Here is a 576,716-nt window from a genome sequence, read left to right on the forward strand (position 1 = left end):
GTGAATTAAAGCTAGGGTGAATGATGATGATGGGAGAGCATGTGGGTGCAGCTATGGTGGGAATTTTGGGCAGAAAATATCCTAAGGCTTTATTACTTAGTTTAGGAAAGGATGTAACTCATTTGATTAGGAATCCTCTTCAATTTCGTCCATTCCTTTTGCTCCAAACGTAAGCTATCCATTCCAAGCCCAATTTTGCTCCAAAATGCTCCAAAATGCACCTTTTTGCTTCCTTAGCCATATGAACCTAGAAACACACGAAAATGGCATAAAGGACTAAAATAACTAAAGAAACATAACGTAAATGCACGAGAACAAGCCATTTAAGTCGCATGAATATGCTCCTATCAAATACCCCCACACTTAGCTTTTGCTAGTCCTCGAGCAAAACAGAATAAAAACAAATAAACAAAACGACACTAAACACGTAAAACACAACCTAAACCTTCCAACAACCGTCTTAGGGATTTCCAATGCACATGACATGTTAAAAATCATCATTCTCACAGATTTTAGTCATCTTCACACTTAAGTACATTCTTAATCATAGTCACCACATACTATTTCACAATTAAGCATTTAAAACCATGTTTTGAATGTAGTAACATGCCTTAGAGAATTTGCTCAATTCCTTACAAGATATGCACTCGATTTTCACTCAGATTTTCTAACTACACACCCTAATCTAGTCATATGTGAGAAGATTAATGAAAACGAACACTCACATATATATATCACAAAGAGAGCAATTTCCGGAGTTAATAAGCATGTTTAGATATGATCTCATGAATGGAATGCTACCACTTAGATGCGAGAACCAGTGACACCATATGCTCATACCAAGTTCAAACTCCACAAATTGAAACACATAACACTCAAGATTGAAGTCACGGGTTGTAATGGGGTTTGGGGCGTGTGGATAACAAAGAAGGGATATGGAAAACAAAGGTTCTTAAAGAAATACTGAGCAAAGCACTTGAATCAACTTAGAATTCACTTTTGAATGAAAACTCAACTTTTGAACAAAAAGGGAGAATTTAGACAATTTACGGCCAGAATTGGTGTTTTGGACCCTTTCTTCAATCACTCATTCTTTCATTTTTTTTTTCAAGCTCTTTTTTCTTTCTTTCTTTCTTTTTTTTTTTTTTTTTTTTTTTTCTTTTCTTTTGAATCTCAAAACATACATAAACACTTAAACATTCTCTCCCCCACACTCATTTTCTTGCATAATGTAACTCAAAAGGAATTCATTTAAGTCATGCTCATTATCTTTTTAAGACAAGGGTATGGAATGTCCTAATCTAGGCTAGGTGAGGAAAATGTGGGTTAACAAAGAATAAAAGCTAAACAAAGCTCAACGGGGGTAAAACTTACAACAAATACGAAATATGGGAAATGAGGCTATTTGGCTATGGTGACAACTACACAACTTCATCTTGATATATGTTCTGCAAATCAATAACATGCTTTGAATGAAATGGGCATGAGTTCTAGCATTTGGAACTATATGATGAAACGCCTTCTAAGTAGTAACCAAGCAAAGAATAATGAGATCATGCAACGACTTTAGAAAACAAGAAATCACAGATTATACTCTCCAAAGAACGTTATAGGCTCAAGTCTCTCAGGGTTGTAGCGTTTGTTTGAGTTCCTTCCTTCAAGCATGTTACAAAAATGAATTTTTCTTTTATGATTGCATGTGAAGTTATACATTATAACCATAACCAAGCATACACCAAGAGTAAATCAAACTTTTCTCTATGTTTATAACTCTTTTTAACAATCATGCACTTAAAAACCAAATCCTTATCATTGTGTTGGAAGGTGACCTACGACACAAACACACAAAAATGACTCAAAACACTCTTTTTAGGCTTTTCAAAACATGTTTTTCAAATTTTTATGTGATTTTCAGAGTTATCAAAACAAAACATACTAAAACACTCTAAAACAACTTAAAAATACCTTAAAACAGCAAGGAACAACATTTGAAGTTATGGGTGATAAAATCCCACGAATTTGCATCAAATATACTTAGTTACCCCCCCACACTTAAATCACACATTGTCCTCAATGTTTTAAGCATAGATTTACATAAAACATAAGTAAACACACAAACAGCAACTAAACATTCTAAACATGGCAGAATGTAGTTAACAAAGAGAAGAGTTTAGAGACGCAAATCTGGTTATAGAGTGTAAATTCCATCTTCTCCTTGGTAATTGCATTGAGGCTTGGATCTTTGTGATTCCACAGGCTTACTCTTGAACTGCGCTGCTCCCATCGTTGATTTTCCTTTGTGCTACTCTTGAACTGGGCAGCAGGCTTCCTTTGGTCTCCCCCGAAGGTCTGAGCTTCCTCCTTTTATCTGTTTCTTTGTTCAATCTCTCCAATTCGTATTGAAGAGGGTTAGAGGATAGCTCAGCATATGCAGTTGTTGCTTGTCTCCACATGCTTCAATGTGTCATTTTCACTTGCCTTACTTGCTCCCCTTTGCAGAAGTGGTCCCTTCTCTGGAAGTGTATCAACCGTTGAAGATGACTACTCGAGAGCAACGCTAGGTAAGCAATCAGGAAAGGGATTCCCGGCCGTCGGAAGACTGACTCCAAGTGCCGGCTGATTGCTTCTTTTACTTTGCTATGCGAGTAATAACAAAGACAAAGGAAAAGACAGGGAAAGAGCATGATATGAGATACTTTTGCTTTTGACCTTGATGATATGAGATACCTTTGCTTTTGAAGAAGCGGTGAATGAATCAGCATATGTATTTGTTGTGCTGTTTCCTCCTGGGTCATCTGTACTCCAGGCATCTGGTATCATCTTTGGGGAAGAAGAAAGAATTGAGTATTTCGAAAGGCTTTGCTGGGAGTGCGCCCTCAAAAGTGAGGAAGAGTTGGGCATTTTCTTCAGGTTTGCCTTGCCATAAAAGATGAAGGTCGACATATATAGGGATTGCCCAATAGCAAGTGGTGGTATTGTTCTTTTACCCTTGTCGACAACGTTTTTATCCCGCAAATCCGGCTTTTTGAAATAGTGACGCCTCTTCGATTTCTGAGCAGGCGCCCCTTCGATTTCTGAGCGACGCCCCTTCGCTTTCTGAACGACACGTAGTAGTGCGGACGCGGCTCTTTTGACAAAGCTGCATGCGTTTTCTGAAAAGTAGAGAAAGCGTCGTCGAACTTTGCGTTTGTCGGCTAAAGATGTGCAGTTGCGATGATGGCCTCCACGTGTTTTCACTTTGTCAGAGATCTTTTGACAAAGTGAACGCGTTTTCTGAAAAGCCGAGAGATCGTCGCCGAACTTTGCGCAGGAAATTCCGGCTTTTTGAATTGGTGGACGCGTCGCCTTGGCTTTTTATAGAGCTACCGATCACCTCAAACATACACACTCTGAAGACTGCCCATTTTTGAAAATTGTCTCCGGCCCTTTGAAATTTAACTCCATCCACCCCTTCTCTTGAACACCTTTGAAAAATGGCAAACCCATCGAACCTTAGCTTAGAATTGAGTCTCAGCAGTGATACGGGCGCGCCGCGTCAAGGTAACGTATGGCACCCTTCTTTCTTATCTTCTAACGGTCCTCTTACAGGTGAAGACTCCGTGATGCAGGATGCCACAACAGCTACAATAGTAGCTAGGAACCTCCTCACTCCCAAAGATAGTCAGCTGCTTTCAGGACGGTCCGATGAGTTGGCCGTTCAAGAATCCCTCGCACTTAGTGTTCAGTGTGCGAGCTCTGTGTCCAACATGGGCCAACGCCTGCTTGCTCGGTCCCGTCACGTGGAATCATTGATGGCAGAGGTGGAAAATCTTAAGCAGGAGATCAAACAGCTTAAGTACGAGAATAGAAGTTTGCATGTGCTTGCAAATAACTATTCGTCGGGCATGAAGAGGAAGCTTGATGAGCTGCAAGAATCTCAAGGTCGCGTTCAAAGTGACCGTCAAAGGCTTGCGTCTTTCTTCCAGAGGCATCTTTTTCCTGGGTCATCTAGCGTTCCACCCAGTATTGAGGCCTGGAATGCTCTAGCTCCGATGCCTCCCGCTCCGATGCCTTCCGCTCCGATGCCTTCCGTTCCGATGCCTTCTGCTCCGACCCCTCGTAGTGGGGCTTCACGTAAACATCCTTTGTGAAGGCTCCATCTTTCTCCATGTTTAGTATCTTTTCTTTTTTTTTTTTTTTTTTTTTTTTTTTTTTTTTTTTTTCTATCTGAATCAAACGGCATGGAATTGATCTTTGAATGGAAGGTGATACTTGAAATGATCCGGTAATGGTTTAAATTCAAGATTGGATGCCTGAATCATTAACAACATGTTAGTATAAAAGAAAATTGAAATTGGAGGAGGTGGCTTACTTATGTGATCCAATAAGAACTCAAGAATAAACACCCCTTCTTTGAACGTTTCAGGGACTTTGCACTTGGTTAGATTTGATGTGAGGATTGGTCCTTGTCTTGTGTCATAAAATTCAACTTCTTTGGGGTTGTTTATCTCAAGAACGTCCTCTTTGATGAATTCATGATATTCCCTACTTTTCACCTTTGGAAGGGCTTCCAAGGTGTCTTTTTCACTTTCTTCTTCCTTGGAATTCATGAACCTGCAAGGAATAGGGATATTAGGTGGAATGGGGTTAGAACTAATTAAATTTGGAACAACCTTACTTGAATTAGATGGCGTGGGAGCAATAGGTGCCTCCGGCAAAGGTGTTTCCACTCTTGCCGTGGGTTGGGTGTATTCCTCTTCCTTGTGATTTGATTTTGATGGTTGAGGGTCCGTTCCAACCTCCTTGCTACTTCTCAAGGCAGTTTCAGATCCTTCCTTCGGATTTGCAATGGTTGAAATAAGGAGTTTGCCTTGGTCTTGAAATTGTCCTACGAACTCCGCGATCTGCCCAATTTGCTTTTCCAAGTAGTCCAACCTTTTGTCTTGATTTTGCCTTGCTTTGTTTAGATCTTCTTGCCCCTGAGACAAATTGGTGAGTAACTTACAAACCGTATCATTATACAAAGACTCACTTGAATTTGTTTGGGCAGGTTGTGGTGGCTGCATAGGTGTTGTATAGAACTCCTCATATGGTTGCCAATATCCTTCTTGTTGAATATGTTGAGGTTCCCACCACATAGAGTTTGAATGATCACTCCAATCCGAATTGTAAGTATTGGAAAACACGTCGTTCCTTGATTGACTATGATCAAATGTACCAACTCTTTGCGTTTGGTACTCTTCCATAAGCTGTGACAAAAGAGAAGCACTATCAAGTGCCATGTCTTGCTTCTAAAATCAACAAAATAAAACTAAAAATATATACACACAAACGAAAATAAAACAATCCAAGAGATTAGCAAAGTTGCTAATCCCCGGCAACGGCGCCAAAATTTGATGCGAGAATTATACGCACACAAATTAAACCCTCTTTTTATCAATTGTAGTAAGTACGTAAGTAGGGATCGTTCTGGACCGGGGATTAGGAGGGATTGTTAATCACTTGGATTTGACTCAAAAACGTAAAAACACAATATAAAACACTATACTAGACTCAAAGAATGCAAAACTAAACTTTAAAACACCAAAACAAACCAAAAGACTCAAAACAGCACCAAAACACTCAAAACTGCCTTAAAAACACTTTCTGGGCAGTTTTGAGCACTTTGAGTACTTTGGACGAATTTGGGTAACAAATTGAATCAAAACACTTATAAACACAAACCAAAACACTTTCTAACTAATTTGAACAATACAAAGACTCAAAGGACTCAAAACAAGTTCAAAAGACTCAAAACTGCCTAAAAACACTAACTAGGCAGTTTCTGACCTTAAACCCAAATTTGGACGAAATTAAGTTGTAACTTGACTCAAGACTCTTAAAAACACAAACTAAATTGATTTCTAACTAATTTGGACATTAAAGTAAGGGGGGATTGAGTTTTGGACGAAATTAAACTAATTGCACAGATTCTAATTAAAAACAGAATGTAAATATGAATGTGATGGATTTGAATGGATGGGATGACTAGCTAAGGGGTTCATCTCCACACATGTTACACTTGCATAATAAAAAGATTTCCAATTGCATTTCAATAAATTATGAAACTCATCACCCCGGGTTAATTAGGTCCGCTTAAATTAACCGTCAAGTTTTCCTTAAGTTAATGAATTGGATGATTGCATACGACAACCCAAAGCATTCCTCACAAGTTCCCTACATGAATTGCATAATAGAGATACAAGCAAGAATCATTAAGCAACATGAAAACTATAAGTGTTGACGAGGCATTCGTTACTATGATTGCATGAAACTTATGCCAAGAATATGTTTAACGCGATTGTTTATAAGCAACCTCCACTACTTGTGAATATAAGTTCGTAACTATTAGGTGAAACTTACTTATATTCTAGCGTCATATTCATGCATGAAAATTAAGTGTGCACTCTCAATAAACATACATAAATAAGTTATCAATCAAACGGTTAAACGAATTGAATCCACAACTTATGAAACGCAATTAGAAGTAATCAAATCAAAATGCAAGCATAAACATATATTTTGAATCCCCCCCTAACCAGGGGGGTTTTAGTTCCTCATGATACAAAACAAAGAGAATCAAAGAAACGCCTAAACATTCCAACAACTCAAACTTGAATTGTATGAACGTTTAGGCCCTCTTCTCTTCCATTCCTCATTCGTACAAAACAAAGGGTATTGAAATTAAACATTGAAATCAAAGAAACACCTAAACATTCCAACAACTCAAACTTGAATTGTATGAACGTTTAGGCCCTCTTCTCTTCCATTCCTCATTCGTACAAAACAAAGAGAATCAAAGAAACACCTAAACATTCCAACAACTCAAACTTGAATTGTATGAACGTTTAGGCACTCTTCTCTTCCTCTTTATTGTGGCACAAGGTCTAAGGATAGTTTGATGGTGTGAATGGTTTGGGGAGTGGTGGAAATGGAAGGATGGTGTGTTTGAATGAATGAATTTCTGAATTGGAAGAGTGTGTGTTTTGTGGCTGCAATGGATGCTTATTTATAGGTGAAAAAGAGGGAATATGACAGCTAGGTTATGATGATGAATGCATGTGCAAAGTTGGTTGAATGATTATGATTGCATGTGGCTGATTTATGAAGGGAATGCATGTGGATTAAAGTGGAATGACAGCTAGGTTATGATGATGAATGCATGTGCAAAGTTGGTTGAATGATTATGAAGCATGTGGGTGGAAATGCATGTGGAATGGCTGATTTATTTGTTGGGAAAGCATGTGAATTAAAGCTAGGGTGAATGATGATGATGGGAGAGCATGTGGGTGCAGCTATGGTGGGAATTTTGGGCAGAAAATATCCTAAGGCTTTATTACTTAGTTTAGGAAAGGATGTAACTCATTTGATTAGGAATCCTCTTCAATTTCGTCCATTCCTTTTGCTCCAAACGTAAGCTATCCATTCCAAGCCCAATTTTGCTCCAAAATGCTCCAAAATGCACCTTTTTGCTTCCTTAGCCATATGAACCTAGAAACACACGAAAATGGCATAAAGGACTAAAATAACTAAAGAAACATAACGTAAATGCACGAGAACAAGCCATTTAAGTCGCATGAATATGCTCCTATCAAAATCTGATGGGAACTCACAGCAAGGATGATTTCTGGTGGTGAATGGGTGTATGTGTGAATGATTAAAGGAACATGTGGGTTGGAAATGATGAAAGAAATGCATGTGAGTGACAACTAGATATGTTGATGATGAAATGGATGGTTCTTTGCATGGCTTTTGAAGTGATTGTGGGCTTTGGAATTGGAAGGAAATGCATGGCCTTCAAATTCGTCCAACACTTTGGCTCCAATCATATTCTATCCATTCCAAGCCCAATTTTGCTCCAAAATGCTCCAAAATGCATCTTTTTGCTTCCTTAGCCATATGAACCTAAAAACACACGAAAATGGCTTAAACTACTAAAACAACTATGAATTAACAACATAGATGCACGAAAACAAGCTAAGTAAGTCGCCTAAATATGCTCCTATCAATTCATCTTTAGAATCTGCTTTAAATTGCAATCTGTGCATTTAATTTATTTTCGTCAAAAATTCAATCCCCCTCTACTTTAGTGTCCAATTTAGTTAGAAAGTATCTTAGTTTGTGTTTTTAAGCATTTTGAGTCATTCTATTACCCAATTTCGTCCAAAGTTGTCAAAGTGCTCAAAACTGCCCAGAAAGTGATTTTAAGGCAGTTTTGAGTGTTTTGGGGCTGTTTTGAGTCTTTTGATTTGTTTTTGTGTTTTATTGTTTAGTTTTGCATTCTTTGAGTCTAGTTTAGTGTTTCAAACTTTATTTTACGTTTTTGAGTTAGTTTCCAAGTGATTTTGTAATCCCTCCTAATCCCCGGTTAAGAACGATCCCTACTTATTCATATACTACAATTGTCACAAGAGGGTTTTAATTTGTGTGCTTACTTAGTTCGCATCAACTTCACATGCAATCCTAAAAGAAAAATTAGTTTTTGTAACATGCTTGAAGGAAGGAACTCAAACAAACATTACAACCCTGCGAGACTTGAGCTTTAAACATTCTTTGGAGAGTATTAATCTGTGATTCTTGTTTTCAAACTCGTTGCATGATCTCATTATTCTTGCTTGGTTGCTAATTAGAAGGTGTTTCATCATTTAGTTCCAAATGCTAGAACTTGCATCCATTCCAGTCAAAGCATGATTGCATAATATATATCAAGATGAAGTGTGTAGTAAAGTCAGCAACCAAACAGCCAACCCATGCACTATATATTTATTGTAGGTCATAACCCCCATTGAGCCATTGTTAGCCTTTGTTCTTTGTTTACCCATATCATCCCCACCTAGCCTAGATTAGGACAACCCATACCCTTGTTCTTGAAGCATAGTAAGCATGACTTAGAGGGAATCCTTTCAAATATGCAAAACAACAAGTGTGGGGGAATTTGTGTGTGTGTGTTGATATGCCACGAAAAGAAATAAGGCATATAAAAAAAATAAGAAAAAAATTTTGTGGAAAAAGAAAAAGAAAAGAAAAAGTTGTGAAAAGAAAGAAAAAGAGGATGAAATAAGTGAAAATAAGCTCACATGTTTGTGGTAGTTGAAGAAAGCGTCCAAAACGTTGAATATGGCCCTAAGAGTTGTGTGAATTTTCCCCTTCTCTGTCTAAGTGAGTTTCTGCAATCATAAGTGATTCTAAGTGTCAAATTTCATTACTTTGCTTGCTATTGCTTAAAGAACGTTTGTTATCCTTACCTTTCATTGTTAGCCAATCACCCTTACCCCGTTACAATCCTTATGCTTCAATCTTGATCATTATGTTTTCAATAATGTGGAGTTTGGAATTGATGTAAGCATATGGTGTCCCTGGTTCTCGCATCTAATTGGTAGCATTCCATTCATGAGATCATATCTAAACATGCTTATTAACTCTAGAACTTGCTTTCTTTGCGATACATATATGTGAGTGTTCGTTTTCATGTTTACATCAATCTTCTCACATATGACTAGATTAGGGTGTGTAGTTAGAAAATCTGAGTGAAAATTGAGTGCATATCTTGTAAGGAATTGAGCAAATTCTCTAAGGCATGTTACTACATTCAAAACATGGTTTTAAATGCTTAATTGTGAACTAGTATGTGGTGACTATGATTAAGAATGTACTTAAGTGTGAAGATGACTAAAATCTGTGGAGATAATGAATTTTTAACATGTCATGTGCATTGGAAATCCCTGAGGCAACGTTGGAAGGTTTAGATTGTCTTTTGTTTCGTTTTGTTTTGTTTTTCTGTTTTGCTCGAGGACTAGCAAAAGCTAAGTGTGGGGGAATTTGATAGGAGCATATTTATGCGACTTAATTGGCTTGTTCTCGTGCATTTACGTTGTGTTTCTTTAGTTATTTTAGTCCTTTATGCCATTTTCGTGTGTTTCTAGGTTCATATGGCTAAGGAAGCAAAAAGGTGCATTTTGGAGCATTTTGGAGCAAAATTGGGCTTGGAATGGATAGCTTACGTTTGGAGCAAAAGGAATGGACGAAATTGAAGAGGATTCCTAATCAAATGAGGAATCTTAGTCAAAGAAGGTTCCTACCTATTCTAGGTCACAAAACTTGCAACCTTAAGCCATGCCGTGTATCCCCTTGGTGTTTCCCTTCCTTGCCGTGGAAGGGAGGGCCTTCTTTCCTGTTTTAAACCATTTAAACACATTCCTTTTTTCATACCAAGCTCAGCCATAATTCACATACCCTTTTCTATACCAAAATTCTTCCCTAATTTTGTGAGCCTTTGATTTAATAAGCTAGGGTTTTATTTTCTATAACCCTATATAAACTGACTTCCAGCCGCACCCTAGCTCTATTATTCATTCCATCTCAGATTTTCACCCTAGCTCTATTATTCATTCCATCTCAGATTTTCACCCTTTATTTTCACCCTAGCCGACCTAACACATGCTCTCCCATCATCATTCCACACCTCCATTGGAGCCACATGCTCTCCCATCATCATTCCACACCTCCATTGCAGCCACCAACCAACCTAGCTGTCACCCACATGCTCTCCCATCATCATTCCCTCTTTAATCCATTCAGCCACATGCTTTCCCATGTGATTATTCAGCCACATCAATGCACTCTTCATGATGGCAGCCACATTCTCTCCCTAGCTGTCATATTCCCTCTTTAATCATTCAACCACCTATAAATAAACATCCATTGCAGCCACAAAACATGGATTCATTCACCAATTCACGCCAGAAATTCATCCCCTCTCTATAACACATCCATACTTCACCATTCTTCATATTTTCTGCCCAAAAATAAGCCTTGACATCCCCTACATCCATCCCTATCCTAAACACATCATTCTACACCATCCATAACCCCCAAAACTCACAACAAACCCTTGTGCCGCAACAAAGAGGAGGAGAAGAGTGCTTAAACGTTCATACAATTCAAGTTTGAGTTGTTGGAATTTTTAGGTGCTTTCCTCTCCTTGATTTAAATGGTTAAAATTACTTATCTTTGTTTTGTGCGTATGAGGAACTAAATCCCCCCTTGGCTAGTGATGCGTGAATTATACGCACACAAATTAAACCCTCTTTTTGACAATTGTAGTATAGATATGTAAGTAGGGATCGTTCAGGACCGGGGATTAGGAGGGATTGTTAATCACTTGGATTTGACTAAAAAAACGTAAAAACACAATATAAAACACTATACTAGACTCAAAGAATGCAAAACTAAACTTTAAAACACCAAAACAAACCAAAAGACTCAAAACAGCACCAAAACACTCAAAACTGCCTTAAACACACTTTCTGGGCAGTTTTGAGCACTTTGAGTACTTTGGACGAATTTGGGTAATAACTTGAATCAAAACACTTAGAAACACAAACTAAGACACTTTAAAACTAAACTAGACTCAAAGAATGCAAAACTAAACACTTAAAACACTAAAACAAACCAAAAGACTCAAACATCACCCAAAACACTCAAAACTGCCTTAAAAACACTTTCTGGGCAGTTTTGAGCACTTTGGTGAATTTGGACGAATTTGTATAACAAATTGAATCAAAACACTTATAAACACAAACTAAAACACTTTCTAACTAATTTGGACATTAAAGTAAGGGGGGATTTAGTTTTGGATGAAATTAAACTAATTGCACAGATTCTAATTAAAACAGATTGTAAGTATGAATGTGATGGATTGCTAGCTAAGGGGTTCATCTCCACACATGTTACACTTGCATAATAAAAAGATTTCCAATTGCATTTCAATAAACCATGAATTCTCAACGCCCCGGGTTAATTAGGTCCGCTTAAATTAACCGTCAAGTTTTCCTTAAGTTAATGAATTGGATGATTGCATACGACAACCCAAAGCATTCCTCACAAGTTCCCTACATGAATTGCATAATAGAGATACAAGCAAGAATCATTAAGCAACATGAAAACTATAAGTGTTGACGAGGCATTCGTTACTATGATTGCATGAAACTTATGCCAAGAATATGTTTAACGCGATTGTTTATAAGCAACCTCCACTACTTGTGAATATAAGTTCATAACTATTACGTGAAACTCACTTATATTCTAGCGTCATATTCATGCATGAAAATTAAGCGTATACTCTCAATAAACATACATAAATAAGTTATCAATCAAACAGTTAAACAAATTGAATCCACAACTTATGAAACGCAATTAGAAGTAATCAAATCAAAATGCAAGCATAAACATATATTTCGAATCCCCCCCTAACCAAGGGGGGGTTTAGTTCCTCATACGTACAAAACAAAGAGAATTGAAATTAAACATTGGAATCGAGGAAAAGAAACACCTAAACATTCCAACAACTCAACTTGAATTGTATGAACGTTTAGGCACTCTTCTCCTCCTCTTCGTTGTAGCACAAGGTCTAAGGATAGGTTTGGAGGGATGGGGAGTTATGGATGGTGTAGAATGATGTGTTTAGGATAGGGATGGATGTAGGGGACCTCAAGGCTTCTTTTTGGGCAGAAAATATGAAGAATGGTGAAGTATGGATGTGTTATAGAGAGGGGATGAATTTCTGGCGTGAATGGTGAATGAATTGTGTATGAATGGGAATGAATGAATTGTGGCTGCAATGGATGCTTATTTATAGGTGAAAAGGAGGGAATATGACAGCTAGGAACTTGGTGGAAATCTGAAATGGTGATGGGAGATGCATGTGGCTGATTTATGCATGTGATTAAAGGGTAATGACAGCTAGGTTATGATGATGAATGCATGTGCAAAGTTGGATGAATGATTATGGGTGCATGTGGCTGATTTATGGTGCAATGATGAAAGGCAAAGTGCATGTGGCTGATTTGTGAAGGGAATGCATGTGGAATGAATGTGTGAATGATGGCAGATTGTGTATGTGAATGATTAGGGTGAATGTGCATGTGCTTTGACAGCTAGGTTGAATAAATTAAAGGGAGTGCATGTGGCTTGGCTGGAATGATTGGAATGCAATCTGAAATGGGATGTGTTGGTGTGAATTTCTGGTACAAAGGGCCTCCTTTGGTCTTCAATTTCGTCCATCTACTTGGCTTCAAGTATATCCAATCCATTTAACGCCCCAAACTACTCCAAAATGCACCAAAATGCACCATTTTGCATACTTTGCCCTTAGAACCTGAAAACACACAAAAGAAGCATAAAGGACTAAAATAACTAATGAAACATAACGTAAATGCACGAGAACAAGCCATTTAAGTCGCATGAATATGCTCCTATCAAATACCCCCACACTTATCTTTTGCTAGTCCTCGAGCAAAACAGAAAGAAAAACAAAACAAAACGAAACGAAACAAAACAAGTAAAACACAACCTAAACCTTCCAACAATCGTCTCAGGGATTTCCAATGCACATGACATGTTAAAAATCATCATTCTCACAGATTTTAGTCATCTTCACACTTAAGTACATTCTTAATCATAGTCACCACATACTATTTCACAATTAAGCATTTAAAACCATGTTTTGAATGTAGTAACATGCCTTAGAGAATTTGCTCAATTCCTTACAAGATATGCACTCGATTTTCACTCAGATTTTCTAACTACACACCCTAATCTAGTCATTTGTGAGAAGATTAATGAAAACGAACACTCACATATATATATCACAAAGAGAGCAATTTCTGGAGTTAATAAGCATGTTTAGATATGATCTCATGAATGGAATGCTACTACTTAGACGCGAGAACCAGTGACTCCATAAGCTCATATCAATTCCAAACTCCACATTTTGAAACACATAACACTCAAGATAGAAGTCAAAGGGTTGTAACGGGGCTAGGGTATTGGCTAACAATGAAAGGTGAAGGATAAACAAACATTCTTAAAGCAATAGTGAGCAAAGTATTGAATTAGGCACTTAGAATTCCCTTAAGAACGCAGAAGTCAACTTTGAACACCCAAGGGAAAATCACACAAAACTTAGGGCCATATTCAACTTTTTGGACCCTTTCTTCAACCATCAACGCTCGTGAGTTCATTCTAACTTATTTTCACTCTTTTTTTTTTTTTTTTTTTTTTTTTTCTTCTTCTTTTCTTTTTTTTTTTTTTTTGAATCTCAAAACATACATATAAACGTAAGAACAAACTTTTACTCCCCCACACTCATTTTCTTGCATAATGTAACTCAAAAGGAATTCATTTAAGTCATGCTCACTATACTTTAAGAACAAGGGTATAGGAAAGTCCTACTCTAGGCTAGGTGAGGAAAATGTGGGTAAACAAAGAATAAAGGCTAAACAAGGCTCAACGGGGTTAAAACTTACAACATATATGAAATATGGGAAGTAAGGCTATTTGGCTATGGTGGTGGTTACACAACTTCATCTTGATATGTGTTATGCAATTCAATGTCATGCTTTGAATGAAACGGATATAAGTTCTAGCATTTAGTTCTATCATGATATAATTGCATTCTAAGTAGCAACCAAGCAAGGAATAATGAGATCATGCAACAACTTTAGAAAACAAAGAATCACAGATTATAACTCTCCAAAGAAGGTAATGGCTCGAGTCTCACAGGGTTGTAGCGTTTGTTTGAGTTCCTTCCTTCAAGCATGTTACAAAAACGAATTTTTCTTTTATGATTGCATGTGAAGTCATACATTATAACCATAACCAAGCATATACCAAGAGTAAATCAAACTTTTCTCTATGTTTATAACTCTTTTTAACAGTCATGCAATTACAAACCAAATCCTTATCATTGTGTTGGAAGGTATCCTAAGACACAAACACACAAAAACGACTTAAAACACTCTTTTTAGGCTTTTCAAAACATGTTTTTCAAATTTTTATGTGATTTTCGGAGTTATAAAACAAAACATACTAAAACACTCTAAAACATCTTAAAAACACCTTAAAACAGCAAGGAACAACATTTGAAGTTATGGGTGATAAAATCCCACGAATTTGCATCAAATATACTTAGTTACCCCCCCCACACTTAAATCAAACATTGTCCTCAATGTTTTAAGCATAGATTCACACAAAACATAAGTAAACACACAAAAAGCAACTAAACATACTAAACATGGCAGAATGTAGTTAACAAAGAGAAGAGTTTAGAGACGCAAATCTGGTTATATAGTGTAAATTCCATCTTCTCCTTGGTAATTGCATTGAGGCTTGGATCTTTGTGATTCCACAGGCTTACTCTTGAACTGCACTGCTCCCATCGTTGATTTTCCTTTGTGCTACTCTTGAACTGGGCAGCAGGCTTCCTTTGGTCTCCCCCGAAGGTCTGAGCTTCATTCTCTTATCTGTTTCTTTGTTCAATCTCTCCAATTCGTATTGAAGAGGGTTAGAGGATAGCTCAGCAAAGCTAGGTAAGCAACCAGGGAATAGAGTCTAGATAGACTCCAAGTGCCGGCTGATTGCTTCTTTCACTTTGCCATGCAAGTAATAACAAAGACAAAGGAAAAGACAGGGAAAGAGCATGATATGAGATACCTTTGCTTTTGACCTTGATGATATGAGATACCTTTGCTTTTGAAGAAGCGGTGAATGAATCAGCACATGTATTTGTTGTGCTGCTTCCTCCTGGGTCATCTGTACTCCAGGCATCTGGTATCATCTTTGGGGAAGAAGAAAGAATTGAGTGTTTCGAAAGGCTTTGCTGGGAGTGTGCCCTCAGAGGTGAGGAAGAGTCGGGCATTTTCTTCAGGTTTGCCTTGCCATAAAAGATGAAAGTCGACAAATATAGGGATTTCCCAATAGCAAGTGGTGGTACTGTTCTTTTACCCTTGTCGACAAACGTTTTGATCCCGCAAATCCAGCTTTTTGAAATAGTGACGACTCTTCGATCTTTGAAGACGCCTCTTCGATTTCTGAGCAGGCGCTTTCTGAAAAGCAGAGAAAGCGTCGCCGAACTTTGCGCTTGTCGGCTAAAGACGTGTAGTTGTGATGGTGGCCTCCACGTGTCGAACGCGTTTTCTGAAAAAGCCGAGGGAGCGTCGCCGAACTTTACGCCTCAAATTTCGGCTTTTTGAATCGGTGGACGCGTTGCCTTGGCTTTTTATAGAGCTATCGATCACTGCCAACTTACACACTCTGAAGATTTCCCATTCTTGATACTCGTCTCCGGCCCTTTTGAAAATTTACTCCGTCCACCCCTTCTCTTTGAACACTTTTGAAAAATGGCAAACCCATCGAACCTTAGCTTAGAATTGAGTCTCCGCAGTGATATGGGCGTGCCGCGTCAAGGTAACGTATGGCGCCCTTCTTTCTTATCTTCTAACGGTCCTCTTACAGGTGAAGACTCCGTGATGCAGGACGCCACAACAGCTACGATAGTAGCTCGGAACCTCCTCACTCCCAGAGATAGTCAGCTGCTTTCAGGACGGTCCGATGAGTTGGCCGTTCAAGAGTCCCTGGCTCTCAGCGTTCAGTGCGCAGGCTCTGTGTCCAACATGGGCCAACGCCTCCTTGCTCGCTCCCGTCAGGTTGAATCTTTGATGGCGGAGGTGGAGAACCTGAAACAAGAGATCAAACAACTTAAGTACGAGAATAGAACTTTGCATGTGCTTGCCAATAACTATTCGTCGGGCATGAAGAGGAAGCTTGATGAGATGCAAGAATCTCAAGGTCGGATGCAAAGTGACCGTCAACGGCTTGCGTCTTTCTTCCAGGGGCACCTTTTTCCTGGGTCATCCAGCGTTCCGCCAAGTATTGGGGCCTGGAATGCTCTATATCCGATGCCTCCCGCTCCTATGCCTCTCGCTCCGATGCCTCTTGCTCCGATGCCTCCTACTTCGATGCCTCCTGCTTCGATGACTTCCGCTTCTAGAGTTTTGCCTCGTGGTGGGTCTTCACGCAAACAAAAACAAAAACAACCTTTGTGAAGCTCCATTTGTTAGATACATTTGTAATTTCTCGAAAATTAATGAAAAAGCTTTGTTTTATTCACTGTATTGGGTTGCCTCCCAAGTAGCGCTTTCTTTAACGTCTTGCAGCCGGACGAAGAACACAATCATGCCTTAATGGAACCCACGGCATGGAGTTGATCATTGAATGGATGATGATACTTGAAATGTTCCGGCAATGGTTGAATTTCAAGAGTGGGTGCTCTAATCATTGACATCAACAACATATTAGTCAAAAACGACTTTGGATTTTGAGTTGGTGGCTTACCTACATGCTCCAATAAGAACTTAAGTACATCCTCCACGAAATGCTTCTCAAAACATTCAAGAATTGGATCTTTGTATGGAGTGGAATAGAGATCTGTCCTAAGATCCATGTAAACTCTTTCACCAAATTGGATTTGAGTAGGTGCCTGCAATGAAGAATGTAACACACGATTAATTGAAGTGGGAATTGGAATTTGAGTTGGTGGCTTACCTATGGGCTGCAATATTGGCTCTAAAGTCGCAGCACATTCAACAAATGCACAAGGGATGTTTTCATTCAGATTGGACATTCTGAAGGTTGTGGCTGTGTGATCCACTCCAATTTCCTCCTTGATGAATTCAAGATGCTCCTCAACCACTTTTTCCTCGTGAATTGTTGGAAAGGTGTCCAAGATGTCTTTCTTCCCCTCATCTTTCATGGATTGCATGATCCTGCCAGGGAAGGGTGCATTTGGGGGAACAAAGTTAGAAATAATTAAATTTGGAACAACCTTACTTGAATGGGGTGGTGTAGGAATATTGGGAGGTTGCGGCAAGGGTTGTTCTTCCCTTGCCGTGCCTTGTGCATCCTCCTCCTCTTCGAGCAGTAGCAATTCATCCATGGGCTCATCTTCAACCATTTGTTCTTGAATTTGTTCCATGCATTCTGCATTCTGCCTAAATTGACTGTTCCACTCAGCCAACTTTTTTGCTTGATAGAAATCCTCAATTGGTCGCCAAAATGCGTCTTGTTGAAATGGTTGAGCTTCCCTGCCCTGCTCCACAGAATTCAGTTGTTGAATAACTTCCTTATAATAATTTGATATACCTGAATTTGGATGTGAAGATTGAGGGGAAGGCTGTGGTGGTGCATATGAATCCTCATATGGTTGCCAATATGTTTCTTGGTGAGTCTCCTTAGCTTGATTTTGTGAACCCTGCACCAAAGAGTTTAATTCATTAAGAATTTGATTATAATCTATTGACGAATTTGAGTTTGGTTGGGCATATTGAATATGAGGTGGCTCCCAATATCTTTCTTGTTGAATATTTTGAGGTTCCCACCACATAGAAGTTGAATGATCACTCCAATCCGAATTGTAAGTATTGGAAAACACGTTATTCCTTGATTGAAGATCAACTATATCAACGTTTTGCATTTGGGACCTTTCCATGAGCTGTGACAAAAGATAAGCATTATCAAGTGCCATGTTGTGCTTCTAAAATCAACAAAATAAAACTAAAAATATATACACACAAACGAAAATAAAACAATCCAAGAGATTAGCAAAGTTGCTAATCCCCGGCAACGGCGCCAAAATTTGATGCGTGAATTATACGCACACAAATTAAACCCTCTTTTTGACAATTGTAGTATAGATATGTAAGTAGGGATCGTTCAGGACCGGGGATTAGGAGGGATTGTTAATCACTTGGATTTGACTAAAAAAACGTAAAAACACAATATAAAACACTATACTAGACTCAAAGAATGCAAAACTAAACTTTAAAACACCAAAACAAACCAAAAGACTCAAAACAGCACCAAAACACTCAAAACTGCCTTAAACACACTTTCTGGGCAGTTTTGAGCACTTTGAGTACTTTGGACGAATTTGGGTAATAACTTGAATCAAAACACTTAGAAACACAAACTAAGACACTTTAAAACTAAACTAGACTCAAAGAATGCAAAACTAAACACTTAAAACACTAAAACAAACCAAAAGACTCAAACATCACCCAAAACACTCAAAACTGCCTTAAAAACACTTTCTGGGCAGTTTTGAGCACTTTGGTGAATTTGGACGAATTTGTATAACAAATTGAATCAAAACACTTATAAACACAAACTAAAACACTTTCTAACTAATTTGGACATTAAAGTAAGGGGGGATTTAGTTTTGGATGAAATTAAACTAATTGCACAGATTCTAATTAAAACAGATTGTAAGTATGAATGTGATGGATTGCTAGCTAAGGGGTTCATCTCCACACATGTTACACTTGCATAATAAAAAGATTTCCAATTGCATTTCAATAAACCATGAATTCTCAACGCCCCGGGTTAATTAGGTCCGCTTAAATTAACCGTCAAGTTTTCCTTAAGTTAATGAATTGGATGATTGCATACGACAACCCAAAGCATTCCTCACAAGTTCCCTACATGAATTGCATAATAGAGATACAAGCAAGAATCATTAAGCAACATGAAAACTATAAGTGTTGACGAGGCATTCGTTACTATGATTGCATGAAACTTATGCCAAGAATATGTTTAACGCGATTGTTTATAAGCAACCTCCACTACTTGTGAATATAAGTTCATAACTATTACGTGAAACTCACTTATATTCTAGCGTCATATTCATGCATGAAAATTAAGCGTATACTCTCAATAAACATACATAAATAAGTTATCAATCAAACAGTTAAACAAATTGAATCCACAACTTATGAAACGCAATTAGAAGTAATCAAATCAAAATGCAAGCATAAACATATATTTCGAATCCCCCCCTAACCAAGGGGGGGTTTAGTTCCTCATACGTACAAAACAAAGAGAATTGAAATTAAACATTGGAATCGAGGAAAAGAAACACCTAAACATTCCAACAACTCAACTTGAATTGTATGAACGTTTAGGCACTCTTCTCCTCCTCTTCGTTGTAGCACAAGGTCTAAGGATAGGTTTGGAGGGATGGGGAGTTATGGATGGTGTAGAATGATGTGTTTAGGATAGGGATGGATGTAGGGGACCTCAAGGCTTCTTTTTGGGCAGAAAATATGAAGAATGGTGAAGTATGGATGTGTTATAGAGAGGGGATGAATTTCTGGCGTGAATGGTGAATGAATTGTGTATGAATGGGAATGAATGAATTGTGGCTGCAATGGATGCTTATTTATAGGTGAAAAGGAGGGAATATGACAGCTAGGAACTTGGTGGAAATCTGAAATGGTGATGGGAGATGCATGTGGCTGATTTATGCATGTGATTAAAGGGTAATGACAACTAGGTTATGATGATGAATGCATGTGCAAAGTTGGATGAATGATTATGGGTGCATGTGGCTGATTTATGGTGCAATGATGAAAGGCAAAGTGCATGTGGCTGATTTGTGAAGGGAATGCATGTGGAATGAATGTGTGAATGATGGCAGATTGTGTATGTGAATGATTAGGGTGAATGTGCATGTGCTTTGACAGCTAGGTTGAATAAATTAAAGGGAGTGCATGTGGCTTGGCTGGAATGATTGGAATGCAATCTGAAATGGGATGTGTTGGTGTGAATTTCTGGTACAAAGGGCCTCCTTTGGTCTTCAATTTCGTCCATCTACTTGGCTTCAAGTATATCCAATCCATTTAACGCCCCAAACTACTCCAAAATGCACCATTTTGCATACTTTGCCCTTAGAACCTGAAAACACACAAAAGAAGCATAAAGGACTAAAATAACTAATGAAACATAACGTAAATGCACGAGAACAAGCCATTTAAGTCGCATGAATATGCTCCTATCAGCTAGGGGGGAATTCGAAATACATGTTTATGCTTGCAATATGATTTGATTACTTCCAATTGCGTATCATAAGTTGTGAATTCAATTTACTTATCTATGTGAATTACATTGATTTGTGTGTGTTGGTTGAGAGTGCATGCTTAATTATCATGCATAAATTGGATGCTAGGATATAAGGAAATTTCACCTAATCGTTATGGAATTATATTCACAAGTAGTAAAGGTTGATGATCTCAATCGCGTTAAGTAAATTCTTTGCATAAGTTTCATGCAATCATAGTAACAAGTGCTTCGTCAACGCTTATGGTTTTCATAGAACTTAATGATTCTTGCTTGTATCTGTATTATGCAATCATGTAGGGGACTTGTGGGGAATGCTTTGGGTTGTCGTATGCAATCATCCAATTCAATAACGTTAGGAAAATCTAAGGGTTAATTAGTGCAATTCACGGTTAATCTGGGGCGTTGAGAATTCATGGTTTATTGAAAAGCAATTAGAAATCGTTTTGTGTGCAAGTATAACATGTGTGGAGATGAACCCCTTAGCTAGCTTCCCATCCATTCAATTCCATCAAATTCGTTTTTACAATCTGTTCTAATTCAAAAAGTTTGTTTTGTTTTTAAATTCGTCAAAAACCAATCCCCCTTTACTTTGTTGAGTCATAGTAGTTAGAAATCACTTTAGTTTGTGTTTCTAAGTGTCTTAGGTCAAGTTAAAACCAATTTTCGTCCAAAGTTGTGTCTAGTGTTCAAAACTGCCCAGATTGTGTTTTTAAGGCAGTTTTGAGTGTTTTGGTGCTGTTTTGAGTCTTTTGGTTTGTTTTGGTGTTTTAAAGTTTAGTTTTGCATTCTTTGAGTCTAGTATAGTGTTTTATATTGTGTTATTACATTTTTGAGTCAAATCCGAGTGATTAACAATCCCTCCTAATCCCCGGTCCAGAACGATCCCTACTTGCATTCTTCACTACAATTGATAAAAAGAGGGTTTAATTTGTGTGCGTGTAATTCTCACATCAGTAGGGAGTCCTCAATGCACACCAAACGACTTAAATGGTTAGCCACTACGTTCTCACTCCCTTTCTTGTCTTGAATTTCAATATCAAACTCTTGGAGAAGGAGCATCCATCTAATGAGCCGTGGTTTAGCCTCCTTTTTAGTGAATAAGTACCTAAGAGCTGCATGGTCAGAAAATACAATCACTTTAGTGCCAAGTAAATATGAACGAAACTTATCTAAAGCGAACACAAAGGCAAGAAGTTCTTTTTCCGTGGTAGAATAGTTTAGTTGAGCATCATTCAAGGTCCTAGAAGCATAGTAGATGGCGTGGGATTGCTTATTCTTCCTTTGACCCAAAACAGCCCCTATTGCATAATCGGATGCATCACACATGAGCTCGAAAGGCAACGTCCAATCAGGTGGAAGGATGATAGGTGCCGTGGTAAGCTTGTGCATGAGAAGCTTGAATGCCTTCTCACACTCCTCGTTGAACTCAAACGCCACTTCTTTTTGTAGGAGACGGCATAAGGGTTGTGCAATCTTGGAGAAATCCTTGATAAATCGCCTATAGAATCCTGCATGGCCAAGAAAAGAACGAACCTCTCTAACCGAAGTAGGAGAGGGTAAGTAACGTACAAGATCTATTTTAGACTTATCAACTTCAATTCCTTTTTCAGAGATGATATGACCCAAAACTATGCCTTGTTTAACCATAAAATGACATTTTTCCCAATTTAAAACAAGGTTAGTTTCCACGCATCTTTTCAAGATTAAAGTAAGATTATGCAAGCAATCATCAAATGAGTCCCCAAAGACACTAAAATCGTCCATAAATACTTCAATTATCTTTTCAACATAATCTGAGAATATACTTACCATGCATCGTTGAAAAGTGGCTGGTGCATTGCATAAACCAAATGGCATACGACGATATGCAAAAGTACCAAATGGACAAGTAAAGGTGGCCTTTTCTTGATCATCCGGCGCTATGACAATTTGATGATATCCCGAATAACCATCAAGAAAGCAATAAAAAGAATGACCGGCTAACCTTTCAAGCATTTGATCAATGAATGGCAAAGGGAAGTGATCTTTCCTTGTTGCGGCATTTAGCTTCCTATAGTCAATGCATGATAGGAGCATTTTTATGCGACTTAATTGGCTTGTTCTCATGCATTTATGTTGTTTTTCCTTAGTTAGTTTAGTGTTTAAAGTCATTTTCGTGCAATTTCAGGTTTTAGTGTCAAAGTATGCAAAAAGAAGCAATTTGGAGCATTCTAGAGCATTTTTGGGCCAAGATTGGATAGTGCAAGCATGGAGGCATGAGGATGGACGAATTTGAAGGCTTGAATTCTGTTAGGGAGCTGCAAGGGGGCCTAAAAACCTTATTTCTAGAAGGCTTTATCTATTCACACATGGTGCCTAATTTCTGTATTGGAAGAACAAGCCGTCCTACCTTGTCTCCTAGCCGTCCTAGCTTGTCACTAGCCGTCCTACCTTGTCTCCTAGCCGTCCTACCTTGTCACTAGCCGTCCTACCTTGTCTCCTAGCCGTCCTAGCTTGTCACTAGCCGTCCTACCTTGTCTCCTAGCCGTCCTAGCTTGTCTCCTAGCCGTCCTACCTTGTCTCCTAGCCGTCCTACCTTGTCTCCTAGCCGTCACTAGCCGTCCTACCTTGTCCAAGCTACACACATATATCCCTTAAGTGTTTCATGTATAGAATTTCTGGTACAAAACCTTTTGGTTTCAACTAAGTTCTAAACCTTTCCTAGCCCTATAAATAAGGCTTTGCAGCAAGGCACTAGGGGGATCACTCATTCACCCAATTTTCGTCCATTCATCTAGCCACACCACTCTACACATCCTAAAATCCTAGAAACACAATTCCAGCCAAACACTACACCTTGCCGTGCCTATCCTCCATCCAATTCCATAATCCCTGATCCTAAAACACATCCCAACCATCCCATCCACCTTTGTGCCGTAGCAAGGAGAAAGAAGGAAGGACTCTTGGATGCTCAAGCTTCGTCGTTGGTGCATTCTAGGTGTAATTCGTTTTATGATTTCAATGTTTAATTTATTTTCCTTTCATTTTGCTATGAACATGAGTGGCTAAACCCCTATTGGTTAGGGGTGATTTCGAAGCCATAACTATGTGTGCAAGTTGATTTGATAAATTCCAGTTATGAGTTCTTGAATCGTGAATGCAATTGGCTTAACTGTGCGAGTAATAACGTATTTGTGTTTGTTAATTAGGGGTCGACACTTAATTGGCTTGCATGAATATGATGCTAGAATATAAGTTTGTTTCACATAATTGTCACACACTTATATTCACAAGTAGTGAAGGTTGCTAGTCACAATCGCATTAAGTTCAATTCCTAGCATAAGTGTCATGATGTCATAGTCACAAGTGCTTTGTCAATGCTTATAGTTTTCATTGAACGTAATGATCTTTGATTGTATCTTTATTATGATGTCATGTAAGGAACTTTTCAAGAATGCTTTGGGTTGTCGTATGATGTCATCCAATTCAATAACACAAGGAAAACTTGAGAATTAACTAGTGATGTCACGGTTAATTTGGGGCATTGTCATTCATAATTCTATGAAGGAATAACTGGAAATCGAGTCATTTGCATACTTGTCATGTGTGGAGAAAGAACCCCTAACTAGTCCATCATCCATTAAAAACCCCAAAAACGTTTCAAAATCAGTTTTACTTTGCAATCTGTTTTCTCAACTTTAATTTCGTCCAAATCAAATCCCCCTTTACTTTGAAGTCTCAATTTAGTTAGAAATTGTTTTGGTTCATGTTTTTAAGTGTTTTGAGTCAAGTCTTCAACCAATTTCGTCCAAATTAGTGTAGGTGCTCAAAACTGCCCAGAAAGTGGTTTTTAGGCAGTTTTGAGTCTTCTAGTTGCTGTTTTGAGTTTTTGTTTTGTTTTAGTGTTTTAACTTTGGTTTTTCATTCTTTGAGTCCAAATTAGTGTTTTTAACTTTGTTTTGGAGTTCTTAGGTCAGTTTTCAAGAGTTTAGCAATCCCTCCTAATCCCCGGTTTTGAACGATCCCTACTTACATACTTTGCTACAATTGTCAGAAGAGGGTTTAATCTGTGTGCTTAATATATTTCGCATCAATGCACACCCTCCAACCGGTTTGAATGCGTGTAGGCACAAGTTCATCTTCCTCATTCTTCACCACCGTGACTCCGAACTTCTTGGGAACCACTTGGACTGGTGAAACCCAACAACTATCCGAGATGGGATAGATGACGCCACAATCAAGCAATTTGATGATGTCCTTCTTCACTACTTCCATCATTGGTGGGTTGAGTCGACGTTGGGCTTCCCTTGATGGATTGGCACCTTCTTCCATGAGAATTCGATGCATGCACGTGGTAGGACTTATACCCTTGATATCGGCCAAAGTCCACCCAATGGCCGTCTTGTGCTCTTTGAGTACCCTCACCAATTTCTCTTCTTCTTGTGCCGTGAGTGATGAAGCTATAATGACGGGCAATGTGTCTTGCTCGCCCAAAAACACATACTTCAAGTGATTTGGCAATGGTTTGAGCTCCAGCGTAGGTGGTTGTTCTATAGAAGGAAGCAACTTGTTAGTCGAAATTGGAATTGAATTTGGACTAGGGGACTTACCTTGGAGCCGTGGTAATGACTCTAGGGCTGCCACGGTCTCAATCACATCTTCATCAAAGGCCACGGCATGGGTGTTCAAGTGTGTGCCGTGGGGTGTTATGTGGTCCTTCATTTCGATGCCATTTGTAATGACCGTTTCAAGTGCATCGCCATGTAATTGATCAAGGTGTGCCTGCGCCAAAGAATCAAGAATATCAATAGAGAAACATGAGTGATCATCATTAGGAAATTTCATAGTTTCAGAAATATTAAAATCAATCACTTCCCCATCAAATTCCATTGTTAAAGTGCCTTTAAACACGTCTATCTTCGTTCGGGCCGTCTTCATGAATGGCCTCCCAAGAAGAATCGGCAAGGATGGAGCATGGGTGGTTTCCTCCATTTCAAGGACATAGAAATCCGCCGGGAAGATCAAATTATTCACCTGCACTAAGACATCTTCCAATACGCCCTTGGGATAGGCATTAGATCTATCAGCCAACTGAATAATCACACCATCATTTTTCAATTCACCAAGGTTCATTGAAGCATAAATAGAGTATGGCATGACGTTAATTGAAGCTCCTAAATCTAACATAGCATGTTCGAACTTAGTTTGACCAATAATACAAGGGATTGTAAAGCTACCTGGATCTTTGCACTTTGGTGGTAACTTTCTTTGTAAAACAGCGGAAACATTCTCACTTACCCTTACTACCTCTTTATGTGAAGCCCTCTTCCTCGTAGTGCACAATTCCTTCAAAAACTTAGCGTATTTGGGCACTTGCTTTATGGCATCTAGGAGCGGGATATTGACTTGAACTTTCCTAAACGTCTCCTTCTTTGTTTGCAAAAATCTGTGAGGAAAAGGAACATTGGGTGGAACGGGATTAGAATTAATCAAATTTGAACCCAACTTACCTTTGGTGGCCGAATAGGATGGCATGGATGAGTTTTGGTCCTTTTGGGCTTGCGGCAATGGAAGTTGTGTCCTTGCCGTGGGCTTCCCTTCAGTCTCCTCTTCATGTTGCAACGTCTCGTCTTCATTAGGACTTGTTTTGGATGATGTGGATGTAGTGCCAACTTCTTTTCCACTCCTCAAAGTAATTGCTTTGGCAGATTCGAACCCTCCCTTTGGATTGACAATGGTTGAACTTGGGAGCTTGCCTTGGTCTCGGAATTGTCCCACAAACTCCGCAATCTGCCCTATTTGCTTCTCTAAGTGGTTGATAGGAGCATATTCATGCGACTTAATTAGCTTGTTCTCGTGCATTTATGTTGTGTTTACTTATCTATTTTAGTGTTTAAGGCCACTTTTGTATATTTTTAGATTATAACGCCAAAGTGTGCAAGAAGATGCAAATTGGAGTCTTTTGGAGCGAAAGAGGAATGAATGAGTTGAAGACTTGAAGAAACGACGACTTCCTACTTCAACGATGAATTCCTACCAAAACGAGGAATCCTACTCAAACAAGGTTTCCTACTTGAAGTAGGAAAGTTATCCCTAAGTTTCCTGTTTTGGTAACTTTTCCTAATTTAAACGTCCGTATTTTCTAGCCACTTTGAAGTCCTTGTAGGCGCTTTAGGACACAAAACGAAGGCCCTAGGGCCCTTAAAACCCTTTGCCATGGGCTTTTCCTTTCTCCCCTTCCCTTGCCGTGCAAGGGGGGCATTTTGGGCCCAACTTATGCCTTAAAACCCTAGCCCTTTAACCTTGCAGCCACCTTGCCCTTTTATTTCACCCTAGCCGTCACTTTTCATTCTCCCATTCAGATTCTCACCCTAATTACATAGCAGCCGCACCCTAATTCTGATTGTTTTCACATAATTCATTCAGCCTCCTTCACACATATTCCTCTCTAGCCGTCACTCTCCCATTCATCCATAAGCCATCCATTCATTCATCAAACCATCTCAGCCATTCACTCAAAAACCCTAAACTACAACCTTGCAGCCGCACCCCCCTCTCATTCATTCCATATTCATTCAGCCACCACCCTAATTCCCTTTAATCCATAGCCTTTGATTCATCCAAAACCCATCTCAGCCGCACCTATTCTAACCCTAGCTCTCTCTCATTCACGCAAAAAACATATCATTCAGCCATACACCCTAATTTACATTCAATCCGCAGCCACCATATTCTCCCTCCTTCAATCCGTGCATCCATTCACCCTAAATCTCCCATTCTCTCCCATTCCTTCCCATAAGCCGTAGCCATTCACCCTAATTTCTCCCATCCTCTCATCAGCCGTCATACACATAATTCATTCAGCCCCCTTCACACATATTCCTCTCTAAACCGTAGCCACCATCACCTTTTCCCCTCCACCGCAGCCACCATCTAGCCTTGCCGCAGCCACTCCAACCATTCCCCACTCCATTCCACACATCCACACACCTTCCACCAACCTTGCCGCACCATTAAACCACCCTAAACCCATCCATAACCCAGAAACTCATCCCAAATCATCCAAAACCCTCTCTGCCGCAGCAAGGATAAGAGGAAAGAGGAGCTTCGACGCGCCAAAATTCAAGTGGATTCGTTGGGCGTTCTAGGTGTAATCAATCCTTTGTGCTTTATGTTTAAATTCAATTGTATTTCTCTTTTTGTGAACATGAGAGGCTAAATCCCTAATTAGCTAGGGGGTGATTCGAAACCATGTTTATGCTTGCGATATGAATTGATTACACTTGGTTGGAATTTCATGAGTTGTGGATTCAATTTGTTTAACTGTTTGATTGATAACTTATTTATGTATGTTTATTGAGAGTGCACGCTTAATTTTCATGCATGAATATGACGCTAGAATATAAGTGAGTTTCACCTAATAGTTATGAACTTATATTCACAAGTAGTGGAGGTTGCTTATAAACAATCGCGTTAAATGAATTCTTGGCACTAGTTTCATGCTCATCATAGTAACGAATGCCTCGTCAACACTTATAGTTTTCATGATGCTTAATGATCTTTGATTGTATCTTTATTGTGCTTTTCACGTAAAGGACTTTTGGAGAATGTTTTGAATTGCGTTGCGCTAACCCATCCAATTCATTAACTTAAGGAGAACTTGACGGTTAATTTAAGCGGACCTAATTAACCCGGGGTGTTGAGTTTCATAATTCATCGAAAGACCAACTGAAAATCAAAGTGTATGCAAGTGTAACATGTGTGGAGAGGAACCTTCTAGCTAGCATTCATCCATATTTTCATCACATTCATCTTTACAATCTGCCCTAATTTACAATCTGTGCATTTTAGTTAATTTCGTCAAAACCTCAATCCCCCTTTACTTTAGTGTCCAATTTAGTTAGAAAGTGTCTTAGTTTGTGTTTATAAGTGTTTTGATTCATTTGATTACATAAATTCGTCCAAATTCACCAAAGTGCTCAAAACTGCCCAGAAAGTGTTTTTAAGGCAGTTTTTAGTGTTTTGGGGCTGTTTTGAGTCTTTTGATTTGTTTTAGTGTTTTAAGTGTTTAGTTTGCATTCTTTGAGTCTAGTTTAGTGTTTTAAACTTTTTTTTACGTTTTTGAGTCAGTTTCCAAGTGATTTTGCAATCCCTCCTAATCCCCGGTTAAGAACGATCCCTACTTATACATATACTACAATTGTCACAAGAGGGTTTTAATTTGTGTGCTTACTTAGTTTGCATCAAATTTTTGTGGTCCACCCTTTTGTCTTGGTTTTGCATTGCCTTTTCTTGGTTTTGCAATACCCTTTCTTGGTTTTGCAATACTTTGGTTTGATTTTCTTGCCCCTGAGACAAACTAGTAAGTAACTTGAGAATTGTAGCATTATCTAAAGACGTACCTTGATGTGATTGGGCGGATTGGGGTTGGGTTTGGTCTTGGCCGTGGGTTTTGGTGTAAAACCCCAGGGGTTGCTGCCTAAAGCCTCCTTGTTGGTAAGGTTGTTGAGGCTCCCTCCACTTGAAGTTTGGATGGTCTCTCCAACCCGGATTGTATGTATTCGAAAATGGATCATGTCTTGGTTGATTTTGGCTTGGAAATCCAACGGCGTTTGCACTCTCCCACCCACCATTCTCAATCAATTGAGGGCACTGATGCGTGAATTATACGCACACAAATTAAACCCTCTTTTTGACAATTGTAGTATAGATATGTAAGTAGGGATCGTTCAGGACCGGGGATTAGGAGGGATTGTTAATCACTTGGATTTGACTCAAAAACGTAAAATAAAGTTTAAAACACTAAACTAGACTCAAAGAATGCAAAACTAAACTTTAAAACACTAAAACAAACCAAAAGACTCAAAACAGCACCAAAACACTCAAAACTGCCTTAAAAACACTTTCTGGGCAGTTTTGAGCACTTTGAGTACTTTGGACGAATTTGGGTAACAAATTTGAATCAAAATACTTAGAAACACAAATCAAAACACTTTCTAACTAATCTAAGACAATACAAAGACTCAAAGGACTCAAAACAAGTTCAAAAGACTCAAAACTGCCTAAAAACACTAACTGGGCAGTTTCTGACCTTAAACACAAATTTGGACGAATTTAAGATTATAGGTTGATTCAAAACACTTTAAAACACAAATTAAACAGATTCTAAACACTATAGAACAAGAAAGTAAAGGGGGGTTTGGTTTTGACGAAAATTGAAATAACTAAACAAAGTAACAAACTAGACAGAATGTAAATATGAAATTGATGAAATGGAATGAATGGGATGAAAAGCTAGCTAAGGGGTTCATCTCCACATATGTTATACTTGCATAATAAAACGATTTCCAATTGCATTTCAATAAATTATTAAACTCATCACCCCGGGTTAATTAGGTCCGCTTAAATTAACCTTCAAATCTTCCTAACGTTATTGAATTGGATGATTGCATACGACAACCCAAAACATTTCCCACAAGTCCCCTACATGATTGCATAATAGAGATACAAGCAAGAATCATTACGCTCTATGAAAATTATAAGTGTTGACGAGGCATTCGTTACTATGATTGCATGAAACTTATGCCAAGAATTCGTTTAACGCGATTGTTTAAAAGCAACCTCCACTACTTGTGAATATAAGTTCGTAACTATTAGGTGAAACTCACTTATATTCTAGCGTCATATTCATGCATGAAAATTAAGTGTGCACTCTCAATAAACATACATAAATAAGTTATCAATCAAATAGTTAAACAAATTGAATCCACAACTTATGAAACGCAATTAGAAGTAATCAAATCAAAATGCAAGCATAAACATATATTTCGAATCCCCCCCTAGCCAAGGGGGGGGTTTAGTTCCTCATACGTACAAAACAAAGAGAATTGAAATTAAACATTGGAATCGAGGAAAAGAAACACCTAAACATTCCAACAACTCAAACTTGAATTGTATGAACGTTTAGGCACTCTTCTCCTCCTCTTCGTTATAGCACAAGGTCTAAGGATAGGTTTGGAGGGATGGGGAGTTATGGATGGTGTAGAATGATGTGTTTAGGATAGGGATGGATGTAGGGGACCTCAAGGCTTCTTTTTGGGCAGAAAATATGAAGAATGGTGAAGTATGGATGTGTTATAGAGAGGGGATGAATTTCTGGCGTGAATGGTGAATGAATTGTGTATGAATGGGAATGAATGAATTGTGGCTGCAATGGATGCTTATTTATAGGTGAAAAGGAGGGAATATGACAGCTAGGAACTTGGTGGAAATCTGAAATGGTGATGGGAGATGCATGTGGCTGATTTATGCATGTGATTAAAGGGTAATGACAGCTAGGTTATGATGATGAATGCATGTGCAAAGTTGGTTGAATGATTATGGGTGCATGTGGCTGATTTATGGTGCAATGATGAAAGGCAAAGTGCATGTGGCTGATTTGTGAAGGGAATGCATTCTGAAATGGGATGTGTTGGTGTGAATTTCTGGTACAAAGGGCCTCCTTTGGTCTTCAATTTCGTCCATCTACTTGGCTTCAAGTATATGCAATCCATTTAACGCCCCAAACTACTCCAAAATGCACCAAAATGCACCATTTTGCATACTTTGCCCTTAGAACCTGAAAACACACAAAAGAAGCATAAAGGACTAAAATAACTAAAGAAACATAACGTAAATGCACGAAAACAAGCCATTTAAGTCGCATGAATATGCTCCTATCAAATACCCCCACACTTATCTTTTGCTAGTCCTCGAGCAAAACAGAAAGAAAAACAAAACAAAACGAAACGAAACAAAACAAGTAAAACACAACCTAAACCTTCCAACAATCGTCTTAGGGATTTCCAATGCACATGACATGTTAAAAATCATCATTCCCACAGATTTTAGTCATCTTCACACTTAATTACATTCTTAATCACAGTCACCACATACTATTTCACAATTAAGCATTTAAAACCATGTTTTGAATGTAGTAACATGCCTTAGAGAATTTGCTCAATTCCTCACAAGATATGCGCTCAATTTTTACTCAGATTTTCTGACTACACACCCTACACTAAGTATATGTGAGAAGATTGATGTAAACATGAAACCGAACACTCACATATATGTATCACAAAGAACGCAATTTCTGGCGTTAATAAGCATGTTTAGATATGATCTCATGAATGGAATGCTACTACTTAGACACGAGAACCAGTGACACCATATGCTCATACCAAGTTCAAACTCCACAAATTGAAACACATAACACTCAAGATTGAAGTCACGGGTTGTAATGGGGTTCGGGGCGTGTGGATAACAAAGAAGGGATATGGAAAACAAAGGTTCTTAAAGAAATAGTGAGCAAAGCACTTGAATCAACTTAGAATTCACTTTTGAATGAAAACTCAACTTTTGAACAAAAAGGGAGAATTTAGACAATTTACGGCCAGAATTGGTGTTTTGGACCCTTTCTTCAATCACTCATTCTTTCATTTTTTTCAAGCTCTTTTTTCTTTCTTTCTTTCTTTTCTTTTTTTTTTTTTTTTTTTTTTCTTTTGAATCTCAAAACATACATAAACATTTAAACATTCTCTCCCCCACACTCATTTTCTTGCATAATGTAACTCAAAAGGAATTCAATTAAGTCATGCTCACTATCTTTTAAGAACATGGGTGGGGATTGTCCTAAACTAGGCTAGGTGAGGAAAATGTGGGTAAACACAGAATAAAGGCTAAACAAGGCTCAACGGGGTTAAAACTTACAACATATACGAAATATGGGAAGTAAGGCTATTTGGCTATGGTGGTGGTCACTAAACAACTTCTTCTTGATATATGTTATGCAATTCAATGTCATGCTTTGAATGAAACGGATATAAGTTCTAGCATTTAGTTCTATCATGATATAATTGCATTCTAAGTAGCAACCAAGCAAGGAATAATGAGATCATGCAACAACTTTAGAAAACAAAGAATCACAGATTATAACTCTCCAAAGAAGGTAATGGCTCGAGTCTCACAGGGTTGTAGCGTTTGTTTGAGTTCCTTCCTTCAAGCATGTTACAAAAATGAATTTTTCTTTTATGATTGCATGTGAAGTCATACATTATAACCATAACCAAGCATATACCAAGAGTAAATCAAACTTTTCTCTATGTTTATAACTCTTTTTAACAGTCATGCAATTACAAACCAAATCCTTATCATTGTGTTGGAAGGTATCCTAAGACACAAACACACAAAAACGACTCAAAACACTCTTTTTAGGCTTTTTAAAACATGTTTTTCAAATTTTTATGTGATTTTCGGAGTTATAAAACAAAACATACTAAACCACTCTAAAACATCTTAAAAACACCTTAAAACAGCAAGGAACAACATTTGAAGTTATGGGTGATAAAATCCCACGTATTTGCATCAAATATACTTAGTTACCCCCCCACACTTAAATCACACATTGTCCTCAATGTTTTAAGCATAGATTTACATAAAACATAAGTAAACACACAAAAAGCAACTAAACATACTAAACATGGCAGAATGTAGTTAACAAAGAGAAGAGTTTAGAGACGCAAATCTGGTTATATAGTGTAAATTCCATCTTCTCCTTGGTAATTGCATTGAGGCTTGGATCTTTGTGATTCCACAGGCTTACTCTTGAACTGCGCTGCTCCCATCGTTGATTTTCCTTTGTGCTACTCTTGAACTGGGCAGCAGGCTTCCTTTGGTCTCCCCCGAAGGTCTGAGCTTCATTCTCTTATCTGTTTCTTTGTTCAATCTCTCCAATTCGTATTGAAGAGGGTTAGAGGATAGCTCAGCAAAGCTAGGTAAGCAACCAGGGAATAGAGTCTAGATAGACTCCAAGTGCCGGCTGATTGCTTCTTTCACTTTGCCATGCAAGTAATAACAAAGACAAAGGAAAAGACAGGGAAAGAGCATGATATGAGATACCTTTGCTTTTGACCTTGATGATATGAGATACCTTTGCTTTTGAAGAAGCGGTGAATGAATCAGCACATGTATTTGTTGTGCTGCTTCCTCCTGGGTCATCTGTACTCCAGGCATCTGGTATCATCTTTGGGGAAGAAGAAAGAATTGAGTGTTTCGAAAGGCTTTGCTGGGAGTGCGCCCTCAGAGGTGAGGAAGAGTCGGGCATTTTCTTCAGGTTTGCCTTGCCATAAAAGATGAAAGTCGACAAATATAGGGATTTCCCAATAGCAAGTGGTGGTACTGTTCTTTTACCCTTGTCGACAAACGTTTTGATCCCGCAAATCCAGCTTTTTGAAATAGTGACGACTCTTCGATCTTTGAAGACGCCTCTTCGATTTCTGAGCAGGCGCTTTCTGAAAAGCAGAGAAAGCGTCGCCGAACTTTGCGCTTGTCGGCTAAAGACGTGTAGTTGTGATGGTGGCCTCCACGTGTCGAACGCGTTTTCTGAAAAAGCCGAGGGAGCGTCGCCGAACTTTACGCCTCAAATTCCGGCTTTTTGAATCGGTGGACGCGTTGCCTTGGCTTTTTATAGAGCTATCGATCACTGCCAACTTACACACTCTGAAGATTTCCCATTCTTGATACTCGTCTCCGGCCCTTTTGAAAATTTACTCCGTCCACCCCTTCTCTTTGAACACTTTTGAAAAATGGCAAACCCATCGAACCTTAGCTTAGAATTGAGTCTCCGCAGTGATACGGGCGTGCCGCGTCAAGGTAACGTATGGCGCCCTTCTTTCTTATCTTCTAACGGTCCTCTTACAGGTGAAGACTCCGTGATGCAGGACGCCACAACAGCTACGATAGTAGCTCGGAACCTCCTCACTCCCAGAGATAGTCAGCTGCTTTCAGGACGGTCCGATGAGTTGGCCGTTCAAGAGTCCCTGGCTCTCAGCGTTCAGTGCGCAGGCTCTGTGTCCAACATGGGCCAACGCCTCCTTGCTCGCTCCCGTCAGGTTGAATCTTTGATGGCGGAGGTGGAGAACCTGAAACAAGAGATCAAACAACTTAAGTACGAGAATAGAACTTTGCATGTGCTTGCCAATAACTATTCGTCGGGCATGAAGAGGAAGCTTGATGAGATGCAAGAATCTCAAGGTCGGATGCAAAGTGACCGTCAACGGCTTGCGTCTTTCTTCCAGGGGCACCTTTTTCCTGGGTCATCCAGCGTTCCGCCAAGTATTGGGGCCTGGAATGCTCTATATCCGATGCCTCCCGCTCCTATGCCTCTCACTCCGATGCCTCTTGCTCCGATGCCTCCTACTTCGATGCCTCCTGCTTCGATGACTTCCGCTTCTAGAGTTTTGCCTCGTGGTGGGTCTTCACGCAAACAAAAACAAAAACAACCTTTGTGAAGCTCCATTTGTTAGATACATTTGTAATTTCTCGAAAATTAATGAAAAAGCTTTGTTTTATTCACTGTATTGGGTTGCCTCCCAAGTAGCGCTTTCTTTAACGTCTTGCAGCCGGACGAAGAACACAATCATGCCTTAATGGAACCCACGGCATGGAGTTGATCATTGAATGGATGATGATACTTGAAATGTTCCGGCAATGGTTGAATTTCAAGAGTGGGTGCTCTAATCATTGACATCAACAACATATTAGTCAAAAACGACTTTGGATTTTGAGTTGGTGGCTTACCTACATGCTCCAATAAGAACTTAAGTACATCCTCCACGAAATGCTTCTCAAAACATTCAAGAATTGGATCTTTGTATGGAGTGGAATAGAGATCTGTCCTAAGATCCATGTAAACTCTTTCACCAAATTGGATTTGAGTAGGTGCCTGCAATGAAGAATGTAACACACGATTAATTGAAGTGGGAATTGGAATTTGAGTTGGTGGCTTACCTATGGGCTGCAATATTGGCTCTAAAGTCGCAGCACATTCAACAAATGCACAAGGGATGTTTTCATTCAGATTGGACATTCTGAAGGTTGTGGCTGTGTGATCCACTCCAATTTCCTCCTTGATGAATTCAAGATGCTCCTCAACCACTTTTTCCTCGTGAATTGTTGGAAAGGTGTCCAAGATGTCTTTCTTCCCCTCATCTTTCATGGATTGCATGAACCTGAATTTGGATGTGAAGATTGAGGGGAAGGCTGTGGTGGTGCATATGAATCCTCATATGGTTGCCAATATGTTTCTTGGTGAGTCTCCTTAGCTTGATTTTGTGAACCCTGCACCAAAGAGTTTAATTCATTAAGAATTTGATTATAATCTATTGACGAATTTGAGTTTGGTTGGGCATATTGAATATGAGGTGGCTCCCAATATCTTTCTTGTTGAATATTTTGAGGTTCCCACCACATAGAAGTTGAATGATCACTCCAATCCGAATTGTAAGTATTGGAAAACACGTTATTCCTTGATTGAAGATCAACTATATCAACGTTTTGCATTTGGGACCTTTCCATGAGCTGTGACAAAAGATAAGCATTATCAAGTGCCATGTTGTGCTTCTAAAATCAACAAAATAAAACTAAAAATATATACACACAAACGAAAATAAAACAATCCAAGAGATTAGCAAAGTTGCTAATCCCCGGCAACGGCGCCAAAATTTGATGCGTGAATTATACGCACACAAATTAAACCCTCTTTTTGACAATTGTAGTATAGATATGTAAGTAGGGATCGTTCAGGACCGGGGATTAGGAGGGATTGTTAATCACTTGGATTTGACTCAAAAACGTAAAATAAAGTTTAAAACACTAAACTTTAAAACACTAAAACAAACCAAAAGACTCAAAACAGCACCAAAACACTCAAAACTGCCTTAAAAACACTTTCTGGGCAGTTTTGAGCACTTTGAGTACTTTGGACGAATTTGGGTAACAAATTTGAATCAAATACTTAGAAACACAAATCAAAACACTTTCTAACTAATCTAAGACAATACAAAGACTCAAAGGACTCAAAACAAGTTCAAAAGACTCAAAACTGCCTAAAAACACTAACTGGGCAGTTTCTGACCTTAAACACAAATTTGGACGAATTTAAGATTATAGGTTGATTCAAAACACTTTAAAACACAAATTAAACAGATTCTAAACACTATAGAACAAGAAAGTAAAGGGGGGTTTGGTTTTGACGAAAATTGAAATAACTAAACAAAGTAACAAACTAGACAGAATGTAAATATGAAATTGATGAAATGGAATGAATGGGATGAAAAGCTAGCTAAGGGGTTCATCTCCACATATGTTATACTTGCATAATAAAACGATTTCCAATTGCATTTCAATAAATTATTAAACTCATCACCCCGGGTTAATTAGGTCCGCTTAAATTAACCTTCAAATCTTCCTAACGTTATTGAATTGGATGATTGCATACGACAACCCAAAACATTTCCCACAAGTCCCCTACATGATTGCATAATAGAGATACAAGCAAGAATCATTACGCTCTATGAAAATTATAAGTGTTGACGAGGCATTCGTTACTATGATTGCATGAAACTTATGCCAAGAATTCGTTTAACGCGATTGTTTAAAAGCAACCTCCACTACTTGTGAATATAAGTTCGTAACTATTAGGTGAAACTCACTTATATTCTAGCGTCATATTCATGCATGAAAATTAAGTGTGCACTCTCAATAAACATACATAAATAAGTTATCAATCAAATAGTTAAACAAATTGAATCCACAACTTATGAAACGCAATTAGAAGTAATCAAATCAAAATGCAAGCATAAACATATATTTCGAATCCCCCCCTAGCCAAGGGGGGGGTTTAGTTCCTCATACGTACAAAACAAAGAGAATTGAAATTAAACATTGGAATCGAGGAAAAGAAACACCTAAACATTCCAACAACTCAAACTTGAATTGTATGAACGTTTAGGCACTCTTCTCCTCCTCTTCGTTATAGCACAAGGTCTAAGGATAGGTTTGGAGGGATGGGGAGTTATGGATGGTGTAGAATGATGTGTTTAGGATAGGGATGGATGTAGGGGACCTCAAGGCTTCTTTTTGGGCAGAAAATATGAAGAATGGTGAAGTATGGATGTGTTATAGAGAGGGGATGAATTTCTGGCGTGAATGGTGAATGAATTGTGTATGAATGGGAATGAATGAATTGTGGCTGCAATGGATGCTTATTTATAGGTGAAAAGGAGGGAATATGACAGCTAGGAACTTGGTGGAAATCTGAAATGGTGATGGGAGATGCATGTGGCTGATTTATGCATGTGATTAAAGGGTAATGACAGCTAGGTTATGATGATGAATGCATGTGCAAAGTTGGTTGAATGATTATGGGTGCATGTGGCTGATTTATGGTGCAATGATGAAAGGCAAAGTGCATGTGGCTGATTTGTGAAGGGAATGCATTCTGAAATGGGATGTGTTGGTGTGAATTTCTGGTACAAAGGGCCTCCTTTGGTCTTCAATTTCGTCCATCTACTTGGCTTCAAGTATATGCAATCCATTTAACGCCCCAAACTACTCCAAAATGCACCAAAATGCACCATTTTGCATACTTTGCCCTTAGAACCTGAAAACACACAAAAGAAGCATAAAGGACTAAAATAACTAAAGAAACATAACGTAAATGCACGAAAACAAGCCATTTAAGTCGCATGAATATGCTCCTATCAGGCACTTGTCCGAAGGATGACCTTGAATAGAACATACGCCACATACAATTGGACTTTGGATCTTCATTCCTTCGGCCATCTGAGACACAAGAGAAGTAAGATTAGCTAATTGAGTTTGAAGGTCAGATTGAGAACTTACCTCATTCACTTGTTGCCGTGGGGGGGTCTCTTTGCCCAATTCCTTCGTATTGTTGTGCATTGAGAGCTTGGTTTGCAATGAGGTTCTTGGCTGCCATAGGGGTTTTATCCACCAACGCTCCTCCCGCCGAAGCATCAAGCATTTGCCTTTCAATGGGAAGAAGACCTTCATAGAAGTATTGAAGTAGAAGCTCCTCCTTCATTTGATGTTGAGGACATGATGCAACAAGGGTTTTAAAACGCTCATAGTATGTTGGAAAAGACTCCCCTTGACTTTGTTGAATTCCACTAATCTTCTTTCTCAAGAGAATGACTCTTGAAGTAGGAAAGTGAGAACGGGTGCTAACTCGTATAACCAATCCTTGGCTTTCTCCAAAAGTGAGAACGGGAAGGCCTTCATCTTCAAAATACTACCATCAACGTTAACTGGAGTCATGTTCGAACACACTACCTCGAACTCCTTCAAATGCTTATTGGGATCCTCCATGGACAGTCCATGGAACTTTGGAATGTGGTGCAACAAGCTTGACTTCAATTCAAATTCGTCAGTCTTGTCTTCAGCAGCCCTTGGGTATTGGATGCACAAGGGTGCAGCATTGGCCATTCCTGAAGCAGAGAGCTCCTTGATAGGACGGTTGTCCACTGCCATGGTTTCTTCCTCCCTTTGTGCCGTGGGTTCTTCTTCCTCCCTTTGTGCCATGGGTTCTTCTTCCTCCTCAAGGTTGGAAGCCGTACTAGAACTTGATGTGTGAAGTTCTGGGTTCTTCTTCTTCTTTCTCAAAGTGCGCTCAAAATCGTCGTCAAAATCCAAGATGTTTGCACTTAAAGGTTGAGAACTACGAGTCATAAACTAGTACCTACAAACAAGCAAAGAAATAAAGTCAGTAGCTAAAACAAAAAGAAAACAAAAAGAAACAACGGGGGATTAGCAAAATTGCTAATCCCCGGCAACGGCGCCAAAAATTTGATGTGATAAAAGATAGCACACAAATTAAACCCTCTTTTTTACAATTGTAGTATAGATATAAGTAGGGATCGTTCTAGGCCGGGGATTAGGAGGGATTGCTAATCTAATGAGAATTGACTCAAAGAAGTGAAAATAGGCTTTAAAACACTTTAATTAAACTCACAAGACTCTTACTAACTTGTATGACTCAAAACAAACTTTAAAGACTCAAAACAACTTAAAACAACCAAAAAGACTCAATTTAGACTCTAGGACTTAGTTTGGACGAAAATACACTTAGTTTTGACTCTAAAGACTCAAAAAGACTCTTTTGGACAGATTTGGAACAAGTAAGAAAAGGGGTTTTGATTTTGGACGAATTTAAAAGAAAAACAAGTAACTTAAAACTTTAAAACAGATTTTGGACGAAAATAAGAAAAACTAATGGATGATGGGATAGCCAAGGGATACTTCTCCACACATGATACTTTCTAACATAAATTGATTTCCAGTTGCTTTTTCGATAAACCATGAACCTCAACACCCCAAATTAACCGTGACATCACTAATTAACCCTCAGATTTCCCTTAAGTTAGTGGATTGGATGACATCATACGACAACCCAAAGCATTCTTCAAAAAGTCCCCTACATGACATCATAATAGAGATACGGTCAAAGATCATTACGTTCAATGGAAATCATAAGTATTGACAAAGCACTTGTAACTATGACATCATGATACTCATGCTAGGAATTTACTTAACATGATTGTGAAAACAACCTTAACTACTTGTGAATATTAGTTTGTGACGATTATGTGAAACACCCTAATATTCTAGCACCAAATTCAAGCATGCAAATTAAGTAGGCCTCCCTAATAAACATACAAGAATAAGTTATCCATCAAACAGTTAAGTAAATTGCGTTCACAATTTATGAAATCACAACTGGACTTAATCAACTCATATTATAAATGTAATCATGGTTTCAAAGCATCCCTAGGCTAAAACAAGTTTAGCCTCTCATGTTCATGACAAAACAAAGCAATATAGAATTAAACATTGAAAATAAAAGATAGATTACACCTAGAAAAGTCCAACACTCCAACTCGAATGCACAAACGCCCAAGGCTTGGTCTTCCTTCTCCTCTTCCTTGCTAAGTCACGGCACAAGGTCTATGGTGGGTTTGTGGATGATTTTCTGGGTTTTGGATGGATTTAGGAGGGTGGGGTGGTGCGGCAAGGGTTGATGGTGGTGTATGGAGGTTGGGATGGAGGTGTGGAAGTAGGGGAATGATGGATGGTGGTTGTAAGGTCACGGCAAAGGGTTGAATGTGTTTTTGAATGAATGTTATGTGAAGGGGGTGGTGGTGATTAAATGGCACGGCAAGGCTGTTTATATAGACTAGTTTGGCACACTTAGTGAAGGAGAAGGATTGCACAATCCCATTGAAAAAGGGTTAATTAAATGGCAGAAATCAAGTGGGAATTGGATTAGGGAATTCGGCTAGGATTTAGGGATTCTAGAAGGTTTTTGGTGCGGCATGTGTATAGGGCTGAGATAAGGTTTCTAGAAGGGATGGTTTAGGGCAGATTTCTAAACCTAAAGGGCCTAGGACATGTGATATAAGAGTAGGAAAAGGATTGTGATTCCTAAACCTACAAGGAATGGTGTACATGCAGCATACAAAAGAATGAGGGTCTAGAATCTGTTCTAAGTGTTTAGATATACATCTAATCCCACCTAAATAGCTAAGTTTAAGTCCCCACCTGATTTGGATAGGATAGAATAGGATAATGTTAGAGATAGGATAGGATAAGGTTTCTAGGATAGGATAAGATAAGGTTGGATAAGGTTCCTTGTTTCTTGCTTCTTCCTTATCCTCATTGCATTAGAACTTCTTCCACCAGATTTGCAGCCTTTCCTAGCTCTTCTAGTCTTCAATTTCGTCCATCCTCTTTGCTCCATGGTTAAGCTATCCAATCCATGCCCAAAAATGCTCCAAATAGCCTCAAAATGCACTTTCTTGCTCCCTTTGCCATTAGGACCTAAAAACATACGAAAATACTTTAAAAGACTTAAATACATAGTAATTAACTCATTAAGTGCAAGGAAACATCATAACTAAGTAGCATAAATATGCTCCTATCATTGCCGCAAGCCCAAAAGGACCAAAACTCATCCATGCCATCCCATTCGGCCACCACAGGTAAGTTGGGTTCAAATTCGATTAATTCTAACCCCGTTCCACCCAATGTTCCTTTTCCTCACAGATTTTTGCAAACAAAGAAGGAGGAGCATGAGAAGGACATTCTTGAAACGTTTAGGAAAGTTCAAGTCAATATCCCGCTCCTAGATGCCATAAAGCAAGTGCCCAAATACGCTAAGTTCTTGAAGGAATTGTGCACTACTGATAGGAGTATATTTATGCCACTTAGTTATGTTGTTTCCTTGCATTTAGTTACTTAATTACTATCTATTTTAGTCTTTTAAGCTATTTTCGTATGTTTTTAGGTCCTAATGGCAAAAGGAGCAAGAAAGTGCATTTTGAGGCTATTTGGAGCAGTTTTGGGCATGGATGGGATAGCTAAACTATGGAGCAATGTGGATGGACGAAATTGAAGTCAAGAGATGCTAGGAAAGGCTAAAAATCTGGAGAAAGAAGTCCAAATGCAAAGAAGATAAGGAAAGAGCAAGAAATAAGGAACCTTATCCAAATTTCCTTATCTTATCCAAACCTTATCCAACCTTATCTTATCCTATCCTAATCTTTTCCTACCTTAATTCCAACTTCAAAGAGGACTCCTTTTCACATTAAATCACCTACATATCAAGTTCTAGAAGCCCTATTTTCGTGCATTAAGTTTATACCACATGTAACCCTTCTAGAAGTTCTAGAATCTGCCACAAGGTCCATTCCTTGTCCTCCTTGGAATTTGATTGAAAGTATCCTTGTTCTTTGGTGATTTGGAGTTCTAGGTGTATTCAATCTTTGTTTTCAATGTTTAATTTATATTCTCTTTGTTTTGTTGTAAACATGAGGAACTAATTTTGTTTTGGCTAGGGGAGACTTTGAAACCATGATTATATTTGCAATATGAATTGATGAATTCCAGTTGTGATTTCATAAATTGTGAATGCAATTTACTTAACCGTTTGATGGATAACTTATTCGTGTTTGTTGATTAAGGGTGCACACTTAGTTTGCATGCATGAATTTGGGGCTAGAATATATAGGCGTTTCACATAATCGTTACAAACTTATATTCACAAGTAGTTAAGGTTGTTTTCTGATGTGAAAATTATTTAACACACAAATTAAACCCTCTTGTTGACAATTGTAGTAGATATGTAAGTAGGGATCGTTCTTAAACCGGGGATTAGGAGGGATTGCTAAACACTCTAAACTGACTCAAAATCGTAAAAAACAAAGTTTAAACACTAAACTAGACTCAAAGAATGCAAAACTAAACTATAAAACACCAAAACAAACCAAAAGACTCAAAACAGCAAACAAACACTCAAAACTGCCTTAAAAACACTTTCTGGGCAGTTTTGAACACTAGACTCAAATCTGGACGAAATTAAGTTATCACTTGACTCAAAACACTTAAAAACATCAACTAAATTGATTTCTAACTAATCTAACACTTTAAATTAATGGGGGAATTGGTTTTGACGAAAATTAAGTAAATTAAGACAAAGACAAAGAAAACAGATTCTTTAGACTAAATTAGGTGAATTGATGAATGATGGGCTAACTAGAGGGTTCTTCTCCACACATGACACACTTGCATTCAAATTGATTTCCAATTGCTTCTTTCAATAAATCATGAAACTCAATACCCCAAGTTAACCGTGAACAACACTTTTTTAACTTTCAAGTTTTCCTTAAGTTATTGAATTGGATGGGAATGCGCATACAACAACTCAAAACATTCTCTAAAAGTCCCTTACGTGAAAAGCACAATAAAGGTACAATCAAAGATCATTAAGATTCATGAAAACTATAAGTATTGACGAGGCAATTGTTACTATGAAAAGCATGAAACTTTTGCCAAGAATTCACTTAACGCGATCGTCGATAAACGACCTCCACTACTAGCAAATATAAGGTTATAACTATTAGGTGAAATTCCCTTATATTTTAGCTTCAAATCCCTGCATGAAAAACTAAGTGGCCACCTTAATCAACACACAAGAATGAGTTATCAATCAAACAGTTAAGCAAATTGAATTCACAACTTATGAAATAACAATTGGATGTAATCAATTCATCTTGCAAGCATAGTCATGGTATTGAATAGCCCCCTAGCCAAAAGGCTTAGTTCCTCATGTTCGTAAAACAAAGGAAAACAGATTTATACATTGTAAATATAAGAAAGAGAACACCTAAATACTCCAACGATCCAATGTTGAATAGCTAGAATCTTCAAGCAATCTTCTTCCTCTCCTTTGCCACGGCACAAGAGGTTTTGGGGAATTTAGGGGGTTATGGATGATGTAGAATGATGGATTTAGGTTTGGGATGGATGTAGGGGACGGCAAGGGTTGATTTTGGGCAGAAAATATGGAGAATGGTGAAGTATGGATGTGTTAGAGGGATAGGATGAATTTCTGGCGTGAATGGTGAAAGAATGGAGAGTTTTGTGGCTGCAACAAGGATGTTTATTTATAGGATTTCAGGAATTAAAACCCTAGGTTATTTAGGTAAACAGAAATTAAGTCAAAGGCTCTAGAAATAGGAAATCAAATTAGAAATTTAAAGGAAACAAGCTAAAAGTTGCGGCAATGATTAGAGAGAAAGGGAATGTCATTTATTTCTGAATTTAGGCAAGGATTTAGAGATATAAAAGGGTATGTGAATTATGGCTGAGATTGGCATGAAAAAGGAAGGAGTTTAAGTAGTTAAAATAGGAAACAAAGCCCTTCCTTGCACGGCAAGGAAGGGAAATACCAAGGGGACACACGGCATGGCTCAAGGTTGCAAGGTATGTTGTTGTTGTGACCTAGAATAGGTAGGAACCTTTGATCTTGCTGAAATATGGAGTCCTTAAGGATTAGGAAAGATTCAACCACAATAGGAAACCTTGGCTTAACTTTCCTCTTGTGATTAGGAATCCTCACTTCATTTGGTCTTCAATTTCGTCCATTCCTTTTGCTCCAAACATACTCTATCCATTCCAAGCCCAATTTTGCTCCAAAACGCTCCAAAATGCACCTTTTTGCTTCCTTAGCCATATGAACCTAAAAACACACGAAAATGGCATAAAGGACTAAAATAACTAAAGAAACACAACGTAAATGCATGAGAACAAGCCAATTAAGTCGCATAAATATGCTCCTATCAAATTCCCCCACACTTAGCTTTTGCTAGTCCTCGAGCAAAACAATCAAACTAAACAAAACAAAACAAAACAAAACAACCAAAAGACAATCTAAACCTTCCAACGTTGCCTCAGGGATTTCCAATGCACATGAAATGTTAAGAATTCATTATCTCCACAGATTTTAGTCATCTTCACACTTAAGTACATTCTTAATCATAGTCACCACATACTAGTTCACAATTAAGCATTTAAAACCATGTTTTGAATGTAGTAACATGCCTTAGAGAATTTGCTCAATTCCTTACAAGATATGCACTGAATCTTCACTCAGATTTTCTAACTACACACCCTAATCTAGTTATATGTGAGAAGATTGATGTAAACATGAAAACGAACACTCACATATATGTATCACAAAGAAAGCAATTTCTGGAGTTAATAAGTATGTTTAGATATGATCTCATGAATGGAATGCTACTACTTAGATGCGAGAACCAGTGACACCATATGCTCATACCAAATTCAAACTCCACAAATTGAAACACATAACACTCAAGATTGAAGTCAAGGGTTGTAATGGGGCTTGGGGTATTGTGATAGGAGCATATTCATGCGACTTAAATGGCTTGTTCTCGTGCATTTACATTATGTTTCTTTAGTTATTTTAGTACTTTAAGCTATTTTCGTGTGTTTGTAGGTCCAAAGGGCTAAAGGAGCAAAAAGATGCATTTTGGAGACTTTTGGAGCATTTTTGGGCTAAGGATGGATAGCTTATGCTTGGAGCCAAAGTGTTGGACGAAATTGAAGACCTAATTGAAGACCAAAGTGTTGAAACCTTGTTCCCTTTAGTTTTAGGACATTTAAACCTTTCCTATATCCTTAGCCGTGCATAACATTCCAACATTCCACTCCTTCATTTCAGCCACACTCCCACATATCATTACTTATCATCACCACTTATCACTTATCATAATCACATATCATACACTTATCATCACCACTTATCACTTATCAGACCATTCACTTATCACTTATCATAACCATTCACTTATCACTTATCATAACCATAACCATACCTTCCTCCTTGCAATTCCACATGCATTCATCACCAACACAATCATCAAATCCACCCATCCCATTCATCATTGCCGTGCATAACCCACCATCATTTCCAACCCATCACTCCTATTCTTTAATCCAATTCAGCCACATGCATTCCACCCTTTAATCACATGCATTCATCAACATATCTAGCTGTCATTCACATGCATTTCATTCATCATTTCCACCCCCACATGTCCCTTTAATCATTCAAACATGCACTCCCTTTAATCACATGCATAAATCAGCCACATGCATCTCCCATCATCATTCCACTTTAACCCACATGCATTTCCACCCACATGCTCTCCCATTTCAGATTACATTCCCATTCACACACCAACAACACAAAACAGCCCATCCTTGCAGTGCATTACGCATCAGATTTCCAACCTAATTCACCTTGCATTTTCAGATTATTCCTTCATCATTGCACCACACATGCAGCCACATTTCCACCCACTTCCTAGCTGTCATGTTCCCTCTTATTTACCTATAAATAAGGATCCATTTCAGCCACAATGGATTCATTCACTCCACATCTCATTTTCATACACAACACACCACAAACACTTCCCTAGCCGTGAGTTTCTCTCCCTTACAATCCAAAAACCATCTTCCATTTCCATCACTCCCCACTCCATTCCACACTTCCATTCACACCATCAAACTATCCTTAGACCTTGTGCTACAACGAAGAGGAAGATAAGAGGGCCTAAACGTTCATACAATTCAAGTTTGAGTTGTTGGAATGTTTAGGTGTTTCTTTGATTTCAATTTTTAATTTCAATACTCTTTGTTTTGTACGAATGAGGAATGGAAGAGAAGAGGGCCTAAACGTTCATACAATTCAAGTTTGAGTTGTTGGAATGTTTAGGTGTTTCTTTGATTCTCTTTGTTTTGTATCATGAGGAACTAAACCCCCCCTTGGCTAGGGGGGGATTCGAAATATATGTTTATGCTTGCATTTTGATTTGATTACTTCTAATTGCGTCTCATAAGTTGTGGATTCAATTTGTTTAACTGTTTGATTGATAACTTATTTATGTATGTTTATTGAGAGTGCACGCTTAATTTTCATGCATGAATATGACGCTAGAATATAAGTGAGTTTCACCTAATAGTTATGAACTTATATTCACAAGTAGTGGAGGTTGCTTATAAACAATCGCGTTATATAAATTCTTGGCATAAGTTTCATGCAATCATAGTAACGAATGCCTCGTCAACACTTATAATTTTCATAGAGCGTAATGATTCTTGCTTGTATCTCTATTATGCAATCATGTAGGGGACTTGTGGGGAATGTTTTGGGTTGTCGTATGCAATCATCCAATTCAATAATGTTAGGAAGATTTGAAGGTTAATTTAAGCGGACCTAATTAACCCGGGGTGATGAGTTTCATAATTTATTGAAATGCAATTGGAAATCTTTTTATTATGCAAGTGTAACATGTGTGGAGATGAACCCCTTAGCTAGCCATAGCATCCATTCATTCCATTTCATCCATTTCATATTTACATTCTGTTTTAATTGTAATTTGTTCATTTAGTTTAATTTCGTCCAAAACTCAATCCCCCCTTACTTTAATGTCCAAATTAGTTAGAAATCAATTTAGTTTATGTTTTTAAGAGTCTCGAGTCAAATTACAACTTAATTTCGTCCAAATTCACCAAGGTGCTCAAAACTGCCCAGAAAGTGTTTTTAAGGCAGTTTTGAGTGTTTTGGGTGATGTTTCAGTCTTTTGATTTGTTTTAGTGTTTTAAGTGTTTAGTTTTGTATTCTTTGACTCTAGTTTAGTGTTAGAGTGTCTTAATTTGTGTTTTAAAGTGTTTTGAATCAACCTATAATCTTAAATTCGTCCAAATTTGTGTTTAGGGTCAGAAACTGCCTAGTTAGTGTTTTTAGGCAGTTTTGAGTCTTTTGAACCTGTTTTGAGTCCTTTGAGTCTTTGTGAACGTTTTTAACTTTGTTTTTATTTTTTTGAGTCAATTTAGAGGTTTTAGCAAGCCCTCCTAATCCCCGGTCTAGAACAATCCCTACTTGCATCCTTACTACAATTTGACAACAAGAGGGTTTAATTTGTGTGCGTATCTATTTCGCATCATATTGGTTAACAATGGAAAGTGATAGGAGCATATTCATGCGACTTAATTAGCTTGTTCTCGTGCATTTATGTTGTGTTTACTTATCTATTTTAGTGTTTAAGGCCACTTTTGTGTATTTTCAGATTATAAGGCCAAAGTGTGCAAGAAGATGCAAATTGGAGTATTTTGGAGCGAAAGAGGAATGAATGAGTTGAAGACTTGAAGAAACGACGAATTCCTACTCCAACGATGAATTCCTACCAAAACGAGGAATCCTACTCAAACAAGGTTTCCTACTTGAAGTAGGAAAGTTAACCCTAAGTTTCCCGTTTTGGTAACCTTTCCTACTCTTAAACGTCCGTATTTTCTAGCCACTTTGAAGTCCTTGTAGGCGCTCTAGGACACAAAACGAAGGCCCTAGGGCCCTTAAAACCCTTTGCCGTGGGCTTTAGCCCAATTCCCTTTCCTTGCCGTGCAAGGGGGGGCATTTTAGGCCCATTCCATGTTTCTAAACCCTAATCCTTTTCCTTGCAGCCACATTCCCTTTAATTTCTGATTTAAATCCTTAATTCTAGCAGCCTTTAATTTAATTTTAGTTAATTATAATAAGCTAGGGTTATTTTCTGAAACCCTACACATTTTACACCTAGCCGCACCCTTTTTATTCACCCTAGCATCTGATTCATTCATTCAAAACCATCTCAGCCATTCATTCATTATTCACCCTAAATTCCCTATTAGCCGTCACTCTTAACTCCCATCCATCATCCATAAACCCTAATAACCCAAAAAATGCATCACAGCCGCACCTAATATTCACCCTAACTCTAACATGCAGCCACCAACCCATTCTCACCCTAATTGACTCCCCAATCCGTGCACTCCCATTCAGCCCCCTTCACACATATTCCTCTCTAGCCGTCACTTCCCATTGATTCTAATTCATTCAGCCATTATCTCCCATTATTCAACCCTAAGCCGTGCATCCATTCAGCCATTCACAACCTAATTCACCCTACAATCCGCAGCCACACCTCCATTCTCTCCCAAAACCCGTGCATTCCATCACCCAAAAACCATCAGCCGCAACCTATAGCCACCATCCTACACCACCCCATAACCTTGCCGCACCACTAAACCACCCTAAACCCATCTATAACCCAGAAATTCACCCAAAATCATCCAAAACTATCTCTGCCGCAGCAAGGAGAAGAGGAAAGAGGAGCTTCGACGCGCACCAATTCACGTGGATTCGTTGGGCGTTCTAGGTGTAATCAATCCTTTGTGCTTTATGTTTAAATTCAATTGTATTTCTCTTTCTGTGAACATGAGAAGCTAAACCCCTAATTAGCTAGGGGTGATTCGAAACCATGTTTTTGCTTGCAATATGAATTGATTACATTTGGTTGGAATTTCATAAGTTGTGGATTCAATTTGTTTAACTGTTTGATTGATAACTTATTTATGTATGTTTATTGAGAGTGCACGCTTAATTTTCATGCATGAATATGACGCTAGAATATAAGTGAGTTTCACCTAATAGTTATGAACTTATATTCACAAGTAGTGGAGGTTGCTTATAAACAATCGCGTTAAATGAATTCTTGGCACTAGTTTCATGCTCATCATAGTAACGAATGCCTCGTCAACACTTATAGTTTTCTTGATGCTTAATGATCTGTGATTGTATCTTTATTGTGCTTTTCACGTAAAGGACTTTTGGAGAATGTTTTGAATTGCGTTGCGCTAACCCATCCAATTCATTAACTTAAGGAGAACTTGACGGTTAATTTAAGCGGACCTAATTAACCCGGGGTGTTGAGTTTCATAATTTATCGAAAGACCAACTAAAAATCATCTTGTATGCAAGTGTAACATGTGTGGAGAAGAACCTTCTAGCTAGCATTCATCCATATTTTCATCACATTCATCTTTACAATCTGCCTTTATTTTCAGTTGGTCTTTCGATGAATTATGAAACTCAATACTCCGGGTTAATTAGGTCCGCTTAAATTAACCGTCAAGTTCTCCTTAAGTTAATGAATTGGATGGGTTAGCGCAACGCAATTCAAAACATTCTCCAAAAGTCCTTTACGTGAAAAGCACAATAAAGATACAATCACAGATCATTAAGCATCATGAAAACTATAAGTGTTGACGAGGCATTCGTTACTATGATAAGCATGAAACTAGTGCCAAGAATTCAATTAACGCGATTGTTTATAAGCAACCTCCACTGCTTGTGAATATAAGTTCATAACTATTAGGTGAAACTCACTTATATTCTAGCGTCAAATTCATGTATGAACATTAAGCGTGCACTCTTAATAAACATACACAAACAAGTTATCAATCAAACAGTTAAATGAATTGAATCCAACATTCATGAAATTCCAACCAAAAGTAATCAATTCATATTGCAAGCATAAACATGGTTTCGAATCACCCCCTAACTAACTAGGGGGATTTAGCCTCTCATGTTCACAAAAAGAGAATTACAACTGAATTTAAACATAAAGCACAAAGGATTGATTACACCTAGAACGCCCAACAAATCCACGTGAATTGGTGCGCGTCGAAGCTCCTCTTTCCTCTTCTCCTTTCTGCGGCAGATTGGTTGTGGGTGATTTTGGGATGAGTTTCTGGGTTAGGGATGGTTTTATGGTGGTTTAATGGTGCGGCAAGGTTAAGTGGTTGTGTAGGAAGGTTTATAAGGTGGTGGAGAGTGGTGGAGATGGCACGCCAAGGCTTGGAAGTGGCTGGAATTGGTGGTGTTTGCTGCGGCAAAGGGAGTTTTTGGGAGAATTTCTGTGATGGTGGCTACGGTTTGTGAATGAATTAGGGTTATGGTGCTGATTAGTGTTTGTAGAATGGGAGAGAATGGAGGGAATGGAAGAGGGTTCCACGGATTGAAGGGTAGAGTGAATGATGGTGGCTGATTAGTGTTAGGGTGAATGTGTAGAATGATGAAGGGTGACGGCTAGAGAGGAATATGTGTGAGAATGGCTGAATTAGAATTAGGGTTAATGGAATGCACGGCTTGGATATATTTGTGGCTGACTAGAATGAAATGGATGGCTACGGATCAAAGGGGAAGTATATAAGTGTACGGCTGAGATGGATTAAAAAGCTTAAGGTTAATATGTGAATGATTAATGGGAAGGCACGGCTTAGGAAGGGAATTAGGGTGGTGGCTGAAAATATGAATTAAAGTGACTTAAATGGCTTGTTCTCGTGCATTTACGTTATGTTTCTTTAGTTATTTTAGTCCTTTATGCTTCTTTTGTGTGTTTTCAGGTTCTAAGGGCAAAGTATGCAAAATGGTGCATTTTGGTGCATTTTGGAGTAGTTTGGGGCGTTAAATGGATTGCATATACTTGAAGCCAAGTAGATGGACGAAATTGAAGACCAAAGGAGGCCCTTTGTACCAGAAATTCACACCAACACATCCCATTTCAGATTGCATTCCAATCATTCCAGCCAAGCCACATGCACTCCCTTTAATTTATTCAACCTAGCTGTCAAAGCACATGCACATTCACCCTAATCATTCACATACACAATCTGCCATCATTCACACATTCATTCCACATGCATTCCCTTCACAAATCAGCCACATGCACTTCGCCTTTCATCATTGCACCATAAATCAGCCACATGCACCCATAATCATTCAACCAACTTTGCACATGCATTCATCATCATAACCTAGCTGTCATTACCCTTTAATCACATGCATAAATCAGCCACATGCATCTCCCATCACCATTCCAAATTTCCACCAAGCTCCTAGCTGTCATATTCCCTCCTTTTCACCTATAAATAAGCATCCATTGCAGCCACAATTCATTCATTCCCATTCATTCTCATACATTCTTCCATTTCAGAAATTCATTCATTCAAACACACATCCACACCATCAAACTATCCTTAGACCTTGTGCTACAACGAAGAGGAGGAGAAGAGTGCCTAAACGTTCATACAATTCAAGTTTGAGTTGTTGGAATGTTTAGGTGTTTCTTTTCCTCGATTACAATGTTTAATTTCAATTCTCTTTGTTTTGTACGTATGAGGAACTAAACCCCCCTTTGGCTAGGGGGGGATTCGAAATATATGTTTATGCTTGCATTTTGATTTGATTACTTCTAATTGCGTTTCATAAGTTGTGGATTCAATTTGTTTAACTGTTTGATTGATAACTTAATTATGTATGTTTATTGAGAGTACACGCTTAATTTTTATGCATGAATATGACGCTAGAATATAAGTGAGTTTCACCTAATAGTTACGAATTTATATTCACAAGTAGTGGAGGTTGCTTATAAACAATCGCGTTAAACGAATTCTTGGCATAAGTTTCATGCAATCATAGTAACGAATGCCTCGTCAACACTTATAATCTTCATAGAGTGTAATGATTCTTGCTTGTATCTCTATTATGCAATCATGTAGGGGACTTGTGGGGAATGTTTTGGGTTGTCGTATGCAATCATCCAATTCAATAACGTTAGGAAGATTTGAAGGTTAATTAGTGCATCACGGTTAACTTGGGGTGTTGAGAATTCATGGTTTATTGAAATGCAATTGGAAATCTTTTTATTATGCAAGTGTAACATGTGTGGAGATGAACCCCTTAGCTAGCAATCCATCACATTCATACTTACAATCTGTTTTAATTAGAATCTGTGCAATTAGTTTAATTTCGTCCAAAACTCAATCCCCCCTTGCTTTAGTGTCCAACTTAGTTAGAAAGTGTCTTAGTTTGTGTTTCTAAGTGTTTTGATTCATTTTATTACCCAATTTCGTCCAAAGTAGTCAAAGTGCTCAAAACTGCCCAGAAAGTGTTTTTAAGGCAGTTTTGAGTGTTTTGGGTGCTGTTTGAGTCTTTTGGTTTGTTTTAGTGTTTTAAGTGTTTAGTTTTGCAGTCTTTGAGTCTAGTTTAGTGTTAAAGTGTCTTAGTTTGTGTTTATAAGTGTTTTGATTCAATTTATTACACACATTCGTCCAAATTCACCAAAGTGCTCAAAACTGCCCAGATTGTGTTTTTAAGGCAGTTTTGAGTGTTTTGGGGCTGTTTTGAGTCCTTTGGTTTGTTTTAGTGTTTTAAATGTTTAGTTTTGCATTCTTTGAGTCTAGTTTAGTGTTTTAAACTTTATTTTACGTTTTTGAGTCAGTTTCCAAGTGATTTTGCAATCCCTCCTAATCCCCGGTTAAGAACGATCCCTACTTATACTTATACTACAATTGATAAAAAGAGGGTTTAATTTGTGTGCGTATAATTCTCGCATCAAATTTTGGCGCCATTGCCGGGGATTAGCAAATTTGCTAATCCCTTGGATTGTTCGTTTCTGTTATGTATTTTAGTTTTAGTTTTTTTTATTTGTGTTTTGTTTGTTGAATTCAAGTACTAGAGAAGCACAACATGGCACTTGATAATGCTTCTCTATTGTCACAGCTCATGGAAAGGTCCCAAATACAAAGCGTTGATATATTTGATCTTCAATCAAGGAATAACGTGTTTTACAATACTTACAATTCAGATTGGAGTGATCATTCAAACTCTATATGGTGGGAACCTCAACATATTCAACAAGAAGGATATTGGCAGCCCTATGAGGAGTTCTATACAACACCTATGCAGCCACCACAACCTGCCCAAACAAAATCAAGTGAGTCTTTGTATAATGATACGGTTAGTACGTTACTCACCAATTTGTCTCAGGGGCAAGAAGATCAAAACAAAGCAAGGCAAAATCAAGACAAAAGGTTGGACAACTTGGAGGAGCAAATTGGGCAGATTATGGAGTTCATGAAACAAATTCAAGAGCAAAGTGAACTCTCCAACTCAACTATTGAAAACTCGAAGGAAGATTTTGAAATCCATAATGCTATCACTTTGGGAAGTGCTATGGAGGTTGGAGCTGACCTAAAAATGTCCAAACATAGCCTAGAAGTGGATGAGGAGCTGCTAATTGAGGAAGAGGAAACACCTTTGCCGCAGGCACCTATTGCTCCTACGCCATCCAATTCAGGTAAGGTTGTTCCAAAGTTAATTATTTCTAACCCCGTTCCACTGAATGTCCCTATTCCTTGCAGGATCATGCAATCCAAGGAAGAAGAGGGTGAGAAAGGCATCTTCGAATCCTTTCCAAAGAATCAAGAGCAAGATGTGTGATAGGAGCATTTTTATGCGACTTAATTGGCTTGTTCTCATGCATTTATGTTGTTTTTCCTTAGTTAGTTTAGTGTTTAAAGTCATTTTCGTGCAATTTCAGGTTTTAGTGTCAAAGTATGCAAAAAGAAGCAATTTGGAGCATTCTAGAGCATTTTTGGGCCAAGATTGGATAGTGCAAGCATGGAGGCATGAGGATGGACGAATTTGAAGGCTTGAATTCAGTTAGGGAGCTGCAAGGGGGCCTAAAAACCTTATTTCTAGAAGGCTTTATCTATTCACACATGGTGCCTAATTTCTGAATTGGAAGACAAGCCGTCCTAGCTTGTCACTAGCCGCCCTACCTTGTCTCCTAGCCGTCCTAGCTTGTCTCCTAGCCGTCCTAGCTTGTCACTAGCCGTCCTACCTTGTCTCCTAGCCGTCCTAGCTCGTCACTAGCCGTCCTACCTTGTCTCCTAGCCGCCCTAGCTTGTCACTAGCCGTCCTACCTTGTCTCCTAGCCATCCTAGCTTGTCTCCTAGCCGTCCTATCTTGTCTCCTACCTTGTCCAAGCCGTCCTACCTTGTCCAAGCTACACACATATATCCTTTAAGTGTTTCATGTATAGAATTTCTGGTACAAAACCTTTTGGTTTCAACTAAGTTCTAAACCTTTCCTAGCCCTATAAATAAGGCTTTGCAGCAAGGCACTAAGGGGATCACTCATTCACCCAATTTTCGTCCATTCATCTAGCCACACCATTCTACACATCCTAAAATCCTAGAAACACAATTCCACCAAACACTACACCTTGTCGTGCCTATCCTCCATCCAATTCCATAATCCCTGACCCTAAAACACATCCCAACCACCCCATCCACCTTTGTGCCGTAGCAAGGAGAAAGAAGAAAGGACTCTTGGATGCTCAAGCTTCGTCGTTGGTGCATTCTAGGTGTAATTCGTTTTATGATTTCAATGTTTAATTTATTTTCCTTTCATTTTGCTATGAACATGAGTGGCTAAAACCCTATTGGTTAGGGGTGATTTCGAAGCCATAACTATGTGTGCAAGTTGATTTGATAAATTCCAGTTATGAATTCTTGAATCGTGAATGCAATTGGCTTAACTGTGCGAGTAATAACGTATTTGTGTTTGTTAATTAGGGGTCGACACTTAATTGGCTTGCATGAATATGATGCTAGAATATAAGTTTGTTTCACATAATTGTCACACACTTATATTCACAAGTAGTGAAGGTTGCTAGTCACAATCGCGTTAAGTTCAATTCCTAGCATAAGTGTCATGATGTCATAGTCACAAGTGCTTTGTCAATGCTTATAGTTTTCATTGAACGTAATGATCTTTGATTGCATCTTTATTATGATGTCATGTAAGGAACTTTTGAAGAATGCTTTGGGTTGTCGTATGATGTCATCCAATTCAATAACACAAGGAAAACTTGAGAATTAACTAGTGATGTCACGGTTAATTTGGGGCATTGTCATTCATAATTCTATGAAGGAATAACTGGAAATCGAGTCATTTGCATACTTGTCATGTGTGGAGAAAGAACCCCTAACTAGTCCATCATCCATTAAAAACCCCAAAAACGTTTCAAAATCAGTTTTACTTTGCAATCTGTTTTCTCAACTTTAATTTCGTCCAAATCAAATCCCCATTTACTTTGAAGTCTCAATTTAGTTAGAAATTGTTTTGGTTCATGTTTTTAAGTGTTTTGAGTCAAGTTTTCAACCAATTTCGTCCAAATTAGTGTAGGTGCTCAAAACTGCCCAGAAAGTGGTTTTTAGGCAGTTTTGAGTCTTCTAGTTGCTGTTTTGAGTTTTTGTTTTGTTTTAGTGTTTTAACTTTGGTTTTTCATTCTTTGAGTCCAAATTAGTGTTTTTAACTTTGTTTTGGAGTTCTTAGGTCAGTTTTCAAGAGTTTAGCAATCCCTCCTAATCCCCGGTTTTGAACGATCCCTACTTACATACTTTGCTACAATTGTCAGAAGAGGGTTTAATTTGTGTGCTTAATATATTTCGCATCAAATTTTTGGCGCCCTTGCCGGGGATTAGCAACTTTGCTAATCCCTTGGATTGTTTTTGTTTCATTTATTTCACTTTGTTTCTGATTTTGTTTTAGTTTCTGACCTATTTTTGTTTCTTGTTTTTTAGGTACTAGTGCATGACGCGGAGTTCTCAAACTGTGCATGCACATATCTTGGACTTTAACGACGATTTTGAACGTGATTTGAGAAGAAAGAGGAGGCATCCCGAACGTAGTGAACCTAGTTCAAGTTCAGAGGCCGAATCTGAGTTTGAAGAAGTGGAAGAAGAAGTTATGGCAGCAGACAATCGGACCATTAAAGAGCTTTCGGCCTCAGGATTGGCCAATGCCGCACCATTATGCATTCAATACCCTGCGGCTGCCCAAGGCAAGACCGATGAATTCGAGTTGAAGTCAAGCTTGTTGCACCACATTCCTAAATACCATGGGCTTTCCATGGAAGATCCAAACAAGCATCTTAAAGAGTTTGAAGTAGTTTGTTCAAGCATGACTCCCGTCAATGTTGACGGAAGTATTTTGAAGATGAAAGCTTTTCCGTTCTCTTTAATGGATAAAGCTAAGGATTGGTTATACGAGTTGGCTCCTGGCACTGTCACTTCATGGGAGAGTATGAAAAGAGCGTTTTTGGAGAAGTTTTTCCCAACTTCTCGCATCATTCTTCTTCGTAAAAAAATAAGTGGAGTTCAACAAGATGAAGGTGAGTCTTTTCCTGCATACTATGAACGTTTTAAATCACTTGTTGCTTCTTGTCCACAGCATCAGATGAAGGAGGAGCTACTTTTGCAATACTTCTACGAGGGCCTCCTACCATTAGAACGTCAAATGCTCGATGCCTCGGCAGGTGGAGCATTAGTGGACAAAACACCTATGGCTGCCAAGACCTTGATTTCTAATCGAGCGTTGAACGCTCAACAATACGAAGGAGTAGGCCAAAGAGGACCCCCACGGCAACATGTTCATGAGGTAAGTTCTACTTCCGACATTAATTCACAATTGGCTAATCTTACTTCTATTGTGTCTCAGTTGGCCGAGGGCATGAAGATGCAAGGACCAATTGTATGTGGCGTATGTTCTATGCATGGACATGCCTCTGAAAAATGTCCACAGTTGATTGAAAATGGTGGATGGGAAAGCGCCAATGCAATTGGGTTTCAAGGCCAAAACCAACCAAGGAACGATCCTTATTCCAACACATATAATCCCGGTTAGAGAGACCACCCAAATTTCAAATGGAGGGAGCCCCAACAATCTCAAAACCAAGGAGGCTTTAGGCAACAACCCCCTGGGTTCTTTCCCAAAACCTACGGCCCACCCCAAAATCAAGCCCAATCCGGCCCAAGTGCCTCAGGTACGTCTCTTGACAATGATGCACTTCTTAAGATACTAACTAAGTTGTCTAATGGGCAGGACGATCAAGCTAAGGTTATGCAAAACCAAGACAAAAGGGTGGATCAATTGGAGAAACAAATGGGGCAAATTGCCGAGTTTATGGGGCAGTTTCGTGAACAAGGAAAGCTCCCTAGTTCCACCGTTCCAAATCCAAAGGGAGGTTTCGAAAGTGCAAAGGCCATAATCTTGAGAAGTGGAAAAGAGATTGGGGCAGATCCTACACCATCACAATCAGGTCCCAAAGGTGATGAAAACTTGCAAATTGAAGAGGAAGAATCAAGCAAACCCACGGCAAAGGTGGGAGAGTCTTTGCCACAAGTTCCTAGTGCCCCAAAACTGTCTAATTCGGCCAAAAAGGGTAAGAATGTGTCAAATTCGGTTTCTACTAATGCTTTTCCTTCGAATGCTCCTTTTCCTAGTAGGTTTATGCAAACAAGGAAGGAAGAAGCTGAAAAGGACATCCTTGAGACATTTAGGAAAGTTCAAGTGAACATACCCTTGTTGGATGCAATCAAGCAAGTCCCTAGATACGCCAAGTTTTTGAAGGAGTTGTGCACCACTAGGAAGAGGATGTCGACCAAGGAAGTGGTAAAAGTAGGTGAGAATGTGTCCGCCATCTTGCAACGCAAACTACCTCCCAAATGCAAAGATCCGGGTAGTTTCACCATTCCTTGTGTCATAGGTAACACTAGATTTGAATCTGCCATGCTTGACTTAGGTGCCTCTATAAATGTTATGCCATATTCCATATATGCATCTATGAACCTAGGAGCATTGAAAAAGGATGGTGTTATCATACAATTGGCCGATAGATCTAATGCCTATCCAAAGGGAGTTTTGGAAGATGTTTTGGTGCAGGTTAATCATTTGATCTTTCCGGCGGATTTCTATGTCCTTGAGATGGATGAATCGGATCATGCACCCTCGCTGCCCATTCTACTTGGAAGGCCATTCATGAAAACGGCCCGGACTAAGATTGACGTGTTTAATGGAACTTTGTCCATGGAATTTGATGGGGAAGTTGTTAATTTCAATCTTTCCGATTCTATTAAGTATCCTAGTGAAGATCATTCATGTTTCTCTATTGATACTGTTGACTCTTTGGCGCAGGGATACCTTGAAGATTTGAATGATGATATGCTTGAAAAAGTCATTACAAGTGGTGTAGAAGTCAAAACCAAGGGAGCAACATCCATGCAACCCCACGGCACAAATACACTATCCTATGCCGTGCATCCTAGTGAGGATTTTCTTGAAGTAGTTGCTGCCCTTGAGTCATCACCAATACATGATGGTAAGTTTCCTAACAAAGAGTCCATTCCCATTTCGACTAACAAGTTGCTTCCATCCATAATTCAGGCACCTATCCTTGAACTCAAACCTTTGCCAAGCCATTTGAAGTACATTTTCTTGGGAGAAAATGAGACACTGCCTGCCATCATATCATCATCCCTCATGGCACAAGAGGAGGAAAAACTCATGCATGTGTTGAAGGAGTACAAATCTGCCCTAGGATGGACATTGGCCGATATCAAAGGTATAAGCCCCACAACTTGTATGCATCACATATTTCTTGAGGAGGGGACCAAACCAACTAGAGAGGCTCAACGCCGTCTTAACCCTCCAATGATGGAAGTTGTGAAAAAGGAGATAATCAAACTTCTTGATTGTGGAGTCATTTATCCTATCTCCGATAGTCGTTGGGTTTCACCTATCCAATGTGTGCCTAAGAAATCCGGAGTGACGGTTGTGGAGAATGCCGAGAATGAGCTTGTACCCATGAGAATCCAAACCGGTTGGCGAGTATGCATCGATTATAGGAAGATAAATGCCACCACAAGGAAGGACCACTTCCCATTGCCGTTCCTAGATCAAATGTTGGAAAGGTTAGCGGGTCATTCTTTTTATTGCTTTCTTGATGGATATTCAGGTTATAATCAAATTGTCATTGCCCCGGATGATCAAGAAAAGACCACTTTTACTTGTCCCTTTGGAACATTTGCATATCGACGCATGCCATTTGGTTTGTGCAATGCCCCTGCCACGTTTCAAAGGTGTATGGTAAGCATATTTTCTGATTATGTTGAAAGGATTATTGAGATATTCATGGATGACTTTAGTGTTTTTGGTGATTCTTTTGATAAATGCTTGGATAATCTCACTTTAATCTTGAAACGTTGTGTTGAAACAAACCTTGTTTTAAATTGGGAAAAATGCCATTTTATGGTTAAACAAGGTATTGTTTTGGGTCATATAATCTCTGAAAAAGGAATTGAAGTTGATAAGTCTAAAGTAGATCTTGTACGCTACTTACCCTCTCCTACTTCGGTTAGAGAGGTTCGTTCTTTTCTTGGTCATGCAGGATTCTATAGACGATTTATCAAGGACTTTTCCAAGATTGCACAACCCCTATGCCGCCTCCTCCAAAAAGATGTGTCTTTTGAGTTCAACGAGGCATGCGAGAAGTCATTCAAGCATCTCAAAGAGCTCCTAACCACGGCACCCATCATAACTCCCCCGGATTGGTCCATTCCATTTGAATTGATGTGTGATGCCTCGGATTATGCACTTGGGGCTGTTTTGGGTCAAAGGAAAAATAAACAGTCACATGTTATTTATTATGCTTCCCGCACTTTAAATGATGCTCAATTGAATTATTCTACAACCGAAAAAGAACTCTTGGCGGTTGTATTTGCTTTAGATAAGTTTAGATCATATCTTATTGGCACTAAAGTAATTGTTTTCACTGACCATGCAGCCTTGAAGTATCTTTTCACCAAAAAGGAGGCCAAACCAAGGCTCATTCGTTGGATGCTCCTACTTCAAGAGTTCGATATTGAAATTAAGGACAAGAAAGGTTGTGAAAACGTGGTGGCTGACCACTTGAGTAGATTGGTGCGTGAAGAAGAGTCCCTCCCCATTTCTGAGACGTTTCCGGATGAACAACTTCTGTCCATTGAGGTAAGTACCCCTTGGTATGCCGATTTGGTCAATTTCTTGGTGACTAAGCAAGTTCCTAACACCCTAAGCAAGGTCCAACGTGATAAATTGATACATGATGCAAGATTTTATGTGTGGGATGATCCATATCTATGGAAATATTGCCCAGATCAGATTATTAGAAGATGTGTGCCAACTTCTGATTTTAACTCAATTCTAGCATTTTGTCATTCTTATGCATGTGGAGGCCATTTTGGTACCCAAAGGACAGCTCGTAAAGTGTTAGAATCTGGTTTTTATTGGCCTACATTGTTCAAAGATGCTAGAATGTTTTGCTTAACATGTGATAGATGTCAAAGAACAGGTTCTATTGGTGCAAAAGACCAAATGCATCAAACACCCATCTTCAATGTTGAAATCTTTGATGTTTGGGGTATTGATTTCATGGGTCCTTTTCCTTCTTCATTTGGTTTCACTTATATTTTGCTTGCGGTTGATTATGTTTCTAAATGGGTAGAAGCAAAAGCTACCCGTACTAACGATTCTAGAGTGGTTTCAGATTTCATCAAGACTAACATTTTCTCTAGATTTGGGATGCCGCGGGTATTTATAAGTGATGGAGGTTCACATTTTTGCAATAGGACCATTGAGGCACTCTTCAAGAAGTACAATGTCAAGCATAAGGTTTCAACACCTTATCACCCACAAACAAGTGGCCAAGCCGAAGTATCAAATAGAGAGGTCAAGCAAATCTTGGAGAAGACCGTGGGGCCTAACCGGAAGGATTGGAGCATGCGTTTAGACGATGCACTATGGGCATATCGCACTGCCTACAAAACACCCCTAGGGATGTCTCCATTTCGGCTAGTTTATGGAAAACCTTGTCACTTACCCGTGGAGCTAGAGCATAAGGCACATTGGGCCATCAAAACGTTCAATTTGGACTTAGATGCTGCTGGAATGCATCGGAAGCTCCAATTGAATGAGCTTGAGGAACTAAGGAATGAAGCCTACGAGAATGCCCGCATTTACAAGGAAAAGACGAAGGCGTTTCATGACAAGATGATTAGGGGCAAAACCTTCACAATTGGGCAGAAAGTTTTACTTTTTAATTCTCGTTTACGTTTATTTCCCGGAAAGTTACGTTCTAAATGGATTGGACCTTTTGTTGTTACTAATGTTTTTCCACATGGTGCAGTTCAAGTCCAAAGCTTAAGGAATGGGGTGGAATTCAAGGTCAACGGACATAGATTGAAGCCATACTATGAGAATGCCGTGGGGCAGGTTGTGGAGGAGATCTCACTCCATGCCGTGGGCACCAATGGTGCCTGAACGTGTTCTTCGTCCGGCTGCAAGACGTTAAAGAAAGCGCTACTTGGGAGGCAACCCATGCCATTCAACAAAGGAAGACCTAGAAAGCACTCCAATTCCAGATTTGCGTTCCTAAACCCTTCTCTTTGTTGATTCTTTCTAATCTGCCTATTTAGTTGTTTTACTTGCTGTTTGTGTGTTTCTTTGTGTGATTCTATGCTTAAAACATTGAGGACAATGTTTGATTTAAGTGTGGGGGGGTAACTAAGTGTTTTTCATGCAAATTCGTGGGATTTTATCACCCATTATTTCAAAACTTGTTCCTTGCTGTTTTTAAGTGTTTTTAAGCAGTTTTGGTGTGTTTTAGTATGTTTTGAAGTAAAAATCCGAAAATCAAAGAAAAATTTGAAAAATTTGTTTTAAAAAAAACCCAAAAAAGAGTTGTTTTTGTGTGTTTGTTTGTGTCTTAGGGTACCTTCCAACACAATGATGAGGATTTGGTTTTTAAATACATGGCTGTTAAAGAGAGTGATTAACATGGATGAAAGTTTGATTTACTCTATGTTTATGCTTGGTTGTGGTTATAACTTATGAATTCACATGCAATCATAAAAGAAAAAAATCAGTTTTTGTAACATGCTTGAAGGAAGGAACTCAAATTGACGCTACAACCTTGTGAGACTTGAGCCTAAACGTTTATTTGGAGAGTTAAAGTCTGTGCATTCTTTGTTTTCTAAAATCGTTGCATGATCTCATTATTCTTTGCTTGGTTGCTACTTAGAAGGCGTTTCATCATTTAGTTCCAAACACTAGAAGTCATGCCCATTTCATTCAAAGCATGGTATTGATTAGCATAACACATATTCAAGATGAAGTTGCGTAGTGACCACCACTTTAGCCAAAAAGCCATGTGCCCTACTCCATTATATGTTTAGGTGTTAACCCCATTGAGCCTTGTTTAGCCTTTTCTTTGTTAACCCACATTACCCTCACCTAGCCTAGATTAGGACTATCCATACCCTCGTTCTTAAAGTATAGTAAGCATGATTCAAATAGAATTCCTTTATGGCAGAAACCAAGTGTGGGGGAAGTTTTTATTTTGAGAATTATGTGCCATAAGCACGGGTAGAAAGAAAAGAAAAGAAAAATTCGTAAAAAAGAAAAAAAAAATGAAAAAAAAAAAAAAAAAAAGTATGAAAAGAGTTGAACAACATGAGAAAAAGAGTTCCAAGGTGTTGTTTGTTGAAGAAAGGGTCCAAAAAGTTGAATTCGGCCCCAAGAAGTTGTTTAAAGTCTTCCCCTTGTGTTTTTAAGTTAATTTCTGCAAACTAAGTGAATTCTAAGTCTTAATTTCATTACTTTGCTTACTAATGCTTGAAGAACGTTTGTTTTCCCTATCCTTTCTTTGTTAACCAATACCCCAAGCCCCGTTGCAACCCTTAAACTTCTATCTTGAGTGTTATGTGTTTCAATTTGTTGAGTTTGAATTTGGTATGAGCATATGGTGTCACTGGTTCTCGCATCTAAGTAGTAGCATTCCATTCATGAGATCATATCTAAACATGCCTATTAACTCCGGAAATTGCGTTCTTTGTGATACATATATGTGAGCATTCGTTTTTATATCTACATCAATTCTCTCACATATAACTAGTATAGGGTGTGTAGTTAGAAAATCTGAGTGAAAATAGAGTGCAAATCTATTAAGGATTGAGGGAATTCTCTAAGGCATGTTACTACATTCAAAACATTGTTTTAATTGGTTAATTGTGAACTAGTAAGTAGTGACTATGATTAAGAATGTGCTTAAATGTTAAATTGACTCAAATCTGTGGGAATGATAATCTATAACATGTCATGTGCATTGGAAATCCCTGAGGCAAACGTTGGAAGGTTTAGATTATGTTTGTTTGTTTTGTCTTGTTTTATTTCTTTGTTTTGCTCGAGGACTAGCAAAAGCTAAGTGTGGGGGAATTTGATAGGAGCATTTTTATGCGACTTAATTGGCTTGTTCTCATGCATTTATGTTGTTTTTCCTTAGTTAGTTTAGTGTTTAAAGTCATTTTCGTGCAATTTCAGGTTTTAGTGTCAAAGTATGCAAAAAGAAGCAATTTGGAGCATTCTAGAGCATTTTTGGGCCAAGATTGGATAGTGCAAGCATGGAGGCATGAGGATGGACGAATTTGAAGGCTTGAATTCAGTTAGGGAGCTGCAAGGGGGCCTAAAAACCTTATTTCTAGAAGGCTTTATCTATTCACACATGGTGCCTAATTTCTGAATTGGAAGACAAGCCGTCCTAGCTTGTCACTAGCCGCCCTACCTTGTCTCCTAGCCGTCCTAGCTTGTCTCCTAGCCGTCCTAGCTTGTCACTAGCCGTCCTACCTCGTCACTAGCCGTCCTACCTTGTCTCCTAGCCGCCCTAGCTTGTCACTAGCCGTCCTACCTTGTCTCCTAGCCATCCTAGCTTGTCTCCTAGCCGTCCTATCTTGTCTCCTACCTTGTCCAAGCCGTCCTACCTTGTCCAAGCTACACACATATATCCTTTAAGTGTTTCATGTATAGAATTTCTGGTACAAAACCTTTTGGTTTCAACTAAGTTCTAAACCTTTCCTAGCCCTATAAATAAGGCTTTGCAGCAAGGCACTAAGGGGATCACTCATTCACCCAATTTTCGTCCATTCGTCTAGCCACACCATTCTACACATCCTAAAATCCTAGAAACACAATTCCACCAAACACTACACCTTGTCGTGCCTATCCTCCATCCAATTCCATAATCCCTGACCCTAAAACACATCCCAACCACCCCATCCACCTTTGTGCCGTAGCAAGGAGAAAGAAGGAAGGACTCTTGGATGCTCAAGCTTCGTCGTTGGTGCATTCTAGGTGTAATTCGTTTTATGATTTCAATGTTTAATTTATTTTCCTTTCATTTTGCTATGAACATGAGTGGCTAAAACCCTATTGGTTAGGGGTGATTTCGAAGCCATAACTATGTGTGCAAGTTGATTTGATAAATTCCAGTTATGAATTCTTGAATCGTGAATGCAATTGGCTTAACTGTGCGAGTAATAACGTATTTGTGTTTGTTAATTAGGGGTCGACACTTAATTGGCTTGCATGAATATGATGCTAGAATATAAGTTTGTTTCACATAATTGTCACACACTTATATTCACAAGTAGTGAAGGTTGCTAGTCACAATCGCGTTAAGTTCAATTCCTAGCATAAGTGTCATGATGTCATAGTCACAAGTGCTTTGTCAATGCTTATAGTTTTCATTGAACGTAATGATCTTTGATTGCATCTTTATTATGATGTCATGTAAGGAACTTTTGAAGAATGCTTTGGGTTGTCGTATGATGTCATCCAATTCAATAACACAAGGAAAACTTGAGAATTAACTAGTGATGTCACGGTTAATTTGGGGCATTGTCATTCATAATTCTATGAAGGAATAACTGGAAATCGAGTCATTTGCATACTTGTCATGTGTGGAGAAAGAACCCCTAACTAGTCCATCATCCATTAAAAACCCCAAAAACGTTTCAAAATCAGTTTTACTTTGCAATCTGTTTTCTCAACTTTAATTTCGTCCAAATCAAATCCCCATTTACTTTGAAGTCTCAATTTAGTTAGAAATTGTTTTGGTTCATGTTTTTAAGTGTTTTGAGTCAAGTTTTCAACCAATTTCGTCCAAATTAGTGTAGGTGCTCAAAACTGCCCAGAAAGTGGTTTTTAGGCAGTTTTGAGTCTTCTAGTTGCTGTTTTGAGTTTTTGTTTTGTTTTAGTGTTTTAACTTTGGTTTTTCATTCTTTGAGTCCAAATTAGTGTTTTTAACTTTGTTTTGGAGTTCTTAGGTCAGTTTTCAAGAGTTTAGCAATCCCTCCTAATCCCCGGTTTTGAACGATCCCTACTTACATACTTTGCTACAATTGTCAGAAGAGGGTTTAATTTGTGTGCTTAATATATTTCGCATCAATGTGACGGGGGAATATCAAGAATTCGTCAAAGAGGACATATTTGAAACCACAAAACCCAAAGAAGTTGAATTTGACGACATTGGACAAGTCATAACCATCACATGCAATCTGGCCAAGTCCAATATCCCTGAAACTTTCAAGGGAGTGGTGTTTGTCATTGAGTTCTTGTCGGAGCACACAGGTAAGCCGCCTCCCCGAATTTCAATTTTGTTTTATACTGATATGCTGTTAATGATCCAGGCACCCACTTTAGAATTTAAACCATTACCGGATCATCTCAAGTATCACCCCCCATTCAAAGATAAATTCCATGCCGTGGGTTCCAATTGAGCCTAAGAAGGCTTCGTCCGGCTGCAAGACGTAAAAGAAAGCGCTACTTGGGAGGCAACCCAATGCACTGAATAAAACAAAGCTTGTTCATTAATTTTCGAGAAATTACAAATGTATCTAACAAAGAAAGAGAAAGGTGGAGCCTTCACAAGGGTTGTGTACGTGAGGCCCCACTACGTGGCAACACTCTCGGAGCAGGAGGCATCGGAGCAGGAGGCATCGGAGCAGAAGGTATCGGAGCAAGAGGCATAGGAGCGGGAGGCACCGAAGATAGATCATTCAAGGCCCCAATCCTTGGTGGAACGCTGGATGACCCAGGGAAAAGGTGCCTCTGGAAGAAAGCCGCAAGCCTTTGACGGTCATCAAGCTCATCAAGCTTCCTCTTCATGCCTGTCGAATAATTGTTGGCAAGCACGTGCAAACTTCGGTTCTCGTACTTAAGCTGTTTGATCTCCTGCTTAAGACTCTCCACCTCCACCATCAAGGATTCAACCTGACGGGAGCGAGCAAGTAGGCGTTGGCCCATGTTGGACACAGAGCCAGCGCACTGAACACTGAGAGCCAGGGACTCTTGAACGGCCAACTCATCGGACCGTCCTGAAAGCAGCTGACTATCTTTGGGAGTGAGGAGGTTCCGAGCTACTATCGTAGCCGTTGTTGCATCCGTCATCACAGAGTCTGTTGATGTATATTTCCTTCCTAATGCTAGAATATATTTAGTATAATGGCACAAGTAAGGGTGTCGAATCCACAGGGACTAATTGGACCTATGTAATTACTTGTTTTGCTAAAACTCTAAGAAATGAATCAAACTAATCAAAATAGGCATGTTAAGAAACTAGGCATGTTAAGTATTGAATCAAACTAGTCTAAATAGGCAGATTTGAATCAATCTAATCACACTATGCAGATTTGTGGTTGTAACTTGAAAACATACAAAAATGAAGTAAACACAAATCAATGAATCAACAACCAATATAATGGGATAGTATCAATGGAAATGAAGCTAGGGATTCGATTTCACCATTGCTCAACTAAGTCCATGTTTGTTAAGTTAGTTTATACTCATTCATCTACCTATTTCTTGAGTTTGTTTCACTTGGATATGATCAACCATATGATGTGTGGATTTGATCAAATGTCTCTAATCTTGAACCTAATTGTGATGTGCAACTTTGGTTCATAATCTAGAGTATGTAATTCACAAGAAACATTTACTAAACCAAAGGGAACACTTGGCAGGATGTTTGCCAAGCTTTCCCTTCATTCATTCACAAATCCACCAATATTAGACATGATGTATGCTTTAATCTTGGCTAAATAACTTGTGGTTAACTCAAATGGAGATCAAGCATACAAATCAACTCACAAATTCACAATTATAACAGAGAATGAAGCAAGAACTAGATAGACAAAATGAGCATTCTAACTTAATTACATGGCAAACTTTGCAAGGTTACATCGAATCCCTAAGGATAGATTAGTTACAATTCATGTTTACAACAGATTTGACATAAAAATATAAAACATGAATGAACATAGAATTGATAAGAATGAACCCTTGAAGCAAAACTGATGGTGAAGTCCTTGAAGAGTCCTTGGTGTTGCTTCTCCAAATGTGGTGCGGATGAAGTAGATTGGTTTGGTTTGGATGGTTTCTGCCCTTAGGACAGAAATGGACAAAGAATGGAGTGAAATGGGATAGGTTTTAGAGTGTATAATGGACTGAAAATGAAGAAGGAATTTTCAGACTGAAATGAATCTTAGAAGTTGCGGACCCCTTGTTGTATCAAGTTAGACTTGTTTTATGGCCAAGGATCTCTCCCCCAACATTCAGATTGGATCTAACATTTGTTTAACTCCAATGGCAGAGAATAAATCAGATGGAATGATGGGTTTCTGATGTAATGGGCGCATGGCATGGACAAGGTCTGCAAAATGTATTAATGTATTCAAGAAACACATGCTCTTGCTGCCACAAGTGAGTGGAACCTGCAAAGGTAACCTAGACCACCAGAAAATGTTTATACAAATATGGAAATGGGAAGAGAACACACGGTTTGAACAAGGAGATGGGATTTTCTGGAATAATGGTTGAATAACAAAAGGGAAGTGTGAAAACATGTGGATTTCTGAAATGATGGCTGCAAGGAGTGTGGTTTCTTTAATCAAAATGCATGTGAATGATGTTTTGGTGTTAGAGAAATGCAAAATCTGACTTGGACCACATGGGAGTGCACGGCATGGAGTGATTGTGATCATGGTAAAAATGTGGCTGATTAGATTAAGTAAAGGAAGTGGATGGTTTTGGCGCACAAGGGGGATGGACATGGATGTGTGGAATCTGATTTGGTGCTAGAAATTCATAACATGAAGGGATGATATGGGAACACACGGCCAAGGTTTTGAGCATGCATGTGAATGCATGTTATGGTGTTGGAAGCACATGGCTGACTTCAATGTTTTTGCCTTGTTTAAAATCACCCAATAAGGCCGAATTTCATCTCTTAACACTTCACATCTTTTCTGGAATGTTTTTACTTCATTTGCCTTCCCATTGATCCAAAATCACCCTTGGCTGCACACTAACACCAAATAACGTAAAATGCAACTAGTTTAATCCAAAACAATCACAAAGACGCCAAATAAGGAAGATATAAGTGCATGCAAAATGTGACTTATCAAATACCCCCAAACCTGGTTTTTGCTGGTCCTCGAGCAAACTTAAAACTAAAACACACAAAACACAAACATATAACTAAACCACTTTCGCTGGCTAAACGATTGCACTGAGCATGTGCAACAAGCCTTTGAACCCCTAGGTATCCCTAGTTGGAGGAGTTGTGTCTCCTGAGGGCTTACAGTGATGACACCCACAAACATCTACAAACACTGCAAACAAATTGGTTAATACATGCTTTAAACAAACTAATAAGAACCAACGAAGGTTTTGTCATTTATTCAACTCAAAAGTTTGCCACTTCAAAGAATCGTATCAATTGTAACGTATAAAGATATTTCTCAATGTCTTACAACTTCAAGGTCACCATACCCAAATGCTTAAGATAGAATTCGCCTCAACTCTACTCCTCACAGTTTCCACTCAAATTTTCACTCAGATCTTAAGGTTTAGTCTCTCAACAACATATATGAGTGAAATTATGTAAAGGAAATCAAAGTTCTCACATATGAAATCTGAAATGGAAGCACAGTTTCTGAGTAGATCTCATGAAATGAATCAAATACTAAAAACATAGATAACACACACACTTACCATCACCCATGAATACATCCTCAATGATCAGCTAGGTCTTTCTCAAGGTTGTAATGCAAGGCTTAGGGTACAGGTTATGAAAGACTTGATATGAAATGCTAGAGTTTGGGGCATACCAAAGTGTCTTTGAGGCTTTTCACTGGCATTTGTCTTCTTTTGTTTTTGACGTCCAGGCCCTATGCTTTATAATGAGGCGATTTGGAATTTGTATCCACTTTGATCCTCTTTTTTTTCTTTTTTTTTTTTCTCTTGTTTTTTTTAGAAACATTTTCAACAAAGGTGCCCTCGGTACACGCCACAATCTTGCTTTATAACTCAATCTGCCCTTAGTCTTTATCACATTGGTATTCCCCAAACTATAAGGTATGGCTTATAATGGGCTAGAATGGGTAGATTATGGTGTGGGTGATGAAAGAATTAGGCTAAAGTGTTTGGCTGCAACAAGGGTGAATGGAGCACACAAATGGGTAGGATTTAAGCCTTTTAGTAGTTAAACATGCATAGCCTAACCTCATCTCATTGAGTTCATTCACGAATGATACTAAACACATGGTATCTGCAAAGGAAAATGATTCTTAGTATCCGAACAAAATAGGAGTAATGAGATCATTTAAAGTGAAATTGAAAGAAAAAGATAGGAGTAGAAACAATTTAAACCCTCTCAAAGAAGCAATTAGGCTCAAAATGACTCACTAGGGTAGTCTCCACTATTCTTCTTTCAGAATTTAAGTATGGTACCTCTATCATCATAATTCCAAGAGTTATAGCTTTATACATGACAACAAGATGCAACACTTTTTCATAGCCACCCAATCGTTTATTTTCAAACATAACCCTCATATACATTCATATTAGCAAGCAAAAACACACTTAACCCAAACAAAACACAAAAACAAACAAAACACAAACCTTCCATCCCACACCCCCAAACCTAATCTAAACATTGTTCTCGATGTTTAAACTTTGTATGCAATGCAAGTAGGCAAAGAATATGGAATGGAAATAAAGGAAAGAACACAAACCACACTAGGTTGCCTCCTAGCAAGCGCTTTATTTAATGTCTAGGCAAGACATGGTAGCTTGTTCATGGTGTTGTAAACTCGAGAAAATCTACAACTTGATACACTGGCTCCTCTTCTATTTTCTCCAAATATGGTTTCAATCGCTGCCCATTGACTTTAAAAGAAGTGCCATTCTTCATGTTCTCTATCTCCACCGCTCCGTGGGGAAATGTTTGTAACACTTTGAATGGTCCCACCCACCTAGACTTCAGTTTCCCTGGAAAAAGTCTCAAACGTGAGTCATACAACAGTACTTTCATACCTTGGTGAAACTCCTTCCTTAGGATGGCTTTGTCATGATAGAGCTTAGTCCGTTCCTTGTAGATTTTGGCATTCTCATATGCCTCATTTCTAAGCTCTTCCAACTCATTAAGTTGGAGCTTCCTTGCTATTCCAGCATCCTTGTAATCAAAATTGAACTTCTTGATGGCCCAGTATGCACGGTGTTCAAGCTCCATTGGCAAATGGCAAGCTTTCCCAAACACAAGGCGATAAGGACTCATGCCAATGGGGGTCTTGTATGCTGTTCTATATGCCCATAGTGCATCATTCAACCTTAGTGACCAATCCTTTCTTGTAGGACTCACCGTCTTCATCAAGATGTTCTTGATCTCCCTGTTGCTAATCTCCACTTGTCCTGAGGTTTGAGGATGGTATGGGGTTGCCACTTTGTGGTTGATGTTGTACTTCTTCATCAATGATTCAAAAGGTTTGTTGCAGAAATGGCTACCACCATCACTAATAATAGCTCTTGGAGTTCCAAACCTACAAAAAATCACATCTTTAAGAAAATTCAACACAACCTTATGATCATTAGTTCTTGTAGCAATGGCTTCAACCCATTTGGATACGTAATCCACTGCCACTAATATGTATAAATAGCCAAAAGAGGATGGAAATGGTCCCATGAAGTCAATTCCCCAAACATCAAAGAGCTCCACCACCAAAATGTTGTTCAATGGCATTTCATTTCTTCGGCTAATGTTCCCCATTTTCTGGCACCTGTCACACTTAGAACAAAAATCAAAAGCATCCTTGAACAACGTAGGCCAAAAGAAACCAGATTGTAAAACTTTTAAAGATGTCTTTTTGGCACCAAAATGTCCTCCACATGCTAAAGTATGGCTAAATGTTAGGATGCTCTGTTGCTCACTCTCTGGGACACATCTCCTAATGATTTGATCAGGGCAATATTTAAACAAATATGGTTCGTCCCAAACGTAGTGTTTTACCATGGCAAGGAACTTCTTTCTTTCCTGAAAAGAAATGTCATCTCTCATTATACCACACGCAAGATAATTAACAAAATCCGCATACCATGGTTCTTGTTCTTGAATAACCAGGAGCTGTTCATCTGGAAATGATTCATTTAGAGGCAAAGGTTGCCCAACTCCATGGTTTTCATTAAGCCTGGACAAATGGTCGGCCACCACATTATCACTGCCCTTCTTATCTCGTATTTCCAAGTCAAACTCTTGTAGTAAGAGTATCCATCTAATCAAGCGTGGTTTAGCATCTTTCTTTGTCATCAAGTACCTAAGGGCTGCATGATCAGAAAACACAATAACTTTAGATCCCACAAGATATGACCTAAACTTTTCTAATGCAAAAACAATAGCAAGCAACTCCTTTTCAGTTGTGGAATAGTTGAGTTGAGCATCGTGCAGAGTCCGGCTTGCATAATAGATCACATGTGGAAGTTTGTTCACCCTTTGCCCTAAAACTGCACCAACAGCATAGTCAGATGCATCACACATTAATTCAAAAGGTAACGACCAATCTGGTGCCATAATAATAGGGGCCGAGGTTAGTTCACTTTTCAAAGTATTGAATGCATCCATACAAGCCTTATCAAAATGAAATACAACATCTTTAGCTAACAGATTGCATAATGGACGAGTGATCATTGAAAAGTTCTTAATGAAACGACGATAAAAACCCGCATGACCCAAAAAACTTCTTACTCCCTTCACAGTGGTGGGGGCTACCATATTGGTGATGACGTCAATTTTGGCTTTGTCTACCTCCATTCCTTTGCTAGAGATTACATGTCCCAACACAATTCCTTGTTTCACCATGAATTGGCACTTTTCCCAATTGAGAACCAAATTTGTTTCCTGACATCTTTGAAGCACTAACGATAGATGGTTAAGACATTCATCAAAAGAGGATCCAAACACTGAGAAGTCATCCATAAATACCTCAATGAACCTTTCTACCATGTCAGAAAAGATGGCCAACATGCATCTTTGGAATGTTGCTGGAGCATTGCAAAGTCCAAACGGCATTCTCCTATATGCAAATGTGCCAAAGGGGCACGTAAAGGTTGTTTTCTCTTGATCCTCCGGAGCGATTGCAATTTGATTGTAACCTGAGTAACCATCCAGAAAACAATAATGTGAGTAACCTGCCAATCTCTCAAGCATTTGATCTATGAAAGGCATAGGAAAATAATCTTTTCTAATGCTAGAATTCAACTTCCTGTAATCGGTGCAAACACGCCAACTAGCAGTGGGCTTTGTGGGCACAAGTTCATTGTTTTCATTCTTCATCACTGTGATTCCCACCTTCTTAGGCACCACTTGAATGGCACTCACCCATTTGCTATCAGAAATGGGATATATGATCCCCACATCCAACAATTTCAACACCTCATTCCTAACAACCTCCTTCATGTGTGGATTGAGCCTTCTTTGTGGTTCACGGGTTGACTTTGCCCCTTCCTCCAAAAGAATCCTATGCATGCACATGGTAGGGCTTATTCCCTTGATATCTGCAATAGACCAACCAAACACTGATTTGAACTCTTTTAACACCCTAATTAGTTTATCTTCTTCAATTGAGGTGAGATCAGAAGCTATGATAACTGGAAGAGTTTCAAATTCAGCTAGATATGCATATTTTAGATGTGGTGGAAGTGGTTTAAGTTCAAGTTTTGGTGCCTTAACAGTGGAAGGAATTAAATGTGACATTGATGATTCTAAAGGCTCGACAATAGGTGAAACATTCAAAGGATACAATGCTAATGCTTCCAAGGCAGCTACTTCTTCCATGAGTGCATCTTCTTCATCAAACTCATCTTGAGGTTGACTCAAAACAGTTTGTAATGGTTCATTCGATTGTGCCTGCAAGAACTTAGAGAATACAAGTGAATCAAGCACATCAATGGCATAACAATCAAAAGATGAAGAAGGATGCGAAAGAGATTCAAACACTTTGAATTGAACTGTCTCTCCTAACACTGTCATAGTGAGGAGTCCATTTTGCACATCAATGATGGTCTTGGCCGTGGCCATGAAAGGTCTCCCAAGCAATATAGGCAACTCACGATCATGTATAGGGGCTTCTTCCATGTCCAACACTACAAAATCTGCAGGCAAGATTAGTTTATCAACTTGAACTAGAATATCTTCTACTATACCTCTTGGATATTTTACGGATCTGTCTGCAAGTTGCAATGAAATGGTGGTGGCTTTCAAATCCCCCAAACCTAGTTGAAGGTACACTGAGTAAGGCATTAAGTTGATGCTAGCACCCAAATCAAGCATTGCCTTCTCTACTTTCTTGTCCCCTATGGTGATGTTGATAGAGAAACTTCCTGGGTCCTTGAGTTTTGGTGGAAGTTTTCTTTGCAACACTGCACTCACATTCTCAGACACCACTACCTTCTCATGTGGGCCATACTTCCTTTTGTAACTGTTCAACTCCTTGAAGAACTTCCCATATGCTGGCATGTTCCTGATGACATCAAGCAAAGGTAAGTTAACATTCACTTTGCTTAGTATATCAAAAATTTCTTTGAATGACTTATCCTGCTTGCTCTTGGCAAGTCTTCCAGGGAATGGTATTGGTGGAGTGTATGGTTTCTCAGCCTTGTGAAGATTTGGTGCTTCAAGTGAGGAAGTAGCATGGCTTGGTTCCTCGTTTGGTTTCTCATTTTCTCTTTGAGTAACACCTGCATTCACGTGATCATATTCATCAGTAACTTCATCTCCAACTCTATTATCAATAACCTTACCACTTCTAAGTGTAGTGATTGCTTTGGCTTGCTCTTGGTTCCTTTGGAGTATCACTGGTTGGCTTGGAAACTTTCCAACTTCTCTTTGGTTCAAGGCATCTGCAATCTGCCCCAATTGTGTCTCCATTTTGGTTAGGGCTGCTGAATGTTGTTGGAGAGTGCTATTTGTGGACTGTTGGAATTGCAAAGTGTTTTGGGCTAACAATTTAACTGTGTCCTCAAGGGTAGGGGCAGGTTTTGGTTGGAAATTTTGGAATTGATTGTTGTTCTTCCATGAAAGATTGGGATGATCTCTCCAACTCGGGTTATAGGTATTTGAATACACATCATTCCTTGGCCTTTGGTTGTAAGAGTTCATGAGGTTCACTTGTTCTTGAACATACTCGGGGTAAGCTTCCCTAGATGGACATTGGTGAGTAGGATGGCTTGGTATGTTGCAAATGGCACACACTTCATTAGTTTTTGGCACCATATTGAGCACGGATTCAAGCTTCCTTTCTAGGTTAGCTACCTGCAACAAAAGCTCATGGTTAGAACTTGTTTCATAAACTCCAACTTTCTTACCCCTCAAGTCTTTGTGTTGAGCATTAGACCCCAACATCTCATAAATGTTATACGACTCTTGAGCATTCTTTTTCTTCAATGCTCCACCTGCTGCATTATCAACAGTTGATTGACAATTTTGGGTTAGTCCATCATAAAAAATTTGCATTTGTAAGTGAAAAGGTAACCCATGGTGTGGACATTGTATCAAGAGGCCCTTAAAACGCTCCCAACACTCATTGAATGGTTCTCCATCATCTTGCTTGAAGTTGAAGATTTGTCCCCTTAATGTGGCTGTCTTTTGAGTGGAAAAGAACTTCTCCAAGAACTTCTTAGCCACGGCATCCCATGTAGTGAGGGATCCTGGTGTTAGAGTCATCAACCAACTCTTGGCCTTATCTTTCAAGGTGTAAGGAAACACCCTCATCCTCAAATTTGCTTCACTAACTCCCTGCAAAGGTAAACCACTCACAACATTGTAAAACTCTTTAATATGAGCTAAAGGGTCTTCATTAGGTAAACCATAAAATGAGGGAAACATATGAAAATGTGAAGATTTGAGATCATAGTTTCTAGCTTCTGTGGGCAGCAAGATGCATGAAGGTGAATTTGGTATGATTGGTTGAGCAAAGTCCTCCAAAGCTCTAAGTTCATCTTGGTTGCCCGCCATCTCTTCCTCTCTTTCCCAATCAATTTGCTCAGATCCTTTACTTGTTGAACTAGGTGAATTCCTTTCCTCTTCCTCAAGGATAAAGGATGAACTTGCTGGCACAAAGTTGTCCAATGTGTGGCCCTTTAACCTTTCAATTCTTTGGCCTAACTCAACAAGTTTATTTGACATATACTACCTGAAACAAAGTAACACAAGTGTGAATGAAAGTCAAGAAGCAAACAACAATGAAATGAACAAGAATAAACTTAAAAACGTTTGAAAAGACTCAAGGGACTCCAAACAAGCTAAAACTCTCAAAACTGCCTAAAAACACAAACTAGGCAGTTTTGACACTAAACACTTGGAAACTGACTTAATAACTCAAAAACAAAGTTTAAAACACTAAATTTGGCTCAAAGAATGCGAAACTAAACGCTTAGAACCCTTAAACAAACCTAAAACACAAAACAGCAACTAGAAGACTCAAAACTGCCTAAAAAACACTTTCTGGGCAGTTTTGAGCACCTACACTAATTTAGACGAAATTGGATGGAAACTTGAATCAAAACACTTAAAAACACATATCAAAACACTTTCTAACTAATTTGGACAAAACAAAGACTCAAAGGACTCAAAATAAGTTCAAAAGACTCAAAACTGCCTAAAAACACTAACTAGGCAGTTTCTGACCTTAAACCCAATTTTGGACGAAAATTAGGTTTGGACTTGACTCAAAATGCTTTAAAACACCAAATAAGACAGATTCTAAGCCTAAGACTTAACAAAATATGGAGGGCTTTGTATTTGGACGAAATGCAATTAAATGGACAGATTATAAAGAAAACAGATTTTCAAGCAAGTTGATGTAAACCAATGGATAATAGAATGGCTAAGGGATTCTTTTCCACACATGAAATGTATGCAACTTAAATCAACTTCCAGTTGTCAAAAACAAAACAATAAAAACACTCAAACAAGCTAAAACTCTCAAAACAGCCCCAAAACACTCAAAACTGCCTTAAAATCACTTTCTGGGCAGTTTTGAGCACTTTGGTAACTTTGGACGAAATTGAGTAATAGAATGAATCAAAATGCTTAAAAACACAAACTAAGATACTTTCTAACTAAAACACTCAACTTCCAGTTATCAAATTGACAAGTTATGAACCTTGACACTAATTAAAATAGCAAACAAGCAAACAAGCAATTACAAGGGACTGAAATCAGTCCCCGGCAACGGCGCCATTTTTGTTGATGTATATTTCCTTCCTAATGCTAGAATATATTTAGTATAATGGCACAAGTAAGGGTGTCGAATCCACAGGGACTAATTGGACCTATGTAATTACTTGTTTTGCTAAAACTCTAAGAAATGAATCAAACTAATCAAAATAGGCATGTTAAGAAACTAGGCATGTTAAGTATTGAATCAAACTAGTCTAAATAGGCAGATTTGAATCAATCTAATCACACTATGCAGATTTGTGGTTGTAACTTGAAAACATACGAAAATGAAGTAAACACAAATCAATGAATCAACAACCAATATAATGGGATAGTATCAATGGAAATGAAGCTAGGGATTCGATTTCACCATTGCTCAACTAAGTCCATGTTTGTTAAGTTAGTTTATACTCATTCATCTACCTATTTCTTGAGTTTGTTTCACTTGGATATGATCAACCATATGATGTGTGGATTTGATCAAATGTCTCTAATCTTGAACCTAATTGTGATGTGCAACTTTGGTTCATAATCTAGAGTATGTAATTCACAAGAAACATTTACTAAACCAAAGGGAACACTTGGCAGGATGTTTGCCAAGCTTTCCCTTCATTCATTCACAAATCCACCAATATTAGACATGATGTATGCTTTAATCTTGGCTAAATAACTTGTGGTTAACTCAAATGGAGATCAAGCATACAAATCAACTCACAAATTCACAATTATAACAGAGAATGAAGCAAGAACTAGATAGACAAAATGAGCATTCTAACTTAATTACATGGCAAACTTTGCAAGGTTACATCGAATCCCTAAGGATAGATTAGTTACAATTCATGTTTACAACAGATTTGACATAAAAATATAAAACATGAATGAACATAGAATTGATAAGAATGAACCCTTGAAGCAAAACTGATGGTGAAGTCCTTGAAGAGTCCTTGGTGTTGCTTCTCCAAATGTGGTGCGGATGAAGTAGATTGGTTTGGTTTGGATGGTTTCTGCCCTTAGGACAGAAATGGACAGAGAATGGAGTGAAATGGGATAGGTTTTAGAGTGTATAATGGACTGAAAATGAAGAAGGAATTTTCAGACTGAAATGAATCTTAGAAGTTGCGGACCCCTTGTTGTATCAAGTTAGACTTGTTTTATGGCCAAGGATCTCTCCCCCAACATTCAGATTGGATCTAACATTTGTTTAACTCCAATGGCAGAGAATAAATCAGATGGAATGATGGGTTTCTGATGTAATGGGCGCATGGCATGGACAAGGTCTGCAAAATGTATTAATGTATTCAAAGAAACACATGCTCTTGCTGCCACAAGTGAGTGGAACCTGCAAAGGTAACCTAGACCACCAGAAAATGTTTATACAAATATGGAAATGGGAAGAGAACACACGGTTTGAACAAGGAGATGGGATTTTCTGGAATAATGGTTGAATAACAAAAGGGAAGTGTGAAAACATGTGGATTTCTGAAATGATGGCTGCAAGGAGTGTGGTTTCTTTAATCAAAATGCATGTGAATTATGTTTTGGTGTTAGAGAAATGCAAAATCTGACTTGGACCACATGGGAGTGCACGGCATGGAGTGATTGTGATCATGGTAAAAATGTGGCTGATTAGATTAAGTAAAGGAAGTGGATGGTTTTGGCGCACAAGGGGGATGGACATGGATGTGTGGAATCTGATTTGGTGCTAGAAATTCATAACATGAAGGGATGATATGGGAACACACGGCCAAGGTTTTGAGCATGCATGTGAATGCATGTTATGGTGTTGGAAGCACATGGCTGACTTCAATGTTTTTGCCTTGTTTAAAATCACCCAATAAGGCCGAATTTCATCTCTTAACACTTCACATCTTTTCTGGAATGTTTTTACTTCATTTGCCTTCCCATTGATCCAAATTCACCCTTGGCTGCACACTAACACCAAATAACGTAAAATGCAACTAGTTTAATCCAAAACAATCACAAAGACGCCAAATAAGGAAGATATAAGTGCATGCAAAATGTGACTTATCAGAGTCCTCATCTGTAAGAGGGCCATGAGAAGATAAGAAAGACGGGCACCATACCTTATCCTGACGCGGCGCAACAGGATCATTGCTTAGACTCAAATCTAAGCAAATGTTTGATGGGTTAGATGAGCTAGCCATTTTTTCAAGAAGTTAAAAGAGAAGGGTTGGATGGAGTGAAATCTCGACGGGCCGGAGACGAATTCTGGGCAATTTTCAAGTGTGCATGCTAGAGGTTATCGATCACCTCTATTAAAGGAGAGGCGTTCACCGATTCAGAAATGAAGAGACACTACTCTTCAAAACCGGAATTTCCGGCGTAAAGATCGCCAGCTGGTCAGACGCAATCCCGGCTTTTCAGAAAGCGTGTGTAACTTTGTCAAAAGCTCCCAGCTTTTCAGAAGACGTGTGGAAGGCGAGAAATCAGCTGCACACTTTTACCGACAAGCGTGGGAGACAAAGCCGAAAGCTCCCGGCTTTTCAGAAAGCGTGTGCCACTTTGTCGAAAGCTCCCGGCTTTTCAGAAGACGCGTGCCACTTTGTCAAAAGCTCCCGGCTTTTCAGAAGACGCGTGGAGGACATTGCCGCATCCGCACTGCCATTTGCCATTACAATTCCTATATACATCAACATTCATGGCAAGGCATGCACCCACAAACGCATAACTTTCCTTCTCGGCCGAAAATGTAAGCTGCAACCAACCCTCTCAAACATGCTCAGTTTTCTCCTTCTCTTGAGAACACATTTTCAACCATGGATGTATCCCCCAAAGAAGATACCAAATGCCTGGAGTACAAAGGAGGCAAGAGGAAATGGTGGATCGAAGCATGTGGAGACATTCGCTGCCTCTTCGAAAGCAAAGGTATCACATATCATCAAGGGCGAAAGCAAAGGTATCTCATATCATGCTCTTGATGCGAACTAAGTAAGCACACAAATTAAAACCCTCTTGTGACAATTGTAGTATATGAATAAGTAGGGATCGTTCTTAACCGGGGATTAGGAGGGATTGCAAAATCACTTGGAAACTGACTTAAAAACGTAAAATAAAGTTTGAAACACTAAACTAGACTCAAAGAATGCAAAACAAAACAATAAAAACACTAAAACAAATCAAAAGACTCAAAACAGCCCCAAAACACTCAAAACTGCCTTAAAATCACTTTCTGGGCAGTTTTGAGCACTTTGACAACTTTGGACGAAATTGGGTAATAGAATGAATCAAAATGCTTAAAAACACAAACTAAGACACTTTCTAACTTAATTGGACACAAAAGTAGGGGGGGATTGAGTTTTTGACGAAATTAATTAAAATGCACAGATTGTCAATTAGGGCAGATTCTAAATATGAATGTAATGAAAATATGGATGAATGCTAGCTAGAAGGTTCTTCTCCACACATGTCACACTTGCATACACTTTGATTTTCAGTTGGTCTTTCGATAAATTATGAAACTCAACACTCCGGGTTAATTAGGTCCGCTTAAATTAACCGTCAAGTTCTCCTTAAGTTAATGAATTGGATGGGTTAGCGCAACGCAATTCAAAACATTCTCCAAAAGTCCTTTACGTGAAAAGCACAATAAAGATACAATCAAAGATCATTAAGCATCATGAAAACTATAAGTGTTGACGAGGCATTCGTTACTATGATGAGCATGAAACTAGTGCCAAGAATTCATTTAACACGATTGTTTATAAGCAATCTCCACTACTCAAATAAGGTGTCCTACTTGAAGTAGGAAAGTCAAAATCCAAATGGTCTCAAGTGAAGCAACAAAGAAGTTTTCCAAGTCCAAGAAGGAAAAGGAGTCCAAGATGAAGAAGGAATGATGAAGACAAGGTTTCCTAATCCTAATAGGCAAAGTTTCCAAGTACAATGAGGAGTCCTTATCCATTTAGGGCACCTTATCCATTTAGGACACCTTATCCTAATCCTATAGGGATGCCATGCACTTTACCTTATCTTGGAGGGTTTCTAGAAGCCTTAGATGCCCTATCCTATCCTTGCCGTGGGTTTTATCCAATTCCCCTTAGTTTTAGGGCTTTCTAGAAGCCCTAAACATTATCCCTAAGCTTTGCCGCACCCTTATCCCTTTTTCCCTACAAATTTGGCACTTAAAGCATGATTCTAGGAACCTTATCTTATCTCCTACAAAGGTGGCGCCCAAACCCTTCTAGAAATCTGATTTCCCTTGCCTTGCAAGGCATTCTAGAAGCCTTATCACCTTATCCCATACCTGCCACACCTAGGAAGCATTATCCCTCTCTATTTCTGATTTCTAAGCCTATTTCCTAGTTGATTTGGGTTATTCAAGTCCATATCTGATTAGCCTAGGGTTTTAAGTGCCTATATATACTCATATTAACCCCTAGATCAGATCACCACCTCTCATACACATTCATTCATTCCAGAAATTCGTCAAAACCTCTCCACACCCTTGCCGCAGCCACCAAACACCTATTTCCCTAGTTTTGGACCTTTGCCGCACCATCCCCTTCCCCTAAACACTACTACATCCCTCCATAACCATACATCCATACACCTAAGGCCCTAAAACCTGTCCCTAGATCTTTGCCGCACCAAGGAGGAGGAGAAGGAAGCTCGGAAGTTCATGCAATTCAAGTTCGCGTCGCTGGAATTTCTAGGTGTTTCTTTTCCTTTGATTTCAATGTTTAATTTCAATTCTCTTTGTTTTGTGCGTATGAGGAACTAAACCCCCCCTTGGCTAGGGGGGGATTCGAAATACATGTTTATGCTTGCAATATAATTTGATTACTTCTAATTGCGTTTCATAAGTTGTGAATTCAATTTACTTATCTATGTGAATTACATTGATTTGTGTGTGTTGGTTGAGAGTGCACGCTTAATTATCATGCATAAATTGGATGCTAGGATATAAGGAAATTTCACCTAATCGTTATGGAATTGTATTCACAAGTAGTAAAGGTTGATGATCTCAATCGCGTTAAGTAAATTCTTGGCATAAGTTTCATGCAATCATAGTAACAAGTGCTTCGTCAATGCTTATGGTTTTCATAGAACTTAATGATTCTTGCTTGTATCTCTATTATGCAATCATGTAGGGGACTTGTGGGGAATGTTTTGGGTTGTCGTATGTAATCATCCAATTCAATAACGTTAGGAAAATCTGAGGGTTAATTAGTGCAATTCACGGTTAATCTGGGGCGTTGAGAATTCATGGTTTATTGAAAAGCAATTAGAAATCGGTTTGTGTGCAAGTATAACATGTGTGGAGATGAACCCCTTAGCTAGCTTCCATCCCATTCATTAAATCCAAATTCGTTTTAAAATCTGTTCGTTTTACAAAGTTTTAAGTTTTGTTTTTAAATTCGTCCAAAACCAATCCCCCTTTGCTTTGTTGAGTCATAATAGTTAGAAATCACTTTAGTTTGTGTTTTTAAGTATCTTAGGTCAAGTTAAAACCAATTTTCGTCCAAAGTTGTGTCTAGTGTTCAAAACTGCCCAGATTGTGTTTTTAAGGCAGTTTTGAGTGTTTTGGTGCTGTTTTGAGTCTTTTGGTTTGTTTTGGTGTTTTAAAGTTTAGTTTTGCATTCTTTGAGTCTAGTATAGTGTTTTATATTGTGTTTCTACGTTTTTGAGTCAAATCCAAGTGATTAACAATCCCTCCTAATCCCCGGTCCAGAACGATCCCTACTTACATTCTTCACTACAATTGATAAAAAGAGGGTTTAATTTGTGTGCGTATAATTCTCACATCAAATTTTGGCGCTGTTGCCGGGGATTAGTAAAATTGTTAATCCCTTTGTTTGTTTGTTTATTTTTCTTTTGATATTTGATTTAGTTTTATTTCTTTGATTTCAGGTACTAGGGAAGCAAGACATGGCAATTGCTAATCTTCAAGCTCAAATAGCGAATCTTACGTGTCAGTTATCACAGTATGCTGAAGGGTCCACAATGCAAAGTGTCCCTACATTTGGTGCTCCTTATAGGCAAGAATATCAAGCAAATCTATGTCCACAAAGAAGTTGGGAGAATGTCAATACCTGGGGTTATGAAGATCATAATCAATCAAGGAACAATTTGTTTTCCAACATGTACAATTCAGATTGGAGTGATCATTCAAACTCTATGTGGTGGGAATCTCAAAAAGTTCAACAAGAAGGATATTGGCAGCCATATGAGGAGTTATATTCAAGCCCTATGCAGCCACCACAACCTTATATACAACCTGCCCAAACAAATTCAGGTGCGTCTTTGTATAATGATACGCTTATTAAGTTACTCACCAATTTGTCTCAGGGGCAAGAAAATCAAAAGAAAGCAATGCAAAATCGAGACAAAAGGTTGGACCACTTGGAAAAGCAAATTGGGCAGATAGCGGAATTTGTAGGACAATTTCATGACCAAGGCAAACTCCCTAGTTCAACCATTGTAAATCCGAAGGGAGGATTTGAAACCACCGATGCTATCACGTTAAGAACTGCCAAAGAGGTTGGAACGGACCCTCAACTATCAAAATCACATCACAAGGAAGATGAAAGATTGCAATTTGAGGAAGAGGAGTTGGACAACGCCACGGCAAGGGTGGAAACACCATTGCCGCAACCACCTCAAGATCCCAATTCGCCCACCATAGGTAAGGTTGTTCCAAATTTAATTATTTCTAACCCCATTCCACCAAATGTCCCTATTCCTTGCAGGTTCATGAATTCCAAGGAAGAAGACAGTGAAAAAGACATATTGGAAGCCCTTCAAAAGGTGAAAAGTAGGGAATATCAAGAATTCATCAAAGAGGATGTTCTTGAGACAAAGAACCCCAAAGAAGTTGAATTTTATGACACAGGACAAGGAACAATCCTCACACCAAATCTGTCCAAGTGCAAAGTTCCTGAAACGTTCAAAGAAGATGTGTTTATCCTTGAGTTCTTGTTGGAGGACATAGGTAAGCCACCTCCTCCAATTTCAATTTCGTTTTATACTAATAGGTTGTTGATGATTCAGGCACCCAATCTTGAATTTAAACCATTACCGGATCATTTCAAGTATCACCTCCCATTCAAAGATCACCTCCATGCCGTGGGCACTAAGGGAGCTTAAAATGAGGTCTTCGTCCGGCTGTACGACGTTAAAGCAAGCGCTACTTGGGAGGCAACCCATGCATTCAACAAAGGAAGACCGAGAAAGCACTCCAATTCCAGATTTGCGTTCCTAAACTCTTCTCTTTGTTGTTGATTTTGTTTCTGCCATGTTAGGTTGTTAGATGTTGTTTTGTTTGTTTGTTTGTTATTTGTGTGAGTCTATGCTTGAAACATTGAGGACAATGTTTGATTTAAGTGTGGGGGGGTAACCAAAGTGTTTTGATGCAAATTCGTAGGGTTTTGTCACCCATAATTTCAAATGTTGTTTCTTGCTGTTTTTAGGTGTTTTTAGGCTGTTTTGAAGTGTTTTTATGTCTTTTGTTCAGAAAATCCGAAAATTTACAAAAAAATTTGCAAAAATTGTTTTGAAAACCCAAAAAGAGTTGTTTTAAGTTGTTTTTGTGTGTTTGTGTCTTAGGGTACCTTCCAACACAATGATGAGGATTCGGTTTGTAATTGCATGACTGTTAAAGAGAATGATTAACATGGATGGAAGTTTGATTTACTCTTTGTTTATGCTTGGTTGTGGTTATAACTTATGACTTCACATGTAATCAAAAAGAAAAAAAAAATTAGTTTTTGTAACATGCTTGAAGGAAGGAACTCAAACAAATGCTACAACCTTGTGAGACTTGAGCCTAAACGTTTATTTGGAGAGTTCAAATCTGTGCATTCTTGTTTTCTAAAGTCGTTGCATGATCTCATTATTCTTTGCTTGGTTACTACTTAGAAGGCGTTTCATCATTTAGTTCCAAATACTAGAACTCATGCCAATTTCATTCAAAACATGTTATTGAATTGCATAACACATATTCAAGATGAAGTTAGTAGTTACCACCATAGCCAAAAATCCATCATTCCATGCATGTGTTTTTGTAGGTTTAAACCCGTTTGAGCCTTATTTAGCCTATTTTCGTTGTTAGCCACATTATCCTCACCTAGCCTAGATTAGGACTTTCCATACCTTTGTTCTTAAAGGATAGTAAAGCACGACTTAGGGTGAACTCCTTTGGTCAATATATGGCAGGAAACGAGTGTGGGGGAAGATGATAGGGCACGAAAAAGGAGAAAAAGAAAAGAAAAAAAAGAAAAAAAGAAGAAAAGAAGAGAAATTCGTAGAAAAATCAAAAGAAAATAGAAAAGTGTTGAAAAGAAAGAAAAAGAGTTGAAAAATAAGTGAGAATGAACTCACAAGTGTTGGTTGTTGAAGGAAGGGTCCAAAAGAGTGAATTTGACCCTAAATGTTGCATGAATCTTCCCCTTTGTGTTGAAAGTTATTTTCTGCACTCTAAAGTGAATTCTAAGTATCAAGTTCATTGCTTTGCTTACTATTGTTTAAAGAACGTTTGTTTTATCCTTTACCTTTCTTTGTTAGCCAATACCCCTAGCCCCGTTACAACCCTTGACTTTAATCTTGAGTGTTATGTGTTTCAATTTGTGGAGTTTAAAATTGGTACGAGCATATAGTGTCACTGGTTCTCGCATCTAAGTAGTAGCATTCCATTCATGAGATCATATTGATAAACATGCTATTTAACTCCGAAAAGTGCTTTCTTTGTCATACATATATGTGAGCATTCGTTTTCATATTTACATCTATCTTCTCACATATAACTAGTATAGGGTGGGTAGTCAGAAAATCTGTGTGAAAATTGAGTGCATATCTAGTAAGGAATTGAGGAAATTCTCTAAGGCATGTTACTACATTCAAAATCATGTTTTAATTGGTTATTTGTGAACTAATGAGTAGTGACTATGATTAAGTAAATGCTTAAGCGTAAAGATGGCTAAAATCTGTGGGAATGATGATTTTTAACATGTCATGTGCATTGGAAATCCCTGAGGCGATTGTTGGAAGGTGTAGGTTGTGTTTTACTCGGTTTACTTCGTTATTTACTTTGTTTCATTTTGTTTTGCTCGAGGACTAGCAAAAGCTAAGTGTGGGGGAATTTGATGGGAGCATATTTATGCACCTTAGTTTAGCTTGTTCTTGTGCATTTAAAGTGTTTTTCCTTAGTAAAGTAGTCTTTTAAGCTAGTTTTATGTATTTTCAGGTTTTAAGGGCAAAGTATGCAAAAGGATGCATTTTGGAGACTTTTGGAGCAAATTAGAGCTTGGAATGGACATCATATGCTTGGAGCCAAGAGGATGGACGAAATTGAAGATTTGAAGATGATGATTCCTACTTGAGCAAGGTTTCCTAGTTGAAGTAGGAAAGTCCCTAATGAAAATGGGTTTCCTAGTTGAAGATGGATTCCTAGAAGAATGAAGATTCCTACTCAAATAAGGTGTCCTACTTGAAGTAGGAAAGTCAAAATCCAAATGGTCTCAAGTGAAGCAACAAAGAAGTTTTCCAAGTCCAAGAAGGAAAAGGAGTCCAAGATGAAGAAGGAATGATGAAGACAAGGTTTCCTAATCCTAATAGGCAAAGTTTTCAAGTACAATGAGGAGTCCTTATCCATTTAGGACACCTTATCCTAATCCTATAGGGATGCCATGCACTTTACCTTATCTTGGAGGGTTTCTAGAAGCCTTAGATGCCCTATCCTATCCTTGCCGTGGGTTTTATCCAATTCCCCTTAGTTTTAGGGCTTTCTAGAAGCCCTAAACATTATCCCTAAGCTTTGCCGCACCCTTATCCCTTTTTCCCTACAAATTTGGCACTTAAAGCATGATTCTAGGAACCTTATCTTATCTCCTACAAAGGTGGCGTCCAAACCCTTCTAGAAATCTGATTTCCCTTGCCTTGCAAGGCATTCTAGAAGCCTTATCACCTTATCCCATACCTGCCGCACCTAGGAAGCATTATCCCTCTCTATTTCTGATTTCTAAGCCTATTTCCTAGTTGATTTGGGTTATTCAAGTCCATATCTGATTAGCCTAGGGTTTTAAGTGCCTATATATACTCATATTAACCCCTAGATCAGATCACCACCTCTCATACACATTCATTCATTCCAAAAATTCGTCAAAACCTCTCCACACCCTTGCCGCAGCCACCAAACACCTATTTCCCTAGTTTTAGACCTTTGCCGCACCATCCCCTTCCCCTAAACACTACTACATCCCTCCATAACCATACATCCATACACCTAAGGCCCTAAAACCTGTCCCTAGATCTTTGCCGCACCAAGGAGGAGGAGAAGGAAGCTCGGAAGTTCATGCAATTCAAGTTCGCGTCGCTGGAATTTCTAGGTGTTTCTTTTCCTTTGATTTCAATGTTTAATTTCAATTCTCTTTGTTTTGTGCGTATGAGGAACTAAACCCCCCCTTGGCTAGGGGGGGATTCGAAATACATGTTTATGCTTGCAATATAATTTGATTACTTCTAATTGCGTTTCATAAGTTGTGAATTCAATTTACTTATCTATGTGAATTACATTGATTTGTGTGTGTTGGTTGAGAGTGCACGCTTAATTATCATGCATAAATTGGATGCTAGGATATAAGGAAATTTCACCTAATCGTTATGGAATTATATTCACAAGTAGTAAAGGTTGATGATCTCAATCGCGTTAAGTAAATTCTTGGCATAAGTTTCATGCAATCATAGTAACAAGTGCTTCGTCAATGCTTATGGTTTTCATAGAACTTCATGATTCTTGCTTGTATCTCTATTATGCAATCATGTAGGGGACTTGTGGGGAATGTTTTGGGTTGTCGTATGCAATCATCCAATTCAATAACGTTAGGAAAATCTGAGGGTTAATTAGTGCAATTCACGGTTAATCTGGGGCGTTGAGAATTCATGGTTTATTGAAAAGCAATTAGAAATCGGTTTGTGTGCAAGTATAACATGTGTGGAGATGAACCCCTTAGCTAGCTTCCATCCCATTCATTAAATCCAAATTCGTTTTAAAATCTGTTCGTTTTACAAAGTTTTAAGTTTTGTTTTTAAATTCGTCCAAAACCAATCCCCCTTTGCTTTGTTGAGTCATAATAGTTAGAAATCACTTTAGTTTGTGTTTTTAAGTATCTTAGGTCAAGTTAAAACCAATTTTCGTCCAAAGTTGTGTCTAGTGTTCAAAACTGTCCAGATTGTGTTTTTAAGGCAGTTTTGAGTGTTTTGGTGCCGTTTTGAGTCTTTTGGTTTGTTTTGGTGTTTTAAAGTTTAGTTTTGCATTCTTTGAGTCTAGTATAGTGTTTTATATTGTGTTTCTACGTTTTTGAGTCAAATCCAAGTGATTAACAATCCCTCCTAATCCCCGGTCCAGAACGATCCCTACTTACATTCTTCACTACAATTGATAAAAAGAGGGTTTAATTTGTGTGCGTATAATTCTCACATCAGCGTCAAATTCATGCATGAACATTAAGCGTGCACTCTCAATAAACATACACAAACAAGTTATCAATCACACAGTTAAACGAATTGAATCAATCATTCATGAAATTCCAACCAAAAGTAATCAATTCATATTGCAAGCATAAACATGGTTTCGAATCACCCCCTAGCTAACTAGGGGGATTTAGCCTCTCATGTTCACAAAAAGATAATTACAAATAAATTTAAACATAAAGCACAAAGGATTGATTACACCTAGAACGCCCAACGAATCCACGTGAATTGATGCGCGTCGAAGCTCTTCTTTCCTCTTCTCCTTCTGCGGCAGATTTGTTATGGGTGGTTTTTGGATGGTTTTCTGGGTTAGGGATAGATTTAAGGTGGTTTAGGGATGTGGCAAGGCTATGGGGTGGTTTAGGGTGGTTTGTAAGGTGGTGGAATGGTGGAGATGGCGGCTGGAATGGAAGGGGAAGATGGAGAGGTGGCTGCGGATTAGAGAGGATTTCTGATGGTGGCTACGGTTTGTGTTAGGGTTATGGAGGCTACGGTTCAATGGAGAGAATGGGAGATGTCTTGCGGCTTAGAGAGGAAAATATGATATGATGGCTGATTAGAATTAGGGTGAAAGTGTAGAATGGGAGAGAATGGATGGTGGCTGCGGCTTTGAGAGAATTAGGTTGTAAATGTGGCTGAATGTGTATGGAATGAATGAATGGGAGAATTAGGTGCGGCTAGGGTGCAATATGTGTATATTAGTGGCTGAAAATTATGAATCAATGGATGAGATTCTAGGGTGAATTAAAGGGTGTGGCTGAGATGGATTTAGAAAGCTTTAGGGTGAAATATGGATGGTGGCTTGCGGCTGCAAGGGATTAGGGTGATGGGATGATACGGTTTTAAGAATGAATGGGAAGTGAATTTGTGAATGAATGAGAGGGGAATGGAAGTCCACGGCTTGGGAATGTGAATTAGGTTAAATAGATTATGGGAAGGAATGGGAATAAGTGGCTGAATGAATATGGAAGGAGAGGTGCGGCTGCAAGGAGCAAGGCTAGGGTTTAGAATTAGGGTTTAGTGCATGAAATGGGCCAGAAATACCCCCCCTTGCACGGCAAGGAAAGGGGCTTGGGCTAAAGCCCACGGCATTGGGTGTTAAGGGCCTTATGGCCTTCGTTTTGTGTCCTAAAGCGCCTACAAGGATTTCAAAGTGGCTAGAAAATGCGGACGTTTAAGATTAGGAAAGGTTACCAAAACGGGAAACTTAGGGTCAACTTTCCTAAAATAGGAAACCTTGTTTGAGTAGGATTCCTCGTTTTGGTAAGAATTCATCGTTGGCGTAGGAATTCGTCGTTTCTTCAAATCTTCAACTCATTCATTCCTCTTTCGCTCCAAAAGACTCCAATTTGCATCTTCTTGCACATTTTGGCCTTATACTCTGAAAATACACAAAAGTGGCTTTAAACACTAAAATAGCTAAATAAACACAACATAAATGCATGAGAACAAGCTAATTAAGTCGCATGAATATGCTCCTATCAGCTCTTTCCCTGTCTTTTCCTTTGTCCTTGATATTACTTGCATGGCAAAGTGAAAGAAGCAATCAGCCGGCACTTGGAGTCTACCTGGACTCTATTCCCTGGTTGCTTACCTAGCGTTGCTCTCGAGTAGTCATCTTCAACGGTTGATACACTTCCAGAGAAGGGACCACTTCTGCAAAGGGGAGCAAGTAAGGCAAAGGAAAATGATACATTGAAGCATGAGGAGACAAGCATATGCTGAGCTATCCTCTAACCCTCTTCAATACGAATTGGAGAGATTGAACAAAGAAACAGATAAAAGGAGTAAGCTCAGACCTTCGGGGGAGACCAAAAGAATCCTGCTGCCCAGTTCAAGAGTAGCACAAAGGAAAATCAACGATCGGAGGAAACCAAAAGAATCTCCAGCTCAGTTCAAGAGTAGCCTGTGGAAAAACTCACGATGAAGCCTCACTGCAATCACCAAGGAGAAGATGGAATTTACACTCCATAACCAGATTTGCATCCCTAAACTCTTCTCTTTGTTAGATACATTCTGCCATGTTTAGTATGTTTAGTTGCTGTTTATGTGTTTACTTTTGTTTGGTGTGTTTTAAGCTTAAAACATTGAGGACAATGTTTGATTTAAGTGTGGGGGGGTAACTAAGTATATTTGATGCAAATTCGCGGGATTTTATCACCCATAACTTCTAGTGTTGTTCCTTGCTGTTTTAAAATGTTTTTAAACTGATTTGGAGTGTTTTAGTCTGTTTTGTGTTATAACTCCGAAAATCACATAAAAATTTGAAAAACATGTTTTGAAAAGCCTAAAAAGAGTGTTTTGAGTCGTTTTTGTGTCGTAGGTACCTTCCAACACTTGCCTCAGGATTTGGTTTTTAATTGCATGACTGTTAAAAAGAGTTATAAACATAGAGAAAAGTTTGATTTACTCTTGGTATATGCTTAGTTATGGTTATAATGTATGACTTCACATGCAATCATAAAAGAAAAATTAGTTTTTGTAACATGCCTGAAGGAAGGAACTCAAACAAACGCTACAACCCTGAGAGACTTGAGCCTATAACGTTCTTTGGAGAGTATAATCTGTGATTTCTTGTTTTCTAAAGTCGTTGCATGATCTCATTATTCTTTGCTTGGTTACTACTTAGAAGGCGTTTCATCATATAGTTCCAAATGCTAGAACTCATGCCCATTTCATTCAAAGCATGTTATTGATTTGCATAACACATATTCAAGAAGAAGTTGTGTAGTGACCACCACCATAGCCAAATAGCCTTACTTCCCATATTTCGTATATGTTGTAAGTTTTAACCCCGTTGAGCCTTGTTTAGCCTTTATTCTTTGTTTACCCACATTTTCTTCACCTAGCCTAGTTTAGGACAATGAGTGTGGGGGAGAGAATGTTTAAGTGTTTATGTATGTTTTGAGATTCAAAAGAAAAGAAAAAAAAAAAGAAAAGAAAGAAAGAAAGAGAAAAAAAAAAAACTTGAAAAAAATGAAAGAATGAGTGATTGAAGAAAGGGTCCAAAACACCAATTCTGGCCGTAAATTGTCTAAATTCTCCCTTTTTGTTCAAAAGTTGAGTTTTCATTCAAAAGTGAATTCTAAGTTGATTCAAGTGCTTTGCTCACTATTTCTTTAAGAACCTTTGTTTTCCATATCCCTTCTTTGTTATCCACACGCCCCGAACCCCATTACAACACGTGACTTCAATCTTGAGTGTTATGTGTTTCAATTTGTGGAGTTTGAACTTGGTATGAGCATATGGTGTCACTGGTTCTCGCGTCTAAGTAGTAGCATGCCATTCATGAGATCATATCTAAACATGCTTATTAACTCCAGAAATTGCGTTCTTTGTGATACATATATGTGAGTGTTCGGTTTCATGTTTACATCAATCTTCTCACATATACTTAGTGTAGGGTGTGTAGTCAGAAAATCTGAGTAAAAATTGAGTGCATATCTTGTGAGGAATTGAGCAAATTCTCTAAGGCATGTTACTACATTCAAAACATGGTTTTAAATGCTTAATTGTGAAATAGTATGTGGTGACTGTGATTAAGAATGTAATTAAGTGTGAAGATGACTAAAATCTGTGGGAATGATGATTTTTAACATGTCATGTGCATTGGAAATCCCTAAGACGATTGTTGGAAGGTTTAGGTTGTGTTTTACTTGTTTTGTTTCGTTTCGTTTTGTTTTGTTTTTCTTTCTGTTTTGCTCGAGGACTAGCAAAAGATAAGTGTGGGGGTATTTGATAGGAGCATATTCATGCGACTTAAATGGCTTGTTCTCGTGCATTTACGTTATGTTTCTTTAGTTATTTTAGTCCTTTATGCTTCTTTTGTGTGTTTTCAGGTTCTAAGGGCAAAGTATGCAAAATGGTGCATTTTGGAGTAGTTTGGGGCATTAAATGGATTGCATATACTTGAAGCCAAGTAGATGGACGAAATTGAAGACCAAAGGAGGCCCTTTGTACCAGAAATTCACACCAACACATCCCATTTCAGATTGCATTCCAATCATTCCAGCCAAGCCACATGCACTTGATAGGAGCATATTCATGCGACTTAAATGGCTTGTTCTCGTGCATTTACGTTATGTTTCTTTAGTTATTTTAGTCCTTTATGCTTCTTTTGTGTGTTTTCAGGTTCTAAGGGCAAAGTATGCAAAAGGGTGCATTTTGGAGTAGTTTGGGGCGTTAAATGGATTGCATATACTTGAAGCCAAGTAGATGGACGAAATTGAAGACCAAAGGAGGCCCTTTGTACCAGAAATTCACACCAACACATCCCATTTCAGATTGCATTCCAATCATTCCAGCCAAGCCACATGCACTCCCTTTAATTTATTCAACCTAGCTGTCAAAGCACATGCACTCCCATCCATTTCATCATTGCAGCCACATATAGCTTTAATTCACATGTAAACAATCATGCATTCCCTTCATATAAATCAGCCACATGCACCCATAATCATTCAACCAACTTTGCACATGCATTCATCATCATAACCTAGCTGTCATTACCCTTTAATCACATGCATAAATTAGCCACATGCATCTCCCATCACCATTCCAGATTTCCACCAAGTTCCTAGCTGTCATATTCCCTCCTTTTCACCTATAAATAAGCATCCATTGCAGCCACAATTCATTCATTCTTCCATACACATTTTAGTCACAAACACCAACCATTCCCTTGTGCCGTGCTCTCTCCCTAATAATCCAAACACCACACCAGAAATCATCCCATTGCCGTGGTCTCCTCCTTCCATTTTCACCACTCCCCAAACCATTCACACCATCAAACTATCCTTAGACCTTGTGCTACAACGAAGAGGAAGATAAGAGGGCCTAAACGTTCATACAATTCAAGTTTGAGTTGTTGGAATGTTTAGGTGTTTCTTTGATTTCAATGTTTAATTTCAATACTCTTTGTTTTGTACGAATGAGGAATGGAAGAGAAGAGGGCCTAAACGTTCATACAATTCAAGTTTGAGTTGTTGGAATGTTTAGGTGTTTCTTTGATTCTCTTTGTTTTGTATCATGAGGAACTAAACCCTCCCTTGGCTAGGGGGGGATTCGAAATATATGTTTATGCTTGCATTTTGATTTGATTACTTCTAATTGCGTTTCATAAGTTGTGGATTCAATTTGTTTAACTGTTTGATTGATAACTTATTTATGTATGTTTATTGAGAGTGCACGCTTAATTTTCATGCATGAATATGACGCCAGAATATAAGTGAGTTCCACCTAATAGTTATGAACTTATATTCACAAGTAGTGGAGGTTGCTTATAAACAATCGCGTTAAATGAATTCTTGGCAAGAGTATCATGCATTCATAGTTACAATTGCCTCGTCAACACTTATAATTTTCATAGAACATAATGATCTCTCATTGTATCTCTTCTATTGATAGGAGCATATTTATGCACCTTAGTTTAGCTTGTTCTTGTGCATTTAAAGTGTTTTTCCTTAGTAAAGTAGTCTTTTAAGCTAGTTTTATGTATTTTCAGGTTTTAAGGGCAAAGTATGCAAAAGGATGCATTTTGGAGCCTTTTGGAGCAAATTAGAGCTTGGAATGGACCTCATATGCTTAGAGCCAAGAGGATGGACGAAATTGAAGATTTGAAGATGATGTTTCCTACTTAAACAAGGTTTCCTAGTTGAAGTAGGAAAGCCCCTAATGGAAATGGGTTTCCTAGTTGAATTAGGATTCCTAGAAGAATGAAGATTCCTACTTAAACAAGGTTTCCTACTTGAAGTAGGAAAGTCAAAATCCAAATGGTTTCAAGAGAAGCAACAAAGAAGTTTTCCAAGTCCAAGAAGGAAAAGGAGTCCAAGATGAAGAAGGAATGATGAAGACAAGGTTTCCTAATCCTAATAGGCAAAGTTTCCAAGTACAATGAGGAGTCCTTATCCATTTAGGGCACCTTATCCATTTAGGACACCCTATCCTATCCTTGCCACGTTTTATCCAATTCCCCTTAGTTTTAGGCTTTCTAGAAGCCCTAAACATTATCCCTAAGAAGGTGCTGCACCCTTATCTCTTTTTCCCTACAAATTTGGCACTTAAAACATGATTCTAGGAACCTTATCTTATCTCCTACAAAGGTGGCGCCCAAACCCTTCTAGAAATCTGATTTCCCTTGCCTTGCAAGGCATTCTAGAAGCCTTATCACATTATCCCTTACCTGCCGCACCTAGGATGCATTATCCCTCTCTATTTCTGATTTCTAAGCCTATTTCCTAGTGGATTTGGGTTATTCAAGTCCATATCTGATTACCCTAGGGTTTTAAGTGCCTATATATACTCATATTAACCCCTATATCAGATGACCACCTCTCATACACCTTCATTCACTCCAGAAATTCGTCCAAACCTCTCCACACCCTTGCCGCAGCCACCAAACACCTTTCTCCCTAGTTTTAGACCTTTGCCGCACCATCCCCTTCCCCTAAACACTACTACATCCCTCCATAACCATACATCCATACACCTAAGGCCCTAAAACCTGTCCCTAGACCCTTGCCGCACCAAGGAGGAGGAGAAGGAAGCTCGGAAGTTCATGCAATTCAAGTTCGCGTCGCTGGAATTTCTAGGTGTTTCTTTTCCTTTGATTTCAATGTTTAATTTCAATTCTCTTTGTTTTGTGCGTATGAGGAACTAAACCCCCCCTTGGCTAGGGGGGGATTCGAAATACATGTTTATGCTTGCAATATGATTTGATTACTTCTAAGTGCGTTTCATAAGTTGCGAATTCAATTTACTTATCTATGTGAATTACATTGATTTGTGTGTGTTGGTTGAGAGTGCACGCTTAATTTTCATGCATAAATTGGATGCTAGGATATAAGGAAATTTCACCTAATCGTTATGGAATTATATTCACAAGTAGTAAAGGTTGATGATCTCAATCGCGTTAAGTAAATTCTTGGCATAAGTTTCATGCAATCATAGTAACAAGTGCTTCGTCAATGCTTATGGTTTTCATAGAACTTAATGATTCTTGCTTGGATCTCTATTATGCAATCATGTAGGGGACTTGTGGGGAATGTTTTGGGTTGTCGTATGCAATCATCCAATTCAATAACGTTAGGAAAATCTGAGGGTTAATTAGTGCAATTCACGGTTAATCTGGGGCGTTGAGAATTCATGGTTTATTGAAAAGCAATTAGAAATCGTTTTGTGTGCAAGTATAACATGTGTGGAGATGAACCCCTTAGCTAGCTTCCCATCCATTCATTAAAACCAAATTCGTTTTAAAATCTGTTCGTTTTACAAAGTTTTAAGTTTTGTTTTCAAATTCGTCAAAATCAAAATCCCCCTTTACTTAGAGTGTCAAATTAGTTTGAAATCAATTTAGTTTGTGTTTTTAAGTGTCTTAGGTCAAGTTAAAACCAATTTTCGTCCAAAGTTGTGTCTAGTGCTCAAAACTGCCCAGATTGTGTTTTTAAGGCAGTTTTGAGTGTTTTGGGGCTGTTTTGAGTCTTTTGGTTTGTTTTGGTGTTTTAAAGTTTAGTTTTGCATTCTTTGAGTCTAGTATAGTGTTTTATATTGTGTTTCTACGTTTTTGAGTCAAATCCAAGTGATTAACAATCCCTCCTAATCCCCGGTCCAGAACGATCCCTACTTACATTCCTCACTACAATTGATAAAAAGAGGGTTTAATTTGTGTGCGTATAATTCTCGCATCATCTATGCATTCATGTTGAGAACCATTGGAGAATGATTTGAATTGTCGCATGCATCATCCAATTCAATAACATAAGGAAAATTTGACGGTTAATTTAAGCGGACCTAATTAACCCGGGGTGTTGAGCATCATGGTTTATTGAAATGCAATTGGAAATCTTTTTATTATGCAAGTGTAACATATGTGGAGATGAACCCCTTGGCTAGCATCCATTCATTCCATTTCATCAATTTCATATTTACATTCTGTTTTAATTGCAATTTGTTCATTTAGTTTAAGTTCGTCAAACCTTAAATCCCCCTTTACTTTATTGTCAAATTAGTTAGAAATCAATTTAGTTTGTGTTTTTAAGAGTCTTGAGTCAAGTTACAACTTAATTTCGTCCAAATTTGGGTTTAAGGTCAGAAACTGCCTAGTTAGTGTTTTTAGGCAGTTTTGAGTCTTTTGAACTTGTTTTGAGTTCTTTGAGTCTTTGTATTGTCCAAATTAGTTAGAAAGTGTCTTAGTTTGTGTTTATAAGTGTTTTGATTCAATTTGTTATACAATTTCGTCCAAATTCACCAAAGTGCTCAAAACTGCCCAGAAAGTGTTTTTAAGGCAGTTTTGAGTGTTTTGGGTGATGTTTGAGTCTTTTGGTTTGTTTTAGTGTTTTAAAGTTTAGTTTTGCATTCTTTGAGTCTAGTATAGTGTTTTATATTGCGTTTTTACATTTTTGAGTGAAATCCAAGTGATTAACAATCCCTCCTAATCCCCGGTTAAGAACGATCCCTACTTACATACTTACTACAATTGACAAAAAGAGGGTTTAATTTGTGTGCGTATAATTCTCGCATCAGCACTCCCTTTAATTTATTCAACCTAGCTGTCAAAGCACATGGACATTCACCCTAATCATTCACATACACAATCTGCCATCATTCACACATTCATTCCACATGCATTCCCTTCACAAATCAGCCACATGCACTTTGCCTTTTATCATTGCACCATAAATCAGCCACATGCACCCATAATCATTCAACCAACTTTGCACATGCATTCATCATCATAACCTAGCTGTCATTACCCTTTAATCACATGCATAAATCAGCCACATGCATCTCTCCCATCACCATTCCAGATTTCCACCAAGTTCCTAGCTGTCATATTCCCTCCTTTTCACCTATAAATAAGCATCCATTGCAGCCACAATTCATTCATTCCCATTCATTCTCATACATTCTTCCATTTCAGAAATTCATTCATTCAAACACACATCCACACCATCAAACTATCCTTAGACCTTGTGCTACAACGAAGAGGAGGAGAAGAGTGCCTAAACGTTCATACAATTCAAGTTTGAGTTGTTGGAATGTTTAGGTGTTTCTTTTCCTCGATTACAATGTTTAATTTCAATTCTCTTTGTTTTGTACGTATGAGGAACTAAACCCCCCTTTGGCTAGGGGGGGATTCGAAATATATGTTTATGCTTGCATTTTGATTTGATTACTTCTAATTGCGTTTCATAAGTTGTGGATTCAATTTGTTTAACTGTTTGATTGATAACTTAATTATGTATGTTTATTGAGAGTACACGCTTAATTTTCATGCATGAATATGACGCTAGAATATAAGTGAGTTTCACCTAATAGTTACGAATTTATATTCACAAGTAGTGGAGGTTGCTTATAAACAATCGCGTTAAACGAATTCTTGGCATAAGTTTCATGCAATCATAGTAACGAATGCCTCGTCAACACTTATAATCTTCATAGAGCGTATTGATTCTTGCTTGTATCTCTATTATGCAATCATGTAGGGGACTTGTGGGGAATGTTTTGGGTTGTCGTATGCAATCATCCAATTCAATAACGTTAGGAAGATTTGAAGGTTAATTAGTGCATCACGGTTAACTTGGGGTGTTGAGAATTCATGGTTTATTGAAATGCAATTGGAAATCTTTTTATTATGCAAGTGTAACATGTGTGGAGATGAACCCCTTAGCTAGCAATCCATCACATTCATACTTCCAATCTGTTTTAATTAGAATCTGTGCAATTAGTTTAATTTCGTCCAAAACTCAATTCCCCCTTGCTTTAGTGTCCAACTTAGTTAGAAAGTGTCTTAGTTTGTGTTTCTAAGTGTTTTGATTCATTTTATTACCCAATTTCGTCCAAAGTAGTCAAAGTGCTCAAAACTGCCCAGAAAGTGTTTTTAAGGCAGTTTTGAGTGTTTTGGGTGCTGTTTGAGTCTTTTGGTTTGTTTTAGTGTTTTAAGTGTTTAGTTTTGCATTCTTTGAGTCTAGTTTAGTGTTAAAGTGTCTTAGTTTGTGCTTATAAGTGTTTTGAATCAATTTATTACACACATTCGTCCAAATTCACCAAAGTGCTCAAAACTGCCCAGATTGTGTTTTTAAGGCAGTTTTGAGTGTTTTGGGGCTGTTTTGAGTCCTTTGGTTTGTTTTAGTGTTTTAAATGTTTAGTTTTGCATTCTTTGAGTCTAGTTTAGTGTTTTAAACTTTATTTTACGTTTTTGAGTCAGTTTCCAAGTGATTTTGCAATCCCTCCTAATCCCCGGTTAAGAACGATCCCTACTTATACTTATACTACAATTGATAAAAAGAGGGTTTAATTTGTGTGCGTATAATTCTCGCATCATCGGCTAGGGTGCAATAAAAGGATGAAAATATGAAATGGTTGTGGGGTGTGATAGGAGCATATTCATGCGACTTAATTAGCTTGTTCTCGTGCATTTACGTTGTGTTTACTTAGTTGTTTTAGTGTTTAAGGCCACTTTTGTGTATTTTCAGATTATAAGGCCAAAGTGTGCAAGAAGATGCAAATTGGAGCCTTTTGGAGCGAAAGAGGAATGAATGAGTTGAAGACGTGAAGAAACGACGAATTCCTACTCCAACGATGAATTCTTACCAAAACGAGGAATCCTACTCAAACAAGGTTTCCTATTTTAGGAAAGTTAACCCAAAGTTTCCCGTTTTGGTAATCTTTCCTAATCTTAAACATCCATATTTTCTAGCCACTTTGAAGTCCTTGTAGGCACTTTAGGACACAAAACCAAGGCCCTAGCCCTATTTCCCTTCCTATGCCGTGCCTTTAGCCCATTTCCCTTCCCTTGCCGTGCAAGGGGGGGTAGTTTTGTCTCATTTCATGCATTAAACCCTAAACCCTAATAACCCTAATTACCTTGCAGCCGCACCTATTCTCTTTTCACCCTAGATCATTTAGATTTTAACCCTTTTATTTCAACCTAGCCGCACCCTTTAATTCACTCTAGCATCTGATTCATTCATTCAAAATCATCTCAACCATTCACTCATAAACCCTAAACTACAACTTTGTAGCCGTCACTTCCATTCCCCATTGATTCATTCATCATCCCATCTCAGCCGTACCCTTTAGTTAACCCTAGAGACTTCTCATTGATTCTATTCAGCCACCATCATACACATTCACTGACCTAAGCCGTAGCCTCCATAACACCATTCCATTCCATCCGCAAATGCCATTCTTCTTACTCCTTCAATCCGTGACCCCCATTCATTGACCCTAAATTCATTCCATACACAATCCGCAGCCACCATTCACTCCCATTCTCTCAACTAGCCGCATCCACCATCACCAAAAAAAAACCCATTCAAACCCGTGCATATCCCAGCCATTCCAGCCACTTCCAAGCTTTGCCGCAGCCTCTCCACCATTCTCCACCACTCTCCACCACCTTACAAACCTCCCTACATCACCCTACCACCTTGCCGCACCACCTTATCACCATAAATCCATCCCTAAACCAGAAAATCAACCAAAAACCACCCACAACCAATCTGCCGCAGAAAGGAGAAGAGGAAAGAGGAGCTTCGACGCGCACCAATTCACGTGGATTCGTTGGGCGTTCTAGGTGTAATCAATCCTTTGTGCTTTATGTTTAAATTCATTTGTAATTCTCTTTTTGTGAACATGAGAGGCTAAATCCCCCTAGTTAGCTAGGGGGTGATTCGAAACCATGTTTATGCTTGCAATATGAATTGATTACTTTTGGTTGGAATTTCATGAATGTTGGATTCAATTCGTTTAACTGTTTGATTGATAACTTGTTTGTGTATGTTTATTGAGAGTGCACGCTTAATGTTCATGCATGAATTTGACGCTAGAATATAAGTGAGTTTCACCTAATAGTTATGAACTTATATTCACAAGCAGTGGAGGTTGCTTATAAACAATCGCGTTAAATGAATTCTTGGCACTAGTTTCATGCTCATCATAGTAACGAATGCCTCGTCAACACTTATAGTTTTCATGATGCTTAATGATCTTTGATTGTATCTTTATTGTGCTTTTCACGTAAAGGACTTTTAGAGAATGTTGTGAATTGCATTGCGCTAACCCATCCAATTGATTAACTTAAGGAAAACTTGACGGTTAATTTAAGCGGACCTAATTAACCCGGAGTGTTGAGTTTCATAATTCATCGTAAGACCAACTGAAAATCAAAGTGTATGCAAGTGTGACATGTGTGGAGAAGAACCTTCTAGCTAGCATTCATCCATATTTTCATTACATTCATATTTAGAATCTGCCCTAATTGACAATCTGTGCATTTTAATTAATTTCGTCAAAAACTCAATCCCCCCTTACTTTTGTGTCCAATTTAGTTAGACACAATTTCGTCCAAAGTTACCCAATTTCGTCCAAAGTTACCAAAGTGCTCAAAACTGCCCAGAAAGTGATTTTAAGGCAGTTTTGAGTGTTTTGGGGCTGTTTTGAGTCTTTTCATTTGTTTTAGTGTTTTTATTGTTTAGTTTTGCATTCTTTGAGTCTAGTTTAGTGTTTCAAACTTCATTTTACATTTTTGAGTCAGTATCCAAGTGATTTTGCAATCCCTCCTAATCCCCGGTTAAGAACGATCCCTACTTATTCATATACTACAATTGTCACAAGAGGGTTTTAATTTGTGTACTTACTTAGTTCGCATCAGGGTGACGGCTAGGGTTAGGTTAGGGTGAGGGAAATAGGGTTTAAGTGAATGATTTTGGACACAAATGGCCCCCCTTGCACGGCAAGGGAAGGGGAGAAAATAAAAGGCACGGCAAAGGGTTACAAAGTGGCTAGGGCCTTAGTTTTGTGTCCTAAAGCGCCTACAAGGACTTCAAAGTGGCTAGAAAATAGGGACGTTTAAGATTAGGAAAGGTTACCAAAACGGGAAACTTTGGGTTAACTTTCCTAAAATAGGAAACCTTGTTTGAGTAGGATTCCTCGTTTTGGTAAGAATTCATCGTTGGAGTAGGAATTCGTCGTTTCTTCACGTCCTCAACTCATTCATTCCTCTTTCGCTCCAAAAGGCTCCAATTTGCATCTTCTTGCACACTTTGGCCTTATAATCTGAAAATACACAAAAGTGGCCTTAAACACTAAAACAACTAAGTAAACACAACATAAATGCACGAGAACAAGCTAATTAAGTCGCATGAATATGCTCCTATCACTAATCCCCGGTTAAGAACGATCCCTACTTATTCATATACTACAATTGTCAGAAGAGGGTTTTAATTTGTGTGCTTACTTAGTTCGCATCAAATTTTTGGCGCCGTTGCCGGGTGATGCGAAATATATTAAGCACACAAATTAAACCCTCTTCTGACAATTGTAGCAAAGTATGTAAGTAGGGATCGTTCAAAACCGGGGATTAGGAGGGATTGCTAAACTCTTGAAAACTGACCTAAGAACTCCAAAACAAAGTTAAAAACACTAATTTGGACTCAAAGAATGAAAAACCAAAGTTAAAACACTAAAACCAAACAAAAACTCAAAACAGCAACTAGAAGACTCAAAACTGCCTAAAAACCACTTTCTGGGCAGTTTTGAGCACCTACACTAATTTGGACGAAATTGGTTGAAAACTTGACTCAAAACACTTAAAAACATGAACCAAAACAATTTCTAACTAAATTGAGACTTCAAAGTAAAGGGGGAGTTGATTTGGACGAAATTAAAGTTGAGAAAATAGATTGCAAAGTAAAACTGATTTTGAAACGTTTTTGGGGTTTTTAATGGATGATGGACTAGTTAGGGGTTCTTTCTCCACACATGACAAGTATGCAAATGACTTGATTTCCAGTTATTCCTTCATAGAATTATGAATGACAATGCCCCAAATTAACCGTGACATCACTAGTTAATTCTCAAGTTTTCCTTGTGTTATTGAATTGGATGACATCATACGACAACCCAAAGCATTCTTGAAAAGTTCCTTACATGACATCATAATAAAGATACAATCAAAGATCATTACGTTCAATGAAAACTATAAGCATTGACAAAGCACTTGTGACTATGACATCATGACACTTATGCTAGGAATTGAACTTAACGCGATTGTGACTAGCAACCTTCACCACTTGTGAATATAAGTGTGTGACAATTATGTGAAACAAACTTATATTCTAGCATCATATTCATGCAAGCCAATTAAGTGTCGACCCCTAATTAACAAACACAAATACGTTATTACTCGCACAGTTAAGCCAATTGCATTCATGATTCAAGAACTCATAACTGGAATTTAGCAAATCAACTTGCACACATAGTTATGGCTTCGAAATCACCCCTAACCAATAGGGGTTTAGCCACTCATGTTCATAGCAAAATGAAAGGAAAATAAATTAAACATTGAAATCATAAAACGAATTACACCTAGAATGCACCAACGACGAAGCTTGAGCATCCAAGAGTCCTTCCTTCTTTCTCCTTGCTACGACACAAAGGTGGATGGGATGGTTGGGATGTGTTTTAGGATCAGGGATTATGGAATTGGATGGAGGATAGGCACGGCAAGGTGTAGTGTTTGGCTGGAATTGTGTTTCTAGGATTTTAGGATGTGTAGAGTGGTGTGGCTAGATGAATGAACGAAAATTGGGTGAATGAGTGATCCCCCTAGTGCCTTGCTGCAAAGCCTTATTTATAGGGCTAGGAAAGGTTTAGAACTTAGTTGAAACCAAAAGGTTTTGCACCAGAAATTCTATACATGAAACACTTAAAGGATATATGTGTGTAGCTTGGACAAGGTAGGAGACAAGATAGGACGGCTAGGAGACAAGGTAGGACGGCTAGTGACGGCTAGGAGACAAGGTAGGACGGCTAGTGACGGCTAGGAGACAAGGTAGGACGGCTTGTGACAAGCTAGGATGGCTAGGAGACAAGCTAGGACGGCTAGTGACAAGCTAGGACGGCTAGTGACAAGCTAAGTGATAGGAGCATATTTATGCGCCTTAGTTAGCTAGTTCTTATGCATTTTTGTTATGTTTTCTTCGTTAAAGTAGTCTTTTAAGCTACTTTCATGTGTTTTCAGGTTTAAAGGACATATTACATGAAATGATGCAATTTGGAGCTTTTGGAGCAAAACTGAGCTGGAATGTGGTGTATGCAAATGGAGCACGAGGAATGGACGTGGTTGAAGGTCAAAGGAGCTTAAGAAATGAAGAAATGAAAGTGAAGAGCAAAGAAGTCGGAATTGGCAACCAAAGTTTCTAAAGTTGGAAGTTTCTATTCTTCGAGGTTTCCATTGTCGTGAGTTTCTATTCTTGGCTTTGGGCTTTTAGATGACCTAAACCCTAACTCCTTGTGGACCCTAAGCCTATGCCGCACCTAAACCCTAATCTTCGCCCACTTAATCAGCCGCACCCTAGGGCCTAATCATTTAATTTCTGCCAAGTTAAACCTTAATCCATCTACCCTAAGCCCATGCCGCACCTAATGTTCTAGTTTTAATCTCAGCCATTCACCCTTTAATTCACCCTAGAATCTCACCCATTCATTCACTAGCCGTCACACCCCATTCATTCTCCCAATCCGTGCATCCATAACCCTAAAATCCCCTCTAAGCCGTAGCCATCCATCACACATTTTCAGCCACAAAACAATCTCAGCCGCATCTTTTCCCTTAACCCTAGAGCCTATTCTATTCACTTCTAATTCAGATATTATCATTCAGCCACCTTCATACCCTAAGACACTTCAATCCGCAGCCACCTTCACACCATATTCTCTCCATTGCCGTGCTATCCCCCTTCCATTGCAGCCATCTTCCACATACTTCCCAACCTGCCCGTGCATTCCCCCCTCCATTCCAAACCTTGCCACAGCCTTCCTCCACCAATCTGCCATATTTTCACACTTTGCCGCAACCCCCATGTCCCCTAAACACTACCATATCATTCCTTACCTACTCATCCATCTAAATAACCCCTAGAACCTGTCCTAGTTCTTGTGCCGCAGACAAGAGGAGGAGAAAAAGCTTGGGACGTTCATGCCATTCAATTGAGGATTGCTGGAACATTTTAGGTGTTGTCTTTCCGTTGAATTCCATGTTTAATTTTGATATTCTTTGTGTTGTGAGTATGAGGAACTAAACCCCCTTGGTTAGGGGGGAATTCGAAGACATACCTGAGGTTGTTGGGGCAAATTGCACTTGGTTTTGATTGGGGACGAATGGCTTTGTATAAAAGCCCGGTGGTTGCTGCCTAAATCCTCCTTGTTGTTGGGGTTGTTGAGGATCCCGCCATTTGAAATTTGGATGGTCCCTCCACCCCGAATTGTAGGTATTAGAGTATGGATCATGGCATGGTTGATTTTGGTTCCCAAAACCCACGGCATTGGCAGATTCCCAACCCCCATTCTCAATTAATTTAGGGCATTGATTGTTGGCATGTCCTTGCATAGAGCACACGCCACACACACTTGGTCCATGAATCTTCATTCCCTCAGCCAACTGAGAAACAATAGAAGTAAGGTTAGCTAATTGGGATTGAATTTCGGGCATAGAACTTACCTCATTCACTTGTGGCCGTGGGGGGTCTCTTTGTCCAACACCTTCGTATTGTTGTGCATTATGTGCTCGGTTGGCAATTAGAACTTTTGCAGCCCCCGGACTTTTATCCACCAACGCACCTCCCGCCGAGGCATCAAGCATTTGGCGTTCCATGGGAAGGAGTCCTTCGTAGAAGTATTGAATGAGCAGCTCCTCCTTCATTTGATGCTGTGGACAAGAAGCAACAAGTGATTTAAAACGTTCATAATAAGAAGGAAACGATTCACCTTGATTTTGTTGGATGCCACTAATCCGTTTCCTCAAGAGAATGACTCTTGAAGTCGGGAAAAACTTCTCCAAGAAAGCTCTTTTCATACTATCCCAAGATGTAACCGTTCCGGGTGCTAACTCGTAAAGCCAATCCTTCGCCTTTTCCAAAAGTGAGAATGGAAAAGCCTTCATCATCAGAATGTTCCCGTCGACATTTATGGGTGTCATGCTCGAACAAACAACCTCGAACTCCTTGAGATGCTTGTTGGGATCTTCCATGGAAAGCCCATGGTATTTCGGAATGTGGTGCAACAAGCTTGACTTCAACTCGAATTCATCGGTCTTGCCTTGGGCAGCCGCGGGGTATTGAATGCATAATGGTGCGGCATTGGCCAACCCCGAGGCCGAAAGCTCTTTAATGGTCCGATTGTCCGCTGCCATAACTTCTTCTTCCACTTCTTCAAACTCCGATTCGGCCTCTGAACTTGAACTAGGTTCACTAGGTTCGGGATGCCTCCTCTTTCTTCTCAAATCACGTTCAAAATCGTCGTTAAAGTCCAAGATATGTGCATGCACAGTTTGAGAACTCCGCGTCATGCACTAGTACCTAAACACAAGAGACAAAACAAGATTAAGAATCTGGAATAAAATAAAAACAAACGAAAATAAAACAATCCAAGAGATTAGCAAAGTTGCTAATCCCCGGCAACGGCGCCAAAATTTGATGTGAGAATTATACGCACACAAATTAAACCCTCTTTTTATCAATTGTAGTATAAGTATAAGTAGGGATCGTTCTTAACCAGGGATTATGAGGGATTGCAAAATCACTTGGAAACTGACTCAAAAACGTAAAATAAAGTTTAAAACACTAAACTAGACTCAAAGAATGCAAAACTAAACATTTAAAACACTAAAACAAACCAAAGGACTCAAAACAGCCCCAAAACACTCAAAACTGCCTTAAAAACACAATCTGGGCAGTTTTGAGCACTTTGGTGAATTTGGACGAATGTGTGTAATAAATTGAATCAAAACACTTATAAACACAAACTAAGACACTTTCTAACTAAATTGGACACTAAAGTAAAGGGGGATGGAGGTTTTGACGAAATTAAACTAAATGCACAGATTGTAATAAAGGGCAGATTCTAAATATGAATTTGATGGAATTGAATGGATGGGAAGCTAGCTAAGGGGTTCATCTCCACACATGTTATACTTTGAACACAAAACAATTTCTAATTGCTTTTCAATAAACCATGAATTCTCAACGCCCCAGATTAACCGTGAATTGCACTAATTAACCCTCAGATTTTCCTAACGTTATTGAATTGGATGATTGCATACGACAACCCAAAACATTCCCCACAAGTCCCCTACATGATTGCATAATAGAGATACAAGCAAGAATCATTAAGTTCTATGGAAACCATAAGCATTGACGAAGCACTTGTTACTATGATTGCATGAAACTTATGCCAAGAATTTACTTAACGCGATTAAGATCATCAACCTTTACTACTTGTGAATATAATTCCATAACGATTAGGTGAAATTTCCTTATATCCTAGCATCCAATTTATGCATGATAATTAAGCGTGCACTCTCAACCAACATACACAAATCAATGTAACTCACATAGATAAGTAAATTGAATTCACGACTTATGAAACGCAATTAGAAGTAATCAAATCATATCGCAAGCATAAACATGTATTTCGAATCCCCCCCTAGCCAAGGGGGGGTTTAGTTCCTCATACGTACAAGACAAAGATAAGTAAATTTAATTATTGAATATCAAGGAGAGAAAACACCTAAAAATTCCAACAACTCAAACTTGAATTGTATGAACGTTTAGGCCCTCTTCTCCCCCTCTTTGTTGTGGCACAAGGTCTAAGGATAGGTTTTGGAGGGATGGGGAGTGGTTGGAGTGGCTGCAATGGAGGAGATATGGTGCAGAAATGGAAGGGGGAATGCACGGTTTTTGGGCAGATTGTGTGAAGTGTGTATGAATAATGGTTCTTTTGTGGCTGCAATGGATGTTTATTTATAGGTGGATGAATGATTAAAGAGGGAATATGACAGCTAGGTTGGTTGGTGGCTACCATCATGAAGAGTGCATGGATGTGGCTGAATGGGTTAAAGAGGGAATAATGATGGGAGAGCATGTGGGTGACAGCTAGGTTGGTTGGTGGCTGCAATGGAGGTGTGGAATGATGATGGGAGAGCATGTGAGTGAATTATGAAGAGTGAATGCATGTAGGGTGCGGCTATGGTGGGAAATATTGGGCAGAAAATATCCTAAGGCTTTATTACTTAGTTTAGGAAAGGATGTAACTCCAAATCCTCCTTTAGGTCTTCAATTTCGTCCATTCCTTTTGCTCCAAGCATATGCTATCCATTCCAAGCCCAATTTTGCTCCAAAGTGCTCCAAAATGCATCCTTTTGCATACTTTGCCCTTAAATCCTGAAAATACATAAAACTAGCTTAAAAGACTACTTTACTAAGGAAAAACACTTTAAATGCACAAGACAAGCTAAACTAAGGTGCATAAATATGCTCCTATCATTAATCATTCAGCCACATTCTCTCACATTCTCTCCCATTCTCTCCCTATAAAACCATGCAATCCCATCACACATCCACACCATTCCACACCTCCATTCACCACAGAAATTACACCATCTTCCCCTTAGAATCCCTTAGCCGTGGCTCCCCCTTCTAATTCCAGCATCTTCCCTTCCAATTCCAGCACCCCCCATCCCTCCAAAACACTACCCTACTGATAGGAGCATATTTATGCGCCTTAGTTAGCTAGTTCTTATGCATTTTTGTTATGTTTTCTTCATTAAAGTAGTCTTTTAAGCTACTTTCATGTGTTTTCAGGTTTAAAGGACATATTACATGAAATGATGCAATTTGGAGCTTTTGGAGCAAAACTGAGCTGGAATGTGGTGTATGCAAATGGAGCACGAGGAATGGACGTGGTTGAAGGTCAAAGGAGCTTAAGAAATGAAGAAATGAAAGTGAAGAGCAAAGAAGTCGGAATTGGCAACCAAAGTTTCTAAAGTTGGAAGTTTCTATTCTTCGAGGTTTCCATTGTCGTGAGTTTCTATTCTTGGCTTTGGGCTTTTAGATGACCTAAACCCTAACTCCTTGTGGACCCTAAGCCTATGCCGCACCTAAACCCTAATCTTAGCCCACTTCATCAGCCGCACCCTAGGGCCTAATCATTTAATTTCTGCCAAGTTAAACCCTAATCCATCTACCCTAAGCCCATGCCGCACCTAATGTTCTAGTTTTAATCTCAGCCATTCACCCTAATAACCCTAGATTTACAACCTAGCCGCACCCTATTCTACATATATTCAGAAATTCAGTCACAAAACCTAATTCCCTTTCTAAGCCGTGCCTTCCCATTAATCATTCACATTTTAACCCTAAGCCTTTTAATCCATCTCAACCGCACCCTTTAATTCACCCTAGAATCTCACCCATTCATTCACTAGCCGTCACACCCCATTCATTCTCCCAATCCGTGCATTTTCCATTGACCCTAATTTCATTCAGCCACCATTCTCCCCAAAAACCCGTGCATCACATATCTCCCATACATTCAAGCCGCAGCCACCAACCCATTCTCGACCCTTCAATCCGTGCAACCCTCTACCATTGCCTCCATTCTCTCCCATTCTACAAACACTAATCAGCCACCATCACCCTCTACACTAATCAGAAATTCGTCAAAATACATTCAGCCCCCTTGCCGCAGCCTTCCTCCACCAATCTGCCATATTTTCACACTTTGCCGCAACCCCCATGTCCCCTAAACACTACCATATCATTCCTTACCTACTCATCCATCTAAATAACCCCTAGAACCTGTCCTAGTTCTTGTGCCGCAGACAAGAGGAGGAGAAAAAGCTTGGGACGTTCATGCCATTCAATTGAGGATTGCTGGAACGTTTTAGGTGTTGTCTTTCCGTTGAATTCCATGTTTAATTTTGATATTCTTTGTGTTGTGAGTATGAGAAACTAAACCCCCTTGGTTAGGGGGGAATTCGAAACCATGTACATGCTTGCAATATGATTTGATTACATTCAGTTGTTATTTCATAAGTTGTGGATTCAATTCGTTCATCTATTTGATTGATAACTTATTTGTGTATGTTGATTGAGAGTGCACGCTTAGTTTTCATGCATGAATATGATGCTAGATTATGAGGGAGTTTCACCTAATAGTTACAATCTTATAATCACAAGTAGTGAAGGTCGCTTGAAAACGATCGCGTTGAATGAATTCTTAGCATAAGTTTCATGCAATTCATAGTAATGAATGCTTCGTCAATGCTTATGTTTTTCATAGAACTTAATGATTCTTGCTTGTATCTCTATTATGCAATTCATGTAGGGAACTTGTAGGGAATGTTTTGGGTTGTCGTATGCAATCATCCAACTTAATAACTTGTGGAAAAACTAAGGGTTAATTAGTGCAATTCACGGTTAATTTGGGGCGTTGAGTATTTATAATTTATTGGAAGAACAACTGAAAATCGTTTTGTTTGCAAGTGTGACATGTGTGGAGAAGAACCTCCTAACTAGCCTTTTATCCATCCTTTTTATCCAAAAACATTCTACAATCTGTTTAGTTTAAAGTTTCTGTTTTATGTTAAATTTTCGTCCAAAACAAATCCCCCTTTAATTTGAAGTCTTAGATTAGTTAGAAAGTGTTTTGATTTGTGTTTCTAAGTATTTTGATTCAAGTTTTCATCCAATTTCGTCCAAATTAGTGTAGGTACTCAAAACTGCCCAGAAAGTGGTTTTTAGGCAGTTTTGAGTCTTCTAGTTGCTGTTTTGGGTTTTAGGTTTGTTTAAGTGTTTTAACTTTTAGTTTTGCATTCTTTGAGTCGAGTTTAGTGTTTTAAACTTTGTTTTTGAGTTTTTAAGTCAGTTTCCAAGTGTTTAGCAATCCCTCCTAATCCCCGGTCTAGAACGATCCCTACTTACATCTTTACTACAATTTGACAAAAAGAGGGTTTAATTTGTGTGCTTATCTATTTCGCATCACTAGGACTAGGACGGCTTGTTCTTCCAATACAGAAATTAGGCACCATGTGTGAATAGATAAAGCCTTCTAGAAATAAGGTTTTTAGGCCCCCTTGCAGCTCCCTAACTGAATTCAAGCCTTCAAATTCGTTCATCCTCATGCCTCCATGCTTGCACTATCCAATCTTGGCCCAAAAATGCTCTAGAATGCTCCAAATTGCTTCTTTTTGCATACTTTGACACTAAAACCTGAAATTGCACGAAAATGACTTTAAACACTAAACTAACTAAGGAAAAACAACATAAATGCATGAGAACAAGCCAATTAAGTCTCATAAAAATGCTCCTATCACCGGGGATTAGCAACTTTGCTAATCCCTTGGATTGTTTACTTTCTGTTTATTTAGTTATTTTGTTAAGGAATCTGACCTCATTTTGTTTTTCCTATTTTAGGTACTAGTGCATGACTCGGAGTTCTCAACCGATTCATGAGGACATCTTGGATTTTGACAGTGACTTTGAGAGGACTTTGAGATAAAGGAAGAAGCATCACGAATCAAATCCGCCAAGCCCGGAACCTGAGCTTGAAGAACAAGTCCAAGAAGAGGAGGAGGAACCCACGGCAGGGATCTTTGAGGAACCCACGGCAAGAGTAGTTGAAGAACCACAAGTTATGGCCGTAGACAACCGGACACTTAAGGAGCTTTCCGCTTCGGGATTGGCTATTGCAGCACCCTTGTGCATCCAATATCCCCCACCGGCCGAAGGGAAGACCGAGGAGTTTGAGTTGAAGTCAAGCTTGCTCCACCACATTCCGAAGTACCATGGGATGTCCATGGAGGATCCGAACAAGCATTTGAAGGAATTCGAGGTGGTGTGTTCAAGCATGACTCCCGTCAACGTCGACGGAAGCATTTTGAAGATGAAGGCTTTTCCATTCTCTTTAATGGACAAAGCCAAGGATTGGTTGTACGACTTAGCTCCCGGAACCGTTACATCGTGGGAGAGCATGAAGAGGGCTTTTCTGGAGAAGTTTTTCCCAACTTCTCGAATCATCCTTTTACGTAAAAGGATAAGTGGAATCCAGCAAGAAGATGGTGAGTCTTTTCCTACGTACTATGAACGTTTTAAATCTCTTGTTGCTTCTTGTCCACAGCATCAGATGAAGAAGGAGTTGCTTCTGCAATACTTCTACGAGGGGCTCCTGCCAATTGAACGACAAATGCTCGACGCATCGGCGGGTGGAGCACTGGTGGACAAGACGCCCAGGGTTGCCAAGGTCTTGATCGCTAACCGAGCATTGAACGCTCAACAGTATGAGGGAGTAGGCCAAAGAGGACCCCCACAGCAGCAGGTTCATGAGGTAAGTTCCGCACCTGATATTCATTCACAGTTAGCTAATCTTACTTCCATTGTGTCTCAGATGGCCGAAGGCATGAGGATGCAAGGACCAGTTGTATGCGGGGTGTGTTCGATCCAAGGACATGCTTCTGAGAAGTGCCCACAACTCATAGAAAATGGTGGATGGGAAAGCGCCAACGCCATTGGATTTCAGGGCCAAAACCAACCAAGGAACGATCCGTACTCAAACACTTATAATCCAGGTTGGAGAGACCACCCGAACTTCAAATGGAGGGAGCCCCAACAACCACCACAACAAGGAGGCTTTAGGCAACAACCTCTGGGTTTCTACAACAAGCCATACATCCCCACACAAGCACCTCCACAACCTGCCCAAACAAGTTCAGGTAACACTTTAGATAATGATACACTTCTTAAGTTACTAACGAATTTGTCTCAGGGGCAAGAAAACCAAGCTAAAGCCATGCAAAACCAAGACAAGAGGGTGGAGCAATTGGAGAAACAAATTGGGCAAATTGCAGATTTTGTAGGAAAGTTTCGTGAGCAAGGCCAACTTCCGAGTTCTACCATTCCAAACCCCAAGGGAGGCTTCGAAAGCACAAAGGCCATACTTTTGAGAAGTGGAAAAGAAGTCGGGGCAGGTCCTACACCACCACCATCAAGTCTTAACGAGGACGAAAAGCTGAGAATTGAAGAGGAGGAGATAGGCCAACCCACGGCAAAGGTGGAAACACCTTTGCCGCAAGCTTCAAATGGTTCCAACTTGTCTACTTCGGCCAAAAAGGGTAAAAATGTTTCAAATTCAGTTTCTACTAGTTGTTCCTTCGAATGTGCCTTTTCCTAGTAGGTTCAGGCAAACGAAGAAAGAAGAAGCCGAAAAGGACATCCTTGAGACGTTTCGGAAAGTGCAAGTAAACATACCCCTTTTGGATGCAATCAAGCAAGTCCCGAGGTACGCCAAGTTCTTAAAGGAGCTTTGCACTACGAGGAAGAGGATGTCGACCAAGGAAGTGGTAAAGGTAGGTGAGAATGTCTCTGCCATTTTGCAACGCAAACTACCCCCCAAATGCAAAGATCCGGGTAGTTTTACCATTTCGTGTGTGATAGGTAATACTCGTTTTGAATCTGCCATGCTAGACTTAGGTGCTTCTATAAATGTTATGCCATATTCGATTTATGCATCTATGAACTTAGGAGTATTGAAAAAGGATGGTGAATCATACAATTGGCCGATAGATCTAATGCTTATCCCAAGGGAGTCTTGGAAGATGTGTTAGTGCAGGTAAATCATTTAATCTTTCCGGCAGACTTCTATGTGCTCGAGATGGATGAATCAGACCATGCCCCTTCGTTGCCAATCTTACTTGGCCGGCCATTCATGAAGACGGCTCGGACGAAGATCGATGTGTTTAATGGAACTTTGTCCATGGAATTTGATGGGGAAGTTGTTAATTTTAGTCTTTCTGATTCCATTAAGTATCCTAGTGAGGATCACTCATGTTTCTCCATTGATGTAATTGACTCTTTGGCGCAGGGATATATGGAAGATTTGAATGCCGATGCGCTTGAAAACGTCATTACAAGAAGCATGGAGCTCAAAACCAAGGGAGGAGAGCTTTTGCTAGGCCACGGCACACACTTACCAACCCATGCCGTGCACCCTAGTGAGGAATGTATGGAGTTGGTTGCTGCCCTAGAGTCACTTCCTAGGCACGAGGGTAAGTTTTCTAAATTTGAGTCAATTCCCATTTCGACTAATAAATTGCTTCCATCCATAGTTCAGGCACCTACCCTTGATCTCAAACCATTACCAGGCCATTTGAAGTACATTTTCTTGGGGGAAGAGGAGACATTACCGGCCATCATTTCTTCATCACTCACGGCACAAGACGAGGAGAAACTAGTGTGTGTTTTGAAGGAGTTCAAATCTGCCCTAGGTTGGACGTTGGCCGATATCAAAGGTATTAGTCCCGCCACATGCATGCATCATATATTTCTTGAGGAGGGGGCCAAACCAACTAGAGAGGCTCAACACCATCTTAACCCTCCAATGATGGAAGTTGTGAAGAAGGAAATAATCAAGCTTTTAGATTGCGGAGTCATCTATCTAATCTCGGATAGTAAGTGGGTGTCACCTATCCAATGTGTGCCGAAGAAATCTGGAGTGACGGTTGTGGAGAACGCGGAGAATGAGCTAGTGCCCACCCGAATCCAAACTGGTTGGCGTGTATGCACTGATTATAGGAAGATAAACGCTACCACGAGGAAGGACCACTTCCCATTGCCGTTCCTAGATCAAATGTTGGAAAGGTTAGCGGGTCATTCATTTTATTGTTTTCTTGATGGATACTCTGGTTATAATCAAATTGTTATTGCACAGGATGATCAAGAAAAGACTACTTTTACATGCCCCTTTGGTACATTTGCTTATCGTCGCATGCCATTTGGTTTATGTAATGCACCTGCTACATTTCAAAGATGCATGATGAGCATATTTTCAGATTATGTTGAGAAAATTATTGAGGTTTTTATGGATGATTTCAGTGTGTTTGGTAATTCATTTGATGGTTGTTTGAGTAATCTTAGTTTGATTTTGAACCGTTGTGTTGAAACAAATCTTGTGCTTAATTGGGAAAAATGTCACTTCATGGTTAAACAAGGTATTGTTTTAGGACATATTATTTCTGAAAAAGGCATTAAAGTAGATAAATCTAAGGTAGACCTTGTTCGTCACTTACCCGCTCCAACTTCGGTTAGAGAGGTTCGTTCGTTTCTTGGTCATGCAGGTTTTTATAGGCGGTTCATAAAGGATTTCTCCAAGATTGCGCAGCCACTATGCCGATTGCTTCAAAAAGAGGTGGCGTTCGAGTTTGATGATGCATGCTCCACGGCATTCAAGCACCTCAAGGAGGCTCTCACTTCGGCTCCCATTATCACACCTCCAGATTGGAGCCTTCCATTCGAGTTGATGTGCGATGCTTCGGACTTTGCGATTGGTGCTGTTTTGGGGCAGCGAAAGGACAAACAACCTCATGTTATTTATTATGCGTCTAGAACATTAAATGATGCTCAATTAAATTACTCAACCACTGAAAAAGAATTACTCGCTGTGGTATTTGCATTAGATAAGTTTCGGTCATACTTACTTGGGACTAAAGTTATTATTCTTACTGATCATGCAGCTCTCAAGTATTTGCTCACGAAAAAGGAGGCCAAGCCTAGACTAATTCGATGGTTGTTGCTTTTACAAGAGTTTGACATTGAGATTCAGGATAAGAAGGGCGTGGAGAATGTGGTGGCTGACCACCTAAGTCGAATGGTACATGAGGAAGTAGCGCCAATTTCTGAAACCTTTCCCGATGAGCAATTAATGTCTATCCAGGTAAGTGAGCCTTGGTATGCCGATTTGGTTAATTTTTTGGTGTCTAAGCAAGTTCCTAACACTTTAAGCAAGGCTCAACGTGATAAATTAAAAAAGGATGCACGTTTTTATGTTTGGGACGACCCTTATTTGTGGAAAATATGCCTTGATCAGATTGTGCGTCGTTTTGTTCATGAATCTGAATTTAATTCCATTTTGAGTTTTTGCCATACATATGCATGTGGTGGACACTTTGGCACACAACGCATAGCGCTTAAGGTTGTTGAGAGTGGTTTTTATTGGCCTACGTTGTTTAGAGATGCTAGGAATTTTTGCTTAACATGTGATAGATGTCAAAAGACCGGAAGTATAGGGCAAAGAGGCCAAATGCCGCAAACCCCAATCCTTGTTGTTGAAATCTTTGATGTTTGGGGTATTGATTTTATGGGTCCGTTCCCTATGTCTTTTGGTTTTACGTACATTTTACTTGCCGTTGATTATGTGTCAAAGTGGGTGGAAGCTACAGCCACCCGAACTAACGATTCTAGAGTTGTTGCAGATTTTGTAAAATCTAACATTTTCTCTAGATTTGGGATGCCTCGAGTGCTCATAAGCGATGGTGGGTCACATTTTTGCAACCGCACCATTGCGGCGTTGCTCAAGAAGTACAACGTGTTGCATAAGGTTTCCACACCTTATCACCCCCAAACCAGTGGCCAAGCAGAAGTTTCAAATCGAGAAATCAAGCAAATTCTGGAAAAGACCGTTGGGCCGAATAGAAAAGATTGGAGCTTGCGTTTGGAGGATGCACTGTGGGCCTATCGAACGGCTTACAAAACGCCCATTGGTATGTCCCCGTTTCGGCTAGTCTATGGCAAGCTGTGCCATTTACCCGTAGAGCTTGAGCATAAGGCACATTGGGCGGTCAAGACCTTCAATATGGATGTGGACGCGGCTGGAAATCATAGGAAGCTACAATTGAGCGAGCTTGAAGAGATTAGGCATGAAGCGTATGAGAATGCCCGGATTTACAAGGAGAAGACCAAGGCCGTCCATGACAAGATGATTAGAGGCAAAACTTTCTCAATCGGGCAGAAAGTGTTGCTATTCAATTCCCGTCTTCGATTATTCCCCGGTAAGTTACGTTCTAAGTGGGTTGGTCCATTTGTTATCACTAATGTTTTTGTGCATGGTGCAGTCCAAATACAAAGTTTGAAAACTGGACAAGAATTCAAGGTGAATGGCCATAGGTTGAAACCTTACTACGAGAACTTTGTCGAGCATGTCGTGGAGGAGATCCCATTGCATGCCGTGGGCTCCAATGGGGAATGAGCAGAATGTCGTCCGGCTGCAAGACGTAAAAGAAAGCGCTACTTGGGAGGCAACCCATGCAATCAACAAAGGAAGAACTTGGGAATCGCTCCACACTCAGATTTGCGTCCCTAAACCCTTTCCTTTGTTGCTTACTTTATGTTTTGTGTAATGTTTTTAATTGTGTCTAAAACATTGAGGACAATGTTTAGTTTAAGTGTGGGGGGGTAACATTCTGTTTTGATATATTTTTGCATGAAATTCGTAGGGTATTACCACCTAACATGTCTAAACTTGTTTCCCACTGTTTTTATGCGTTTTTAAGCTATTTTAGAGTGTTTTAGTGTGTGTTGACTTAAAAATCCGAAAATACCATAAAAATTTGAAAAATTGTTTTGAAAAACCCCAAAAGAGTTGTTTTTGTGTGTTTGTTTGTGTCGTAGGTCACCTTCAATACAATGATGAGGATTTGGTTTTTAATTGCATGATGGTTAAAGAAAGTTACAAACATGGATGGACGTTTGATATACTCTTTGGTTTATGCTTGGTTGTAGTTATAGTTTACGAATTCACATGTAATCACAAAGAAAAAATCAGTTTTTGTAACATGCTTGAAGGAAGGAACTTAAACAAACGCTACAGCCCTGTGAGACTTGAGCCTAAACGTTATTTGGAGAGTTAAAATCTGTGCATTAATGTTTTCTAAAGTCGTTGCATGATCTCATTATTCTTTGCTTGGTTATTACTTAGAAGGCGTTTCATCACTTAGTTCCAAATGCTAGAACTCATGCCCATTTCATTCAAAGCATGTCATTGATTTGCGTAACACATATTCAAGATGAAGTTGTGTAGTGACCATCATCAAAGCCAAACAGCCATGTGCCCTTCACTCATTTTGTGTTTAAGTTTAACCCATTTGAGCCGTTTTAGCCCATGTTCTTTGTTAACCCATATCATCCTCACCTAGCCTAGATTAGGACCATCCGTACCCTTGTTCTTGAAGCATAGTAAGCATGAATGAATTCCCTTTGATTAATGTGTTGCAGAAAATAAGTGTGGGGGAAGGATTATTGATATGAGTTTATGTGCCATAGGCATGGTTAGAAAAAAAAAAAAAAAAAAAAAAAAGAGAAAAGAAGAAAAAAAGAAAAGACGAAAGAAAAGAAAGAAGTGAAAAAGAGTTGAAAAGTATTGGTTGTTGAAGTAAGGGCCCAAAACAATGAATTAGGCCCTAAGAGTTGTTTGAATCTCCCCTATTTGTCTAAAAGTTGATTTCTGCATTCTAAGTGAATTCTAGGTCTTAATTTCATTACTTTGCTTGCTATTGCTTAAAGAACTTTTGGTTATCCCTACCTTTCCTTGTGAGCCAATACCCCAAGCCCCGTTACGACCCTTGACTTCTATCTTGAGTGTTGTGCATTTCAATTGTGGAGTTTGAATGTTGTATGAGCATATGGTGTCACTGGTTCTCGCATCTAAGTTGTAGCATTCCATTTTTGAGATCATATCTAAACACGTTTAATTACTCCAGAAATTGCTTTATTTGTTATAACGTATGTGAGTACTAGTCTTTCATGTTTACATCAATCTTCTCACATATAACTAGTGTAGGGTGTGTAGTCAGAAAATCTGAGTGAAAATTGAGTGCATAACTAGTGAGGAATTGAGGGAATTCTCTAAGGCATGTTACTACATTCAAAATGTGTTTTAATTGATTAAATGCGAACTAGTGAATGGTAACTATGATTAAGTATGTGCTTGAGGGGAAGGAAGACTAAAAGCTATGTGAGTAATGATCTTTGACATGTCATGTTTCATTGGAAATCCCTGAGGCAACCGTTGGAAGGTTTAGGTTATGTTTTGTTTATTTTGTTTCATCTTGTTTACTTTAGTTGTTTTGTTTTGCTCGAGGACTAGCAAAAGTTAAGTGTGGGGGTATTTGATAGGAGCATATTCATGCGACTTAATTAGCTTGTTCTCGTGCATTTATGTTGTGTTTACTTATCTATTTTAGTGTTTAAGGCCACTTTTGTGTATTTTCAGATTATAAGGCCAAAGTGTGCAAGAAGATGCAAATTGGTGTATTTTGGAGCGAAAGAGGAATGAATGAGTTGAAGACTTGAAGAAACGACGAATTCCTACTCCAACGATGAATTCCTACTCCAACGATGAATTCCTACCAAAACGAGGAATCCTACTCAAACAAGGTTTCCTACTTGAAGTAGGAAAGTTAACCCTAAGTTTCCCGTTTTGGTAACCTTTCCTACTCTTAAACGTCCGTATTTTCTAGCCACTTTGAAGTCCTTGTAGGCGCTCTAGGACACAAAACGAAGGCCCTAGGGCCCTTAATACCCTTTGTCGTGGGCTTTAGCCCAATTCCCTTTCCTTGCCGTGCAAGGGGGGGCATTTTAGGCCCATTCCATGTTTCTAAACCCTAATCCTTTTCCTTGCAGCCACATTCCCTTTAATTTCTGATTTAAATCCTTAATTCTAGCAGCCTTTCATTTAATTTTAGTTAATTATAATAAGCTAGGGTTTATTTTCTGAAACCCTACACATTTTACACCAAGCCGCACCCTTTTTATTCACCCTAGCATCTGATTCATTCATTCAAAACCATCTCAGCCATTCATTCATTATTCACCCTAAATTCCCTATTAGCCGTCACTCTTAACTCCCATCCATCATCCATAAACCCTAATAACCCAAAAAATGCATCACAGCCGCACCTAATATTCACCCTAACTCTAACATGCAGCCACCAACCCATTCTCACCCTAATTGACTCCCCAATCCGTGCACTCCCATTCAGCCCCCCTTCACACATATTCCTCTCTAGCCGTCACTTCCCATTGATTCTAATTCATTCAGCCATTATCTCCCATTATTCAACCCTAAGCCGTGCATCCATTCAGCCATTCACAACCTAATTCACCCTACAATCCGCAGCCACACCTCCATTCTCTCCCAAAACCCGTGCATTCCATCACCCAAAAACCATCAGCCGCAACCTATAGCCACCATCCTACACCACCCCATAACCTTGCCGCACCACTAAACCACCCTAAACCCATCTATAACCCAGAAATTCATCCAAAATCATCCAAAACTATCTCTGCCGCAGCAAGGAGAAGAGGAAAGAGGAGCTTCGACGCGCACCAATTCACGTGGATTCGTTGGGCGTCCTAGGTGTAATCAATCCTTTGTGCTTTATGTTTAAATTCAATTGTATTTCTTTTTCTGTGAACATGAGAGGCTAAACCCCTAATTAGCTAGGGGGTGATACGAAACCATGTTTATGCTTGCAATATGAATTGATTACATTTGGTTGGAATTTCATAAGTTGTGGATTCAATTTGTTTAACTGTTTACTTGATAACTTATTTATGTATGTTTATTGAGAGTGCACGCTTAATTTTCATGCATGAATATGACGCTAGAATATAAGTGAGTTTCACCTAATAGTTATGAACTTATATTCACATGTAGTGGAGGTTGCTTATAAACAATCGCGTTAAATGAATTCTTGGCACTAGTTTCATGCTCATCATAGTAACGAATGCCTCGTCAACACTTATAGTTTTCTTGATGCTTAATGATCTGTGATTGTATCTTTATTGTGCTTTTCACGTAAAGGACTTTTGGAGAATGTTTTGAATTGCGTTGCACTAACCCATCCAATTCATTAACTTAAGGAGAACTTGACGGTTAATTTAAGCGGACCTAATTAACCCGGGGTGTTGAGTTTCATAATTTATCGAAAGACCAACTAAAAATCATCGTGTATGCAAGTGTAACATGTGTGGAGAAGAACCTTCTAGCTAGCATTCATCCATATTTTCATCACATTCATCTTTACAATCTGCCTTTATTTACAATCTGTGCATTTTATTTAATTTCATCAAAATATCAATCCCCCTTTACTTTAGTGTCCAATTTAGTTAGAAAGTGTCTTAGTTTGTGTTTCTAAGTGTGTTGATTCAAGTTGTTACACAAATTCGTCCAAATTCACCAAAGTGCTCAAAACTGCCCAGAAAGTGTTTTTAAGGCAGTTTTGAGTGTTTTGGGGCTGTTTTTAGTCTTTTGATTTGTTTGTGTTTTTCTTGTTTAGTTTTGCATTCACTGAGTTTAGTTTAGTGTTTCAAACTTCATTTTACGTTTTTGAGTCAGTTTCCAAGTGATTTTGCAATCCCTCCTAATCCCCGGTTAAGAACGATCCCTACTTATTCATATACTACAATTGTCACAAGAGGGTTTTAATTTGTGTGCTTACTTAGTTCGCATCAGAAAGATAGAGGAAAACAAAGGTTCTTAAAGCAATAGGAAGCAAAGTAATGAAATTGACACTTAAACTCTCTTTTAATGGCAGAAATCAACTTTTAACACAAAGGGAAGATCTAAGCAACACTCAGGGCCATATTCAACATTTTGGACCCTTAACTTCAACAACCAACACTTGTGAACTTATTTTCATTTATTTCATACTCTTTTTCCTTTCTTTTCACAACTTTTTTCTTTTCTTTTTCTTTTTCCACGAATTTTCTTTTTTCTTTATTTTCTTTCTTTGTCGTGCCCATTTATCTTCCCCCACACCTATTTTCTGCCATATATTAATTCATAGGAGTTCAATCTGAGTCATGCTTCACTATCCTTTAAGAACAAAGGTATGGATGGTCCTAATCTAGGCTAGGTGAGGATAATGTGGGTTAACAAAGAATGTAGGCTTAACAAGGCTCAATGGGGTTAACTTAAACATATAATGAAGTAGGATATGATGCGAAAATAGTTAAGCACTGATGCGAGAATTATACGCACACAAATTAAACCCTCTTTTTGACAATTGTAGTATAGAATGCAAGTAGGGATCGTTCTAGACCGGGGATTAGGAGGGCTTGCTAAAACCTCTAAATTGACTCAAAAACATAAAAACAAAGTTAAAAACGTTCACAAAGACTCAAAGGACTCAAAACAGGTTCAAAAGACTCAAAACTGCCTAAAAACACTAACTAGGCAGTTTCTGACCTTAAACACAAATTTGGACGAATTTAAGATTAAAGGTTGATTCAAAACACTTTAAAACACAAATTAAGACACTTTAACACTAAACTAGACTCAAAGAATGCAAAACTAAAAGTTAAAACACTTAAACAAACCTAAAACCCAAAACAGCAACTAGAAGACTCAAAACTGCCTAAAAACCACTTTCTGGGCAGTTTTGAGCACCTACACTAATTTGGACGAAATTGGATGAAAACTTGAATCAAAATACTTAGAAACACAAATCAAAACACTTTCTAACTAATCTAAGACTTCAAATTAAAGGGGGATTTGTTTTGGAGGAAAATTGAAATAACGAAACAAGTTAATAAACTAGACAGAATGTAAATATAAAATTGATGAAATGGAATGAATGGATGCTAGCCAAGGGGTTCATCTCCACACATGTTACACTTGCATAAAAAAAAGATTTCCAATTGCATTTCAATAAATTATGAAACTCATCACCCCGGGTTAATTAGGTCCGCTTAAATTAACCTTCAAATCTTCCTAACGTTATTGAATTGGATGATTGCATACGACAACCCAAAACATTTCCCACAAGTCCCCTACATGATTGCATAATAGAGATACAAGCAAGAATCATTATGCTCTATGAAAATTATAAGTGTTGACGAGGCATTCGTTACTATGATTGCATGAAACTTATGCCAAGAATTCGTTTAACGCGATTGTTTATAAGCAACCTCCACTACTTGTGAATATAAGTTCGTAACTATTAGGTGAAACTCACTTATATTCTAGCGTCATATTCATGCATGAAAATTAAGCATGCACTCTCAATAAACATACATAAATAAGTTATCAATCAAACAGTTAAACAAATTGAATCCACGACTTATGAAATGCAATTAGAAGTAATCAAATCAAAACGCAAGCATAAACATATATTTCGAATCCCCCCCTAGCCAAGGGGGGGGTTTAGTTCCTCATGATACAAAACAAAGAGAATCAAAGAAACACCTAAACATTCCAACAACTCAAACTTGAATTGTATGAACGTTTAGGCCCTCTTCTCTTCCATTCCTCATTCGTACAAAACAAAGGGTATTGAAATTAAACATTGAAATCAAAGAAACACCTAAACATTCCAACAACTCAAACTTGAATTGTATGAACGTTTAGGCCCTCTTATCTTCCTCTTCGTTGTAGCACAAGGTCTAATGGATAGTTTGATGGTGTGAATGGTTTGGGGAGTGGTGAAAATGGAAGGAGGAGGCCACGGCAATGGGATGATTTCTGGTGTGGTGTTTGGATTATTAGGGAGAGAGCATGGCACAAGGGAATGGTTGGTGTTTGTGACTGAAATGTGTATGCAAGAATGACATGAGAATGAGTGGGAATGAATGCTTATTTATAGGCGAAATGGGGGGAACATGACAGCTAGGAGGGAATGTGGCTGCATGTTTTGGTGTGGAGAAAGGAATAATCTGAAATGGGAGAGCATGTGGGTGGAAATGCATGTGGGTTAAAGTGGAATGATGATGGGAGATGCATGTGGCTGATTTATGCATGTGATTAAAGGGAGTGCATGTTTGAATGATTAAAGGGACATGTGAGGGTGCAATGATGAAGGAATAATCTGAAATGGGAGAGCATGTGGGTGGAAATGCATGTGGGTTAAAGTGGAATGATGATGGGAGATGCATGTGGCTGATTTATGCATGTGATTAAAGGGAGTGCATGTTTGAATGATTAAAGGAACATGTGAGGGTGCAATGATGAAGGAATAATCTGAAATGGGAGAGCATGTGGGTGGAAATGCATGTGGGTTAAAGTGGAATGATGATGAGTGCATGTGGGTGAATTAAAGGATGGAATGCATGTGCAATGGTTAAAGGAAAGGTTTAAATGTCCTAGAACTAAAGGGAACAAGGTTCCAACACTTTGGTCTTCAATTAGGTCTTCAATTTCGTCCAACACTTTGGCTCCAAGCATAAGCTATCCATCCTTAGCCCAAAAGTGCTCCAAAAGTCTCCAAAATGCATCTTTTTGCTCCTTTAGCCCTTTGGACCTACAAACACACGAAAATAGCTTAAAGTACTAAAATAACTAAAGAAACATAACGTAAATGCACGAGAACAAGCCATTTAAGCCACTTAATTAACATACAAGAACAAGTTAGGAATAAAACAGATAATTGAATTGCAATCACAACTTAACAAATCACAATTGGAAGAAATCAATTTATATCTCAAACATGTTCATGGCTTCAAACTTTCCCCTAACTAATTAGGGGTTTAGCCACTCATGATTACAGCAACCTTAGAAGATAATAACAAAGTAAACAATGAAAACAAGAACGAAGTACACCTAAAACGCTCCAATCTGCAAGCATGAAACGTTCTAGGCCTCCTTCCTCTTGATAGGAGCATATTTATACGACTTAGTTAGCTTGTTTTCTTGCATTTAATTAGCTAAACTATGTTAATTATAGTGTTTAAAGTTATTTTCGTGCAATTTCAGGTTTTAGTGTCAAAGTATGCAAAAAGAAGCAATTTGGAGCATTCTAGAGCATTTTTGGGCCAAGATTGGATAGTGCAAGCATGGAGGCATGAGGATGGACGAATTTGAAGGCTTGAATTCAGTTAGGGAGCTGCAAGGGGGCCTAAAAACCTTATTTCTAGAAGGGTTTATCTATTCACACATGGTGCCTAATTTCTGCCTAATTTCTGTATTGGATGAACAAGCCGTCCTACCTTGTCTCCTACCTTGTCCAAGCTACACACTTGTATCCCTTAAGTGTTTCATGTACATATATCCTTGTAATCTTGTAGAGAAAGGGAGGAGAAAAAGCATTCTCTTCCATATTTTCCACATAAACCTTTCCTAGCCCTATAAATAAGGCTTTGTAGCAAGGCACTAGGGGGGATCACTCATTCACCCAATTTTCGTCCATTCATCTAGCCACACCACTCTACACATCCTAAAATCCTAGAAACACAATTCCAGCCACTTTTACCACCTTTGCCGTAACCTTCCATCCAAGCAACCATTCAACCACCATAACCACCTTGTGCCGCCACCTTTAAAGGAGAGGAGGAGTAGTGCCGTGCAGTCCAAAGGAAGGAAGAAACCTTGCACATGCAATCTGCAACTATTGGAGTGTTTGGAGTTCTTTCTTCTTTTGGTTCTGTTTTCATGTTAAATTTAACTTGCTGTTCAATTATGTTAAACATGTGGAACTAATTTCTTTTTAGTTAGAGGCAAATTTGAAGCCATGGACATATGTTGGTTATGATTTGATTTACTCCAGTTATGAATTCATGAACTTTAGATGTGGTTTACTTTGCTGTTTTGATTAAGAACTTGTTTATGTATGTGGGTTGAGGGTCGACACTTAATTTGCATGCCTAAACTTGATGCTAGGATATAAGGGAATTTCACCTAATCGTTATGAACTTATATTCATGAGTAGTAAAGATCGCTAGTCACGATTCTGTTTAAGTAAACCCTAGGCTGGATTAACATGCGTATTCCATAGTTATGAATGCCTAATCGATGTTTATGATTTCCGTTGAACTTAATGATCTTTGTTGAATGTCTCTATCATGCGTATTCCATAGTTAGGGACTTTGATGAGGAATAATTTGGTTGTAATGCGTATTCCATTCAATCCAATGAATCTAGGGAAATCTGAAAGTTAATTTAAGCGGACCTAATTAACTTGGAGCATTGTCATTCATCGTTTGTTGAAGTCATAACTGGGAATCAAATTATAAGCATATGTTCATGTGTGGATAAGGAACCCTCTAACTAGTTTCTCATCATTCTATTTCATCACAATCTGTTTTGTTTGAAGTTTGTTTACAAGTCTCTGTTTTAAATTCAATTTCGTCAAAAATCAATCCCCCATTTATTTTGAAATGTTAGAATAGTTAGAAATCAAGTTAATTTGTGTTTTTAAGTGTCTTGCATCAAGTGACAACATGTTTTCGTCCAAACTAGTGTTTGTGCTCAAAACTGCCTAGAAAGTGATTTTAAGGCAGTTTTGAGTGCTTCTGTGTTGTTTTGAGTCTTTTGGTTTGTTTAAGTGTTTTAAACTCTAGTTTGGCATTCTTTGAGTCTAGTTTAGTGTTCTACATTATGTTTTTACGTTTTTGAGTCAGTTTCACATTGATTAGTATCCCTAGTTAATCCCCGGTCTAGAACGATCCCTACTTGCATCATTACTACAATTGTCATCAATAGGGTTTAATTTGTGCGTCAAGTAATTCTCACATCACCTCTCCTAGTTGCTGCGGCACAAGGGTTTTTTTTGTGAGTTTAGGGAGTTATGGATGGTGTAGAATGATGTGTTTAGGATAGGGATGGATGTAGGGGATGGCAAGGCTTGTTTCTGGGCAGAAAATATGAAGAATGGTGAAGTATGGATGTGTTAGAGAGAAGGGATGAATTTCTGGCGTGAATGGTGAATGAATGGATGTTTTGTGGCTGCAACAAGGAGGTTTATTAATAGGATTTCAGGAATTAAAACCCTAGGTTATTTAGGTAATCAGAAATTAAGTCAAAAGCTTTAGAAATAGGAAATAATCATCTCCCTTGCACGGCAAGGAAGAGGAAAGGTCAAGGGTGGTGCACGACAAGGCTTACATAGGAAATAAGTAAGTGTTTAATCCCCGGCAACGGCGCCAAAAATTTGATGCGAACTAAGTAAGCACACAAATTAAAACCATATTGTGACAATTGTAGTATATAAATAAGTAGGGATCGTTCTTAACCGGGGATTAGGAGGGATTGCAAAATCACTTGGAAACTGACTCAAAAACGTAAAATAAAGTTTGAAACACTAAACTAGACTCAAAGAATGCAAAACTAAACAATAAAAACACTAAAACAAATCAAAAGACTCAAAACAGCCCCAAAACACTCAAAACTGCCATAAAATCACTTTCTGGGCAGTTTTGAGCACTTTGGTGAATTTGGACGAATTGGTGTAACAACTTGAATCAAAACACTTATAAACACAAACTAAGATACTTTCTAACTAATTTGGACACTAAAGTAAAGGGGGATTGAGGTTTTGACGAAAATAAATTAAATGCACAGATTGTAAATTAATGCAGATTCTAAATATGAATGTGATGAAAATATGGATGAATGCTAGCTAGAAGGTTCTTCTCCACACATGTTACACTTGCATACAAAATGATTTTCAGTTGGTCTTTCGATAAATTGTGAAACTCAACACCCTGGGTTAATTAGGTCCGCTTAAATTTACCGTCAAGTTCTCCTTAAGTTAATGAATTGGATGGGTTAGCGCAACGCAATTCATAACATTCTCCAAAAGTCCTTTACGTGAAAAGCACGATAAAGATACAATCAAAGATCATTAAGCATCATGAAAACTATAAGTGTTGACGAGGCATTCGTTACTATGATGAGCATGAACTAGTGCCAAGAATTCATTTAACGCGATTGTTTATAAGCAACCTCCACTACTTGTGAATATAAGTTCATAACTATTAGGTGAAACTCACTTATATTCTAGTGTCATATTCATGCATGAAAATTAAGCGTGCACTCTCAATAAACATACATAAATAAGTTATCGATCAAACAGTTAAACAAATTGAATCCACAACTCATGAAATTCCAACCAAATGTAATCAATTCATATTGCAAGCATAAACATGGTTTCGAATCACCCCCTAGCTAATTAGGGGTTTAGCCTCTCATGTTCACAGAAAGAGAAATACAATTGAATTTAAACATAAAGCACAAAGGATGGATTACACCTAGAACGCCCAACTAATCCACTTGAATTTCTGCGCGTCTAAGCCCTCCTTCTTCTTCTCCTTGCTGCGGCAGTGAAAGTCTAGGTGAGTTTTGGATGTTTTTCTGGTTTTGGGATTGGGTTTATGGAGGTTTAGTGGTGCGGCACTGGTGGGGAAGGTGTGGAAGAAGGCACGGCAATAATGGGAATTGGAGAAATATGGAAGGGTGGCTGCGGCTAAAGGACAAAGAAATGGGATTTGCGGACGGAATGGAGAAAAAGGTGAATGGGATTTGCGGCTGGAATGGAGAAAAAGGTGAATGGGATTTGCGGCTAGGTTCAAAAAAAAGGGTTAATGGCTGAATAATATATTGGGATATGATGGTGATAGGAGCATATTCATGCGACTTAAATGGCTTGTTCTCGTGCATTTACGTTATGTTTCATTAGTTATTTTAGTCCTTTATGCTTCTTTTGTGTGTTTTCAGGTTCTAAGGGCAAAGTATGCAAAATGGTGCATTTTGGTGCATTTTGGAGTAGTTTGGGGCGTTAAATGGATTGGATATACTTGAAGCCAAGTAGATGGACGAAATTGAAGACCAAAGGAGGCCCTTTGTACCAGAAATTCACACCAACACATCCCATTTCAGATTGCATTCCAATCATTCCAGCCAAGCCACATGCACTCCCTTTAATTTATTCAACCTAGCTGTCAAAGCACATGCACATTCACCCTAATCATTCACATACACAATCTGCCATCATTCACACATTCATTCCACATGCATTCCCTTCACAAATCAGCCACATGCACTTTGCCTTTCATCATTGCACCATAAATCAGCCACATGCACCCATAATCATTCATCCAACTTTGCACATGCATTCATCATCATAACCTAGCTGTCATTACCCTTTAATCACATGCATAAATCAGCCACATGCATCTCCCATCACCATTTCAGATTTCCACCAAGTTCCTAGCTGTCATATTCCCTCCTTTTCACCTATAAATAAGCATCCATTGCAGCCACAATTCATTCATTCCCATTCATACACAATTCATTCACCATTCACGCCAGAAATTCATCCCCTCTCTATAACACATCCATACTTCACCATTCTTCATATTTTCTGCCCAAAAAGAAGCCTTGAGGTCCCCTACATCCATCCCTATCCTAAACACATCATTCTACACCATCCATAACTCCCCATCCCTCCAAACCTATCCTTAGACCTTGTGCTACAACAAAGAGGAGGAGAAGAGTGCCTAAACGTTCATACAATTCAAGTTTGAGTTGTTGGAATGTTTAGGTGTTTCTTTTCCTCGATTCCAATGTTTAATTTCAATTCTCTTTGTTTTGTACGTATGAGGAACTAAACCCCCCCTTGGCTAGGGGGGGATTCGAAATATATGTTTATGCTTGCATTTTGATTTGATTACTTCTAATTGCGTTTCATAAGTTGTGGATTCAATTTGTTTAACTATTTGATTGATAACCTATTTATGTATGTTTATTGAGAGTGTACGCTTAATTTTCATGCATGAATATGACGCTAGAATATAAGTGAGTTTCACCTAATAGTTACGAACTTATATTCACAAGTGGTGGAGGTTGCTTATAAACAATCGCGTTAAACGAATTCTTGGCATAAGTTTCATGCAATCATAGTAACGAATGCCTCGTCAACACTTATAGTTTTCATGATGCTTAATGATTCTTGCTTGTATCTCTATTATGCAATTCATGTAGGGAACTTGTGAGGAATGCTTTGGGTTGTCGTATGCAATCATCCAATTCATTAACTTAAGGAAAATTTGACGGTTAATTTAAGCGGACCTAATTAACCCGGGGTGTTGAGAATTCATGGTTTATTGAGAAGCAATTAGATTCGTTTTATATGCAAGTATAACATGTATGGAGATGAACCCCTTGGCTAGCATTCATTCATTCAATTCCATCACATTCATCTTTACAATCTGTTTTTAAATACAATCTGTGCATTTTAGTTAATTTCGTCAAAAACTCAATCCCCCTTTACTTTAATGTCCAAATTAGTTAGAAAGTGTTTTAGGTTGTGTTTATAAGTGTTTTGATTCAATTTGTTATACAAATTCGTCCAAATTCACCAAAGTGCTCAAAACTGCCCAGAAAGTGTTTTTAAGGCTGTTTTGAGTGTTTTGGGTGATGTTTGAGTCTTTTGGTTTGTTTTAGTGTTTTAAAGTTTAGTTTTGCATTCTTTGAGTCTAGTTTAGTGTTAAAGTGTCTTAGTTTGTGTTTCTAAGTGTTTTGATTCAAGTTATTACCCAAATTCGTCCAAAGTGCTCAAAACTGCCCAGAAAGTGTTTTTAAGGCAGTTTTGAGTGTTTTGGTGCTGTTTTGAGTCTTTTGGTTTGTTTTGGTGTTTTAAAGTTTAGTTTTGCATTCTTTGAGTCTAGTATAGTGTTTTATATTGTGTTTTTACGTTTTTGAGTCAGTTTCCAAGTGATTTGCAATCCCTCCTAATCCCCGGTTAAGAACGATCCCTACTTATATCTATACTACAATTGTCAAAAAGAGGGTTTAATTTGTGTGCGTATAAATCTCGCATCAAATTTTGGCGCCGTTGCCGGGGATTAGCAACTTTGCTAATCTCTTGGATTGTTTTATTTTCGTTTGTGTGTATATATTTTTAGTTTTATTTTGTTGATTTTAGAAGCACAACATGGCACTTGATAATGCTTATCTTTTGTCACAGCTCATGGAAAGGTCCCAAATGCAAAACGTTGATATAGTTGATCTTCAATCAAGGAATAACGTGTTTTCCAATACTTACAATTCGGATTGGAGTGATCATTCAACTTCTATGTGGTGGGAACCTCAAAATATTCAACAAGAAAGATATTGGGAGCCACCTCATATTCAATATGCCCAACCAAACTCAAATTCGTCAATAGATTATAATCAAATTCTTAATGAATTAAACTCTTTGGTGCAGGGTTCACAAAATCAAGCTAAGGAGACTCACCAAGAAACATATTGGCAACCATATGAGGATTCATATGCACCACCACAGCCTTCCCCTCAATCTTCACATCCAAATTCAGGTATATCAAATTATTATAAGGAAGTTATTCAACAACTGAATTCTGTGGAGCAGGGCAGGGAAGCTCAACCATTTCAACAAGACGCATTTTGGCGACCAATTGAGGATTTCTATCAAGCAAAAAAGTTGGCTGAGTGGAACAGTCAATTTAGGCAGAATGCAGAATGCATGGAACAAATTCAAGAACAAATGGTTGAAGATGAGCCCATGGATGAATTGCTACTGCTCGAAGAGGAGGAGGATGCACAAGGCACGGCAAGGGAAGAACAACCCTTGCCGCAACCTCCCAATATTCCTACACCACCCCATTCAAGTAAGGTTGTTCCAAATTTAATTATTTCTAACTTTGTTCCCCCAAATGCACCCTTCCCTGGCAGGTTCATGCAATCCATGAAAGATGAGGGGAAGAAAGACATCTTGGACACCTTTCCAACAATTCACGAGGAAAAAGTGGTTGAGGAGCATCTTGAATTCATCAAGGAGGAAATTGGAGTGGATCACACAGCCACAACCTTCAGAATGTCCAATCTGAATGAAAACATCCCTTGTGCATTTGTTGAATGTGCTGCGACTTTAGAGCCAATATTGCAGCCCATAGGTAAGCCACCAACTCAAATTCCAATTCCCACTTCAATTAATCGTGTGTTACATTCTTCATTGCAGGCACCTACTCAAATCCAATTTGGTGAAAGAGTTTACATGGATCTTAGGACAGATCTCTATTCCACTCCATATAAAGATCCAATTCTTGAATGTTTTGAGAAGCATTTCGTGGAGGATGTACTTAAGTTCTTATTGGAGCATGTAGGTAAGCCACCAACTCAAAATCCAAAGTCGTTTTTGACTAATATGTTGTTGATGTCAATGATTAGAGCACCCACTCTTGAAATTCAACCATTGCCGGAACATTTCAAGTATCATCATCCATTCAATGATCAACTCCATGCCGTGGGTTCCATTAAGGCATGATTGTGTTCTTCGTCCGGCTGCAAGACGTTAAAGAAAGCGCTACTTGGGAGGCAACCCAATACAGTGAATAAAACAAAGCTTTTTCATTAATTTTCGAGAAATTACAAATGTATCTAACAAATGGAGCTTCACAAAGGTTGTTTTTGTTTTTGTTTGCGTGAAGACCCACCACGAGGCAAAACTCTAGAAGCGGAAGTCATCGAAGCAGGAGGCATCGAAGTAGGAGGCATCGGAGCAAGAGGCATCGGAGTGAGAGGCATAGGAGCGGGAGGCATCGGATATAGAGCATTCCAGGCCCCAATACTTGGCGGAACGCTGGATGACCCAGGAAAAAGGTGCCCCTGGAAGAAAGACGCAAGCCGTTGACGGTCACTTTGCATCCGACCTTGAGATTCTTGCATCTCATCAAGCTTCCTCTTCATGCCCGACGAATAGTTATTGGCAAGCACATGCAAAGTTCTATTCTCGTACTTAAGTTGTTTGATCTCTTGTTTCAGGTTCTCCACCTCCGCCATCAAAGATTCAACCTGACGGGAGCGAGCAAGGAGGCGTTGGCCCATGTTGGACACAGAGCCTGCGCACTGAACGCTGAGAGCCAGGGACTCTTGAACGGCCAACTCATCGGACCGTCCTGAAAGCAGCTGACTATCTCTGGGAGTGAGGAGGTTCCGAGCTACTATCGTAGCTGTTGTGGCGTCCTGCATCACGGAGTCTTCACCTGTAAGAGGACCGTTAGAAGATAAGAAAGAAGGGCGCCATACGTTACCTTGACGCGGCACGCCCGTATCACTGCGGAGACTCAATTCTAAGCTAAGGTTCGATGGGTTTGCCATTTTTCAAAAGTGTTCAAAGAGAAGGGGTGGACGGAGTAAATTTTCAAAAGGGCCGGAGACGAGTATCAAGAATGGGAAATCTTCAGAGTGTGTAAGTTGGCAGTGATCGATAGCTCTATAAAAAGCCAAGGCAACGCGTCCACCGATTCAAAAAGCCGGAATTTGAGGCGTAAAGTTCGGCGACGCTCCCTCGGCTTTTTCAGAAAACGCGTTCGACACGTGGAGGCCACCATCACAACTACACGTCTTTAGCCGACAAGCGCAAAGTTCGGCGACGCTTTCTCTGCTTTTCAGAAAACGCCTGCTCAGAAATCGAAGAGGCGTCTTCAAAGATCGAAGAGTCGTCACTATTTCAAAAAGCTGGATTTGCGGGATCAAAACGTTTGTCGACAAGGGTAAAAGAACAGTACCACCACTTGCTATTGGGAAATCCCTATATTTGTCGACTTTCATCTTTTATGGCAAGGCAAACCTGAAGAAAATGCCCGACTCTTCCTCACCTCTGAGGGCGCACTCCCAGCAAATCCTTTCGAAACACTCAATTCTTTCTTCTTCCCCAAAGATGATACCAGATGCCTGGAGTACAGATGACCCAGGAGGAAGCAGCACAACAAATACATGTGCTGATTCATTCACCGCTTCTTCAAAAGCAAAGGTATCTCATATCATCAAGGTCAAAAGCAAAGGTATCTCATATCATGCTCTTTCCCTGTCTTTTCCTTTGTCTTTGTTATTACTTGCATGGCAAAGTGAAAGAAGCAATCAGCCGGCACTTGGAGTCTATCTAGACTCTATTCCCTGGTTGCTTACCTAGCTTTGCTGAGCTATCCTCTAACCCTCTTCAATACGAATTGGAGAGATTGAACAAAGAAACAGATAAGAGAATGAAGCTCAGACCTTCGGGGGAGACCAAAGGAAGCCTGCTGCCCAGTTCAAGAGTAGCACAAAGGAAAATCAACGATGGGAGCAGCGCAGTTCAAGAGTAAGCCTGTGGAATCACAAAGATCCAAGCCTCAATGCAATTACCAAGGAGAAGATGGAATTTACACTATATAACCAGATTTGCGTCTCTAAACTCTTCTCTTTGTTAACTACATTCTGCCATGTTTAGTATGTTTAGTTGCTTTTTGTTTGTTTACTTATGTTTTGTGTGAATCTATGCTTAAAACATTGAGGACAATGTTTGATTTAAGTGTGGGGGGGTAACTAAGTATATTTGATGCAAATTCGTGGGATTTTATCACCCATAACTTCAAATGTTGTTCCTTGCTGTTTTAAGGTGTTTTTAAGATGTTTTAGAGTGTTTTAGTATGTTTTGTTTTATAACTCCGAAAATCACATAAAAATTTGAAAAACATGTTTTGAAAAGCCTAAAAAGAGTGTTTTAAGTCGTTTTTGTGTGTTTGTGTCTTAGGATACCTTCCAACACAATGATAAGGATTTGGTTTGTAATTGCATGACTGTTAAAAAGAGTTATAAACATAGAGAAAAGTTTGATTTACTCTTGGTATATGCTTGGTTATGGTTATAATGTATGACTTCACATGCAATCATAAAAGAAAAATTCGTTTTTGTAACATGCTTGAAGGAAGGAACTCAAACAAACGCTACAACCCTGTGAGACTCGAGCCATTACCTTCTTTGGAGAGTTATAATCTGTGATTCTTTGTTTTCTAAAGTTGTTGCATGATCTCATTATTCCTTGCTTGGTTGCTACTTAGAATGCAATTATATCATGATAGAACTAAATGCTAGAACTTATATCCGTTTCATTCAAAGCATGACATTGAATTGCATAACACATATCAAGATGAAGTTGTGTAACCACCACCATAGCCAAATAGCCTTACTTCCCATATTTCATATATGTTGTAAGTTTTAACCCCGTTGAGCCTTGTTTAGCCTTTATTCTTTGTTTACCCACATTTTCCTCACCTAGCCTAGAGTAGGACTTTCCTATACCCTTGTTCTTAAAGTATAGTGAGCATGACTTAAATGAATTCCTTTTGAGTTACATTATGCAAGAAAATGAGTGTGGGGGAGTAAAAGTTTGTTCTTACGTTTATATGTATGTTTTGAGATTCAAAAAAAAAAAGAAAAGAAGAAAAAAAAAAAAAAAAAAAAAAAAAAAAAAAAAAGAGTGAAAATAAGTAAGAATGAACTCACGAGCGTTGATGGTTGAAGAAAGGGTCCAAAAAGTTGAATATGGCCCTAAGTTTTGTGTGATTTTCCCTTGGGTGTTCAAAGTTGACTTCTGCGTTCTTAAGGGAATTCTAAGTGCCTAATTCAATACTTTGCTCACTATTGCTTTAAGAATGTTTGTTTATCCTTCACCTTTCATTGTTAGCCAATACCCTAGCCCCGTTACAACCCTTTGACTTCTATCTTGAGTGTTATGTGTTTCAAAATGTGGAGTTTGGAATTGATATGAGCTTATGGAGTCACTGGTTCTCGCGTCTAAGTAGTAGCATTCCATTCACGAGATCATATCTAAACATGCTTATTAACTCCAGAAATTGCTCTCTTTGTGATATATATATATGTGAGTGTTCGTTTTCATTAATCTTCTCACAAATGACTAGATTAGGGTGTGTAGTTAGAAAATCTGAGTGAAAATCGAGTGCATATCTTGTAAGGAATTGAGCAAATTCTCTAAGGCATGTTACTACATTCAAAACATGGTTTTAAATGCTTAATTGTGAAATAGTATGTGGTGACTATGATTAAGAATGTACTTAAGTGTGAAGATGACTAAAATCTGTGAGAATGATGATTTTTAACATGTCATGTGCATTGGAAATCCCTAAGACGATTGTTGGAAGGTTTAGGTTGTGTTTTACTTGTTTTGTTTCGTTTCGTTTTGTTTTGTTTTTCTTTCTGTTTTGCTCGAGGACTAGCAAAAGATAAGTGTGGGGGTATTTGATAGGAGCATATTCATGCGACTTAAATGGCTTGTTCTCGTGCATTTACGTTATGTTTCATTAGTTATTTTAGTCCTTTATGCTTCTTTTGTGTGTTTTCAGGTTCTAAGGGCAAAGTATGCAAAATGGTGCATTTTGGTGCATTTTGGAGTAGTTTGGGGCGTTAAATGGATTGGATATACTTGAAGCCAAGTAGATGGACGAAATTGAAGACCAAAGGAGGCCCTTTGTACCAGAAATTCACACCAACACATCCCATTTCAGATTGCATTCCAATCATTCCAGCCAAGCCACATGCACTCCCTTTAATTTATTCAACCTAGCTGTCAAAGCACATGCACATTCACCCTAATCATTCACATACACAATCTGCCATCATTCACACATTCATTCCACATGCATTCCCTTCACAAATCAGCCACATGCACTTTGCCTTTCATCATTGCACCATAAATCAGCCACATGCACCCATAATCATTCATCCAACTTTGCACATGCATTCATCATCATAACCTAGCTGTCATTACCCTTTAATCACATGCATAAATCAGCCACATGCATCTCCCATCACCATTTCAGATTTCCACCAAGTTCCTAGCTGTCATATTCCCTCCTTTTCACCTATAAATAAGCATCCATTGCAGCCACAATTCATTCATTCCCATTCATACACAATTCATTCACCATTCACGCCAGAAATTCATCCCCTCTCTATAACACATCCATACTTCACCATTCTTCATATTTTCTGCCCAAAAAGAAGCCTTGAGGTCCCCTACATCCATCCCTATCCTAAACACATCATTCTACACCATCCATAACTCCCCATCCCTCCAAACCTATCCTTAGACCTTGTGCTACAACAAAGAGGAGGAGAAGAGTGCCTAAACGTTCATACAATTCAAGTTTGAGTTGTTGGAATGTTTAGGTGTTTCTTTTCCTCGATTCCAATGTTTAATTTCAATTCTCTTTGTTTTGTACGTATGAGGAACTAAACCCCCCCTTGGCTAGGGGGGGATTCGAAATATATGTTTATGCTTGCATTTTGATTTGATTACTTCTAATTGCGTTTCATAAGTTGTGGATTCAATTTGTTTAACTATTTGATTGATAACCTATTTATGTATGTTTATTGAGAGTGTACGCTTAATTTTCATGCATGAATATGACGCTAGAATATAAGTGAGTTTCACCTAATAGTTACGAACTTATATTCACAAGTGGTGGAGGTTGCTTATAAACAATCGCGTTAAACGAATTCTTGGCATAAGTTTCATGCAATCATAGTAACGAATGCCTCGTCAACACTTATAGTTTTCATGATGCTTAATGATTCTTGCTTGTATCTCTATTATGCAATTCATGTAGGGAACTTGTGAGGAATGCTTTGGGTTGTCGTATGCAATCATCCAATTCATTAACTTAAGGAAAATTTGACGGTTAATTTAAGCGGACCTAATTAACCCGGGGTGTTGAGAATTCATGGTTTATTGAGAAGCAATTAGATTCGTTTTATATGCAAGTATAACATGTATGGAGATGAACCCCTTGGCTAGCATTCATTCATTCAATTCCATCACATTCATCTTTACAATCTGTTTTTAAATACAATCTGTGCATTTTAGTTAATTTCGTCAAAAACTCAATCCCCCTTTACTTTAATGTCCAAATTAGTTAGAAAGTGTTTTAGGTTGTGTTTATAAGTGTTTTGATTCAATTTGTTATACAAATTCGTCCAAATTCACCAAAGTGCTCAAAACTGCCCAGAAAGTGTTTTTAAGGCTGTTTTGAGTGTTTTGGGTGATGTTTGAGTCTTTTGGTTTGTTTTAGTGTTTTAAAGTTTAGTTTTGCATTCTTTGAGTCTAGTTTAGTGTTAAAGTGTCTTAGTTTGTGTTTCTAAGTGTTTTGATTCAAGTTATTACCCAAATTCGTCCAAAGTGCTCAAAACTGCCCAGAAAGTGTTTTTAAGGCAGTTTTGAGTGTTTTGGTGCTGTTTTGAGTCTTTTGGTTTGTTTTGGTGTTTTAAAGTTTAGTTTTGCATTCTTTGAGTCTAGTATAGTGTTTTATATTGTGTTTTTACGTTTTTGAGTCAGTTTCCAAGTGATTTGCAATCCCTCCTAATCCCCGGTTAAGAACGATCCCTACTTATATCTATACTACAATTGTCAAAAAGAGGGTTTAATTTGTGTGCGTATAAATCTCGCATCAGATGGCTGCGGCAAAGTCAATTAGGGTGAAAAAAATCATGGAATGCACCGCCCAAGGAAGAAAATAAATGGGATGGTGGCTGCCTGTTTTTGTGGCTGAAAGGAATCCACTAAAACCCCCCCTAGGGTGCGGCTAAATTGTAAAAATGTGTAGGGTTTAAGAAATTCAAACCCTAGCTTATTTTTATTAACTAAAATTAAATTAAAGGCTGCTAGAATAAGGGATTTAAATCAGAAATTAAAAGGATGGCTGCAAGGTGCGGCTAGGGTTAGGTTAGGAGAGGGAAATAGGGTTAAAGCCCACGGCAAGGGCTAGAATTTGGGCTAGGGCCTTCGTTTTGTGTCCTAAAGCGCCTACAAGGACTTCAAAGTGGCTAGAAAATACGGACGTTTAAGATTAGGAAAGGTTACCAAAACGGGAAACTTAGGGTTAACTTTCCTAAAATAGGAAACCTTGTTTGAGTAGGATTCCTCGTTTTGGTAAGAATTCATCGTTGGAGTAGGAATTCGTCGTTTCTTCAAGTCTTCAACTCATTCATTCCTCTTTCGCACCAAAAGACTCCAATTTGCGTCTTCTTGCACACTTTGGCCTTATAATCTGAAAATACACAAAAGTGGCCTTAAACACTAAAATAACTAAGTAAACACAACATAAATGCACGAGAACAAGCTAATTAAGTCGCATGAATATGCTCCTATCACTGCAACAAGGAGGTTTATTAATAGGATTTCAGGAATTAAAACCCTAGGTTATTTAGGTAATCAGAAATTAAGTCAAAAGCTTTAGAAATAGGAAATAATCATCTCCCTTGCACGGCAAGGAAGAGGAAGGGTCAAGGGTGGTGCATGACAAGGCTTACATAGGAAATAAGTAAGTGTTTAATCCCCAAATCAATTCTAAGAATCAGGAATTAAGTTAAGTCCCTTTAGAATAGGTAATTGAAATCAGGAATTAGGGGAAAAAGGCTAAGTCTTGCGGCACAAGGAGGAAAAGAAGGGGAAAGTGCAAAACTTGCAGATTTTGAGTGAAAGGGAATGTATAGGTGCGGCTAAGACATTTAAGAAAGGGATTGTGACATAATCTTGCAGATTTTGGGAGAGAAAAGGAAGGTAAGGTGCGACATGTCTAGGGCTTCTAGAACATGTGATTTAGGCAACCAACATTATTTGGAAACTTGCATAATTGGAAACCTTTCAAGAATAGAAACTCCCCCATAATGGAAACTAGTTTCCAATTCTTGATTCCTCCTTCTTCCTTCAATTCAAGGCTCACTTGTTCTTCAATTTCGTCCAACACTTTGGCTCCAAGCATAAGCTATCCATCCTTAGCCCAAAAGTGCTCCAAAAGGCTCCAAAATGCACTTCTTTGCTCCTTTAGCCCTTAGAACCTGAAAACATACGAAAATGACTTAAAAGACTTAAAGAACTAAGAAATAACAACGTAAATGCACAAGAACAAGCCAACTAAGTCGCCTAAATATGCTCCTATCAGGATACACGGCAATTTGGCTTTGGTGGTGGTCACTACACAACTTCTTCTTGAATATGTGTTATGCAAATCAATAACATGCTTCAAATGAAATGGGCATGAGTTCTAGCATTTGGAACTATATGATGAAACGCCTTCTAAGTAGTAACCAAGCAAAGAATAATGAGATCATGCAACGACTTTAGAAAACAAGAATGCACAGATTTTAACTCTCCAAATAACGTTTAGGCTCAAGTCTCACAAGGTTGTAGCGTTTGTTTGAGTTCCTTCCTTCAAGCATATTACAAAAACTAATTTTTCTTTTATCATTGCATGTGAGGTTATACATTATAACCATAACCAAGCATATACCAAGAGTAAATCAAACTTTTCTCCATATTTATAACTCTTTTTTAACAGTCATGCAATTAAAAACCAAATCCTCATCATTGTGTTGGAAGGTACCCTAAGACACAAACACACAAAAACGACTCAAAACACTCTTTTTAGGCTTTTCAAAACATGTTTTTCAAATTTTTATGTGATTTTCGGAGTTATAAAACAAAACACACTAAACACTCCAAAATAGCTTAAAAACACTTTAAAACAGCAAGGAACAACACTTGAAGTTATGGGTGATAAAATCCCACGAATTTGCATCAAACATACTTAGTTAGCCCCCCACACTTAAATCAAACATTGTCCTCAATGTTTTAAACATAAATTCACACAAAACACAAGTAAACACATAAACAGCAACTAAACAACATAACATGGCAGATTAGAAACAACAACAAAGAGAAGGGTTTGAGGAATGCAAATCTGGAATTTGGGGGATTCCTAGGGCTTCCTTTGTTGAATGGATGGGTTGCCTCCCACATAGCGCTTGCTTTAACGTCGTACAGCCGGACGAAGAACACCTTCACTCCAATTGGGAACCCACGGCATGCAAGGGAATCTCTTCCACAACATGCTCCTCAACACTTCCATAATATGGCTCAATGAATGGGAGGGGATAGTGATCCTCCCTGATGGTGGTGTTTTGGTTCCGAAAGTCCATGTAAATGCTCCCACCACCTTTAAATCGGTTGGGCACCTGCGCCAAAGAAGGTAACAACCTATTAGTTGAAATGGGAATTGAAATTGGGATTGAAGACTTACAAACATAGTGTGGTGAAGGCTCAAAATCGGCAGCCTTAATGTCACTATGGCTGCTTTCGACCATATTGGGTGGTTGTAGGGCAATCACTCCAAGTTCCTCTCCAATGGTGGTTCTTGATACATCCTTCTTGATAAGTGTGGATCCTTTCGGCCCTATATCCTTATGCACATCTATGGCAAAACAAGAATGGCTATCATTAGGATTCTTAATAGAGTCATAAACATTGAACTTAATTATATCACCAGCAAACTCCATTGTTAGTGCTCCTTTGGCCACATCAATCTTTGTTTGGGCTGTTTTCATGAACGGTCTTCCAAGTAGGAGTGGCAAGGGTGGAGAATGAATCGAGTTGTCCATTTCAAGCACATAAAAATCCGCCGGGAATATCAAGTCATTCACCTGCACTAAAACATCTTCCAAAACTCCCTTTGGATAGGCATTAGATCGATCGGCCAATTGAATAACCACACCATCATTTTTCAATGCTCCTAGGTTCAAAGATGCATAAATTGAATATGGCATGACATTTATAGAGGCACTTAGTGATGTGAGAATTATACGCACACAAATTAAACCCTCTTTTTATCAATTGTAGTGAAGAATGCATGTAGGGATCATTCTGGACCGGGGATTAGGAGGGATTGTTAATCACTCGGATTTGACTCAAAAACGTAATAACACAATATAAAACACTATACTAGACTCAAAGAATGCAAAACTAAACTTTAAAACACCAAAACAAACCAAAAGACTCAAAACAGCACCAAAACACTCAAAACTGCCTTAAAAACACAATCTGGGCAGTTTTGAACACTAGACACAACTTTGGACGAAAATTGGTTTTAACTTGACCTAAGACACTTAGAAACACAATCTAAAGTGATTTCTAACTACTATGACTCAACAAAGTAAAGGGGGATTGGTTTTTGACGAATTTAAAAACAAAACAAACCTTTTGAATTAGAACAGATTGTAAAAACGAATTTGATGGAATTGAATGGATGGGGAATATTGGGCAGAAAATATCCTAAGGCTTTATTACTTAGTTTAGGAAAGGATGTAACTCCAAATCCTCCTTTAGGTCTTCAATTTCGTCCATTCCTTTTGCTCCAAGCATATGCTATCCATTCCAAGCCCAATTTTGCTCCAAAATGCTCCAAAATGCATCCTTTTGCATACTTTGCCCTTAAATCCTGAAAATACATAAAACTAGCTTAAAAGACTACTTTACTAAGGAAAAACACTTTAAATGCACAAGACAAGCTAAACTAAGGTGCATAAATATGCTCCTATCACCTAGGTCTAGCATGGCAGATTCAAAACGAGTGTTACCTATGACACAAGGAATGGTAAAACTACCCGGATCTTTGCATTTGGGGGGTAATTTGCGTTGCAAGATGGCGGAGACATTTTCACTTACCTTTACCACCTCTTTGGTCGACATCCTCTTCCTAGTGGTGCATAATTCCTTCAAGAACTTGGCATATTTGGGCACTTTCTTTATGGCATCCAAGAGGGGTATGTTAACTTGAACTTTCCTAAACGTCTCAAGGATGTCCTTCTCGGCTTCTTCTTTCTCTGTTTGCATGAACCTACTAGGAAAAGGCACATTGGGTGGAACGGGGTTAGAATGAATCAAATTTGAACACAACTTACCCTTGGTGGCCGAATTGGATGATTTGGATGCATTAGGGTGCCTAGGTAGTTGCGGCAAGGGTGTTTGTACCCTTGCCGTGGGCTTGCTTGCATCCTCCTCTTCATGTTGTAGCTTCCCTTCTTCATTAGGACCTGTTTTGGATGGTTTAGATGTAATGCCAACTTCTTTTCCACTTCTCAAGGTGATTGCGTTGGCCGTTTCGAACCCTCCCTTTGGGTTTGGAATGGTTGAGCTTGGGAGCTTGCCTTGGTCTCGGAATTGCCCTACAAACTCCGCAATCTGCCCAATTTGTTTCTCCAATTGATCCATCCTCTTGTCTTGGCTTTGTATGGCTTTGGCTTGATTCTCTTGCCCCTGAGACAAATTAGTTAGTAATTTAAGAAGTGTATCATTGTCTAAAGTGTTACCTGAACTTGTTTGGGCAGATTGTGGAGGTGCTTGTGTGGGTGCATATGGCTTGTTGTAGAAGCCCGGAGGTTGTTGTCTAAATCCTCCTTGTTGTGGTGGTTGTTGGGGCTCCCTCCACTTGAAGTTTGGGTGGTCTCTCCAACCTGGATTATAAGTGTTTGAATATGGATCGTTCCTTGGTTGGTTTTGGCCTTGAAATCCAATTGCGTTTGCACTCTCCCATCCACCATTCTCAATAAGTTGTGGGCACTTCTCAGAAGCGTGTCCTTGGATAGAACATACTCCGCATACAATGGGTCCTTGCATCCTCATTCCTTCGGCCATCTGAGACACAATGGAAGTAAGATTAGCCAAAAATTTGATGCGAACTAAGTAAGCACACAAATTAAAACCCTCTTGTGACAATTGTAGTATATGAATAAGTAGGGATCGTTCTTAACCGGGGATTAGGAGGGATTGCAAAATCACTTGGAAACTGACTTAAAAACGTAAAATAAAGTTTGAAACACTAAACTAGACTCAAAGAATGCAAAACAAAACAATAAAAACACTAAAACAAATCAAAAGACTCAAAACAGCCCCAAAACACTCAAAACTGCCTTAAAATCACTTTCTGGGCAGTTTTGAGCACTTTGACAACTTTGGACGAAATTGGGTAATAGAATGAATCAAAATGCTTAAGAACACAAACTAAGACACTTTCTAACTTAATTGGACACAAAAGTAGGGGGGGATTGAGTTTTTGATGAAATTAATTAAAATGCACAGATTGTCAATTAGGGCAGATTCTAAATATGAATGTAATAAAAATATGGATGAATGCTATCTAGAAGGTTCTTCTCCACACATGTCACACTTGCATACACTTTGATTTTCAGTTGGTCTTTCGATAAATTATGAAACTCAACACTCCGGGTTAATTAGGTCCGCTTAAATTAACCGTCAAGTTCTCCTTAAGTTAATGAATTGGATGGGTTAGCGCAACGCAATTCAAAACATTCTCCAAAAGTCCTTTACGTGAAAAGCACAATAAAGATACAATCAAAGATCATTAAGCATCATGAAAACTATAAGTGTTGACGAGGCATTCGTTACTATGATGAGCATGAAACTAGTGCCAAGAATTCATTTAACACGATTGTTTATAAGCAATCTCCACTACTTGTGAATATAAGTTCATAACTATTAGGTGAAACTCACTTATATTCTAGCGTCAAATTCATGCATGAACATTAAGCGTGCACTCTCAATAAACATACACAAACAAGTTATCAATCACACAGTTAAACGAATTGAATCAATCATTCATGAAATTCCAACCAAAAGTAATCAATTCATATTGCAAGCATAAACATGGTTTCGAATCACCCCCTAGCTAACTAGGGGGATTTAGCCTCTCATGTTCACAAAAAGAGAATTACAAATGAATTTAAACATAAAGCACAAAGGATTGATTACACCTAGAACGCCCAACGAATCCACGTGAATTGATGCGCGTCGAAGCTCCTCTTTCCTCTTCTCCTTCTGCGGCAGATTGGTTATGGGTGGTTTTTGGATGGTTTTCTGGGTTAGGGATAGATTTAAGGTGGTTTAGGGATGCGGCAAGGCTATGGGGTGGTGTAGGGTGGTTTGTAAGGTGGTGGAATGGTGGAGATGGCGGCTGGAATGGAAGGGGAAGATGGAGAGGTGGCTGCGGATTAGAGAGGATTTCTGATGGTGGCTACGGTTTTTTGTTAGGGTTATGGAGGCTACGGTTCAATGGAGAGAATGGGAGAATGGTGGCTGATTAGTGTTAGGGTGAAAGTGTAGAATGGGAGAGAATGGATGGTGGCTGCGGCTTTGAGAGAATTAGGTTGTAAATGTGGCTGAATGTGTATGGAATGAATGAATGGGAGAATTAGGTGCGGCTAGGGTGCAATATGTGTATATTAGTGGCTGAAAATTATGAATCAATGGATGAGATTCTAGGGTGAATTAAAGGGTGTGGCTGAGATGGATTTAGAAAGCTTTAGGGTGAAATATGGATGGTGGCTTGCGGCTGCAAGGGATTAGGGTGATGGGATGATACGGTTTTAAGAATGAATGGGAAGTGAATTTGTGAATGAATGAGAGGGGAATGGAAGTCCACGGCTTGGGAATGTGAATTAGGTTAAATAGATTATGGGAAGGAATGGGAATAAGTGGCTGAATGAATATGGAAGGAGAGGTGCGGCTGCAAGGAGTAAGGCTAGGGTTTAGAATTAGGGTTTAGTGCATGAAATGGGCCAGAAATACCCCCCCTTGCACGGCAAGGAAAGGGGCTTGGGCTAAAGCCCACGACATTGGGTGTTGAGGGCCCTATGGCCTTCGTTTTGTGTCCTAAAGCGCCTACAAGGATTTCAAAGTGGCTAGAAAATGCGGACGTTTAAGATTAGGAAAGGTTACCAAAACGGGAAACTTAGGGTCAACTTTCCTAAAATAGGAAACCTTGTTTGAGTAGGATTCCTCGTTTTGGTAAGAATTCATCGTTGGCGTAGGAATTCGTCGTTTCTTCAAATCTTCAACTCATTCATTCCTCTTTCGCTCCAAAAGACTCCAATTTGCATCTTCTTGCACATTTTGGCCTTATACTCTGAAAATACACAAAAGTGGCTTTAAACACTAAAATAGCTAAATAAACACAACATAAATGCACGAGAACAAGCTAATTAAGTCGCATGAATATGCTCCTATCACATCCTCATTCCTTCGACCATCTGAGACACAATGGAAGTAAGATTAGCTAATTGTGATTGAATATCGGATGAAGAGCTTACCTCATTAACTTGTGGCCGTGGGTTATCCCTTTGTCCCATGCCTTCGTATTGTTGTGCATTCAATGCACGGTTTGCAATGAGTATCTTGGCTGCCATGGGTGTTTTATCTACCAAAGCTCCTCCCGCCGAGGCATCTAGCATTTGACGTTCGATTGGTAGAAGGCCTTCATAGAAATATTGAAGGAGCAACTCTTCCTTCATTTGATGTTGTGGACAAGAAGCAACAAGTGATTTAAAACGTTCATAATAAGTAGGAAAGGATTCACCTTGCTTTTGTTGTATGCCACTTATTTGTTTCCTTAGGAGAATGATTCTTGAAGTGGGAAAAAACTTTTCCAAGAATGCTCGTTTGATACTTTCCCAAGACGTCACTATCCCCGGTGCTAGCTCATATAACCAATCTTTAGCTTTGTCCATTAGAGAGAATGGAAAAGCCTTCATCTTTAAGATGCTACCATCGTGATAGGAGCATATTTATGCGACTTAATTAGCTTGTTCTCATGCATTTATGTTGTGTTTACTTAGTTATTTTAGTGTTTAAAGCCACTTTTGTGTATTTTCAGATTATAAGGCCAAAGTGTGCAAGAAGATGCAAATTGGAGCTTTTTGGAGCAAAAGAGGAATGAATGAGTTGAAGACTTGAAGAAACGATGAATTCCTACCAAAACGAGGATTCCTACTCAAACAAGGATTCCTACTTGAAGTAGGAAAGTTAACCCTAGGTTTCCCGTTTTGGTAACCTTTCCTAATCTTAAACGTCCGTATTTTCTAGCCACTTTGAAGGCCTTGTAGGCACTTTAGGACACAAAACAAAGGCCCTAGCCCCCCTTAAACCTCCTTGCCATGCCTTTCCCGTAATTCCCTTCCCTTGCCGTGCAAGGGGGGGTAGTTTTGTCCAAGGTTAGGTAATTAAACCCTATTTCGCTCTCCTAACCTAACCCTAGCCGCACCTTGCAGCCATCCCTTTTAATTTCTGATTTTATTTCCTAATTCTAGAAGCTTTTAACTTAATTTTAATTAACCAAAATAAATTAGGGTAGTAATTTCTGAAAACCCTAGGTAATCTACCATTTAGCCGCACCCTAGGGGGGGTGATAGGAGCATATTCATGCGACTTAAATGGCTTGTTCTCGTGCATTTACGTTATGTTTCTTTAGTTATTTTAGTACTTTAAGCTATTTTCGTGTGTTTGTAGGTCCAAAGGGCTAAAGGAGCAAAAAGATGCATTTTGGAGACTTTTGGAGCACTTTTGGGCTAAGGATGGATAGCCTATGCTTGGAGCCAAAGTGTTGGACGAAATTGAAGACCTAATTGAAGACCAAAGTGTTGGAACCTTGTTCCCTTTAGTTTTAGGACATTTAAACCTTTCCTATATCCTTAGCCGTGCATAACATTCCAACATTCCACTCCTTCATTTCAGCCACACTCCCACATATCATTACTTATCATCACCACTTATCACTTATCATAAATCATTACTTATCATCACCACTTATCACTTATCATAATCACATATCATACACTTATCATCACCACTTATCACTTATCATAATCACCCATAATCATTCACATAAATCAGCCACATGCATTCACTCTTCATAATTCAACCTAGCTGTCATGTTTCCCCTTTCATCATTCCCTCACATTCTTTAATTCAGCCAACACATGCTTACACATGCATTTTCAGCACCAAAGAATCATTGCACATGCATTTCCAACCCACATGCATCATTTAATCATTCAAACATGCAGCCACATTCACTTTACCTAGCTGTCATGTTCCCTCTCCCATCCATTTTCAGATTTCCACCAACCAATCTAGTTGTCATTACACATGCATTCCCTTCTTTAATCATTCCTAGCTGCCATTCACATGTTCTCCCATCCCTTCTCTCCCTATAAAACCATGCATTCCCATTCATACACAATTCATTCACCATTCACGCCAGAAATTCATCCCCACTCTATAACACATCCATACTTCACCATTCTTCATATTTTCTGCCCAAAAAGAAGCCTTGAGGTCCCCTACATCCATGCCTATCCTAAACACATCATTCTACACCATCCATAACTCCCCATCCCTCCAAACCTATCCTTAGACCTTGTGCTACAACGAAGAGGAAGATAAGAGGGCCTAAACGTTCATACAATTCAAGTTTGAGTTGTTGGAATGTTTAGGTGTTTCTTTGATTTCAATGTTTAATTTCAATACCCTTTGTTTTGTACGAATGAGGAATGGAAGAGAAGAGGGCCTAAACGTTCATACAATTCAAGTTTGAGTTGTTGGAATGTTTAGGTGTTTCTTTGATTCTCTTTGTTTTGTATCATGAGGAACTAAACCCCCCCCCCCCCTTGGCTAGGGGGGGATTCGAAATATATGTTTATGCTTGCATTTTGATTTGATTACTTCTAATTGCGTTTCATAAGTTGTGGATTCAATTTGTTTAACTGTTTGATTGATAACTTATTTATGTATGTTTATTGAGAGTATACGCTTAATTTTCATGCATGAATATGACGCTAGAATATAAGTGAGTTTCACCTAATAGTTACAAACTTGTATTCACAAGTAGTGGAGGTTGCTTATAAACAATCGCGTTAAACGAATTCTTGGCATAAGTTTCATGCAATCATAGTAACGAATGCCTCGTCAACACTTATAATTTTCATAGAGCGTAATGATTCTTGCTTGTATCTCTATTATGCAATCATGTAGGGGACTTGTGGGGAATGTTTTGGGTTGTCGTATGCAATCATCCAATTCATTAACTTAAGGAAAACTTGACGGTTAATTTAAGCGGACCTAATTAACCCGGGGCGTTGAGAATTCATGGTTTATTGAAATGCAATTGGAAATCTTTTTATTATGCAAGTGTAACATGTGTGGAGATGAACCCCTTAGCTAGCCATCCCATCCATTCAATTCCATCACATTCATCTTTACAATCTGTTTTTAAATACAATCTGTGCATTTTAGTTAATTTCGTCAAAAACTCAATCCCCCTTTACTTTAGTGTCCAAATTAGTTAGAAAGTGTTTTAGTTTGTGTTTATAAGTGTTTTGATTCAATTTGTTATACAAATTCGTCCAAAGTACTCAAAGTGCTCAAAACTGCCCAGAAAGTGTTTTTAAGGCAGTTTTGAGTGTTTTGGGTGCTGTTTGAGTCTTTTGGTTTGTTTTAGTGTTTTAAGTGTTTAGTTTTGCATTCTTTGAGTCTAGTTTAGTGTTAAAGTGTCTTAATTTGTGTTTTAAAGTGTTTTGAATCAACCTATAATCTTAAATTCGTCCAAATTTGTGTTTAAGGTCAGAAACTGCCTAGTTAGTGTTTTTAGGCAGTTTTGAGTCTTTTGAACCTGTTTTGAGTCCTTTGAGTCTTTGTGAACGTTTTTAACTTTGTTTTTATGTTTTTGAGTCAATTTAGAGGTTTTAGCAAGCCCTCCTAATCCCCGGTCTAGAACGATCCCTACTTGCATCCTTACTACAATTTGACAACAAGAGGGTTAATTTGTGTGCGTATAAATTCTCGCATCTGGGGGTTTTTGTGGATTCTTTTCAGCCATTCATCATCATTCATCATTCCATCTCAGCCGCTCCTATTATTGAACCCTAGAGCCTTTTTCATTCATTCTTTTTTCATTCAATTTTCATTCAGCCACCATCATTCACATATCCCCCCTAAGCCGCAACCATTCTCTCGCATTCTCTCCCTTCAATCTGCAGCCACCCTCACCCAAATTCTTCTCTGCCCCAGCCTTCCCCCTCCATTCCAGCATTCGCCCATCCTTGCCGCAGCCACCATAACCCTTCCAGCCACCATCCACACCTCCATACACCTCCCCACCACCTTGCCGCACTACCATATCCCCATAGACCCATTCCCAAACCAGAAAAACATCCAAATCACCCATAAAACCTCTCTGCCGCAGCAAGAAGAAAGGAGAAAGAGGTCTTGAAACGTGCAGAAATTCAAAGTGGATTCCTTTTGCGTTTTAGGTGTAATCAATCTTATGTTCTTTATGTTTAATTTCAATTTTATTTCTCTTTCTGTGAACATGAGAGGCTAAATCCCTAGTTAGCTAGGGGGTGATTCGAAACCATGTTTATGCTTGCAATATGAATTGATTACCTTTGGTTGGAATTTCATGAGTTGTGGATTCAATTCATTTAACTGCTTGATTGATAACTTATTTGTGTATGTTTATTGAGAGTGCACGCTTAGTTTTCATGCATGAATATGATGCTAGAATATAAGTGAGTTTCACCTAATATTGAATACATAAAGGTGCGGCATTGCCCATTCCCGAAGCCGAAAGCTCCTTGATTGTTCGATTGTCGGCTGCCATGATGGGTACTTTGATAGGAGCATTTTTATGCTACTTAATTGGCTTGTTCTCATGCATTTATGTTGTTTTTCCTTAGTTAGTTTAGTGTTTAAAGTCATTTTCGTGTAATTTCAGGTTTTAGTGTCAAAGTATGCAAAAAGAAGCAATTTGGAGCATTCTAGAGCATTTTTGGGCCAAGATTGGATAGTGCAAGCATGGAGGCATGAGGATGGACGAATTTGAAGGCTTGAATTCAGTTAGGGAGCTGCAAGGGGGCCTAAAAACCTTATTTCTAGAAGGCTTTATCTATTCACACATGGTGCCTAATTTCTGTATTGGAAGAACAAGCCGTCCTAGCTTGTCACTAGCCGTCCTACCTTGTCTCCTAGCCGTCCTAGCTTGTCTCCTAGCCGTCCTAGCTTGTCACTAGCCGTCCTAGCTTGTCACTAGCCGTCCTAGCTTGTCTCCTAGCCGTCCTAGCTTGTCTCCTAGCCGTCCTATCTTGTCTCCTAGCCGTCCTAGCTTGTCACTAGCCGTCCTAGCTTGTCACTAGCCGTCCTAGCTTGTCTCCTAGCCGTCCTAGCTTGTCTCCTAGCCGTCCTATCTTGTCTCCTACCTTGTCCAAGCCATCCTACCTTGTCCAAGCTACACACATATATCCTTTAAGTGTTTCATGTATAGAATTTCTGGTACAAAACCTTTTGGTTTCAACTAAGTTCTAAACCTTTCCTAGCCCTATAAATAAGGCTTTGCAGCAAGGCACTAAGGGGATCACTCATTCACCCAATTTTCGTCCATTCATCTAGCCACACCATTCTACACATCCTAAAATCCTAGAAACACAATTCCACCAAACACTACACCTTGTCGTGCCTATCCTCCATCCAATTCCATAATCCCTGATCCTAAAACACATCCCAACCACCCCATCCACCTTTGTGCCGTAGCAAGGAGAAAGAAGGAAGGACTCTTGGATGCTCAAGCTTCGTCGTTGGTGCATTCTAGGTGTAATTCGTTTTATGATTTCAATGTTTAATTTATTTTCCTTTCATTTTGCTATGAACATGAGTGGCTAAAACCCTATTGGTTAGGGGTGATTTCGAAGCCATAACTATGTGTGCAAGTTGATTTGATAAATTCCAGTTATGAATTCTTGAATCGTGAATGCAATTGGCTTAACTGTGCGAGTAATAACGTATTTGTGTTTGTTAATTAGGGGTCGACACTTAATTGGCTTGCATGAATATGATGCTAGAATATAAGTTTGTTTCACATAATTGTCACACACTTATATTCACAAGTAGTGAAGGTTGCTAGTCACAATCGCGTTAAGTTCAATTCCTAGCATAAGTGTCATGATGTCATAGTCACAAGTGCTTTGTCAATGCTTATAGTTTTCATTGAACGTAATGATCTTTGATTGTATCTTTATTATGATGTCATGTAAGGAACTTTTGAAGAATGCTTTGGGTTGTCGTATGATGTCATCCAATTCAATAACACAAGGAAAACTTGAGAATTAACTGTCACGGTTAATTTGGGGCATTGTCATTCATAATTCTATGAAGGAATAACTGGAAATCGAGTCATTTGCATACTTGTCATGTGTGGAGAAAGAACCCCTAACTAGTCCATCATCCATTAAAAACCCCAAAAACGTTTCAAAATCAGTTTTACTTTGCAATCTGTTTTCTCAACTTTAATTTCGTCCAAATCAAATCCCCCTTTACTTTGAAGTCTCAATTTAGTTAGAAATTGTTTTGGTTCATGTTTTTAAGTGTTTTGAGTCAAGTTTTCAACCAATTTCGTCCAAATTAGTGTAGGTGCTCAAAACTGCCCAGAAAGTGGTTTTTAGGCAGTTTTGAGTCTTCTAGTTGCTGTTTTGAGTTTTTGTTTTGTTTTAGTGTTTTAACTTTGGTTTTTCATTCTTTGAGTCCAAATTAGTGTTTTTAACTTTGTTTTGGAGTTCTTAGGTCAGTTTTCAAGAGTTTAGCAATCCCTCCTAATCCCCGGTTTTGAACGATCCCTACTTACATACTTTGCTACAATTGTCAGAAGAGGGTTTAATTTGTGTGCTTAATATATTTCGCATCATACTTCCTCAAGGAGCTTTCGGCTTCGGGATTGGATAATGCCGCACCTTTGTGTATCCAATATCCCCCACCGGCCGAAGGTAAAACCGAGGAGTTCGAGTTGAAGTCGAGTTTGCTCCACCATATTCCGAAATACCATGGGTTGTCCATGGAGGATCCGAACAAGCATCTGAAGGATTTCGAGGTAGTGTGTTGATGCGAACTAAGTAAGCACACAAATTAAAACCCTCTTGTGACAATTGTAGTATATGAATAAGTAGGAATCGTTCTTAACCGGGGATTAGGAGGGATTGCAAAATCACTTGGAAACTAACTCAAAAATGTAAAATAAAGTTTGAAACACTAAACTAGACTCAAAGAATGCAAAACTAAACAATAAAACACAAAAACAAATCAAAAGACTCAAAACAGCCCCAAAACACTCAAAACTGCCTTAAAATCACTTTCTGGGCAGTTTTGAGCACTTTGGTAACTTTGGACGAAATTGGGTAATAGAATGAATCAAAATGCTTAAAAACACAAACTAAGACACTTTCTAACTAAATTGGACACAAAAGTAAGGGGGGATTGAGTTTTTGACGAAATTAATTAAAATGCACAGATTGTCAATTAGGGCAGATTCTAAATATGAATGTAATGAAAATATGGATGAATGCTAGCTAGAAGGGTCTTCTCCACGCATGTCACACTTGCATACACTTTGATTTTCAGTTGGTCTTTCGATAAATTATGAAACTCAACACTCCGGGTTAATTAGGTCCGCTTAAATTAACCGTCAAGTTTTCCTTAAGTTAATGAATTGGATGGGTTAGCGCAACGCAATTCACAACATTCTCTAAAAGTCCTTTACGTGAAAAGCACAATAAAGATACAATCAAAGATCATTAAGCATCATGAAAACTATAAGTGTTGACGAGGCATTCGTTACTATGATGAGCATGAAACTAGTGCCAAGAATTCATTTAACGCGATTGTTTATAAGCAACCTCCACTACTTGTGAATATAAGTTCGTAACTATTAGGTGAAACTCACTTATATTCTAGCGTCAAATTCATGCATGAACATTAAGCGTGCACTCTCAATAAACATACACAAACAAGTTATCAATCACACAGTTAAACGAATTGAATCAATCATTCATGAAATTCCAACCAAAAGTAATCAATTCATATTGCAAGCATAAACATGGTTTCGAATCACCCCCTAGCTAACTAGGGGGATTTAGCCTCTCATGGTCACAAAAAGAGAATTACAATTGAATTTAAACATAAAGCACAAAGGAATGATTACACCTAGAACGCCCAACGAATCCACGTGAATTGGTGCGCGTCGAAGCTCCTCTTTCCTCTTCTCCTTTTGCGGCAGATTGGTTTTAGGATGATTTTGGGTGAATTTCTGGGTTATAGGTAGGTTTAGGGTTGTTTGGTGGTGCGGCAAGGTGGTGGAGTGATGGAGGAAGGGTTGTATGGTGGTGCTATGGTGGAGAAGGCGGCTGGAATGGAAAGAATCTGAGATGGTGGCTGCGGCTTTGGAGAGAATCAGGGTTATGGTGGCTACGGATGGAATAGAATGGGAGAGAATGGAGGGAATGGTGGCTGGTTGTTGTATGGAATGAGAGAATTCGGCTAGGGTGAAATATGTGTATGTTGGTGGCTGAAAATTATCAATGAATGGATGAGATTCTAGGGTGAATTAAAGGTTGTGGCTGAGATGGATTTAGAAAGCTTTAGGGTAAAATATGGATGGGGGCTTGCGGCTGCAAGGGAATTAGGTTAAATGGCTGATGGAATTGTACGGTTTGATATGTAAATGTGGCTGCATGAATTTCTGAATAAAAGTGAATACAAAGGGTGCGGCTAGGTTGTAAAACTAGGGTTATTAGGGTGAATGGCTGAGATTAGAACTAGAAGGCTTAGGATTGATGGATGGTGGATGGGAGAATGCGGCTGCTAGGTAATTCTGTGATGGAATGCACGGCTTTGGGGTTTAGTTTAGGGTTTAGGAATGAATGGCTGAGATGATTTGATGCATGAATGGATGGTGGACGGTTTATGGTGAATTAGGTTGACTAGGGTAAAATAAAAAGGGTTAAAATCTGAATGAAATGAATACTAAAGCTAGGGTGTGGCTGCAAGGCTAAAAGCTAGGGTTTAATGCATAACTTGGGCCCAAAATGCCCCCCCTTGCACGGCAAGGGAAAGGACTTGGGCTAAGGCCCACGGCATTGGGTTTTAAGGGCCCTAGGGCCTTCGTTTTGTGTCCTAAAGCGCCTACAAGGACTTCAAAGTGGCTAGAAATTGCGGACGTTTAAGATTAGGAAAGGTTACCAAAACGGGAAACTTAGGGTCAACTTTCCTAAAATAGGAAGCCTTGTTTGAGTAGGATTCTTCGTTTTGGTAAGAATTCATCGTTGGCGTAGGAATTCGTCGTTTCTTCAAGTCTTCAACTCATTCATTCCTCTTTCGCTCCAAAAGACTCCAATTTGCATCTTCTTGCACACTTTGGCCTTATAATCTGAAAATACACAAAAGTGGCCTTAAACACTGAAATAGATAAGTAAACACAACATAAATGCACGAGAACAAGCTAATTAAGTCGCATGAATATGCTCCTATCATGTGTTCAAGCATGACTCCCGTCAATGTTGACGGAAGTATTTTGAAGATGAAGGCTTTTCCATTCTCTTTAATGGACAAAGCCAAGGATTGGTTGTACGAATTAGCTCCCGGAACCGTCACATCATGGGAGAGTATGAAGAGGGCATTTCTGGAGAAGTTTTTCCCAACTTCTCGAATCATCCTTTTACGTAAAAGGATAAGTGGAATTCAGCAAGATGAAGGTGAGTCTTTTCCTACATATTATGAACGTTTTAAATCACTTGTTGCTTCTTGTCCACAGCATCAGATGAAGGAGGAGTTACTTTTACAATACTTCTACGAGGGGCTCCTACCATTTGAACGTCAAATGCTCGATGCCTCGGCGGGTGGAGCATTGGTGGACAAGACACCCATGGCGGCCAAGGTCTTAATAGCTAACCGAGCGTTGAACGCTCAACAATACGAAGGAGTAGGCCAAAGAGGACCCCCACGGCAGCAAGTCCATGAGGTAAGTTCCACACCCGACATTCACTCCCAATTAGCTAATCTTACTTCCATTGTGTCTCAGATGGCCGAAAGGATGAGGATGCAAGGACCAATTGTATGCGGGGTGTGTTCTATCCAAGGACATGCTTCTGAGAAGTGCCCACAACTCATTGAAAATGGTGGATGGGAGAGCGCAAATGCAATTGGATTTCAAGGCCAAAATCAACCAAGGAACGAGCCGTATTCCAACACCTATAATCCAGGTTGGAGAGACCACCCAAACTTCAAATGGAGGGAGCCCCAACAACCACCACAACAAGGAGGCTTTAGGTAACAACCCCCGGGCTTCTACAACAAGCCATACGCACCCACACAAGCACCTCCACAATCTGCCCAAACAAGTTCAGGTAACACTTTAGACAATGATACACTTCTTAAGTTACTAACTAATTTGTCTCAGGGGCAAGAAAATCAAGCCAAAGCCATGCAAAACCAAGAAAAAAGGGTGGATCAATTGGAGAAACAAATTGGGCAGATTGCGGAGTTTGTAGGGCAATTCCGAGACCAAGGCAAACTCCCAAGCTCAACCATTCCAAACCCAAAGGGAGGGTTCGAAACGACCAACGCAATGACCTTGAGAAGTGGCAAGGAAGTTGGAACCACCCCACAACCACCAAAATCAAGCCAATAAGAGGATGAAAGGCTGCTGCGAGAGGAAGAGAGGAAGGGCAAAGCCACGGCAAGGGTGGAGCAACCTTTGCCGCAACCACTTCAAGCTCCTAGGCCGTCCAACAAATGTAAGGTAGGTTCAAACTCAATTGTTTCTAATGTGATTCCACCAAACGTGCCTTTTCCTAGCAGGTTTATGCAAACAAAGAAGGAGGAGCATGAGAAAGACATTCTGGAGACGTTTAGGAAGGTCCAAGTAAACATTCCTTTACTTGATGCCATTAAGCAAGTGCCCAGGTATGCAAAGTTTTTAAAAGAGTTATGCAAAACTAGGAAAAGAATTTCAAACAAAGAAGTTGTGAAAGTAAGTGAAAATGTATCCGCGGTTTTGCAACGAAAGTTACCTCCAAAATGTAAGGATCCAGGGAGCTTTACTATCCCATGCATAATTGGAAACACTAGATTTGAACAATGCATGTTAGATTTAGGTGCTTCTACTAATGTCATGCCATATTCCATTTATGCATCTATGAATCTTGGTGAGTTAAAACAAGATGGCGTTATAATTCAAATGGCCGATCGTTCTAATGTTTATCCCAAGGGAATTCTTGAGGATGTTTTAGTGCAGGTCAATCATCTCATCTTTCCTGCAAATTTTTATGTCTTAAAAATGGAGGATTCGAGCCATGCTCCATCATTGCCACTCTTGTTAGGCCGTCCGTTCATGAAAACAGCTCAAACAAAGATTGATGTGGCCAAGGGAGCACTAACAATGGAGTTTGGTGGTGATATAATTAAATTCAATGTTTATGACTCTATTAAGAATCCTAACGATAGTCATTCTTGTTTTGTCATAGATGTGCATAAGGACATAGGGCCGAAAGGATCCACACTTATCACGAAGAATGTATCAAGCACCACCATTGGAGAAGAACTTGGAGTGATTGCCCTACAACCACCCAATATGGCCGAAAGTAGCCATGGTGACATTGTTGATAGGGCTGCCAATTTTGAGCCTTCACTACAATATGTTTGTAAGTCGCCAAGCCCAATTCCAATTCCCATTTCAACTAATAGGTTGTTACCTTCTTTGGTGCAGGTACCCAATCAATTTCAAGGTGGTGGGATCATTTACAGGGACTTTAGGAACCCAAACGCCAGAATCAGGGAGGATCATTATCCCCGCCCATTCAGTGAGCCATATTATGAAAGTGTCGAAGGGCATGTTGTGGAGGACATCACCCTCCATGCCGTGGGCTTTAAGTAAGGCTAAGAAGCATGTTCGTCCGGCTGGAAGACATTAAAGCAAGCGCTTCGTGGGAGGCAACCCATGCAATCACCAAGGAGAAGAGGGCGTTTACACTACATAACCAGATTTGAGTTCCTAACCTCTTCTCTTTGTTATTTACATTCTGCCATGTTTAGTGTGTTTAGTTGCTGTTTGTGAGTTTACTTTTGTTTGGTGTGATTTTAAGCTTGAAACATTGAGGACAATGTTTAATTTAAGTGTGGGGGGGGGGGGGGGTAACTAATGTTGTTGATGCAAATTCGTGGGATTTTATCACCCATAACTTCCAATGTTGTTCCTTGCTGTTTTTAAGTGTTTTTAAGCTATTTTGGAGTGTTTTAGTGTGTGTTGACTTAAAAATCCGAAAATACCATAAAAATTTGAAAAATTGTGTTGAAAAACCCAAAAAGAGTTGTTTTTGTGTGTTTGTTTGTGTCGTAGGTCACCTTCCAACACAATGATGAGGATTTGGTTTTTAATTGCATGATGGTTAAAGAAAGTTACAAACATGGATGGACGTTTGATATACTCTTTGGTTTATGCTTAGTTGTAGTTATAGTTTACGAATTCACATGTAATCACAAAGAAAAAAATTAGTTTTTGTAACATGCTTGAAGGAATGAACTCAAACTAACGCTACATCCCGGTGAGACTTGAGCCTAAATGTTTATTTGGAGAGTAATAATCTATGCATCATTGTTTTCTAAAGTCGTTGCATGATCTCATCATTCATTGCTTGGTTACTACTTAGAAGGCGTTTCATCACTTAGTTCCAAATGCTAGAACTCATGCCCATTTCATTCAAAGCATGTCATTGATTTGCATAACACATATTCAAGATGAAGTTGTGTAGTGACCACCATCAAAGCCATATAGCCATGTGCCCTTAACTCATTTTGTGTTTAAGTTTAACCCCGTTGAGCCATGTTAGCCCATGTTCTTTGTTAACCCATATTATCCTCACCTAGCCTAGATTAGGACCATCCTTACCCTTGTTCTTGACGCATAGTAAGCATGACTAAAAGTGACTTCCTTTTTATCAAGGTGTTGCAGAAAATAAGTGTGGGGGAAGGATGATGGATGTGAGTTTATGTGCCATAGGCACGGCTAAAAAAAAAAAAAGAAATAAAAGAAAAGAAAAAAAAAAGAAAAGGAGAAAAGAAAAAAAAAATGAAAAAGAGAGTTGAAAAGTATTGGTTGTTGAAGTAAGGGCCCAAAACAATGAATTAGGCCCTAAGAGTTGTTTGAATCTCCCCTATTTGTCTGATGCGAGAATTATATGCACACAAATTAACCCTCTTGTTGTCAAATTGTAGTAAGGATGCAAGTAGGGATCGTTCTAGACCGGGGATTAGGAGGGCTTGCTAAAACCTCTAAATTGACTCAAAAACATAAAAACAAAGTTAAAAACGTTCACAAAGACTCAAAGGACTCAAAACAGGTACAAAAGACTCAAAACTGCCTAAAAACACTAACTAGGCAGTTTCTGACCTTAAACACAAATTTGGACGAATTTAAGATTATAGGTTGATTCAAAACACTTTAAAACACAAATTAAGACACTTTAACACTAAACTAGACTCAAAGAATGCAAAACTAAAAGTTAAAACACTTAAACAAACCTAAAACCCAAAACAGCAACTAGAAGACCCAAAACTGCCTAAAAACCACTTTCTGGGCAGTTTTGAGCACCTACACTAATTTGGACGAAATTGGATGAAAACTTGAATCAAAATACTTAGAAACACAAATCAAAACACTTTCTAACTAATCTAAGACTTCAAATTAAAGGGGGATTTGTTTTGGACGAAAATTGAAATAACGAAACAAGTTAATAAACTAGACAGAATGTAAATATGAAATTGATGAAATGGAATGAATGGATGCTAGCCAAGGGGTTCATCTCCACACATGTTACACTTGCATAATAAAAAGATTTCCAATTGCATTTCAATAAATTATGAAACTCATCACCCCGGGTTAATTAGGTCCGCTTAAATTAACCTTCAAATCTTCCTAACGTTATTGAATTGGATGATTGCATACGACAACCCAAAACATTTCCCACAAGTCCCCTACATGATTGCATAATAGAGATACAAGCAAGAATCATTACACTCTATGAAAATTATAAGTGTTGACGAGGCATTCGTTACTATGATTGCATGAAACTTATGCCAAGAATTCGTTTAACGCGATTGTTTATAAGCAACCTCCACTACTTGTGAATATAAGTTCGTAACTATTAGGTGAAACTCACTTATATTCTAGCGTCATATTCATGCATGAAAATTAAGCGTGCACTCTCAATAAACATACATAAATAAGTTATCAATCAAACAGTTAAACAAATTGAATCCACGACTTATGAAATGCAATTAGAAGTAATCAAATCAAAACGCAAGCATAAACATATATTTCGAATCCCCCCCTAGCCAAAGGGGGGGGTTTAGTTCCTCATGATACAAAACAAAGAGAATCAAAGAAACACCTAAACATTCCAACAACTCAAACTTGAATTGTATGAACGTTTAGGCCCTCTTATCTTCCTCTTCGTTGTAGCACAAGGTCTAAGGATAGTTTTGGGGATTATGGATGAATGGATATGTGATGGAGTGAAGTGTTGGAAGTGATGGTGTTTGGATTGGTAGGGAGACTCACGGCACAAAAGGAATGGTTGGTGTTTGTGACTGAAATGTGTATGGAAGAATGAATGAGAATGAGTGGGAATGAATGCTTATTTATAGGCGAAATGGGGGGGAACATGACAGCTAGGAGGGAATGTGGCTGCATGTTTGAATGATTAAAGGATGCGTGTGGGTTGGAAATGCATGTGCAAGCATGTGTTGGCTGAATTAAAGAATGTGAGGGAATGATGAAAGGGGAAACATGACAGCTAGGTTGGTTGGTGTGTGGAATGGCTGCATGTGTGGTGCAATGATGAAGGAATAATCTGAAAATGCAAGGTGAAATGAAGTGGAATGACAATGGCATGTGGAATGGCTGGAAAGTGTATGAAACTCACGGCAATGATGGTGATTTTCTGGTGGTGAATGGTAATGCAATGTGTTTGCATGTGAATTAAAGCTATGTGAATGATTAGGGTGAATGTGCATGTGCTTTGACAGCTAGGATGAATTAATTAAAGGGAGTGCATGTGGATTAAAGGAATGCATGTGCAATGGATATAGGAAAGGTTTAAATGTCCTAGAACTAAAGGGAATAAGGTTCCAACACTTTGGTCTTCAATTAGGTCTTCAATTTCGTCCAACACTTTGGCTCCAAGCATAAGCTATCCATCCTTAGCCCAAAAGTGCTCCAAAAGTCTCCAAAATGCATCTTTTTGCTCCTTTAGCCCTTTGGACCTACAAACACACGAAAATAGCTTAAAGTACTAAAATAACTAAAGAAACATAACGTAAATGCACGAGAACAAGCCATTTAAGTCGCATGAATATGCTCCTATCAACCGGGGATTAGGAGGGCTTGCTAAAACCTCTAAATTGACTCAAAAACATAAAAACAAAGTTAAAAACGTTCACAAAGACTCAAAGGACTCAAAACAGGTTCAAAAGACTCAAAACTGCCTAAAAACACTAACTAGGCAGTTTCTGACCTTAAACACAAATTTGGACGAATTTAAGATTATAGGTTGATTCAAAACACTTTAAAACACAAATTAAGACACTTTAACACTAAACTAGACTCAAAGAATGCAAAACTAAACACTTAAAACACTAAAACAAACCAAAAGACTCAAACAGCACCCAAAACACTCAAAACTGCCTTAAAAACACTTTCTGGGCAGTTTTGAGCACTTTGAGTACTTTGGACGAATTTAGGTAATAACTTGAATCAAAACACTTAGAAACACAAACTAAGACACTTTCTAACTATATTGGACACTAAAGTAAAGGGGGATTGAGTTTTTGACGAAATTAACTAAAATGCACAGATTGTAATTAAAAACAGATTGTAAAGATGAATGTGATGGAATTGAATGGATGGGATGGCTAGCTAAGGGGTTCATCTCCACACATGTTACACTTGCATAATAAAAAGATTTCCAATTGCATTTCAATAAACCATGAATTCTCAACACCCCAAGTTAACCGTGATGCACTAATTAACCTTCAAATCTTCCTAACGTTATTGAATTGGATGATTGCATACGACAACCCAAAACATTCCCCACAAGTCCCCTACATGATTGCATAATAGAGATACAAGCAAGAATCATTACGCTCTATGAAAATTATAAGTGTTGACGAGGCATTCGTTACTATGATTGCATGAAACTTATGCCAAGAATTCGTTTAACGCGATTGTTTATAAGCAACCTCCACTACTTGTGAATATAAGTTCGTAACTATTAGGTGAAACTCACTTATATTCTAGCGTCATATTCATGCATGAAAATTAAGCGTATACTCTCAATAAACATACATAAATAAGTTATCAATCAAACAGTTAAACAAATTGAATCCACAACTTATGAAACGCAATTAGAAGTAATCAAATCAAAATGCAAGCATAAACATATATTTCGAATCCCCCCCTAGCCAAGGGGGGGTTTAGTTCCTCATACGTACAAAACAAAGAGAATTGAAATTAAACATTGGAATCGAAGAAAAGAAACACCTAAACATTCCAACAACTCAAACTTGAATTGTATGAACGTTTAGGCACTCTTCTCCTCCTCTTCGTTGTAGCACAAGGTCTAAGGATAGGTTTGGAGGGATGGGAGTTATGGATGGTGTAGAATGATGTGTTTAGGATAGGGATGGATGTAGGGGACCTCAAGGCTTCTTTTTGGGCAGAAAATATGAAGAATGGTGAAGTATGGATGTGTTATAGAGAGGGGATGAATTTCTGGCGTGAATGGTGAATGAATTGTGTATGAATGGGAATGAATGAATTGTGGCTGCAATGGATGCTTATTTATAGGTGAAATGGAGGGAATATGACAGCTAGGAACTTGGTGGAAATCTGGAATGGTGATGGGAGATGCATGTGGCTGATTTATGCATGTGATTAAAGGGTAATGACAGCTAGGTTATGATGATGAATGCATGTGCAAAGTTGGTTGAATGATTATGGGTGCATGTGGCTGATTTATGGTGCAATGATGAAAGGCAAAGTGCATGTGGCTGATTTGTGAAGGGAATGCATGTGGAATGAATGTGTGAATGATGGCAGATTGTGTATGTGAATGATTAGGGTGAATGTGCATGTGCTTTGACAGCTAGGTTGAATAAATTAAAGGGAGTGCATGTGGCTTGGCTGGAATGATTGGAATGCAATCTGAAATGGGATGTGTTGGTGTGAATTTCTGGTACAAAGGGCCTCCTTTGGTCTTCAATTTCGTCCATCTACTTGGCTTCAAGTATGTGCAATCCATTTAACGCCCCAAACTACTCCAAAATGCACCAAAATGCACCATTTTGCATACTTTGCCCTTAGAACCTGAAAACACACAAAAGAAGCATAAAGGACTAAAATAACTAAAGAAACATAACGTAAATGCACGAGAACAAGCCATTTAAGTCGCATGAATATGCTCCTATCATTGTCTAAAAGTTGATTTCTGCATTCTAAGTGAATTCTAAGTCTCAATTTCATTACTTTGCTTGCTATTGCTTAAAGAACTTTTGTTTATCCCTACCTTTCCTTGTTAGCCAATACCCTAAGCCCCGTTACAACCCTTGACTTCGATCTTGAGTGTTGTGCATTTCAATTGTGGAGTTTGAATTTGGTATGAGCATATGGTGTCACTGGTTCTCGCATCTAAGTAGTAGCATTCCATTCATGAGATCATATCTAAACACGTTTAATTACTCCAGAAATTGCGTTCTTTGTTATAACATATGTGAGTATTAGTCTTTCATGTTTACATCAATCTTCTCACATATAACTATTGTAGGGTGTGTAGTCAGAAAATTTGAGTGAAAATTGAGTGCATAACTAGTAAGGAATTGAGGGAATTCTCTAAGGCATGTTACTACATTCAAAATGTGTTTTAATTGATTAAATGCGAACCAGTGAATGGTGACTATGACTAAGTATGTGCTTGAGGGGAAGGAAGACTGAAAGCTACGTGAGTAATGATCTTTGACATGTCATGTTTCATTGGAAATCCCTAAGGCAACCGTTGGAAGGATCCCTATCCCCTTCCATTCATTGAGCCATATTATGGAAGTGTTGAAGGGCATGTTGTGGAGGATGATAGGAGCATATTCATGCGACTTAATTAGCTTGTTCTCATGCATTTATGTTGTGTTTACTTAGTTATTTTAGTGTTTAAGGCCACTTTTGTGTATTTTCAGATTATAAGGCCAAAGCGTGCAAGAAGATGCAAATTGGAGCCTTTTGGAGCAAAAGAGGAATGAATGAGTTGAAGACTTGAAGAAACGATGAATTCCTACTCCAACGATGAATTCCTACCAAAACGAGGATTCCTACTCAAACAAGGATTCCTACTTGAAGTAGGAAAGTTAACCATAGGTTTCCCGTTTTGGTAACCTTTCCTAAACTTAAACGTCCGTATTTTCTAGCCACTTTGAAGGCCTTGTAGGCACTTTAGGACACAAAACCAAGGCCCTAGCCCAATTACACAACCTTCCCGTGCCTTAACCCTAATTCCCTTCCCTTGCCGTGCAAGGGGGGGATATTGTTGTCCAATGTTATGCACTTAAACCCTATTTCCCTCTCCTAACCTAACCCTAGCCGCACCCTTTAATCATTCCCTCTTTAATTTCTGATTTTTTCCTAATTCTAACAGCCTTTAAATTAATTTTAGTTAATAAAAATAAACTAGGGTTTGAATTTCTGAAACCCTAGGTTTTCCACCACCTAGCCGCACCTTATATTCTCTTCTTTGATTCATTCTTTTCAGATTTTTCAGCCACAAAAGCATCTCAGCCACAAAAATCCTTTTTAGCCGCACCCTAGGTTTGAACTTTGGATTCATTAATCATCCCATCTCAGCCGCACCTATTATTGAACCCTAGAGCCTTTTCATTCATTCATATATATTCTATTTTTCAGCCATTCACCCTAAGTTTCAATCCGCAGCCACCATCCCATATTTTTCTTCCCTTTGCCGCAGCATTCACCACACATTCCAGCAACTTCACATCATTGCCGCAACCATCTCCACCCTTCCAGCCACCTTCCACACCTTCATACACCTTCCCACCACCTTGCCGCACCACCATACCTCTCTAAATCCATCCCCAACCCAAAATATCACCCAAAAACTTACCAGCCGCAGCCTTCACCACCCATTCCAGCCACTTCCCACCATTGCCGCAGCCATCTCCACCCTTCCAGCCACCTTCCACACCTTCATACACCTTCCTACCACCTTGCCGCACCACCACACTTCCCTAAACCCATTCCCAAACCAGAAAAACATCTAAATCACCCATAAAACCTCTCGGCCGCAGCAAGAAGAAAGGAGAAAGAGGGCTTGAAACGCGCAGAAATTCAAGTGGATTCGTTGGGCGTTTTAGGTGTAATTAATCCTTTGTTCGTTATGTTTAAATTCAATTTTATTTCTCTTTCTGTGAACATGAGAGGCTAAATCCCTAGTTAGCTAGGGGGTGATTCGAAACCATGTTTATGCTTGCAATATGAATTGATTACCTTTGGTTGGAATTTCATGAGTTGTGGATTCAATTTGTTTAACTGTTTGATTGATAACTTATTTATGTATGTTTATTGAGAGTGCACGCTTAATTTTCATGCATGAATATGACGCTAGAATATAAGTGAGTTTCACCTAATAGTTATGAACTTATATTCACAAGTAGTGGAGGTTGCTTATAAACAATCGCATTAAATGAATTCTTGGCACTAGTTTCATGCTCATCATAGTAACGAATGCCTCGTCAACACTTATAGTTTTCACGATGCTTAATGATCTTTGATTGTATCTTTATTGTGCTTTTCACGTAAAGGACTGTTGGAGAATGTTTTGAATTGCGTATGCGCTGTCCCATCCAATTCATTAACTTAAGGAGAACTTGAAGGTTAATTTAAGTAGACCTAATTAACCTGGGGTGTTGAATTGGATAATGCCGCACCTTTGTGTATCCAATATCCCCCACCTGCCGAAGGTAAGACTGAGGAGTTCGAGTTGAAGTCAAGCTTGCTCCACCACATTCCGAAATACCATGGGTTGTCCATGAAGGATCCGAACAAGCATCTGAAGGAATTCGAGGTGGTGTGTTCAAGCATGACTCCCGTCAACGTCGACGGAAGTATTTTGAAGATGAAGGCTTTTCCATTCTCTTTAATGGACAAAGCCAAGGATTGGTTGTATGACTTAGCTCCCGGAACCGTCACATCATGGGAGAGTATGAAGAGGGCATTTCTGGGGAAGTTTTTCCCAACTTCTCGAATCATCCTTTTACGTAAAAGGATAAGTGGAATTCAGCAAGACGAAGGTGAGTATTTTCCTACATATTATGAACGTTTTAAATCCCTTGTTGCTTCTTGTCCAAAGCATCAGATGAAGGAGGAGTTGCTTCTACAATACTTCTACGAGGGGCTCCTACCAATTGAACGTCAAATGCTCGATGCCTCGGCGGGTGGAGCATTGGTGGACAAGACACCCATGGCGGCCAAGGTCTTAATAGCTAATCGAGCGTTGAACGCTCAACAATACGAAGGAGTAGGCCAAAGAGGACCCCCACGGCAGCAAGTGCATGAGGTAAGTTCCACACCCGATATTCATTCACAATTAGCTAATCTTACTTCCATTGTGTCTCAGATGGCCGAAGGAATGAGGATGCAAGGACCAATTGTATGCGGCGTGTGTTCGATCCAAGGACATGCTTCAGAGAAGTGCCCACAACTCATCGAAAATGGTGGATGGGAAAGCGCAAATGCAATTGGATTTCAGGGCCAAAACCAACCAAGGAACGATCCGTATTCTAACACCTATAATCCAGGTTGGAGAGACCACCCGAACTTCAAATGAAGGGAGCCCCAACAACCACCACAACAAGGAGGCTTGAGGCAACAAACCCCGGGCTTCTACAACAAGCCATACCTCCCCACACAAGCACCTCCACAATCTGCCCAAACAAGTTCAGGTAACACTTTAGACAATGATACACTTCTTACGTAACTAATGAATTTGTCTCAGGGGCAAGAAAATCAAGCCAAAGCCATGCAAAATCAAGACAAGAGGGTGGAGCAATTGGAGAAACAAATTGGGCATATTGCAGATTTTGTAGGGAAATTTCGTGAGCAAGGCCAACTTCCTAGTTCTACCATTCCAAACCCCAAGGGAGGCTTCGAAAGTGCAAAGGCCATACTTTTGAGAAGTGGAAAAGAAGTCGGGGCAGGTCCTACACCATCACCATCAGGTCTTAACGAGGACGAAAAACTGAGAATTGAAGAGGAGGAGATAGGCCAACCCTCGGCAAAGGTGGAAATACCTTTGCCGCAAGCTTCAAATGACCCCAAAGTGTCCAATTCGGCCAAAAAGGGTAAGAATGTGTCAAATTCGGTTCCTACTAATGTTTTTCCTTCAAATGTGCCTTTTCGTAGTAGGTTCATGCAAACGAAGAAAGAAGAAGCCGAGAAGGACATCCTTGAGACGTTTCGGAAAGTTCAAGTAAACATACCCCTGTTGGATGCAATCAAGCAAGTCCCGAGGTACGCCAAGTTTTTAAAGGAGCTTTGTGATAGGAGCATATTTAGGCGACTTAACTGGCTTATTCTTGTGCATTTATGCTATTATTTCTTAATTAATGTCGCATTACAACTCAATTTCGTGTGTTTGTAGGTTCTATGGGGTAAAGTATCAAGAAAGGGCATTTTGGTGCATTTTGGAGCAATTTTGGACACTATGTGGATAGCTTACATATGGTCCAACATGGATGGACGAATTTGGACTTCAAGAGGCTAGAAATGTGATAAGAAGAGGAAGGAATAAGCTTGGGACAAAGTGGATAAGGTAGGAGCTCAAAAGAGGAAACATTATCCAAAACCTTATCTAACCTTATCCAACCTTATCCTATCTTATCCTAACCTAATCTTGTTCCACCTTAATCCTAGCTGCAAGTGGACCTAAAAACCTAATTTCTAGAAGCCTTATCTAACCCTAAAAGGGTGCCACACCTTTCCCCCTTTTATTTCTTCTAGAAAACCCAAAATCATCCACAAAACACTTAGTTTCTAGATGGCCCAATTTTGGACGAATTTCCTAAACCTTTTTCCTTTTGGATTCTGATTTGTTAGGCCTTAATCCTTGTGGATTTGGGTATACAAATCCTTTTATGAAACTAATTGGGCCAAACCCTCTCCTAAGTGGATTTAACTTGCTTGTGCCAAACCCTAGGGCCCTAATCCATAAAATCTGCTAAGTGTAACCCTAATCTACTTAACCCTAGGACTATATAAACCTAAATTCAGCCAAAAATTCGTACCACCCCCTTATGCTATTCAGAAACCCTTGTGCCGCACCTCCATTCTCCATTCTAAGCCTCCATACACCTCCCTACACATCCATACACCTCTGCCGCACCTTCCCCACCATAATCAACCATCCTCCATCCCTCTAAACAAGGAAAAACCATCCAAAACCACCAATTCCAGCACCTACACTTTGTGCCGCAGCAAGGAGGAGGAAGAGGAGCCAATCTGTGCATCGAATCCATCTTGGAATTGCTGAGCATTTAGGTGTACTCTTTCTTATGATTTCAATGTTTAAATTCAATACTTTTTGTTGTGCAAGCATGAGGAACTAATCCCCCCTTTGGCTAGGGGGGAATTTCGAAACCATGGTTGTATTTGCATGATGATTTGATTACTTTCAGTTGTGATTTCATGAATGATGAATTCAATTTGCTTATCTATTTTAATTAAAACTTGCTTATGTATATGAATTGAGAGTGCACGCTTGATTTGCATGCATAAACATGATGCTAGGGTATGAGGGAACTTCACCTAATCGTTGGGAACTTATATTCATGAGTAGTTAAGATTGTTTGTCACAATTATGTTAAGTAAATTCTTGGCATAAGTATCATGCGCTTTCATAGTTACGAATGCCTCGTCAACACCTATGATTCCCATAGAACCTAATGCTCTTTGATTGTGTTTCTATTATGCGCTTTCATATAGAGAACTTTTAAGGAATAATTTGATTGCAATGCGCTAAATCCATTCAATTCAATGACCTAAGGGAAATCTGAGAGTTAATTTAAGCGTACCTAATTGACTTGGGGTGTTGAGGTTCATAAATTCATTGATTAAGCAACTGGAAATTGTATTATGTGCAAGTATGCCATGTGTGGAGAAAAACCTCCTAGCCATCTCACCATCCACTTAATTCCATCAAATTCGTCCAAATCTGCCTAGTTTACATATTTGTTTTGTTTTGTTTATTTTCGTCCAAAACCAAATCCCCAATTGTCTTAGAGTGTCTAATTGGTCCACATATGTTTTAGATTGTGTTTTTAAGAGTTTTGAGTCAAGTTAGAACCAATTTTCGTCCAAGTTTGTGTTTAGGCTCAAAACTGCCCAGATTGTGTTTTTAAGGCAGTTTTGAGTGTTTTTAGCCTATTTTGAGTCTTGTGAACGTGTTTGAGTCTTTTTACATGAGTTTAAGTGTTTGAAAGGTTAATTTTATTTATTTGAGTCAGTTTAGAGTGTTTAGCAATCCCTCCTAATCCCCGGTGTAAGAACGATCCCTACTTATTTATATGCTACAATTGTCAAAAGAGGGTTAATTTGTGTGTGAAGTTAATTTTCACATCAAATTTTGGCGCCGTTGCCGGGGATTAGCAACTTTGCTAATCCCTTGTTATTTCTTTTTAGTTATTTTCGTGTGTTATTTGTTTGTTATTAGTTTTAGTTTCTGACTTGTTTGTTTCCTTGTTTTAGGCACTAGTGCATGACGCGGAGTTCTCAAACTGTGCATGCACATATCTTGGACTTTAACGACGATTTTGAACGTGATTTGAGAAGAAAGAGGAGGCATCCCGAACCTAGTGAACCTAGTTCAAGTTCAGAGGCCGAATCTGAGTTTGAAGAAGTGGAAGAAGAAGTTATGGCAGCGGACAATCGGACCATTAAAGAGCTTTCAGCCTCGGGGTTGGCCAATGCCGCACCATTATGCATTCAATACCCCGCGGCTGCCCAAGGCAAGACCGATGAATTTGAATTGAAGTCAAGCTTGTTGCACCACATTCCTAAGTACCATGGACTGTCCATGGAAGATCCAAACAAGCATCTTAAAGAGTTTGAAGTAGTATGCTCAAGCATGACACCCATCACCGTAGATGAGAGTATTTTGAAGATGAAAGCTTTTCCATTCTCTCTTTTGGAAAAGGCTAAAGATTGGCTTTATGAATTAGCACCTGGAACGGTCACTTCGTGGGAAAGTATGAAGAGAGCATTTTTAGAGAAGTTCTTCCCCACTTCGAGAGTTATTCTTTTAAGGAAGAAAATTAGTGGAATTGAACAAGGCCAAGGCGAATCATTCCCAGCATACTATGAACGTTTCAAGGCTCTAGTTGCATCATGCCCACAACATCAAATGAAGGAAGAGCTTTTGATTCAATATTTCTATGAAGGACTACTTCCACTTGAGAGACAAATGCTAGATGCTTCGGCGGGAGGTGCTTTGGTAGACAAAACCCCGGTGGCCGCCAAGACTCTCATTGCCAACCGAGCTTTGAATGCTCAACAATACGAAGGAGTTGGCCAAAGAGACATGCCACGGCAGCAACAAGTGAATGAGGTAAGTGCTATTTCTGAACTTCAAAATCAAATGGCTAATCTTACTTATCTTCTTTCGCAGGTGGTTGAAATACCAAAGGTACAAAGTGTGGCTGTTTGTGGCGTGTGCTCCATGAATGGACATCTCACCGACAAGTGCCCTCAATTGATTGAGAATGGAGGGTGGGAATCTGCCAATGTCGTGGGTTATGGGAACCAAAACCAACCAAGGAGTGACCCTTTCTCTAACACATACAATCCCGGTTGGAGAGATCATCCAAATTTCAAATGGAGGGAGCCACAACAACCCCAACAATCTGCACCACAAAGGGGATTTCAACAAAACCCCCTGGGTTCCTACGGCCATACCAATCCAACCCACCACCATTGTCCCAAAACGACTCAGGTTCGTCTTTTGATAATTCTCAAGTTATTCAATTACTAACTCAATTGGCGCAGGGGCAAGAAAAACAAGCAAAGGACATGCACAATTACGCCAATGAAGTGCAAAATCAACCTCGAGAGGTGACTGAATTGAAGAGACAAGTGGGACAAATGGCTGAGTTCATGGGCCAATTTAGAGAGCAAGGCAAGTTGCCTAGTTCAACCGTTGTCAACCCGAAGGGAGGATTCGAATATGCCAAAGCAATCATGTTGCGAAGTGGGAAACAAGTTGGAACGGCCTCACAACTCTCTAAATCTGCCCCAACGGAAGATGAAAAGTTGCAATTTGAGGAGGGGGAGCAAGAACAAGCCACGGCAAGGGTAGGAGACACCATGCCGCAGCCACCTCAACTACACCATTCGGCTTCCAAGGGTAAGGATGTTCCAAGTTCGATTATTTCTAATGCTATTCCTCCAAATGTCCCCTTTCCTAGCAGGTTTATGCAATCTAAGACAGAGGAGGATGAAAAAGACATCCTGGAGACGTTTAGGAAGGTGCATGTCAATATCCCGCTCCTTGATGCAATAAAGCAAATTCCGAAGTACGCTAAGTTTTTAAGGAAGATTTGTACAACAAGGAAATGGATTCGGGAGAAAGAGGTGGTACATGTAAGTGAGAATGTCTCTGCAATGTTGCAAAGAAAGCTGCCACCTAAATGCAAAGATCCAGGTAGTTTCACTATCCCTTGCGTAATTGGTAATACAAGGTTTGAACATGCCATGCTAGATTTAGGTGCTTCAATTAATGTCATGCCATATTCTGTTTATGCATCGATGAATCTAGGAGAGCTTAAAAATGATGGTGTTATTATCCAATTAGCCGATCGATCTAATGCATATCCGAAAGGAGTTTTGGAGGATGTTTTGGTGCAGGTAGACCATTTGATTTTTCCTGCAGATTTCTATGTGCTTGACATGGAAGATTCGGCACACACTCCATCATCACCACTCTTACTTAGACGACCTTTCATGAAAACAGCTCAAACCAAGATTGATATGGCCAAGGGAGCAGTCACTATGGACTTTGGTGGTGATATGATTAACTTTAAGATTCCTGAATCGATTGAGAATACTAATGATGTTCGTTCTTGTTGTGCCATTAATGTAATTGAACACATAGGGACGGAGTATTCAACAAAGATCAAGAAGGATGTTTCTCGAACTACCACCGAGAAGGAACTTGGAGTAGAGCACAAGGAGTGCACGGCTCCAACCTTGAAAGCACCACAATTGGCCATGAGCAACCCTTGTGCATCCGTCCATTGTGCTACCACTTCTTTGCCGTACAAAGGTAAGCCACCTATTCCAAATTCGATTCCCATTTCAACTAATAGGTTGTTACCTCGTGTGGTGCAGGTACCTAATCGAATTCAACGTCGTGGGAGAATTCGTGTTGATGTAGAAAAGCAAAACACGACAATAAGAAAGGATCATTATCCCACTCCATTCAAGGACCCAAAGCATGAAGTGGTTCGTCGGACAGATTGTAGTTGCACCCCTCCATGCCGTGGGGTTCCATAAACCTTCAAGGGAGCATCGTCCGGCTGTACGACGTTAAAGCAAGCGCTTCTTGGGAGGCAACCCATGCATTCGACAAGGAGAAGATGGAACTTTCACTCCAAACCCAGATTTGCGTTTCTAAACCCTTCTCCTTGCTGTTTATTTTATCATGCTTAGTTGTTTATTAATTGTTTGCTTTTATGTGAGTCTTTGTGTGAAACATTGAGGACAATGTTTGATTTAAGTGTGGGGGGGGGGGGGTAAACAAGTGTTTTTATGCAAAATTCGTGGGATTCTATCACCTATCACTTCAATGTTGTTTCTCAATGTTTTTAAGTGTTTTTAATGGATTTTGAGCTGTTTTGGTGTGTGTTGAAGTAAAAATCCGAAAATTTGAAAAAAATCGAAAAGAGTGTTTTGAAAAAGCCAAAAAGAGTTGTTTTTGTGTGTTTGTTTGTGTCTTAGGGTACCTTCCAACACAATGATGAGGATTTGGTTTTTAATGCATGACTGTTAAAGAGAGTTACAAACATGGATGGAAGTTTGATTTGCTCTTTGGTTTATGCTTGGTTATAGTTATAGTTTACGAATTCACATGTAATCACAAAGGATAAAATCAGTTTTTGTAACATGCTTGAAGGAAGGAACTCAAACAAACGCTACATCCCTGAGAGACTTGAGCCTAAACGTTTATTTGGAGAGTTATTAATCTGTACATTCTTGTTTTCTAAAGTCGTTGCATGATCTCATTATTCTTTGCTTGGTTGCTACTTAGAATGCGTTTCATCACTATAGTTCCAAATACTAGAACTCATACCCGTTCTATTCAAAGCATGAAATTGATTAGCATAACAAATAACAAGATGAAGTTGTGTAGTATTCACCACCATAGCCAAATAGCCGAATCCACCCTTGTCATTTGTATTGTAGGTTTAAACCCCTTTGAGCCTTATTTAGCCTATTTTCTTGTTAACCACATCACCCTTACCTAGCCTAGAATAGGACTTTCCATACCCTTGTTCTTGAAGTATAGTGGAGCATAACTTAGAAGGAATTCCTTTTGAGTGACATTTGTGCAGGAAACAAGTGTGGGGGAAGGGATTTTGTGAGTGTGTGTGTGCCAAAGTCTTAAAAGGGGCACGGGAAAAAGAAAGAAAAAAAAAAGAAAAAAAAAAGAGAAAACGAAAGAAAAAGAAAAAAATCGTGAAGAAAAAGAAGGAAAGAAAGAAAAGGAGTGAAAATAAGTGAGAATGATCTCACAAGTGTTGATTGTTGAAGAAAGGGTCCAAAAAGTTGAATATGGCCCTAAGTGTTGTGTGATTTCCCCTTAAGTGTTCAAAATTGACTTCTGCGTTCTAAAGGGAATTCTAAGTGCCTAATTCAATACTTTGCTCACTATTGCTTTAAGAACGTTTGTTTCCTTTACCTTTCGTTGTTAGCCAATACCTTAGCCCCGTTACAACCCTTCGACTTCTATCTTGATTGTTATGTGTTTCAATATGTGGAGTTTAAAATGGGTTTGAGCATATGGCATCCCTGGTTCTCGCGTCTAAGTAGTGGCATTCCATTCATGAGATCATATATATACACATGTTAATAATTCCAGAAAATGCTTTCCTTGTTATAACATATGTGAGTGTTCGTCTACATGTTTACATCAATCTTCTCACATATACCTAGTGTAGGGAGTGTAGTTAGAAAATCTGTGTGAAAATTGAGAGTACATCTAGTAAGGAATTGAGGGAATTCTCTAAGGCATGTTACTGCATTCAAAATGTTGTTTTAATTGATTAAATGCGAGCTAGTGAATTGTGACTATGATTAAGTATGCTCGAGGGTAAGGATTGCTTAAATCTATGTGAGTGGTGATCTTTGACATGTTATGTTTCATTGGAAATCCCTGAGACGAACGTTGGAAGGTTTAGAGTTATGTTTTGTTTCTTTTGTTTGTTTGTTTTGCTCGAGGACTAGCAAAAGATATGTGTGGGGGAATTTGATAGGAGCATATTTAGGCGACTTAACTGGCTTATTCTTGTGCATTTATGCTATTATTTCTTAATTAATGTCGCATTACAACTCAATTTCGCGTGTTTGTAGGTCCTATGGGGTAAAGTATCAAGAAAGGGCATTTTGGTGCATTTTGGAGCAATTTTGGACACTATGTGGATAGCTTACATATGGGCCAACATGGATGGACGAATTTGGACTTCAAGAGGCTAGAAATGTGATAAGAAGAGGAAGGAATAAGCTTGGGACAAAGTGGATAAGGTAGGAGCTCAAAAGAGGAAACATTATCCAAAACCTTATCTAACCTTATCCAACATTATCCAAAACCTTATCTAACCTTATCCTATCTTATCCTAACCTAATCTTGTTCCACCTTAATCCTAGCTGCAAGTGGACCTAAAAACCTAATTTCTAGAAGCCTTATCTAACCCTAAAAGGGTGCCACACCTTTCCCCCTTTTATTTCTTCTAGAAAACCCAAAATCATCCACAAAACACTTAGTTTCTAGATGGCCCAATTTTGGACGAATTTCCTAAACCTTTTTCCTTTTGGATTCTGATTTGTTAGGCCTTAATCCTTGTGGATTTGGGTATACAAATCCTTTTATGAAACTAATTGGGCCAAACCCTCTCCTAAGTGGATTTAACTTGCTTGTGCCAAACCCTAGGGCCCTAATCCATAAAATCTGCTAAGTGTAACCCTAATCTACTTAACCCTAGGACTATATAAACCTAAATTCAGCCAAAAATTCGTACCACCCCCTTATGCTATTCAGAAACCCTTGTGCCGCACCTCCATTCTCCATTCTAAGCCTCCATACACCTCCCTACACATCCATACACCTCTGCCGCACCTTCCCCACCATAATCAACCATCCTCCATCCCTCTAAACAAGGAAAAACCATCCAAAACCACCAATTCCAGCACCTACACTTTGTGCCGCAGCAAGGAGGAGGAAGAGGAGCCAATCTGTGCATCGAATCCATCTTGGAATTGCTGAGCATTTAGGTGTACTCTTTCTTATGATTTCAATGTTTAAATTCAATACTTTTTGTTGTGCAAGCATGAGGAACTAATCCCCCCTTTGGCTAGGGGGGAATTTCGAAACCATGGTTGTATTTGCATGATGATTTGATTACTTTCAGTTGTGATTTCATGAATGATGAATTCAATTTGCTTATCTATTTTAATTAAAACTTGCTTATGTATATGAATTGAGAGTGCACGCTTGATTTGCATGCATAAACATGATGCTAGGGTATGAGGGAACTTCACCTAATCGTTGGGAACTTATATTCATGAGTAGTTAAGATTGTTTGTCACAATTATGTTAAGTAAATTCTTGGCATAAGTATCATGCGCTTTCATAGTTACGAATGCCTCGTCAACACCTATGATTCCCATAGAACCTAATGCTCTTTGATTGTGTTTCTATTATGCGCTTTCATATAGAGAACTTTTAAGGAATAATTTGATTGCAATGCGCTAAATCCATTCAATTCAATGACCTAAGGGAAATCTGAGAGTTAATTTAAGCGTACCTAATTGACTTGGGGTGTTGAGGTTCATAAATTCATTGATTAAGCAACTGGAAATTGTATTATGTGCAAGTATGCCATGTGTGGAGAAAAACCTCCTAGCCATCTCACCATCCACTTAATTCCATCAAATTCGTCCAAATCTGCCTAGTTTACATATTTGTTTTGTTTTGTTTATTTTCGTCCAAAACCAAATCCCCAATTGTCTTAGAGTGTCTAATTGGTCCACATATGTTTTAGATTGTGTTTTTAAGAGTTTTGAGTCAAGTTAGAACCAATTTTCGTCCAAGTTTGTGTTTAGGCTCAAAACTGCCCAGATTGTGTTTTTAAGGCAGTTTTGAGTGTTTTTAGCCTATTTTGAGTCTTGTGAACGTGTTTGAGTCTTTTTACATGAGTTTAAGTGTTTGAAAGGTTAATTTTATTTATTTGAGTCAGTTTAGAGTGTTTAGCAATCCCTCCTAATCCCCGGTGTAAGAACGATCCCTACTTATTTATATGCTACAATTGTCAAAAGAGGGTTAATTTGTGTGTGAAGTTAATTTTCACATCACTTTGCACCACTAGGAAGAGGATGTCGACCAAGGAAGTGGTAAAGGTAGGTGAAAATGTCTCTGCCATCTTGCAACGCAACTACCCCCCAAATGCAAAGATCCGGGTAGTTTTTCCATTCCTTGTGTGATAGGTAATACTCGTTTTGAATCTGCCATGCTAGACCTAGGTGCTTCTATAAATGTTATGCCATATTCAATTTATGCATCTATGAACTTAGGAGTATTGAAAAATGATGGTGTAATTATACAATTGGCCGATAGATCTAATGCTTATCTAAAGGGAGTTTTGGAAGATGTGTTAGTGCAGGTAAATCATCTAATCTTTCCGGCGGACTTCTATGTGCTCGAGATGGATGAATCTGACCATGCTCCTTCGTTGCCAATCCTACTTGGCTGGCCATTCATGAAGACGGCTCGGACAAAGATTGATGTGTTTAACGGAACTTTGTCCATGGAATTTGATGGGGAAGTTGTTAATTTTAGTCTTTCTGATTCTATTAAGTATCCTAGTGAGGATCATTCATGTTTTTCCATTGATATAATTGACTCTTTGGCGCAGGGATATCTTGAAGATTTGAATGCCGATGCGCTTGAAAACGTCATTACGAGAAGCATGGAACTCAAAACCAAGGGAGGGGGATTGTTGCTAGGCCACGGCACACACACTCCATTGCATGCCGTGCCTCCTAGTGAGGAATGCCTTGAGTTGGTTGCTGCCCTAGAGTCACTGCCTAGGCACGAGGGTAAGTTTTCTAACTTTGAGTCAATTCCCATTTCGACTAATAAGTTGCTTCCATCCATAGTTCAGGCACCTCTCCTTGATCTTAAACCACTACCAAGCCATTTGAAGTATATTTTCTTGGGGGAAGAGGAGACATTACCGGCCATTATTTCTTCATCACTCACGGCACAAGAAGAAGAGAAACTAGTGCGTGTTTTGATGGAGTTCAAATCTGCCCTAGGGTGGACCTTGGCCGATATAAAAGGTATTAGTCCCGCCACATGTATGCATCACATATTTCTTGAGGAGGGAGCCAAACCAACTAGAGAGGCTCAACGCCGTCTTAACCCTCCAATGATAGAAGTTGTGAAAAAGGAGATAATCAAGCTTTTAGATTGTGGAGTCATCTATCCAATCTCGGATAGTAAGTGGGTTTCACCTATCCAATGTGTGCCGAAGAAATCTGGAGTGACGGTGGTGGAAAATGCGGAGAATGAGCTTGTGCCCACCCGAATCCAAACCGGTTGGCGCGTATGCACTGATTATAGGAAGATAAACGCCACCACGAGGAAGGACCACTTCCCATTGCCGTTCCTAGATCAAATGCTTGAGAGGTTAGCGGGTCATTCATTTTATTGTTTTCTTGATGGATATTCTGGTTATAATCAAATTGTTATTGCCCCGGATGATCAAGAAAAGACTACTTTTACATGCCCCTTTGGTACATTTGCTTATCGTCGCGTGCCATTTGGTTTATGTAATGCACCTGCCATATTTCAAAGATGTATGATGAGCATATTTTCAGATTATGTTGAGAAAATTATTGAGGTTTTTATGGATGATTTCAGTGTTTTTGGTAATTCATTTGATGGTTGTTTGAATAATCTTAGTTTGATTTTGAACCGTTGTGTTGAAACAAACCTTGTGTTAAATTGGGAGAAATGTCACTTCATGGTTAAGCAAGGTATTGTTCTAGGACATATTATTTCTGAAAAAGGCATTGAAGTAGATAAATCTAAGGTAGACCTTGTTCGTCACTTACCCTCTCCAACTTCGGTTAGAGAGGTTCGTTCGTTTCTTGGTCATGCAGGTTTTTATAGGCGGTTCATAAAGGATTTCTCCAAGATTGCGCAGCCACTATGCCGATTGCTTCAAAAAGAGGTGGTTTTCGAGTTCAACGAGGCGTGTGAGAAAGCATTCAACCACCTCAAGGACCTCCTCACCACGGCACCAATCATCACTCCACCATATTGGTCCATTCCCTTTGAGTTGATGTGTGATGCATCAGATTACGCCCTTGGAGCTGTTTTGGGCCAAAGGAAAAACAAACAGCCACATGTTATTTATTATGCTTCACGCACTTTAAATGATGCTCAATTGAATTATTCTACAACCGAAAAAGAACTTTTGGCGGTTGTATTTGCATTAGATAAGTTTAGATCATATTTAATTGGTACTAAAGTAATTGTTTTCACTGACCACGCAGCCTTGAAGTATCTTCTCACCAAAAAGGAGGCCAAACCAAGGCTCATTTGTTGGATGCTCTTACTTCAAGAATTCGACATTGAAATTAGGGACAAGAAGGGATGTGAAAACGTGGTGGCTGACCACCTAAGTCGAATGGTGCGTGAAGAAGAGGACCTTCCCATTTTAGAAACTTTTCCGGATGAACAACTTCTGTCCGTTGAGGTAAGTACCCCTTGGTATGCCGATTTGGTTAATTTTTTGGTGTCTAAGCAAGTTCCTAACACTTTAAGCAAGGCTCAACGTGATAAATTAAAAAAAGGATACACGTTTTTATGTTTGGGACGACCCTTATTTGTGGAAAATAGGCCCGGATCAGATTGTGCATCGTTGTGTTCATGAATCTGAATTTAATTCCATTTTGAGTTTTTGCCATACATATGCATGTGGTGGACACTTTGGCACACAACGCACAGCGTTTAAGGTTCTTGAAAGTGGTTTTTATTGGCCTACATTGTTTAGAGATGCTAGGGCTTTTTGCTTAACATGTGATAGATGTCAAAAGACCGGAAGTTTAGGCCAAAGAGACCAAATGCCGCAAATCCCAATCCTTGTTGTTGAAATCTTTGATGTTTGGGGTATTGATTTTATGGGTCCGTTCCCTATGTCTTTTGGTTTTACGTACATTTTACTTGCCGTTGATTATGTGTCAAAGTGGGTGGAAGCTAAACCCACCCGAACTAACGATTCTAGAGTTGTTGCAGATTTTGTAAAATCTAACATTTTCTCTAGATTTGGGATGCCTCGAGTGCTCATAAGCGATGGTGGGTCACATTTTTGCAACCGCACCATTGCGGCGTTGCTCAAGAAGTACAACGTGATGCATAAGGTTTCCACACCTTATCACCCCCAAACAAGTGTGATAGGAGCATATTCATGCGACTTAAATGGCTTGTTCTCGTACATTTACGTTATGTTTCTTTAGTTATTTTAGTCCTTTATGCTTCTTTTGTGTGTTTTCAGGTTCTAAGGGCAAAGTATGCAAAAGGGTGCATTTTGGTGCATTTTGGAGTAGTTTGGGGCGTTAAATGGATTGCATATACTTGAAGCCAAGTAGATGGACGAAATTGAAGACCAAAGGAGGCCCTTTGTACCAGAAATTCACACCAACACATCCCATTTCAGATTGCATTCCAATCATTCCAGCCAAGCCACATGCACTCCCTTTAATTTATTCAACCTAGCTGTCAAAGCACATGCACATTCACCCTAATCATTCACATACACAATCTGCCATCATTCACACATTCATTCCACATGCATTCCCTTCATATAAATCAGCCACATGCACCCATAATCATTCAACCAACTTTGCACATGCATTCATCATCATAACCTAGCTGTCATTCCACTTTAATCCACATGCATTCCCTTCACAAATCAGCCACATGCATCTCCCATCACCATTCCAGATTTCCACCAAGTTCCTAGCTGTCATATTCCCTCCTTTTCACCTATAAATAAGCATCCATTGCAGCCACAATGGATTCATTCCCATTCATACACAATTCATTCACCATTCACGCCAGAAATTCATCCCCTCTCTATAACACATCCATACTTCACCATTCTTCATATTTTCTGCCCAAAAAGAAGCCTTGAGGTCCCCTACATCCATCCCTATCCTAAACACATCATTCTACACCATCCATAACTCCCCATCCCTCCAAACCTATCCTTAGACCTTGTGCTACAACGAAGAGGAGGAGAAGAGTGCCTAAACGTTCATACAATTCAAGTTTGAGTTGTTGGAATGTTTAGGTGTTTCTTTTCCTCGATTCCAATGTTTAATTTCAATTCTCTTTGTTTTGTACGTATGAGGAACTAAACCCCCCCTTGGCTAGGGGGGATTCGAAATATATGTTTATGCTTGCATTTTGATTTGATTACTTCTAATTGCGTTTCATAAGTTATGGATTCAATTTGTTTAACTGTTTGATTGATAACTTATTTATGTATGTTTATTGAGAGTACATGCTTAATTTTCATGCATGAATATGACGCTAGAATATAAGTGAGTTTCACCTAATAGTTACGAACTTATATTCACAAGTAGTGGAGGTTGCTTATAAACAATCGCGTTAAACGAATTCTTGGCATAAGTTTCATGCAATCATAGTAACGAATGCCTCGTCAACACTTATAATTTTCATAGAGCGTAATGATTCTTGCTTGTATCTCTATTATGCAATCATGTAGGGGACTTGTGGGGAATGTTTTGGGTTGTCGTATGCAATCATCCAATTCAATAACGTTAGGAAGATTTGAAGGTTAATTAGTGCATCACGGTTAACTTGGGGTGTAGAGAATTCATGGTTTATTGAAATGCAATTGGAAATCTTTTTATTATGCAAGTGTAACATGTGTGGAGATGAACCCCTTAGCTAGCCATCCCATCCATTCAATTCCATCACATTCATCTTTACAATCTGTTTTTAAATACAATCTGTGCAATTAGTTTAATGATGCGAGAATTATACGCACACAAATTAAACCCTCTTTTTATCAATTGTAGTATAAGTATAAGTAGGGATCGTTCTTAACCGGGGATTAGGAGGGATTGCAAAATCACTTGGAAACTGACTCAAAAACGTAAAAACAAGTTTAAAACACTAAACTAGACTCAAAGAATGTGAAACTAAACGTTAAAACACTAAGACAAACCAAAAGACTCAAAATGCTTTTAAAAACACAAACTAAATTGATTTCTAACTAAATTGAACAATTAAGTAAAGGGGGATTGGATTTGGACGAATTTAAACTAAAAATGGAAACTTGGAAATAAAACAAATTGTAAATATGGATTTGACGGAAATGAATGGATGGGAAGCTAGCTAAGGGGTTCATCTCCACACATGTTACACTTGCATAATAAAAAGATTTCTAATTGCATTTCAATAAACCATTAATTCTCAACGCTCCGGGTTAATTAGGTCCGCTTAAATTAACCGTCAAGTTTTCCTTAAGTTAATGAATTGGATGATTGCATACGACAACCCAAAGCATTCCTCACAAGTTCCCTACATGAATTGCATAATAGAGATACAAGCAAGAATCATTAAGCAACATGAAAACTATAAGTGTTGACGAGGCATTCGTTACTATGATTGCATGAAACTTATGCCAAGAATTTGTTTAACGCGATTGTTTATAAGCAACCTCCACTACTTGTGAATATAAGTTCATAACTATTACGTGAAACTCACTTATATTCTAGCGTCAAATTCATGCATGAAAATTAAGCGTTCATTCTTAATAAACATACATAAATAGGTTATCAATCAAACAGTTAAACAAATTAAATTCACAACTTATGAAACGTAATTAAAAGTAATTAAATCATATTGCAAGCATAAACATATATTTCGAATCACCCCCTAGCTAAGGGGGGTTTAGTTCCTCATACGTACAAAACAAAGAGAATTGAAATTAAACATTGAAATCAAAGAAACGCCTAAACATTCCAACAACTCAAACTTGAATTGTATGAACGTTTAGGCCCTCTTATCTTCCTCTTCGTTGTAGCACAAGGTCTAAGGATAGTTTGATGATGTGAATGGTTTGGGGAGTGGTGAAAATGGAAGGAGGAGGCCACGGCACAAGGGAATGGTTGGTGTTTGTGACTGAAATGTGTATGGAAGAATGAATATTTTGAATGAATGCAATGCATGGTTTTATAGGGAGAGAAGGGATGGGAGAACATGTGAATGGCAGCTAGGAATGATTAAAGAAGGGAATGCATGTGTTATGACAACTAGATTGGTTGGTGCAATGATGAAATGGATGGGAGAGGGAACATGACAGCTAGGTAAAGTGAATGTGGCTGCATGTTTGAATGATTAAATGATGCATGTGGGTTGGAAATGCATGTGCAATGATTCTTTGGTGCTGAAAATGCATGTGTAACCATGTGTTGGCTGAATTAAAGAATGTGAGGGAATGATGAAAGGGGAAACATGACAGCTAGGTTGGATTATGACGAGTGAATGCATGTGGCTGATTTATGTGAATGATTATGGGTGATTATGATAAGTGATAAGTGGTGATGATTAGTGTATGATATGTGATTATGATAAGTGATAAGTGGTGATGATAAGTAATGATATGTGATTATGATAAGTGATAAGTGGTGATGATAAGTAATGATATGTGGGAGTGTGGCTGAAATGAAGGAGTGGAATGTTGGAATGTTATGCACGGCTAAGGATATAGGAAAGGTTTAAATGTCCTAAAACTAAAGGGAAAAAGGTTCCAACACTTTGGTCTTCAATTAGGTCTTCAATTTCGTCCAACACTTTGGCTCCAAGCATAGGCTATCCATCCTTAGCCCAAAAGTGCTCCAAAAGTCTCCAAAATGCATCTTTTTGCTCCTTTAGCCCTTTGGACCTACAAACACACGAAAATAGCTTAAAATACTAAAATAACTAAAGAAACATAACGTAAATGCACGAGAACAAGCCATTTAAGTCGCATGAATATGCTCCTATCAAATACCCCCACACTTAGCTTTTGCTAGTCCTCGAGCAAAACAAAACAAAAGAAACCAAAAACAAAACGACACTGAACAAGAAAAACACAACCTAAACCTTCCAACAATCGTCTCAGGGATTTCCAATGTACATGACAAGTTAAAAATCATTATTCCCACAGATTTTAGCCATCTTTACACTTAAGTACATTTTTAATCATAGTCACCACATACTAGTTCACAATTAAGCATTTAAAACCATGATTTGAATGTAGTAACATGCCTTAGAGAATTTCCTCAATTCCTTACAAGATATGCACTCGATTTTCACTCAGATTTCTAACTACACACCCTAATCTAGTCATATGTGAGAAGATTAATGTAAACATGAAAACGAACACTCATATATATGTATCACAAAGAAAGCAATTTCTGGAGTTAATAAGCATGTTTAGATATGATCTCATGAATAGAATGCTACTACTTAGACGCGAGAACCAGTGACACCATATGCTCATACCAAGTTCAAACTCCACAAATTGAAACACATAACACTCAAGATTGAAGTCACGGGTTGTAATGGGGCTTGGGGCGTGTGGATAACAAAGAAGGGATATGGAAAACAAAGGTTCTTAAAGAAATAGTGAGCAAAGCACTTGAATCAACTTAGAATTCATTTTTGAATGAAAACTCAACTTTTGAACGAAAAGGGAGAATTTAGACAATTTACGGCCAGAATTGGTGTTTTGGACCCTTTCTTCAATCACTATTTTTAATATGTTTTTTTTTTTTTTTCAAGCTCTTTTTTTTCTTTCTTTCTTTCTTTCTTTTTTGTTTTTCTTTTCTTTTGAATCTCAACACATACTTAAGAACAAGCATTCCTTCCCCCACACTCATTTTCTTGCATAATGTAACTCAAAAGGAATTCATTTAAGTCATGCTCACTATCTTTTAAGAACAAGGGTGTGGACTGTCCTAAACTAGGCTAGGTGAGGATAATGTGGGTTAACAAGGAATAAAGGCTTAACAAGGCTCAACGGGGTTAACTTAAACATAAAATGAATGAAGGGCACATGGCTATTTGGCTTTGATGGTGGTCACTACACAACTTCATCTTGAATATGTGTTATGCAAATCAATAACATGCTTTGAATGAAATGGGCATAAGTTCTAGCATTTAGTTCTATCATGATACAATTGCATTCTAAGTAGCAACCAAGCAAGGAATAATGAGATCATGCAACAACTTTAGAAAACAAAGAATCACAGAATATAACTCTCCAAAGAAGGTAATGGCTCGAGTTTCTCAGGGTTGTAGCGTTTGTTTGAGTTCCTTCCTTCAAGCATGTTACAAAAACGAATTTTTCTTTTATGATTGCATGTGAAGTCATACATTATAACCATAACCAAGCATATACCAAGAGTAAATCAAACTTTTCTCTATGTTCATAACTCTTTTTAACAGGCATGCAATTACAAACCAAATCCTTATCATTGCGTTGGAAGGTACCCTAAGACACAAACACACAAAAATGACTCAAAACACTCTTTTTAGGCTTTTTCAAAACATGTTTTTCAAATTTTTATGTGATTTTCGGAGTTATAAGAACAAAACATATTAAAACACTCTAAAACATCTTAAAAACACCTTAAAACAGCAAGGAACAACATTTGAAGTTATGGGTGATAAAATCCCACGAATTTGCATTAAATATACTTAGTTACCCCCCCCCCCCCCCACACTTAAATCAAACATTGTCCTCAATGTTTTAAGCATAGATTCACACAAAACATAAGTAAACACTGATGCGAAAATTAACTTAACACAATTGTGACAAACAATCTTAACTACTCATGAAAATAAGTTCCCAACGATTAGGTGAAGTTCCCTCATACCCTAGCATCATGTTTATGCATGCAAATCAAGCGTTGATAGGAGCATATTTATACGACTTAGTTAGCTTGTTTTCTTGCATTTAATTAGCTAAACTATGTTAACTATAGTGTTTAAAGTTATTTTCGTGCAATTTCAGGTTTTAGTGTCAAAGTATGCAAAAAGAAGCAATTTGGAGCATTCTAGAGCATTTTTGGGCCAAGATTGGATAGTGCAAGCATGGAGGCATGACTTTAGAGCCAATATTGCAGCCCATAGGTAAGCCACCAACTCAAAATCCAAAGTCGTTTTTGACTAATATGTTGTTGATGTCAATGATTAGGGCACCCACTCTTGAAATTCAACCATTGCCGGAACATTTCAAGTATCATCATCCATTCAATGATCAACTCCATGCCGTGGGTTCCATTAAGGCATGATTGTGTTCTTCGTCCGGCTACAAGACGTAAAAGCAAGCGCTACTTGGGTTTTTTCATTCAGATTGGACATTTTGAAGGTTGTGGCTGTGTGATCCACTCCAATTTCCTCCTTGATGAATTCAAGATGCTCCTCAACCACTTTTTCCTCGTGAATTGTTGGAAAGGTGTCCAAGATGTCTTTCTTCCCCTCATCTTTCATGGATTGCATGAACCTGCCAGGGAAGGGTGCATTTGGGGGAACAAAGTTAGAAATAATTAAATTTGGAACAACCTTACTTGAATGGGGTGGTGTAGGAATATTGGGAGGTTGCGGCAAGGGTTGTTCTTCCCTTGCCGTGCCTTGTGCATCCTCCTCCTCTTCGAGCAGTAGCAATTCATCCATGGGCTCATCTTCAACCATTTGTTCTTGAATTTGTTCCATGCATTCTGCATTCTGCCTAAATTGACTGTTCCACTCAGCCAACTTTTTTGCTTGATAGAAATCCTCAATTGGTCGCCAAAATGCGTCTTGTTGAAATGGTTGAGCTTCCCTGCCCTGCTCCACAGAATTCAGTTGTTGAATAACTTCATTATAATAATTTGATATACCTGAATTTGGATGTGAAGATTGAGGGGAAGGCTGTGGTGGTGCATATGAATCCTCATATGGTTGCCAATATGTTTCTTGGTGAGTCTCCTTAGCTTGATTTTGTGAACCCTGCACCAAAGAGTTTAATTCATTAAGAATTTGATTATAATCTATTGACGAATTTGAGTTTGGTTGGGCATATTGAATATGAGGTGGCTCCCAATATCTTTCTTGTTGAACATTTTGAGGTTCCCACCACATAGAAGTTGAATGATCACTCCAATCCGAATTGTAAGTATTGGAAAACACGTTATTCCTTGATTGAAGATCAACTATATCAACGTTTTGCATTTGGGACCATTCCATGAGCTGTGACAAAAGATAAGCATTATCAAATGCCATGTTGTGCTTCTAAAATCAACAAAATAAAACTAAAAATATATACACACAAACGAAAATAAAACAATCCAAGGGATTAGCAAAGTTGCTAATCCCCGGCAACGGCGCCAAAATTTGATGCGAGAATTATACGCACACAAATTAAACCCTCTTTTTATCAATTGTAGTATAAGTATAAGTAGGGATCGTTCTTAACCGGGGATTAGGAGGGATTGCAAAATCACTTGGAAACTGACTCAAAAACGTAAAAACAAGTTTAAAACACTAAACTAGACTCAAAGAATGTGAAACTAAACGTTAAAACACTAAGACAAACCAAAAGACTCAAAATGCTTTTAAAAACACAAACTAAATTGATTTCTAACTAAATTGAACAATTAAGTAAAGGGGGATTGGATTTGGACGAATTTAAACTAAAAATGGAAACTTGGAAATAAAACAAATTGTAAATATGGATTTGACGGAAATGAATGGATGGGAAGCTAGCTAAGGGGTTCATCTCCACACATGTTACACTTGCATAATAAAAAGATTTCTAATTGCATTTCAATAAACCATTAATTCTCAACGCTCCGGGTTAATTAGGTCCGCTTAAATTAACCGTCAAGTTTTCCTTAAGTTAATGAATTGGATGATTGCATACGACAACCCAAAGCATTCCTCACAAGTTCCCTACATGAATTGCATAATAGAGATACAAGCAAGAATCATTAAGCAACATGAAAACTATAAGTGTTGACGAGGCATTCGTTACTATGATTGCATGAAACTTATGCCAAGAATTTGTTTAACGCGATTGTTTATAAGCAACCTCCACTACTTGTGAATATAAGTTCATAACTATTACGTGAAACTCACTTATATTCTAGCGTCAAATTCATGCATGAAAATTAAGCGTTCATTCTTAATAAACATACATAAATAGGTTATCAATCAAACAGTTAAACAAATTAAATTCACAACTTATGAAACGTAATTAAAAGTAATTAAATCATATTGCAAGCATAAACATATATTTCGAATCACCCCCTAGCTAAGGGGGGTTTAGTTCCTCATACGTACAAAACAAAGAGAATTGAAATTAAACATTGAAATCAAAGAAACGCCTAAACATTCCAACAACTCAAACTTGAATTGTATGAACGTTTAGGCCCTCTTATCTTCCTCTTCGTTGTAGCACAAGGTCTAAGGATAGTTTGATGATGTGAATGGTTTGGGGAGTGGTGAAAATGGAAGGAGGAGGCCACGGCACAAGGGAATGGTTGGTGTTTGTGACTGAAATGTGTATGGAAGAATGAATATTTTGAATGAATGCAATGCATGGTTTTATAGGGAGAGAAGGGATGGGAGAACATGTGAATGGCAGCTAGGAATGATTAAAGAAGGGAATGCATGTGTTATGACAACTAGATTGGTTGGTGCAATGATGAAATGGATGGGAGAGGGAACATGACAGCTAGGTAAAGTGAATGTGGCTGCATGTTTGGATGATTAAATGATGCATGTGGGTTGGAAATGCATGTGCAATGATTCTTTGGTGCTGAAAATGCATGTGTAACCATGTGTTGGCTGAATTAAAGAATGTGAGGGAATGATGAAAGGGGAAACATGACAGCTAGGTTGGATTATGACGAGTGAATGCATGTGGCTGATTTATGTGAATGATTATGGGTGATTATGATAAGTGATAAGTGGTGATGATTAGTGTATGATATGTGATTATGATAAGTGATAAGTGGTGATGATAAGTAATGATATGTGATTATGATAAGTGATAAGTGGTGATGATAAGTAATGATATGTGGGAGTGTGGCTGAAATGAAGGAGTGGAATGTTGGAATGTTATGCACGGCTAAGGATATAGGAAAGGTTTAAATGTCCTAAAACTAAAGGGAAAAAGGTTCCAACACTTTGGTCTTCAATTAGGTCTTCAATTTCGTCCAACACTTTGGCTCCAAGCATAGGCTATCCATCCTTAGCCCAAAAGTGCTCCAAAAGTCTCCAAAATGCATCTTTTTGCTCCTTTAGCCCTTTGGACCTACAAACACACGAAAATAGCTTAAAATACTAAAATAACTAAAGAAACATAACGTAAATGCACGAGAACAAGCCATTTAAGTCGCATGAATATGCTCCTATCATTTAATTTCGTCCAAAACTCAATCCCCCCTTACTTTAATGTCCAAATTAGTTAGAAATCAATTTAGTTTGTGTTTTTAAGAGTCTTGAGTCAAGTTACAACTTAAATTCGTCCAAAATTGGGTTTAAGGTCAGAAACTGCCTAGTTAGTGTTTTTAGGCAGTTTTGGGTCTTTTGAACTTGTTTTGAGTCCTTTGAGTCTTTGTATTGTCCAAATTAGTTAGAAAGTGTCTTAGTTTGTGTTTATAAGTGTTTTGATTCAATTTGTTACCCAAATTCGTCCAAAGTACTCAAAGTGCTCAAAACTGCCCAGAAAGTGTTTTTAAGGCAGTTTTGAGTGTTTTGGTGCTGTTTTGAGTCTTTTGGTTTGTTTTAGTGTTTTAAAGTTTAGTTTTGCATTCTTTGAGTCTAGTAGAGTGTTTTATATTGTGTTTTTACGTTTTTGAGTGAAATCCAAGTGATTAACAATCCCTCCTAATCCCCGGTCCTGAACGATCCCTACTTATACTTATACTACAATTGACAAAAAGAGGGTTTAATTTGTGTGCGTATAATTCTCGCATCAAAGTGGCCAAGCCGAGGTTTCAAATCGAGAAATCAAGCAAATCCTGGAAAAGACCGTTGGGCCGAATAGAAAAGATTGGAGCTTGCGTTTGGAGGATGCACTGTGGGCCTATCGAATGGCTTACAAAACGCCCATTGGTATGTCCCCATTTCGGCTAGTCTATGGCAAGCTATGCCATCTACCTGTAGAGCTTGAACACAAGGCACATTGGGCAGTCAAAACCTTCAATATGGATGTGGACACGGCTGGAAACCATAGGAAGCTACAATTGAGCGATCTTGAAGAGATTAGACATGAGGCATATGAGAATGCCCGGATTTACAAGGAGAAGACCAAGGTCGTCCATGACAAGATGATTAGAGGCAAAACCTTCTCAATCGGGCAGAAAGTGTTGTTATTCAATTCCCGTCTTCGATTATTCCCCGGTAAGTTACGTTCTAAGTGGGTTGGTCCATTTGTTATCACTAATGTTTTTGTGCATGGTGCAGTCCAAATACAAAGTTTGAAAACTGGACAAGAATTCAAAGTGAATGGCCGTAGGTTGAAACCCTACTACGAGAACTTTGTTGAGCATGTTGTGGAGGAGATCCCATTGCATGCTGTGGGCTCCAATGGGGAATGAGCATAACGTCGTCCGGCTGCAAGACGTTAAAGCAAGCGCTTCGTGGGAGGCAACCCATGCAATCACCAAGGAGAGGATGGCATTTACACTCCATAACCAGATTTGCGTCCCTAACCTCTTCTCTTTGTTATTTACATTCTGCCATGTTTAGTGTGTTTAGTGATGTTTGTGTGTTTGCTTGGGTTTAGTGTGATTTTAAGCTTGAAACATTGAGGACAATGTTTGATTTAAGTGTGGGGGGGTAACTAATATTGTTGATGCAAATTCGTGGGATTTTATCACCCATAACTTCCAATGTTGTTCCTTGCTGTTTTTAAGTGTTTTTAAGCTATTTTAGGGTGTTTTAGTGTGTGTTGACTTAAAAATCCGAAAAACCCATAAAAATTTGAAAAATTGTGTTGAAAAACCCAAAAAAGAGTTGTTTTTGTGTGTTTGTTTGTGTCGTAGGTTATCTTCCAACACAATGATGAGGATTTGGTTTTTAATTGCATGATGGTTAAAGAAAGTTACAAACATGGATGGACGTTTGATATACTCTTTGGTTTATGCTTGGTTGTAGTTATAGTTTACAAATTCACATGTAATCACAAAGAAAAATTAGTTTTTGTAACATGCTTGAAGGAATGAACTCAAACTAACGCTACATCCCTGAGAGACTTGAGCCTAAACGTTTATTTGGAGAGTAAAAATCTGTGCATCATTGTTTTCTAAAGTCGTTGCATGATCTCATTATTCATTGCTTGGTTACTACTTAGAAGGCGTTTCATTACTTAGTTCCAAATGCTAGAACTCATGCCCATTTCATTCAAAGCATGTTATTGATTTGCATAACACGTATTCAAGATGAAGTTGTGTAGTGACCACCATCAAAGCCAAATAAGCCGTATGCCTTTCACTCATTTTGTGTTTAAGTTTAACCCCATTGAGCCGTGTTAGCCCATGTTTTTTGTTAACCCATATTATCCTCACCTAGCCTAGAATAGGACCACCCATACTCTTGTTCTTGAAGTATAGTAAGCATGACTGAAAATGAATTCCTTTAGATTAATGTGTTGCAGAGAATAAGTGTGGGGGAGGGAGGATTTATGTGATTTTATGTGCCATAGGCATGATGCGAAAATTAACTTAACACACAAATTAACCCTCTTGTGACAATTGTAGTATATGTATAAGTAGGGATCGTTCTTACACCGGGGATTAGGAGGGCTTGCTAAACACTCTATGATAGGAGCATATTCATGCGACTTAATTAGCTTGTTCTCGTGCATTTATGTTGTGTTTACTTAGTTATTTTAGTGTTTAAGGCCACTTTTGTGTATTTTCAGATTATAAGGCCAAAGTGTGCAAGAAGATGCAAATTGGAGTCTTTTGGAGCGAAAGAGGAATGAATGAGTTGAAGACTTGAAGAAACGACGAATTCCTACTTCAACGATGAATTCCTACCAAAACGAGGAATCCTACTCAAACAAGGATTCCTACTTGAAGTAGGAAAGTTAACCCTAAGTTTCCCGTTTTGGTAACCTTTCCTAATCTTAAACGTCCGTATTTTCTAGCCACTTTGAAGTCCTTGTAGGCGCTTTAGGACACAAAACGAAGGCCCTAGGGCCCTTAAAACCCTTTGCCGTGGGCTTTAGCCCAATTCCCTTCCCTTGCCGTGCAAGGGGGGGCATTTTAGGCCCATTCCATGCTTCTAAACCCTAATCCTTTTCCTTGCAGCCACATTCCCTTTAATTTCTGATTTAAATCCTTAATTCTAGCAGCCTTTAATTTAATTTTAGTTAATTATAATAAGCTAGGGTTTATTTTCTGAAACCCTACACATTTTACAACCTAGCCGCACCCTATTCATCCATTCTTTTCAGATTTTCAACCACAAAAACCTCTCTAGCCGTCACTCTCCCTTGAATACATAGCCTTTGATTCATCCAAAACTCATCTCAGCCGCACCTATTCTAACCCTATTCTCTCCCATTCTATAAACACTAATCAGTCACCATAACCCTAAAACCTACAATCCGCAGCCACCATCATTCACCTTCTCCATCATTCGTGCATTTCCCTTCCATTCCAGCCTTCCCCCATCACTGCCGCAGCCATCTCCACCCTTGCAGCCACCCTACACACCTTCCTACACCACCCCATAACCTTGCCGCACCACCATCTCACCATAAATCCATCCCTAACCCAGAAACTCACCCCAAAACACCATTAAACCTCTCTGCCGCAGCAAGGAAAGGAGAAAGAAGAGCTTGGACGCGCCGAAATTCAAGTGGATTCGTTAGGCGTTCTAGGTGTAATCAATCCTTTGTGCTTTATGTTTAAATTCAATTGTATTTCTCTTTTTGTGAACATGAGAGGCTAAATCCCTAGTTAGCTAGGGGGTGATTCGAAACCATGTTATTGCTTGCAATATGAATTGATTACATTTGGTTGGAATTTCATAAGTTGTGGATTCAATTTGTTTAACTGTTTGATCGATAACTTATTTATGTATGTTTATTGAGAGTGCACGCTTAATTTTCATGCATGAATATGATGCTAGAATATAAGTGAGTTTCACCTAATAGTTATGAACTTATATTCACAAGTGGTGGAGGTTGCTTATAAACAATCGCGTTAAATGAATTCTTGGCACTAGTTTCATGCTCATCATAGTAACGAATGCTTCGTCAACACTTATAGTTTTCTTGATGCTTAATGATCTTTGATTGTATCTTTATTGTGCTTTTCACGTAAAGGACTTTTGGAGAATGTTTTAAATTGCGTTGCGCTAACCCATCCAATTCATTAACTTAAGGAGAACTTGACGGTTAATTTAAGCGGACCTAATTAACCTGGGGTGTTGAGGTTCATAATTTATCGAAAGACCAACTGAAAATCATCTTGTATGCAAGTGTAACATGTGTGGAGAAGAACCTTCTAGCTAGCTTTCATCCATATTTTCATCACATTCATATTTACATTCTGCCTTTAAATTACAATCTGTGCATTTATTTTAATTTCGTCAAAACCTCAATCCCCCTTTACTTTAGTGTCCAATTTAGTTAGAAAGTGTCTTAGTTTGTGTTTATAAGTGTTTTGATTGAATTTGTTACACAAATTCGCCCAAGTTCACCAAAGTGCTCAAAACTGCCCAGAAAGTGTTTTTAAGGCAGTTTTGAGTGTTTTGGGGCTGTTTTGAGTCTTTTGATTTGTTTTAGTGTTTTTATTGTTTAGTTTTGCATTCTTTGAGTTTAGTTTAGTGTTTCAAACTTTATTTTACATTTTTGAGTCAGTTTCCAAGTGATTTTGCAATCCCTCCTAATCCCCGGTTAAGAACGATCCCTACTTATTCATATACTACAATTGTCACAAGAGGGTTTTAATTTGTGTGCTTACTTAGTTTGCATCAAATTTTTGGCGCCGTTGCCGGGGATTAGCAATTTTGCTAATCCCTTGGATTGTTATTTTTTGTTTATTTAGTTTTTGTTAAAGTTTCTGATCTTGTTTTGTTTTTCCTGTTTTAGGTACTAGTGCATGACTCGGAGTTCTCAACCGATTCGTGAGGATATTTTGGACTTTGACAGCGATTTTGAGAGGACTTTGAGACGAAGGAAGAAGCACCACGAGTCAAATCCACCAAGCCCAGAACCCGAGCTTGAAGAACAAGTCCTAGAAGAGGAGGAGGAACCCACGGTTGGGATCTTTGAGGAACCCACGGCAAGGGTAGTTGAAGAACCACAAGTCATGGCCGTAGACACCCGGACACTCAAGGAGCTTTCCGCTTCGGGATTGGATAATGCCGCACCCTTGTGTATCCAATATCCCCCACCGGCCCAAGGGAAGACCGAGGAGTTCGAGTTGAAGTCAAGCTTGCTCCACCATATTCCGAAGTACCATGGGTTGTCCATGGAGGATCCGAACAAACATCTAAAGGAATTCGAGGTGGTGTGTTCAAGCATGACTCCCGTCAACGTCGACGGAAGTATTTTGAAGATGAAGGCTTTTCCATTCTCTTTAATGGACAAAGCCAAGGATTGGTTGTACGATTTAGCTCCCGGAACCGTCATATCATGGGAGAGCATGAAGAGGGCTTTTCTGGAGAAGTTTTTCCCAACTTCTCGAATCATCCTTTTACGTAAAAGGATAAGTGGCATTCAACAAGATGAAGGTGAGTCTTTTCCTACGTATTATGAACGTTTTAAATCTCTTGTTGCTTCTTGTCCATAGCATCAGATGAAAGAGGAGTTGCTTCTACAATACTTCTATGAGGGCTCCTACCAATTGAACGACAAATGCTCGACGCATCGGCGGGTGGAGCATTGGTGGACAAGACGCCCATGGCTGCCAAGGTCTTGATCGCGAACCGAGCGTTGAACGCTCAACAATATGAAGGAGTAGCACAAAGAGGACCCCCACGGCAGCAAGTGCATGAGGTAAGTTCCACCCCCGATATTCATTCACAATTAGCTAATCTTACTTCCATTGTGTCTCAGATGGCCGAAGGAATGAGAATGCAAGGACCGATTGTATGCGGGGGTGTGTTCTATCCAAGGACATGCTTCTGAGAAGTGCCCGCAACTCATAGAAAATGGTGGATGGGAAAGCGCCAACGCGATTGGATTTTAGGGTCAATACCAACCAAGGAATGACCCGTACTCAAACACTTACAATCCGGATTGGAGAGACCACCCGAACTTCAAATGGAGAGAGCCCCAACAACCACCACAACAAGGAGGCTTTAGGCAACAACCTCCAGGCTTCTTCACCAAGCCATTCGCACCCACACAAGCACCTCCACAATCTGCCCAAACAAGTTCAGGTAACACTTTAGACAATGATACACTTCTTAAGTTACTAACGAATTTGTCTCAGGGGCAAGAGAATCAGGCCAAAGCAATGCAAAATCAAGAAAAGAGGGTGGATCAATTGGAGAAGCAAATTGGGCAGATTGCAGAGTTTGTAGGGCAATTTCGAGACCAAGGCAGGCTCCCAAGCTCAACCATTCCAAATCCGAAGGGAGGCTTTGAAACCGCCAATGCAATCACCCTAAGAAGTGGCAAGGAAGTTGGAACCACTCCACAACCACCAAAATCAAGCGAAGAAGAGGATGAAAAGCTGCAACATGAAGATGAGGATGCAAGCAAGCCCACGGCAAGGGTACAAACACCCTTGCCGCAACTACCTAGGGACATTAATGCACCCAACTCATCCCATTCGGCCACCAAAGGTAAGTTGGGTTCAAAATTGATTAATTCTAACTTTGTTCCACCCAATGTTCCCTTTCCTAGCAGGTTTATGCAAGCCAAGATAGAGGAGGATGAAAAAGACCTGGAGACGTTTAGGAAGGTGCATGTCAATATTCCGCTCCTTGATGCAATAAAACAAATTCCAAAGTACGGGAAGTTTTTGAAGAAGATTTGTACAACAAGGAAACGGATTCGGGAAAAAGAGGTGGTACATGTAAGTGAGAATGTCTCTGCCATATTGCAAAGAAAGCTGCCACCTAAATGCAAAGATCCAGGTAGTTTCACTATCCCTTGTGTAATTGGTAATACAAAGTTCGAACATGCTATGCTAGATTTAGGTGCATCAATTAATGTCATGCCATACTCTGTTTATGCATCTATGAATCTAGGAGAGCTTAAAAATGATGGTGTTATTATACAATTAGCCGATCGATCTAATGCATACCCAAGAGGAGTTTTGGAAGATGTTTTGGTGCAGGTAGACCACTTGATTTTTCCTGCAGATTTCTATGTGCTTGACATGGAGGATTCAACCCACTCTCCACCATCGCCACTCTTACTTGGACGACCTTTCATGAAAACAGCCCACACCAAGATTGATGTTGCCAAGGGAGCGTTAACTATGGAGTTTGGTGGTGATACAATTAACTTTAAAGTTTCTGAATCCATTAATAATACTAATGATGTTCGTTCTTGTTTTGCCATTGGTATAAGTAAAAATTTAGGGCAGGAACATTCAGCACCAATCAAGAAGGATGTATCTAGAACCACCATCGAGGAAGGAATTGGAGTGGAGCACAAGGAGCACGCCACCACCCTAAAAACACCTAATGTGGCCGTGCCTAGTGCTAAAATTGGCAAGATGGTGGCTACCCTAGGGGCATTGCCACAACATCCTAGTAAGTCTCCAATCCCAATTCCGATTCCCATTTCAACTAATAGGTTGTTACCTTCTGTGGTGCAGGTGACCAACCAATTTAAAGGTGGTGGGAGCATGTACATGGAGTGTCGGAACCGAAACACCACCATCAGGGAGGATTTCTATCCCCTCCCATTCATTGAGCCATACTACGAGAAATTTCAAGGAGTATGCCGTGGAGGACATACCCCTCCATTCCGTGAGCCAGAGTGATGTTTAAAAGAAGGTCTCGTCCGGCTGGAAGACGTTAAAGCAAGCGCTTCTTGGGAGGCAACCCATGCATTCAACAAGGAGAAGATGGAATTTACACTCCATAACCAGATTTGCATCCCTAACCTCTTCTCTTTGTTATTTACATTCTGCCATGTTTAATGAGTTTAGTTGTTGTTTGTGTGTTTACTTTTGTTTGTTGTGATTTTAAGCTTGAAACATTGAGGACAATGTTTAGTTTAAGTTTGGGGGGGTAACATTTTGTTTTGATATATTTTTGCATGAAATTCGTAGGGTATTACCACCTAACATGTTTAAACTTGTTTCCCACTGTTTTTAAGTGTTTTTAAGCTATTTTAGAGTGTTTGAGAGTGTGTTGTCTTAAAAATCCGAAAATCCCATAAAAATTTGAAAAATTGTTTTGAAAAACCCAAAAAGAGTTGTTTTTGTGTGTTTGTTTGTGTCGTAGGTCACCTTCCAACACAATGATGAGGATTTGGTTTTTAATTGCATGATGGTTAAAGAAAGTTACAAACATGGATGGACGTTTGATATACTCTTTGGTTTATGCTTGTTTGTAGTTATAGTTTACGAATTCACATGTAATCACAAAAGATAAAAATCAGTTTTTGTACATGCTTGAAGGAATGAACTCAAACTAACGCTACATCCCGGTGAGACTTGAGCCTAAACGTTATTTGGAGAGTTAAAATCTGTGCATTAATGTTTTCTAAAGTCGTTGCATGATCTCATTATTCTTTGCTTGGTTACTACTTAGAAGGCGATTCATCACTTAGTTCCAAATGCTAGAACTCATGCCCATTTCATTCAAAGCATGTCATTGATTTGCATAACACGTATTCAAGATGAAGTTGTGTAGTGACCACCATCAAAGCCAAACAGCCATGTGCCCTTCACTCATTTTGTGTTTCAGTTTAACCCCATTGAGCCGTGTTAGCCCATATTCTTTGTTAACCCGCATTATCCTCACCTAGCCTAGATTAGGACCATCCTTACCATTGTTCTTGAAGCATAGTAAGCAATGAATTCCTTTTGATTAATGTGTTGCAGAAAATAAGTGTGGGGGAAAGAGTACTCATGTGGGTTGATGTGCCATAGGCACGGCTAGAAAAAGAAAAAGAAAAAAAAAGAAAGAAAGAAAGAAAAAAAAAAAGTGAAAAAAAAGAGTTGAAAAGAAGTGAAAAAGAGTTCCAAAATATTGGTTGTTGAAGTAAGGGCCCAAAACAATGAATTAGGCCTTAAGAGTTGTTTGAATCTCCCCTATTTGTCTAACAGTTGATTTCTGCATTCTAAGTGAATTCTAAGTCTTAATCTCATTACTTTGCTTGCTATTGCTTAAAGAACTTTTGTTTATCCCTACCTTTCCTTGTTAGCCAATACCCCAAGCCCCGTTACAACCCTTGACTTCTATCTTGAGTGTTGTGCATTTCAATTGTGGAGTTTGAATTTGGTATGAGCATATGGTGTCACTGGTTCTCGCATCTAAGTAGTAGCATTTCATTCATGAGATCATATCTAAACACGTTTAATTACTCCAGAAATTGCTTTCTTTGTTATAGCATATGTGAGTACTAGTCTTTCATGTTTACATCAATCTTCTCACATATAACTAGTGTAGGGTGTGTAGTCAGAAAATCTGAGTGAAAATGGAGTGCATAACTAGTGAGGAATTGAGGGAATTCTCTAAGGCATGTTTCTACATTCAAAATGTGTTTTAATTGATTAAATGCGAACTAGTGAATGGTGACTATGATTAAGTATGTGCTTGAGGGGAAGGAAGACTAAAAGCTATGTGAGTAATGATCTTTGACATGTCATGTTTCATTGGAAATCCCTGAGGCAAACGCTGGAAGGTTTAGGTTATGTTTTGTTTGTTTTGTTTCATCTTGTTTAATTTAGTTGTTTTGTTTTGCTCGAGGACTAGCAAAAGTTAAGTGTGGGGGAATTTGATAGGAGCATATTCATGCGACTTAATTAGCTTGTTCTCGTGCATTTATGTTGTGTTTACTTAGTTATTTTAGTGTTTAAGGCCACTTTTGTGTATTTTCAGATTATAAGGCCAAAGTGTGCAAGAAGATGCAAATTGGAGTCTTTTGGAGCGAAAGAGGAATGAATGAGTTGAAGACTTGAAGAAACGACGAATTCCTACTCCAACGATGAATTCCTACCAAAACGAGGAATCCAACTCAAACAAGGATTCCTACTTGAAGTAGGAAAGTTAACCCTAAGTTTCCCGTTTTGGTAACCTTTCCTAATCTTAAACGTCCGTATTTTCTAGCCACTTTGAAGTCCTTGTAGGCGCTTTAGGATACAAAACGAAGGCCCTAGGGCCCTTAAAACCCTTTGCCGTGGGCTTTAGCCCAATTCCCTTCCCTTGCCGTGCAAGGGGGGGCATTTTAGGCCCATTCCATGCTTCTAAACCCTAATCCTTTTCCTTGCAGCCACATTCCCTTTAATTTCTGATTTAAATCCTTAATTCTAGCAGCCTTTAATTTAATTTTAGTTAATTATAATAAGCTAGGGTTTATTTTCTGAAACCCTACACATTTTACAACCTAGCCGCACCCTATTCATCCATTCTTTTCAGATTTTCAACCACAAAAACCTCTCTAGCCGTCACTCTCCCTTGAATCCATAGCCTTTGATTCATCCAAAACTCATCTCAGCCGCACCTATTCTAACCCTATTCTCTCCCATTCTATAAACACTAATCAGCCAACATAACCCTAAAATCTACAATCCGCAGCCACCATCATTCACCTTCTCCATCATCCGTGCATTTCCCTTCCATTCCAGCCTTCCCCCATCACTGCCGCAGCCATCTCCACCCTTGCAGCCACCCTACACACCTTCCTACACCACCCCATAACCTTGCCGCACCACCATCTCACCATAAATCCATCCCTAACCCAGAAACTCACCCCAAAACACCATTAAACCTCTCTGCCGCAGCAAGGAAAGGAGAAAGAAGAGCTTGGACGCGCCGAAATTCAAGTGGATTCGTTAGGCGTTCTAGGTGTAATCAATCCTTTGTGCTTTATGTTTAAATTCAATTGTATTTCTCTTTTTGTGAACATGAGAGGCTAAATCCCTAGTTAGCTAGGGGGTGATTCGAAACCATGTTATTGCTTGCAATATGAATTGATTACATTTGGTTGGAATTTCATAAGTTGTGGATTCAATTTGTTTAACTGTTTGATCGATAACTTATTTATGTATGTTTATTGAGAGTGCACGCTTAATTTTCATGCATGAATATGACGCTAGAATATAAATGAGTTTCACCTAATAGTTATGAACTTATATTCACAAGTGGTGGAGGTTGCTTATAAACAATCGCGTTAAATGAATTCTTGGCACTAGTTTCATGCTCATCATAGTAACGAATGCTTCGTCAACACTTATAGTTTTCTTGATGCTTAATGATCTTTGATTGTATCTTTATTGTGCTTTTCACGTAAAGGACTTTTGGAGAATGTTTTGAATTGCGTTGCGCTAACCCATCCAATTCATTAACTTAAGGAGAACTTGACGGTTAATTTAAGCGGACCTAATTAACCTGGGGTGTTGAGGTTCATAATTTATCGAAAGACCAACTGAAAATCATCTTGTATGCAAGTGTAACATGTGTTGAGAAGAACCTTCTAGCTAGCTTTCATCCATATTTTCATCACATTCATATTTACATTCTGCCTTTAAATTACAATCTGTGCATTTATTTTAATTTCGTCAAAACCTCAATCCCCCTTTACTTTAGTGTCCAATTTAGTTAGAAAGTGTCTTAGTTTGTGTTTATAAGTGTTTTGATTGAATTTGTTACACAAATTCGCCCAAGTTAACCAAAGTGCTCAAAACTGCCCAGAAAGTGTTTTTAAGGCAGTTTTGAGTGTTTTGGGGCTGTTTTGAGTTTTTTGATTTGTTTTAGTGTTTTTATTGTCTAGTTTTGCATTCTTTGAGTCTAGTTTAGTGTTTCAAACTTTATTTTACGTTTTTGAGTCAGTTTCCAAGTGATTTTGCAATCCCTCCTAATCCCCGGTTAAGAACGATCCCTACTTATTCATATACTACAATTGTCACAAGAGGGTTTTAATTTGGGTGCTTACTTAGTTTGCATCACTCTAAACTGACTCAAATAAATAAAATTAACCTTTCAAACACTTAAACTCACGTAAAAAGACTCAAACACGTTGATGCGAGAATTTATACGCACACAAATTAACCCTCTTGTTGTCAAATTGTAGTAAGGATGCAAGTAGGGATCGTTCTAGACCGGGGATTAGGAGGGCTTGCTAAAACCTCTAAATTGACTCAAAAACATAAAAACAAAGTTAAAAACGTTCACAAAGACTCAAAGGACTCAAAACAGGTTCAAAAGACTCAAAACTGCCTAAAAACACTAACTAGGCAATTTCTGACCTTAAACACAAATTTGGACGAATTTAAGATTATAGGTTGATTCAAAACACTTTAAAACACAAATTAAGACACTTTAACACTAAACTAGACTCAAAGAATGCAAAACTAAACACTTAAAACACTAAAACAAACCAAAAGACTCAAACAGCACCCAAAACACTCAAAACTGCCTTAAAAACACTTTCTGGGCAGTTTTGAGCACCTTGGTGAATTTGGACGAATTTGTGCAACAAATTGAATCAAAACACTTATAAACACAAACTAAGACACTTTCTAACTAATTTGGACAATACAAAGACTCAAGGGACTCAAAACAAGTTCAAAAGACTCAAAACTGCCTAAAAACACTAACTAGGCAGTTTCTGACCTTAAACCCAATTTTGGACGAATTTAAGATTATGGCTTGATTCAAAACATTTTAAAACATAAACTAAACAGATTCTAAGCACTAAAGAACAAGAAAGTAAAGGGGGGGTTTTGATTTGACGAAAATTGAAATAACAAAACAAGTTAATAAACTAGGCAGAATTGTAAAACGAATTCCTTGAAAACAAGATAATGGATGGATTAGTTAGAGGTCCATTCTCCACACAAGACACATTTGTATATGAATCGATTCTCCAATCGCTTTTCATTAACTATGATGCTCAACACCCCAAGTTAACCGTGATGCACTAATTAACTCTCAAATTTTCCTTATGTTATTGAATTGGATGATGCATGCGACAATTCAAATCATTCTCCAATGGTTCTCAACATGAATGCATAGAAGAGATACAATGAGAGATCATTATGCTCTATGAAAATTATAAGTGTTGACGAGGCAATTGTAACTATGAATGCATGATACTCTTGCCAAGAATTCAATTAACACGGTTGTGACTAGCAACCTTCACTACTCATGTTTATAAACTTGTGACGATTAGGTGAAACTCGTTTATAAACTAGCATCGAGTTTAAGCATGAAGACTAAGTATGCATCCCTAATCAACATACAAAAACAAGTTTTTAATGAACAGATAATTGAATTGCAATCACAACTTAACAAATCACAATTGGAAGAAATCAATTCATATTTCAAACATGTTCATGGCTTCAAACTTTCCCCTAACTAATTAGGGGTTTAGCCACTCATGATTACAACAAACTTAGAGAGTAATAACAAAGTAAACATTGAAAACAAGAATCGAAGTACACCTAAAAATTCCAACAACTCAATCTTGAATTGTATGAACGTTTAAGCCTCTTCTCCTCTAGTTGCTGCGGCACAAGGGGTTTTGGTGAGTTTTGGGGGTTATGGATGATGTAGAATGATGTGTTTAGGGTAGGGATGGATGTAGGGGAAGGCAAGGAGTGTTTTTGGGCAGAAAATATGAAGAATGGTGAAGTATGGCTGTGTTAGAGAGAGGGAATGAATTTCTGGCGTGAATGAATATGTATGAGAGGTGGTGCGTGGTTTTATAGGGAGAGAAGGGATGGGAGAACATGTGAATGGCAGCTAGGAATGATTAAAGAAGGGAATGCATGTGTAATGACAACTAGATTGGTTGGTGGAAATCTGAAAATGGATGGGAGAGGGAACATGACAGCTAGGTAAAGTGAATGTGGCTGCATGTGGGTTGGAAATGCATGTGCAATGATTCTTTGGTGCTGAAAATGCATGTGTAAGCATGTGTTGGCTGAATTAAAGAATGTGAGGGAATGATGAAAGGGGAAACATGACAGCTAGGTTGAATTATGAAGAGTGAATGCATGTGGCTGATTTATGTGAATGATTATGGGTGATTATGATAAGTGATAAGTGGTGATGATAAGTGTATGATATGTGATTATGATAAGTGATAAGTGGTGATGATAAGTAATGATTTATGATAAGTGATAAGTGGTGATGATAAGTAATGATATGTGGGAGTGTGGCTGAAATGAAGGAGTGGAATGTTGGAATGTTATGCACGGCTAAGGATATAGGAAAGGTTTAAATGTCCTAAAACTAAAGGGAACAAGGTTCCAACACTTTGGTCTTCAATTAGGTCTTCAATTTCGTCCAACACTTTGGCTCCAAGCATAGGCTATCCATCCTTAGCCCAAAAGTGCTCCAAAAGTCTCCAAAATGCATCTTTTTGCTCCTTTAGCCCTTTGGACCTACAAACACACGAAAATAGCTTAAAGTACTAAAATAACTAAAGAAACATAACGTAAATGCACGAGAACAAGCCATTTAAGTCGCATGAATATGCTCCTATCACACGTTCACAAGACTCAAAATAGGCTAAAGACACTCAAAACTGCCTTAAAAACACAATCTGGGCAGTTTTGTGCCTAAACACAAATTTGGACGAAAATTGGTTCTAACTTGACTCAAAACTCTCAAAAACACAATCTAAAACATATTTGGACCAATTAGACACTCTAACGTAAAGGGGGATTTGGTTTTAGACGAAAATAAACAAAACAAAACAAATATGTAAACTAGGCAGATTTGGACGAATTTGATGGAATTAAGTGGATGGTGAGATGGCTAGGAGGTTTTTCTCCACACATAGCATACTTGCACATAATACAATTTCCAGTTGCTTAATCAATGAATTTATGAACCTCAACACCCTAAGTTAATTAGGTACGCTTAAATTAACTCTCAGATTTCCCTTAGGTCATTGAATTGAATGGAATTGGCGCATTGCAATCAAATTATTCCTTAAAAGTTTTCTATATGAAAGCGCATAAAAGAAAGACAATCAAAGATCATTAGATTCTATGGAAATCATAGATGTTGACGAGGCATTCGTAACTATGAAAGCGCATGATACTTATGCCAAGAATTCACTTATCATAATTGTGACCAACAATCTTAACTACTCATGAATATAAGTACCCAACGATTAGGTGAAGTTCCCTCATACCCTAGCATCATGTTTATGCATGCAAATCAAGCGTGCACTCTCAATTCATATACATAAGCAAGTTTTAATTAAAATAGATAAGTAAATTGAATTCATCATTCATGAAATCACAACTGAAAGTAATCAAATCATCATGCAAATACAACCATGGTTTCGAAATTCCCCCCTAGCCAAAGGGGGGGGATTAGTTCCTCATGCTTGCACAACAAAAAGTATTGAATTTAAACATTGAAATCATAAGAAAGATTACACCTAAATGCTCAGCAATTCCAAGATGGATTCGATGCACAGATTGGCTCCTCTTCCTCCTCCTTGCTGCGGCACAAAGTGTAGGTGCTGGAATTGGTGGTTTGGGATGGTTTTTCCTTGTTTAGAGGGATGGAGGATGGTTGATTATGGTGGGGAAGGTGCGGCAGAAGTGTATGGATGTGTAGGGAGGTGTATGGAGGCTTAGAATGGAGAATGGAGGTGCGGCACAAGGGTTTTCTGTCTAGCATAGGGTGTGGTACGAATTGTTGGCTGAAAGTATGCTTATATAGTCCTAGGGTTAAGTAGATTAGGGTTGGACTTAACAGATTTTATGGATTAGGGCCCTAGAATTCGGCCATGGGTTGTCAAATCCACTTAGGAAGAGGTTCTTGGCCCACATAGTTTTATAAAAGGATTTGTATACCCAAATCCACAAGGATTAGGCCTTGGAAATCTGAATCCCAAAGGGATTGGGCCTAGGGAGGTGCGGCTGATTTAGGGGAGAGGTTTGCTTGGCTTGCAAGGCAAGGCCAAGCCTTCTAGAAAGGTTTAGGGCGCCACTTTTCTAGGGCTTCTAGAAATAATAGGTTTTGTGGCAATTTGGGCCTTCTAGAATAGGATGCTTCTAGAAATAGGTTCTAGAATTATCCATTTAGGTCCCCATGCAATTAGGATTAAGACATGATAAGGTTTGGATAGGATAAGATGAGATAAGGTTTGGATAATGTTTTGGATAATGTTGGATAAGGTTAGATAAGGTTTTGGATAATGTTTCCTCTTTTGAGCTCCTACCTTATCCACTTTGTCCCAAGCTTATTCCTTCCTCTTCTTATCACATTTCTAGCCTCTTGAAGTCCAAATTCGTGCATCCATGTTGGCCCATATGTAAGCTATCCACATAGTGTCCAAAATTGCTCCAAAATGCACCAAAATGCCCTTTCTTGATACTTTACCCCATAGGACCTACAAACACACGAAATTCAGTTGTAATGCGACATTAACTAGGAAATAATAGCATAAATGCACAAGAATAAGCTAGTTAAGTCGCCTAAATATGCTCCTATCAAGGCACGGCTAGAAAAGAAGAAAGAAGAAAAAAAAAATTGTAAAAAAAAAAAAAGAGAAGAAAGAAAGAAAAGAAAAGAAAAAAGAAGTGAAAAAAAAAAATAAAAAAAAAAGAGTTCCAAAGTATTGTTTGTTGAAGTAAGGGTCCAAAACAATGAATTAGGCCCTAAGAGTTGTTTGAATCTCCCCTATTTGTCTAAAAGTTGATTTCTGCAGTCTAAGTGAATTCTAGGTCTTAATTTCATTACTTTGCTTGCTATTGCTTAAAGAACTTTTGTTTATCCCTACCTTTCCTTGTTAGCCAATACCCCAAGCCTTGTTACAACCCTTGACTTCTATCTTGAGTGTTGTGCATTTCAATTGTGGAGTTTGAATTTGGTATGAGCATATGGTGTCACTGGTTCTCGCATCTAAGTAGTAGCATTCCATTCATGAGATCATATCTAAACATGTTTAATTACCCCAGAAATTGCGTTCTTTGTTATAACATATGTGAGTACTAGTCTTTCATGTTTACATCAATCTTCTCACATATAACTAGTGTAGGGTGTGTAGTCAGAAAATTTGAGTGAAAATTGAGTGCATAACTAGTGAGGAATTGAGGGAATTCTCTAAGGCATGTTACTACATTCAAAATGTGTTTTAATTGATTAAATGCGAACTAGTGAATGGTGACTATGATTAAGTATGTGCTTGAGGGGAAGGAAGACTAAAAGCTATGTGAGTAATGATCTTTGACATGTCATGTTTCATTGGAAATCCCTAAGGCAAACGTTGGAAGGTTTAGGTTTTGTTTTGTTTGTGTTGTTTCGTCTTGTTTACTTTAGTTGTTTTGTTTTGCTCGAGGACTAGCAAAAGTTAAGTGTGGGGGAATTTGATAGGAGCATATTCATGCGACTTAATTAGCTTGTTCTCGTGCATTTATGTTGTGTTTACTTAGTTATTTTAGTGTTTAAGGCCACTTTTGTGTATTTTCAGATTACAAGGCCAAAGTGTGCAAGAAAATGCAAATTGGAGCCTTTTGGAGCAAAAGAGGAATGAATGAGTTGAAGACTTGAAGAAACGATGAATTCCTACTCCAACGATGAATTCCTACCAAAACGAGGATTCCTACTCAAACAAGGATTCCTACTTGAAGTAGGAAAGTTAACCCTAGGTTTCCCGTTTTGGTAACCTTTCCTAAACTTAAACGTCCGTATTTTCTAGCCACTTTGATGGCCTTGTATGCCCAACCAAACTCAGGTTTGTCAATAGATTATAATCAAGTTCTTAATGAATTAATTTCTTTGGTGCAGGGCTCACAAAACCAAGTCAAAGAGGCTCAACAAGGAGAATATTGGCAACCATATGAGGAGTTCTATACAACACCTATGCAGCCACCACAACCTGCCCAAACAAATTCAAGTAAGTCTTTGTATAATGATACGGTTAGTAAGTTACTCACCAATTTGTCTCAGGGGCAAGAAGATCAAAACAAAGCAATGCAAAATCAAGACAAAAGGTTGGACCACTTGGAAAAGCAAATTGGGCAAATAGCGGAGTTCGTAGGACAATTTCAAGACCAAGGCAAACTCCCTATTTCAACCATTGCAAATCCGAAGGAAGGATTTGAAACTGCCAAGGAAATCATCTTGAGAAGTAGCAAGGAGGTTGGAACTGACCCTAAACTGACCCTAAACCATCAAAATCAAATTACAAGGAAGATGAAAGATTGCAATTTGAGGAAGAGGAACACACGCAACCTATGGCAAGGGTGGAAACACCTTTGTTGCAGGCACCAATTGCTCCTACGCCATCCAATTCAGGTAAGGTTGTTCCAAATTTAATTATTTCTAACCCCGTTCCACCGAATGTCCCTATTCCTTGCAGGATCATGCAATCCAAGGAAGAAGAGGGTGAGAAAGGCATCTTCGAATCCTTTCCAAAGAATCAATAGCAAGATGTGACTGGGGAATGTCTAGAATTCATCAAAGAGGATATACTTGAGACAACAATTCGCAAAGAAATTGGATTTTATGACACAGGACAAGTCATAACTCTCAAAACACCAAATCTAGCTGAATTTTCTAGTCCTACAACTTTCGAAGGGGCGTTTATTCTTGAGTTTATGTCGGAGCACACAGGTAAGCCACCTCCCCGAATTTCAATTTTGTTTTATACTAATATGTTGTTAATGATTCAGGCACCCACTCTAGAATTTAAACCATTACCGGATCATCTCAAGTATCACCCCCCATTCAAAGATCAATTCCATGTCGTGGGTCCTAAGTGAGAAAAGAAGTTCTTCGTCCGGCTGCAAGACGTAAAAGAAAGCGCTACTTGGGAGGCAACCCAATACACTGAATAAAACAAAGCATGTTCATTGATTTCCGAGAAATTACAAGTGCGTGAAAAAAAAAAAAAAAAAAAAATGTATCTAACAAAGAAAGAGAAAGATGGAGCCTTCACAAAGGTTGTTTACGTGAAGCCCTACTACGTGGCAAAAGTCTAGGAGCGGGAGGCATCGGAGCAGGAGGCATAGGAGCGGGAGGCATCGGAGCAGGAGGCATCAAAGATAGATCATTCGAGGCCCCAATACTTGGTGGAACGCTAGATGACGCAGGAAAGAGGTGCCTCTGGAAGAAAGCCGCAAGCCTTTGACGGTCACTTTGAATTCGACCTTCAGATTCTTGCAGCTCATCAAGCTTCCTCTTCATGCCTGTCAAATAATTATTTGCAAGCACGTGCAAACTTCTATTCTCATACTTAAGCTGTTTGATCTCTTGCTTAAGATTTTCCACCTCTGCCATCAATGATTCAACTTGACGGGATCGAGCAAGTAGGCGTTGGCCCATGTTGGAAACAAAGCCCGCACACTGAACACTGAAAGCTAGGGACTCTTGAACGGCCAACTCATCGGACCGTCCTGAAAGCAGCCTGCTATCTTTAGGAGTGAGGAGGTTCCTAGCTACTATCGTAGCTGTTGTTGCATCCGTCATCACGGAGTCTTCACCTGTAAGAGGGCCATTAGAAGATAAGAAAGACGGGCACCATACCTTACCCTGATGCGGCGCAACCGGATCACTGTTGAGACTCAAATCTAAGCAAATGTTAGATGGGTTAGCCATTTTCAAAGATGTTAAAAGAGAAGGGTTGGATGGAGTAAAATCTCAAAGGGTCGGAGACGATATTCACGGATGGGCAATCTTCAAAGTATGCATGTTAGAGGTGATCGATCACCTCTATAAAGGGAGAGGCGACACAACCACCGATTCAAATTGAAGAGACACCACTCTTCAAAGCCGGATTTTCTTGCGTAAAGTTCGCCAACTCTTCAGACGTAATCCCGTCTTTTCAGATAAAGCGTGCAACTTTGTCAAAAGATCTCTGACAAAGTTGAAGACGCGTGGAGGCCGAGAATGCAGCTACACACTTTTGCCGACAAGCGTGGGTGACAAAGCCGAAATCCCAGCTTTTCAGATAAAGCGTGCAACTTTGTCAAAAGATCTCTGACAAAGTTGAAGACGCGTGGAGGCCGAGAATGCAGCTACACACTTTTGCCGACAAGCATGAGTGACAAAGCCGAAATCCCGGCTTTTCAGATAACGCGTGGAGGTCGTTGCCGCATTCGCACTACTACTTGCCATTACAATTCCTATATACATCAACATTCATGGCAAGGCATACACCCAAAAACGCATGACTTTTCTTCTCGGCCGAGAATGTAGCTGCAACCAAACCTCTCAACATGCTCAGTTTTCTTCTTCTCTTGAGAACACATATTCAACCATTGATGTACCCCCAAAGAAGATACCAGATGCCTGGAGTACAGATGAGGCATGTGGAGACAAGCGCAACAAATATATGTGCTGATTCATTCGCTGCTTCTTCAAAAGCAATGGTATCTCATATCATCAAGGGCGAAAGCAAAGGTATCTCATATCATGCTCTTTCCCTGTCTTTTCCTTTGTCCTTGTTATTACTCGCATGGCAAAGTGAAAAGAGCAATCAGCCGGCACTTGGAGTCAGTCTTCCGATCTGGAGCAGACTACCTGGAATCTATTCCCTGGTTGCTTACCTAGCGTTGCTCTCGAGTAGTCATCTTCAACGGTTGATACACTTCCAGAGAAGGGACCACATATGCTTGGAGAACAGCTAAGACGAGTGACAAGGAAACATCAATCTTGTGGATAGTCAGCAAACGCAACAACTGCATATGCTGAGTTATCCTCTAACCCTCTTCAATACGAATTGGAAAGATTGAACAAAGAAACAGGTCATCACCTCTACCTCGTGCTTGTCTGCCATGTGTCAGAATCCTCCAACCCAGTTCAAGAGTAGCCTGTGGAAAATCAACGATTGGAAGAAACCAGAAAATCTTCCAGTCAAACTAAAGATCAAGCCTCAATGCAATCACCAAGGAGAAGATGGAATTTACACTCCATAACCAGATTTGCGTCCCTAAACTCTTCTCTTTGTTAGATACATTCTGCCATGTTTAGTATGTTTAGTTGCTGTTTATGTGTTTACTTTTGTTTGGTGTGAATTTAGGCTTAAAACATTGAGGACAATGTTTGATTGAAGTGTGGGGGGGTAACTAAGGATGTTGATGCAAATTCGTTGGATTTTATCACCCATAACTTCAAGTGTTGTTCTTTGCTGTTCTAAAATATTTTTAAGCTGATTTGGAGTGTTTTAGTGTGTTTTGTTTAATAACTCCGAAAATCACATAAAAATTTGAAAAAACATGTTTTGAAAAGCCTAAAAAGAGTGTTTTGAGTCGTTTTTGTGTGTTTGTGTCTTAGGGTACCTTCCAACACAATGATGAGGATTTGGTTTTTAATTGCATGACTGTTAAGAAAGAGTTATAAATATGGAGAAAAGTTTGATATACTCTTGGTATATGCTTGGTTATGGTTATAATGTATGACTTCACATGCAATCCTAAAAGAAAAATTAGTTTTTGTAACATGCTTGAAGGAAGGAACTCAAACAAACATTACAACCCTGCGAGACTTGAGCTTTAAACATTCTTTAGAGAGTATTAATCTGTGATTCTTGTTTTCAAACTCGTTGCATGATCTCATTATTCTTGCTTGGTTGCTAATTAGAAGGCGTTTCATCATTTAGTTCCAAATGCTAGAACTTGCATCCATTCTAGTCAAAGCATGATTGCATAATATATATCAAGATGAAGTGTGTAGTAAAGTCATCAACCAAACAGCCAACCCATGCACTATATATTTATTGTAGGTCAGAACCCCCATTGAGCCATTGTTAGCCTTTGTTCTTTGTTTACCCATATCATCCCCACCTAGCCTAGATTAGGACAACCCATACCCTTGTTCTTGAAGCATAGTAAGCATGACTTAAAGGGAATCCTTTCGAATATGCAAAACAACAAGTGTGGGGGAATTTGTGTGTGTGTGTTGATATGCCACGAAAAGAAATAAGGCATATAAAAAAAAAAAAAAAAATTCGTGGAAAAAGAAAAAGAAAAGAAAAAGTTGTGAAAAGAAAGAAAAAGAGGATGAAATAAGTGAAAATAAGCTCACATGTTTGTGGTAGTTGAAGAAAGGGTCCAAAACGTTGAATATGGCCCTAAGAGTTGTGTGAATTTTCCCCTTCTGTGTCTAAGTGAGTTTCTGCAATCATAAGTGATTCTAAGTGTCAAATTTCATTACTTTGCTTGCTATTGCTTAAAGAACGTTTGTTATCCTTACCTTTCATTGTTAGCCAATCACCCTTACCCCGTTACAATCCTTATGCTTCAATCTTGATCATTATGTTTTCAATAATGTGGAGTTTGGAATTGATGTAAGCATATGGTGTCCCTGGTTCTCGCATCTAATTGGTAGCATTCCATTCATGAGATCATATCTAAACATGCTTATTAACTCCAGAAATTCCTTTCTTTGCGATACATATATGTGACTGTTCGTTTTCATGTTTACATCAATCTTCTCACATATGACTAGATTAGGGTGTGTAGTTAGAAAATCTGAGTGAAAATTGAGGGCATATCTTGTAAGGAATTGAGCAAATTCTCTAAGGCATGTTACTACATTCAAAACATGGTTTTAAATGCTTAATTGTGAACTAGTATGTGGTGACTATGATTAAGAATGTACTTAAGTGTGAAGATGACTAAAATCTGTGGAGATAATGAATTTTTAACATGTCATGTGCATTGGAAATCCCTGAGGCAACGTTGGAAGGTTTAGATTGTCTTTTGTTTCATTTTGTTTTGTTTTTCTGTTTTGCTCGAGGACTAGCAAAAGCTAAGTGTGGGGGAATTTGATAGGAGCATATTTATGCGACTTAATTGGCTTGTTCTCGTGCATTTACGTTGTGTTTCTTTAGTTATTTTAGTCCTTTATGCCATTTTCGTGTGTTTCTAGGTTCATATGGCTAAGGAAGCAAAAAGGTGCATTTTGGAGCATTTTGGAGCAAAATTGGGCTTGGAATGGATAGCTTACGTTTGGAGCAAAAGGAATGGACGAAATTGAAGAGGATTCCTAATCAAATGAGGAATCTTAGTCAAAGAAGGTTCCTACCTATTCTAGGTCACAAAACTTGCAACCTTAAGCCATGCCGTGTATCCCCTTGGTGTTTCCCTTCCTTGCCGTGCAAGGGAGGGCCTTCTTTCCTGTTTTAAACCATTTAAACACATTCCTTTTTTTCATACCAAGCTCAGCCATAATTCACATACCCTTTTCTATACCAAAATTCTTCCCTAATTTTGTGAGCCTTTGATTTAATAAGCTAGGGTTTTATTTTCTATAACCCTATATAAACTAACTTCCAGCCGCACCCTAGCTCTATTATTCATTCCATCTCAGATTTTCACCCTTTATTTTCACCCTAGCTCTATTATTCATTCCATCTCAGATTTTCACCCTTTATTTTCACCCTAGCCGACCTAACACATGCTCTCCCATCATCATTCCACACCTCCATTGTAGCCACATGCTCTCCCATCATCATTCCACACCTCCATTGCAGCCACCAACCAACCTAGCTGTCACCCACATGCTCTCCCATCATCATTCCCTCTTTAATCCATTCAGCCACATGCTTTCCCATGTGATTATTCAGCCACATCTATGCACTCTTCATGATGGCAGCCACATTCTCTCCCTAGCTGTCATATTCCCTCTTTAATCATTCAACCACCTATAAATAAACATCCATTGCAGCCACAAAACATTGATTCATTCACCATTCACGCCAGAAATTCATGCCCTCTCTATAACACCTCCATACTTCACCATTCTTTCATATTTTTTGCCCAAAAATAAGCCTTGCAGTCCCCTACATCCATCCCTATCCTAAACACATCATTCTACACCATCCATAACCCCCAAAATTCACAACAACCCTTGTGCCGCAACAAAGAGGAGGAGAAGAGGGCTTAAACGTATATACAATTCAAGTTTGAGTTGTTGGAATTTTTAGGTGTTTTCCTCTCCTTGATTTCAATGGTTAAATTTACTTATCTTTGTCTTGTACGTATGAGGAACTAAACCCCCCTTGGTTAGGGGGGGATTCGAAACCATGATCATGCTTGCTATTGATAGGAGCATATTCATGCGACTTAATTAGCTTGTTCTCGTGCATTTATGTTGTGTTTACTTAGTTGTTTTAGTGTTTAAGGCCACTTTTGTGTATTTTCAGATTATAAGGCCAAAGTGTGCAAGAAGATGCAAATTGGAGTCTTTTGGAGCGAAAGAGGAATGAATGAGTTGAAGACTTGAAGAAACGACGAATTCCTACTCCAACGATGAATTCTTACCAAAACGAGGAATCCTACTCAAACAAGGTTTCCTATTTTAGGAAAGTTAACCCTAAGTTTCCCGTTTTGGTAACCTTTCCTAATCTTAAACGTCCGTATTTTCTAGCCACTTTGAAGTCCTTGTAGGCGCTTTAGGACACAAAACGAAGGCCCTAGGGCCCTTAAAACCCTTTGCCGTGGGCTTTAGCCCAATTCCCTTCCCTTGCTGTGCAAGGGGGGGCACTTTAGTCCCCTTTTATGCACTTAAACCTTAACCCTAATCCCCCTAATTACATAGCAGCCGCATTCTCCCATCCACCATCCATTAACCCTAAGCCTTCTAGTTCTAATCTCAGCCATTCACCCTAATAACCCTAGTTTTACAACCTAGCCGCACCCTATTCTATGCATTCACATATATTCAGAAATTCAGCCACAAATCTACCCTAGCCGTCACACCCTAATTCATACACTAATCAGCCACCATAACCCAAATTTCCCCCTTAAGCCGTGACCCCCAAATTCCCATTCATTCTACACACTCATACACATTCCATTCTCTTCCATCCGTAGCCACCATAACCCTAATTCTTCTCTAACAGCCGCAACCTATAGCCACCATTTCAGCCACTTCCCAACCTGACCGCAGCCATCCCCACACTTCCAGCCACCATACAAACCTTCGTCCATCACTCCACCACCTTGCTGCACCACCTTATCACCATAAATCCATCCCTAAACCAGAAAATCAACCAAAAACACCATTTAACCTCACTGCCGCAGCAAGGAGAAGAGGAAAGAGGAGCTTCGACGCGCAGAAATTCAAGTGGATTCGTTGGGCGTTCTAGGTGTAATCAATCCTTTGAGCTTTATGTTTAAATTCAATTGTATTTCTTTTTTTGTGAACATGAGAGGCTAAAACCCTAATTAGCTAGGGGGTGATTCGAAACCATGTTTATGCTTGCAATATGAATTGATTACATTTGGTTGGAATTTCATGAGTTGTGGATTCAATTTGTTCAACTGTTTGATTGATAACTTATTTATGTATGTTTATTGAGAGTGCACGCTTAATTTTCATGCATGAATATGACGCTAGAATATAAGTGAGTTTCACCTAATAGTTATGAACTTATATTCACAAGTAGTGAAGGTTTCTTATAAACAATCGCGTTGATGAATTCTTGGCACTAGTTTCATGCTCATCATAGTAACGAATGCCTCGTCAATACTTATAGTTTTCATGATGCTTAATGATCTTTAATTGTATCTTTATTGTGCTTTTCACGTAAAGGACTTTTGGAGAATGTTTTGAATTGCGTTGCGCTAACCCATCCAATTCATTAACTTAAGGAGAACTTGACGGTTAATTTAAGCGGACCTAATTAACCCGGGGTGTTGAGTTTCATAATTTATCGAAAGACCAACTGAAAATCATTTTGTATGCAAGTGTAACATGTGTGGAAAAGAACCTTCTAGCTAGCATTCATCCATATTTTCATCACATTCATATTTACATTCTGCCTTTAAATTACAATCTGTGCATTTAATTTATTTTCGTCAAAACATCAATCCCCCTTTACTTTAGTGTCCAATTTAGTTAGAAAGTGTCTTAGTTTGTGTTTCTAAGTGTTTTGATTCAAGTTGTTACACAAATTCGTCCAAATTCACCAAAGTGCTCAAAACTGCCCAGAAAGTGTTTTTAAGGCAGTTTTGAGTGTTTTGGGGCTGTTTTGAGTCTTTTGATTTGTTTTAGTGTTTTTATTGTTTAGTTTTGCATTCTTTGAGTCTAGTTTAGTGTTTCAAACTTTATTTTACGTTTTTGAGTCAGTTTCCAAGTGATTTTGCAATCCCTCCTAATCCCCGGTTAAGAACGATCTCTACTTATTCATATACTACAATTGTCACAAGAGGCTTTTAATTTGTGTGCTTACTTAGTTCGCATCAGCTATATGATTTGATTACCTCTAATTGCATTTCATAAGTTGTGAATTCAATTTACTTATCTATTTGAATTAAACTGATTTGTGTGTGTTGGTTGAGAGTGCATGCTTAATTATCATGCGTAAATCTAATGCTAGGATATAAAGAAGTTTCACCTAATCGTTACAAACTTATATTCACAAGTAGTAAAAGTTGATGACCTCAATTGCGTTAAGTAAATTCTTGGCATAAGTTTCATGCAATTCATAGTAACGAGTGCTTCGTCAATGCTTATGGTTTTCAAAGAACTTAATGATTCTTGCTTGTATCTCTATTATGCAATTCATGTAGGGAACTTGTGGGGAATGCTTTGGGTTGTCGTATGCAATCATCCAATTCAATAACGTTAGGAAAATCTGAGGGTTAATTAGTGCAATTCACGGTTAATCTGGGGCGTTGAGAATTCATGGGTTATTGAAAAGCAATTAGAAATCGTTTTGTGTGCAAGTATGGCATGTGTGGAGATGAACCCCTTAGCTATTCCATCATCCATATTTTCATCAAATTCATATTTAGAATCTGCCCTTTATTACAATCTGTGCATTTAGTTTAATTTCGTCAAAACCTCAATCCCCCTTTACTTTAGTGTCCAATTTAGTTAGAAAGTGTCTTAGTTTGTCTTTATAAGTGTTTTGATTCAATTTATTACACAAATTCGTCCAAATTCACCAAAGTGCTTGATGCGAGAATTATACGCACACAAGTTAAACCCTCTTTTTATCAATTGTAGTGAAGAATGTAAGTAGGGATCGTTCTGGACCGGGGATTAGGAGGGATTGTTAATCACTTGGAATTGACTCAAAAACGTAGAAACACGATATAAAACACTTTACTAGACTCAAAGAATGCAAAACTAAACTTTAAAACACCAAAACAGCCCCAAAACACTCAAAACTGCCTTAAAAACACAATCTGGGCAGTTTTGAACACTAGACACAACTTTGGACGAAAATTGGTTTTAACTTGACCTAAGACACTTAAAAACACAAACTAAATTGATTTCTAACTAATTTGACACTCTAAGTAAAGGGGGATTTTGATTTTTACGAATTTGAAAACAAAACTTAAAACTTTGTAAAACGAACAGATTTTAAAACGAATTTGGATTTAATGAATGGGATGGAAGCTAGCTAAGGGGTTCATCTCCACACATGTTATACTTGCACACAAAACGATTTCTAATTGCTTTTCAATAAACCATGAATTCTCAACGCCCCAGATTAACCGTGAATTGCACTAATTAACCCTCAGATTTTCCTAACGTTATTGAATTGGATGATTGCATACGACAACCCAAAACATTCCCCACAAGTCCCCTACATGATTGCATAATAGAGATACAAGCAAGAATCATTAAGTTCTATGAAAACCATAAGCATTGACGAAGCACTTGTTACTATGATTGCATGAAACTTATGCCAAGAATTTACTTAACGCGATTGAGATCATCAACCTTTACTACTTGTGAATATAATTCCATAACGATTAGGTGAAATTTCCTTATATCCTAGCATCCAATTTATGCATGAAAATTAAGCGTGCACTCTCAACCAACACGCACAAATCAATGTAATTCTCATAGATAAGTAAATTGAATTCACAACTTATGAAACGCAATTAGAAGTAATCAAATCATATTGCAAGCATAAACATGTATTTCGAATCCCCCCCTAGCCAAGGGGGGGTTTAGTTCCTCATACGCACAAAACAAAGAGAATTGAAATTAAACATTGAAATCAAAGGAAAAGAAACACCTAGAAATTCCAGCGACGCGAACTCGAATTGCATGAACTTCCGAGCTTCCTTCTCCTCCTCCTTGGTGCGGCAAAGGTCTAGGGACAGGTTTTTGGGCCTTAGGTGTATGGATGTATGGTTATGGAGGGATGTAGTAGTGTTTAGGGGAAGGGGATGGTGCGGCAAGGGTCTAAAACTAGGGAGAAAGGTGTTTGGTGGCTGCGGCAAGGGTGTGGAGAAGTTTGGACGAATTTCTGGAGTGAATGAAGGTATATGAGAGGTGGTGATCTGATCTAGGGGTTAATATGAGTATATATAGGCACTTAAAACCCTAGGGTAATCAGATATGGACTTGAATAACCCAAATCAACTAGGAAATAGGCTTAGAAATCAGAAATAGAGAGGGATAATGCTTCCTAGGTGCAGCAGGTATGGGATAAGGTGATAAGGTTTCTAGAATGCCTTGCAAGGCAAGGGAAATCAGATTTCTAGAAGGGTTTGGGCGCCACCTTTGTAGGAGATAAGATAAGGTTCCTAAAATCATGCTTTAAGTGCCAAATTTGTAGGGAAAAAGGGATAAGGGTGCAGCAAAGCTTAGGGATAATGTTTAGGGCTTCTAGAAAGCCCTAAAACTAAGGGGAATTGGATAAAACCCACGGCAAGGATAGGATAGGGTGTCCTAAATGGATAAGGTGCCCTAAATGGATAAGGACTCCTCATTGTACTTGGAAACTTTGCCTATTAGGATTAGGAAACCTTGTCTTCATCATTCCTTCTTCATCTTGGACTCCTTTTCCTTCTTGGACTTGGAAAACTTCTTAGTTGCTTCTCTTGAAACCATTTGGATTTTGACTTTCCTACTTCAAGTAGAAAACCTTATTTGAGTAGGAATCTTCATTCTTCTAGGAATCCATCTTCAACTAGGAAACCCATTTTCATTAGGGACTTTCCTACTTCAACTAGGAAACCTTGCTCAAGTAGGAATCATCATCTTCAAGTCTTCAATTTCGTCCATCCTCTTGGCTCCAAGCATATGATGTCCATTCCAAGCTCTAATTTGCTCCAAAAGGCTCCAAAATGCATCCTTTTGCATACTTTGCCCTTAAAACCTGAAAATACATAAAACTAGCTTAAAAGACTACTTTACTAAGGAAAAACACTATAAATGCACAAGAACAAGCTAAACTAAGGTGCATAAATATGCTCCTATCAGTGCTCAAAACTGCCCAGATTGTGTTTTTAAGGCAGTTTTGAGTGTTTTGGGGCTGTTTTGAGTCCTTTGGTTTGTTTTAGTGTTTTATTGTTTGGTTTTGCATTCTTTGAGTCTAGTTTAGTGTTTTAAACTTTATTTTACGTTTTTGAGTCAGTTTCCAAGTGATTTTGCAATCCCTCCTAATCCCCGGTTAAGAACGATCCCTACTTATACTTATACTACAATTGTCACAAGAGGGTTTTAATTTGTGTGCGTATAATTCTCACATCAGCCGTGCAAGGGGGGGGTATTTAGGTCCAATGTCATTCATTTAAACCCTATTTCCCTCTCCTAACCTAACCCTAGCCGCACCTTGCAGTGATGCGAGATTTATACGCACACAAATTAAACCCTCTTTTTGACAAATGTAGTATAGATATGTAAGTAGGGATCGTTCTGGACCGGGGATTAGGAGGGATTGTTAATCACTTGGATTTGACTCAAAAACGTAAAAACACAATATAAAACACTTTACTAGACTCAAAGAATGCAAAACTAAACTTTAAAACACTAAAACAAACCAAAAGACTCAAAACAGCACCAAAACACTCAAAACTGCCTTAAAAACACTTTCTGGGCAGTTTTGAGCACTTTGAGTACTTTGGACGAATTTGGGTAACAAATTGAATCAAAACACTTATAAACACAAACTAAGACACTTTCTAACTAATTTGGACAATACAAAGACTCAAAGGACTCAAAACAAGTTCAAAAGACTCAAAACTGCCTAAAAACACTAACTAGGCAGTTTCTGACCTTAAACCCAATTTTGGACGAATTTAAGTTGGAACTTGACTCAAGACTCTTAAAAACACAAACTAAATTGATTTCTAACTAATTTGACAATAAAGTAAAGGGGGATTGAGTTTTTGACGAAATTAACTAAAATGCACAGATTGTAATTAAAAACAGATTGTAAAGATGAATGTGATGGAATTGAATGGATGGGATGGCTAGCTAAGGGGTTCATCTCCACACATGTTACACTTGCATAATAAAAAGATTTCCAATTGCATTTCAATAAACCATGAATTCTCAACACCCCAAGTTAACCGTGATGCACTAATTAACCTTCAAATCTTCCTAACGTTATTGAATTGGATGATTGCATACGACAACCCAAAACATTCCCCACAAGTCCCCTACATGATTGCATAATAGAGATACAAGCAAGAATCATTACGCTCTATGAAAATTATAAGTGTTGACGAGGCATTCGTTACTATGATTGCATGAAACTTATGCCAAGAATTCGTTTAACGCGATTGTTTATAAGCAACCTCCACTACTTGTGAATATAAGTTCGTAAATATTAGGTGAAACTCACTTATATTCTAGCGTCATATTCATGCATGAAAATTAAGCGTGTACTCTCAATAAACATACATAAATAAGTTATCAATCAAACAGTTAAACAAATTGAATCCACAACTTATGAAACGCAATTAGAAGTAATCAAATCAAAATGCAAGCATAAACATATATTTCGAATCCCCCCCTAACCAGGGGGGGTTTAGTTCCTCATGATACAAAACAAAGAGAATCAAAGAAACACCTAAACATTCCAACAACTCAAACTTGAATTGTATGAACGTTTAGGCCCTCTTCTCTTCCATTCCTCATTCGTACAAAACAAAGGGTATTGAAATTAAACATTGAAATCAAAGAAACACCTAAACATTCCAACAACTCAAACTTGAATTGTATGAACGTTTAGGCCCTCTTATCTTCCTCTTGTAGCACAAGGTCTAAGGATAGGTTTGGAGGGATGGGGAGTTATGGATGGTGTAGAATGATGTGTTTAGGATAGGGATGGATGTAGGGGACCTCAAGGCTTCTTTTTGGGCAGAAAATATGAAGAATGGTGAAGTATGGATGTGTTATAGAGAGGGGATAAATTTCTGGCGTGAATGGTGAATGAATTGTGTATGAATGGGAATGAATCCATTGTGGCTGCAATGGATGCTTATTTATAGGTGAAAAGGAGGGAATATGACAGCTAGGAACTTGGTGGAAATCTGGAATGGTGATGGGAGATGCATGTGGCTGATTTGTGAAGGGAATGCATGTGGATTAAAGTGGAATGACAGCTAGGTTATGATGATGAATGCATGTGCAAAGTTGGTTGAATGATTATGGGTGCATGTGGCTGATTTATATGAAGGGAATGCATGTGGAATGAATGTGTGAATGATGGCAGATTGTGTATGTGAATGATTAGGGTGAATGTGCATGTGCTTTGACAGCTAGGTTGAATAAATTAAAGGGAGTGCATGTGGCTTGGCTGGAATGATTGGAATGCAATCTGAAATGGGATGTGTTGGTGTGAATTTCTGGTACAAAGGGCCTCCTTTGGTCTTCAATTTCGTCCATCTACTTGGCTTCAAGTATATGCAATCCATTTAACGCCCCAAACTACTCCAAAATGCACCAAAATGCACCCTTTTGCATACTTTGCCCTTAGAACCTGAAAACACACAAAAAGAAGCATAAAGGACTAAAATAACTAAAGAAACATAACGTAAATGTACGAGAACAAGCCATTTAAGTCGCATGAATATGCTCCTATCAAATACCCCCACACTTATCTTTTGCTAGTCCTCGAGCAAAACAGAAAGAAAAACAAAACAAAACGAAACGAAACAAAACAAGTAAAACACAACCTAAACCTTCCAACAATCGTCTTAGGAATTTCCAATGCACATGACATGTTAAAAATCATCATTCTCACAGATTTTAGTCATCTTCACACTTAAGTACATTCTTAATCATAGTCACCACATACTATTTCACAATTAAGCATTTAAAACCATGTTTTGAATGTAGTAACATGCCTTAGAGAATTTGCTCAATTCCTTACAAGATATGCACTCGATTTTCACTCAGATTTTCTAACTACACACCCTAATCTAGTCATATGTGAGAAGATTAATGAAAACGAACACTCACATATATATATCACAAAGAGAGCAATTTCTGGAGTTAATAAGCATGTTTAGATATGATCTCATGAATGGAATGCTACTACTTAGATGCGAGAACCAGTGACACCATATGCTCATACCAAGTTCAAACTCCACAAATTGAAACACAAAACACTCAAGATTGAAGTCACGGGTTGTAATGGGGTTCGGGGCGTGTGGATAACAAAGAAGGGATATGGAAAACAAAGGTTCTTAAAGAAATAGTGAGCAAAGCACTTGAATCAACTAAGAATTCACTTTTGAATGAAAACTCAACTTTTGAACAGAAAGGGAGAATTTAGACAATTTACGGCCAGAATTGGTGTTTTGGACCCTTTCTTCAATCACTCATTCTTTCATTTTTTTCAAACTCTTTTTTTTTTCTTTCTTTCTTTTTTTTTTTTTTTTTTTTTTTTTTTTTTTTTTTTTTTTTTTTGAATCTCAAAACATACATAAACACTTAAACATTCTCTCCCCCACACTTATTTTCTTTCATAATGTAACTCAAAAGGAATTCAATTAAGTCATGCTCACTATCTTTTAAGAACAAGGGTGGGGATTGTCCTAAACTAGGCTAGGTGAGGAAAATGTGGGTAAACACAGAATAAAGGCTAAACAAGGCTCAACGGGGTTAAAACTTACAACATATACGAAATATGGGAAGTAAGGCTATTTGGCTATGGTGGTGGTCACTACACAACTTCTTCTTGAATATGTGTTATGCAAATCAATAACATGCTTTGAATGAAATGGGCATGAGTTCTAGCATTTGGAACTATATGATGAAACGCCTTCTAAGTAGTAACCAAGCAAAGAATAATGAGATCATGCAACGACTTTAGAAAACAAGAAATCACAGATTATACTCTCCAAAGAACGTTATAGGCTCAAGTCTCTCAGGGTTGTAGCGTTTGTTTGAGTTCCTTCCTCCAAGCATGTTACAAAAACGAATTTTTCTTTTATGATTGCATGTGAAGTCATACATTATAACCATAACCAAGCATATACCAAGATTAAATCAAACTTTTCTCTATGTTTATAACTCTTTTTAACAGTCATGCAATTAAAAACCAAATCCTTATCATTGTGTTGGAAGGTGACCTACGACACAAACACACAAAAATGACTCAAAACACTCTTTTTAGGCTTTTCAAAACATGTTTTTCAAATTTTTATGTGATTTTCAGAGTTATCAAAACAAAACATACTAAAACACTCTAAAACAACTTAAAAATACCTTAAAACAGCAAGGAACAACATTTGAAGTTATGGGTGATAAAATCCCACGAATTTGCATCAAATATACTTAGTTACCCCCCCCACACTTAAATCACACATTGTCCTCAATGTTTTAAGCATAGATTTACATAAAACATAAGTAAAAACACAAACAGCATTTATACATACTAAACATGGCAGAATGTAACTAACAAAGAGAAGAGTTTAGGGACGCAAATCTGGAATTGGAGTGCTTTCTCGGTCTTCCTTTGTTGAATGCATGGGTTGATCTTGGTGATTCCACAGGCTTACTCTTGAACTGGGCTGGAGGATTCTTTTTGGTCTCCTCCACTCGTTGATTTTCCTTTGTGCTACTCTTGAACTGAACAGCAGGATTCTTTTGGTCTCCCCCGAAGGTCTGAGCTTCCTCCTTTTATCTGTTTCTTTGTTCAATCTCTCCAATTCGTATTGAAGAGGGTGAGAGGATAGCTCAGCATATGCAGTTGTAGCTTGTCTCCACATGCTTCAATGTATCATTTTCACTTGCCTTACTTGCTCCCCTTTGCAGAAGTGGTCCCTTCTCTGGAAGTGTATCAGCCGTTGAAGATGACTACTCGAGAGCAACGCTAGGTAAGCAATCAGGGAAGGGATTCCAGGCAGTTGGTTCCAGATCGGAAGACTGACTCCAAGTGCTGGCTGATTGCTTCTTTCACTTTGCCATGCGAGTAAGAACAAGGACAAAGAAAAGGACAGGGAAAGAGTATGATATGATATACTTTTGCTTTTAACCTTGATGATATGAGATACCTTTGCTTTTGAAGAAGCGGTGAATGAATCAGCACATGCTTCCATCTACCGTTTCCTCCTGGGTCATCTGTACTCCAGGCATCTGGTATCATCTTTGGGGAAGAAGAAAAAATTGAGTATTTCGAAAGGCTTTGCTGGGAGTGCGCCCTCAGAGGTGAGGAAGAGTTGGGCATTTTCTTCAGGTCTGCCTTGCTATAAAACATGAAGGTCGACATATATAGGGATTTCCCAATAGCAAGTGTTGTTCTTTTACCCTTGTCGACAAACGTTTGGATCCCGCAAATCCGGCTTTTTGAAATAGTGACGACTCTTCGATCTTTGAATACGCCTATTTGCTTTCTGAACGACGCCTCTTCGATTTCTGAGCAGGCGCCCCTTCCATTTCTGAACGACGCCCCTTCACTTTTTGAACGACACGTAGTAGTGCGGATGCGGCTCTTTTGACAAAGCTGCACGCGTTTTCTGAAAAGCAGAGAAAGCGTCGCCGAACTTTGCGCTTGTCGGCTAAAGATGTGTAGTTGCGATGATGGCCTCCACGTGTCTTCAACTTTGTCAGAGATCTTTTGACAAAGTTGAACGCGTTTTCTGAAAAGCCAGGAGAGCGTCGCCGAAATTTACGCAGGAAATTCCGGCTTTTTGACTCGGTGGACTCGTCGCCTTGGCTTTTTATAGAGCTATCGATCACCACCAACATACACATTCTGAAGACTGCCCATCTGTGAAAATCGTCTCTGGCCCTTTGAAATTTAACTCCATCCAGCCCTTCTCTTTGAACACTTTTGAAAAATGGCAAACCCATCGAACCTTAGCTTAGAATTGAGTCTCAGCAGTGATACGGGCGCGCCGCGTCAAGGTAACGTATGGCGCCCTTCTTTCTTATCTTCTAACGGTCCTCTTACAGGTGAAGACTCAGTGATGCAGGATGCAACAACAGCTACAATAGTAGCTAGGAACCTCCTCACTCCCAAAGATAGTCAGCTGCTTTCAGGACGGTCCGATGAGTTGGCCGTTCAAGAGTCCCTCGCTCTCAGTGTTCAGTGTGCGGGCTCTGTGTCCAACATGGGCCAACGCCTGCTTGCTCGGTCCCGCCAAGTGGAATCGTTGATGGCAGAGGTGGAAAATCTTAAGCAGGAGATCAACCAGCTTAAGTACGAGAAGTTTGCACGTGCTTGCAAATAACTATTCGTCGGGCATGAAGAGGAAGCTTGATGAGCTGCAAGAATCTCAAGGTCGAATGCAAAGTGACTGTCAAAGGCTTGCGTCTTTCTTCCAGAGGCACCTTTTTCCTGGGTCATCCAGCGTTCCACCCAGTATTGAGGCCTGGAATGCTCTAGCTCCGATGCCTCCCGCTCCGATGCCTCCTGCTCCGATGCCTTCCACTCCGATGCCTTCCGCTCCGAGAGTTTCGCCACGTAGTGGGTCTTCACGTACACAACCTTTGTGAAGGCTACATTCTTTTTTTTTTTTTTTTTTTTTTTTTTTTTAAATCAAACGGCATGGACTTGATCTTTGAATGGAAGGTGATACTTGAAATGATCCGGTAATGGTTTAAATTCTAAAGTGGGTGCCTGAATCATTAACAACATATTAGTATAAATCAAAATTGAAATTCGGGGAGGTGGCTTACCTGTGTGCTCCGACATAAACTCAAGAATAAACACCCCTTCGAAAGTTGTAAGACTAGAAATTTCAGCTAGATTTGGTGTTTTGAGCGTTATGACTTGTCCTGTGTCATGAAATCCAATTTCCTTGCGAATTGTTGTCTCAAGTATATCCTCTTTGATGAATTCTAGACATTCCCCAGTCACATCTTGCTCTTGATTCTTTGGAAAGGATTCGAAGATGCCTTTCTCACCCTCTTCTTCCTTAGATTGCATGAGCCTGCAAAGAATAGGGACATTTAGTGGAACGGGGTTAGAAATAATTAACTTTGGAACAACCATACCTGAATTGGATGGCGTAGGTGCATTAGGTGCCTGCGGCAAAGGTGTTTCCTCCCTTGCCGTGGCTTGGGTGTGTTCCTCTTCCTCAAATTGCAGTCCTTCATCCTCCTTCGGATTTGCCATGGTTGAAATAGGGAGTTTGCCTTGGTCTTGAAATTGTCCTATGAACTCCGCTATCTGCCCAATTTGCTTTTCCAAGTGGTCCAACCTTTTGTCTTGATTTTGCCTTGCTTTGTTTTGATCTTCTTGCCCCTGAGACAAATTGGTGAGTAACTTACTAACCGTATCATTATACAAAGACTCACTTGAATTTGTTTGGGTAGGTTGTGGTGGCTGCATAGGTGTTGTATAGAACTCCTCATATGGTTGCCAATATTCTCCTTGTTGAGCCTCCTCGAGTTGATTTTGTGAGCCCTGCACCAAACAAATTAATTCATTAAGCTTTTCATTATAATCTATTGACGAACTTGAGTTTGGTTGGGCATATTGAATATGAGGTGGCTGCCAATATCCTTCTTGTTGAACATTTTGAGGTTCCCACCACATAGAAGTTGAATGATCACTCCAATCCGAATTGTAAGTATTGGAAAACACGTTATTCCTTGATTGAAGATCGAATATATCAACGCTTTGCATTTGGGACCTTTCCATGAGCTGTGACAAAAGAGAAGCATTATCAAGTGCCATGTTGTGTTTCACTAGTACTTGAAATCAACAAACAAAACACAAATCAAAAACTAAAACTAAAATACATAACAGAAACGAACAATCCAAGGGATTAGCAAATTTGCTAATCCCCGGCAACGGCGCCAAAATTTGATGCGAGATTTATACGCACACAAATTAAACCCTCTTTTTGACAAATGTAGTATAGATATGTAAGTAGGGATCGTTCTGGACCGGAGATTAGGAGGGATTGTTAATCACTTGGATTTGACTCAAAAACGTAAAAACACAATATAAAACACTCTACTAGACTCAAAGAATGCAAAACTAAACTTTAAAACACTAAAACAAACCAAAAGACTCAAAACAGCACCAAAACACTCAAAACTGCCTTAAAAACACTTTCTGGGCAGTTTTGAGCACTTTGAGTACTTTGGACGAATTTGGGTAACAAATTGAATCAAAACACTTATAAACACAAACTAAGACACTTTCTAACTAATTTGGACAATACAAAGACTCAAAGGACTCAAAACAAGTTCAAAAGACTCAAAACTGCCTAAAAACACTAACTAGGCAGTTTCTGACCTTAAACCCAATTTTGGACGAATTTAAGTTGTAACTTGACTCAAGACTCTTAAAAACACAAACTAAATTGATTTCTAACTAATTTGACAATAAAGTAAAGGGGGATTGAGTTTTTGACGAAATTAACTAAAATGCACAGATTGTAATTAAAAACAGATTGTAAAGATGAATGTGATGGAATTGAATGGATGGGATGGCTAGCTAAGGGGTTCATCTCCACACATGTTACACTTGCATAATAAAAAGATTTCCAATTGCATTTCAATAAACCATGAATTCTCAACACCCCAAGTTAACCGTGATGCACTAATTAACCTTCAAATCTTCCTAACGTTATTGAATTGGATGATTGCATACGACAACCCAAAACATTCCCCACAAGTCCCCTTACATGATTGCATAATAGAGATACAAGCAAGAATCATTACGCTCTATGAAAATTATAAGTGTTGACGAGGCATTCGTTACTATGATTGCATGAAACTTATGCCAAGAATTCGTTTAACGCGATTGTTTATAAGCAACCTCCACTACTTGTGAATATAAGTTCGTAACTATTAGGTGAAACTCACTTATATTCTAGCGTCATATTCATGCATGAAAATTAAGCGTGTACTCTCAATAAACATACATAAATAAGTTATCAATCAAACAGTTAAACAAATTGAATCCACAACTTATGAAACGCAATTAGAAGTAATCAAATCAAAATGCAAGCATAAACATATATTTCGAATCCCCCCCTAACCAGGGGGGGTTTAGTTCCTCAAGATACAAAACAAAGAGAATCAAAGAAACACCTAAACATTCCAACAACTCAAACTTGAATTGTATGAACGTTTAGGCCCTCTTCTCTTCCATTCCTCATTCGTACAAAACAAAGGGTATTGAAATTAAACATTGAAATCAAAGAAACACCTAAACATTCCAACAACTCAAACTTGAATTGTATGAACGTTTAGGCCCTCTTATCTTCCTCTTGTAGCACAAGGTCTAAGGATAGGTTTGGAGGGATGGGGAGTTATGGATGGTGTAGAATGATGTGTTTAGGATAGGGATGGATGTAGGGGACCTCAAGGCTTCTTTTTGGGCAGAAAATATGAAGAATGGTGAAGTATGGATGTGTTATAGAGAGGGGATGAATTTCTGGCGTGAATGGTGAATGAATTGTGTATGAATGGGAATGAATCCATTGTGGCTGCAATGGATGCTTATTTATAGGTGAAAAGGAGGGAATATGACAGCTAGGAACTTGGTGGAAATCTGGAATGGTGATGGGAGATGCATGTGGCTGATTTGTGAAGGGAATGCATGTGGATTAAAGTGGAATGACAGCTAGGTTATGATGATGAATGCATGTGCAAAGTTGGTTGAATGATTATGGGTGCATGTGGCTGATTTATATGAAGGGAATGCATGTGGAATGAATGTGTGAATGATGGCAGATTGTGTATGTGAATGATTAGGGTGAATGTGCATGTGCTTTGACAGCTAGGTTGAATAAATTAAAGGGAGTGCATGTGGCTTGGCTGGAATGATTGGAATGCAATCTGAAATGGGATGTGTTGGTGTGAATTTCTGGTACAAAGGGCCTCCTTTGGTCTTCAATTTCGTCCATCTACTTGGCTTCAAGTATATGCAATCCATTTAACGCCCCAAACTACTCCAAAATGCACCAAAATGCACCCTTTTGCATACTTTGCCCTTAGAACCTGAAAACACACAAAAAGAAGCATAAAGGACTAAAATAACTAAAGAAACATAACGTAAATGTACAAGAACAAGCCATTTAAGTCGCATGAATATACTCCTATCATGCAGCCATCCCTTTTAATTTCTGATTTTATTTCCTTTTTCTAGAAGCCTTTGATTTTATTTTAGTTAATAAAAATTAGCTAGGGTTTTATTTTTCTGAAACCCTACACATTTTACAACCTAGCCGCACCTTATTCTATGCATTCTTAATATTCATTCAGCCACCACAAAAGATATTTTTTTTCACTCTAAGCCGTAGCCTCCCATTGATTTTCACCCGAATAACCCAAAAATCCATCTCAGCCGCACCTAATATTCACCCTAGCTCTCTCTTCTCTCATTCACACTTCATCATTCACCCTAATTATCCCAAGCCGTAGCCACCATCCCATATCATTCTTCTCTGCCGCAACCTATAGCTACCATTCCAGCCACTTCCCAACCTTACCGTAGCCATCCCCACCCTTCCAGCCACCATACAAACCTTCCTCCATCACTCCACCACCTTGCCGCACCACCATAGCACCATAAATCCATCCCTAAACCAGAAAATCATCCAAAAGCACCATTTAACCTCACTGCTGCAGCAAGGAGAAGAAGAAAGAGGGACTTAGACGCGCAGAAATTCAAGTGGATTCGTTGGGCGTTCTAGGTGTAATCAATCCTTTGTGCTTTATGTTTAAATTCAATTGTATTTCTCTTTCTGTGAACATGAGAGGCTAAATCCCTAGTTAGCTAGGGGGTGATTCGAAACCATGTTTATGCTTGCAATATGAATTGATTACTTTTGGTTGGAATTTCATGAATGGTGGATTCAATTCGTTTAACTGTTTGATTGATAACTTATTTGTGTATGTTTATTGAGAGTGCACGCTTAATTTTCATGCATGAATATGACGCTAGAATATAAGTGAGTTTCACTTAATAGTTATGAACTTATATTCACAAGTAGTGGAGGTCGCTTATAAACAATCGCGTTAAATGAATTCCTGGCAAGAGTATCATGCTTTTCATAGTTACAAATGCCTTGTCGATGCTTAGGATTTCCAAAGAACGTAATGATTCTAAGTTGTATCTTTATCATGCTGTTCATATAGAGAACTTGCTAGGAATAATTTGTTTGCGATGCATATTCATCCAATTCAATGATTCTAGGGAAATCTGAAGGTTAATTTAAGCGGACCTAATTAACTTGGAATGTCGAGTTTCATAATTCATCGAAAGACCAACTGAAAATTAAAGTGTATGCAAGTGTGACATGTGTGGAGAAGAACCTTCTAGTTAGCATTCATCCATATTTTCATCCAATTCATCTTTACAATCTGCCCTTAATTACAATCTGTGCATTTTAGTTAATTTCGTCAAAAACTCAATCCCCCTTTACTTTAGTGTCCAATATAGTTAGAAAGTGTCTTAGTTTGTGTTTATAAGTGTTTTGATTCAATTTGTTACACAAATTCGCCCAAATTCACCAAAGTGCTCAAAACTGCCCAGAAAGTGTTTTTAAAGCAGTTTTGAGTGTTTTGGGGCTGTTTTGAGTCTTTTGATTTGTTTTAGTGTTTTAAGTGTGTAGTTTTGCATTCTTTGAGTCTAGTTTAGTGTTTTAAACTTTATTTTACGTTTTTGAGTCAGTTTCCAAGTGATTTTGCAATCCCTCCTAATCCCCGGTTAAGAACGATCCCTACTTATACATATACTACAATTGTCACAAGAGGGTTTTAATTTGTGTGCTTATTTAGTTCGCATCAAATTTTTGGCGCTGTTGCCGGGGATTAGCAACTTTGCTAATCCCTTGGATTGTTTACATTTTATTTGGTTATTTTGTAAAGTTTCTGACCTTGTTTTGTTTTTATTGTTTTAGGTACTAGTGTATGACTCGGAGTTCTCAACCGATTCGTGAGGATATCTTGGACTTTGACAGCGATTTTGAGAGGACTTTGAGACGAAGGAAGAAGCACCACGAGTCAAATCCACCAAGCCCAGAACCTGAGCTTGAAGAACAAGTTCTAGAAGAGGAGGAGGAGGAACCCACGGCAAGGATCTTTGAAGAACCACAAGTCATGGCCGTGGACAACCGGACACTTAAGGAGCTTTCCGCTTCGGGATTGGCTAATGCTCCCTTGTGTATCCAATATCCCCCACCGGCCGAAGGCAAGACCGAGGAGTTCGAGTTGAAGTCAAGCTTGCTCCACCACATTCCGAAGTACCATGGGTTGTCCATGGAGGATCCGAACAAGCATCTGAAGGAATTCGAGGTGGTGTGTTCAAGCATGACTCACGTCAACGTCGACGGAAGTATTCTGAAGATGAAGGCTTTTCCATTCTCTTTAATGGACAAAGCCAAGGATTGGTTGTACGACTTAGCTCCTGGAACCGTCACATCGTGGGAGAGCATGAAGAGGGCATTTCTAGAGAAGTTTTTCCCAACTTCTCGAATCATCCTTTTACGAAAAAGGATAAGTGGAATTCAACAAGATGAAGGTGAGTCTTTTCCTACGTATTATGAACGTTTTAAATCTCTTGTTGCTTCTTGTCCACAATATCAGATGAAGGAGGAGTTGCTTCTGCAATACTTCTACGAGGGGCTCCTACCAATTGAACGACAAATGCTCGATGCCTCGGCGGGTGGAGCATTGGTGGACAAGACACCTATGGCGGCCAAGGTCTTGATCGCGAACCGAGCGTTGAACGCTCAACAATATGAAGGAGTAGGACAAAGAGGACCCCCACGGCAGCAAGTGCATGACGTAAGTTCCACACCCGATATTCATTCACAGTTAGCTAATCTTACTTCCATTGTGTCTCAGATGGCCGAAGGAATGAGGATGCAAGGACCGATTGTATGCGGGGTGTGTTCGATCCAAGGACATGCTTCTGAGAAGTGCCCACAACTCATAGAAAATGGTGGATGGGAAAGCGCCAACGCAATTGGATTTCAGGGCCAAAACCAACCAAGGAACGATCCGTACTCGAACACTTATAATCCAGGTTGGAGAGACCACCCGAACTTCAAATGGAGGGAGCCCCAACAACCACCACAACAAGTAGGCTTTAGGCAACAACCCCCGGGGTTCTTCACCAAGCCATACGCACCCCCACATGCTCCACAACATTCTGCCCCAAATGCTTCAGGTACGTCCCTAGACAATGATACACTTCTTAAGTTACTAACTAATTTGTCTCAGGGACAAGAGAATCAAGCCAAAGCAATGCAAAATCAAGAGAAAAGGGTGGATCAATTGGAGAAACAAATTGGGCAGATTGCGGAGTTTGTAGGGCAATTCCGAGATCAAGGCAAGCTCCCTAGCTCAACCATTCCAAATCCGAAGGGAGGCTTTGAAACCGCCAATGCAATCACCTTAAGAAGTGGCAAGGAAGTTGGAACCACCCCACAACCACCAAAATCAAGCCAAGACGAGGATGAAAAGATGTTGCAAGAGGAAGAGGGGAAGGGCAAAGCCACGGCAAGGGTAGAGCAACCTTTGCCGCACCCACTTCAAGAGCCTAGGCCGTCCAATAAATGTAAGGTAGGTCCAAACTCAATTGTTTCTAATGTGATTCCACCAAATGTGCCCTTTCCTAGCAGGTTTATGCAAGCCAAGATAAAGGAGGATGAAAAAGACATCCTGGAGATGTTTAGGAAGGTGCATGTCAATATCCCGCTCCTTGATGCAATAAAGCAAATTCCGAAGTATGCGAAGTTTTTGAAGAAGATTTGTACAACAAGGAAACAGATTCGGGAAAAAGAGGTGGTACATGTAAGTGAGAATGTCTCAGCCATATTGCAAAGAAAGCTACCACCTAAATGCAAAGATCCAGGTAGTTTCACTATCCCTTGTGTAATTGGTAATACAAGGTTCGAACATGCTATGCTAGATTTAGGTGCATCAATTAATGTCATGCCATACTCTGTTTATGCATCTATGAATCTAGGAGAGCTTAAAAATGATGGTGTTATTATTCAATTAGCCGATAGATCTAATGCATACCCGAGAGGAGTTTTGGAAGATGTTTTGGTGCAGGTAGACCACGTGATTTTTCCTGCAGATTTCTATGTGCTTGACATGGAGGATTCAACCCACTCTCCACCATCGCCACTCTTACTTGGACGACCTTTCATGAAAACAGCCCACACCAAGATTGATGTTGCCAAGGGAGCCTTAACTATGGAGTTTGGTGGTGATACGATTAACTTTAAAGTTTCTGAATCCATTAATAATACTAATGATGTTCGTTCTTGTTTTGCCATTAGTATCAGTAAAAATTTAGGGCAGGAACGTTCAGCACCAATCAAGAAGGATGCATCTAGAACCACCATCGAGGAAGGAATTGGAGTGGAGCACAAGGAGCACGCCACTACCCTAAAAACACCCAATGTGGCCGTGCCTAGTGCTAAAATTGGCGAGATGGTGGCTGCCCTAGGGGCATTGCCACAACATCCTAGTAAGTCTCCAATCCCAATTCCGATTCCCATTTCAACTAATAGGTTGTTACCTTCTGTGGTGCAGGTGACCAACCGATTTCAAGGTGGTGGGAGCATGTACATGGATGTTCGGAACCTGAACACCACCATCAGGGAGGATCATTATCCCCGCCCATTCAGTGAGCCATATTATCAAAGTGTTGAAGGGCATGTTGTGGAGGAGATCCCATTGCATGCCGTGGGCTTTAAGTAAGGTTAAGAAGCATGTTCGTCCGGCTGGAAGACGTTAAAGCAAGCGCTTCTTGGGAGGCAACCCATGCATTCAACAAGGAGAAGATGGAATTTACACTCCATAACCAAATTTGCGTCCCTAACCTCTTCTCTTTGTTATTTACATTCTGCCATGTTTAGTGTGTTTAGTTGATGTTTGTGTGTTTTCTTGTGTTTAGTGTGATTTTAGGCTTAAAACATTGAGGACAATGTTTAGTTTAAGTGTGGGGGGGTAACATTCTGTTTTTGAGATATTTTTGCATGAAATTCGTAGGGTATTACCACCTAACATGTCTAAACTTGTTTCCCACTGTTTTTAAGTGTTTTTAAGCTATTTTAGAGTGTTTTAGAGTGTGTTGATGCGAACTAAGTAAGCACACAAATTAAAACCCTCTTGTGACAATTGTAGTATATGAATAAGTAGGGATCGTTCTTAACCGGGGATTAGGAGGGATTGCAAAATCACTTGGAAACTGACTCAAAAACGTAAAATAAAGTTTGAAACACTAAACTAGACTCAAAGAATGCAAAACTAAACAATAAAACACTAAAACAAATCAAAAGACTCAAAACAGCCCCAAAACACTCAAAACTGCCTTCAATTCACTTTCTGGGCAGTTTTGAGCACTTTGGTAACTTTGGACGAAATTGGGTGATAGAATGAATCAAAATGCTTAAAAACACAAACTAAGATACTTTCTAACTAGATTGGACACTAAAGTAAAGGGGGATTGAGTTTTTGACGAGAATAAATTAAATGCACAGATTGTAAATTAAGGCAGATTCTAAAGATGAATTGAATGAGATTATGGATGAATGCTAGCTAGAAGGTTCTTCTCCACACATGTCGCACTTGCATACACTTTGATTTTCAGTTGGTCTTTCGATAAATTATAAATACTCAACGCCCCAAATTAACCGTGAATTGCACTAATTAACCCTCAGTTTTTCCACAAGTTATTAAGTTGGATGATTGCATACGACAACCCAAAACATTCCCTACAAATTCCCTACATGAATTGCATAATAGAGATACAAGCAAGAATCATTAAGTTCTATGAAAAACATAAGCATTGACGAAGCATTCGTTACTATGAATTGCATGAAACTTATGCTAAGAATTCATTCAACGCGATCGTTTTCAAGCGACCTTCACTACTTGTGATTATAAGATTGTAACTATTAGGTGAAACTCCCTCATAATCTAGCATCATATTCATGCATGAAAACTAAGCGTGCACTCTCAATCAACATACACAAATAAGTTATCAATCAAATAGATGAACGAATTGAATCCACAACTTATGAAATAACAACTGAATGTAATCAAATCATAGTGCAAGCATGTACATGGTTTCGAATCACCCCCTAGCTAACTAGGGGGATTTAGCCTCTCATGTTCACAAAAAGAGAATTACAAATGAATTTAAACATAAAGCACAAAGGATTGATTACACCTAGAACGCACGATGAATCCACTTGAATTTCCACGCGTCGAAGCTCCTCTTTCCTCTTCTCCTTGCTGCGGCAGAGAGGTTTTCTTGTGTTTTTGGATGGTTTCCTGGGTTAGGGATGGATTTAAGGATGTTTGGTGGTGCGGCAAGGTTATAGGGTGGTGTAGGGAGGTGTGTAAGGTGGTGGAGAGTGGTGGAGATGGCTGCGGACAGGTTTGGAATGGAGGGGGGAATGCACGGGCAGAGCTTTTGGGTGATGGTGGCTGCACGGTTTTTGAAGCTAGAATGGGAGAATGGATGCTACGGCTGATAGGGAGAGAATGGATGGAATTAGGGTGAATGATTATAGAATGTGGCTGATTAGTCCATGTGTGGAGGGACGGCTAGGGTCATTTTTAAGAGTAAAAATCTGAAGAGAATAAAATAAGAGAAGAGAGACTAGGGTTAGAAAATAGGTGCAGCTTAGGGGGAAATCAGTTTATGGTGGCTGATATGGATCAATGGGAGATGCGGCTAAGATGGTAGAACCTAGGGTTTGAAAAATGTTTTTGTTCCAGAAATTAACCCTAGCTTATTTTTATTAACTAAAATAAATTCAAAGGCTTCTAGAATTTAGGAAAAATCAGAAATTAAAGGGGGAAAGATTTAAAAGGGTGCGGCTGCTATGTAACTAGGGTGATTAGGGTTAGGGTTTTTGTGCATGAAATGGGACCAAAGTACCCTCCCTTGCACGGCAAGGGAAGGAAAGAAGGGGAAAGGCACGGCTTAGGGCTAGAATTTGCGCTAAGGCCTTTGTTTTGGGTCCTAAAGTGCATACGAGGCCTATAAAGTGGCTAGAAAATATGGACGTTTAGATTAGGAAAGGTTACCAAAACGGGAAACTTAGGGTTACTTTCCTACTTCAAGTAGGAATCCTTGTTTGAGTAGGATTCCTCGTTTTGGTAAGAATTCATCGTTGGAGTAGGAATTCGTCGTTTCTTCATGTCTTCAACTCATTCATTCCTCTTTTGCTCCAAAAAGCTCCTATTTGCATCTTCTTGCACACTTTGGCCTTATAATCTGAAAATGCAACAAAGTGACTTTAAACACTAAAATAGCTAAGGAAACACAACATAAATGCACGAGAACAAGCTAATTAAGTCGCATGAATATGCTCCTATCATGTGTTGACTTAAAAATCCGAAAATACCATAAAAATTTGAAAAATTGTTTTGAAAAACCCAAAAAGAGTTGTTTTTGTGTGTTTGTTTGTGTCGTAGGTTACCTTCGAACACAATGATGAGGAGTTGGTTTTTAATTGCATGATGGTTAAAGAAAGTTACAAACATGGATGGACGTTTGATATACTCTTTGGTTTATGCTTGTTTGTAGTTATAGTTTACGAATTCACATGTAATCGCAAATGATAAAAATTAGTTTTTGTAACATGCTTGAAGGAAGGAACTTAAACAAACGCTACATCCCTGTGAGACTTGAGCCTAAACGTTTATTTGGAGAGTAATAATCTATGCATCATTGTTTTCTAAGTCGTTGCATGATCTCATTAGTCATTGCTTGGTTACTACTTAGAAGGCGTTTCATCACTTAGTTCCAAATGCTAGAACTCATGCCCATTTCATTCAAAGCATGTCATTGATTTGCATAACACATATTCAAGATGAAGTTGTGTAGTGACCATCATCAAAGCCAAACAGCCATGTGCCTTTCACTCATTTTGTGTTTAAGTATAACCCCATTGAGCCGTGTTAGCCATGTTCTTCAATTCCCCCACACTTAACTTTTGCTAGTCCTCGAGCAAAACAAAACATAACATAAACCTTCCAACATTTGCCTCAGGGATTTCCAATGAAACATGACATGTCAAAGATCATTACTCACATAGCTTTTAGTCTTCCTTCCCCTCGAGCACATACTTAATCATAGTCACCATTCACTAGTTCGCATTTAATCAATTAAAACACATTTTGCATGTAGTAACATGCCTTAGAGAATTCCCTCAATTCCTCACTAGTTATGCACTCAATTTTCACTCAGATTTTCTGACTACACACCCTACACTAGTTATATGTGAGAAGATTGATATAAACATGAAAGACTAGTACTCACATATGTTATAACAAAGAACGCAATTTCTGGAGTAATTAACCGTGTTTGGATATGATCTCATGAATGGAATGCTACTACTTAGATGCGAGAACCAGTGACCCCATATGCTCATACCAAATTCAAACTCCACAATTGAAATGCACAACACTCAAGGTAGAAGTCAAGGGTTGTAACGGGGCTTGGGGTATTGGCTAACAAGGAAAGGTAGGGATAAACAAAAGTTCTGTAAGCACTAGCAAGCAAAGTAATGAAATTAAGACCTAGAATTCCCTTAGAATGCAGAAATCAACTTTTAGACAAACATGGGAGATTCAAACAACTCTTAGGGCCTAATTCATTGTTTTGGGCCCTTACTTCAACAAACAATACTTTTCAACTCTTTTCAACTTTTTTTTCTTTCATTTTTTTTTCTTTTTTTTTTTTGTTCTTTTCTAGCTGTGCCTATGGCACATAAACTCACATCAATAATCCTTCCCCCACACTTATTTTCTGCAACACATTAATCAAAGGGAATTCATTCATGCTTACTATGCTTCAAGAACAAGGGTAAGGATGGTCCTATTCTAGGCTAGGTGAGGATGAAATGGGTTAACAAAGAACATGGCTAACACGGCTCAATGGGGTTAAACTTAAACACAAAATGAGTGAAGGGCACATGGCTGTTTGGCTTTGATGGTGGTCACTACACAACTTCATCTTGAATATGTGTTATGCAAATCAATGACATGCTTTGAATGAAATGGGCATGAGTTCTAGCATTTGGAACTAAGTGATGAAACGCCTTCTAAGTAGTAACCAAGCAATGAATAATGAGATCATGCAACGACTTTAGAAAACAATGATGCACAGATTATTACTCTCCAAATAAACGTTTAGGCTCCAGTCTCACCGGGATGTAGCGTTAGTTTAAGTTCATTCCTTCAAGCATGTTACAAAAACTAATTTTTTCTTTGTGATTACATGTGAATTCGTAAACTATAACTACAACTAAGCATAAACCAAAGAGTATATCAAACGTCCATCCATGTTTGTAACTTTCTTTAACCATCATGCAATTAAAAACCAAATCCTCATCATTGTGTTGGAAGGTGACCTACGACACAAACAAACACACAAAAACAACTCTTTTTGGGTTTTTCAACACAATTTTTCAAATTTTTATGGTATTTTCGGATTTTTAAGTCAACACACTCTAAAATAGCTTAAAAACACTTAAAAACCGTGGGAAACAAGTATAGACATGTTAGGTGGTAATACCCTACAAATTTCATGCAAAAATATCTCAAAACAGAATGTTACCCCCCCCACACTTAAACTAAACATTGTCCTCAATGTTTTAGACACAATTAAACATATTACACATAACATAAAGTAAGCAACAAAGGAAAGGGTTTAGGGACGCAAATCTGAGTGTGGAGCGATTCCCAAGTTCTTCCTTTGTTGATTGCATGGGTTGCCTCCCAAGTAGCGCTTGCTTTATGATAGGAGCATATTCATGCGACTTAATTAGCTTGTTCTCGTGCATTTATGTTGTGTTTACTTATCTATTTTAGTGTTTAAGGCCACTTTTGTGTATTTTCAGATTATAAGGCCAAAATGTGCAAGAAGATGCAAATTGGAGTATTTTGGAGCGAAAGAGGAATGAATGAGTTGAAGACTTGAAGAAACGACGAATTCCTACTCCAACGATGAATTCTTACCAAAACGAGGAATCCTACTCAAACAAGGTTTCCTATTTGAAATAGGAAAGTTAACCCTAAGTTTCCCGTTTTGGTAACCTTTCCTAATCTTAAACGTCCGTATTTTCTAGCCACTTTGAAGTCGTTGTAGGCGCTTTAGGACACAAAACGAAGGCCCTAGGGCCCTTAAAACCCTTTGCCGTGGGCTTTTCCCTTCTCCCCTTCCCTTGCCGTGCAAGGGGGGGCATTTTGGGCCCAACTTATGCCTTAAAACCCTAGCCCTTTAACCTTGCAGCCACCTTGCCCTTTTATTTCACCCTAGCCGTCACTTTTCATTCTCCCATTCAGATTCTCACCCTCATTACATAGCAGCCGCACCCTAATTCTGATCGTTTTCACATAATTCATTCAGCCCCCTTCACACATATTCCTCTCTGGCCGTCACTCTCCCATTCATCCATAAGCCATCCATTCATTCATCAAACCATCTCAGCCATTCACTCAAAAAAACCCTAAACTACAACCTTGCAGCCGCACCCCCCTCTCATTCATTCCATATTCATTCAGCCACCACCCTAATTCCCTTTGATCCATAAGCCATCCATTCATTCATCATATCATCTAAGCCGCAACCATTCTACCCAATTCCCCCCAAAACCGTGCATTCATTCACCCTAATTCTCCCATTCATTCTTCCATCCGTAGCCACCATAACCCTAAATCCTCTCTAATCCGCAGCCACCTTTCCATCTCCCCCATCCATTCCAGCCACTTCCAAGTCTTGCCGCAGCCTCTCCACCACTTCCCACACCATTCCACACCATCCTACACCTTCCACCACCATTGCCGCACCACTTTAACACCATAAATCCATCCCTAACCCAGAAACTCACCCCAAATCATCCAAAACCCCCTCTGCCGCAGCAAGGAGAAGAGGAAAGAGGTGCTTGGACGCGCCGAAATTCAAGTGGATTCATTGGGCGTTCTAGGTGTAATCAATCCTTTGTGCTTATTGTTTAAATTCAATTGTATTTCTCTTGTTGTGAAACACTAAACTAGACTCAAAGAATGCAAAACTAAACAATAAAACACAAAAACAAATCAAAAGACTCAAAACAGCCCCAAAACACTCAAAACTGCCTTAAAATCACTTTCTGGGCAGTTTTGAGCACTTTGGTAACTTTGGACGAAATTGGGTAATAGAATGAATCAAAATGCTTAAAAACACAAACTAAGATACTTTCTAACTAAATTGGACACTAAAGTAAAGGGGGATTGAGGTTTTGACGAAAATAACTAAAATGCACAGATTGTAAATTAAGGCAGATTCTAAAGATGAATTGAATGAAATTATGGATGAATGCTAGCTAGAAGGTTCTTCTCCACACATGTCACACTTGCATACACTTTGATTTTCAGTTGGTCTTTCGATGAATTATGAAACTCAACACTCGGAGTTAATTAGGTCCGCTTAAATTAACCGTCAAGTTCTCCTTAAGTTAATGAATTGGATGGGTTAGCGCAACGCAATTCAAAACATTCTCCAAAAGTCCTTTACGTGAAAAGCACAATAAAGATACAATTAAAGATCATTAAGCATCATGAAAACTATAAGTGTTGACGAGGCATTCATTACTATGATGAGCATGAAACTAGTGCCAAGAATTCATTTAACGCAATTGTTTATAAGCAACCTCCACTACTTATGAATATAAGTTCATAACTATTAGGTGAAACTCACTTATATTCCAGCGTCAAATTCATGCATGAACATTAAGTGTGCACTCTCAATAAACATACACAAACAAGTTATCAATCAAACAGTTAAACGAATTGAATCCAACATTCATGAAATTCCAACCAAAAGTAATCAATTCATATTGCAAGCATAAACATGGTTTCGAATCACCCCCTAGCTAACTAGGGGGATTTAGCCTCTCATGTTCACAAAAAGAGAATTACAAATGAATTTAAACATAAAGCACAAAGGATTGATTACACCTAGAACGCCCAACGAATCCACGTGAATTGGTGCGCGTCGAAGCTCCTCTTTCCTCTTCTCCTTTCTGCGGCAGATTGGGTTTTGGATGATTTTGGGATGAGTTTCTGGGTTAGGGATGGTTTTATGGTGGTTTAATGATGCGGCAAGGTTATGTGGTTGTGTAGGAAGGTTTGTAAGGTGGTGGAGAGTGGTGGAGATGGCACGGCAAGACTTGGAAGTGGCTGGAATTTGTGGTGTTGGCTGCGGCAAAGGGAGAATAGGTGATGGTGGCTGCGGGTTGTAGGGTGAATTAGGGTGATGGGATGATGAGTGTGTGTAGAATGGGGAAGAATGGATGCTACGGCCTGAATGAATTAGGGTGAGAATGTGGCTGAAAATTATGGGAGTGACGGCTACAGATTCAAGGGGAATGGAATGGAGGCTGCGGATTGAATGTGAATTAGGTTGAATGGCTGAATGAATATGTGTGTATGGTATGCACGGGTTGTATGGAGAAGGGGTGATGGAATGCAATGGTGGATGCACGGCTAAAGTGGATGTAGTTTAGGGTTTATTTGGGTGAATGGCTGAGATGGATTTTGGATGAATCAAAGGCCACGGATTCAAGGGAGATTGTGGAAGGGTGCGGCTAGGGTTAGGAAAATGTATGATTTCAGAAAACTAACCCTAGCTTATTTAAAATTAAATCAAAGGCTTACGAAAATAGGAAATTAAAACAGAAATATAAAGGTGCGGCTAGGGTTTAAAAGCATGTGTTTTAAGTGCAACCCTAAGACAAAATTGCCCTCCCTTGCACGGCAAGGGAAGGGAAGAAAATAAAAGGGCACGGCAAGGATGGATAAGGAGCCTAGGGTCTTCGTTTTGTGTCCTAAAGCGCCTACAAGGACTTCAAAGTGGCTAGAAAATATGGACGTTTAAGATTAGGAAAGGTTACCAAAACGGGAAACTTAAGGTTAACTTTCCTACTTCAAGTAGGAAACCTTGTTTGAGTAGGATTCCTCGTTTTGGTAAGAATTCATCGTTGGCATAGGAATTCGTCGTTTCTTCAAGTCTTCAACTCATTCATTCCTCTTTCGCTCCAAAAGACTCCAATTTGCATCTTCTTGCACACTTTGGCCTTATAATCTGAAAATACACAAAAGTGGCCTTAAACACTAAAATAGATAAGTAAACACAACACAAATGCACGAGAACAAGCTAATTAAGTCGCATGAATATGCTCCTATCAAATTCCCCCACACTTAACTTTTACTAGTCCTCGAGCAAAACAAAACAACTAAAGTAAACAAAACGCAACAAAACAAACAAAACATAACCTAAACCTTCCAACGTTTGCCTCAGGGATTTCCAATGAAACATGACATGTCAAAGATCATTACTCACATAGCTTTTAGTCTTCCTTCCCCTCAAGCACATACTTAATCATAGTCACCATTCACTAGTTCGCATTTAATCAATTAAAACACATTTTGAATGTAGTAACATGCCTTAGAGAATTCCCTCAATTCCTCACTAGTTATGCACTCAATTTTCACTCAGATTTTCTGACTACACACTCTACACTAGTTATATGTGAGAAGATTGATGTAAACATGAAAGACTAGTACTCACATAGGTTATAACAAATAACGCAATTTCTGGAGTAATTAAACGTGTTTGGATATGATCTCATGAATGGAATGCGACTACTTTGATGCGAGAACCAGTGACACCATATGCTCATACCAAATTCAAACTCCACAATTGGAATGCACAACACTCAAGATAGAAGTCAAGGGTTGTAACGGGGCTTGGGGTATTGGCTCACAAGGAAAGGTAGGGATACACAAAAGTTCTTTAAGCAATAGTAAGTAAAGTAATGAAATTAAGACCTAGAATTCCCTTAGAATGCAGAAATCAACTTTTAGACAAATAGGGGAGATTCAAACAACTTTTAGGGCCTAATTCATTGTTTTGGGCCCTTACTTCAACAACCAATACTTTGGTACTTTTTTTTTTTCACTTCTTTTCAACTCTTTTTCACTTTTTTCTTTTCTTTTCTTTTCTTTTTTTTTCTTTTTTTTTTTTTCTTTTTCTAACCGTGCCTATGGCACAAAAACTCACATCCATAATCCTTCCCCCACACTTATTTTCTGCAACACATTAATCAAAAGGAATCCATTGCTTACTATGCTTCAAGAACAAGGGTAAGGATGGTCCTAATCTAGGCTAGGTGAGGATAATGTGGGTTAACAAAGGAACATGGGCTAACACGGCTCAATGGGGTTAAATCCTACAAAACAAATGAAAAGGGAAATATGGCAATTTGGCTATGGTGTTCACTACACAACTTCGTCTTGAATACGTGTTATGCAAATCAATGACATGCTTTGAATGAAATGGGCATGAGTTCTAGCATTTGGAACTAAGTGATGAAACGCCTTCTAAGTAGTAACCAAGCAAAGAATAATGAGATCATGCAACGACTTACGAAAACAATGATGAACAGATTATAACTCTCCAAATAACGTTTAGGCTCTAGTCTCACAGGGATGTAGCGTTAGTTTGAGTTCATTCCTTCAAGCATGTTACAAAAACTAATTTTTTCCTTTGTGATTACATGTGAATTCGTAAACTATAACTACAACCAAGCATAAACAAAGAGTATATCCAACGTCCATCCATGTTTGTAACTTTCTTTAATCATCATGCAATTAAAAACCAAATCCTCATCATTGTGTTGGAAGGTAACCTACGACACAAACAAACAGACAAAAACAACTCTTTTTGGGTTTTTCAAAACAATTTTTCAAATTTTTTATGGGTTTTTCGGATTTTTAAGACAACACACTCTAAAACACTCTAAAATAGCTTAAAAACACTTAAAAACAGCAAAGAACAAGTTTAAACATGTTAGGTGGTAATACCCTACGAATTTCATGCACAAATATCTCAAAACAGAATGTTACCCCCCCACACTTAAACTAAACATTGTCCTCAATGTTTTAGACACAATTAAAAACATTACACAAAGCATAAAGTAAGCAACAAAGGGAAGGGTTTAGGGACGCAAATCTGAGTGTGGAGCGATTCCCAAGTTCTTCCTTTGTTAATTGCATGGGTTGCCTCCCAAGTAGCGCTTGCTTTAACGTCTTCCAGCCGGACAAAACCTTCTTTTAATCTCCACTAGGGCTCACGGCATAGAATGGATCCTTGAATGGAAGGTGATACTTGAAGTGAACCGGCATTGGTTTGAATTCTAGTGTAGGTGCCTGATTCATCAAAATCAGCCAGTTAGTATAAAATGTAATGGAATTTGGAGAAGATGACTTACTTGTTTTGTTCGACAAGAACTCAATGACAAACACCACTCCTTTGAAAGTTTCAGGGATATTGGACTTGGCCAGATTGCATGTGATGGTTATGACTTGTCCAATGTCATCAAATTCAACTTCTTTGGGTTTTGTGGTTTCAAATATGTCCTCTTTGATGCCTTCTACATCTTCTCCAGCCACTACCTTCTCTTGAATCATTCTTCTTGGTGTACAAAGTCCTTTGAAGAATTCAACACCATCTAAAACTTGCTGTGTTGCACCAAGAATTGGAATAGCATTCTGCACCTTTGGGAAGGCTTCCACGATGTCCTTTTTACTCTCTTCTTGGTTGGGAATCAAAAACCTGCTAGGAAAAGGGACATTGGGTGGAATAACATCAGAATAACATGGAATTGGGACGTCCTTACTTGTGGTGGGTGGTTTAGAGGGCTTAGGGGGCTGCGGCAAGGGTTGTTCTACCCTTGCCGTGTGCATGTCTTCTTCCTCCTCCTCAATTAGCAGCTCCTCATCCACTTCTAGGCTATGTTTGGACATTTTTAGGTCAGCTCCAACCTCCATAGCACTTCCCAAAGTGATAGCATTATGGATTTCAAAATCTTCCTTCGAGTTTTCAATAGTTGAGTTGGAGAGTTCACTTTGCTCTTGAATTTGTTTCATGAAATCCATAATTTGCCCAATTTGCTCCTCCAATTTACCCAACTTCTTGTCTTGATTTTGTTCGTCCTGCGTCAAAGAGGTTAGTAATTGAAATTTTTTATCATTATCCATGGACATACTTGAACTTGATTGGAATTGTTGTGGGGGAGGTTGTGGTGGCTGCATAGGTGTTGTATAGAACTCCTCATATGGTTGCTAATATGCTTCTTGTTGAGCCTCCTTGGCTTGATTTTGTGACCCCTGCACCAAAGAATTTAATTCATTAAGAATTTGATTATAATCTATTGACGAACTTGAATTTAATTGAGCATATTGCATATGAAGTTGTGGTGGCTGCATAGGTCTTGAATAGAACTCCTCATATGGTTGCCAATATGCTTCACGTTGAACTTGTTGAGCTTCCCACCACATAGAGTTTGAATGATCCCTCCAATCTCTTTGTGGACATTGATTGGCTTGAAATCCTTGCCTATATGAAGCACCAAATGTAGGGACACTTTGCATTGTGGTCCTTTCGGCATACGGCGACAATTGAGAAGTAAGATTTGCCAATTGAGCTTGAATGCTAGCAAAATCCATATCTTACTTCTCTAGTACCTAAAATCAAAGAAAGAGAACTAAATCAAATATCAAAAGTAACAACAAACAAAGAAAACAACACTAAGTTAGAAACTAAAACGGAAACAACTAAACCAAAAAGAAAAGAACCAAGGGATTAGCAAAGTTGCTAATCCCCGGCAACGGCGCCAAAAATTTGATGCGAACTAAGTAAGCACACAAATTAAAACCCTCTTGTGACAATTGTAGTATATGAATAAGTAGGGATCGTTCTTAACCGGGGATTAGGAGGGATTGCAAAATCACTTGGAAACTAACTCAAAAACGTAAAATAAAGTTTGAAACACTAAACTAGACTCAAAGAATGCAAAACTAAACAATAAAACACAAAAACAAATCAAAAGACTCAAAACTGCCCCAAAACACTCAAAACTGCCTTAAAATCACTTTCTGGGCAGTTTTGAGCACTTTGGTAACTTTGGACGAAATTGGGTAATAGAATGAATCAAAATGCTTAAAAACACAAACTAAGATACTTTCTAACTAAATTGGACACTAAAGTAAAGGGGGATTGAGGTTTTGACGAAAATAACTAAAATGCACAGATTGTAAATTAAGGCAGATTGTAAAGATGAATTGGATGAAAATATGGATGAATGCTAGCTAGAAGGTTCTTCTCCACACATGTCACACTTGCATACACTTTGATTTTCAGTTGGTCTTTCGATGAATTATGAAACTCAACACTCCGGGTTAATTAGGTCCGCTTAAATTAACCGTCAAGTTCTCCTTAAGTTAATGAATTGGATGGGTTAGCGCAACGCAATTCAAAACATTCTCCAAAAGTCCTTTACGTGAAAAGCACAATAAAGATACAATTAAAGATCATTAAGCATCATGAAAACTATAAGTGTTGACGAGGCATTCGTTACTATGATGAGCATGAAACTAGTGCCAAGAATTCATTTAACGCAATTGTTTATAAGCAACCTCCACTACTTGTGAATATAAGTTCATAACTATTAGGTGAAACTCACTTATATTCTAGCATCAAATTCATGCATGAACATTAAGCGTGCACTCTCAATAAACATACACAAACAAGTTATCAATCAAACAGTTAAACAAATTGAATCCAACATTCATGAAATTCCAACCAAAAGTAATCAATTCATATTGCAAGCATAAACATGGTTTCGAATCACCCCCTAGCTAACTAGGGGGATTTAGCCTCTCATGTTCACCAAAAGAGAATTACAAATGAATTTAAACATAAAGCACAAAGGATTGATTACACCTAGAACGCCCAACGAATCCACGTGAATTGGTGCGCGTCGAAGCTCCTCTTTCCTCTTCTCGTTTCTGCGGCAGATTGGGTTTTGGATGATTTTGGGATGAGTTTCTGGGTTAGGGATGGTTTTATGGTGGTTTAATGATGCGGCAAGGTTATGTGGTTGTGTAGGAAGGTTTGTAAGGTGGTGGAGAGTGGTGGAGATGGCACGGCAAGGCTTGGAAGTGGCTGGAATTGGTGGTGTTTGCTGCGGCAGGTTGGGAAATATGTGGAAGTGGCTGCACGGTTTTGGGGAGAATGGTGGCTGAATGAAATTAGGGTGAATTAGGTTATATGGATGCTACGGCTTGAAGAGAATTCATGGAGAAAGGCTGAAATTAATTGGGAAAAAGTGCGGCTGAGAAGAATAAAAAATGATATGTGGCTGAATAAGAAATGGCATGAATGGGATCCCACGGCTGGAATGATTTTTTAGTTTATTAGGGTGAATGGTAAATGGGGGGGCCACGACTTAGGTTAAAATGTGAAGGTGGCTGATGAGAAAATAAGGTGCATGCTTTCTTGCGGCTGTTTTGTTATTTTTTTGCTGAAAAATATGAAAAGAAAAATAATAATAATAGGTCCCTAAGGTGCGGCTAAATGGTGGAAACCCTAGGGTTTAGAAATTCAAACCCTCTTTTATTTTTATTAACTAAAATTCACCTAAAGGCTGCTAGAATTTAGGAAATAAAATCAGAAATTAAAGAGGGAATAATTAAAGGGTGCGGCTAGGGTTAGGTTAGGAGAGGGAAATAGGGTTTAATTTCACAACATTGGACAAAACTGCCCCCCCTTGCACGGCAAGGGAAGGGAATTAGAGTTAAGGCACGGCAAGGTTGTGTAATTGGGCTAGGGCCTTGGTTTTGTGTCCTAAAGTGCCAACAAGGCCTTCAAAGTGGCTAGAAAATACGGACGTTTAAGTTTAGGAAAGGTTACCAAAACGGGAAACTTAGGGTTAACTTTCCTACTTCAAGTAGGAAACCTTGTTTGAGTAGGATTCCTCGTTTTGGTAAGAATTCATCGTTGGCGTAGGAATTTGTCGTTTCTTCAAGTCTTTAACTCATTCATTCCTCTTTCGCTCCAAAAGACTCCAATTTGCATCTTCTTGCACACTTTGGCCTTATAATCTGAAAATACACAAAAGTGGCCTTAAACACTAAAATAGATAAGTAAACACAACACAAATGCACGAGAACAAGCTAATTAAGTCGCATGAATATGCTCCTATCAGCTGCCATCATGAAGAGTGCATGGATGTGGCTGAATGGGTTAAAGAGGGAATGATGATGGGAGAGCATGTGGGTGACAGCTAGGTTGGTTGGTGGCTGCAATGGAGTTGTGGAATGATGATGGGAGAGCATGTGAGTGAATTATGAAGAGTGAATGCATGTAGGGTGCTGCTATGGTAGGAAATATTGGGCAGAAAATATCCTAAGGCTTTATTACTTAGTTTAGGAAAGGATGTAACTCCAAATCCTCCTTTAGGTCTTCAATTTCGTCCATTCCTTTTGCTCCAAGCATATGCTATCCATTCCAAGCCCAATTTTGCTCCAAAATGCTCCAAAATGCATCCTTTTGCATACTTTGCCCTTAAATCCTGAAAATACATAAAACTAGCTTAAAAGACTACTTTACTAAGGAAAAACACTTTAAATGCACAAGACAAGCTAAACTAAGGTGCATAAATATGCTCCTATCATTAATGGCATCAAGTAAAGGAATGTTTACTTGGACCTTCTTAAACGTCTCCAGAATGTCTTTCTCCTGCTCCTCCTTCTTTGTTTGCATAAACCTGCTAGGAAAAGGCACGTTTGGTGGAATCCCATTGAAAACAATTGAGTTTGGACCTACCTTACATTTGTTGGATGGCCTAGGAGCTTGAAGTGGTGGCGGCAAAGGTTGCTCCACCCTTGCCGTGGCTTTGCCCTTCCTGTCTTCCTCTTGCAACATCTTTTCATCCTCGTCTTGGCTTGATTTTGGTGGTTGTAGGGTGGTTCCAACTTCCTTACCACTTCTTAAGGTGATTGCATTGGCGGTTTCAAAGCCTCCCTTCGGATTTGGAATGGTTGAGCTAGGGAGCTTGACTTGGTCTTGGAATTGCCCTACAAACTCTGCAATTTGCCCGATTTGCTTCTCCAATTGATCCACCCTTTTTTCTTGATTTTGCATCGCTTTGGCTTGATTCTCTTGCCCCTGAGACAAATTCGTTAGTAACTTAAGAAGTGTATCATTGTCTAGGGACGTACCTGAAGCATTAGGGGCAGATTGTTGTGGAGCATGTGTGGGTGCGTATGGCTTGGTGAAGAACCCCGGGGGTTGTTGCCTAAAGCCTCCTTGTTGTGGTGGTTGCTGGGGCTCCCTCCACTTGAAGTTCGGGTGGTCTCTCCAACCTGGATTATAAGTGTTCGAGTATGGGTCGTTCCTTGGTTGGTTTTGGCCCTGAAATCCAATTGCATTTGCGCTTTCCCATCCACCATTTTCGATGAGTTGTGGGCACTTCTCAGAAGCATGTCCTTGGATAGAACACACCCCCGCATACGATTGGTCCTTGCATCCTTATGCCTTCGGCCATCTGAGACACAATGGAAGTAAGATTTGCTAATTGTGAATGAATATCGGGTGTGGAACTTACCTCATGCACTTGCTGCCGTGGGGGTCCTCTTTGGCCTACTCCTTCGTATTGTTGAGCGTTCAACTCTCGGTTAGCGATCAAGACCTTGGCAGCCATGGGCGTCTTGTCCACCAATGCTCCACCCGCCGAGGCGTCGAGCATTTGACGTTCAATTGGTAGGAGCCCCTCGTAGAAGTATGGTAGAAGCAACTCCTCCTTCATCTGATGCTGTGGACAAGAAGCAACAAGAGATTTAAAACGTTCATAATACGTAGGAAAAGACTCACCTTGATCTTGTTGAATTCCACTTATCCTTTTACGTAAAAGGATGATTCGAGAAGTTGGGAAAAACTTCTCCAGAAAAGCCCTCTTCATACTCTCCCATGATGTGACGGTTCCGGGAGCTAAATCGTACAACCAATCCTTGGCTTTGTCCATTAAAGAGAATGGAAAAGCCTTCATCTTCAAAATGCTTCCGTCGACGTTGACAGGAGTCATGCTTGAACACACCACCTCGAATTCCTTCAGATGCTTGTTCGGATCCTCCATGGACAACCCATGGTATTTCGGAATATGGTGGAGCAAGCTTGACTTCAACTCGACCTCTTCGGTCTTGCCTTCGGCCGGTGGGGGATATTGAATACACAAAGGTGCAGCATTATCCAATCCCGAAGCGGAAAGCTCCTTGAGTGTCCGGGTGTCTACGGCCATGACTTGTGGTTCATCAAATGTCCCTGCCGTGGCTTCCTCTTCCTCTTCTAGGACTTGTTCTTCAAGGTCAGGTTCCGGGCTTGGTGGATTTGATTTGTGTTGCTTCTTCCTTCGTCTCAAAGTCCAAGATATCCTCACAAATAGGTTGAGAACTCCGAGTCATACACTAGTACCTAAAACACGAAAAACAAAACAAGGTCAGAAACTTTAACAAACTAAATAAACAAAAAGTAACAATCCAAGGGATTAGCAAAGTTGCTAATCCCCGGCAACGGCGCCAACAATTTGATGCTAACTAAGTAAGCACACAAATTAAAACCCTCTTGTGACAATTATAGTATATGTATAAGTAGGGATCGTTCTTAACCGGGGATTAGGAGGGATTGCAAAATCACTTGGAAACTGACTCAAAAACGTAAAATAAAGTTTAAAACACTAAACTAGACTCAAAGAATGCAAAACTACACACTTAAAACACTAAAACAAATCAAAAGACTCAAAACAGCCCCAAAACACTCAAAACTGCCTTAAAAACACTTTCTGGGCAGTTTTGAGCACTTTGGTGAATTTGGGCGAATTTGTGTAACAAATTGAATCAAAACACTTATAAACACAAACTAAGACACTTTCTAACTATATTGGACACTAAAGTAAAGGGGGATTGAGTTTTTGACGAAATTAACTAAAATGCACAGATTGTAATTAAGGGCAGATTGTAAAGATGAATTGGATGAAAATATGGATGAATGCTAACTAGAAGGTTCTTCTCCACACATGTCACACTTGCATACACTTTGATTTTCAGTTGGTCTTTCGATGAATTATGAAACTCGACACTCCAAGTTAATTAGGTCCGCTTAAATTAACCTTCAGATTTCCCTAGAATCATTGAATTGGATGAATATGCATCGCAAACAAATTATTCCTAACAAGTTCTCTATATGAACAGCATGATAAAGATACAAGTTAGAATCATTACGTTCTTTGGAAATCATAAGCATCGACAAGGCATTTGTAACTATGAAAAGCATGATACTCTTGCCAGGAATTCATTTAACGCGATTGTTTATAAGCAACCTCCACTACTTGTGAATATAAGTTCATAACTATTAGGTGAAACTCACTTATATTCTAGCGTCATATTCATGAATGAAAATTAAGCGTGCACTCTCAATAAACATACACAAATAAGTTATCAATCAAACAGTTAAACGAATTGAATCCACCATTCATGAAATTCCAACCAAAAGTAATCAATTCATATTGCAAGCATAAACATGGTTTCGAATCACCCCCTAGCTAACTAGGGATTTAGCCTCTCATGTTCACAGAAAGAGAAATACAATTGAATTTAAACATAAAGCACAAAGGATTGATTACACCTAGAACGCCCAACGAATCCACTTGAATTTCTGCGCGTCTAAGTCCCTCTTTCTTCTTCTCCTTGCTGCGGCAGTGAGGTTAAATGGTGCTTTTGGATGATTTTCTGGTTTAGGGATGGATTTATGGTGCTATGGTGGTGCGGCAAGGTGGTGGAGTGATGGAGGAAGGTTTGTATGGTGGTTGGAAGGGTGGGGATGGCTGCGGTAAGGTTGGGAAGTGGCTGGAATGGTAGCTATAGGTTGCGGCAGAGAAGAATGATATGGGATGGTGGCTACGGCTTGGGATAATTTGGGTGAATGATGAAGAGTGAATGAGAAAAGAGAGAGCTAGGGTGAATATTAGGTGCGGCTGAGATGGATTTTTGGGTTATTAGGGTGAAAATCAATGGGAGGCTACGGCTTAGGGGTTTTTGCGTGTGAAGGTGGCTGAATAAAATGAATGAGAAGTCAATGAATATGGTGCGGCTGCTTGTGGAACCAGGGTTATTAGGGTGAATGGCTGAGATGGTTTAATGAATGAATGGATGGGGAATGGGAGTGACGGCTTATGGGAGAGAATTAGGGTGAATGGCTGATGAAAATATGAATGAATGGAATCCCTAGGGTGCGGCTACAATTTAGTTTGTATAGGTTGATAAAAAATAAAACCCTAGCATATTAAATCAAAGGCTCACAAAATTCTGAAATTAAATCAGAAATTTAAAAGGGAATTCACTAAAAGGTGCGGCTAGGGTTAGGTTAGGAGAGGGAAATAGGGTTTAAGTGAATGATATGGGACACAAATGCCCCCCCTTGCACGGCAAGGGAAGGAAACTAGGGTTAAGGCACGGCAAGGGCTGTGTAATTGGGCTAGGGCCTTGGTTTTGTGTCCTAAAGTGCCTACAAGGCCTTCAAAGTGGCTAGAAAATACGGACGTTTAAGTTTAGGAAAGGTTACCAAAACGGGAAACCTAGGGTTAACTTTAATCAATTTAAAACAACATTTGAATGTAGTAACATGCCTTAGAGAATTCACTTAATTCCTTACAAGGTACTCTCTTATTTTCACACAGAATTTCTGATTACACACCCTACACTAAGTATATGTGAGACGATTGATGTAAATATGAAACTAAACACTCACATATGTTTATAACAAGGAAAGCACTTTTCTGGAATGTATATGAATATGATCTCATGAAAGGAATGCTACTAATTAGATGCGAGAACCAGGGATACCATATGCTTACATCAATTCCAAACTCCACATTACTGAAAACATAATGATCAAGATTGAAGCATAAGGGTTGAAACGGTTTAAGGGTGATTGGCTAACAATGAAAGGTAAGGATAACAAACGTTCTTTAAGCAATAGCAAGCAAAGTAATGAAATTTGGCACTTAGAATCACTTATGATTGCAGAAACTCACTTAGACACACAAGGGAACAATTCACACAACTCTTAGGGCCATATTCAACGTTTTGGACCCTTTCTTCAACTACCACAAACATGTGAGCTTATTTTCATTTATTTCATACTCTTTTTCTTTCTTTTCACAACTTTTTCTTTTCTTTTTCTTTTTCCACGAATTTTTTTTTTTTTTTTTTTAATTTTATTTTCACTCATGCATTATTTCTTTTCGTGGCATATCAACACACACACACAAATTCCCCCACACTTGTTGTTTTGCAAAATTGAAAGGATTCCCTCTAAGTCATGCTTACTATGCTTCAAGAACAACGGTATGGGTGGTCCTAATCTAGGCTACGTAGGGATGATATGGGTAAACAAAGAACAAAGGCTAACAATGGCTCAATGGGGGTATGACCTACAATATATAGTGCATGGGTTGGTTGTTTGGTTGATGGCTTCACTACACACTTCATCTTGATATATAATATGCAATCATGCTTTAAATGGAATGGATGCAAGTTCTAGCATTTGGAACTAAATGATGAAACGCCTTCTAATTAGCAACCAAGCAAGAATAATGAGATCATGCAACGGTTTGAAAACAAGAATCACAGATTAATACTCTCCAAAGAATGTTTAAAGCTCAAGTCTCTCAGGGTTGTAATGTTATTCTAAGTTCCTTCCTTCAAGCATATTACAAAAACTTCTTTTTTTTTTTCTTTGGGATTAAACATGAATTCATAAACAACAACTATAACCAAGTATAAACCAAGAATATATCAAACTTCCATCCATGTTTATAACTCTCTTTCACAGCCATGCACATAAAAATCAAATCCTCATCATTGTGTTGGAAGGTATCCTAAGACACAAACACACAAAAACAAACACAAAATTGACTCAAACTGACTCTTTTTAGTTGTTTCAAACTGTTTTTCGGATTTTTTTAAAGTAACACATAAAAAGACTTCAAAACATGTTAAAAACACTTAAAAACAGTGGGAAACAAGTTTAGACATGTTAGGTGGTAATACCCTACGAATTTCATGCAAAAATATCTCAAAACAGAATGTTACCCCCCCACACTTAGACTAAACATTGGCCTCAATGTTTTAGACTAAACTAGCAGCAAAGGAACACACAAATAAACACATCACACATAACATAAAGTAAGCAACAAAGGAAAAGTTTTAGGGACGCAAATCTGAGTTTGGAGCGATTCCTAAGTTCTTCCTTTGTTGATTGCATGGGTTGCCTCCCAAGTAGCGCTTTCTTTTACGTCTTGCAGCCGGACGATGCCACATTGATCAACCTTCATGGGAACCCACGGCATAGTGGGTGGTCTCCTCCACATTATGTTCCACAAAGCTCTCTTAGTAAGGCTTCAATCGATGCCCATTCACCTTGAACTCTTGACCTGTTTTGAAACTACGAACTTGGACTGCACCATGAGGAAAAACATTAGTAATAACAAAGGGTCCAATCCAACGTGAACGTAACTTACCCGGAAATAGACGAAGACGAGAATTAAACAACAACACTTTCTGTCCAACAGAGAAGGACTTGGTGCGAATCATCTTATCATGAAAGGCCTTTGTCTTTTCCTTGTAAATGCGGGCATTCTCGTAAGCTTCATTCCGTATTTCCTCAAGTTCATTCAATTGAAGCTTACGATGAATTCCTGCCTCATCTACATCCATGTTGAACTTCCTTACGGCCCAATGAGCCTTGTGCTCCAACTCCACAGGTAAGTGACATGGTTTGCCATAAACAAGCCGAAAGGGGTGATGCGAACAAAGTAAGCACACAAATTAAAACCCTCTTGTGACAATTGTAGTATATGAATAAGTAGGGATCGTTCTTAACCGGGGATTAGGAGGGATTGCAAAATCACTTGGAAACTGACTCAAAAACGTAAAATAAAGTTTGAAACACTAAACTAGACTCAAAGAATGCAAAACTAAACAATAAAAACACTAAAACAAATCAAAAGACTCAAAACAGCTCCAAAACACTCAAAACTGCCTTAAAAACACTTTCTGGGCAGTTTTGAGCACTTTGACAACTTTGGACGAAATTGGGTAATAGAATGAATCAAAATGCTTAGAAACACAAACTAAGACACTTTCTAACTAAATTGGACATTAAAGTAAAGGGGGATTGAGGTTTTGACGAAAATAAATTAAATGCACAGATTGTAATTTAAAGGCAGAATGTAAATATGAATGTGATGAAAATATGGATGAATGCTAGCTAAAAGGTTCTTCTCCACACATGTCACACTTGCATACACTTTGATTTTCAGTTGGTCTTTCGATGAATTATGAAACTCAACACCCCAGGTTAATTAGGTCCGCTTAAATTAACCGTCAAGTTCTCCTTAAGTTAATGAATTGGATGGGTTAGCGCAACGCAATTCAAAACATTCTCCAAAAGTCCTTTACGTGAAAAGCACAATAAAGATACAATCAAAGATCATTAAGCATCAAGAAAACTATAAGTGTTGACGAAGCATTCGTTACTATGATGAGCATGAAACTAGTGCCAAGAATTCATTTAACGCGATTGTTTATAAGCAACCTCCACCACTTGTGAATATAAGTTCATAACTATTAGGTGAAACTCACTTATATTCTAGCGTCATATTCATGCATGAAAATTAAGCGTGCACTCTCAATAAACATACATAAATAAGTTATCGATCAAACAGTTAAACAAATTGAATCCACAACTTATGAAATTCCAACCAAATGTAATCAATTCATATTGCAAGCAATAACATGGTTTCGAATCACCCCCTAGCTAACTAGGGATTTAGCCTCTCATGTTCACAAAAAGAGAAATACAATTGAATTTAAACATAAAGCACAAAGGATTGATTACACCTAGAACGCCTAACGAATCCACTTGAATTTCGGCGCGTCCAAGCTCTTCTTTCTCCTTTCCTTGCTGCGGCAGAGAGGTTTAATGGTGTTTTGGGGTGAGTTTCTGGGTTAGGGATGGATTTATGGTGAGATGGTGGTGCGGCAAGGTTATGAGGTGGTGTAGGAAGGTGTGTAGGGTGGCTGCAAGGGTGGAGATGGCTGCGGCAGTGATGGGGGAAGGCTGGAATGGAAGGGAAATGCACGGATGATGGAGAAGGTGAATGATGGTGGCTGCGGATTGTAGGTTTTAGGGTTATGGTGGCTGATTAGTGTTTGTAGAATGGGAGAGAATATATATGGTTGTGAGGGGTGACGGCTAATAGGGAATTAGGGTAAGAATGTGGATGATTTTGATGTAGGAGGCTGCGACAAAGGTGGGAATTAGGGTGAATGCTGAATGGGAGCTACGGCTTAGGGAATGAATTGGAGAGAATGGTAGATGGTGGCTGCATGTTATGTTTTGCATGAATGAGAGAGAGCTAGGGTTAGAATAGGTGCGGCTGAGATGGGTTTTGGATGAATCAAAGGCTATGGATTCAAGGGAGAGTGACGGCTAGGTTGGTTTTTGTGGTTTAAAATCTGAAAAGAATGGATGAATAGGGTGCGGCTAGGTTGTAAAATGTGTAGGGTTTCAGAAAATAAACCCTAGCTTATTATAATTAACTAAAATTAAATTAAAGGCTGCTAGAATTAGGGAATTAAATCAGAAATTAAAGGGAATGGCTTAATAGGTACGGCTAGGGTTTAGGGTTAGGGTTTTTGTGCATAAAATGAGACCAAAGTGCCCCCCTTGCAAGGCAAGGGAAGGGAGAAGGGAAAAGTCACGGCTAAGGCTATGTAATTGGGCTAGGGTGATGTGAGATTTATACGCACACAAATTAAACCCTCTTTTTATCAATTGTAGTGAAGAATGTAAGTAGGGATCGTTCTAGACCGGGGATTAGGAGGGATTGTTAATCACTTGGAATTGACTCAAAAACGTAGAAACACAATATAAAACACTTTACTAGACTCAAAGAATGCAAAACTAAACTTTAAAACACCAAAACAAACCAAAAGACTCAAAACAGCACCAAAACACTCAAAACTGCCTTAAAAACACAATCTGGACAGTTTTGAACACTAGACACAACTTTGGACGAAAATTGGTTTTAACTTGACCTAAGACACTTAAAAACACAAACTAAAGTGATTTCTAACTACTATGACTCAACAAAGTAAAGGGGGATTGGTTTTGGACGAATTTAAAAACAAAACTTAAAACTTTGTAAAACGAACAGATTTTAAAACGAATTTGGATTTAATGAATGTGATGGAAGCTAGCTAAGGGGTTCATCTCCACACATGTTATACTTGCACACAAAACGATTTCTAATTGCTTTTCAATAAACCATGAATTCTCAACGCCCCAGATTAACCGTGAATTGCACTAATTAACCCTCAGATTTTCCTAACGTTATTGAATTGGATGATTGCATACGACAACCCAAAACATTCCCCACAAGTCCCCTACATGATTGCATAATAGAGATACAAGCAAGAATCATTAAGTTCTATGAAAACCATAAGCATTGACGAAGCACTTGTTACTATGATTGCATGAAACTTATGCCAAGAATTTACTTAACGCGATTGAGATCATCAACCTTTACTACTTGTGAATATAATTCCATAACGATTAGGTGAAATTTCCTTATATCCTAGCATCCAATTTATGCATGAAAATTAAGCGTGCACTCTCAACCAACACACACAAATCAATGTAATTCACATAGATAAGTAAATTGAATTCACAACTTATGAAACGCAATTAGAAGTAATCAGATCATATTGCAAGCATACACATGTGTTTCGAATCCCCCCCTAGCCAAGGGGGGGGTTTAGTTCCTCATACGCACAAAACAAAGAGAATTGAAATTAAACATTGAAATCAAAGGAAAAGAAACACCTAGAAATTCCCACGACGCGAACTTGAATTGCATGAACTTCCGAGCTTCCTTCTCCTCCTCCTTGGTGCGGAAGGGGTCTAGGGACAGGTTTTAGGGCCTTAGGTGTATGGATGGATGGTTATGGAGGGATGTAGTAGTGTTTAGGGGAAGGGGATGGTGCGGCCAAGGTCTAAAACTAAGGAAAGGGGTGTTTGGTGGCTGCGGCAAGGGTGTGGAGAGGTTTGGACGAATTTCTGGAGTGAATGAATGGGTATGAAAGGTGGTAATCTGATCTAGGGGTTAATATGAGTATATATAGGCACTTAAAACCCTAGGGTAATCAGATATGGACTTGAATAACCCAAATCCACTAGGAAATAGGCTTAGAAATCAGAAATAGAGAGGGATAATGCTTCCTAGGTGCGGTAGGTAAGGGATAAGGTGATAAGGCTTCTAGAATGCCTTGCAAGGCAAGGGAAATCAGATTTCTAGAAGGGTTTGGGCGCCACCTTTGTAGGAGATAAGATAAGGTTCCTAGAATCATGATTTAAGTGCCAAATTTGTAGGGAAAAAGAGATAAGGGTGCGGCACCTTCTTAGGGATAATGTTTAGGGCTTCTAGAAAGCCTAAAACTAAGGGGAATTGGATAAAACCCACGGCAAGGATAGGATAGGGTTTCTAAGGCTCCTAGAAACCCTCCAAGATAAGGTAAAGTGCATGGCATCCCTATAGGATTAGGATAAGGTGTCCTAAATGGATAAGGTGCCCTAAATGGATAAGGACTCCTCATTGTACTTGGAAACTTTGCCTATTAGGATTAGGAAACCTTGTCTTCATCATTCCTTCTTCATCTTGGACTCCTTTTCCTTCTTGGACTTGGAAAACTTCTTTGTTGCTTCACTTGAGACCATTTGGATTTTGACTTTCCTACTTCAAGTAGGAAACCTTGTTTGAGTAGGAAACTTTGTTCTTCTAGGAATCCTAATTCAACTAGGAAACCCATTTCCATTAGGGGCTTTCCTACTTCAACTAGGAAACCTTGTTTAAGTAGGAAACATCATCTTCAAATCTTCAATTTCGTCCATCCTCTTGGCTCCAAGCATATGATGTCCATTCCAAGCTCTAATTTGCTCCAAAAGGCTCCAAGCATATGATGTCCATTCCAAGCCCTTAAATCCTGAAAATACATAAAACTAGCTTAAAAGACTACTTTACTAAGGAAAAACACTTTAAATGCACAAGAACAAGCTAAACTAAGGTGCATAAATATGCTCCTATCAAATTCCCCCACACTTAGCTTTTGCTAGTCCTCGAGCAAAACAAAATGAAACAAAGTAAATAACGAAGTAAAATGAGTAAAACACAACCTACACCTTCCAACAATTCCTCAGGGATTTCCAATGCACATGACATGTTAAAAATCATCATTCCCACAGATTTTAGCCATCTTTACGCTTAAGCATTTACTTAATCATAGTCACTACTCATTAGTTCACAAATAACCAATTAAAACATGATTTTGTATGTAGTAACATGCCTTAGAGAATTCCCTCAATTCCTTACTCGATATGCACTCAATTTTCACACAGATTTTCTGACTACACACCCTATACTAGTTATATGTGAGAAGATAGATGTAAATATGAAAACGAATGCTCACATATATGTATGACAAAGAAAGCACTTTTCGGGGTTAAATAGCATGTTTATCAATATGATCTCATGAATGGAATGCTACTACTTAGATGCGAGAACCAGTGACACCATATGCTCGTACCAATTTTAAACTCCACAAATTGAAACACATAACACTCAAGATTAAAGTCAAGGGTTGTAACGGGGCTAGGGGTATTGGCTAACAAAGAAAGGTAAAGGATAAAACAAACGTTCTTTAAACAATAGTAAGCAGAGCAATGAACTTGATACTTAGAATTCACTTTAGAGTGCAGAAAATAACTTTAAACACAAAGGGGAATACACATGCATACTTAGGGTCAAATGCAACGTTTTGGACCCTTTCTTCACTAACCAACAACTTAGAGCTCATTTTATGCTCTTCCAACTCCTTTTCATACTTTTCACAACTTTTTCTTTTTTTCTTTCTATTTTGCACGAATTTTTCTCTTTTTTTTTTCTTTTCTCCTAACCCGTGCCTCATTCAAGACTTTGGCACACCCATATATCAAGAATCCTTCCCCCACACTTGTTTTCTGCAATGCAATGATTAAAAGGAATTCATCTTGAGTTATGCTTTTACTATGCTTCAAGAACAAAGGTATGGGTGGTCCTACTCTAGGCTAGGTGAGGATAATGTGGGTTAACAAACAACATAGGCTAAACGAGGCTCAACGGGGTTAAACCTACAAAACACATGCATGGAATGATGGCTTTTTGGCTATGGTGGTAACTACTAACTTCATCTTGAATATGTGTTATGCAATTCAATAACATGTTTTGAATGAAATTGGCATGAGTTCTAGTATTTGGAACTAAATGATGAAACGCCTTCTAAGTAGTAACCAAGCAAAGAATAATGAGATCATGCAACGACTTTAGAAAACAAGAATGCACAGATTAATAACTCTCCAAATAAACGTTTAGGCTCAAGTCTCTCAAGGATGTAGCGTTAGTTTGAGTTTCTTCCTTCAAGCATGTTACAAAAACTGATTTTATCCTTTGTGATTACATGTGAATTCGTAAACTATAACTACAACCAAGTATAAACTGATGCTAACTAAGTAAGCACACAAATTAAAACCCTCTTGTGACAATTGTAGTAAAGATGCAAGTAGGGATCGTTCTAGACCGGGGATTAGGAGGGATTACTAAATCACTTGGAAACTGACTCAAAAACGTAAAACAAACGTTAAAAACACTAAACTAGACTCAAAGAATGCAAAACTAACAATAAAAACACTCAAACAAATCAAAAGACTCAAAGAATACAAAACACTTAAAAACACAAATTAAGACACTTTCTAACTAAATTAGACACTAAGGTAAAGGGGGATTTGAGATTTTTGACGAAAATAAATTAAATGCACAAATTGTAATTTAAAGGCAGAATTTAAATATGAATGTGATGAAATATGGAATGAATGCTAGCTAGAAGGTTCTTCTCCACACATGTCACACTTGCATACACTTTGATTTTCAGTTGGTCTTTCGATAAATTATGAAACTCAACGCCCCAAATTAACCGTGAATTGCACTAATTAACCCTCAGTTTTTCCACAAGTTATTAAGTTGGATGATTGCATACGACAACCCAAAACATTCCCTACAAGTTCCCTACATGAATTGCATAATAGAGATACAAGCAAGAATCATTAAGTTCTATGAAAAACATAAGCATTGACGAAGCATTCGTTACTATGATGAGCATGAAACTAGTGCCAAGAATTCATTCAACGCGATCGTTTTCAAGCGACCTTCACTACTTGTGATTATAAGATTGTAACTATTAGGTGAAACTCCCTTATAATCTAGCATCATATTCATGCATGAAAACTAAGCGTGCACTCTCAATCAACATACACAAATAAGTTATCAATCAAATAGATAAACGAATTGAATCCACAACTTATGAAATTCCAACCAAAAGTAATCAATTCATATTGCAAGCATAAACATGGTTTCGAATCACCCCCTAGCTAACTAGGGGGATTTAGCCTCTCATGTTCACAACAAGAAAAATAAAATTGAATTTAAACATAAAGAACAAAGGATGGATTACACCTAGAACGCCCAACGAATCCACTTGAATTTCTGCGCGATTTTAAGTCCTCTTCCTCCTTTCTTCTTGCTGCGGCAGAGAAGGTTTATTGTGTTTTTGGGTGATTTTCTGGTTTAGGAATGGGTTTAGGGAAGTGTGGTGGTGCGGCAAGGTGGTGGAATGATGGAGGAAAGGTTGTATGGTGGCTGGAATTTTTGGTGTTTGCTGCGGCAGATTAGGAAATATGGGATGGTGCTGCACGGCTGAACAGTTTTTGGGGAGCAATGGAATGTCACGGCTGAAGAATGAATTTCATGGGATGGTGCGGCTGGATGGTTTTTGCACGGATTAGGTTATGGTGGTGGCTAGCGGAATAGAATAATGGGATCTTAGGGTGGAATTAATGGGGGGGGGCCACGGGCAGAGATGAAAAATGGGTGCAGGTGCTGCGGATGGATCAATGGTAAAATATGGGAAAAAAATGGCTGAATAAAGAATGGAATTTAGGGTTATGGTCTGCACGGTTTTTGGGGGGGGATTAGGGTGAGAATAATAAAAAATGGCTGAATGGGTGCTACGGATTAGAGGGAGAATGAGTTGGTGGCTGCATGTTAAATAGAATTAGGGAGAATGTGGTTTTGCGGCTAGGGTTAGGAAAATGTATGATTTCAGAAAACTAACCCTAGCTTATTTAAAATTAAATCAAAGGCTTATGAAAATAGGAAATTAAAACATAAATATAAAGGTGCGGCTAGGAAGGGAAATAGGGCTAGGGCCTTGGTTTTGTGTCCTAAAGTGCCTATAAGGCCTTCAAAGTGGCTAGAAAATGCGGACGTTTAAGATTAGGAAAGGTTACCAAAACGGGAAACTTAGGGTCAACTTTCCTAAAATAGGAAGCCTTGTTTGAGTAGGATTCTTCGTTTTGGTAAGAATTCATCGTTGGCGTAGGAATTCGTCGTTTCTTCAAGTCTTCAACTCATTCATTCCTCTTTCGCTCCAAAAGACTCCAATTTGCATCTTCTTACACACTTTGGCCTTATAATCTGAAAATACACAAAAGTGGCCTTAAACACTAAAATAACTAAATAAACACAACATAAATGCACGACAACAAGCTAATTAAGTCGCATGAATATGCTCCTATCAAATTCCCCCACACTTAACTTTTGCTAGTCCTCGAGCAAAACAAAACAACTAAAGTAAACAAGAAGAAACAAAACAAACAAAACATAACCTAAACCTTCCAACATTTGCCTCAGGGATTTCCAATGAAACATGACATGTCAAAAATCATTACTCACATAGCTTTTAGTCTTCCTTCCCCTCAAGCACATACTTAATCGTAGTCACCATTCACTAGTTCGCATTTAATCAATTAAAACACATTTTGAATGTAGTAACATGCCTTAGAGAATTCCCTCAATTCCTCACTAGTTATGCACTCAATTTTCACTCAGATTTTCTGACTACACACCCTACACTAGTTATATGTGAGAAGATTGATGTAAACATGAAAAACTAGTACTCACATATGTTATAACAAAGAACGCAATTTCTGGAGTAATTAAACGTGTTTAGATATGATCTCATGAATGGAATGCTACTACTTAGATGCGAGAACCAGTGACACAATATGCTCATACCAAATTCAAACTCCACAATTGAAATGCACAACACTCAAGATAGAAGTCAAGGGTTGTAACGGGGCTTGAGGTATTGGCTAACAACGAAAGGTAGGGATAAACAAAAGTTCTTTAAGCAATAGCAAGCAAAGTATTGAAATTAAGTCCTAGAATTCCCTTAGAATGCAGAAATCAACTTTTAGACAAATGGGGAAGATTCAAACAACTCTTAGGGCCTAATTCATTGTTTTGGGCCCTTACTTCAACAAACAATACTTTTCAACTCTTTTTCACTTCTTTTTCTTTTTTTTTTTTTTTTTTCTTTTCTTTTTTTTTTTTTTTTTTTTTTTTCTAACCATGCGTATGGCACATAAACTCACATGAATACACTTTCCCCCACACTTATTTTCTGCACACATTAATCAAAAGGAATTCATTGCTTACTATGCTTCAAAAACAAGGGTAAGGATGGTCCTAATCTAGGCTAGGTGAGGATAATGTGGGTTAACAAAGGAAGTAGGCTACACAAGGCTCAACGGGGTTAAATCCTACAAAACAAATGAAAAGGGAAATATGGCAATTTGGCTATGGTGTTCACTACACAACTTCATCTTGAATATGTGTTATGCAAATCAATGACATGCTTTGAATGAAATGGGCATGAGTTCTAGCATTTGGAACTAAGTGATGAAACACCTTCTAAGTAGTAACCAAGCAATGAATAATGAGATCATGCAACCACTTAGAAAACAATGATGAACAGATTACAACTCTCCAAATAACGTTTAGGCTCAAGTCTCACAGGGATGTAGCCTTAGTTTGAGTTCATTCCTTCAAGCATGTTACAAAAACTAATTTTTATCATTTGTGATTACATGTGAATTCGTAAACTATAACTACAAACAAGCATAAACCAAAGAGTATATCAAACGTCCAACCATGTTTGTAACTTTCTTTAACCATCATGCAATTAAAAACCGAATCCTCATCATTGCGTTGGAAGGTACCTACGACACAAACAAACACACAAAAACAACTCTTTTTGGGTTTTTCAAAACAATTTTTCAAATTTTTATGGAATTTTCGGATTTTTAAGTCAACACACACTCAAACACTCTAAAATAGCTTAAAAACACATAAAAACAGTGGGAAACAAGTTTAGACATGTTAGGTGGTAAAACCCTATGAATTTCATGCACAAAGATCTCAAAACAGAATGTTACCCCCCCACACTTAAACTAAACATTGTCCTCAATGTTTTAGACACAATTAAAAACATTACACATAACATAAAGTAAGCAACAAAGGAAAGGGTTTAGGGACGCAAATCTGAGTGTGGAACGATTCCCACGTTCTTCCTTTGTTGATTGCATGGGTTGCCTCCCAAGAAGCGCTTGCTTTAACGTCTTCCAGCTGGACGATGCTCCCTTGAAGGTTTATGGAACCCCACGGCATCGAGGGGTGCAACTACAATCTGTCCGACGAACCACTTCATGCTTTGGGTCCTTGAATGGAGTGGGATAATGATCCTTTCTTATTGTCGTGTTTTTCTTTTCTACATCAACACGAATTCTCCCACGATGTTTAATTCGATTCGGTACCTGCACCACACGAGGTAACAACCTATTAGTTGAAATGGGAATCGAATTTGGAATAGGTGGCTTACCTTTGTACGGCAAAGAAGTGGTAGCACAATGGACGGATGCACAAGGGTTGCTCATGGCCAATTGTGGTCATTTCAAGATTGGAGCCGTGCACTCCTTGTTCTCTACTCCAAGTTCTTTCTCGGTGGTAGTTCGAGAAACATCCTTCTTGATCTTTGTTGAACACTCCGTCCCTATGTGTTCAATTACATTAATGGCACAACAAGAACGAACATCATTAGTAGTCTCAATTGATTCAGGAATCTTAAAGTTAATCATATCACCACCAAAGGCCATAGTGACTGCTCCCTTGGCCACATCAATCTTGGTTTGAGCTGTTTTCATGAAAGGTCGTCCAAGCAAGAGTGGTGATGATGGAGAGTGTGCCGAATCTTCCATGTCAAGCACATAGAAATCTGCAGGAAAAATCAAATGGTCTACCTGCACCAAAACATCCTCCAAAACTCCTTTCGGGTATGCATTAGATCTATCAGCTAATTGAATAATAACACCATCCTTTTTAAGCTCTCCTAGATTCATAGATGCATAAACAGAATATGGCATGACATTAATTGAGGCACCTAAATCTAGCATGGCATGTTCGAACTTTGTATTTCCAATTACACAAGGAATAGTGAAACTACCTGGATCTTTGCATTTGGGAGGTAATTTGCGTTGCAAAATGGCAGAGACATTCTCACTTACATGAACCACCTCTTTTTCTTGAATCCGTTTCCTTGTTGTACAAAGCTTTTTCAAGAACTTCGCATACTTCGGGATTTGCTTGATTGCATCCAAAAGGGGTATGTTGACTTGAACTTTTCTAAATGTCTCTAGAACATCATTTTCCTCCTCTTCTTTCGTGGATTGCAAAAATCTGCTAGGAAAAGGAACATCGGGTGGAACAAAGTTAGAATTAATCAATTTTGACCCCAACTTACCTTTGGTGGCCGAATGAGATGAGTTGGGTGCATTAATGTCCCTTGATAGTTGCGGCAAGGGTGTTTGTACCCTTGCCGTGGGCTTGCTTGCATCCTCCTCTTCATGTTGCAGCTTTTCATCCTCTTCTTCGCTTGATTTTGGTGGTTGTGGGGTGGTTCCAACTTCCTTGCCACTTCTCAAGGTAATTGCGTTGGCGGTTTCAAAGCCTCCCTTCGGGTTTGGAATGGTCGAGCTAGGGAGCTTGCCTTGGTCTCGGAATTGCCCTACAAACTCCGCAATTTGGCCAATTTGCTTCTCCAATTGGTCCACCCTCTTTTCTTGATTCTGCATCGCTTTGGCTTGATTTTCTTGCCCCTGAGACAAATTCGTTAGTAACTTAAGAAGTGTATCATTATCTAACGTGTTACCTGAACTTGTTTGGGCAGGTTGTGGAGGTGCTTGTGTGGGGACGAATGGCTTGGTGAAGAAGCCCGGAGGTTGTTGCCTAAATTCCCCTTGTTGTAGTGGTTGTTGGGGCTCTCTCCATCTAAAGTTTGGGTGGTCTCTCCAACCCGGATTGTAAGTGTTAGAATATGGGTCGTTCCTCGGTTGGTTCTGACCCTGGAATCCAATCACGTTGGCGCTTTCCCATCCACCATTTTCTATGAGTTGCGGGCACTTCTCAGAAGCATGTCCTTGGATTGAACACACCCCGCATACAATCGGTCCTTGCATCCTCATGCCTTCGGCCATCTGAGACACAATGGAGGTAAGATTAGCTAACTGTGAATGAATATCAGGTGTAGAACTTACCTCATGCACTTGCTGCCGTGGGGGTCCTCTTTGGCCTACTCCCTCATATTGTTGAGCGTTCAACGCTCGGTTCGCGATCAAGACCTTGGCCGCCATGGGTGTCTTGTCCACCAATGCTCTACCCGCCGATGCGTCAAGCATTTGTCGTTCAATTGGCAGGAGCCCCTCGTAGAAGTATTGCAGAAGCAACTCCTCCTTCATCTGGTGCTGTGGACAAGAAGCAACAAGAGATTTAAAACGTTCATAGTACGTAGGAAATGACTCACCTTCATCTTGTTGAATGCCACTTATCCTTTTACGTAAAAGGATGATTCGAGAAGTTGGGAAAAACTTCTCCAGAAAGGCCCTCTTCATGCTCTCCCACGATGTGACGGTTCCGGGAGCTAAATCGTACAACCAATCCTTGGCTTTGTCCATCAAAGAAAATGGAAAAGCCTTCATCTTCAATATACTTCCGTCAACAGTAACGGGAGTCATACTAGAACAAACTACTTCAAATTCTTTCAAATGTTTGTTAGGATCTTCCATGGACAAGCCATGGTATTTAGGAATATGATGAAGCAAACTTGACTTTAATTCAAACTCATCCGTCTTACCTTGGGCAGCCGTGGGGTATTGAATGCACAAGGGTGCGGCATTATCCAAACCTGAGGCGGAAAGCTCCTTGAGTGTACGGTTGTCCACCGCCATGCCTTGGACTTCTTCAAATATCCCTGCCGTGGGTTCCTCAAAGATCCCTGCCGTGGGTTCTTCTTCCTCTTCTAGGCCTTGTTCGTCAAGCTCAGGTTCCGGGCTTGGCGGATTTGATTCGTGATGCTTCTTCCTTCGTCTCAAAGTCCTCTCAAAGTCACTGTCAAAGTCCGAGATACGCTTGCTTACTTAGTTAGCATCAAATTTTTGGCGCCGTTGCCGGGGATTAGGAGGGATTACTAAATCACTTGGAAACTGACTCAAAAACGTAAAACAAACGTTAAAAACACTAAACTAGACTCAAAGAATGCAAAACTAACAATAAAAACACTCAAACAAATCAAAAGACTCAAAGAATACAAAACACTTAAAAACACAAATTAAGACACTTTCTAACTAAATTAGACACTAAGGTAAAGGGGGATTTGAGATTTTTGACGAAAATAAATTAAATGCACAAATTGTAATTTAAAGGCAGAATTTAAATATGAATGTGATGAAATATGGAATGAATGCTAGCTAGAAGGTTCTTCTCCACACATGTCACACTTGCATACACTTTGATTTTCAGTTGGTCTTTCGATAAATTATGAAACTCAACGCCCCAAATTAACCGTGAATTGCACTAATTAACCCTCAGTTTTTCCACAAGTTATTAAGTTGGATGATTGCATACGACAACCCAAAACATTCCCTACAAGTTCCCTACATGAATTGCATAATAGAGATACAAGCAAGAATCATTAAGTTCTATGAAAAACATAAGCATTGACGAAGCATTCGTTACTATGATGAGCATGAAACTAGTGCCAAGAATTCATTCAACGCGATCGTTTTCAAGCGACCTTCACTACTTGTGATTATAAGATTGTAACTATTAGGTGAAACTCCCTTATAATCTAGCATCATATTCATGCATGAAAACTAAGCGTGCACTCTCAATCAACATACACAAATAAGTTATCAATCAAATAGATAAACGAATTGAATCCACAACTTATGAAATTCCAACCAAAAGTAATCAATTCATATTGCAAGCATAAACATGGTTTCGAATCACCCCCTAGCTAACTAGGGGGATTTAGCCTCTCATGTTCACAACAAGAAAAATAAAATTGAATTTAAACATAAAGAACAAAGGATGGATTACACCTAGAACGCCCAACGAATCCACTTGAATTTCTGCGCGATTTTAAGTCCTCTTCCTCCTTTCTTCTTGCTGCGGCAGAGAAGGTTTATTGTGTTTTTGGGTGATTTTCTGGTTTAGGAATGGGTTTAGGGAAGTGTGGTGGTGCGGCAAGGTGGTGGAATGATGGAGGAAAGGTTGTATGGTGGCTGGAATTTGTGGTGTTTGCTGCGGCAGATTAGGAAATATGGAATGGTGCTGCACGGCTGGACAGTTTTTGGGGAGCAATGGAATGTCACGGCTGAAGAATGAATTTTATGGGATGGTGCGGCTGGATGGTTTTTGCACGGATTCGGTTATGGTGGTGGCTAGCGGAATAGAATAATGGGATCTTAGGGTGGAATTAATGGGGGGGGGGCCACGGGCAGAGATGAAAAATGGGTGCAGGTGCTGCGGATGGATCAATGGTAAAATATGGGAAAAAAATGGCTGAATAAAGAATGGAATTTAGGGTTATGGTCTGCACGGTTTTTGGGGGGGGATTAGGGTGAGAATAATAAAAAATGGCTGAATGGGTGCTACGGATTAGAGGGAGAATGAGTTGGTGGCTGCATGTTAAATAGAATTAGGGAGAATGTGGTTTTGCGGCTAGGGTTAGGAAAATGTATGATTTCAGAAAACTAACCCTAGCTTATTTAAAATTAAATCAAAGGCTTATGAAAATAGGAAATTAAAACATAAATATAAAGGTGCGGCTAGGAAGGGAAATAGGGCTAGGGCCTTGGTTTTGTGTCCTAAAGTGCCTATAAGGCCTTCAAAGTGGCTAGAAAATGCGGACGTTTAAGATTAGGAAAGGTTACCAAAACGGGAAACTTAGGGTCAACTTTCCTAAAATAGGAAGCCTTGTTTGAGTAGGATTCTTCGTTTTGGTAAGAATTCATCGTTGGCGTAGGAATTCGTCGTTTCTTCAAGTCTTCAACTCATTCATTCCTCTTTCGCTCCAAAAGACTCCAATTTGCATCTTCTTACACACTTTGGCCTTATAATCTGAAAATACACAAAAGTGGCCTTAAACACTAAAATAACTAAATAAACACAACATAAATGCACGACAACAAGCTAATTAAGTCGCATGAATATGCTCCTATCATAAACCAAGGAGCAAATCAAACTTCCATCCATGTTTGTAACTTTCTTTAATAGTCATGCAATTAAAAACCAAATCCTCATCATTGTGTTGGAAGGTACCCTAAGACACAAACAAACACACAAAAACAACTCTTTTTGGCTTTTTCAAAACACTTTTTTCGATTTTTTTTCAAATTTTCGGATTTTTACTTCAACACAGACCAAAACAGCTTAAAACGCATTAAAAACACTTAAAAACAGTGAGAAACAACATTAGAAGTGATAGGTGATAGAATCCCACGAATTTTGCATAAAAACACTTGTTTACCCCCCCACACTTAAATCAAACATTGTCCTGAATGTTTCACACAAAGACTCACACAAAAAGCAAACAAATAACAAACAACTAAGCATGATAAAATAAAAAGTAAGGAGAAGGGTTTAGAAACGCAAATCTGGGTTTGGAGTGAAAGTTCCATCTTCTCCTTGTCGAATGCATGGGTTGCCTCCCAAGAAGCGCTTGCTTTAACGTCGTACAGCCGGACGATGCTCCCTTGAAGGTTTATGGAACCCCACGGCATGGAGGGGTGCAACTACAATCTGTCCGACGAACCACTTCATGCTTTGGGTCCTTGAATGGAGTGGGATAATGATCCTTTCTTATTGTCGTGTTTTGCTTTTCTACATCAACATGAATTCTCCCACGACGTTGAATTCGATTAGGTACCTGCACCACACGAGGTAACAACCTATTAGTTGAAACGGGAATCGAATTTGGAATAGGTGGCTTACCTTTGTACGGCAAAGAAGTGGTAGCACAATGGGTGGATGCACAAGGGTTGCTCATGGCCAATTGTGGTGCTTTCAAGGTTGGAGCCGTGCACTCCTTGTGCTCTACTCCAAGTTCCTTCTCGGTGGTAGTTCGAGAAACATCCTTCTTGATCTTTGTTGAATACTCCGTCCCTATGTGTTCAATTACATTAATGGCACAACAAGAACGAACATCATTAGTATTCTCAATCGATTCAGGAATCTTAAAGTTAATCATATCACCACCAAAGGCCATAGTGACTGCTCCCTTGGCCACATCAATCTTGGTTTGAGCTGTTTTCATGAAAGGTCGTCCAAGTAAGAGTGGTGATGATGGAGAGTGTGCCGAATCTTCCATGTCAAGCACATAGAAATCTGCAGGAAAAATCAAATGGTCTACCTGCACCAAAACATCCTCCAAAACTCCTTTCGGATATGCATTAGATCGATCGGCTAATTGGATAATAACACCATCATTTTTAAGCTCTCCTAGATTCATCGATGCATAAACAGAATATGGCATGACATTAATTGAAGCACCTAAATCTAGCATGGCATGTTCAAACCTTGTATTACCAATTACGCAAGGGATAGTGAAACTACCTGGATCTTTGCATTTAGGTGGCAGCTTTCTTTGCAACATTGCAGAGACATTCTCACTTACATGTACCACCTCTTTCTCCCGAATCCGTTTCCTTGTTGTACAAATCTTCCTTAAAAACTTAGCGTACTTCGGAATTTGCTTTATTGCATCAAGGAGCGGGATATTGACATGCACCTTCCTAAACGTCTCCAGGATGTCTTTTTCATCCTCCTCTGTCTTAGATTGCATAAACCTGCTAGGAAAGGGGACATTTGGAGGAATAGCATTAGAAATAATCGAACTTGGAACATCCTTACCCTTGGAAGCCGAATGGTGTAGTTGAGGTGGCTGCGGCATGGTGTCTCCTACCCTTGCCGTGGCTTGTTCTTGCTCCCCCTCCTCAAATTGCAACTTTTCATCTTCCGTTGGGGCAGATTTAGAGAGTTGTGAGGCCGTTCCAACTTGTTTCCCACTTCGCAACATGATTGCTTTGGCAGATTCGAATCCTCCCTTCGGGTTGACAACGGTTGAACTAGGCAACTTGCCTTGCTCTCTAAATTGGCCCATGAACTCAGCCATTTGTCCCACTTGTCTCTTCAATTCAGTCACCTCTCGAGCTTGATTTTGCACTTCATTGGCGTAATTGTGCATGTCCTTTGCTTGTTTTTCTTGCCCCTGCGCCAATTGAGTTAGTAATTGAATAACTTGAGAATTATCAAAAGACGAACCTGAGTTGTTTTGGGACAATGGTGGTGGGTTGGATTGGTATGGCCGTGGGAACCCAGGGGGGGTTTTGTTGAAATCCCCTTTGTGGTGCAGATTGTTGGGGTTGTTGTGGCTCCCTCCATTTGAAATTTGGATGATCTCTCCAACCGGGATTGTATGTGTTAGAGAAAGGGTCACTCCTTGGTTGGTTTTGGTTCCCATAACCCACGGCATTGGCAGATTCCCACCCTCCATTCTCAATCAATTGAGGGCACTTGTCGGTGAGATGTCCATTCATGGAGCACACGCCACAAACAGCCACACTTTGTACCTTTGGTATTTCAACCACCTGCGAAAGAAGAGAAGTAAGATTAGCCATTTGATTTTGAAGTTCGGAAATAGCACTTACCTCATTCACTTGTTGCTGCCGTGGCATGTCTCTTTGCCCAAGTCCTTCATATTGTTGTGCATTTAGCGCTCGGTTGGCAATTAGGGTCTTTGCAGCCACCGGGGTTTTGTCTACCAAAGCACCTCCCGTTGAAGCATCTAGCATTTGTCTCTCAAGTGGAAGTAGTCCTTCACAGAAATATTGAATCAAAAGCTCTTCCTTCATTTGATGTTGTGGGCATGATGCAACTAGAGCCTTGAAACGTTCATAGTATGCTGGGAATGATTCGCCTTGGCCTTGTTCAATTCCACTAATTTTCTTCCTTAAAAGAATAACTCTCGAAGTGGGGAAGAACTTCTCTAAAAATGCTCTCTTCATACTTTCCCACGAAGTGACCGTTCCAGGTGCTAATTCATAAAGCCAATCTTTAGCCTTTTCCAAAAGAGAGAATGGAAAAGCTTTCATCTTCAAAATACTCTCATCTACGGTGATGGGTGTCATGCTTGAGCATACTACTTCAAACTCTTTAAGATGCTTGTTTGGATCTTCCATGGACAGTCCATGGTACTTAGCAATGTGGTGCAACAAGCTTGACTTCAATTCAAATTCATCGGTCTTGCCTTGGGCAGCCGCGGGGTATTGAATGCATAATGGTGTGGCATTGGCCAACCCCGAGGCCGAAAGCTCTTTAATGGTCCGATTGTCCGCTGCCATAACTTCTTCTTCCACTTCTTCAAACTCAGATTCAGCCTCTGAACTTGAACTAGGTTCACTAGGTTCGGGATGCCTCCTCTTTCTTCTCAAATCACGTTCAAAATCGTCGTTAAACTCCAAGATATGTGCATGCACAGTTTGAGAACTCCGCGTCATGCACTAGTACCTAAAGCAAGGAAACAAACAAGTCAGAAACTAAAACTAATAACAAACAAATAACACACAAAAATAACTAAAAAGAAATAACAAGGGATTAGCAAAGTTGCTAATCCCCGGCAACGGCGCCAAAATTTGGTGTGAGATTTATACGCACACAAATTAAACCCTCTTTTTATCAATTGTAGTGAAGAATGTAAGTAGGGATCGTTCTAGACCGGGGATTAGGAGGGATTGTTAATCACTTGGAATTGACTCAAAAACGTAGAAACACAATATAAAACACTTTACTAGACTCAAAGAATGCAAAACTAAACTTTAAAACACCAAAACAAACCAAAAGACTCAAAACAGCACCAAAACACTCAAAACTGCCTTAAAAACACAATCTGGGCAGTTTTGAACACTAGACACAACTTTGGACGAAAATTGGTTTTAACTTGACCTAAGACACTTAAAAACACAAACTAAAGTGATTTCTAACTACTATGACTCAACAAAGTAAAGGGGGATTGGTTTTGGACGAATTTAAAAACAAAACTTAAAACTTTGTAAAACGAACAGATTTTAAAACGAATTTGGATTTAATGAATGTGATGGAAGCTAGCTAAGGGGTTCATCTCCACACATGTTATACTTGCACACAAAACGATTTCTAATTGCTTTTCAATAAACCATGAATTCTCAACGCCCCAGATTAACCGTGAATTGCACTAATTAACCCTCAGATTTTCCTAACGTTATTGAATTGGATGATTGCATACGACAACCCAAAACATTCCCCACAAGTCCCCTACATGATTGCATAATAGAGATACAAGCAAGAATCATTAAGTTCTATGAAAACCATAAGCATTGACGAAGCACTTGTTACTATGATTGCATGAAACTTATGCCAAGAATTTACTTAACGCGATTGAGATCATCAACCTTTACTACTTGTGAATATAATTCCATAACGATTAGGTGAAATTTCCTTATATCCTAGCATCCAATTTATGCATGAAAATTAAGCGTGCACTCTCAACCAACACACACAAATCAATGTAATTCACATAGATAAGTAAATTGAATTCACAACTTATGAAACACAATTAGAAGTAATCAGATCATATTGCAAGCATACACATGTGTTTCGAATCCCCCCTAGCCAAGGGGGGGGTTTAGTTCCTCATACGCACAAAACAAAGAGAATTGAAATTAAACATTGAAATCAAAGGAAAAGAAACACCTAGAAATTCCCGCGACGCGAACTTGAATTGCATGAACTTCCGAGCTTCCTTCTCCTCCTCCTTGGTGCGGCAAGGGTCTAGGGACAGGTTTTAGGGCCTTAGGTGTATGGATGTATGGTTATGGAGGGATGTAGTAGTGTTTAGGGGAAGGGGATGGTGCGGCAAAGGTCTAAAACTAAGGAAATGGGTCTTTGGTGGCTGCGGCAAGGGTGTGGAGAGGTTTGGACGAATTTTTGGAATGAATGAATGTGTATGAGAGGTGGTGCTCTGATCTAGGGGTTAATATGAGTATATATAGGCACTTAAAACCCTAGGGTAATCAGATATGGACTTGAATAACCCAAATCCACTAGGAAATAGGCTTAGAAATCAGAAATAGAGAGGGATAATGCTTCCTAGGTGCGGCAGGTAAGGGATAAGGTGATAAGGCTTCTAGAATGCCTTGCAAGGCAAGGGAAATCAGATTTCTAGAAGGGTTTGGGCGCCACCTTTGTAGGAGATAAGATAAGGTTCCTAGAATCATGATTTAAGTGCCAAATTTGTAGGGAAAAAGAGATAAGGGTGCGGCACCTTCTTAGGGATAATGTTTAGGGCTTCTAGAAAGCCTAAAACTAAGGGGAATTGGATAAAACCCACGGCAAGGATAGGATAGGGTTTCTAAGGCTCCTAGAAACCCTCCAAGATAAGGTAAAGTGCATGGCATCCCTATAGGATTAGGATAAGGTGTCCTAAATGGATAAGGTGCCCTAAATGGATAAGGACTCCTCATTGTACTTGGAAACTTTGCCTATTAGGATTAGGAAACCTTGTCTTCATCATTCCTTCTTCATCTTGGACTCCTTTTCCTTCTTGGACTTGGAAAACTTCTTTGTTGCTTCACTTGAGACCATTTGGATTTTGACTTTCCTACTTCAAGTAGGAAACCTTGTTTGAGTAGGAAACTTTGTTCTTCTAGGAATCCTAATTCAACTAGGAAACCCATTTCCACTAGGGGCTTTCCTACTTCAACTAGGAAACCTTGTTTAAGTAGGAAACATCATCTTCAAATCTTCAATTTCGTCCATCCTCTTGGCTCCAAGCATATGATGTCCATTCCAAGCTCTAATTTGCTCCAAAAGGCTCCAAAATGCATCCTTTTGCATACTTTGCCCTTAAATCCTGAAAATACATAAAACTAGCTTAAAAGACTACTTTACTAAGGAAAAACACTATAAATGCACAAGAACAAGCTAAACTAAGGTGCATAAATATGCTCCTATCATAGGGCCATGATTTTGTGTCCTAAAGTGCATACACGGCCTACAAAGTGGCTAGAAAATACGGACGTTTAGATTAGGAAAGGTTACCAAAACGGGAAACTTAGGGTTAACTTTCCTACTTCAAGTAGGAATCCTTGTTTGAGTAGGATTCCTCGTTTTGGTAGGAATTCATTGTTGGAGTAGGAATTCGTCGTTTCTTCAAGTCTTCAACTCATTCATTCCTCTTTCACTCCAAACGACTCCAATTTGCATCTTCTTGCACACTTTGGCCTTATAATCTGAAAATACACAAAAGTGGCCTTAAACACTAAAACAACTAAGTAAACACAACATAAATGCACGAGAACAAGCTAATTAAGTCGCATGAATATGCTCCTATCAAGGGCGACATTCCTATGGGTGTTTTGTAGGCGGTCCTATAAGCCCACAATGCATCCTCTAACCTCAAGCTCCAATCTTTTCTTGTTGGCCCAACCGTCTTCTCAAGAATCTGTTTTATCTCCCGATTCGACACCTCGGCTTGCCCGCTTGTTTGAGGATGATAGGGTGTCGAAACCCTATGTGTAACGTTGTACTTCTTGAGCAGTGCCTCGATTGTGCGATTACAAAAATGTGAACCTCCATCACTTATAAGGACTCGAGGCATTCCAAACCTAGCAAAAATGTTAGACTTCACAAAATCTGCAACCACTTTGGAATCGTTAGTTCGGGTGGCTTTTGCTTCCACCCATTTGGAAACATAATCCACCGCCAACAAGATATAGAGAAAACCATGTGATGAAGGAAAAGGACCCATAAAATCAATTCCCCACACATCAAATACTTCAACATAAAGTATAGGGTTTTGTGGCATTTAATCCTTAACACTTATATTACCCATTCGTTGACAACGATCACATGTAAGGCAAAATGTCCTAGCATCCCTAAAAATGGTTGGCCAATAAAACCCACATTCTAAGACTTTAAGGCAGTGCGTTGGGTGCCAAAATGTCCCCCACATGCATATGAATGACAAAATGTTAAAATAGATTGAAACTCAGATTCATTCACACAAGGTCTTACAATCTGATCGGGACAAAATTTCCAAAGGTATGGGTCATCCCAAACATAAAACCTAGCATCCTTTTCACCCTTTATTTCACCCTAGCCGACCTAATTCATGCCATCCATTCATTCATCAAACCATCTCAGCCATTCACTCATAAACCCTAAACTACAACCTTGCAGCCGCACCATATTCTCATTGATTCACATATTTTCATTCAGCCACAATACTCTCCCATTCTCTCCCTTTGTGCCGTAACCACCATCACCCAAGAACCATTCAACCCGTGCATTCCCTTTCCATTCCATCCATCTTCCACACACTCTCCACCATTCCCCACTCCATTCCACACATCCACACACCTTCCACCACCATTGCCGCACCACCAAACCTCCCTAAATCCATCCCTAACCCAGAAAATCATCCAAAAACACCATAAAACCTCTCTGCTGCAGCAAGGAAAGGAGAAAGAAGAGCTTGGACGCGCAGAAATTCAAGTGGATTCGTTGGGCGTTCTAGGTGTAATCAATCCTTTGTTCGTTATGTTTAAATTCAATTTTATTTCTCTTTCTGTGAACATGAGAGGCTAAATCCCTAGTTAGCTAGGGGGTGATTCGAAACCATGTTTATGCTTGCAATATGAATTGATTACGTTTGGTTGGAATTTCATGAGTTGTGGATTCAATTTGTTTAACTGTTTGATTGATAACTTATTTATGTATGTTTATTGAGAGTGCACGCTTAATTTTCATGCATGAATATGACGCTAGAATATAAGTGAGTTTCACCTAATAGTTATGAACTTCTAATCACAAGTAGTGGGGGTTGCTTATAAACAATCGCGTTAAATGAATTCTTGGCACTAGTTTCATGCTCATCATAGTAACGAATGCCTCGTCAACACTTATAGTTTTCATGATGCTTAATGATCTTTGATTGTATCTTTATTGTACTTTTCACGTAAAGGACTTTTGGAGAATGTTTTGAATTGCGTATGCGCTATCCATCCAATTCATTAACTTAAGGAGAACTTGACGGTTAATTTAAGCGGACCTAATTAACCCGGGGTGTTGAGTTTCATAATTTATCGAAAAACCAACTGAAAATCATCTTGTATGCAAGTGTAACATGTGTGGAGAAGAACCTTCTAGCTAGCATTCATCCATATTTTCATCACATTCATATTTACATTCTGCCCTTAATTACAATCTGTGCATTTAGTTTATTTTCGTCAAAACCTCAATCCCCCTTTACTTTAGTGTCCAATTTAGTTAGAAAGTGTCTTAGTTTGTGTTTATAAGTGTTTTGATTCAATTTATTACACAAATTCGTCCAAATTCACCAAAGTGCTCAAAACTGCCCAGAAAGTGTTTTTAAGGCAGTTTTGAGTGTTTTGGTGCTGTTTTGAGTCTTTTGGTTTGTTTTAGTGTTTTATTGTTTAGTTTTGCATTCTTTGAGTCTAGTTTAGTGTTTTAAACTTTATTTTACGTTTTTGAGTCAGTTTCCAAGTGATTGTGCAATCCCTCCTAATCCCCAGTTAAGAACGATCCCTACTTATACATATACTACAATAGTCACAAGAGGGTTTTAATTTGTGTGCTTATTTAGTTAGCATCAACCCGTGCATTCCCCCTCCATTGCAGCCACCATCCAACCTTGCCGCAGCCACTCCAACCATTCCCCACTCCATTCCACACCTCCACACACCTTCCACCACCCTTGCCGCACCACTAAACCTCCCTAAATCCATCCCCAACCCAGAAAACCATCCAAAAACACCATAAAACCTCTCTGCCGCAGCAAGGAGAAGAAGAAGGAGGAGCTTAGACACGCAGAAATTCAAGTGGATTCATTGGGCGTTTTAGGTGTAATCAATCCTTTGTTCTCTATGTTTAAATTCACTTTTATTTCTCTTTCTGTGAACATGAGAGGCTAAATCCCTACATAGCTAGGGGGTGATTCGAAACCATGTTTGTTGAGAGTGCACGCTTAATTTTCATGCATGAATATGACGCTAGAATATAAGTGAGTTTCACCTAATAGTTACGAACTTATATTCACAAGTAGTGGAGGTTGCTTATAAACAATCGCGTTAAATGAATTCTTGGCACTAGTTTCATGCTCATCATAGTAACGAATGCCTCGTCAACACTTATAGTTTTCATGATGCTTAATGATCTTTGATTGTATCTTTATTGTGCTTTTCACGTAAAGGACTTTTGGAGAATGTTTTGAATTGCGTATGCGCTAACCCATCCAATTCATTAACTTAAGGAGAACTTGACGGTTAATTTAAGCGGACCTAATTAACCCGGGGTGTTGAGTTTCATAATTTATCGAAAGACCAACTGAAAATCATCTTGTATGCAAGTGTAACATGAGTGGAGAAGAACCTTCTAGCTAGCATTCATCCATATTTTCATCACATTCATATTTACATTCTGCCCTTAATTGCAATCTGTGCATTTATTTTAATTTCGTCAAAACCTCAATCCCCCTTTACTTTAGTGTCCAATTTAGTTAGAAAGTGTCTTAGTTTGTGTTTATAAGTGTTTTGATTCAATTTATTACACAAATTCGTCCAAATTCACCAAAGTGCTCAAAACTGCCCAGATTGTGTTTTTAAGGCAGTTTTGAGTGTTTTGGTGCTGTTTTGAGTCTTTTGATTTGTTTTAGTGTTTTAAGTGTTTAGTTTTGCATTCTTTGAGTCTAGTTTAGTGTTTTAGACTTTATTTTACGTTTTTGAGTCAGTTTCCAAGTGATTTTGCAATCCCTCCTAATCCCCGGTTAAGAACGATCCCTACTTATACATATACTACAATCGTCACAAGAGGGTTTTAATTTGTGTGCTTATTTAGTTCGCATCAGTTATCAATCAAGCAGTTAAACGAATTGAATCCATATCTCATGAAATTCCAACCAAAGGTAATCAATTCATTTTGCAAGCATAAACATAGTTTCGAATCACCCCCTAGCTAATTAGGGATTTATCGTCTCATGTTCACAGAAAGAGAAATAAAATTGAATTTAAACATAAAGAACAAAGGATTGATTACACCAAAACGCACAACGAATCCACTTGAATTTCTGCGCGTCCAAGCTCCTCTTTCTTCTTCTCCTTGCTGCGGCAGAGATGGTCTAGGGAGGTTTTGGATGTTATTTTGGGTTGGGGATGGAGTTAGGGAAGTTTGGTGGTGCGGCAATATGATGGGAAGGTGTATGGAGGTGTGGAAGGTGGCTGGAATGGTTATGGTGGCTGCGGCAAGGTTGGATTGTGGCTGGAATTGGTGGTGAATACACGGATTGAATAGTTTGTTGGTGATGGTGGCTACGGCTGATGGGGGAGAATGGGAGGGAATGGTTGCGGCTTAGGGTGAATATGTAAAGAATGAAGAAGTGAATGAATGTGAGCGGCTAGGGTTAAATAAAGGGTGAAAATCTGAAAAGAATAAATGAGAGAAGAGAGACTAGGGTTAGAAAATAGGTGCGTCTGAGATGGTTTTGTGGCTGAATAGAATGAATGGATGAATCAAGAGGCTCTAAGGTGGACTAATAGGTGCGGCTAAGATGTGGAACTAGGGTTTTCTGAAATTCCAATCCTAATTTATTTTTGGTTAATTAAAATTAAGTTAAAAGCTTCTAGAATTAGGAAATAAAATCAGAAATTAAAGAGGGAATGATTAAAGGGTGCGGCTAGGGTTAGGTTAGGAGAAGGAAATAGGTTTTAAGTGCACAACATTGGACAAAAGTGCCCCCCCTTGCACGGCAAGGGAAGGGAATTAGGGTTAAGGCACGGCAAGGTTGTGTAATTGGGCTAGGGCCTTGGTTTTGTGTCCTAAAGTGCCTACAAGGCCTTCAAAGTGGCTAAAAAATACGGACGTTTAAGTTTAGGAAAGGTTACCAAAACGGGAAACCTAGGGTTAACTTTCCTAGTTCAAGTAGGAATCCTTGTTTGAGTAGGAATCCTCGTTTTGGTAGGAAATCATCGTTGGAGTAGGAATTCATCATTTCTTCAAGCCTTCAACTCATTCATTCCTCTTTTGCTCCAAAAGGCTCCAATTTGCATCTTCTTGCACACTTTGGCCTTATAATCTGAAAATACACAAAAATGACTTTAAACACTAAAATAACTAAGGAAACACAACATAAATGCACGAGAACAAGCTAATTAAGTCGCATGAATATGCTCCTATCACTCCTCAAGCACAATCATCCCAAACCAACTCAGGTACGTCTATGAATGATGATAAAACATATCAATTATTAACCACAATGGCACAGGGAATGCAGAACCAAGCAAAGGAGGTTAATGAGCTAAAGAAGCAAATGGGCCAAATGGCAGAATTTTTGGGACAATTTCGTGAAAATGGTAAGTTACCAAGCACTACGGTGGTTAATCCCAAGGGTGGTTTCGAATCTGCAAACGCTATCACACTAAGAAGTGGAAAAAAAGTGGGAAGCAAAGCACATGAACCTGCCCAAAACAAGGAAGATGAGAAGATACAAATTGAAGAAGAGGAGCAATCCTACCCCACGGCAAGGGTAGCACTGATGTGAGAATTATACGCACACAAATTAAAACCCTCTTGTGACAATTGTAGTATAAGTATAAGTAGGGATCGTTCTTAACCGGGGATTAGGAGGGATTGCAAAATCACTTGGAAACTGACTCAAAAACGTAAAATAAAGTTTAAAACACTAAACTAGACTCAAAGAATGCAAAACTAAACATTTAAAACACTAAAACAAACCAAAGGACTCAAACAGCAGCCAAAACACTCAAAACAGCCTTAAAAACACTTTCTGGGCAGTTTTGAGCACTTTGACTACTTTGGACGAAATTGGGTAATAAAATGAATCAAAACACTTAAAAACACAAACTAAGACTGATAGGAGCATATTTAGGCGACTTAACTAGCTTATTCTTGTGCATTTATGCTATTATTTCTTAGTTAATGTCGCATTACAACTCAATTTCGTGTGTTTGTAGGACCTATGGGGTAAAGTATCAAGAAAGGGCATTTTGGAGCAATTTTGGACACTATGTGGATAGCTTACATTTGGGCTAACATGGATGGACGAATTTTGACTTCAAGAGGCTAGAAATGTGATAAGAAGAAGGAGGAATAAGCTTGGGACAAAGTGGATAAGGTAGGAGCTCAAAAGAGGAAACATTATCCAAAACCTTATCTAACCTTATCCAACATTATCCAAAACCTTATCTAACCTTATCCAACATTATCCAAAATGAAGAAGGAATGATGAAGACAAGGTTTCCTAATCCTAATAGGCAAAGTTTCCAAGTACAATGAGGAGTCCTTATCCATTTAGGACACCTTATCCTAATCCTATAAGGATGCCATGCACTTTACCTTATCTTGGAGGGTTTCTAGAAGCCTTAGATGCCCTATCCTATCCTTGCCGTGGGTTTTATCCAATTCCCCTTAGTTTTAGGGCTTTCTAGAAGCCCTAAACATTATCCCTAAGTTTTGCCGCACCCTTATCCCTTTTTCCCTACAAATTTGGCACTTAAACCATGATTCTAGGAACCTTATCTTATCTCCTACAAAAGTGGCGCCCAAACCCTTCTAGAAATCTGATTTCCCTTGCCTTGCAAGGCATTCTAGAAACCTTATCACCTTATCCCATACCTGCCGCACCTAGGAAGCATTATCCATCTCTATTTCTGATTTCTAAGCCTATTTCCTAGTTGATTTGGGTTATTCAAGTCCATATCTGATTACCCTAGGGTTTTAAGTGCCTATATATACTCATATTAACCCCTAGATCAGAGGACCACCTCTCATACACATTCATCCATTCCATAAATTCGTCCAAACCTCTCCACACACTTGCCGCAGCCACCAAACACCTTTCTCCTTAGTTTTAGACCTTTGCCGCACCATCCCCTTCCCCTAAACACTACTACATCCCTCCATAACCATACATCCATACACCTAAGGCCCTAAAACCTGTCCCTAGACCCTTGCCGCACCAAGGAGGAGGAGAAGGAAGCTCGGAAGTTCATGCAATTCAAGTTCGCGTCACTGGAATTTCTAGGTGTTTCTTTTCCTTTGAATTCAATGTTTAATTTCAATTCTCTTTGTTTTGTGCATATGAGGAACTAAACCCCCCTTGGCTAGGGGGGGATTCGAAATACATGTTTATGCTTGCAATATGATTTGATTACTTCTAATTGCATTTCATAAGTTGTGAATTCAATTTACTTATCTATGTGAATTACATTGATTTGTGTGTGTTGGTTGAGAGTGCACGCTTAATTATCATGCATAAATTGGATGCTAGGATATAAGGAAATTTCACCTAATCGTTATGGAATTATATTCACAAGTAGTAAAGGTTGATGATCTCAATCGCGTTAAGTAAATTCTTGGCATAAGTTTCATGCAATCATAGTAACAAGTGCTTCGTCAATGCTTATGGTTTTCATAGAACTTAATGATTCTTGCTTGTATCTCTATTATGCAATCATGTAGGGGACTTGTGGGGAATGTTTTGGGTTGTCGTATGCAATCATCCAATTCAATAACGTTAGGAAAATCTGAGGATTAATTAGTGCAATTCACGGTTAATCTGGGGCGTTGAGAATTCATGGTTTATTGAAAAGCAATTAGGAATCTTTTTGTGTGCAAGTATAACATGTGTGGAGATGAACCCCGTAGCTAGCTTCCATCCCATTCATTAAATCCAAATTCGTTTAAAATCTGTTCGTTTTACAAAGTTTTAAGTTTTGTTTTCAAATTCGTCAAAATCAAAATCCCCCTTTACTTAGAGTGTCAAATTAGTTAGAAATCACTTTAGTTTGTGTTTTTAAGTGTCTTAGGTCAAGTTAAAACCAATTTTCGTCCAAGTTGTGTCTAGTGCTCAAAACTGCCCAGATTGTGTTTTTAAGGCAGTTTTGAGTGTTTTGGGGCTGTTTTGAGTCTTTTGGTTTGTTTTGGTGTTTTAAAGTTTAGTTTTGCATTCTTTGAGTCTAGTATAGTGTTTTACATTGTGTTTCTACGTTTTTGAGTCAAATCCAAGTGATTAACAATCCCTCCTAATCCCCGGTCCAGAACGATCCCTACTTACATTCTTCACTACAATTGATAAAAAGAGGGTTTAATTTGTGTGCGTATAATTCTCACGTCAGTAAACAAGTGTTTTTATGCAAAATTCGTGGGATTCCATCACCTATCACTTCTAATGTTGTTTCTCACTGTTTTTAAGTGTTTTTAGTGCGTTTTAAGCTGTTTTGGTGTGTGTTGAAGTAAAAATCCGAAAATTTGAAAAAAAAATCGAAAAAAGTGTTTTGAAAAAGCCAAAAAGAGTTGTTTTTGTGTGTTTGTTTGTGTCTTAGGGTACCTTCCAACACAATGATGAGGATTTGGTTTTTAATGCATGACTGTTAAAGAGAGTTACAAACAATGATGGACGTTTGATTTGCTCCTTGGTTTATGCTTGGTTGTAGTTATAGTTTACGAATTCACATGTAATCACAAAGGATAAAATCAGTTTTTGTAACATGCTTGAAGGAAGAAACTCAAACTAACGCTACATCCCTGAGAGACTTGAGCCTAAACGTTTATTTGGAGAGTTATTAATCTGTGCATTCTTGTTTTCTAAAGTCGTTGCATGATCTCATTATTCTTTGCTTGGTTGCTACTTAGAATGCGTTTCATCACTATAGTTCCAAATACTAGAACTCATACCCGTTTTATTCAAAGCATGAAATTGATTAGCATAACAAATAACAAGATGAAGTTGTGTAGTAGTCACCACCATAGCCAAATAGCCGAATCCACCCTTGTCATTTGTATTGTAGGTTTAAACCCCTTTGAGCCTTATTTAGCCTATTTTCTTGTTAACCACATCATCCTTACCTAGCCTAGAATAAGACTTTCCATACCCTTGTTCTTGAAGTATAGTGGAGCATAACTTAGAAGGAATTCCTTTTGAGTGACATTTGTGCAGAAAACAAGTGTGGGGGAAGGGATTTTGTGAGTGTGTGTGTGCCAAAGTCTTAAAAGGGGGCACGGGAAAAAGAAAGAAAAAAAAAAAAAAAAAAAAAAGAAAACGAAAGAAAAAAAAAATCGTGAAAAACAAGAAAAAGAAGAAGAAAAGAAAAAAAAGGAGTGAAAATAAGTGAGAATGAACTCACAAGTGATGATTGTTGAAGAAAGGGTCCAAAAAGTTTGAATATGGCCCTAAGTTTTGTGTGATTTCCCCTTGGGTGTTCAAAAATTGACTTCTGCGTTCTAAAGGGAATTCTAAGTGCCTAATTCAATACTTTGCTCACTATTGCTTTAAGAACGTTTGTTTCCTCTACCTTTCGTTGATAGCCAATACCCTAGCCCCGTTACAACCCTTTGACTTCCGTCTTGATTGTTATGTGTTTCAATATGTGGAGTTTAGAATTGGTTTGAGCATATGGTATCCCTGGTTCTCGCGTCTAAGTAGTAGCATTCCATTCATGAGATCATATACATGTCATTGTCATAATTCCAGAAAATGCTTTCCTTGTTATAACATATGTGAATGTTCGTCTACATGTTTACATCAATCTCCTCACATATACCTAGTGTAGGGAGTGTAGTTAGAAAATCTGAGTGAAAACAGAGAGTATATCCGGTGAGGAATTGAGGGAATTCTCTAAGGCATGCTACTGCATTCAAAATGTTGTTTTAATTGATTAAATGCGAGCTAGTGAATTGTGACTATGATTAAGTATGCTCGAGGGTAAGGATTGCTTAAATCTATGTGAGTGGTGATATTTGACATGTCATGTTTCATTGGAAATCCGTGAGACGAACGTTGGAAGGTTTAGATTATATGTTTTGTTTCTTTTGTTTGTTTGTTTTGCTCGAGGACTAGCAAAAGATAAGTGTGGGGGAATTTGATAGGAGCATATTTAGGCGACTTAACTAGCTTATTCTTGTGCATTTATGCTATTATTTCTTAGTTAATGTCGCATTACAACTCAATTTCGTGTGTTTGTAGGACCTATGGGGTAAAGTATCAAGAAAGGGCATTTTGGTGCATTTTGGAGCAATTTTGGACACTATGTGGATAGCTTACATTTGGGCTAACATGGATGGACGAATTTTGACTTCAAGAGGCTAGAAATGTGATAAGAAGAGGAAGGAATAAGCTTGGGACAAAGTGGATAAGGTAGGAGCTCAAAAGAGGAAACATTATCCAAAACCTTATCTAACCTTATCCAACATTATCCAAAACATTATCCAAACCTTATCTCATCTTATCCTATCCAAACCTTATCATGTCTTAATCCTAATTGCATGGGGACCTAAATGGATAATTCTAGAACTTATTTCTAGAAGAATCCTAGTCTAGAAGGCCCAAATCAGCCACAAAACCCATTCTTTCTATAAGCCCTAGAAAAGTGGTGCCCCAAACCTTTCTAGAAGGCTTGGCCTTGCCTTGCAAGCCAAGCAAACGTCTCCCCTAAATCAGCCGCACCTCCCTAGGCCCAATCCCTTTGGGATTCAGATTTCCAAGGCCTAATCCTTGTGGATTTGGGTATACAAATCCTTTTATAAAACTATGTGGGCCAAAAAAAAAAACCTCTTCCTAAGTGGATTTGACAACCCATGGCCGAATTCTAGGGCCCTAATCCATAAAATCTGTTAAGTCCAACCCTAATCTACTTAACCCTAGGACTATATAAGCATTCTTTCAGCCAAAAATTCGTACCACACCTTATGCTAGACAGAAAACCCTTGTGCCGCACCTTCATTCTCCATTCTAAGCCTCCATACACCTCCCTACACATCCATACACTTCTGCCGCACCCTTCCCCACCATAATCAACCATCCTCCATCCCTCTAAACAAGGAAAAACCATCCAAAACCACCAATTCCAGCACCTACACTTTGTGCCGCAGCAAGGAGGAGGAAGAGGAGCCAATCTGTGCATCGAATCCATCTTGGAATTGCTGAGCATTTAGGTGTAATCTTTCTTATGATTTCAATGTTTAAATTCAATACTTTTTGTTGTGCAAGCATGAGGAACTAATCCCCCCTTTGGCTAGGGGGGAATTTCGAAACCATGGTTGTATTTGCATGATGATTTGATTACTTTCAGTTGTGATTTCATGAATGATGAATTCAATTTGCTTATCTATTTTAATTAAAACTTGCTTATGTATATGAATTGAGAGTGCACGCTTGATTTGCATGCATAAACATGATGCTAGGGTATGAGGGAACTTCACCTAATCATTGGGAACTTATATTCATGAGTAGTTAAGATTGTTGGTCACAATTATGATAAGTGAATTCTTGGCATAAGTATCATGCGCTTTCATAGTTACGAAAGCCTCGTCAACACCTATGATTTCCATAGAATCTAATGATCTTTGATTGTCTTTCTTTTATGCGCTTTCATATAGAAAACTTTTAAGGAATAATTTGATTGAAATGCGCCAATTCCATTCAATTCAATGACCTAAGGGAAATCTGAGAGTTAATTTAAGCGTACCTAATTAACTTGGGGTGTTGAGGTTCATGAATTCATTGATTAAGCAACTGGAAATTGTATTATGTGTAAGTATGCCATGTATGGAGAAAAACCTCCTAGCCATCTCACCATCCACTTAATTCCATCAAATTCGTCCAAATCTGCCTAGTTTACATATTTGTTTTGTTTTGTTTATTTTCGTCCAAAACCAAATCCCCATTTATTCTAGAGTGTCTAATTGGTCCAAATATGTTTTAGATTGTGTTTTTAAGAGTTTTGAGTCAAGTTAGAACCAATTTTCGTCCAAGTTTGTGTTTAGGCTCAAAACTGCCCAGATTGTGTTTTTAAGGCAGTTTTGAGTGTTTTCAGCCTATTTTGAGTCTTGTGAACGTAGTTGAGTCTTTTACGTGAGTTTAAGTGTTTGAAAGGTTAATTTTAGTTATTTGAGTTAGTTTAGAGTGTTTAGCAAGCCCTCCTAATCCCCGGTGTAAGAACGATCCCTACTTATTTATATGCTACAATTGTCAAAAGAGGGTTAATTTGTGTGTGAAGTTAATTTTCGCATCAAAGACACTTTCTAACTAAGTTGGACACTAAAGCAAAGGGGGATTGAGTTTTTGATGAAATTAAATAAAATGCACAGAATGTAATTCAAACAGATTGTAAAGATGAATTTGATGAAAATATGGATGAAATGCTAGCTAGAGGGTTCTTCTCCACACATGTCACACTTGCACACAAAACGATTTCTAATTGCTTTTCAATAAACCATGAATTCTCAACGCCCCAGATTAACCGTGAATTGCACTAATTAACCCTCAGATTTTCCTAACGTTATTGAATTGGATGATTGCATACGACAACCCAAAACATTCCCCACAAGTCCCCTACATGATTGCATAAGAGAGATACAAGCAAGAATCATTAAGTTCTATGAAAACCATAAGCGTTGACGAAGCACTTGTTACTATGATTGCATGAAACTTATGCCAAGAATTTACTTAACGCGATTGAGATCATCAACCTTTACTACTTGTGAATATAATTCCATAACGATTAGGTGAAATTTCCTTATATCCTAGCATCCAATTTATGCATGATAATTAAGCGTGCTCTCTCAACCAACACACACAAATCAATGTAATTCACATAGATAAGTAAATTGAATTCATAACTTATGAAACGCAATTGGAAGTAATCAAATCATATTGCTGATAGGAGCATTTTTATGCGACTTAATTGGCTTGTTCTCATGCATTTATGTTGTTTTTCCTTAGTTAGTTTAGTGTTTAAAGTCATTTTCATGTAATTTCAGGTTTTAGTGTCAAAGTATGCAAAAAGAAGCAATTTGGAGCATTCTAGAGCATTTTTGGGCCAAGATTGAATAGTGCAAGCATGGAGGCATGAGGATGGACGAATTTGAAGGCTTGAATTCAGTTAGGGAGCTGCAAGGGGGCCTAAAAACCTTATTTCTAGAAGGCTTTATCTATTCACACATGGTGCCTAATTTCTGTATTGGAAGAACAAGCCGTCCTAGCTTGTCACTAGCCGTCCTAGCTTGTCACTAGCCGTCCTACCTTGTCTCCTAGCCGTCCTAGCTTGTCTCCTAGCCGTCCTAGCTTGTCACTAGCCGTCCTAGCTTGTCTCCTAGCCGTCCTAGCTTGTCTCCTAGCTGTCCTATCTTGTCTCCTACCTTGTCCAAGCCGTCCTACCTTGTCCAAGCTACACACACATATCCTTTAAGTGTTTCATGTATAGAATTTCTGGTACAAAACCTTTTGGTTTCAACTAAGTTCTAAACCTTTCCTAGCCCTATAAATAAGGCTTTGTAGCAAGGCACTAAAGGGGGATCACTCATTCACCCAATTTTCGTCCATTCATCTAGACACATCACTCTACACATCCTAAAATCCTAGAAACACAATTCCAACCAAACACTACACCTTGCCGTGCCTATCCTCCATCCAATTCCATAATCCCTGATCCTAAAACACATCCCAACCATCCCTTCCACCTTTGTGCCGTAGCAAGGAGAAAGAAGGAAGGACTCTTGGATGCTCAAGCTTCGTCGTTGGTGCATTCTAGGTGTAATTCGTTTTATGATTTCAATGTTTAATTTATTTTCCTTTCATTTTGCTATGAACATGAGTGGCTAAACCCCTATTGGTTAGGGGTGATTTCGAAGCCATAACTATGTGTGCAAGATGATTTGATAAATTCCAGTTATGAGTTCTTGAATCGTGAATGCAATTGGCTTAACTGTGCGAGTAATAACATATTTGTGTTTGTTAATTAGGGGTCGACACATAATTGGCTTGCATGAATATGATGCTAGAATATAAGTTTGTTTCACATAATTGTCACACACTTATATTCACAAGTAGTGAAGGTTGCTAGTCACAATCGCGTTAAGTTCAATTCCTAGCATAAGTGTCATGATGTCATAGTCACAAGTGCTTTGTCAATGCTTATAGTTTTCATTGAACGTAATGATCTTTGATTGTATCTTTATTATGATGTCATGTAAGGAACTTTTGAAGAATGCTTTGGGTTGTCGTATGATGTCATCCAATTCAATAACACAAGGAAAACTTGAGAATTAACTAGTGATGTCACGGTTAATTTGGGGCATTGTCATTCATAATTCTATGAAGGAATAACTGGAAATTGAGTCATTTGCATACTTGTCATGTGTGGAGAAAGAACCCCTAACTAGTCCATCATCCATTAAAAACCCCAAAAACGTTTCAAAATCAGTTTTACTTTGCAATCTGTTTTCTCAACTTTAATTTCGTCCAAATCAAATCCCCCTTTACTTTGAAGTCTCAATTTAGTTAGAAATTGTTTTGGTTCATGTTTTTAAGTGTTTTGAGTCAAGTTTTCAACCAATTTCGTCCAAATTAGTGTAGGTGCTCAAAACTGCCCAGAAAGTGGTTTTTAGGCAGTTTTGAGTCTTCTAGTTGCTGTTTTGAGTTTTTGTTTTGTTTTAGTGTTTTAACTTTGGTTTTTCATTCTTTGAGTCCAAATTAGTGTTTTTAACTTTGTTTTGGAGTTCTTAGGTCAGTTTTCAAGAGTTTAGCAATCCCTCCTAATCCCCGGTTTTGAACGATCCCTACTTACATACTTTGCTACAATTGTCAGAAAAGGGTTTAATTTGTGTGCTTAATATATTTCGCATCAAATTTTTGTCGCCGTTGCCGGGGATTAGCAACTTTGCTAATCCCTTGTATTGTTTTTGTTTCATTTATTTCACTTTGTTTCTGATTTTGTTTTAGTTTCTGACCTATTTTTGTTTCTTGTTTTTTAGGTACTAGTGCATGACGCGGAGTTCTCAAACTGTGCATGCACATATCTTAGACTTTAACGACGATTTTGAACGTGATTTGAGAAGAAAGAGGAGGCATCCCGAACGTAGTGAACCTAGTTCAAGTTCAGAGGCCGAATCTGAGTTTGAAGAAGTGGAAGAAGAAGTTATGGCAGCGGACAATCGTACCATTAAAGAGCTTTCGGCCTCAGGATTGGCCAATGCCGCACCATTATGCATTCAATACCCCGCGGCTGCCCAAGGCAAGACCGATGAATTCGAGTTGAAGTCAAGCTTGTTGCACCACATTCCTAAATACCATGGGCTTTCCATGGAAGATCCAAACAAGCATCTTAAAGAGTTTGAAGTAGTTTGTTCAAGCATGACTCCCGTCAATGTTGACGGAAGTATTTTGAAGATGAAAGCTTTTCCATTCTCTTTAATGGATAAAGCTAAGGATTGGTTATACGAGTTGGCTCCTGGCACTGTCACTTCATGGGAGAGTATTAAAAGAGCGTTTTTGGAGAAGTTTTTCCCAACTTCTCGCATCATTCTTCTTCGTAAAAAAATAAGTGGAATTCAACAAGATGAAGGTGAGTCTTTTCCTACATACTATGAACGTTTTAAATCACTTGTCGCTTCTTGTCCACAGCATCAGATGAAGGAGGAGCTACTTTTGCAATACTTCTACGAGGGCCTCCTACCATTAGAACGTCAAATGCTCGATGCCTCGGCAGGTGGAGCATTAGTGGACAAAACACCTATGGCTGCCAAGACCTTGATTTCTAATCGAGCGTTGAACGCTCAACAATACGAAGGAGTAGGCCAAAGAGGACCCCCACGGCAACATGTTCACGAGGTAAGTTCTACTTCCGACGTTAATTCACAATTGGCTAATCTTACTTCTATTGTGTCTCAGTTGGCCGAAGGCATGAAGATGCAAGGACCAATTGTATGTGGCGTATGTTCTATGCATGGACATGCCTCTGAAAAATGTCCACAGTTGATTGAAAATGGTGGATGGGAAAGCGCCAATGCAATTGGGTTTCAAGGCCAAAACCAACCAAGGAACGATCCTTATTCCAACACATATAATCCCGGTTGGAGAGACCACCCAAATTTCAAATGGAGGGAGCCCCAACAATCTCAAAACCAAGGAGGCTTTAGGCAACAACCCCCTGGGTTCTTTCCCAAAACCTACGGCCCACCCCAAAATCAAGCCCAATCCGGCCCAAGTGTCTCAGGTACGTCTCTTGACAATGATGCACTTCTTAAGATACTAACTAAGTTGTCTAATGGGCAGGACGATCAAGCTAAGGCTATGCAAAACCAAGACAAAAGGGTGGATCAATTGGAGAAACAAATGGGGCAAATTGCCGAGTTTATGGGGCAGTTTCGTGAACAAGGAAAGCTCCCTAGTTCCACCGTTCCAAATCCAAAGGGAGGTTTCGAAAGTGCAAAGGCCATAACCTTGAGAATTGGAAAAGAGATTGGGGCAGATCCTACACCATCACAATCAGGTCCCAAAGGTGATGAAAACTTGCAAATTGAAGAGGAAGAATCAAGCAAACCCACGGCAAAGGTGGGAGAGTCTTTGCCACAAGTTCCTAGTGCCCCAAAACTGTCTAATTCGGCCAAAAAGGGTAAGAATGTGTCAAATTCGGTTTCTACTAATGCTTTTCCTTCGAATGCTCCTTTTCCTAGTAGGTTTATGCAAACAAGGAAGGAAGAAGCTGAAAAGGACATCCTTGAGACATTTAGGAAAGTTCAAGTGAACATACCCTTGTTGGATGCAATCAAGCAAGTCCCTAGATACGCCAAGTTTTTGAAGGAGTTGTGCACCACTAGGAAGAGGATGTCGACCAAGGAAGTGGTAAAAGTAGGTGAGAATGTGTCCGCCATCTTGCAACGCAAACTACCTCCCAAATGCAAAGATCCAGGTAGTTTCACCATTCCTTGTGTCATAGGTAACACTAGATTTGAATCTGCCATGCTTGACTTAGGTGCCTCTATAAATGTTATGCCATATTCCATATATGCATCTATGAACCTAGGAGCATTGAAAAAGGATGGTGTTATCATACAATTGGCTGATAGATCTAATGCCTATCCAAAGGGAGTTTTGGAAGATGTTTTGGTGCAGGTTAATTATTTGATCTTTCCGGCGGATTTCTATATCCTTGAGATGGATGAATCGGATCATGCACCCTCGCTGCCCATTCTACTTGGAAGGCCATTCATGAAAACGGCCCGGACTAAGATTGACGTGTTTAATGGAACTTTGTCCATGGAATTTGATGGGGAAGTTGTTAATTTCAATCTTTCCGATTCTATTAAGTATCCTAGTGAAGATCATTCATGTTTCTCTATTGATACTGTTGACTCTTTGGCGCAGGGATACCTTGAAGATTTGAATGATGATATGCTTGAAAAAGTCATTACAAGTGGTGTAGAAGTCAAAACCAAGGGAGCAACATCCATGCAACCCCACGGCACAAATACACTATCCTATGTCGTGCATCCTAGTGAGGATTTTCTTGAAGTAGTTGCTGCCCTTGAGTCATCACCAATACATGATGGTAAGTTTCCTAACAAAAAGTCCATTCCCATTTTGACTAACAAGTTGCTTCCATCCATAATTCAGGCACCTATCCTTGAACTCAAACCTTTGCCAAGCCATTTGAAGTACATTTTCTTGGGAGAAAATGAGACACTGCCTGCCATCATATCATCATCCCTCACGGCACAAGAGGAGGAAAAACTCATGCATGTGTTGAAGGAGTACAAATCTGCCCTAGGATGGACATTGGCCGATATCAAAGGTATAAGCCCCACAACTTGTATGCATCACATATTTCTTGAGGAGGGGACCAAACCAACTAGAGAGGCTCAACGCCGTCTTAACCCTCCAATGATGGAAGTTGTGAAAAATGAGATAATCAAACTTCTTGATTGTGGAGTCATTTATCCTATCTCCGATAGTCGTTGGGTTTCACCTATCCAATGTGTGCCTAAGAAATCCGGAGTGACGGTTGTGGAGAATGCCGAGAATGAGCTTGTACCCATGAGAATCCAAACCGGTTGGCGTGTATGCATCGATTATAGGAAGATAAATGCCACCACAAGGAAGGACCACTTCCCATTGCCGTTCCTAGATCAAATGTTGGAAAGGTTAGCGGGTCATTCTTTTTATTGCTTTCTTGATGGATATTCAGGTTATAATCAAATTGTCATTGCCCCGGATGATCAAGAAAAGACCACTTTTACTTGTCCCTTTGGAACATTTGCATATCGACGCATGCCATTTGGTTTGTGCAATGCCCCTGCCACGTTTCAAAGGTGTATGGTAAGCATATTTTCTGATTATGTTGAAAGGATTATTGAGATATTCATGGATGACTTTAGTGTTTTTGGTGATTCTTTTGATAAATGCTTGGATAATCTCACTTTAATCTTGAAACGTTGTGTTGAAACAAACCTTGTTTTAAATTGGGAAAAATGCCATTTTATAGTTAAACAAGGTATTGTTTTGGGTCATATAATCTCTGAAAAAGGAATTGAAGTTGATAAGTCTAAAGTAGATCTTGTACGCTACTTACCCTCTCCTACTTCGGTTAGAGAGGTTCGTTCTTTTCTTGGTCATGCAGGATTCTATAGACGATTTATCAAGGACTTTTCCAAGATTGCACAACCCCTATGCCACCTCCTCAAAAAAGATGTGTCTTTTGAGTTCAACGAGGCATGCGAGAAGTCATTCAAGCATCTCAAAGAGCTCCTAACCACGGCACCCATCATAACTCCCCCGAATTGGTCCATTCCATTTGAATTAATGTGTGATGCCTCGGATTATGCACTTGGGGCTGTTTTGGGTCAAAGGAAAAATAAACAGTCACATGTTATTTATTATGCTTCCCGCACTTTAAATGATGCTCAATTGAATTATTCTACGACCGAAAAAGAACTCTTGGCGGTTGTATTTGCTTTAGATAAGTTTAGATCATATCTTATTGGCACTAAAGTAATTGTTTTCACTGACTATGCAGCCTTGAAGTATCTTTTCACCAAAAAGGAGGCCAAACCAAGGCTCATTCGTTGGATGCTCCTACTTCAAGAGTTCGATATTGAAATTAGGACAAGAAAGGTTGTGAAAACGTGGTGGCTGACCACTTGAGTAGATTGGTGCGTGAAGAAGAGTCCTTCCCCATTTTTGAGACGTTTCCGGATGAACAACTTCTGTCCATTGAGGTAAGTACCCCTTGGTATGCCGATTTGGTCAATTTCTTGGTGACTAAGCAAGTTCCTAACACCCTAAGCAAGGTCCAACGTGATAAATTGATACATGATGCAAGATTTTATGTGTGGGATGATCCATATCTATGGAAATATTGCCCAGATCAGATTATTAGAAGATGTGTGCCAACTTCTGATTTTAACTCAATTCTAGCATTTTGTCATTCTTATGCATGTGGAGGCCATTTTGGTACCCAAAGGACAGCTCGTAAAGTGTTAGAATCTGGTTTTTATTGGCCTACATTGTTCAAAGATGCTAGAATGTTTTGCTTAACATGTGATAGATGTCAAAGAACAGGTTCTATTGGTGCAAAAGACCAAATGCCGCAAACACCCATCTTCAATGTTGAAATCTTTGATGTTTGGGGTATTGATTTCATGGGTTCTTTTCCTTCTTCATTTGGTTTCACTTATATTTTGCTTGCGGTTGATTATGTTTCTAAATGGGTAGAAGCAAAAGCTACCCGTACTAACGATTCTAGAGTGGTTTCAGATTTCATCAAGACTAACATTTTCTCTAGATTTGGGATGCCGCGGGTATTTATAAGCGATGGAGGTTCACATTTCTGCAATAGGACCATTGAGGCACTCTTCAAGAAGTACAATGTCAAGCATAAGGTTTCAACACCTTATCACCCACAAACAAGTGGCCAAGCCGAAGTATCAAATAGAGAGGTCAAGCAAATCTTGGAGAAGACCGTGGCGCCTAACCGGAAGGATTGGAGCATGCGTTTAGACGATGCACTATGGGCATATCGCACTGCCTACAAAACACCCCTAGGGATGTCTCCATTTCGGCTAGTTTATGGAAAACCTTGTCACTTACCCGTGGAGCTAGAGCATAAGGCACATTGGGCCATCAAAACGTTCAATTTGGACTTAGATGCTGCTGGAATGCATCGGAAGCTCCAATTGAATGAGCTTGAGGAACTAAGGAATGAAGCCTACGAGAATGCCCGCATTTACAAGGAAAAGACGAAGGCGTTTCATGACAAGATGATTAGGGGCAAAACCTTCACAATTGGGCAGAAAGTTTTACTTTTTAATTCTCGTTTACGTTTATTTCCCGGAAAGTTACGTTCTAAATGGATTGGACCTTTTGTTGTTACTAATGTTTTTCCACATGGTGCAGTTCAAGTCCAAAGCTTAAGGAATGGGGTGGAATTCAAGGTCAACGGACATAGATTGAAGCCATACTATGAGAATGTCGTGGGGCAGGTTGTGGAGGAGATCTCACTCCATGCCGTGGGCACCAATGGTGCCTGAACGTGTTCTTCGTCCGGCTGCAAGACGTTAAAGAAAGCGCTACTTGGGAGGCAACCCATGCCATTCAACAAAGGAAGACCTAGAAAGCACTCCAATTCCAGATTGGCGTTCCTAAACCCTTCTCTTTGTTGATTCTTTCTAATCTGCCTATTTAGTTGTTTTACTTGCTGTTTGTGTGTTTCTTTGTGTGATTCTATGCTTAAAACATTGAGGACAATGTTTGATTTAAGTGTGGGGGGGTAACTAAGTGTTTTTCATGCAAATTCGTGGGATTTTATCACCCATTATTTCAAAACTTGTTCCTTGCTGTTTTTAAGTGTTTTTAAGCAGTTTTGGTGTGTTTTAGTATGTTTTGAAGTAAAAATCCGAAAATCAAAGAAAAATTTGAAAAATTTGTTTTAAAAAAAAACCCAAAAAAGAGTTGTTTTTGTGTGTTTGTTTGTGTCTTAGGGTACCTTCCAACACAATGATGAGGATTTGGTTTTTAAATACATGGCTGTTAAAGAGAGTGATTAACATGGATGAAAGTTTGATTTACTCTATGTTTATGATTGGTTGTGGTTATAACTTATGAATTCACATGCAATCATAAAAGAAAAAAATCAGTTTTTGTAACATGCTTGAAGGAAGGAACTCAAATTAACGCTACAACCTTGTGAGACTTGAGCCTAAACGTTTATTTGGAGAGTTAAAATCTGTGCATTCTTTGTTTTCTAAAATCGTTGCATGATCTCATTATTCTTTGCTTGGTTGCTACTTAGAAGGCGTTTCATCATTTAGTTCCAAACACTAGAAGTCATGCCCATTTCATTCAAAGCATGGTATTGATTAGCATAACACATATTCAAGATGAAGTTGTATAGTGACCACCACTTTAGCCAAAAAGCCGTGTGCCCTACTCCATTATATGTTTAGGTGTTAACCCCATTGAGCCTTGTTTAGCCTTTTCTTTGTTAACCCACATTACCCTCACCTAGCCTAGATTAGGACTATCCATACCCTCGTTCTTAAAGTATAGTAAGCATGATTCAAATGGAATTCCTTTATGGCAGAAACCAAGTGTGGGGGAAGTTTTTATTTTGAGAATTATGTGCCATAAGCACGGGTAGAAAGAAAAGAAAAGAAAAATTCGTGAAAAAAAAAAGAAAAAAAAATGAAAAAAAAAAAAAGTATGAAAAGAGTTGAACAACATGAGAAAAAGAGTTCCAAGGTGTTGTTTGTTGAAGAAAGGGTCCAAAAAGTTGAATTCGGCCCCAAGAAGTTGTTTAAAGTCTTCCCCTTGTGTTTTTAAGTTAATTTCTGCAAACTAAGTGAATTCGAAGCTTAATTTCATTACTTTGCTTACTAATGCTTGAAGAACGTTTGTTTTCCCTATCCTTTCTTTGTTAACCAATACCCCAAGCCCCGTTGCAACCCTTAAACTTCTATCTTGAGTGTTATGTGTTTCAATTTGTTGAGTTTGAATTTGGTATGAGCATATGGTGTCACTGGTTCTCGCATCTAAGTAGTAGCATTCCATTCATGAGATCATATCTAAACATGCCTATTAACTCCGGAAATTGCGTTCTTTGTGATACATATATGTGAGCATTCGTTTTATATCTACATCAATTATCTCACATATAACTAGTATAGGGTGTGTAGTTAGAAAATCTGAGTGAAAATAGAGTGCAAATCTATTAAGGATTGAGGGAATTCTCTAAGGCATGTTACTACATTCAAAACATTGTTTTAATTGGTTAATTGTGAACTAGTAAGTAGTGACTATGATTAAGCATGTGCTTAAGTGTTAAATTGACTCAAAACTGTGGGAATGATAATCTTTAACATGTCATGTGCATTGGAAATCCCTGAGGCAAACGTTGGAAGGTTTAGATTATGTTTGTTTGTTTTGTCTTGTTTTATTTCTTTGTTTTGCTCGAGGACTAGCAAAAGCTAAGTGTGGGGGAATTTGATAGGAGCATTTTTATGCGACTTAATTGGCTTGTTCTCATGCATTTATGTTGTTTTTCCTTAGTTAGTTTAGTGTTTAAAGTCATTTTCATGTAATTTCAGGTTTTAGTGTCAAAGTATGCAAAAAGAAGCAATTTGGAGCATTCTAGAGCATTTTTGGGCCAAGATTGGATAGTGCAAGCATGGAGGCATGAGGATGGACGAATTTGAAGGCTTGAATTCAGTTAGGGAGCTGCAAGGGGGCCTAAAAACCTTATTTCTAGAAGGCTTTATCTATTCACACATGGTGCCTAATTTCTGTATTGGAAGAACAAGCCGTCCTAGCTTGTCACTAGCCGTCCTAGCTTGTCACTAGCCGTCCTACCTTGTCTCCTAGCCGTCCTAGCTTGTCTCCTAGCCGTCCTAGCTTGTCACTAGCCGTCCTAGCTTGTCTCCTAGCCGTCCTAGCTTGTCTCCTAGCCGTCCTATCTTGTCTCCTACCTTGTCCAAGCCGTCCTACCTTGTCCAAGCTACACACACATATCCTTTAAGTGTTTCATGTATAGAATTTCTGGTACAAAACCTTTTGGTTTCAACTAAGTTCTAAACCTTTCCTAGCCCTATAAATAAGGCTTTGTAGCAAGGCACTAAAGGGGGATCACTCATTCACCCAATTTTCGTCCATTCATCTAGACACATCACTCTACACATCCTAAAATCCTAGAAACACAATTCCAACCAAACACTACACCTTGCCGTGCCTATCCTCCATCCAATTCCATAATCCCTGATCCTAAAACACATCCCAACCATCCCTTCCACCTTTGTGCCGTAGCAAGGAGAAAGAAGGAAGGACTCTTGGATGCTCAAGCTTCGTCGTTGGTGCATTCTAGGTGTAATTCGTTTTATGATTTCAATGTTTAATTTATTTTCCTTTCATTTTGCTATGAACATGAGTGGCTAAACCCCTATTGGTTAGGGGTGATTTCGAAGCCATAACTATGTGTGCAAGATGATTTGATAAATTCCAGTTATGAGTTCTTGAATCGTGAATGCAATTGGCTTAACTGTGCGAGTAATAACATATTTGTGTTTGTTAATTAGGGGTCGACACATAATTGGCTTGCATGAATATGATGCTAGAATATAAGTTTGTTTCACATAATTGTCACACACTTATATTCACAAGTAGTGAAGGTTGCTAGTCACAATCGCGTTAAGTTCAATTCCTAGCATAAGTGTCATGATGTCATAGTCACAAGTGCTTTGTCAATGCTTATAGTTTTCATTGAACGTAATGATCTTTGATTGTATCTTTATTATGATGTCATGTAAGGAACTTTTGAAGAATGCTTTGGGTTGTCGTATGATGTCATCCAATTCAATAACACAAGGAAAACTTGAGAATTAACTAGTGATGTCACGGTTAATTTGGGGCATTGTCATTCATAATTCTATGAAGGAATAACTGGAAATTGAGTCATTTGCATACTTGTCATGTGTGGAGAAAGAACCCCTAACTAGTCCATCATCCATTAAAAACCCCAAAAACGTTTCAAAATCAGTTTTACTTTGCAATCTGTTTTCTCAACTTTAATTTCGTCCAAATCAAATCCCCCTTTACTTTGAAGTCTCAATTTAGTTAGAAATTGTTTTGGTTCATGTTTTTAAGTGTTTTGAGTCAAGTTTTCAACCAATTTCGTCCAAATTAGTGTAGGTGCTCAAAACTGCCCAGAAAGTGGTTTTTAGGCAGTTTTGAGTCTTCTAGTTGCTGTTTTGAGTTTTTGTTTTGTTTTAGTGTTTTAACTTTGGTTTTTCATTCTTTGAGTCCAAATTAGTGTTTTTAACTTTGTTTTGGAGTTCTTAGGTCAGTTTTCAAGAGTTTAGCAATCCCTCCTAATCCCCGGTTTTGAACGATCCCTACTTACATACTTTGCTACAATTGTCAGAAAAGGGTTTAATTTGTGTGCTTAATATATTTCGCATCAATTGCAAGCATAAACACGTATTTCGAATTCCCCCCTAGCCAAGGGGGGATTTAGTTCCTCATAGGCACAAAACAAAGATAAGTAATTTTAACCATTAAAATCAAGGAGAGGAAAGCACCTAAAAATTCCAACAACTCAAACTTGAATTGTATGAACGTTTAAGCACTCTTCTCCTCCTCTTTGTTGCGGCACAAGTGTTTGTTGTGAGTTTTGGGGGTTATGGATGGTGTAGAATGATGTGTTTAGGATAGGGTTGGATGTAGGGGATGGCAAGGCTTATTTTTGGGCAGAAAATATGAAGAATGGTGAAGTATGGATGTGTTATAGAGAGGGGATGAATTTCTGGCGTGAATTGGTGAATGAATGGTTGTTTTGTGGCTGCAATGGATGTTTATTTATAGGTGGATGAATGATTAAAGAGGGAATATGACAACTAGGTTGGTTGGTGGCTGCCATCATGAAGAGTGCATGGATGTGGCTGAATGGGTTAAAGAGGGAATGATGATGGGAGAGCATGTGGGTGACAGCTAGGTTGGTTGGTGGCTGCAATGGAGGTGTGGAATGATGATGGGAGAGCATGTGAGTGAATTATGAAGAGTGAATGCATTAGGGTGCTGCTATGGTGGGAAATATTGGGCAGAAAATATCCTAAGGCTTTATTACTTAGTTTAGGAAAGGATGTAACTCCAAATCCTCCTTTAGGTCTTCAATTTCGTCCATTCCTTTTGCTCCAAGCATATGCTATCCATTCCAAGCCCAATTTTGCTCCAAAATGCTCCAAAATGCATCCTTTTGCATACTTTGCCCTTAAATCCTGAAAATACATAAAACTAGCTTAAAAGACTACTTTACTAAGGAAAAACACTTTAAATGCACAAGACAAGCTAAACTAAGGTGCATAAATATGCTCCTATCAAATTCCCCCACACTTAGCTTTTGCTAGTCCTCGAGCAAAACAAAACGATAACAAACAAACAAAACGACACTAAACAAGTAAAACACAACTAAACCTTCCAACAATCGTCTTAGGGATTTCCAATGCACATGACATGTTAAAAATCATTATTCCCACAGATTTTAGCCATCTTTACACTCGAGCACATGCTTAATCATAGTCACTACTTACTAGTTCACAAATAACCACGTAAAACGATGTTTTGAATGTAGTAACATGCCTTAGAGAATTTGCTCAATTCCTTACAAGATATGCACTCAATTTTCACTCAGATTTTCTACTACACACCTTAATCTAGTTATATGTGAGAAGATTAATGAAAACGAGCACTCACATATATATATGTGAGAAGATTAATGAAAACGAGCACTCACATATATATATATATATCACAAAGAAAGCAATTTCTGGAGTTAATAAGCATGTTTAGATATGATCTCATGAATGGTATGCTACGACTTAGATGCGAGAACCAGTGACACCATATGCTCATACCAACTTCAAACTCCACAAATTGAAATGCACAACACTCAAAATAGAAGTCAAGGGTTGTAATGGGGCTTGGGGTATTAGTTAACAATGGAAGGATAAAGGAAAACAAAGGTTCTTAAAGCAATAGCAAGTGAAGTAATGAAATTGAGACTTAGAACTCACTTTAAAACACAGAAATCAACTTTTAACACAAAGGGAAGATCTAAGCAACACTCAGGGCCATATTCAACATTTTGGACCCTTTCTTCAACTACCACAAACATGTGAACTTATTTTCATTTATTTCATACTCTTTTTTCTTTCTTTTCACAACTTTTTCTTTTCTTTTTCTTTTTCCACGAAATTCTTTTTATTTTTTTATTTTTTTTTTCTTCCTTTTTTTTTTTTTTTATTTTCCACCCGTGCCTATGGCACACTAACTCACATGAAAACTACTTCCCCCACACTTGTTTTCTGCCATACATTAATCAAAAGGAGTTCAATTCAAATCATGCTTTGCTATGCTTCAAGAATAAGGGTGTGGATGGTCCTAATCTAGGCTAGGTGAGGATAGTGTGGGTTAACAAAGAACGTAAGCTTAACAAGGCTCACTGGGGTTAACTTAAACATATAATGAAGTAGGATACACGGCAATTTGGTTTTGGTGGTGGTCACTACACAACTTCTTCTTGAATATGTGTTATGCAAATCAATAACATGCTTTGAATGAAATGGGCATGAGTTCTAGCATTTGGAACTATATGATGAAACGCCTTCTAAGTAGTAACCAAGCAAAGAATAATGAGATCATGTAACGACTTTAGAGAACAAATGCACAGATTTTAACTCTCGAAATAACGTTTAGGCTCAAGTCTCACAAGGTTGTAGTGTTTGTTTGAGTTCCTTCCTTCAAGCATGTTACAAAAACCAATTTTTCTTTTGTGATTGCATGTGAAGTCATACATTATAACCATAACCAAGCATATACCAAGAGTAAATCAAACTTTTCTCCATGTTTATAACTCTTTTTAACAGTCATGCAATTAAAAACCAAATCCTCATCATTGTGTTGGAAGGTACCCTAAGACACAAAAACACAAAAACGACTCAAAACACTCTTTTTAGGCTTTTCAAAACATGTTTTTCAAATTTTATGTGATTTTCGGAGTTATAAAACAAAACATACTAAAACACTCCAAATCAGCTTGAAAACATTTTAAAACAACAAGGAACAACACTTGAAGTTATGGGTGATAAAATCCAACGAATTTGCATCAACATACTTAGTTACCCCCCCCACAATTCAATCAAACATTGTCCTCAATGTTTTAAGCTTAAAACCACACTAAACACAAGGAAACACATAAACAGCGACTAAACTCATTAAACATGGCAGAATGTAAATAACAAAGAGAAGAGTTTAGGGACGCAAATCTGGTTATGGAGTGTAAATTCCATCTTCTCCTTGGTGATTGCATTGAGGCTTGATCTTGAGTTTTTCCACAGGCTAATCTTGACCTTGAAGGAAAATTTGTGAAAAACATGTTCATTTAAGCAACATCAATAGGATGCAATTAACAATTAAAGGCGGAATCATGCTTGTATGCACTTAAAACAAAACATTTACCCATGAAATTCAAAGCCTAGTAGATAGGTGAATCAAGACTCAACTCAAAATAAAGTGAGTTGAGAAATCAATACCTTTGTAGATTCCTCTTTGCATAAGCAAAGGCTAATCACCCAAAGAGAGGGTCTTCATTCCTTGCATCTTGGATCCATGGATTTGGATGGATGAAAAGGTTTCTCCAAGTTCCCAAAATTGAGAACCTCTAAGTCTCCACACCAAGGTATATTGAAGAAGAAATGAGTGACCTAGAGGAAGTAAGATTGCTAGATTTTCCCCTCTAGATTGGCCAAAATTTTTGAGAGAAAGGAGAGCTTGTGTTCTCATCCTTTCCCCAAAAAACAACCCTTAATGAATTTTGGCTATTAACTCACACTTATACCTTAATTCAGTTGAGTGGCAAACTTGTAAATAGTCCAAAACCCACTCTTTCTCTAAATGGCCGGCCTTAGGGTATTATTGGGTTATTGGGCCTTTGTGAATCATTATTCATTAAGTTGTCATACAACTTAAGTCAATGGACTTGACATTCGAATCCCATTGGGCCTTAAGGTCCAAAACTATCCCGAGGTCTTTAACGAACTTATTCGTTTGATTAATAATCATATTAATTAATCCTTGCCTAGATAAATAATTAAACCATTTAATTATTCTTACTCATCTCCGTTGAATCTTCAATCTCTACCTTACACGGTGTACGATCCATTAGGTTCCTTTTAGCGAGGCAGTGGGCGATTCAAACTCTTTCAAATCGATTGTGAATTGAAACTTACTTTCAATTCTCCCGTTAGTGATAATACACTTTTAGGGCTTCCACAAACCATGGTTGACGCCTAGCAGCATGTCATGGTTACCCAAGCTAATCAGAAGAGGTGGAGAACCTATTCAGTTTAGGATTACAAATGCAATACGGTCTTTCTCTAATACAATACTCTTGACCACATTGTTTGGATTGATAGTTTATTCATGTCTACTATCCAATGTGAATCTTGTGCTTATATGATTACCTTGAATGTGATCTGGAACGCATTCCAACATCTCATTCATACTCTGGCCAGAGATTCCAAATCATATCATAGAGTATTCTCCCTCAAACAGTTTGAAGGTTAGAGATCCCTTGTTGCGCATTCACTTGCCTCCATGGCTAAGTGGCTTAACCCCAACGATGCCGTGGACACCCTGATAGAGTGACGTTGACATAATCAAAGATTAAGGACCTAACCACAAGACAACTGTGATGCCTCAGGTCAAAAGACTAATTTGCATTATCCCAACCATGAGTTCTCATGTGACATGAATATGAGAACTCTTCGTTGATCGTGTTCAGTGAACTCATTCTCTATTGAGCACCTACGTACTTGTCTTGATGTCACACACACCAATGACTCGAGACTAGTCACTCTCCCTGAGAGAAGACATAGCACGTACTGATCTTAACGGACTATCAATGCCCAATTGACAATCCTATGATCAGGAACGTTTAGGATGTGTCAACGAAAGAATGGTCTCATGAATCTAACTTCTTTAGATCGCATTCTTCCAATCACATATTCCTTGGACTTATTGTTTAAGCATATAACATTTATATTAGACGGCTCAAACAATAATCTTTGCCCTTTAAACTACATTAGTTTGAAATGTCCGTAAAGTATCATCATATGATTGGTTTTAGGGCACATTTCCAACAATCTCCCACTTGCACTAGAGCCAATCAGCTTAGTCATCTTTGATGATACCTCTTCTGTAATTCATTTCATAAATGGCTGAGTAGTAGGCCTAAACAATGGATATCTATATGTTATCCATAGAAGCAACCTTGAGAATAACGACGTCACCATTATACATGATTCTCAATCATGTGGTTCAGTCTCTCATTTGAGTTCGGACCTTGATGAGACCTTGATTCCCTGGCTTGAGCTATCGCCCCATTAGTGTCATACACTTTCTGGTTGGAACCGAATGAAGAGTTCATGAATGAACTTTCCCATCCAAACAACAATGTTGTAAGCTTCTATATGGCAATATATTTTGCATACATGATGGAACACATTAAAGTCATTTACTTTTAACGTTTCCACCCAAATATCTCTTTAGTCATAATAAAGAGATATCTCTTTATCACTTCATTCATAATGAAGAGATATTCTATGATGGATTAGATTCATAATCTAATACATTTACGCTTCCATTACGTTACTCTAATTCTTCCTCATTCTTGAGGAATCCATCCTTAGTATTTCTTAAATACCTAAGGATTCACTTGACAGTTGCCATGGTTCTGATCCTGGGCTTGCATTGATATCATCTTGTACCGTTCTAGGTACGACTTATATCAATGTTTTCATACAATATGAAATACATAAATCACCTTTCTGCGTATGCATAAAGGATTCTATTTACGCATTATTTCTTTGGGAGTCAAAGGGTACATTCCCTTTGAGAAGAACAACTTCCTAGTCTCACTAAAATTGTCATTCTAATTGAAGTTTATCATCATATGAGAAACTTCCTAGCATCTCTTGTCTATTTTAGGGATTGATATAATCCAATTATATCTTGAAATCTATCATTATAGATTTCCATCCCATGTATATAGACTATGTCTCCCATATACATTCTATCATTATAGAATGTTTAAAGTCATAACTTTAACGATGAAGAATTCCTTTCATTTTCAAAATTAATATATATCATGTATATATATTCTAATTTAGGAATATGATCAACTCCCACTAATCTTTTGTAAACCTAGTAAACAAAAGATTCATTTACATCTTTATGAGAAATCAAACAATTGATCTTTTCTCATAAGACGCTTATAGCTCCCACTAGCTTGCTAAGATCCATGATGGATGGATCTTCTTACAACTAACATGTCTTAGAAGTATATATCATATATATATGGGTAATTGATAATGTCCAACGAACTAAATCTTATTTATGTTCATTCTCTTCCTAATGGAGAAATTCATTATCTTATGATGCTACTTTCCTTGATATTTTTCAAGGAAATTAATCTAAAGTGTTACTTTTTCCTTGGATCAAATCTAAGGAGGTAAATACTTTAGACGTCTTACTCATCTACTTACATTTCTTGAATTCTTTGAAACCTTTTGCAAAGTATTCGGACTTATGTTTATTCAAAATAAACTATAGTCCAACCGAGAGTGATCTTCGGTGAATGTCATACAACATGAGTAGTATTATGTTGTGGACAAGTGCCACTAACGTCTAAGTGAATTAACCTCAACAACTTTGTGATTCTTTCTTCTTTCCAAAAGAATAAAGATTCGAACATTTCGCCTCTATGCAATTTTTAACAAGAAGGTCTTGGATCCGGATCTAACGATCCAAAGCATCCATCTATGACCAACTCGTAACTTATGTTTTAGAGGTATCACAACTCAGTTGGGATTAGTCACTACCTTGCAACCTTTTGGGTTTTAAGCATCATCGTATTCTAAACAGTTAAACTACCACATCATCTCTACTATAAAGACAACCAATTAAATTACAATAATCTAATTATTGATTAATAAAGAACAATGTTTTTGTCAAACAAAACATTTATCTATCTCTACTATAGTGACGGATTAAGTTCCTTAAAATTGGAATGTAAAGACAATCTTTAGTATTTTCCAATTTCTTTGGTAGTTCATATGAGGAAGTAAGTACAATCCGCTTTCGCAGAGATCTATATTTATTCACTTTCGAATGTGAAGTACTTTCTCTTCTCTCATTAATCTTCTACTTCTTATTAGCACACTTTTACAACAATTGTAAAACATAGTTACTAATACGGAATCAAGCATTCAAGTAGAAGAACCAACTGTTTTGAACTATTTCAAGAACATATTACAACACCTTCGAAAGGTGTGTTCTTGACACTTGCAAGACATTTCTTGCAAATACCCCTTCCAATGTCCATCCTTTCATAAAGAAAGTTTGTTCCCTTGGAGTTATTTTGCCTTCTTCATTTGACTTCCCTTTTGATTACAATAGTCATGGTCCCTAAACTCCCACTATCTCTCTTGAAACTTATTTCAAATGTGTTATACACATCAAACGATTTGGAGAGCGTGCGGTTATTGTTCACTATATAGTTTACAATAAACTTAGTGAACCATTAGGATAGGGACACAAAGGTGAAGTCCTTGCCTAGTTTCCATCTCGTTAAGTGGTTTAACACTTCAACACTCAATGATTCAAAATCATCATAAGTCCATATAAATGGACTATTTTTGTCAACCAACCATTATGTTCTAAACATAATAACAAACTCTCAAGAGTTGTTCAAGGCAACTCTCATTTCTTCATACAACAATTTGTAAGTGAAGAATCATGGCACATAAAGTGTCCATGCCCTTGTGCTTACTTCTCAAGTTCTTTATTCGTGTAACAAAGAGACAAGCACTAAAGTTTGTGTTGATTAAGGGTTGTTCAAAGCAACTCTTATTTCTTCATACAACATTTGTATTTGAAGAATTATGACATTAAAAGTGTTGTCCTTCTCATGTTAGACTTATCTAACATATTCTTCCAATGATACATTATCAATAGGAAGATTGTGAGGATGAGACTACTTAGTTACATCTACAAGCCATTAAAGACAATCTATGGGATTGTAGAACTAAGTCCGGAAATTAAAGCGTTCGGTTTTTTCTTTGTCAAGTTTTGGATAGCGTTTGCAAATATATTGGTAAACAAATACATAACGAATATAAATTGATTGATTTTAAGCCATTTGATTCGGGTCTTTAAATCAAATAGCACCACCCACTATTTTTGGCAAATTCCATATCCCTCATCGGAATTCGAGAGTTTTGGAGGAAACTCTTAGTAGGGTATGGGAGGCTCACTATTACCAAGCCCACCTCAGAATTATATCATTTTGGTTAGCAAAAATAATGATGAGAGAATAACACTTTAGTCATTTACAACTCTTGTAATTACCCATCTAGTTTGGCCTCTAGAGAATGAATGCCTCAGAATTATATCATGTTGGCACCATTGCACTTAGTTAAGTTATTCCCACCATGCTTAGTTTATGTAGATGTTCAAGCACAACCTCAGAATTATATCATGTTGGTCATACTCGTTGTCTACACTCACCTCATCATATGTTTATGGACTCCTCCTGGATGTAAGCACATACTTTGTACTTCCCCATTATAGGGTGAAGCCGGTGCATGAGTCACAAACGATTGGAGCCACCACGGTGGAAGGCCTACGAGAGATATTCAAAGCATCTCTCGCTTATCAACTTAATAATGGTTTGTTGAGGGTTTTAGGTCTCATCACATATAAACATACATTTTAATCCAATTAAAACATTTTGGTCCTATTACAACTATTGGTCCATATGATTGATTTAGTTGTATATAATACTCCCACTAAGCTTTTAAAACGGTTTTTAAAGCAAAAGTATATGATACTACTAACATAAGGTTTGCATTCATTGATGGACTATATAGTTGCCTTAGGGCCTTAGGATGACTATGAACCTTTGATTCGATTCAAACACGAGCCTAGTGTTGAATCTCGGTCTAGGGATGGTGATTGATTTTAGTTACGCGTTTAATCACATTAAGGCGTGTTGTCTTATTGGGCGTTGGACCCAACTACTCCAATTTCATGCATATCGAATAAAACAAGAAAGGAGTACTTCAAAGTAAATAAGAGCTTATGCTCTTTTACAACAATTGATCAAATCAAATTACTTTAAAGTAAAGAAGAGCTTATGCTCTTTTACAACAATTGATCATATCAAATTACAACCAAAATTTAATCTACACATTCCCATGGTTCAAACAAATTTGAAACGGCCTTTCACATAGCTCAATTATCCTAGGCTAAGGTTCATAATCACCCTTTCTTTAATTAATTAACGCTTTAACTAATTAAACTTGAATGCAACATTTTCATTTGGTTTTTGTATCCATAGAATTGAAATGGAACTAAATATAATGAAATCTAATTCTCATTAAAGAGACAAAACAATTTTTGTTCTCATTCTATTTGGGCCATTTGCAAAAACACAAACTTTTGGGTCAAAATACAAATACACAAAAGTATCAAACTTTATTTAATTGCACAAAGCACCCCACTATAGGGTGGCCGGCCATAGGATAGTAACAGAGATTTTTGATAAAAAGAATTTTGTAAGTGGATTTTGGTGGGTGAGATTAAAGATGGTGGGGATGGTTTGAAAAGAAAATTACCTTTGATATAATTAAAAACATTTAATTATTCTACCAACAAACATCATCCATCAACTAAATTCAAAATTATATCTTTGACATAATCATCACCCATTAACTAATAATCAAATTATATCTTTGACATAATCATCACCCATCAACTAATAATCAAACTTTATGTAAAACATAAAACTTTTGAATCAAAACTTCAAAACTTTTTGTTCTTGATAAGAACTTCAAGAAATATGAAGAACATACATGAAAACTCATAATAGCTCCATGGATGTTTTCTTTCATCAAAAACTCAAATTTTCACAACTCAAAAGAGGGTTAATATCCTAGGGTACTTAGGGGTTCCAAAAAGCACTTTAAAACCATTTTAACAAGCCTAACATGAACCCAAAAAATCACCCTTTGGATTTGGCCGAATTTCCCAAAACACTTGGCACCAACTTTTAGTTCCATTATTCATGCTCATATGAACTACATCTACAACATTTGAGATGGCAAATTTTCCAACAAAATTTACATTCAAAGAAGCAAGAATAAAGCTTGTAACAATTACAACATTCAAATCATAAACTATGAACTACAAAACCCAAAAGGATTCACCAACTACTAGACTTAGGCTCTTGATACCACTTGAAGGAAAATTTGTGAAAAACATGTTCATTTAAGCAACATCAATAGCATGCAATTAACAATTAAAGGCGGAATCATGCTTGTATGCACTTAAAACAAAACATTTACCCATGAAATTCAAAGCCTAGTAGATAGGTGAATCAAGACTCAACTCAAAATAAAGTGAGTTGAGAAATCAATACCTTTGTAGATTCCTCTTTGCATAAGCAAAGGCTAATCACCCAAAGAGAGGGTCTTCATTCCTTGCATCTTGGATCCATGGATTTGGATGGATGAAAAGGTTTCTCCAAGTTCCCAAAATTGAGAACCTCTAAGTCTCCACACCAAGGTATATTGAAGAAGAAATGAGTGACCTAGAGGAAGTAAGATTGCTAGATTTTCCCCTCTAGATTGGCCAAAATTTTTGAGAGAAAGGAGAGCTTGTGTTCTCATCCTTTCCCCAAAAAAAATAACCCTTAGTAAATTTTAGGCTATAAAGTCCTTTATATAGTCTCTTCAAATAAGTGACCTAATGGACCAAAAGCCCTATTCTTTTACACATGGCTAGCCTATAGGTTTATTGGGCTTCCAAGCCCTTTGTTTTATTCAAGTTGTCATACAACTTGAGTTAATGGACTTGACATTCAAATCCCATTGGGCCTTGCGGCCCAAAACTAACCCGAGGTCTTTAACGAACTTATTCGTTTGATTAATTAACATATTAATTAATCCTAGCCTTAGATAAATAATTAAACCATTTAATTATTCTTACTCATCTCCGTTGTTTCTTCAAACTCTACCTTACACGGTGTACGATCCATTAGGTTCCTTTTAGCGAGGCAGTGGGCGATTCAAACTCTTTCAAATCGATTGTGAATTGAAACTTACTTTCAATTCTCCCGTTAGTGATAATACACTTTTAGGGCTTCCACAAACCATGAGTGACACCTAGCAGCATATCATGGTTACCCAAGCTAATCAGAAGAGGTGGAGAACCTATTCAGTTTAGGATTACAAATGCAATACGGTCTTTCTCTAATACAATACTCTTGACCACATTGTTTGGATTGATAGTTTATTCATGTCTACTATCCAATGTGAATCTTGTGCTTATATGATTACCTTGAATGTGATCTGGAACGCATTCCAACATCTCATTCATACTCTGGCCAGAGATTCCAAATCATATCATAGAGTATTCTCCCTCAAACAGTTTGAAGGTTAGAGATCCCTTGTTGCGCATTCACTTGCCTCCATGGCTAAGTGGCTTAACCCCAACGATGCCGTGGACACCCTGATAGAGTGACGTTGACATAATCAAAGATTAAGGACCTAACCACAAGACAACTGTGATGCCTCAGGTCAAAAGACTAATTTGCATTATCCCAACCATGAGTTCTCATGTGACATGAATATGAGAACTCTTCGTTGATCGTGTTCAGTGAACTCATTCTCTATTGAGCACCTACGTACTTGTCTTGATGTCACACACACCAATGACTCGAGACTAGTCACTCTCCCTGAGAGAAGACATAGCACGTACTGATCTTAACGGACTATCAATGCCCAATTGACAATCCTATGATCAGGAACGTTTAGGATGTGTCAACGAAAGAATGGTCTCATGAATCTAACTTCTTTAGATCGCATTCTTCCAATCACATATTCCTTGGACTTATCGTTTAAGCATATAACATTTATATTAGACGGCTCAAACAATAATCTTTGCCCTTTAAACTACATTAGTTTGAAATGTCCGTAAAGTATCATCATATGATTGGTTTTAGGGCACATTTCCAACAGACCTGGGCTGGAGGATTCTGACACATGGTAGGCAAGCACGAGGTGGAGGTGATGACCTGTTTCTTTGTTCAATCTTTCCAATTCGTATTGAAGAGGGTTAGAGGATAACGCAGCATATGCAGTTGTTGCGTTTGCTGACTATCCACAAGATTGATGTTTCCTCGTCACTTGTCTTAGCTGTTCTCCAAGCAGATGTGGTCCCTTCTCTGGAAGTGTATCAACCTTTGAAGATGACTACTCGAGAGCAACGCTAGGTAAGCAACCAGGGAATAGATTCCAGGTAGTCGGTTCCAGATCGGAAGACTGACTCCAAGTGCCGGCTGATTGCTCACTTCACTTTGCCATGCGAGTAATAACAAGGACAAAGGAAAAGACAGGGAAAGATCATGATATGAGATACCTTTGCTTTCGCCCTTGATGATATGAGATACTTTTGCTTTTGAAGAAGCAGCGAATGAATCAGCACATATATTTGTTGCGCTTGTCTCCACATGCTTCGATCCACCGTTTCCTCTTGCCTCATCTGTACTCCAGGCATCTGGTATCTTCTTTGGGGGATACATCAATGGTTGAATATGTGTTCTCAAGGGAAGAAGAAAACTGAGCATGTTTGAGAGGTTTGGTTGTAGCTACATTCTCGGCCGAGAAGAAAAGTCATGCGTTTTTGGGTGTATGCCTTGCCATGAATGTTGATGTATATAGGAATTGTAATGGCAAGTAGTAGTGCAGATGCGGCAATGACCTCCACGCGTTATCTGAAAAGCCGGGATTTCGGCTTTGTCACCCACGCTTGTCGGCAAAAGTGTGTAGCTACATTCTCGGCCTCCACGCGTCTTCAACTTTGTCAGAGATCTTTTGACAAAGTTGCACGCTTTATCTGAAAAGCCGGGATTGCGTCTGAAGAGTTGGCGAACTTTACGCAGGAAAATCCGGCTTTGAAGAGTGGTGTCTCTTCAATTTGAATCGGTGGTTGTGTCGCCTCTCCCTTTATAGAGGTGATCGATCACCTCTAACATGCATACTTTGAAGATTGCCCATCCGTGAATATCGTCTCCGACCCTTTGAGATTTTACTCCATCCAACCCTTCTCTTTTAACATTTTTGAAAAATGGCTAACCCATCTAACCTTTGCTTAGATTTGAGTCTCAGCAGTGATCCGGTTGCACCGCGTCAAGGTAATGTATGGTGCCCGTCTTTCTTATCTCCTAATGGCCCTCTTACAGGTGAAGACTCCGTGATGACGGATGCAACAACAGCTACGATAGTAGCTAGGAACCTCCTCACTCCTAAAGACAGTAGGCTGCTTTCAGGACGGTCCGATGAGTTGGCCGTTCAAGAGTCCCTAGCTCTCAGTGTTCAGTGTGCGGGCTCTGTTTGCAACATGGGCCAACGCCTACTTGCTTGATCCCGTCAAGTTGAATCATCGATGGCGGAGGTGGAAAATCTTAAGCAAGAGATCAAACAGCTTAAGTACGAGAATAGAAGTTTGCACGTGCTTGCCAATAATTATTTGACAGGCATGAAGAGGAAGCTTGATGAGCTGCAAGAATCTGAAGGTTGAATTCAAAGTGACCGTCAAAGGCTTGCGGCTTTCTTCCAGAGGCACATTTTTCCTGCGTCATCTAGCGTTCCACCAAGTATTGGGGCCTCGAATGATCTATCTTCGGTGCCTCCCGCTCCTATGCCTCTCGCTCTAATGCCTCTCGCTCCAATGCCTCCTGCTCCTAGAGTTTTGCCACGTAGTGGGGCTTCACGTAAACATCCTTTGTGAAGGCTCCATCTTTCTCTTTCTTTGTTAGATACTTTTTTTTTTTTTTTTTTTTTTTCCCACTTGTAATTTCTCGAAAATCAATGAACATGCTTTGTTAAATTCAGTGTATTGGGTTGCCTCCCAAGTAGCGCTTTCTTTTACGTCTTGCAGCCGGACGAGACCTTCTTAGGCTCAATTGGAACCCACGGCATGGAATATATCTTTGAATGGAAGGTGATACTTGAATTGATCTGGTAAAGGTTTAAATTCAAGATTGGGTGCCTGAATCATCAACAACCTGTTAGTATAAAAGGAAATTGAAATTCGGGGAAGTGGCTTACCTATGTGCTCCAATAAGAACTCAAGGATAAACACATCTTCTTTGAATGTTTCAGGGACTTTGCACTCGGCCAGATGTGGTGTGAGGATTGGTCCTTGTCCTGTGTCATAAAATTCAACTTCTTTGGGGTTGTTTGCCTCAAGAACATCTTCTTTGACGAATTCTTGATATTCCATACTTTGCACCTTTGGAAGGGCTTCCAAGATGTCTTTTTCACTTTCTTCTTCCTTGGAATTCATGAACCTGCAAGGAATAGGGACATTGGGTGGAATGGGGTTAGAAAGAATTAAATTTGGAACAACCTTACCTGAATTGGATGGCGTAGTGATAGGAGCATATTTATACGACTTAGTTAGCTTGTTTTCTTGCATTTAATTAGCTAAACTATGTTAATTATAGTGTTTAAAGTTATTTTCGTGCAATTTCAGGTTTTAGTGTCAAAGTATGCAAAAAGAAGCAATTTGGAGCATTCTAGAGCATTTTTGGGCCAAGATTGGATAGTGCAAGCATGGAGGCATGAGGATGGACGAATTTGAAAGGCTTGAATTCAGTTAGGGAGTTGCAAGGGGGCCTAAAAACCTGATTTCTAGAAGGCTACATTAGAGCCACATGCACTTCCATCCTTTTATCCATTGCATCCACATGCAATTCCAACCTAATCCACATGCCTTCATCATCATAACCTAGCTGTCATTCCACCTTTATGCATTCATCATCATAACCTAGCTGTCATTCCACTTCATTGCACATGCATCTTCAAATAAATCAGCCATTCCACATGCTATTTCAGCCACATGCATTCCCCTTTTGCATTTCCAGCTTTCCAACAAGTTCCTAGCTGTCATATTCCCTCTTTTTCACCTATAAATAAACATCCATTGCAGCCACAAGGGAGGGGAGTCATTCATTCAGAAATTCCCATTCATACACAAAAACAGCATTCTCCCTTCCTTAGCCGTGTGTCTCCCTTACAATCCAAACACCATCCTTCCATTTCCACCATTCCCCAAACCATTCACACCATCAAACTATCCTTAGACCTTGTGCCACAATAAAGAGGAAGAGAAGAGGGCCTAAACGTTCATACAATTCAAGTTTGAGTTGTTGGAATGTTTAGGTGTTTCTTTGATTTCAATATTTAATTTCAATTCTCTTTGTTTTGTACGTATGAGGAACTAAACCCCCCCCTTGGCTAGGGGGGATTCGAAATACATGTTTATGCTTGCAATATGATTTGATTACTTCTAATTACGTTTCATAAGTTGTGAATTCAATTTACTTATCTATGTGATTGACAACTTATTTATGTATGTTTATTGAGAGTGCACGCTTAATTTTCATGCATGAATTTGACGCTAGAATATAAGTGAGTTTCACCTAATAGCTATGAACTTATATTCACAAGTAGTGGAGGTTGCTTATAAACAATCGCGTTAAGTAAATTCTTGGCATAAGTTTCATGCAATCATAGTAACAAGTGCTTCGTCAATGCTTATGGTTTTCATAGAACGTAATGATTCTTGCTTGTATCTCTATTATGCAATCATATAGGGGACTTGTGGGGAATGTTTTGGGTTGTCGTATGCAATCATCTAATTCAATAACGTTAGGAAAATCTGAGGGTTAATTAGTGCAATTCACGGTTAATCTGGGGCGTTAAGAATTCATGGTTTATTGAAAAGCAATTAGAAATCGTTTTGTATGCAAGTGTAACATGTGTGGAGATGAACCCTTTAGCTAGCCATCCCATCCATTCAATTCCATCACATTCATCTTTACAATCTGTTTTGTTTCCAAGTTTCTGTTTTAATTTCAAATTCATCCAAAACCAATCCCCCTTTACTTTATTGTCCAAATTAGTTAGAAAGTGTCTTAGTTTGTGTTTATAAGTGTTTTGATTCAATTTGTTGCACAAATTCGTCCAAATTCACCAAGGTGCTCAAAACTGCCCAGAAAGTGTTTTTAAGGCAGTTTTGAGTGTTTTGGGTGATGTTTGAGTCTTTTGGTTTGTTTTTATGTTTTAAGCATTTAGTTTTGCATTCTTTGAGTCTAGTTTAGTGTTTTAAACTTTGTTTTTACGTTTTTGAGTCAGTTTCCAAGAGATTTGCAATCCCTCCTAATCCCCGGTCCAGAACGATCCCTACTTACATACTTACTACAATTGACAAAAAGAGGGTTTAATTTGTGTGCGTATAATTCTCGCATCAAATTTTGGCGCCGTTGCCGGGGATTAGCAAATTTGCTAATCCCTTGGATTGTTCGTTTCTGTTATGTATTTTAGTTTTAGTTTTTTTTATTTGTGTTTTGTTTGTTGAATTCAAGTACTAGAGAAGCACAACATGGCACTTGATAATGCTTCTCTATTGTCACAACTCATGGAAAGGTCCCAAATGCAAAGCGTTGATATATTTGATCTTCAATCAAGGAATAACGTGTTTTCCAATACTTACAATTCAGATTGGAGTGATCATTCAAACTCTATATGGTGGGAACCTCAACATGTTCAAGAAGAAGGATATTGGCAGCCTTATGAGGAGTTCTATTCAACGTCTATGTGATGCGATATTTATACGCACACAAATTAAACCCTCTTGTGACAATTGTAGTGAAGTGTATAAGTAGGGATCGTTCTGGACCGGGGATTAGGAGGGATTGTTAATCACTTGGATTTTTGACTCAAAAACGTAAAAACAATATAAAACACTAACTAGACTCAAAGAATGTGAAACTAAACGTTAAAACATTAAGACAAACCAAAAGACTCAAAATGCTTTAAAAACACAAACTAAATTGATTTCTAACTAAATTGAACAATAAAGTAAAGGGGGATTGGATTTGGACGACTTTAAACTAAAAATGGAAACTTGGAAATAAAACAAATTGTAAAAATGAATGAGATGAAAATATGGATGATGGAATAGCCAAGGGGTTCATCTCCACACATGTTATACTTGCATACAAAATTGATTCTCAGTTGGTCTTTCGATAAATTATGAAACTCGACACTCCAAGTTAATTAGGTCCGCTTAAATTAACCTTCAAATTTCCCTAGAATCATTGAATTGGATGAATATGCATCGCAAACAAATTATTCCTAACAAGTTCTCTATATGAACAGCATGATAAAGATACAAGTTAGAATTATTACGTTCTTTGGAAATTATAAGCATCGACAAGGCATTTGTAACTATGAAAAGCATGATACTCGTGCCAAGAATTCATTTAACGCGATTGTTTATAAGCAACCTCCACTACTTGTGAATATAAGTTCATAACGATTAGGTGAAATTCACTTATATTCTAGCGTCATATTTATGCATGAAAATTAAGCGCGCATTCTTAATAAACATTCATAAATAAGTTATCAATCAAACGGTTAAACAAATTGAATCCAACATTCATGAAATCCCAACCAAAAGTAATCAATTCATATTGCAAGTATAACCATGGTTTCGAATCACCCCCTAGCTAACTAGGGGGATTTAGCCTCTCATGTTCACAAAAAGAGAATTACAAATGAATTTAAACATAAAGCACAAAGGATTGATTACACCTAGAACGCCCAACGAATCCACGTGAATTGGTGCGCGTCGAAGCTCCTCTTTCCTCTTCTCCTTCTGCGGCAGTGAGGTTAAATGGATGATTTGGATTTTATTTTGGGTTGGGGATGGATTTAGGGAGGATTGGTGGTATGGTAAGGTGGTGGAATGATGGAGAGAATATGGTGTGTAGGTTGCGGACAGGTTTGTGAATGGAATGTCGAAGTGCTGAATTATGGAATATGGTTAGAATGGCAGGGAGATTCTACGGATAATGGCAAGGAAATGGTACGGCAGAGAAGAAATGGAGAGAATAATGTCTGCCAGCAAGCACGGCTGATGGGGAATGATCTCTGTAATGCACGAATTTGTTAGTTTTTTAAGGTTAATGGCAATGCACGGATTAGAGGATAATGGGAAGTGGTGTGGGTGGAATGGTGGATGGATTAGAATATTAGGGGATGGTGCGGCTGATCATTTAGGGTGAATGGATGCTCGGATTAATTATTAGGTTAGAAAAATGGAATGGTGGAATTAAATGGGATCAATGGGTTGAAGGGTTTTATAATGGGAAGTGGACGACTAATGGGAAGTGATTGATATATGGTGGCTTAATAATTAAATGGCAATGGGATCATGGTTTAGCATAAATAATGGGAAGTGAATGATGGATGGAATTGTTTAGGCTTATGGAATGCACGGGAATCATTGGGAATTGGTGGCTTAGGATAGAATAAAAGGGTTAATGGCTAATGGGGGGGGATTTAGTGGGAAGGTATAATGGTAATGGACGGTTGTATATGGATAATGGGAAGTGATGGTTAATGGGAATTGATGGGATATGGTAAGGTGGAAGTGCACGGTTTGGTGGATATGAAATGGAAGATAATGGTTTAGGGATAAGAATTAAAAATGAGATGGTGGATGATTAATTGTAGGTTGTTTTTGGTAGTGCACGGATTGGGGATAATAAAGAAATGATATGGTGGCTTAATAAGAAAATGGCATGAATATTGTATTTAGGGTGCGGCTTCAACTTATTCATTCCTCTTTCGCTCCAAAAAGCTCCACTTTGCATCTTCTTGCACACTTTGGCCTTATAATCTGAAAATACACAAAAGTGGCCTTAAACACTAAAACAACTAAGTAAACACAACATAAATGCACGAGAACAAGCTAATTAAGTCGCATGAATATGCTCCTATCACTATGCATCCACCACAACCTCATATACAATATGCCCAACCAAACTCAGGTTTGTCAATAGATTATAATCAAGCTCTTAATGAATTAATTTCTTTGGTGCAGGGCTCACAAAACCAACTCGAGGAGGCGCAACAAGGAGAATATTGGCAACCATATGAGGAGTTCTATACAACACCTATGCAGCCACCACAACCTGCCCAAACAAATTCAAGTTAGTCTTTGTATAATGATACGGTTAGTAAGTTACTCACCAATTTGTCTCAGGGGCAAGAAGATCAAAACAAAGCAAGGCAAAATCAAGACAAAAGGTTGGACCACTTGGAAAAGCAAATTGGGCAGATAGCGGAGTTCGTAGGACAATTTCAAGACCAAGGCAAACTCCCTATTTCAACCATGGCAAATCCGAAGGAAGGATTTGAAACTGCCAAGGAAATCATCTTGAGAAGTAGCAAGGAGGTTGGAACGGACCCTCAACCATCAAAATCAAATCACAAGGAAGATGAAAGATTGCAATTTGAGGAAGAGGAACACACCCAACACACGGAAAGGGTGGAAACACCTTTGCCGCAGGCACCTATTGCTCCTACGCCATCCAATTCAGGTAAAGTTGTTCCAAATTTAATTCTTTTTAACCCCATTCCACCCAATGTCCCTATTCCTTGCAGGTTCATGAATTCCAAGGAAGAAGAAAGTGAAAAAGACATCTTGGAAGCCCTTCCAAAGGTGCAAAGTATGAAATATCAAGAATTCGTCAAAGAGGATGTTCTTGAGGCAAACGACACCGAAGAAGTTGAATTTTGTGACACAGGACAAGGACTAATCCTCACACCACATCTGGCCGAGTGCAAAGTCCCTGAAACGTTCAAAGAAGATGTGTTTATCCTTGAGTTCTTATTGGAGCACATAGGTAAGCCACTTCCCCGAATTTCAATTTTGTTTTATACTAATATGTTGTAAATGATTCAGGCACCCACTCTAGAATTTAAACCATTACCGGATCATCTCAAGTATCACCCCCCATTCAAAGATCAATTCCATGCCGTGGGTTCCAATTGAGCCTAAGAAGGTCTCGTCCGGCTGCAAGACGTAAAAGAAAGCGCTACTTGGGAGGCAACCCAATGCACTGAATAAAACAAAGCATGTTCATTTATTTTCGAGAATTACAAGTGTGGAGAAAAAAAAAAAAAAAGTTTGTATCTAAAGAAAGAGAAAGATCTCCCTTCACAAAGGTTTGAGCCGTTTTCATGAAAGGTCTTGATCGCGAACCGAGCGTTGAACGCTCAACAATATGAGGGAGTAGGACAAAGAGGACCCCCAAGGCAGCAAGTACATGAGGTAAGTTCCACACCTGACATTCATTCCCAGTTAGCTAATCTTACTTCCATTGTGTCTCAGATGGCCGAAGGCATGAGGATGCAAGGACCGACTGTATGCGGGGTGTGTTCGATCCAAGGACATGCTTCTGAGAAGTGCCCGCAACTCATAGAAAATGGTGGATGGGAAAGCGCCAACGCGATTGGATTTCAGGGTCAAAACCAACCAAGGAACGACCCGTACTCGAACACTTACAATCCGGGTTGGAGAGACCACCCGAACTTCAAATGGAGGGAGCCCCAACAACCACCACAACAAGGAGGCTTCAGGCAACAACCCCCGGGCTTCTTCACCAAGCCATTCGCACCCACACAAGCATCTCCACAATCTGCCCAAGCAAATTCAGGTAACACCTTAGATAATGATACACTTCTGAAGTTACTAACGAATTTGTCTCAGGGGCAAGAAAATCAAGCCAAAGCGATGCAGAATCAAGAAAAGAGGGTGGATCAATTGGAAAAGCAAATTGGCCAAATAGTGGAGTTCGTAGGACAATTCCGAGACCAAGGCAAGCTCCCCAGCTCAACCATTCCAAACCCGAAGGGAGGCTTTGAAACCGCCAACGCAATTACCTTGAGAAGTGGCAAGGAAGTTGGAACCACCCCACAACCACCAAAATCAAGCGAAGAAGAGGATGAAAAGCTGCAAAATGAAGAGGAGGATGCAAGCAAGCCTACGGCAAGGGTACAAACACCCTTGCCGTAACTACCTAGGGACATTAATGCACCCAACTCATCTCATTCGGCCACCAAAGGTAAGTTGGGGTCAAAATTGATTAATTCTAACTTTGTTCCACCCAATGTTCCTTTTCCTAGCAGATTTTTGCAATCCACGAAAGAAGAGGAGGAAAAAGATGTTCTAGCGACATTTAGAAAAGTTCAAGTCAACATACCCCCTTTGGATGCAATCAAGCAAATCCCGAAGTATGCGAAGTTCTTGAAAAAGCTTTGTACAACAAGGAAACGGATTCAAGAAAAAGAGGTGGTTCATGTAAGTGAGAATGTCTCTGCCATCTTGCAACGCAAACTACCTCCCAAATGCAAAGATCCAGGTAGTTTCACTATCCCGTGTGTAATTGGAAATACAAAGTTCGAACATGCCATGCTAGATTTAGGTGCTTCAATTAATGTCATGCCATATTCTGTTTATGCATCGATGAATCTAGGGGAGCTTAAAAATGATGGTGTTATTATCCAATTAGCTGATAGATCTAATGCATACCCGAAAGGAGTTTTGGAGGATGTTTTGGTGCAGGTAGACCATTTGATTTTTCCTGCAGATTTCTATGTGCTTGACATGGAAGATTCGGCACACTCTCCATCATCACCACTCTTACTTGGACGACCTTTCATGAAAACGGCTCAAACCAAGATTGATGTGGCCAAGGGAGTAGTCACTATGGCCTTTGGTGGTGATATGATTAACTTTAAGATTCCTGAATCGATTGAGAATACTAATGATGTTCGTTCTTGTTGTGCCATTAATGTAATTGAACACATAGGGATGGAGTATTCAACAAAGATCAAGAAGGATGTTTCTCGAACTACCACCGAGAAGGAACTTGGAGTAGAGAACAAGGAATGCACGGCTCCAACCTTGAAAGGACCACAATTGGCCATGAGCAACTCTTGTGCATCTGTCCATTGTGCTACCACTTCTTTGCCGTACAAAGGTAAGCCACCTATTCCAAATTTGATTCCCATTTCAACTAATAGGTTGTTACCTTGTGTGGTGCAGGTACCTAATCGAATTCAACGTCGTGGGAGAATTCGTGTTGATGTAGAAAAGAAAAACACGACAATAAGAAAGGATCATTATCCCACTCCATTCAAGGACCCAAAGCATGAAGTGGTTCGTCGGACAGATTGTAGTTGCACCCCCCCATGCCGAGGGGTTCCATAAACCTTCAAGGGAGCATTGTCCGGCTGGAAGACGTTAAAGCAAGCGCTTCGTGGGAGGCAACCCATGCAATCAACAAAGGAAGAACTTGGGAATCGCTCCACACACAGATTTGCGTCCCTAAACCCTTTCCTTTGTTGCTTACTTTATGCTTTGTGTAATGTTTTTAATTGTGTCTAAAACATTGAGGACAATGTTTAGTTTAAGTGTGGGGGGGTAACATTCTGTTTTGAGATATTTGTGCATGAAATTCGTAGGGTATTACCACCTAACATGTCTAAACTTGTTCTTTGCTGTTTTTAAGTGTTTTTAAGCTATTTTAGAGTGTTTTAGAGTGTGTTGATTTAAAAATCCGAAAATCTCATAAAAATTTGAAAAATTGTTTTGAAAAACCCAAAAAGAGTTGTTTTTGTGTGTTTGTTTGTGTCGTAGGTCACCTTCCAACACAATGATGAGGATTTGGTTTTTAATTGCATGATGGTTAAAGAAAGTTACAAACATAGATGGACGTTTGATATACTCTTTGGTTTATGCTTGGTTGTAGTTATAGTTTATGAATTCACATGTAATCACAAAGAAAAAAAAATCAGTTTTTGTAACATGCTTGAAGGAAGGAACTTAAACAAACGCTACATCCTTGTGAGACTTGAGCTTAAACGTTATTTGGAGAGTTAAAATCTGTGCATTAATGTTTTCTAAAGTCGTTGCATGATCTCATTATTCTTTGCTTGGTTACTACTTAGAAGGCGTTTCATCACTTAGTTCCAAATGCTAGAACTCATGCCCATTTCATTCAAAGCATTTCATTGATTTGCATAACACGTATTCAAGATGAAGTTGTGTAGTGAACACCATAGCCAAATTGCCATATTTCCCTTTTCAGTTGTTTTGTAGGATTTAACCCCGTTGAGCCGTGTTAGCCCATATTCTTTGTTAACCCGCATTATCCTCACCTAGCCTAGAATAGGACCATCCGTACCCTTGTTCTTGAAGCATAGTAAGCATGAATGAGTTCCTTTTGATTAATGTGCTGCAGGAAATAAGTGTGGGGGAAGGATTATTGATGTGAGTGATGTGCCATAGGCACGATTAGAAAAAAAAAAAAGAGAAAAGAAGAAAGAAAAGAAAAGAAAAAAAAAATGGAAAAGAGTTGAAAAGAAGTGAAAAAGAGTTTCAAAGTATTGGTTGTTGAAGTAAGGGCCCAAAACAATGAATTAGGCCCTAAAAGTTGTTTGAATCTCCCCTATTTGTTTAAAAGTGGATTTCTGCATTCTAAGGGAATTCTAGGTCTTAATTTCATTACTTTACTTACTATTGCTTAAAGAACTTTTGTTTATCCCTACCTTTCCTTGTTAGCCAATACCCCAAGCCCCGTTACAACCATTGACTTCTATCTTGAGTGGTGTGCATTTCAATTGTGGAGTTTGAATTTGGTATGAGCATATGGTGTCACTGGTTCTCGCATCTAAGTAGTAGCATTCCATTCATGAGATCATATCCAAACACGTTTAATTACTCTAGAAATTGCGTTCTTTGTTATAACATATGTGAGTACTAGTTTTTCATGTTTACATCAATCTTCTCACATATAACTAGTGTAGGGTGTGTAGTCAGAAAATCTGAGTGAAAATTGAGTGCATAACTAGTGAGGAATTGAGGGAATTCTCTAAGGCATGTTACTACATTCAGAATGTGTTTTAATTGATTAAATGCAAACTAGTGAATGGTGACTATGATTAAGTATGTGCTTGAGGGCAAGGAAGACTAAAAGCTATGTGAGTAATGATCTTTGACATGTCATGTTTCATTGGAAATCCCTGAGGCAAACGTTGGAAGGTTTAGGTTATGTTTTGTTTGTTTTGTTTTGTCTTGTTTTATTTAGTTGTTTTGTTTTGCTCGAGGACTAGCAAAAGTTAAGTGTGGGGGAATTTGATAGGAGCATATTCATGCGACTTAATTAGCTTGTTCTCGTGCATTTATGTTGTGTTTACTTATCTATTTCAGTGTTTAAGGCCACTTTTGTGTATTTTCAGATTATAAGGCCAAAGTGTGCAAGAAGATGCAAATTGGAGTCTTTTGGAGTGAAAGAGGAATGAATGAGTTGAAGACTTGAAGAAACGACGAATTCCTACGCCAACGATGAATTCTTACCAAAACGAAGAATCCTACTCAAACAAGGCTTCCTATTTTAGGAAAGTTGACCCTAAGTTTCCCGTTTTGGTAACCTTTCCTAATCTTAAACGTCCGCATTTTCTAGCCACTTTGAAGTCCTTGTAGGCGCTTTAGGACACAAAACGAAGGCCCTAGGGCCCTTAACACCCAATGCCGTGGGCTTTAGCCCAATTCTCTTCCCTTGCCGTGCAAGGGGGGCATTTAGGCCCAAATCCATGCTTCTAAACCCTAGCCCTCTAACCTTGCAGCCACCTTGCCCTTTCATTTCACCCTAGCCGTCACTTTTCATTCTCCCATTCAGATTCTCATCCTAATTCTCTCCTAAACTAAACCTAGCCGCACCCTAGGGGTTCCAATTATGCAGCCACACATTTTCAGCCGCAAATCCCATCTAAAAAACCATTCACCCTAATTCATTCTTCCATCCGCAAGTTTCCCATTGATTTTCACCTTAATAACCCAAGAATCCATCTTAGCCGTACCTTGTTCTTAACCCTAGAGCCTACACCATTCATTCATATTCTCATCAGCCATTTTACACACCCTAATCCCCTAACCCGTGCATCACACACCTCTGATTCCATACACTAATCCGCAGCCACCATTCACTTCCATACACTAATCAGCCGCAAGCCATTCACACCCCATTCTTTCCCAAAACCGTGCAGCCACCATCCATTCTATCCAAGCCGTAGCATTCACCCTAACATACCATTCATCCATACGCAGCCACCATCACAGATTCTCCCCCATACATACTCCCCAATCCGTGCATCATAGACCTCATTCATTCATTCTAAGCCGTCACTCCCATTAACCCTAAGCTATTCAGCCACACATCTCCCATACACTCATCAGCCGTAGCCTCCATAACCCTAAATCCTCTCTAATCCGCAGCCACCTCTCCATCTTCCCCTTCGATTCCAGCCGCCATCTCCACCATACCAGCACCATACAACCATTCCTCCATCACTCCACCACCTTGCCGCACCATCAAACAACCCTAAACCTGTCTATAACCCAGAAATTCACCCAAAATCATCCTAAACCCAATCTGCCGCAGCAAGGAGAAGAGGAAAGAGGAGCTTCGACGCGCACCAATTCACGTGGATTCGTTGGGCGTTCTAGATGTAGTCAATCCTTTGTGCTTTATGTTTAAACTCATTTGTAATTCTCTTTTTGTGAACATGAGAGGCTAAATCCCCCTAGTTAGCTAGGGGGTGATTCAAAACCATGTTTATGCTTGCAATATGAATTGATTACCTTTGGTTGGAATTTCATGAATGATTGATTCAATTCGTTTAACTGTGTGATTGATAACTTGTTTGTGTATGTTTATTGAGAGTGCACGCTTAATGTTCATGCATGAATTTGACGCTAGAATATAAGTGAGTTTCATCTAATAGTTATGAACTTATATTCACAAGTAGTGGAGGTTTCTTATAAACAATCGCGTTAAATGAATTCTTGGCATAAGTTTCATGCAATCATAGTAACGAATGCCTCGTCAACACTTATAGTTTTCATGATGCTTAATGATTCTTGCTTGTTTCTCTATTATGCAATTCATGTAGGGAACTTGTGGGGAATGCTTTGGGTTGTCGCATGCAATCATCCAATTCATTAACTTAAGGAAAACTTGACGGTTAATTTAAGCGGACCTAATTAACCCGGGGTGTTGAGTTTCATAATTTATCGAAAGACCAACTGAAAATCAAAGTGTATGCAAGTGTAACATGTGTGGAGAAGAACCTTCTAGCTAGCATTCATCCATATTTTCATCACATTCATATTTAGAATCTGCCCTAATTTACAATCTGTGCATTTTAATTAATTTCGTCAAAAACTCAATCCTCCTTTACTTTAGTGTCCAATTTAGTTAGAAAGTGTCTTAGTTTGTGTTTTTAAGCATTTTGATTCATTCTATTACCCAATTTCGTCCAAAGTTGTCAAAGTGCTCAAAACTGCCCAGAAAGTGATTTTAAGGCAGTTTTGAGTGTTTTGGGGCTGTTTTGAGTCTTTTGATTTGTTTTAGTGTTTTTATTGTTTAGTTTTGCATTCTTTGAGTCTAGTTTAGTGTTTCAAACTTTATTTTACGTTTTTGAGTCAGTTTCCAAGTGATTTTGCAATCCCTCCTAATCCCCGGTTAAGAACGATCCCTACTTATTCATATACTACAATTGTCACAAGAGGGTTTTAATTTGTGTGCTTACTTAGTTTGCATCACATGGAGGCCGAGAAAGCAGCTACACACTTTTGCCGACAAGCGTGGGTGACAAAGCCGAAATCCCGGCTTTTCAAATAAAGCATGCAACTTTGTCAAAAGCTCCCGGCTTTTCAGAAAACGCGTGCCATTTTGTCGAAAGCTCTCTGACAAAGCTGAAGACGCGTGGAGGTCATTGCCGCATCCGCACTGCCACTTGCCATTAGAATTCCAATATACATCAACATTCATGGCAAGGCATACACCCAAAAACGCATAACTCTTCTTCTCGGCCGAGAATGTAACTTCAACCAACCCTCTCAAACGTGCTCAGTTTTCTTCTTCTCTTGAGAACACATTTTCAACCATTGATGTATCCCCCAAAGAAAATACCAGATGCCTGGAGTACAGATGAGGCAAGAGGAAACGGTGGATCGAAGCATGTGGAGACAAGCGCAACAAATATATGTGCTGACTCATTCGCTGCTTCTGCAAAAGCAAAAGTATCTCATATCATCAAGGGCGAAAGCAAAGGTATCTCATATCATGATCTTTCCCTGTTCTTTCCTTTGTCCTTGTTATTACTCGCATGGCAAAGTAAAGTGAGCAATCAGCCGGCACTTGGAGTCAGTCTTCCGATCTGGAACCAACTACCTGGAATCTATTCCCTGGTTGCTTACCTAGCGTTGCTCTCGAGTAGTCATCTTCAAAGGTTGAAACACTTCCAGAGAAGGGACCGCATCGGCTTGGAGAACAGCTAAGATGAGGGACGAGGAAACATCAATCTTGTGGATAGTCAGCAAACGCAACAACTGCATATGCTTAGTTATCCTCTAACCCTCTTCAATACGAATTGGAAAGATTGAACAAAGAAACCGGTCATCACCTCCACCTCGTGCTTGCCTGCCATGTGTCAGAATCCTCTAGCTCAGTTCAAGATTAGCCTGTGGAAAAACTCACGAGCAAGCCTCAATGCAATCACCAAGGAGAAGATGGAATTTACACTCCATAACCAGATTTGCATCCCTAAACTCTTCTCTTTGTTAGATACATTCTGCCATGTTTAGTATGTTTAGTTGTTGTTTGTGTGTTTACTTATGTTTTGTGTGAATCTATGCTTAAAACATTGAGGACAATGTTTGATTTAGGTGTGCGGGGGGGGGGGGGGGGGTAACTAAGTATATTTGATACAAATTCGTGGGATTTTATCACCCATAACTTCAAATGTTGTTCCTTGCTGTTTTAAGGTGTTTTTAAGATGTTTTAGAGTGTTTTAGTATGTTTTGTTTTATAACTCCGAAAATCACATAAAAATTTGAAAAACATGTTTTGAAAAGCCTAAAAAGAGTGTTTTGAGTCGTTTTTGTGTGTTTGTGTCTTAGGGTACCTTCCAACACAATGATAAGGATTTGGTTTGTAATTGCATGACTATTAAAAAGAGTTATAAACATAGAGAAAAGTTTGATTTACTCTTGGTATATGCTTGGTTATGGTTATAATGTATGACTTCACATGCAATCATAAAAGAAAAATTCGTTTTTGTAACATGCTTGAAGGAAGGAACTCAAACAAACGCTACAACCCTATGAGACTCGAGCCATTACCTTCTTTGGAGAGTTATAATCTGTGATTCTTTGTTTTCTAAAGTTGTTGCATGATCTCATTATTCCTTGCTTGGTTGCTACTTAGAATGCAATTGTATCATGATAGAACTAAATGCTAGAACTTATATCCGTTTCATTCAAAGCATGACATTGAATTGCATAACATATATCAAGATGAAGTTGTGTAGTTGCCACCATAGCCAAATAGCCTTACGTCCCATATTTCGTATATGTTGTAAGTTTTAACCTCGTTGAGCTTTGTTTAGCCTTTATTCTTTGTTAACCCACATTTTCCTCACCTAGCCTAGTTTAGGACAATTCACACCCTTGTTCTTAAAAGATAGTGAGCATGACTTAAATGAATTCCTTTTGAGTTACATTATGCAAGAAAATGAGTGTGGGGGAGGGAAAGTTTGTTCTTAAGTTTATATGTATGTTTTGAGATTCAAAAGAACAGAAAAAAAAAAATTTGTGAAAAACATATGAAAAAGAAAAACAGAAAAGAAAAGAAAGAAAGAAAGGAAAAGAGCTTGTTCTCCCTTTTTGTTCAAAAGTTGAGTTTTCATTCAAAAGGGAATTCTAAGTTGATTCAAGTGCTTTGCTCACTATTTCTTTAAGAACCTTTGTTTTCCATATCCCTTCTTTGTTATCCACACACCCCAAGCCCCGTTACAACCCGTGACTTCAATCTTGAGTGTTATGTGTTTCAATTTGTGGAATTTGAACTTGGTATGAGCATATGGTGTCACTGGTTCTCGCATCTAAGTAGTAGCATTCCATTCATGAGATCGTACCTAAACATGCTTATTAACTCCAGAAATTGCTTTCTTTGTGATACATATATGTGAGTGTTCGTTTTCATGTTTACATCAATCTTCTCACATGTAACTAGATTAGGGTGTGTAGTTAGAAAATCTGAGTGAAAATTGAGTGCATATCTTGTAAGGAATTGAGCAAATTCTCTAAGGCATGTTACTACATTCAAAACATGGTTTTAAATGCTTAATTGTGAACTAGTATGTGGTGACTATGATTAAGAATGTATTTAAGTGTGAAGATGACTAAAATCTGTGGGAATGATGATTTTTAACATGTCATGTGCATTGGAAATCCCTGAGGCAAATGTTGGAAGGTGTAGGTTGTGTTTTGTTCGTTTTGTTTTGTTTTTGGTTTCTTTTGTTTTGTTTTGCTCGAGGACTAGCAAAAGCTAAGCGTGGGGGAATTTGATAGGAGCATATTTATACGACTTAGTTAGCTTGTTTTCTTGCATTTAATTAGCTAAACTATGTTAATTATAGTGTTTAAAGTTATTTTCGTGCAATTTCAGGTTTTAGTGTCAAAGTATGCAAAAAGAAGCAATTTGGAGCATTCTAGAGCATTTTTGGGCCAAGATTGGATAGTGCAAGCATGGAGGCATGAGGATGGACGAATTTGAAAGGCTTGAATTCAGTTAGGGAGTTGCAAGAGGGCCTAAAAACCTGATTTCTAGAAGGCTACATTAGAGCCACATGCACTTCTATCCTTTTATCCATTGCAGCCACATGCAATTCCAACCTAATCCACATGCATTCATCATCATAACCTAGCTGTCATTCCACCTTGTTGCATTCATCATCATAACCTAGCTGTCATTCCACATGCTATTTCAGCCACATGCATTCCCCTTTTGCATTTCCAGCTTTCCAACAAGTTCCTAGCTGTCATATTCCCTCTTTTTCACCTATAAATAAACATCCATTGCAGCCACAAGGGAGGGGAGTCATTCATTCAGAAATTCCAATTCAAACACAAAAACAACATTCTCCCTTCCTTAGCCGTGTGTCTCCCTTACAATCCAAACACCATCCTTCCATTTCCACCACTCCCCAAACCATTCACACCATCAAACTATCCTTAGACCTTGTGCCACAATAAAGAGGAAGAGAAGAGGGCCTAAACGTTCATACAATTCAAGTTTGAGTTGTTGGAATGTTTAGGTGTTTCTTTGATTTCAATGTTTAATTTCAATTCTCTTTGTTTTGTACGTATGAGGAACTAAACCCCCCCTTGGCTAGGGGGGGATTCGAAATACATGTTTATGCTTGCAATATGATTTGATTACTTCTAATTACATTTCATAAGTTGTGAATTCAATTTACTTATCTATGTGATTGACAACTTATTTATGTATGTTTATTGAGAGTGCACGCTTAATTTTCATGCATGAATTTGACGCTAGAATATAAGTGAGTTTCACCTAATAGTTATGAACTTATATTCACAAGTAGTGGAGGTTGCTTATAAACAATCGCGTTAAGTAAATTCTTGGCATAAGTTTCATGCAATCATAGTAACAAGTGCTTCGTCAATGCTTATGGTTTTCATAGAACGTAATGATTCTTGCTTGTATCTCTATTATGCAATCATATAGGGGACTTGTGGGGAATGTTTTGGGTTGTCGTATGCAATCATCCAATTCAATAACGTTAGGAAAATCTGAGGGTTAATTAGTGCAATTCACGGTTAATCTGGGGCATTAAGAATTCATGGTTTATTGAAAAGCAATTAGAAATCGTTTTGTATGCAAGTGTAACATGTGTGGAGATGAACCCCTTAGCTAGCCATCCCATCCATTCAATTCCATCACATTCATCTTTACAATCTGTTTTGTTTCCAAGTTTCTGTTTTAATTTCAAATTCATCCAAAACCAATCCCCCTTTACTTTATTGTCCAAATTAGTTAGAAAGTGTCTTAGTTTGTGTTTATAAGTGTTTTGATTCAATTTGTTGCACAAATTCGTCCAAATTCACCAAGGTGCTCAAAACTGCCCAAAAAGTGTTTTTAAGGCAGTTTTGAGTGTTTTGGGTGATGTTTGAGTCTTTTGGTTTGTTTTTATGTTTTAAGCATTTAGTTTCGCATTCTTTGAGTCTAGTTTAGTGTTTTAAACTTTGTTTTTACGTTTTTGAGTCAGTTTCCAAGAGATTTGCAATCCCTCATAATCCCTGGTCCAGAACGATCCCTACTTACATACTTACTACAATTGACAAAAAGAGGGTTTAATTTGTGTGCGTATAATTCTCGCATCACGTAGGAGCAATAGGTGCCTGTGGCAAAGGTGTTTCCACCCTTGCCGTGTATTGGGTGTGTTCCTCTTCCTCAAATTGCAATCTTTCATCTTCCTTGTGATTTGATTTGGATGGTTGAGGGTCCGTTCCAACCTCCTTGCCACTTCTTAACGTGATAGCATTGGTGGCTTCAAATCCTACCTTCGGATTTACAATGGTTGAACTAGGGAGTTTGCCTTGGTCACGAAATTGTCCTACGAACTCCGCTATTTGCCCAATTTGCTTCTCCAAGTTGTCCACCCTCTTGTCTTGGATTTGCCTCTCTTTGTTTTGAGTTTGGACTTCCTGCGTCAAAGTAGTAAGTAATTGAAAAATCTTATCATTATCACTTGAATTACCTACATTGCTTTGGGCAGGTTGTGGTGGCTGCATAGGTGTTGTATAGAACTCCTCATATGGTTGCCAATATTCTCCTTGTTGAGCCTCCTCGACTTGGTTTTGTGAGCCCTGCACCAAAGAAATTAATTCATTAAGAACTTTATCATAATTTATTGACAAACCTGAGTTTGGTTGGGCATATTGTATATGAGGTGGTGGTGGCTGCATAGACGTTGAATAGAACTCCTTATATGGCTGCCAATAACCTTCTTGTTGAACATGTTGAGGTTCCCACCACATAGAGTTTGAATGATCACTCCAATCCGAATTGTAAGTATTGGAAAACACGTCGTTCCTTGATTGATTATGATCAAATGTACCAACTCTTTGCGTTTGTGACAAAAGAGAAGTAAGATTTGTTATTTGAGCTTGAATATTGGCAAGTGCCATGTCTTGCTTCTCTAGTACCTAAAATCAACAAAACAAAACAAAACACAAATAAAAAAAAAACTCTAACAAAATAAAACTAAACCGAAAATAACAATCCAAGGGATTAGCAACTTTGCTAATCCCCAGCAACGGCGCCAAAATTTGATGTGAGAATTATACGCACACAAATTAAAACCCTCTTGTGACAATTGTAGTATAAGTATAAGTAGGGATCGTTCTTAACCGGGGATTAGGAGGGATTGCAAAATCACTTGGAAACTGACTCAAAAACGTAAAATAAAGTTTAAAACACTAAACTAGACTCAAAGAATGCAAAACTAAACATTTAAAACACTAAAACAAACCAAAGGACTCAAACAGCACCCAAAACACTCAAAACAGCCTTAAAAACACTTTCTGGGCAGTTTTGAGCACTTTGACTACTTTGGACGAAATTAGGTAATAAAATGAATCAAAACACTTAAAAACACAAACTAAGACACTTTCTAACTAAGTTGGACACTAAAGCAAAGGGGGATTGAGTTTTTGACGAAATTAAATAAAATGCACAGAATGTAATTCAAACAGATTGTAAAGATGAATTTGATGAAAATATGGATGAAATGCTAGCTAGAGGGTTCTTCTCCACACATGTCACACTTGCACACAAAACGATTTCTAATTGCTTTTCAATAAACCATGAATTCTCAACGCCCCAGATTAACCGTGAATTGCACTAATTAACCCTCAGATTTTCCTAACGTTATTGAATTGGATGATTGCATACGACAACCCAAAACATTCCCCACAAGTCCCCTACATGATTGCATAATAGAGATACAAGCAAGAATCATTAAGTTCTATGAAAACCATAAGCGTTGACGAAGCACTTGTTACTATGATTGCATGAAACTTATGCCAAGAATTTACTTAACGCGATTGAGATCATCAACCTTTACTACTTGTGAATATAGTTCCATAACGATTAGGTGAAATTTCCTTATATCCTAGCATCCAATTTATGCATGATAATTAAGCGTGCTCTCTCAACCAACACACACAAATCAATGTAATTCACATAGATAAGTAAATTGAATTCACAACTTATGAAACGCAATTGGAAGTAATCAAATCATATTGCAAGCATAAACACGTATTTCGAATTCCCCCCTAGCCAAGGGGGGATTTAGTTCCTCATAGGCACAAAACAAAGATAAGTAATTTTAACCATTAAAATCAAGGAGAGGAAAGCACCTAAAAATTCCAACAACTCAAACTTGAATTGTATGAACGTTTAAGCACTCTTCTCCTCCTCTTTGTTGCGGCACAAGGGTTTGTTGTGAGTTTTGGGGGTTATGGATGGTGTAGAATGATGTGTTTAGGATAGGGATGGATGTAGGGGATGGCAAGGCCTATTTTTGGGCAGAAAATATGAAGAATGGTGAAGTATGGATGTGTTATAGAGAGGGGATGAATTTCTGGCGTGAATTGGTGAATGAATGGTTGTTTTGTGGCTGCAATGGATGTTTATTTATAGGTGGATGAATGATTAAAGAGGGAATATGACAACTAGGTTGGTTGGTGGCTGCCATCATGAAGAGTGCATGGATGTGGCTGAATGGGTTAAAGAGGGAATGATGATGGGAGAGCATGTGGGTGACAGCTAGGTTGGTTGGTGGCTGCAATGGAGGTGTGGAATGATGATGGGAGAGCATGTGAGTGAATTATGAAGAGTGAATGCATTAGGGTGCTGCTATGGTGGGAAATATTGGGCAGAAAATATCCTAAGGCTTTATTACTTAGTTTAGGAAAGGATGTAACTCCAAATCCTCCTTTAGGTCTTCAATTTCGTCCATTCCTTTTGCTCCAAGCATATGCTATCCATTCCAAGCCCAATTTTGCTCCAAAATGCTCCAAAATGCATCCTTTTGCATACTTTGCCCTTAAATCCTGAAAATACATAAAACTAGCTTAAAAGACTACTTTACTAAGGAAAAACACTTTAAATGCACAAGACAAGCTAAACTAAGGTGCATAAATATGCTCCTATCAAGCACCACCCTTGCCGCAGCCATCTAAGCCCCCCCATCCGTCCACCTCAGGTAATGTTGTCCCAAATGTTGTGATTTTGAACACTAATCTGCCCAATGTTCCTTTCCCTCGCAGATTTGCACAATCGAAGAAGGAAAAAAGCGAAAAGGACATTTTGGATACCTTTCGAAAAGTTCAAGTAAACATTCCTTTACTTGATGCTATTAAGCAAAAACCCAGGTATGCAAAGTTTTTAAAAGAGTTATGCACAACTAGGAAAAGAATTTCAAACAAAGAAGTTGTGAAAGTAAGTGAAAATGTATCCGCGGTTTTGCAACGAAAGTTACCTCCAAAGTGTAAGGATCCAGGGAGCTTTACTATCCCATGCATAATTGGAAACACTAGATTTGAACAATGCATGTTAGATTTAGGTGCTTCTATTAATGTCATGCCATATTCCATTTATGCATCTATGAACCTTGGTGAGTTAAAACAAGATGGCGTTATAATTCAATTGGCTGATCGTTCTAATGTTTATCCCAAAGGAGTCCTTGAGGATGTTTTAGTGCAGGTCAATCATCTGATCTTTCCTACAGATTTTTATGTCTTAGAAATGGAGGATTCGAGCCATGCTCCATCATTGCCAATCTTGCTAGGCCGTCCGTTCATGAAAACAGCCCAAACAAAGATTGATGTGGCCAAGGGAGCACTAACAATGGAGTTTGGTGGTGATATAATTAAATTCAATGTTTATGACTCTATTAAGAATCCTAATGATGGTCATCCTTGTTTCACCATTGATGTGCATAAGGATATAGGGTCGAAAGGATCCACACCTATCAAGAAAGATGTATCAAGAACCACCATTGGAGAGGAACTTGGAGTGATTGCCCTACAACCACCCAATATGGCCGAAAGTAGCCATAGTGACATTGTTGATAGGGCTGCCGTTTTTGAGCCTTCACCACAATATGTTTGTAAGTCTTCAATCCCAATTTCAATTCCCATTTCAACTAATAGGTTGTTACCTTATTTGGTGCAGGTGCCTAACCGATTTCAAGGTGGTGGGAGCATTTACATGGACTTTCGGAACCAAAACACCACCATCAGGGAAGATCACTATCCCCTCCCATTCATTGAGCCATATTATGTAAATGTTGAAGGGCAGGTTGTGGAGGAGAGCACCCACTATGCCGTGGGTTCCTATGAAGGTTGATCAATGTGGCATCGTCCGGCTGCAAGACGTAAAAGAAAGCGCTACTTGGGAGGCAACCCATGCAATCAACAAAGGAAGAACTTAGGAATCGCTCCAAACTCAGATTTGCGTCCGTAAAACTTTTCCTTTGTTGCTTTCTTTATGTTTTGTGTGATGTGTTTATTTGTGTGTTCCTTTGCTGCTAGTTTAGTCTAAAACATTGAGGACAATGTTTAGTTTAAGTGTGGGGTATTACCACCTAACATGTCTAAACTTGTGTTCCCACTATTTTTAAGTGTTTTTAACATGTTTTGAAGTCTTTTTATGTGTTACTTTAAAAAAATCTGAAAAACAGTTTGAAACAACTAAAAAGGGTCAGTTTGAGTCAGTTTTGTGTTTGTTTTTGTGTGTTTGTGTCTTAGGATACCTTCCAACACAATGATGAGGATTTGATTTTTATGTGCATGGCTGTGAAAGAGAGTTATAAACATGGATTTGATTTTCTATAACCATATATAAACTAAAACCTATCAGCCGCACCCTATTCTCTCTTCTCTCATTCATTCTTTTCAGATTTTCAGCCACAAAGCTCTCAGCCGCAACCATCCATTCCATCTTCTCCCTTTGCCGCAGCCTTCCCCCTCCATTCCAGCCTTCCCCCATCCTTGCCGCAGCCACCATATCCCTTCCAGCCACCATCCACACCTCCATACACCATCCCACCACCTTGCCGCACCACCATATCCCCATAAACCCATCCCTAAACCAGAAAATCATCCAAATCACCCATAAAACCTCTCTGCTGCAGCAAGAAGAAAGGAGAAAGAGGGCTTGAAACGTGCAGAAATTCAAAGTGGATTCCTTTTGCGTTTTAGATGTAATCAATCTTTTGTTCTTTATGTTTATTTTCAATTTTGTTTCTCTTTCTGTGAACATGAGAGGCTAAATCCCTAGTTAGCTAGGGGGTGATTCGAAACCATGTTTATGCTTGCAATATGAATTGATTACCTTTTGTTGGAATTTCATGAATTGTGGATTCAATTTGTTTAACTGCTTGATTGATAACTTATTTGTGGATGTTTACTGAGAGAGCATGCTTAATTTTCATGCATGAATATGACGCTAGAATATAAGTGAGTTTCACCTAATAGTTATGAACTTATATTCACAAGTAGTGGAGGTTGCTTATAAATAATCGCGTTAAATGAATTCTTGGCACTAGTTTCATGCTCATCATAGTAACAAATGCCTCGTCAACACTTATAGTTTTCATGTTGCTTAATGATCTTTGATTGTATCTTTATTGTGCTTTTCACGTAAAGGACTTTTGGAGAATGTTTTGAATTGCGTATGCGCTGTCCCATCCAATTCATTAACTTAAGGAGAATTTGACGATTAATTTAAGCGGACCTAATTAACCCGGGGTGTTGAGTTTCATGATTCATCAAAAGACCAACTGAAAATCATCTTGTATGCAAGTGTAACATGTGTGGAGAAGAACCTTCTAGTTAGCATTTCATCCATATTTTCATCACATTCGTATTTACATTCTGCCCTTAATTACAATCTGTGCATTTAGTTTAATTTCGTCAAAACCTCAATCCCCCTTTACTTTAGTGTCCAATTTAGTTAGAAAGTGTCTTAGTTTGTGTTTCTAAGTGTTTTGATTCAATTTCTTACCCAAATTCGTCCAAAATAGTCAAAGTGCTCAAAACTGCCCAGATTGTGTTTTTAAGGCAGTTTTGAGTGTTTTGGGTGCTGTTTTGAGTTTTTGGTTTGTCTTAGTGTTTTAAGTGTTTAGTTTTGCCTTCTTTGAGTCTAGTTTAGTGTTTTAAACTTTATTTTACGTTTTTGAGTCAGTTTCCAAGTGATTTTGCAATCCCTCCTAATCCCCGGTTAAGAACGATCCCTACTTATACATATACTACAATTGTCACAAGAGGGTTTTAATTTGTGTGCATATTAAGTTTGCATCAAGGAACAAGCTCATTCTCGGCATTTTCCACAACTGTCACTCCTGATTTCTTCGGCACACATTGGATAGGTGAAACCCACTTACTATCCGAGATTGGATAGATGACTCCACAATCTAGAAGCTTGATTATCTCCTTTTCACAACTTCCATCATCGGAGGGTTAAGACGGCGTTGAGCCTCTCTAGTTGGTTTGGCCCCCTCCTCAAGAAATATATGATGCATGCATGTTGTAGGGCTTATACCTTTGAACTAGTTTCTCCTCTTCTTGTGCCGTGAGGGATGAGGAGATGATGGCAGGTAGAGTCTCATTTGCTCCCAAGAAAATGTACTTCAAATGGCTTGGTAAAGGTTTTAGTTCAAGGGTGGGTGCCTGAATTATGGATGGAAGCAACTTGTTAGTCGAAATAGGAATTGACTCATGATTAGGATACTTACCATCATGCGTAGGTAACAACTCAAGGGCAGCAACCGTCTCACTAAGGCCCTCACTAGGATGCACGGCATGAAGTGCTTGAGGTATGCCGTGGGTTACCCTAGGTGCTACCTCCTTGTTGTTGCGTTCCATGCCTCTTGTAATGACTTTTTCAAGCGCATCATCGTTCAAATCTTCAAGATATCCCTGCGCCAAAGAGTCAATTATATCAATAGAGAAACATGAATGGTCCTCACTAGGGTACTTAATAGAATCAGAAAGATTGAATTTAACAACTTCCCCATCAAATTCCATGGACAAAGTTCCATTAAACACGTCAATCTTGGTCCGGGCCGTTTTCATGAATGGCCTTCCAAGGAGGATGGGCAATGAAGTGGCATGATCCGATTCATCCATGTCAAGAACATTGAAATCCGCCGGGAAGATTAAATGGTTAACCTGCACTAAAACATCTTCCAAAACTCCCTTTGGATAGGCATTAGATCTATCGGCCAATTGTATGATTACACCATCATTTTTCAACACTCCTAAATTCATAGATGCATAAATTGAGTATGGCATAACATTTATAGAGGCTCCTAAGTCTAGCATGGCAGATTCAAAGCGAATATTACCAATGACACAAGGAATTGTAAAACTACCTGGATCTTTGCATTTTGGGGGTAGTTTTCGTTGCAAGATGGCGGAGACATTTTCACCTACCTTGACAACCTCCTTGGTCGAAATCCTCTTCCTAGTAGTGCACAACTCTTTTAAAAACTTGGCATAACGTGGAACTTGCCTGATTGCATCCAAAAGGGGTATGTTAACTTGAACTTTCCTAAATGTCTCAAGAATGTCCTTTTCAGCTTCCTCCTTCTTTGTTTGCATGAACCTACAAGGAAAAGGAACATTCGAAGGAAAAACATTAGTAGGAACTGAATTTGACACATTCTTACCTTTATTGGACAGATTGGATGGTTTAGGGACACTAGGAACTTGCGGCAAAGGGAATTCCACCCTTGCCGTGGGTTTGCTTGTTTCCCCCTCTTCAAGGTGCAGTTTTTCATCCTCTTTGTGATCTGTTTTTGATGAAGAACCTGCCCCAACTTCTTTTCCACTTCTTAACAATATGGCTTATGCACTTTCGAACCCTCCTTTTGGATTTGGAATGGTAGAACTAGGGAGTTGGCCTTGATCTCGAAATTTCCCTACAAAATCTGCAATCTGCCCAATTTGTTTCTCCAATTGATCCACCCTCTTGTCTTGGCTTTGCATGGCTTTAGCTTGATTCTCTTGTCCCTGAGACAAATTAGTTAGTAATTTAAGAAGTGTATCATTGTCTAAAGTGTTACCTAAACTTGTTTGGGCAGATTGTGGAGGTGCTTGTGTGGGTGCGTAGGGCTTGTTGTAGAAGCCCGGAGGTTGTTGTCTAAATCCTCCTTGTTGTGGTTGTTGTTGGGTCTCCCTCCACTTGAAGTTTGGGTGGTCTCTCCAACCTGGATTATAAGTGTTTGAATATGGATCGTTCCTTGGTTGGTTTTGGCCTGGAAATCCAATTGCATTCGCACTCTCCCATCCACCATTCTCAATAAGTTGTGGGCACTTCTCAGAAGCATGTCCTTGGATAGAACATACTCCACATACCATTGGTCCTTGCATCCTCATTCCTTCGGCCATCTGAGACACAATGGAAGTAAGATTAGCTAATTGTGATTGAATATCGGATGAAGAACTTACCTCATTCACTTGTGGCCGTGGGTTATCCCTTTGTCCCATGTGATAGGAGCATATTCATACGACTTACTTAGCTTGTTCTCGTGTATTTATGTTGTGTTTACGTAGTTATTTTAGTGTTTAAGGCCACTTTTGTGTATTTTCAGATTATAAGGCCAAAGTGTGCAAGAAGATGCAAATTGGAGTCTTTTGGAGCGAAAGAGGAATGAATGAGTTGAAGACTTGAAGAAACGATGAATTCTTACTCCAAAACACAGGCCTTGTATGATTTGAAACGTCCGTATTTTCTAGCCACTTTGAAGGCCTTGTATGCACTTTAGGACACAAAACACAGGCCCTAGCCCACTTTAAAGCCCTTGCCGTGCCCTTTTGTCTTCTTTCCTTCCCTTGCCGTGCAAGGGGGGGCATTTGTGTCCAATATCATTCACTTAAACCCTATTTCCCTCTCCTAACCTAACCCTAGCCGCACCTTGCAGCCATCCCTTTTAATTTCTGATTTTATTTCCTAATTCTAGAAGCTTTTAACTTAATTTTAATTAACCAAAATAAATTAGGGTGGTAATTTCTGAAAACCCTAGGTAATCTACCATTTAGCCACACCCTAGGGAGGGTTTTCATTGATTCTTTTCATCACATTCATCTCAGCCGTCACTCCCATCATCCTTAAACCTTAAGCCTTCTAATCTGAGCCGTACCTTTTATTTTTAACCCTAGCTTCTCATCAGCCGCATGCTATTCTCTATTCTCTCATTCATTCTTTCAATTTTTCAGCCACCATCACATTATTCTCCTACCAGCCGCAGCCACCCATTCACATTCTCCATTCAATCCGTGCATTCACCACCAATTCCAGCCATAATCCAACCTAGCCGCAGCCTTCCCACCATTGCAACCACCATTCCACACCTTCACACACCTTCCACCACCCTTGCCGCACCACCAAACCTCCCTAAATCCATTCCCAACCCAAAATAACATCCGAAAACCCCCTAAATCATCTCTGCCGCAGCAAGGAGAAGAAGAAAGAGGAGCTTAGACGCGCAGAAATTCAAGTGGATTCGTTGTGCATTCTAGGTGTAATCAATCTTTTGTTCGTTATGTTTAAATTCAATTTTATTTCTCTTTCTGTGAACATGAGAGGCTAAATCCATAGTTAGCTAGGGGGTGATTCGAAACCATGTTTATGCTTGCAATATGATTTGATTACCTTTTGTTGGAATTTCATGAGTTGTGGATTCAATTTGTTTAACTGCTTGATTGATAACTTATTTATGTATGTTTATTGAGAGTGCACGCTTAATTTCCATGCATGAATATGACGCTAGAATATAAGGGAGTTTCACCTAATAGTTATGAACTTATATTCACAAGTAGTGGAGGTTGCTTATAAACAATCGCGTTAAATGAATTCTTGGCACTAGTTTCATGCTCATCATAGTAACGAATGCCTCCTCAACACTTATAGTTTTCATGATGCTTAATGATCTTTGATTGTATCTTTATTGTGCTTTTCACGTAAAGGACTTTTGGAGAATGTTTTGAATTGCGTATGCGCTAACCCATCCAATTCATTAACTTAGGGAGAACTTGACGGTTAATTTAAGCGGACCTAATTAACCCGGGGTGTTGAGTTTCATAATTTATCGAAAGACCAACTGAAAATCATCTTGTATGCAAGTGTAACATGTGTGGAGAAGATCCTTCTAGCTAGCATTCATCCATATTTTCATCACATTCATATTTAGAATCTGCCCTTAATTACAATCTGTGCATTTTATTTAATTTCGTCAAAACATCAATCCCCCTTTACTTTAGTGCCCAATTTAGTTAGAAAGTGTCTTAGTTTGTGTTTATAAGTGTTTTGATTCAATTTATTACACAAATTCGTCCAAATTCACCAAAGTGCTCAAAACTGCCCAGAATGTGTTTTTAAGGCAGTTTTGAGTGTTTGGGTGCTGTTTGAGTCTTTTGGTTTGTTTTAGTGTTTTTATTGTTTAGTTTTGCATTCTTTGAGTCTAGTGTAGTGTTTTGAACTTTATTTTATGTTTTTGAGTCAGTTTCCAAGTGATTTTGCAATCCCTCCTAATCCCCGGTTAAGAACGATCCCTACTTATACATATACTACAATTGTCACAAGAGGGTTTTAATTTGTGTGCTTATTTAGTTCGCATCACCATGCCTTCGTATTGTTGTGCATTCAATGCACGGTTTGCAATGAGTGTCTTGGCTGCCATGGGTGTTTTATCTACCAAAGCTCCTCCAGCCGAGGCATCTAGCATTTGACGTTCGATTGGTAGAAAGCCTTAATAGAAATATTGAAGGAGCAACTCTTCCTTCATTTGATGCTGTGGACAAGAAGCAACAAGTGATTTAAAACGTTCATAATAAGTAGGAAAGGATTCACCTTGCTTTTGTTGTATGCCACTTATTTGTTTCCTCAGGAGAATGATTCTTGAAGTGGGAAAAAATTTCTCCAAGAATGCTCGTTTCATACTTTCCCAAGACGTCACTGTCCCCGGTGCTAGCTCATACAACCAATCTTTAGCTTTGTCCATTAGAGAGAATGGAAAAGCCTTCATCTTTAGGATGCTACCATCGACATTGACAGGGGTCATGCTCGAACAAACCACTTCGAATTCCTTCAAGTGCTTGTTAGGGTCTTCCATGGACAGCCCATGGAACTTTGGGATGTGGTGCAACAAGCTAGACTTCAATTCAAACTCCTCGGTCTTGCCTTGAGCTGCCTCGGGATATTGAATACATAAAGGTGCGGCATTGCCCATTCCCAAAGCCGAAAGCTCCTTGATTGTTCGATTGTCGGCTGCCATGATGGGTGCTTCCTCAAAAGTCTCTGCCGTGCCCCTTTCTTCCTCTTCTAAACCGTGTTCTTCAAGGTCAGGTTCAGGGCTAGGTGTGTTAGACTCTTGCTGGTTCTTTTGTCTTCTCAAAGTCCTCTCAAAATCGTCGTGAAAGTCCAAAATATTCGTATCAACAGGTTGGGAACTTCGAGTCATAAACTAGTACCTAGAAACAATGAAACAAACACATTAGTAACTAAGATAGAAAACAAACGAAAAATAAACAAAAAGAAATAACGAGGGATTAGCAAAGTTGCTAATCCCCGGCAACGGCGCCAAAATTTGATGTGAAAATTACTTAACACACAACTTAAACCCTCTTTTTGACAATTGTAGTAGATATGTAAGTAGAGATCGTTCTTAAACCGGGGATTAGGAGGGATTGCTAAACACTCTAAACTGACTCAAAAATTGTAAAAACAAAGTTTAAACACTCAACTAGACTCAAAGAATGCAAAACTAAACTAAACAAACCAAAAGACCCAAAACAGCAAACTAACACTCAAAACTGCCTTAAAAACACTTTCTGGGCAGTTTTGAACACTATACTCAATTTTGGACGAAATTAAATTATCACTTGACTCAAAACACTTAAACATCAACTAAATTGATTTCTAACTAATCTAACACTTTAAATTAATGGGGGAATTGGTTTTGACGAAAATTAAATAAATTAAGACAAGGACAAAGAAAACAGATTCTTTAGACTAAATTAGGTGAATTGATGAATGATGAGTTAACTAGAGGGTTCTTCTCCACACATGACACACTTGCATTCAAATTGATTTCCAATTGCTTCTTTCAATAAATCATGAAACTCAATACCCCAAGTTAACCGTGAACAGTACTTTTTTAACTTTCAAGTTTTCCTTAAGTTATTGAATTGGATGGGAATGCGCATACAACAACTCAAAACATTCTCTAAAAGTCCCTTACGTGAAAAGCACAATAAAGGTACAATCAAAGATCATTAAGATTCATGAAAACTATAAGTATTGACGAGGCAATTGTTACTATGAAAAGCATGAAACTTTTGCCAAGAATTCACTTAACGCGATTGTCGATAAACAACCTCCACTACTAGCAAATATAAGGTTATAACTATTAGGTGAAATTCCCTTATATTTTAGCTTCAAATCCCTACATGAAAAACTAAGTGGCCACCTTAATAACACACAAGAATGAGTTATCAATCAAACAATTAAGCAAATTGAATTCACAACTTATGAAATAACAATTGGATGTAATCAATTCATCTTGCAAGCATAGTCATGGTATTGAATAGCCCCCTAGCCAAAAGGCTTAGTTCCTCATGTTCGTAAAACAAAGGAAAACAGATTTATACATTGTAAATATGAGAAAGAGAACACCTAAATACTCCAACGATCCAATGTTGAATAGCTAGAATCTTCAAGCAGTCTTCCTTCTCTCCCTTGCCACGGCACAAGAGGTTTTGGGGAATTTAGGGAGTTATGGATGATGTAGAATGATGGAGTTAGGTTTGGGATGGATGTAGGGGACGGCAAGGGTTGGTTTTGGGCAGAAAATATGGAGAATGGTGAAGTATGGATGTGTTAGAGGGATGGAATGAATTTCTGGCGTGAATGGTGAAAGAATGGAGAGTTTTGTGGCTGCAACAAGGATGTTTATTTATAGGATTTCAGGAATTAAAACCCTAAGTTATTTAGGTAAACAGAAATTAAGTCAAAGGCTCTAGAAATAGGAAATCAAATCAGAAATTTAAAGGAAACTTAATTAAAAGTTGCGGCAAGGGTTTGTAAGAAAGGAATGCTTTTTATTTATGAAATTAGGCAAGAATTTCGGTATAGAAAAGGGCATGTGAGTTATGTGATAGGAGCATATTCATGCGACTTAATTAGCTTGTTCTCGTGCATTTATGTTGTGTTTCCTTAGTTGTTTTAGTGTTTTAAAGCCACTTTTGTGTATTTTCAGATTATAAGGCCAAAGTGTGCAAGGAGATGCAAATTGGAGTCTTTTGGAGCAAAAGAGGAATGAATGAGTTGAAGACTTGAAGAAACGATGAATTCCTACTTCAACGATGAATTCCTACCAAAACGAGGATTCCTACTCAAACAAGGATTCCTACTTGAAGTAGGAAAGTTAACCCTAAGTTTCCCATTTTGGTAACCTTTCCTAATCTTAAACGTCCGTATTTTCTAGCCACTTCAAAGGCCTTGTAGGCACCTTAGGACACAAAATGTAGGCCCTAGCTCACTTTCCAAGCTTTGCCGTGGGCTTTCCCCTTCTCCCCTTTCCTTGCCATGCAAGGGGGGGCATTTTTGGCCCATTTTATGCACCTAAACCCTAATCCTTTTCCTTGCAGCCACTCTCCCTTTTATTTCTGAATTTTAACCTATTTCTCTCCTAAAACTAAACCCTAGCCGCACCTATTAACCATTTTCCCTTTAATTTCTGATTTTATTTCCTAATCCTAGAAGCTTTTAACTTAATTTTAATTAACCCAAAATAAATTAGGGTTGGAATTTCAGAAAACCCTAGGTGTTATACACTTAGCCGCACCCTTCCATATTCCCCCTTTAAATCCGTAGCCTTCCATTCATTCATCAAACCATCTCAGCCGCACCTATCTTATTAACCCTAGAGCCTTTTCATTTATTCCCTTCTCATTCTATCATTCAGCCATTCACTCAATTCTCTCCCTAAGCCGTCACTCCCATCAGCAACAAAACCTATCAGCCGCAGCCACCCATTCATCTTCTCCATTCAATCCGTGCATTCCCCATCCATTCCAGCCGTCCCCCACCATTGCCGCAGCCATCTCCACCCTTTCCAGCCACCATCCACACCTCCCTGCACCTTCCTACCACCTTGCCGCACCACCACACTTCCCTAATTCCATCCCTAAACCAGAAAAATCATCCAAACTCACCATACACCATCTCTGCCGCAGCAAGGAGAAGAAGAAAGAGGAGCCTAGACGCGCAAAAATTCAAGTGGATTCGTTGGGCGTTCTAGGTGTAATCAATCCTTTGTTCGTTATGTTTAAATTCAATTTTATTTCTCTTTCTGTGAACATGAGAGGCTAAATCCCTAGTTAGCTAGGGGGTGATTCGAAACCATGTTTATGCTTGCAATATGAATTGATTACCTATGGTTGGAATTTCATGAATTGTGGATTCAATTTGTTTAACTGTTTGATTGATAACTTATTTGTGTATGTTTATTGAGAGTGCACGCTTAATTTTTATGCATGAATATGACGCTAGAATATAAGTGAGTTTCACCTAATAGTTACAAACTTATATTCACAAGTAGTGGAGGTTGCTTATAAACAATCGCGTTAAATGAATTCTTGGCACTAGTTTCATGCTCATCATAGAACGAATGCCTCGTCAACACTTATAGTTTTCAGGTTGCTTAATGATCTTTGATTGTATCTTTATTGTGCTTTTCACGTAAAGGACTTTTGGAGAATGTTTTGAATTGCGTATGCGCTGTCCCATCCAATTCATTAACTTAAGGAGAACTTAAAGGTTAATTTAAGCGGACCTAATTAACCCGGGGTGTTGAGTTTCATAATTCATCGAAAGACCAACTGAAAATCATCTTGTATGCAAGTGTAACATGTGTGGAGAAGAACCTTCTAGTTAGCATTTCATCCATATTTTCATCACCTTCGTATTTACATTCTGCCCTTAATTACAATTTGTGCATTTAGTTTAATTTCGTCAAAACCTCAATCCCCCTTTACTTTAGTGTCCAATTTAGTTAGAAATTGTCTTAGTTTGTGTTTCTAAGTGTTTTGATTCAACTTATTACCCAAATTCGTCCAAAATAGTCAAAGTGCTCAAAACTGCCCAGATTGTTGTTTTAAGGCAGTTTTGAGTGTTTTGGGTGCTATTTTGAGTTCTTGGTTTGTCTTAGTGTTTTAAGTGTTTAGTTTTGCATTCTTTGAGTCTACTCTAGTGTTTTAAACTTTATTTTACGTTTTTGAGTCAGTTTCCAAGTGATTTTGCAGTCCCTCCTAATCCCCGGTTAAGAACAATCCCTACTTATACATATACTACAATTGTCACAAGAGGGTTTTAATTTGTGTGCTTATTTAGTTTGCATCATTATGGCTGAGCTTGGCATGAAAAAGGAATGTGTTTAAATGGTTTAAAACAGGAAACAAGGCCCCTCCTTGCACGGCAAGGAAGGGGAACACAAAGGGACTCACGACATGGCTTAAGGTTGCAAGTTTTGTGACCTAGAATAGGTAGGATCCTTTGATATTGCTGAAATATGGAGTCATTAAGGCTTTAGGAAAGATTAAACCAAAATAGGAAACCTTGGCTTAACTTTCCTACTTCAAGTAGGAAACCTTCTTTGACTAGAATTCCTCATTTGATTAGGAATCCTCTTGTGATTAGGAATCCTAACTTCATTAGGTCTTCAATTTCGTCCATTCCTTTTGCTCCAAACATAAGCTATCCATTCCAAGCCCAATTTTGCTTCCTTAGCCATATGAACCTAGAAACACACGAAAATGGCATAAAGGACTAAAATAACTGAAGAAACACCACGTAAATGCATGAGAACAAGCCAATTAAGTCGCATAAATATGCTCCTATCATTAGATTAGTTAGAAAAGTGTTTGAATCTGTCCAAATTAGTGTTTTGAGTCTAAGTTAGTTAATTTTCATCCAAATCACCCTTTAGAGTCTAGTTTGTGTCTATTTGAGTGTTTTGTGAAGTGTTTTAAAGTTTAGTTTGGTGTTTTTAGGTCAGTTTAGTGTAGATTAGCATCCCTAGTTAATCCCCAGTTAGAACGATCCCTACTTGCATATATACTACAATTGTCACAAATAGGGTTTAATTTGTGTGTCAAGTTAATTTTCACATCAAATTTTGGCGCTGTTGCCGGGGATTAGCAAACTTGCTAATCCCTTGTGTTTGTGTCGTGTCAAAGTGCGTCTTAAGGTCAAGAGTGTCGTGTGTTTATTTGTTCTTTATTTTAGTGTTTACCGTGCCCTCTAAGAGAGTTGCTGAATTGTTTTGTTTCCTTGTTCTAGGTACAAGTGTATGACTCATAATTCTCATCCTGTTCGTGAGAATATATTAGAGTTTGACGACGATTTTGAACGAACTTTGAGAAGAAAGAGGAAGCAACCAGAACCTAATCCACCTAGTTCAAGTTCAGAGGTGATAGGAGCATATTTATGCTACTTAGTTATGTTGTTTCCTTGCATTTAGTGAGTTAATTACTATTTATTTCAGTCTTTTAAGTTATTTTCGTATGTTTTTAGGTCCTAATGGCAAAAGGAGCAAGAAAGGGCATTTTGGAGGTAAATGGAGCATTTTTGGGCATGGATTGGATAGCTTAACCATGGAGTAAAAAGGATGGACGAAATTGAAGTCAAGAAGGACTAGGAAGGCTACAAATCTGGTGGAAGAAGTCCAAATGCAAAGAAGATAAGGAAGAAGCAAGAAATAAGGAACCTTATCCAACCTTATCTTATCCTATCCTAAACAACCTTATCCTTTCTTAACTCTAACCTTATCTTATCTTATCCTATCCAAATCAGGTTAGGACTTAAATCTAGCTGATTAGAGGGGATTAATTACACATTTAAACACTTATTTCAGTTTCTAGAAGCTTTATCCATGTGTTTGCCGCATGTGGACCATTCCATATAGGTTTAGGAATTGCAATCCTTCTTCTACACCTATATCATGTGTCCTTGCCCCTTTAGGTTTAGGAATCTGCCCTAAACCATTCTTTCTAGAAACCTTATCTCATCCCTACAAAGGTGCCGCACCTAACCTTCTAGAATCCCCTAAATCCTAGCCGTGCACTACCTATTCCATTTCCCCTTTGGTTTCTACCTAGACTTAACCCTTTTTCTATGGGATTGTGCAATCCTTTTCCTTCACTAATTGAGCATAATCAGCCTACATAAAGAGCCCTATGCCGCACCATTCAATCATCCATTCACTCATTCATTCATTCATACTTTCAGCCATCAAACACCATAATTCACCCTACACCACCCTAGTGCCGCAAGCAAGGAAGGAAGGAGAGGAGCACTTGTGCAATCTGCCATCCAAGGGAGTGCCGTGCATGCCATTGGAGTGTGGAGCGTTTTCTTAGTTCTTTCTATCCTTAGTCTTAGTTCAATGTTTAAATTTAATTATCTTTGTTTTGCGAACATGAGGAACTAACTTCTTTTTAGTTGGAGGTGAATTCGAAGCCATGATTATATGTTTTATATGAATTGATTCCGTTCGGTTATTATTTCCTAAGGCATGAATGTGATTTGCTTATCTAAGTTATTAAAACTGGTTTATGTATGTGGGTTGGGGGTTAACACTTAATTTGCATGCATGAATTTGATGATAGAGTATAAGGGGGTTTCACGTAAGAGTTATTCACTTATAATCACAAGTAGTGGAGGTTGCTAGTCACAATCGCGTTAAGTAAATCCTTGGTATGAGTCTCATGCGTTTCATAGTGATGAATGCCTTGTCAATGCTTATAGTTTTCACAAAACTTAATGACTTTTGAAATGTATCTTTGTTATGCATCTCATATAAAGAACTTGAAACAGATAATTTGGTTGTAATGCGTTTTCATTCAATTTAATGAAATAAGGAAAACTTGAGGGTTAGTTGTGCGATGCAACTAATCTGGGGCATTGTCATTCATCGTCTAAAGGAGTAATAACTGGACACTGGTTCGTATGCATATATCATGTGTGGAGAAGGACCTTCTAACTAGCCTTTCACCCATTTATTTCATCTAAATTCGTTTTTCAAAAGTGTTTTCTATAAAGTTTTTGTTTTAAGTTTAAAATTCGTCAAAAACAATCCCCATTTCACTTAGTCTTCATATTTGAGTCAAAACTTGTTTTCCTTGAGTCTTTTGAGTCTAGTCTAGTCCTATTTTCATCCTTTTGATCAACATATTGCAGAAAGCAAGTGTGGGGGAAGGTAATAGGGCACGGCAAAGAAGAAAATAAAGAAAAAAATTCGTGGAAAAATAAAAAAAAAATAGAAAAGTGGTGAAAAGAAAGAAAAAGAGTTGAAAAATAAGTGAGAATGAACTCACAAGTGTTGGTTGTTGAAGAAAGGGTCCAAAAGTTTGAATTTGACCCTAAATGTTGCATGAATCTTCCCTTGTGTTTAAAAGTTAATTTCTGCCATCAAAAGCGAGTTTAAGTGTCAATTTCATTACTTTGCTTCCTATTGCTTTAAGAACCTTTGTTTATCCTTTTCCTTTCTTTGTTAACCAATACCCTTAGCCCCGTTACAACCCTCAACTTCTGTCTTGATGTTATGTGTTCAATATGTGGAGTTTGATTTGGTATGAGAATGTGGAATCACTGGTTCTCGTTCTAAGTAGTAGCATTCCATTCATGAGATCATATACTTGTCATTGTCATGATTCCAGAAAATGCTTTCTTTGTTCTAACATATGTGAGTTAACGTCTTCATGTTTAAATCAATCTTCTCACATATACCTAGTGTAGGGAGTGTAGTTAGAAAATCTGTGTGAAAATAGAGTGCATTCTACTGAGGAATTGAGGGAATTCTCCAAGGCATGTTACTGCATTCAAAACGTTGTTTTAATTGATTAAATGTGAACTAGTAAATGGTAACTATGGTTAAGTGTTTGCTAAAGTGTAAAGAAAGCCAAAAACCGTGGGAATGATGTTCTTTGATGTGTCATGTTCGTTGGAAATCCCTGAGGTATATGTTGGAAGGTTTAGAGTTGTTTTGGTTGTGTTCTCGTCGTTTCTTTTGTTTTGTTTTGCTCAAGGACTAGCAAAAGCTAAGTGTGGGGGAATTTGATAGGAGCATATTTAGGCGACTTAGTTAGCTTGTTTTCGTGCATTTATGTTGTTAGTTCATTGTTATTTTAGTAGTTTAAGCTATTTTCATGTGTTTATAGGTTCATATGGCTAAGGAAGCAAAAAGGTGCATTTTGGAGCAAAAGGAACGGACGAAATTGAAGACCTAAAGATGTTAGGATTCCTAATCACAAGAGGATTCCTAATCAAAAGAGGAATCCTAATCAAAGAAGGTTTCCTATTTGAAGTAGGAAAGTTAAGCCAAGGTTTCTTATTTTGGTTTAACCTTTCCTAATCCTAAAAGACCTTATGTTTTAGCAACATTGAAGACTCCTATGCATTTTAGGACACAAATTAAGCCTTTCTCGCAACCTAACAATCCTTGCTGTGCACCCCATTGACTTTCCTTTCCTTGCCGTGCAAGGGAGGCCCTTGTTTCCTATTCTATATCATAAAACCACATTCCTTTTCACTCCAATCTCAGCCGCACCTCACATACCTTTTCTATCCCAAATCCTTGCCTAAAATCAGCATTAAATCACATTCCTTTTCATTCAAACCTTTGCCGCAAGTAACCTTTCCTTTTCTCCCTTTTATTTCTGATTTCATATCTCCTTTTCCTTAGGGATTTGGGGGTTCAATCCTTTCCTAAATTATGTAAAAAACCTTAGGATTCTTTCTTCCAAATAAATACCAAAGCCGCACCCCTCATTCAACGCGAATCACTCACCCACACAATTTGCCATCATTCACACAAACAAAGTTCTTTGCCGCAGCCTTTCAACCCATCCTTCCACCATTCTCCTACTTCCATACCTTCACCCAAACATCCATACACCATCCCCAACCTTTGCCGGACCACCCTGCCAACCTAAACCCATTCACAACCCCAAAATCCATCCAAAAACTACCCTAGAACTCTTGTGCCGCAGCCTTGCAAGGAAGAAGAGAAGAAGAAGAAGCCTTGGACGTTTGTGCATTCAAGTTGGAGTGTTGGAACGTTTTTAGGTGTAATCTATCTTTTGTTTTCAATGTTTAATTCAATTTTCCTTTGTTTTGTTGTGAACATGAGAGGCTAAACTCGTTTTAGCTAGGGGAGGCTTTGAAACCATGATTATATTTATGATATGAATTGATCAAGTCCAGTTGTGATTCCATAAATTGTGAATGCAATTTACTTAACCGTTTGATGGATAACTTATTCTCGTATGTTGATTAGGGAGGCCTACTTAATTTGCATGCTTGAATTTGGTGCTAGAATATAAGGGAGTTTCACATAATCGTCACAAACTTATATTCACAAGTAGTTAAGGTTGTTTTCACAATCATGTTAAATAAATTCCTAGCATCAATATCATGATGTCATAGTTACAAGTGCTTTGTCAATACTTATGATTTTCATTGAACATAATGATCTTTGATTGTATCTCTATTATGATGTCATGTAGGGAACTTTTGAAGAATGCTTTGGGTTGTCGTATGATGTCATCTAATCCAATAACTTAAGGAAAATGATGTGAAAATTATATTGACACACAAATTAAACCCTATTTGTGACAATTGTAGTATAAATGCAAGTAGGGATCATTCTAACTGGGGATTAACTAGGAATGCTAATCTACTCTAAACTGACTTAAAAACACAAAATTAAACTTTAAAACACTTACCTAGACCTATATGACTCAAAACAACTTAAAAAGACTCAAAACAGCCCAAAACACTCAAATAGACTCAAACTAGACTCTAAAGGGTGATTTGGACGAAATTTAACTAACTTAGACTCAAAACACTAATTTGGACAGATTCAAACACTTTTCTAATTAATCTAACATACTTAATAAAATGGGGAATTGATTTGGACGAAATTAATTAAAGATCATTACATTCTATGGAAATCATAAGTATTGACAAAGCACTTGTAACTATGACATCATGAAACTCATGCTAGGAATTTACTTAACATGATTGTGAAAACAACCTTAACTACTTGTGAATATAAGTTTGTGACGATTATGTGAAACTCCCTTATATTCTAGCACCAAATTCAAGCATGCAAATTAAGTCGGCCTCCCTAATCAACATACAAGAATAAGTTATCCATCAAATAGTTAAGCAAATTGCATTCACAATTTATGAAATCACAACTGGAATTAATCAATTCATATTATAAACGTAATCATGGAATCAAAGCATCCCCTAACTAAAACAAGTTTAGCCTCTCATGTTCACAACAAAACAAAGGAAAATAGAATTAAACATTGAAAACAAAAGATAGATTACACCTAAAAACGTTCCAACACTCCAACTTGAGTGCACAAACGTCCAAGGCTTCGTCTTTCTTCTCTTCTTCCTTGCTAAGTCACGGCACAAGAGTCTAGGATGATTTGTGGATGATTTTCTGGGTTGTGAATGGATTTAGAAGGGTAGGGTGGTGCGGCAAAGGTTGGGGATGGTCTATGGAGGCTTGGGTGAAGGTATGGAAGTAGGAGAATGGTGGAAGGATTGATGGAAGGCTGCGGCAAGGGTATTTATTTGGAAGCAAGAATCCCTAGAGTTTAGTACATAGTTTAGGAAAGGATTTAACCCCAAATCCCTAAGGAAAAGGAAACACAAAGTCAGAAATCAAAGAGAAAGGTCATGTAACTTGCGGCATTCAATTGTGAGAAGGGGAATGTGATTTATTTCTGAAATTTGGCAAGGATTTTGGAATAGAAAAAGGTATGTGAGTTGTGGCTGAGTTTGATATGAAAAAGGAATATGTTTTAATGACTTAAAATAGGACATAATGACCTTCCTTGCACGGCAAGGAAGGGAAATTGCAAGGGAAGCTTTATTTGTGTCCTAAAATACATAAGGTTCCTTCAAACTTGCTGGAATTTAAGGACATTTAGGATTAGGAAGGGTTAAACCAAAATAGGAAACCTTGGCTTAACTTTCCTACTTCAAGAGCAAATCCTCTTGTGATTAGGAATCCAAAAAGAGTTGTTTTAAAGTTGTTTTTGTGTGTTTGTTTGTGTCCTAGGGTACCTTCCAACACAATGATGAGGATTTGGTTTTAAATTGCATGACTATTAAAGAATGTTGTAAACATGGATGGAAGTTTGATTTACGCTTTGGTTTATGCTTGGTTATGGTTATAGTTTACGAATTCACATGTAATCACAAAGAGAAAATCAGTTTTTGTAACATGCTTGAAGGAAGGAACTCAAACTACAGCTACATCCCTGAGAGACTTGAGCCTAAAACGTTCTTTGGAGAGTATAATCTGTGATTTCTTGTTTTCTAGAGTCGTTGCATGATCTCATCATTCTTTGCTTGGTTGCTACTTAGAATGCATCTTATCATTATAGTTCGAAATACTAGAACGCATGCCCATTTCGTTCAAAGCATGATATTGATTGCATAACATACAATAAGATGAAGTTGTTTAGTTAAGCCAAAGCCAAAAAGCCTAACCCTTTTGCATATGTATTGTAGGAGTATCCCTTTTAAGCCTTTTCAAGCCTATTTTCTTTGTTAGCCCCATTATCCTTACCTAGCCTAGATTAGGACTTTCCATACCCTTGTTCTTAAAGGATAGTGAAGCCTGACTTAGAATGGATTCCTTTTGATCAACATATTGCAGAAAACAAGTGTGGGGGAAGGTAATAGGGCACGGCAAAGAAGAAAATAAAGAAAAAAAATTCGTGGAAAAATTAAAAGAGAAGAGAAAAGTTGTAAAAGAAAGAAAAAGAGTTGAAAAATAAGTGAGAATGAACCCACAAGTGTTGCTTGTTGAAGAAAGGGTCCAAAAGAGTGAATTTGACCCTAAATGTTGCATGAATCTTCCCTTATGTTTAAAAGTTAATTTCTGCCATCAAAGGTGAGTTTAAGTGTCAATTTCATTACTTTGCTTCCTATTGCTTTAAGAACCTTTGTTTTTCTTTACCTTTCTTTGTTAACCAATACCCTTAGCCTCATTACAACCGTCACCTTCAATCTTGATGTTATGTGTTCAATATGTGGAGTTTGAATTTGGTATGAGCATATGGAATCATTGGTTCTTGTTCTAAGTAGTAGCATTCTATTCATGAGATCGTATACATATCATTGTCATAATTCCAGAAAATGCTTTATTTGTTATAACATATGTGAGTGTTAGTCTACATTTTTACATCAATCTTCTCACATATACCTAGTGTAGGGAGTGTAGTTAGAAAATCTGTGTGAAAATAGAGAGCATTCTAGTGAGGAATTGAGGGAATTCTCTAAGGCATGTTATTACATTCAAAAGGTTGCTTTAATTGATTAAATGTGAACTAGTAAGTGGTAACTATGGTTAAGTGTTTGCTAAAGTGTAAAGAAAGCTAGAAACCGTGGGAATGATGATCTTTGATATGTCATGTGCATTGGAAATCCCTAAGGTAATTGTTGGAAGGTTTAGAGTTTGTTTTGGTTGCGTTCTTTTTGTTTCTTTTGTTTTGTTTTGCTCGAGGACTAGCAAAAGCTAAGTGTGGGGGAATTTGATAGGAGCATATTTAGGCGACTTAGTTAGCTTGTTTTCGTGCATTTATGTTGTTAGTTCATAGTTATTTTAGTAGTTTAAGCTATTTTCGTGTGTTTTTAGGTTCATATGGCTAAGGAAGCATAAAGGTGCATTTTGGTGCATTTTGGAGCAAAATTGGACTTAGAATGGATTGGAGCAAAAGGAATGGACGAAATTGAAGACCTAAAGGTGTTAGGATTCCTAATCAAAGAAGGATTCCTAATCAAAGAAGGATTCTTAGTCAAAGAAGGTTTCCTACTTGAAGTAGGAAAGTTAAGCCAAGGTTTCCTATTTTTGTTTGACCTTTCCTAATCCTAATCTTTCCTATTTTTGTTTGTGTCTTAGGGTACCTTCTAACACAATGATGAGGATTTGGTTTTTAATGCATGACTGTTAAAGAGAGTTACAAACAATGATGGAAGTTTGATTTGCTCTTTGGTTTATGCGTGGTTGTAGTTATAGTTTACGAATTCACATGTAATCACAAAGGATAAAATCAGTTTTTGTAACATGCTTGAAGGAAGGAACTTAAACAAATGTTACATTCCTGAGAGACTTGAGCCTAAACGTTTATTTGGAGAGTTATTAATTTGTGCATTCTTGTTTTCTAAAGTCGTTGCATGATCTCATTATTCTTTGCTTGGTTGCTACTTAGAATGCGTTTCATCACTATAGTTCCAAATACTAGAACTCGTACCCGTTTTATTCAAAGCATGAAATTGATTAGCATAACAAATAACAAGATGAAGTTGTGTAGTAGTCACCACCAAAGCCAAATAGCCGAATCCACCCTTGTCATTTGTATTGTAGGTTTAAACCCCTTTGAGCCTTATTTAGCCTATTTTCTTGTTAACCACATCACCCTTACCTAGCCTAGAATAGGACTTCCCATACCCTTGTTCGTGAAGTATAGTGGAGAAAACAAGTGTGGGGGAAGGGATTTTGTGAGTGTGTGTGTGCCAAAGTCTCAAAAGAGGCACGGGAAAAAGAAAGAAAAAAAAAAAAACAGAAAGAAAAAAAATGTGAAAAAAAAGACGAAGAAGAAAAGAAAGAAAAGAAGTGAAAATAAGTGAGAATGAACTCACAAGTGTTGATTGTTGAAGAAAGGGTCCAAAAAGTTTCAATATGGCCCTAAGTTTTGTGTGACTTCCCTTTGGGTATTGAAGTTAAATTTTGCGTTCTAAAGGAAATTCTAAGTGCGTAATTCAATACTTTGCTCACTATTGCTTTAAGAACGTTTGTTTCCTCTTACCTTTCTTTGTTAGCCAATACCCTAGCCCCGTTACAACCCTTTGACTTCTATCTTGATTGTTATGTGTTTCAATATGTGGAGTTTAAAATGGGTTTGAGCATATGGTATCCCTGGTTCTCGTGTCTAAGTAGTAGCATTCTATTCATGAGATCATATACATGTCATTGTCATAATGCTTTCCTTCTTATAACATATGTGAGTGTTTGTCTACATGTTTACATCAATCTTCTCACATATACCTAGTGTAGGGAGTGTAGTCAGAAAATCTGAGTGAAAATAGAGAGTATATCCGGTGAGGAATTGAGGGAATTCTCTAAGGCATGTTACTACATTCAAAATGTTGTTTTAATTGATTAAATGTGAGCTAGTGAATGGTGACTATGATTAAGTATGCTCGAGGGTAAGGATTGCTTAAATCTATGTGAGTGGTGATCTTTAACATGTTATGTTTCATTGGAAATCCCTGAGGCAAACGTTGGAAGGTTTAGATTATATGTTTTGTTTCTTTTGTTTGTATGTTTTGCTCGAGGACTAGCAAAAGCTAAGTGTGGGGGAATTTGATAGGAGCATATTTAGGCGACTTAGTGATGTGAAAATTACTTAACACGCAAATTAACCCTCTTTTTGACAATTGTAGTAGATATGTAAGTAGGGATCGTTCTTAAACCGGGGATTAGGAGGGATTGCTAAACTCTCTAAACTAACTCAAAAATCGTAAAAACAAAATTTAAACACTCAACTAGACTCAAAGAATGCAAAACTAAACTATAAAACACCAAAACAAACCAAAAGACTCAAAACTACCTTAAAAACACTTTCTGGGCAGTTTTGAACACTAGACTCACTTTTGGACCAAATTAAGTTATCACTTGACTCAAAACACTTAAAAACATGAACTAAATTGATTTCTAACTAATCTAACACTTTAAATTAATGGGGGAATTGGTTTTGACGAAAATTAAACAAATTAAGACAAGAACAAAGAAAATAGATTCTTTAGACTAAATTAGGTGAATTGATGAATGATGAGTTAACTAGAGGGTTCTTCGCCACACATGATACACTTGCATTCAAATTGATTTCCAATTGCTTCTTTCAATAAATCATGAAACTCAATACTCCAAATTAACCGTGAACAGCACTTTTTTAACTTTCAAGTTTTCCTTAAGTTATTGAATTGGATGGGAATGCGCATACAACAACTCAAAACATTCTCTAAAAGTCCCTTACGTGAAAAGCACAATAAAGGTACAATCAAAGATCATTAAGATTCATGAAAACTATAAGTATTGACGAGGCAATTGTTACTATGAAAAGCATGAAACTCTTGCCAAGAATTCACTTAACGCGATTGTCGATAAACAACCTCCACTACTAGCAAATATAAGGTTATAACTATTAGGTGAAATTCCCTTATATTTTAGCTTCAAATCCCTGCATGAAAAATTAAGTGGCCACCTTAATCAACACACTGATAGGAGCATATTCATGCGATTTAATTAGCTTGTTCTCGTGCATTTATGTTGTGTTTACTTAGTTATTTTAGTGTTTAAGGCCACTTTTGTGTATTTTCAGATTATAAGGCCAAAGTGTGCAAGAAGATGCAAATTGGAGTATTTTGGAGCGAAAGAGGAATGAATGAGTTGAAGACTTGAAGAAACGACGAATTCCTACTCCAACGATGAATTCTTACCAAAACGAGGAATCCTACTCAAACAAGGTTTCCTACTTGAAGTAGGAAAGTTAACCCTAGGTTTCCCGTTTTGGTAACGTTCCCTAAACTTAAACGTCCGTATTTTCTAGCCACTTTGAAGGCCTTGTAGGCACTTTAGGACACAAAATGAAGGCCCTAGGCCCCTTAAACACCCTTGCCGTGCCCTTGTATCTTCTCCCCTTCCCTTGCCATGCAAGGGAGGGCAATTTTGTCCTAGGTTAGCATTTAAAACAAATGCCTCTAAACCCTAGCCGCACCTTGCCCTTTTATTTCTAAATTAAACCTATTTCTCTCCCAAATTCAATCCTAGCCGCACCTTTAAATTTCTGATTTTAATTCCCTAATTTTGTGAGCCTTTGATTTAATAAGCTAGGGTTTTATTTTCTATAACCCTATATAAACTAACTTCCAGCCGCACCCTAGCTCTATTATTCATTCCATCTCAGATTTTCACCCTTTATTTCACCCTAGCCGTTGCCATTCATTCAATTCATCAAACCATTCAGCCATTCACCCTAATTCTACCCTAAGCCGTCACTCCCATCCATTCATTCATCAAACCATCTCAGCCATTCACTCAAAAACCCTAAGCTACAAGCCGGACCATATTCATTCACTTCTCATTCATATTTTCATTCAGCCACCATTCTCTCCTATATTCTCCCATTGCCGCAGCCACCATAACCCTTCCTACCACCATCCACACATCCACATACCATCCACACTCCTTGCCACACCACCATACCACCCTAAACCCATCTATAACCCAGAAAACCATCCAAAAACACCATAAAACCTCTCTGCCGCAGCAAGGAAAGGAGAAAGAGGAGCTTGGACGCGCAGAAATTCAAGTGGATTCGTTGTGCGTTCTAGGTGTAATCAATCCTTTGTTCGTTATGTTTAAATTCAATTTTATTTCTCTTTCTGTGAACATGAGAGGCTAAATCCCTAGTTAGCTAGCGGTGATTCGAAACCATGATTATATATTTGAAATAAGTTGATTACTTCCAGTTATCGTTGTATAAGTCGTGAATTCAATTTGCTTAACCGTTTGATTTAGAACTTATTCTTGTATGTTGATTGAGAGTGCACGCTTAATTTGTATGCTTGAATTTGGTGCTAGGATATAAGTTTGTTTCACCTAATCGTTATGAATTTATATTCACAAGTAGTGAAGGTCGCTAGTCACGACCATGTTAAGTAGATTCCTGGCAAGAGTATCATGCTTTTCATAGTTACAAATGCCTTGTCGATGCTTATAATTTCCAAAGAACGTAATGATTCTCACTTGTATCTTTATCATGCTGTTCATATAGAGAACTTGTTAGGAATAATTTGTTTGCGATGCATATTCATCCAATTCAATGATTCTAGGGAAATTTGAAGTTTAATTTAAGCGGACCTAATTAACTCGGAGTGTCGAGGTTCATAACTTATTGAATTGATAACTGGAAATTGATTTACGTTGCATATATTTCATGTGTGGAGAAGAACCCTTTAGCTATTCCATCATCCATATTTTCATCAAATTCATATTTAGAATCTGCCCTTTATTACAATCTGTGCATTTAGTTTAATTTCGTCAAAACCTCAATCCCCCTTTACTTTAGTGTCCAATTCAGTTAGAAAGTGTCTTAGTTTGTGTTTATAAGTGTTTTGATTCAATTTATCACACAAATTTGTCCAATTTCACCAAAGTGCTCAAAACTGCCCAGATTGTGTTTTTAAGGCAGTTTTGAGTGTTTTGGGGCTGTTTGAGTCTTTTGGTTTGCTTTAGTGTTTTAAGTGTTTAGTTTTGCATTCTTTGAGTCTAGTTTAGTGTTTTAAACTTTATTTTACGTTTTTGAGTCAGTTTCCAAGTGATTTTGCAATCCCTCCTAATCCCCGGTTAAGAACGATCCCTACTTATACATATACTACAATTGTCACAAGAGGGTTTTAATTTGTGTGCTTACTTAGTTCGCATCAAATTTTTGGCGCCGTTGCCGGGGATTAGCAACTTTGCTAATTCCTTGGATTGTTTACGTTTTATTTGGTTATTTTGTTAAAGTTTCTGACCTTGTTTTGTTTTTATTGTTTTAGGTACTAGTGTATGACTCGGAGTTCTCAACCGATTCGTGAGGATATCTTGGACTTTGACAGCGATTTTGAGAGGACTTTGAGACGAAGGAAGAAGCAACACGAGTCAAATCCACCAAGCCCGGAACCTGAGCTTGAAGAACAAGTTCTAGAAGAGGAGGAGGAACCCACGGCAAGGATCTTTGAAGAACCACAAGTCATGGCCGTGGACAACCGGACACTTAAGGAGCTTTCCGCTTCGGGATTGGCTAATGCAGCACCCTTGTGTATCCAATATCCCCCACCGGCCGAAGGCAAGACCGAGGAGTTTTCGGATTTTTATGGTATTTTCGGATTTTTAAGACAACACACTCTAAAACACTCTAAAATAGCTTAAAAACACTTAAAAACAGCAAAGAACAAGTTTAAACATGTTAGGTGGTAAAACCCTACGAATTTCATGCAAACATATATCAAAACAGAATGTTACCCCCCCACACTTAAACTAAACATTGTCCTCAATGTTTCAAGCTTAAAATCACAACAAACAAAAGTAAACACACAAACAACAACTAAACTCATTAAACATGGCAGAATATAAATAACAAAGAGAAGAGGTTAGGGACGCAAATCTGGTTATGGAGTATAAATTCCATCTTCTCCTTGTTGAATGCATGGGTTGCCTCCCAAGAAGCGCTTGCTTTAACGTCGTACAGCCGGACGATGCTCCCTTGAAGGTTTATGGAACCCCACGGCATGGGGGGGTGCAACTACAATCTGTCCGACGAACCACTTCATGCTTTGGGTCCTTGAATGGAGTGGGATAATGATCCTTTCTTATTGTCGTGTTTTTCTTTTCTACATCAACACGAATTCTCCCACGACGTTGAATTCGATTAGGTACCTGCACCACACGAGGTAACAACCTATTAGTTGAAATGGGAATCAAATTTGGAATAGGTGGCTTACCTTTGTACGGCAAAGAAGTGGTAGCACAATGGACGGATGCACAAGAGTTGCTCATGGCCAATTGTGGTCCTTTCAAGGTTGGAGCCGTGCATTCCTTGTTCTCTACTCCAAGTTCCTTCTCGATGGTAGTTCGAGAAACATCCTTCTTGATCTTTGTTGAATACTCCGTCCCTATGTGTTCAATTACATTAATGGCACAACAAGAACGAACATCATTAGTATTCTCAATCGATTCAGGAATCTTAAAGTTAATCATATCACCACCAAAGGCCATAGTGATTGCTCCCTTGGCCACATCAATCTTGGTTTGAGCCGTTTTCATGAAAGGTCGTCCAAGTAAGAGTGGTGATGATGGAGAGTGTGCCGAATCTTCCATGTCAAGCACATAGAAATCTGCAGGAAAAATCAAATGGTCTACCTGCACCAAAACATCCTCCAAAACTCCTTTCGGGTATGCATTAGATCTATCAGCTAATTGGATAATAACACCATCATTTTTAAGCTCCCCTAGATTCATCGATGCATAAACAGAATATGGCATGACATTAATTGAGGCACCTAAATCTAGCATGGCATGTTCGAACTTTGTATTTCCAATTACACAAGGGATAGTGAAACTACCTGGATCTTTGCATTTGGGAGGTAGTTTGCGTTGCAAGATGGCAGAGACATTCTCACTTACATGAACCACCTCTTTTTCTTGAATCCGTTTCCTTGTTGTACAAAGCTTTTTCAAGAACTTCGCATACTTCGGGATTTGCTTGATTGCATCCAAAAGGGGTATGTTGACTTGAACTTTTCTAAATGTCTCTAGAACATCTTTTTCCTCCTCTTCTTTCTTAGATTGCAAAAACCTACTAGGGAAAGGCACATGTGAAGGGAAAACATTAGTAGGAACTGAATTTAACACATTTTTACCTTTATTTGCCGAATTGGGCAGATTTGGGACCATAGGGACTTGCGGCAAAGGTGGAATCACCTTTGCCGTGGGCAACCTTGTTTCTTCCTCTTCCATTTGCAAAATTTCATCCTCGTTATGACCTGTTTTTGATGTAGGACCTGCCCCAACTTCCTTACCACTTCTTAGGGTGATTGCTTTGGCTGATTCGAAACCTCCCTTCGGATTTGGAATGGTGGAACTAGGGAGTTGTCCGGGATCTCGAAACTTACCTACAAACTCGGCAATCTGCCCAATTTGTTTCTCAAGTTGATCCACCCTTTTATCTTGGTTTTGCATAGCCCTCGCTTGATCTTCCTGCCCATTAGACAACTTAGTTAGTATCTTAAGAAGTGCATCATTGTCAAGAGACGTACCTGAGGCACTTGGGCCGGATTGGGCTTAATTTTGGGGTGGGCCGTAGGTTTTGGGAAAGAACCCCGGGGGTTGTTGCCTAAAGCCTCCTTGGTTCTGAGGTTGCTGGGAATCACTCCACTTGAAATTTGGGTGGTCTCGCCACCCCGGATTATACGTGTTGGAGTATGGATCATGTCTTGACTGATTTTGGCTTTGAAACCCAATGGCATTCGCACTCTCCCATCCGCCATTCTCGATGAGTTGAGGACACTTTTCGGAGGCATGTCCTTGGATAGAACATACGCCACATACCACAGGTCCTTGCATCCTCATGCCTTCGGCCATCTGAGACACAATGAAGGTAAGATTAGCTAATTGTGAATGAATATCGGGTGTAGAACTTACCTCATGCACTTGCTGCCGTGGGGGTCCTCTTTGGCCTACTCCCTCATATTGTTGAGCGTTCAACGCTCGGTTCGCGATCAAGACCTTGGCATCCCTGGGCGTCTTGTCCACCAATGCTCCACCCGCCGATGCGTCAAGCATTTGTCGTTCAATTGGCAGAAGCCCCTCGTAGAAGTATTGCAGAAGAAACTCCTCCTTCATCTGGTACTGTGGACAAGAAGCAACAAGAGATTTAAAACGTTCATAGTACGTAGGAAAAGACTCACCATCTTCTTGTTGGATTCCACTTATCCTTTTTCGTAAAAGGATGATTCGAGAAGTTGGGAAAAACTTCTCCAGAAAGGCCCTCTTCATGCTCTCCCACGATGTAACGGTTCCGGGAGCTAAATCGTACAACCAATCCTTGGCTTTGTCCATTAAAGAGAATGGAAAAGCCTTCATCTTCAGAATACTTCCGTCTACGTTGACAGGAGTCATACTTGAGCACACCACCTCGAATTTTTTTAGATGCTTGTTCGGATCCTCCATGGACATCCCATGGTACTTCGGAATGTGGTGGAGCAAGCTTAATTTCAACTCAAACTCCTCAGTCTTCCCTTCGGCCGGTGGGGGATATTGGATGCACAAGGGTGCTGCATTAGCCAATCCCGAAGCGGAAAGCTCCTTAAGTGTCCGGTTGTCTACGGCCATGTCTTGTGGCTCTTCAAATGCCCTTGCCGTGGGTTCCTCAAAGATCCCAGCCGTGGCCTCTTCTTCCTCTTCTAGGCCCTATTCTTCAAGCTCAGGTTCTGGGCTTGGTGGATTCGACTCGTGGTGCTTCTTCCTTCGTCTCAAAGTTCTCTCAAAATCGCTGTCAAAGTCCAAAATATCTTCCCGAATCGGTTGAGAACTCCGAGTCATGCACTAGTATCTAAAACAAGGAAAACAAAACAAAATCAGAAACTTCAACAAAATAAATAAATAAACAGAAAGTAAACAATCCAAGGGATTAGCAAAGCTGCTAATCCCCGGCAACGGCGCCAAAAATTTGATGCGAACTAAGTAAGCACACAAATTAAAACCCTCTTGTGACAATTGTAGTATATGAATAAGTAGGGATCGTTCTTAACCGGTGATTAGGAGGGATTGCAAAATCACTTGGAAACTAACTTAAAAACGTAAAATAAAGTTTGAAACACTAAACTAGACTCAAAGAATGCAAAACTAAACAATAAAACACAAAAACAAATCAAAAGACTCAAAACAACCCCAAAACACTCAAAACTGCCTTAAAATCACTTTCTGGGCAGTTTTGAGCACTTTGACAACTTTGGACGAAATTGGGTAATAGAATGACTCAAAATGCTTAAAAACACAAACTAAGATACTTTCTAACTAAATTGGACACTAAAGTAAAGGGGGATTGAATTTTTGACGAAAATAAATTAAATGCACAGATTGCAATTTAAAGCAGATTCTAAAGATGAATTGAATGAAATTATGGATGAATGCTAGCTAGAAGGTTCTTCTCCACACATGTCACACTTGCATACACTTTGATTCTCAGTTGGTCTTTCGATAAATTATGGAACTCGACACTCCAAGTTAATTAGGTCCGCTTAAATTAACCTTCAAATTTCCCTAGAATCATTGAATTGGATGAATATGCATCGCAAACAAATTATTCCTAACAAGTTCTCTATATGAACAGCATGATAAAGATACAAGTTAGAATCATTACGTTCTTTGGAAATTATAAGCATCGACAAGGCATTTGTAACTATGAAAAGCATGATACTCTTGCCAGGAATTCAATTAACACGATTGTTTATAAGCAACCTCCACTACTTGTGAATATAAGTTCATAACTATTAGGTGAAACTCACTTATATTCTAGCGTCAAATTCATGCATGAACATTAAGCGTGCACTCTCAATAAACATACACAAACAAGTTATCAATCAAACAGTTAAATGAATTGAACCAACATTCATGAAATTCCAACCAAAAGTAATCAATTCATATTGCAAGTATAACCATGGTTTCGAATCACCCCCTAGCTAACTAGGGGGATTTAGCCTCTCATGTCCACAAAAAGAGAAATACAATTGAATTTAAACATAAAGCACAAAGGAATGATTACACCTAAAACGCCCAACGAATCCACTTGAATTGGTGCGCGTCAAAGCTCCTCTTTCCTCTTCTCCTTGCTGCTGCAGATTGGGTTTTTTGATGATTTTGGGTGAATTTCTGGGTTATAGATAGGTTTAGGGTTGTTTGGTGGTGCGGCAAGGTGGTGGAGTGATGGAGGAAGGGTTGTATGGTGGCTGGAAGTGTGTGGATGGCTGCGGCAAGGTTGGATTATATGTGGAAGATGGCTGGAATGGAAGGGAGATGGCACGGATTATGGAAAGAATGGGAAGATGGGGGTCACGGCTTAGGGAAAAAATATGTGGAAGTGCTGCGGCTGTTTGTGAATTAGAGAGGAATTAGGGTGTATGGATGGTGTGGAAAGGTGTAAGGTGGCTGGAATGGTGGAGGTAATGCACGGCCAAGGTTGTGGGTGATGGTGGCTGTACGGTTTTTGGGAGGAAATTGGGAGAGAATATGGGATGGTGGCTGCGTATGGATCAATGAATGGGAGAATTAGGGTGAATGCGGATTATGGAGAGAATGGGAAGATTAGGTTACGGTTTGAAAAATGAATGGGAGGAAAAAGGGTGACGGCTTAGGGAATTAGGGTGCATGATTATGGAATGAATGGATGCACGGCTTAGGGTGTGAATGTTTATGATGGTGGCTGACTAGAATCAATGAGAGGTCTCTAGGGTTAACTAAAGGGCACGGCTGAGATGAGATGATGAATGAATCAATGGGGAATGGTAGTGACGGCTACAAGGTTGTAGTTTAGGGTTTATTTGGGTGAATGGCTGAGATGGATTTTGGATGAATCAAAGGCCACGGATTCAAGGGAGATTGTGGAAGGGTGCGGCTGCTATATAATTAGGGGGATTAGGGTTAGGGTTTAAGTGCACAAAAGGGGACCAAAGTACCCCCCCTTGCACGGCAAGGGAAGGAAAGAAGGGCTAAAGCCCACGGCAAAGGATGTTAAGGTCCCTAGGGCCTTCGTTTTGTGTCCTAAAGCACCTACAAGGACTTCAAAGTGGCTAGAAAATACGGACGTTTAAGATTAGGAAAGGTTACCAAAACGGGAAACTTAGGGTTAACTTTCCTAAAATAGGAAACCTTGTTTGAGTAGGATTCCTCGTTTTGGTAAGAATTCATCGTTGGAGTAGGATTTCGTCGTTTTTTCAAGTCTTCAACTCATTCGTTCCTCTTTCGCTCCAAAAGACTCCAATTTGCATCTTCTTGCACACTTTGGCCTTATAATCTGAAAATACACAAAAGTGGCCTTAAACACTAAAACAACTAAGTAAACACAACATAAATGCACGAGAACAAGCTAATTAAGTCGCATGAATATGCTCCTATCAGCTAGTCACGACCATGTTAAGTAGATTCCTGGCAAGAGTATCATGCTTTTCATAGTTACAAATGCCTTGTCGATGCTTATAATTTCCAAAGAACATAATGATTCTCACTTGTATCTTTATCATGCTGTTCATATAGAGAACTTGTTAGGAATAATTTGTTTGCGATGCATATTCATCCAATTCAATGATTCTAGGGAAATTTGAAGGTTAATTTAAGCGGACCTAATTAACTCGGAGTGTCGAGGTTCATAACTTATTGAATTGATAACTGGAAATTGATTAACGTTGCATATATTTCATGTGTGGAGAAGAACCCCTTAGCTATTCCATCATCCATATTTTCATCAAATTCATATTTAGAATCTGCCCTTTATTACAATCTGTGCATTTAGTTTAATTTCGTCAAAACCTCAATCCCCCTTTACTTTAGTGTCCAATTCAGTTAGAAAGTGTCTTAGTTTGTGTTTATAAGTGTTTTGATTCAATTTATTACACAAATTCGTCCAATTTCACCAAAGTGCTCAAAACTGCCCAGATTGTGTTTTTAAGGCAGTTTTGAGTGTTTTGGGGCTGTTTGAGTCTTTTGGTTTGCTTTAGTGTTTTAAGTGTTTAGTTTTGCATTCTTTGAGTCTAGTTTAGTGTTTTAAACTTTATTTTACGTTTTTGAGTCAGTTTCCAAGTGATTTTGCAATCCCTCCTAATCCCCGGTTAAGAACGATCCCTACTTATACATATACTACAATTGTCACAAGAGGGTTTTAATTTGTGTGCTTACTTAGTTCGCATCACACACAAGAATGAGTTATCAATCAAACAGTGAAGCAAATTGAATTCACAACTTATGAAATAACAATTGGATGTAATCAAATCATCTTGCAAGCATAATCATGGTATTGAATAGCCCCCTAGCCAAGAGGCTTAGTTCCTCATGTTCGTAAAACAAAGGAAAACAGATTTATACATTGTAAATATAAGAAAGAGAACACCTAAACACTCCAACGATCCAATGTTGAATAGCTAGAATCTTCAAGCAGTCTTCTTCTTCTCCTTTGCTACGGCACAAGAGGTTTTGGGGAATTTTGGGGGTTATGGATGATGTAGAAGGATGGATTTAGGTTTGGGATGGATGTAGGGGACGGCAAGGTTGGTTTTCGGGCAGAAAATATGGAGAATGGTGAAGTATGGATGTGTTAGAGGGAGGGGATTATTTTCTGGCGTGAATGGTGAAAGAATGGACAGTTTTGTGGCTGCAACAAGGATGTTTATTAATAGGATTTCAGGAATTAAAACCCTAGACTATTTAGGTAAACAGAAATTAAGTCAAAGGTTCTAGAAATAGGAAATCAAATCAGAAATTTAAAGGAAACAAGGTGAAAGCTGCGGCAAGGGTTTGTAAGAAAAGGAATGCTTTTTATTTCTGAAATTAGGCAAGAATTTTGGTATAGAAAAGGGTATGTGAGTTATGGCTGACCTTGGTATGAAAAAGGAATGTATTTAAATGGTTTAAAACAGGAAACAAGACCCCTCCTTGCACGGCAAGGAAGGGGAACACAAAGGGACTCAGGGCAAGGCATAAGGTTGCAAGTCTTGTGACCTAGAATAGGTAGGATCCTTTGATATTGCTGAAATATGGAGTCATTAAGGCTTTAGGAAAGATTAAACCAAAATAGGAAACCTTAGCTTAACTTTCCTACTTCAAGTAGGAAACCTTCTTGAAGGAAGATTTGTGAAAAACATGTTCATTTAAGCAACATCAATAGCATGCAATTAACAATTAAAGGCGGAATCATGCTTGTATGCACTTAAAAACAAAACATTTACCCATGAAATTCAAAGCCTAGTAGATAGGTGAACCAAGACTCAACTCAAAACAAAGTGAGTTGAGAAATCAATACCTTTGTAGATTCCTCTTTGCATAAGCAAAGGCTAATCACCCAAAGAGAGGGCCTTCATTCCTTGCATCTTAGATCCATGGATTTGGATGGATGAAAAGGTTTCTCCAAAGTTCCCAAAATTGAGAACCTCTAATGATTCATCACCAAGGCATAATGAAGAAGAAATGAGTGAGTTTGATTGCTAGATGATCCCTCCAAGGTGGCCTAAATTTTAGAGAGAAAGGAGAGCTTGTGTTCTCATCCTTTCCCCAAAAATTACCATATGTAAATTTTAGGCTATAAAGTCCTTTATATAGTCCCTTCAAATAAGTGACCTAATGGACCAAAAGCCCTATTCTTCTAACATGGCAAGCCTATAGGGTTTATTGGGCTTTCAAGCCCTTTGTTTATTCAAGTTGTCATACAACTTGAGTTAATGGGCTTGACATTCAAATCCCATTGGGCCTTGCGGCCCAAAACTAACCCGAGGTCTTTAACGAACTTATTCGTTTGATTAATTAACATATTAATTAATCCTAGCCTTAGATAAATAATTAAACCATTTAATTATTCTTACTCATCTCCGTTGTTTCTTCAAACTCTACCTTACTCGGTGAACGATCCATTAGGTTCCTTTTAGCGAGGCAGTGGGCGATTAAAACTCTTTCTAATCGATTGTGAATTGAAACTTACTTTCAATTCTCCCGTTAGTGATAATACACTTTTAGGGCTTCCACAAACCATGGTTGACGCCTAGCAGCATGTCATGGTTACCCAAGCTAATCAGAAGAGGTGGAGAACCTATTCAGTTTTAGGATTACAAATGCAATACGGTCTTTCTCTAATACAATACTCTTGACCACATTGTTTGGTTTGATAGTTTATTCATGTCTACTATCCAATGTGAGTCTTGTGCTTATATGATTACATTGAATGTGATTTGGAACACATTCCTAAATCTCATTCATACTTTGGCCAAAGATTCAAAATCATATCATAGAGTATTCTCCCTCAAACAGTTTGAAGGTTAGAGATCCCTTGTTGCGCATTCACTTGCCTCCATGGCTAAGTGGCTTAACCCCAACGATGCCATGGACACCCTCATGATGGAGTGACTTTGACATAATCAAAGATTAAGGACCTAACCACAAGACAACTGTGATGCCTCAGGTCAAAAGACTAATTTGCATTATCCCAACCATGAGTTCTCATGTGACATGAATATGAGAACTCTTCGTTGATCGTGTTCAGTGAACTCATTCTCTATTGAGCACCTACGTACTTGTCTTGATGTCACACACACCAATGACTCGAGACTAGTCACTCTCCCTGAGAGAAGACATAGCACGTACTGATCTTAACGGACTGTTAATGCCCAATTGACAATCCTATGATCAGGAACATTTAGGATGTGTCAACGAAAGAATGGTCTCATGAATCTAACTTCTTTAGATCGCATTCTTCCAATCACATATTCCTTGGACTTATCGTTTAAGCATATAACATTTATATGAGACGGCTCAAACAATAATGTTTGCCCTTTCCATTTAAACTACATTAGTTTGAAATGTCCGTAAAGTATCATCATATGATTGGTTTTAGGGCACATTTCCAACACTTCTTTGACTAGGATTCCTCATGTGATTAGGAATCCTCTTGTGATTAGGAATCCTCTTGTGATTGGGAATCCTCTTGTGATTGGGAATCCTCTTGTGATTAGGAATCCTCTTGTGATTAGGAATCCTCTTGTGATTAGGAATCCTAACTTCATTAGGTCTTCAATTTCGTCCATTCCTTTTGCTCCAAACATAAGCTATCCATTCCAAGCCCAATTTTGCTCCAAAATGCTCCAAAATGCACCTTTTTGCTTCCTTAGCCATATGAACCTAGAAACACACGAAAATGGCATAAAGGACTAAAATAACTAAAGAAACACAACGTAAATGTATGAGAACAAGCCAATTAAGTCGCATAAATATGCTCCTATCACTTAGCTAGCTTATTCTTGTGCATTTGTGTTATTATTTCTTAGTTAATGTAGTATTTCAACTCATTTTCGTGTGTTTGTAGGTCCAAAGGGTTAAGGTACCAAGAAAGTGCATTTTGGTGCATTTTGGAGCAGTTTTGGGCACTAAATGGATAGCACATGTATGGGCCAAGATGGATGGACGAATTTGGAGTTCAAAAGGCTAGGAATCTGATAAGAAGAGGGAGAAATTAAAGTCAAGACAAAGAGGATAAGGAATCAGCTCAAAAGAGGAAACATTATCCAAAACCTTATCTAACCTTATCCTATCTTATCCTAACCTAATCTTGTTCCACCTTAATCCTAGCTGCAAGTGGACCTAAAAACCTAATTTCTAGAAGCCTTATCTGACCCTAAAAGGGTGCCACACCCTTCCCCCTTTTATTTCTTCTAGAAAACCCAAAATCAGCCACAAAACACTTAGTTTCTAGAAGGCCCAATTGTGGACGAATTTCCTAAACCTTTTTCCTTTTGGATTCTGATTTGTTAGGCCTTAATCCTTGTGGATTTGGGTATACAAATCCTTTTATGAAACTAATTGGGCCAAACCCTAGGGCTCTAATCCATAAAATCTGCTAAGTTGTAACCCTAATCTAATTAACCCTAGGACTATATATACATATTTTCAGCCACAAATTCGTACCACTCCTTATGCTATACAGAAAACCCCTTGCCGCAACACCCTAGCCTCCATTCTCAACCTTCATCCACTCCATACACCTCCATACACCACATGCCACACCCGACCACCATAATCAGCCATTATTCATCCTTCTAAACAAGAACACACCATTCAAAACCCCCAAATGCACCACCCACAACTTGTGCCGCAACAAGGAAGAGGAAGGGAAGCCGAGCCGTGCATCAAATTCATCCTGGAATTGCTGAAACGTCTAGGTGTAATCTTTCTTATGATTTCAATGTTTAAATTCAATAATCTTTGTTTCGCGAGTATGAGGAACTAATCCCCTTTTTGGCTAGGGGGAATTTTGAAACCATGGCTATATTTGCATTATGATTTGATTACTTTCAGTTGTGATTTCATGAATGGTGAATTCAATTTACTTATCTATTTGAATTAAGACTTGTTTATGTATATGAATTGAGGGTGAACACTTAATTTGCATGCATAAATCTGATGCTAGGGTATAAAGAAACTTCACCTAATCGTTGGGAACTTATATTCATGAGTAGTTAAGGTTGTTAGTCACAATAATGTTAAGTAAATTCTTGGCATAAGTATCATGCGCTTTCATAGTTACGAATGCCTCGTCAACACTTATGATTTCCATAGAACCTAATGATCTTTGATTGTTTTTCTATTATGCGCTTTCATATAGAGAACTTTTGAGGAATAATTTGATTGCAATGCACTAATTCCATTCAATTCAATGACCTAAGGGAAATCTGAGAGTTAATTTAAGCGTACCTAATTAACTTGGGGTGTTGAGATTCAAATTTCATTGAATAAGCAACTGAAGATTGTGTTGTATGCAAGTATGTCATGTGTGGAGAAAAACCTCCTAGCCATCTCACCATCCACTTAATCCTACCAATTTCGCTTAAATCTGCCTAGTTTACATATTTGTTTTGTTTGTTTGATTTTCGTCCAAAACCAAATCCCCACTTGTCTTAGAGTGTCTAATTAGTTCAAATATGTTTTAGATTGTGTTTTTAAGAGTTTTGAGTCAAGTTAGAACCAATTTTCGTCCAAGTTTGTGTTTAGGCTCAAAACTGCCCAGTTTGTGTTTTTAGGCGACTTAATTAGCTTGTTCTCGTGCATTTATGTTGTGTTTCCTTAGTTATTTTAGTGTATAAAGCCACTTTTGTGTATTTTCAGATTATAAGGCCAAAGTATGCAAGAAGATGCAAATTGGAGTCTTTTGGAGCAAAAGAGGAATGAATGAGTTGAAGACTTGAAGAAACCATGAATTCCTACTCCAACGATGAATTCTTACCAAAACGAGGATTCCTACTCAAACAAGGATTCCTACTTGAAGTAGGAAAGTTAACCCTAGGTTTCCCGTTTTGGTAACCTTTCCTAATCTTAAACGTCCGTATTTTCTAGCCACTTTGAAGGCCTTGTAGGCACTTTAGGACACAAAACGAAGGCCCTAGGGCCCTTAAAACCCTTTGCCGTGCCCAATCCCTTTCTTTCCTTCCCTTGCCGTGCAAAGGGGGGTATTTGGGTCCAATGTCATGCACTTAAACCCTATTTCCCTCTCCTAACCTAAACCCTAGCCGCACCTTGCAGCCATCCCCTTTAATTTCTGATTTAATTCCCTAATTCTAGCAGCTTTTAATTTAATTTTAGTTAATAAAAATAAGCTAGGGTTTTATTTTTCAAACCCTATATAAACAAAAGCTTGCCACACCCTAATTTCTCTTCTCTCATTCAGTCTATTCAGCCATTCACTCACAAAACCTCTCAACCACAAGAACCTTTCCATCTTCTCCCATCAGCCGCACCTTTTCCCATCCATTCCAGCCATTACCCAACCTTACCGCAGCCATTCCCAACATTCCAGCCACCATCCACACCTCCATACACCTTCCCACCACTTTGCCGCACCACCACACCTCCCTAAATCCATCCCCAACCCAAAATAACATCCAAAAACCCCTTAAACCATCTCTGCCGCAGCAAGGAGAAGAAGAAAAAGGAGCTTAAACACGCAGAAATTCAAGTGGATTCGTTGGGCGTTTTAGGTGTAATCAATTCTTTGTTCTCTATGTTTAAATTCAATTTTATTTCTCTTTCTGTGAACATGAGAGGCTAAATCCCTAGTTAGTGATGTGAAATATTCTAACACTCAAATTAAACCCTCTTTTTGACAATTGTAGTATAGATATAAGTAGGGATCGTTCTAGGCCGGGGATTAGGAGGGATTGCTAATCTAATGAAAACTGACTCAAAGATACAAAAATATGCTTCAAAACACTTAAACAAACTCAAAAGACTCTTAACTAAACTTATATGACTCAAAACAAACTTAAGAGACTCAAAACAACACAAAACAATCAAAAAGACTCAAACTAGACTCTAGGACTCAATTTGGACGAAAATAGAATTGGTTTTGACTCAAAAGACTCAAAAACACACTTTAGGACAGATTTGACACAACTAAATAAAGGGGATTGGGTTTTTGACGAATTTAAGATAAAAACAAGTAACTAAAAGACTTAAACAAGGTTTGGACGAATTTGGGGATATGGATGGGTGATTAGCTAGCTAGAGGGTCCTTCTCCACACATGACACACTTGCATACAAATTGATTTCCAGTTGCTTTTCGATAAACCATGAACCTCAACACCCCAGATTAACCGTGACATCACTAAATAACCCTCAGATTTTCCTTAAGTTATTGGATTGGATGACATCATACGACAACCCAAAGCATTCTTCAAAAGTCCCCTACATGACATCATAATAGAGATACAATCAAAGATCATTACGTTCTATGAAAATCATAAGTATTGACAAAGCACTTGTAACTATGACATCATGATACTCATGCTAGGAATTTACTTAACATGATTGTGAAAACAACCTTAACTACTTGTGAATATAAGTTTGTAACGATTATGTGAAACTCCCTTATATTCTATCCCCAAATTCATGCATGCAAACTAAGTGTGCACCCTTAATCAACAAACAAGAATAAGTTATCCATCAAACGGTTAAGTAAATTGCATTCACAATTTATGAAATCACAACTGGAATTAATCAATTCATATTGCAAATATAATCATGGTTTCAAAGTCTCCCCTAGCCAAAACAAAATTAGTTCCTCATGTTTACAACAAAACAAAGAGAATATAAATTAAACATTGAAAACAAAGATAGAATACACCTAGAAACACTCCAGCTGGCTCCTCCTTCCTTCCTTGCTGCCAACAATGGGGATTTGTGTGAATTTAGGCTCTTGAGGTGTGGTGGATGGTGTTGTGTGAATTTGGGGTAGAGGGTGGTGATTTTTTGAGTGTTGTGGCATCAAGTATTTATAGGGTGAAGGGGAGGCACGAATTTGGGCTGAAAAGGAGAGGAATTAGGACTCCAAATCATCAAAGAACAAGGATACTTTCAATTAGATTCCAAGGAGGACAAGGAATGGTCCTTGTGGCAGATTCTAGAACTTGATATTTAGGTGATTTAATGTGAAAAGGAGTCCTCTTTGAAGTTGGAATTAAGGTAGGAAAAGATTAGGATAGGATAATGTTAGAGTTAGGAAAGGATAAGGTTGGTTAGGATAGGATAAGATAAGGTTGGATAAGGTTCCTTATTTCTTGCTATTTCCTTATCTTCTTTGCATTAGGACTTCATCCACCATATTTGTAGCATTTCCTAGCCCTTCTTGACTTCAATTTCGTCCATCCACATTGCTCCATAAATAAGCTATCCAATCCATGCCCAAAACTGCTCCAAATAGCCTCAAAATGCACTTTCTTGCTCCTTTTGCCATTAGGACCTAAAAACATACGAAAATAGCTAAAAAGACTAAAATAGATAGTAATTAAGTAACTAAATGCAAGGAAACAACATAACTAAGTAGCATAAATATGCTCCTATCAAATTCCCCCACACTTAGCTTTTGCTAGTCCTCGAGCAAAACGAAATAAATAAAACAAACAAAACACAATCTAAACCTTCCAACAATTGCCTCGGGGATTTCCAATACAACATGACATATTAAAGATTATCACTCACATAGATTTTAGTTATCCCTACCCTCGAGCATATACTTAACCATAGTTACCACACACTAGCTCCCATTTAATCAATTAAAACAACATTTTGAATGTAGTAACATGCCTTAGAGAATTCCTCAATTCCTCACCGGATGTACTCTCTATTTTCACACAGATTTTCTGACTACACTCCCTACACTAAGTATATGTGAGAAGATTGATGTAAAAATGTAGACTGATACTCACATATGTATAATCAAAGAAGGCACTTTCTGGAATTATTAACATGTATATGATCTCATGAATGGAATGCCACTACTTAGACGCGAGAACCAGGGATACCATATGCTCAAACCAATTTTAAACTCCACATATTGAAACACATAACAATCAAGATCGAAGTCAAAGGGTTGTAACGGGGCTAAGGTATTGGCTAACAAAGAAGGGTAAGGATAAACAAAAGTTCTTAAAGCAATAGTAAGCAAAGTAATGAAATAAACACTTAGAATTCACTTTTGAATGCAGAAACCAACTTTAAACATGAAGGGAAACTTCACTCAAAACTCAGGGTCAAATTCAAACTTTTGGACCCTTTCTTCAACAATCAACACTTGTGAGTTCATTCTCACTTATTTTCAACTCCTTTTTCTTTCTTTTCCTTCTTTTTCACGTGTTTTTTTTTTCGTGCCCTATTCTTTCATAAATCATCCATCCCCCTAGATTCCCACGAAAATCCTTCCCCCACACTTGTTTTTCTGCAAATTGTAGAACAAAAGGAATTCCCTCTAACTCATGCTTTACTATACTTTAAGAACAAGGGTATGGATTGTCCTATTCTAGGCTAGGTAAGGATAATATGGTTAACAAAGAAAATTAGGCTAACTAAGACTCAAAGGGGTTAACATACAATACATATGCAAAGGGTAAGGCTTTTTGGCTCTCGTTTTAACTAAACAACTTCATCTTGTTTTATGTTATGCACTCAGTTTTATGCTTTGAATGAAACGAGCATGAGTTCTAGTATTTGGAACTATAGTGAGAAAACGCATTCTAAGTAGCAACCAAGCAAAGACTAATGAGATCATGCAATGGTGCGAACTAAATAAGCACACAAATTAAAATCCTCTTGTGACAATTGTAGTATATGTATAAGTAGGGATCGTTCTTAACCGGGGATTAGGAGGGATTGCAAAAATCACTTAGAAACTGACTCAAAAACGTAAAATAAAGTTTAAAACACTAAACTAGACTCAAAGAATGCAAAACTAAACACTTAAAACACTAAAACAAATAAAAAGACTCAAAACAGCACCAAAACACTCAAAACTGCCTTAAAAACACAATTTGGGCAGTTTTGAGCACTTTGGTGAAATTGGATGAATTTGTGTAATAAATTGAATCAAAACACTTATAAACACAAACTAAGACACTTTCTAACTAAATTGGACACTAAAGTAAAGGGGGATTGAGGTTTTGACGAAATTAAACTAAATGCACAGATTGCAATTAAGGGCAGATTGTAAAGATGAATTGGATGAAAATATGGATGAATGCTAACTAGAAGGTTCTTCTCCACACATGTCACACTTGCATACACTTTGATTTTCAGTTGGTCTTTCGATGAATTATGAAACTCGACACTCCAAGTTAATTAGGTCCGCTTAAATTAACCTTCAGATTTCCCTAGAATCATTGAATTGGATGAATATGCATCGCAAACAAATTATTCCTAACAAGTTCTCTATATGAATAGCATGATAAAGATACAAGTTAGAATCATTACGTTCTTTGGAAATCATAAGCATCGACAAGGCATTTGTAACTATGAAAAGCATGATACTCTTGCCAGGAATTCATTTAACGCGATTGTTTATAAGCAACCTCCACTACTTGTGAATATAAGTTCATAACTATTAGGTGAAACTCACTTATATTCTAGCGTCATATTCATGCATGAAAATTAAGCGTGCACTCTCAATAAACATACACAAATAAGTTATCAATCAAACAGTTAAACGAATTAAATCCACCATTCATGAAATTCCAACCAAAAGTAATCAATTCATATTGCAAGCATAAACATGGTTTCGAATCACCCCCTAGCTAACTAGGGATTTAGCCTCTCATGTTCACAGAAAGAGAAATACAATTGAATTTAAACATAAAGCACAAAGGATTGATTACACCTAGAACGCCCAACGAATCCACTTGAATTTCTGCGCGTCTAAGTCCCTCTTTCTTCTTCTCCTTGCTACGGCAGTGAAGTTAAATGGTGCTTTTGGATGATTTTCTGGTTTAGGGATTGATTTATGGTGCTATGGTGGTGCGGCAAGGTGGTGGAGTGATGGAGGAAGGTTTGTATGGTGGCTGGAAGGGTGGGGATGGTTGCGGTAAGGTTAGGAAGTGGCTGGAATGGTGGCTATAGGTTGCGGCAAAGAAGAATGATATGGGATGGTGGCTACGGCTTGGGATAATTAGGGTGAATGATGAAGAGTCAATGAGAAAAGAGAGAGCTAGGGTGAATATTAGGTGCGGCTGAGATGGATTTTTGGGTTATTAGGGTGAAAATCAATGGGAGGCTACGGCTTAGGGGTTTTTGTGTGTGAAGGTGGCTGAATAAAATGAATGAGAAGTCAATGAATATGGTGCGGCTGCTTGTGGAACTAGGGTTATTAGGGTGAATGGCTGAGATGGTTTGATGAATGAATGGATGGGGAATGGGAGTGACGACTTATGGGAGAGAATTAGGGTGAATGGCTGATGAAAATATGAATGAATGGAATCCTAGGGTGCGGCTACAATTTAGTTTATATAGGTTGATAGAAAATAAAACCCTAGCATATTAAATCAAAGGCTCACAAAATTCTGAAATTAAATCAGAAATTTAAAAGGGAATTCACTAAAAGGTGCGGCTAGGGTTAGGTTAGGAGGGGGAAATAGGGTTTAAGTGAATGATATGGGACACAAATGCCCCCCCTTGCACGGCAAGGGCTGTGTAATTGGGCTAGGGCCTTGGTTTTGTGTCCTAAAGTGCCTACAAGGCCTTCAAAGTGGCTAGAAAATACGGACGTTTAAGTTTAGGAAAGGTTACCAAAACGGGAAACCTAGGGTTAACTTTCCTACTTCAAGTAGGAATCCTTGTTTGAGTAGGATTCCTTGTTTTGGTAGGAATTCATCGTTGGAGTAGGAATTCGTCGTTTCTTCAAGTCTTCAACTCATTCATTCCTCTTTCGCTCCAAAAGACTCCAATTTGCATCTTCTTGCACACTTTGGCCTTATAATCTAAAAATACACAAAAGTGGCCTTAAACACTAAAATAACTAAGTAAACCCAACATAAATGCACTAGAACAAGCTAATTAAGTCGCATGAATATGCTCCTATCATGCAACGAGTTTAGAAAACAAGACATCAAGATTAATAACTCTCCAAACAAAGTTTAGGCTCAAGTCTCTCAGGGTTGTAGCGTTAGTTTGAGTTTCTTCCTTCAAGCATGTTACAAAAACTGATTTTTTCTTTGTGATTACATGTGAATTCGTAAATGTCAACTACAACTAAGCATAAACCAAAGAGTATATCAAACTTCCATCCATGTTTGTAACTTTCTTTAATAGGCATGCAATTAAAAACCAAATCCTCATCATTGTGTTGGAAGGTATCCTAAGACACAAATAAAAACGACTCTCAAAACAACTCTTTTTGGGTTTTTAAAATACTCTTTTTCGATTTTTTTTTCAAATTTTCGGATTTTCTGTTTAAGACACATAAAAACACTTCAACACACACTAAAAACACTTAAAAACAGTGAAAAACAACTTTAGAAATGATGGGTGATAAAATCCCACGAATTTGCATGAAAAACACTTTGTTTACCCCCCCCACACTTAAACCAAACATTGTCCTCAATGTTTTAAGCATAGACTCACAAACAAACAAACAAATAACACAACTAACAAACACGACAAACATGGCAAAATAAAAGCAATAAAGAGTAGGGTTTAGGAACGCAAATCTGGTTGTGGAGCCGGAGATTCCTAGGTCTTCTTTATTTGAATGCATGGGTTGCCTCCCAAGAAGCGCTTGCTTTAACGTCTTCCAGCCGGACGTTACCTCCTTTTAAACTCCCCTAGTGCCCACGGCATGGAGATGATCTTTGAATGGGAGGTGATACTTGAAATGATCCAGTAATTGTTTAAATTCAAGATTGGGTGCCTAAATCATCAACAACCTGTTAGTATAAAACAAAATTGAAGTTCAGGAGGTGGCTTACCTATGTGCTCCGACATGAACTCAAGAATAAACACCCCATCGTAAGTTGTAGGACTAGAAAATTCAGCTAGATTTGGTGTTTTGAGAGTTATGACTTGTCCCGTGTCATAAAATCCAACTTCTTTGGGAATTGTTGTCTCAAGTATATCCTCTTTAATGAATTCTAGACATTCCCCAGACACTTCTTGCTCTTGATTCTTTGGAAAGGTTTCGAAGATGCCTTTCTCACCCTCTTCTTCCTTGGATTGCATGATCTTGCAAGAAATAAGGACATTGGGTGGAATGGGGTTAGAAAGAATTAAATTTGGAACAACCTTACCTATATTGGATGGCGTAGGAGCAATAGGTGCCTGCGGCAAAGGTGTTTCCACCCTTGCCGTGGTTTGGGTGTGTTCCTCGTCCTCAAATTGCAATCTTTCATCTTCCTTGTAATTTGATTTTGATGGTTGAGGGTTCGTTCCAACCTCTTTGCCACTTCTTAATATGATTTCATTGGCAGTTTCAAATCCTCCCTTCGGATTTACAATGGTTGAACTAGGGAGTTTGCCTTGGTCTTGAAATTGTCCTACGAACTCCGCTATCTGCCCAATTTGCTTTTCCAAGTGGTCCAACCTTTTGTTTTGATTTTCTTGCCCCTGAGACAAATTGGTAAGTAACTCAAGAATTGCAGCATTTTCTAAAGACGTACCTTGATGGTTTTGGGCAGATTGGGGTTGCTGCATAGGTGTTGTATAAAACTCCTCGTATGGTTGCCAATATTCTCCTTGTTGAGCCTCCTTGGCTTGATTTTGTGAGCCTTGCACCAAAAAAATTAATTCATTAAGAATTTGATTATAATCTATTGACGAACCTGAGTTTGGTTGGGCATATTGTATATGAGGTTGTGGTGGCTGCATAGGCGTTGAATAGAACTCCTCATATGGCTGCCAATATCCTTCATGTTGAACTTGTTGAGATTCCCACCACATAGAGTTTGAATGATCACTCCAATCTGAATTGTACATGTTGGAAAACAAATTGTTCCTTGATTGATTATGATCTTGATAACCCCAGGTATTGACATTCTTCCAACCTCTTTGTGGACATTTATTTGATGTGAAATATTCTAACACTCAAATTAAACCCTTTTTTTGACAATTGTAGTATAGATATAAGTAGGGATCGTTCTAGGCCGGGGATTAGGAGGGATTGCTAATCTAATGAAAACTGACTCAAAGATACAAAAATATGCTTCAAAACACTTAAACAAACTCAAAAGACTCTTAACTAAACTTATATGACTCAAAACAAACTTAAGAGACTCAAAACAACACAAAACAATCAAAAAGACTCAAACTAGACTCTAGGACTCAATTTGGACGAAAATAGAATTGGTTTTGACTCAAAAGACTCAAAAACACACTTTAGGACAGATTTGACACAACTAAATAAAGGGGATTGGGTTTTTGCCGAATTTAAGATAAAAACAAGTAACTAAAAGACCTAAACAAGGTTTGGACGAATTTGGGGATATGGATGGGTGATTAGCTAGCTAGAGGGTCCTTCTCCACACATGACACACTTGCATACAAATTGATTTCCAGTTGCTTTTCGATAAACCATGAACCTCAACACCCCAGATTAACCGTGACATCACTAAATAACCCTCAGATTTTCCTTAAGTTATTGGATTGGATGACATCATACGACAACCCGAAGCATTCTTCAAAAGTCCCCTACATGACATCATAATAGAGATACAATCAAAGATCATTACGTTCTATGAAAATCATAAGTATTGACAAAGCACTTGTAACTATGACATCATGATACTCATGCTAGGAATTTACTTAACATGATTGTGAAAACAACCTTAACTACTTGTGAATATAAGTTTGTAACGATTATGTGAAACTCCCTTATATTCTATCCCCAAATTCATGCATGCAAACTAAGTGTGCACCCTTAATCAACAAACAAGAATAAGTTATCCATCAAACGGTTAAGTAAATTGCATTCACAATTTATGAAATCACAACTGGAATTAATCAATTCATATTGCAAATATAATCATGGTTTCAAAGTCTCCCCTAGCCAAAACAAAATTAGTTCCTCATGTTTACAACAAAACAAAGAGAATATAAATTAAACATTAAAAACAAAGATAGAATACACCTAGAAACACTCCAGCTGGCTCCTCCTTCCTTCCTTGCTGCCAACAATGGGGATTTGTGTGAATTTAGGCTCTTGAGGTGTGGTGGATGGTGTGGTGTGAATTTGGGGTAGAGGGTGTGGTTTTTGAGTGTTCTGGCATCAAGTATTTATAGGGTGAAGGGGAGGCACGAATTTGGACTGAAAAGGAGAGGAATTAGGACTCCAAATCATCAAAGAACAAGGATACTTTCAATTAGATTCCAAGGAGGACAAGGAATGGTCCTTGTGGCAGATCCTAGAACTTGATATTTAGGTGATTTAATGTGAAAAGGAGTCCTCTTTTAAGTTGGAATTAAGGTAGGAAAAGATTAGGATAGGATAATGTTAGAGTTAGGAAAGGATAAGGTTGGTTAGGATAGGATAAGATAAGGTTGGATAAGGTTCCTTATTTCTTGCTATTTCCTTATCTTCTTTGCATTAGGACTTCATCCACCAGATTTGTAGCCTTTCCTAGCCCTTCTTGACTTCAATTTCGTCCATCCACATTGCTCCATAGTTAAGCTATCCAATCCATGCCCAAAACTGCTCCAAATAGCCTCAGAATGCACTTTCTTGCTCCTTTTGCCATTAGGACCTAAAAACATACGAAAATAGCTAAAAAGACTAAAATAGATAGTAATCAAGTAACTAAATGCAACGAAACAACATAACTAAGTAGCATAAATATGCTCCTATCAGTTAGCTAGGGGGTGATTCGAAACCATGTTTATGCTTGCAATATGAATTGATTACCTTTGGTTGGAATTTCATGAGTTATGGATTCAATTCGTTTAACTGCTTGATTGATAACTTATTTGTGTATGTTTATTGAGAGTGCTTGCTTAATTTTCATGCATGAATATGATGCTAGAATATAAGTGAGTTTCACCTAATAGTTACAAACTTATATTCACAAGTAGTGGAGGTTGCTTATAAACAATCGCGTTAAATGAATTCTTGGCACTAGTTTCATGCTCATCATAGTAATGAATGCCTCGTCAACACTTATAGTTTTCATGTTGCTTAATGATCTTTGAATGTATCTTTATTGTGCTTTTCACGTAAAGGACTTTTGGAGAATGTTTTGAATTGCGTATGCGCTGTCCCATCCAATTCATTAACTTAAGGAGAACTTGAAGGTTAATTTAAGCGGACCTAATTAACCCGGGGTGTTGAGTTTCATGATTCATCGAAAGACCAACTGAAAATCATCTTGTATGCAAGTGTAACATGTGTGGAGAAGAACCTTCTAGCTAGCATTCATCCATATTTTCATCAAATTCATATTTAAAATCTGTTTGAATTACATTCTGTGCATTTTATTTAATTTCGTCAAAAACTCAATCCCCCTTTACTTTAGTGTCCAATTTAGTTAGAAAGTGTCTTAGTTTGTGTTTCTAAGTGTTTTGATTCAATTTATTACCCAAATTCGTCCAAAGTAGTCAAAGTGCTCAAAACTGCCAAGATTGTGTTTTTAAGGCAGTTTTGAGTGTTTTGGTGATGTTTTGAGTCTTTTGGTTTGTTTTAGTGTTTTAAGTGTTTAGTTTTGCATTCTTTGGGTCTAGTTTAGTGTTTTAACCTTTGTTTTACGTTTTTGAGTCAGTTTTCAAGTGATTTAGCAATCCCTCCTAATCCCCGGTTAAGAACGATCCCTACTTATACATATACTACAATTGTCAAAAGAGGGTTTTAATTTGTGTGCTTATTTAGTTCGCATCAAATTTTTGGCGCCGTTGCCGGGGATTAGCAACTTTGCTAATCCCTTGGATTGTTACTTTCTGTTTGTTTATTTTGTTAAAGTTTCTGACCTTGTTTTGTTTTTCTTGTTTTAGGTATTAGTGTATGACTCGGAGTTCTCAACCGATTCGTGAGCATATTTTGGACTTTGACAGCGATTTTGAGAGGACTTTGAGACGGAAGAGGAAGCAACACGAACCAAATCCACCAAGCCTGGAACCTGACCTTGAAGAACAAGTCCTAGAAGAGGAAGAAGAGGCCACGGCAGGGGTATTTGAAGAGACACAAGGCATGGCCGTGGACAACCGGACACTCAAGGAGCTTTCTGCGTCGGGATTGGATAATGCCGCACCTTTGTGTATCCAATATCCCGCACCTGCCGAAGGTAAGACCGAAGAGTTCGAGTTGAAGTCAAGTTTGCTCCACCACATTCCAAAATACCATGGGTTGTCCATGGAGGATCCGAACAAGCATCTGAAGGAATTCGAGGTGGTGTGTTCAAGCATGACTCCCGTCAATGTCGATGGAAGTATATTCAAGATGAAGGCTTTTCCATTCTCTTTAATGGACAAAGCCAAAGATTGGTTGTATGACTTAGCTCCCGGAACCGTCACATCATGGGAGAGTATGAAGAGGGCATTTCTAGAGAAGTTTTTCCCAACTTCTCGAATCATCCTTCTACGTAAAAGGATAAGTGGAATTCAGCAAGATGAAGGTGAGTCTTTTCCTACATATTATGAACGTTTTAAATCACTTGTTGCTTCTTGTTCACAGCATCAGATGAAGGAGGAGTTACTTTTACAATACTTTTACGAGGGGCTCCTACCAATTGAACGTCAAATGCTCGATGCCTCGGCGGGTGGAGCATTGGTGGACAAGACGCCCATGGCTGCCAAGGTCTTAATAGCTAATCGAGCGTTGAACGCTCAACAATATGAAGGGGTAGGCCAAAGAGGACCCCCACGGCAGCAAGTGCATGAGGTAAGTTCCACACCCGACATTCGTTCACAATTAGCTAATCTTACTTCCATTGTGTCTCAGATGGCCGAAGGAATGAGGATGCAAGGACCAATTGTATGCGGAGTGTGTTTTATGCAAGGACATGCTTCTGAGAAGTGCCCGCAACTAATTGAAAATGGTGGATGGGAAAGTGCAAATGCAATTGGATTTCAACGCCAAAACCAACCAAGGAACGACCCATATTCGAACACTTATAATCCAGGTTGGAGAGACCACCCGAACTTCAAATGGAGGGAGACCCAACAACCGCCACAACAAGGAGGCTTTAGACAACAACCCCCGAGGTTCTTCACCAAGCCATACGCACCCACACATGCTCCACAACAATCTGCCCCAAATGCTTCAGGTACGACCTTAGACAATGATACACTTCTTAAGTTACTAACTAATTTGTCTTAGGGGCAAGAGAATCAAGCCAAAGCAATGCAAAATCAAGAAAAGAGGGTGGATCAATTGGAGAAGCAAATTGGGCAGATTGCAGAGTTTGTAGGGCAATTCCGAGACCAAGGCAAGCTCCCAAGCTCAACCATTCCAAACCCGAAGGGAGGCTTTGAAACCGCCAATGCAATCACCTTAAGAAGTGGCAAGGAAGTTGGAACCACCCCACAACCACCAAAATCAAGCCAAGAAGAGGATGAAAGGCTGCTGCAAGAGGAAGAGAGGAAGGGCAAAGCCACGGCAAGGGTGGAGCAACCTTTGCCGCAACCACTTCAAGCTCCTAGGCCGTCCAACAAATGTAAGGTAGGTCCAAACTCAACTGTTTCTAGTGTGATTCCACCAAACGTGCCTTTTCCTAGTAGGTTCATGCAAACAAAGAAGGAAGAGCAGGAGAAAGACATTCTTGAGACATTTAGGAAGGTCCAAGTAAACATTCCTTTACTTGATGCCATTAAGCAAGTGCCCAGGTATGCAAAGTTTTTAAAAGAGTTATGCACAACTAGGAAAATAATTTCAAACAAAGAAGTTGTAAAAGTAAGTGAAAATGTATCTGCGGTTTTGCAACGAAAGTTACCTCCAAAATGTAAGGATCCAGGGAGCTTTACTATCCCATGCATAATTGGAAACACTAGATTTGAACAATGCATGTTAGATTTAGGTGCTTCTATTAATGTCATGCCATATTCCATTTATGCATCTATGAACCTTGGTGAGTTAAAACAAGATGGCGTTATAATTCAATTGGCCGATTGTTCTAATGTTTATCCCAAGGGAGTCCTTGAGGATGTTTTAGTGCAGGTCAATCATCTCATCTTTCCTGCAGATTTTTATGTCTTAGAAATGGAGGATTCGAGCCATGCTCCATCATTGCCACTCTTGCTAGGCCGTCCGTTCATGAAAACAGCCCAAACAAAGATTGATGTGGCCAAGGGAGCACTAACAATGGAGTTTGGTGGTGATATAATTAAATTCAATGTTTATGACTCTATTAAGAATCCTAACGATAGTCATTCTTGTTTTGTCATAGATGTGCATAAGGACATAGGGCCGAAAGGATCCACACCTATCAAAAAGGATGTATCAAGAACCACCATTGGAGATGAACTTAGAGTGATTGCCATACAACCACCGAATATGGCCGAAAGTAGCCATGGTGGCATTGTTGCTAGGGCTGCCGATTTTGAGCCTTCACCACAATATGTTTGTAAGTCGTCAATCCCAATTTCTATTCCCATTTCAATTAATAGGTTGTTACCTTCTGTGGTGCAGGTGCCCAACCGATTTCAAGGTGGTGGGAGCATTCACATGGACTTTCGGAACCAAAACACCACCATCAGGGAGGATCACTATCCCCTTCCATTCATTGAGCCATATTATGGAAGTTTTGAAGGGCATGTTGTGGAGGATGATAGGAGCATATTCATGCGACTTAATTAGCTTGTTCTCGTGCATTTATGTTGTGTTTACTTAGTTATTTTAGTGTTTAAGGCCACTTTTGTGTATTTTCAGATTATAAGGCCAAAGCGTGCAAGAAGATGCAAATTGGAGCCTTTTGGAGCAAAAGAGGAATGAATGAGTTGAAGACTTGAAGAAACGATGAATTCCTACTCCAACGATGAATTCCTACCAAAACGAGGATTCCTACTCAAACAAGGATTCCTACTTGAAGTAGGAAGTTAACCCTAGGTTTCCCGTTTTGGTAACCTTTCCTAAACTTAAACGTCCGTATTTTCTAGCCACTTTGAAGGCCTTGTAGGCACTTTAGGACACAAAACCAAGGCCCTAGCCCAATTACACAACCTTGCCGTGCCTTAACCCTTCTTCCCTTCCCTTGCCGTGCAAGGAGGGGCAATTTTGTCCTAGGTTTACACTTAAAACACATGCTCCTAACCCTAGCCGCACCTTGCCTTTTTAATTTCTGATTTTTTCCTAATTCTAGCAGCCTTTAAATTAATTTTAGTTAATAAAAATAAACTAGGGTTTGAATTTCTGAAACCCTAGGTTTTCCACCACCTAGCCGCACCCTATATTCTCTTCTTTGATTCATTCTTTTCAGATTTTTCAGCCACAAAAGCATCTCAGCCACAAAAATCCTTTTTAGCCGCACCCTAGGTTTGAACTTTGGATTCATTAATCATCCCATCTCAGCCGCACCTATTATTGAACCCTAGAGCCTTTTCATTCATTCATTTATATTCTATTTTTCAGCCATTCACCCTAAGTTTCAATCCGCAGCCACCATCCCATTTATTTCTTCCCTTTGCCGCAGCATTCACCACACATTCCAGCAACTTCACACCATTGCCGCAACCATCTCCACCCTTCCAGCCACCTTCCACACCTTCATACACCTTCCTATCACCTTGCCGCACCACCACACTTCCCTAAATCCATCCCCAACCCAAAATAACATCCAAATCATCCATACAACCTCTTTGCCGCAGCAAGAAGGAAGGAGAAAGAGAGCTTGAAACGTGCAGAAATTCAAAATGGATTCCTTTTGCGTTTTAGGTGTAATCAATCCTTTGTTCTCTATGTTTAAATTCAATTTTATTTATCTTTCTATGAACATGAGAGGCTAAATCCCTAGTTAGCTAGGGGGTGATTCGAAACCATGTTTATGCTTGCGATATGAATTGATTACCTTTGGTCGGAATTTCATGAGTTATGGATTCAATTCGTTTAACTGCTTGATTGATAACTTATTTGTGTATGTTTATTGAGAGTGCACGCTTAATTTTCATGCATGAATATGATGCTAGAATATAAGTGAGTTTCACCTAATAGTTATGAACTTATATTCACAAGTAGTGGAGGTTGCTTATAAACAATCGCGTTAAATGAATTCTTGGCACTAGTTTCATGCTCATCATAGTAACGAATGCCTCGTCAACACTTATAGTTTTCATGATGCTTAATGATCTTTATTGTGCTTTTCATGTAAAGGACTTTTGGAGAATGTTTTGAATTGCGTATGCGCTGTCCCATCCAATTCATTAACTTAACGAGAACTTGACGGTTAATTTAAGCGGACCTAATTAACCCGGGGTGTTGAGTTTCATAATTCATCGAAAGACCAACTGAAAATCATCTTGTATGCAAGTGTAACATGTGTGGAGAAGAACCTTCTAGTTAGCATTTCATCCATATTTTCATCACATTCGTATTTAAAATCTGCCCTTAATTACAATCTGTGCATTTAGTTTAATTTCGTCAAAACCTCAATCCCCCTTTACTTTAGTGTCTAATTTAGTTAGAAAGTGTCTTAGTTTGTGTTTCTAAGTGTTTTGATTCAAGTTATTACCCAAATTCGTCCAAAATAGTGAAAGTGCTCAAAACTGCCCAGAAAGTGTTTTTAAGGCAGTTTTGAGTGTTTTGGGTGCTGTTTGAGTCTTTTGGTTTGTTTTAGTGTTTTAAGTGTTTAGTTTTGCATTCTTTGAGTCTGGTTTAGTGTTTTAAACTTTATTTTACGTTTTTGAGTCAGTTTCCAAGTGATTTTGCAATCCCTCCTAATCCCCGGTTAAGAACGATCCCTACTTATACATATACTACAATTGTCACTAGAGGGTTTTAATTTGTGTGCTTATTTAGTTCGCATCAGAGGACATCACCCTCCATGCCGTGGGCCCTAAGTGAGGCTAAGGAGCATGTTCGGCCGGCTACACGACGTTAAAGCAAGCGCTTCGTGGGAGGCAACCCATGCAATCACCAAAGAGAGGATGGCATTTACACTCCATAACCAGATTTGCGTCCCTAACCTTTTCTCTTTGTTATTTACATTCTGCCATGCTTAGTGTGTTTAGTTACTGTTTGTGTGTTTACTTTTGTTTGGTGTGATTTTAAGCTTGAAACATTGAGGACAATGTTTGATTTAAGTGTGGGGGGGGTAACTAAGTGTGTTGATGCAAATTCGTGGGATTTTATCACCCATAACTTCCAATGTTGTTCCTTGCTGTTTTTAAGTGTTTTTAAGCTATTTTAGAGTGTTTTAGTGTGTGTTGACTTAAAAATCCGAAGAACCCATAAAAATTTGAAAAATTGTGTTGAAAAACCCAAAAAGAGTTGTTTTTGTGTGTTTGTTTGTGTCGTAGGTTACCTTCCAACACAATAATGAGGATTTGGTTTTTAATTGCATGATGGTTAAAGAAAGTTACAAACATGAATGGACGTTTGATATACTCTTTGGTTTATGCTTAGTTGTAGTTATAGTTTACGAATTCACATGTAATCACAAAGAAAAAAATTAGTTTTTGTAACATGCTTGAAGGAATGAACTCAAACTAACGCTACATCCCGGTGAGACTTGAGCCTAAATGTTTATTTGGAGAGTAATAATCTATGCATCATTGTTTTCTAAAGTCGTTGCATGATCTCATTATTCTTTGCTTGGTTACTACTTAGAAGGCGTTTCATCACTTAGTTCCAAACGCTAGAACTCATGCTCATTTCATTCAAAGCATGTCATTGATTTGCATAACACGTATTCAAGATGAAGTTGTGTAGTGACCACCATCAAAGCCTGATAGGAGCATATTCATGGGACTTAATTAGCTTGTTCTCGTGCATTTATGTTGTGTTTCCTTAGTGATTTTAGTGTTTAAAGTCACTTTTGTGCATTTTCAGATTTTAAGGCCAAAGTGTGCAAGAAGATGCAAATTGGAGCCTTTTGGAGCAAAAGAGGAATGAATGAGTTGAAGACTTGAAGAAATGATGAATTCCTACTCCAACGATGAATTCCTACCAAAACGAGGATTCCTACTCAAACAAGGATTCCTACTTGAAGTAGGAAAGTTAACCCTAGGTTTCCCGTTTTGGTAACCTTTCCTAATCTTAAACGTCCGTATTTTCTAGCCACTTTGAAGGCCTCGTAGGCACTTTGGGACACAAAACCAAGGCCCTAGCCCAATTACACAACCTTGCCGTGGGCTTTTCCCTTCTCCCCTTCCCTTGCCGTGCAAGGGGGGGGGGCATTTTTGTCCCCTTTTATGCACCTAAACCCTAACCCTTTTTCCTTGCAGCCACTCTCCCTTTTATTTCTGAAACTTAAACCTATTTCCCTTTCAAATAAACCCTAGCCGCACCCTTTAATCATTCCCTCTTTAATTTCTGATTTTATTTCCTAATTCTAGAAGCCTTTGAATTTATTTTAGTTAATAAAAATAAGCTAGGGTTAATTTCTGGAACCATACATATTTCAAACCCTAGCCGCATCCTATTCTTTTCATTCACAATTATTCATTCTTCCAGAAGGCAGCCACAAAATCCATATCAGCCGCAAGTCCCCATCCATTCACCTTAAGCCTTCTAACTCCCATCTCAGCCGCACCCTTTTAGACACCCTAGGAAATTCTCCATACATTCACTTCTCATTCTCTCATTCAGCCACCACCCTTATTCTCTCCCTTCAATCCGCAGCCACCATCACCCAATTCTTCTCTGCCGCAGCCTTCCCCCTCCATTCCAGCCTTCCCCCATCCTTGCCGCAGCCACCATAACCCTTCCAGCCACCATCCACACCTCCATACACCTTCCCATCACATTGCCGCACCACCAAACCTCCCTAAATCCATCCCCAACCCAAAATAACATCCAAATCATCCATACAACCTCTCTGCCGCAGCAAGAAGAAAGGAGAAAGAGGGCTTGAAACGTGCAGAAATTCAAAGTGGATTCCTTTTGCGTTTTAGGTGTAATCAATCTTTTGTTCTTTATGTTTAATTGCAATTTTGTTTCTTTTTCTGTGAACATGAGAGGCTAAATCCCTAGTTAGCTAGGGGGTGATTCGAAACCATGTTTATGCTTGCAATATGAATTGATTACCTTTTGTTGGAATTTCATGAATTGTGGATTCAATTTGTTTAACTGCTTGATTGATAACTTATTTGTGGATGCTTATTGAGAGTGCATGCTTAATTTTCATGCATGAATATGACGCTAGAATATAAGTGAGTTTCACCTAATAGTTATGAACTTATATTCACAAGTAGTGGAGGTTGCTTATAAACAATCGCGTTAAATGAATTCTTGGCACTAGTTTCATGCTCATCATAGTAACGAATGCCTCGTCAACACTTATAGTTTTCATGTTGCTTAATGATCTTTGATTGTATCTTTATTGTGCTTTTCACGTAAAGGACTTTTGGAGAATGTTTTGAATTGCGTATGCGCTGTCCCATCCAATTCATTAACTTAAGGAGAACTTGACGGTTAATTTAAGCGGACCTAATTAACCCGGGGTGTTGAGTTTCATAATTTATCGAAAGACCAACTGAAAATCTTCTTGTATGCAAGTGTAACATGTGTGGAGAAGAACCTTCTAGCTAGCATTTCATCCATATTTTCATCAAATTCATCTTTACAATCTGTTTGAATTACATTCTGTGCATTTTATTTAATTTCGTCCAAAACTCAATCCCCCTTTACTTTAGTGTCCAATTTAGTTAGAAAGTGTCTTAGTTTGTGTTTTTAAGTGTTTGATTCAATTTAGTACCCAAATTCGTCCAAAGTAGTCAAAGTGCTCAAAACTGCCCAGATTGTGTTTTTAAGGCAGTTTTGAGTGTTTTCGGTGCTGTTTTGAGTTTTTGGTTTGTCTTAGTGTTTTAAGTGTTTAGTTTTGCATTCTTTGAGTCTAGTTTAGTGTTTTAAACTTTATTTTACATTTTTGAGTCAGTTTCCAAGTGATTTTGCAATCCCTCCTAATCCCTGGTTAAGAACGATCCCTACTTATACATATACTACAATTGTCACAAGAGGGTTTTAATTTGTGTGCTTATTTAGTTAGCATCAAAGCCAAATAGCCATGTGCCCTTAATTCATTATGTGTTTAAGTTTAACCCCATTGAGCCGTGTTAGCCCATGTTCTCTGTTAACCCATATGATCCTCACCTAGCCTAGATTAGGACCATCCTTACCCTTGTTCTTGAAGCATAGTAAGCATGACTAAAAATGAATTGCTTTTGATCAATGTGTTGCAGAAAATAAGTGTGGGGGAAGGATGATGGATGTGAGTTATGTGCCATAGGCACAGCTAGAAAAAAAAAAAAAAAAAAAAAAAAAAAAAAAAAAAAGAGAAAAGAAAAGAAAAAAAGAAGTGAAAAAGAGTTCCAAAGTATGGTTTGTTGAAGTAAGGGCCCAAAACAATGAATTAGGCCCTAAGAGTTGTTTGAATCCCCCCTATATGTCTAAAAGTTGAATTCTGCATTCTAAGTGAATTCTAAGTCTTAATTTCATTACTTTGCTTGCTATTGCTTAAAGAACTTTTGTTCATCCCTACCTTCCCTTGTTAGCCAATACCCCAAGCCCCGTTACAACCCTTGACTTCTACCTTGAGTGTTGTGCATTTCAATTGTGGAGTTTGAATTTGGTATGAGCATATGGTGTCACTGGTTCTCGCATCTAAGTAGTAGCATTCCATTCATGAGATCATATCTTAACATGTTTAATTACTCCAGAAATTGCGTTCTTTGTTATCACATATGTGAGTACTAATCTTTCACGTTTACATCAATCTTCTCACATATAACTATTGTAGGGTGTGTAGTCAGAAAATCTGAGTGAAAATTGAGTGCATAACTAGTGAGGAATTGAGGGAATTCTCTAAGGCATGTTACTACATTCAAAATGTGTTTTAATTGATTAAATGCGAACTAGTGAATGGTGACTATGATTAAGTATGTGCTCAAGGGAAGGAAGACTAAAAGCTATGTGGGTAATGATCTTTGACATGTCATGTTCATGCGACTTAATTAGCTTGTTCTCGTGCATTTATGTTATGTTTCCTTAGTTATTTTAGTGTTTAAAGCCACTTTTGTGTATTTTCAGATTATAAGGCCAAAGTATGCAAGAAGATGCAAATTGGAGTCTTTTGGAGCAAAAGAGGAATGAATGAGTTGAAGACTTGAAGAAACGATGAATTCCTACTCCAACGAGGAATTCTTACCAAAACGAGGATTCCTACTCAAACAAGGATTCCTACTTGAAGCAGGAAAGTTAACCCTAGGTTTCCCGTTTTGGTAACCTTTCCTAATCTTAAACGTCCGTATTTTCTAGCCACTTTGAAGGCCTTGTAGGCACTTTAGGACACAAAACGAAGGCCCTAGGGCCCTTAAAATCCTTTGTCGTGCCCAATCCCTTTCTTTCCTTCCCTTGCCGTGCAAGGGGGGGTATTTAGGTCCAATGTCATGCACTTAAACCCTATTTCCCTCTCCTAACCTAAACCCTAGCCGCACCTTGCATCCATCCCCTTTAATTTCTGATTTAATTCCCTAATTCTAGCAGCTTTTAATTTAATTTTAGTTAATAAAAATAAGCTAGGGTTTTATTTTTCTAAACCCTATATAAACAAAAGCTTGCCGCACCCTAGTTTCTCTTCTCTCATTCATTCTATTCAGCCATTCACTCACAAAACCTCTCAGCCGCAAGAACCTTTCCATCTTCTCCCATCAGCCACACCTTTTCCTATCCATTCCAGCCACTACCCAACCTTGCCGCAGCCATTCCTAACATTCCAACCACCATCCACACCTCCATACACCTTCCCACCACCTTGCCGCACCACCACACCTCCCTAAATCCATCCCCAACCCAAAATAACATCCAAAAACCCCTTAAACCATCTCTACCGCAGTAAGGAGAAGAAGAAAGAGGAGCTTAAACGCGTAGAAATTCAAGTGGATTCGTTGGGCGTTTTAGGTGTAATCAATTCTTTGTTCTCTATGCTTAAATTCAATTTTATTTCTCTTTCTGTGAACATGAGAGGCTAAATCCCTAGTTAGCTAGGGGGTGATTCGAAACCATGTTTATGCTTGCAATATGAATTGATTACCTTTGGTTGGAATTTCATGAGTTATGGATTCAATTCGTTTAACTGCTTGATTGATAACTTATTTGTGTATGTTTATTGAGAGTGCACGCTTAATTTTCATGCATGAATATGATGCTAGAATATAAGTGAGTTTCACCTAATAGTTACAAACTTATATTCACAAGTAGTGGAGGTTGCTTATAAACAATCGCGTTAAATGAATTATTGGCACTAGTTTCATGCTCATCATAGTAACGAATGCCTCGTCAACACTTATAGTTTTCATGTTGCTTAATAATCTTTGAATGTATCTTTATTGTGCTTTTCACGTAAAGGACTTTTGGAGAATGTTTTGAATTGCGTATGCGCTGTCCCATCCAATTCATTAACTTAAGGAGAACTTGAAGGTTAATTTAAGCGGACCTAATTAACCCGGGGTGTTGAGTTTCATGATTCATCGAAAGACCAACTGAAAATCATCTTGTATGCAAGTGTAACCTGTGTGGAGAAGAACCTTCTAGCTAGCATTCATCCATATTTTCATCAAATTCATATTTAAAATCTGTTTGAATTACATTATGTGCATTTTATTTAATTTCGTCAAAAACTCAATCCCCCTTTACTTTAGTGTCCAATTTAGTTAGAAAGTGTCTTAGTTTGTGTTTCTAAGTGTTTTGATTCAATTTATTACCCAAATTCGTCCAAAGTAGTCAAAGTGCTCAAAACTGCCTAGATTGTGTTTTTAAGGCAGTTTTGAGTGTTTTGGTGCTGTTTTGAGTCTTTCGGTTTGTTTTAGTGTTTTAAGTGTTTAGTTTTGCATTCTTTGAGTCTAGTTTAGTGTTTTAACCTTTGTTTTACGTTTTTGAGTCAGTTTTCAAGTGATTTAGCAATCCCTCCTAATCCCCGGTGAAGAACGATCCCTACTTATACATATACTACAATTGTCAAAAGAGGGTTTTAATTTGTGTGCTTATTTAGTTAGCATCATAGGCATATTTAGGCGGCTTACTTAGCTTGTTTTCGTGCATTTATGTTGTTAGTTCATAGTTGTTTTAGTAGTTTAAGCCATTTTCGTGTGTTTTTAGGTTCATTTGGCTAAGGAAGCAAAAAAGTGCATTTTGGAGCAAAAGGAATGGACGAAATTGAAGACCTAATGGAGTGAGGATTCCTAATCACAAGAGGATTCCTAATCACATGAGGATTCCTAGACAAAGAAGGTTTCCTACTTGAAGTAGGAAAGTTAAGCCAAGGTTTCCTATTTTGGTTCAACTTTTCCTAAACCTTAAAGACTCCATATTTCAGCAAGATCAAAGGCTCCTACCTATTCTAGGTCACAAAAACAACATCCCTTGCAACCTTAGGCCATTGCCGTGTGTCCCCTTTAGGTTTCCCTTCCTTGCCGTGCAAGGAAGGGCCATGTTTCCTGTTTTAAGTCACTTAAACACTTTCCTTTTTCCTACCAAGATCAGTCATAACTCACATACCCTTTTATATTCCTAAATCCTTGCCTAAATTCAGAAATAAATGAGATTCCTTTTCTTTCTACCCTTAGCCGCAAGTCACCTTCTTATTCCTTTCAATTTCTGATTTTATATTTCCTATTCTTCAAAGATTTAGAATTAATTCCTTTCCTAAACTAAGTAATAAAGCCTTTAGGTCCTTTCTTCCCAATAAATACCCTTGTGCCGCAACCTTATGGACCTAATCCCCCCTTCCACACAACCTGCCTTCATTCACAAAATCATCCAGCCTTGCCGCAGCCTTCCATCCAAATTCCCACCATCCTTCGACTTTCAATCCTTCATCCAAATGATGTGAAAATTACTTAACACACAAATTAAACCCTCTTGTTGACAATTGTAGTAGATATGTAAGTAGGGATCGTTCTTAAACCGGGGATTAGGAGGGATTGCTAAACACTCTAAACTGACTCAAAAATCGTAAAAACAAAGTTTAAACACTCAACTAGACTCAAAGAATGCAAAACTAAACTATAAAACACCCAAACAAACCAAAAGACTCAAAACTGCCTTAAAAACACTTTCTGGGCAGTTTTGAACACTATACTCAATTTTGGACGAAATTAAGTTATCACTTGACCCAAAACACTTAAAAACATCAACTAAATTGATTCCTAACTAATCTAACACTTTAAATTAATGGGGGAATTGGTTTTGACGAAAATTAAATAAATTAAGACAAGGACAAAGAAAACAGATTCTTTAGACTAAATTGGGTGAATTGATGAATGATGAGTTAACTAGAGGGTTCTTCTCCACACATGACACACTTGCATTCAAATTGATTTCCAATTGCTTCTTACAATAAATCATGAAACTCAATACCCCAAGTTAACCGTGAATAGCACTTTTTTAACTTTCAAGTTTTCCTTAAGTTATTGAATTGGATGGGAATGCGCATACAACAACTCCAAACATTCTCTAAAAGTCCCTTATGTGAAAAGCACAATAAAGGTACGATCAAAGATCATTAAGTTTCATGAAAACTATAAGTATTGACGAGGCAATTGTTACTATGAAAAGCATGAAACTTTTGCCAAGAATTCACTTAACGCGATCGTCGATAAACAACCTCCACTACTAGCAAATATAAGGTTATAACTATTAGGTGAAATTCCCTTATATTTTAGCTTCAAATCCCTGCATGAAAAACTAAGTGGCCACCTTAATCAACACACAAGAATAAGTTATCAATCAAACAGTTAAGCAAATTGAATTCACAACTTATGAAATAACAATTGGATGTAATCAATTCATCTTGCAAGCATAGTCATGGTATTGAATAGCCCCCTAGCCAAAAGGCTTAGTTCCTCATGTTCACAAAACAAAGGAAAACAGATTTATACATTGTAAATATAAGAAAGAGAACAGCTAAATACTCCAACGATCCAATGTTGAATAGCTAGAATTTTCAAGCACTCTTCTTCCTCTCCTTTGCTACGGCACAACAGGTTTTGGGAAGTTTAGGGGGTTATGGATGATGTAGAATGATGGATTTAGGTTTGGGATGGATGTAGGGGACGGCTGATAGGAGCATATTCATGCGACTTAATTAGCTTGTTCTCGTGCATTTATGTTGTGTTTCCTTAGTTATTTTAGTGTTTAAAGTCACTTTTGTGTATTTTCAGATTATAAGGCCAAAGTGTGCAAGAAGATGCAAATTGGAGCCTTTTGGAACAAAAGAGGAATGAATGAGTTGAAGACTTGAAGAAACGATGAATTCCTACTCCAACGATGAATTCCTACTCCAACGAGGATTCCTACTCCAACAAGGATTCCTACTTGAAGTAGGAAAGTTAACCCTAGGTTTCCCGTTTTGGTAACCTTTCCTAATCTTAAACGTCCGTATTTTCTAGCCACTTTGAAGGCCTTGTATGCACTTTAGGACACAAAACAAAGGCCCTAGCCCACTTTCCAACTTTTGCTGTGGGTTTTTCCCTTCTCCCCTTCCCTTGCCGTGCAAGGGGGGGCATTTTTGGCCCATTTTATGCACCTAAACCCTAATACTTTTCCTTGCAGCTACTTTCCCTTTAATTTCTGAAACTTAAACCTATTTCCCTTTAAAACCAAACCCTAGCCGCACCTATTAACCATTTTCCCTTGAATTTCTGATTTAATTCCCTAATTCTAGCAACCTTTGATTTAATTTTAGTTAATAAAAATAAATTAGGGTTTTATTTTTCTGAAACCCTATATATTATACATCTTAGCCGCACCCTATGTTCAATATTCATTCAGCCATTCACTCAAAAACCCCTAAGCCGCAACTCCCCTCCTTTTCTCCCTTCAATCCGCGGCCACCATCACCCAAATTCCATATTGCCGCAGCCTTGCCACCATTGCAGCCACCATTCCCAACCTTCCAGCCACCATCCACACCTCCATACACCTTCCCACCACCTTGCCGCACCACCATATCCCCATAAACCCATCCCTAAACCAGAAAAACATCCAAAAATCCATAAAACCTTCTCTGCCGCAGCAAGAAGAAAGGAGAAAGAGGAGCTTGAAACGCGCAGAAATTCGAAGTGGATTCGTTGGGTGTTTTAGGTGTAATCAATCTTGTGTTCTTTATGTTTAATTTCAATTTTGTTTCTCTTTCTGTGAACATGAGAGGCTAAACCCCTAGTTAGCTAGGGGGTGATTCGAAACCATGTTTATGCTTGTAATATGAATTGATTACCTTTGGTTGGAATTTCATGAATTGTGAATTCAATTTGTTTAAATGTTTATTGAGAGTGCACGCTTAGTTTTCATGCATGAATATGATGCTAGAATATTAGTGAGTTTCACCTAATAGTTACAAACTTATATTCACAAGTAGTGGAGGTTACTTATAAACAATCGCGTTAAATGAATTCTTGGCACTAGTTTCATGCTCATCATAGTAACGAATGCCTCGTCAACACTTATAGTTTTCATGTTGCTTAATGATCTTTGATTGTATCTTTATTGTGCTTTTCACGTAAAGGACTTTTGGAGAATGTTTTGAATTGTGTATGCGCTGTCCCATCCGATTCATTAACTTAAGGAGAACTTGAAGGTTAATTTAAGCGAACCTAATTAACCTGGGGTGTTGAGTTTCATAATTTATCGAAAGACCAACCGAAAATCATCTTGTATGCAAGTGTGACATGTGTTGAGAAGAACCTTCTAGCTAGCATTCATCCATATTTTCATCAAATTCATATTTAAAATCTGTTTGAATTACATTCTGTGCATTTTGTTTAATTTCGTCAAAACCTCAATCCCCCTTTACTTTAGTGTCCAATTTAGTTAGAAAGTGTCTTAGTTTGTGTTTCTAAGTGTTTTGATTCAATTTATTACCCAAATTCGTCCAAAATAGTCAAAGTGCTCAAAACTGCCCAGATTGTGTTTTTAAGGCAGTTTTGAGTGTTTTGGTGCTGTTTTGAGTCTTTTGATTTGTTTTAGTGTTTTAAGTGTTTAGTTTTGCATTCTTTGAGTCTAGTTTAGTGTTTTAACCTTTGTTTTACGTTTTTGAGTCAATTTCCAAGTGATTTAGCAATCCCTCCTAATCCCTGGTTAAGAACGATCCCTACTTATACATATATTACAATTGTCAAAAGAGGGTTTTAATTTGTGTGCTTATTTAGTTTGCATCAAATTTTTGGCGCCGTTGCCGGGGATTAGCAACTTTGCTAATCCCTTGGATTGTTTACTTTCTGTTTATTTATTTATTTTGTTAAAGATTCTGACCTTGTTTTGTTTTTCTTGTTTTAGGTACTAGTGTATGACTCGGAGTTCTCAACCGATTCGTGAGAATATCTTGGACTTTGACAGTGATTTCGAGAGGACTTTGAGACGGAAGAGGAAGCAACACGAACCAAATCCACCAAGCCCGGAACCTGACCTTGAAGAACAAGTCCTAGAAGAGGAAGAAGAGGCCACGGCAGGGATATTTGAAGAGGCCACGGCAAGGGTATTTGAAGAACCACAAGGCATGGCTGTGGACACCCGGACACTCAAGGAGCTTTCTGCTTCGGGATTGGATAATGCCGCACCTTTGTGTATCCAATATCCCCCACCGGCCAAAGGTAAGACCGAGGAGTTCGAGTTGAAGTCAAGTTTGCTTCACCACATTCCGAAATACCATGGGTTGTCTATGGAGGATCCGAACAAGCATCTGAAGGAATTCGAGGTGGTGTGTTCAAGCATGACTCCGGTCAACGTCGACGGAAGTATTTTGAAGATGAAGGCTTTTCCATTCTCTTTAATGGACAAAGCCAAGGATTGGTTGTACGAATTAGCTCCCGGAACTGTCACATCTTGGGAGAGTATGAAGAGGGCATTTCTGGAGAAGTTTTTCCCAACTTCTCGAATCATCCTTTTACGAAAAAGGATAAGTGGAATTCAACAAGATGAAGGTGAGTCTTTTCCTACGTATTATGAACGTTTTAAATCCCTTGTTGCTTCTTGTCCACAGCATCAGATGAAGGAGGAGTTACTTCTACAATACTTTTACGAGGGGCTCCTACCAATTGAACGTCAAATGCTCGATGCCTCGGCGGGTGGAGCATTGGTGGACAAGACGCCTGATAGGAGCATATTTATACGACTTAATTGGCTTGTTCTCATGCATTTACGTTGTATTTCTTTAGTTATTTTAGTCCTTTATGGCATTTTCGTGTGTTTCTAGGTTCATATGGCTAAGGAAGCAAAAAGGTGCAATTTGGAGCATTTTGGAGCAAAATTGGGCTTAGAATGGATAGCTTATGCTTGGAGCCATAGTGTTGGACGAAATTGAAGCCTTGTATGCACTTTAGGACATAAAACAAAGGGCCTAGCCCAATCAAACAAAGCCTTAGAACCAGAAATTCCCATACACACACCAACACATCCCTTGCCGTGTGTTGGGTTTGCATTTCCCTTTCATTTCAGCCACATGTATTCATCATTGCAGCCACATTCTTCCATTCCCACCTCATCATTGCACCACATTTTCCCTCTTTAATCCACATGCATTCTTCATCATTCACCTTAGCTTTAATTCACATGCATTCACATTCAATTTCAGCAACACAACCCCTTTGCCGTGCATCACACATTCATTCCAGCTTTTCTCCTTCATTGCAGCCACACTTCCACATGCATTCACTCTTTAATCATTCTTTTCCTAGCTGTTTTTCCATCATTATTGCAGCCACCATTCACTCTTTAATTCACATGCATTCCCTTCATTAATTCAGCCAACACATGCACCCATCACCAAACACTTCCCTTTGCCGTGCACCCCCCTTGCAATTCCAGCTTTCCACCAACCAACCTAGCTGTCATTCCACATGCATTCCCTCCTTAATCATGCAGCCACATTCTCTCCCATTCTCTCCCTATAAAACCATGCAATCCCTTCACACATTCACACAATTCCACACCTCCATTCATACACAACACAACACAAAACACATCCTGAAATCCTGATTGCCGTGCATCCCCACTCCATTTCCAGCATTCTTCTCTTCTATTTCCACCACTCCCCAACCCTCCAAAACACTATCCAACCATTCCTCCATACAAACACCAATCCAAATCCTATCCTTAGACCTTGTGCCGCAACAAAGAGGAGGAGAAGGGCCTAAACGTTCATACAATTCAAGTTCGAGTTGTTGGAATTTTTAGGTGTTTTCTTTTCCTTGATTTCAATGATTAAATTTACGTATCTTTGTTTTGTACGTATGAGGAACTAAACCCCCCATAGCTAGGGGGTGATTCGAAACCATGTTTACGCTTGCAATATGAATTGATTACCTTTGGTTGGAATTTCATGAGTTGTGGATTCAATTTGTTTAACTATTTGATTGATAACCTATTTATGTATGTTTATTGAGAGTGCACGCTTAATTTTCATGCATGAATATGACGCTAGAATATAAGTGAGTTTCACCTAATAGTTATGAACTTATATTCACAAGTAGTGGAGGTTGCTTATAAACAATCGCGTTAAGTAAATTCTTGGCATAAGTTTCATGCAATTCATAGTAACGAATGCCTCGTCAACACTTATAGTTTTCATGATGCTTAATGATTTTTGCTTGTATCTCTATTATGCAATTCATGTAGGGAACTTGTGGGGAATGCTTTGGGTTGTCGTATGCAATCATCCAATTCATTAACTTAAGGAAAACTTGACGGTTAATTTAAGCGGACCTAATTAACCCGGGGTGTTGAGTTTCATAATTCATCAAAAGACCAACCGAAAATCATTTTGTATGCAAGTGTAACATGTGTGGAGAAGAACCTTCTAGCTAGCATTCATCCATATTTTCATCACATTCATATTTACATTTTGCCCTTAATTACAATCTGTGCATTTTAGTTTAATTTCGTTAAAACCTCAATCCCCCCCCCATATTTTGTTTAGTTTTAATCTATCTTATTTTGTGTTTTTAAGTATTTGGAATCTTGTGGACTTATTTTGAGTTTTCGTTAAGTGAATTAAGTGTTTAAAGATTAGTTTTATTTATGTGAGTCAAGTGTTTAGCACCCCTAGTTAATCCCCGGTTAGAATGATCCCTACTTACATCATTACTACAATTGTCACAAATAGGGTTTATTTGTTTGCGTATAATTCTCGCATCAAATTTTTGGCGCAGTTGCCGGGGATTAGCAAAGTTGCTAATCCCTTGTCTTAAGTCTTGTTTAAATTGTTTGGTTTCTGTTTTGTTTTAAATTTTGCACCGTGCGTATGTGTTTTGTTTTTGTGCATGTGTGTGGCAACTTATTTTCTTACTTGTGCCGAGTCTATTAAGTGGGTTACTTATCTTGTTTGCTCTTGTGTGTAGTTACTAGTTTATGACCCGTAGCTCACAACCTGTTCGTGAGCATATCTCCGACTTTGACGGCGATTTCGAGAGGACTTTGAGAAGGAAAAAGAAATTGCAAGAGTCTAATCCTCCTAGTCCCGAACCTGAAGTAGAAAAGCAAGAAGTTGAGGTTGAAGAGGAGGCCACGGCAAAGTTTGAAGAGGAAGTACCAACCATGGCAGCGGACAATCGAACCATCAAGGAGCTTTCTGCCTCGGGTTTGGCCAATGCCGCACCATTATGCATTCAATACCCCGCGGCTGCCCAAGGCAAGACCGATGAATTCGAGTTGAAGTCAAGCTTGTTGCACCACATTCCGAAATACCATGGGCTTTCCATGGAAGATCCCAACAAGCATCTCAAGGAGTTCGAGGTTGTTTGTTCGAGCATGACACCCATAAATGTCGACGGGAACATTCTGATGATGAAGGCTTTTCCATTCTCACTTTTGGAAAAGGCGAAGGATTGGCTTTACGAGTTAGCACCCAGAACGGTTACATCTTGGGATAGTATGAAAAGAGCTTTCTTGGAGAAGTTTTTCCCAACTTCAAGAGTCATTCTCTTAAGGAAACGGATTAGTGGCATCCAACAAAATCAAGGTGAATCGTTTCCTTCTTATTATGAACGTTTTAAATCACTTGTTGCTTCTTGTCCACAGCATCAAATGAAGGAGGAGCTGCTCATTCAATACTTCTACGAAGGACTCCTTCCCATGGAACGCCAAATGCTTGATGCCTCGGCGGGAGGTGCGTTGGTGGATAAAACTTCGGGGGCTGCAAAAGTTCTAATTGCCAACCGAGCACATAATGCACAACAATACGAAGGTGTTGGACAAAGAGACCCCCCACGGCCATAAGTGAATGAGGTAAGTTCTATGCCCAAAATTCAATCCCAATTAGCTAACCTTACTTCTATTGTTTCTCAGTTGGCCGAGGGAATGAAGATTCATGGACCAAGTGTGTGTGGCGTGTGCTCTATGCAAGGACATGCCAACGATCAATGCCCTAAATTAATTGAGAATGGGGGTTGGGAATCCGCCAATGCCATAGGTTATCAAGGCCAAAATCAGCAAAGAAATGATCCATACTCAAATACATACAATCCGGGTTGGAGAAACCACCCAAATTTCAGATGGAGAGATGCACAACAACCTGCCCAACAAAGTGGATTCCGACAACCCCCGGATTTCTATCAAAAGCCGTTGGCACCACCACAAGCCCAAGCACAACCTGCCCAAAGCAATGTAGGTAATTCAAGTAATAATGATAAGATTTTTCAATTACTTACTACTTTGACGCAGGAAGTCCAAACTCAAAACAAAGAGAGGCAAATCCAAGACAAGAGGGTGGACAATTTGGAGAAGCAAATGGGTCAAATTGCCGAATTTATGGGGCAAATTAGAGAACAAGGCAGATTGCCTAGTTCAACCGTTATGAACCCAAAGGGAGGATTTGAAACCGCTAAGGCCATCATGTTGAGAAGTGGTAAACAGGTTAGAACAGACTCAAATACATCCAAATCAAGTCAAGATGAGGAGGACAAGTTGCTGCAAGAAGAAGCATAGGGAGCAAAGCCCACGGCCAAGGATGACCAAACCTTGCCAAATTCGTCTAGTCCTCCTAAACCGTCCCAAACCACCAAGGTAAGTCCCAATTCGACTTTTTCTAGTTCTATTCCACTAAATGTGCCCTTTCCTGCCAGGTTTAGGCAATCAAAGAAGGAAGAAGCCGAGAAGGACATTCTAGAGACCTTTCGGAAAGTTCAAGTCAATATCCCGCTCCTTGATGCGATTAAGCAAGTCCCGAGGTATGCTAAGTTTTTAAAAGAACTTTGTACAACAAGGAGAAGGATTTCGAACAAAGAGGTGGTTCAAGTGCATTTGGATCAAATGAACGAAGATGCACTCGATGTAGCCTTAGTGCACAGCATAGGAGCAAGAAATGAGGGTGGGGGAATTCTTGCAACCCACGGCATGCAATCTGACCATATCGCCGTGCCCGCTTGTGGTGAAGTGATTGAAATGGTTGCTGCCCTCGAGTCATTGCCCTCACACTCTGGTTGTTCCAAAGAAGTCCGGAGTCACGGTGGTGAAGAATGAAGAACAAGAGCTTATACCCACTCGTGTTGTGACCGGTTGGCGTGTTTGTATTGATTACAGGAAGCTAAACGCCGCAACAAGGAAAGATCACTTCCCTTTGCCATTCATTGATCAAATGCTTGAAAAGTTAGCCGGTCATTTTTTTATTGCTTTCTTGATGGTTATTCGGGATATAATCAAATTGTCATAGCGCCAGATGATCAAGAAAAGACCACCTTTACTTGTCCATTTGGTACTTTTGCATATCGTCGTATGCCATTTGGTTTATGCAATGCACCAGCCACTTTTCAACGATGCATGGTAAGTATATTCTCCGAGTATGTTGAAAAGATAATTGAAGTATTTATGAATGATTTTAGTGTCTTTGGGGACTCATTTGATGATTGCTTGCATAATCTTACTTTAATCTTGAAAAATGCGTGGAAACTAACCTTGTTTTAAATTGGGAAAAATGTCATTTTATGGTTAAACAAGGCATAGTTTTGGGTCATATCATCTCTGAAAAAGGAATTGAAGTTGATAAGTCTAAAATAGATCTTGTACGTTACTTACCCTCTCCTACTTCGGTTAGAGAGGTTCGTTCTTTCCTTGGCCATGCAGGATTCTATAGGCGATTTATCAAGGATTTCTCCAAGATTGCATAGCCCTTATGCCGTCTCCTACAAAAAGAAGTGACGTTTGAGTTCAACGAGGAGTGTGAGAAGGCATTCAAGCTTCTCAAGAACAAGCTTACCACGGCACCTATCATCCTTCCACCTGATTGGACGTTGCCTTTCAAGCTCATGTGTGATGCATCCGATTATGCAATAGGGGCTGTTTTGGGTCAAAGGAAGAATAAGCAATCCCACGCCATCTACTATGCTTCTAGGACCTTGAATGATGCTCAACTAAACTATTCTACCACGGAAAAAGAACTTCTTGCCATTGTGTTTGCTTTAGATAAGTTTCGTTCATATTTACTTGGCACTAAAGTGATTGTATTTTCTGACCATGCAGCTCTTAGGTACTTATTCACTAAAAAGGAGGCTAAACCGCGGCTCATTCGTTGGATGCTTTTACTTCAAGAATTCGACATTGAAATTAGGGACAAGAAGGGATGTGAAAATGTGGTGGCTGACCACCTAAGTCGAATGGTGCGTGAAGAAGAGGACCTTCCCATTTTAGAAACGTTTCCGGATGAACAACTTCTGTCCGTTGAGGTAAGTAACCCTTGGTATGCTCATTTAGTTAATTTTTTGGTGTCTAAGCAAGTTCCTAACACTTTAAGCAAGGCTCAACGTGATAAATTAAAAAAGGATGCACGTTTTTATGTTTGGGATGACCCTTATTTGTGGAAAATATGCCCGGATCAGATTGTGCGTCGTTGTGTTCATGAATCTGAATTTAATTCCATTTTGAGTTTTTGCCATACATATGCATGTGGTGGACACTTTGGCACACAACGCACAGCGTTTAAGGTTCTTGAAAGTGGTTTTTATTGGCCTACATTGTTTAGAGATGCTAGGGCTTTTTGCTTAACATGTGATAGATGTCAAAAGACCGGAAGTATAGGCCAAAGAGACCAAATGCCACAAACCCCAATCCTTGTTGTTGAAATCTTTGATGTTTGGGGTATTGATTTTATGGGTCCGTTCCCTATGTCTTTTGGTTTTACGTACATTTTACTTGCCGTTGATTATGTGTCAAAGTGGGTGGAAGCTAAAGCCACCCGAACTAACGATTCTAGAGTTGTTGCAGATTTTGTAAAATCTAACATTTTCTCTAGATTTGGGATGCCTCGAGTGCTCATAAGCGATGGTGGGACTCATTTTTGCAACCGCACCATTGTGGCGTTGCTCAAGAAGTACAACGTGATGCATAAGGTTTCCACACCTTATCACCCCCAAACCAGTGGCCAAGCCGAAGTTTCAAATCGAGAAATAAAGCAAATCCTGGAAAAGACCGTTGGGCCGAATAGAAAAGATTGGAGCTTGCGCTTGGAGGATGCATTGTGGGCCTATCGAACAGCTTACAAAACGCCCATTGGTATGTCCCCATTTCGGCTAGTCTATGGCAAGCCGTGCCATCTACCCGTAGAGCTTGAGCACAAGGCACATTAGGCGGTCAAGACCTTCAATATGGATGTGGACACGGCTGGAAACCATAGGAAGCTACAATTGAGCGAGCTTGAAGAGATTAGGCATGAAGCGTATGAGAATGCCCGGATTTACAAGGAGAAGACCAAGGCCGTCCATGACAAGATGATTAGAGGCAAAACCTTCTCAATCGGGCAGAAAGTGTTGTTATTCAATTCTCGTCTTCGATTATTCCCCGGTAAGTTACGTTCTAAGTGGGTTGGTCCATTTGTTATCACTAATGTTTTTGTGCATGGTGCAGTCCAAATACAAAGTTTGAAAACTGGACAAGAATTCAAGGTGAATGGCCATAGGTTGAAACCCTACTACGAGAACTTTGTTGAGCATGTTGTGGAGGAGATCCCATTGCATGCTGTGGGTCCTAAGTGAGAAAATAAGGTCTCGTCCGGCTGCAAGACGTAAAAGAAAGCGCTACTTGGGAGGCAACCCAATACACTGAATAAAACAAAGCATGTTCATTGATTTTCGAGAAATTACAAGTGCGAAAAAAAAAAAAAAAAAAAAAAAAAAAAAACAAAGAAAGAGAAAGATGGAGCCTTCACAAGGGTTGTTTACGTGAAGCCCCACTACGTGGCAAAACTCTAGGAGCGGGAGGCATCAGAGCAAGAGGCATCAGAGCGAGAGGCATAGGAGCGGGAGGCATAGGAGCGGGAGGCACCGAAGATAGATCATTCGAGGCCCCAATACTTGGTGGAACGCTAGATGACGCAGGAAAAAGGTGCCTCTGGAAGAAAGCCGCAAGCCTTTGACGTTCACTTTGAATTCGACCTTGAGATTCTTGCATCTCATCAAGCTTCCTCTTCATGCCTGTCGAATAATTATTTGCAAGCACGTGCAAACTTCTATTCTCGTGCTTAAGCTGTTTGATCTCTTGCTTGAGATTTTCCACCTCTGCCATCAATGATTCAACCTGACGGGATCGAGCAAGTAGGCGTTGGCCCATGTTGGACACAGAGCCCGCGCACTGGACACTGAGAGCTAGGGACTCTTGAACGGCCAACTCATCGGACCGTCCTGAAAGCAGCTGACTATCTTTAGGAGTGAGGAGGTTCCGAGCTACTATCGTAGCTGTTGTTGCATCCGTCATCACAGAGTCTTCACCTGTAAGAGGGCCATTAGAAGATAAGAAAGACGGGCACCATACCTTACCCTGACGTGGCGCGACCGGATCACTGCTGAGACTCAAATCTAAGCAAATGTTAGATGGGTTAGATGGGTTAGCCATTTTTCAAGAAGTTAAAAGAGAAGGGTTGGATGGAGTAAATCTCAAAGGGCCGGAGACGATTTTCACAGATGGGCAATATTCAAAGTGTGCAAGTTAGAGGTGATCGATCACCTCTATAAAAGGAGAGGCGACACAATCACCGATTCAGAATTGAAGAGACACCACTCTTCAAAGCCGGATTTTCCTGCGTAAAGTTCGCCAACTCTTCAGACGAAATCCCGGCTTTTCAGATAAAGCGTGCAACTTTGTCAAAAGCTCTCTGACAAAGTTGAAGACGCGTGGAGGCTGAGAATGCAGCTACACACTTTTGCCGACAAGCGTGGGTGACAAAGCCGAAATCCTGGCTTTTCAGAAAACGCATGCAACTTTGTCAAAAGATCTCTGACAAAGTTGAAGACGCGTGGAGGTCATTGCCGCATCCGCACTACTACTTGCCATTACAATTCCTATATACATCAACATTCATGGCAAGGCATACACCCAAAAAAAAAACGCATGACTCTTCTTATCGGCCAAAAATGTAGCTGCAACCAGACCTCTCAAACATGCTCAGTTTTCTTCTTCCCTTGAGAACACCTATTCAACCAGTGATGTACCCCCAAAGAAGATACCAGATGCCTGTAGTACAGATGAGGCAGGAGGAAAAGGTAGATCGAAGCATGTGGAGACAAGCGCAACAAATATATGTGCTGATTCATTCGCTGCTTCTTCAAAAGCAAAAGTATCTCATATCATCAAGGGCGAAAGCAAAGGTATCTCATATCATGCTCTTTCCCTGTCCTTTCCTTTGTCCTTGTTATTACTCGCATGGCAAAGTGAAAGAGAGCAATTAGCCGGCACTTGGAGTCAGTCTTCCGATCTACCCTCTTCAATACGAATTGGAAAGATTGAACAAAGAAACAGGTCATCACCTCCACCTCGTGCTTGCCTGCCATGTGTCAGACTCCTCCAGCCCTGTTCAAGATTAGCCTGTGGAAAAACTCAAGATCAAGCCTCAATGCAATCACCAAGGAGAAGATGGAATTTACACTCCATAACCAGATTTGCGTCCCTAAACTCTTCTCTTTGATAGATACATTCTGCCATGTTTAGTATGTTTAGTTGCTGTTTATGTGTTTACTTTTGGTTGGTGTGAATCTAGGCTTAAAACATTGAGGACAATGTTTGATTGAAGTGTGGGGGGGTAACTAAGTATGTTGATGCAAATTCGTTGGATTTTATCACCCATAACTTCCTTGCTGTTTTAAAATGTTTTTAAGCTGATTTGGAGTGTTTTAGTGTGTTTTGTTTTATAACTCCGAAAATCACATAAAAATTTGAAGGACATGTTTTGAAAAGAGTGTTTGGAGTCGTTTTTGTGTTTTTGTGTCTTAGCGTACCTTCCAACACAATGATGAGGATTTGGTTTTTAATTGCATGACTGTTAAAAAGAGTTATAAACATGAAGAAAAGTTTGATTTACTCTTGGTATATGCTTGGTTATGGTTATAATGTATGACTTCACATGCAATCCTAAAAGAAAAATTAGTTTTTGTAATATGCTTGAAAGAAGGAACTCAAACAAACATTACAACCCTGAGAGACTTGAGCTTTAAACATTCTTTGGAGAGTATTAATCTGTGATTCTTGTTTTCAAACTCGTTGCATGATCTCATTATTCTTTGCTTGGTTACTACTTAGAAGGCGTTTCATCATATAAGTTCCAAATGCTAGAACTCATGCCCATTTCATTCAAAGCATGTTATTGATTTGCATAACACATATTCAAGAAGAAGTTGTGTAGTGACCACGACCAAAGCCAAATTGCCGTGTATCCTACTTCATTATTTGTTTAAGTTAACCCCGTTGAGCCTTGTTAAGCCTTTATTCCTTGTTAACCCACTTTATCCTCACCTAGCCTAGAATATGACCATCCTTACCCTTGTTCTTGAAGCATAGTAAGCAATGAATTCCTTTTGATTAAGGTATTGCAGAAAATAAGTGTGGGGGAAAGAGTATTTATGTGAGTTGATGTGCCATAGGCACGGCTAAAGAAATAAAAAAAAAAAAAAAAAAAAAGAGTTGAAAAGTATTGTTTGTTGAAGTAAGGGCCCAAAACAATGAATTAGGCCCAAAGAGTTGTTGAATCTCCCCTTATGTCTAAAAGTTGATTTCTGCATGCCAAGTGAATTCTAAGTCTTAATTTCATTACTTTGCTTGCTATTGTTTAAAGAACTTTTGTTTATCCCTACCTTTCCTTGTGAGCCAATACCCTAAGCCCCGTTACAACCCTTGACTTCTATCTTGAGTGTTGTGCATTTCAATTGTGGAGTTTCAATTTGGTATAAGCATATGGTGTCACTGGTTCTCGCATCTAAGTGGTAGCATTCCATTTATGAGATCATATCTAAACATGCTTATTAACTCCAGCAATTGCTTTCTTTGCGATACATATATGTGAGTGTTTGTTTTCATGTTTACATCAATCTTCTCACATATGACTAGATTAGGGTGTGTAGTTAGAAAATCTTAGTGAAAATTGAGTGCATATCTTGTAAAGAATTGAGCAAATTCTCTAAGGCATGTTACTGCATTCAAAACATGGTTTTAAATGCTTAATTGTGAACTAGTATGTGGTGACTATGATTAAGAATGTACTTAAGTGTGAAGATGACTAAAATCTGTGGAAATAATGTTTTTTTTAGCATGTCATGTGCATTGGAAATCCCTGAGGCAACGTTGGAAGGTTAAGATTGTCTTTTGTTTGTTTTGTTTTGTTTCGTTTTGTTTTGTTTTTCTGTTTTGCTCGAGGACTAGCAAAAGCTAAGTGTGGGGGAATTTGATAGGAGCATATTTATGCGACTTAATTGGCTTGTTCTCATGCATTTATGTTGTGTTTCTTTAGTTATTTTAGTCCTTTATGCCATTTTCGTGTGTTTCTAGGTTCATATGGCTAAGGAAGCAAAAAGGTGCAATTTGGAGCATTTTGGAGCAAAATTGGGCTTAAAATGGATAGCTTATGCTTGGAGCCAAAGTGTTGGACGAAATTGAAGCCTTGTATGCACTTTAGGACATAAAACAAAGGGCCTAGCCCAATCAAACAAAGCCTTAGAACCAGAAATTCCCATACACACACCAACACATCCCTTGCCGTGTGTTGGGTTTGCATTTCCCTTTCATTTCAGCCACATGTATTCATCATTGCAGCCACATTCTTCCATTCCCACTTCATCATTGCACCACATTTTCCCTCTTTAATCCACATGCATTCTTCATCATTCACCTTAGCTTTAATTCACATGCATTCACATTCAATTTCAGCAGCACAACCCCTTTGCCGTGCATCACACATTCATTCCAGCTTTTCTCCTTCATTGCAGCCACACTTCCACATGCATTCACTCTTTAATCATTCTTTTCCTAGCTGTTTTTCCATCATTATTGCAGCCACCATTCACTCTTTAATTCACATGAATTCCCTTCATTAATTCAGCCAACACATGCACCCATCACCAAACACTTCCCTTTGCCGTGCACCCCCCTTGCAATTCCAGCTTTCCACCAACCAACCTAGCTGTCATTCCACATGCATTCCCTCCTTAATCATGCAGCCACATTCTCTCACATTCTCTCCCATTCTCTCCCTATAAAACCATGCAATCCCTTCACACATTCACACAATTCCACACCTCCATTCATACCTCCTGAAATCCTGATTGCCGTGCATCCCCACTCCATTTCCAGCATTCTTCTCTTCTATTTCCACCACTCCCCAACCCTCCAAAACACTATCCAACCATACAAACACCAATCCAAACACCAATCCAAAACCTATCCTTAGACCTTGTGCCGCAACAAAGAGGAGGAGAAGGGCCTAAATGTTCATACAATTCAAGTTCGAGTTGTTGGAATTTTTAGGTGTTTTCTTTTCCTTGATTTCAATGATTAAATTTACGTATCTTTGTTTTGTACGTATGAGGAACTAAACCCCCCATAGCTAGGGGGTGATTCGAAACCATGTTTACGCTTGCAATATGAATTGATTACCTTTGATTGGAATTTCATGAGTTGTGGATTCAATTTGTTTAACTATTTGATTGATAACCTATTTATGTATGTTTATTGAGAGTGCACGCTTAATTTTCATGCATGAATATGACGCTAGAATATAAGTGAGTTTCACCTAATAGTTATGAACTTATATTCACAAGTAGTGGAGGTTGCTTATAAACAATCGCGTTAAGTAAATTCTTGGCATAAGTTTCATGCAATTCATAGTAACGAATGCCTCGTCAACACTTATAGTTTTCATGATGCTTAATGATTCTTGCTTGTATCTCTATTATGCAATTCATGTAGGGAACTTGTGGGGAATGCTTTGGGTTGTCGCATGCAATCATCCAATTCATTAACTTAAGGAAAACTTGACGGTTAATTTAAGCGGACCTAATTAACCCGGGGTGTTGAGTTTCATAATTCATCGAAAGACCAACCGAAAATCATTTTGTATGCAAGTGTAACATGTGTGGAGAAGAACCTTCTAGCTAGCATTCATCCATATTTTCATCACATTCATATTTACATTTTGCCCTTAATTACAATCTGTGCATTTTAGTTTAATTTCGTCAAAACCTCAACCCCCCCCCCCATATTTTGTTTAGTTTTAATCTATCTTATTTTGTGTTTTTAAGTATTTGGAGTCTTGTGGACTTATTTTGAGTTTTCGTTAAGTGAATTAAGTGTTTAAAGATTAGTTTTATTTATGTGAATCAAGTGTTTAGCACCCCTAGTTAATCCCCGGTTAGAACGATCCCTACTTACATCATTACTACAATTGTCACAAATAGGGTTTAATTTGTGTGCGTATAATTCTCGCATCAACGGCCATGGCTGCCAAGGTCTTGATTGCTAACCGAGCGTTGAATGCTCAACAATACGAAGGAGTAGGCCAAAGAGGACCCCCACGGCAGCAAGTTAATGAGGTAAGTTCCACACCCGACATTCATTCACAATTAGCTAATCTTACTTCCATTGTGTCTCAGATGGCCGAAGGAATGAGGATGCAAGGACCAATTGTATGTGGGGTGTGTTCTATCCAAGGACATGCTTCTGAGAAGTGCCCACAACTCATTGAAAATGGTGGATGGGAAAGCGCAAATGCAATTGGATTTCAAGGCCAAAACCAACCAAGGAACGATCCGTATTCTAACACCTATAATCCAGGTTGGAGAGACCACCCAAACTTCAAATGAAGGGAGCCCCAACAACCACCACAACAAGGAGGCTTTAGGCAAGAACCCCCGGGCTTCTACAACAAGCCATACGCACCCACGCAAGCACCTCCACAATCTGCCCAAACAAGTTCAGGTAACACTTTAGACAATGATACACATCTTAAGTTACTAACTAACTTGTCTCAGGGGCAAGAAAATCAAGCCAAAGCAATGCAAAATCAAGAAAAAAGGGTGGATCAATTGGAGAAACAAATTGGGCAGATTGCAGAGTTTGTAGGGCAATTCCGAGACCAAGGCAAGCTCCCAAGCTCAACCATTCCAAACCCAAAGGGAGGGTTCGAAACGGCCAATGCAATCATCTTGAGAAGTGGAAAAGAAGTTGGGGCAGGTCCTAAACCATCCAAGACAGGTCCTAATGACGAAGGGAAGCTGCAACATGAAGAGGAGGATGCAAGCAAGCCCACGGCAAGGGTACAAACACCCTTGCCGCAACTACCTAGGCACCCTAATGCATCCAATTCATCCAATTCGGCCACCAAAGGTAAGTTGGGTTCAAAATTGATTAATTCTAACCCTATTCCACCCAATGTTCCTTTTCCTCATAGATTTTTGCAAACAAAGAAGGAGGAGCAGGAGAAAGACATTCTTGAGACGTTTAGGAAGGTCCAAGTAAACATTCCTTTACTTGATGCCATTAAGCAAGTGCCCAGGTATGCAAAGTTTTTAAAAGAGTTATGCACAACTAGGAAAAGAATTTCAAACAAAGAAGCTGTGAAAGTAAGTGAAAATGTATCCGCGGTTTTGCAGCGAAAGTTACCTCCAAAATGTAAGGATCCAGGGAGCTTTACTATCCCATGCATAATTGGAAACACTAGATTTGAACAATGCATGTTAGATTTAGATGCTTCTATTAATGTCATGCCATCTTCCATTTATGCATTTATGAACCTTGGTGAGTTAAAACAAGATGGCGTTATAATTCAATTGGCCGATCGTTCTAATGTTTATCCCAAGGGAGTCCTTGAGGATGTTTTAGTGCAGGTCAATCATCTCATCTTTCTTGCAGATTTTTATGTCTTAGAAATGGAAGATTCGAGCCATGCTCCATCATTGCCACTCTTGCTAGGCCGTCCGTTCATGAAAATAGCCCAAACAAAGATTGATGTGGCAAAGGGAGCACTAACAATGGAGTTTGGTGGTGATATAATTAAATTCAATGTTTATGACTCTAATAAGAATCCTAACAATAGTCATTCTTGTTTTGTCATAGATGTGCATAAGGATATAGGCTCGAAAGGATACACACCTATCAAGAAGGATGTATCAAGAACCACCATTGGAGATGAACTTGGAGTGATTGCCATACAACCACCCAATATGGCCGAAAGTAGCCATGGTGACATTGTTGCTAGGGCTGCCGATTTTGAGCCTTCACCACAATATGTTTGTAAGTCGTCAATCCCAATTTCCATTCGCATTTCAATTAATAGGTTGTTACCTTCTGTGGTGTAGGTGCCCAACCGATTTCAAGGTGGTGGGAGCATTCACATGGACATTCGAAACCAAAACACCACCATCAAGGAGGATCACTATCCCCTTCCATTCATTGAGCCATATTATGGAAGTGTTGAAGGGCAGATCGTGGAGGACAATACACTCCATGCCGTGGGCTTTAAGTAAGGCTAAGAAGCATGTTCGTCCGGCTGCAAGACGTTAAAGCAAGCGCTTCGTGGGAGGCAACCCATGCAATCACTTGGAAACTAACTCAAAAACGTAAAATAAAGTTTGAAACACTAAACTAGACTCAAAGAATGCAAAACTAAACAATAAAACACAAAAACAAATCAAAAGACTCAAAACAGCCCCAAAACACTCAAAACTGCCTTAAAATCACTTTCTGGGCAGTTTTGAGCACTTTGGTAACTTTGGACGAAATTGGGTAATAGAATGAATCAAAATGCTTAAAAACACAAACTAAGACACTTTCTAACTAAATTGGACACAAAAGTAAGGGGGGATTGAGTTTTTGACGAAATTAATTAAAATGCACAGATTGTCAATTAGGGCAGATTCTAAATATGAATGTAATGAAAATATGGATGAATGCTAGCTAGAAGGTTCTTCTCCACACATGTTACACTTGCATACACTTTGATTTTCAGTTGGTCTTTCGATAAATTATGAAACTCAACACCCCGGGTTAATTAGGTCCGCTTAAATTAACCGTCAAGTTTTCCTTAAGTTAATGAATTGGATGATTGCATGCGACAACCCAAAGCATTCCCCACAAGTTCCCTACATGAATTGCATAATAGAGAAACAAGCAAGAATCATTAAGCATCATGAAAACTATAAGTGTTGACGAGGCATTCGTTACTATGATTGCATGAAACTTATGCCAAGAATTTATTTAACGCGATTGTTTATAAGCAACCTCCACTACTTGTGAAAATAAGTTCATAACTATTAGGTGAAATTCACTTATATTCTAGCGTCATATTCATGCATGAAAATTAAGCGTGCACTCTCAATAAACATACACAAATAAGTTATCAATCAAACAGTTAAACGAATTGAATCCACCATTCATGAAATTCCAACCAAAAGTAATCAATTCATATTGCAAGCATAAACATGGTTTCAAATCACCCCCTAGCTAACTAGGGGGATTTAGCCTCTCATGTTCACAAAAAGAGAATTACAAATGAATTTAAACATAAAGCACAAAGGATTGATTACACCTAAAACGCCCAACGAATCCACGTGAATTGGTGCGCGTCGAAGCTCCTCTTTCCTCTTCTCCTTGCTGCGGCAGATTGGTTATGGGTGGTTTTTGGATTTGTTTCTGGTTTGGGAATGGATTTAGGGAGGTTTTGTGGTGCGGCAATGGTGGTGGAAGGTGTAGGATGGTGTGGAATGGTGTGGGAAGTGGTGGAGATTGGCTGGAATGGAAGGGGGAATGCACGGGTTGTATGGAGAAGGGTGATGGAATGCACGGGTTTTGGGTTGAATGGGAATGAATCTGTGTTGGTGGCTGCAAGTGTTAGGGTGAAAGTGTAGAATGAATTATATGTATGACGGCTTGTGAATGAAAAGGGTGTAAAAGTGGCTGCGGATGGAAGAATTAGGTTGAATGGTGGCTGATTAGTTTTTAGAGAAGAGTTTAGGGTGTATGGATGCTACGGCCTGAATGAATTTGGAAGGAGAGGTGCGGCTGCAAGGTTGTAGAACTAGGGTTTATTTGGGTGAATGGCTGAGATGGATTTTGGATGAATCAAAAGCCACGGATTCAAGGGAGATTGTGGAAGGGTGCGGCTAGGGTTAAGAAAATGTATGATTTCAGAAAACTAACCCTAGCTTATTTAAAATTAAATCAAAGGCTTACGAAAATAGGAAATTAAAACAGAAATATAAAGGTGCGGCTAGGGTTTAAAAGCATGTGTTTTAAGTGCAACCCTAAGACAAAATTGCCCTCCCTTGCACGGCAAGGGAAGGGAAGAAAATAAAAGGGCACGGCAAGGATGGATAAGGAGCCTAGGGTCTTCGTTTTGTGTCCTAAAGTACCTACAAGGTCTTCAAAGTGGCTAGAAAATACGGACGTTTAGATTAGGAAAGGTTACCAAAACGGGAAACTTAGGGTTAACTTTCCTAAAATAGGAAGCCTTGTTTAAGTAGGATTCCTCGTTTTGGTAAGAATTCATCGTTGGAGTAAGAATTCGTCGTTTCTTCAAGACTTCAACTCATTCATTCCTCTTTCGCTCCAAAAGGCTCCAATTTGCATCTTCTTGCACACTTTGGCCTTATAATCTGAAAATACACAAAAGTGGCCTTAAACACTAAAATAACCAAGTAAACACAACATAAATGCACGAGAACAAGCTAATTAAGTCGCATGAATATGCTCCTATCAAGTGTTGAAGGGCAGATCGTGGAGGACAATACACTCCATGCCGTGGGCTTTAAGTAAGGCTAAGAAGCATGTTCGTCCGGCTGCAAGATGTTAAAGCAAGCGCTTCGTGGGAGGCAACCCATGCAATCACCAAAGAGAGGATGGCATTTACACTCCATAACCAGATTTGCGTTCCTAGCCTCTTCTCTTTGTTATTTGCATTCTGCCATGTTTAGTGTGTTTAGTGGCTGTTTTTGTGTATACTTTTGTTTGGTGTGATTTTAAGCTTGAAACATTGAGGACAATGTTTGATTTAAGTGTTGGGGGGGGGGGGTAACTAAGTGTGTTGATGCAAATTCGTGGGATTTTATCACCCATAACTTCCAATGTTGTTCCTTGCTGTTTTGAAGTGTTTTTAAGCTATTTTAGAGTGTTTTAGTGTGTGTTGACTTAAAAATCCGAAAAACCCATAAAAATTTGAAAAATTGTGTTGAAAAACCCAAAAAGAGTTGTTTTTGTGTGTTTGTTTGTGTCATAGTGATAGGACCATATTTATGCGACTTAATTGGCTTGTTCTCATGCATTTATGTTGTGTTTCCTTAGTTATTTTAGTCCTTTATGCCATTTTCGTGTGTTTTTAGGTTCATACGGCTAAGGAAGCAAAATGTGCATTTTGGAGCATTTTAGAGCAAAATTGGGCTTGGAATGGATAGCTTATGTTTTGAGCAAAAGGAATGGACGAAATTGAAGACCTAATGAAGTTATGATTCCTAATCACAAGAGGATTCCTAATCACAAGAGGATTCCTAATTACAAGAGGATTCCTAATCAAATGAGGAATCCTAGTCAAAGAAGGTTTCCTACTTGAAGTAGGAAAGTTAAGCCAAGGTTTCCTATTTTGGTTTAATCTTTCCTAATCCTTAAAGACTCCATATTTCAGCAAGATCAAAGGTTCCTACCTATTCTAGGTCACAACAACCACATCCCTTGCAACCTTGAGCCATGCCGTGTGTCCCCTTGGTATTTCCCTTCCTTGCCGTGCAAGGAAGGGCTTTGTTTCCTATTTTAACTACTTAAACTCCTTCCTTTTTCATGCCAATCTCAGCCATAATTCACATACCCTTTTATATCTCTAAATCCTTGCCTAAATTCAGAAATAAATGACATTCCCTTTCTCTCTAATCATTGCCGCAACTTTTAGCTTGTTTCCTTTAAATTTCTGATTTGATTTCCTATTTCTAGAGCTTTTGACTTAATATCTGTTTACCTAAATAACCTAGGGTTTTAATTCCCGAAATCCTATAAATAAACATCCTTGTTGCAGCCACAAAACTCTCCATTCTTTCACCATTCACGCCAGAAATTCATCCTATCCCTCTAACACATCCATACTTCACCATTCTCCATATTTTCTGCCCAAAATCAACCCTTGTCGTCCCCTACATCCATCCCAAACCTAAATCCATCATTCTACATCATCCATAACCCCCTAAATTCCCCAAAACCTCTTGTGCCGTGGCAAATGAGAGGAAGAAGATTGCTTGAAGATTCTAGCTATTCAACATTGGATCGTTGGAGTATTTAGGTGTTCTCTTTCTTATATTTACAATGTATAAATCTGTTTTCCTTTGTTTTACGAACATGAGGGAACTAAGCCTTTTGGCTAGGGGGCTATTCAATACCATGACTATGCTTGCAAGATGAATTGATTACATCCAATTGTTATTTCATAAGTTGTGAATTCAATTTGCTTAACTGTTTGATTGATAACTCATTCTTGTGTGTTGATTAAGGTGGCCACTTAGTTTTTCATGCAGGGATTTGAAGCTAAAATATAAGGGAATTTCACCTAATAGTTATAACCTTATATTTGCTAGTAGTGGAGGTCGTTTATCGACGATCGCGTTAAGTGAATTCTTGGCAAAAGTTTCATGCTTTTCATAGTAACAATTGCCTCGTCAATACTTATAGTTTTCATGAATCTTAATGATCTTTGATTGTACCTTTATTGTGCTTTTCACGTAAGGGACTTTTAGAGAATGTTTTGAGTTGTTGTATGCGCATTCCCATCCAATTCAATAACTTAAGGAAAACTTGAAAGTTAAAAAAGTGCTGTTCACGGTTAACTTGGGGTATTGAGGTTCATGATTTATTGAAAGAAGCAATTGGAAATCAATTTGAATGCAAGTGTGTCATGTGTGGAGAAGAACCCTCTAGTTAACTCATCATTCATCAATTCACCCAATTTAGTCTAAAGAATCTGTTTTCTTTGTCCTTGTCTTAATTTATTTAATTTTCGTCAAAACCAATTCCCCCATTAATTTAAAGTGTTAGATTAGTTAGGAATCAATTTAGTTGATGTTTTTAAGTGTTTTGAGTCAAGTGATAACTTAATTTCGTCCAAAATTGAGTATAGTGTTCAAAACTGCCCAGAAAGTGTTTTTAAGGCAGTTTTGAGTGTTAGTTTGCTGTTTTGAGTCTTTTGGTTTGTTTTGGTGTTTTATAGTTTAGTTTTGCATTCTTTGAGTCTAGTTGAGTGTTTAAACTTTGTTTTTACGATTTTTGAGTCAGTTTAGAGTGTTTAGCAATCCCTCCTAATCCCCGGTTTAAGAACGATCCCTACTTACATATCTACTACAATTGTCAAAAAGAGGGTTTAATTTGTGTGTTAAGTAATTTTCACATCACATAGGTCACCTTCCAACACAATGATGAGGATTTGGTTTTTAATTGCATGATGCTTAAAGAAAGTTACAAACATGGTTGGACGTTTGATATACTCTTTGGTTTATGCTTGTTTGTAGTTATAGTTTATGAATTCACATGTAATCACAAAGAAAAAAAATTAGTTTTTGTAACATGCTTGAAGGAATGAACTCAAATTAACGCTACATCCCTGTGAGACTTGAGCCTAAACGTTTATTTGGAGAGTAATAATCTGTGCATCATTGTTTTCTAAAGTCGTTGCATGATCTCATTATTCATTGCTTGGTTACTACTTAGAAGGCGTTTCATCACTTAGTTCGAAATGCTAGAACTCATGCCCATTTCATTCAAAGCATGTTATTGATTTGCATAACACATATTCAAGATGAAGTTGTGTAGTGACCACCATCAAAGGCAAATAGCCATGTGCCCTTAACTCATTTTGTGTTTAAGTTTAACCCCATTGAGCCGTGTTAGCCCATGTTCTTTGTTAACCCATATTATCCTCACCTAGCCTAGATTAGGACCATCCTTACCCTTGTTCTTGAAGCATAGTAAGCAAGACTAAAAATGAATTCCTTTTGATCAATGTGTTGCAGAAAATAAGTGTGGGGGAAGGATGATGGATATGAGGTTATGTGCATTTTGAGGCTATTTGGAGCATTTTTGGGTTTCCTTGCATTTATGAAGTTAATTACTATTTATTTCAGTCTTTTAAGTTATTTTCGTATGTTTTTAGGTCCTAATGGCAAAAGGAGCAAGAAAGTGCATTTTGAGGCTATTTGGAGCATTTTTGGGCATGGATTGGATAGCTTAACCATGGAGCAAAGAGGATGGACGAAATTGAAGACAAGAAGGGCTAGGAAAGGCTACAAATCTGGTGGAGGAAGTCCAAATGCAAAGAGGATAAGGAAGAAGCAAGAAACAAGGAACCTTATCCAACCTTATCTTATCCTATCCTAGAAACCTTATCCTATCCTAACTCTAACATTATCCTATTCTATCCTATCCAAATCAGGTTAGGACTTAAACCTAGCTAATTATAGGGAATTAATTACACATTTAAGCACCTAATTCAGTTTCTAGAAGCCTTGTCCACTCAATTGCCGCAAGAACTCCATTCCTTGTAGGTTTAGGAAGTGCAATCCTTCTCCTACACAAATATCATGTATCCTTGGCCCTTTAGGTTTAGGAATCTGCCCTAAACCATCCCTTCTAGAAACCTGATCTCAGCCCTATACACATGCCGCACCAAAACCTTCTAGAATCCCTAAATCCTAGCCGAACTACCTATTCCAATTCCCATTTGATTTCTGCCTTGAATTAACCCGTTTTCAATGGGATTGTGCAATCCTTTTCCTTCACCAATTGTGCCTAATTAAGCCTATATAAACAGCCCTATGCCGCACCATTCAATCATCCACTCACACATTCATTCATTCATACTTTCATCCATCAAACACCACAATCCATTCTACACCACCCTAGTGCCGCAAGCAAGGAAACAAGGAGAGGAGGACTTGTGCAATCTGCCATCCAAGGGAGTGCCGTGCATGCCATTGGAGTGTGGAGAGTTTCTAGGTGTATTCTATCCTTATTCTTAGCCCAATGTTTAAATTTAATTATCTTTGTTTTGCGAACATGAGGAACTAACTTCTTTTTAGTTAGAGGAGAATTTGAAGCCATGATTATATGTTTTATATGAATTGATTACGTCCGGTTATTATTTCTTAAGGCATGAATGTGATTTGCTTATCTAAGTTATTAAAACTGGTTTATGTATGTGGGTTGGGGGTTAACACTTAATTTGCATGCATAAACTTGATGCTAGAATATAGGAGGGTTTCACGTAATTGTTATTCACTTATATTCACAAGTAGTGGAGGTTGCTAGTCACAATCGCGTTAAGTAAATCCTTGGCACGAATCTCATGCGTTTCATAGTGATGCGATGTGATATATAATAGCACACAAATTAAACCCTCTTTTTGACAATTGTAGTATAGATATAAGTAGGGATCGTTCTAGGCCGGGGATTAGGAGGGATTGCTAATCTAATGAAAATTGACTCAAAGATATAAAAATATGCTTCAAAACACTTAAACAAACTCAAAAGACTCTTAACTAAACTTATATGACTCGAAACAAACTTAAAAGACTCAAAACAACACAAAACAATCAAAAAGACTCAAACTAGACTCTAGGACTCAATTTGGACGAAAATAGAATTGGTTTTGACTCAAAAGACTCAAAAACACACTTTAGGACAGATTTGACACAACTAAATAAAAGGGATTGGGTTTTTGACGAATTTGAACTAAAACAAGACAAAAACTAAACTAGACAAAGTTTTGAACGAATTTGGGGAATATGGATGGGTGATTAGCTAGCTAGAGGGTCCTTCTCCCCACATGACACACTTGCATACAAATTGATTTCCAGTTGCTTTTCGATAAACCATGAACCTCAACACCCCCAGATTAACTGTGACATCACTAATTAACCCTCAGATTTTCCTTAAGTTATTGGATTGGATGACATCATACGACAACCCAAAGCATTCTTCAAAAGTCCCCTACATGACATCATAATAGAGATACAATCAAAGATCATTATGTTCTATGAAAATCATAAGTATTGACAAAGCACTTGTAACTATGACATCATGATACTCATGCTAGGAATTTACTTAACATGATTGTGAAAACAACCTTAACTACTTGTGAATATAAGTTTGTAACGATTATGTGAAACTCCCTTATATTCTAGCCCCAAATTCATGCATGCAAACTAAGTGTGCACCCTTAATCAACAAACAAGAATAAGTTATCCATCAAACGGTTAAGTAAATTGCATTCACAATTTATGAAATCACAACTGGAATTAATCAATTCATATCGCAAATATAATCATGGCTTCAAAGTCTCCTCTAGCCAAAACAAAATTAGTTCCTCATGTTTACAACCAAACAAAGAGAATATAAATTAAACATTGAAAACAAAGACAAAATACACCTAGAAACACTCCAGGTGGCTCCTCCTTCCTTCCTTGCTGCCAACAATGGGGATTTATCTGAATTTAGGCTCTTGAGGTGTGGTGGATGGTGTGGTGTGAATTTGTGGTAGAGGGTGGTGGTTTTTGAGTGTTGTGGCATCATGTATTTATAGGGTGAAGGGGAGGCACGAATTTGGGCTGAAAAAGAGAGGAATTAGGACTCCAAATCACCAAAGAACAAGGATACTTTCAATCAGATTCCAAGGAGGACAAGGAATGGTCCTTGTGGCAGATTCTAGAACTTCTAGAAGGGTTACATGTGGCATAAACTTAATGCACAAAAATAGGGTTTCTAGAACTTGATATTTAGGTGATTAATGTGAAAAGGAGTCATCTTTGAAGTTGGAATTAAGGTAGGAAAAGATTTGGATAGGATAAGATAAGATAAGGTTGGATAAAGTTTGGATAAGATAAGGAAATTTGGATAAGGTTCCTTATTTCTTGCTATTTCCTTATCTTCTTTGCATTTGGACTTCTTTCTCCAGATTTTTAGCCTTTCCTAGCATCTCTTGACTTCAATTTCGTCCATCCACATTGCTCCATAGTTAAGCTATCCAATCCATGCCCAAAACTGCTCCAAATAGCCTCAAAATGCACTTTCTTGCTCCTTTTGCCATTAGGACCTAAAAACCTACGAAAATAGCTTAAAAGACTAAAATAGATAGTAATTAAGTAACTAAATGCAAGGAAACAACATAACTAACTAGCATAAATATGCTCCTATCAAATTCCCCCACACTTAGCTTTTGCTAGTCCTCGAGCAAAACGAAATAAATAAAACAAACAAAATACAATCTAAACCTTCCAACAATTGCCTCAGGGATTTCTAATGCAACATGACATATTAAAGATTACCACTCACATAGATTTTAGTTACCCCTACCCTCGAGCATATACTTAACCATAGTTACCACACGCTAGCTCCCATTTAATCAATTAAAACAACATTTTGAAGGTAGTGACATGCCTTAGAGAATTCCTCAATTCCTCACTTGATATACTCTCTATTTTCACACAGATTTTCTGACTACACTCCCTACACTAAGTATATGTGTGAAGATTGATGTAAAAATGTAGACTAATACTCACATATGTATAATCAAAGAAGGCACTTTCTGGAATTATTAACATGTATATGATCTCATGAATGGAATGCCACTATGATAGGAGCATATTTAGGCGACTTAGTTGGCTTGTTCTTGTGCATTTACGTTGTTATTTCTTCGTTCTTTAAGTCTTTTAAGTCATTTTCGTATGTTTTCAGGTTCTAAGGGCTAAAGGAGCAAAGAAGTGCATTTTGGAGCCTTTTGGAGCACTTTTGGGCTAAGGATGGATAGCTTATGCATGGAGCCAAAGTATTGGACGAAATTGAAGATCAAGTGGGCTTAGAATCGAAGGAAGAAGGAGGAATCAAGAATTGGAAACCAGTTTCTATTATGGGGAGTTTCTATTCTTGAAAGGTTTCCAATTGTGCAAGTTTCCAAATAATGTTGGTTGCCTAAATCACATGTTCTAGAAGCCCTAGACATGTCCTAAATTGTGCCGCACCTTACCTTCCTTTTCTCTCCCAAAAATCTGCAAGATTATGTCACAATCCTTTTCTTAAAAGTCTTAGCCGCACCTATACATTCCCTTGCACCCAAAATCTGCAAGTTTTGCACTTTCCCTTTCTTTTCCTCCTTGTGCCGCAAGACTTAGCCCTTTTTCCCCTAATTCCTGATTTCAATTACCTATTCTAGAGGGATTTAACTTAATTCCTGATTCTTAGAATTGGTTTGGGGAATTAAACACTTACTTATTTCCTATGCAAGCCTTGCCGTGCACCTCCATTGACCTTTCCTATTTCCTTGCATTAAAACACATTCCTTTTGTGTTTTATTCCCTTGCCGCACCTATTCACTACTTTCCCTTAAATTTCTGATTTGATTTCCTATTTCTAAAGCTTTTGACTTAATTTCTGATTACCTAAATAACCTAGGGTTTTAATTCCTTAAATCCTATTAATAAACCTCCTTGTTGCAGCCACAAAATCTCCATTCATTCACCATTCACGCCAGAAATTCATTCCATCCTTCTAACACATCGATACTTCACCATTGTCCATATTTTTCTGTCCAAATTCAACCCTTGCCGTCCCCTACATCCATCCCTATCCTAAACACATCATTCTACACCATCCATAACCCCCTAAACTCACAATAAACCCTTGTGCCGCAGCAACTAGGAGAGGAAGGAGGCCTAGAACGTTTCATGCTTGCAGATTGGAGCGTTTTAGGTGTACTTCGTTCTTGTGTTCAATGTCCCAACTTCTCGAATCATCCTTTTACGTAAAAGGATAAGTGGAATTCAACAAGATGAAGGTGAGTCTTTTCCTACGTATTATGAACGTTTTAAATCTCTTGTTGCTTCTTGTCCACAGCATCAGATGAAGGAGGAGTTGCTTCTGCAATACTTCTATGAGGGGCTCCTACCAATTGAACGTCAAATGCTCAATGCCTCGGTGGGTGGAGCATTGGTGGACAAGACGCCCATGGCTGCCAAGGTCTTGTTCGCTAACTGAGCGTTGAACGCTCAACAATACGAAGGAGTAGGACAAAGAGGACCCCCACGGCAGCAAGTGCATGAGGTAAGTTCCACACCCGATATTCATTCGCAATTAGCTAATCTTACTTCCATTGTGTCTCAGATGGCCGAAGGCATGAGGATGCAAGGACCAATTGTATGCGGAGTGTGTTCTATCCAAGGACATGCTTCAGAGAAGTGCCCACAACTCATTGAAAATGGTGGATGGGAAAGCGCAAATGCGATTGGATTTCAAGGCCAAAACCAACCAAGGAACGACCCATATTCTAACACGTATAATCCAGGTTGGAGAGACCACCCAAACTTCAAGTGGAGGGAGCCCCAACAACCGCCACAACAAGGAGGCTTTAGACAACAACCCCCGGGGTTCTTCACCAAGCCATACGCACCCACACATGCTCCACAACAATCTGCCCCTAATGCTTCAGGTACGTCCCTAGACAATGATACACTTCTTAAGTTACTAACGAATTTGTCTCAGGGGCAAGAGAATCAAGCCAAAGCGATGCAAAATCAAGAAAAAAGGGTGGATCAATTGGAGAAACAAATTGGGCAGATTGCAAAGTTTGTAGGGCAATTCCGAGACCAAGGCAAGCTCCCTAGCTCAACCATTCCAAATCCGAATGGAGGCTTTGAAACCGCCAATGCAATCACCTTAAGAAGTGGTAAGGAAGTTGGAACCACCCCACAACCACCAAAATCAAGCCAAGACGAGGATGAAAAGATGTTGCAAGAGGAAGAGAGGAAGGGCAAAGCCACGACAAGGGTGGAGCAACCTTTGCCGCCACCACTTCAAGCTCCTAGGCCATCCAACAAATGTAAGGTAGGTCCAAACTCAATTGTTTTTAATGGGATTCCACCAAACATGCCTTTTCCTAGCAGGTTTATGCAAACAAAGAAGGAGGAGCAGGAGAAAGACATTCTGGAGACGTTTAGGAAGGTCCAAGTAAACATTCCTTTACTTGATGCCATTAAGCAAGTGCCCAGGTATGCAAAGTTTTTAAAAGAGTTATGCACAACTAGGAAAAGAATTTCAAACAAAGAAGTTGTGAAAGTAAGTGAAAATGTATCTGCGGTTTTGCAACGAAAGTTACCTCCAAAATGTAAGGATGCAGGGAGCTTTACTATCCCATGCATAATTAGAAACACTAAATTCGAACAATGCATGTTAGATTTAGGTGCTTCTATTAATGTCATGCCATATTCCATTTATGCATCTATGAATCTTGGTGAGTTAAAACAAGATGGTGTTATAATTCAATTGGCCGATCGTTCTAATGTTTATCCCAAGGGAGTTCTTGAGGATGTTTTAGTGCAGGTCAATCATCTCATCTTTCCTGCAGATTTTTATGTCTTAGAAATGGAGAATTCGAGCCATGCTCCATCATTGCCACTCTTGCTAGGCCGTCCGTTCATGAAAACAGCTCAAACAAAGATTGATGTGGCCAAGGGGCACTAACAATGGAGTTTGGTGGTGAAATAATTAAATTCAATGTTTATGACTCTATTAAGAATTCTAACGATAGTCATTCTTGTTTTGTCGTAGATGTGCATAAGGACAAAGGGCCGAAAGGATCCACACTTACCACGAAGGATGTATCAAGCACCACCATTGGAGAAAAACTTAGAGTGATTGCCCTACAACCACCCAATATGGCCAAAATTTCAAATGGGGACATTGTTGATAGGGCTGCCGATTTTGAGCCTTCACTACAAGCCCAATTCCAATTCCAATTCCCATTTCAACTAATAGGTTGTTACCTTCATTGGTGCAGGTACCCAATCAATTCCAACGTGGTGGGAGCATTTATATGGATTTTAGGAACCCAACCACCAAAATCAGGGAGGATCACTATCCCCTCCCATTCATTGAGCCGTACTACGAGAACTTTGTTGAGCATGTTGTGGAGGAGATCCCATTGCATGCCGTGGGATCCAATGGGGAATGAGCATAACGTCGTCCGGCTGTAAGACGTTAAAGCAAGCGCTTCGTGGGAGGCAACCCATGCAATCACCAAGGAGAAGATGGAATTTACACTCCATAACCAGATTTGCGTCCCTAACCTTTTCTCTTTGTTATTTACATTCTGCCATGTTTGTGTGTTTGTTTGTGTTTAGTGTGATTTTAAGCTTGAAACATTAAGGACAATGTTTGATTTAAGTGTGGGGGGGGGGGGGGGTAACTAATGTTGTTGATGCAAATTCGTGGGATTTTATCACCCATAACTTCCAATGTTGTTCCTTGTTGTTTTTAAGTGTTTTTAAGCTATTTTAGAGTGTTTTAGTGAGTGTTGACTTAAAAATCCGAAAATCCCATAAAAATTTGAAAAATTGTGTTGAAAAACCCAAAAAGAGTTGTTTTTGTGTGTTTGTTTGTGTCGTAGGTTACCTTCCAACACAATGATGAGGATTTGGTTTTTAATTGCATGATGGTTAAAGAAAGTTACAAACATGGATGGACATTTGATATACTCTTTGGTTTATGCTTGTTTGTAGTTATAGTTTACGAATTCACATGTAATCACAAATGATAAAAATCAGTTTTTGTAACATGCTTGAAGGAAGGAACTTAAACAAACGCTACATCCCTATGAGACTTGAGCCTAAACGGTTATTTGGAGAGTTAAAATCTGTGCATTAATGTTTTTTAAAGTCGTTGCATGATCTCATTATTCTTTGCTTGGTTACTACTTAGAAGGCGTTTCATCACTTAGTTCCAAATGCTAGAACTCATGCCCATTTCATTCAAAGCATGTTATTGATTTGCATAACACGTATTCAAGATGAAGTTGTGTAGTGACCACCATCAAAGCCAAACAACCATGTGCCCTTCACTCATTTTGTGTTTAAGTTTAACCCCATTGAGCCGTGTTAGCCCATGTTCTTTGTTAACCCACATTATCCTCACCTAGCTTAGAATAGGACCATCCTTACCCTTGTTCTTAAAGCATAGTAAGCAATGAATTCCTTTTGATTAATGTGTTGCAGAAAATAAGTGTGGGGGAAGGAGTATTGATATGAGTTTATGTGCCATAGGCACGGCTGGAAAAAAAAAAGAAAAAAAAAAAAGAAAGAAAGAAAAAAAAAAGTGAAAAAAAAAGGAGTTGCAAAGTATTGTTTGTTGAAGTAAGGGCCCAAAACAATGAATTAGGCCCTAAGAGTTGTTTGAATCTCCCCTATTTGTCTAAAAGTTGATTTCTGCATTCTAAGTGAATTCTAGGTCTCAATTTCATTACTTTGCTTGCTATTGCTTAAAGAACTTTTGTTTATCCCTACCTTTCCTTGTTAGCCAATACCCCAAGCCCCGTTACAACCCTTGACTTCTATCTTGAGTGTTGTGCATTTCAATTGTGGAGTTTGAATTTGGTATGAGCATATGGTGTCACTGGTTCTCGCCTCTAAGTAGTAGCATTCCATTCATGAGATCATATTGATAGGAGCATATTTATGCGACTTAATTGGCTTGTTCTCGAGCATTTACGTTGTGTTTCTTTAGTTATTTTAGTCCTTTATGCCATTTTCGTGTGTTTCTAGGTTCATATGGCTAAGGAAGCAAAAAGGTGCATTTTGGAGCATTTTGGAGCAAAATTGGGTTTGGAATGGATAGCTTACGTTTGGAGCAAAAGGAATGGACGAAATTGAAGAGGATTCCTAATCAAATCAGGAATCTTAGTCAAAGAAGGTTCCTACCTATTCTAGGTCACAAAACTTGCAACCTTAAGCCATGCCGTGTATCCCCTTGGTGTTTCCCTTCCTTGCCGTGCAAGGGAGGGCCTTCTTTCCTATTCTAAAGCATTAAAACACATTCCCTTTTCATGTCAAACTCAGCCACAACTTACATACCTTTTCTATTCCAAAATCTTTGCCTAATTTCAGAAATAAAGCACATTCCCTTTCTTGCACTCCTTTGCCGCAAGTTACATGTTTTTCCCTTTAATTTCTGACTTTGTGTTTCCTTTTCCTTAGGGATTTGGAGTTACATCCTTTCCTAAACTAAGTAATAAAGCCTTAGGATATTTTCTGCCCAAAATTCCCACCATAGCCGCACCCACATGCTCTGCCATCATCATTCCACACCTCCATTGCAGCCACCAACCAACCTAGCTGTCACCCACATGCTCTCCCATCATCATTCCTTCTTTAATCCATTCAGCCACATGCTTTCCCATGTGATTATTCAGCCGCATCCATGCACTTTTCATGATGGCAGCCACATTCTCTCCCTAGCTGTCATATTCCCTCTTTAATCATTCATCCACCTATAAATAAACCTCCATTGCAGCCACAAAGGGACCATATTTATTCATACACACTTCACACAATCTGCCCAAAGGCCGTGCAATTCCCCCTACCATCTCCCAATCTGCCCAAAAGCCGCGCACTTCCTCCTTCCATTCCCAACACTCCCCATCCCTCTAAAACACTACCCTATCATCACACATCCATTCCAGCCATCAAATCCGTGCATTCATACACATTCCAGCCATCAAACCCGTGCTTAGACCTTGTACCACAACAAAGAGGAGGAGAAGAGTGCCTAAACGTTCATACAATTCAAGTTTGAGTTGTTGGAATTTTTAGGTGTTTCTTTTCCTCGATTTCAATGGTTAAATTTACTTATCTTTGTTTTGTACGTATGAGGAACTAAACCCCCCTTGGCTAGGGGGGATTCGAAATACATGTTTATGCTTGCGATATGATTTGATTACTTCTAATTGCGTTTCATAAGTCGTGAATTCAATTTACTTATCTATGTGAGTTACATTGATTTGTGTATGTTGGTTGAGAGTGCACACTTAATTATCATGCATAAATTGGATGCTAGGATATAAGGAAATTTCACCTAATCGTTATGGAATTATATTCACAAGTAGTAAAGGTTGATGATCTCAATCGCGTTAAGTAAATTCTTGGCATAAGTTTCATGCAATCATAGTAACAAGTGCTTCGTCAATGCTTATTATGGTTTCCATAGAACTTAATGATTCTTGCTTGTATCTCTATTATGCAATCATGTAGGGGACTTGTGGGGAATGTTTTGGGTTGTCGTATGCAATCATCCAATTCAATAACGTTAGGAAAATCTGAGGGTTAATTAGTGCAATTCACGGTTAATCTGGGGCGTTGAGAATTCATGGTTTATTGAAAAGCAATTAGAAATCGTTTTGTGTTCAAAGTATAACATGTGTGGAGATGAACCCCTTAGCTAGCTTCCCATCCATTCAATTCCATCAAATTCATATTTAGAATCTGCCCTTTATTACAATCTGTGCATTTAGTTTAATTTCGTCAAAACCTCCATCCCCCTTTACTTTAGTGTCCAATTTAGTTAGAAAGTGTCTTAGTTTGTGTTTATAAGTGTTTTGATTCAATTTATTACACACATTCGTCCAAATTCACCAAAGTGCTCAAAACTGCCCAGATTGTGTTTTGAAGGCAGTTTTGAGTGTTTTGGGGCTGTTTTGAGTCCTTTGGTTTGTTTTAGTGTTTTAAATGTTTAGTTTTGCATTCTTTGAGTCTAGTTTAGTGTTTTAAACTTTATTTTACGTTTTTGAGTCAGTTTCGAAGTGATTTTGCAATCCCTCCTAATCCCCGGTTAAGAACGATCCCTACTTACATTCTTCACTACAATTGATAAAAAGAGGGTTTAATTTGTGTGCGTATAATTATCACATCACATATCTAAACATGTTTAATTACTCCAGAAATTGCGTTCTTTGTTATAACGTATGTGAGTACTAGTTTTTCATGTTTACATCAATCTTCTCGCATATAACTATTGTAGGGTGTGTAGTCAGAAAATCTAAGTGAAAATTGAGTGCATAACTAGTGAGGAATTGAGGGAATTCTCTAAGGCATGTTACTACATTCAAAATGTGTTTTAATTGATTAATTGCGAACTAGTGAATGGTGACTATGATTAAGTATGTGCTTGAGGGGAAGAAAGACTAAAAGCTATGTGAGTAATGATCTTTGACATGTCATGTTGCATTGGAAATCCCTGAGGCAACGTTGGAAGGTTTAGGTTATGTTTTGTTGTTTTGTTTTGTCTTGTCTTGTTTACTTTAGTTGTTTTGTTTTGCTCGAGGACTAGCAAAAGTTAAGTGTGGGGGAATTTGATAGGAGCATATTCATGCGACTTAATTAGCTTATTCTCGTGCATTTATGTTGTGTTTCCTTTGTGTATTTTCAGGTTATAAGGCCAAAGTGTGCAAGAAGATGCAAAGTGGAGTCTTTTGGAACGAAAGAGGAATGAATGAGTTGAAGACTTGAAGAAACGACGAATTCCTACTTCAACGATGAATTCCTACCAAAACGAGGAATCCTACTCAAACAAGGATTCCTATTTGAAGTAGGAAAGTTAACCCTAGGTTTCCCGTTTTGGTAACCTTTCCTAATCTTAAACGTCCGTATTTTCTAGCCACTTTGAAGGCCTTGTGTGCACTTTAGGACACAAAACAAAGGCCCTAGCCCACTTTCCAACCCATGCCGTGGCTTTCCCCTAATTCCCTTCCCTTGCCGTGCAAGGGGGGGCACTTTTGTCCAATGATGTGCACTTAAAACCTATTTCCTTCTCCTAACCTAACCCTAGCCGCACCCTTTAATCATTCCTCCTTTAATTTCTGATTTTATTTCCTAAATTCTAGAAGCCTTTGAATTTATTTTAGTTAATAAAAACAAGCTAGGGTTTTATTTCTGAAATCATATATGTTTTAAACCCCTAGCCGCACCCTATTCTATTCATTCACACTTTTCATTCATTCACCAACATATCAGCCGCATCTCCCGTCCATCATCCAAAAACCCTAAGCCTTCTAGTTCTAATCTCAGCCGTTCCCTTTAATTTTTCACCCTAGCCGACCTAATTCATTCACTTCTCATTCTCTCTTTTCAGCCATTCACCCTAATTCTCTTCCATAAGCCGTCACTACCATCAACCACATTCTCTCCCTTTGTGCCGCAGCCACTACATCAATTCCAGCCACCTTCCACACCTCCATACACCTTCCACAACCCTTGCCGCACCACCAAACTTCCCTAACTCCATCCCCAACCCAAAATAACATCCAAAACCTCCCTAGACCATCTCTGCCGCAGCAAGGAGAAGAGGAAAGAGGAGCTTGGACGCGCAGAAATTCAAGTGGATTCGTTGGGCGTTCTAGGTGTAATCAATCCTTTGTTCGTTATGTTTAAATTCAATTTTATTTCTCTTTCTGTGAACATGAGAGGCTAAATCCCTAGTTAGCTAGGGGGTGATTCGAAACCATGTTTATGATTGCAATATGAATTGATTACCTTTGGTTGGAATTTCATGAGTTGTGGATTCAATTTGTTTAACTGTTTGATCGATAACTTATTTATGTATGTTTATTGAGAGTGCACGCTTAATTTCCATGCATGAATATGACGCTAAAATATAAGTGAGTTTCACCTAATAGTTACGAACTTATATTCACAAGTAGTGGAGGTTGCTTATAAACAATCGTGTTAAATGAATTCTTGGCACTAGTTTCATGCTCATCATAGTAATGAATGCCTCGTCAACACTTATAGTTTTCATGATGCTTAATGATCTTTGATTGTATCTTTATTGTGCTGTTCATGTAAAGAACTTTTGGAGAATGTTTTGAATTGCGTATGCGCTAACCCATCCAATTCATTAACTTAAGGAGAACTTGATGGTTAATTTAAGCGGACCTAATTAACCCGGGGTGTTGAGTTTCATAATTTATCGAAAGACCAACTGAAAATCATCTTGTATGCAAGTGTAACATGTGTGGAGAAGAACCCTCTAGCTAGCATTCATCCATATTTTCATCACATTCATATTTACATTCTGCCCTTAATTGCAATCTGTCCATTTAATTTAATTTCGTCAAAACCTCAATCCCCCTTTACTTTAGTGCCCAATTTAGTTAGAAAGTGTCTTAGTTGGTGTTTATAAGTGTTTTGATTCAATTTATTACACAAATTCGTCCAAATTCACCAAAGTGCTCAAAACTGCCCAGAATGTGTTTCTAAGGCAGTTTTGAGTGTTTTGGGTGCTGATTGAGTCTTTTGGTTTGTTTTAGTGTTTTTATTGTTTAGTTTTGCATTCTTTGAGTCTAGTTTAGTGTTTTATACTTTATTTTACATTTTTGAGTCAGTTTCCAAGTGATTTTGCAATCCCTCCTAATCCCCGGTTAAGAACGATCCCTGCTTATACGTATACTACAATTGTCAAAAGAGGGTTTTAATTTGTGTGCTTATTTAGTTTGCATCATATATATCATGTGTGGAGAAGGACCCTCTAACTAGCCTTCCACCCATTTATTTTACCTAAATTCGTTTTTCGAAAGTATTTTCTACTAAGTTTTTGTTTTGAGTCTAAAATTCGTCAAAAAACAATCCCCATGTTATTTAGTCTTCATATTTGAGTCAAAACTTGTTTTCCTTGAGTCTTTTGAGTCAAGTCAAGTCCTATTTTCGTCCAAAACCTTTATTGAGTCTAAAAGTGAGTCTTTTTGAGTATTGGTTGCTGTTTTGAGTGTCTAAAGTTAGTTTTGAGTCCATAGAGTCTAGTTTAGTGTTTTTGAGTCTTATTTACATAGATTAGCATCCCTAGTTAATCCCCGGTCTAGAACGATCCCTACTTACATATCTACTACAATTGTCACAAATAGGGTTTAATTTGTGTGTCAAGTTAATTTTCACATCAAATTTTGGCGCCGTTGCCGGGGATTAGCAAACTTGCTAATCCCTTTTGTTTGTGTAGTGTCTTTTCAGTGTCTTTTTGTTGTCTTTGTGTTTTTTTTTTTTTAGTGTGCCGTGCCTTTTATATAGATTGCTGATTTGGTTGTGTTCTTTATTTTCAGGTACTAGTTTATGACTCGTCGTTCTCAACCTATTCGTGCAAACATATTGGATTTTGACGACGATTTTGAACGAACTTTGAGAAGAAAAAGGAAGCAACCGGAACCTTATCCACCTAGTTCAAGTTCAGATTCCGAATCTGAATTTGAAGAAGAAGAAAGCATGGCGGTGGACAACAGAACAATCAAAGAACTTTCGGCCTCGGGACTAGACAATGCCGTACCTTTGTGCATTCAATATCCTATGGCTGCCCAAGGCAAGACCGATGAGTTTGAATTGAAGTCTAGCTTGTTGCATCACATTCCCAAATACCATGGGTATGGAAGATCCAAAGAAGCATCTTAAGGAGTTTGAAGTGGTATGTTCGAGTATGACACCCATCAATGTCGATGGGAATATTTTGAAGATGAAGGCCTTTCCATTCTCTCTTCTCGAAAAGGCTAAAGATTGGCTATACGAATTGGCACCTGGAACCGTCACTTCTTGGGAAAGCATGAAGCGGGCATTCTTAGAGAAATTCTTCCTAACTCCAAGAGTGATTCTTTTGAGGAAGAAAATAAGTGGCATACAACAAAACCAAGGAGAGTCCTTTCCAGAATATTATGAACGTTTCAAGACTCTAGTTGCATCATGCCCTCAACATCAAATGAAGGAAGAACTTTTAATTCAATATTTCCACGAGGGGCTTCTTCCAATTGAGAGACAAATGCTAGATGCCTCGGCGGGAGGTGCTTTGGTTGACAAAATGCCCATGGCTGCCAAGGTTCTAATTGCAAATAGAGCGTTGAATGCACAACAATATGAAGGCATTGGTTAAAGAGACACCCCACGGCATCAAGTGAATGAGGTAAGTTCCCAATCCGACATTCAATCTCAATTAGCTAATCTTACTTCTATTGTGTCTCAGATGGCCGAAGGAATGAAGATTCAAGGTCCAAGTGTATGTGGTGTATGTTCTATCCAAGGACATCCTTCAGACAAGTGCCCTCAATTGATTGAGAATGAAGGATGGGAAAGTGCAAAAGCCATTGGATTTCCAAGCCAAAATCAGCCAAGGAACGATCCATATTCCAACACATACAATCCAGGTTGGAGAGACCATCCAAACTTCAAGTGGAGGGAGCCTCAACAACCTTAACAACAAGGAGGTTTTAGGCAGCAACCCCCGGGGTTTTACACCAAAACCTACGGCAATGATCCAACCCCACCCCAATCTGTCCAAAACAATCAAGGTACATCTTTAGATAATGCTACACTTCTTAAGTTACTTACCAATTTCTCTCAGGGGCAAGAAAATCAAAACAAAGCATTACAAAACCAAGAAAAGGCGATGCAAAACCAAGACAAAAGGGTGGACCACTTAGAGAAGCAAATTGGGCAGATTGCGAAGTTTGTAGGACAATTCCGAGACCAAGGCAAGCTCCCTAGCTCAACCATTGTCAATCCAAAGGGAGCGTTCGAATCTGCCAAGGCGATCACGTTAAGAAGTGGTAAGGAAGTTGGAACCACCCCAAAACCGTCCAAAACAAGTCAAGAAGAAGACATGTTGCTGCAAGAAGAGGAGGAACAAGGCACAAAGGCCACGGCAAGGGTGGAACCAACCTTGCCGCAGCCATCTACCACCCCAAAGCCGTCCAACACCCCGAAGGTAAGTCCACATTCAACTTTGTCAAGTTCTATTCCACTAAATGTGCCCTTTCCTAGCAGATTTAGGCAATCGAAGAAAGAAGAGAACAAGAAGGACATTCTGGAAACCTTTAGGACAGTTCAAGTCAATATTCCGCTCCTTGATGCAATTAAGCAAGTTCCTAAGTATGCGAAATTTTTGATAGAGCTTTGCACCACAAGGAAGAGGATCTCAAACAAAGAGGTGGTCCAGGTAAGTGAGAATGTTTCGGCAGTGTTACAAAGAAAACTACCACCTAAATGCAAAGATCCGGGTAGTTTTACAATTCCTTGTGTTATTGGAAATACTAAATTTGAACATGCTATGCTAGATTTAGGAGCTTCAATTAATGTCATGCCTTACTCAATTTATGCATCTATGAACTTGGGAGAACTTAAAAACGATGGTGTGATTATTCAATTGGCTGATCGTTCTAATGCCTATCCAAAAGGAGTTTTGGAAGATGTGTTGGTGCAAGTTAACAACTTGATCTTTCCAGCGGACTTTTACGTGCTTGACATGGAGGATTCACCCCATTCTACACCACTGCCAATCCTACTTGGGAGATGATGTGAAATATATAAGCACACAAATTAAAAGCCTCTTTTGACAATTGTAATATATGTATAAGTAGGGATCGTTCTAAACTAGGGATTAGGAAGGATTACTAAATCACTTGGAAACTGACTCAAAAACGTAAAACAAAGGTTAAAACACTAAACTAGACTCAAAGAATGCAAAACTAACCACTAAAACAAACCAAAAGACTCAAAACTGCCTTAAAAACACAATCTGGGCAGTTTTGAACACCTAACCTAATTTGGACGAATTTGGGTTATAACTTGAATCAAAACACTTAGAAACACAAACTAAGACACTTTCTAACTAAATTGAACACTAAAGTAAAGGGAGATTTAGTTTTTGACGAAATTAAAATAAAGAGCACAGATTGTAAATACGAATTTGATGAAAATATGGATGGAAGGCTAGCTAGAAGGTTCCTCTCCACACATGTCACACTTGCATACAAGATGATTTTCAGTTGGTCTTTCGATGAATTATGAAACTCAACACCCCAGGTTAATTAGGTTCGCTTAAATTAACCTTCAAGTTCTCCTTAAGTTAATGAATTGGATGGGAAAGCGCATACAACAATTCAAAACATTCTCCAAAAGTCCTTTACGTGAAAAGCACAATAAAGATACAATCAAAGATCATTAAGCAACATGAAAACTATAAGTGTTGACGAGGCATTCGTTACTATGATGAGCATGAACCTAGTGCCAAGAATTCATTTAACGCGATTGTTTATAAGCAACCTCCACTACTTGTGAATATAAGTTTGTAACTATTAGGTGAAACTCCCTCATATTCTAGCATCATATTCATGCATGAAAACTAAGCGTGCACTCACAATAAACATACATAAATACGTTATCAATCAAGTAGTTAAACAAATTGAATCCACAACTCATGAAATTCCAACTGAAGGTAATCAATTTATATTGCAAGCATATACATGGTTTTGAATCACCCCCTTGCTAACTAGGGGTTTAGCCTCTCATGTTCATAGAAAGAGAAATAAAATTGAAATTAAACATAGAGACAAAAGATTGATTACACCTAGAACGCCCAACAAATCCACTTTGAATTTCTGCACGTTTCAAGCTCCTCTTTCTTCTTCTCCTTGCTGCGGCAGAGAGGGTTTGGGGTGTTTTTGGATGATTTTTTGGGTTGTAGATGGGTTTAGGGTGGTAAAGGGTTGCGGCAAGGGGTATGGGTGGTGTCTGGAGGTGTGGATGATGCGTTACGAATGTGACACACAAATTAAACCCTATTTGTGACAATTGTAGTAATGATGTAAGTAGGGATCGTTCTAACCGGGGATTAACTAGGGGTGCTAAAACACTTTAAACTGACTCAAATAAATAAAACTAACCTTTAAAACATTTAACTCACTTAAAGAAAACTCAAAACAAGTTCACAAGACTCAAAATAAGCTAAAAACACTCAAAACTGCCTAAAAACACAAACTGGGCAGTTTTGAGCCTAAACACAAACTTGGACGAAAATTGGTTCTAACTTGACTCAAAACTCTTAAAAACACAATCTAAAACATATTTGAACCAATTAGACACTCTAAGACAATTGGGGATTTGGTTTTGGACGAAAATCAAACAAACAAAACAATAATATAAACTAGGCAGATTTGGACGAATTTGAAAGTGTTTGTGACTCCAAATACTTAAAAACACAAAATAAGACAGATTATAATGACTAAGACTTAACAAAATATGGGGGGATTGTGTTTGGACGAAATTAATTTAAATGGACAGATTGTAATGAAAACAGATTGTAAAACAATTTGAGATAAACCAATGGATGATGGAATGGCTAAGGGGTTCTTCTCCACACATGAAATATATGCAACGTAAATCAATTTCCAGCTATCAATTCAATAAGTTATGAACCTCGACACTCCAAGTTAATTAGGTCCGCTTAAATTAACCTTCAGATTTCCCTAGAATCATTGAATTGGATGAATATGCATCGCAAACAAATTATTCCTAACAAGTTCTCTATATGAACAACATGATAAAGACACAAGTTAGAATCATTACGTTCTTTGGAAATCATAAGCATCGACAAGGCTTTTGTAACTATGAAAAGCATGATATTCTTGCCAGGAATCTACTTAACACGATCGTGACTAGCGACCTTCACTACTTGCAAATATAAATTCATAACGATTAGGTGAAACAAATTTATATCTTAGCATCAAATTCAAGCATGCAAATTAAGCGTGCACTCTCAATCAACAAACAAGAATAAGTTCTAAACCAAACGGTTAAGTAAATTGTATTCACGACTTATGCAACGATAACTGGAAGTAATCAACTTATTTCACATATATAATCATGGTTTTGAATACACCCTTAGCCAAAACGAATTTAGCCAATCATACTCAAAGCAAAACAAAGATTACATGAATTAGACATTGAAATATAAGATAGAATACACCTAAAATTGTTCAACAACTCAGAATGAAGAGCCAAACAATTTCGTGAAACTGTCTCCTTTCCCTTGCTGCGGCAGATTGGATGATGATGTTTTCTGGGCTGTTTTGATGATGTAGAATGGATTTTGGGGGGTGTAGAGGCACGGCAAGGGGTGTAGGGTGAGTGTGGAAAAGTGTTTGATGGTTGGAAGGTGGTGGAGAACTCGGCAAAGAGGGTGGAAGAAGGTGGAGCGGCTGCTTGTGTTTTCTGGGCGCTAGAATGGTGTTTTTGGGGTGTTTTGCTGCCTAGGTTCTCTATGGACGAATTTCTGTCTGAATCCCCCTCTAGGGTTAGGCCAAGGGCTGAATATATGTGTTTTAGGAAGTTAATAACATACCTAATTAAGTTTGAATTCAGATTTCCTAGTCTAAATAGAAAAGGTAAGTGAATAAAGTCCAAATAATTTCAGAAAAAGGGGATGCACGAATTTAAACAAATAAGGAATGTCCTTGCCTTGCAAGGAATCAGAAATTAAACCTCTTGCACAGCAAGGAAAGGGGATTTAAGGTAAGAAACAAAATTGGTGCAAAAGAAGGAAGGAAAAGTCAATTCCTTGCAAGAAATCAGAAATTAGGACTTTAGGGAAAGTTTTAGAACTAGGAAAGTGAATTATACTAGGAAATAAGAGTTTGAAATCAGGAAACATAAGGGGAGGTGCGGCATAAGGTTTAGGGAAAGGTAAGGCACCAAACAAGAGGTGTTAGAATAAGGGAAAGGTCCTAACACATATGAAAAATAGGGAACTTTGCACAAAGAAAGGGAAACCACCTTCTTTGCACGGCAAGGAAGGGAAAATTTGCAAAGAACCTTTGTTTGTTGTCCAAGGGTGCTCGGGAGCCATCTTAAGTGCTAAAACTTAGAGCGTTCTTGATTTAGGAAAGGTTAACCAAAATAGGAAACTTTGGCTTAACTTTCTTACTTCAAGTAGGAATCCTTCTGTGATTAGGAATCCTCGTCCAACTAGGAATCCTCATGTGAGTGGGAAACCTCCTTCAATTTGGAAACCATCTCGTAATTGGAATCCTCATCGTAGTAGGAATCCTTGTCATAGTAGGAATCCTTGTCGTAGTAGGAATCCTTGCGACATCAACTCTTCAATTTCGTCCATTCCTTTTGCTCCAAGCATAAGCTATCCAATTTGTGCCCAAAAGTGCTCCAAAATGCATCATTTCGCCAAATACGTCGTATGACCCTGAAAACACACAAAAGAAGCTTAAAGAACTAAAATAACTAAGAACTAATAACATAAATGAACGAAAACAAGCAAACTAAGTCGCATAAATATGCTCCTATCAGTGGATGCTGGGGGGAATGGATGGTGGTGCTGCGGCACAAAGTGGAAGGTGGCTGCAATGGATGGGATGTTGCGGATTGAAGGGAAGAAAGGGATGGTGGCTGCGGCTGAGAGATTTTTGAGTGAATGAATGATTAAAAATGTGTTCCTAGGGTGCGGCTAGAGAGGGTTTATATAGGTTTCAGAAAATAAAACCCTAAGTTATTTTTATCAACTAAAATTAAGTCAAAGGCTGCTAGAATTAGGAAATTAAATCAGAAATTAAAAAGGGGATTGGCTGCAAGGTGCGGCTAGGGTTTATTTAGAAAGGGAAATAGGGTTTAAGTGCATAAACTAGGACAAAAATGCCCCCCCTTGCATGGCAAGGGAAGGAAAGAAAGGGAAAGGCCATGGCAAGGGTTGTAAGGAGGTCTAGGGCCTTTGTTTTGTGTCCTAAAGTGCATACAAGGCCTTCAAAGTGGCTAGAAAATATGGACGTTTAAGATTAGGAAAGGTTACCAAAATGGGAAACCTAGGCTTAACTTTCCTACTTCAAGTAGGAATCCTTGTTGGAGTAGGAGTCCTCGTTGGAGTAGGAATCCTCGTTCAATTTCTGATTCATATTTCTTCAAGTCTTCAACTCATTCATTCCTCTTTTGCTCCAAAAGACTCCAATTTGCATCTTCTTGCACACTTTGGCTTTATTACCTGAAAACACACAAAAGTGACTTTAAACACTAAAATCACTAAGGAAACACAACATAAATGCACGAGAACAAGCTAATTTAGTCGCATGAATATGCTCCTATCAAATTCCCCCAGACTTAGCTTTTGCTAGTCCTCGAGCAAAACAAAACAACTAAAGAAAACAAGACGAAACAAAACAAACAAAACAAAACCTATACCTTCCAACGTTTGCCTCAGGGATTTCCAATTAACATGACACGTCAAAGATCATTACTCACATAGCTTTTAGTCTTCCTTCCCCTCGAGCACATACTTAATGATGCGAATTATATAAGCACACAAATTAAAACCCTCTTTTGACAATTGTAGTATATGTATAAGTAGGGATCGTTCTAAACCGGGGATTAGGAGGGATTGCTAATTGATGTGAAAATTACTTAACACGCAAATTAACCCTCTTTTTGACAATTGTAGTAGATATGTAAGTAGGGATCGTTCTTAAACCGGGGATTAGGAGGGATTGCTAAACTCTCTAAAACAGAGTCAAAATCATAAAAACAAAGTTTAAACACTCAAATAGACTCAAAGAATGCAATACTAAACTATAAAACACCAAAACGAATCAAAAGACTTAAAACAGCAAACTAACACTCAAAACTGCCTTAAAAATACTTTCTGGGCAGTTTTGAACAGTAGACTCAATTTTGGACGAATTTAAGTTATCACTTGACTTAAAACACTTAAAAACATTAACTAAATTGATTTCTAACTAATCTAACACTTTAAATTAATGGGGGAATTGGTTTTGATGAAAATTAAGTAAATTAAGACAGACAAAGAAAACAGATTCTTTAGACTAAATTAGGTGAATTGATGAATGATGGGCTAACTAGAGGGTTCTTCGCCACACATGATACACTTGCATTCAAATTGATTTCCAATTGCTCCTTTCGATAAATCATGAAACTCAATACCCCAAGTTAACCGTGAACAGCACTTTTTTAACTTTCAAGTTTTCCTTAAGTTATTGAATTGGATGGGAATGCACATACAACAACTCAAAACATTCTCTAAAAGTCCCTTACGTGAAATGCACAACACTCAAGATAGAAGTCAAGGGTTGTAATGGGGCTTGGGGTATTGGTTAACAATGGAAAGATAGAGGGAAACAAAGGTTCTTAAAGAAATAGTGAGCAAAGCATTCAAATCAACTTAGAATTCACTTTTGAATGAAAACTCAACTTTTGAACAAAAAGGGAAAATTTAGACAATTTAGGGCCAGATTTGGTGTTTTGGACCCTTTCTTCAACATTCAACACTTAATCACTCATTCTTACATCTTTTCAAGCTTTTTTTTTCCTTTCTTTCTTTCTTTTCTTTTCTATTTTTCTTTTTCATACGTTTTTCACAACTTTTTCTTTTCTTTTGAATCTCAAAACATACATATAAACTTAAGAACAAACATTCCCTCCCCCACACTCATTTTCTTGCATAATGTAACTCAAAAGGAATTCATTTAAGTCATGCTCACTATCTTTTAAGAACAAGGGTGTGGACTATCCTAAACTAGGCTAGGTGAGGATAATGTGGGTTAACAAAGAATAAAGGCTTAACAAGGCTCAATGGGGTTAACTTAAACATATAATGAAGTAGGATACACGGCAATTTGGCTTTGGTGGTGGTCACTACACAACTTCTTCTTGAATATGTGTTATGCAATTCAATAACATGCTTCGAATGAAATGGGCATGAGTTCTAGCATTTGGAACTATATGATGAAACGCCTTCTAAGTAGTAACCAAGCAAAGAATAATGAGATCATGCAACGACTTTAGAAAACAAGAATGCACAGATTTTAACTCTCCAAATAACGTTTAGGCTCAAGTCTCACAAGGTTGTAGCGTTTGTTTGAGTTCCTTCCTTCAAGCATGTTACAAAAACTAATTTTTCTTTTATGATTGCATGTGAAGTCATACATTATAACCATAACCAAGCATATACCAAGAGTAAATCAAACTTTTCCCATGTTTATAACTCTTTTTTAACAGTCATGGAATTAAAAACCAAATCCTCATCATTGTGTTGGAAGGTACCCTAAGACACAAACACACAAAAACGACTCAAAACACTCTTTTTAGGCTTTTCAAAACATGTTTTTCAAATTTTTTTGTTATTTTCGGAGTTATAAAACAGAACACACTAAAACACTCCAAAACAGCTTAAAAACACTTTAAAACAGCAAGGAACAACACTTGAAGTTATGGGTGATAAATGATAGGAGCATATTCATGCGAATTAATTAGCTTGTTCTCGTGCATTTATGTTGTGTTTCCTTAGTTATGTTAGTGTTTAAAGTCATTTTTGTGTATTTTCAGATTATAAGGCCAAAGTGTGCAAGAAGATGCAAATTGGAGCCTTTTGGAGCAAAAGAGGAATGAATGAGTTGAAGACTTGAAGAAACGATGAATTCTTACTCCAACGATGAATTCCTACCAAAACAAGGATTCCTACTTGAAGTAGGAAAGTTAACCCTAAGTTTCCCGTTTTGGTAACCTTTCCTAATCTTAAACGTCCGTATTTTCTAGCCACTTTGAAGGCCTTGTAGGCACTTTAGGACACAAAACGAAGGCCCTAGGGCCCTTAAAACCCTTTGCCGTGCCCAATCCCTTTCTTTCCTTCCCTTGCCGTGCAAGGGGGGGTATTTAGGTCCAATGCCATTCACTTAAACCCTATTTCCCTCTCCTAACCTAACCCTAGCCGCACCTTGCAGCCATCCCCTTTAATTTCTGATTTAATTCCCTAATTTTAGCAGCTTTTAATTTAATTTTAGTTAATAAAAATAAGCTAGGGTTTTATTTTTCAAAACCCTATATAAACTAAAGCTTGCCGCACCCTATTCTCTCTTCTCTCATTCATTCTTTTCAGATTTTCAGCCACAAAGCATCTCAGCCGCAACCATCACCCAAAAATCCTCCAATCCGCAGCCTTCACCACCCATTCCAGCCACTTCCCACCATTGCCGCAGCCATCTCCACCCTTCCAGCCCCCATCCACACCTCCATACACCTTCTCTCCACCTTGCCGCACCACCATAACCCCATAAACCCATCCCTAAACCAGAAAATCATCCAAACACACCATACACCTTCTCTGACGCAGCAAGAAGAAAGGAGGAAGAGGGCTTGAAACGTGCAGAAATTCAAGTGGATTCGTTGGGCGTTTTAGGTGTACTCAATCCTTTGTTCTCGATGTTTAAGTTCAATTTTATTTCTCTTTCTGTGAACATGAGAGGCTAAATCCCTAGTTAGCTAGGGGGTGATTCGAAACCATGTTTATGCTTGCAATATGAATTGATTACCTTTTGTTGGAATTTCATGAAGTGTGGATTCAATTCGTTTAACTGTTTGATTGATAACTTATTTGTGTATGTTTATTGAGAGTGCACGCTTAAATTTCATGCATGAATATGACGCTAGAATATAAGTGAGTTTCACCTAATAGTTATGAACTTATATTCACAAGTAGTGGAGGTTGCTTATAAACAATCGCGTTAAATGAATTCTTGGCACTAGTTTCATGCTCATCATAGTAACGAATGCCTCGTCAACACTTATAGTTTTCATGTTGCTTAATGATCTTTGATTGTATCTTTATTGTGCTTTTCACGTAAAGGACTTTTGGAGAATGTTTTGAATTGCGTATGCGCTGTCCCATCCAATTCATTAACTTAAGGAGAACTTGACGGTTAATTTAAGCGGACCTAATTAACCCGGGGTGTTGAGTTTCATAATTCATCGAAAGACCAACTCAAAATCATCTTGTATGCAAGTGTAACATGTGTGGAGAAGAACCTTCTAGTTAGCATTTCATCCATATTTTCATCACATTCGTATTTACATTCTACCCTTAATTACAATCTGTGCATTTAGTTTAATTTCGTCAAAAACTCAATCTCCCTTTACTTTAGTGTCCAATTTAGTTAGAAAGTGTCTTAGTTTGTGTTTCTAAGTGTTTTGATTCAACTTATTACCCAAATTCGTCCAAAATAGTCAAAGTGCTCAAAACTGCCCAGATTGTTGTTTTAAGGCAGTTTTGAGTGTTTTGGGTGCTGTTTGAGTCTTTTGGTTTGTTTTAGTATTTTAAGTGTTTAGTTTTGCATTCTTTGAGTCTAGTTTAGTGTTTTAAACTTTATTTTACGTTTTTGAGTCAGTTTCCAAGTGATTTTGCAATCCCTTCTAATCCCCGGTTAAGAACGATCCCTACTTATACATATACTACAATTGTCAAAAGAGGGTTTTAATTTGTGTGTTAAGTTAATTTTCGCATCAATAAAATCCCACGAATTTGCATCAAATATACTTAGTTACCCCCCCACACTTAAATCAAACATTGTCCTCAATGTTTTAAACATAAATTCACACAAAACACAAGGAAACACACAAACAGCAACTAAACAACAACATGGCAGATTAGAAACAACAACAAAGAGAAGGGTTTGAGGAATGCAAATCTGGAATTTGGGGGATTCCGAGGGCTTCCTTTGTTGAATGGATGGGTTGCCTCCCACATAGAGCTTGCTTTAACGTCGTACAACCGGACGAAGAACACCTGCACTCCAATTTGGAACCCACGGCATGCAAGGGAATCTCTTCCACAACATGCTCCACAAAGTTCTCATAGTAGGGCTTCAATCTATGTCCGTTGACATAATTGAAGCTTCCTATGAATTCCAGCTTGGTCCACATTCAAATTGAATGTTTTGATAGCCCAATGAGCTCTATGTTCTAATTCCACAGGGAGATGACATGGTTTACCATAAACAATACTAAAAGGAGACATACCAATGGGAGTTTTGTATGCGGTTCTATATGCCCAAAGAGCATCATCCAAACGCAAGCTCAAATCTTTTCTATTTGGCCCAACTGTCTTCTCTAAAATCTGTTTGATCTCTCTATTAGACACCTCGGCTTGGCCATTGGTTTGGGGGTGGTAAGGTGTGGAAACCTTATGCGTCACATGGTACTTCTTGAGTAAGGCTTCAATGGTACGATTGCAAAAGTGCGACCCCCCATCACTGATTAGCACCCTAGGCATCCCAAATCTTGAAAAGATATTAGTTTTCACAAAATCTGCCACAACTTTAGAATCATTAGTTCGAGTGGCTTTCGCTTCCACCCACTTTGAAACATAATCAACGGCAAGTAGTATGTAAGTAAAACCAAAAGATGAAGGAAACGGCCCCATGAAATCAATGCCCCACACATCAAAAATTTCAACAACAGCAATGGGTACCTACGGCATTTGATCTCTTTGGCCGATATTACCTGTCCTTTGGCATCGATCACAAGCTAAACAAAAGGTTCTTGCATCTTTAAACAAAGTAGGCCAATAAAAACCACATTCAAGAGCCTTTAAAGCTGTCCTTTGGGTGCCAAAATGACCCCCACAAGCATATGTGTGCCAAAAACTTAAAATTGAATGAAAATCTGATTCATGCACACATCTCCTTATAATCTGATCTGAGCAATGTTTCCACAAGTATGGGTCATCCCAAACATAAAATCTAGCATCCTTTTTAAGCTTATCACGTTGGAATTTGTTTAGGGTGCTAGGAACTTGTCTAGATACCAAATAGTTGACCAAATCGGCATACCAAGGGGTACTTACCTGAATGGACAGAAGTTGCTCATCCGGAAACGTTTCTAAAATGGGGATGGGCTCTTCCTCAGGCACCATTCTACTTAGGTGGTCAGCCACCACGTTTTCACACCCTTTCTTGTCCCTAATTTCAATATCGAACTCTTGAAGTAGGAGCATCCAACGAATGAGTCTTGGTTTGGCCTCCTTTTTGGTGAGAAGATACTTCAAGGCTGCATGGTCAGTGAAAACAATTACTTTAGTGCCAATTAGATATGATCTAAACTTATCTAATGCAAATACAACCGCCAAAAGTTCTTTTTCAGTTGTAGAATAATTCAATTGAGCATCATTTAAAGTGCGTGAAGCATAATAAATAACATGTGGCTGCTTGTTTTTCCTCTGGCCCAAAACAGCTCCAAGTGCATAATCCGATGCATCGCACATCAACTCAAAGGGAATGGACCAATCTGGTGGAGTGATGATTGGTGCCGTGGTCAACAACTCCTTGAGTTGATTGAATGACGCCAAGCATTCCTTGGTGAATTCAAACGCCACTTCTTTTTGTAGGAGACGGCAAAGAGGTTGTGCAACTTTTGAGAAATCTTTGATAAACCTACAATAGAATCCTGCATGGCCAAGAAAAGAACGAACCTCTCTAACCGAAGTTGGAGAGGGTAAGTGACGTACAAGATCTATTTTGGATTTATCAACTTCAATGCCGTTCTCAGAGATGATATGACCTAAAACTATGCCTTGTTTAACCATGAAATGACACTTTTCCCAATTAAGAACAAGGTTAGTTTCAACGCAACGTTTTAGAATCAAACTAAGATTATGCAAGCAACCATCAAAAGAATCACCAAAGACGCTGAAATCATCCATAAACACTTCAATAATATTCTCAACATAATAAGAAAATATGCTCATCATGCATCTTTGGAATGTTGCAGGTGCATTACATAAACCAAAAGGCATGCGACGATATGCAAATGTACCAAAAGGGCATGTGAAAGTTGTTTTTTCTTGGTCCTCGGGTGCTATGACAATTTGATTATAACCAGAGTAACCATCAAGAAAACAATAGAAAGCATAACCTGCTAACCTTTCAAGCATTTGGTCAATGAACCGCAATGGGAAGTGGTCCTTCCTTGTGGTGGCGTTTAGCTTCCTATAGTCGATGCACACCCTCCAACCAGTTTGAATGCGCATAGGAACAAGCTCATTCTCGGCATTTTCCACAACTGTCACACCTGATTTCTTCGGCACACATTGGATAGGTGAAACCCACTTACTATCCGAGATTGGATAGATGACTCCACAATCTAGAAGCTTGATTATCTCCTATTTCACAACTTCCATCATCGGAGGGTTAAGACGGCGTTGAGCCTCTCTAGTTGGTTTGGCCCCCTCCTCAAGAAATATGTGATGCATGCATGTCGTAGGGCTTATACCTTTAATATCGGCCAATGTCCATCCTAGGGCAGATTTGAATTCTTTCAAAACTTGAACTAGTTTTTCCTTTTCTTGTGCCGTGAGGGATGAGGAGATGATGGCAGGTAGGGTCTCATTCTCTCCCAAGAAAATGTACTTCAAATGGCTTGGTAAAGGTTTTAGTTCAAGGTTGGGTTCCTGAATTATGGATGGAAGCAACCTGTTAGTCGAAATAGGAATTGACTCATGATTAGGAGACTTACCATCATGCGTAGGTAACAACTTAAAGGCAGCAACCATCTCACTAAGTTCCTCACTAGGATGCACGGCATGGAATGCTTGAGGTGTGCCGTGGGTTAATCTAGGTGCTACCACCTTGTTGTTGCGTTCCATGCCTCTTGTAATGACTTTTTCAAGCGAATCATCGTTCAAATCTTCAAGATATCCCTACACCAAAGAGTCAATTATATCAATAGAGAAACATGAATGGTCCTCACTAGGGTACTTAATAGAATCAGAAAGATTGAATTTAACAACTTCCCCATCAAATTCCATGGACAAAGTTCCATTAAACACGTCAATCTTGGTCCGGGCCGTTTTCATGAATGGCCTTCCAATGAGGATGGGCAATGAAGTGGCATGATCCGATTCATCCATGTCAAGAACATAGAAATCCGCCGGGAAGATTAAATGGTTAACCTGCACTAAAACATCTTCCAAAACTCCCTTTGGATAGGCATTAGATCTATCGGCCAATTGTATGATTACACCATCATTTTTCAACACTCCTAAATTCATAGATGCATAAATTGAGTATGGCATAACATTTATAGAGGCTCCTAAGTCTAACATGGCAGATTCAAAGCGAACATTACCAATGACACAAGGAATTGTAAAACTACCTGGATCTTTGCATTTTGGTGGTAATTTTCGTTGCAAGATGGCGGAGACATTTTCACCTACCTTGACAACCTCCTTGGTCGAAATCCTCTTCCTAGTGGTGCACAACTCCTTTAAAAACTTGGCATAGCGTGGGACTTGCTTGATTGCATTCAAAAGGGGTATGTTAACTTGAACTTTCCTAAATGTCTCAAGAATGTCATTTTCAGCTTCCTCCTTCTTTGTTTGCATGAACCTACTAGGAAAAGGAACATTCGAAGGAAAAACATTAGTAGGAACTGAATTTGACACATTCTTACCTTTATTGGACAGATTAGAAGGTTTAGGGAAACTAGGAACTTGCGGGAAAGGGAATTCCACCCTTGCCGTGGGTTTGCTTGTTTCCCCCTCTTCAAGGTGCAGTTTTTCATCCTCTTTGTGACCTGTTTTTGATGAAGGACCTGCCCCAACTTCTTTTCCACTTCTTAACAATATGGCTTTTGCACTTTCGAACCCTCCTTTTGGATTTGGAATGGTAGAACTAGGGAGTTGGCCTTGATCTCGAAATTTCCCTACAAAATCTGCAATCTGCCCAATTTGTTTCTCCAATTGATCCACCCTCTTGTCTTGGCTTTGCATGGCTTTAGCTTGATTCTCTTGTCCCTAAGACAAATTAGTTAGTAATTTAAGAAGTGTATCATTGTCTAAGGTGTTACCTGAACTTGTTTGGGCAGATTGTGAAGGTGCTTGTGTGGGTCCGTAGGGCTTGTTGTAGAAACCCGGAGGTTGTTATCTAAATCCTCCTTGTTGTGGTTGTTGTTGGGGCTCCCTCCACTTGAAGTTTGGGTAGTCTCTCCAACCTGGATTATAAGTGTTTGAATATGGATCGTTCCTTGGTTGGTTTTGGCCTGGAAATCCAATTGCATTCGCGCTCTCCCATCCATCATTCTCAATAAGTTGTGGGCACTTCTCAGAAGCATGTCCTTGGATAGAACATACTCTACATACCATTGGTCCTTGCATCCTCATTCCTTCGGCCATCTGAGACACAATGGAAGTAAGATTAGCTAATTGTGATTGAATATCGGATGAAGAGCTTACCTCATTCACTTGTGGCCGTGGGTTATCCCTTTGTCCCATGCCTTCGTATTGTTGTGCATTCAATGCACGGTTTGCAATGAGTGTCTTGGCTGCCATGGGTGTTTTATCTACCAAAGCTCCTCCCGCCGAGGCATCTAGCATTTGACGTTTGATTGGTAGAAGGCCTTCATAGAAATATTGAAGGAGCAACTCTTCCTTCATTTGATGCTGTGGACAAGAAGCAACAAGTGATTTAAAACGTTCATAATAAGTTGGAAAGGATTCACCTTGCTTTTGTTGTATGCCACTTATTTGTTTCCTCAGGAGAATGATTCTTGAAGTGGGAAAAAACTTCTCCAAGAACGCTCGTTTCATACTTTCCCAAGACGTCACTGTCCCCGGTGCTAGCTTATATAACCAATCTTTAGCTTTGTCCATTAGAGAGAATGGAAAAGCCTTCATCTTTAAAATGCTACCATCGACATTGACAGGGGTCATGCTCGAACAAACCACTTCAAATTCCTTCAAGTGCTTGTTAGGGTCTTCCATGGACAGCCCATGGAACTTTGGGATGTGGTGCAACAAGCTAGACTTCAATTTAAACTCCTCGGTCTTGCCTTGAGCTGCCTCGGGATATTGAATACATAAAGGTGCGGCATCGCCCATTCCCGAAGTCGAAAGCTCCTTGATTGTTCGATTTTCGGCTGCCATGATGGGTGCTTCCTCAAAAGTCTCTGCCGTGCCCCTTCCTTCCTCTTCTAAAACTTGTTCTTCAAGGTCAGGTTCAGGGCTAGGTGTGTTAGACTCTTGCTGGTTCTTTTGTCTTCTCAAAGTCCTCTCAAAATCGTCGTCAAAGTCCAAAATATTCTTATCAACAGGTTGGGAACTTCGAGTCATAAACTAGTACCTAGAAACAATGAAACAAACAAATCAGTAACTAAGATAGAAAACAAACGAAAAATAAACAAAAAGAAATAACGAGGGATTAGCAAAGTTGCTAATCCCCGGCAACGGCGCCAAAATTTGATGTGAAAATTACTTAACACGCAAATTAACCCTCTTTTTGACAATTGTAGTAGATATGTAAGTAGGGATCGTTCTTAAACCGGGGATTAGGAGGGATTGCTAAACTCTCTAAAACAGACTCAAAATCATAAAAACAAAGTTTAAACACTCAACTAGACTCAAAGAATGCAATACTAAACTATAAAACACCAAAACGAATCAAAAGACTCAAAACAACAAACTAACACTCAAAACTGCCTTAAAAACACTTTCTGGGCAATTTTGAACACTAGACTCAATTTTGGACGAATTTAAGTTATCACTTGACTTAAAACACTGAAAAACATTAACTAAATTGATTTCTAACTAATCTAACACTTTAAATTAATGGGGGAATTGGTTTTGACGAAAATTAAGTAAATTAAGACAAAGACAAAGAAAACAGATTCTTTAGACTAAATTAGGTGAATTGATGAATGATGGGCTAACTAGAGGGTTCTTCGCCACACATGATACACTTGCATTCAAATTGATTTCCAATTGCTCCTTTCGATAAATCATGAAACTCAATACCCCAAGTTAACCGTGAACAGCACTTTTTTAACTTTCAAGTTTTCCTTAAGTTATTGAATTGGATGGGAATGCGCATACAACAACTCAAAACATTCTCTAAAAGTCCCTTACGTGAAAAGCACAATAAAGGTACAATCAAAGATCATTAAGATTCATGAAAACTATAAGTATTGACGAGGTAATTGTTACTATGAAAAGCATGAAACTTTTGCCAAGAATTCACTTAACGCGATTGTCGATAAACAACCTCCACTACTAGCAAATATAAGGTTATAACTATTAGGTGAAATTCCCTTATATTTTAGCTTCAAATCCCTGCATGAAAAACTAAGTGGCCACCTTAATCAACACACAAGAATGAGTTATCAATCAAACAGTTAAGCAAATTGAATTCACAACTTATGAAATAACAATTGGATGTAATCAATTCATCTTGCAAGCATAATCATGGTATTGAATAGCCCCCTAGCCAAAAGGCTTAGTTCCTCATGTTCGTAAAACAAAGGAAAACAGATTTATACATTGTAAATATAAGAAAGAGAACACCTAAATACTCCAACGATCCAATGTTGAATAGCTAAAATCTTCAAGCAATCTTCTTCCTCTCCTTTGCTACGGCACAAGAAGTTTTGGAGAATTTAGGGGGTGATGGATGATGTAGAAGGATGGATTTAGGTTTGGGATCAATGTAGGGGACGGCAAGGGTTGATTTTGGGCAGAAAATATGGAGAATGGTGAAGTATGGATGTGTTAGAGGGATGGGATGATTTTCTGGCGTGAATGGTGAATGAATGGAGAGTTTTGTGGCTGCAACAAGAATGTTTATTTATAGGATTTCAGGAATTAAAACCCTAGGTTATGTAGGTAAACAGAAATTAAGTCAAAGGCTCTAGAAATAGGAAATCAAATCAGAAATTTAAAGGAAACTTAATTAAAAGTTGCGGCAAGGGTTTGTAAGAAATGAATGCTTTTTATTTCTGAAATTAGGCAAGAATTTTGGTATAGAAAAGGGTATGTGAGTTATGGCTGAGCTTGGTATGAAAAAGGAATGCGTTTAAATGGTTTAAAACAGGAAACAAGGCCCATCCTTGCACGGCAAGGAAGGGGAACACAAAGGGACTCACGGCATGGCTTAAGGTTGCAAGTTTTGTGACCTAGAATAGGTAGGATCCTTAATATTGCTGAAATATGGAGTCATTAAGGCTTTAGGAAAGATTAAACCAAAATAGGAAACCTTGGCTTAACTTTCCTACTTCAAGTAGGAAACCTTCTTTGACTAGGATTCCTCATTTGATTAGGAATCCTCTTGTGATTAGGAATCCTAACTTCATTAGGTCTTCAATTTCGTCCATTCCTTTTGCTCCAAACATAAGCTATCCATTCCAAGCCCAATTTTGCTCCAAAATGCTCCAAAATGCACCTTTTTGCTTCTTTAGCCATATGAACCTAGAAACACACGAAGATGGCATAAAGGACTAAAATAACTAAAGAAACACCACGTAAATGCATGAGAACAAGCCAATTAAGTCGCATAAATATGCTCCTATCACTAATTCACTTAAAAACTGACTCAAAAACGTAAAACAAAGGTCAAAACACTAAACTAGACTCAAAGAATGCAAAACTAAGCACTAGAACACTAAAGCAAACCAAAAGACTCAAAACAGCAACAAAACACTCAAAACTGCCTTAAAAACACAATCTGGGCAGTTTTGAACACCTAACACTAATTTGGACGAAAATAGGTTTGATTTTGACTCAAAAGACTCTAAAACACACTTTTGGACAGATTTGGAACAAGTAAGAAAAGGGGATTTGTTTTTGGACGAATTTAAAAGAAAACAAGTAACTTAAAACTTAAAACAAGTTTTTGGACGAATTCGAATAAAACCAATGGATGATGGACTAGCCAAGGGATACTTCTCCACACATGATACATTCAAACATAAGTTGATTTCCAGTTGCTTTTCGATAAACCATGAACCTCAACACCCCAGATTAACCGTGACATCACTAATTAACCCTCAGATTTCCCTTAAGTTATTGGATTGGATGACATCATACGACAACCCAAAGCATTCTTCAAAAGTCCCCTACATGACATCATAATAGAGATACAATCAAAGATCATTATGTTCAATGGAAATCATAAGTATTGACAAAGCACTTGTAACTATGACATCATGATACGCATGCTAGGAATTTACTTAACATGATTGTGAAAACAACCTTAACTACTTGTGAATATAAGGTTGAAACGATTATGTGAAACTCCCTTATAATCTAGCACCAAATTCAAGCATGCAAATTAAGTAGGCCTCCCTAATCAACATACAAGAATAAGTTATCCATCAAACGGTTAAGTAAATTGCATTCACAATTTATGAAATCGCAACTGAAATTGATCAACTCATATTATAAACGTAATCATGGCTTTAAAGCATCCCTAGGCTAAAACGAGTTTAGCCTCTCATGTTCATAACAAAACAAAGGAAATTAGAATTGAACATTGAAAACAAAAGATAGATTACACCTATAAGCGTTCCAACACTTCAACTTGAATGCTCAAATGTCCAAGGCTTTGTCTTCTTTCTCCTCTTCCTTGCTAGGCCACGACACAAGTTCTAAAGTGGGTTTTATGGATGTATGGTGGTGCGGCAAGGCTTAGTGGTGGTGTGGGGTGGTTTGGATGGAGGTTTGAAAGTCGAAGGATGGTGGAAATTGGGATGGAAGGCTGCGGCAAAGCTTGGATGGCTTTTTGAATGAAGGCAGGTTGTGTGGAAGAGAGATTAGCTTCACAAAGTTGCAACACAAGGGTATATATAGAGAAGAAAAGACCTAACGGCTTTATTACTTAGTTTAGGAAAGGAATTAATTCTAAATCTTTGAAGAATAGGAAACACAAAATCAGAAATTGAAAGGAATAGGAATTGTGACTCACGGCAAAGGTTAGGGAGAAAGGGAATGTCTTTTATTTCTGAATTTAGGCAAGGAATTAGGAATATAAAAGGGTATGTGAGTTATGGCTGAGCTTGGTAGGAAAAGGAAAGTGTTTAAGTGACTCAAAATAGGAAACAAGGCCCTTCCTTGCACGGCAAGGAAGGGAAACACCAAGGGACACACGGCAAGGCTTTAAGGAGAAAGGGAATGTTGTTTTTGTGACCTAGAATAGGTAGGAGCCTTTGATTTTGCTGAAATATGGAGTCTTTAAGGATTAGGAAAGATTAAACCAAAATAGGAAACCTTGGCTTAACTTTCCTACTTCAAGTAGGAAACCTTCTTTGACTAGGATTCCTCATTTGATTAGGAATCCACTTGTGATTAGGAATCCTCTTGTGATTAGGAATCCTAACTTCATTAGGTCTTCAATTTCGTCCATTCCTTTCGTTCCAAACATAAGCTATCCATTCCAAGCCCAATTTTGCTCCAAAATGCACCTTTTTGCTTCCTTAGCCATATGAACCTAAAAACACACGAAAATGGCATAAAGGACTAAAATAACTAAGGAAACACAACGTAAATGCATGAGAACAAGCCAATTAAGTTGCATAAATATGCTCCTATCACTTAATCATAGTCACCATTCACTAGCTCGCATTTAATCAATTAAAATACATTTTGAATGTAGTAACATGCCTTAGAGAATTCGCTCAATTCCTCACTAGTTATGCACTCAATTTTCACTCAGATTTTCTGACTACACACCCTACAATAGTTATATTTGAGAAGATTGATGTAAACATGAAAGACTAGTACTCACATATGATATAACAAAGGAGCAATTTCTGGAGTAATTAAACATGTTTAGATATGATCTCATGAATGGAATGCTACTACTTAGATGCGAGTACCAGTGACACCATATGCTCATACCAAATTCAAACTCCACAAATTGAAATGCACAACACTCAAGATAGAAGTAAAGGGTTGTAATGGGGCTTGGGGTATTGGCTAACAAGGAAAGATAGGGATAAACAACAGTTCTTTAAGCAATAGCAAGCAAAGTAATGAAATTAAGACTTAGAATTCCCTTAGAATGCAGAAATCGACTTTTAGACAAACAGGGAATATTCAAACACTCTTAGGGCCTAATTCATTGTTTTGGACCCTGACTTCAACAAACAATACTTTGGAACTCTTTTCACCTCTTTTCAACTCTTTTTTCACCTTTTTTTTTCTTTCTTTTTTTTTTCACAACTATTTTTTTTTTTTTTTTCTCTAGCCGTGCCTATGGCACATAAACTCACATCCATCATCCTTCCCCCACACTTATTTTCTGCAACACATTGATCAAAAGGAATTCATTTTTAGTCATGCTTACTATGCTTCAAGAACAAGCGTAAGGATGGTCCTACTCTAGGCTAGGTGAGGATAATATGGGTTAACAAAGAACATGGGCTAACACGGCTCAATGGGGTTAAACTTAAACACAAAATGAGTTAAGGGCACACGGCTATTTGGCTTTGATGGTGGTCACTACACAACTTCATCTTGAATATGTGTTATGCAAATCAATGACATGCTTTGAATGAAATGGGCATGAGTTCTAGCATTTGTAAGTGATGAAACGCCTTCTAAGTAGTAACCAAGCAAAGAATAATGAGATCATGCAACGACTTTAGAAAACAATGATGCACAGATTATTACTCTCCAAATAAACGTTTAGGCTCAAGTCTCACAGGGATGTAGCGTTAGTTTGAGTTCATTCCTTCAAGCATGTTACCAAAAACTAATTTTCCTTTGTGATTACATGTGAATTCGTAAACTATAACTAGAACCAAGCATAAACCAAAGAGTATATCAAACGTCCATCCATGTTTGTAACTTTCTTTAACCATCATGCAATTAAAAACCAAATCCTCATCATTGTGTTGGAAGGTAACCTACGACACAAACAAACACACAAAAACAACTCTTTTTGGGTTTTTCAACACAATTTTTCAAACTTTTATGGATTTTTTGGATTTTTAAGTCAACACACACTAAAACACTCTAAGATAGCTTAAAAATGCTTAAAAACAGCAAGGAACAACATTCGAAGTTATGGGTGATAAAATCCCACGAATTTGCATCAACAACACTAGTTACCCCCCCCCCCCACACTTAAATCAAACATTGTCCTCAATGTTTCAAGCCTAAAATCACACCAAACAAAAGTAAACACACAAACAGCAACTAAACATACTAAGCATGGCAGAATGTAAATAACAAAGAGAAGAGGCTAGGAACGCAAATCTGGTTATGGAGTGTAAATGCCATCCTCTCCTTGGTGATTGCATGGGTTGCCTTCCACGAAGCGCTTGCTTTAATGTCTTGAGCCGGACAATGGTATGCTTGATGCGAACTAAGTAAGCACACAAATTAAAACCCTCTTGTGACAATTGTAGTATATAAATAAGTAGGGATCGTTCTTAACCGAGGATTAGGAGGGATTGCAAAATCACTTGGAAACTGACTCAAAAACGTAAAATAAAGTTTGAAACACTAAACTAGACTCAAAGAATGCAAAACTAACAATAAAAACACTCAAATAAATCAAAAGACTCAAAGAATACAAAACACTTATAAACACAAATTAAGACACTTTCTAACTAAATTAGACACTAAGGTAAAGGGGGATTGTGGTTTTGACGAAAATAAATTAAATGCACAGATTGTAAATTTAATGCAGAATGTAAATATGAATGTGATGAAAATATGGATGAATGCTAGCTAGAAGGTTCTTCTCCACACTTGTCACACTTGCATACACTTTGATTTTCAGTTGGTCTTTCGATAAATTATGAAACTCAACACTCCAAATTAATCGTGAATTGCACTAATTAATCCTCAGTTTTTCCACAAGTTATTAAGTTGGATGATTGCATACGACAACCCAAAACATTCCCTACAAGTTCCCTACATGAATTGCATAATAGAGATACAAGCAAGAATCATTAAGTTCTATGAAAAACATAAGCATTGACGAAGCATTTGTTACTATGAATTGCATGAAACTTATGCTAAGAATTCATTCAACGCGATCGTTTTCAAGCGACCTTCACTACTTGTGATTATAAGATTGTAACTATTTGGTGAAACTCCCTCATAATCTAGCATCATATTCATGCAGGAAAACTAAGCGTGCACTCTCAATCAACATACACAAATAAGTTATCAATCAAATAGATGAACGAATTGAATCCACAACTTATGAAATTCCAACCAAAAGTAATCAATTCATATTGCAAGCATAAACATGGTTTCGAATCACCCCCTAGCTAACTAGGGGGATTTAGCCTCTCATGTCCACAAAAAGAGAATTACAAATGAATTTAACATAAAGCACAAAGGATTGATTACACCTAGAACGCCCAACGAATCCACGTGAATTGGTGCGCGTCGAAGCTAATCTTTCCTCTTCTCCTTGCGGCGGCAGAGATGGTGTAGGAAGGTGTGGAATGGTGGCTGCACGGTTTTGGGAGGAAAAATGGGAAGAATCTGTGATGGTGGCTGCACTGTTTTGGGGTGAAAGTGGCGGCTGTTAAGGGAAAAATAGGGTGGATGTGTGTGACGGCTTGGGGAGTGGCAGGGAGAACAAAGTGCGGCTGAGAAGGTGATGCTGGAATGGATGGTGATTGGCGGCAGAGAAGAAAAATGGGTGCAGGTGGCTGAATGTGTTAGGGTGAAAGTGTGTTAGGGTTTGTAGAATGGGAGAATTAGGGACTGCGGGTTGTGAATCAATGGGAGCACGGCTTAGAATCAATGAATATGTGTGAGAATGGCTGAATTAAAAAATATGGAATGAATGGGATATGCGGCTGGATGTTTTTTTGGGTGATCAAATGCACGGCAAAGGTGGGAATTTTTATATGGTTTATTAGGGTTTTTGATAAATGGGGGGGGCCACGGCTGAAATGGAATGGTGGGATTAATGAGAATTAGGATGCATGATTATGGAATGCACGGCTTGGGAATTATAGTCAATGAATGGGGGTCTTGCGGCTGTTTTATGGGATTTTAAGTTTATGGTGGCTGAATGTGTATGCACGGTTTTTGGGGAGTAATAGGAGAGAATGGTGGCTGATTATGGTGTATGAATGAATTAGGGTGAGAGGTGCGGCTAGGGTTATAAAATATGTAGGGTTTCAGAAAATAAAACCTAATTTATGTTGGTTAATTAAAATTAAGTTAAAAGCTTCTAGAACTAGGAAATAAAATCAGAAAATAAAAGGGATGGCTGCAAGGTAATTAGGGTGATTAGGGTTTAGGGTTTAATGCATGGATTTGGGCCTAAAATGCCCCCCCTTGCACGGTAAGGGAAAGGACTTGGGCTAAAGCCCACGGCATTGGGTGTTAAGGGCCCTAGGGCCTTCGTTTTGTGTCCTAAAGCGCCTACAAGGACATCAAAGTGGCTAGAAAATGCGAACGTTTAAGATTAGGAAAGGTTACCAAAACGGGAAACTTAGGGTCAACTTTCCTAAAATAGGAAGCCTTGTTTGAGTAGGATTCTTCGTTTTGGTAAGAATTCATCGTTGGCGTAGGAATTCGTCGTTTCTTCAAGTCTTCAACTCATTCATTCCTCTTTCGCTCCAAAAGACTCCAATTTGCATCTTCTTGCACACTTTGGCCTTATAATCTGAAAATACACAAAAGTGGCCTTAAACACTGAAATAGATAAGTAAACACAACATAAATGCACGAGAACAAGCTAATTAAGTCGCATGAATATGCTCCTATCAAATTCCCCCACACTTAACTTTTGCTAGTCCTCGAGCAAAACAAAACAACTAAAGTAAACAATACGAAACAAAACAAACAAAACATAACCTAAACCTTCCAACGTTTGCCTCAGGGATTTCCAATGAAACATGACATGTCAAAAATCATTACGCACATAACTTTTAGTCTTACTTCCCCTTAAGCACATACTTAATCATAGTCACCATTCACTAGTTCGCATTTAATCAATTAAAACATATTTGGAATGTAGTAACATGCCTTAGAGAATTCCCTCAATTCCTCATTAGTTATGCATTCAATTTTCACTCAGATTTTCTGACTACACACCCTACACTAGTTATATGTGAGCAGATTGATGTAACATGAAAGACTAGTACTCACATATGTTATAACAAAGAAAGCAATTTCTAGAGTAATTAAACGTGTTTGGATATGATCTCATGAATGGAATGCTACTACTTAGATGCGAGAACCAGTGACACCATATGCTCATACCAAATTCAAACTCCACAATTGAAATGCACAACACTCAAGATAGAAGTCAAGGGTTGTAACGGGGCTTGGGGTTTTGGCTAACAAGGGAAGGTAAGGATAAACAAACGTTCTTTAAGCAATAATAAGTAAAGTAATGAAATTAAGACCTAGAATTCCCTTAGTATGCAGAAATCAATTTTTAAACAAATAGGGGAGATTCAAACAACTCTTAGGGCCTAATTCATTGTTTTGGGCCCTTACTTCAACAACCAATACTTTTCAACTATTTTCAACTCTTTTTCCACTTTTTTTCTTTTCTTTTTCTTTCTTTCTTTCTTTTTTTCTCTTTTTTTTTTTTTTTTTTTCTTTTTAACCGTGCCTATGGCACAAAAACTCACATGAATACACTTTCCCCCACACTTATTTTCTGCACACATTAATCAAAGGGAATTCATTCATGCTTACTATGCTTCAAGAACAAGGGTACGGATGGTCCTAATCTAGGCTAGGTGAAGATAATGTGGGTTAACAAAGAAAGTAGGCTACACAAGGCTCAACGGGGTTAAATCCTACAAAACAAATGAAAAGGGAAATATGGCAATTTGGCTATGGTGTTCACTACGCAACTTCATCTTGAATACGTGTTATGCAAATCAATGACATGCTTTGAATGAAATGGGCATGAGTTCTAGCATTTGGAACTAAGTGATGAAACGCCTTCTAAGTAGTAACCAAGCAAAGAATAATGAGATCGTGCAACGACTTAGAAAACAATGATGCAAAGATTATAACTCTCCAAATAACGTTTAGGCTCAAGTCTCACAGGGATGTAGCGTTTGTTTAAGTTCCTTCCTTCAAGCATGTTACAAAAACTGATTTTTATCATTTGTGATTACATGTGAATTCGTAAACTATAACTACAACTAAGCATAAACCAAAGAGTATATCAAACGTCCAACCATGTTTGTAACTTTCTTTAACCGTCATGCAATTAAAAACCAAATCCTCATCATTGTGTTGGAAGGTACCCTACGACACAAACAAACACACAAAAACAACTCTTTTTGGGTTTTTCAAAACACTTTTTTTTTCAAATTTTTATGGTATTTTCGGATTTTTAAGACAACACACTCTAAAACACTCTAAAATAGCTTAAAAACACTTAAAAACAGCAAAGAACAAGTTTAAACATGTTAGGTGGTAATACCCTACGAATTTCATGCACAAAGTCTCAAAACAGAATGTTACCCCCCCCCCACACTTAAACTAAACATTGTCCTCAATGTTTTAAACACAATTAAAAACATTACACAAAACATAAAGTAAGCAACAAAGGAAAGGGTTTAGGGACGCAAATTTGAGTGTGGAGCGATTCCCAAGTTCTTCCTTTGTTGATTGCATGGGTTGCCTCCCAAGTAGCACTTGCTTTAACGTCTTCCAGCCGGACGAAACCTTCTTCACTCCTTACTAGGGCCCACGGCTTCCAAGGGTATGTCATCCACGGCATGCTCCACAAAGGTGTCATAATAGGGCTTCAAACGATGCCCGTTCACCTTGAATTCATGTCCCGTTTTCAAACTTTGGATTTGGACTGCACCATGAACAAAAACATTAGTAATAACAAATGGTCCAATCCACTTAGAACGTAACTTACCAGGAAACAAACGTAAACGGGAATTGAACAATAGCACTTTCTGCCCAATTGAGAATGATTTCCCACGGATCATGTTGTCATGGAAAGCTTTGGTCTTTTGCTTGTAAATGCTTGCATTATCATACGCCTCGTGCCTTATCTCATCAAGCTCATTTAATTGCCATCTCCTTTGACTTCCTGCTTCATCGAGGTTCATGTTAAACTTCTTGATGGCCCAAAGTGCTTTGTGCTCCAATTCAACGGGAAGATGGCACGCCTTGCCATAGATAAGTCGAAAGGGTGACATCCCAATGGGAGTTTTGTACGCCGTACGATACGCCCAAAGTGCATCATCTAACCGTAAGCTCCAATCCTTCCTTGTTGGCCCAACAGTCTTCTCAAGTATTTGCTTGATCTCTCGGTTGGAAACCTCGGCTTGGCCATTCGTTTGAGGATGGTAAGGTGTAGAAACCTTATGGGTGACATGGTATTTCCTTAATAACGCTTCAATGGTCCGATTGCAAAAGTGTGACCCTCCATCACTAATGATCACTCGTGGCATTCCAAACCTTACAAAAATGTTAGTTCTAATAAACTCTGCAACCACTTTAGAATCATTAGTCCGGGTGGCCTTGGCTTCCACCCATTTTGACACATAATCAACCGCAAGCAAAATATACATGAAACCATACGATGAAGGGAAGGGACCCATAAAATCAATACCCCAGACATCAAAAATTTCAACATTTAGGATAGAAACCTGCGGCATTTGGTCCTTTGCACTAATGCCACCCATTCTTTGGCATTTATCACATGTTAAGCAAAACGTTCTAGCATCCTTAAAAATACTAGGCCAATAAAATCCACATTGTAACACTTTGAGGGCCGTGCGTTGTGTGCCAAAGTGCCCTCCACATGCATATGTATGACAAAAACTCAAGATTGAATGACATTCAGAATCATGCACACAACGACGTATAATCTGATCGGGACAAAATTTCCATAAGTATGGATCATCCCACACATAAAACCGTGCATCATGCCTAAGTTTGTCACGTTGGTGCCTATTGAACTCACTTGGAATACGTTTTGACACCAAAAAATTAACTATATCGGCATACCAAGGTGTACTAACCTTTATGGACAGCAATTGTTCATCGGGAAATGTCTCTGCAATGGGTAGGGACTCCTCATTATGCACCATTCGGCTTAGGTGGTCAGCCACCACATTCTCCACGCCCTTCTTATCCCGAATCTCAATGTCAAACTCTTGTAAGAGCAAAAGCCATCGAATTAGTCTAGGCTTGGCCTCCTTCTTCGTGAGCAAATACTTGAGAGCTGCATGATCAGTAAAAATAATAACTTTAGTCCCAAGTAAGTATGACCGAAACTTATCTAATGCAAATACCACAGCAAGTAATTCTTTTTCAGTGGTTGAGTAATTTAATTGAGCATCATTTAATGTTCTAGATGCATAATAAATAACATGAGGTTGTTTGTCCTTTCGCTGCCCCAAAACAGCACCAATTGCATAGTCCGAAGCATCGCACATCAACTCGAATGGAAGGCTCCAATCTGGAGGTGTGATAATGGGAGCCGAAGTGAGAGCCTCCTTGAGGTGCTTGAATGCCGTGGAGCATGCATCATCAAACTCAAACGCCACCTCCTTTTGCAGCAGTCGGTAGAGTGGCTGTGCAATCTTTGAGAAATCCTTAATGAACCGCCTATAAAAACCTGCATGACCAAGAAACGAACGAACCTCTCTAACCGAAGTTGGAGCGAGTAAGTGACGAACAAGGTCTACCTTAGATTTATCTACTTCAATGCCTTTTTCAGAAATAATATGTCCTAAAACAATACCTTGTTTAACCATGAAGTGACATTTTTCCCAATTAAGCACAAGATTTGTTTCAACACAACGGTTCAAAATCAAACTAAGATTACTCAAACAACCATCAAATGAATTACCAAACACACTGAAATCATCCATAAAAACCTCAATGATTTTCTCGACATAATCAGAAAATATGCTCATCATGCATCTTTGAAATGTAGCAGGTGCATTACATAAACCAAATGGCATGCGACGATAAGCAAATGTACCAAAGGGGCATGTAAAAGTAGTCTTTTCTTGATCATCCGGGGCAATAACAATTTGATTATAACCAGAATATCCATCAAGAAAACAATAAAATGAATGACCCGCTAACCTTTCCAACATTTGATCTAGGAACGGCAATGGGAAGTGGTCCTTCCTCGTGGTAGCATTTATCTTCCTATAATCAGTGCATACGCGTGATAGGAGCATATTCATGCGACTTAATTAGCTTGTTCTCGTGCATTTATGTTGTGTTTACTTATCTATTTCAGTGTTTAAGGCCACTTTTGTGTATTTTCAGATTATAAGGCCAAAGTGTGCAAGAAGATGCAAAGTGGAGCTTTTTGGAGCGAAAGAGGAATGAATAAGTTGAAGCCGCACCCTAATTCAAATTGATGCACTTTAATTCATATTTTTTTTCAGCCACCATATATCCCATATTCATTCCATCCGTGGCCTTCCATTGAATTATCACCCTAATCATCCACTATCCCATTTACACCCTAAACCGTGCATTCCATAAGCCTAAACAATTCCATCCATCATTCACTTCCCATTATTTATGCTAATTCCATGCCATTACCATCTTTCATTCATAAATTATTAAGCCACCATATCTCATTTTCCATTGTAATACACAAACACTTCTCCTTCTCCATCTTCTCCATTTCCACTCCATTCCACACTTCCATCCCCCCAACCAACCTATCCTTAAACCTTGTGCTACAACAACGAGGAAGAGAAGAGTGCCTAAACGTTCATACAATTCAAGTTTTGAGTTGTTGGAATGTTTAGGTTTTTCTTTGATTTCAAAGTTTCATTTTAATTCTCTTTGTTTTGTACGTATAAGGAATGGAAGAGAAGGGTGCTTAAACGTTCATACAATTCAAGTTTTGAGTTGTTGGAATGTTTAGGTGTTTCTTTGATTTCAAAGTTATGAGGAACTAAACCCCCTTTAGCTAGGGGGTGATTCGAAACTATGTTTATGTTTGTAATATGATTTGATTACTTTTAATTACGTTTCATAAGTTGTGAATTCAATTTGTTTAACTGTTTAATTGATAACCTATTTATGTATGTTTATTAAGAATGAACGCTTAATTTTCATGCATGAATTTGACGCTAGAATATAAGTGAGTTTCACGTAATAGTTATGAACTTATATTCACAAGTAGTGGAGGTTGCTTATAAACAATCGTGTTAAACATATTCTTGGCATAAGTTTCATGCAATCATAGTAACGAATGCCTCGTCAACACTTATAGTTTTCATGATGCTTAATGATTCTTGCTTGTATCTCTATTATGCAATTCATGTAGGGAACTTGTGAGGAATGCTTTGGATTGTCGTATGCAATCATCCAATTCATTAATTTAAGGAAAACTTGACGGTTAATTTAAGCGGACCTAATTAACCCGGGGCGTTGAGAATTCATGGTTTATTGAAAAGCAATTAGACATCGTTTTGTATGCAAGTATAACATATGTGGAGATGAACCCCTTAGCTAGCTTCCTATCCATTCATTTTCGTCAAATCCATATTTACAATTTGTTTTATTTCCAAGTTTCCATTTTTAGTTTAAAGTCGTCCAAATCCAATCCCCCTTTACTTTATTGTTCAATTTAGTTAGAAATCAATTTAGTTTGTGTTTTTAAAGCATTTTGAGTCTTTTGGTTTGTCTTAGTGTTTTAACGTTTAGTTTCACATTCTTTGAGTCTAGTTTAGTGTTTTATCTTGTTTTTACGTTTTTGAGTTAGTTTCCAAGGTTTTAGCAATCCCTCCTAATCCCCGGTCCAGAACGATCCCTACTTATACTTATACTACAATTGACAAAAAGAGGGTTTAATTTGTGTGCGTATAAATCTCGCATCAACGCGCCAACCAGTTTGGATTCGAGTGGGCACTAGCTCATTCTCCGCGTTCTCCACAACCGTCACTCCAGATTTCTTCGGCACGCATTGGATAGGCGAAACCCACTTACTATCCGAGATAGGATAGATAACTCCACAATCTAACAGCTTGATTATCTCCTTCTTCACAACTTCCATCATCGGAGGGTTAAGACGGCGTTGAGCCTCTCTAGTTGGTTTGGCCCCCTCCTCAAGAAATATGTGATGCATACATGTAGCGGGACTAATACCTTTGATATCGGCCAACGTCCAACCCAGAGCAGATTTGAACTCCTTCAAAACACGCACTAGTTTCTCCTCTTCTTGTGCCGTGAGTGATGAAGAAATGATGGCCGGTAATGTCTCCTCTTCCCCCAAGAAAATGTACTTCAAATGGCTTGGCAAAGGCTTGAGTTCAAGGATAGGTGCCTGAATTATAGATGGAAGCAATTTGTTAGTCGAAATGGGAATGGACTCACGGTTAGTATACTTACCATCAAGCTTAGGTGAAGACTCAAGGGCAGCCACAACTTCAAGTAATTCCTCACTATGGGGCACGGCATGGAGTAGAGAGTGTGTGCCGTGGGCATGCTTGCAATCTGTCCCCTTTGTTTTAAGTTCCATGCCTCGTGTAATGACTTTTTCAAGCGCATCGTCATTCAAATCGTCGAGATATCCCTGCGCCAAAGAGTCAACTATATCAATAGAAAAGCATGAATGGTCCTCACTAGGGTATTTAATGGAATCAGAAAGATTAAAATTAACAACTTCCCCATCGAATTCCATGGACAAAGTTCCACTATACACGTCAATCTTCGTCCGGGCCGTCTTCATGAATGGCCTTCCAAGTAAAATGGGCAGCGAAGGAGCATGGTCCGATTCATCCATTTCAAGGACATAGAAATCCGCCGGGGAGACCAAATGATTAACCTGTACAAGAACATCTTCCAAAACTCCCTTTGGATAGGCGTTAGATCTATCGGCCAATTGTATTATTACCCCATCATTTTTCAATGCTCCTAAGTTCATAGATGCATAAATGGAATATGGCATAACATTTATAGAAGCACCTAAATCAAGCATGGCAGATTCAAATCTAGTATTCCCAATGACACAAGGAATGGTAAAACTACCTGGATCCTTGCATTTGGGCGGTAGTTTGCGTTGCAAGATGGCGGACACATTCTCACCTACCTTTACCACTTCCTTGGTCGACATCCTCTTCCTAGTGTTGCAAAGCTCCTTTAAGAACTTGGCATACCTCGGGACTTGCTTTATTGCATCCAACAGGGGTATGTTCACTTGAACTTTACGAAACGTCTCAAGGATGTCCTTTTCAGCTTCTTCTTTCTTCGTTTGCCTGAACCTACTAGGAAAAGGAACATTCGAAAGGAAAACATTAGTAGGAACTGAATTTAACACATTTTTACCTTTATTGGCCGAATTGGGCAGATTTGGGACCATAGGGACTTGCGGCAATGATGGGATCACCTTTGCCGTGGGCAACCTTGTTTCTTCCTCTTCGATTCTTCGTTTTTCATCCTCTTCGAGGCTTGATGGTGATGGTGTAGGACATGCCCCGACTTCTTTTCCACTTCTCAATTGTATGGCCTTTGCGCTTTCGAAGCCTCCCTTCGGATTTGGAATGGTGGAACTAGGGAGTTGTCCGGGATCTCGAAACTTACCTACAAACTCGGCAATCTGCCCAATTTGTTTCTCAAGTTGATCCACCCTCTTATCTTGATTTTGCATAGCCTTCGCTTGATCTTCCTGCCTATTAGACAACTTAGTTAGTATCTTAAGAAGTGCATCATTGTCAAGAGACGTACCTGAGGCACTTGGGCCGGATTGCGCTTGATTTTGGGGTGGGCCGTAGGGTTTGGGAAAGAACCCCGGGGGTTGTTGCCTAAAGCCTCCTTGGTTCTGAGGTTGCTGGGAATCCCTCCACTTGAAATTTGGGTGGTCTCGCCACCCCGGATTATACGTGTTGGAGTACGGATCATGTCTTGACTGATTTTGGCTTTGAAAACCAATGGCATTCGCACTCTCCCATCCGCCATTCTCGATGAGTTGAGGACACTTTTCAGAGGCATGTTACCAAAAACTAATTTTCCTTTGTGATTACATGTGAATTCGTAAACTATAACTACAACCAAGCATAAACCAAAGAGTATATCAAACGTCCATCCATGTTTGTAACTTTCTTTAACCATCATGCAATTAAAAACCAAATCCTCATCATTGTGTTGGAAGGTAACCTACGACACAAACAAACACACAAAAACAACTCTTTTTGGGTTTTTCAACACAATTTTTCAAACTTTTATGGGTTTTTTGGATTTTTAAGTCAACACACACTAAAACACTCTAAGATAGCTTAAAAATGCTTAAAAATAGCAAGGAACAACATTCGAAGTTATGGGTGATAAAATCCCACGAATTTGCATCAACAACACTAGTTACCCCCCCCCCCCCCCCACACTTAAATCAAACATTGTCCTCAATGTTTCAAGCCTAAAATCACACCAAACAAAAGTAAACACACAAACAGCAACTAAACATACTAAGCATGGCAGAATGTAAATAACAAAGAGAAGAGGCTAGGAACGCAAATCTGGTTATGGAGTGTAAATGCCATCCTCTCCTTGGTGATTGCAAGGGTTGCCTTCCACGAAGCGCTTGCTTTAATGTCTTGAGCCGGACAATGGTATGCTTGATGCGAACTAACTAAGCACACAAATTAAAACCCTCTTGTGACAATTGTAGTATATAAATAAGTAGGGATCGTTCTTAACCGGGGATTAGGAGGGATTGCAAAATCACTTGGAAACTGACTCAAAAATGTAAAATAAAGTTTGAAACACTAAACTAGACTCAAAGAATGCAAAACTAACAATAAAAACACTCAAATAAATCAAAAGACTCAAAGAATACAAAACACTTATAAACACAAATTAAGACACTTTCTAACTAAATTAGACACTAAGGTAAAGGGGGATTGTGGTTTTGACGAAAATAAATTAAATGCACAAATTGTAAATTTAATGCAGAATGTAAATATGAATGTGATGAAAATATGGATGAATGCTAGCTAGAAGGTTCTTCTCCACACATGTCACACTTGCATACACTTTGATTTTCAGTTGGTCTTTCGATAAATTATGAAACTCAACACTCCAAATTAACCGTGAATTGCACTAATTAATCCTCAGTTTTTCCACAAGTTATTAAGTTGGATGATTGCATACGACAACCCAAAACATTCCCTACAAGTTCCCTACATGAATTGCATAATAGAGATACAAGCAAGAATCATTAAGTTCTATGAAAAACATAAGCATTGACGAAGCATTTGTTACTATGAATTGCATGAAACTTATGCTAAGAATTCATTCAACGCGATCGTTTTCAAGCGACCTTCACTACTTGTGATTATAAGATTGTAACTATTAGGTGAAACTCCCTCATAATCTAGCATCATATTCATGCAGGAAAACTAAGCGTGCACTCTCAATCAACATACACAAATAAGTTATCAATCAAATAGATGAACGAATTGAATCCACAACTTATGAAATTCCAACCAAAAGTAATCAATTCATATTGCAAGCATAAACATGGTTTCGAATCACCCCCTAGCTAACTAGGGGGATTTAGCCTCTCATGTCCACAAAAAGAGAATTACAAATGAATTTAACATAAAGCACAAAGGATTGATTACACCTAGAACGCCCAACGAATCCACGTGAATTGGTGCGCGTCGAAGCTAATCTTTCCTTTTTTCCTTGCTGCGGCAGAGATGGTGTAGGAAGGTGTGGAATGGTGGCTGCACGGTTTTGGGAGGAAAAATGGGAAGAATCTGTGATGGTGGCTGCACTGTTTTGGGGTGAAAGTGGCGGCTGTTAAGGGAAAAATAGGGTGGATGTGTGTGACGGCTTGGGGAGTGGCAGGGAGAACAAAGTGCGGCTGAGAAGGTGATGCTGGAATGGATGGTGATTGGCGGCAGAGAAGAAAAATGGGTGCAGGTGGCTGAATGTGTTAGGGTGAAAGTGTGTTAGGGTTTGTAGAATGGGAGAATTAGGGACTGCGGGTTGTGAATCAATGGGAGCACGGCTTAGAATCAATGAATATGTGTGAGAATGGCTGAATTAAAAAATATGGAATGAATGGGATATGCGGCTGGATGTTTTTTTGGGTGATCAAATGCACGGCAAAGGTGGGAATTTTTATATGGTTTATTAGGGTTTTTGATAAATGGGGGGGGCCACGGCTGAAATGGAATGGTGGGATTAATGAGAATTAGGATGCATGATTATGGAATGCACGGCTTGGGAATTATAGTCAATGAATGGGGGTCTTGCGGCTGTTTTATGGGATTTTAAGTTTATGGTGGCTGAATGTGTATGCACAGTTTTTGGGGAGTAATAGGAGAGAATGGTGGCTGATTATGGTGTATGAATGAATTAGGGTGAGAGGTGCGGCTAGGGTTATAAAATATGTAGGGTTTCAGAAAATAAAACCTAATTTATGTTGGTTAATTAAAATTAAGTTAAAAGCTTCTAGAACTAGGAAATAAAATCAGAAAATAAAAGGGATGGCTGCAAGGTAATTAGGGTGATTAGGGTTTAGGGTTTAATGCATGGATTTGGGCCTAAAATGCCCCCCTTGCACGGCAAGGGAAAGGACTTGGGCTAAAGCCCACGGCATTGGGTGTTAAGGGCCCTAGGGCCTTCGTTTTGTGTCCTAAAGCGCCTACAAGGACATCAAAGTGGCTAGAAAATGCGAACGTTTAAGATTAGGAAAGGTTACCAAAACGGGAAACTTAGGGTCAACTTTCCTAAAATAGGAAGCCTTGTTTGAGTAGGATTCTTCGTTTTGGTAAGAATTCATCGTTGGCGTAGGAATTCGTCGTTTCTTCAAGTCTTCAACTCATTCATTCCTCTTTCGCTCCAAAAGACTCCAATTTGCATCTTCTTGCACACTTTGGCCTTATAATCTGAAAATACACAAAAGTGGCCTTAAACACTGAAATAGATAAGTAAACATAACATAAATGCACGAGAACAAGCTAATTAAGTCGCATGAATATGCTCCTATCAATGCTTATTCCCCATTGGAGCCCACGGCATGCAATGGGATCTCCTCCACAACATGCCCTTCAACACTTCCATAATATGGCTCAATGAATGGGAGGGGATAGTGATCCTCCCTGATGGTGGTGTTTTGGTTCCGAAAGTCCATGTGAATGCTCCCACCACCTTGAAATCAGTTGGGCACCTGCACCACAGAGGGTAACAACCTATTGGTTGAAATGGGAATGGAAATTGGGATTGACGACTTACAAACATATTGTGGTGAAGGCTCAAAATCGGCAACCCTAGCAACAATGTCACCATGGCTACTTTCGGCCATATTGGGTGGTTGTAGGGGAATCACTCCAAGTTCCTCTCCAATGGTGGTTCTTGATACATCCTTCTTGATAAGTGTGGATCCTTTCGGCCCTATATCCTTATGCACATCAATCTTTGTTGGGGCAGTTTTCATGAACGGTCTTCCAAGTAGGAGTGGCAAGGGTGGAGAATGAACCAAGTCGTCCATTTCAAGCACATAAAAATCCACCCGGAATATCAAGTTATTCACCTGCACTAAAACATCTTCCAAAACTCCCTTGGGATAGGCATTAGATCGATCGGCCAATTGAATAATCACGCCATCATTTTCCAATTCACCCAGGTTCATGGATGCATAAATAGAGTATGGCATGACATTAATTGAAGCTCCTAAGTCTAACATAGCATGTTCAAACTTAGTTTGGCCAATAATGCAAGGAATTGTAAAGCTACCTGGATCTTTGCACTTTGGTGGTAACTTTCTTTGTAAAATAGCGGAAACGTTTTCACTTACCCTCACTACCTCTTTATGTGAAGCCCTCTTCCTTCTAGTGCATAATTCCTTCAAGAACTTGGCGTATTTGGGCACTTGCTTTATGGCATCCAAGAGGGGTATGTTAACTTGAACTTTCCTAAATGTCTCAAGGATGTCCTTCTCGGCTTCTTCTTTCTTTGTTTGCATGAACCTACTAGGAAAAGGCACATTCGAAGGAAAAACAATTGTAGGAACCGAATTTGACACATTCTTACCCTTTTTGGACAAATTGGACAAGTTGGGATCTTTAGAAGCTTACGGCAAAGGTATGTCCACCTTTGCCGTGGGTTGGCTTGCTTCCTCCTCTTCAATTCTCAGTTTTTCATCCTCTTCGGGGCTTGATGGTAATGGTTTGGATGTAATGCCAACTTCTTTTCCACTTCTCAAGGTGATTGCGTTGGCCATTTCGAACCCTCCCTTTGGGTTTGGAATGGTTGAGCTTGGGAGCTTGCCTTGGTCTCGGAATTGCCCTACAAACTCCGCAATCTGCCCAATTTGCTTCTCCAATTGATCCACCCTCTTGTCCTGGTTTTGCATGGCTTTGGCTTGATTATCTTGCCCCTGGGACAAATTAGTTAGTAACTTAAGAAGTGTATCATTGTCTAGGGATGTACCTGATGCATTTAGGGCAGATTGTTGTGGAGCATGTGTGGGTGCGTATGGCTTAGTGAAGAACCCCGGGGGTTGTTGTCTAAAGCCTCCTTGTTGTGGTGGTTGTTGGGGCTCCCTCCACTTGAAGTTTGGGTGATCTCTCCAACCTGGATTATATGTGTTCGAATATGGATCATTCCTTGGTTGGTTTTGGCCTTGAAATCCAATTGCATTTGCGCTTTCCCATCCACCATTTTCAATTAGTTGTGGGCACTTCTCAGAAGCATGTCGTTGGATAGAACACACTCCGCATACAATTGGTCCTTGCATCCTCATTCCTTCTAGTGCGAGAATTATACGCACACAAATTAAACCCTCTTTTTATCAATTGTAGTATAAGTATAAGTAGGGATCGTTCTTAACCGGGGATTAGGAGGGATTGCAAAATCACTTGGAAACTGACTCAAAAACGTAAAATAAAGTTTAAAACACTAAACTAGACTCAAAGAATGCAAAACTAAACATTTAAAACACTAAAACAAACCAAAGGACTCAAAACAGCCCCAAAACACTCAAAACTGCCTTAAAAACACAATCTGGGCAGTTTTGAGCACTTTGGTGAATTTGGACGAATGTGTGTAATAAATTGAATCAAAACACTTATAAACACAAACTAAGACACTTTCTAACTAAATTGGACACTAAAGTAAAGGGGGATGGAGGTTTTGACGAAATTAAACTAAATGCACAGATTGTAATAAAGGGCAGATTCTAAATATGAATTTGATGGAATTGAATGGATGGGAAGCTAGCTAAGGGGTTCATCTCCACACATGTTATACTTTGAACACAAAACGATTTCTAATTGCTTTTCAATAAACCATGAATTCTCAACGCCCCAGATTAACCGTGAATTGCACTAATTAACCCTCAAATTTTCCTAACGTTATTGAATTGGATGATTGCATACGACAACCCAAAACATTCCCCACAAGTCCCCTACATGATTGCATAATAGAGATACAAGCAAGAATCATTAAGTTCTATGGAAACCATAAGCATTGACGAAGCACTTGTTACTATGATTGCATGAAACTTATGCCAAGAATTTACTTAACGCGATTGAGATCATCAACCTTTACTACTTGTGAATATAATTCCATAACGATTAGGTGAAATTTCCTTATATCCTAGCATCCAATTTATGCATGATAATTAAGTGTGCACTCTCAACCAACATACACAAATCAATGTAACTCACATAGATAAGTAAATTGAATTCACGACTTATGAAACGCAATTAGAAGTAATCAAATCATATCGCAAGCATAAACATGTATTTCGAATCCCCCCCTAGCCAAGGGGGGGTTTAGTTCCTCATACGTACAAGACAAAGATAAGTAAATTTAATCATTGAATATCAAGGAGAGAAAACACCTAAAAATTCCAACAACTCAAACTTGAATTGTATGAACGTTTAGGCACTCTTCTCCTCCTCTTTGTTGCAACACAAGGTCTAAGGATAGTGTTTTGGAGGTATGGGGGGTGCTGGAAAATGGAAGGGGAAGTGCACGGCTTTGAAGGGGAAGGCTGGAATGGATGTGTTTGCACGGCAAAGGGAACTTATGGACGAATTTGTGTATGAATCAATGGTTCTTTTGTGGCTGCAATGGATGTTTATTTATAGGTGGATGAATGATTAAAGAGGGAATATGACAGCTAGGTTGGTTGGTGGCTGCCATCATGAAGAGTGCATGGATGTGGCTGAATGGGTTAAAGAGGGAATGATGATGGGAGAGCATGTGGGTGATAGCTAGGTTGGTTGGTGGCTGCAATGGAGGTGTGGAATGATGATGGGAGAGCATGTGAGTGAATTATGAAGAGTGAATGCATGTAGGGTGCGGCTATGGTGGGAAATATTGGGCAGAAAATATCCTAAGGCTTTATTACTTAGTTTAGGAAAGGATGTAACTCCAAATCCTCCTTTAGGTCTTCAATTTCGTCCATTCCTTTTGCTCCAAGCATATGCTATCCATTCCAAGCCCAATTTTTCTCCAAAATGCATCCTTTTGCATACTTTGCCCTTAAATCCTGAAAATACATAAAACTAGCTTAAAAGACTACTTTACTAAGGAAAAACACTTTAAATGCACAAGACAAGCTAAACTAAGGTGCATAAATATGCTCCTATCAAGCAACCAACTCAATGCATTCCTCACTAAAGCATGTGTGTCGTGGGTTAGCAACAGTCCCCCTCCCTTGGTTTTGAGTTCCATGCTCCTTGTATTGACATTTTCAAGTGCATCGATGTTCAATTCTTCAAAGTATCCCTGCGCCAAAGAGTCAACTATATCAATGGAGAAACATGAATGATCCTCACTAGGATACTTAAAAGAATCAGAGAGACTAAAATTAACAACTTCCCCATCAAATTCCATGGACAAAGTTCCATTAAACACATCAATCTTTTTCCGAGCCGTCTTCATGAATGGTCGGCCAAGGAGGATTGGCAACGAAGGGGCATGGTCAGATTCATCCATCTTGAGCACATAGAAATCCGCCGGAAAGATTAAATGATTAACCTGCACTAACACATCTTCCAAAACTCCCTTTGGATAGGCATTAGATCTATCGGCCAATTGTATGATTACACCATCATTTTTCAATACTCCTAGGTTCATAGATGCATAAATTGAATATGGCATGACATTTATAGAGGCACCTAGGTCTAGCATGGCAGATTCAAAACAAGTGTTACCTATGACACAAGGAATGGTAAAACTACCTGGATCTTTGCATTTGTGGGGTAGTTTACGTTGCAAGATGGTGGAGACATTTTCACCTACCTTTACCACCTCCTTGGTCGACATCCTCTTCCTAGTGGTGCAAAGCTCCTTTAAAAACTTGGCGTATCTCGGGACTTGCTTGATTGCATCCAAGAGGGGTATGTTAACTTGAACTTTCCTAAATGTCTCAAGGATGTCCTTCTCGGGTTCTTCTTTCTTTTTTTGCATGAACCTACTAGGAAAAGGCACATTCGAAGGAAAAACATTAGTAGGAACCGAATTTGACACATTCTTACCCTTTTTGGACAAATTGGACAAGTTGGGATCTTTAGAAGCTTGCGGCAAAGGTGTGTCCACCTTTGCCGTGGGTTGGCTTGCTTCCTCCTCTTCAATTCTCAGTTTTTCATCCTCTTCGGGGCTTGATGGTGATGGTGTAGGACCTGCCCCAACTTCTTTTCCACTTCTCAAGAGTATGGCCTTTGCACTTTCGAAGCCTCCCTTTGGGTTTGGAATGGTAGAACTAGGAAGTTGGCCTTGGTCACGAAACTTCCCTACAAAATCTGCCATCTGCCCAATTTGTTTCTCCAATTGGTGCACCCTCTTGTCTTGGTTTTGCATGGCTTTGGCTTGATTCTCTTGCCCCTGGGACAAATTAGTTAGTAACTTAAGAAGTGTATCATTGTCTAGGGATGCACCTGAAGCATTTGGGGCAGATTGTTGTGGAGCGTGTGTGGGTGCGTATGGCTTAGTGAAGAACCTCGGGGGTTGTTGTCTAAGGTCTCCTTGTTGTGGTGGTTGTTGGGGCTCCCTCCACTTGAAGTTTGGGTGGTCTCTCCAACCGGGATTATATGTGTTCGAATATGGATCGTTCCTTGGTTGGTTTTGGCCTTGAAATCTAATTGCATTTGCGCTTTCCCATCCACCATTTTCGATTAGTTGTGGGCACTTCTCAGAAGCATGTCCTTGGATAGAACACACTCTGCATACAATTGGTCCTTGCATCCTCATTCCTTCGACCATCTGAGACACAATGGAAGTAAGATTAGCTAATTGTGAATGAATGTCGGGTGTGGAACTTACCTCATGAACTTGCTGCCGTGGGGGTCCTCTTTGGCCTACTCCTTCGTATTGTTAAGCTTTCAACGCTCGATTAGCAATTAAGACCTTGGCAGCCATGGGCGTCTTGTCCACCAATGCTCCACCTGCCGAGGCATCGAGCATTTGACGTTCAATTGGTAGGAGCCCCTTGTAAAAGTATTGTAGAAGTAACTCCTCCTTCAACTGATGCTGTGGACAAGAAGCAACAAGTGATTTAAAACGTTCATAATATGTAGGAAAAGACTCAACTTCATCTTGCTGAATTCCACTTATCCTTTTACGTAGAAGGATGATTCGAGAAGTTGGCTAAAACTTCTCCAGAAATGCCCTCTTCATACTCTCCCATGATGTGACGGTTCCGGGAGCTAATTCATACAACCAATCTTTGGCTTTGTCCATTAAAGAGAATGGAAAAGCCTTCATCTTCAAAATACTTTCATCGACGTTGACAGGCGTCATGCTTGAACACACCACTTCGAATTCTTTCAGATGCTTTTTCGGATCCTCCATGGACAACCCATGGTATTTCGGAATATGGTGGAGCAAACTTGATTTCAACTCGAACTCTTCGGTCTTACCTTCAGCAGGTGCGGGATATTGGATACACAAAGGTGCGGCATTATCCAATCCCGAAGCAGAAAGCTCCTTGAGTGTCCTGTTGTCCACGGCCATGCCTTGTGTTTCTTCAAAAATCCTTGTCGTGGCCCCTTCTTCCTCTTCTAGGACTTGTTCTTCAAGGTTAGGTTCCGGGCTTGGTGGATTTGATTCGTGTTGCTTCCTCTTTCGTCTCAAAGTCCTCTCAAAATCGCTGTCAAAGTCCAAGATATGCTCACGAATCGGTTGAGAACTCCGAGTCATACACTAGTACCTAAAACAAGAAAAACAAAGCAAGGTCAGAAACTTCAACAAAATAAACAAACAGAAAGTAACAATCCAAGGGATTAGCAAAGTTGCTAATCCCCGGCAACGGCGCCAACAATTTGATGTGAAATATATAAGCACACAAATTAAAACCCTCTTTTGACAATTGTAGTATATGTATAAGTAGGGATCGTTCTAAACTGGGGATTAGGAGGGATTGCTAAATCACTTGAAAACTGACTCAAAAACGTAAAACAAAGGTTAAAAACACTAAACTAGACTCAAAGAATGCAAAACTAACCACTAAAACACTAAAACAAACCAAAAGACTCAAAACAGCAACAAAACACTCAAAACTGCCTTAAAAACACAATCTGGGCAGTTTTGAACACCTAACCTAATTTGGACGAATTTGGGTTACAACTTGAATCAAAACACTTAGAAACACAAATTAAGACACTTTCTAACTAAATTGAACACAAAAGTAAAGGGGGATTTAGTTTTTGACGAAATTAAAACAAATAGCACAGATTGTAATTAAAACAGATTGTAAAACGAATTTGATGAAAATATGGATGGAATGCTAGCTAGAAGGTTCTTCTCCACACATGTCACACTTGCAAACAAGATGATTTTCAGTTGGTCTTTCGATCAATCATGAAACTCAACACCCCAGGTTAATTAGGTTCGCTTAAATTAACCTTCAAGTTCTCCTTAAGTTAATGAATTGGATGGGAAAGCGCATACAACAATTCAAAACATTCTCCAAAAGTCCTTTACGTGAAAAGCACAATAAAGATACAATCAAATATCATTAAGCAACATGAAAACTATAAGTGTTGACGAGGCATTCGTTACTATGATGAGCATGAAACTAGTGCCAAGAATTCATTTAACGCGATTGTTTATAAGCAACCTCCACTACTTGTGAATATAAGTTTGTAACTATTAGGTGAAACTCCCTCATATTCTAGCATCATATTCATGCATGAAGACTAAGCGTGCACTCTCAATAAACAAACATAAATACGTTATCAATCAAGTAGTTAAACAAATTGAATCCACAACTCATGAAATTACAACTGAAGGTAATCAATTTATATTGCAAGCATAAACATGGTTTTGAATCACCCCCTAGCTAACTAGGGATTTAGCCTCTCATGTTCACAGAAAGAGAAACAAAATTGAAATTAAACATAGAGAACAAAAGATTGATTACACCTAGAATGCCCAACGAATCCACTTTGATTTTCTGCACGTTTCAAGCTCCTCTTTCTTCTTCTCCTTGCTGCGGCAGAGAGGGTTTTGGGGATTTTTGGTTGTGATTTTGGTTTTTAGATGGGTTTATGGGGATATGGTGGTGCGGCAGAGAGGTGGGATGATGTATGGAGGTGTGGATGGATGATTTGAAGTGGCTGCAAGGGTGGGAAGGCTGCGGCAGAGAAGGGAAAAGTGGCTGGAATGGATGGGAGTTGCGGCAAAGAGGTTTTAGGGTTGATGGTGGCTGCGGCTGAAAAGGGGAATGATGAATGAATGAATAAAAAATCCCTAGGGTGCGGCTAGGCTTAGAATATATACGGTTTCAGAAAATAAAACCCTAGCTTATTTTGGTTAATTAAAATTAAGTCAAAGGCTTCTAGAATTAGGAAATTAAATCAGAAATTAAAAGGGATTTGGCTGCAAGGTGCGGCTAGGGTTTAATTTAAAAAGGGAAATAGGTTTAAGTTCAAAAATTTGGACCTAAATACCCCCCCTTGCACGGCAAGGGGTGGGGAGAAAGGGAAAGGCCACGGCAAAGGTGTGTAAGTGGGCTAGGGCCTTTGTTTTGTGTCCTAAAGTGCATACAAGGCCTTCAAAGTGGCTGGAAAATAAGGATTTTCAAGATTAGGAAAGGTTACCAAAATGGGAAACCTAGGCTTAACTTTCCTACTTCAAGTAGGAATCCTTGTTGGAGTAGGAATCCTCGTTGAAGTAGGAATCCATCTTTCTTCACGTCTTCAACTCATTCATTCCTCTTTTGCTCCAAACGACTCCAATTTGCATCTTTTTGCACATTTTGGCTTTATAATCTGAAAATACACAAAAGTGACTTTAAACACTAAAATAACTTAAAGAAACACAACATAAATGCACGAGAACAAGCTAATTAAGTCGCATGAATATGCTCCTATCAGAAAATCAAAACAAGACGATGCAAAACCAAGACAAAAGGGTGGACCACTTAGAGAAGCAAATAGGGCAGATTACGGAGTTTGTGGGACAATTCCGAGACCAAGGCAAGCTTCCAAGCTCAACCATTGTCAATCCAAAGAGAGGGTTCGAATCTGCCAAAGCAATCACTTTGAGGAGTGGAAAAGAAGTTGGCACCACATCCACACCACCCAAAACAAGTCCTAACGAAGAAGAAACATTGCAACATGAAGAGGAAGCTGAAGGGAAGCCCACGGCAAGGACACAACCTCCATTGCCGCAAGCACAAAAGGGCCAAAACTCATCCATGCCATCCCATTCGGCCACCAAAGGTAAGTTGGGTTCAAATTCGATTAATTCTAACCCCGTTCCACCCAATGTTCCTTTTCCTCACAGATTTTTGCAAACAAAGAAGGAGGAGCATGAGAAGGACATTCTTGAAACATTTAGGAAAGTTCAAGTCAATATCCCGCTCCTAGATTCCATAAATCAAGTGCCCAAATACGCTAAGTTCTTGAAGGAATTATGCACTACAAGGAAGAGGGCTTCAAATAAAGAGGTAGTACGGGTAAGTGAAAACGTTTCCGCTGTTTTACAAAGGATGTTACCACCAAAGTGCAAAGATCCAGGTAGCTTTACAATTCCTTGTATTATTGGTCAAACTAAGTTCGAACATGTTATGTTAGACTTAGGGGCTTCAATTAACGTCATGCCATACTCTATTTATGCTTCAATGAACCTTGGTGAATTGAAAAATGATGGTGTGATTATTCAGTTGGCCGATAGATCTAATGCCTATCCAAAGGGCGTGTTGGAAGATGTCTTAGTGCAGGTGAATAACATGATATTTCCGGCGGATTTCTACGTTCTTGAAATGGAAGAAACTAGCCATGCTCCATCTTTGCCGATTCTTCTTAGGAGGCCCTTCATGAAGACGGCCCGAACAAAGATAGATGTGTTTAAAGGCACTTCAACAATGGAATTCGATGGGGAAGTGATTAATTTTAATATTTCTGAAACTATGAAATTTCCTAATGATGATCACTCATGTTTCTCCATTGATATTCTTGATTCTTTGGCGCAGGCACACCTTGATCAATTACATGGAGATGCACTTGAAACGGTCCTTACAAATGGTATAGAAGTGAAGGAGCACATGGATGCCACCATAATAACCCACGGCATACAATTGAACACCCATGCCGTGGCCTTTGATGAAGATGTAATTGAAACCGTGGCAGCCCTAGAGTCATTGCCACGGCTCCAAGGTAAGTCCCCTAGTCCAATTTCAATTCCAATTTCAACTAACAAGTTGCTTCCTTCTATAGAACAACCACCTACACTTGAGCTCAAACCGTTGCCAAATCACTTGAAGTATGTGTTTTTGGGCGAGCAAGACACATTGCCCGTCATTGTGGCATCATCACTCACGGCACAAGAGGAAGAGAAGTTGGTAAGGGTTCTCAAAGAGCACAAAACAGCCATTGGGTGGACTTTGGCCGATATCAAGGGTATAAGTCCTACCACATGCATGCATCGAATTCTCATGGAAGAAGGCGCCAAACCATCAAGGGAAGCCCAACGTCGACTCAACCCACCAATGATGGAAGTAGTGAAGAAGGAAATCATCAAATTGCTTGATTGTGGCGTCATCTATCCCATCTCGGATAGTTGTTGGGTTTCACCGGTCCAAGTGGTTCCCAAGAAGTCCGGAGTCACGGTGGTGAAGAATGAAGAAGATGAACTTGTGCCTACATGCATTCAAACCGGTTGGAGGGTGTGCATTGGCTATAGGAAGCTAAATGCCGCAACAAGGAAAGATCACTTCCTTTTGCCATTCATCGATCAAATGCTTGAACGGTTAGCCGGTCATTCTTTTTATTGTTTTCTTGATGGTTATTCGGGTTATAATCAAATTGTCATAGCGCCGGATGATTAAGAAAAGACCACTTTTACTTGTCCATTTGGTACTTTTGCATATCGTCGTATGCCATTTGGTTTATGCAATGCACCGGCCACTTTCCAACGATGCATGGTAAGTATCTTCTCTGATTATGTTGAAAAGATAATTGAAGTATTTATGGACGATTTTAGTGTGTTTGGAGACTCATTTGATGCTTGTTTGCATAATCTTACTTTAATCTTGAAAAGATGCATGGAAACTAACCTTGTTTTGAATTGGGAAAAATGTCATTTTATGGTTAAACAAGGTATAGTTTTGGGTCATATCATCTCTAAAAAAGGAATTGAAGTTGATAAGTCTAAAATAGATCTTGTACGTCACTTACCCTCTCCTACTTTGGTTAGAGAGGTTCGTTCTTTTCTTGGCCATGCAGGATTCTATAGGTGATTTATCAAGGATTTTTCCAAGATTGCACAACCACTATGCCGTCTCCTACAAAAAGAAGTGGCGTTTGAGTTCAACAAGGAGTGTGAGAAGGCATTCAAGCTTCTCAAGGACAAGCTTACCACGGCACCTATCATCCTTCCACCTAATTGGACGATGCCTTTTGAGCTCATGTGTGATGCATCCGATTATGCAATAGGGGCTGTTTTGGGACAAAGGAAGCACAAGCAATCTCACGCCATCTATTATGGTTCTAGGACCCTAAATGACGCTCAATTAAACTACTCTACCATTGAAAAAGAACTTCTTGCCGTTGTGTTTGCTTTAGATAAGTTTCGTTCATATTTGCTTGGCACTAAAGTGATTGTATTTTCTGACCATGCAGCTCTTAGGTACTTATTCACTAAGAAGGAGGCTAAACCACGGCTCATTAGATGGATGCTTCTTCTCCAAGAGTTTGATATTGGAATTCGAGACAAGAAAGGGAGTGAGAACGTAGTTGCTGACCATTTAAGTTGTTTGGTGTGCCATGAGGACTCCTTACCCATCCAAGAGACTTTCCCTGATGAACAATTGCTGTCCATTAAGGTATGTGAACCTTGGTATGCCGATTTGGTGAACTTTTTGGTGTCAAAACGTGTTCCAAGTACCCTAGCTAGGCACCAACGTGATAAATTAAGGAAAGATGCACGGTTTTATGTATGGGATGACCCATATTTGTGGAAGTTTTGTGCAGATCAGATTGTGCGTCATTGTGTGCATGATTGTGAGTTTAATTCAATTATAACCTTTTGTCATACTTATGCTTGTGGTGGACATTTTGGCACACAACGCACTGCCCTTAAAGTGTTAGAATGTGGTTTTTATTGGCCAACAATCTTTAAAGATGCTAGAACATTTTGTTTAACTTGTGATCGTTGCCAACGAATGGGAAATGTAGGTGCAAGGGACCAAATGCCGCAAACACCCATCTTTAATGTTGAAATTTTTGATGTTTGGGGCATTGATTTCATGGGCCCTTTCCCATCTTCGTTTGGTTTTACTTATATTTTGCTTGCGGTGGATTATGTCTCAAAGTGGGTGGAAGCCAAGGCCACCCATACTAATGATTCTAGAGTTGTTGCAGATTTTATAAAGACTAACATTTTTGCTAGATTCGGGATGCCTCGAGTGTTTATTAGTGATGGAGGGTCTCACTTTTACAATCGTACCATAGAAGCCCTACTCAAGAAGTATCAAGTCACACATAAGGTTTCCACACCTTACCATCCCCAAACCAATGGCCAAGCCGAGGTGTCCAATAGAGAAATCAAGCAAATCTTGGAGAAGACCGTTGGACCAACAAGAAAAGATTGGAGTGTGCGTTTGGAGGATGCATTATGGGCTTATAGGACGGCATACAAGACACCAATAGGCATGTCCCCTTTTCGGCTAGTGTATGGTAAGCCATGTCATCTCCCCGTGGAGTTGGAACACAAGGCTCATTGGGCGATCAAGACATTCAACATGGAGATAGATGCGGCTAGAATGCATAGAAAGTTGCAATTGAATGAACTTGAGGAGCTTAGGCGTGAAGCATATGAGAATGCTTGCATTTACAAGGACAAGACCAAGGCTTTTCATGACAAGATAATCCGAAGCAAAACATTCTCCATAGGGCAAAAAGTTTTACTTTTTAATTCTCGCTTACGTTTATTTCCTGGTAAGTTACGTTCTATATGGATTGGACCTTTTGTTGTTACTAATGTTTTTCCATATGGCGCAGTTCAAATCCAAAGCTTGAGGAATGGCCAAGAATTCAAGGTGAATGGGCATCGTTTGAAGCCCTATTATGCAAGCATTGAAGGGCAAATTGTGGAGGACCATACACTCCATGCCGTGGGCTCTAAGTGAGTCTAAGAAGCATGTTCGTCCGGCTGCACGACGTTAAAGCAAGCGCTTCTTGGGAGGCAACCCATGCATTCAACTAGAGAAGATTTGGGAAAGTCACCAATTCATGCCAAAACAATCAGATTTGCGTTCCTTAATCTCTATCTCTTTACTGTTTTTATTTCATCATGTTAGTTCGTTTATAATGTTTGTTTGAATGTGAGTCTTTGTTTGAAACATTGAGGACAAGTGTGGGGGGGGGGGGTGATGTGATATATAATAGCACACAAATTAAACCCTCTTTTTGACAATTGTAGTATAGATATAAGTAGGGATCGTTCTAGGCCGGGGATTAGGAGGGATTGCTAATCTAATGAAAATTGACTCAAAGATATAAAAATATGCTTTAAAACACTTAAACAAACTCAAAAGACTCTTAACTAAACTTATATGACTCAAAACAAACTTAAAAGACTCAAAACAACACAAAACAATCAAAAAGACTCAAACTAGACTCTAGGATTCAATTTGGACGAAAATAGAATTGGTTTTGACTCAAAACACTTAAAAACACACAATAGCTCAGATTCTAACCTAATTGACACGTAAAACAAAGGGGGGTTTTGGTTTTGACGAATTTGAATTAAAACAAAATAGAAACTAAACTAGACAAAGTTATGAACGAATTTGGGGAATATGGATGGGTGATTAGCTAGCTAGAGGGTCCTTCTCCACACATGACACACTTGCATACAAATTGATTTCTAGTTGCTTTTCGATAAACCATGAACCTCAACACCCCAGATTAACCATGACATCACTAATTAACCCTTAGATTTTCCTTAAGTTATTGGATTGGATGACATCATACGACAACCCAAAGCATTCTTCAAAAGTTCCCTACATGACATCATAATAGAGATACAATCAAAGATCATTACATTCTATGAAAATCATAAGTATTGACAAAGCACTTGTAACTATGACATCATGATACTCATGCTAGGAATTTACTTAACATGATTGTGAAAACAACCTTAACTACTTGTGAATATAAGTTTGTAACGATTATGTGAAACTCCCTTATATTCTAGCCCCAAATTCATGCATGCAAACTAAGTGTGCACCCTTAATCAACAAACAATAATAAGTTATCCATCAAACGGTTAAGTAAATTGCATTCACACTTTATGAAATCACAACTGGAATTAATCAATTCATATTGCAAATATAATCATGGTTTCAAAGTCTCCTCTAGCCAAAACAAAATTAGTTCCTCATGTTTGCAAAACAAAGATACTTAATCTTAAACATTAAAAACAAAGATAGAATACACCTAGAAACACTCCAGGTGGCTCCTCTTTCCTTCCTTGCTGCCAACAATGGGGATTTGTGTGAATTTAGGCTCTTGAGGTGTGGTGTGAATTTGTGGTAGAGGGTGGTGGTTTTTGAGTGTTTTGGTATCAAGTATTTATAGGGTGAAGGGGAGGCACGAATTTGGGCTGAAAAGGAGAGGAATTAGGACTCCAAATCACCAAAGAACAAGGATACTTTCAATTAGATTCCAAGGAAGACAAGGAATGGTCCTTGTGGCAGATTCTAGAACTTCTAGAAGGGTTATATGTGGCATAAACATAATGCACGAAAATAGGGCTTCTAGAGCTTGATATTTAGGTGATTAATGTGAAAAGGAGTCCTCTTTGAAGTTGGAATTAAGGTAGGAAAAGATTAGGATAGGATAAGATAAGATAAGGTTGGATAAGGTTTGGATAAGATAAGGAAATTTGGATAAGGTTCCTTATTTCTTGCTCTTTCCTTATCTTCTTTGCATTTGGACTTCTTTCTCCAGATTTTTAGCCTTTCCTAGCATCTCTTGACTTCAATTTCGTCCATCCACATTGCTCCATAGTTAAGCTATCCAATTCATGCCCAAAACTGCTCCAAATAGCCTCAAAATGCACTTTCTTGCTCCTTTTGCCATTAGGACCTAAAAACATACGAAAATAGCTTAAAAGACTAAAATAGATAGTAATTAAGTAACTAAATGCAAGGGAACAACATAACTAAGTAGCATAAATATACTCCTATCAGGGGGGTAAACAAGTGCTTTTGCATGATTTTTACATGATTTTCGTGGGATTTTATCACCTATCACTTATAATGTTGTTTCTCACTGTTTTTAAGTGTTTTTAGAGTGTTTTGAAGTGTTTTCATGTCTTTTGTTCAGAAAATCCGAAAATTTACAAAAAAATTACAAAACAGTTTTGAAAAACCCAAAAAGAGTTGTTTTAAAGTTGTTTTTGTGTGTTTGTTTGTGTCTTAGGTTACCTTCCAACACAATGATGTGGATTTGGTTTTAAATTGCATGACTATTAAAGAATGTTGTAAACATGGCTGGAAGTTGATTTATGCTTTGGTTTATGCTTGGTTATGGTTATAGCTTATGAATTCACATGTAATTACAAAGAGAAAATCATTTTTTGTAACATGCTTGAAGGAAGGAACTCAAACTAAAGCTACATCCCAGGGAGACTTGAGCCTATAACGTTCTTTGGAGAGTATAATCTGTGATTTCTTGTTTTCTAAAGTCGTTGCATGATCTCATCATTCTTTGCTTGGTTGCTACTTAGAATGCATTTCATTATAGTTCCAAATACTAGAACTCATGCCCATTTCATTCAAAGCATGATATTGATTGCATAACATATAATAAGATGAAGTTGTTAGTCAAGCCAAAGCCAAATAGCCTACCCCTTTTGCATATGTATTGTAGGATTACCCCTTTTGAGCCTTTTCAAGCCTATTTTCTTTGTAGCCCCATTATCCTTACCTAGCCTAGATTAGGACTTTCCATACCTTTGTTCTTAAAGGATAGTGAAGCATGACCTAGATTGAACTCCTATGGATTAATGTAGGGCAGAAAACAAGTGTGGGGGAAGATGCTAGGGCACGGCAGAGAAGAAAATAAAAGAAAAAAAAATTTCGTGGAAAAATAAAGAGAAAATAGAAAAGTTGTGAAAAGAAAGAAAAAGAGTTGAAAAATAAGTGAGAATGATCTCACAAGTGTTGGTTGTTGAAGTTAAAGTCCAAAAGTTTGAAATTTGACCCTAAATGTTGCATGAGTCCTCCTTTGGGTTTAAAAGTTGATTTTTACCAATAAAAGTGAGTTTAAGTGTCAATTTCATTACTCTGCTTCCTATTCCTTTAAGAACCCTTGTTTTTCTTTACCTTTCTTTGTTAGCCAATACCCTTAGCCTCGCTACAACCCTCAACTTCTATCTTGATATTATGTGTTCAATATGTGGAGTTTGAATTTGGTATGAGCATATGGAATCCCTGGTTCTCATTCTAAGTAGTAGCATTCCATTCATGAGATCATATTCATGTTATCGATGTAAATCTAGAAAATGCTTTCTTTGATATAACATATGTGAGTGTTAGACTTCATATTTAAATCACTCTTCTCACATATACCTAGTGTAGGATGTGGAGTTAGAAAATCTGTGTGAAAATTGAGTGCATTCTAGTAAGGAATTGAGGGAATTCTCTAAGGCATGTTACTACATTCAAAACATTGTTTTAATTGATTAAATGTGAATTAATAAGTGGTAACTATGGTTAAGTGTTTGTTGAAGTATAAAGAAAGCTAAAAACCGTGGGAATTGATTCCTAACTAATCTAACACTTTAAATTAATGGGGGAATTGGTTTTGACGAAAATTAAATAAATTAAGACAAGGACAAAGAAAACAGATTCTTTAGACTAAATTGGGTGAATTGATGAATGATGAGCTAACTAGAGGGTTCTTCGCCACACATGATACACTTGCATTCAAATTGATTTCCAATTGCTTCTTTCAATAAATCATGAAACTCAATACCCCAAGTTAACCGTGAACAACACTCTTTTAACTTTCAAGTTTTCCTTAAGTTATTGAGTTGGAAGGGAATGCGCATACAACAACTCAAAACATTCTCTAAAAGTCCCTTATGTGAAAAGCACAATAAAGGTACGATCAAAGATCATTAAGTTTCATGAAAACTGTAAGTATTGACGAGGCAATTGTTACTATGAAAAGCATGAAACTTTTGCCAAGAATTCACTTAACGCGATCGTCGATAAACGACCTCCACTACTAGCGAATATAAGGTTATAACTATTAGGTGAAATTCCCTTATATTTTAGCTTCAAATCCCTGCATGAAAAACTAAGTGGCCACCTTAATCAACACACAAGAATGAGTTATCAATCAAACAGTTAAGCAAATTGAATTCACAACTTATGAAATAAGAATTGGATGTAATCAATTCATCTTGCAAGCATAAGCATGGTATTGAATAGCCCCCTAGCCAAAAGGCTTAGTTCCTCATGTTCGTAAAACAAAGGGAAACAGATTTATACATTGTAAATATAAGAAAGAGAACACCTAAATACTCCAACGATCCAATGTTGAATAGCTAGAATCTTCAAGCAATCTTCTTCCTCTCCTTTGCTTCGGCACAAGAGGTTCTGGTGAGTTTAGGGGGTTATGGATGATGTAGAATGATGGATTTAGGTTTAGGATGGATGTAGGGGACGACAAGGGTTGGTTTTGGGCAGAAAATATGGAGAATGGTGAAGTATGGATGTGTTAGAGGGATGGGATGATTTTTTGGCGTGAATGGTGAATGAATGGAGAGTTTTGTGGCTGCAACAAGGATGTTTATTTATAGGATTTCAGGAATTAAAACCCTAGGTTATTTAGGTAAACAGAAATTAAGTCAAAAGCTCTAGAAATAGGAAATCAAATCAGAAATTTGAAGGAAACAAGCTAAAAGTTGCGGCAAGGCATAAAACACAAAAGGAATGTGTTTTAATGCAAGGAAATAGGAAAGAACCATCTCCCTTGCACGGCAAGGAAGAGGAAAGGTCAAGGGAGGTGCGGCTGTGATATAGGAAAGGTCTAAATGTCCTAAAACTAAAGGAAACAAGATTCCCTTGCACGGCAAGGGATGATGATAAAGGGAAAGTTTGACATGATGCACGGCAAGGAAGAGGAAGGATCAAGGGACCTTTGTTTTGTGTCCTAGAATGCATATGCAGTCTTCAAAGTGTTTGGGACATAAGGACAATTAGAATTTAGGAAATGTCAAACCAAGATAGGAAACCCTGGGCTTAACTTTCCTACTCCAAGTAGGAAACCTTCTTTGACTAGGATTCCTCATTTGATTAGGAATCCTCTTGTGATTAGGAATCCTAACTTCATTAGGTCTTCAATTTCGTCCATTCCTTTTGCTCCAAACATAAGCTATCCATTCCAACCCCAATTTTGCTCCAAAATGCACCTTTTTGCTTCCTTAGCCATATGAACCTAAAAACACACGAAAATGGCATAAAGGACTAAAATAACTAAGGAAACACAACGTAAATGCATGAGAACAAGCCAATTAAGTCGCATAAATATGCTCCTATCAAATTCCCCCACACTTAGCTTTTGCTAGTCCTCGAGCAAAACAAACAAACTAAACAAAACGAAACACAACAAAACAAAAGACAATCTAAACCTTCCAACGTTGCCTCAGGGATTTCCCATGCACATGACATGTTAAAAATTCATTATCTCCACATATTTTAGTCATCTTCACACTTAAGTACATTCTTAATCATAGTCACCACATACTAGTTCACAATTAAGCATTTAAAACCATGTTTTGAATGTAGTAACATGCCTTAGAGAATTTGCTCAATTCCTTACAAGATATGCACTCAATCTTCACTCAGATTTTCTAACTACACACCCTAATCTAGTTATATGTGAGAAGATTGATGTAAACATGAAAACGAACACTCACATATATGTATCACAAAGAAAGCAATTTCTGGAGTTAATAAGCATGTTTAGATATGATCTCATGAATGGAATGCTACTACTTAGATGCGAGAACCAGTGACACCATATGCTCATACCAAATTCAAACTCCACAAATTGAAATGCACAACACTCAAGATAGAAGTCAAGGGTTGTAATAGGCTTGGGGTATTGGTTAACAATGGAAAGATAGAGGGAAACAAAGGTTCTTAAAGCAATAGGAAGCAAAGTAATGAAATTGAGACTTAGAACTCACTTTAAAACACAGAAATCAACTTTTAACACAAAGGGAAGATCTAAGCAACACTCAGGGCCATATTCAACATTTTGGACCCTTTCTTCAACTACCACAAACATGTGAACTTATTTTCATTTATTTCATACTCTTTTTTCTTTCTTTTCACAACTTTTTCTTTTCTTTTTCTTTTTCCACGAATTTTTTTTTTCTTTTCCACCCGTGCCTATGGCACACTAACTCACATGAGAAATACTTCCCCCACACTTGTTTTCTGCCATACATTAATCAAAAGGAGTTCAATTCAAATCATGCTTTGCTATGCTTCAAGAATAAAGGTATGGATGGTCCTAATCTAGGCTAGGTGAGGATAATGTGGGTTAACAAAGAATGTAAGCTTAACAAGGCTCAATGGGGTTAACTTAAACATATAATGAAATAGGATACACGGCAATTTGGCTTTGGTGGTGGTCACTACACAACTTCTTCTTGAATATGTGTTATGCAATTCAATAACATGCTTCGAATGAAATGGGCATGAGTTCTAGCATTTGGAACTATATGATGAAACGCCTTCTAAGTAGTAACCAAGCAAAGAATAATGAGATCATGCAATGACTTTAGAAAACAATAATGCACAGATTTTAACTCTCTGATGTGAAAATTAACTTAACACACAAATTAACCTTCTTTTGACAATTGTAGAATACAAATAAGTAGGGATCGTTCTTACACCGGGGATTAGGAGGGATTGCTAAACACTCTAAACTCACTCAAATAAATCAAATTAACCTTTCAAACTCTTAAACTCACGTAGAAAAACTCAAACACGTTCACAAGACTCAAAATAGGCTAAAAACACTCAAAACTGCCTTAAAAACACAATCTGGGCAGTTTTGAGCCTAAACACAAACTTGGACGAAAATTGGTTCTAACTTGACTCAAAACTCTCAAAAACACAATCTAAAACATATTTGGACCAATTAGACACTCTAGAATAAATGGGGATTTGGTTTTGGACGAAAATAAACAAAACAAAACAATAAATTAAACTAGGCAGATTTAGACGAATTTGATTGAATTAAATGGATGGTGAGATGGCTAGGAGGTTTTTCTCCACACATGGCATACTTGCATACAACACAATCTTCAGTTGCTCATTCAATGAATTTTGAACCTCAACACCCCAAATTAATTAGGTACGCTTAAATTAACTCTCAGATTTCCCTTAGGTCATTGAATTGAATGGGATTAGCGCATTGCAATCAAATTATTCCTTAAAAGTTTTCTATATGAAAGCGCATAAAAGAAAGACAATCAAAGATCATTAGATTCTATGGAAATCATAGGTGTTGACGAGTCATTCGTAACTATGAAAGCGCATGATACTTAAGCCAAGAATTCACTTATCATAATTGTGACCAACAATCTTAACTACTCATGAATATAAGTTCCCAACGATTAGGTGAAGTTCCCTCATACCCTAGCATCATGTTTATGCATGCAAATTAAGCGTGCACTCTCAATTCATAGACATAAGAAAGTTTTAATTAAAACAGATAAGCAAATTGAATTCATCATTCATGAAATCACAACTGAAAGTAATCAAATCATCATGCAAATATAACCATGGTTTCGAAATTCCCCCCTAGCCAAAGGGGGATTAGTTCCCCATGCTTGCACAACAAAAAGTATTGAATTTAAACATTGAAATCATAAGAAAGATTACACCTAAATGCTCAACAATTCCAAGATGGATTCGATGCACAGATTGGCTCCTCCTCCTCCTCGTTGCTGCGGCACAAAGTGGGGGTGCTGGAATTGGTGGTTTTGGATGGTGTTTCCTTGTTTAGAGGGATGGAGGATGGTTGATTATGGTGGGGAAGGTGTGGCAGAGGTGTATGGATGTGTAGGGAGGTGTATGGAGGTCAAGAATGGAGAATGGAGGTGCGGCACAAGGGTTTTCTGTCTAGCATAGGGTGTGGTACGAATTTTTGGCTGAAATTATGCTTATATAGTCCTAGGGTTAAGTAGATTAGGGTTAGGCTTAACAGATTTGGTGGATTAAGGCCCTAGAGTTCGGCCATGGGTTGTCAAATCCACTTAGGAAGAGGTTTTTGGCCCACATAGTTTTATAAAAGGATTCGTATACCCAAATCCACAAGGATTAGGCCTTGGAAATCAGAATCCCAAAGGGATTGGGCCTAATGAGGTGCGGCAGGTTTAGGGGAGAGGGTTGCTTGGCTTGCAAGGCAAGGCCAAGCCTTCTAGAAAGGTTTGGGGCGCCACTTTTCTAGGGCTTCTAGAAAGAATAGGTTTTGTGGCAGATTTGGGCCTTCTAGAATAGGATGCTTCTAGAAATAGGTTCTAGAATTATCCATTTAGGTCCCCATGCAATTAGGATTAAGACATGATAAGGTTTGGATAGGATAAGATGAGATAAGGTTTGGATAATGTTTTGGATAATGTTGGATAAGGTTAGATAAGGTTTTGGATAATGTTTCCTCTTTTGAGCTCCTACCTTATCCACTTTGTCCCAAGCTTATTCCTTCCTCTTCTTATCACATTTCTAGCCTCTTGAAGTCCAAATTCGTCCATCCATGTTGGCCCATATGTAAGCTATCCACATAGTGTCCAAAATTGCTCCAAAATGCACCAAAATGCCCTTTCTTGATACTTTACCCCATAGGACCTACAAACACACGAAATTGAGTTGTAATGCGACATTAACTAAGAAATAATAGCATAAATGCACGAGAATAAGCTAGTTAAGTCACCTAAATATGCTCCTATCAAATTCCCCCACACTTATCTTTTGCTAGTCCTCGAGCAAAACAAATAAACAAAAGAAACAAAACATATAATCTAAACCTTCCAATGTTTGCCTCAGGGATTTCCAATGAACATAACATGTCAAACATCACCGCTCACATAGATTTAAGCAATCCTTACCCTCGAGCATACTTAATCATAGTCACCATTCACTAGCTCACAATTAATCAATTAAAACAACATTTTGAATGTAGTAACTAACGCGATTGTGACTAGCAACCTCCACTACTTGTGAATATAAGTGAATAACAATTACATGAAACCCCCCTATATTCTAGCATTAAGTTTATGCATGGAAATTAAGTGTTAACCCCCAACCCACATACATAAACCAGTTTTAATTACTTAGATAAGCAAATCACATTCATGCCTTAAGAAATAATAACCGGACGTAATCAATTCATATAAAACATATAATCATGGCTTCAAATTCTCCTCTAACTAAAAAGAAGTTAGTTCTTCATGTTCGCAAAACAAAGATAATTAAATTTAAACATTGAGCTAAGACTAAGGATAGAATACACCTAGAAACTCTCCACACTCCAATGGCAGATTTTGAACTCTCCTTGGATGCCAGATTGCACAAGTCCTCCTCTCCTTGCTTCCTTGCTTGCGGCACTAGGGTGGTGTAGAATGGATTGTGGTGTTTGATGGATGAACGTATGAATGAATGAATGAGTGAATGGATGAATGAATGGTGCGGCATAGGGCTGTTCATATAGGCTAATTAGGCACACTTAGTGAAGGAAAAGGATTGCACAATCCCATTGAACAAGGGTTAATTCAAGGTAGAAATCAAATGGGAATTGGAATAGGTAGTGCGGCTAGGATTTAGGGGATTCTAGAAGGTTTTGGTGCGGCATGTTTATAGGGATGAGATAAGGTTTCTAGAAGGGATGGTTTAGGGCAGATTCCTAAACCAAAAGGGCCTAGGACACATGATATTTGTGTAGAAGGAGGATTGCAATTCCTAAACCTACAAGGAATGGTGTTCTTGCGGCATTTAAATGGACAAGGCTTCTAGAAACTGAAATAGGTGTTTAAATGTGTAATTAATTCCCTCTAAGTAGCTAAGTTTAAGTCCTAACCAGATTTGGATAGGATAGAATAGGATAATGTTAGAATTAGGATAGGATAAGGTTTCTAGGATAGGATAAGATAAGGTTGGATAAGGTTCCTTGTTTCTTGCTTCTTCCTTATCTTCATTGCATTAGGACTTCTTCCACCAGATTTGTAGCCTTTCCTAGCTCTTCTTGTCTTCAATTTCGTCCATCCTCTTTGCTCCATGGTTAAGCTATCCAATCCATGCCCAAAAATGCTCCAAATAGCCTCAAAATGCACTTTCTTGCTCCCTTTGCCATTAGGACCTAAAAACATACGAAAATAACTTAAAAGACTGAAATAAATAGTAATTAACTCCATAAATGCAAGGAAACAACATAACTAAGTAGCATAAATATGCTCCTATCAACAAGAATAAGTTATCCATCAAACGGTTAAGTAAATTGCATTCACACTTTATGAAATCACAACTGGAATTAATCAATTCATATTGCAAATATAATCATAGTTTCAAAGTCTCCCCTATCTAAAACAAGTTTAGCTCCTCATGTTTACAATAAAACAAAGAGAATATAAATTAAACATTAAAACAAAGATTGAATACACCTAGAAACGCTCCAACAATCCAAGCTTGAATGGCCAAAACGTCCAAGGCTTCTCCTCTCTTCTTTCTCCTTCTTTGTTGCAGCACAAGGGTGTTTGGGTATGAATTATGATGATGGATGGATAGGTTGGATGGTGGTAGGGGGTGGATGATGGCTGAATGAATGTAGAGAACGAGAGATAATTCGTATGGATGTGTATGGCTGTCTAGAGTCTCCAATATGTACGGCAGATTATGTATATATAGAGGGAGAGAGGTTAAGGCAATAAGTAATTAATTTGGGATGATTTTTAGCTCCAAATCCTCAAGGAAAAAGGGTAACAAATCAGAATCCCAATGGAAAAGGGAGGGAAAGTTGCGGCATTGACTAGAATAAAAGGGGAAAGAAGATATATGGCAGATTTTGGAAGAAAAGGGTAAGAAAGGTTCGACATAGACTAGAATAGTGCAAGGAATCTTTGGTTTGTGTCCTAAAATGCATAAGATACCTTCAAAGTTGCTGGAACTTAGGGATATTTAGGATTAGGAAAGGTTAAACCAAAATAGGAAACCTTGGCTTAACTTTCCTACTTTGATTAGGAATCCTACTTTGATTAGGAATCCTACTTTGATTAGGAATCCTTCTTTGATTAGGAATCCTACTTTGATTAGGAATCCTAACATCTTTAGGTCTTCAATTTCGTCCATTCCTTTTGCTCCAAGCATTTGCTATCCATTCCAAGCCCAATTTTGCTCCAAAATGCTCCAAAATGCACCTTTTTGCTTCCTTAGCCATATGAACCTAAAAACACACGAAAATAGCTTAAACTACTAAAATAACTATGAACTAACAGCATAAATGTACAAAAACAAGCTAACTAAGTCGCCTAAATATGCTCTTATCAAATTCCCACACACTTAGCTTTTGCTAGTCCTCGAGCAAAACAAAACAAAAGAAACAAAAAGAACACAACCAAAACAAACTCTAAACCTTCCAACAATTACCTTAGAGATTTCCAATGCACATGACATATCAAAGAACATCATTCCCACGGTTTCTAGCTTTCTTTACACTTTAGCAAACACTTAACCATAGTTACCACTTACTAGTTCACATTTAATCAATTAAAACAACGTTTTGGAAGTAGTAACATGAATTAGAGAATTCCCTCAATTCCTCACTAGAATGCTCTCTATTTTCACACAGATTTTCTAACTACACACCCTACACTAGGTATATGTGAGAAGATTGATGTAAACATGTAGACTAACACTCACATATGTTATAACAAGGAAAGCATTTTCTGGAATTATGACAATGACTTGTGTATGATCTCATGAATGGAATGCTGCTACTTAGAACAAGAACCAGTGATTCCATATGCTCATACCAAATTCAAACTCCACATATTGAACACATAACATCAAGATAGAAGTTGAGGGTTGTAACGGGGCTAAGGGTATTGGCTAACAAAGAAGGGTAAAGGATAAACAAATGTTCTTAAAATAATAGGAAGCAAAGTAATGAAATTGACGTTTAAACTCACTTTTGATGGCAGAAATTAACTTTTAAACACAAGGGAAGATTCATGCAACTTTTAGGGTCAAATTCAAACTTTTGGACTCTTTCTTCAACAACCAACACTTGTGAGATCATTTTCACTTATTTTTCAACTCTTTTTCTTTCTTTTTACCACTTTTCTCTTTTCTTTTTATTTTTCCACTAATTTTTTTTCTTATTTTCTTTCTTTGCCGTGCCTTATTACCTTCCCCCACACTTGTTTTCTGCAATATGTTACTCAAAAGGAATTCATTGTAAGTCATGCTTCACTATCCTTTAAGAACAAGGGTATGGAAAGTCCTAATCTAGGCTAGGTAAGGATAATGTGGCTAACAAAGAAAATAGGCTTGAAAAGGCTCAAAAGGGTTAATCCTACAATACATATGCAAAGGGTTAGGCTTTTTGGCTTTGGTTTATCTAAACAACTTCATCTTATTGTATGTTATGCAATCAATATCATGCTTGGAATGAAATGGGCATGAGTTCTAGTATTTGGAACTATAATGAAATGCATTCCAAGTAGCAACCAAGCAAAGAATGATGAGATCATGCAACGACTTTAGAAAACAAGAAATCACAGATTATACTCTCCAAAGAACACTTTAGGCTCAAGTCTCTCAAGGATGTAGCTTAGTTTTGAAAAACCCAAAAAGAGTTGTTTTAAAGTGTTTTTGTGTGTTTGTTTGTGTCTTAGGTCACCTTCCAACACAATGATGAGGATTTGGTTTTTAATTGCATGACTATTAAAGAATGTTGTAAACATGGCTGGAAGTTTGATTTATGCTTTGGTTTATGCTTGGTTATGGTTATAGCTTATGAATTCACATGTATTCACAAAGAGAAAATTAGTTTTTGTAACATGCATGAAGGAAGGAACTCAAACTAAAGCTACATCCTTGAGAGACTTGAGCCTATAACGCTCTTTGGAGAGTATAATCTAAGATTTCTTGTTTTCTAAAGTCGTTGCATGATCTCATTATTCTTTGCTTGGTTGCTACTTAGAATGCATTTCATCATTAAAGTTCCAAATACTAGAACTCATGCCCATTTCATTCAAAGCATGATACTGATTGCATAACATACGATAAGATGAAGTTGTTTAGTTAAACCAAAGCCAAAAAGCCTACCCCTTTTGCATTTGTATTGTAGGATTAACCCTTTTGAGCCTTTTCAAGCCTATTTTCTTGGTTAGCCACATTATCCTTACCTAGCCTGGATAAGGACTTTCCATACCCTTGTTCTTAAAGGATAGTGAAGCATGACCTAGAATGGATTCCTTTTGAGCAACATATTGTAGAAAACAAGTGTGGGGGAAGATAATAGGGCACGACAAAGAAAGAAGAAATAAAAAAAATAAAAAATAAAAAAAAAATTCGTGGAAAAAGAAAAAGAAAATAGAAAAGTGGTGAAAAGAAAGAAAAAGAGTTGAAAAATAAGTGAGAATGATCCCACAAGTGTTGGTTATTGAAGGATGGGTCCAAAAGAGTGAATTTGACCCTAAATGTTGCATGAATCTTCCCTTGTGTTGAAAAGTTAATTTCTGCCATCAAAAGTGAGTTTAAGCATCAATTTTATTACTTTGCTTCCTATTGTTTTAAGAACCTTTGTTTATCCTTTACCTTTCTTTGTTAGCCAATACCCTTAGCCCCGTTGCAATCCCTCAACTTCTATCTTGATGTTATGTGTTCAATATGTGGAGTTTGAATTTGGTATGAGCATATGGAATCACTGGTTCTCGTTCTAAGTAGTAGCATTCCATTTATGAGATCATATTCATGTCATTGTCGTAAATCCAGAAAATGCTTTCTTTGATATAACATATGTGAGTGTTAGTCTTCATATTTAAATCAATCTTCTCACATATAATTAGTGTAGGGTGTGAAGTTAGAAAATTTGTGTGAAAAGAGAGTGCATTCTAGTGAGGAATTGAGGGAATTCTCTAAGGTATGTTACTACATTCAAAACATTGTTTTAATTGATTAAATGTGAACTAATAAGTGGTAACTATGGTTAAGTGTTTGTTGAAGTATAAAGAAAGCTAAAAACCGTGGGAATGATGTTCTTTATTGTGTCATGTTCGTTGGAAATCCCTGAGGTACATGTTGGAAGGTTTAGAATGTGTTTTGTTTTGTTTGTGGTTTCTTTTGTTTTGTTTTGCTCGAGGACTAGCAAAAGCTAAGTGTGGGGGAATTTGATAGGAGCATATTTAGGCGACTTACTTAGCTTGTTTTCGTGCATTTATGTTGTTAGTTCATAGTTGTTTCAGTAGTTTAAGCCATTTTCGTGTGTTTTTAGGTTCATATGGCTAAGGAAGCAAAAAGGTGCATTTTGGAGCATTTTGGAGCAAAATTGGGCTTGGAATGGATAGCTTATGTTTGGAGCAAAAGGAATGGACGAAATTGAAGACCTAATGGAGTTAGGATTCCTAATCACAAGAGGATTCCTAATCAAATGAGGAATCCTAGTCAAAGAAGGTTTCCTACTTGAAGTAGGAAAGTTAAGCCAAGGTTTCCTATTTTGGTTCAACCTTTCCTAATCCTTAAAGACTCCAAGTTTCAGCAATATCAAAGGTTCTTACCTATTCTAGGTCACAAAACAATTTCCCTTGCAACCTTAGGCCATTGCCGTGTGTTCCCTTGTGTTTCCCTTCCTTGCCGTGCAAGGAAGGGCCTTGTTTCCTATTTTAACTACTTAAACACCTTCCTTTTTCACACCAAGTGATGCGAACTAAATAAGCACACAAATTACAACCCTCTTGTGACAGTTGTAGTATATGTATAAGTAGGAATCGTTCTTAACCGGGGATTAGAAGGGATTGCAAAATCACTTGGAAACTGACTCAAAAACGTAAAATAAAGTTTAAAACACTAAACTAGACTCATGGAATGCAAAACTAAACACTTAAAACACTAAAACAAACCAAAAGACTCAAAACAGCACCAAAACACTCAAAACTGCCTTAAAACCACAATCTGGGCAGTTTTGAGCACTTTGGTGAATTTGGACGAATTTGGGTAATAAATTGAATCAAAACACTTAAAAACACAAACTAAGACACTTTCTAACTAAATTGGACACTAAAGTAAAGGGGGATTGAGTTTTTGACGAAATTAAATAAAATGCACAGAATGTAATTCAAACAGATTGTAAAGATGAATTTGATGAAAATATGGATGAAATGCTAGCTAGAAGGTTCTTCTCCACACATGTTACACTTGCATACAAGATGATTTTCAGTTGGTCTTTCGATAAATTATGAACCTCAACACCCCGGGTTAATTAGGTCCGCTTAAATTAACCGTCAAGTTCTCCTTAAGTTAATGAATTGGATGGGACAGCGCATACGCAATTCAAAACATTCTCCAAAAGTCCTTTACGTGAAAAGCACAATAAAGATACAATCAAAGATCATTAAGCAACATGAAAACTATAAGTGTTGACGAGGCATTCGTTACTATGATGAGCATGAAACTAGTGCCAAGAATTCATTTAACGCGATTGTTTATAAGCAACCTCCACTACTTGTGAATATAAGTTCATAACTATTAGGTGAAACTCACTTATATTGTAGCATCATATTCATGCATGAAAATTAAGCGTGCACTCTCAATAAGCATCCACAAATAAGTTATCAATCAAGCAGTTAAACAAATTGAATCCACAATTCATGAAATTCCAACAAAAGGTAATCAATTCATATTGCAAGCATAAACATGGTTTCGAATCACCCCCTAGCTAACTAGGGATTTAGACTCTCATGTTCACAGAAAAAGAAACAAAATTGCAATTAAACATAAAGAACAAAAGATTGATTACACCTAAAACGCAAAAGGAATCCACTTTGAATTTCTGCACGTTTCAAGCCCTCTTTCTCCTTTCTTCTTGCTGCGGCAGAGAGGTTGTATGGATGATTTGGATGTTATTTTGGGTTGGGGATGGATTTAGGGAGGTTTGGTGGTGCGGCAATGTGATGGGAAGGTGTATGGAGGTGTGGATGGTGGTTGGAAGGGTTATGGTGGCTGCGGCAAGGATGGATGAAGGCTGGAATGGAGGGGGAAGGCTGCGGCAGAGACGAATTTGGGTGATGGTGGCTGCGGATTGAAGGGAGAGAATAAGGGTGGTGGCTGAATGAGAGAATGAAAAGTGAATGAATGGAGAATGACCTAGGGTGTCTAAAAGGGTGCGGCTGAGATGGGAGTTAGAAGGCTTAGGGTGAATGGATGGGGACTTGCGGCTGATATGGATTTTGTGGCTGCCTTCTGGAAGAATGAATAATTATGAATGAATAGAATAGGATGCGGCTAGGGTTTGAAATATGTATGGTTCCAGAAATTAACCCTAGCTTATTTTTATTAACTAAAATAAATTCAAAAGCTTCTAGAATTAGGAAATAAAATCAGAAATTAAAGAGGGAATGATTAAAGGGTGCGGCTAGGATTTATTTGAAAGGGAAATAGGTTTAAGTTTCAGAAATAAAAGGGAGAGTGGCTGCAAGGAAAAAGGGTTAGGGTTTAGGTGCATAAAAGGGGACAAAAATGCCCCCCCTTGCACGGCAAGGGAAGGGGAGAAGGGAAAAGCCCACGGCAAGGTTCTGTAATTGGGCTAGGGCCTTGGTTTTGTGTCCTAAAGTGCCTACAAGGCCTTCAAAGTGGCTAGAAAATACGGACGTTTAAGATTAGGAAAGGTTACCAAAACGGGAAACCTAGGGTTAACTTTCCTACTTCAAGTAGGAATCCTTGTTTGAGTAGGAATCCTCGTTTTGGTAGGAATTCATCGTTGGAGTAGGAATTCATCGTTTCTTCAAGTCTTCAACTCATTCATTCCTCTTTTGCTCCAAAAGGCTCCAATTTGCATCTTCTTGCACACTTTGGCCTTATAATCTGAAAATGCACAAAAGTGACTTTAAACACTAAAATCACTAAGGAAACACAACATAAATGCACGAGAACAAGCTAATTAAGTCACATGAATATGCTCCTATCACCAAGCTCAGCCATAACTCACATACCCTTTTATATTCCTAAATCCTTGCCTAAATTCAGAAATAAATGACATTCCCTTTCTTTCTAACCTTAGCCGCAAGTCACCTTCCTGTTCCTTTCAATTTCTGATTTTGTGTTTCCTATTCTTCAAAGATTTAGAATTAATTCCTTTCCTAAACTAAGTAATAAAGCCTTTAGGTCCTTTCTTCCTTATAAATACCCTTATGCCGCACCCTTATGGAAAAAATCCCCCCTTCCACACAACCTGCCTTCATTCAAAAACACATCCAGCGTTGCCGCAGCTTTCCATCCAAATTTCCACCATCCTTTGACTTTCAAACCTTCATCCAAACCTCCCTACACCATCCCTAAACCTTGCCGCACCACCATACCTCCATAAACCCATCTAAAACCCAAAAAATCCTCCATAAAACCACCCTAGACCTTGTGCCGTGACTTAGCAAAGAAGAGGAGAAAGAAGACAAAGCCTTGGACGTTTATGCATTCGAGTTGGAGTGTTGGAACGCTTCTAGGTGTAATCTATCTTTTGTTTTCAATGTTTAATTCTAATTTCCTTTGTTTTGTTATGAACATGAGAGGCTAAACTCGTTTTAGCCTTGGGATGCTTTAAAGCCATGATTACGTTTATAATATGAGTTGATCAATTCCAGTTGTGATTTCATAAATTGTGAATGCAATTTACTTAACCGTTTGATGGATAACTTATTCTTGTATGTTGATTAGGGAGGCCTACTTAATTTGCATGCTTGAATTTGGTGCTAGAATATAAGGGAGTTTCACATAATCGTTTCAACCTTATATTCACAAGTAGTTAAGGTTGTTTTCACAATCATGTTAAGTAAATTCCTAGCATGCGTATCATGATGTCATAGTTACAAGTGCTTTGTCAATACTTATGATTTCCATTGAACGTAATGATCTATGATTGTATCTGATAGAAGCATATTTAGGCGACTTAGTTAGCTTGTTTTCGTGCATTTATGTTGTTAGTTCATAGTTATTTTAGTATTTTAAGCTATTTTCGTATGGTTGTAGGTCCAAATGGTTAAAGTGGCAAGAAAGTGCATTTTGGTGCATTTTGGAGCAGTTTTGGGCATTAAATGGATTGCACATGCTTGGAGCAATATGGATGGACGAAATTGAAGTCCAAAGGAGTCTAGAAATCTGCTAACAAGATGGAAGAAATTAATTCAAGACTTGGAAGAAAAGGAATCAACTACAAAGAAGGAAACATGAGTCAAACTTCCTTATTTTGACTTAACTTTCCTAATCTTTTCCTACCTAAGTTTTAGCTGCCAAAAAGGGTTCCTAATTAATTTAGGACACTTAAATATATGTCTAGAAAACTTAGTCCTACTTCCTAATTCATGCCGCACCTATCTTTTCTAGATTTCCCTTTTTATTGCAGCAAATCACATTCCCATTCTCTAAAACATCATTGCCGCAGCTTTCCCTTTCCCTTTTCCCAATTCCTCCCTGCTTATTTTACTTCCCTTTCCCTCTAAAAATTCTGATTTGTTACCCTTTTCTTGGAGGATTTGGAGTCTTAAAAACCTTCCCAAATTAATTACTTATTGCCTTAACCTTTCTCCCTCTATATATACATAATCTACTGCACTTATGGGAGACTCTAGACAACCATAAACATCCATATGAATTATTCCTCATTCTCCCCATTCATTCAGCCATCATCCACCCTCTACCACCATCCAACCTATCCATCCATCACCATAATTCATACCCAAACACCCTTGTGCTGCAACAAAGAAGGAGAAAGAAGAGAGGAGCAGCCTTGTTTGTTGATTAAGGGTGCACACTTAATTTGCATGCTTGAATTTGGTGCTAGAATATAAGGGAGTTTCACATAATCGTTACAAACTTATATTCACAAGTAGTTAAGGTTGTTTTCACAATCATGTTAAGTAAATTCCTTGCATGAGTATCATGATGTCATACTTACAAGTGCTTTGTCAATGCTTATGATTTTCATAGAACGTACTGATCTTTGATTGTATCTCTATTATGATGTCGTGTAGGGAACTTTTGAAGAATGCTTTGGATTGTCATATGATGTCATCCAATCCAATAACTAAAGGAAAATCTGAGGGTTAATTAGTGATGTCACGGTTAATCTGGGGTGTTGAGGTTCATGGTTTATCGAAAAAGCAACTGGAAATCAATTTGTGTTCGAATGTATCATGTGTGGAAAAGTATCCTCTAGCTATCTAATCATCCATCGTTTTTCCCAAATTCGTCCAAATCCTATTTAAGTCTTTTAGTTACTTATTTTTGTCCTAAATTCGTCCAAAACCCAATCCCCTTTATTTAGTTGTGTCAAATCTGTCCTAATTAGTGTTTTTGAGTGTTTTGAGTCAAAACCAATTCTATTTTCGTCCAAGTTAAGTCCTAGAGTTCAATTTGAGTCTTTTTGATTGTTTTGAGTTGTTTTGAGTCTTTTAAGTTTGTTTTGAGTCATATAAGTTTAGTTAAGAGTCTTTTGAGTTTGTTTAAGTGTTTTGAAGCATATTTTTGTATCTTTGAGTCAGTTTTCATTAGATTAGCAATCCCTCCTAATCCCCGGCCTAGAACGATCCCTACTTATATCTATACTACAATTGTCAAAAAGAGGGTTTAATTTGAGTGCTATGATATATCACATCAGTATCTCTATTATGAAGTCATGTAGGGGACTTTGAAGAATGCTTTGGGTTGTCGTATGATAACTTATTCTTGTTTGTTGATTAAGGGTGCACACTTAGTTTGCATGCATGAATTTGGGGCTAGAATATAAGGGAGTTTCACATAATCGTTACAAACTTATATTCACAAGTAGTTAAGGTTGTTTTCACAATCATGTTAAGTAAATTCCTAGCATGAGTATCATGATGTCATAGTTACAAGTGCTTTGTCAATACTAATGATTTTCATAGAACGTAATTGATCTCTGATTGTATCTCTATTATGATGTCATGTAGGGGACTTTTGAAGAATGCTTTGGGTTGTCGTATGATGTCATCCAATCCAATAACTTAAGGAAAATCTGAGGGTTAATTAGTGATGTCACGGTTAATCTGGGGTGTTGAGGTTCATGGTTTATCGAAAAGCAACTGGAAATCAATTTGTATGCAAGTGTGTCATGTGTGGAGAAGGACCCTCTAGCTAGCTAATCACCCATCCATATCCCCAAATTCGTCCAAACCTTGTTTAAGTCGTTTAGTTACATTTTTTTATCTTAAATTCGTCAAAAACCCAATCCCCTTTATTTAGTTGCGTCAAATCTGTCCTAAAGTGTGTTTTTGAGTCCTTCGAGTCAAAACCAATTCTATTTTCGTCCAAATTGAGTCCTAGAGTCTAGTTTGAGTCTTTTTTATTGTTTTGTGTTGTTTTGAGTCTCTTAAGTTTGTTTTGAGTCATATAAGTTTAGTTAAGAGTCTTTTGAGTTTGTTTAAGTGTTTTGAAGCATATTTTTGTATCTTTGAGTCAGTTTTCATTAGATTAGCAATCCCTCCTAATCCCCGGCCTAGAACGATCCCTACTTATATCTATACTACAATTGTCAAAAAGAGGGTTTAATTTGAGTGCTATGATATATCACATCAGTATCTCTATTATGATGTCATGTAGGGGACTTTTAAGTTACTTGTTTTCTTTTAAATTCGTCCAAAAACAAATCCCCTTTTCTTACTTGTTCCAAATCTGTCCAAAAGTGTGTTTTAGAGTCTTTTGAGTCAAAACTAATTGTATTTTCGTCCAAATTGAGTCTTAAGGTCTGAATGGAGTCTTTTTGGTTGTTTTCAGTTGTTTTGAGTCTTTAAAATCTGTTTATATTACAATAGAGTCTTTTGAGTTTATATTAAGTGTTTTAAAAGCTTATTTTCACATCTTTGAGTCTATTTTCATTAGGTTAGCAATCCCTCCTAATCCCCGGCCTAGAACGATCCCTACTTATATCCATACTACAATTGTCAAAAAGAGGGTTTAATTTGAGTGCTATCTTTAATCACATCACAAACACACAAATTAACCCCTCTTGTGACAATTGTAGCATATAAATAAGTAGGGATCATTCTGAAATCGGGGATTAGGAGGGATTGCTAAACACTTTAAACTGACTCAAATAGATAAAACTAACCTTTAAAACACTTAATTCAACTTAAAAGACTCAAAACAAGTTCACAAGACTCAAAATAACCTAAAAACACTCAAAACTGCCTAAAAAACACAAACCTGGCAGATTTGACTCTAAACACCAAATTGGACGAAAATTAGTTATAACTTGACTCAAAACACTGAAAAACACAATCTAAAACATATTTTAACTATTTAGACACTCTAAAACAAATGGGGATTTGGTTTTGGACGAAAATCAAACAAACAAAACAAGAAATTAAACTATGCAGATTTGGACGAATTTGATGGAATTAAGTGGATGATGGGATAGCTAGGAGGTTTTTCTCCACACATGGCATACTTGCATACAAAACAATCTCCAGTTGCTTATTCAATGAATCATGAACCTCAACACCCCAAGTTAATTAGGTACGCTTAAATTAACTCTCATATTTCCCTTAGGTCATTGAATTGAATGGAATTAGTGCATTGCAATCAAATTATTCCTCAAAAGTTCTCTATATGAAAGCGCATAATAGAAAAACAATCAAAGATCATTAGATTCTATGGAAATCATAAGTGTTGACGAGGCATTCGTAACTATGAAAGCGCATGATACTTATGCCAAGAATTTACTTAACATGATTGTGACCAACAACCTTTACTACCTATGAATATAAGTTTCCAACGATTAGGTGAAGTTTCCTTATACCCTAGCATCAGATTTATTCATGCAAATTAAGTGTGCACCCTCAATTCATATTGATGTGATATATAATAGCACTCAAATTAAACCTTCTTTTTGACAATTGTAGTGTAGATATAAGTAAGGATCGTTCTAGGCCGGGGATTAGGAGGGATTGCTAATCTAATGAAAATTGACTCAAAGATACAAAAATATGCTTCAAAACACTTAAACAAACTCAAAAGACTCTTAACTAAACTTATATGACTCAAAACAAACTTAAGAGACTCAAAACAACACAAAACAATAAAAAAGACTCAAACTAGACTCTAGGACTCAATTTGGACGAAAATAGAATTGGTTTTGACTCAAAGGACTCAAAAACACACTTTAGGACCGATTTGACGCAACTAAATAAAGGGGATTGGGTTTTTGACGAATTTAAGATAAAAACAAGTAACTAAACGACTTAAACAAGGTTTGGACGAATTTGGGGATATGGATGGGTGATTAGCTAGCTAGAGGGTCCTTCTCCACACATGACACACTTGCATACAAATGGATTTCCAGTTGCTTTTCGATAAACCATGAACCTCAACACCCCAGATTAACCGTGACATCACTAATTAACCCTCAGATTTTCCTTAAGTTATTGGATTGGATGACATCATACGACAACCCAAAGCATTCTTCAAAAGTCCCCTACATGACATCATAATAGAGATACAATCAAAGATCATTACGTTCTATGAAAATCATAAGTATTGACAAAGCACTTGTAACTATGACATCATGATACTCATGCTAGGAATTTACTTAACATGATTGTGAAAACAACCTTAACTACTTGTGAATATAAGTTTGTAACGATTATGTGAAACTCCCTTATATTCTAGCCCCAAATTCATGCATGCAAACTAAGTGTGCACCCTTAATCAACAAACAAGAATAAGTTATCCATCAAACGGTTAAGTAAATTGCATTAACAATTTATGAAATCACAACTGGAATTAATCAATTCATATTGCAAATATAATCATGGTTTCAAAGTCTCCCCTAGCCAAAACAAAATTAGTTCCTCATGTTTACAACAAAACAAAGAGAATATAAATTAAACATTAAAACAAAGATTGAATACACCTAGAAACGCTCCAACAATCCAAGCTTGAATGGCCAAAACGTCCAAGGCTTCTCCTCTCTTCTTTCTCCTTCTTTGTTGCAGCACAAGGGTGTTTGGGTATGAATTATGGTGATGGATTGATGCGAAATATATAAGCACACAAATCAAAACCCTCTTTTGACAATTGTAGTATATTTATAAGTAGGGATCATTCTAAACCGGGGATTAGGAGGGATTACTAAATCACTTGAAAACTGACTCAAAAACGTAAAACAAAGGTTAAAACACTAAACTAGACTCAAAGAATGCAAAACTAAACACTAAAACACTAAAACAAACCAAAAGACTCAAAACAGCAACAAAACACTTAAAACTGCCTTAAAAACACAATCTGGGCAGTTTTGAGCACCTGATGTGAAAATTACTTAACACACAAATTAAACCCTCTTGTTGACAATTGTAGCAGATATGTAAGTAGGGATCGTTCTTAAACCGGGGATTAGGAGGGATTGCTAAACACTCTAAACTGACTCAAAAATCATAAAAACAAAGTTTAAACACTCAACTAGACTCAAAGAATGCAAAACTAAACTATAAAACACCAAAACAAACCAAAAGACTCAAAACAGCAAACTAACACTCAAAACTGCCTTAAAAACACTTTCTAGGCAGTTTTGAACACTATACTCAATTTTGGACGAAATTAAGTTATCACTTGACTCAAAACACTTAAAAACATCAACTAAATTGATTCCTAACTAATCTAACACTTTAAATTAATGGGGGAATTGGTTTTGACGAAAATTAAATAAATTAAGACAAGGACAAAGAAAACAGATTCTTTAGACTAAATTGGGTGAATTGATGAATGATGAGCTAACTAGAGGGTTCTTCGCCACACATGATACACTTGCATTCAAATTGATTTCCAATTGCTTCTTTCAATAAATCATGAAACTCAATACCCCAAGTTAACCGTGAACAACACTCTTTTAACTTTCAAGTTTTCCTTAAGTTATTGAGTTGGATGGGAATGCGCATACAACAACTCAAAACATTCTCTAAAAGTCCCTTACGTGAAAAGCACAATAAAGGTACAATCAAAGATCATTAAGTTTCATGAAAACTATAAGTATTGACGAGGCAATTGTTACTATGAAAAGCATGAAACTTTTGCCAAGAATTCCCTTAACGCGATCGTCGATAAACGACCTCCACTACTAGCAAATATAAGGTTATAACTATTAGGTGAAATTCCCTTATATTTTAGCTTCAAATCCCTGCATGAAAAACTAAGTGGCCACCTTAATCAACACACAAGAATGAGTTATCAATCAAACAGTTAAGCAAATTGAATTCACAACTTATGAAATAACAATTGGATGTAATCAATTCATCTTGCAAGCATAATCATGGTATTGAATAGCCCCCTAGCCAAAAGGCTTAGTTCCTCATGTTCGTAAAACAAAGGGAAACAGATTTATACATTGTAAATATAAGAAAGAGAACACCTAAATACTCCAATGATCCAATGTTGAATAGCTAGAATCTTCAAGCAATCTTCTTCCTCTCCTTTGCTACGGCACAAGAGGTTCTGGTGAGTTTAGGGGGTTATGGATGATGTAGAATGATGGATTTAGGTTTAGGATGGATGTAGGGGACGGCAAGGGTTGGTTTTGGGCAGAAAATATGGAGAATGGTGAAGTATGGATGTGTTAAAGGGATGGGATGATTTTCTGGCGTGAGTGGTGAATGAATGAAGAGTTTTGTGGCTGCAACAAGGATGTTTATTTATAGGATTTCAGGAATTAAAACCCTAGGTTATTTAGGTAAACAGAAATTAAGTCAAAAGCTCTAGAAATAGGAAATCAAATCAGAAATTTAAAGGAAACAAGCTAAAAGTTGCGGCAAGGCATAAAACACAAAAGGAATGTGTTTTAATGCAAGGAAATAGGAAAGAACCATCTCCCTTGCACGGCAAGGAAGAGGAAAGGTCAAGGGAGGTGCGGCTGTGATATAGGAAAGGTCTAAATGTCCTAAAACTAAAGGAAACAAGGTTCCCTTGCACGGCAAGGGATGATGATAAAGGGAAAGTTTGACATGATGCACGGCAAGGAAGAGGAAGGATCAAGGGACCTTTGTTTTGTGTCCTAGAATGCATATGCAGTCTTCAAAGTGTTTGGGACATAAGGACAATTAGAATTTAGGAAATGTCAAACCAAGATAGGAAACCCTGGGCTTAACTTTCCTACTTCAAGTAGGAAACCTTCTTTGACTAGGATTCCTCATTTGATTAGGAATCCTCTTGTGATTAAGAATCCTAACTTCATTAGGTCTTCAATTTCGTCCATTCCTTTTGCTCCAAGCATAAGCTATCCATTCCAAGCCCAATTTTGCTCCAAAATGCTCCAAAATGCACCTTTTTGCTTCCTTAGCCATATGAACCTAAAAACACACGAAAATGGCATAAAGGACTAAAATAACTAAGGAAACACAACGTAAATGCATGAGAACAAGCCAATTAAGTCGCATAAATATGCTCCTATCAAATTCCACCACACTTAGCTTTTGCTAGTCCTCGAGCAAAACAAACAAACTAAACAAAACGAAACAAAACAAAACAAAAGACAATCTAAACCTTCCAACGTTGCCTCAGGGATTTCCCATGCACATGACATGTTAATAATTCATTATCTCCACAGATTTTAGTCATCTTCACACTTAAGTACATTCTTAATCATAGTCACCACATACTAGTTCACAATTAAGCATTTAAAACCATGTTTTGAATGTAGTAACATGCCTTAGAGAATTTGCTCAATTCCTAACAAGATATGCACTCAATCTTCACTCCGATTTTCCAACTACACACCCTAATCTAGTTATATGTGAGAAGATTGATGTAAACATGAAAACGAACACTCACATATATGTATCACAAAGAAAGCAATTTCTGGAGTTAATAAGCATGTTTAGATATGATCTCATGAATGGAATGCTACTACTTAGATGCGAGAACCAGTGACACCATATGCTCATACCAAATTCAAACTCCACAAATTGAAATGCACAACACTCAATATAGAAGTCAAGGGTTGTAATGGGGCTTGGGGTATTGGTTAACAATGGAAAGATAGAGGGAAACAAAGGTTCTTAAAGCAATAGGAAGCAAAGTAATGAAATTGAGACTTAGAACTCACTTTAAAACACAGAAATCAACTTTTAACACAAAGGGAAGATCTAAGCAACACTCAGGGCCATATTCAACATTTTGGACCCTTTCTTCAACTACCACAAACATGTGAACTTATTTTCATTTATTTCATACTCTTTTTTCTTTCTTTTCACAACTTTTTCTTTTCTTTTTCTTTTTCCACGAATTTTTTTTTTCTTTTCCACCCGTGCCTATGGCACACTAACTCACATGAGAAATACTTCCCCCACACTTGTTTTCTGCCATACATTAATCAAAAGGAGTTCAATTCAAATCATGCTTTGCTATGCTTCAAGAATAAAGGTATGGATGGTCCTAATCTAGGCTAGGTGAGGATAATGTGGGTTAACAAAGAATGTAAGCCTAACAAGGCTCAATGGGGTTAACTTAAACATATAATGAAATAGGATACACGGCAATTTGGCTTTGGTGGTGGTCACTACACAACTTTTTCTTGAATATGTGTTATGCAATTCAATAACATGCTTCGAATGAAATTGGCATGAGTTCTAGCATTTGGAACTATATGATGAAACGCCTTCTAAGTAGTAACCAAGCAAAGAATAATGAGATCATGCAACGACTTTAGAAAACAATAATGCACAGATTTTAACTCTCTGATGCGAAAATTAACTTGACACACAAATTAACCCTCTTTTGACAATTGTAGCATATAAATAAGTAGGGATCGTTCTTACACCGGGGATTAGGAGGGATTGCTAAACACTCTAAACTCACTCAAATAAATCAAATTAACCTTTCAAACTCTTAAACTCACGTAGAAAGACTCAAACACGTTCACAAGACTCAAAATAGGCTAAAAACACTCAAAACTGCCTTAAAAACACAATCTGGGCAGTTTTGAGCCTAAACACAAACTTGGACGAAAATTGGTTCTAACTTGACTCAAAACTCTCAAAAACACAATCTAAAACATATTTGGACCAATTAGACACTCTAGAATAAATGGGGATTTGGTTTTGGACGAAAATAAACAAAAGAAAACAATAAATTAAACTAGGCAGATTTGGACGAATTTGATAGAATTAAATGGATGGTGAGATGGCTAGGAGGTTTTTCTCCACACATGGCATACTTGCATACAACACAATCTTCAGTTGCTCATTCAATGAATTTTGAACCTCAACACCCCAAATTAATTAGGTACGCTTAAATTAACTCTCAGATTTCCCTTAGGTCATTGAATTGAATGGGATTAGCGCATTGCAATCAAATTATTCCTTAAAAGTTTTCTATATGAAAGCGCATAAAAGAAAGACAATCAAAGATCATTAGATTCTATGGAAATCATAGGTGTTGACGAGGCATTCGTAACTATGAAAGCGCATGATACTTATGCCAAGAATTCACTTATCATAATTGTGACCAACAATCTTAACTACTCATGAATATAAGTTCCCAACGATTAGGTGAAGTTCCCTCATACCCTAGCATCATGTTTATGCATGCAAATTAAGCGTGCACTCTCAATTCATAGACATAAGCAAGTTTTAATTAAAATAGATAAGCAAATTGAATTCATCATTCATGAAATCACAACTGAAAGTAATCAAATCATTATGCAAATATAACCATGGTTTCGAAATTCCCCCCTAGCCAAAGGGGGATTAGTTCCTCATGCTTGCACAACAAAAAGTATTGAATTTAAACATTGAAATCATAAGAAAGATTACACCTAAATGCTCAGCAATTCCAAGATGGATTCGATGCACAGATTGGCTCCTCCTCCTCCTCGTTGCTGCGGCACAAAGTGGGGGTGCTGGAATTGGTGGTTTTGGATGGTGTTTCCTTGTTTAGAGGGATGGAGGATGGTTGATTATGGTGGGGAAGGTGCGGCAGAGGTGTATGGATGTGTAGGGAGGTGTATGGAGGTCAAGAATGGAGAATGGAGGTGCGGCACAAGGGTTTTCTGTCTAGCATAGGGTGTGGTACGAATTTTTGGCTGAAATTATGCTTATATAGTCCTAGGGTTAAGTAGATTAGGGTTAGGCTTAACAGATTTGGTGGATTAAGGCCCTAAAGTTCGGCCATGGGGTGTCAAATCCACTTAGGAAGAGGTTTTTGGCCCACATAGTTTTATAAAAGGATTCGTATACCCAAATCCACAAGGATTAGGCCTTGGAAATCAGAATCCCAAAGGGATTGGGCCTAGGGAGGTGCGGCAGGTTTAGGGGAGAGGGTTGCTTGGCTTGCAAGGCAAGGCCAAGCCTTCTAGAAAGGTTTGGGGCGCCACTTTTCTAGGGCTTCTAGAAAGAATAGGTTTTGTGGTAGATTTGGGCCTTCTAGAATAGGATGCTTCTAGAAATAGGTTCTAGAATTATCCATTTAGGTCCCCATGCAATTAGGATTAAGACATGATAAGGTTTGGATAGGATAAGATGAGATAAGGTTTGGATAATGTTTTGGATAATGTTGGATAAGGTTAGATAAGGTTTTGGATAATGTTTCCTCTTTTGAGATCCTACCTTATCCACTTTGTCCCAAGCTTATTCCTTCCTCTTCTTATCACATTTCTAGCCTCTTGAAGTCCAAATTCGTCCATCCATGTTGGCCCATATGTAAGCTATCCACATAGTGTCCAAAATTGCTCCAAAATGCACCAAAATGCCCTTTCTTGATACTTTACCCCATAGGACCTATAAACACACGAAATTGAGTTGTAATGCGACATTAACTAAGAAATAATAGCATAAATGCACGAGAATAAGCTAGTTAAGTCGCCTAAATATGATCCTATCAAATTCCCCCACACTTATCTTTTGCTAGTCCTCGAGTGAAACAAATAAACAAAAGAAACAAAACATATAATCTAAACCTTCCAATGTTTGCCTCAGGGATTTCCAATGAACATAACATGTCAAAGATCACCGCTCACATAGATTTAAGCAATCCTTACCCTCGAGCATACTTAATCATAGGCACCATTCACTAGCTCACAATTAATCAATTAAAACAACATTTTGAATGTAGTAACTAACGCGATTGTGACTAGCAACCTCCACTACTTGTGAATACAAGTGAATAACAATTACATGAAACCCCCCTATATTCTAGCATCAAGTTTATGCATGCAAATTAAGTGTTAACCCCCAACCCACATACATAAACCAGTTTTAATTACTTAGATAAGCAAATCACATTCATGCCTTAAGAAATAATAACCGGACGTAATCAATTCATATAAAACATATAATCATGGCTTCAAATTCTCCTCTAACTAAAAAGAAGTTAGTTCTTCATGTTCGCAAAACAAAGATAATTAAATTTAAACATTGAGCTAAGACTAAGGATAGAATACACCTAGAAACTCTCCACACTCCAATGGTAGATTTTGAACTCTCCTTGGATGGCAGATTGCACAAGTCCTCCTCTCCTTGCTTCCTTGCTTGCGGCACTAGGGTGGTGTAGAATGGATTGTGGTGTTTGATGGATGAAAGTATGAACGAATGAATGAGTGAGTGGATGAATGAATGGTGCGGCATAGGGCTGTTTATATAGGCTAATTAGGCACACTTAGTGAAGGAAAAGGATTGCACAATCCCATTGAACAAGGGTTAATTCAAGGCAAAAATCAAATGGGAATTGGAATAGGTAGTGCGGCTAGGATTTAGGGGATTCTAGAAGGTTTTGGTGCGGCATGTTTATAGGGATGAGATAAGGTTTCTAGAAGGAATGGTTTAGGGCAGATTCCTAAACCAAAAGGGCCTAGGACACATGATATTTGTGTAGAAGGAGGATTGCAATTCCTAAACCTACAAGGAATGGTGTTCTTGCGGCATTTAAATGGACAAGGCTTCTAGAAACTGAAATAGGTGTTTAAATGTGTAATTAATTCCCTCTAAGTAGCTAAGTTTAAGTCCTAACCAGATTTGGATAGGATAGAATAGGATAATGTTAGAATTAGGATAGGATAAGGTTTCTAGGATAGGATAAGGTTCCTTGTTTCTTGCTTCTTCCTTATCTTCATTGCATATCGACTTCTTCCACCGGATTTGTAGCCTTTCCTAGCTCTTCTTGTCTTCAATTTCGTCCATCCTCTTTGCTCCATGGTTAAGCTATCCAATCCATGCCAAAAAATGCTCCAAATAGCCTCAAAATGCACTTTCTTGCTCCTTTTGCCATTAGGACCTAAAAACATACGAAAATAACTTAAAAGACTGAAATAAATAGTAATTAACTCCATAAATGCAAGGAAACAACATAACTAAGTAGCATAAATATGCTCCTATCAACAAGAATAAGTTATCCATCAAACGGTTAAGTAAATTGCATTCACACTTTATGAAATCACAACTGGAATTAATCAATTCATATTGCAAATATAATCATAGTTTCAAAGTCTCCCCTATCTAAAACAAGTTTAGCTCCTCATGTTTACAATAAAACAAAGAGAATATAAATTAAACATTAAAACAAAGATTGAATACACCTAGAAACGCTCCAACAATCCAAGCTTGAATGGCCAAAACGTCCAAGGCTTCTCCTCTCTTCTTTCTCCTTCTTTGTTGCGGCACAAGGGTGTTTGGGTATGAATTATGATGATGGATGGATAGGTTGGATGGTGGTAGGGGGTGGATGATGGCTGAATGAATGTAGAGAATGAGAGATAATTCGTATGGATGTGTATGGCTATCTAGAGTCTCCAATATGTGCGGCAGATTATGTATATATAGAGGGAGAGAGGTTAAGGCAATAAATAATTAATTTGGGAAGGTTTGTATCTCCAAATCCTCAAGGAAAAAGGGTAACAAATCAGAATCCCAATGGAAAAGGGAGGGAAAGTTGCGGCATTGACTAGAATAAAAGGGGAAAGAAGATATATGGCAGATTTTGGAAGAAAAGGGTAAGAAAGGTGCGGCATAGACTAGGATAGTGCAAGGAATCTTTGGTTTGTGTCCTAAAATGCATAAGATACCTTCAAAGTTGCTGGAACTTAGGGATATTTAGGATTAGGAAAGGTTAAACCAAAATAGGAAACCTTGGCTTAACTTTCCTACTTTGATTAGGAATCCTACTTTGATTAGGAATCCTTCTTTGATTAGGAATCCTACTTTGATTAGGAATCCTAACATCTTTAGGTCTTCAATTTCGTCCATTCCTTTTGCTCCAAGCATTTGGTATCCATTCCAAGCCCAATTTTGCTCCAAAATGCTCCAAAATGCACCTTTTTGCTTCCTTAGCCATATGAACCTAAAAACACACGAAAATAGCTTAAACTACTAAAATAACTATGAACTAACAGCATAAATGTACAAAAACAAGCTAACTAAGTCGCCTAAATATGCTCCTATCAAATTCCCACACACTTAGCTTTTGCTAGTCCTCGAGCAAAACAAAACAAAAGAAACAAAAAGAACACAACCAAAACAAACTCTAAACCTTCCAACAATTACCTTAGGGATTTCCAATGCACATGAGATATCAAAGAACATCATTCCCACGGTTTCTAGCTTTCTTTACACTTTAGCAAACACTTAACCATAGTTACCACTTACTAGTTCACATTTAATCAATTAAAACAACGTTTTGGAAGTAGTAACATGAATTAGAGAATTCCCTCAATTCCTCACTAGAATGCTCTCTATTTTCACACAGATTTTCTAACTACACACCCTACACTAGGTATATGTGAGAAGATTGATGTAAACATGTAGACTAACACTCACATATGTTATAACAAGGAAAGCATTTTCTGGAATTATGACAATGACTTGTGTATGATCTCATGAATGGAATGCTGCTACTTAGAACAAGAACCAGTGATTCCATATGCTCATACCAAATTCAAACTCCACATATTGAACACATAACATCAAGATAGAAGTTGAGGGTTGTAACGGGGCTAAGGGTATTGGCTAACAAAGAAGGGTAAAGGATAAACAAATGTTCTTAAAACAATAGGAAGCAAAGTAATGAAATTGATGTTTAAACTCACTTTTGATGGCAGAAATTAACTTTTAAACACAAGGGAAGATTCATGCAACTTTTAGGGTCAAATTCAAACTTTTGGACTCTTTCTTCAACAACCAACACTTGTGAGATCATTTTCACTTATTTTTCAACTCTTTTTCTTTCTTTTTACCACTTTTCTCTTTTCTTTTTATTTTTCCACGAATTTTTTTTCTTTATTTTCTTTCTTTGCCGTGCCCTATTACCTTCCCCCACACTTGTTTTTTGCAATATGTTACTCAAAAGGAATTCATTCTAAGTCTTGCTTCACTATCCTTTAAGAACAAGGGTATGGAAAGTCCTAATCTAGGCTAGGTAAGGATAATGTGGCTAACAAAGAAAATAGGCTTGAAAAATCTCAAAAGGGTTAATCCTACAATACATATGCAAAGGGTTAGGCTTTTTGGCTTTGGTTTATCTAAACAACTTCATCTTATTGTATGTTATGCAATCAATATCATGCTTGGAATGAAATGAGCATGAGTTCTAGTATTTGGAACTATAATGAAATGCATTCCAAGTAGCAACCAAGCAAAGAATGATGAGATCATGCAACGACTTTAGAAAACAAGAAATCATAGATTATACTCTCCAAAGAACACTTTAGGCTCAAGTCTCTCAAGGATGTAGCTTAGTTTTGAAAAACCCAAAAAGAGTTGTTTTAAAGTGTTTTTGTGTGTTTGTTTGTGTCTTAGGTCACCTTCCAACACAATGATGAGGATTTGGTTTTTAATTGCATGACTATTAAAGAATGTTGTAAACATGGCTGGAAGTTTGATTTATGCTTTGGTTTATGCTTGGTTATGGTTATAGCTTATGAATTCACATGTATTCACAAAGAGAAAATCAGTTTTTGTAACATGCATGAAGGAAGGAACTCAAACTAAAGCTACATCCTTGAGAGACTTAAGCCTATGACGTTCTTTGGAGAGTATAATCTGCGATTTCTTGTTTTCTAAAGTCGTTGCATGATCTCATCATTCTTTGCTTGGTTGCTACTTGGAATGTATGTCATTATAGTTCCAAATACTAGAACTCATGCCCATTTCATTCAAAGCATGATATTGGTTGCATAACATACAATAAGATGAAGTTGTTAGTCAAGCCAAAGCCAAAAAGCCTATCCCTTTTCATATGTACTGTAGGATTAACCCTTTTGAGCCTTTTTCAAAGCCTATTTTCTTTATTAGCCACACCATCCTTACCTAGCCTAGATTAAGATTTTCCATACCTTTGTTCTTAAAGGATAGGGAAGCATGACTTAGAATGAACTCCTTTTGATCAATATATTGCAGAAAATGAGTGTGGGGGAAGATGATAGGGCGTGGCAAAAGAAGGAAATAAAGAAAAAAAAATTCGTGGAAAAATAAAAAGAAAATTAGAAAAGTGTTGAAAAGAAAGAAAAAGAGTTGAAAAATAAGTGAGAATGATCTCACAAGTGTTGGTTATTGAAGGAAGGGTCCAAAAGAGAAAAGTTGCATGAATCTTCCCTTGTGTTTAAAAGTTGATTTCTGCCATTAAAAGTGAGTTTAAGTGTCAATTTCATTACTTTGCTTCCTATTGCTTTAAGAACCTTTGTTTTTCTTTACCTTTTCTTGCTAGCCATTACCCTTAGCCCCGTTACAACCCTCAACTTCTATCTTGATGTTATGTGTTCAATATGTGGAGTTTGAATTTGGTATGAGCATATGAAATCACTGGTTCTCATTCTAAGTAGTAGCATTCCATTGATGAGATCATATTCATGCCATTGTCGTAAATCCAGAAAATGCTTTCTTTAATATAACATATGTGAGTGTTAGTCTTCATATTTACATCAATCTTCTCACATATACGTAGTGTAGGGTGTGGAGTTAGAAAATCTATGTGAAAATAGAGTGCATTCTAGTGAGGAATTGAGGGAATTCTCTAAGGCATGTTACTACATTCAAAACATTGTTTTAATTGATTAAATGTGAACTAATAAGTAGTAACTATGATTAAGTGTTTGTTGAAGTGTAAAGAAAGCTAAAAACCGTGGGAATGATGTTCTTTAATGTGTCATGTTCGTTGGAAATCCCTGAAGTACATGTTGGAAGGTTTAGAATGTGTTTTGTGTTGTTTGTGGTTTCGTTTGTTTTGTTTTGCTCGAGGACTAGCAAAAGCTAAGTGTGGGGGAATTTGATAGGAGCATATTTAGGCGACTTACTTAGCTTGTTTTCATGCATTTATGTTGTTAATTCATAGTTGTTTTAGTAGTTTAAGCAATTTTCGTGTGTTTTTAGGTTCATATGGCTAAGGGAGCAAAAAGGTGCATTTTGGAGCATTTTGGAGCAAAATTGGGCTTGGAATGGATAGCTTATGCTTGGAGCAAAAGGAATGGACGAAATTGAAGACCTAAAAGAGTTAGGATTCCCAATCACAAGAGGATTCCTAATCAAATGAGGAATCCTAGTCAAAGAAGGTTTCCTACTTGAAGTAGGAAAGTTAAGCCAAGGTTTCCTATTTTGGTTTAACCTTTCCTAATCCTTAAAGACTCCATGATTCAGCAACATTAAGGACTTCTATCTATTCTAGGACACAAAACAAAGTTTCCTTGCAACATAAAATCCTTGCCGTGTATCCCCTTAGTGTTTCCCTTCCTTGCCGTGCAAGGGAGGGCCTTCTTTCCTATTCTAAAGCATTCAAACACATTCCTTTTTCATATCAACCTCAGCCATAATTCACATACCCTTTTCTATTCCAAAATCCTTGCCTAAATTCAGAAATAAAGAGCATTCCCTTTCTTGCACTCCTTTGCCGCTAATTTCCGCCTTTGTGCTTCCTATTCTTGAAGGATTTGGAGTTAATTCTTTTCCTAAACTAAGTAATAAAGCCTTAGGATTCTTTCTTCCATAAAAAATCCCCTATAACGCACCTTTATTAAAACCGAATCACCCTTCCATACAACCTGCCTTCATTCACTAAGAAAACCAACCTTTGCCGCAGCCTTCCATCCAACTTTCCACCATTCCCCTACTTCTAAACCTTCATCCAAGCCTCCATACACCACCCATAACCCTTGCCGCACCACCTTACCTTCCTAAATCCATTCAAAACCCAGAAAATCATCCACAAAACCACCCTAGACTGTTGTGCCGTGACTTAGCAAGGAAGAAGAAAAGGAAGACGAAGCCTTGGACGTTTGTGCATTCGAGTGGAGTGTTGGAACGTTTTTAGGTGTAATCTATCTTTTATTTTCAATGTTTAATTCTATTTTCCTTTGTTTTGTTATGCACGTGCGAGGCTAAACCCATTTTAGCCTAGGGATGCTTTGAAACCATGATTACGTTTATAATATGAGTTGATAAATTCCAGTTGTGATTTCATAAATTGTGAATGCAATTTACTTAACCGTTTGATGGATAACTTATTCTTGTATGTCGATTAGGGAGGCCTACTTAATTTGCATGCTTGAATTTGGTGCTAGAATATAAGGGAGTTTCACATGATCATCACAAACTTATATTCACAAGTAGTTAAGGTTGTTTTCACAATCATGTTAAGTAAATTCCTAGCACGAGTATCATGACGTCATAGTTACAAGTGCTTTGTTAATACTTATGATTTCCGTTGAACGTAATGATCTTTGATTGTATCTCTATTATGATGTCATGTAGGGGACTCTTGAAGAATGCTTTGGGTTGTCGTATGATGTCATCCAATCCACTAACTTAAGGGAAATCTGAGGGTTAATTAGTGATGTCACGGTTAATCTGGGATGTTGAGGTTCATGGTTTATCGGAAAAGCAACTGGAAATCAATTTATGTTTGAATGTATCGTGTGTGGAGAAGTATCCCTTGGCAATTTCATCATCCATTGGTTTTTCTTAATTTCGTCAAAATCTGTTTTAAGTTTTTAATTCACTTGTTTTTCTTTTAAATTCGTCCAAAATCAATCCCCTTTTCTTACTTGTTCCAAAACTGTCCAAAAGTGTGTTTTTGAGTCAAAACTTATTCTATTTTCGTCCAAATTAAGTCCTAGAGTCTAAATTGAGTCTTTTTGATTGTTTTGTGTTGTTTTGAGTCTTTTAAGTTTGTTTTGAGTCATATAAGTTTAGTTAAGAGTCTTTGAGTTTGTTTAAGTGTTTTTAAGCATATTTTTGTATCTTTGAGTCAGTTTTCATTAGATTAGCAATCCCTCCTAATCCCCGGCCTAGAACGATCCCTACTTATATCTATAGTACAATTGTCAAAAAGAGGGTTTAATTTGTGTGCTATTATATATCACATCACTTTCCCTTATTCTAATACCTCTTGCTTTGTGCCTTACCTGTCCCTAAGCTATATGCTGCACCCTTCCCTTGTGTTTCCTGATTTCAATTTCTTATTTCCTAGTTTAATTCACTTTCCTAGTTCTAAAACTTTCCCTAAAGTCCTAATTTCTGATTTCTTGCAAGGAATTGAATTTTCCTTCCTTCTTTTGCACCAATTTCGTACCTTACCTTAAATTCCCTTTCCTTGCTGTGCAAGGGGTTTAATTTCTGATTCCTTGCAAGGCAAGGACATTCCTTACTTTTTAAATTCGTGCATCCCCCTTTTCTGATTTTATTTGGACTTTATTCACTTACCTTTTCTATTTAGACTAGGAAATCTGAATCATAACTCAATTAGGTATGTTATTAACTTCCCAAAACACATATAATCAGCCTTTGGCCGAACCCTAGGGTAAAATTCACCACCAAAACTCGTCCATTCACTCCCACACACATCAAAACATCCCAAAACACCATTCTGCAACCGAGAAATACAACCAGCTGCTCCACCTTCTTCCACCCCCATTGCCGAGTCTTCCACCACCTTCCAACCATCAAACCCTCATCCACACTCAACCTACATCCCTTGCCGTGCCTCTAAACACCCCAAAATCCATTCTACATCATCAAAATAGCCCATAAACCATCACTACCCAATCTGCCGCAAGCGAGGGAAAAGAGACAGATTCACTCAATTGTTTGGCTCTTCATTCTGAGTTGTTGAATGATTTTAGGTGTATTCTATCTTATATTTCAATGTCTAATTCATGTAATCTTTGTTTTGCTTTGAGTATGATTGGCTAACTTCGTTTTGGCTAAGGGTGTATTCGAAACCATGATTATATATATGAAATAAGTTGATTACTTCCAGTTATCGTTGCATAAGTCGTGAATACAATTTGCTTAACCGTTTGATTTAGAACTTATTCTTGTATGTTGATGCGAGAATTATACGCGCACAAATTAAACCCTCTTTTTGACAATTGTAGTGAAGTGTGTAAGTAGGGATCGTTCTGGACCGGGGATTAGGAGGGATTGTTAATCACTTGGAATTTGACTCAAAAACGTAAAAACAATATAAAACACTAAACTAGACTCAAAGAATGTGAAGCTAAACGTTAAAACATTGAGACAAACCAAAAGACTCAAAATTCTTTAAAAACACAAACTAAATTGATTTCTAACTAATTTGACAATAAAGTAAAGGGGGGATTGTGTTTGGACGAGATTAAATTAAATGGACGAATTGTAATTAAAGGCAAAACGTAAATATGAATGAGATGAAAATATGGATGATGGAATAGCCAAGGGGTTCTTCTCCACACATGTTACACTTGCATACAAGATTGATTCTCAGTTGGTCTTTCGATAAATTATGATTTCTCAACACCCCGGGTTAATTAGGTCCGCTTAAATTAACCGTCAAGTTTTCCTTAAGTTAATGAATTGGATGACATCATACGACAACCCAAAGCATTCTTCAAAAGTTCCTTACATGACATCATAATAAAGATACAATCAAAGATCATTAAGCATCATGAAAACTATAAGTGTTGATGAGGCATTCGTTACTATGATTGCATGAAACTTATGCCAAGAATTTGTTTAACGCGATTGTTTATAAGCAACCTCCACTACTTGTGAATATAAGTTCATAACTATTACGTGAAACTTACTTATATTCTAGCGTCAAATTCATGCATGAAAATTAAGCGTCGACTCTCAATAAACATACATAAATAGGTTATCAATCAAATAGTTAAACAAATTAAATTCACAACTTATGAAATTCCAACGAAAGTTAATCAATTCATATTGCAAACATAAACATAGTTTCGAATCACCCCCTAGCTAAAGGGGGTTTAGTTCCTCATAACTTTGAAATCAAAGAAACACCTAAACATTCCAACAACTCAAACTTGAATTGTATGAACGTTTAGGCACTCTTCTCTTCCATTCCTCATATTACAAAACAAAGAGAATTGAATTTAAACATTGAAATCAAAGAAACGCGTAAACATTCCAACAACTCAAACGTGAATTGTATGAACGTTTAGGCCCTCTTATCTTCCTCTTTATTGTGGCACAAGGACTAAGGGATGTTGTTGGTGTGTTGAATGGATTGGGGAATTTATGGAAATGGAAGAAATGGAGGAGAAATGGATGATTTTGAAGAGTGTTGTGTTGTGAATGAGATGAGATTTGAATGAATGAATGCAAGGGTATTTATAGGAGGAGTGGAGATGTATATGGCTATTTGTTTAAGGTGTTTGTGGTTGCAATGATGAAGAATTGCATGTGGAAATAAAAGGGAAAATGTGGTGAAATGATGAAGTAGGAAGGTGGAAATGCATGTGAGATGTTGGAAAGGAAATGGGAATATGAGTAGGCCATGGCATGGGAGTTGTTTTGTTGGTGTAAATGTGCCATGGTTGCAATGATGAAGAATAAAGGGTGCATGTGGGGTGGAATTGAATGAATGCAAAGTGAATGAATAATGAAATGAGTTAAAGAGGGAGAATGTGGTGAAATGATGAAGTAGGAAGGTGGAAATGCATGTGACTTGTTTGTGGAATAAAGAATGAATGGTGGAATGATGAAGAGTTGCATAAAGAATGCATGTAGGGTTAGCTAGGTTGGCTTTGTTTGGTTGCATGTGTGTTAATGGTGGTTTTGCATGTGAATTGATGGATTGTTTTGATGGAATGGATGGTTCTTTGCATGGCTTTTGAAGTGATTGTGGGCTTTGGAATTGGAAGGAAATGCATGGCCTTGGGGTTGGTTTAAGAGAGAATGGGCTAGGCCCTTTGTTTTATGTCCAAAATGAATACAAGGCCTTCAAATTCGTCCAACACTTTGGCTCCAATCATATGCTATCCATTCCAAGCCCAATTTTGCTCCAAAATGCTCCAAAATGCATCTTTTTGCTTCCTTAGCCATATGAACCTAAAAACACACGAAAATGGCTTAAACTACTAAAACAACTATGAATTAAGAACATAGATGCACGAAAACAAGCTAAGTAAGTCGCCTAAATATGCTCCTATCATATGTTGATTGAGAGTGCACGCTTAATTTGCATGCTTGAATCTGGTGCTAGGGTATAAGTTTGTTTCACCTAATCGTTATAAATTTATATTCGCAAGTAGTGAAGGTCGCTAGTCACGATCGTGTTAAGTAGATTCCTGGCAAGAGTATCATGCTTTTCATAGTTACAAATGCCTTGTCGATGCTTATGATTTCCAAAGAACGTAATGATTCTAACTTGTGTCTTTATCATGCTGTTCATATAGAGAACTTGTTAGGAATAATTTGGTTGCGATGCATATTCATCCAATTCAATGATTCTAGGGAAATCTGAAGGTTAATTTAAGCGGACCTAATTAACTTGGAGTGTCGAGGTTCATAACTTATTGAATTGATAACTGGAAATTGATTTACGTTGCATATATTTCATGTGTGGAGAAGAACCCCTTAGCTATTCCATCATCCATTGGTTCATCACAAATTGTCTACAATCTGTTTTCTTTACAATCTGTCCATTAACTTTAATTTCGTCCAAACACAATCCCCCCATATTTTGTTAAGTCGTAGTCATTATAATCTGTCTTATTTTGTGTTTTTAAGTATTTTGAGTCACAAGCACTTTCAAATTCGTCCAAATCAAGTTTTAGTTTCTGTTTGAGTCAATTTGATTGTTTTAGGCAGTTTTGAGTGTTTCAAATCCATTTTGAGTCATAGTAGTCTAGTTAGAGTCTTTAAGTTTATTTTTTGTGTTTTTAAGTCAATTTATATTAGATTAGCACCCCTAGTTAATCCCCGGTTAGAACGATCCCTACTTACATCATTACTACAATTGTCACAAATAGGGTTTAATTTGTGTGTCACATTTGTAACGCATCATCTCTTCAAGCTCGTTCAGTTGAAGCTTCCTATGGATTCCAGCGGCATCAATGTCCATGTTGAATGTTTTGACGGCCCAATGTGCTTTGTGCTCCAACTCAACGGGAAGATGACATGGTTTCCCATAGATGAGCCGAAATGGGGACATTCCAATTGGTGTTTTGTAGGCCGTACGATATGCCCACAATGCATCATTCAAATGCAAGCTCCAATCCTTCCGGTTTGGCATAACGGTCTTCTCCAAAATTTGCTTGATTTCCCAATTAGAAACCTTGGCTTGCCCACTTGTTTGAGGATGATAAGGTGTTGCCACCTTATGTGTGACGTTATATCGCTTGAGCAAAGCTTCGTAGGAACTGAATTTAACACATTTTTACCTTTATTGGCTGAATTGGGCAGATTTGGGACCATAGGGACTTGCGGCAAAGGTGGAATCACCTTTGCCGTGGGCAACCTTGTTTCTTCCTCTTCCATTTGCAAAATTTCATCCTCGTTATGACCTGTTTTTGATGTAGGACCTGCCCCAACTTCCTTACCACTTCTTAGGGTGATTGCTTTGGCTGATTCGAAACCTCCCTTCGGATTTGGAATGGTGGAACTAGGGAGTTGTCCGGGATCTCGAAACTTACCTACAAACTCGGTAATCTGCCCAATTTGTTTCTCAAGTTGATCCACCCTCTTATCTTGGTTTTGCATAGCCTTCGCTTGATCTTCCTGCCCATTAGACAACTTAGTTAGTATCTTAAGAAGTGCATCATTGTCAAGAGACGTACCTGAGGCACTTGGGCCGGATTGGGCTTGATTTTGGGGTGGGCTGTAGGTTTTGGGAAAGAACCCCGGGGGTTGTTGCCTAAAGCCTCCTTGGTTCTGAGGTTGATGGGAATCCCTCCACTTGAAATTTGGGTGGTCTCGCCACCCCGGATTATACGTGTTGGAGTATGGATCATGTCTTGACTGATTTTGGCTTTGAAACCCAATGGCATTCGCACTCTCCCATCCGCCATTCTCGATGAGTTGAGGACACTTTTCGGAGGCATGTCCTTAGATAGAACATACGCCACATACCACAGGTCCTTGCATCTTCATTCCCTCGGCCATCTGTGAAACAATAGAAGTAAGATTAGCCAATTGTGAATGAAGATCGGACGTTGAACTTACCTCATGTACTTGGTGCCGTGGAGGTCCTCTTTGGCCTACTCCCTCATACTGTTGAGCGTTCAATGCTCGGTTAGCGATCAAGACCTTGGCATCCCTGGGCGTTTTGTCCACCAATGCTCCACCCGCCGATGCGTCAAGCATTTGACGTTCTAGAGGTAGGAGACCCTCGTAGAAATATTGCAAGAGCAACTCCTCCTTCATCTGATGCTGTGGACAAGAAGCAACAAGTGATTTAAATCGTTCATAATACGTAGGAAAAGACTCACCTTCTTCTTGCTGGATTCCGCTTATCTTTTTGCATAGGAGGATGATGCGAGAAGTTGGAAAGAACTTCTCCAAGTACACTCTCTTCATACTCTCCCAAGAAGTGACAGTGTCGGGAGCTAACTAATATAACCAATCTTTGGCTTTATCCATCAAAGAGAATGGAAAAGGCTTCATCTTCAAGATATTTCCGTCAACAGTGACGGGAGTTATACTAGAGCAAACTACTTCAAATTCTTTCAAATGTTTGTTAGGATCTTCCATGGACAAGCCATGGTATTTAGGAATATGATGAAGCAAACTTGACTTTAATTCAAACTCATCCGTCTTACCTTGGGCAGCCGTGGGGTATTGAATGCACAAGGGTGCGGCATTATCCAAACCTGAGGCGGAAAGCTCCTTGAGTGTACGGTTGTCCACCGCCATTCCTTGGACTTCTTCAAATATCCCTGCCGTGGCTTCCTCTTCCTCTTCTTGTACGTTTTCTTCAAGGTCAGATTCGGAGTTTGGTGGATGGTGTTCTTGGTGGTTTCTAGCTCTTCTCAACTTCCTCTCAAAATCGTCGTCAAAATCCAAGATGTTCGCACGAATCGGTTGAGGGCTTCTAGTCATACATTAGTACCTAAGAAACAAGAAACAAAATTAGGTCAGAAACTTAAACAAAATCAGAAACAAAGTGAAATAAAAGAAATAAAAACAATCCAAGGGATTAGCAAAATTGCTAATCCCCGGCAACGGCGCCAAAAATTTGATGCGAACTAAGTAAGCACACAAATTAAAACCCTCTTGTGACAATTGTAGTATATGAATAAGTTGGGATCGTTCTTAACCGGGGATTAGGAGGGATTGCAAAATCACTTGGAGACTGACTCAAAAACGTAAAATAAAGTTTGAAACACTAAATTAGACTCAAAGAATACAAAACTAAACAATAAAAACACTAAAACAAAACAAAACAAAAGACTCAAAACAGCCCCAAAACACTCAAAACTGCCTTAAAATCACTTTCTGGGCAGTTTTGAGCACTTTGACAACTTTGGACGAATTTGGGTAATAAAATGAATCAAAATGCTTAAAAACACAAACTAAGACACTTTCTAACTAAATTGGACACTAAAGTAAAGGGGGATTGAGGTTTTGACGAAAATAAATTAAATGCGCAGATTATAAATTTAAGGCAGATTCTAAATATAAATTTGATGAAGATATGGATGATGGAATAGCTAAGGGGTTTTTCTCCACACAAGTCACACTTGCATACACTTTGATTTTCAGTTGGTCTTTCGATGAATTATGGAACTCGACACTCCAAGTTAATTAGGTCCGCTTAAATTAACCTTCAAACTTCCCTAGAATCATTGAATTGGATGAATATGCATCGCAAACAAATTATTCCTAACAAGTTCTCTATATGAACAGCATGATAAAGATACAAGTTAGAATCATTACGTTCTTTGGAAATTATAAGCATCGACAAGACATTTGTAACTATGAAAAGCATGATACTCTTGCCAGGAATTCAATTAACGCGATTGTTTATAAGCAACCTCCACTACTTGTGAATATAAGTTCATAACTATTAGGTGAAACTCACTTATATTCTAGCGTCAAATTCATGCATGAACATTAAGCGTGCACTCTCAATAAACATACACAAACAAGTTATCAATCAAACAGTTAAATGAATTGAATCCAACATTCATGAAATTCCAACCAAAAGTAATCAATTCATATTGCAAGCATAAACATGGTTTCGAATCACCCCCTAGCTAACTAGGGGGATTTAGCCTCTCATGTCCACAAAAAGAGAATTACAAATGAATTTAACATAAAGCACAAAGGATTGATTACACCTAGAACGCCCAACGAATCCACGTGAATTGGTGCGCGTCGAAGCTCCTCTTTCCTCTTCTCCTTGCTGCGGCAGATTGGTTGTGGGTGGTTTTTGGATGTGTTTCTGGTTTAGGGATGGTTTAATGGTGGTTTAATGGTGCGGCAAGGTTGTGTGGTGGTGTAGGAAGGTGTGTAAGGTGGTGGAGAGTGGTGGAATGGCTGCGGCAATGATGGGGGAAGGTTGGAAATTGGCTAGAATGGAAGGGATATGCACGGATTATGGAAGGAAAATGGAAGAAAATGTAGATGGTGGTTGCGGCTGTTTGTGAATTAGGTTATGGTGGTGGAAAGTGTATGAATAAATCAGAGGGGAATGGGAGTGCACAGATTGTGAATGAATGGGGTCTATGATGCACGGGTTTTAAGAATGAATGTTCAATGATGGTGGCTGAATGTGTAGAATGAGAAGTATGAATGAAAGCTCTAGGGTTAGGGGAAAAGGTGCGTCTAGGATATATTTTTGGCTGAATAAAATGAATGGATGGCTACATATTAAAGGGGGAGTATGGAAGTGTGCGGCTTAGAAGGAATTAGGGTGTGAAGGTGGCTGATTAGTTTTTGAGAGGAATATGTGTGAATTGAATGGCTGAATGTGTATGCACGCTTTTGGGGAGTGAATTAGGTTGAATGGCTTATGGGGAGGAATGGGAATGAATGGGAAGTGACGGCTACAAGGTTGTAGTTTAGGGTTTATGAATGAATGCCTGAGATGGTTTTGAATGAATGAATCAGATGGCTTATGGATGAATGGGAAATTGACGGCTAGAGAGGGAATTAGGGTAGAATGGGTGCGGCTTGGTTTAATTTAAGAGAGAAATAGGTTAAAATTCAGAAATAAAAGGGAGAGTGGCTGCAAGGTTAAAGGCTAGGGTTTAGAAGCATGGAATGGGCCTAAAATGCCCCCCTTGCACGGCAAGGGAAGAGAATTGGGCTAAAGCCCACGGCAAAGGATGTTAAGGGCCCTAGGGCCTTCGTTTTGTGTCCTAAAGCGCCTACAAGGACTTCAAAGTGGCTAGAAAATACGGACGTTTAAGATTAGGAAAGGTTACCAAAACGGGAAACTTAGGGTTAACTTTCCTAAAATAGGAAACCTTGTTTGAGTAGGATTCCTCGTTTTGGTAAGAATTCATCGTTGGAGTAGGAATTCGTCGTTTCTTCACGTCTTCAACTCATTCATTCCTCTTTCGCTCCAAAAGGCTCCAATTTGCATCTTCTTGCACACTTTGGCCTTATAATCTGAAAATACACAAAAGTGGCCTTAAACACTAAAATAGATAAGTAAACACAACATAAATGCACGAGAACAAGCTAATTAAGTCGCATGAATATGCTCCTATCAACGATATGCCCACAATGCATCATTCAAATGCAAGCTCCAATCCTTCCGGTTTGGCACAACGGTCTTCTCCAAAATTTGCTTGATTTCCCAATTAGAAACCTTGGCTTGCCCACTTGTTTGAGGATGATAAGGTGTTGCCACCTTATGTGTGACGTTATATCGCTTGAGCAAAGCTTCAATGGTTCGATTGCAAAAATGGGACCCTCCATCACTTATAAGAACTCTTGGCATTCGAAATCTAGAAAATATGTTAGTTTTGACAAAATCTGCAACCACTTTGGAATCATTATTATGGGTGGCTTTTGCTTCCACCCATTTCGATACATAATCAACCACAAGTAAAATATAAAGGAGACCATTAGATGAAGGAAAAGGACCCATAAAATCAATACCCCACAGATCAAAAATTTCGACACCATGGATAGGTGTCTGCGGCATTTGGTCTTTTGGACCTATATTTCCGGTTCTTTGGCATCGATCACATGTTATGCAAAAAGTTCTTGCATCTTTAAATATAGTAGGCCAATAAAAACCACATTCAAGTACTTTACGTGCCGTTCTTTGAGTGCCAAAGTGACCTCCACATGCATAAGTGAGACAAAACGTTAAAATTGAATTAAACTCTGATTCATGCACACACCTACGAATGATTTGATCTGCACAATATTTCCACAAATAAGGATCATCCCACACATAAAATCGAGCCTCCCTTTTAAGTTTATCACGTTGGTGTTTATTTAGGTTGCTTGGAATTTGTTTGGATGATAGAAGCATATTTATGTGACTTAGTGAGCTTGTTTTCTTGCATTTACATAGCTAATTCCTACTTGTTAGAGTGTTTTAAGCTATTTTCGTGTGTTTTAAGGTTCAATTGACAAAGTTGGCAAGAAAGTGCAATTTGGAGCATTTTAGAGCAGTTTTGGGCTTGGAATGGATTGCACATGCATGGAGCAAGGTGGATGGATGAATTTGAAGACCAAGAGAGGCTAGGAATGTGATTAAGATCTAGAAGAATTAAATTGAAGACTTTGAAGATAAGGAATCAGCTACAAAGAAGGAATATTATCCAAATTTCCTTATCTTATCCAAACCTTATCCAACCTTATCTTATCTTATCCTATCCTAATCTTTTCCTACCTTAATTCCAACTTCAAAGAGGACTCCTTTTCACATTAAATCACCTAAATATCAAGTTCTAGAAGCCCTATTTTCGTGCATTAAGTTTATGCCACATGTAACCCTTCTAGAAGTTCTAGAATCTGCCACAAGGACCATTCCTTGTCCTGCTTGGAATCTGATTGAAAGTGTCCTTGTTCTTTGGTGATTTGGAGTCCTAATTCCTCTCCTTTTCGGCCCAATTTCGTGCCTCCCCTTCACCCTATGAATACATGATGCCACAACACTCAAAAACCACCACCCTCTACCCCAAATTCACACCACACCATCCACCAAACCTCAAGAGCCTAAATTCACACAAATCCCCATTGTGGGCAGCAAGGAAGGAAGGAGGAGCCACCTGGAGTGTTTCTAGGTGTATTCTATCTTTGTTTTTAATGTTTAAGTTTAATTATCTTTGTTTTGGAACATGTGGAACTAATTTCTTTTTAGTTGGAGGTGAATTCGAAGCCATGATTATATGTTTTATATGAATTGATTCCATCCAGTTATTGTTTTTTAAGGCATGAATGTGATTTGCTTATCTAGTTATTAAAACTTGTTTATGTATGTGGGTTGGGGGTCAGCACTTAATTTGCATGCATGAATTTGATGCTAGAGTATAAGAGGGTCTCACGTAATATTTATTCACTTATATTCACAAGTAATGGAGGTTGCTAGTCACAATCGCATTAAGTAAATCCTTGGTATGAGTCTCATGCATTTCATAATGATAAATGCCTTGTCAATGCATATGGTTTTCACAAAACTTAATGACTTTTGACATGTATCTCTATCATGCGTTTCATATAGGGAACTTTGATGTGAAAATTAACTTAACACACAAATTAACGCTCTTTTGACAATTGTAGCATATAAGTAAGTAGGGATCGTTCTTAAACCGGGGATTAGGAGGGATTGCTAAACACTTTAAACTGACTCAAATAAATAAAACAAAGCTTTTAAACACTTAACTCCACTCAAAAGACTCAAAACAAGTTCACAAGACTCACAATGAGCTGAAAACACTCAAAACTGCCTAAAAAACACAAATTGGGCAGATTTGACTCTAAACACAAAATTGGACGAAATTTGGTTCTAACTTGACTCGAAACACTTGAAAACAAAATCTAAAACATATTCTAACTATTTAGACACTCTAAAATAAATGGGATTTTGTTTTGGACGAAAATAAAATAAACAAAACAAAACTTTAAACTGGCAGATTTGGACGAATTTGATGGAATTAACTGGATAGTGGGCTAGCTAGGAGGTCTGTCTCCACACGTGGCATACTTGCATACAAAACAATCTCCAATTGTTTATTCAATGAATCATGAACCTCAACCCCCAAGTTAATTAGGTACGCTTAAATTAACTCTCAGATTTCCCTTAGGTCATTGAATTGAATGGAATTAGCGCATTGCAATCAAATTATTCCCCAAAAGTTCTTTATATGAAAGCACATAATAGAAAAACAATCAAAGATCATTAGATTCTATGAAAATCATAAGTGTTGACGAGGCATTTGTAACTATGAAAGCGCATGATACTTATGCCAAGAATTTACTTAACATGATTGTGACCAACAATCTTTACTACTTATGAATATAAGTTCCTAACAATTAGGTGAAGTTTCCTTATACCCTAGCATCAGATTTATGCATGTAAATTAAGTGTGCACTCTCAATTCATATACATAAACAAGTTTTAATTCAAATAGATAAATAAATTGAATTCACCATTCATGAAATCACAACTGGAAGTAATCAAATCATAATGCAAATATAGCCATGGTTTCGAAATTCCCCCTAGCCAAAAGGGGATTAGTTCCTCATACTCACAAAGCAAAGATTCTTAAAATTAAACATTGAAAACACAAGAAAGATTACACCTAAACGTTTCAGCAATTCCAGGTTGAATGGCATGCACGGCTAGACTTCCCTTCCTCTTCCTTGCTGCGGCACAAGTTGTGGGTGGTGGATTTGGGGGTTGTGAATGGTGTGTTCTTGTTTAGGATGATGACTAATGGTTGCTTATGGTGGTAGGGTGCGGCAGGTTGTGTATGGAGGTGTATGGAGTGGATGAAGGATGAAGAATGGGGAATAGGGGTTGCGGCAACAAGTTTTCTGAATAGCATAAGGGGTGCTGCGAATTTGTGGCTGAAATTATGTTTATATAGTCCTAGGGTTAATTAGATTAGGGTTACACTTAGTAGATTGATGCGAACTAAATAAGCACACAAATTAAAACCCTCTTTTGACAATTGTAGTATACGTATAAGTAGGGATCGTTCTTAACCGGGGATTAGGAGGGATTGCAAAATCACTTGGAAACTGACTCAAAAACGTAAAATAAAGTTTAAAACACTAAACTAGACTCAAAGAATGCAAAACTAAACACTTAAAACACTAAGACAAACCAAAAACTCAAAAAAGCACCCAAAACACTCAAAACTGCCTTAAAAACACAATCTGAGCAGTTTTGAGCACTTTGAATAATTTGAACGAATTTGGGTAATAAATTGAATCAAAACACTTAGAAACACAAACTAAGACACTTTCTAACTAAATTGAACACTAAAGTAAAGGGGGATTGAGTTTTTGACGAAATTAAGCTAAATGCACAGATTGTAATTAAGGGCAGATTTTAAATACGAATGTGATGAAAATATGGATGAATGCTAGCTAGAAGGTTCTTCTCCACACATGTTACACTTGCATACAAGATGATTTTCAGTTGGTCTTTCGATGAATTATGAAACTCAACACCCCGGGTTAATTAGGTCCGCTTAAATTAACCGTCAAGTTCTCCTTAAGTTAATGAATTGGATGGGACAGCGCATACGCAATTCAAAACATTCTCCAAAAGTCCTTTACGTGAAAAGCACAATAAAGATACAATCAAAGATCATTAAGCAACATGAAAACTATAAGTGTTGACGAGGCAGTCGTTACTATGATGAGCATGAAACTAGTGCCAAGAATTCATTTAATGCGATTGTTTATAAGCAACCTCCACTACTTGTGAATATAAGTTCATAACTATTAGGTGAAACTCACTTATATTCTAGCGTCATATTCATGCATGAAAATTAAGTGTGCACTCTCAATAAACATACACAAATAAGTTATCAATCAAACAGTTAAACAAATTGAATCCACAATTCATGAAATTCCAACCAAAGGTAATCAATTCATATTGCAAGCATAAACATGGTTTCGAATCACCCCCTAGCTAACTAGGGATTTAGCCTCTCATGTTCACAGAAAGAGAAATAAAATTGAATTTAAACATAACGAACAAAGGATTGATTACACCTAGAACGCCCAACGAATCCACTTGAATTTCTGCGCATCTAGGCTCCTCTTTCTTCTTCTCCTTGCTGCGGCAGAGATGGTGTGTGGTGAGTTTGGATGATTTTCTGGTTTAGGGATGGATTTATGGAAGTGTGGTGGTGCGGCAAGGTGGTGGAATGGTGTATGGAGGTGTGGATGGTGGCTGGAAGTGTGGAGATGGTTGCGGCAATGGTGGGGAAAGGCTGGAATGGAGGGGGAAGGCTGCGGCAGAGAAGAATAATCTGGGATGGTGGCTACGGCTTATGGTTTCTAGGGTGAATGATGAAGAGTGTATGAGAGAAGAGAGAGCTAGGGTCAATTAAAGGGTGCGGCTGAGATGGGAGTTAGAAGGCTTAGGGTGAATGGATGGGGACTTGCGGCTGATATGGATTTTGTGGCTGCCTTATGGAAGAATGAATAATTGTGAATGAATAGAATAGGGTGCGGCTAGGGTTTGAAATATGTATGGTTCCAGAAATTAACCCTAGCTTATTTTTATTAACTAAAATAAATTCAAAGGCTTCTAGAATTAGGAAATAAAATCAGAAATTAAAGAGGGAATGATTAAAGGGTGCGGCTAGGGTTGATTTGAAAGGGAAATAGGTTTAAGTTTCAGAAATAAAAGGGAGAGTGGCTGCAAGGAAAAAGGGTTAGGGTTTAGGTGCATCAAATGGGCCAAAAATGCCCCCCCTTGCACGGCAAGGGAAGGGGAGAAGGGATAAGCCCACGGCAAGGTTGTGTAATTGGGCTAGGGCCTTGGTTTTGTGTCCTAAAGTGCCTACAAGGGCTTCAAAGTGGCTAGAAAATATGGACGTTTAAGTTTAGGAAAGGTTACCAAAACGGGAAACCTAGGGTTAACTTTCCTACTTCAAGTAGGAATCCTTGTTTGAGTAGGAATCCTCATTTCGGTAGGAATTCATCGTTGGAGTAGGAATTCATCGTTTCTTCAAGTCTTCAACTCATTCATTCCTCTTTTGCTCCAAAAGACTCCAATTTGCATCTTCTTGCACACTTTGGCCTTATAATCTGAAAATACACAAAAATGACTTTAAACACTAAAACAACTAAGGAAACACAACATAAATGCACGAGAACAAGCTAATTACGTCGCATGAATATGCTCCTATCATAGATTTAGTGGATTAGGGCCCTAGGGTTCGGCAATAGGTGATTAAGTCCACTTAGGAGGGGGTTTGGCCCACTTAGTTTCATAAAAGGATTTGTGTAACCCAAATCCATAAGGAATGAGGCCCTAAAAATCAGATTCAATCAAGGATGAGGCCTAGAAGGTGCGGCACATATTGGAGGGAAGGATGGAATGGCTTGCAAGGCAAGGCAAGGTCTTCTATAAGGGAATAGGCACCACCTTTGTAGGGTTTCTAGAAAGAATGGGCTTTGTGGCTGATTTGCGACTTCTAGAAGAGAACGCTTCTAGAAATAGGTTCTAGAAATATCTATTTAGGTCCCCTTGCAACTAGGTTTAAGGCATGATAAGGTTAGGATAGGATAAGATGAGATAAGGTTTTGGATAAGGTTGGATAAGGTTTCCTCTTTTGAGCTAATTCCTTATCCACTTTGTCTTGAGCTTCGTTCCTTCATCTTCTCATCATATTTCTAGCCTTTTGAACTCCAAATTCGTCCATCCATGTTGGCCCATATACAAGCTATCCACATAGTGCCCAAAACTGCTCCAAAAAGCACCAAAATGCACTTTCTTGGTACTTTAACCCTTTGGACCTACAAACACACGAAAATGAGTTGAAATACGACATTAACTAAGAAATAATAGCACAAATGAACAAGAATAAGCTAGCTAAGTCGCCTATATATGCTCCTATCAAACTTGGGAAAGATAATTTGGTTTAGATGCGTATTCAATCTAATTCAATGAAATAAGGAAAATCTGATGGTTAATTGTGCGATGCAACTAACTTGGGGCAGTTTCATTCATAGTCTAAAGAAAAAATAACTGGAAATTGGTTTATATGCAAATATCATGTGCGGAGAAGGACCCTCTAACTAGCCTTTCACCCATTTAATTCACCTAATTTCGTTTTTACAAAGTGTTTTATACAAAGTTTTTGTTTTAAGTCTTAATTTCGTCCAAAATCCAATCCCCCTTTACTTGGTTGTGTCTTTTAGTTAGAATTTGTCCAAACTTGTGTTTTTAAGTGTTTTGAGTCAAGTTAAAAGTAATTTTCGTCCAAATCATCCTTTAGTGTCGAGTTTGAGTTTATTTGATTGTTTTGTGCTGTTTTGAGTCTTTTTAGTTTGTTTTGAGTCATATAAGTCTAGTTAAGTGGTTTTAAGTTTTGTTTTGTGTTTTTAAGTCAGTTTAGAGTAGATTAGCATCCCTTCTAATCCCCGGCCTAAAACGATCCCTACTTTCATATACTACAATCATAGGGTTTTAATTTGAGTGTTAGAATATTTCACATCATTAGACACCAAATAATTCACTAAATCGACATACCATGGCTCACTTACCTCGATGGACATTAACTGCTCATCTGGGAATGTCTCTGGGATAGGTACGGCCTCTTCTTCATGTACCATGCGGCTCAAGTGGTCAGCCACCACGTTTTCACTTCCTTTCTTGTCCCGGATTTCGATATTGAACTCTTGAAGTAGAAGCATCCAACGAATAAGACTTGGCTTGGCTTCCTTCTTGGTGAGTAAGTACTTCAACGCTGCATGATCAGTATAAATTATAACTTTAGTACCAAGTAAATAAGAACGAAATTTATCTAAAGCAAAAACAACAGCAAGAAGTTCTTTTTCCGTTGTGGAGTAGTTCAATTGGGCATCATTTAAGGTCCGGGATGCATAATAGATGACATGTGGCTACTTGTTCTTCTTTTGGTCTAAAACAGCTCCTAATGCATAATCCGAGGCATCACACATAAGCTCAAAAGGAAGGCTCCAATCTGGTGGAACAATGATGGGGGCCGAAGTGAGCATTTCCTTGAGGTGTTTGAAGGCTTTCTCACACTCCTCATCAAACTTGAATGGCACATCCTTTTGGAGAATTCGGCAAAGGGGGTTGGAAATTTTGGAAAAGTCCTTGATGAATTGCCTATAGAATCCTGCATGTCCAAGAAAAGAACGAACCTCTCTAACCGAAGTAGGAGAGGGTAAGTAGCATACAAGATCTATTTTTGATTTATCAACCTCAATCCCTTTGGCCGACATTATATGCCCTAAAACTATGCCTTGTTTTACCATGAAATGACATTTTTCCCAATTTAAAACAAGGTTAGTTTCAATGCATCGCTCTAAGATTAAAGTGAGATTATGTAAACAATCGTCAAACGAATCACCAAATACACTAAAATCATCCATAAAAACTTCAATTATTTTCTCTACAAAATCTGAAAATATACTTACCATGCATCTTTGAAAGGTGGCAGGTGCATTGCATAAACCGAATGGCATGCGACGATAAGCAAAAGTACCAAAAGGGCACGTGAAAGTGGTCTTTTCTTGGTCATCCGGAGCTATGACAATTTGATTATATCCCGAATACTGATGTGATAAATAATAGCACTCAAATTAAACCCTGTTTTTGACAATTGTAGTATAGATATAAGTATCGTTCTAGGCCGGGGATTAGGAGGGATTGCTAATCTAATGAAAATTTACTCAAAGATGTGAAAATATGCTTTAAAACACTTAAATAAACTCAAAAGACTCTTAACTAACTTGTATGACACAAAACAAACTTTAAAGACTCAAAACAACTCAGAACAACCAAAAAGACTCAATTCAGACTCTAGGACTCAATTTGGACGAAAATACAATTAGTTTTGGCTCAAAAGACTCAAAAACACACTTTTGGACAGATTTGGAACAAGTAAGAAAAAGGGATTTGATTTTGGACGAATTTAAAAGAAAACAAGTAACTTAAAACTTAAAACAGATTTTTGCACTAATTTAAGTAAAACCAATGGATGATGGACTAGCCAAGGGATACTTCTCCACACATGAAACATTCAAACATAAATTGATTTCCAGTTGCTTTTCCGATAAACCATGAACCTCAACACCCCAGATTAACCGTGACGTCACTAATGAACCCTCAGATTTCCCTTAAGTTAGTGGATTGGATGACATCATACGACAACCCAAAGCATTCTTCAAAAGTCCCCTACATGACATTATAATAGAGATACAATCAAAGATCATTACGTTCAATGGAAATCATAAGTATTGACAAAGCACTTGTAACTATGACATCATGATACTCATGCTAAGAATTTACTTAACATGATTGTGAAAACAACCTTAACTACTTGTGAATATAAGTTTGTGACGATTATGTGAAACTCCCTTGTATTCTAGCACCAAATTCAAGCATGCAAATTATGTAGGCCTCCCTAATCGACATACAAGAATAAGTTATCCATCAAACAGTTAAGTAAATTGCATTCACGATTTATGAAATCACAACTGGAATTTATCAACTCATATTATGAACGTAATCATGGTTTCAAAGCATCCCTAGGCTAAAACGAGTTTATCCTCTCATGTTCATAACAAAACAAAGGAAAATAGAATTAAACATTGAAAACAAAAGATAGATTATAGCTAAAAACGTTCCAACACTCCAACTCGAATGCATAAACGTCCAAGGCTTCGTCTTCTTTCTCCTCTTCCTTGCTAAGTCACGGCACAAGGTCTAGGGTGGTTTATGGATGATTTTCTAGGTTTTGGATGGATTTAGGAAGGTATGGTGGTGCGGCAAGGGTTGATGGTGGTGTATGGAGGTTGGGATGAAGGTTTTGAAGTAGGGGAATGGTGGAAAGTTGAATGAAAAGCTGCGGCAAAGGATGTGATTTTCTATGAATGAAGGCAGGTTGTGTGGAAGGGGGATTAGGGTCCATAAGGGTGCGGCATAGGGGTTTTATAAGGAAGAAAGAATCCTAAGGCTTTATTACTTAGTTTAGGAAAGGAATTAACTCTAAATCCTTCAAGAATAGGAAACACAAAATCAGAAATTGAAGGGAAGGGGAAGTGACTTGCGGCAATCAATTGTGAAAAGGGGAATGTCATTTATTTCTGAAATTAGGCAAGGACTTTGGAATATAAAAGGGTATGTGAGTTATGGCTGAGCTTGATATGAAAAAGGAATGTGTTTAAATGGTTTAAAACAGGAAACAAAGCCCTTCCTTGCACGGCAAGGAAGGGAAACACAAAAAGGGATACACGGCAAGGATTTTAATGTTGCAAGGGACATTGTTTTGTGTCCTAGAATAGGTAGAAGCCTTTGATATTGCTGAAATATGGAGTCTTTAAGGATTAGGAAAGGTTAAACCAAAATAGGAAACCTTGGCTTAAGTTTCCTACTTCAAGTAGGAAACCTTCTTTGACTAGGATTCCTCATTTGATTAGGAATCCTCTTGTGATTAGGAATCCTCTTGTGATTAGGAATCCTAACATCTTTAGGTCTTCAATTTCGTCCATTCCTTTTGCTCCAAGCATATGCCATCCATTCCAAGTCCAATTTTGCTCCAAAATGCTCCAAAATGTACCTTTTTGCTTCCATAGCCATATGAACCTAAAAACACACGAAAATGGCTTAAACTACTAAAACAACTATGAATTAACAACATAAATGCATGAAAACAAGCTAACTAAGTCACCTAAATATGCTCCTATCAAATACCCATCAAGAAAACAATAAAAAGAATGACCGGCTAACCTTTCAAGCATTTAATCAATGGACGGTGATGCGAAAATTAACTTAGCACACAAATTAACCCTCTTTTGACAATTGTAGCATATAAATAAGTAGGGATCGTTCTTACACCGGGGATTAGGAGGGATTGCTAAACACTGTAAACTGACTCAAATAAATAAAACTAACCTTTAAAACACTTAACTCAACTTAAAAAGACTCAAAATAAGCTAAAAACACTCAAAACAGCCTAAAAACACAAATTGGGCAGTTTTGAGCCTAAACACAAACTTGGACGAAAATTGGTTCTAACTTGACTCAAAACTCTTAAAAACACAATCTAAAAACATATTTGAACCAATTAGACACTCTAAGACAATTGGGGATTTGGTTTTGGACAAAAATCAAACAAACAAAACAATAATGTAAACTGGGCAGATTTGGACGAATTTGATGAATTAAGTGGATGGTGAGATGGCTAGGAGGTTTTTCTCCACACATGGCATACTCGCATACAACACAATCTCCAGTTGCTTATTCAATGAATTATGAACCTCAACACCCCAAGTTAATTAGGTACGCTTAAATTAACTCTCAGATTTCCCTTAGGTCATTGAATTGAATGGAATTAGTGCATTGATGCGAAATATATAAGCACACAAATTAAAACCCTCTTTTGACAATTGTAGTATATGTCTAAGTAGGGATCGTTCTAAACTGGGGATTAGGAGGGATTGCTAATTCACTTGAAAACTGACTCAAAAACGTAAAACAAAGGTTAAAACACTAAACTAGACTCAAAGAATACAAAACTAAGCACTAGAACACTAAAACAAACCAAAAGACTCAAAATAACAACAAAACACTCAAAACTGCCTTAAAAACACAATCTGGGCAGTTTTGAACACCTAACGCTAATTTGGACGATAATAGGTTTGGTTTTGACTCAAAAGACTCTAAAACACACTTTTGGACAGATTTGGAACAAGCAAGAAAAGGGGATTTGTTTTTGGACGAATTTAAAAGAAAACAAGTAACTTAAAACTTAAAACAGATTTTTGGACGAATTTGAATAAAACCAATGGATGATGGACTAGCCAAGGGATACTTCTCCACACATGATACATTCAAACATAAGTTGATTTCCAGTTGCTTTTCGATAAACCATGAACCTCAACACCCCAAATTAACCGTGACATCACTAATTAACCCTCAGACTTCCCTTAAGTTATTGGATTGGATGACATCATACGACAACCCAAAGCATTCTTCAAAAGTCCCCTACATGACATCATAATAGAGATACAATCAAAGATCATTACGTTCAATGGAAATCATAAGTATTGACAAAGCACTTGTAACTATGACATCAAGATACGCATGCTAGGAATTTACTTAACATGATTGTGAAAACAACCTTAACTACTTGTGAATATAAGGTTGAAACGTTTTTGTGAAACTCCCTTATATTCTAGCACCAAATTCAAGCATGTAAATTAAGTAGGCCTCCCTAATCAACATACAAGAATAAGTTATCCATCAAACGGTTAAGTAAATTGCATTCACAATTTATGAAGTCACAACTGGAATTGATCAACTCATATTATAAATGTAATCATGGCTTTAAAGCATCCCTAGGCTAAAACGAGTTTAGCCTCTCATGTTCATAACAAAACAAAGGAAATTAGAATTGAACATTGAAAACAAAAGATAGATTACACCTAGAAGCGCTCCAACACTCCAACTTGAATGCATAAACGTCCAAGGCTTCGTCTTCTTTCTCCTATTCTTTGCTAGGTCACGGCACAAGTGCTATGGTGGGTGTACGAATGAGTTTCTGGGTTTAAGTTGGGTTTATGGAGGTATGGTGGTGCGGCAAAGCTTAATGGTGGTGTAGGGTGGTTTGGATGAAGGATTGAAAGTCGAAGAATGGTGGGAATTGGGATGGAAGGCTGCGGCAAGGCTTCGATGACTTTGTGAATGAAGGCAGGTTGTGTGGAAGGGGGAGTTAGCTCCATAAGGTTGCGGCACAAGGGTATATATAGGGAAGAAAGGACCTAAAGGCTTTATTACTTAGTTTAGGAAAGGAATTAATTCTAAATCTTTGAAGAATAGGAAACATGAAATCAGAAATTGAAAGGAATAAAAAGGTGACTTGCGGCTAAGGTTAGAGAGAAAGGGAATGTCATTTATTTCCGAATTTAGGCAAGGAATTAAGAATATAAAAGGGTATGTGAGTTATGGCTGAGCTTGGTAGGAAAAAGGAAAGTGTTTAAGTGACTCAAAACAGGAAACAAAGCCCTTCCTTGCACTGCAAGGAAGGGAAACATAAAGGGATACACACGGCATGGCTTAAGGCTGCAAGAGATGTTGTTTTTGTGACCTAGAATAGGTAGGAGCCTTTGATCTTGCTGAAATATGGAGTCTTTAAGGATTAGGAAAGATTAAACCAAAATAGGAAACCTTGGCTTAACTTTCCTACTTCAAGTAGGAAACCTTCTTTGACTAGGATTCCTCATTTGATTAGAAATCCTCTTGTGATTAGGAATCCTAACTTCATTAGGTCTTCAATTTCGTCCATTCCTTTTGCTCCAAACATAAGCTATCCATTCTAAGCCCAATTTTGCTCCAAAATGCACCTTTTTGCTTCCTTAGCCATATGAACCTAAAAACACACGAAAATAGCTTAAACTACTAAAACAACTATGAACTAACAACATAAATGCACGAAAACAAGCTAAGTAAGTCGCCTAAATATGCTCCTATCAAATTCCCCCACACTTAGCTTTTGCTAGTCCTCGAGCAAAACAAAACAAAAGAAACCAAAAAAAACACAACAAAACACATTCTAAACCTTCCAACATGTATCTCAGGGATTTCAAACGAACATGACACAATAAAGAACATCATTCCCACGGTTTTAGCATTCTTTATACTTGAACAAACACTTAATCATAGTTACCACTTATTAGTTCACATTTAATCAATTAATACAACATTTTGAATGTAGTAACATGCCTTAGAGAATTCCCTCAATTCCTTACTAGAATGCACTCAATTTTCACACAGATTTTCTAACTCCACACCCTACACTAGGTATATGTGAGAAGATTGATGTAAATATGAATTCTAACACTCACATATGTTATATCAAAGAAAGCATTTTCTGGATTTACAACAATGATATGAATATGATCTCATGAATGGAATGCTACTACTTAGAACGAGAACCAATGATTCCATATGCTCATACCAAATTCAAACTCCACATATTGAACATATAACATCAAGATAGAAGTTGAGGGTTGTAACGAGCTAAGGGTATTGGCTAACAAAGAAAGGTATGGAAAAACAAGGGTTCTTAAAGCAATAGGAAGCAAAGTAATGAAATTGACACTTAAACTCACTTTTAATGGCAGAAATCAACTTTTAAACACAAAGGAGGACTCATGCAACATCTAGGGTCAACTTTCAAACTTTTGGACTTTAACTTCAATAACCAACACTTGTGAGAGCATTCTCACTTATTTTTCAACTCTTTTTCTTTCTTTTCACCTCTTTTCTATTTTCTCTTTATTTTTCCACGAAATTTTTTTTTCTTTTATTTTCTATTCTGCCGTGCCCTAGCATCTCCCCCACACTTGTTTTCTGCCAAACATTAATCCTTAAGAGTTCAATCTAAGTCATGCTTCACTATCCTTTAAGAACAAAGGTATGGAAAGTCCTAATCTAGGCTAGGTAAGGATAATGAGGCTAACAAAGAAGATAGGCTTGAAAAGGCTCAAAAGGGGTAATCCTACAATACATATGAAAAGGGATAGGCTTTTTGGCTTTGGCTTGACTAACAACTTCATCTTATTGTATGTTATGCAATCAATATCATGCTTTGAATGAAATGGGCATGAGTTCTAGTATTTGGAACTATAATGAAATGCATTCTAAGTAGCAACTAAGCAAAGAATGATGAGATCATGCAACGACTTTAGAAAACAAGAAATCACAAATTATACTCTCCAAAGTACGTTATAGGCTCAAGTCTCACAAGGATGTAGCTTTAGTTTGAGTTTCTTCCTTCAAGCATGTTACAAAAACTGATTTTCTCTTTGTAATTACATGTGAATTCATAAGCTATAACCATAACCAAGCATAAACCAAAGCATAAATCAACTCCCAGCCATGTTTACAACATTCTTTAATAGTCATGTAATTAAAAACCAAATCCTCATCATTGTGTTGGAAGGTGACCTAAGACACAAACAAACACACAAAAACAACTTTAAAACAACTCTTTTTGGGTTTTTCAAAACTGTTTTGCAATTTTTTTGTAAATTTTCGGATTTTCTGAACAAAAGACATGAAAACACTTCAAAACACGCTAAAAACACTTAAAAACAATGAGAAACAACATTATAAGTGATAGGTGATAAAATCCCACGAAAATCATGTAAAATCATGCAAAAGCACTTGTTTACCCCCCCACACTTAAATCAAACATTGTCCTCAATGTTTCAAACAAAGACTCACATTCAAACAAACATTATAAACTAACTAACATGAGGAAATAAAAACAGTAAAGAGATAGAGATTAAGGAACGCAAATCTGATTGTTTTGGCATGAATTGGTGATTTGCCCAAATCCTCTCTAGTTGAATGCATGGGTTGCCTCCCAAGAAGCGCTTGCTTTAACGTCGTGCAGCCGGACGAACATGCTTCTTAGCCTCACTTAGAGCCCACGGCATGGAGTGTATTGTCCTCCACAATCTGCCCTTCCATATTTGCATAATAGGGCTTCAAACGATGCCCATTCACCTTGAATTCTTGCCCATTCCGCAAGCTTTGGATTTGAACTGCGCCATATGGAAAAACATTAGTAACGACAAAAGGTCCAATCCACTTGGAACGTAACTTACCAGGAAATAAACGTAAGTGAGAATTAAAAAGTAAAAATTTTTGCCCTATGGAGAATGTTTTGCTTCGGATCATCTTGTCATGAAAAGCCTTGGTCTTGTCCTTGTAAATGCAAGCATTCTCATATGCTTCACGCCTAAGCTCCTCAAGTTCATTCAATTGCAACTTTCTATGTATTCCAGCCGCATCTAAGTCCATATTGAAGGTCTTGATTGCCCAATGAGCCTTGTGTTCTAACTCCACGGGGAGATGACAAGGCTTTCCATACACTAGCCGAAAAGGGAACATGCCTATTGGGGTCTTGTATGCCGTCTTATAAGCCCATAATGCATCCTCCAAACGCACACTCCAATCTTTTCGTGTTGGTCCAACGGTTTTCTCCAAGATTTGCTTGATTTCTCTATTGGACACCTCGGCTTGGCCATTGGTTTGGGGATGGTAAGGTGTTGAAACCTTATGGGTGACTTGATACTTCTTGAGTAGTGCTTTTATGGTACGATTGCAAAAGTGAGAACCTCAATCACTAATAAGGACTCGAGGCATCCCAAATCTAGCAAAAACGTTAGTCTTTATAAAATCTGCAACAACTCTTGAATCATTAGTACGGGTGGCCTTGGCTTCCACCCATTTTGAGACATAATCCACCGCAAGCAAAATATAAGTAAAACCAAACGAAGGTGGGAAAGCGCCCATGAAATCAATGCCCCAAACATCAAAAATTTCAACATTAAAGATAGGTGTTTGCAGCATTTGGTCCCTTGCACCTATATTTCCCATTCATTGGCAACGATCACAAGTTAAACAAAATGTTCTAGCATCTTTAAAAATTGTTGGCCAATAAAAACCACATTCTAACACTTTAAGGGCAGTGCGTTGTGTGCCAAAATGTCCACCACAAGCATAAGTATGACAAAAGGTTAGAATCGAATTAAATTCACAATCATGCACACAACGACGCACAATCTGATTTGCACAAAACTTCCACAAATATGGGTCATCCCATACATAAAACCGTGCATCTTTCTTTAACTTATCACGTTGATGCCTAGCTAGGGTACTTGGAACACGTTTTGACACCAAAAAATTGACCAAATCGGCATACCAAGGTTCACATACCTTAATGGACAACAATTGTTCATCAGGGAAAGTCTCTTGGATGGGTAAGGAGTCCTCATTACACACCAAACGACTTAAATGGTCAGCAACTACGTTCTCACTCCCTTTCTTGTCTCGAATTTCAATATCAAAATCTTGGAGAAGAAGCATCCATCTAATGAGCCGTGGTTTAGCCTCCTTCTTAGTGAATAAGTACCTAAGAGCTGCATGGTTAGAAAATACAATCACTTTAGTGCCAAGCAAATATGAACGAAACTTATCTAAAGCAAACACAACGGCAAGAAGTTCTTTTTCAGTGGTAGAGTAGTTTAATTGAGCGTCATTTAGGGTCCTCGAAGCATAGTAGATGGCGTGGGATTGCTTATTCTTTCTTTGACCCAAAACAGCCCCTATTGCATAATCGGATGCATCACACATGAGCTCAAAATGCAACGTCCAATCAGGTGGAAGGATGATAGGTGCCGTGGTAAGCTTGTCCTTGAGAAGCTTGAATGCCTTCTCACACTCCTCGTTGAACTCAAACGCCACTTCTTTTTGTAGGAGACGGCATAGTGGTTGTGCAATCTTGGAAAAATCCTTGGTAAATCGCCTATAGAATCCTGCATGGCCAAGAAAAGAACGAACCTCTCTCACCGAAGTAGGAGACGGTAAGTGACGTACAAGATCTATTTTAGACTTATCAACTTCAATTCCTTTTTCAGAGATGATATGACCGAAAACTATACCTTGTTTAACCATAAAATGACATTTTTCCCAATTCAAAACAAGGTTAGTTTCCATGCATCTTTTCAAGATTAAAGTAAGATTATGCAAACAAGCATCAAATGAGTCCCCAAACACACTAAAATCGTCCATAAATACTTCAATTATCTTTTCAACATAATCAGAGAAGATACTTACCATGCATCGTTGGAAAGTGGCCGGTGCATTGCATAAACCAAATGGCATACGACGATATGCAAAAGTACCAAATGGACAAGTAAAGGTGGTCTTTTCTTGATCATCCGGCGCTATGACAATTTGATTATAACCCGAATAACCATCAAGAAAGCAATAAAAAGAATGACCGACTAACCTTTCAAGCATTTGATCGATGAATGGCAAAGGGAAGTGATCTTTCCTTGTTGCGGCATTTAGCTTCCTGTAGTCAATGCACACCCTCCAACCGGTTTGAATGTGTGTAGGCACAAGTTCATCTTCTTCATTCTTCACCACCATGACTCCGGACTTCTTGGGAACCACTTGGACCGGTGAAACCCAACAACTATCCGAGATGGGATAGATGACGCCACAATCTAGCAATTTGATGATTTCCTTCTTCATTACTTCCATCATTGGTGGGTTGAGTCGACGTTGGGCTTCCCTTGATGGTTTGGCGCCGTCTTCCATGAGAATTCGATGCATGCACGTGGTAGGACTTATACCCTTGATATCGGCCAAAGTCCACCCAATGGCTGTTTTGTTCTCTTTGAGAACCCTCACCAACTTCTCCTCCTCTTGTGCCGTGAGTGATGAGGCTATAATGACGGGCAATATGTCTTGCTCTCCCAAGAACACATACTTCAAGTGATTTGGCAACGGTTTGAGCTCAAGGGTAGGTGGTTGTTCTATAGAATGAAGCAACTTATTAGTCAAAATTGGAATTGAAATTGGACTAGGGGACTTACCTTGGAGCCGTGGCAATGACTCTAGGGCTGCCACGATCTCAATTACATCTTCATCAAAGGCCACGGCATGGTTGTTCAATTGTATGCCGTGGGTTACTATGGTGACATCTATGTGACCCTTCACTTCTATGCCATTTGTAATGACCGTTTCAAGTGCATCTCCATGTAATTGATCAAGGTGTACCTACGCCAAAGAATCAAGAATATCAATAGAGAAACATGAGTGATCATCATTAGGAAATTTCATAGTTTCAGAAATATTGAAATCAATCACTTCCCCATCGAATTCCATCGTTAAAGTGCCTTTAAACACATCTATCTTTGTTTGGGCCGTCTTCATGAAGGGCCTCCCAAGAAGAATCGGCAAAAATGGAGCATGGCTAGTTTCTTCCATTTTAAGAACGTAGAAATCCGCCGGAAATATCAAATTATTCACCTGCACTAAGACATCTTCCAATACGCCCTTTGGATAGGCATTAGATCTATCGGCCAACTAAATAATCACACCATCATTTTTCAATTCACCAAGGTTCATTGAAGCATAAATAGAATATGGCATGACGTTAATTGATGCCCCTAAGTCTAACATAGCATGTTCGAACTTAGTTTGACCAACAATACAAGGAATTGTAAAGCTACCTGGATCTTTGCACTTTGGTGGTAACTTCCTTTGTAAAACAGCGAAAACGTTTTCACTTACCCTTACTACCTCTTTATGTGACGCCCTCTTCCTTGTAGTGCACAATTCCTTCAAGAACTTAGCGTATTTGGGCACTTGCTTAATGGCATCTAGGAGCGGGATATTGACTTGAACTTTCCTAAACGTTTCAAGAATGTCCTTCTCATGCTCCACCTTCTTTGTTTGCAAAAATTTGTGAGGAAAAGGAACATTGGGTGGAACGGGGTTAGAATTAATCAAATTTGAACCCAACTTACCTTTGGTGGCCGAATGGGATGCATTGGATGAATTTTGGTCCTTATGTGCTTGCGGCAAAGGAGGTTGTGTCCTTGCCGTGAGCTTCCCTTCAACCTCCTCTTTATGTTGCAACGTTTCTTCTTCGTTAAGACTTGTTTTGGGTGGTGTGGATGTGGTGCCAACCTCTTTTCCACTCCTCAAAATGATTGCTTTGGCAGATTCGAACCCTCCCTTTGGATTGATAATGGTTGAGCTTGGAAGCTTGCCTTGGTCTCGGAATTGTCCCACAAACTCCGCAATCTGCCCTATTTGCTTCTCTAATTGGTCCACCCTTTTGTCTTGGTTTTGCATCGCCTTGTTTTGATTTTCTTGTCCCTGAGACAAACTGGTAAGTAACTTAAGAATTGTAGCATTATCTAAAGATGTACCTTGATGGTTTTGGGCGGATTGGGGTTAGTTTTGGTCTTGGCCGTGGGTTTTGGTGTAAAACCCCGGGGGTTGCTGCCTAAAGCCTCCTTGTTGGTAAGGTTGTTGAGGCTCCCTCCACTTGAAGTTAGGATGGTCTCTCCAACCCGGATTGTATGTATTGGAATATGGATCATTCCTTGGCTGATTTTGGCTTGGAAATCCAACGGCGTTTGCACTCTCCCATCCCCCATTCTCAATCAATTGAGGGCATTTTTCCGAAGGGTGACCTTGGATAGAACATACGCCACATACAATTGGACCTTGGATCTTCATTCCTTCAGCCATCTGAGACACAAGAGAAGTAAGATTAGCTAATTGAGTTTGAATGTCGGATTGAGAACTTACCTCATTCACTTGTTGCCGTGGGGGGTCTCTTTGCCCAATGCCTTCGTATTGTTGTGCATTGAGAGCCCGGTTCGCAATGAGATTCTTGGCTGCCATGGGAGTTTTATCTACCAATGCTCCTCCCGCGGAAGCATCAAGCATTTGCCTTTCAATAGGAAGAAGACCTTCATAGAAGTATTGAAGTAGAAGCTCCTCCTTCATTTGATGTTGAGGACATGATGCAACAAGGTCTTTAAAATGCTCGTAGTATGTTGGAAAAGACTCCCCTTAACTTTTTTGGATTCCGCTGATCTTCTTTCTCTAGAAAATGACTCTTGAAGTAGGAAAGAACTTTTCAAGAAATGCCCTCTTCATGCTCTCCCAAGAAGTGACCGTTCCAGGTGCTAACTCGTATAAGCAATCCTTGGCCTTCTCCAAAAGTGAGAACGGGAAAGCCTTCATCTTCAAAATACTACCATCAACGTTAATTGGAGTCATGCTCGAACACACCACCTCGAACTCCTTCAAATGCTTGTTGGGATCCTCCATGGACAGTCCATAGAACTTTGGACTGTGGTGCAACAAACTTGACTTCAATTCAAATTCGTTGGTCTTGTCTTGAGTCGCCCTTGGGTATTGGATGCACAAGGGTGCGGCATTGGCCATTCCCGAAGCGGAAAGCTCCTTGATTGTACGGTTGTCCGCTGCCATGGTTTGGACTTCTTCCTCCTCCTTTGCCATGGGTTCCTCACCCTCTTCAAGATTGGAAGCCGAGCTAGAACTTGTTGGATGAAGTTCTGGGTTCTTCTTCTTCTTTCTCAAAGTGCGCTCAAAATCGTCGTCAAAATCCAAGATGTTTGCACTAACAGGTTGAGAACTACGAGTCATAAACTAGTACCTACAAACAAGCAAAGAAATAAGGTCAGTAGCTAAAACAAAAAGAAAACAAAAAGAAACAACGGGGGATTAGCAAATTTGCTAATCCCCGGCAACGGCGCCAAAAATTTGATGCGAAATATATAAGCAAACAAATTAAAACCCTCTTTTGACAATTGTAGTATATGTATAAGTAGGGATCGTTCTAAACCGGGGATTAGGAGGGATTGCTAATTCACTTGAAAACTGACTCAAAAACGTAAAACAAAGGTTAAAACACTAAACTAGACTCAAAGAATGCAAAACTAAGCACTAGAACACTAAAACAAACCAAAAGACTCAAAACAGCAACAAAACACTCAAAACTGCCTTAAAAACACAATCTGGGCAGTTTTGAACACCTAACGCTAATTTGGACGAAAATAGGTTTGGTTTTCACTCAAAAGACTCTAAAACACACTTTTGGATAGATTTGGAACAAGTAAGAAAGGGGGATTTGTTTTTGGACGAATTTAAAAGAAAACAAGTAACTTAAAACTTAAAACAGATTTTTGGACAAATTTGAATAAAACCAATGGATGATGGACTAGCCAAGGGATACTTCTCCACACATGATACATTCAAACATAAGTTGATTTCCAATTGCTTTTCGATAAACCATGAACCTCAACACCCCAAATTAACCATGACATCACTAATTAACCCTCAGACTTCTCTTAAGTTATTGGATTGGATGACATCATACGACAGCCCAAAGCATTCTTCAAAAGTCCCCTACATGACATCATAATAGAGATACAATAAAAAATCATTACGTTCAATGGAAATCATAAGTATTGACAAAGCACTTGTAACTATGACATCATGATACGCATGCTAGGAATTTACTTAACATGATTGTGAAAACAACCTTAACTACTTGTGAATATAAGGTTGAAACGATTTTGTGAAACTCCCTTATATTCTGATAGGAGCATATTTAGGCGACTTACTTAGCTTGTTTTCGTGCATTTATGTTGTTAATTCATAGTTGTTTTAGTAGTTTAAGCCATTTTCGTATGTTTTTAGGTCCTAATGGCAAAGGGAGCAAGAAAGTGCATTTTGAGGCTATTTGGAGCATTTTTGGGCATGGATTGGATAGCTTAACCATGGAGCAAAGAGGATGGACGAAATTGAAGACAAGAAGAGCTAGGGAAGGCTACAAATCTGGTGGAAGAAGTTCTACTACAATGAAGATAAGGAAGAAGCAAGAAACAAGGGACCTTATCCAAACCTTATCTTATCCTATCCTAGAAACCTTATCCTATCCTAACTCTAACATTATCCTATTCTATCCTATCCAAATCAAGTTGGGACTTAAACCTAGCTAGTTAGAGGGAATTAATGACACATCTAAACACCTATTTCAGTTTATAGAGGACTTATCCATTTAAATGCCGCAAGACACCATTCCTTGTAGGTTTAGGAATTACAATCCTTCTCCTACTCTTATATCACATGTCCTAGGCCCTTTAGGATTAGGAATCTGCCTTAAACACTTCTTCTAGAACACCTTATCCTATCCCTACATGTGTGCCGCACCTAACATTCTAGAATTCCCTAAATCCTAGCCGCACTACTTATTCCAATTCCCACTTGATTTCTGCCTTGAATTAACCCTTTTTCAATAGGATTGTATAATCCTTTTCCTTCACTAAGTGTGCCAAATTAGCCTATATAAACAGCCCTTGCCGCACCATTTAGATCACCACCCTTCACACAACATTCATTCATCCATTCAGAGAACCATCCCTTGCCGTGACCTTACAACCAACTTTACACCATTCCCTTACTTCCACACCTCCATCCCAACCTCCATACACCACCATCAATCCTTGCCGCACCACCACACCTGCCTAAATCCATCCAAAATCATCCACAAAACCACCCTAGACCTTGTGCCGTGACTTAGCAAGGAAGAGGAGAAGGAAGACCAAGCCTTGGGCGTTTGTGCATTCGAGTTGGAGTGTTGGACGTTTTTAGGTGTAATCTATCTTTTATTTTCAATGTTTAATTCTATGTTGCTTTGTTTTGTCATGAACATGAGAGGCTAAACTCGTTTTGGCCTAGGGATGCTTTCAAACCATGATTACATTTATAATATGAGTTGATTAAGTCCAGTTGTGATTTCATAAATTGTGAACGCAATTTACTTAACCGTTTAATGGATAACTTATTCTTGTATGTTTATTAGGGAGGCCTACTTAATTTGCATGCTTGAATTTGGGGCTAGAATATAAGGGTGTTTCACATAATCGTTACAAACTTATGTTCACAAGTAGTTAAGGTTGTTTTCACAATCATGTTAAGTAAATTCCTAGCACGAGTATCATGATGTCATAGTTATAAGTGCTTTGTCAATACTTATGATTTCTATTGAACGTAATGATCTTTGACCGTATCTCTATTATGATGTCATGTAGGGGACTTTTGAAGAATGCTTTGGGTTGTCGTATGATGTCATCCAATCCACTAACTTATGGGAAATCTGAGGGTTAATTAGTGATGTCACGGTTAATCTGGGGTGTTGAGGTTCATGGTTTATCGGAAAAGCAACTGGAAATCAATTTATGTTTGAAAGTGTCATGTGTGGAGAAGTATCCCTTGGCTATCCCATCATCCATTAGTTTTTCTTAAATTCGTCCAAAATCTGTTTTAAAGTTATAGTTACTTGTTTTCTTTTAAATTCGTCCAAAATCAAAACCCCTTTTCTTACTTGTTCCAAATCTGTCCAAAAGAGTCTTTTTGAGTCTTTAGAGTCAAAACTAAGTGTATTTTCGTCCAAATTAAGTCCTAAAGTCTAAGTTGAGTCTTTTGGGTTGTTTTGAGTTGTTTTGAGTCTTTAAAGTTCGTTTTGAGTCATACAAGTTAGTAAGAGTCCTGGGAGTTTATTTAAAGTGTTTTAAAGCATATTTTCACATCTTTGAGTCAATTTTCATTAGATTAGCAATCCCTCCTAATCCCCAGCCTAGAGCGATCCCTACTTATACCTATACTACAATTGTTAAAAAGAGGGTTTAATTTGAGTGCTATCTTTTATCACATCATATTCTAGCACCAAATTCAAGCATGCAAATTAAGTAGGCCTCCCTAATCAACATACAAGAATAAGTTATCCATCAAACGGTTAAGTAAATTGCATTCAGAATTTATGAAGTCACAACTGGAATTGATCAACTCATATTATAAATGTAATCATGGCTTTAAAGCATCCCTAGGCTAAAACGAGTTTAGCCTCTCATGTTCATAACAAAACAAAGGAAATTAGAATTGAACATTGAAAACAAAAGATAGATTACACCTAGAAGCGTTCCAACACTCCAACTTGAATGCATAAACGTCCAAGGCTTCGTCTTCTTTCTCCTCTTCTTTGCTAGGTCACGGCACAAGTGCTAAGGTGGGTGTACGAATGAGTTTCTGGGTTTAAGTTGTGTTTATGGAGGTATGGTGCGACAAAGCTTAGTGGTGGTGTAGGGTGGTTTGGATGAAGGATTGAAAGTCGAAGAATGGTGGGAATTGGGATGGAAGGCTGCGGCAAGGCTTGGATGACTTTGTGAATGAAGGGAGGTTGTGTGGAAGGGGGAATTAGCTCCATAAGGTTGCGGCACAAGGGTATATATAGGGAAGAAAGGACCTATAGGCTTTATTACTTAGTTTAGGAAAGGAATTAATTCTAAATCTTTGAAGAATAGGAAACATGAAATTAGAAATTGAAAGGAATAAAAAGGTGACTTGCGGCTAAGGTTAGAGAGAAAGGGAATGTCATTTATTTCTGAATTTAGGCAAGGAATTAGGAATATAAAAGGGTATGTGAGTTATGGCTGAGCTTGGTAGGAAAAAGGAAAGTGTTTAAGTGACTCAAAACAGGAAACAAAGCCCTTCCTTGCACGGCAAGGAAGGGAAACATAAAGGGATACACACGGCATGGCTTAAGGTTGCAAGAGATGTTGTTTTTGTGACCTTGGCTTAACTTTCCTACTTCAAGTAGGAAACCTTCTTTGACTAGGATTCCTCATTTGATTAGGAATCCTCTTGTGATTAGGAATCCTAACTTCATTAGGTCTTCAATTTCGTCCATTTTTTTTGCTCCAAACATAAGGTATCCATTCTAAGCCCAATTTTGCTCCAAAATGCTCCAAAATGCACCTTTTTGCTTCCTTAGCCATATGAACCTAAAAACACAGGAAAATAGCTTAAACTACTAAAACAACTATGAACTAACAACGGAAATGCACGAAAACAAGCTAAGTAAGTCGTCTAAATATGCTCCTATCACGCATTGCAATCAAATTATTCCTTAATAGTTCTCTATATGAAAGCGCATAATAGAAAAACAATCAAAGATCATTAGGTTCTAAGGAAATCATAGGTGTTGACGAGGCATTCGTAACTATGAAAGCACATGATACTTATGCCAAGAATTTACTTAACATAATTGTGACCAACAATCTTAACTACTCATGAATATAAGTTCCCAACGATTAGGTGAAGTTTCCTTATACCCTAGCATCAGATTTATGCATGCAAATTAAGTGTGCACTCTCAATTCATATACATAAACAAGTTTTAATTAAAACAGATAAGTAAATTGAATTCACCATTCATGAAATCACAACTGAAAGTAATCAAATCATCATGCAAATATAGCCATGGTTTCGAAATTCCCCCTAGCCAAAAAGGGGATTAGTTCCTCATACTCGCAAAACAAAGATTATTGAATTTAAACATTGAAATCATAAGAAAGATTACACCTAAACATTCAACAATTCCAGGATGAATTTGATGCACGGCTAGGGCTTCTCTTCCTCCTCCTTGCTGCGACACAAGGTGTGGGTGCTGGAATTGGGGGTTTTGAATGGTGTGTTCTTATTTAGAGGGATGGAGGATGGCTGATTATGGTGGTATGGGTGCGGCAGAGGTGTATGGAGGTTGAAGAATGGAGAATAGGGGTTGCGGCACAAGGTTTCTGAATAGCATAAAGGGTGGTACGAATTTTTGGCTGATTTTATGTTTATATAGTCCTAGGGTTAAGTAGATTAGGGTTACACTTAACAGATTTAGTGGATTAGGGCCCTAAGGTTCGGCTATAGGTGATCAAATCCACTTAGGAGGGGGTTTGGCCCACTTAGTTTCATACAAGGCTTGTGTAACCCAAATCCAAAAGGAATTAGGCCTAAAAATCAGAATCCAAAAGGGATAGGGCCTAGGAAGGTACGGCACAAGTGGGGGAAAGGGTTTGATTCGCCACCTTTGTAGGGTTTCTAGAAAGAATGAGTTTTGTGGCTGATTTGGGCCTTTTAGAAGAGGATGCTTCTAGAAATAGGTTCTAGAAATATCTATTTGGGTCCCCTTGCAACTAGGATTAAGACATGATAAGGTTAGGTTAGGATAAGATGAGATAAGGTTTTGATAATGTTTTGGATAATGCTAGATAAGGTTTTAGATAAGGTTTTGGATAGGGTTTCCTCTTTTGAGCTACTTCCTTATCCACTTTGTCTTGAGCTTAGTTCCTTCTTCTTCTCATCACCTTTCTAGCCTCTTGAAGTCCAAATTCATCCATCCATGTTGGCCCATATGCAAGCTATCCACATAGTGTCCAAAATTACTCCAAAATGCACCAAAATGCACTTTCTTGGTACTTTAAACCTGAGGACCTACAAACACACGAAATTGAGTTGTAATACGACATTAACTAGGAAATAATAGCACAAATGCACAAGAATAAGCTAGCTAAGTCGCCTAAATATGTTCCTATCAGACGGCAAAGGGAAGTGGTCCTTCCTTGTGGTGGTGTTGAGCTTCCTATAATCGATGCAAACTCTCCAACCCGTTTGGATACGTGTTGGCACAAGCTCATTCTCAGCATTCTTCACCACCGTCACTCCGGATTTCTTTGGCACTACTTGAATTGGTGAACCCCAACGACTATCCGAGATAGGATAAATCACTCCACAATCAAGTAATTTGATAACTTCTTTCTTCACAACTTCCATCATTGGAGGGTTGAGCCAATGTTGAGCCTCTTGAGTTGGTTTAGCTCCATCCTCTTGAAGTATGTGATGCATGCATGTTGTAGGGCTAATTCCCTTAATATCGGCCAAGGTCCATCCTATGGCTGTTTTGTGCTATTTCAACACTCGAATCAATTTGGCCTCCTCCATTGCCGTGAGTGATGTAGAGACAATGACGGGCAACGTTTCTTAGTCTCCGAAATAGACATACTTCAAGTGATTTGGCAATGGTTTAAGTTCAAGAACGGGTGCCTGAATCACTAAAGGTAACAACTTGTTAGTAGAAACGAGAATTGAAATTGGGTTTGGGGGCTTACTTTGATATTGTGGCGATGATTCAAGTGAAGCCACCATCTCGGCAATGTCATAATCATGTACGGCCAGGTTGGGGGTTAAACCCAACCCTTCAGCAATTGTTGTTTCAAGTGGGTCCTGATAGGAGCATATTTAGGCGACTTAGCTAGCTTATTCTTGTGCATTTGTGCTATTATTTCCTAGTTAATGTCGTATTACAACTCAATTTCATGTGTTTGTAGGTCCTATGGGTTAAAGTATCATGAAAATGCATTTTGGTGCATTTTGGAGCAATTTTGGACACCATGTGGATAGCTTGCATATGGGCCAACATGGATGGACGAATTTGGACTTCAAGAGGTTAGAAATGTGACAAGAAGAGGAAGGAACTAAGTTAAAGACAAAGTGGATAAGGAAGTAGCTCAAAAGAGGAAACCCTATCCAAAACCTTATCTAAAACCTTATCCAACATTATCCAAAACATTATCCAAACCTTATCATTTCTTAATCCTAATTGCAAAGGGACCTAAATAGATAATTCTAGAACCTATTTCTAGAAGCATCCTCTTCTAGAAGGCCCAAATCAGCCACAAAACCCATTCTTTCTAGAAATCCTACAAAAGTGACGCATCAAACCCTTTTAAAAGGCCTTGCCTTGCCTTGCAAGCCAAGCCACCCTTTCCCTCACTTGTGCCGCACCTTCCTAGGCCTAATTCCCTTTGGATTCTGATTTCTAGGGCCTAATCCTTTTTGGATTGGGTTACACAAGCCTATTATGAAACTAAGTGGGCCAAACCCCTTCCTAGGTGGATTTGATCACCTATAGCCGAATTCTAAGGCCCTAGTCCACTAAATCTGTTAAGTGTAACCCTAATCTACTTAACCCTAGGACTATATAAGCATAAAATCAGCCAAAATTTCGTACACCCCTTTATGCTATTCAGAACCCTTGTGTCGCAACCTCTACTCTGCATTCTTCAACCTCCATACACCTCCCTACACATCCATACACATCTGCCGCACCCCTACCACCATAATCTACCATCCTCCATCCATCTAAACAAGAAAACACCATCCAAAACCCCCAATTCCACCACACACACCTTGTGCCGCAGCAAGGAGGGTGAAGAGGAGCCAAGCTGTGCATCGAATCCATCTTGGAATTGCTGAACGTTTAGGTGTAATCTTTCTTATGATTTCAATGTTTAAATTCAATACTCTTTGTTTTCCAAGCATGAGGAACTAATCCCCTTTTAGCTAGGGGGAATTTCGAAACCATGGTTATATTTGCATGATGATTTGATTACTTTCAGTTGTGATTTCATGAATGATGAATTCAATTTACTTATCTGTTTTAATTAAAACTTGTTTATGTATATGAATTGAGAGTGCACACTTAATTTGTATGCATAAATATGATGCTAGGGTATAAGGAAACTTCACCTAATCGTTGGGAACTTATATTCATGAGTAGTTAAGATTGTTGGTCACAATTATGTTAAGTAAATTCTTGGCATAAGTATCATGCGCTTTCATAGTTACGAATGCCTCATCAACACCTATGATTTCCATAGAACCTAATGATCTTTGATTGTTTTTCTATTATGCGCTTTCATATAGAGAACTTTTAAGGAATAATTTGATTGCAATGTGCTAAATCCATTCAATTCAATGACCTAAGGGAAATCTGAGAGTTAATTTAAGCGTACCTAATTAACTTGGGGTGTTGAGGTTCATAATTCATTGAATAAGCAACTGAAGATTGTGTTGTATGCAAGTATGCCATGTGTGGAGAAAAACCTACTAGCCATCTCACCATCCACTTAATTCCATCAAATTCGCCCAAATCTGCCTAGTTTACATTATTGTTTTGTTTGTTTGATTTTCGTCCAAAACCAAATCCCTAATTGTCTTAGTGTGTCTAATTGGTTCAAATCTGTTTTAGATTGTGTTTTTAAGAGTTTTGAGTCAAGGTAGAACCAATTTTCGTCCAAGTTTGTGTTTAGGCTCAAAACTGCCCAGTTTGTGTTTTTAGGCAGTTTTGAGTGCTTTTAGCCTATTTTGAGTCTTGTGAACTTGTTTGACTCTTTTTGAATGAGTCAAGTGTTTTAAAGGTCAGTTTTATTTATTTGAGTCAGTTTAGAGTGTTTAGCAATCCCTCCTAATCCCCGGTGTAAGAACGATCCCTACTTATTTATATGCTACAATTGTCAAAAGAAGGTTAATTTGTGTGTTAAGTTTATTTTCGCATCATTTTGTTATGAACATGAGAGGCTAAACTCGTTTTAGCCTAGGGATGCTTTGAAACCATGATTACGTTTATAATATGAATTGATAAATTCCAGTTGTGATTTCATAAATTGTGAATGCAATTTACTTAACCGTTTGATGGATAACTTATTCTTGTATGTCGATTAGGGAGGCCTACTTAATTTGCATGCTTGAATTTGGTGCTAGAATATAAGGGAGCTTCACATAATCGTCACAATCTTATATTCACAAGTAGTTAAGGTTGTTTTCACAATCATGTTAAGTAAATTCCTAGCATGAGTATCATGATGTCATAGTTACAAGTGCTTTGTCAATACTTATGATTTCCATTTAACGTAATGATCTTTGATTGTATCTCTATTATGATGTCATGTAGGGGACTTTTGAAGAATGCTTTGGGTTGTCGTATGATGTCATCCAATCCAATAACTTAAGGGAAATCTGAGGGTTAATTAGTGATGTCACGGTTAATTTGGGGTGTTGAGGTTCATGGTTTATCGGAAAACAACTGGAAATCAATTTATGTTTGAATGTATCATGTTTGGAGAAGTATCCCTTGGCTATTCCGTCATCCATTGGTTTTTCTTAAATTCGTCCAAAATCGGTTTTAAAGTTTTAAGTTACTTGTTTTTCTTTTAAATTCGTCCAAAATCAAATCCCCTTTTCTTACTTGTTCCAAATCTGTCCAAAAGTGTGTTTTAGTGTCTTTTGAGTCAAAACTAATTGTATTTTCGTTCAAATTGAGTCCTAAAGTCTAATTTGAGTCTTTTTGGTTGTTTTGAGTTGTTTTGAGTCTTTAAAGTTGTTTTGAGTCATACAAGTTAGTTAAGAGTCTTTTGAGTTTATTTAAGTGTTTTAAAGCATATTTTCACATCTTTGAGTCGATTTTCATTAGATTAGCAATCCCTCCTAATCCCCGGCCTAGAACGATCCCTACTTATTTCTATACTACAATTGTCAAAAAGAGGGTTTAATTTGAGTGCTATTATTTATCACATCAGGTCCTTGTCCAATGAATCAAGAAAATCCTGCGCCAATGACTCAAGTATATCAATAGAGAAACAAGAATGATCGTCTTTAGGATATCTAATAGTTTCAGAAAGATTGAAATCAATAACTTCCCCATCAAATTCCATCGTTAAAGTTCCTTTGAACACGTCGATCTTGGTGCGGGCTGTTTTCATGAAAGGTCTCCCAAGTAGGATCGGCAATGCTGTAGAATGGGATGAATCCTCCATGTCAAGCATGTAAAAGTCCGCCGGAAAGATCAAATTGTTAACCTGCACCAAAACATCTTCTAAAACTCCTTTCGGATAGGCATTAGAACGATCGGCCAGTTGAATAATCACACCATCGTTTTTAAGCTCTCCTAAGTTCATAGATGCATAAATTGAGTAAGGCATGACATTAATTGAAGCTCCTAAATCTAACATAGCATACTCAAATTTAGTATTTCCAATAACACAAGGAATTGTAAAACTACCCGAATCTTTGCATTTAGGTGGTAGTTTTCTTTGTAACACCGCCGAAACATTCTCACTTACCTGGACCACCTCTTTGTTCGAAATCCTCTTCCTGGTTGTGCAAAGCTCTTTCAAAAATTTCGCATACTAAGGAACTTGCTTAATTGCATCAAGGAGCGGGATATTGACTTGAACTTTCCTAAAGGTTTCCAGAATGTCCTTCTCATTTGCTTCTTTCTTTGATTGCCTAAATCTACTTGGGAAGGGCACATTTAGTGGAATAGAACTTGACAAAGTCGAATTTGCACTTACCTTGGGGGTGTTGCACGGTTTTGGGGTGGTAGATGGCTGCGGCAAGGTTTGTTCCACCCTTGCCATGGCCTTTGTTCCTTGTTCCTCCTCTTCTTGCAGCAACGTGTCCTCTTCTTGACTTGTTTTGGATGGTTTTGGGGTGGTTCCAACTTCCTTACCACTTCTCAATGTGATTGCCTTGGCAGATTCGAACCCTCCCTTTGGATTGACTATGGTTGAGCTAGGGAGCTTGCCTTGAACTCGGAATTGTCCTACAAACTCCGCAATCTGCCCAATTTGCTTCTCCAAGTGGTCCACCCTTTTGTCTTGGTTTTGCATGACTTTTTCTTGATTTTGCAATGCTTTGTTTTGATTCTATTGCCCCTAAGACAAATTGGTAAGTAACTTAAGTAGTGTATCATTGTCCAAAGACGTACCTTGATTGTTTTGGGCAGGTTGTGCTTGGTTTGGATTGGGGCCGAATGGCTTGGTGTAGAACCCCGGGGGTTGTTGTCTAAAGCCTTCTTGTTGTGGAGGTTGTTGAGGCTCCCTCCACTTGAAATTTGGGTGGTCTCTTGATAGGAGCATATCTTGGCGACTTAGTTAGCTTGTTTTCTTACATTTATGTTGTTAATTCATAGTTATTTTAGTATTTTAAGCTATTTTCGTGTGTTTATAGGTTCATTTGGCTAAGGTAGCAAGAAGGAGCATTTTGGAGCCTTTTGGAGCAAAATTGGACTTGGAATGGATTGCATATGCTTGGAGCAAAAGGAATGGACGAAATTGAAAACCTAAAGATGTTAGGATTCCTAATCAAAGAAGGATTCCTAATCAAAGAAGGATTCCTAGTCAAAGAAGGATTCCTAATCAAAGTAGGAAAGTTAAGCCAAGGTTTCCTATTTTGGTTTAACCTTTCCTAATCCTAAATGTCCCTAAATTCCAGCAACATTGAAGGTTTCTTATGCATTTTAGGACATAAACCAAAGGTCCCTTTTCTCCTAGTCTTTGCCGCACCCCACATTCCCTTATTCCCCCTTTCCTTGCATTAAAACACCTTTCCCTTTCTCCCTAGGTGCTGTCGCACCTTTTCCTTCCCTTTTCCATTGGGATTTTGATTTGTTACCCTTTTTCCTTGAGGATTTGGAGCTAAATTCTTTCCCAAAACATTTAATTAAGACTTTAACCCTTCTCCCTCTATATATACATAATCTGCCACGCATATTAGAGGCTCTAGACATCGATATTCATTCTCTCCATTCATTCTGCCATCATCCACCCTCTACCACCATCCAACCTATCCATCCATCACCATAATTCATACCCAAACACCCTTGTGCCGCAACAAAGAAGGAGAAAGAAGAGAGGAGAAGCCTTGGACGTTTTGGCCATTCAAGCTTGGATTGTTGGAGCGTTTCTAGATGTATTCAATCTTTGTTTTCAATGTTTAATTTATATTCTCTTTGTTTTGTTGTAAACATGAGGAGCTAAACTTGTTTTAGCTAGGGGAGACTTTGAAACCATGATTCTATTTGCAATATGAATTGATTAATTCCAGTTGTGACTTCATAAATTGTGAAGCAATTTACTTAACCGTTTGATGGATAACTTATTCTTGTTTGTTGATTAAGGGTGCACACTTAGTTTGCATGCATGAATTTGGTGCTAGAATATAAGGGAGTTTCACATAATCGTTACAAACTTATATTCACAAGAATTTAAGGTTGTTTTCACAATCATGTTAAGTAAATTCCTACCATGAGTATCATGATGTCATAGTTACAAGTGCTTTGTCAATACTTATGATTTTCATAGAACGTAATGATCATTGATTGTATCTCTATTATGATGTCATGTAGGGGACTTTTGAAGAATGCTTTGGGTTGTCGAATGATGTCATCCAATTCAATAACTAAAGGAAAATCTGAGGGTTAATTAGTGATGTCACAGTTAATCTGGGGTGTTGAGGTTCATGGTTTATTGAGAAGGCAACTGGAAATCAATTTGTATGCAAGTGTGTCATGTGTGGAGAAGGATCCTCTAGCTATCTAATCATCCATAGTTTTTCCCAAATTCGTCCAAATCTCATTTAAGTCTTTTAGTTACTTGTTTTTACATTAATTTTGTCCAAAACCCAATCCCCTTTACTTGCTTATTTCAAATCTGTCCTAAAGTGTGTTTTTGAATCTTTTGAGTCAAAACCAATTCTATTTTCGTCCAAATTAAGTCCTAGAGTCTAAATTGAGTCTTTTGGATTGTTTTGTGTTGTTTTGAGTCTTTTAAGTTTGTTTTGAGCCATATAAGTTTAGTTAAGAGTTTTTGAGTTTGTTTAAGTGTTTTTAAGCAAGGGTAAAGATGCACCCATGTTGCAGCCACCCAAACTGCACCATTCGGCTTCCAAGGGTAAAGATGTTCCAAATTCGATTATTTCTAATGTTATTCCTCCAAATGCACCCTTTCCTCGTACATTCATGCAAACAAAGAAGGAGGAGGCTGAAAAGGACATTTTAGAGACATTTAGAAAGGTACAAGTCAATATACCACTTTTGGATGCAATTAAGCAAGTTCCAAGATATGCTAAGTTTTTAAAAGAACTTTGCACTACTAGGAAGAGAATTTCGAACAAAGAGGTTGTAAAGGTAAGTGAAAATGTCTCAGCCATCTTACAACGTAAAATGCCCCCTAAATGCAAAGATCCGGGTAGTTTTACAATTCCTTGTGTTATTGGCAATAATCGTTTTGAACATGCCATGCTAGACTTAGGTGCATCTATTAATGTCATGCCTTACTCAATTTATGCATCTATGAACCTAGGTGAGTTAAAAAATGATGGTGTGATTATTCAATTGGCCGATAGATCTAATGCCTATCCAAAGGGTGTTTTGGAAGATGTTTTAGTGCAGGTCAATCATTTAATCTTTCTGGCTGATTTTTATGTGCTTGAAATGGAAGACTCGGTTCATTCTCCACCCTTGCCACTCCTACTAGGAAGACCATTCATGAAAACAGATCAAACAAAGATTGATGTGGCCAATGGAGTATTAACAATGGAGTTTGGTGGTGATATATTTAAATTCAGTGTTTATGACTCTATTAAGAAGCCTAATGATGTTCGCTCTTGTTTTGCCATTGATGTGCATAAGGATATAGGGCAGGAACAATCCACACCTATCAAGAAGGATGCATCAAGAACCACCATTGAAGAGGGAATTGGAGTGGTTGCCCTAAAACCACCCAATCTAGCCGAGAGTAGCCATAGTGACATTGTTGATAGGGCTGCCACTTTTGAGTCGCCATCACAATATGTTTGTAAGTCTCCAACCCCAATTCCAATTCCCATTTCAACTAATAGGTTGTTACCTTCTTTGGTGCAGGTACCCAATCGATTTCAAGGTGGTGGGAGCATTTACATGGACTTTAGGAACCAAAACACCACAATTAGGGAGGATCACTATCCCCTTCCATTCATAGAGCCATACTATGAGAATTTTGAGGAGCATGTTGTGGATGATGTACCCCTCCATTCCGTGGGTACTAGTGAAGCTTAGCATGGCGTATTTGTCTGGCTGGAAGACGTTAAAGCAAGCGCTTCTTGGGAGGCAACCCATGCATTCAACAAGGAGGAAAGGGAACTTCCACTCCAAACCTAGATTTGCGTTTCTAAACCCTTATCCTTGCTGTTTATTTTATCATGCTTAGTTGTTTATTATTTGTTTGCTTTTATGTGACTCTTTGTGTGAAACATTGAGGACAATGTTTGATTTAAGTGTTGGGGGGGGGGTAAACAAGTGTTTTTATGCAAAATTCGTGGGATTCTATCACCTATCACTTCTAATGTTGTTTCTCACTGTTTTTAAGTGTTTTTAGTGCGTTTTAAGCTGTTTTGGTGTGTTTTGAAGTAAAAATCCGAAAATTTGAAAAAAATTGAAAAAAGTGTTTTGAAAAAGCCAAAAAGAGTTGTTTTTGTGTGTTTGTTTGTGTCTTAGGTTACCTTCCAACACAATGATGAGGATTTGGTTTTTAATGCATGACTATCAAAGAGAGTTACAAACATGGATGGAAGTTTGATTTGCTCCTTGGTTTATGCTTGGTTGTAGTTATAGTTTACGAATTCACATGTAATCACAAAGGATAAAATCAATTTTTGTAACATGCTTGAAGGAAGGAACTCAAACAAACGCTACATCCCTGAGAGACTTGAGCCTAAACGTTTATTTGGAGAGTTATTAATCTGTGCATTCTTGTTTTCTAAAGTCGTTGCATGATCTCATTATTCTTTGCTTGGTTGCTACTTAGAATGCGTTTCATCACTATAGTTCCAAATACTAGAACTCATACCCGTTTTATTCAAAGCATGAAATTGATTAGCATAACAAATAACAAGAGGAAGTTGTGTAGTAGTCACCACCATAGCCAAATAGCCGAATCCACCCTTGTCATTTGTATTGTAGGTTTAAACCCCTTTGAGCCTTATTTAGCCTATTTTCTTGTTAACTACATCACCCTTACCTAGCCTAGAATAGGACTTCCCATACCCTTGTTCGTGAAGTATAGTGGAGCATGACATGGAAGGAATTCCTTTTGAGTGACATTTGTGTAGAAAACAAGTGTGGGGGAAGGGATTTTGTGAGTGTGTGTGTGCCAATGTCTCAAAAGAGGCACGGGAAAAAGAAAGAAAAAAAAAACAGAAAGAAAAAAAATGTGAAAAAAAAACGAAGAAGAAAAGAAAGAAAAGAAGTGAAAATAAGTGAGAATGAACTCACAAGTGTTGATTGTTGAAGAAAGGGTCCAAAAAGTTTGAATATGGCCCTAAGTTTTGTGTGACTTCCCTTTGGGTGTTGAAGTTGAATTCTGCGTTCTAAAGGAAATTCTAAGTGCCTAATTCAATACTTTGCTCACTATTGCTTTAAGAACGTTTGTTTCCTCTTACCTTTCTTTGTTAGCCAATACCCTAGCCTCGTTACAACCCTTTGACTTCTATCTTGATTGTTATGTGTTTCAATATGTGGAGTTTAAAATGGGTTTGAGCATATGGTATCCCTGGTGCTCGTGTCTAAGTAGTGGCATTCCATTCATGAGATCATATATATATACATGTTAATAATTCCAGAAAATGTTTTCCTTGTTATAACATATGTGAGTGTTCGTCTACATGTTTACATCAATCTTCTCACATATACCTAGTGTAGGGAGTGTAGTCAGAAAATCTGAGTGAAAATTGAGAGTACATCCAGTAAGGAATTGAGAGAATTCTCTAAGGCATGTTACTACATTCAAAATGTTGTTTTAATTGATTAGATGCGAGCTAGTGAATGGTGATTATGATTAAGTATGCTCGAGGGTAAGGATTGCTTAAATCTATGTGAGTAGTGATCTTTGACATGTTATGTTCATTGGAAATCCCTGAGGCGAACGTTGGAAGGTTTAGATTGTTTGTTTTGTTACTTTTATTTGTTTGTTTTGCTCGAGGACTAGCAAAAGATAAGTGTGGGGGAATTTGATAGGAGCATATTTAGGCGACTTAGCTAGGTTATTCTTGTGCATTTGTGCTATTATTTCCTAGTTAATATCGTATTACAACTCAATTTCGTGTGTTTGTAGGTCCTATGGGTCAAAGTACCAAGAAAGTGCATTTTGATGCATTTTGGAGCAGTTTTGGGCACTATGTGGATAGCTTGCTTATGGGCCAACATGGATGGACGAATTTGGAGTTCAAGAGGCTAGAAATATGATGAGAAGAGAAAGGAACTAAGCTCAAGACAAAGTGGATAAGGAAGTAGCTCAAAAGAGGAAACCCTATCCAAAACCTTATCTAAAACCTTATCCAACATTATCCAAAACCTTATCTCATCTTATCCTATCCTAACCTTATCATGTCTTAATCCTAGCTGCAAGTGGACCTAAAAACATGATTTCTAGAAGCCTTATCTAACCCTAAAAGGGTGCCACACCCTTCTCCCTTTTATCTCTTCTAGAAAACCCAAAATCAGCCATAAAACACCTAGTTTCTAGAAGGCCCAATTTTGGACGAATTTCCTAAACCTTTTTCCTCTTGGATTCTGATTTGTTAGGCCTCATTCCTTGTGGATTTGGGTTACATAAATCCTTTTTTAAAACTAATTGGGCCTAACCCTCTCCTAAGTGGATTTAACTTACTTGTGCCAAACCCTAGGGCCCTAATCCATAAAATCTGCTAAGTGTAACCCTAATCTAATTAACCTAGTACTATATAAACATATTTTCAGCCACAAATTCGTACCACTCCTTATGCTATACAGAAAACACCTTGCCGCAACACCCTAGCCTCCATTCTCATCCTTTATCCACTCCATACACCTCCATACACCACATGCCGCACCCTACCACCATAATCAGCCATTATTCATCCTTCTAAACAAGAACACACCATTCAAAACCCCCCAAATCCACCACCCACAACTTGTGTCGCAGCAAGGAAGAGGAAGGGAAGCCGAGTCGTGCATCAAATTCATCCTGGAATTGCTGAAACGTCTAGGTGTAATCTTTCTTATGATTTCAATGTTTAAATTCAATAATCTTTGTTTCGCGAGTATGAGGAACTAATCCCCTTTTTGGCTAGAGGGAATTTTGAAACCATGGCTATATTTGCATTATGATTTGATTACTTTCAGTTGGGATTTCATGAATGGTGAATGCAATTTACATATGAATTGAGGGTACACACTTAATTTGCATGCATAAATCTGATGCTAGGGTGTAAGGAAATTTCACCTAATCGTTGGGAACTTATATTCATGAGTAGTTAAGGTTGTTAGTCACAATCATGTTAAGTAAATTCTTGGCATAAGTACCATGCGCTTTCATAGTTACGAATGCCTCGTCAACACTTATGATTTCCATAGAACCTAATGATCTTTGATTGTTTTTCTATTATGCGCTTTCATATAGAGAACTTTTGAGGAATAATTTGATTGCAATGCGCTAATTCCATTCAATTCAATGACCTAAGGAAAATATGAGAGTTAATTTAAGCGTACCTAATTAACTTGGGGTGTTGAGGTTCAAAATTCATTGAATAAGCAACTGAAGATTGTGTTGTATGCAAGTATGCCATGTGTGGAGAAAAACCTCCTAGCCATCTCACCATCCACTTAATTCTACCAATTTCGCCTAAATCTGCCTAGTTTACATATTTGTTTTGTTTGTTTGATTTTCGTCCAAAACCAAATCCCCACTTGTCTTAGAGTGTCTAATTAGTTCAAATATGTTTTAGATTGTGTTTTTAAGAGTTTTGAGTCAAGTTAGAACCAATTTTCGTCCAAGTTTGTGTTTTTAGGCAGTTTTGAGTGCTTTTAGCCTATTTTGAGTCTTGTGAACTTGTTTGAGTCTTTTTAAGTGTGTCAAGTGTTTTAAAGGTCAGTTTTATTTATTTGAGTCAGTTTAGAGTGTTTAGCAATCCCTCCTAATCCCCGGTGTAAGAACGATCCCTACTTATTCATATGCTACAATTGTCAAAAGAGGGTTAATTTGTGTGTTAAGTTAATTTTCACATCACCGGCCTAGAACGATCCCTACTTATATCTATACTACAATTGTCAAAAATAGGGTTTAATTTGAGTGCTATTATTTATCACATCATCTCTCCAACCTGGATTGTACGTATTGGAGTATGGATCATTTCTTGGCTGATTTTGGCTTAGAAATCCAATGGCATTTGCACTTTCCCATCCCCCATTCTCAATCAATTGAGGGCACTTGTCTGAAGGGTGTCCTTGGATAGAACATACGCCACATACAATTGGTCCTTGTATTCTCATTCCTTCGGCCATCTGAGACACAATAGAAGTGAGATTAGCTAATTGAGATTGAATGTCGGATTACAAACTTACCTCATTCACTTGCTGCCGTGGGGTGTCTCTTTGTCCAACACCTTCATATTGTTGTGCATTCAAAGATCGATTTGCAATTAAAACCTTGGCAGCCACGGGTGTTTTGTCAACCAAAACACCTCCCGCCGAGGCATCTAGCATTTGTCTCTCAATTCGAAGAAATCCTTCATAGAAATATTGAATTAGAAGCTCTTCCTTCATTTGATGTTGAGGGCATGATGCAACTAGAGTCTTGAAACGTTCATAATATGCTGGAAAAGACTCCCCTTGGTTTTGTTGAATGCCACTAATTTTCTTCCTCAAAAGAATCACTCTTGAAATTGGGAAGAATTTCTCTAAGAATGCCCGCTTCATGCTTTCCCAAGAAGTGACGGTTCTGGGTGCCAATTCGTATAACCAATCTTTAGCTTTTTCTAAAAGAGAGAATGGAAGGGCCTTCATCTTCAAAATGTTCCCATCGACATTGATGGGTGTAATGCTTGAACATACCACTTCAAACTCCTTAAGATGCTTGTTTGGATCTTCCATGGACAAGTACTTGGGAATGTGATGCAACAAGCTAGACTTCAATTCGACCTCATCGGCCTTGTCTTGGGCGGCCATAGGATATTGAATGCACAAAGGCCGAAAGTTCTTTGATTGTTCGATTGTCCGCCGCCATGCTTTCTTCTTCTTCAAATTCAGATTCGGAGTCTGAACTTGAACTAGGTGGATAAGGTTCCGGTTGCTTACTCTTTCTTCTCAAAGTTCGTTCAAAATCGTCGTCAAAATCCAATATGTTTGCACGAATAGGTTGAGAACAACGAGTCATAAACTAGTACCTGAAAATAAAGAACAGAACAAATCAGCAATCAATCTAAAGGGCACAGCAAACTAAAAGAAAGACACAAAGACACTATAAAGACACTACACAAACAAAAGGGATTAACATGTTTGCTAATCCCCGGCAACGGCGCCAAAATTTGATGTGAAAATTAACTTGACACACAAATTAAACCCTATTTGTGACAATTGTAGTAAATATGTAAGTAGGGATCGTTCTAGACCGGGGATTAACTAGGGATGCTAATCTATATAAATAAGACTCAAAAACACTAAACTAGACTGTATAGACTCAAAACTAACTTTAGACATGATGGCTACTAAGTAAGCACACAAATTAAAACCCTCTTGTGACAATTGTAGTATATGAATAAGTAGGGATCGTTCTTAACCGGGGATTAGGAGGGATTGCAAAATCACTTGGAGATTGACTCAAAAACGTGAAATAAACATTAAAAACACTAAACTAGATTCAAAGAATGCAAAGCTAAACAATAAAACACTAAAACAAATCAAAAGACTCAAAGAATACAAAACGCTTATAAACACAAACTAAGACACTTTCTAACTAAATTGGACACTAAAGTAAAGGGGGATTGTGGTTTTGACGAAAATAAACTAAATGCAACGATTGTAATTTAAAGGCAGAATGTAAATATGAATGTGATGAAAATATGGATGAATGCTAGCTAGAAGGTTCTTCTCCACACATGTCACACTTGCATACAATTTGATTTTCAGTTGGTCTTTCGATAAATTATGAAACTCAACACCCCGGGTTAATTAGGTCCGCTTAAATTAACCGTCAAGTTTTCCTTAAGTTAATGAATTGGATGGGTTAGCGCAACGCAATTCAAAACATTCTCCAAAAGTCCTTTACGTGAAAAGCACAATAAAGATACAATCAAAGATCATTAAGCATCATGAAAACTATAAGTGTTGACGAGGCATTCGTTACTATGATGAGCATGAAACTAGTGCCAAGAATTCATTTAACGCGATTGTTTATAAGCAACCTCCACTACTTGTGAATATAAGTTCATAACTATTAGGTGAAATTCACTTATATTCTAGCGTCATATTCATGCATGAAAATTAAGCGTGCACTCTCAATAAACATACATAAATAAGTTATCAATCAAACAGTTAAACAAATTGAATCACAACTTATGAAATTCCAACCAAATGTAATCAATTCATCTTGCAAGCATAAACATGGTTTCGAATCACCCCCTAGCTAACTAGGGGGATTTAGCCTCTCATGGTCACAACAAGAAAAATAAAATTGAATTTAAACATAAAGAACAAAGGATGGATTACACCTAGAACGCCCAACGAATCCACTTGAATTTCTGCGCGTCTAAGTCCTCTTTCCTCTTCTCCTTGCTGCGACAGTTTGGTTATGGGTGGTTTTTGGATGGTTTTCTGGGTTAGGGATAGATTTAAGGTGGTTTAGGGATGCGGCAAGGCTATGGGGTGGTGTGTGAAGGTTTGTATGGTGGTGGAAAGTGTGGAGAAAGGCTGCGGCAGGTGGGGGAAATCTGGAGGTGGCTGCGGCTGATTGTGTTTTGATAATGGTTGCTGCGGCTGGACAGTTTTTTGGGGAATGGATGCTCGGATTAAATGGGGAATTATGGGATATATTGGCTGCACGGCTGGACTAAAATAAAATATGGGAGAATGGTGGAATGAAAGGCTTGCTGCGGCTGTTATGAATGAAAATGGGAGAATTATGGCTGCGGCAAATTTTGGAATAATGGGAGAATGGTTGCGGCTGCTGGATGAAAGGCACGGGACTGCAGTAGGGTAGGAATTAGTCACGGCTTAAGGGGAAGAAATATGGGATCTTGTTGCGACTGCTTGTATGAATAATTATGGGATATGGTGCACGGGTTAGGGTGGAAAATAATGGGCAAAAATGCGGCTGCCAAGAATATTTTTGAAGTCTTGCGGCTGTTGGAATAATATGTGGAATATGGTGGCTGTTTTGGAATGCAAGATGCGCTGGCTAGGGAAAGGATTTCGGCTGATTGGTTTTTTTATTTTGGAAAAATATATGCGGCTAATTGGTGGAAACCCTAGGGTTTTAGAAATTTAAACCCTAGTTTATTTTTATTAACTAAAATAAATTCAAAGGCTTCTAGAATTAGGAAATAAAATCAGAAATTAAAGAGGGAAAGATTAAAGGGTGCGGCTAGGGCCTTGGTTTTGTGTCCTAAAGCGCCTACAAGGACTTCAAAGTGGCTAGAAAATGCGGACGTTTAAGATTAGGAAAGGTTACCAAAACGGGAAACTTAGGGTCAACTTTCCTAAAATAGGAAGCCTTGTTTGAGTAGGATTCTTCGTTTTGGTAAGAATTCATCGTTGGCGTAGGAATTCGTCGTTTCTTCAAGTCTTCAACTCATTCATTCCTCTTTCGCTCCAAAAGACTCCAATTTGCATCTTCTTGCACACTTTGGCCTTATAATCTGAAAATACACAAAAGTGGCCTTAAACACTGAAATAGATAAGTAAACACAACATAAATGCACGAGAACAAGCTAATTAAGTCGCATGAATATGCGCCTATCAAATTCCCCCACACTTAACTTTTGCTAGTCCTCGAGCAAAACAAAACAACTAAAGGAAACAAGACGAAACAAAACAAACAAAACATAACCTAAACCTTCCAACGTTTGCCTCAGGGATTTCCAATGAAACATGACATGTCAAAGATCATTACTCACATAGCTTTTAGTCCTCCTTCCCCTCGAGCACATACTTAATCATAGTCACCATTCACTAGTTCGCATTTAATCAATTAAAACACATTTTGAATGTAGTAACATGCCTTAGAGAATTCCCTCAATTACTCACTAGTTATGCACTCAATTTTCACTCAGATTTTCTGACTACACACCCTACACTAGTTATATGTGAGCAGATTGATGTAAACTTGAAAGACTAGTACTCACATACGTTATAACAAAGAAAGCAATTTCTGGAGTAATTACACGTGTTTAGATATGATCTCATGAATGGAATGCTACTACTTAGATGCGAGAACCAGCGACACCATATGCTCATACCAAATTCAAACTCCACAATTGAAATGCACACCACTCAAGATAGAAGTCAAGGGTTGTAACGGGGCTTGGGGAATTGGCTAACAAGGAGAGGTAGGGATAAACAAAAGTTCTTTAAGCAATAGTAAGTAAAGCAATGAAATTAAGACCTAGAATTCCCTTAAAATGCAGAAATCAACTTTTAAACAAATAGGGAAGATTCAAACAACTCTTAGGGCCTAATTCATTGTTTTGGGCCCTTACTTCAACAACCAATACTTTGAAACTCTTTTTCACTTCTTTTCAACTCTTTTCCATTTTTTTTTTTCTTCTTTTCTTTCTTCTTTTCTTCTTTTTTTTTTTTTTTTTTTTTTTTTTTTTTCTAATCGTGCCTATGGCACAAAAACTCACATCAACACACTTTCCCCCACACTTATTTTCTGCACACATTAATCAAAAGGAATTCATTGCTTACTATGCTTCAAGAACAAGGGTAAGGATGGTCCTAATCTAGGCTAGGTGAGGATAATGTGGGTTAACAAAGAACATAGGCTACACAAGGCTCAACGGGGTTAAATCCTACAAAACAAATGAAAAGGGAAATATGGCAATGTGGCTATGGTGTTCACTACACAACTTCATCTTGAATACGTGTTATGCAAATCAATGACATGCTTTGAATGAAATGGGCATGAGTTCTAGCATTTGGAACTAAGTGATGAAACGCCTTCTAAGTAGTAACCAAGCAATGAATAATGAGATCATACAACGACTTAGAAAACAATGATGCATAGATTTTAACTCTCCAAATAACGTTTAGGCTCAAGTCTCACAGGGATGTAGCGTTTGTTTAAGTTCCTTCCTTCAAGCATGTTACAAAAACTGATTTTTATCATTTGTGATTACATGTGAATTCGTAAACTATAACTACAACCAAGCATAAACCAAAGAGTATATCAAACGTCCAACCATGTTTGTAACTTTCTTTAACCATCATGCAATTAAAAACCAAATCCTCATCATTGCGTTGGAAGGTACCCTACAACACAAACAAACACACAAAAACAACTCTTTTTGGTTTTTTCAAAACAATTTTTCAAATTTTTATGGTATTTTCGGATTTTTAAGTCAACACACTCTAAAACACTCTAAAATAGCTTAAAAACACTTAAAAACAATGGGAAACAAGTTTAGACATGCTAGGTGGTAAAACCCTACGAATTTCATGCACAAATATCTCAAAACAGAATGTTACCCCCCCACACTTAAACTAAACATTGTCCTCAATGTTTTAGACACAATTAAAAACACAATACACAAAGCATAAAGTAAGCAACAAAGGGAAGGGTTTAGGGACGCAAATCTGAGTGTGGAGCGATTCCCAAGTTCTTCCTTTGTTGATTGCATGGGTTGCCTCCCAAGTAGCGCTTGCTTTAACGTCTTCCAGCCGGACGAAACTTCCACTTGAAGGTTTATGGAACCCCACGGCATAGAGGGGTGCAACTACAATCTGTCCGACGAACCACTTCATGCTTTGGGTCCTTGAATGGAGTGGGATAATGATCCTTTCTTATTGTCGTGTTTTTCTTTTCTACATCAACACGAATTCTCCCACGACTTTTAATTCGATTCGGTACCTGCACCACACGAGGTAACAACCTATTAGTTGAAATGGGAATCAAATTTGGAATAGGTGGCTTACCTTTGTACGGCAAAGAAGTGGTAGCACAATGGACGGATGCACAAGAGCTGCTCATGGCCAATTGTGGTCCTTTCAAGGTTGGAGCCGTGCATTCCTTGTTCTCTACTCCAAGTTCCTTCTCGGTGGTAGTTCGAGAAACTTCCTTCTTGATCTTTGTTGAACACTCCGTCCCTATGTGTTCAATTACATTAATGGCACAACAAGAACGAACATCATTAGTAGTCTCAATCGATTCAGGAATCTTAAAGTTAATCATATCACCACCAAAGGCCATAGTGACTGCTCCCTTGGCCACATCAATCTTGGTTTGAGCCGTTTTCATGAAAGGTCGTCCAAGTAAGAGTGGTGATGATGGAGAGTGTGCCGAATCTTCCATGTCAAGCACATAGAAATCTGCAGGAAAAATCAAATGGTCTACCTGCACCAAAACATCCTCCAAAACTCCTTTCGGGTATGCATTAGATCTATCAGCTAATTGAATAATAACACCATCCTTTTTAAGCTCTCCTAGATTCATAGATGCATAAACAGAATATGGCATGACATTAATTGAGGCACCTAAATCTAGCATGGCATGTTCGAACTTTGTATTTCCAATTACACAAGGAATAGTGAAACTACCTGGATCTTTGCATTTAGGAGGTAGTTTGCGTTGCAAGATGGCAGAGACATTCTCACTTACATGAACCACCTCTTTTTCTTGAATCCGTTTCCTTGTTGTGCAAAGCTTTTTCAAGAACTTCGCATACTTCGGGATTTGCTTGATTGCATCCAAAAGGGGTATGTTGACTTGAACTTTTCTAAATGTCTCTAGAACATCTTTTTCCTCCTCTTCTTTCGTGGATTGCAAAAATCTGCTAGGAAAAGGAACATTGGGTGGAACAAAGTTAGAATTAATCAATTTTGACCCCAACTTACCTTTGGTGGCCGAATGAGATGAGTTGGGTGCATTAATGTCCCTTGGTAGTTGCGGCAAGGGTGCTTGTACCCTTGCCGTGGGCTTGCTTGCTTCCTCCTCTTCATGTTGCAACTTTTCATCCTCGTTATGACCTGTTTTTGATGTAGGACCTGCCCCAACTTCCTTACCACTTCTTAAGGTAATTGCGTTAGCGGTTTCAAAGCCTCCCTTCGGGTTTGGAATGGTCGAGCTAGGGAGCTTGCCTTGGTCTCGGAATTGCCCTACAAACTCCGCAATTTGGCCAATTTGCTTCTCCAATTGGTCCACCCTCTTTTCTTGATTCTGCATCGCTTTGGCTTGATTTTCTTGCCCCTGAGACAAATTCGTTAGTAACTTAAGAAGTGTATCATTATCTAACGTGTTACCTGAACTTGTTTGGGCAGGTTGTGGAGGTGCTTGTGTGGGGACGAATGGCTTGGTGAAGAAGCCCGGAGGTTGTTGCCTAAATCCCCCTTGTTGTGGTGGTTGTTGGGGCTCTCTCCATCTGAAATTTGGGTGGTCTCTCCAACCCGGATTGTAAGTGTTAGAATATGGGTCGTTCCTCGGTTGGTTTTGACCCTGAAATCCAATCGCGTTGGCGCTTTCCCATCCACCATTTTCTATGAGTTGCGGGCACTTCTCAGAAGCATGTCCTTGGACTGAACACACCCCGCATACAATCGGTCCTTGCATCCTCATGCCTTCTGCCATCTGAGACACAATGGAGGTAAGATTAGCTAACTGTGAATGAATATCAGGTGTGGAACTTACCTCATGAACCTGCTGCCGTGGGGGTCCTCTTTGTCCCACTCCTTCATATTGTTGAGCGTTCAACGCTCGGTTCGCGATCAAGACCTTGGCATCCCTGGGCGTCTTGTCCACCAATGCTCCACCCGCCGATGCGTCGAGCATTTGTCGTTCGATTGGTAGGAGCCCCTCGTAGAAGTATTGCAGAAGCAACTCCTCCTTCATCTGGTGCTGTGGACAAGAAGCAATAAGAGATTTAAAACGTTCGTAATACGTAGGAAAAGACTCACCATCTTCTTGCTGTATACCACTTATCCTTTTTCGTAAAAGGATGATTCGAGAAGTTGGGAAAAACTTCTCCAGAAAGGCCCTCTTCATGCTCTCCCACGTTGTAACGGTTCCGGGAGCTAAGTCATACAACCAATCCTTGGCTTTGTCCATTAAAGAGAATGGAAAAGCCTTCATCTTCAGAATACTTCCGTCTACGTTGACGGGAGTTATACTTGAGCACACCACCTCGAATTCCTTTAGGTGCTTGTTCGGATCCTCCATGGACAACCCATGGTACTTCGGAATGTGATGGAGCAAGCTTGACTTCAACTCAAACTCCTCAGTCTTCCCTTCGGCCGGTGGGGGATATTGGATGCACAAAGGTGCTGCATTAGCCAATCCCGAAGCGGAAAGCTCCTTGAGTGTACGGTTGTCCACCGCCATGCCTTGGACTTCTTCAAATATCCCTGCCGTGGCCTCTTCTTCCTCTTCTAGGCCTTGTTCGTCAAGCTCAGGTTCCGGGCTTGGTGGATTCGACTCGTGGTGCTTCTTCCTTCGTCTCAAAGTTCTCTCAAAATCGCTGTCAAAGTCTGAGATATGCTCACGAATCGGTTGAGAGCTCCGAGTCATGCACTAGTACCTAACACAAGGAAAACAAAACAAAATCAGAAACTTCAACAAAATAAATAAATAAACAGAAATTAAACAATCCAAGGGATTAGCAAAGTTGCTAATCCCCGGCAACGGCGCCAAAAATTTGATGGCTACTAAATAAGCACACAAATTAAAACCCTCTTGTGACAATTGTAGTAAAGATGCAAGTAGGGATCGTTCTAGACCGGGGATTAGGAGGGATTACTAAATCACTTGGAAACTGACTCAAAAACGTAAAACAAACGTTAAAAACACTAAACTAGACTCAAAGAATGTAAAACTAAACAATAAAATACTAAAACAAATCAAAAGACTCAAAGAATACAAAACGCTTATAAACACAAACTAAGACACTTTCTAACTAAATTGGACACTAAAGTAAAGGGGGATTGAGGTGTTGACGAAATTAAACTAAATGCAACGATTGTAATTTAAAGGCAGAATGTAAATATGAATGTGATGAAAATATGGATGAATGCTAGCTAGAAGGTTCTTCTCCACACATGTTACACTTGCATACAAAATGATTTTCAGTTGGTCTTTCGATAAATTATGAAACTCAACACCCCGGGTTAATTAGGTCCGCTTAAATTAACCGTCAAGTTCTCCTTAAGTTAATGAATTGGATGGGTTAGCGCAACGCAATTCAAAACATTCTCCAAAAGTCCTTTACGTGAAAAGCACAATAAAGATACAATCAAAGATCATTAAGCATCATGAAAACTATAAGTGTTGACGAGGCATTCGTTACTATGATGAGCATGAAACTAGTGCCAAGAATTCATTTAACGCGATTGTTTATAAGCAACCTCCACTACTTGTGAATATAAGTTCATAACTATTAGGTGAAATTCACTTATATTCTAGCGTCATATTCATGCATGAAAATTAAGCGTGCACTCTCAATAAACATACATAAATAAGTTATCAATCAAACAGTTAAACAAATTGAATCACAACTTATGAAATTCCAACCAAATGTAATCAATTCATCTTGCAAGCATAAACATGGTTTCGAATCACCCCCTAGCTAACTAGGGGGATTTAGCCTCTCATGGTCACAACAAGAAAAATAAAATTGAATTTAAACATAAAGAACAAAGGATGGATTACACCTAGAACGCCCAACGAATCCACTTGAATTTCTGCGCGTCTAAGTCCTCTTTCCTCTTCTCCTTGCTGCGACAGTTTGGTTATGGGTGGTTTTTGGATGGTTTTCTGGGTTAGGGATAGATTTAAGGTGGTTTAGGGATGCGGCAAGGCTATGGGGTGGTGTGTGAAGGTTTGTATGGTGGTGGAAAGTGTGGAGAAAGGCTGCGGCAGGTGGGGGAAATCTGGAGGTGGCTGCGGCTGATTGTGTTTTGATAATGGTTGCTGCGGCTGGACAGTTTTTTGGGGAATGGATGCTCGGATTAAATGGGGAATTATGGGATATATTAGCTGCACGGCTGGACTAAAATAAAATATGGGAGAATGGTGGAATGAAAGGCTTGCTGCGGCTGTTATGAATGAAAATGGGAGAATTATGGCTGCGGCAAATTTTGGAATAATGGGAGAATGGTTGCGGCTGCTGGATGAAAGGCACGGGACTGCAGTAGGGTAGGAATTAGTCACGGCTTAAGGGGAAGAAATATGGGATCTTGTTGCGACTGCTTGTATGAATAATTATGGGATATGGTGCACGGGTTAGGGTGGAAAATAATGGGCAAAAATGCGGCTGCCAAGAATATTTTTGAAGTCTTGCGGCTGTTGGAATAATATGTGGAATATGGTGGCTGTTTTGGAATGCAAGATGCGCTGGCTAGGGAAAGGATTTCGGCTGATTGGTTTTTTTATTTTGGAAAAATATATGCGGCTAATTGGTGGAAACCCTAGGGTTTTAGAAATTTAAACCCTAGTTTATTTTTATTAACTAAAATAAATTCAAAGGCTTCTAGAATTAGGAAATAAAATCAGAAATTAAAGAGGGAAAGATTAAAGGGTGCGGCTAGGGCCTTGGTTTTGTGTCCTAAAGCGCCTACAAGGACTTCAAAGTGGCTAGAAAATGCGGACGTTTAAGATTAGGAAAGGTTACCAAAACGGGAAACTTAGGGTCAACTTTCCTAAAATAGGAAGCCTTGTTTGAGTAGGATTCTTCGTTTTGGTAAGAATTCATCGTTGGCGTAGGAATTCGTCGTTTCTTCAAGTCTTCAACTCATTCATTCCTCTTTCGCTCCAAAAGACTCCAATTTGCATCTTCTTGCACACTTTGGCCTTATAATCTGAAAATACACAAAAGTGGCCTTAAACACTGAAATAGATAAGTAAACACAACATAAATGCACGAGAACAAGCTAATTAAGTCGCATGAATATGCGCCTATCAAGACACTTAAAATAGCAACCACTAATCAAAAAGACTCAATTTTAGACTCAATAAGTGTTTTGGACGAAAATAGGACTTGACTTGACTCAAAAGACTCAAGGAAAACAAGTTTTGACTCAAATATGAAGACTAAGGGAAATGGGGATTGTTTTTTGACGAATTTTAAACTTAAAACAAAAACTTTATAGAAAACACTTTTGAACAACGAATTTAAGTGAAATAAATGGGTAAAAGGCTAGTTAAAGGGTCCTTCTCCACACATGATATATGCATATGAACCAATTTTTAGTTATTATTCCTTTAGACTATGAATGACAACGCCCCAAATTAGTTGCATCGCACAACTAACCCTCAAGTTTTCCTTATTTCATTGAATTGAATGAAAACGCATTACAACCAAATTATCTTTTTCAAGTTCTTTATATGAGACGCATAACAAAGATATATATCAAAAGTCATTAAGTTTTGTGAAAACTATAAGCATTGACAAGGCATTCCTCACTATGAAACGCATGAGACTCATACCATGGATTTACTTAACACGATTGTGACTAGCAACCTCCACTACTTGTGAATATTAGTGAATAACTGTTACGTGAACCCCCTTATACTCTAGCATCAAATTCATGCATGCAAATTAAGTGTTAACCCCCAACCTACATACATAAACCAGTTTTAATAACTTAGATAAGCAAATCACACTCATGCCTTAAGAAATAATAATCGGACGTAATCAATTCATATAAAACATATAATTATGGCTTCGAATTCACCAACAACTAAAAAGAAGTTAGTTCCTCATGTTCACAAAACAAAGATAATTAAATTTAAACATTGAACTAAGACTAAGGATAGAAAGAACCAAGAAAACACTCCACACTCCAATGGCATGCACGGCACTCCCTTGGATGGTAGATTGCACAAGTCCTCCTCTCCTTCCTTCCTTGCTTGCGGCACTAAGGTGGTGTAGGGTGAATTGTGGTGATTGATGGTTGAAAGTATGAATGAATGAATGAGTGCGTGGATGATTTAAAGGGTGTGGCATAGGGCTGTATATATAGGCTAATTATGCACAATAAGTAAAGGAAAAGGATTGCACAATCCCATGAAAAAAGGGTTAAGTCTAGGTATACACCAAAGGGGAATGGGATAGAGCTAGGATTAAGAGTCTTCTAGAAGGGTAGGTGCGGTACACATGTATGGAGAAGATAAGGTGTTCTAGAAAGAGTGTTTAGGGCAGATTCCTAAACCTAAAGGGACAAGGACATATGATATAGTGTAGAGGAAGGATTGCAACTCCTAAACCTATAAGGAATGGTCCACATGCGGCAAACAAATGGATAAAGCTTCTAGAAACTGAAATAGGTGTTTAAATGTGTAATTAATCCCCTCTAATTAGCTAGATTTAAGTCCTAACCTGATTTGGATAGGATAGGGCAAGATAATGTTAGAGTTAGGAAAGGATAAGGTTGGATAAGATAGGATAAGATAAGGTTGGATAAGGTTCCTTATTTCTTGCTACTTCCTTATCTTCTTTGTATTAGGACTTCATCCACTAGATTTGTAGCCTTTCCTAGCATTTCTTGACTTCAATTTCGTCCATCCTCTTTACTTCTGATAGGAGAATATTTAGACAACTTAGTTAGCTTGTTTTCTCACATTTATGTTGTTAGTTCATAGTTATTTTAGTATTTTAAGCTATTTTCGTATGGTTGTAGGTCCAAATGGTTAAAGTGGCAAGAAAGTGCATTTTGGTGCATTTTGGAGCAGTTTTGGGCATTAAATGGATTGCACATGCTTGGAGCAATATGGATGAACGAAATTGAAGTCCAAATGAGTCTAGGAATCTGCTAAGAAGATGGAAGAAATTAATTCAAGACTTGGAAGAAAAGGAATCAACTACAAAGAAGGATGATAGGAGCATATTTATGCGACTTAGTTAGCTTATTCTTGTGCATTGGTGCTATTACTTCCTAGTTAATGTCGTATTACAACTCATTTTCGTGCGTTTGTAGGTCCAAAGGGTTAAAGTACCAAGAAAGTGCATTTTGATGCATTTTGGAGCAGTTTTGGGCACTATGTGGATAGCTTGCATATGGGCCAACATGGATGGACGAATTTGGAGTTCAAGAGGCTAGAAATATGATGAGAAGAGGAAGGAACTAAGCTCGAGACATAGAGGATAAGGAATCAGCTCAAAAGAGGAAACATTATCCAAAACCTTATCTAATCTTATCCAACCTTATCCAACCTTAGCCTATCTTATCCTAACCTAATCTTGTTACACCTTAATCCTAGCTGCAAGTGGACCTAAAAACCTAATTTCTAGAAGCCTTATCTGACCCTAAAAGGGTGCCACACCCTTCCCCCTTTTATTTCTTCTAGAAAACCCAAAATCAGCCACAAAACACTTAGTTTCTAGAAGGCCCAATTTTGGACGAATTTCCTAGGCCTAATTCCCTTTGGATTCTGATTTCTTGGGCCTAATCCCTTTTGGATTTGGGTTACATAAGCCTATTATGAAACTAAGTGGGCCAAACCCCCTCCTAGGTGGATTTGATCACCTATAGACGAATTCTAGGGCCCTAATCCATAAAATCTGTTAAGTCTAACCGTAATCTACTTAACCCTAGGACTATCTAAACATAAATTCAGCCAAAAATTCGTAGACCCCTTTATGCTATTTAGAACCCTTGTGCCGCAACCTCCATTCTCCATTCTTCAGCCTCCATACATCTCCATCCACATCTGCCACACCCCTACCACCATAATCAACCATCCTCCATCCATCTAAACAAGAAAACACCATCCAAGACCCCCAATTCCACCACACACACCTTGTGCTGCAGCAAGGAGGAGGAGGAGAAGCCCTAGCCGTGCATCAAATTCATCCTGGAATTGCTGAACGTTTAGGTGTAATCTTTCTTATGATTTCAATGTTTAAAGTCAATAATCTTTGTTTTGCGAGTATGAGGAACTAATCCCCTTTTTGGCTAGGGGGAATTTCGAAACCATGGCTATATTTGCATGATGATTTGATTACTTCCAGTTGTGATTTCATGAATGGTGAATTCAATTTACTCATCTGTTTTAATTAAAACTTGTTTATGTATATGAATTGAGAGTGCACACTTAATTTGCATGCATATATCTGATGCTAGGGTACAAGGAAACTTCACCTAATCGTTGGGAACTTATATTCATGAGTAGTTAAGATTGTTGGTCACAATTATGTTAAGTAAATTCTTGGCATAAGTATCATGTGCTTTCATAGTTACGAATGCCTCGTCAACACCTATGATTTCCATAGAACCTAATGATCTTTGATTGTTTTTCTATTATGCGCTTTCATATAGAGAACTTTTAAGGAATAATTTGATTGCAATGCGCTAATTCCACTCAATTCAATGAACTAAGGGAAATCTGAGAGTTAATTTAAGCGTACCTAATTAACTTGGGGTGTTGAGGTTCATAATTCATTGAATAAGCAACTGGAGATTGTGTTTTATGCAAGTATGCCATGTGTGGAGAAAAACCTCCTAGCCATCTCACCATCCACTTAATTCTATCAATTTCGCCCAAATCTGCCAGTTTACATTATTGTTTTGTTTGTTTGATTTTCGTCCAAAACCAAATCCCCAATTGTCTTAGAGTGTCTAATTGGTTCAAATATGTTTTAGATTGTGTTTTTAAGAGTTTTGAGTCAAGTTAGAACCAATTTTTGTCCAAGTTTGTGTTTAGGCTCAAAACTGCCCAGTTTGTGTTTTTAGGCAGTTTTGAGTGTTTTTAGCTTATTTTGAGTCTTGTGAACTTGTTTTAAGTCTTTTTAAGTTGAGTTAAGTGTTTTAAAGGTTAGCTTTATTTATTTGAGTCAGTTTAAAGTGTTTAGCAATCCCTCCTAATCCCCAGTGTAAGAACGATCCCTACTTATTTATATGCTACAATTGTCAAAAGAGGGTTAATTTGTGTGTTAAGTTAGTTTTCGCATCAAAGGAAACATGAGTCAAACTTCCTTATTTTTACTTAACTTTCCTAATCTCTTCCTACCTAAGTTTCAGCTGCCAAAAAGGGTTCCTAATTAATTTAGGACACTTAAATATATGTCTAGAAGACTTAGTCCTACTTCCTAATCCATGCCGCACATATCTTTTCTAGATTTCCCTTTTTATTGCACCAAATCACTTTCCCATTCTCTAAAACATCATTGCCGCAGCTTTCCCTTTCCCTTTTCCCAATTCCTTGCTGCTTATTTTACTTCCCTTTTCCCTTTTAGAATTCTGATTTGTTACCCTTTTCTTGGAGGACTTGGAGTCTTAATACATTCCCAAATTAATTACTTATTGCCTTAACCTTTCTCCCTCTATATATACATAATCTGCTGCACATAGTGGAGACTCTAGACATCCATACACATCCATTCGAATTATTCCTCATTCTCCCCATGCATTCAGCCATCATCCACCCTCTACCACCATCGAACCTATCCATCCATCACCATAATTCATACCCAAACACCCTTGTGCCGCAACAAAGAAGGAGAAAGAAGAGAGGAGAAGCCTTGGACGTTTTGGCCATTCAAACTTGAATTGTTGGAGCGTTTCTAGGTGTATTCAATCTTTGTTTTCAATGTTTAATTTATATTCTCTTTGTTTTGTTGTAAACATGAGGAGCTAAACTTGTTTTAGCTAGGGGAGACTTTGAAACCATGATTATATTTGCAATATGAATTGATTAATTCCAGTTGTGATTTCATAAATTGTGAATGCAATTTACTTAACCGTTTGATGGATAACTTATTCTTGTTTGTTGATTAAGGGTGCACACTTAATTTGCATACTTGAATTTGGTGCTAGAATATAAGGGAGTTTCACATAATCGTTACAAACTTATATTCACAAGTAGTTAAGGTCGTTTTCACAATCATGTTAAGTAAATTCCTAGCATGAGTATCATGATGTCATAGTTACAAGTGCTTTG

At 38.5% G+C, this 576,716-nt stretch overlaps 1 pseudogene; it reads left to right on the plus strand.

Annotated features, from left to right (window-relative positions):
- Positions 1 to 75,171: 75,171 nt before the first annotated feature.
- Positions 75,172 to 75,282, plus strand: LOC125473455 (annotated as a pseudogene).
- The last annotated feature ends 501,434 nt before the right edge of the window (positions 75,283 to 576,716 follow it).

This window comes from the organism of the source record quoted next, unplaced genomic scaffold (genome assembly GCF_019419815.1).
Source record: "Pyrus x bretschneideri cultivar Hongxiangsu unplaced genomic scaffold, Pyrus_bretschneideri_v1 Contig88, whole genome shotgun sequence".
NCBI lineage: Eukaryota > Viridiplantae > Streptophyta > Magnoliopsida > Rosales > Rosaceae > Pyrus > Pyrus x bretschneideri.